The sequence below is a fragment of the Canis lupus genome, chromosome 29 (assembly GCF_048164855.1).
Source record: "Canis lupus baileyi chromosome 29, mCanLup2.hap1, whole genome shotgun sequence".
Taxonomy (NCBI): domain Eukaryota; kingdom Metazoa; phylum Chordata; class Mammalia; order Carnivora; family Canidae; genus Canis; species Canis lupus.
The window spans coordinates 39368351-39919937 of NC_132866.1; the positions used below are offsets into that span (position 1 = coordinate 39368351).

Sequence of the window (551587 nt, forward strand, 5' to 3'; positions counted from 1 at the left end):
TCTAGGCCCCATGTGGAGCCTGGTTAAGATTCTTTCTCCTTCCCCTCAACAAAAAATAAAATAAAATAAATTCCAGAAACTGAATTTTATCACATAAAATTAGTTTAGCATATGAAACGACATAAACACCTTCATTTTTCATCACAGTTAAGATGTACAGTATAATTAATTAACTAATGTGTATCCAGTGCCTACATCAAAGCACTCTGATAATTACTGGGGATGAAGAGATATATCTGAGATCTTTAAAATTAGGATCCATCCCTATAAGAATTTAAAGCATAAAGAAATGCTTTCCAGTAATAATATTTCTTGAATTCAACTGGTTTCTCTCTCAGTAACTTAGGAACTAGTAAAACAATAACAATAAAAAACTCAACTTTGACCAAAATCTTTGGTAAACTTAAAACAAGAGTTATTTCTACATGGTCTTGGTTTAAAAAGCATGTGCTAAGCACATATCAATACCCTAACCACTCATATTTATTATAGAATAAATATGTTTTGGTCCATTTTCCAGCAGCCTATCCAGGTAATAGAGTTCTTGGATTTTTAAATGTCTAAAGCACATGTTGTCTTGATAAAGGAGGGGGGTACTGAACTATATATTTACAAGTGGGAAAGATATTAGTGGAAGAGTGATACATTTAATGGTATACTTTCTAAGGGGAGCTATACAGACTAAGGAAAATATTTACATTTGTGTCAAGTAGTTCAGTTTTTAGTTTACCAAACTGGGTGATGGGCATTAAGGAGGACATTTGGAAGTGATGAGCTTTGGGTATTATATACAATTCATAAATCACTGAATTCTACCTCTGAAACTAATAATACAGTATATATTAATTGAATTGAATAAAAAATTTTAAATTATTTATAAAATTATTGTAAATAATCAAACTTATAATGAAATTGAATATTTATTTGAATTTCTCCTGGTAATAATAGCATTCAACTTATAAGAAAAACAAACCAAGCTGTGAGATTTTGTTTTAAATGTAGCCATTTTTCAAAAAGTGAAAAGTTAGAATTCTGTATTTAATGGCAACTGAGACCCTTTCTATTGCAAACTACCATTCAAAAAGTAGTATTTTAAGAAATATATATAGTATGATTAACATGATGTGTTTTATAGAATGGGACGTATCTGAATGCCAATCTGAATATGGAAGAAATATATATGTGTTAAAACCACAGGGGGACATGAAATGTTCTTTTTTATAAAAAGTAGCTTGAGATAAAAAGGAACTTTCTAGTAAATTCAATAAATTTTCACACATGGGATTTAAAAAAAATACAAAACCAATCTCCACCTCCCAACCCTCACCCCTCAAAGAAGTGGTGGATTTGAGTAGAGCCGTTTCAGGACAACACATTTCTGTACAATGTGGAAGCTGGTTACATAGTCAGTGATAACTTCCTAAAGTGCATCTTTTGAAGACTTGTCTATTAAATTGCAGTATCAAATAGAAAATAGTTAACACAAGACATGCAATAACAAAGCTAAATCATTATAAAGTTTTTAAAACTACTTTTAAAACTTTTGATTCCCCAAAGGATAAAGATGTCAAATACAGTAGCATTCTTTCTCCAACAGTATGCATTGTATGTTTTTGTCATTTGGCAAATCTTTTGGGAGTCGAACAAAAATAATGCAGTCTAAACAATATTTCTTCTGTCATTGTAATACGATTCCTAGGCGCAGAGCAGGAGCTAGATTTTTGGAAGTTTGGGTGCGTTAACCACAGGATTTGCCTCCTGTAAATATCTCCTCCCTGCACTCTTGTAATCATAGGTGCAGCCGTGAGTTTCTGCATAGCGATGAGATGCACAGAAGTTGTTTCCACATCTAAAGCACAAAAAAAGTTCATGTGAATAGTCACATTTCTACAAAGGCTCATCTCTTTGGGAGATCAGAGCTTGACTTCGGGTATCCAACAGGAGCCCTCTGGTTCTCTTAGCAATTTTCAGCGCTACATTTTCCTGGCGCTCATAAACCAGTACACGCATTCCCAAAAAGAAAAAGTTAACTGTCCATGAATATGAGAGTTTATAATAGAGACTCTATTTCAAATGAAAAAAGATACAGATCTTTATAAAGTAGTAAAATTGCAAAAACTGAAAAATGTGTTTATTGCTTCTCTCATATTTAGTAAACCTGGGTGAACTCAATTTGTGAGAAATTCAGTCTGGAAAGAAAAGCACATAAACCTAACTATGCCATGAAAGGATTTCAAAAATATCTCTATCAGGGCAGCAGCGGTTTAGCGCCACCTGCAGCCCGGAGTGTGATCCTGGAGACCAGGGATTGAGTCCCACGTCGGGCTTCCTGCATGGAGCCTGCTTCTCCCTCTGCCTGTGTCTCTGCCTCTCTAAATAAATAAATAAATAAATAATAAATAAATAAATAAATAAATAAATAAATAATCTTTAAAATATATATATATATATATATATATCTCAAACAAGATGAGCTGTTCCTATTTGAATAGAAAGTACTCTAAAAAGCAGCAGTTGCTTTTAATGCCTGGACTCAAAGGGTAGACACTGTCCTCAGGACATATTAATCAATGCTAACAAAAGAAATAATTATGAGAAAGTTCATTATTTTTTGTGAATGTATTATTCATCTGTTTATTTTATTTTATTTTATTTATTTATTCATGAGAATACGCAGAGAGGAGAGAGAGAGGCAGAGACATAGGCAGAGGGAGAAGCAGGCTCCATGCAGGGAGCTCGACGTGGGACTCGATCCCATGTCTCCAGGATCAGGCCCTGGGCTGAAGGTGGTGCCAAACTGCTGAGCCACCAGGGCTGCCCTATTCATCTGTTTTGAATAGTTAAAATTGGTTCAATTTAAAACAATCTTGGAGGAAGAGTTCTTCCAAGTTGTGTTCAAACAAAAACCAATAAGCACATCTATCATAAGACAAAGAAAGAAAAAAAAAAGACAAAGAAAATACATTCTCCCAAGTAGTCTCCTAACTTGAATGGCAAGATCTCATGATTTATAAATTCAGGAGCTGTCTACTTTCTCTTTACTTTAACCAATTAGGAGCTCAAGTGAGGGCTGCTATTTGAAGATCATCCTAATTATGTGATGAATAGCCAATTTAAAGAATGTTTTATATTGTATCCCTATGCTGGGTCACCACAAAGAGAGCATCTCAGCTTTTCCAGCCAGCCAACCTGCCTGCATTCGTAGCTAGTAGCCAGTCCAGTTTTCTTCCCACAAAGGAAACAATGCTTTGCTGCTTTCTTCTTTGTTTGAATAGGGGCTTTCACAGGTGGCAGGTGATGAGTACATTCTCCTGTTTAAAGAAAGTATATGTTGATTAATAACTGGCACAATATTTTAAATGTGAAATAGTATTAAGCAAAACATAAAACAAATGCCTGTCCCAGGAAACTTCCTTGCTATAAAAAATCAATTTGTGCTATTTTTATATCCGAAATTATTTACATAAACTACAGATGCAAAACTGTTCTATTTTTAAAGATTCTGTAGCCTTCTAATGACTAAGACTTTTATATTTTTAGGACTTTTGTACACACTGGCATTTTTCTGGTTGTGTCCAAGAGCAATCAGTAATTGTAAAGTACACAAATCTTTGACAGAGAATCAAGAAAAATGTCTGGATCAAAATCATTTTTTTTTAATTTTTTTTTTTTTATTTATTTATGATAGTTACAGAGAGAGAGAGGGAGGCAGAGACACAGGCAGAGGGAGAAGCAGGCTCCATGCACCGGGAGCCCGACGTGGGATTCGATCCCGGGTCTCCGGGATCACGCCCTGGGCCAAAGGCAGGCGCCAAACCGCTGCGCCACCCAGGGATCCCCAAAATCATTTTTATGAAGGAATGAGAAGAAAAGTGTTAGAGTCTGAACAGTACTGGTACCCCACTACTGAAAAAGGTTTGGGAGGCCTGGGCTTAATGTTTACCTGGCAGCTAAAAGTCTCTGAAAATCCTTCAAGAGTTCAAAAAATTGGAATTACAGTGAAACGGTGCTATACCTTTTGCCACCCAGATTGGGTGCTGGATATACAAACTCAGTAACATTAAGTCTGCTTCATTACCAGTCTGAAATACTCTCCTAGATCTTGCCCAAAACTGTAAACCAAATTGGAAACTAACTGAATGACTCATAATGGTAGAAACAAAACTGAAAACAACTAAGTGAATGACTTCCAATGTTGCCTGGGCACCAACTGTGTTAATAAACACTTTCTTCTTCAAGTGCACCTAGAGTTATCAAGAACAAGATAATAAGGTACTTTCCACTTCTTAAAAAATGAAAATTAGATAAGCATTTGCAAAGGACACATACGAAAGGCATACAGTACCAGATATCCCCTGGAAACTCATCTAATTGTTATTATCTTTGAAATTCAGATTTAGGATATTCTTCCCCAATGGAATAATCTGTTAATAATAACCTAGTTCAGTAGTTATATTTTCATTTTTTTTTCCTTGGAATTGCTTAATGTTTCCCAAACTTTTTTCATTCAAGAACTCTTGTGAATGTGCAGAAACATGCAACACAGTAGTGACAAGAATGATTTGGCACAGAAATACAAATGCAGTCTTCGCCTATGAGAATGGCTCCCACATACACTTCTATCCATCAGAAAAAAAACATTTATTAGTTACTCACTCCAGGATAGGACCCATCATTAGCATATAGGTTTCCTACTCTTCTTTAGACTGGCATTCAGGGTCTTATACATCTAATATGATACCTTTCTAACTTCTAATTTTTTTTTTTTTTTTTTTTTATTTATGATAGGCACACAGAGAGAGAGAGAGGCAGAGACACAGGCAGAGGGAGAAGCAGGCTCCATGCACCGGGAGCCCGACGTGGGATTCGATCCTGGGTCTCCAGGATCGCGCCCTGGGCCAAAGGCAGGCGCTAAACCGCTGCGCCACCCAGGGATCCCCCTTTCTAACTTCTAAAGTCATTTTCTGTCATTTACCACATCATACCCACTCTCAATAAAGCACCAGACCCATTACAGGTGAAATTTCTTTTAAAATGCTCTATTCCAGCTTGTCAACCTAGTAAAATTCTACTCATCTTGTAAGAACATATCATCAATCATCAGTTCCTCCTTGAAGCCTTCTCTCAAATGTGCATTGGACATATGAACAAAGAAAAGGTCAACAAAATAATTCCAATGTGAAAAGTTGCTTTTCCAAACAAGATTAAAGATATGTGGATTAACTCATTTGTTTGGCATTTCCTAGTCCAATAATTGATCGAAGACAATGATCTATAATTACCCAACAGAAGACAGCCAACAAAGCAAAGAGTAGTATGCTAGATGCAAGTTTGGTAATCATTTGCCTAAAAATGATGACTAAACTATGAAGATGGATAAGATTTCCAAGGGAGACCCTGTAAGTTAAAAGCAAAGAAGACCAATGGAAGAACTTAGCAAATTCAGTATGATATAGTTATTACTGAAAGGAAATGGCAGCAAGTTACACAACTCTAGTTTAGGTGATGATCACTGCAGGTAGCAGTTGATGCCTTGACTTAAATGAAATCAACCAAAAAAGTGTATACACCTGGGGACAAGTAAAGGGTAAAACAAGTGAAAAGAAGAAAACTCAGGTTTAAAAAAAAAGCAAAAATCTAAAACAACATATTAGCAAAACCACAATGAGATACCACCTCACACCAGTGAGAATGGGGAAATTAACAAGACAGGAAACAACAAATGTTGGAGAGGATGTGGAGAAAGGGGAACCCTCTTGCAATGTTGGTGGGAATGTGACCTGGTACAGCCACTCTGGAAAACTGTGTGGAGGTTCCTCAGAGTTAAAAATAGATCTGCCCTATGACCCAGCAATTGCACTGCTGGGGATTTACCCCAAAGATACAGATGCAGTGAAACGCCAGGACACCTGTACCCCGATGTTTATAGCAGCAATGTCCACAGCACCCCGATGTTTCTAGCAGCAATGTCCACAATAGCCAAACTGTGGAAGGAGCCTCGGTGTCCATCGAAAGATGAATGGATAAAGAAGCTGTGGTCTATGTATACAATGGAATATTACTCAGCCATTAGAAACGACAAATACCCACCATTTGCTTTGACGTGAATGGACCTGGAGGGTATTATGCTGAGTGTAATAAGTCAATCGGAAAAGGAGAAACATTATATGATTTCATTCATTTGGGGAATATAAAAATTAATGAAAAGGAATAAAGGAATAAAGGAATAAAGGAAAGGAGAGAAAATGAGTGAAAATATCAGTGAGGGTGACAAAACATGAGAGATACCTAACTCTGGGAAATGAACAAGGGGTAGTGGAAGGAGAAGTGGGCGGGGGGTTGGGGTGACTGGGTGATGAGCACCAAGGGGGGCACTTGGCGGGATAAGCACTGGGTGTTACGCTATATGTTGGCAAATTGAACTCCAATAAAAAAATTTTAAAAATGAATAGCTAAATAAAATCTAAAAAAATAAAAAATAAAAAAATAAAACAATGTAATAGTCCAGAATAAAAAAAAGAAGAAGAAATGAAAAGATGAGAAACAAAGGAAAAGAAACTATTTCAAGAAGGAGGGCAACAACAACCAAACAAGATAAGAATACAGAAGCATCCACTGGATTTGAAACTGTGGACATCTTTGGTGACCTCAGCAACAGCAATTTCAGATAAAGAATGAGAAGAGAAGTGAAAAAGCACCAAAGCCCAAGTTAGGGTTAAATATATTACAGAAAAAGTGAGGTACTGGCATAAAGACAGGCAACAAAGAACCCAGAAATAAACCTCCACATATAGGGCCAAAAGGTTTTTTTGTTTGTTTGTTTTTTTAATAAATTTATTTTTTATTCAATTTGTTTATTCAATTTGTTCAATTTGCCAACATATAGAATAACACCCAGTGCTCGTCCCATCAAGTGCTCCCCGCAGTGCCCGTCACCCAGTCACCCTCACCCCCCGTCCACCTCCCCTTCCACCACCCCTAGTTCGTTTCCCAGAGTTAGGAGTCTCTCATGTTCTGTCTCTCTCCCTGATATTTCCCACTCATTTTTTCTCCTTTCCCCTTTATTCCCTTTCACTATTTTTTATATTCCCCAAATGAATGAGATCATATAATGTTTGTCCTTCTCCGATTGACTTATTTCACTCAGGAAATACCCTCCAGTTCCATCCACGTCGAAGCAAATGGTGGGTATCTGTCATTTCTAATGGCTGAGTAATATTCCAAAAGGTTTTTGATAAGGGTGCCCATGGCACTGGGAAAACCGGATAAACACATGAGAAAGAGTAAAGTTGGACCCTTACATTACACCACATACAAAAGTATATACATTAAAAAAATTAACTCAAAATGCATCAAAGACCAACCTGTAAGACCTAAAACTATAAAATTCCTAGAATATAGTGGGAAAGCTTCATGACATTGGATTTGGCAATAACTTATTAGACACAACATCAAATGCACAAAGGAAAAAATAGACAAAGTGCACTTCATGAAAATTAAAAACTACTGTCCATAAGGACTGTCAGTAGAGTGAAATGGCAACCTACAGAATGGAAGAAAATATTTGCCAATCATATATCTGATAAAGGATCAGTATCCATAATATATGTAAAATATCTAAAACTCAACAACAAAAACTCAAAACAACTCAATTTAAAAATGGGTAAAATATTTGAATAGATATTTCTCCAAGGATGTATAAACATCAAAACAATATCACTAATCACCAAGGAAATACAAACCAAAACCACGATATACTACCTCATACATGTTAGGATATCCATTACCAAAAACAAAAAAAGCCCAGAAGATAAAAGTGTTGGTAAGAATGTGGAGAAACTGGAAATTTTGCACATTGCTAGTAGTAATGTAAAAACAGTGCAGCCACTATGCAAAACTGCACGGCAGTTCCTCAAAAAATTAAAAATAGAATTACCAATATGAGCCAGCAATTTCACTTTTGAGTACATACTCAAAAGAATTAAAAGGAAGGTCTCAAAGACATATTTGGGCCCCATGTTCATAACAGCATTATTCACAAGAGCTAAAATGTGGAAGAAACACAGATCTCCATTCAGAGATACATGAATGAGCAAACTGCTTATATACACACAATGGAGTATTATTTAGCCTTAAAAAAGTATGGAAAATTCTAACACATGCTACAACATAGATGAGCCTTGAGGACACTATGGTAAGTGAAGTAAGCCAGACACAAAAAGACAATGCTGTATGATTCCACTTATATAAGATACTTAGAGTAATTAAAATCACTGAGACAGAGAGTAGAATGGTGGCTGCTAGAGGCTGGGGTGAGGGGGGTTGAGGAGTTAGTGTTAATGGGTATAGAGTTTCAAGTTTTTCAAGATAAAAAGAGTTCTAAAGATGAATGGTGGTGATGGTTGCCCAATAATGTGAATGTACTTAATGCCACGGAGTTATATGTTTAAAAATGGTTAAGACAGTAAATTTTCTGTTATGGCTATTTACCACAATAAAAAATTGAAAAAAAAAGTAGATATAGTAAGACTTTAAAACTTTGGGCCGGGATCCCTGGGTGGTGCAGCGGTTTGGCGCCTGCCTTTGGCCCAGGGCGCGATCCTGGAGCCCCGGATCGAATCCCACATCGGGCTCCCGGTGCATGGAGCCTGCTTCTCCCTCTGCCTGTGTCTCTGCCTCTCTCTCTCTCTCTGTAAATAAAAATTAAAAAAAAAAAACTTTGGGCCTTATATAGATAGCAGCAGTGTAAAATAAACCCTAAATAACTCTTCAAAGGATAAAAATCATGGGATAACCATAATATATACTATATTGGTTGTCACATCCATTTTATAACTTCTATAAAGTATTCTTGAGAACCCCGGGGCTACAAACACAGTACATCTTTGGTAACGAGTTCTCATCCCTAGTCTGGGTATTAAACCATAAAAGATAACAACTACTTCCCTTGAAATAGGGATTAGTCAGTGCACTTTTAAGGCGTTACTGGTAGAAAGGAGTGCTAATGTCATAGCCACTTCTGCTACTATGCGTTGGAAAGGGCTAATTCAAGGATTGTCCTTTTTTGATCCAGAAATAATCAGTTCATCAAAAGGAGTTCATCCTTGATAATGGATCATGATATTGAGAAATACCTCTTTAGATACTTTCGCCAAACCCATCCAGCAGCCCAGCAAGGCTCCAGAGTGGCCAGTGACTGAGAGGGTTGGGAACTACATGTTAATTCTTCATTCTTCTCGTCTTTTCACATAGACCATATCTTTTCCCAGGCAACAGAGACCTCAATTTCAATTTTTGTTTTATTCTTCAAATATGTCCTACAGTCAGTTCTCATAAAAATTTTCTTAAGCGGAACAAAGTTTAGGGAGAGTTTACTCCATACATACCACAAAGAGTGTTCTTATTTCTCTCTGAAAATATAACAATATGCATAATGAAATGATTGTTAGGCTTATATTTTCAAAATTACTGCCAGCTTACCTACTCTCTTCCCTGCTGCTGTGTTATTTCCATTCATTCCAATACCACGGGCAGACTATAATAAAAACACAAAACATCTAGAGAGGTAAGCTAATGAAGATCAGAGGAAAAGATCACTAAACATGATACTTGTATTTTTTTTAGATTTTACTTAAATTCAAGTTAGTTAACATACAGTGTATTATTAGTTTCAGGGGTAGAATTTAGTTGCATATAACACCCAGTGCTTATTTACATTAAGTGCTCTCCTTAATGCCCATCACCAGTTACCCCATCCCCCCACCCATCCCCTTTCCAGCAACCCTTAGTTTGCTTCCTATAGTTAAGAATCTCTTATGGTTGTATTTTATTATGGAAATGCTGTAGGGCTTTCATTTAATCAAATTTTTAACCAAACTAACTTAGAATCTGATTCTCACATTCAGCAGTATTGTACTTAATATTTTTCATTAAGAGAATAAAATTTGATAGTACAAATAAAAGTTCTTATTTAGGAAAAAATAATAAAAATAGCATATATCATAAATTGTTTACACAAAATTACTTTCAAATTACAGTTCTCAACTTAGGACTAAAACATTATTTAAAATTCAACTGTCAGGATCCCTGGGTGGCGCAGCAGTTTAGCGCCTGCCTTTGGCCTGGGGCGCGATCCTGGAGACCCGGGATCGAATCCCACATCAGGCTCCCGGTGCATGGAGCCTGCTTCTCCCTCTGCCTGTGTCTCTGCCTCTCTCTCTCTCTCACTGTGTGCCTATCATAAATAAATAAAAATTTAAAAAATAAAAAATAAAAAATAAAAAATAAAATTCAACTGTCAAAGTAAAAAAATAAAAAAAATAAATAAAATTCAACTGTCAAAAATATTTTCTACAAACTAGATAAACATTTTAAGAGAATCTTATGAAAAGAATTCAACCTTAGGCCTCCTTACTTATATAAACAAAAAACAAACTTTAAATATGTTGAATGACTCTAAGGATAACTATTAGAACATATTGAAAGGTAAATACTTACTAGAAAAAAATCTGTAGGTTCTAACTGGGGAGAATTTTTCCTAAGATTTTCCTCCTTAAAATGCTGGCTTGTAGACAGCCCGATTCCAGAGGTCCGAAGCCTGCCTGCTCCACGTGTGCTCTGTAAGCTATCTCTGCTTGCACTCCGGGCCAGCGAAGTAAGAAAACCTATATTATTTACACAACCAACAGGCTCTTTGGAAGCCTTGTTAGCCATTTCTGTGATATCTCGAGCCTCAACTTTAGAAATAATATCAGATCTTTTCCCGGGTGAATCGACTTTAACAGCTCGAAAGCGAGTAGTCCTAGAGAAAGAAGAATCCATTATATTTCGAACATCCAATGACTGAAGCACATTCTGTGATGCAGAAGATTGAAGATTCCCAGATTCAAAACATTTGGGCTGTCTTTGTGATTTCACCAGAGAATTATGGAGTGACACTGGTGTAGAACAGTGAAGAGGTGACAAGAGTCTGTTCTTGTGAGGACTTAATTCACGGTGGTTGAGAACTGTAGTTTCTACTGATTCACCACTCAACATTCTTGCAACATGTTTAAGATGCTGCTCTGCAGCTTTCAACCCTTTATCATCATTAGTGAGTAAGAACTCTGGATTTACCTTCTGTGTGATTTCTAAGCCACTGCTCTGTTCATCAGTGTTTCCTTCTGTAAATGTAGCAAATGAGCCCACTTCAGGTAGAAGTGATTCCTCAGTTATGCATTCTTTTGAAGTTGAAAATAAAACAGTGTCATCTTCATTATTAGATGACAAGTTTCCTGAAAGATTTTTTTTCTGCCTAGGCAAGGATGATCCAAGATGGAGAACAGAATCAGCAAGCTCTTTGTCATTTTCTAATTCCATATGGGGTATCTGAGGTGGTAGTTTGATGCTACTATTGGAATGAGACAGTGTGTTACTCTCCCAGTTATCATCTTCCTTAAGAAAATTGCTAGTGATAGATGATATTGGTGTATCAGCAGAGGGCAGAGTTGCCAAACTTGAAACCGCATTGCTGGAAGTTTCAGGTAGACAGGCATTCCCAGGAGAAGGTAAACAAGACTGCCCAATGTGGGGGAGAGCCTTTAACAATCTGTGGCGAGCAGCTGCCGTGGAACTACTAGAAGGTCGAGGAGCTATAGGTGGACGAGGTTTTACCTTGACAGCTTTCTTAGGCTAAAAAAAAAAAAAAAAAGTGAATATATAATTTCTCACAGTCATTTTGTCTACCCATTAACACAAATTAATGAAGGAAGAAAATGTTATTTAACATAACACTGGCATTTTGATAACTTCAATTAAAAATGTCTTAGAAGATTAAAATCTTAAGCTTACAACTGAGAAGAATTTTGCTTTCTCCATTGAGGATGATTTCCTGAGAATGTTAAAGAAAATGAATTTTATTTTATTTTCCTCCCTACTGATTATTTGTCAGTTTTGCTGAAAAGAAAACATTATAGTATATATGATACTGCTGACCTATTCTAGGTCCCCAACAATTTTCCCTAGTAAGATAGATGAGTAAGTGTTGGCTATATATGTACTACAGAAAATAGTGCCATAAAGGCCTGCTTGTGAGGTTGGCCCTTGGCTAGCTTCTGGGAACTTGTATTTCAAGAGAGTTCCTATCACCCTAACTGAAAAGTACCTACCCTGTTTGTGCAAACAATATGGTTTATGCTAAATACCAGCTTTCCTTCTGGGAGTTTGGAATTTTGGTACATGCTATCTACAGGAACAGCCTCTCATAGAATTCCCGAGCAAAGAGTCTCTAATACACTTCCTCGGTAGACAATATCTCACAGTTGTATTGACACAGTTCATTGATAGAGGAATAAAGCATGTCCTATGAGACTCTATTGGGGAAGAATGCTGAGAAGTTTGTCCTTAGTTTCCCCTGGATTTGAACCATGAGACTTTTCCTTTGATAATTTACTTCATACTCTTTTGCTGCAATAAATCTTAGACATGGTTGCAACTATGGGCTAGTACTGAGTCTTCCTAGCAAACTGGGGAGTGATATAGGGGTCCTCAATATTGTAAGTTTTGGTTTCATGATCTTTGATTTCATGAAATCATGAAAGATCATGATTTTTTTATTTCATACTATTTTGGATAAACTTAAAAATTAAGAATATGAAGCCTCAGCTCCTTCAAGGTATCAGCTGAAACATGCAACAGGATGGAAGAGAACATGTGATGATCTAAACAACACTTCCAACCTAGATATAGAAGAAGAGCCAGATAACTTAGTGGACACTAGTAGAGGCAAGAAGTAGAGGAGCTTAAAGCTGTGAAGAAAGAAGAACCTTGGAAAGATATGCTGGCTAGTGTAGCTGCTTTTATCCTGGGGCCACTGTCTTGCCAAACTTCAATTCTCTAATCAACAAAACTATTCTTTGAAAATGAAGGTTTAACTTCTGGGCTGTAGAGATTCACAGTGGTTGCCTAAATCTAAGTTTCTCCATGCATCCTCCAAAACACCATACACATTAACAACATAAACAAAATAACCCGTAACTCATACCTTCAAAACTAGGGGATGGATAAAATTAACTTCAAATTACCTCTCAAGGAGAAAAATACCCAAATCTAGGAGATTCATTTGCAAAGCCTGTGGTGAGAGACAAGCAAAAGTGTTAAGCTAGAGAGGAAGGAAGGATGGAAGGAAGGCAGGCAGGCAGAGAGGGAGGAAGGCGGGGAAGGAGGAGGGAGAGAGAGGGCAAGAGGGAGGGAAAGAAGAAAGGAAGAAAAAGAGGTGTGGATAATCTAGGGCTGATGGAACAAAGATAAAATAAACCCTTAAAAGAGAAAATCCCACTTGATTATGAAAATGCTGAAAAGAGATTTAAGATCTAGGATACTGACAAGCCAACAGGAAACCAAAAGCAAGTGACTTGAAACTGTTCAAGATGTAAGCTTCAAGAAGACATGGCTTCTGGGGGAAGGAGGAGTAAATTGAAAGTTATCTACTGAGAACCTGATAGTGAAGGTAAAGAAGGCAGTGATGGGTGTTATATGAACCGATGAATTATTAAAAACTACATCTGATATTAATGATGTACTATATGTTGGCTAACTGAATTTAAGTAAAATAAAAAGTAAAAAAATAAAGAAGGCAGCAAGAAAGTTAAAGTAAGGACCCATAGACACAAAAGGGAGTCACAAAAATCAGAAGACACAACAATTCAACCCTCCACTGAAAGGGTACTATGGATTTTAAAAACTGCGTTTCACTATACCAAGAAGATGTTCTTAAAATAAGAAACTTACTTTGCCAAACGAAATCCTCACTTTTGTCCACATGTAACTCTTAATATTCCTTTGGGTAAATAAAAATTACAGGTATACCTCATTTTATTATACTTTGCTCTAAGGCACTTCACAGATAATTACATTCTTTACAAATTGGAGGTTTTGTGGCAACCCCGCATCAAGGAAGTCTACCAAAGCCATTTTTCCAACAGCATTTGCTTATTTTGTGTCTCTGTGTCACATTTTGATAATTCTCAGAATATTTTAAACTTTTTCATTTTTATATTTTTTTTGTTTTTTTCATTATTATATTTATTATGGTGATCTGTGATCAATGATCTTTTACCATAATTGTTTTAGGGTGCATGAATTCCACCCATATAAGATGCTGAACTTCACTGATAAATGTTCTGTGTTCTGACTGCTCCTAAAACAGACCATTCCCCCGACTCTCTCCCTCTCCTTGGGCCTCCCTAATTCCCTGGTACACAAAATATATTTTTAAGATTTTTTATTTATTTATTTATTTATTTATTTATTTATTTATTTATTTATTTATTTATTTATTTGTGAGAGACACACAGAGAGAGGCAGAGACACAGGCAGAGGGAGAAGCAGGCTCCATGCAGGGGGCCCGATGCGAGACTCGATTCCAGGACTCCAAATTGACAACCTGGGCTGAAGGCGGCCCTAAACTGCTGAGCCACCCAGGCCACCAGATTCTTCCCGGACGGAAAGGCACTTAGCAGGGTGTGGGACCCAAGGAATTTAACAAAATTCCCCTACCCCTGGACAAGCAGAGCAGGGCTAACTCCATTTTGTGCTACACCCACCATCTCATGTATAACCCCCACATGACCTGCTTATTGCTTAAGGCACTCCCCCACCCTCGTCAAGCCCCTGAGCACACCCTTACCGAAACCGGCTCATATAGGAATGCAGAATCCTTAACCACCAAGGAATGTAAAGCTCGCCTTGTGCCCACCAAACCTGCACACCATTTCTGACCAGAGTGATAGGCTAGTTCAAACGGTCACTATAGGGTAAATTGTAATTCAATTGGCCACCTGTGTGTGGACCGACATGACTATGCAAATTTCTGTGTGTGTTACAATCTCATAAAGTGGCCTCTATAAAACTGCTACGCCTCTTAACCTCAGGGTCCAAGTCCCTGCTCTGCTGTGTCGGGTATACTTGGACCCAAGCTCGAGCTTGTTAATAAACCCTCATGTACTTGCATTGGTGTTGGCACCTTGGTGGTTTCTCGGATATGCAATCTTGGGCACAACACAAGAAAACTGGTCAGAACCACAGGAGGGGCAGTGGAGCCTCCAGGTTCCCGGAGTCACTAACAGAGGAAGTGCACCCAAGGGAGAGCACAACACAAACCGTGGCCAAGCTTGGTAAAGGGCTGGAGCATGCACCGAGCAGGGCCTTGGGAGAAGCTCAGGCAGCGGCTCCAAACGGAGGGCCTGTGCCCTGCTGCCTTTGGGAGCCACAGACCTGGGAGTGCGATTCCAGCAGTGCAGGGCCCGAATCCCAGGGCACCGAGCAGACACACCCCAGTGTCCTACACTCCGACCAGAACAGGCAGAGGCAAGGAGGACAGAGGACAAAGACTCTCCTGCCGCCAGCACCCTCAAGCTGTGCAGATCAGCACCCCCACCCCCGGAGCATCAGGACTGTGTGGACTGGGAGACTGCAGCAGTTACTGCAGCAGCTGACTCCAGAGCTGGAGAGCTGGCCGATGCCAGAGTTGCTGTTCCTCCTGGTGTCACCCTGTGCCTGGGACTCAGTGGGGCCACCAGGGAATAGGGGCCTCACAGGATAAACAGCTACCACTGAGCCATGAACCTGACAGGGAGCTGGAAGCTCCCCTAGGTGCACACACCGGAGAATCAGCACAGCAGGCCCCTCCCCCCGAAGACCAGCTGGAAGGACACCAGAAGAGCAAGTTCTTCACCGAGCAGCAGTGGAAAGATCCAGGGGAAGCCAAGGTATTTACAGTATATAGAACCAGAGGATATCCATATTTTCTCTTTCTTTTATTCCTTTTTTCCAGTACAACTCATTTTTAACCACGCTGCACGGAGCAAAATGACTAAAAAAAGAACTCACCACAAAAGAATCAGAAACAGTACTCTCTCCCAGAGTTACAGAATTTAGATTACAATACAATGTCATAAAGCCAATTCAGAAGCACAATTACAAAGCTACCGGTGGCTCTAGAAAAAAGCATAAAGGATTCAAGAGACTTCATGACTGCAAAATTTAGATCCAATCAAGTCGAAATTAAAAATCAATTAAATGAGATGCAATACGAACTGGAGGCCCTAACGATGAGGGTTAATGAGGCAGAAGAACGAGTGAGTGATATAGAAGACAAGTTGATGGCAAGGAAGGAAGCTGAGGAAAAAAGAGAAAACAATTAAAAGATCATGAGAAAAGGCTAAGGGAAATAAATAACAGCCTAAGAAGGAAATTCTACTTTTAATTGGGGCTCCAGAGGGCGCCAAAAGGGACAGAGGACCAGAAAGTGTATTTGAACAAATCATAGCTGAGAACTTCCCTTATTTGGAGAGGGAAACAGGCATTCAGATCCAGGAGATAGAAAGCCTCCCCCCCAAAATCAATAAAAACCTCTCAACACCTCGACATTTAATAGTGAAACTTGCAAATTCCAAAGATAAAGAGAAAATCCTTAAAGCAGCAAGAGACAAAAGATCCCTAAACTACATGGGGAGAACTATTAGATTAACAGCAGACCTCTCCACAGAGACCTGGCAGGCCAGTAAGGGCTGGCAGGATATATTCAGGGCCCTAAATAAGAAGAACATGCAGCCAAGAATACTTTACCCAGCAAGACTCTCATTCAGAATAGGAGGAGAGATAAAGAGCTTCAAAGATAGGCAGAAAATGAAAGAATATCTGACCACCAAACCAGCTCTGCAAAAAATATTAAGGGGAACTCTGTTAAAGAAAAAAGAAGCCCAAGAAAATAAGCCACAAAAACAGGGACTGAATAGGTATTATGATGACACTAAATTCATGTCTTTCAATTGTAACTCTGAACATGAGTGGGCTTAATGATCCCATCAAAAGACACAGGGTTTCAAAATTGGATGAAAAGCAAGACCCATCTATTTGCTGTCTACGAGAGACTCATTTTAGACCTAAGGACACCTACAGCCTGAAAATGAAAGGTTGGAGAACCATTTATCCTTAAAATGCTCCTCAAAAGAAAGCAGGGGTAGCAATCTTCATATCAGATAAATTAAAGTTTATCCCAAAGACTGTAGTAAGAGATGAAGAGGGACACTATATCATACTTAAAGGATCTATCCAACAAGAGGACCTAACAGTCATATATATTTATGCCCCGAATGCGGGAGCTGCAAAGTCTATCAATCAATTAATAACCAAAGTTAAGACATACTTAGATAATAATACACTAATACTGGGAGACTTCAACATGATGCTTTCTGTAAATGACAGATCTTCTAAGCACAACATCTCCAAAGAAACAAGAGCTTTAAATGATACACTGGACCAGATGGATTTCAGAGATATTAACAGAACTTTACATCCAAATGCAACTGAATACACATTTTTCTCAAATGCACAAGGAACTTTCTCCAGAACAGGGCACATACTGATTCACAAATCAGGTCTCAACCGATACCAAAAGATTGGGATTGTATATTTTCATATTTTCAGACCATAATGCTTTGAAACTTGAACTTAAATCACAAGAAGAAATTTGGAAGAAACTCAAACTCAAACTCAAACTCAATTAAGAGATTAAAGAGCATCCTGCTAAAAGATGAAAGGGTCAACCAGGAAATTAGAGAAGATTTAAAAAGATTCATGGAAACTAATGAGAATGAAGATACAACCATTCAAAATCTTTGGGATACAGCAAAAACAGTTCTATTAGGTAAATACATTACAATACAAGCATCCCTCAAAAAATTGCAATAAACTCAAATACACACGCTAACCTCGCACCTAAAGCAAATGGAGAAAGAATAGCATATACAACCTACACCCAGCAGAAGAAGAGAGTTAATAAAGATTTGAGCAGAACTCAATGAAATAGAGACCAGAAGAACTGTAGAACAGATCAACAAAACCAGGAATTGGTTCTTTGAAATAATTAATAAAATAGATAAACCATTAGCCAACCTTATTAAAAACTAAAAAGACTCAAATAATAAAATCACAAATGAATAAGGAGAGATCACAACCAATACCAAGGAAATAAAAACAATTTTAAAAACTTATTATGAGCAGCTATATGCCAATAAGTTAGATAATATAGAAGAAATGGACACATTATTGAAAAACACAAACTGCCAGAACTGGAACAGGAAGAAATAGAAAACCTGAACAGGCCACTAACCAGGGAGGAAATGGAAGCAGTCATCAAAAACCTCCCAAGACACAAAACTCCAGGGTCATATGGCTTCCTACGGGAATTCTATCAAACGCTTAAGGAAGAAACAATACCTATTCTACTAAAGCTGTTCCAAAAGATGGAAAGAGATGGAATACTTCCAAACTTGTTTTATGAGGCCAGCATCACCTCACCAAAAAGGAGAATTATAGACCAATATCCCTGATGAACATGGATGCAAAATTTCTCAACAAGGTACTATCCAATAGGATTCGACAGTATATTAAAAAGATTATTCACCATGACCAAGTGGGATCCCTGGGATGCAAGGCTGGATCAACACTCATTGATTGCAATCAATGTGATAGATCATATCAACGAGAAAAAACAAGAACCACACGATCCTCTCAATAGATGAAGAGAAAGCATTTGACAAAATATAGCATCCATTCCTGATCAAAACTCTTTAGAGTGTAGGGATAGAGGGAAGATTCCTCAGCATCTTCCAAGCCATCCACAAAAAGCCCACAGCAAATAGCATTCTCAATGGGGAAACACTGGGAGTCTTTCCCTTAAGATCAGGAACACGACAGGGATGTCCACTCTCACCACTGCTATTCAACATAGTACTAGAAGTCCCAGCCTCAGCAATCAGGCAACAAAAGAAATAAAAGGCATTCAAATTGGCAAAGAGGAAGTCAAACTCTCCCTCTTCGCAGATGACATGATACTGTACATAGAAAACCCAAAAGCCTCCACCCCAAGATTGCTAGAAATCATACAACTATTCGGCAGTGTGGCAGGATAGAAAATCAATGCCCAGAAATCAGTGGCATTTCCATACACTAACAATGAGACTGAAGAAAGAGAAATTAAGGAGTCAATCCCATTTACAATTGCACCCAAAAGCATGAAAATACCTAGGAATAAACCTAATCAAACAGGTAAAGGATCCATATCCTAAAAACTACAGAACACTTCTGAAAGAAATTGAGGAAGACACAAAGAGATGGAAAAATATTCCATGCTCATGGATTGGAAGAATTAATATTGTGAAAATGTCTAAGCTACCCAGGGAAATTTACACATTTAATGCAATCCCTATCAAATACCATGGACTTTCTTCAGAGTTGGAACAAATCATCTTAAGATTTTTTTGGAATCAGAAAAGTCCCCAAATATCCAGGGGAATACTGAATAAGAAAACCATAGCTGGGGGCATCACAATGCTGGATTTCAAGTTGTATTACACAGCTGTGATCATCAAGACAGTGTGGTACTGGCAAAAAAACAGACACACAGATCAATGGAACAGAATAGAGAACTCAGAAATGGACCCTCAACCTTATTGTCAACTAATATTCGACAAAGCAGGAAAGACTATCCACTGGCCAAAGGACAGTCTCTTCAATAAATGGTGCTGGGAAAATTGGACAGCCACGTGCAGAAGAATGAAACTAGGGCATTCTCTTACACCAGACACAAAGATAAACTCAAAATGGATGAAAGATCTAAATGTGAGTCAAGATTCCATAGGAATCCTAGAGGAGAACACAGGTAACACTGTTTTTGAACTTGGCCACAGCAACTTCTTGCAAGATACACCTATGAAGGCAAGGGAAACAAAAGCAAAAATGAACTATTGGGACTTCATCAAGATAAAAAGCTTATGCACAGCCAAAGAAACAGTCAACAAAACTAAAACACAACCTACAGAATGGGAGAAGATATTTACAAATGACCTATCAGATAAAGGGCTAGTACCTAAGATCTATAAAGAACTTATTAAACTCGGGATCCCTGGGTGGCGCAGTGGTTTGGCGCCTGCCTTTGGCCCAGGGCGCGATCCTGGAGACCCGGGATCAAATCCCACGTCGGGCTCTCGGTGCATGGAGCCTGCTTCTCCCTCTGCCTGTGTCTCTGCCTCTCTCTCTCTCTCTGTGACTATCATAAATAAATAAAAATTTAAAAATAAAAAAAAAAAGAACTTATTAAACTCAACAGCAAAGAAACAGACAATCCAATTATGAAATGGGCAAAAGTCATGAACAGAAATCTCACAGAGGAAGACCTACACATGGCCATCAAGCACATGAGAAAATGCTCTGCACATCACTGTCCATCAGGGAAATACAAATCAAAACCACAATGAGATACCACCTCACACCAGTGAGAATGGGGAAAATTAACAAGGCAGGAAACAACAAATGTTGGAGAGGATGTGGAGAAAGGGGAACCCTCTTGCACTGTTGGTGGGAATGTGAACTGGTGCAGCCACTCTGGAAAACTGTGTGGAGGTTCCTCAAAGAGTTAAAAATAGATCTGCCCTATGACCCAGCAATTGCACTGCTGGGGATTGACCCCAAGATACAGATGCAATGAAACGGCAGGACACCTGCACCCCAATGTTTCTAGCAGCGATGTCCACAATAGCTAAACTGTGGAAGGAGCCTCGGTGTCCATGGAAAGATGAATGGATAAAGAAGCTGTGGTCTATGTATACAATGGGATATTACTCAGCCATTAGAAATGACAAATACCCACCATTTGCTTCACTGTGGATGGAACTGGAGGGTATTTTGCGGAGTTGAATAAGTCAATCGGAGAAGGACAAACATTATATGGTCTCATTCAATTGGGGAATATAAAACATAGTGAAAGGGAATAAAGGGGAAAGGAGAAAATGTGAGTGGGAAATATCAGGGAGGGAGACAGAACATGAGAGACTCCTAACTCTGGGGGTGACTGGGTGACGGGCACTGAGGGGGGCACTTGATGGGATGAGCACTGGGTGTTATTCTATATGTTGGCAAGTTGAACACCAATAAAAAATAAATTAAAAAAAAATCCAGCAATTGCACTTCTGGGTATTGACCTGAAGAAAATTTAAAGACCAATTAAAAGAGATATGTACGTCCCTATTTTCAGTGTCACATTATTTACAATAGTTAAGAATGGAAGCTACCTAAGTGGCCGTTGATGGATGGATAGAGATGTGGTATATATAAACAATGGAATATTAGCCAAAAATAAATAAATAAATAAAATCTTGCCGTTTGTGACAACATTTTTAGACTCTGAGGGTATTACGCTAAGTGGAATAAGTCAGAGAAAGACAAATACCATATGATTTCACACATACATATGCTCTAAAAAACAAAACAATCAAACAAAACAAAGTAGAAACAAACTCCTTGATACTGGAAACAAACTGCTGGTTACCAGAATGGGGAGGGACTGGGGCAGGACAAAGCAGGTGAAGAGGATTAAGAGGTACAAACTTCCATTTATAAAAGAAGTAATGGTGATGTAATCTACAGCACAGGAAATACAGTTAGTAATATTGTAATAACTGTGTGGTGACATGGTAACTAGACTTACTGTGAGCATCAATTAATAATACATAAAAATATTGAGTCACTATGATGTATACCTAAAATTAATAGGATATTATATGTCAATCATATTTTAAGAAGAAAATAAAGACATGGTACTGGCATAAAGACAGACATATCAACCAATGGAACAGAGTAAACAGCCCAGAAATACACCAACACATGTAGGGGTCAAATGACTTTCAACAAAGTGTCAAGACCACCCAGTGGGGAAAAGACAGTTTCTTCAACAAACGAACAGGGAAAATTGGATATCCACATATGAAAGAATGAAGTTGGAGTCTTATAGCCTATACAAAATTTAACCTAAAATGCACCAAAGATCTAATGTAAGACCTAAAATTATAAAACTCTCAGAAGAAACAGGAGGAAAAGCTTCGTGACATTGGATTCGGCAATGATTTTTTGGATTTGACGCCAAAAGTATGGGCAACAAAAGTAAAAATAGATAAACTGGACTACATCAAAATTTGAAACTTTGGTGTATCAAACATCACCATCAGACAACACCATCAGAGTAAAAAGGCAACGTATAGGAGAAAATATTTGAAAATTATATATCTCATAAGAAGTTAATATTCAGAATATATTTCTAAAGAACTCTTAAGCCTAAACAACAACAGAAATAACCCAATTAGGGGATCCCTGGGTGGCGCAGTGGTTTGGCGCCTGCCTTTGGCCCAGGGCGCGATCCTGGAGACCCGGGGTCGAATCCCACGTCAGGCTCCCGGTGCATGGAGCCTGCTTCTCCCTCTGCCTATGTCTCTGCCTCTCTCTCTCTCTGTGTGTGACTATCATAAAAAAATAATAATAATAACCCAATTAAAAAATGGGCCAAAGACTTAACTAGACATTTCTCCAAAGAAAATACATAAATGACCAACTAGCACATGAAAAGATGCTCAATATCTTTAGAAAAATGCAAATCAAACCTACATTGAAATATTACCTCACACCAATCAGGTGACTACTCTTTAAAAAATAACAAAACAGCAAGTATTGGTGAGGATGTGGAAAAACTGGAAATTCTGTGTACCAACCAGTAGATCGTAAAATGGTACAACTGCTGTAGAAAACAATATGGCAACTCCTCAAAAAAAATTAACAATAGAATTACCATATGATCTTGAAATCTTAGGTATATATATCCAAAAGGCTGTTCTCAAAAGAGATATTTGTATGCCCATGTTCATAGCAGCATTCTTCACAGCAGCCAAAAGATGGAAGCAACACAAGTCTCCATCAACAGATGCATAGATAAATAAAATGTTGTATATACATATAATGGAATATTACTCAACCTTAAAAAGTATGGAAATTGTGACATGCTATACAACATGGATGAACTTTGAGGACATTACTAAATAAGTCATTCACAAAATAAAACAAAAACAAAAAATTGTTATGACTCCACTTATACAAGGTATCTAGAGAGTCAAACTCATAGAAACAGAGTAGAATTGTGTTTGCCAAGGACTGTAGGGGGAGCAGGGAAATAGGGAATTGTTTAACAAATATAGAGTTTCAGTTTGCATGATGAAGTTCTAAAGATAGATTGTGCAATAGTATGAATATACTTTAACACTACTGAACAGTATGTAACTTAAAAATGATTAAGATAGGACACCTGGGTGGCTCAGTGGTTGAGCGTCTGCCTTTAGCTCAGGGTGTGATAGAGTACTATCAGGGCCCAGAATAGAGTATTGCACATCGGGCTCCCTACAAGGAACCTGCTTCTCCCTCTGCCTATGTCTCTGCCTCTCTGTCTCTCATGAATAAATGAATAAAATCTTTAAAAAAATGATTAAGATAGTAAATTTTATATATATTTTATCACAATTAAAAACAATTTTTAAAATGTTAACTGTAAAATCTAGGTGGTAGATAAATGGGTATTAACTGTAAAATTCAATTTTGATGTTAAAAAAATTACAGACCAATTTCTCTGATAAACAAGTGCTAAATACAATATTAGCAAATGAAATATAAAGGTATAAAAAGGAAAATTCATCACAACTAATAATGGCTCATCCTAAGAATTTAAGAATGATTTTATATTAAAAATAGTAACTTACCACATTATCAGAATATTTATATTCAGTGCAAAATGGTTTTTAATTTCTCTTTGGATTTCTTTGACTCATCGATTAGAAGTGTGTTATTTCCAAAATATTAGACTTTCCAGATATCTGTTATTAATTACTAACTTTATCACATTATAATAAGAGAGCCTTTTTGTAGGATTTGAATCTTTTAAAATTTATTGGGACTTGTTTGATAGCAAACAACACAGTTTATCTTACTAAATGTTCTGAGTGCACTTAACAACAATGTATATTCTGCTGTTTTCACATGGAACATTCTGTAAATGTCACCTGGAACAAGTAGTTTGATAGTGTTATTCAAGTCTTCTTACATCTTTTCTGATTCGTTAGCTTTTATATCATTTTTTTGAGAGGCTGAGTGTAGAATTCTTCTAAAATAACGACGGATTTGTCTCTTTCTCTTTGTAGCTTTTGCTTAGTATACTTTGAAGTTGTGTTACTAGGTGCATAAACATTTAGATTGTGGAGAAAGAAATTTTTTCCAGGAGAGCAAGGTCAACTGTTCTCCACCTGGAAGAAATTATCTTTACCCTACTTCACATTACACCTTTTTTTCTTTTTTTCAGGTTTTTTTTTTTCAGATGGATTGTACATCTAGATGAGAAAGGAACAATTACAGAGCTTTTGCAGAATTGTTTGGCATAGTGACTAAAGCTACACATACACCTACCCTATGACAAGTCCATTCCTAGGCTTATTATGCCCCAAAGAAAAGAGTGCATATGTCCACCAAAAACGTGTATAAGGATGTTGAAAGCATCTTTACTGATGAAAGTCCAACACTACAAACAACCCAACCTATCAAAAGGAGAGAAACAAAACTGAAGTATAGTGATACAATAGAAAAGTACCATAGCAGTAAAAAAGAATGAACTGATACCTGCAACATGGACAATTTACAAAAGTATATGTTGGGCAAAAGAAACCAGATCCCCCCCAAAAAAGTATATTCATTTATACAAAGTTCAACAACTGGCAAAACTAATTTATGGTGGCAAGTGTAAGAACAGTAGTTATTTCTGGGAGTAGGGAAAGGTTATAATTAAACCTGGAGAGAAAGATGGATCCTATTTTAATCTGGGTTGAACCTATATGAGTGTATAGAAATGTAAAAAGTCATCAAGCCATACATTAAAGATCTGTGAACCTTATTTTATGTATATATTATATTTCAAGAAAGCAAAAGGGATTAACTATTAATACAGTGAGAAGTAAAGTAACAGAGTAGTGATATGTGTGTGTGCATGTCTGTGTGTGTGTATATGATAAAGGACTTATACCCAGAATATATAAAGATAAAAAATATCAAGAAGAAAAAACGTATCACTCAACAGAAAAATGCCCAAGATGAATAAGCATTTTACAAAAAGGGATATCCAAATACCCAATAAACATGTGAAAGATGCTCAACTTCATTAGTCAGAGGAATTTAAATTAAAACCACACTGTGAGGCCACTACGCATCAACCAGAATGACAAAAATACCAAATGCTGGTAAGAATACATGGAAACTGCAACTCTCATTCACTACTGGACAGAATGTAAACTGGTTCAATTACTTTGGAATCACTTTGGAAAACTGACAGTATCTAGTAAGGCTAAATGTAGGTATATTCCTTATCAAAGCCCAAATAGAGGAGACATCCATATAAGCAAATATTAACAGACCACTTAAAAAATTATTATTGCAAGATTAAGATTAGGCTATTTTTTATTATCCTTCTTAGCAGTAGTGCTACAAAATTTTTAAAAATAATGAATTATTTTAAGTACACTATATCATAGTAGATGTACTGGTGGCCTAAAAAAACAATTAATCACTTTCAATATCTCAATAAGTAACTGAGGCCAGAAACTTGAAATGAATATTTTATAAATAATTTGTTTTCACAATTGTCAGCAGATCTCAATGCTGTGAGTCTTGCAGGGATAAACTAGAGAAAAGCCTGGCCAAATGCCGACAGCTTCACCTTTTTGCTGAGATTCATGTTCTCCAACTTAGCCTTCAGCAGCTTCATCTTATTCATAGTTATTGAATTTTCAATTATCTGTTGCCCAGAAGGAGAAGGCTCAATTTCTTCATCCTCATCCGTATACAAATTATACACAGAACCACCACTGTAAAGAAAGCAATAATTACCACTGAGATGTTTCTGATGCCTGCTCAATGACTAAAAATACTTTATATGCAATCGAAACTATACATATGCTGCTAATGATAAGAGAATAAGTCTAATCAACGTAAATTCAAGGCAAATGTATTTCAAAAAATATATTTCTTAGAAGAAATTTAAAAAATAAGGAGAAATACCATGATCCAGCATTACCGACAATCTAGCCCAGCTAAGCTTTTCTGAAGTCAGTATACAACAGGTGAAGGTCTTTTGGCACCTACTACCTCATTCCCACAAAAGCAAAATCCATCTTCACAAAAATACACTGATTTCATTTTATCAGCCAAGGCTGGTAATTGTGAAACCTAGACCACAGGCTGATCAGAATTCCATTTAACCATAATGAAAAAAGAAACTGACACAGAACTGGTCAGAATGTAACTGGTTAACTAGCTAAGCAAGAAAAGCTGTTTGCCAACAGTGAATTAATTAAACTATGCTTGATCACAGCAATTGAAGAAATGTGTCCAGAGACAATAAACTTGTTTAAATAAAGACTATCGCTTTGGCAAGAACAAGTTCTTAAAGAATTGACAACTATGGAAGCAACAGTCAACAATAAGGCAATGATTTGGAGTTCTGTTCCTTTGCTTTTGATGACTTGACATAAGGTATAAGTACTGTTCAGTTGTTTTTGCTTATAAGGCATCAATATCAACTTTAAAGTTACTGAAGAATGAAGTCCCTATGAATAGTATGCATGAAACAACTGCAGGTAAGAAGATTTTCAAAGAATCTGCTATAACAGTAATTCAGTACAACTTGAAGTCAAATCTGCTACAATTGATGGAGTAAAAATATGTATGGAACAGAAAAAAAATAAGTTGTACAAATTTACAAAGCTAATGAAAACCTAAGGTGTTTGAAGGCTATGTTACTCACTGTATTATTCACCAGCAGGTATTCAGAAGTAAGTATTTCAATCTATTATGTATTCTTGAACTAGTAGTATCAACAGTAAACTTTTTTGGTTCATAGACTTAGCCATCAGTTCAATGTCTTAACTGTAGTAATTTTATTAGGATTCTTTTTTTTTTTAAATTTTTATTTATTTATGATAGTCACAGAGAGAGAGAGAGAGGCAGAGACATAGGCAGAGGGAGAAGCAGGCTCCATGCAGCGGGAGCCCGACGTGGGATTCGATCCCGGGTCTCCAGGATCGCGCCCTGAGCCAAAGGCAGGCGCTAAACCGCTGCGCCACCCAGGGATCCCTTTATTAGGATTCTTTTAAGCTCAGGGCTAACACTGAATTTTTCTGACAAGAAGAATCACCTTCACCTGCTAAGATAAAACACTGAATGCCTTTGAAAATTAGTTTTTGCTGTGGACTTAATAATGTTTCTTATTGAATTCCACCAAAAATTACAAGCCAAAACAACGTTCTATACAAAACTTATACTGCAGTAATGTCATTCTGACAATACCAATATTACTCTGAATCACACATAACAGCATGCTTTCAGAAGTAAGAACCTTCCCACACAAATTTACAGGGGACATGCTTTCTAAATTCCCAGCAGTGTTTTCATACCTTGTTGCAAGTTAAAGGAAATTTCCATACTTCAAAATCTATTTAAATGTGCAATTGAGGAGCTCCACCTATCTTGATATGATTAATATGCAGTGTAATGCTATGCTAAATGCAAACAGCACGAGAACATTATAAGAGAATTCTATAAATGCCTTCCAAGCAATGAATATGCTCAATATCAAAATCATGCTTATGGACTGATAACAGTACTTGGCAATATCTGTATAAAAATTTTTTTTCAAAGATAAAATACATAAAATCTCATTACAGATCCATATTAACAGAGTAACTTTTGCAACTCATTTTGCAAATTTGATAGGCAACATTAGCTTGCAACCTCAATTAAGTAAAATATAACCCACCCTTCTGAAAAACATTCAAGTTGTTCTTTCATGGACCCAAAATATACACACACCCAACTACTCAATTATTTTTTAATTTTTTTAAGAGAGAGAGAGAGCACACATGCACACAAGATGGTGGGAAGGGCAAAGGGAAAGGAAGAGAGTGAATCTCAAGCAGCCTCCACACCAGCCTGGACCTAACACTGGACTTGATCTCACAATCCTGAGATCATGACCTGAGCCCAAATCAAGAGTTGGACACTTAACCAACTGAGCCACCCAGGCGCTCCTCAATTATTATTATTGTAATTTGAACTTTGTCAGTAAAAATTTTGTGGAAATTCTTCTCTTTTGTTATGTAAGTACCTATAAAGTACCTTTGATTTGATCTCTTGGCCTGAAAATCCTAAAATAATAACTATTTGGCCTTTCACAAAAAAATTTTGCTCTCCCCTATTATAGAGTAAGAAAGCTTCTCCTTCTACAGTCAAGATAAATGTCTTGCAACGTATGACCAGAAAGTTTTCTACCCTTCTTTTTCACCCACCTCTATCGCTTGTCCAATTCTGGCAGGTGAATAGAAAGGAAAAGAAATTTTAAAAATATCCTCAAAGGAAAAATAATACAATTTTAATTAAAATCCTCAGCAACATTTGGGCTATATCTTAAACACAAAGAAGCTGGCTAAGAAGAAACTGAGGTAATAGGAGAAAATGACATTTCAAGCAAAGGGTAAAAATGTACAAAAACATGGCATAATGAAGGAGAGCTGAAAAATAAATGACAGTTGTAAAGAGCCTTATATGCTAAGCTAAGGAACTTAGATTTTTCTCCTTTAGGAAAAGAGAACCAAAAGAGGATGTTTGAAAGAAGTCAAAACAACAGTGAGCTAGCACATGGAAAGACTGGTATGAAAAAATTCTATTCCTGGCCCAAATAAGAGGCACTGGATTAAGGCTGTAGTGCTCAATACTCCCTCTTCTCTACTTCTGCTCTAGATGGTTGTGGTTACTACATGGTTACTACTATATTTTGTAGTAACCAGATCCTAACAAGTTAGAGTCAACAGTCAACACCCGTTTGTCGGTCAGCTCTCAAAATCAGAGTCTATCAACAAAACTAAAAGACAACCTACAATGGGAAAAGATATTTGCAAATGACATATCAGATAAAGGGCTAGTGTCCAAGATCTATAAAGAACTTATTAAACTTAACACCCAAGAAACAAAAAATCCATTCATGAAATGGGCAGAAGACATGAACAGACATTTCACCAAAGAAGACATACACATGGCCAACAAGCATATGAGAAAATGCTCCGCAACACTTGCCATCAGGGAAATACAAATCAAAACCACAATGAAATACCACCTCACACCAGTGAGAATGGGGAAAATTAACAAGACAAGAAACAACAAATGTTAGAGAGGATGTGGAGAAAGGGGAACCCTCTTGCACTGTTGGTGAGAATGTGAACCGGTACAGCCCCTCTGGAAAACTGTGTGGAGGTTCCTCAAAGAGTTACCTCAATAGAGCTACCCTATGAACCAGCAATTGCACTGCTGGGAATTTACCCCAAAAATACAGATGCAGTGAAAAACCGAGACACCTGCACCCCAATGTTCATAGCAGCAATGTCCACAATAGCCATACTGTGGAAAGAGCTACGCTGTCCTGCAACAGATGAATGGATAAAGAAGATGTGGTCTATATGTACAATGGAATATTATTCAGACATCAGAAGAGATGAATACCCAACATTTGCTTCAATGTGGATGGAACTGGAGGGTATTATGCTGAGTGAACTAAGTCAGTCAGAGAAGGACAATCATCATTTGGTTTCACTCATACAGGGAATTTAAGAAATAGTGAAAGGGATTAAAGGGGAAAGGAGAGAAAATGAATGGGAAAAATCAGAGCGGGTGACAAAGCAAGAGAGACTCTGGGAAACGAACAAGGGGTAGTGGAAGGGAAGGTGGGTGAGGGAATGGGGTGACTTGGTGATGGACACTGTCAGGGGCACTTGATGGGATGAGCACTGGGTATTATACTGTATGTTGGCAAATCGAACTCCAATAAAAAATAAATAACAAAAACAAAATCAGAGTCTAATCCTTCTTCCACATAACTTGTAGTGAGAAGAATCTAAAGGAATCCCCATGATTCCCAATCCCTGGTTCTCATACTCTGTATACTGCCCTAAACTTGAGTGTGAAAATGACCTAGGACTTGTTTCTAGTCAACACAATATGGCAAAAGCGATTTTCCACGTATAATTTAGACTCCAAATCAGTTAATTTTGAGTTAATCCAAAGGGATCTGAGGGCAGCCGCTACCCAAAACCAGAAAAAAACAAACAAACAAAAAACCCCAGGGCCCTAAGTCAGACAACTTGCCAGAAAATAAATTATGCCAACAACGTGAATGAACTTGGAAGTAGATTCTATCAAGCCTCTAGGTAAGAGTGCATCTTTGCCAACATTTCGACTGCAGCTTTGGGAGACCCAGAGCAGAATACCCAGCTAAACTGTGCCTAGGCTCCTGAGTCATAGAACCTGTGTTTCCAGACTACAAGTTATTTTTTCTACAATTTTGTCTTCTAGTTTTTTTATTTTGGGATTCAATTTAGGTACTTGTCCCACCAAAAAAAACCCAAAGAGCCAAAGCAATCTTGAGAAAGAACAACAAAGCAGGAGGTAACACAATCTCAGATTTCAAGGTATACTACAAAACTCTAATAATCAAAACAGAATAGTCCTGACACAAAGACATACAGATCAATGAAATAGAATAGAGAGCCCAGAAATAAACCCATGCTTTTATGGTCCGTTAATCTACAACAAATGAGAGAAAAATATACAATGGAGGAAAACATAGTCTCTTCAATAGGTGGTACTAGGAAAACTGGACAGCTATATGCCCAAAAAAAAAAAAAAAAAAAAAAGAAACTAGACCACTTTCTTATGCCACACACAAAAACTCAAAATGGGTTAAAGACCTAAATGTGAGACCTGAAATCATAAAACTCCTAGAAGAACACACAGGCAGTAATTTCTTTGACACCACCCTTAGCAAAATTTTTCTAAATATCTCTCCTCTAATAAGGGAAACAAAAGCAAAAATAAACTATTGGGACTATACTAAAATAAAAAGCTTTTGCACAGCAAAATGAAAAGGCAACCTACTTAATGAGAGAAGGTATTTGCAAAAGATATAACCAATAAGGAATTAGTATCCAAAATATATAAAGAACTTATAACATTCAACACCAAAAGAAACAACCCACAACTAATCTGATTAAATTTAGTTAATTAAATTTAATTATCTGTAATACCTTTCCTTCCTTGGTTTGCTTGGGAAACTCCTACTCCTTTTTTAAGATCCCTTCTTCTCAGAGTTTGTCCCTAACTCCCCACCTTTCAGGCAAAATGAAGGCCCTCTTATCTGGTTTTCCAGAGATTTTGGCATCTTTTTGTAACAACTGGCAAGAATATACTATAGACACTAGTTAGAGCAGACTGCAAGCTCCATGAAGGGAGGGACAATCATCTTTGTAAGTCAGTACTAGTGTACAGACTGGCTTTTAAAAAGTTCATTAAATGTTTACTGACTTAAAGTAAAAGGCAGTAAGAATCAAAGTAAGACAGAGTTCACAGAAACTTACAGCTTACCTTGTCTGATTTCCTACTTGTTCTACTGCCTAGCTAAATACCTTTAAGTTGTTTCCTTCTGAGTTTAGAATCAATATAATAATTCCTCCCCCTTTTACAGAGTAGAAAAACAAGACCAGAGAAGTAAAGAGATTTATTTACCTTTATGCAGTAGAGTTAATTTTTGAAAAAACCCAGCAACTCTAGGTTTAACCCTATAATGCTAAGGCTGTAAAATAATATAATAGACTATTATAAAAAGACTATAGTCAGTATCTTAGAGTTTCACAAAGGACAGAAATAAAGTTTTTTTGAAATAAATCTTTTATAAGAAAACCTTTCTCAATAAATAAATTTCAGTTTTATAAATTACTAAGTATCAAACACATAAAGGACAATTTTAGAATTATATACCTAGGGCAGTGGGGTGGAGAGAATGCATGAAATTTAGTCTTGTGAATATGAGATTGTTTTGACAACACATAGTAAACATTAAGGTTTATGGAGTATATCACACAGGGTCCTCCTCTTCTAAGTGAGACATGCAAATGAAAACATATTTACCTTAAAGATTCAGATAATGGTGTTAAAGTGCCATCTCCCCTATCTACTACACGAAAGAAATTCAGTTGATCTCCTTCTCGGTATACCAAAAATGTAACTTGTTTGTTGCAGGAGGTCTTCTCCCAGACCTCATCTCGAATGGAATCCATGTACTCAGCCATCTCCCTAAGTGGATCTTCCATAGGAACTACAAATGGAAAAATTGATAAACAAGCTTTCAATTTATATCAAGTTTTATGCATGTTGGTACAGTGACAGGATATAATGTGTTAAATTGAAATAACACTGTGCATACAACATATACGTGATAGTCTTTAAATAAGTTTCTGGTCTTTTTATAGTTTAATTTAGCATTCCATATGTTGTACTAACATGAAAGAAATGAAATGCATTATTATGTTGTTACATACAAAGACAGGGCTTAACCAAATACATCAGTATTTTTCTGTGCCACTAGAGTCTGCTGATTCCATGACATAATTACCTATGACTATTTTCACTTCACACATCTATTTCCTATATTTTCCAAATTTGTCAGATCAATAATCAAAAACACACTGGTTTAAAGACAATACTATACACAGATAACCAACTTTCAAAATTTTCTAACAGTGGAATTCACATGTCATTAAACACTATATAATTCTATCTTACAATGGCTCCATAAACACGTTAGAGTTCTTACACTATTCTCAGACTTGGTACTATAAACATCTTATGTCACAAAGGACAATTTTATAAGCCCAGTTTATAGAATTCCTAATACTAGGAGTGCTAGTAGCCAACTCTAACATTACTACCTTTACATTTTTCTAACCTATCCAAAACAGTTCAACATATCTTACAAAATCCTCCTGAAGTAGCTAGGAAAAAGATGATAAATACCCCCATTTTCTAACTAAAATTATGAAACAGAGAGACAAGATTTGACTTGTGGAAGAAATAAACTAGCACTGGAATCAATACTTAACCTTAGTCTTCTGGTCAGTAAAGGATCAAACAAGTATGAAGGTCTTCCCTTTCAAATAAGGCCCACAAAACAGAACTGCTCTGAGCAGTCTAAGGATCCCTCTTCTTGGTGGGGAATCATGTGACACACCTGAATCAGGAACCAATGAGAACATTTCCAAATTTCCCCATGCTTAGAACTCTCTTCTTAATCAAATAGAAATTGCTCACATCAACTTTTCCAAGGGCCCTTCCACAATCATCCTCCTAGAATCCTATTTCCACACTGTCACACTCCCCAAATTCCTCCACTGCACTTGCAACTGCCTGACATCAAATCTTTACACCTTTATTATGGGCAATGTCAGTAAGCAGAAACTTTTTTCTTCCATGGAACAGTGTATTGAACATCTAGTAGATGCATAAAATATACTCGTTAAACGAATGACTTCCAGAGATTGCCCACATTCTGAAAAAGGATTCAACAGTGCCAAAATAATACCCATGAAACCCAAATGCATCACGAACCAGGCTAACGGGCAACTTTAGAATTCTCTGTAAAAATCATTATACCCAGAGTTGAAGATTCTGGGTAAAAGAAAGCAACAAACTGGTATGAACCTAAACACAGTGATAACCATATATTTATACAATGCTATCATTTCCTTTCCCTCTACTGGTGAGGTTTACTTTTAAATATCCTAGTATTAAATCAAGAATCAGGAGATTTTCCTGAAACATGAGTTCCTTCTGTGTATTTGGGCTTTAAAGAACAATGCTTAGAAAAACAATCATCATTTTTCTAAGGAAGAAAATCTGACTAAAACTTGAGACTATAAAAATACCAACTGGCTTGAAAATTATTTAATTGTTTTAATATACAGAATTTTCACAAATGCCTACCTCTTCTAGTATTTATAGGTCCCCCACGCATAGCCAATACCAGCTTCAAGGTACAACCTTCTGATATACTGTGAACACAAAAATAAACCACCATAATTAAAGTGTTCTTGGTGTTAGACATATACACAATTAAGTGCTAGTTTATCAGGCATAGTACTTACCCTCTATAATAAAAAAAGATACAGCAATATACGTTAATATAAAATGTTAACTTAATTACTTGTATAAAAAGGGAAAAGTAAGTTCTCATAGGCTTTAAATATGAGACGTCATCTCAATTTAGTCTCTTCGTTTCACACAAAGAGGCTCTAAGAAGAAAAGAAGTTTGTCCAAGGTTCAAAAGGTTAGAAAAAAGATCCAGTTAGTAAAATAGAAAATAGAAAAATAGCAAATCTATAAAATCTACAAGATCTCTTGAATCCCTGTGCTCTTCCAGATATTTCACATCACCTCTGTCTCTTTTTTTTTATTACGAAAAGAGTGAAGAAGTGTATGAATGAGAGAAAGGAGAAAAAAAGACGAAAGCCAAATAGTGTATCTGCAATCACTGGTGCACTTAGTAACAGAAGAAAAGCTTGATGAAAAAAATGAAAGACTTGGTGAAGAGCAAAACTCTCTTACCCAATACTCTTTTTTTGTCTCTATCAAGTGTATTTGTTTTACTTTTTTTATTTTTTTAAAGATCTTATTTATTTATTTGAGAGAGACAGAGTGCAAGTGGGAGAACACAAGTAGGGGGAGCAGCAGACTCCCCACTGAGAAAGGAGTTTGATGTGGAGCTCAATCTCGGGACCTCAAAATCATGATCTGAACCGAAGGCAGCTGCCTGATTGTGCCACCCAGACACCCCTATTTTTTATTTTTTTATTAAGTTTTTTATTTTAATTCTAGTATAGTTAACAGTGTTATTATATTAGTTCCAGGTGTACAATACAGTGATTCAACAATTGTATGCATTACTCAGTGTTTATCATGATTAGTGTCCTCTTAATCTCCTTCACCTAGTTCACCCATCCTCCATCCATCTCCCTGCCTCTGGTAACCATCACTTTGTTCTCTATAGTTAAGAGTGTTTCTTGGTTTGTCTATGTTTTTCCTTTGCTTATATGTTTTGTTTTTAAATTCCACATATGAGTGAAACTCGATGGTATTTACCTTGTTCTGACTTACTCCACTTAGCATTATACTCTCTAGCTCCTTCCATGTCATTGCAAATGCAAGATTTCATTTTTTCATGGCTGAAAAATATTTCATTCATTCATCTACCAGTGGACATTGGGCTGCTTCCATAATTTGGCTATTGTAAATAATGCCTCTATAAACAGAGGGTTGCATGTATCCCTTTGAATTAGTGTTGGGTAAATACCCAATAGTGCAATTATTAGATTGTAGGGTACTTCTATTTTAAATTTTTTGATGAACCTCCACACTATCTTCCACAGTGGCTGCACCAATTTGCATTCCCACCACCACTACAAGAAGATTCCTTCCCCCCCCACCCCGCCCCCAGCAATCTCATCAACGCCTGTTCTATCTTGTGTTGTTACTTTTAGCCATTCCAACAGGTGTGAGGTAACATATCACTGTAGTTTTGATTTGCATTTCCCTGATGATTAGTGATACTGAGCATCTTTTCATATGTTTGTTGGCCATCTAGATGTCTTCTTTGCAGAAATGCCTGTTTTTTAATTGGATCATTTGGTTTTGGGGTGTTGAGTTGTATTGTTTTTATTTTTTTGGATACTAACCCTAACCCTTTCTTGGATATGTCATTTGCAAACATCTCCCATTCAGTAGATTGCTTTTAGTTCTGTCCTTTGCTGTGCAGAAGCTTTTCATTTTGATGTAGTCCCAATAGTTTATTTTTGCCTTTATTTCCCTTGCCTCAGGAGATATACATTAGAAAAATGTTGCTATAGCTGGTGTCAGAGAAATTACTACATGTGCTCTCTTCTAGGATTTTTATTCTTACCCAATACTCTTGTAAAAATGAAAAGAAAAATAAAGTAGCCAAGTGGGAACGGGTCAATATTAAAAAGAGCACAAGGCAAGGTCAAAAGAGAAAGATTAAAAAATAAAAAGGCAGGGGATACGTAATTGGTGTGAAAAATGAAAATATAAAGAATCAAAGGATAAGGATCAGGCAGTATGGAGTACTGAACCAACATATCTTACGGTTCAGGATTTACCCTTAAATCTAGGGGTCACAACTATTCAGAAGACATGATCCAAGGATTCAGAAGGAAAATACTGATACATCGAGTCGTAATGCTGAGCATCTATAAAACAGCCAATATGTAATTAAACTCACTTGTAATCATTCAAGCAAAATTCATCTTCAAGTTCCATGTTATTCCAAATTAAGTGCTGCTGACAGATGGAAATACCTTAGGGAAATGTTATAAAAATATGGTTACAAATTCAATAGAATATTCAAAAGAGTAGGATAGAAAGCTATTAAAGAATTACTATTAATAATAAATTAAACACGTTTCTAAATTGAATGCTAGGTGCTTAGCTAAAATTGCCAGAATCATACGTAAAAGGTATGGTTAAAAGTAGATGGAGTCCAATCTACACACTTTAGAACAGTAATTTTAGTAACTCTCTATCCGAGAAGTGAAGTAAGACATTAGGAGCCCTTTAAAGACAAATATCATGAAATCAGCCCTGAAGAATTTAAGATTTAAGGCCTAAAAGGCAGTTCTCAGTGCTATGAAGTACAGTCTTCATTCAGTTATTTGCAGATTGTTAAAAGTATATTGTTGGGGGTAGGGGAGGTGTGAAATGGGTGAAGGGGGTTAGAATGTACAAATCTCAGCTATAAAATAATTATGTAATAAAATATATAAAATAAAGTAGAACATGGGGACTATATAGTTAATAATATTGTATCCCAATGGAACATTACTCAGCCATTAGAAATGACAAATACCCACCATTTGCTTCAACGTGGATGGAACTGGAGGGTATTATACTGAGTGAAATAAGTCAATCGGAGAAGGACAAACATTATATGGTCTCACTCATTTGAGGAATATAAATAGTGAAAGGGAATAGAGGGGAATAGAGAAGAAATGGGTAGGAAATATCAGAAAGGGGAGACAGAACATGGAAGACTCCTAACTCTGGGAAATGAACTAGGGGTGGTGGAAGGGGAGGAGGGCGGGGGGTGGGGGTGACTGGGAAGCGGGCACTGAGGGGGGCACTTGACGGGATGCACAGTGGGTGTTATTCTGTATGTTGGCAAATTGAACACCAATAAAAAATAAATTTATTATTAAAATAATAATAATCATAATATTGTATACCTGAAAGTTGCTAAGAGAGTAGAAGAAAATTTCTTCATCACAAGAAAACAAGTTTATAACTCTGTATGGTGATGGATGTTAAAAAGACCCATTACAGTAACCACTTCGCAATAAATACAAATACTGAATCATTATATTGTACACTCAAAACAAGTATGTCCAATTATATCTAAGTTCAAATATATAGAACATTTAACTTAGTTTACTGTTTTTGTGGGGAGGCGGTTATTCCTAAAATGTGTTCCTAGAGTAGTATTATCTACTGATTAACATGGCATCTTTCATAACTCTTCTGAATGAAAAAGTCAGAAATCTTGAAAAACGGTAGAAAATATCATTTTGAATATAAACATTAATGTACTAGAAAATTCTTTCCAACTTAGTATTTATATGTGATCGTATATTAACACGTTCTTCTGTAGACCCTAAACACTAATCACAGAATAATTCAATATTTGGCGCAAAAAAAAATTATGTTGTGCGTAATTTTCAATGCTGAAAATTATACTCTAGAACACAGTTATTTGCATTCCTGTGATATTAAAGAAATATTAAGGAAGATTCTACAGACTAATATAATCTTTTTTGTGCATTTCTTTGTTTTTTTTCCAAAGTGTACATTAGAATGCCCAAAGAAGCAGTCCAGGTGGCTCAGTGGTTTAGCGCCACCTTCAGCCCAGGGCCTGATCCTGGAGACCCCAGATCAAGTGAGTCCCTGCATGGAGCCTGCTTCTCCCTCTGCCTATGTCTCTGCCTCTCTCTTTCTGTGTGTGTGTGTGTGTGTGTGTGTGTGTGTGTGTATCTCATGAATAAATAAAATCTTAAAAAAAAAAAAAAAAGAATACCCAAAGAATATTTGGACTATACTCGCCAGAGAGTATTATCTACACTATAGAACATTTAATGAATACCGATATTGATGAAAATCTTTCTTGAATATCTCATATACTTAGCCCTCTCAAATTACTTTTCTTAGGATACTAAAGCTGCCTAGAATAATAATAGTGGTGGGGTGCCTGGGTGGCTCTGTTGGTTAAGTGTTCAACTTTTGATTTTGGATCAGGTCATGATCTCAGCATCATGAGATCAAGTCCTGCATCCAGCTCTAAGCTCAGGATGGAATCTACTCGTCCCTCTCCTCCTGCTCATCCCTCTGTTTGTCTCTCTTTCAAATAAATAAATAAAATCTTAAAAAAATAATAACAGTGGTATGTATGCTACTGTTTATTATTATAAGCGAGTAACTAGAGGGTGGGGCAAGATGGCATAGGAGTAGGGTCCCCAAGTCACCTGTCCCCACCAACTTACCTAGATAACTTTCAAATCATCCTGAAAACCTACAAATTTGGCCTGAGATTTAAAGAGAGAACAGCTGGAATGCTACAATGAGAAGAGTTCACACTTCTATCAAGGTAGGAAGACAGAAAAATAAATAAATAAAAAAGCATCCAAGGGGGACGGGACCCCACAAGGAGCCAGGCTAAGGCCCTGAGGCTAGTGCCTCCAGTACAGGAAGGCCCAGTCCCAGAGAAGAAGGACCTTTACCAATCTTACTGGACTGAAAGGAGCTCACAGGGAGCTCAGGCAGGATCCCAGGAGGGGCAGTGGAGATCCCAGGTTCCCAGAGTCACTAACAGAGGAAGTGTGCGGGGGGGGGGGGGGGGGGGGGGCGGGGGGGGGAGTGTGCCACAAACCCCGGGCTGAGCTCCCTAAAGGGCTAGAGCACCTGCCTGGTGGGGCCTCCGGAGCAGCTCAGGTGGTGGCTCCGCGTGGAGGGGGCTGCGCCACCTGAGGAGTGCGATTCCAGCAGCGCAGGCCCCCGAGCCTAGGGTGTCAGGGGACACACACAGCCCAGGATCCTGTGCTCCCCTTGGTACAGGCAAAGGCCAGGATGGCACAGGACAGCAAGAATGCTCCTGCCACTGGGCGGCCTGAGCTGTGCAGATCAGCGGCCCCCGCCCCCAGAGCATCCAGGCCAGTGCAGACTGAGAGACTGTGGTGGTTACTGTGGGAGCTGACTCCAGGGTTGGAGAGCTGGCCCCTGCCACTGTTGTCGTTCCTCATGCTGTCACCTTATGCCTGGGACTGAGCGAAGCAGCAAGGGAGCAAGGGCCTCACAAGATAAATAGCTCCAACTGAGCTGTGCACCTGGCAGGGGGCTGAGCAGCTCCCCCAGGTGCACACACCTGAGAATCAGCACAGCAGGCTGCTCCCCCAGAAGACCAACTGGAAGGACAGGGGAAGAGTAAGTTCTTGACCAAGCAGTGCTGGAAAGCGTCAGGGTAAGTCAAGGGACTCACAGTTTATAGAATCAGAGTATACTCCTCCTTGGTTTTTTATTGTTGTTTTGTTGTTGTTATTCTTTGTGGTTTTTTCCTTTTCTTTTTTTTCTCTTTTTTTTCCTTCCTTTTCATTACAACTTGTTTTTAGCCATTCTGCACTGAGCAAAATGACTAGGAAAAAAAAAACTCACCACAAAAGAAAGAATCAGAAATAGAACTCTCTCCCACAGAGTTACAGAATTTGGATTACAATTAAATGTCAGAAAGTCAATTCAGAAGCAGAATTATAAAGCTACTGGTAGCTCTGGAAAAAGCATAAAGGATTCAAGAGACTTCATGACTGCAGAATTTAGATCCAATCAGGCCAAAATTAAAAATCAATTAAATGAGATGCAATCCAAACTGGAGGTCCTAACAATGAGAGTTAATGCACTAGAAGAATGAGTGAGTGACACAGAAGACAAGTTGATAAAAAGGAAGGAAGCTAAGGAAAAAGAGAAAAACAAAAGATCATGAGGAAAGGTTAAGGGAAATAAATGGCAGCCTAAGAAGGAAAATTCTACTTGTAATTGGGGTTCCAGAGGGCGCCAAAAGGGACAGAGGACCAGAAAGTGTATTTGAACAAATAATAGCTGAGAACTTACCTAACTTGGGAAAGGAAACAGGCATTCAGATCCAGGAGAGAGGTCCCTCCCTAAAATCAATAAAAACCATTCAACACCCCGACATTTAATAGTGAAACTTGCAAATTGCAAAGATAAAGAGAAGATACTTAAAGCACCAAGAGACAAGAGATCCCTAACCTTTATGGGGAGAAGTATTAGGTTAACAGCAGACCTCTCCACAGAGACCTGGCAAACCAGAAAGGGCTGGCAAGATATATTCAAGGTCCTAAATGAGAAGAACAAGCAGCCAAGAATACTCTATCCAGAATGACTCTCATTCAGAATAGGAGAGATAAAGAGCTTCCAAAATAGGCAGAAACTGAAAGAATATATGACCACCAAACCAACTCTGCAGGAAATATTAAGGGGGACTCCGTAAAAGAAAGAGGAGGTCCAATGAAACAATCCACAAAAACAGGGACTGAATAGGTATCAATGATGACACTAAATTCTTATCTTTCAATAAGATAAGAATTCTGAACATGAATGGGCTTAATGATCCCATTAAAAGGCGCAGGGTTCACACTGGAGAAAAAAGGAAGAGCCATCTATTTGCTGTCTACAAGAGACTCATTTTAGACCTAAGGAAACCTACAGCCTGAAAATGAAAGAATGGAGAACCATTTACCATTCAAATGGTCCTCAAAAGAAAGCAGGAGTAGCAGTGTTCATATCAGATAAACTAAAGTTTATCCCAAAGACTGTAGTAAGAGATGAAGAGGGACACTATATCATACTTAAAGGATCTATCCAACAAGAGGACCTAACAGTCATGTATATTTATGCCCCGAATGCGGGAGCTGCCAAGTCTATCAATCAATTAATAACCAAAGTTAAGACATACTTAGATAATAATACACTAATACTGGGAGACTTCAACACGGCCCTTTCTATAAATGACAGATCTTCTAAGCACAACATCTCCAAAGAAACAAGAGCTTTAAATGATACACTGGACCAGATGGATTTCACAGATATTTACAGAACTTTACATCCAAATGCATCCTGGGGATAAATCCCACTTGGTCATGGTGAAAAATCTTCTTAATGTACTGTTGGATCCTATTGGCTAGTATCTTGTTGAGAATTTTTGCATCTGTGTTCATCAGGAATATTGGTCTATAATTCTCCTTTTTGGTGGGGTCTTTGTCTGGTTTTGGAATTAAGGTGATGATGACCTCACAGAACGAGTTTGGTGTAGGTATTCCATCCCTTGCTATCTTTTGGAACAATAATTGTAGTAGAATAGATATTGTTTCTTCTTTAAATATTTGATAGAATTCCCCTGGGAAGCCATCTGGCCCTGGACTTTTGTGTCTTGGGAGGTTTTTGATGACTGCTTCCATTTCCTTCCTGGTTATTGGCCTGTTCAGGTTTTCTATTTCTTCCTGTTCCAGTTTTGGTAGTTTGTGGTTTTCCAGAAATGTGTCTATTTCTTCTAGATTGCCTAAATTATTGGTATAACAGCTGCTTATAATAAGTTTTTAAAATCGTTTGTATTTCCTTGGTGTTGGTCATGATCTCTCCTTTCTCATTCATGATTTTATTGAGTCTTTTCTCTCTTCCTTTTAATAAGGATGGCTAATGGTTTATCTATCTTATGAATTCTTTCAAAGAACCAACTCCTGGTTTTGTTCCACAGTTCTTCTGGTCTCGATTTCATGGAGTTCTGCTCGAATCTTTATTAACTCTCTTCTTCTGCTGGGTGAAGGTTTCATTTGCTGTTGCTTCTCTAGCTCCTTTAGGTGCAAGGTTAGCTTTTGTATAGGAGTTCTTTCCAGTTTTTTGAGGGATGCTATTATTGTGATGTATTTCCCCCTCAGGACTGCTTTTGTTGTATCCCAAAGATTTTGAATGGTTGTATATTCATTCTCATTAGTTTCCATGAATCTTTTTTTTTTCCATGAATCTTTTTAATTCTTCTCTAATTTCTTGCTTGACACTTTCATCTTTTAGAAGGATGGTCTTTAACCTCCACGTTCTTGAAATCCTTCCAAACTTCTTCTTGTGATTTAGTTCTAGTTTCAAAGCATTATGGTCTGAAAATATGCAGGGGACGATCCCAATCTTTTGATATCAGTGAAAACCTGATTTGTGACCCAGTATGTGGTCTATTCTGGAGAAAGTTCCATGTGCACTTGAGAAGAATGTGTATTCAGTTGCATTTGGATGTAAATTTCTGTAAATATTTGTGAAATCGATCTGGTCCAGTGTATCATTTAAAGCTCTTGTTTCTTTGGAGATGTTGTGCTTAGAAGCTCTGTCATTTATAGAAAAGGCCTTGTTGAAGTCTCCCAGTATTAGTGTATTATTATCTAAGTATGTCTTAACTTTGGTTATTAATTGATTGATAGACTTGGCAGCTCCCACAGCATTCAGGGCAAAATATTCATGACTGTTAGGTTCTCTTGTTGGATAGATCCTTTAAGTATGATATAGTGTCCCTCTTCATCTCTTACTACAGTCTTTGGGATAAACTTTAATTTATCTGATATAAGGATGGCTACCCCTGCTTTCTTTTGAGAACCATTTGAATGATACATGGTTCTCCAACCTTTCATTTTCAGGCTGTAGGTGTCCTTAGGTCTAAAATGAGTCCCTGTAGACAGGAAAAGATGGGTCTTGCTTTCTATCCAGTTTGAAACCCTGTGTCTTTTGATGGGATCATTAAGCCCACTCATGTTCAGAGTTACTACTGAAAGATATGAATTTAGTGTCATCATTGATACCTATTCAGTCCCTGTTTTTGTGGATTGTTTCCTTGGACTTCCTCTTTCTTTTTTTTTTTTTAAAGATTTATTTATTTATTTATTTATTTATTTATTTATTTATTTATTTATTTATTTATTTATGATACACATAGGGAGAGAGAGAGAGAGGCAGAGACACAGGAGGAGGGAGAAGCAGGCTCCATGCTGGGAGCCCGATGTGGGAGCTGATCCCGGGACTCCAGGATCGTGCCCTGGGCCAAAGGCAGGCGCTAAACCGCTGAGCCACCCAGGGATCCCCGGACTTCCTCTTTCTTTTACGGAGTCCCCCTTAATATTTCTTGCAGAGCTGGTTTGGTGGTCCCATATTCTTTCAGTTTCTGCCTATCTTGGAAGCTCTTTATCTCTCCTTCTATTCTGAATGAGAGCCTTGCTGGATAGAGTATTCATGGCTGCATGTTCTTCTCATTTAGGACCTTGAATATATCCTGCCAACCCTTTCTGGCCTGCCAGGTCTCTGTGGAGAGGTCTGCTGTTAACCTAATACTTCTCCCCATAAAGGTTAGGGATTTCTTGTCTCTTGCTGCTTTAAGGATCTTCTCTTTATCTTTGGAATTTGCAAGTTTCACTATTAAATGTCGAGGGTGTTGAGGGTGTTGAACGGTTTTTACTGATTTTAGGGAGGGACCTATCTCCTGGATCTGAATGCCTGTTTCCCTTCCTAAGTTAGGGAAGTTCTCAGCTATGATTTGTTCAAATACACCTTCTGGTCCTCTGTCCCTTTCGGCGCCCTCTGGAACCCCAATTAAAAGTAGAATTTTCCTTCTTAGGCTGTCATTTATTTCCCTTAACCTAACCTCATGATCTTTTGTTTTTCTCTTTTTCCCTCAGCTTCCCTCCTTGCCATCAACTTGTCTTCTCTGTCACTCACTCGTTTTTCTACCTCATTAACCCTTGTCGTTAGGACCTCCAGTTTGGATTGCATCTCACTGAATTGATTTTTAATTTCGGCCTGATTGGATCTAAATTCTGCAGTCATGAAGTCTCTTGAATCCTTTATGCTTTTTCCAGAGCCACCAGTAACTTTATAATCGTGCTTCTAAATTGGCTTTCTGACATCTAATTGTAATCCAAATTCTATAATTATGTGGGAGAGAGAGTACTGTTTCTGATTCTTTTGTGATGAGTTCTTCCTTCTAGTCATTTTGCTCCGTATAGAGTGGCTAAAAACAAGTTGTACTGAAAAACGGAGAAAAAGAGAAAAAAAGGGGGAGTGGGACAAACAAGAAACAATAAACAAGGAGGGTCATCCTCTGATTCTATATACTGTAAGTCCCTCGACTTCCCCTGGAACTTTCCAGCATTGCTTGGTCAAGAACTTGCCCTTCCCCTGTCCTTCCAGCTGGTGTTCTGGGGGAGGGGCCTGCTCTGCTGATTCTCAGTTGTATGCATCTGGGGGAGTTGTCCTGCCCCTGCCAGGTGCATGGCTCAGTAGGAGCTGTTTATCCTGTGAGGACCTTGCTCCCTGGCAGCCCTGCTCAACCCCATGTACCAGGTGACACCAGGAGGAACAACAACAGTGGCGGAGGCCAGCTCTCCAGCCCTAGAGTCAGCTCCCTCAGTAACTACCACATCTCCCAGTCCGCAGGGGCCTGGATGCTCTGGGGGTGGGGGGGGCGCTGATCTGCACAGCTCAGGGCCACCCAGCTGCAGGAGTGTCCCCGCTGTCCCGTGCCTTCTCGGCCCCCGCCTGTCCTGGGGGGAGTGCCAGATCTTGGTTGTGTCCCCCGGCTCCTTGGCCTCTGGGACCTGTGCTGCTGGAATCATACTCCCCAGCCGCGCAGCCCCCTCCCCGCAGAGCCACCGCGGAGCTGCTCCCGAGGCCCCGCTGGGCGTGCCCTCCAGCCCTTTAGGTAGCTCGGCCTGTGGTGTGGTGTGCTCTCCCCAGGGTGCACCTCTTCTGTTAGTGACCCCGGGAACCTGGGGGGCATCACTGCCCCTCCTGGGATCCTGCCCGAGCTCCCTGCGAGTGCCTTTCCGTCCGGGAAGATTGGTAAAGCTCCTGCTTCTCCGGGCTTGGGCTTTCCTGTCCTGGAGGCTCTCACCGCCTGGCCTTAGCCCAGCCTCTCACGGGGGCCCCTCCCCCTTGAATGCTTTTTTATTTATTTTTCATTCTTCCTACCTTGATAGCTCAAACTCTTCTCACTGTAGCATTCCAGCTTTTCTCTCTTTAAATCAAGCCGAATTTGTAGGTTTTCAGGATGATTTGAAAGTTATCTATGTAAGTTGGTGGGGACAGGTGACTTGGGGACCCTACTCTTCTGCCATCTTGCCCCACCTCATGTGTCAAAATAAATATTCTTTTAAAAAAAAGAAAGAAAAGAAGGGCGCCTGGGTGGTTCAGTCGCTTAAGCATCTGCTTTACTTTGGCTCAAGTCATGAGATCCATCCTTGCATTAGGCTCCCTGCTCAGTGGGGAATTTGCTTCTCCTTCTCCCTCTGTTGCTCCCCCTGCTTGTTATATCTCTCTCTCTCTCTCTCTCTCTCTCTGTCAAATAAATAAATAAATAAATACAATCTTTGGAGGAGAGGAAAAATTGAAAAACAGAGAAACAATTCTTAACTGGCTAACTACGGTACAGCGCAGAAGAGGCAAATAGAAACAATCATCTAGCAGCCTTTCCCTAAAAGAGATATATTTGCATACTTTAAAGATGGTAGCCTAGGGGACAGATTCCAAACAGCCTGTATCTACGTGCTGAGATCCTTCCCACTGCGACAACTACTGCAAGCCACAAAAATGCACTGTTTGGATAATCACAAAGATCTGAGAGATAAGCAGGGTTGAATGAGAAGGTTCATATCAAATATAAGACCACTACATCAAGATTGGAAGAAATGGCTGTTTTAACTAAAGCACAGAAACCATCACGGAGAGTCAAGAAAAGTAAAGAGACAAGTATGTTCCAAACAAAAGAACAAGATAAAACCTCTTGATGAAATGGAGATAAGTGATCTACCTGATAAAGAGTTCAAAATAATGATCATGAAGATATTTGCCAATGTCAGAAGGATAATGCACGAACAAAGTAAGAATTTCAACAAAGAGAAAATGTATGAAAGTATCAAATAAATCACGAAGCTGAAGAATAAAATAACTGAATTGAAAAATTAAATACAGGGGTAAAACAGCCAACCATACAAAGCAGAAGAAAAGGTCAGCAAACTGAAAGGACAGTGGAATTCATCCAGTCAAAGGAGCAAAAAGATAAAAGAGAAAAGTCCGATTAATGGATTTATGGAACAATATTAAATAGACCAATATTTGCATTATAGAGGTCCCAAAAGGTAAAGACAGAGAAAAACAGACATAAAACTTAGATGAATCCACAGAGGCCCAAGCTAAGACACATTATAATTTAACTGTCATAAGTTAAAGATAAGGAGAGCATCCTTCTAAAGCAGCAAGAGAAAAACAGCTTCTTAAGAACAAGAAATCTCACATAAGACTACAAAAAGATATTTCAGCAGAAACTTTCCAGGCCCAAAAAGAGTGGTACAACATATTCAAAGTGCTAAAAAGAAAACACTGCTAAGAATACTTTACCTAGCAAAGTGATCTTTCAGAATTACAGATAAGACAAAGTTTTCCAAAAAAGCGAAAGCTGAAGGAGTTCAGCAACAATAGACCAGAATTACAAGAAATGTGAAAAGAACATCTTTAAACTGCAATAAAATACTATAACTAGTAACAGGAAAACATCTGAAAGTATAAATCTCACTGTTAAAAATACATGGTTAAATTCAGAGTAATCTAAAGTAATGACAGTGCGTTAATCACTTATAAATCAAGTATGAAGACTAAAGGACAAAAGTAGTAAAAATAAATATAACTACAATAATTTGTTAATGAATACAAGATAAATTGCGGCATTAAAAATGTAAGATGTAGGAAGAAGAGTAATAATACAGAGCTTTAGAGTGCATTTGAAATTAAGTTGTTACGTGCTTAAAATAAACTGTATAAACAAGATGTTTTATATAAGTTTCCTGGTTTTAACCACAAAGCAAAAACCTACAGTAGATCTGTAAAAGATAAACAGAAAAAAAAAATCTAAGCATACCACTACCAAAAATCATCAAATCACAAAGGAAGAGGGCAAGAGAAACGGAAAACAAATGAATTATAGAGCAGCAAGAAAACAATTAACAAAACGGAAATAATGCCTATACCTTATCTGTAATTACCTTAATGTAAATGGACCAAATTCTCCAATCAAGAGAGTGGCTGAACGGCAAATGATAATAATAATCATAAGACCTAACTATATTCTGCTTAGAAAAGACTCACTTCTGCTTTAAGGACACACTCAGACAGAAAGGGATGGAAAAAAGCATTCCATGCCAAAAGAAACCAAAAAAAGTAGGTAGCAACTATACTTATATCAGACAAAAGGAACTTCAAGACAAAGACTATAACAGGAGACAAAAAAACGTCATTATAGAATGATAAAAGTGTTAATCCCACAAGAGGATATTACATTTATAAATATCTATGCACCTAAATACATAAAACAAATATTAATAGACCTAAGGGTAGAAAGAATCTGCAATACAATAATAGTAGAGTACTTCAATATCCCACCTTTACCAACAAATCATCCGGATAGAAAATCTATGAAGAAACGTTAGATTTAAATGACACATTAGACCAACTGGCTTTAACATTTACGGAACATTCCATCCAAACGCAGGATATACACTCTTCTCAAGTAAAAATAGAATGTATTCTAGGATAGATCATATGTCAGGTCACAAAATAAGACTTAATAAATTTAAGAAGACTGAAATCTTCAGTCTTCTATCAAGTCTCTTTTCCAAACATAATGTTATAAAACTAGAAATTATCTACAAAAAGAAAACTGCAAAATTCACAAATATGTAAAGATTAAACAACATGCTATTGATAAATAATGAGATAAAGAACAAATAAAAAAGAAAATTAATAATACCTGGAGACAAATGAAAATGGAAATACAACATACCAAAACTCAGGAGGTACAGCAAAATTAGTTCTAAGAGAGACATTCATAGCAATAAACAATTACATTAAGACACAATAGTATTTCACACAACCTAACTTTACAACTCAAGGAATATGGAAAAAAATAAGGATAAACTAAACCTAAAGTTAGCAGAATCAATGAAATAACAAAGATCCAGAGCAGAAATAAATGAAATAGAGGCTAAAAGGGCAATAGAAAAGATCAAAGAAACTAAGAGCCAATTACTTTTAAGAGATGAGAAAACCTTTAGTCAGACTCATCAAGAAGAGAAGACTCCAAATAAATTAAATCAAATCAAAAATGGGAAGCTGCAATTGATACCACATAAATATAAAAGATTAGAGACTACTATGAACAATTACAAGCCAACAAATTGGAAAACCTAGAAGAAATAGATAAATTCATAAACACACAACCTACCAAGACTGAATCATAAAAAAAGAAAAATTCAAAACAGACCAATTAGTAAGGAAATAAATCAGCAGTCAAAAATCTACCAAGAAACAACAGTGCAGGACCAGCTGGCTTCACTTGTGAATTCTATGAAACATGTAAAGAACAATGAATACCAATCCTTCTCGAATTCTTTCAAAAAGAGAAGAGGGAACATTTCCATAACTCATGTTACAAGTCCACCATTACCCTAACACCAAAACTAGACAAAGATACTACAAGAAAAGAAAATTACAAGACAATATTCCTGATAAACAAAGATGCAAATATCCTCATAAAATATTAGCAAACTACATTCAACAACAAAACACATAAAACTAGAATAGAATACAATAGAATAGAATAGAATAGAACAGAACATTAAAAGGATCATATACCATGAACTATTCCAGAAATCCAAAGATGGTTCAACATCCACAGATCAATATGACATACCACATTAAAAAATTAAGGATAGGGTGCCTGGGTGGCTCAGGCAGTTAAGCATCTGCCTTCAGTTCAGGTCATGATCCCAGAGTCCTGTAATCAAGCCCCAAGTTGGGTTCCCTGCTCAGCTGGAAGTCTGCCTGTCGCCTGTCCCTCTCCATCTGCACTGCCCATGCTTGCTCTCCCTCTTTTTAATAAATAAAATATTTTTTAAAAATGAAGGATAAAAATAGGATCATTTCAACAGATGCAGAGAAAGCATTTAACAAAATTCAATATCCATTCATGGTACAAACTGTCAAAAAACTGGGTATAGAGAAAACATACCTCAACATAATAAAGGCCATATACGACAAGTTCACGATAACCATCATACTGAATGGGGAAAAATGGAAGGTTTTTCCTCTAAGGTGAGTAACAAAATAAAGATGCCCATTCTTGCCACATTTATTCAACATAGTACTGAAAGTCCTAGAAAGAGCAATTAGGCAAGAAAATGAAAAGGTATCCAATGCAGAATGAAACAAGTATAACTATTTCTATTTGCAGATGACATATATTAAAAAACTCTAGGGATCCCTGGGTGGCGCAGTGGTTTGGCGCCTGCCTTTGGCCCAGGGCGCGATCCTGGAGACCCGGGATCGAATCCCACGTCAGGCTCCTGGTGCATGGAGCCTGCTTCTCCCTCTGCCTATGTCTCTGCCTCTCTCTCTCTCTCTCTCTCTCTCTCTCTGTGACTATCATAAGTTTAAAAAAAAAACAAAAAAACAAAAAACAAACAAACAAAAAACTCTAAAAATTCCACCAAAAAAAAAAAAAAAAAACAACCCCTGTTAGAACTAATAAAACAAAGTCAGTAAAGTTGCAAGATACAAGATCAATACAAAATACTAATGTATGTTTCCATACACTAATAATGAACTACCAAAAAGAGAAATTTTAAAAGCCCAATTTACAATTGCATCAAAAGGAATGAAATACCTACAAATAAGTTTAATCATGTGAGACAAGATTCATTCCATCAAAATCCTAGAGGAGAACACAGGCAACACCCTTTTTGAACTCGGCCACAGTAACTTCTTGCAAGATACATCCATGAAGGCAAAAGAAACAAAAGCAAAAATGAACTATTGGGACTTCATCAAGATAAGAAGCTTTTGCACAGCAAAGGATACAGTCAACAAAACTAAAAGACAACCCTACAGAATGGGAGAAGATATTTGCAAATGACCTATCAGATAAAGGGCTGGTATCCAAGATCTATAAAGAACTTATTCAACTTAACAGCAAAGAAACAAACAATTCAATCATGAAATGGGAAAAAGACATGAACAGAAATCTCCCAGAGGAAGACATAGACATGGCCAACAAGCACGTGAGAAAATGCTCCGCATCACTTGCCATCAGGGAAATACACATCAAAACCACAATGAGATACCACCTCACACCAGTGAGAATGGGGAAAATTAACAAGGCAGGTAACAACAAATGTGGGAGAGGATGTGGAGAAAGGGGAACCCTCCTTCACTGTTGGTGGGAATGTGAACTGGTGCAGCCACTCTGGAAAACTGTGTGGAGGTTCCTCAAAGAGTTAAAAATAGATCTGCCCTACAACCCAGCAATTGCACTGCTGGGTACTTACCCCAAAGATACAGATGCAGTGAAACGCCAGGACACCTACACCCCGGTGTTTCCAGCAGCAATGTCCACAATAGCCAAACTGTGGAAGGAGTCTCGGTGTCCATCTAGGATATTATGCTGAGTGAAATATAAGTCAATCAATATGAATATATGGTCTCATTCATTTGGGGAATATAAAAATTAGTGAAAGGGAATAAAGGGAAAGGAGAGAAAATGAGTGAAAATATCAGTGAGGGTGACAAAACATGAGAGACACCTAACTCTGGGAAATGAACAAGGCGTAGTGGAAGGAGAGGTGGGCGGGGGGTTTGGGTGACTGTGTGATGGGCACTGAGGGAGGCACTTGTTGGGATGAGCACTGGTGTTATGCTATATGTTGGCAAATTGAAGTCCAATAAAAAAATTTAAAAAAAAAAGAAAAAGAAAAGACAGACAGAATGAAAGTATACAAAAGAATTAAAAGTAAATGTTGGAAGTAAAAAACAATAACAGAAATTTAAAAAGACTTTGATCGGCCTGCTTATTAGTAGACTGGAAATTGCAAGGAAAGAATCAGTGAGCTTAAAGCTTAAAGAAATGTTGACAGAAACTTCCCAAATTGAAACATTAAGAGAAAAAAAACAATGAAAAAAAAAAAACAAACCAGTACTTCAAGAACCGTGGAAAATTTTCAAAAGGTGTAACTGGAATACTAGAAGAAACAGAACAAATAGTACAGATGAAATATTTTAAGTAATAATGGCCCAGAATTTTCCAAAATTAACAAGATATACCAAAGCATACAACAGGAAGCTCAGAGACCACCAAAGAGGATTAAAATTTTAAAATTTATACCTAGGCATATCTTATCAAACTGCAGAAGAGCAAAAACAAAGAGAAAATCTTTAAAGAAGGCAGAGGAAAAAACTAGACAATAATTATAGGGAACTTTTTATTACAAATCCTGTAAGCAAGAAGAGAGTTTTTAATTAAAACCACAAAATGCAGAAAAGAAACAAAGGAACAAAGAACAAGGAGGATGAATAGAAAAAAGTAACAAATACAATAGTTATTAATTCAACAATATAGATAATTTTAAACATCGACTGCCTAAATTATCAATTAAAAAAGACAGAGATCAATTTATTATTTAAAAAAATAAAAATAAAAAATAAAAGACAGAGATCATCAGACTTGATCAAAAACCAAGACCCAACTACATGTAGTCTCTAAAAACTCCACTTTAAACATAAAGTTAGAGATTAAAAGTATAGGGATATATACAATTTTATTTGTTAATTAAGAAAGCTGGAGGGAAAAGTAAAGGGATGGAGAAAGATACATCATGCCAATAATAATCAAAAGGAAGCTGGAGTAGCTATATTAATTGCAGACAGCACAGAACTCAGGATAAGGAAAGTTATTGGGGGTAAAGAGAAGGCATTACATAATGATAAATTGGTTAATTCTCTAAGAAAACATAACAATCCTTAATGTGAATGCACATCATCAACTATCAAAACTTGTTAAGTTAGGAATTCCTGGGCGGCTCAGTGGTTAAGCGTCTGCCTTCAGCTCAGGGCATGATCCTGAAGTCCCAGGATCAAGTCCCACATCAGGCTCCCTCCAGGAGCCTGCTTCTCCCTCTGCATGTGTCTCTTGCCTCTCTCTCTCTCTCTCTCTCTCTCTCTCTCTCATGAATACACAAATAAAATCTTTAAAAAAAATTGTTAAGTCATATCACGATAAATAAGAATGTATAATAAATATTGGCTTATGAAGACACAGACATAGATGAGGTGATCAAGAGTTGTATATCATACATGAATATCATAAATACCATACATGACAGGTATGAAATTTGGTGAGAAAAGTTAGAGTATTTCAATAAATGGTATTTAAAAGACCAGTTATCTATGTAATGGGAAAAAAAGGATCCCCATTTCATACTGTATTAGTTAGAATTAAGTAGGTTATGCTGAATCTTCAAATGACCCCAAAGACGTTAATGGCTTAAGACAAAAACTGATTTATTGCTCATGTTACATGTTCACTGCATGTCAGTGGAGATGGGGGAGGTTGGGGGCATAGGCTAATAGAAACTTCTATTCATAGTTCATTGACCAGAACTAATAACATGGTTCCATCTACCCATAAAAAGGGCAAGAAAAAAAGTCCTATACCATGCATAGAAGAGAAATCTTTACAGGCAGCAGTAATCCCAAGGACTGGATGTCTTAGGAAATCCACTGCCCGTGGCAATCATGAACCAAATGATAATAATCCCTTACATTTCTTGGCATATTTTCTCTTTCCAATTTCCACTGGATTACTTTTCATAACCTCTGCATAGTATGTACTCTCCTTTACAGGCCAATGTTCTAGGTAATGATAAACTCCAAAAAAATTGCCTTCTCTGGAAAACTCAGAGAGCTAAATTACATCTCTTCCCAAGGTCATCATTCTTATATCCATGGGTACATGCTGTACTCTTTCCACAGAGTAACAATTTTCCCCTGATAAAGAACACAGATGCTCTGCTAAATGTTCTACATTTATTAACTAAGAATCCTAAGAATCACTTTTTGAGATTGGAACTATTATTATTCCTATTTTAAATGAGCACACCTGAGGTAAATAGAGATTAAGTAATCTGCTTGGCTAGAAATATGCAATCAGACTGTCTGGCTCTAGTGCTACTGTGCCTTCAACACCCATTTAAAGTTCCCTTGTAGGTTCTGCTCCTTTCTTGCTACAGCCTTATCATTACTAACCAACACATTTCTTCAACTCTTTGTTCACAGTTCCCTCCATCTACCCCCCTATCTCTTACTAGGCTCCAGTTCTGAATTTACTGGAAAAGGAAACGCAGTCTGGCAGAGCAAGCACTTCCCTGAAGGATTAACTGAGCAGTGTCACCTCTGCCTTCCTATCCTCCCCGCTACATTATCTATCTTGGGAGATTTAGCCCCAAATGTCTTCCTAGGTAGAAATACAAAGATCAAGAGTGCCTGAGTGGCTCAATCAAGTAAGGATCCGATTCTTGATTTCAGCTTGAGTCATGATCTCAGGGTTGTGAGATCAAGTACTGCTCCCGGTTCCAACCTAGGTGTGGAGCCTGCTTGGGATTCTTTCCCTCTGCCTCTATGCCTCCCTGCTTGCATGCTCTCTCTCTCAAAAGAAAAGATAAGACAAAAAAGAAAAGGCAGAAAGGAAAAGAAAAGAAATAAAAAGATCACCCCAGAAAAAAGTCAAAATTCATTTTTCAGGAAAGATGCCTTCTTGAAGCCTCCTGAAAAACAGAATGTCAGTGCCCATGGCTGGAAGAAATTATAAGAAAGTATGGAACAGGATAAAAGAAAAGATGAGGGATATGAGGATCAGCAATGGGAAAAGGAATGCTATGCACTGAACTGTATCCCTACCCTCAATTTGTATCTTGAAGCCCAAACTCCAATGTGATGGAGTGTCCCTCACAGTGGCATATAAGAAGAGATGCCAGAGGGCCCACTCTCTTCCTGTCTGCCAGATGAGGATACGGAAAGAAAAGGCAGTCTTTAAGTCAAGAAGAAAGCCCTTAGGGGATCCCTGGGTGGCTCAGCGGTTTAGCGCCTGCCTTTGGCCCAGGGTGCGATCCTGGAGTCCCGGGATCGAGTCCCACGTCGGGCTCCCGGTGTGGAGCCTGCTTCTCCCTCCTCCTGTGTCTCTGCCTCTCTCTCTCTCTGTGTCTATCATAAATAAATAAATAAATAAATAAATAAATAAATAAATAAATAAATAAATAAATAAATAAATCTTTAAAAAAAAAAAAAAGAAAAAGAAAAAGAAAAAGAAAAAAGCCCTTAGTAGAATCTGACCATGCTAGTACACTGATCTCGGACTTTCAAGAAGTCTACATCTTGGCTGTGAAACCAATTCTGTCAGTAATGACATTTTCCTTTAAAGGGGAAAGGAGAAAAATGAGTGGGAAATATCAGAAAGGGAGACAGAACATGAGAGACTCCTAACTCTGGGAAACAAACAAGGGGTGGTGGAAAGGGAGGTGGGCGGGGGTGGGGGGGTGACTGGGTGACGGGCACTGAGTGGGGCACTTGATGGGATGAGCACTGGGTGTTATGCTATATGTTGGCAAATTGAACTCCAATTAAAAAAAAAAAAAAAGGAATGACATTTTCCTAGGATGAGTCCCTAACCTTCTGTAAGCCAATTTTAATCTTCTGACATTAAGATACCTAAGCAAGATACTCTCTAAAATGTTTTTGCTGCATGAAGATTATTCAAAATGCATGAAAGGGGGAAAAATACAGAGATTATTTAGAACACAAGATGGTTTTATCTTCCTGCTCCTAAAAAGATATAATTATACCATCATATTAATAAAAAAGCAGAACAATGTCAAAATACCCTCTTCTGCCTCTGTGTCTCAGCAAATCACTTGAGGGAAAGATGTTTCATGTGCCATTACTGGATGTACTAATATGGCCTCTGGACTCAGCTGGCCACTAACTTAACAGAATAGTTAGTAGAGAAACAGCAACTATTTAGTTCAGACACCAGGATTCTCGACTTTAATAGACAAAAGATTCCAACACTAATCATCCTTCTACAACTCTGAACTTAAACTAGAGGGCAATGCTCGTTATTACCGCTAAATTACAGCAACATCCATTTAGTGTTATATAGAACAATTTAATTTTTAAGTACATACTGGGTTCTAACAACTATAATGGCAAATACGACTTATTTCAGAAATTTGTAAAGTACAAAGAAAAAGATTCTAATTTTAACACAAAATAATTTATGACCCCTTCACACACATGTAAGCCACAAAGACACTGAACTTATTCAATATTGTTCAATATTCAGCATTCCTGCTGTACCGAGGAAACTTCAAATATATGTAAATGTAAGCCAGAACTCTTAGAAAATCTCCACATTAAAAAAGAAAAGTATGCTCGCTTCAGCAGCATGTATACTAAAACTGGAATGAGTGGGATGAGCACTGGGTGTTATACTCTATGTTGGCAAATCGAACTCCAATAAAAAAACATACAAAAATTTAAAATTTTTTAAAAATTTAAAAATTAAAACTGGAATGATATAGAGAAGATTCACCTGGCCCTGCATGCAGGGATGACAAGCAAATTCATGAAGCATTCTAGATTTTAAATAAATACATACATACGTAATAAAAAAAATAAAAATATCTGCAAAGTAGTATAAATAGGTAAAGAAGGTCACTAAAACGGAACTCAATCATGATTTCCCATTGAAAATAACTGTAAGGTACTTATGGAAGATTTTGCATGTCATCATAACCTGTTGAAAAATTATTTTAAAATATTATTTCATATACTATTACCACAATGTCAGAGATTTCCTTCAAAAGAACCTAGCAGAAGTGGAAAGGGGTGGGAGGAATGCAGAAATAGAAACATGACAGTTCATGAGTTAATAACTGTTGAAGCTGAGGAAGGGGTCTAAAGAGTGCATTACTCTATTCTTCCTACTTCTATATAGGTTTGACATTTTATCCATAAGAAAAGTTAGAATTATTACACACTCCAGATGAACAAATGTAAACTAGTACCTTCCAATCTTTGAATTTTTGCTTTCACAGAAATAACAGCTTCAAAGGGTGAAACTCTCAGCTCAAAACATGTTCCAGTCAATGTTTCAATGAAGAGCTCCATGGTATCATAGAAAGGAAGTTTGTAGTAAAACGGTCCCACGTTATCTTCATTGAAGAATGGAGGATCTTTTCTGTTATCCATTACTTTGACTTTTCTAATTCCTCTGGAATATGTTGTAGGCAACTGTATTCCAGTTCTAGCCAAATCACTTTTGAACATTGGTAATATATATCGTTGTTCATGTTTTGAGTTTTATACCTAAAAAACAAGAATAATTTTTTTTTTTTAACAAGCCTATCTGAATGTCTCATTCTGTTATAAAGACTTTCTCAATCACTCTGGCCTACATCAATCTTCCAGACAGCCCTAGAATTCTTTCCAGTACTTAATTGGTCTAATCATTAATCCTTCACATTTGTTTCCGGAACCACTCTCCCAATTAGACCATAAGATTATTATTAAGAACAGGATGGCTCAGTTGGTTAAACATCTACCTTTGGCTCAGGTCATGATCCCAGGGTCCTGGGATCAAGCCCCACATCAGGCTCCCTGCTCAGCGGAGAGTCTATTTCTCCTTCTCCCTCTACCCCTTTCCCTGCTCATGTTCACGCATGCTGTCTCTCTCAAGTAAATATTTTTTTTAAAAAAAGATTAAGAACAGCTGTATTTACAATACTTTTCTATATCTTACTAGAGCTCAACACATTTATTTATTTACTTACAGTACATACTCAAATATATTTTTGTTAACGTCATTTAACCCAATAAACTCAACAGAGATTTGCAAGATTCTGAAAACTTTATGCATATCCTTTACTAAACCACGTAAATTATGTTTTCTAACCCACACAAAATGTTATAGCCATTGTACATTTAAATCACACTGAATAAAAAAATAGGGTTTTTTGATAGGTTAATAGGTTCCTTAAAAATAAGACTCACTAAAAATATAAATGACTCACTAAATAATAATTAGCATTCCAGAAGTTATCATTACTGCACTAAGATAACACTTATATTGGTAACAGACATTAGACATAATCTCTACACACAAACACGCAATGACTTATGACAGGCAAACACAACAGACAAAAGTCCTAAGATAAATTACAAGCATATGATTACAATAGGAACAACTGATAAATTGCTAATCAGTGAAAACTTTGTTTTTAAATATTTGTTTATTTATTTATGATAGACATAGACAGAGAGAGGAGAGAGGCAGAGACACAGGAGGAGGGAGAAGCAGTCTTCATGCCGGGAGCCCGACGCGGGACTCCAGGATCGCACCCAGCACCAAAGGTAGGCGCCAAACCGCTGAGCCACCCAGGGATCCCCTAAAGGGAATGTCTTGAACTTAAAGTAGGACAGGTGATACACATCTTCCTGGAGGCATAGGTAAATCTTTATTATGGCTTTAGTGAAATGTTATTTACATACCATAAAATTCACCTATTTAAAATCTAAAATTGACTGGTTTTTATTATGTTTACAGAATTGTACAACCATCACAATCATCTTTAGAACATTTTCATCACCCCCAAAAAAGGAACCCCATACTCTTTAAATATCACTCCCAAATTCTCCCTTCCCCTCTCAGCCCTAGGCACCCCAATCTACTTTGCCATTTTGCTTAGTCTTGTCATTTCCCATAATCATACAATATGTAATCTTTTATAAATGGCTTCTTTCACTTAGCATAACATTCTCAAAGTTCATTCATGATTCTTAGGTGTATCAGTATTTCATTCTTTTTTATTGCTGAATAATAGTCCATTGTATTAATACACATTGTTTATGCAGTCATCAGTTGATGGGCATGTTGAGTTGTTTCCAATTTGGGGTTATTATGAATAATGCTACAAGAACATTTGATTACAAGTGTTTGTGTGGACATGTTTTCCTTTCTCTCGTACATATACCTAGGATTGGAATTATTGGGTTAGGTGGTAACACATTCAGCAACTTGTGTTATTACCAACTGTTTTCAGAAGTGGTCAGAACCATCTTACCTTCCCACCAACAATGAAAGAGAGTGCTGATTGCTCCACACCCTTGCCAATACTTTTTATTATTTTGGTGATTAAAGCCATCCTAGTGGGTGTGAAGTAGTATTTTACTGTGGTTGCAATTTTCTTTCTCTACAGATTAATGACATTGAGCATATCTTTAGGTGTTTATTGGCTATTTGTATATCTTCTTTACAGAAATGTGGATTCAGAAGATATATTCATACCCTTTGTCAATTTTTACTAGTTGTCTCATTACTAGTTGTAAAAGGGATTCTTTTTTTAATTTATTTTTTATTGGTGTTCAATTTACTAACATACAGAATAACCCCCAGTGCCCGTCACCCATTCACTCCCACCCCCCGCCCTCCTCCCCTTCTACCACCCCTAGTTCGTTTCCCAGAGTTAGCAGTCTTTACGTTCTGTCTCCCTTTCTGATATTTCCCACACATTTCTTCTCCCTTCCCTTATATTCAAAAGGGATTTTTTTAAAATGTTTTTTAGATACAAGCCTCTTAAAGATCTAGGATTCTCAAATATTTCCCCCATGGGTTGTCATTTAGCTTTCTTGACAGTGTCCTTCAAACATAAGAGTGTATTTTAATGACCTCCAATTTGGCTATTTTTCTTTTGTTGCTTGTGCTTTTGTCAATGTTCCAAAAACTTGACCTCATCCAAAGTAATATTTACATATATTTTTCTAAGAATTGTATGGTTTTTTTTAATTTTATTTATTCATGAGAGACAGAGAGAGAGAGAGAGGCAGAGACACAGGCAGAGGGAGAAGCAGGCTCCATGCAGGGAGCCCAACGAGGGACTCGATCCTAAGTCTCCAGGATCACACCCCGGACTGAAGGCAGGCGGTAAACCGCTGAGCCACCCAGGCTGCCCAGAATTGTAGTTTTAGCCTTACATGTAGGCCTGTTCTGAATTCACGTTTGTGGTATGAAAGAAGGGTCCAGCTTTATACTTTGCCAAGTAAAAACCCAATTGTCCCAGCAGCATTTGTCATAAAAACTATTCTATTCCCATTGAATTGTCTTGGCACCCTTGTCAAAAACCAATTGACCACAAAATGAGGGTTTAATACCAGTCCTTCAATTCTATTCATCTACATGCCTGTCCTTATAATAGTACAATACCTTTTTACCTTTGTAGTAAGTTTTGAAATCAGTGTGAGTTCTCTAATTTCTTCTTCTAGGACTCCTGGTTACTCTGGGTCCTTTGAATTTCCATATTAATTTTAGAATCAGATGGTCTATTTTGCAAAAACACTAGTTGGGCTTTTGAATAAGGACTTGTTGAGTATGCAGATTAATTTGGAAATCACCACCTTGACAATATTAAGTTTTATGATTTATGAACATGTAATGCCCTTCGGTTTATTTAAAACTTCTTAAATTGCTTTCAACAATGTTTTATAGTGTTTAGAGTACAAATTTTGCTTTAAAAAGAAGTATTCCTAAGAATTATATTCTGATACTATAAATGAAATTGTGTCATATTCAATTTGTTCATTGTTAGTGAAGAGAAATACAACTGATCTTAATATAATGATATTGTACACTTGTAACACTGCAGAATTCTTAGTTCTAGTAGTTTTTCAGTGGATTCCTTAGGATTTTCTCCATCAAAGTTCATGTCATTGGCAAACAGAGATTTTTACTTCTTTATTTCCAATCTTCAACATTCTAATAAGATGCTCTTTATTTCCTTTTCTTACCTAAATACAAGGTTGAGTATTGGTGGTAAGAGCAGACATTATTGTCTTACTCCTGACTCTAAGGGGTAAGCATTCAATCTTTCACTACATGGTACTGATTTGGACTGTGGGGTTTTCCTACATAATCTGAATCACACTGAGGGGATTCCCTTCTACTTTAAGTATCTTTTTTTTTTTTTTTAAACCATAAAGGGTGTTGTATTTTGTCAGATGCTTTTCTGTACAGTGTCTAGTGGGATAATCATATGGTTTTTGTCTCTTATTCTATCAATATGGTGTTTAGGGACACCTGGATGGCTCAGTGTTGAGCGTCTGCCTTTGGCTCAGGGCGTAATCCTGGGGTCCTGGGACTGAATCCCACACCTGGATGGCTCAGTGTTGAGCGTCTGCCTTTGGCTCAGGGCGTAATCCTGGGGTCCTGGGACTGAATCCCATATCCAGCTCCCTGCAGGGAGCCTGCTTCTCCCTCTGCCTGTGTCTCTGCCTCTCTCTGTGTGTCTCTCATGAATAAATATTTTTTTTAAAAATAATATGGTGTTTAAAAGAACACTGATGGGGGGTACCTGGGTGGCTCAGTCAGTTAAGCAACCAACTATTTCAGCTCAGGTCACAATCTCAGGGTCGTGAGACCAAGCCTTATGTTGGGCTCTGGGCTCAGTAGGGAGTCTGAGATTCTCTCTCTTCTCCCTCTGTCCCTCTCTGCCCCCATGTGCTTTCTCTCTCAATAAATAAATCTAAAAAAAAAAAAAAAAAAAGTGATTCTGATAGGTTGAACCAACCTTGCATTCCTAAAATAAATCTTATTTGTATATGGTGTATAATCCTTACATATGTTGCTAGATTTGGTTTGTTAGTATTTTTTGAGGATTTATACACTGGGAAATACACTGGGAAAAAATTTACATAGTTCTCATATACTCCCTGCTCCCACACATGTATGACCTCCCCCACTGTCAACATCCTACACCAGAGAGGTGTTATTTATTACAACTGTAGAAACTGCAATGATACCTCATTATCACCCAACATCCATAATTTAGTTTAATCTTCATGTATACTACCTTTCATAAACATATAATGACATGTACCCACTATTACACTATCACACAGAATAGTTGTCCTTTGCAGTTCACCTATTCATCCCACCTTCCCTCCCAAATCCCTGGCAAACACTGATATTTTTACCATCCCCATAGTTTTGCCTTTTCCAGAATATCATATAGTTGCAATCATACAGTATGTAGCCTTTTCAGATTGGCTGAATAATATTCAATTATCTAAATTATCCATATGTTCCACAATCTATCCATTCACCTACTGGAACATTTCTGGAACACTGACAACATCTCTCTCTCTCTCATGAATAAAATCTTTTTTAAAAAATGCTATTTTATATTTATCAAAAACAATAAGTAACAAATATAATAACAATACAGTAATGTCTTGCTCAGGTTTTGTATTTTATAGGTTTAATATATTGAAATGCCTGTAGGAAAAATGACTTTTTAATGCAGCTAATCCCTAACCCTCTTGTTTTTTAAGATTTTATTTATTTATTCATGAGACACACAGAGAAAGAAAGAGGAGAGAGAGAAAGAGAGGCAGAGACACAGGCAGAGGGAGAAGCAGGCTCTATGAGGGAAGCCCGACGTTGGACTCGATCCCGGGTCTCCAGGATCATGCCCTGGGTCAAAGGTGGTGTTAAACCACTGAGCCACCTGGGCTGCCCTCCCTAACCCCTGTTATCCCCATCACTGAAGTAACTGCTTTTAGAACATGATTCTGGCTAACATGTGGATTCTTATAAAATACTTATCATGCCACATCAAGTAAGAATATACTAAAGAATTATGTCTGTTTCCCCAAAGTCAACAGCACTCCTACCAATATAGTAGCAGCTCTAGCAACAGAGGCCAGGAATGCTGAAAGTAAAGGCATAAATGACCACTAACAGAAGATATAAGGAGCATTTCCTTCACCACAGTACTCTCTACAACAATACCTGAAATATCAATAAACCAGCGGGGGTGGGAGAAGGTAGCAGATTTGGAAGTCCTTCATCCGTATCAAGAAAGGATAAAACCACTATGGGCTAAAAGAAAAATAGCAACCCAGTTCAGAACTAAATTGCACTGGAACACCCAACAAAGGCTTAGCACCTAATAAATGGTGTAATCTCCCAAAGTCATAAAGTTGAGGTTTGTAACCAAATTCAAAACTGAAATGTAAGCCTCTAAAAAAAAAATCGTTACACTGCTCCTCAGTAAAATACACAGTAAGAGAGGATGAAATGAGGCTGTGAAATCTGGTTAAACCAGACTGGTAGACTAGATGATGGCAGAGGAGCAAATCAAAGTTCCAGCAGGCCAAGGACCTCCGTTCTCCAGTAAGCATATTATGGAACCCTCTGATGCTGATGCAATGAAGACTCAAAGACGGGATGGGAAATGTTGCAACATCAACAGCTAAATTATACAAGACCAAGTGCAAAGGAAGAGGCAGGTAGAGAGAAAAAAAAAAAAAAAACGCTTCCAGAATTTTTACCAATAATTTTAAAAAACATACTTAAGATTACGAATAGTGGCATCAAAACACGTTCCTAAATCAATACCCAGAAACATTACTTTCTTCTGATAAAGTTCTAAATACACAATCAAAGATGGAAGAGAAGTCAAGGATAGGAAAGGCAGTAATACCACTCAGTAAGTCACTTCACTAGGAATCAGCTTTAGCCTGTTGCAAAGAATATCAGCCATGTAAGGGTAGCTTTCTTTTTCTTTAACGTTTTCCCCCAATATGAAAAGATCCAGAATGCTGCGCGACCATTAACAACACTCCACACTAGCTCCTAATGACCCGCTTTTACTGACTATGTGAACACATTCCTGTTTCCAACGTGAGCTACAGAACACTGCCCACCCCTCGCGCCTGGCCCCGACTTTCCAGCAGCGCTGGGAACCCCTCGAAGCCAACGTCTACGCGGGCCTCCCGTGCACACGCGAAGCCCAGAGTCACCTGCGCAGCCCGTGCTCCTCCGGGATAAGCTCCGGCGCCCACACGCCCGGGCCGACCGGGACGGCGGCAGCGCTCAGCCTCCGCGTCAGAACCGGCGACGGGCAGCTCAACGCCCTCCGGCCGCGGCGGGGCACCCGCGGCGGGGCGGGGCGGGGCGGGGCGGGGCGGGGCCGGGCGCCGGCGGAGGGACGGCCGAGCGACGGCCGAGCGACGGCCGAGGGACGGCCGGAGGCGCTGCGTCCTCGACAAAGGCGTCGCGCCGCGCCGTCTCCGGACCGCCGCGGCGGAGGGGCGGGGCCCGGCGCTCCTCTCCCGCCCGCCGAGGACCGCGGCGGCCGCGCGGCCCGGCTCAGCGGCCCGCAGCCCCGGGCGCCCGCGCCGCGCCCTCCCTGCAGTCTCGTCCACTCGCTGGCGGGCCCGCAGGCCTACCGAGGGGGACGGCCCCGCGGGCAACGCCGAGGCCGGCACCGACGAGCAAGGCTCCGGCCGCCGCGGCCCCGCCCCTTTGTGACGCCGCGTACCAATCGCTCGCCGGCGCTCACGTCGCCGTCCAATCAGCGGGGGGGCGGGCGGGGCCTGGCCGCCGGAGCTGCCCGTGCGTTCGGGGCGGGTGGCAGTTAGCAGGGCCCGGATGTCGGCCCTTTCTGACTGACTAGGCCCCTGCCTGGCGCCCTGTTGGGCAGGCGGGAGACTTGCCGCGCGCCCCGGTCGGAGCGGCCGCATCGGCCTCTGGCCCGAGGGTGTGGACTGCACCTTAGAGCCCCCGCCCCCTGCGTGCCGGAGCGAGGAGGGTACCGTGCAGCCGCCCTCCAGCGGGTCCATCCGGACCTCCTGCACTCCTAGCGCCTTCAGGGCCGTCCTGTCTGTCTCTAACAGATCCCCATTCCCGTGCTTCGCTGTTCCCTAACGTTCCGGCCTCAACGGTCTCATCCGAAGTATGGGGCTATTGCCGTACTTGGTTGAAAACAAGGGCAAAAGTCAATTGTCTCTGTTGGTCTCCTCCGTTTATTCCTTATCCAATTTACCGATAGGTGTATGCCAGGTGTTAGCGGGAGCACCCTGAGTTGTTAAATCTTAGGCTTGGGTAAACACAGCCACACTTTTTTTCTACTCTAATTCTCAAAGTGAACTCAAGTGTACACGATGACAACATGAACCCTCCAACCTGAAATGGGCCCCCCCACTCCTTTTTCCCTCCATTCCCCACGCATGTTCTACATCCAACCCTTATAAGATTTTCCAACTGAACTGGCCTATTACACTAGGTGGATTACCAAAATGATAATGAACAGTAATCCCACTCCAAATGCAGCAGCAGCATCCTCCTCTTGAATCCGAGAAATAAATCTAAGATGAACCCCAACATCTAATCTCTATCCTTTCTCGTAGGTCTCCCCTGAGACCCCAGCTACCATTTTCCACAATCCAACATTCTGCATACACTGGGGTTTATGATGAGTTTAAAGATCTCCATCTTCAGGCTCTCAACCCTGGTTCCTTCTTAAACTTCAATACTGAATAGACTGGAGCCCCTTAGGGACAGAGATATTATTATCTTTGTAAACCAATTCTAAAATAGTGACTGGGATGGACTGAATCGTACTGAATCAAAAATTTATTTTCAACCTGCCTCCTCACTTCAGTCAGGAAGAACTAAGATCACAGGCTTTGTGGAATCAGGTAGATGAGCTTGTAGCCTTGGATTCCAACACAGAAGCTCTCTTTTATTGGCCAAAATCAGTCTTTCTTATCATCTACCACCATTTTTCAAGTGCTATGTAGTCAACAAGGGTCTTTGTATATTCTCTCTCATCACAATCCTACACAGTTGGTACTGAACACTTGACAAAGTTGACAAGGAAGGAGACAGAAGCTAAGAGAGGTAAAACAATTTGCCTACACTCAAGCCATTCTAGAACCAGATTTAAGTCTAGGTCTCACTACAAAAAGCCAAACTTTGGCTTTTTTTCCAACTATTATACTCTGCTTCCAGATTTTAGCCTCATCTATAAAATAAGGACATTACTATCTAGTAGACTTATGGAGACTGAAAAAAAGAACATGGAAAGTGCCTACCATAGGACCAAGAAGTATAAATTCCTTCCCCTTTTCAAGCCTCTCAAAACAGCAATTTGCATATTTTCTAAATCTAATTTCTCATGAAATTCCTTGGATCAATCCTAATGATGGATCAGTTGTAATCATTCCCAAAGGAAAACAACATGTTTAACAAATGCTTACTGAGTCAGGCACAGGAGCAGGTAATTATAAACACATACAACCTAAGGAACAGAAGGTATAAGCACCCTCTTTTGCCATCAAGTCACTCTCAGAGCAGAGGAGCACACACAGCTGATCTGTGAGAACTGTACAAAATCTCTGATTTGGTATCAGCAATTCCAAGTTCAATCTTAAAAGTGCCCAAGGAAGAAGTTAGTGGTTTCAGGATTGAGGAAACAAACTGAACCTGCCTATAAGACTGTGCCATAGTTACAGTTTGAATAGTTAGCACCAACAGGGCACAGCACAAGAACACATGGACTGGAGGAGGGGTCAGCTATCCATGTGGCTAGTGGCTACCACATTGGACAACATAGTTATAGAATATTCCCATCAGTGCAGAGTTCTATGCAACAGTGCTGCTCTACAGAAGGACATTTCCAACCTCAGCACTTTTCCTTCCATTTATCTGGATTCATTCTGCCTCATTCACAAAATGCAAAGCTCCATATGAATGGAAACAGATGCCTTAGAACAAGGATCAAAAAACTGTTTTCAGACAGAAGGAAGTATTTTAGGCTTTGTAGACCATCCAGTTTCTGTCACAGCTACTGAAATCTGGCATTGTAGGTAGGGTGAAATCAGCCATAGACAATATGTAAATGAATGGGTATGGTTGTGTTCCAATAAAACTTTATTTACAAAAACAGACCAGAGGGCCACAGTTTGCCAAACCTTACATTAATTGACCTATAGAAGCATTTAGAATTCAGTGGAATCCAAGGAAACCTCCTTACCTACTGTAAAGAGTCATGAGAAGTATATAATCTCTCATCCTCTTCCTTTATCACCTCCCTAGGCTCTAAGCTAGGGATGATATCCATGAAAGGAATACTCCTGGTCATCTGTCTAGCATTGCTTCCTCTGGAATTCCTTGCCCATCCATTAAAGGCACACAGAGGTTTCTCCTCCAACATGCCCTAAATCATACTGTGGCTCCATCAGGGCTAATTAAATAAAAATATAGTTTAAAAAAAAAAACATTGTGAAATATTTATTTTTGTTTTGCAGTACTAAGCATGATTAAAACCAAGGCAGAAAAAAATTAAGCATGTTGGGTGAGAAAGAGGTGAGGTTGTTTCAGTATTTGCTTTTTCTAACCCAATTAAGACAATGAGTACGTAAGACAGCATCATTAACTCAAGGATGTAAACTGAAGGGTGAGATGTTGATACCCTGTATGCTCTACTGGCCCCCAAAGGCGTTCAGGGGATCATCAAATATGTCGGACACCTTCTGTTCAGATCTTGGTTCAGGCATTGCCTGTGCAGATCGACTTTTTGCTTTGGTTGTCTTAGCCTGGATACCAGAGGAGAAAATATCATCTTTAAAAAGAAAAAAAAAGAAAAAGATTCACTGATTAGGCAAGAAAATAGGTGCTTTTGAGAGACATCTACATTAAATCACCAAACAGTCAAGTCTGGTAACAGTATGGGACAAGAAAAACACTAAGAGCCAAGCCTCTTAAGATTGTGGTTCTGGCTTTGCTACTAATTAAGTTTTATGATCACATACAAGTCATAGGTTCTCTCTGACCAGTTTTCTTAGCTACACAGGTACGTGTGTACACAAGGACAAGAGAAAAAAGGGAAGGATAACAACACTAATTCTGCCCCTGACTTTACTATCTGTGACATTATACCTACTTCTATGTTCTCTTCCCACTGGATTTTATGATTTTTTTTTATAAATTTATTTTTTATTGGTGTTCAATTTGCCAACATATAGAATAACACCCAGTGCTCATCCCATCAAGTGCCCCCCTCAGTGCCCGTCACCAGTCACCCCCACCCCCTGCCCACCTCCCCTTCCACCCTCCCTAGTTTGTTTCCCAGAGTTACGAGTCTCTCATGTTCTGTCTCCCTTTCTGATATTTCCCACTCATTTTTTCTCCTTTCCCCTTTATTCCCTTTCACTATTATTTATATTCCCCAAATGAATGAGACCATATAATGTTTGTCCTTCTCCGATTGACTTATTTCACTCAGCATAATACCCTCCAGTTCCACTGGATTTTAAAAGGAAAGGGAAATACAAAAAGTAAGGGGAAATCCAACATAGGAGTCACCCCCTTTCAGAATAAATGTACCTATCTGAGGCATGTCAATGCTAAAGATAAAAGTCTTTATGACCATATTCATGTTTGACTCAACGGACTCTAATGTTTCATGACTCATCCTACTCACCTGTAATGTTACTGCTAGGATTCTATCCTACATTTTAGCATGTGTACATAAAGATATGTATACACAAATGTTAAAGACCATGGTGTTAATTTTAATAAAGAAAACTTGGTCACAATCTAAATAACCTTCAATATGCCACTGGCTGAATACAAAGGAATACTATTCAACCACCAAAAACAAGGAAGTACCTAGATCTCTATGTACTGACATAAGAAGACATTAAGTGACTAAAAGGAACAGCAGAACAGGGAAAATATATTCCTTTTTTGGAAAAAATAAGTATATATTTCTATGTATATGAAGCTCTACGAACACCACCATGGCTGAAAGAATACACATCAAACTCTCAATAACGTTTACTTCTAGGGATTGTTTTTCACAGTTTATACTTCCCAAATAGTAATAACCTATTACAACAGCTATGCGTTATTTTTGTTGAATTAAAAACAAAACAAAATGAGGTCTCTTCTGCATCCCCTGTGGTGGGAAGCAGGTGGAGATAAAGCACATAGCTTACTCCTGGAATAGCCCCCATGTGGCACTGCAGCAGCTGCTTTCTCCCAGTTAACCCCAAAGCCTAGGCCTGGGAGGGGGGAGTAGAGGGGGAAGGGAGGGAGGAGAAAGTGTTTTTGGCCTCAGCTCAAGTCCCATCCACTGACATCCACAAGACATAACATTTAACATTTAAGATCAGGCATTCGGCTGGCCCATTAATAAAGCAGATGTTATACCCAGGGGAAAAATGACCATGTTTATAAATACACAGGATCTCTGATGAGACAGTAAGTCTGAGTTATAATCTGCTTTCATATATAATCCTGCTCTCCTCCTGCACTCCCTCTGCGTTCTCTGAACTACTGACACTCATTCTTCAGTCAGAATGGACTCAAATGACTGCACCCCACCTGAGGCAGCCACCTCAGCCTACTGGAGCCTGTAGGCCAGTTTCTGATCTTCCCTTCAGAAGAGGAGAATGTTCGGAGTTATCACAGATGATTGGTAGGGGGTGTCAATACAAAAATACAAGTTAAATTATACTTAAAGGTCAAATTCTAAAATACAAGTTAGATTATATTCATTTTTTTATTTTTATAAATTTATTTTTTATTGGTGTTCAATTTGCCAACCTATAGAATAACACCCAGTGCTCACCCCATCAAGTGCCCCCCATCAGTGCCCGTCACCCAGTTACCCCCACCCCCCGCCCACCTCCCCTTCCACCACCCCTAGTTCGTTTCCCAGAGTTAGGAGTCTTTCATGTTCTGTCTCCCTTTCTGATATTTCCCACTCATTTTTTCTCCTTTCCCCTTTATTCCCTTTCACTATTATTTATATTCCCCACATGAATGAGACCATATAATGTTTGTCTTTCTCTGATTGACTTATTTCACTCAGCATAATACCCTCCAGTTCCATCCACGTCACTAAATTATATTTAAAGGTCAAATTCTGGGCTCTTTCAAATTCCTTGATGACCATCAGAGCAAAAAAACTTGTCTCACCAAAATAACCAGTCCATTTACTCATCCATCCTCAGCCTAACTCAGAATTACATAGAAAGCCAAAGGCAACCCACCAGGAAGCATTTTTCAGGAAAGGGCCAAAACAAAGCTGGCCAGAGAAATCATAGTCACTGAATGGTAATCACTCTCTGTGCCATACATAGAAAGTCAAACTTACCCATATCATCATCAAATATAGACTTAGCTTCCACTTTCTTTTTGGACTTTCCTTTTGGTTTTACAGTTAGGTCAGCAAAGATATCAATTTTATCATCAAATAGGTTGGATTCAAATGTTCTTTCCTTGTCTCTTATTTTCTGTGAAGGTTTAATTGCTTCTGTAGCAAATATATCATCCTTGTTGAGCAAAAAAAAAGTAAAACAATTTTAAACCAAGTTGTAGAAATGCAAACTGCCACCATACCCTGGGACAGCCACGTGACCTGCTCTCCGCCTGCAATGCCCTGCTCTGGATCTCTTCCTGGCCCAGTCCTTGTCTTTCTTCTGGTCCCAGCTCAAGTACCAGCTCTGCAGAGAGGTTTTCTCTACCAGTCCTAGATGCAGTGTCTCCCACCCCCTCCATCACTCTGTCCCACTGCCCTGAGGCGTTTTCTTTACGGTACTTAAACATTATCTGAAAACAAGTGATTTATCTGTTGCCCCATCTGTATCCAATTCCCCTAACATACTGGTCCTAGTTCACTTTGGGCCTCCAGTACCAGATGCTCAAGAAACATATGCTCAAAGAATGGCAATGAAGGCCTTCCTGCCTGCACTAAGTTGTCAGTTCCAGCCAGGGACTCTTTCCCCAAGAACCAGAGGCTGAACACTTAAGCTGTACTGGTGGGGCTTTGTGTATGTCACAGAGTGACATGCCAAGGAAACAGACTACAACCACATGCTGATAAAAATTATAAAAATCAAGATTTTTATCAGTAATTATGGCCAGCCAAGAAACACCCCACCATGAAACAAAACAAAAAACTACTTCTGAGTAAATTTCAAAATAACTAATAAAAGAACCTAATTATAAGTACTACACAAGTAGATAACAAGCAGCAATGAAACAAACTTACTATAGTGTATGGCTCAAATATACCAATTCGGTATTTGTCTTAACAAAGAACCAGGCCCAAAAAAGTACCACTATGTCCTATTACCTCAAAAATATCTTGTGCTTTTGAGAGGACATCCTGTTGACTGTTGGATTTTGACTCATTCTTCTTGCCTTTCTGATTTGTAAAGAGATCATCTTCCTCTTCCAGGAGGGGAAAAGGATTCGTTTTCTTTGCTGGTTTTGGTTTAATAGACTGGAACAGGTCATCATCACTGCCTGCCTCATCTAAGGCAGGAAACATGAGGCTTTTTTCTTTACTTCCCCCTGGTGTGTTGGCCAGGCTCTCTGCTGCCTTTGCCTTGGCTTTTCTTCTCCCCGTAGACTGAGATCCAGTATCCTTGGAGAAGATATCTCCAGAATCAAAAAGGTCATCCTCAAGAGGCTGACCCAGAGATTTTGCAAAGGGGCTTCTGTCCACTACAGACAAAGGACCACCTGCCCAAGTTGGAGTGGCAATTGCCTCAGAGATGTCTTGTCTGCCAGCTGCCCTGGGCTGTGGCTGAAGATCACCTGGTGAAACGTCGCCATCTGCCAAGTATGCAATGGATCTTCTGGACACACTCACATCTTCAGCCTCACTGGACTCCTGGGCAGCCAATCTCCGAGCCGCACGTGTCTGCGGTCTGCGCTTCCCTCTCACTTTGACGCGGCTCTGTAATAGCAAAAAAACACGTATTGATCTAATGATTAGAAAGAAAAAAAAAGTGTTCAAAGCTAACATAGCAAATAATCAGTGACTCAAAATATTTTAAGGCTGTCTGGTCTATCTCAATCAAGATATTATATAAGACAGAGAAGAGATTATTTCCTAAAGATTTCCAAAGACATATGGTAGCTGCTCCAAGACTGCATTACTCTTAATCTTTTAATATTCCCCATTTTTGATTCTTTGGAGGGCAATATCTGTTCAATTTCATACAAAAGGCTTCATCTGCTGCTGGAACCCTGCAAAGTAGGCATGTTGGTACTCTTGTGTTCCACAACCTCCTTAGCCTTTACTCTGTCCTCAGTTTATGTATGGGTACCTTTCAAAACAAAAAATCAGGGAATTCTAGTGCTAATCTTTGCCAGAGACTAGCCTAAAATCAGGCTCCAAGACCAGGAAGATGAAAGACAATAAAGAAAGAGAAGTAATCTAAAGGGCTCTTTTCTTCAAGCCAACAAACTCTAAATTCAAATGCTAAATATTTCACATAAAAAATATGGCTTAGAAAGCAGACTTTTAATATAATCACAAAATATGAGTTACTTATTAGTAATAAAGCAGTATTTGTGATATTTTCCAAAACACACAATCAAGAGTTTTAAGAAGGTACAAGCTACCTTGGCCAAAGTACTTGGCTGTGTGTGCTTATTTCAAAGAAATTTCACAAATAATTTTAATAAGTAGCCAAGGTATTTACCCTCCCCACCTCACCAAAGGCTAACAAAAAAAAAAAAAAAAAAAAAACAGAACAAAAAGAAGGATATTTTATTTTTCATTAAGAAGATAGGTTTGGAAGTAGTTAAAATGAATGTATTTGCCAGCGTTATCCTAGGTAGGTTGCTTACTCAGAGATCAGCTAAGATTTTCTAGAGAAGGGAGACTGCACAGAAAAGAGAACCAACTAAAATGAAAGCAAAACCTCAGAGTTCAGTCCATCCAGCAGTCCTGTGGAATGGTGTGACAGATTCATACCAGCCAGGAAGTAACTGCCATTGGGTCTCAGCGGAGGGAGCAGGACAAGGGGGCAGGACAGGAAATATCACAAAAGCAGTAAAGTCTAAGTAAACTGTCAGTGATGAGGAACATTACTGACAGAGGAATCAGCACAAGCTGTTGGCGGCAGAGGGTCGGAGTGTGTATATTCAAGGAATGGTGCATGATATGACGAGTTTAGGCTGATAGTGTGGTTGGTGGGCAAGCTGGAAGCTTTGGTTAGCATGGTTTATAAAAGGCTTTAAAACACCAAACCAAGGAGCTTTAATGTCCTCCGATGGGCAGTAAGGAGGCCAGCAGAGGAGGGAAGCGATCTGCTCTGTGTTAGAAGACCTTTGGATGGCAATGTAGGAGAGCCTAGAGGAACTGGGACTTCACTGTGGCTACTGAGCAGAATACAAATGTAACAAACAGAGGCAGTGGAAGGCAGAATTAGGAAGGTGTAAAGAGGGGTGGAGAGGCTGAAGGAAGGAGGAGCTGCCTCCTTCAAATGGGGAATGGCAGGCAGCCTATGATGTGTAACTGATGGAAGAGGAAGAAATGCACAAGTTATTCTGGACAAAAAAAAAAAAAAAAAAGAGAGAGAAGTAAGCAAAGGTGGTTTCATCACCTTGTTTGCACTGTGTAACGTGTCTGCCTGAGCTGGAAGATCAAAACTCACACCGGCCTCCCCACTACTGGGAAGAGTGGGCATACTTTCCAGACTGTGGATCCTCTCAGGTTCAGAAGAAGGAAAAGCCAATTCTGGCAAAACAGGCTTTATTCCAGAGATCTGGGGAGCCACTGCAGGCAGCAAGGCTGCTGGATTAATCGCTAAATTTGCCTAAAAAAGAAAAATGAAACTTAACTCTGCATGTTTTCTTAAACACAGCAATCTATTATCACTACTTGACACATGACAAGAGACATGGTATATATAATGTATAATACGACAAGAGAAAGAAAAATGCAGGGAGGTCTCCTGATCTAGTCTTAGAATTAAAACAGAGGATGATATACCTGTGCCCACCATTGGGACCAAAGAAAAGATGTTACAGATGCAGCACACAAGAAGCAACAACTAGAGGGTGGGGAAGAGGTAAGAAAATGCCTGGCAGCAGCTGACAAAAGTAAATATCCAAAAAAGTTTATAGATGCCACAAGGCAGGCAATGAAGATTCCAGACATGTTATAATTACTTGTATTTTCCAGATCCGAGGGGATGGCTCTTTGGTTTTAAATGGAGCGGGACCTGGTGAGTCCTGTGTGAAATTACATTCAGTTAAAAATCCATTGGGGAAATAGAAAAGTGTCTCTTGGATTACACTTATGCCCATTAAATTGATGGAGCAAAGCTGTCACTTTCTGTAATTCTATAATGGGAAAGGCATTCAAATCTCTTCTGGGGCCTTGAAACCTTGCACTAACATTACTTCACTTATGCCTCCTCATCCAACGTGTAGGTGGAATGCTGTCAGATCATATATGGAATAAAGGCACACAAAGATCATGAGTTAGATTCATAAGAATCACACTCTATCAGAGCACCAAAACCTAACCAGTTGGAAAAATTACCATGCTGGTTATCCCACACAGCAAATTATCACAAAGCACACAGAAATTCACCCACAACCTAATGCACTGAGGTTCTAGAAGCAAGGGAAGCTGAAACATGGGGCAAGTCATTGGAGATGTGCTATCCCTAATGGTTTGTTTTCATAGCTCAGGTCACTGAACCTCAGGGAGACATCCAGAGACAGCTGTAAGCCAGAACTATATCTCACTCTCCAGTTCTAGCCTGTTTCCAGAACGAGCTCCAGGGAAAAGACTGCTGAGGACAAAGACCTATCAGCAGTAACCTCAGGAGAGGTAGCCAAGAAAATGGGGGAATCAGGGAATGGGACAGAATCTATATTTAATTCTAATGTAATTCTACTCCAATGTAGCCCAAAGGGAGAAATGGGGGAGGGGGCTCTAATGGGAAAAAGATTCTTCACCCTATATTAACTCTATCTTGGAATTGAATTTGAAGGTCGTCCAAAAACAGTAATCATAAGTATAGCTTCATGGAACTGGACTGTAGAGTGAGAAGAAATGAGGCAGCAGGGAGATGTGTTTAAAAAAAAAAAAAAAAAAACACGAGAAGGGCACCTAGCTGGCTCAGTCAAAAGAGCACATGATTCTTGATCTGCAGGTTGTGAGTTCAATCCCCACAATGGGCATAGAGCTTTACTTTAAAAACTATTTTTAATTGTGAAATTTTAAATTTTTTAAAAACTAAAAACACACACACATACCACACAGTAAAGAGAGGTTGTCCTAGTTGCTGTTTCCTCCCTAATCAAGAGAACTCTGAATACTCTTGGGTCTGTGTGATGGAGTCCCTCTGTCTGGGATGCAAACAAGAGCTGAAAGTCCTTAAGCAGTTCTAACCTGAGGTGTTTCCGGTTTCAATGTGCTTTTTTCTTTGATACCCTGAGTGGATTCAGGATGTTTCTGGTTCTTGAAAGAGGATACAGAGTGGTCTTTTTTCACTAACCTCTTCTTTTCTGATATCTTCAAAAGAAAAAGAATACCAAACACCTGTTATGTAGCTTAGAAATTTTAAAGAAAAGTCATAACTCATAAAAATAATCTGGCTTGAGTTTTGAGTCATTTCTCAAATGAGCGTTGAACTAATATGAAGGCAGCATTTTCAAAAATGGCATTCTAAAGACTGACCTTCTCAGGAGTCTTCACTATGCTAAACAGAAAACAGAGAGTACCTAACAAATCTACTGGAGTGGGGGAAAAAATAACACAAACAGGCTAATACTCAGATTTAAGGCTGTGCACCTGAAAGGCACAAATACCTAGTCACCATGTTGCATGCATGGGTCTTTCAATAAACAACTTAAAAATCAAACAAATCTGGGGGCTTCTGGAGGCTGTCGGCTATGTCTGACTCTTAATGTTGGCTCACTCTATGTTAGGCTCCTTGTTAAGCATGGAGCCTGCTTAAGATTCTCCCTCTCCTTTTACCTCTGCCCCTCCCCTCTGTGCACTCGCTCTCTCTCAAAAAAAAAAAAAAAAAAAAAAAAAAGTCTTAAACAAACAGGACACCTGGCTGGCTCAGTGGTTGAGCGTCTGCCTTCTGCTCATGTCATGATTGGGCTCCCTGCACAGACCCTGCCTCTCCCTCTGCCTGTGTCTCTGCCTTTCTCTCTGTGTGAAGAAATAAATTTTTTTAAAAAACCTGTAACACAGTAAGAGCCTAGGCTGGTTAATGCTCTCATGTTAGTTAGGGAATACAAGATGGGGACACAATACACACTTCATCAGCACACCATTTGCCATTCCTTTACTAGTAAGCACCACAATTCTCTGTGTATTTTCCTTACTCTTTTTTTTTTTAAGATTTTATTTATTTATTTGAGAGAGAGAGAGAGAATGTGTGTAGGGCAGGAAGCAGGGAGAGGGGTACGGGGAAAGGGCAGAGGGAGAGAGAGAAACAGATTCCCCTCTGAGCAGGGAGCCCAAGCAGGGGATCATAACCAGAGCTAAAGGCAGATGCTTAACTGACTAAGCCAACCAAGCAGTCCTGTATTTTCCTTACTCTTTTAACTAGATGTTAATTTCCTTCCCAGATGCCTTCCCCCATACCCCAATATTGAAAACAAAAGGCTGGTACCAAAGGCTGTGACTTGGCAGGGCTGAAAAGATCATCATCTTCATCATCCCCAAACAGGCTCCCAACACTTGGCTCTAATAACTGGAATAGACAAAACTTAAATTCAATATCCAAAACAAAAGCCAATTAAAAAGAGAACTAGGTGAGCTGCTGACATAACATCTAATACGATAACAAAGTCATGATGTGAAAAACGTTTTGAAACTGACCCTGGTTTTCTTGGTGCCGGAAAAAAGGTCAACATCTGGGTCATTGTCCTTCTGGAGCTTGTGACTGAAAAGGAGCTCTTCATCCTGAAAGACGCCTGTGCTCTTTGGGCGAGCACCAGGATCAGGACTCTGGAAAAAAAGGAGGGAAGTTCTAAAGATTTACCCAAGGAAATCACTGGCTTCTTTCTTTCAGAATGCTTTCAAGGTTCATCCATGTTGTAGCATATATGAGTAACTCATTCTTTTTATTGTCAAATAATATTCCAGTACATTGTTTACCCATTCATCAGTTAATGGACTCAGCTCCTTCCATCCTTCCATCTTTTGAGTATAATAAATAATGCGGTTGAGAAGATTACATTCTAGTTTGTGTGAATAAATATATGTTTTCATTACTCTTGGATATAAACCTAGGGGTGGAACTGCTAGGGCTTGGTGATGACTCATGTTTAACAATTTCAGGAACTATTCAATTGTTTTCTGAAGCAGCTACCCAAATTTACATTCCCAACAGTCACGCAAGGAGGGTTCCAGTTTCCCTACACCACCACCACTAGGCTATTACAGAAAAAGTCAACAAGTGTTGGTGAAGATGTAGAGAAACTAAAGCTCTCAATTCTTCATTTAACTCACATGACAGAACTGACACAGTAAGATTCTTTTATCCTTTCAAAAACCTGAAGCTAACTTCATTGCTTTTTGCTTACCTTTCCTACTTCTTTCTTTGGAGCTTGGATGCTGTTTTGATCCTCTGTTTTATTCTCTTCCTCATCAAATAAACTAAGAACAGTTTTGGTTCTACTTTTGGTTCCTTTGTCCAAAGGAGATGATGAAGAAAATAAATCAGAATGCCTGACTACTTCTTGAGTAGATACAATCAAAGGTCCTCCCTGAAAATGGAAACAACAAAAAAATAAGTGACATCCAGAAATACAAATTACACTGTGGGGCTTCCCAAACTCCTCGTTAATTTAGTAACTGTGAAAAGGACGACATAGAAACTCAAAGTAGAGAATGGCACACAATGTTTCAAGTAAAAACAAAATATTTCTATTGCTATAGCTCCAAGGAGCCAGGAAAAATATATGTGATAGTCTTCACATAGGCCCTGAAAAAGAGATTAAATGTAAATAGTGGAACACACAGAGATCAAGAAAAGTCAGAAAAAAAGAAAAAGTATACAGATACTGAAGGCCATAACTGACCCCAGGAGCAGCCAGCAGCCACAGGCTCCTGCAGATGACAGACCACCCTGGAGAGGACAGCAAACATTTTAGAACAGAGAGAAATTTCCCTTTAATCTCTAATTAAGAGCCAACAACATCAACGAAATGTAAAAGAATAGGAAATTAAGATCTTCTTAAAACAGTCCTTTTAATTCAAGGACAGGTGGAAGGAGATGAGAACCAGGGGTAGCAGAAACGCTACAAAGAGAGCAAGTCAGAAAGAGTAGACATTGAGAGAGAAGGGATCATAGGGGAAAGGAGAGAAAATGAGTGAAAATATCAGTGAGGGTGACAGAACATGAGAGACACCTAACTCTGGGAAATGAACAAGGGGTAGTGGAAGAGTGACTGGGTGACGGGCACTGGGGGGGCGGGCACTTGGCAGGATGAGCACTGGGGGTTATACTGTATGTTGGCAAATTGAACTCCAATTAAAAAAATATACGAAAAGAGAAAGAGAGAGAGAGAGAAACCTAAATGAAAAACAAGATGTGGAAGAACACCCTGGTGAGACATGGACAAGAGATGACTAAAAGTGTAAAATGGGAGAGATGCACATCGCTGGGGGCACATATGCCTAGAAAGGAGACTGAACAGCATGAACAAGGTTGAAGACTTCCCTCAATAGTGACATCAGATCTTCTTCTTCACGTTTTTCAGTGTCTTCAAATTTTTCAATTAAGCACTTATTTTCTATGGAAGAAAAAGGTGTGTGTATTTGTGTGTGTGTGTGTGTGTGTGTGTGTGTGTGTGTGTGTGTTTCACAAGACACAAGAAACAAACATATCAGAATATACAGGCCAAAAAAATGTCTACCTTTTCTGACTCCTCAACCACAGGAGTGCTCCCCAATTCTGACGATTCTACGGCACCCTCAACCTTCTTATCCACAGGTTTCACTCCAAATGGTGCCCCCTTCTCTTCTTCATTGCTGAACAGCAAAGAAGGCACCTCAGGGCCAGTCTCCTTTTTCTACCAAAAGAAGAGCAGATGACATTCTTAAAAACACAAGTGTGCCTGACTAGCATGGCAATGTATGGAACAAGGCGGAACCACAGTCCTCTTGAGTTAGTGAAATATGGGAGGCGAGCAAGTGGGGGACACGGAAGGGGGGGCCCAAAGAGGGAGCAGGAATAAACGCCACCACCTCAGACTTACAGACACAGCACTTTACGACTTCTGCCACTACAACACCTGCACCTGTCTCTGTACATGTTCACTTCACAGATACTGCCATTACTTAGACCCTTACCTCCGTCATCCAGACAACTACTAGTCTCTCCCCTCTGCCTCCCTCCTCTCACTTTTCAGCTCAGTGATGTCAGCCAGAGCTGCCTTGCTAAAATAAAATACCCACCAGATGACTTCCGCTCTCACCCCACACCTGCACTGTTTGCATTAAGCAAATGCTATGCATTAAAATCAACTGACAATTCATTTTCTCCCTTTACTCATCTGCATCTTATCCATCCTCATTATTTCTCAAACCTACTGTAAACTTTCACACTTCCTTGTTTGTTCCTGTCTGTAGAAGCAAATCCTCCTCATCTTTCGAGCATGGTCCAGCTCAAGGTCACCCAAAAAGGTTCCCCTGTCCTCTTCAGCAAGTACCAGTTGCTACATTGATAAAATTCTTTTTTCCCCTACCTAGCCTTTCTTCACTTGCTCCCTAATTTACATTACTAGCTATCTGTTTGTCCATTCTCTTGAAAGGATCATATATTCCCACAGCCAACCACAGTGCTTTATACCAAACAGGTAGCCAAAGCAAGTTTGCAAGCACTTTGCCCCATCTCTCATCTGCTCCTTACATGGGAGGCAGGGATTTCAGAGATTAGAAAAACTGAGGTTATGTGTCTTGTCTAGAGTTATCAGCATCCTTGGAGCAAATGATTAATCAAAACATCTTGAGAAAAAACTGTAACTCTTATCATACCAACTAGACTAGATGTTATGAGGAAGTAAGCTCTGGAGCAATATCTGAATCAAGTTAGGAAGACAAATTTGTGAAATCAAGATTCCTACTAAGTACGAGGGAAAAAATTACAAATGAAGTAAAAAGTAGGGTAAGATGTCTAGTTATTGTTAGGACAAGGTCCCTTAAAATGCATAATCATTTGAAGCTTAAATAAAAGACTGGAAATCCAAAAAACAGTTTCAGAAGTGATAAGGCAATCACTGAAGTGATTAAAAGAAAAAATTTTTGTGGAATGTGCTGGTCTCACTGCAAACTACATGTAACATCAATGCAAGCTGGTTAGGGTGAAAAAGGAAACTTAAACATGGTCCCTTAAACCAAAGAAAATGCCACCCAAACTATTGGTTGTAAATGTTTCTAATAATAAGCTGACTTTATCATGAAATTAATTTCACTGGTAGGTTTATAACTTAGTCACATCACACTTTAAAATAGTCTAGGATATCAAAAACAAAAAATATCTTGTATACTGTTGTCTAAAGGTATTTACACAAATGGTAAAATTCTGTGTGCAGTTTGTTCAGCTACTTAAGATGTAGATCTTTGATCTTTTGTCTCATTTAACATCCATAATTACTATAGGCAGAAGCTGTTTTCCATTTCAGGAACCTTTAAAATTTATTAAATTATTGTTCAGTTATCCAGGGTAGAAGTTATTATTTATTTATGATCTAAAAAGAAAAACCACTCAGATCTCCTGACTGTTTTAACCATGGAGCCACTTGATTTTTTTTTTTTTTCCACTTGACGTCTTTTTTAGAGAGATCTAAATATGAGTGATTCGGGAAAAGATTATGAGCACCTCAGAAGCAGCAGTAGGGAAGGCAGCATACTCCTCCCAATGCTGAAAGCTTCTGGTATAAGCCATGCAAACCCACTTACTGGGAATGTGGTGGGGAAAAAAAAAGTCTGACATGTGCCTGGTCTGGGAAGCTTTCACAGGACAAGTTAACATTTGTACTATGTCTGAAAACATGAAGACTATTTCCAGATCAGAAAGACAACAACGTCCTCTGGAGTACTGTGGGACAGGATGAGTCACCTAGATCCCATGGTGAGTGAGGCTGGAAAAGAGGAGTCCAGTTTGAACGAGATTACCGTACCAGTGGCACAGTAGGCTCAACTAAGGCATTTGTGACAAGGACAAGATAGGACCAGGTTCCCTTTAGAAACAGAACCAGGACAACAGCAAGGAGAGCAGATCAAAGGAAGGAGCATTCGCAGAGAGGCCAGATAAAAAATTATCTCAATAATCAAGGCTAAAAATGACAAGGCAGTAGGGATGGGAAGAAACATCTCTAATAATCTAGCAGGAAATACTGACGATTACTCCATCTAAGGTGAAGTCAGTCCTGGTACAGTTACAGGGAATACCAAGAATGGCGAAAAAGAACAAACTGAAACTCATGGAAATGAAACACATGCTACAGAACAAGAAAAAAGATGCATAAAAACATATAACATGATCTCATTTAAATGATAGTATACAGACACAGGGCGCATGGAAGCAGGCCTAAACAGCTGACAACATAGTGTTACTGGTGATTCCTCTGGGAAGAACATAAGGACTTCATATTCTCTATGCACTTTCTAATCTTTTTAAAGAAGGCACCCATATATTACTGCATAATTTAAAGTAAACTCTAAACAAAAAATATATAGGAAGTATGGAAGAACCATGGATCAGCTTCTAGAAAACAGGAAATCCCAGGCTCCTCTAGAGCCATCCCTCTCTTTCACTATACCTGTACAGGTATCAGGGACTTGGTCACCCCTCACCATGATGGAAGGAGGATCTCCCACATCAAGCATCAGTGGAGGAGCTGCCATATGGCTGCTCCCATATGGGAGGAATCCCAGGGGCTCATCCCTTCTTCTCTGTCTCGTATGTCTTTTTGCCTCTATTAGATGCCAAATTCAAATGGCCTGAAGCTAAGCTGAAGGCCTGACAACAGGCTGTGAGTTGGCCTTTTAGGCTAACTCAGGTCAGATAACGGATGTCTCTGTGGGGTCTAGCCTAAAAAGTTCTACATTTCCCTTCGGGGCTATCAGCAACTACCAGCTGGCAATAAAGTATCAAGCTACCAGCTTGGCCTTACTTTGTTCTATGTGCACACACACATATGCCCACTAAGGGGAGGATTTGGCAAGGGATGAATGACAGGCCAGAGCAGGATTCTAGTATGCTTGGGTTCCCTGGACAAATATCATAATCCCATCTGCCTTTCATTCTTTAATACTCCTTTTTGATATAACTAACATCAAAATTGGCTAAATATTTTGGCTTAGGTGATTGTGGTAGTGATGTCATTTAGATGTAATCACTGGAATCATTTACACCAGAAAGCCATTGATTGGTCTTTTTTTTAAATCACATCCTTTAATTTTTAGAAAATTTAACTATGGTAAAAAACATAAAATTTACCATCTTAACTATGGACAGAGTTACATAGTGTTAAGAATATTCATATTGTTATAAAACCAATCTCCAGAATTTTTCCATCTTGTAAAACTGAAACTCTGTATTCATTAAAAGACTCCCCATTTCTCTCTCCCCCTGACCCCTGGCAACCATGATTCTACTCTCAGTTTGTATCAAGTTGATTCCTCCAGGCACCTCATGTTAAGTAGAATCCTATACTATCTGCCCTCTTCTGACTGGCTTATTTCACTCAATGTGAAGTCTTCCAGGTCCATCCATGTTGTAGCATGTGTTGTAACATGTGTAGAATTTCCTTCCCTTTTACTGACTGGCTACTCACATAAACCAGGACCAAAGTATTAGTACTTAAAACGTGCTCCTAAAAGGAATAACATGTGCCTTACAGACCTGATCTAATGTTAGTACAATTCCATGCTGCCATCGCTGAGCCTGGCAACCTCCACTGGAACTGTAGCAGCAGTCTCCCCTAAGACTCTAGAGACCTACTCCTGATGCTAATAGGATACATGACATGGAGGAATCCTTTCCTCCACACTTTGTACTTGTGCTTCATCTGTAAAATACCACTAACCAGAAGATCTCTAAAACTAGACAAATGGGTTTTTCCATTGACTCAGCCTCCAAGGTCAGGTTTTAAGAGCTGATTCAGGGAAGTATCACTATGCATGTAACATCACCTCAAGGATATTTCCTGGGCTTAGAAGCTTAAGAATACCGTTGTAGGAGGAACAGATGCAGGAGAGCCAAAGAGAGAGCTTCCGCTATCAGCGTCGTCTTCAAAGAGAAGTGACACTCTCTGGGTCTTCTTTTGGCTATACAATCAAACAAAAGATCAAATTAAAGGCAAACGTGACTTAAAAATATATACAATATTCCCTCTAGGCTATACTTCAAAGAACCCACCTACCACCAAACAGCCAAGCCATCTGCTGACCTTATATAGTTAAAAGCAAACCAGAAAAACCTTTGAAATAGGTGCAATTTGTGCCAAGCAAATCATCAGCCTTTGTCCCTCCATCCTCATATAGGAGAGTTTGGGGGCCTTCTCATCTTGTTCCTTTGACTCACTGTAGGTGCACTATGTTAGCTTTGCGAAGGATTTAAAAGCATGTTTTGGGATGCTTGGAGGAGAGGTGGGTTTGGAGTAAAAATCCTATAAAGATCTGAGTTGGGCAGCCCCGGTGGCGCAGCGGTTTAGCGCCGCCTGCAGCCCAGGGTGTGATCCTGGAGACCCGGGATCGAGTCCCACGTCAGGCTCTCTGTCTGGTGCCTGCTTCTCCCTCTGCCTGTGTCTCTGCCTCTCTCTCTCTCTCTGTCTCTATGAATAAATAAAATAAAATCTTTAAAAAAAAAAAAAAAAAGATCTGAGTTACTACATTTTTATAGCAACTGTTAGTATCTAGAATTCTCCAAAAAGTACAGAAACTAAGGATCTCTAACATTTGTTTTCAATAAAGAATATACTGGGGGGTGCCTGGCTGGCTAAGTTGATAGAGAATGCAACTCTTGATCCCAGGGTCATGAGTTCAAGCCCCATGTTGCATGTAGAGCCAACTCGGGGGGGAAAAAAAAACACAAAAAACAGTGTGAAGTTAAAATATAAAGAGAGAGAGAATATACTAGGTGCTTTCCCACAGGTCTCCTCATCACTTTCCTCTAGCCTATCTTCACCTGCCTCCTCACCTAGGATTCTGCCCTGGCCCCTGCAGAGAAGGTGGCCAATAAACATCTGCTAGAGCAAATACTGATCAGGACTTTTAAGGGACAGGAATATGAAAGTGGAGAGCCACGTGGAGGTTTAGCACCACACATGGGGAAGCCAGAACAGAAAGCGTTCTAACTACTGAAAGGTCAAGTTCCAGTTTTTACTATATGATAAGGAGTCATCCAAGTAGCACACTACAGAATTACCAAAGTAACAAAAACTTTAAATTCAATCTTAGCTAGGTAAAAATCAGAGTAACACGTCATTTCAATAAATTGTTCACCATATATAACTACTTACATTAGAACATAATACATACACAAGTATATGTATCATAATCTTTTCGTAAAATTAATTACTAGCAAGACACAATATATGTAGCTTATTCATTAGTTTAAAACTGACTCCTGCTTATCTCTTAAAAAAAAAAAGAAAAGAAAACCAAACCTAAGGATCACAGACTAGAGAACTGACCAAATGGTTGAGTGTACTTAATTAGACATATACAATTAAGAATGGTTATACATTAAGACTATACCTTAAAAAATAAATAAAAAATAAAAAATAAATTTTTTAAAGACTATACCTTAAAGAAGTTATAAAAGCAAAAAGGCAATTTGTAATGACATAGTAAGGTGGTATCTAATACGCCTTTATGCATATATACCTAATTAAAATTTACACAAATTATAGAGTCCCAAGGTGGCTCAGTTGGTTAAGCATCTGTCTTCAGCTCAGGTCATGATTTCAGGGTCCTGGAATCAAGTCCTATGTCAGACTCCCCACTCAGTGGGGAGTCTATGTCTCCCTCTCTCTCTGCCCCTCCTCCTTGCCAGTGTGCTCTCTCTCAAATAAATAAAATTTTAAAAAAATTTTAATAAAATTTCTACAAATTATAACCAAAATACTTGACTACCAAGTGATGAGTAACCATAAGGAACTAACAACTCTCTGATTCTAACTCTCTGTAAGTCCCTCGACTTCCCCTGGAGCTTTCCAGCGCTGCCCGGTCAGGGAAATACAAATCAAAACCACAATGAGATACCACCTCACACCAGTGAGAATGGGGAAAATTAACAAGACAGCAAACCACAAATGTTGAAGAGGATGTGGAGAAAGGAGAACCCTCTTGCACTGTTGGTGGGAATGTGAACTGGTGCAGCCACTCTGGAAAACTGTGTGGAGGTTCCTCAAAGAGTTAAAAACAGAACTGCCCTACAACCCAGCAATTGCACTGCTGGGGATTTACCCCAAAGATACAGATGTAGTGAAACACCGGAACACCTGCACCCCAGTGTTTATAGCAGCAATGTCCACAATAGCCAAACCATGTACGGAGCCTCGGGTCCATCGAAAGATGAATGGATAAAGAAGACGTGGTCTATGTATACAATGGAATATTCCTCAGCCATTAGAAATGACAAATACCCACCGTTTGCTTCAACATGGATGGAACTGGAGAGTATTATGCTGAGTGAAATAACTCAATCAGAGAAGGACAAACATTCTATGTCTCATTCATTTGGGGAACATAAAAATTAGTGAAAGAGAATAAAGGGGAAAGGAGAGAAAATGAGTGAAAATATCAGTGAGGGTGACAGAACACAAGAGATACCTAACTCTGGGAAATGAACGAGGGGTAGTGAGTGGAAAGGGAGGTGGGCGGGGGGTTGGGGTGACTGGGTGATGGCACTGAGGGGGGCACTTGGCGGGAAGAGCACTGGGTGTTATGCTATATGTTGACAAAATGAACTCCAATTAAAAAAAAAAAAAAAAAACTCTATCAGATGCCAAAAGAATACCAGAAACCTCATTAAATAGCTACAGCAGAACATCTTATGCATGATTTTCTGAACAAGTTATTTCTAAAAACAAAACAAAACACCAAACCAACCCACAAAAAATATGTGATGACAGATTCTGAACAGGACTACAACAAAAAACAAAAGGGTCCTAACCTTGGCCCTCATTCCACACACTGAGCAACTGCTGGTTAAATTTAGGCCTCCTAGGGCATCTGGAAAGCCTGCTTCTTTCTCCCTCTGCCTGTGTCTCTGTCTCTCTGTGTTTCTCATGAATAAACAAAATCTTAAAATTAACTGATTAACTAATTAATTTGGGTTTCCTTGTGGAGCTCTGTCCTCAGAAGAAAAATGCTGCTCAGTCAACTAAGGTATTTCTCACCATAAATAACAAGTTACATTTTTTGACTTGAAAGGTACAGACATCAGCAAGCATAAAGATAAACACAGAGCCTATGGCCTAAACCAGGACACTTCATTTTTTTTTTAAAGATTTTATTTATTTATTCATGAGAGACACATAGAGGCAGAGACATAGGCAAAAGGATAAGCAGGCTCCATGCAGGGAGCCTCATGCAGGACTTGATCCCGGGACCCCAGAATCATGCCCTGAGCTGAAGGCAGACGCCCACCCACTGAGCCACCCAGGCGTCCCAAAACCAGGACACTTCTGAGAGTGACAGAGAAATTAATAGTCATGCTAGAATGATAGGTACAAAGCAAGACTGTGCAGGTATGTCAGGACACTTGAGTGCCCTGCTCACAAGGCAGCATTTCACAACTTTGTTAGAGTCATAGAGCTTCTTTCTTTAGAATGGTTTTGAGATACAATTTACACACCATAAAATTTACTCTTTACAATATAATACACAAATCACTGGTTTTTAGTATAGCTGGAATTGTGCAACTATCACTATGATCTAATTTCCCAGTATTGGGCAACCCCAGTGGTTTAGCAGTTTAGCGCCACCTTCAGCCCGGGGCCTGATCCTGGAGACCCCGGATCCAGTCCCATGTCTGGCTCCCTGCATGGAGCCTGCTTCTCCCTCTGCCTGTGTCTCTGCCTCTCATGAATAAATAAAGAAAATCTTTAAAAATAATAATAATAATTTCTCACTATTTCCATCAACTCAGAACGAACCCCCATGCCTGTTAAAAGTCTCTCCCAATTTTCCTGGCTCCTCAGCCCCAGGCAAACACTAATTTACTTTCTGTCTCTACAGATATATCTGTTCTGGACATTATATGGAACCATACATGTGGTCCTCTGTGACTGGCTGCTTTTTTTTTTTTTTTTTTTTTTTTTTATTTATGATAGTCAGAGAGAGAGAGAGAGGCAGAGACACAGGCAGAGGGAGAAGCAGGCTCCATGCACCGGGAGCCCGATGTGGGATTCGATCCCGAGTCTCCAGGATCGCGCCCTGGGCCAAAGGCAGGCGCCAAACCGCTGAGCCACCCAGGGATCCCGACTGGCTGCTTTCGATTAACAAAAATACTTAAGGTTCATCCATGTTGTAGCACGTATCAATATTTTATTCCTTCTTATTGTTAAGAGTCCATCGTATGGAGATAACACATTTTTTTAATCCTGTCATCAGTTGATGGGATGTTTGGCTTGTTTCCATTTTTGGCTACTATGAATAATGCTGCAAAGAACATCATACACAAGTTTTGGGGTAGACCTATTTTTCATTCCTCTTGAGCATCTACCTAAGAGTGAAATTAAATCATATAGTAACTCCACATTTAACTTTTTAAGGAACTGCTGATTTCCAAAGTGGCACTATTTTACATTGTCACCACTGTGTAAGGGCTCCAATTCTTCCACATGCTCTCCTACACTTGCTATTGTCTGTAAAAGCAGCATGTTTACACCACTAACACCGCTCATGTTCAGTCTACAAAATGTCCTCAACTTTAGTCCAAGTATTCATGTGGAGGACCACCCAGATCAGCAAGTGTGACACAGCACTACCCTGCAGAGAACCATCCTTCTAATAGGATATTTTCAATGCTGAGTATATTTCCATTCACATGCAAAATTTAACTCAGACCAAACTTTATATTCTATAGGGTATCCCAGAAGAAAAACAAAAACAAAAGACAACAAACTGCACTTAAATCCCTAGCAAACAAAAATAATATTTAGGGGTTAAAAAAATAATAAGTAGAAGAAATTAGGTAAATCCACTAAGAAAAACATTAACCAGTATGGTGGGGGGGAAATATCTTACAAGTGAAAATCAAAGATGTTCTCCCTTGTATGACTATAATGAATGATTATCATGTCACCCCAAGTAACTGACATCCTGCAAATCAAATACATTTACTTGTTAACACAGACACTGGTTAAAGGATTTCTTACAATGACTATCTCACCTATCCTTTGCAACAGCAAACAGATCATCTTCATCATCCTCCTCAAAGAGGCTGGTCTTTTTGAGAGCCTTGGCATCCTGTTCCTGAGTGGTGCCAGAGTCCTTATGTTTAGACCTGTTATCAGACGCGGAGTTCCTCTGTGAATCAGTAATATTCCACTGGTCCTTAAAATATAAAACACACATTAAAATCCAGTGGCAATTCAGACCAAGGAACCTGGAAGTAAAATGAAATTTATACTCATTAAACTATATTTAAACTAAGTATTTTTTTAATAATAAATTTATTTTCTATTGGTGTTCAATTTGCCAACATACAGAATAACACCCAGTGCTCATCCCATCAAGTGCCCCCCTCATTGCCCGTCACTCATTCACCCCCACCCCCCCGCCCTCCTCCCCTTCCACCACCCCTAGTTCGTTTCCCAGAGTTAGGAGTCTTCATGTTCTGTCTCCCTTTCTGATATTTCCTACCCATTTCTTCTCCCTTCCCTTCTATTCTCTTTCACTATTATTTATATTATTAAACTAAGTGCATCATTCTTGAAAATGTTCATTTCTGGGACTTTTCTTTGAACTCAAATTTAGACAGCTAAGTTCTTTGACCTCACAGACCTTCTGCCCTCCTCCATCACATTATGTTTCTCTCCCCTCTATGGTTCTGTTTTGGGTTAGGACAAGGGAAATTGTCTAGCTTAGCAGATTCAAACTTATTTATGGAGGAGAATGAGAAGAAAAAGGAATGTCAAAAAAGAAAATCAGTAACACTCAACTTTGGAGGAAAATGATATTTTAACGATCCTAAAACAGGCTGGAAAAATGTATAAAAAGCTCAAGCAATGTACATATAAACAAAACACAATGAAAGCTGCTAGTGACCCTTTTACCACAAAAGTCTGAATCTGACCTTTGGAAAGCATTTAAGGGAACCCCACCTGGCTATACTCTCACTTCTTCAAATATAGGAATTCCTCATACACTTATACACTAGAAGTGTAATTTATAGTTACACTTCCTTAAGTGGTCCTTTGGTCTCTAGAGACTAGTTTCACAAATCACAGTGAGGTCCATAAGCAGTACATATTATGATACAGAATTCTGGTTCTACCCCAGACTTTCTAAATCAGAGCCTACATTCATAACAGGATGCCCAGGTGATTTCTTCACATGTCGTGGTTTGGGAAGTGCTCCTCTAGTGTAGTGAGACAATCCCAGGAAACCTTTAGGAAATTCCAGGGACAAGCCATACACCAAACCACTTAATGGAAAATCTACAGCAGAATTAAGTAAAAGTACTCTTTAAAGTTTTCCAGGTGATTCCAATGGGTAGCCAAGGTTGAGAGTCACTGGTCTAGAATCCTAGTTATCTTTATTCAGCCTGTGCTGTTGTTCCCAACTTTAGCTAATATGATTGACCCTTGAACAACACGACTTTGAACTGCATATGGATTTTTTCAATAAATATATGTACAGTACTATAAAGGTATTATCCCTTCCTTATGATCTTAACATTTTCTTTTCTTTAACTTGCTTTATTGTAAGAATACAGTGCATAATACAGGTAACGTATAAGAATACAGTGCATAATACATGTAACCTATAAAATATGTGTTAAAAACTGTTTATGTTATTGGTAAGGCTTCCAGTCAACAGTAGGCTATTGATAGTTTTTGGAGAGTCTGAAGTTATACGTCAATTTTCAACTACAGGGACTCCTGGGTGGCTCAGTAACTGAGCACCTGCCTTAGGCTCCGGTCATGATCCCAGAGTCCTGGGATCAAGTCCCGTATCAGGTTCTCACAGGGAGCCTGCTTCTCCCTCTGCCTATGTCTCTGTCTCTCTCTCTCTCTGCGTCTCTTATGAATAAATAAATTAAAGTAAAATCTTTAAAATTTTCAACTACACAGGAGGTCAGTGCCTCTAATTCCCACACTGTCAAAAAAGTCAACTGTATTTTTATTTTCCCTGAACCACTATAATACTGTGCAGGAAATATTCCACAGATCGTTGGCCATTATTACAGCAAGAACAACCACTAACAATGCTAGAATAAAAAAAAAAAAAAAAGGACAATCCATCAACTCGGATGTTTGAGTAGGAAAAAGCAAATTGTATTGTATCATAAGTTGCTTCCAACAAAAAAATTAATATGTCTATAATTTCTCTATCCATATCATACCTTCATAACTTGCCTACAATGTTAAAATAAAGAAAAGCAATTACTACAATGCAGGAAGGTTTTTAATGCTCAGGGTTTGTAATGTTATATTTAAGGTCTTTTTCTGTACAGCTAAATCAGCAGCTAAGCCATATTCACTACTGGCTTTGCTAATTTGTATCTAGATAGTAAATAGAAATATTATTAAAACTCATTAAAAAACAAACAAACAGGGGGCACCTGGGTGGCTTAGTCAGTTAAGTATCTGCCTTTGGCTCAGGTCATAATCTCATCAAGCCCTGCATTGGGCTCCCTGCTCAGTAGTGAGTCGTTATCTCTCCCCCTACACCTCTCCCTGCTCATGATTGTGCATGTGCACATGCGTGCTCTCTTTCTCTTTTATTTTTTTTAGTATTTTATTTATTTATTCATGAAAGACACTGAGAGAGAGAGAGAGAGAAAGAGAGAGAGAGAGAGAGGCAGAGACACAGGCAGAGGGAGAAGCAGGCTCTATGCAGGGAGCCTGATGCGGAACTCAATCCCAGGACTCCAGGATCATGCCCTGGGCCGAAGGCAGGTGCTAAACTCTGAGCCACCTGGGCTGCCCTCTCTTTCTCTTTTAAAAAAGAAAAAAGACTCATTAGAAAGGGAGTTAAGGGGCAGCCCCGGTGGCCCAGTGGTTTAGCACCGCCTTCGGTCCAGGGCGTGATCCTGGAGACCTGGAATCGAGTCCCATGTCAGGCTCCCTGAATGGAACCTGCTTCTCCCTCTACCTATGTCTCTGACTCTCTCTCTGTATCTGTCATGAATAAATAAATAAAATTTTTTAAAAAAGGGGGGGAGAGTTAAACTTGCATAGGCTATTCCTACCATGTATAGCTATACTTCTTTATTAATTAAATGTAATGATCATTTAACAATATAAAACCTAACTCATTTGTATTAGCATATAATTTGAGGGGCATACTTAGTTTGTTCTCAACTGTTCTGAAAACATTAATCTTTAAGTTAATATACTATACTAAATATCTTTCTTCCAGAGAAAAAAGAGACAATTTCATGAAAACAGTCTTTTGTGACTAAACAGTGGACAGAAAACAGGTAGGAAAAGAAAATGTTTGGGATAGCCATAACTCCTCAATCCCATCAAACCACCTCCTGCTCTTCTCTAGGGGAGGCTTTCAACCCACCTCCTCATCACTGCTGAACAGCAAGGCAGATGCTTTCTTCCTGGAAGGCTCAGATGGTTTAGCTTTCTCTTGGCTCTGAGTTAGAAGAAATGATGACTGCTTCTTAGCAGTTGTTGCCCCAAAAAGATTATCCTGGGAAAACAAATGGCAGAAGAGTATGACAACTTCATACACATAAAACAAAAAACAAGACAATTTTCCATGTCAAACTGTTAAAGAGTAAGTCTCTGGTCAAGGACAGAATATATACAAGAGGGAAAAAAAAAAAATCACAAAATGCCAGTAATCCCACTTCTCTCTTATGTATAATCCTAAAGCAACAGTATGTAATCTTCTCTAACTGTATTCTCCACTCACAGAAGGTAAACAGACCACATGGAACTCAAAGGCAAAGTCCTGGGAGTGAGCAGGAGGAGGGTAACTTAAGGACCAAGTCACAGAAAAGGAGGAAACCTGGCCCCACTCAGGCCTGCTGTGGGTGGACCCTTGTCTTCATCACAGAGAGCAGTCCAGCTTGTGTGGCAGCCAACAATTCACACACCTTTCTATAAATTAGAAACCAGAGGACTGGTTTAACAGAAATTGGGAGTTTTCTCCACTCTTTCACACTTAAAAAGACACACACTGGGATAGAGCAAAGGCATGTTTCTGGTTAATTTTAGAAAGATAATATGAACATAAAAAACAGTTTACAAAATAAAATCAATGGCCTCCTAAAAAGCCGATTCTCATAGGTTCAAAGACATTTGTTGATTTTTATATAGTCAAACATTCCAAAAGTTACTATTAAAGTATTTTCTTTAAGGTAATAGAAACAAATTTATCAGAAAGCCTGAACCCGAGTTAGACAGAAAAACACTCTTAACAAAATACTACAGCAGATGAATAGTCCTGAAATGTAAAAATTCGATAAAGGGAGCCCTCAAGCAGAGTGTGGGAAGGTAGGAAAGGCCATGAGAAAAATGAACTGGCATTTATAAAGACTCTAATGACAAGAATAAATATTTCCTATGCACTTACTATGTGCCAGACACAGTGCCAAGAGCTGTACATGAGTTGTTTCAGCTGCCAAAATGACTCTATATACTATTAAGCCATATAAGATTTGAAATTTTTTAACTCTTTTTAACTCCACACAGTTTTCCAGAATGGCTGTACCAGTTCACATTCCCACCAACAGTGCAAGAGGGTTCCCCTTTCTCCACATCCTCTCCAACATTTGTTGTTTCCTGCCTTGTTAATTGTCACCATTCTCACTGGTGTGAGGTGGTATCTCATTGTGGTTTTGATGTGTATTTCCCTGATGGCCAGTGATGCGGAGCATTTTCTCATGTGCGTGTTGGCCATGTCTATGTCTTCCTCTGTGAGATTTCTGTTCATGTCTTCTGCCCATTTCATGATTGGATTGTTTGTTTCTTTGCTGTTGAGTTTAAGAAGTTCTTTATAGATCTTGGATACTTTATAGATCTTAGCCCTTTATCTAAAAATAGAACTGTCCTACAACCCAGCAATTGCACTGCTGGGGATTTACCCCAAACATACAGATGCAGTGAAATGCCGGAACACCTGCACCCCAATGTGTCTAGCAGCAATGTCCACAATAGCCAAACTGTGGAAGGAGCCTCGGTGTCCACCGAAAGATGAATGGATAAAGAAGCTGTGGTATATGTATACAATGGAATATTACTCAGCCATTAGAAACGACAAATACCCACCATTTGCTTCGATGTGGATGGAACTGGAGGGTATTATGCTGAGTGAAATAAGTCAATTGGAGAAGGACAAACATTATATGGTCTCATTCATTTGGGGAATATAAAAAATATTGAAAGGGTATAAAAGGGAAAGGAGAGAAAAAGAGAAAATGAGTGGGAAATATCAGAGAGGATGACAGAACATGAGAGACACCTAACTCTGGGAAATTAACAAGGGGTAGTGGAAGGGGAGGTGGGCGGGGAGTTGGGGTGACTGGGTGACACGCACTGAGGGGGGCACTTGATGGGATGAGCACTGGGTATTATGCTATATGTTGGCAAATTGAACTCTAATAAAAAAAAAATTAAAAAAAAAATATTTGAAAGTTTAAGTTATTTGCCCAAGGTCCTGATCTGCAAGTGAATGCAGGGTCTGGTGCCAAAGCCCATGAGGTTGGCCACTGCAGAGTAGTGCACAAGAAGGAAGGTTTAGTTTGTCTTCCCTCTTATTGCCTTCCCCCACCTTGCTCTCTAATCCTTGGTAGAAAAGAAAAACAAGGTAAGGACATGGCTGTTGTTGTCTCTTTATTTACACTTTATCCAAGACATTCTCGTCAGTCATTGGGTATAACAAAGATCCATCCCCTGAAAAGTGTTTCTTAAAGGCAGATTTTTAAAATGAAATCTGCAAAGCCTTCCATAACAGCTGGGTCAAGAATTTAATGTCCCTGGGGTGCCTGGGTGACTCAGTCGGTTAAGCATCTGCCTTTGGCTCAGGTCATGATCCTGGGGTCCTGGGATCGACCCCACATCGGGCTCCCTGCTCAGGAGGGAGTCTGTTTCTCCCTCTCCTTCTGCACAACCCCCAGCTCGTGTACACTCACTCTGTCTCTCCCTCTCTCTCATCTTCTCTCAAATAAAGAAAATATTTAAAATAATAATAATCTAATGTCCTGCCTATTGTACAGCTAGGAGTCAAAGGAGTCACTGAGAGAGAAAAACTAAAATATTTTTGTTATGTAAACCTCAGATGGTTGGACTGCCTCCCTATGACCTTGTATCACTGTATGAGCCTCCACCTATAAAGCTACACCAGCAATGGTTTTCAACTCTTCAAAAACTTATTTATCTTACATTGCAATAAGTGTTTACCTCTTCATCATCATCATCAAAAAGCGAGACCGACGTGGGGAGTTTGCTAGGCAGCAGAGATGCATCTTTTGACTTACTCACATTTTGAGAAGAAAACAAATCCTGTTGGATCAAGATTAAAGTTCCTGGTTAACAAGACAGATCAGCTTTTAAAGTGCCAGTTAAATATAAAACATTGAAGACTATGACATGATGGTTGCATGAGTCTGGGTCTCTTTGTGAGAGGGAAGCTGGCTGAGACCATGTGTCAGTTTGTCCTAGTGGGTGCAGTACGGATGCCCACATGTAAGAAGAGGCCCACGTGGAACTCCAAGAGGCTTCACTGGAACTCTGAGGTTTCTAAACTCCCAAGTGGAAAACAATTTCCAATCAATCTCTTATTGTGCTAGAAAAGTAAAATGACTTCTTTGTCCAAAGAATCAGAGAGATTAAAAAGATCCAATAGTGGCCAGCCCCGGTGGCTCAGCGGTTTAGCGCCACCTCCTTCAGCCCAGGGCCTGATCCTGGAGACCCAGGATCGAGTCCCACGTTGGGCTCCCTGCATGGATCCTGCTTCTCCCTCTGCCTGTGTCTCTGCCTCCTTCTCTCTCTCTGTATCTCTCATTAATAAATAAAATTTAAAAAAAAAGATCCAATAATGGAAGAGGACACTAGATTCCCAATTACTGCACTATGTTTTATTTACTACTTTAATTATATTTATCTACTTGAATTATAGCTAAGAGTATTCTACTTGAACTATAGCTAAGAGTTGTTAGCAAAAAATCTGGTAGACTCTGAAGAAACTCAAAATGTGACAGTGTCAGCCTATGATGCAAATTGAGCTACATGAACCAGAAACATAAAATTGGGACACCTATCCCCTTAGGACAGAAACATCAATAGCCAAGGGCCAGACAATTGAATAGGACAAGAACATAGTTTCTGAGACCTCTCTAGAGAATTTCTTTTTATTATGGCATCAATGCCTACTCTCAAACATAGACCTAATGAATTCCTTAACTGCGAAGAGGTTTCCTCCGCCCAGTGGATTCGCCTGGGCTCCATGGAGTCCCACAGGTCTTCTGAGGTAAAGAGGCCACAAAGGGGGAACCACAGGCTCCCATGCCTCTCCTGAATTTTACACATTGCCAAGATTTCACTCTTATACTTTTCCTTGTCTAAGCACCCCAACAATTATCTGATAAAAACACTCTATGACAATGCACACAGGACAAAGTCTTTTGTAGTAGCTGTGAAACCTGTCTGCAAATTGTTATACACTCCTATCATCAAGAACTAGAGTCTGCATCCCCACCCTGGAATGCAGGCCTTTGTGATTGCCTCAACAACACTGACTTCCAAGGCTAGATTACAAAGGGCAAGATAGCCTCTGCACAGCTCTCTGGGGAATCTCACTTCGAAGCCCTGCGCCACCATATTAAGAACCCTCCTTCCCTGCAGGTGCTGGGAGACCACATAAAGATGGAGGGGTGCCCCTAGAGCCCCAGTTGTTTCAGTCTTTCCCACCCAGCCACCTTCAGACTGGAACGATACAAGAGACCCTAAATGACAAGTCCCTGGCTGAACCCAGTCCATTTATAGAACCATAAAAGAAATAAGAAATCCTACTGGTGTTTGAAGTTACTGAGTTTGAGAGGAATTTATTTCATAGTAATAAGGAACTGAAACACCTTTTAAGTCATTAAAATTGTTCACATTTGGTTTTTGCGTGTAGTCGACAACTATTATTGGCTTATCAAGTGCCACGCACTAGCCTAAGTGTGCAAGATATGAGGAGGAAATAAAACATCCTGTCCTGGGCAGCCTGGGTGGCTCAGTGGTTTAACGCCACCTTCGGCCCAGGTTGTGATCCTGGAGACCCGGGATCGAGTCCCACATTGGGCTCCCTGCATGGAGCCTGCTTCTCCCTCTGCCTGTGTCTCTGCCTCTCTCTCACTCTGTATCTATCATGAATAAATAAAATCTTTAAAAAAATTTTAAAAAAATAAAAAAATAAAAAAAAAAATAAAACATCCTGTCCTCATGGAACTTACACTAGTTGGGATTGAGATAATGAACAAGTACACATGATATGTCACATGGCAACATACATGGTAGAGAAAAGAGCAGAAGAGAAGGCAAGGAATGCAGCGTGGTGTGTGCTAGCAGGTTCGCAATCATGCAAAGGATCATCAGGGGAGGCGTCAAAAAAACTGTAAAAAGTAAGGAAGCAAGGTATCCAGATTCTGGGAAGAGCACTCCTAGAAGGCTGGAGTCCGTGCAGGTGTGCTTGATGATAAGGAAGCTGGGAGCATGGGATGAGACCAGAGTGCGAGGCCCCACCATGCTGTGCTCATATTGTCAGGAGTTTGGCTTAACTGGAGTTTGGCTAATTCCTATCTTCTGTACACTAGCTGTCAATGAAATATAAGCCTCACAGGTTTTATTTACATCAGGAGCAATCACTCCACTTCCAAAGAGTTATATGTCCATCCTGGCTGTTAGTGTAAAGTAACCACAAAAGCTTAATCCAGAGTTCATAATTTCTTGAAGTTACAAGTAAATTTCTGCCATGTTCATATAATTTTCTGTGAAGGGGATTTATAATTGCCCATTATTCTCAGACAGGTCTCTGATCCCCTAAAGGCTCAGACTGAAATAAGTTCTAAAAGGACCTAGGCCTGTGAGAGATAAAGCAATGACAGTTCTGAGACAGGTGCTGTGGAAAGCACAATGGAAAGAGGTTTCCAGACAGGAGCCTTCAAGGACTGAGGCTGTCTGCAAGCACTGCCAGCCCATAAACTGTTACTGGTCACAAGATAAATGGCTATGCCAGAATACATATCACTCTGGCACTAAGCCTACTATCCAATGAGACTACTGAAAAAGGAAACTGTGTTGATTTCTGTTCTGGTACAAGTACCTCACTGCATTGTGGATCAACAAAGAGCCTTAAATTTGAGCATCCTGAAGAGGGTATTTTCTTCCCAAGAGATGCGCCAGATTAAAAACCAACAGTGAGAAATATTACTACACATACTGCTTTCTAAACACCAGGTGTTCCCAACACATTAATTTCAAAGAAAGAAATATTTAATAAAAGGTCTTCTACCTCTACTAATAAAACCTTGATTTAGAAATACTTTCTGTTGGGATACTGGGTGGCTCAGTGGTTGAGTGTCTGCCTTTGGCTTGGGTTGTGAACCCAGGGTCCGGGGATCAGCTTCCAGCAGGGAGCCTGCTTCTCCCTCTGCCTACGTCTCTGCCTCTCTCATGAATAAAATCTTAAAAAAAAAAAAAAAAAAAAAAAAGAAAGGAATACTTTCTGTTATATCCAAAGACTAACTCCCAGAACTAATAAAGAGAATTCCTTACCTCAGAGTCATCTTCGTCTGAAAATAAACCTTTTTGAGTCTTTGTTTCTGGCAAGAGCTTGGAATTTTTGCTGGAAGGAAGGGTAACCTTCATTGGAAAAAAATAAAAACAAAAAACTGAGAATTTAACAAATAAGATAACTATAAATGAGGGGGTTTATAAAATTTTTTAATTTTACTTGAATTCAATTAACATATAATGTATTGTTGGTTTCAGAGCTGGAGGTCAGTGATTTATCAGTATTACATAACACCCAGTGCTCAAACATTCATTTAGAAAATACACGGAGTCTCTGCTAGGATAAGCCACTAAGCCATGTGCCACGGAAATAAAGATGCTGTGGACCTTAAACATGTAAAGAGAATTAATGCAAAAGAAGAATCATGAGAGGGGCGCCTAGGCAGCTCAGTCAGTTAAGCATCTGCCTTCTGCTCAGGTCATGATCTCAGAGTCCTGGGATTGAGCCCTGCATCGGGCTCCCTGCTCAGTGGGGAATCTGTTTCTCCCTCTCCTTCTGCCTGCTGCTTCCCTTACTTGTGTGCTCTCTCCCTCTGTCAATAAATAAAATCTTAAAAAAGAATCATGAGAAAGAATTTTAAAACTGGCATAAGTTAGGAAAAAAGAAGCAATTCTTTGATAAAGTAAATTTCTCAGGACAAAGCCTGGACACAGGAAATGGTAGAATAGAAGCAAGGACTCTCCAGGCAGAGGGAACCTCATGAGAAGAGAAAAACAAGTTCAGCCAGAGGGCACATCTGGTGGATCAGAGTATTCAGTACACAAATGAGATATGCACAGTTGGAGCCAACACAGGAAGACCAGCTACCTGTAGGGTCGGCAGTGGGATGGTCAGGGTTTCACAGAAAGTATGTGCTTTAGAAAAGAGGATGGAGATCAGGGCACCTAGCTGGCTCAGTTGGAAGAGCATGCAACTCTTGATCTCAGGGTCATTTCAAGCCCCACAGTAGGTGTAGAAATTACTTAAATAAATAGGGGCTCCTGGGTGGCTCAATCAGTTAAGCATCCAACTTAATTTTGGCTCGGGTCATGAGCTCAGGGTCCTGGGATCAAGCCCGACATCGGTCTCCATGCCTAGTGGGACTCTGCTTGAGATCCTCTCTCTCCCTCTACCCCATCCCCACATGCAATCATGTGTATATACACACGTTTTATAAAATAAATTAATCTTTAAATAAATAAACTTTTAAAAAGAGAGAAAGAAAGAAGATGGATCAAGCTATGTAGGATACCAAGGAAAGGGACAACAGCCAGAAAAGCTTAAAGGCTGATGGGGATGCATCCTGCTGGCCAAATACAGGTTCATTTCAAACAAAAACAATAATACTAATGGTTTTAAATAGGTAGAACAGAGAATCCTATAGTGATAACTTAAAAAGCAGAAAAGAAAGAGAAGAGAAAGCTCTTGTGTTCCGATTAGAAGAATGTGAGCTAACAGAATAAACGAGAGAATTGGGAAAACATTCTTTGTACCCCTTAACACAATAACTGGTTCAGGAACAGGTCATCAATGGAGGTAAATACCACTAAGCAAGGCAAAATTCAACAATTGCTCAATCTAGGTGGTAGGTATTTGGGTGTTTACTGTATTCTTCTTTCACTTTGCTGTATGCTTGAAAGGAATCATCACTTTCCTCTGGGTTCCAGATGAATTAACAAGATGCCCCAAATCAATACATAACAAGGCTTAACTATGTTGTTTCCTTCCTGCTCACCTTTTTCTCTGCCTTTGCTTTATTTTCATCTGTTTGATTCACTGTGGCTTCTGGCAAAGCAGCTGCTTTTTCTTTGAACAGATCTCCTTCCTCATCATCAAAGATACTGGCAGTGGATTTGACTTTGTCATTAGAAAAGATACCACAGGACAAAATTATACTAAAGTCAAAACTCCCACCACTAAATTCATAAATTAAAAATTCTTCCCCCCTGAGGAATAGAAAAACAATACTATTTTTTGATTAGTTATGAAGCAGTATTAAGTGGACTACATTGGTATTTGTCAAAGAACACAAGAGTAGCTCAAATGAAACACAGGACCAGTGGATTAACTACCTGGCTTACACACTCATCCAAGCAGCAGAGTCCTGTGCTTTAGACTAGCTTGGACTGGCATCAAAGGTAAATAGAGACCTAAAGAAAAAAGATTATTTAAGAAGCAACCACCCTAGGAAATCTGAGAAGTGAGGGTTGGCTCTTCCTTTTAAAAAGTCAAACTACTGGGGTGCCTGGCTGGCTCAGTTAGTAGAACATGTGACTCTTGATCTCAGGGTCTTGAGTTCAAGCTCCACGTTAAGTGTAGAGATTACTTAAAAATAAAATATTTTTCAAAAAGTAATAAAGAGGGGCATCTGGGTGGCTCAGCGATTGAGTGTCTGCCTTTGGCACAGGCTGTGATCCTAGGGTCCTGGGATCGAATCCCAGATCAGGTTCCCTACAGGGAGCCTGCTTCTCCCTCTATCTATGTTTCTGCCTCTGTATCTCTCGTAAATAAATAAATAAAAATCTTAAAAAAAAAAAAAGTAATAAGTAAAAATTAGAAGTCAATCAACAGAGGCATATAAGAGGAAATACTGGGATTCCTGGGTGGCGCAGCAGTTTAGCGCCTGCCTTTGGCCCGGGGCGTGATCCTGGAGGCCCGGGATCGAGTCCCACGTTGGGATCCCGGTGCATGGAGCCTGCCTCTCCCTCTGCCTGTGTCTCTGCCTCTCTCTCTCTCTGTGACTATCATAAATAAATAAATAAATAAATAAATAAATAAATAAATATAAATAAATAAATAAATAAATAAATGGAAATACTGAAATCTCTCCCATAACTCCACCTGCCCACCCAAACAAGACAGCCATATGGAATAGGTTTTTTTTGGTTTTTTTTTTTTTGGAATAGTTTAATACACATGTATCTAATTACCTCAAAGGATATACTCCCATACTCACTTTGGTGATTCACAAATAAGGCTATGAATGATAATATAATTCTAATAATATTTCTTATGATTTATGTTTTTCACCCAATGTACCTAGAGAATCTTTCTCATGTCAACATAGACCTCATTCTTTGTAACACTTCATCAAATTCCACTGAACAAGAGAGCAATAATTGACCCTACTGATGAGTACCAAGGTGGTTTCCAGCCTTTCACTACTACATGCACTGCTGTGCAGAATGAGGTGTGTGTCACGAAATAAGAACACTGACTTGTGAATGACCCAGAAGAGCAGCAGCTGTCAACTCATTTGTGATTCTATACCAGTTCTCAACAATACCCACTAGGTAAGAGGCCTACCAGGCCAAGAGAGGCACCACCACCTTTATTTACTGTCATTTTAGTCAGCCCAGATCTGAGTGTTTTATGCATCCATTTGCACACTTTCTTGTTTTTGTTTTTTTAAAGATTTTATTTACTCATTCATGAGAGACAGAGAGAGAGAGAGAGACAGGCAGAGACACAGGCAGAGGGAGAAGCAGGCTCCATAGAAGGAGCCCGACATGGGACTCGATCCCGGGACACCAGGATCACGACCTGGGCCAAAGGCAGTGCGAAACCGCTCAGCCACCCACATTTGCACACTTTCTACACACTTTCTAAAGTACCCAGGTGATAACTTCCCTCAGGTTTCTGCCTCTATCCTTACTTCCACATCTATCACTGGAAGAGGCGCTAAGTTCACAGAATGTGCTTCTCACTGGATCCTGGTCCATCTACTATTTAGGAGGATGAGTCCTTGTCTCATGTTGCTGGAAACTGTTCACCTAGTAGTCTACCCTTCTTTTGTGGAAAAACACCAAGTTTTCCACAGACCAGCAATCTCTGCCCACCACGGAGCCTGTTAGAAATGCAGAATCACAAGCCTCACCTGACAAGAGTCCCAGTAGAGTCATCTGCATATAAACAAACAACTAATTTAAGAAGAGTAACTTCATGAACATATGCGCTTAAATTTGAGAGAAGAAGAAAGGGGAGTACCCACGTAGCCAAGGGGCCAAAAATCCCCACCATATAAAAAAAAGGTCAAGGTTATGTGGGGCTTGGGCAGCCCCAGTGGCTTAGTGTCGCCATAGGCCCAGGGGGTGATACCGGAGACCTGGGATCAAGTCCCACGTCGGGCTCCTTGCATGGAGCCTGCTTCTCCCTCTGCCTTCTGTCTCTGCCTCTCTGTGTGTGTGTGTCTCTCATGAATAAATAAATAAAATCTTTATAAAAAAAAAAAAGGGTTATGTGGGCTTTCTGGCAGAGAGAAGAGAAGCTGGGAATTGAATAGCTAACATGGCATTCTGGTCATATAATTTACTAAGCTCTGCCAGAAGAAAGTAATTAAAACTTCCTCTGTAACTCCAAAGGTCACAACCAGAAATCTTCAGCAGGTATTAGAGGGGAAGATTTCAGATCTCCATAGGACAAATAATCCTAGTAGTTTCCAAAGCAGGAAAGGTTGGTTCAGAAAACAGACCTCTAAGGCACCGCAGACCTCTAAGGCACCACAACTACTGAAGCGGAGATAACACTCGACAGTAATGCTTGAGGAGGGATCTGTTACTGGAAGACAGAACCTGACAAAATTTATGTCCTTCACAGGTCAACATTCTCTCCCTGCCTCAATTCCCAGGAAAAGCTGAAATAGGTACCTGTTTTGGAAGGTTTGCTGCAAGATGCCGCAAAAAAGTCATCATCATCATCATCATCATCATCATCAAAGAGGCCAGAGGGTGCTGGAGGGTAAGAGCTTTTCCCTAGAGTGGGCTGCTCAGGCTTCTGGGGCTCCTTGGGCTTCTGGGGCTCCTTCAATGATGGAACAGAGGTGGTGCCAAACACATCAGTGTCCCCTGTGGGTGGACAGACAGGACAATCACAGCTGTGCGCCAGTGTGGGTAGGTTTCCTGACTCTACAGAACAAAAAAAAAAAAAAAAAAGGACCACCCACCAAGAACATTTAGTTTCAGTTCATCCACAGAACACATTAACAGGACCCAATAATCTCCATCCTTCACTGCTATAGAACATCCCATAAGGAAGGAAGGAAGGAAGACAAAGAAGTCCACAGCCATTGATTTCTAAGAGAATATGAGTTAACAGCAGTAAATGAGCTATTCTTGCCCTTTGAAGCTCCTCCTACTCTCCAGCCAGCACTTAGATGACAACTGAAAAAAATGACAAAACAGTACTTATTTGGTCTTTAAAAAACAAACCCTAAGTCATGATACCTAAAAACAAAGAAACAGCTCCTGCTGGGATTTTCTTTCCAGGTTTGGAGGATGAAGACACTAAAAATGAGAAAGAATAACCATATCAGAAAAAAATGACCTTACTGAAATATGTATAACACAATACAGAGCTACTTGGAAACCTTTTAAAACTAATTTTTCCAGGGCGCCTGGGTGGCTCAGTCAGTCAAGCATCCATCTTCAGCTCAGGTTATGATCCCCAGGTCCTGGGATCCAGTCCCACACTAGGCTTCCTGCTCAGCAGGAATCCTGCTCCTCCCTCTCCTTCTTCCTCCTCCCACTGCTTGTGCTTTCTCTCTCTCAAATCAACAAATAAGGTTTTTTTTTAAAAAGCAACATATTTTTCCTAAAAGAGCCATTTTAAAACGCCTTAGCTTTAACTCAGTCTTCTCTACCCATAGCAGTTTTTTCTTGGTACTAATATAATCTAAGCTGCAGTTCCGATGGCCGATGACTCTGGGTCTGGTCAAACAACAGTGGGGTTGACTGAAGAGGCCAAGGAAGGGGTAAAGCACAAAAGTAAAACCAGAGGCAGAGCAAGCAGGGCTCCGTAACAGTTCTGGCTCTATGTATTCCAATTGGAGAACAAACAAGTAGTAAAGAAGAGCAAAAAAAAAAGTGAGATTATCGATGACAACAAAAATGAAGAGTCATAGTTAAGGAGGGAAACCAGCATCCGCTACTACCAAAAAGCAAGAGAGTGGAGACAGCAGGGCAGCAAGCCAGCCAATATCACTGCAAGCCGAGTTCTGATAACTGATGGCTCATGGACACCACTCACTTCAAATAACTAATCCCCAATTCTCAAGAGCTACCAGACACCTCATGGAATATAATTTGTTAAGATTTTTTTTTTCTTTTTTGTGTGTACTCCACATATGATTCTGATGCACACACACCAGACTATGGAATTACTGACCTCCAATTTAAATGCAGAATTCTACAAGTGTTTCTTTGAATTAAACATGATTAAATTAAAATATTCTCAACACAGCTACAGAGTACTATTCCTGTTCCTATAACCTAAGAAAGCGACAAAGCTGAGATGTAGGTTTACAATGGTACTTTTGCCTTTTCCAAGCCGTGAATGAGTGAAAAATGAGTGAAAAATGAGCTGCTCTTAACTAGATCAAGGTGAGCTAAACAGCTTCCTGCCTAACAAAAAAGCAAGGTGTGTGGAGACAACGTTAGGGCTTCCATCTCCTACTGAGAAGTAAACAGTTTCGGAAATGTGTTCAGGAACAAGAGGAGTCAGTCTCAAACTTACCTGCAGTAACTGAGGTTTGGGCTTCCCGATCTTGAGGGGCTTCTGTGAAGAGGTCACTCTGCTTGTAATAAAGTACAGGACATGACATTTCAAAAAAGCAGAGGAAAATGTAGCTGCATTTGATAATTTCTAAAAAAAGTACCTTATAAGTTTAAAAATACAGATTTATTTTTCTGCCAAAAAGTTAGTTCCAAAGTGAAAACTATGGCAAAACCAGACCCTTAAATAGTTTAGGTCTATTAAATACCAACATGGAAGAAGACAACAGGTAAGGTAAGAAATGACTGCCTGACCAAATTATTCACTGTAAATTACTCACATCCTCTCTCCACCTAACAAAGGGCATCAGGATACAGTATTTTCTCATTTTGTGATTCTTACTTCAAAATCTCCCAAAATATGAGAAAGTAGAAGCAACTTGCAAGTAAGAAGCCATTTTTCCCTACTAACTGTGGGCCCATGACACAACTATAGAGAGTTTCACTAACTACCACAGAACTCACCTCCTCATCCTCATCATCAAAAAGTCCTTTTCCTCCACTGAACAAGCCACCTCGAGAGCCAAATGGGGAGAAATCTTCATCTGTCAGCTTGGGGGGTGCAAATAAGTTGTCCTCTTCATCTAACAAACAGAAAGGGAATGTTTTGTAGGGAGAGTTAAAGAGGAGCTTAAAAATCAAATTTCTAGAGTTAGCCTTTACAACATATCCAAGACCGGCATGGAGAGTATCTAACTATATATAAGGAATACTTGAGTGCCGACAGTCTGAGGAATTTCAAATAAAATTCATTAAACTGTCCACTGAATCCCTTAAAAGGCTCTCTGGGATCCCACCATTAACTCTGTGTATGTCTGAAGCAAGGTGGATTTTCTAGGCGATCCCTCTCATCTAGATTTGTTTCTTCTCAATTACCTTTAAGACCTATCCCATCAAGAATTTGGGGGAAGGAAGAACAGACTGAAAAAGATCTGGAAATTGACACAGTCACAAGTAGGAATATAATGGATGATACTGTTAAATATGAAAGGGTCTGATATATTCTTTATTGAAAATAAATGCTAGAGTCCCTAGTTTGTATACCTCTAGAGAATTCTACAAATGATCACTTATAAAACTTAATAATTCAAATCTTTACAGCATTGTGATTGCACACCCAACTCTTCTCCCAGCATCTCAGCATTCCATTTTTAAATGCTTTGGAAATAAGAATAGAGACAGACCCCATTTGTCAGCGTTTAAAGTGGAGTTCTGTGAATTACGAAAATGCTACTCCTGAACCAAGAGCATCTTAAAATAACAGAATTGAGGGGAAAGGCCTACCATCTGAGGGAGTTCTCCTTTCCTTCTTCTCCTTCAATGTCTTCCAAGGTTTTGCTTCTCCTGGGGACAAGGCTTGAAGAGTATTTTACAATTTTTCACCATACACAGTCTATGTTACACAGTATTTATATACTGACTTTTCATTTTTACCCTTATGACTGTCATCCTTGAGGCTTCTAAGCTAAGAGCAAGACATTCAACTTTGGGTCTCAGCCCTACCTTAGTACTTCACTCAGTACCTCACTCAAACTGAAAGAATTATTCCATCCTGTTAAATCACTAGAATATACTATACAATACATTTGTGTTTAGTCACAATATAGGAGTAAATATTAATCAAGAGATTTCTAATCTGAGGCCTGTGATTCTCTGGGGAATCCTCTGAAACTGCGTATAAACTATTATACAGATGTGAATTTTTCTTGGGGGTTCCACAATGTTCAATTAATAAAGAGTCTATAAACCAAAAAAAAAAAAAAAAAGCCTCTCAATGCCTTAGTGAAATTAACAGGGAAATATGCTCTCAGTGAAGCCCAGCAGAGGGTCCTGCACTTCCCCCCAACCCTGTTAATTCATCTCAATGCTTACTTGTTCGCTCCTCTTCCACCTGGCTTGTAGCTTCCCCTTTGATTCGAGCTGCCAGCTCATCAGCAAATGATGTAGGTCTACTTTTTTTCTATGAGCAGAAAAGATCAAAAGTATCACTTTTTTTATGACAAACTGGCACAGTTTACTTTTGATACCCGACAAAATTACGTAACCAAAGGTAAAGAACTGAACTGATTAAAAATTTAACTAAATGAACTTAAACATATGCACCCTATATACAGACCACTTGAGAAACAGGACTCCCTTCATAGGGAGAAGGGAATAAGTTCCTTATTTGCTTATTTTGTTTAAATACTTCACTTAAAAAAAAAAAAAAAAAAATACTTCACTTTAATCCTGAAAAATCCAAATAAGAAAACCACCATGAGGCACTGAGTGTGGGAAAAGGAGAGGAATATTAAAGTCTTAAAACTTTGGAAATGAATAGATTTTGAATGCTCTGACTGGAACAAGAGAAAGTGGTATTTGTAAGGCAACTAGTGATGCTCAACCATTACTTTCAAAAGTGTAAATGTACAAATATGATGCAAAATGAGATGGTTACAAATATAAATGACAATCAAAGTAATGAGTTCTTGGTGCCATTTCTAAAACTTTGTCAAGAGAGTCACTGTAGTCTTTCTTACAGGTCTAGTATTTTCTTCAGTGTCCTCAATATCTTCCTCCTCCTTCTCAGAATCAGCAAAAATGTCACAACCATCATCATCCTCTTCTTCATCACTCATTTGTGCAGTAGGCTAAGAATATAAACCTTGAGATTAGAACTAGGAAGTAAGGTCAACAAGCTGAAAAAGTGATACTGCCACTTAGACTTTAGGCAAAATGGAGATAGCTTGTCAAACAGGGAGGATGACGATGGTGATGCAGGGAAAGTCCTAAAGCAATAAATGTGCTAGAACAAATAACATACAAGATTTCCTTCCAGTGCAAGTACTATGCACAGAATAGCAGACACTGATTTATGTAAGACGTCCATCACTGGAAAAATGATAAATAAGTACAGCCTTATCTTGATAATACTAATAATTAAAAGGAATAAGCTATAACAATTGCAGAGGCTGTCCAAGGTATCAAGTGAAAAAAATGCTGAATGAGAAACCCAGTATGATACCTTGCCTACCCCCACCCAAACACCTACTTCATTTCTAGGGACACAAAGATATTTGAAAAAGCAAAAAAAAGGGATCCCTGGGTGGCGCAGCGGTTTGGCGCCTGCCTTTGGCCCAGGGCGCGATCCTGGAGACCCCGGATCGAATCCCACATCGGGCTCCCGGTGCATGGAGCCTGCTTCTCCCTCTGCCTGTGTCTCTGCCTCTCTCTCTCTCTCTCTCTGTGACTATCATAAATAAATAAAAAAAAAAAAAAAAAAAAAAGGCAAAAAAAAGTACTTACACTCCCAGATCACAACACCAATTACCTCTGAAAGAGTGTGGGATAATGAGGGGTGGAGGACTCAAACTAAGCTTTATCTATGAAATTCTAATTTTTATAAAAGGGGCTACTGGTAGATATCATTTATATAAACCATGCGAGGCACTATGCTAAAAGCACTTTATTAGCTACTTTAATCTTTAGAACCCTGAGGCTCTTTAACAATACAAATAAATGGTTAGGCCAATGCTTTTAATCACTGTATTGTATGATTTAAAAGTCTGAATTTATTAATCTTACTAGTAAGTTCCATAGAAATATATATCCTCTAAAGACTGATTATTAAATTGCCTCTGTGAATACAACTGGGAAAATACAAGGACCAACCACAAAGTACTTAAATCCTTCATTTGGCAGTTGAAAATTTTTGTGAAAAAAAGATTTCCCAATTAGGAAACTGAAATGCAAAATGGGACTATCTCAATATACCACTGTATATATTATGGTAGCAAAAATCATAATTCTAATGCCAATAAGATTATAAGAATATCATCAGGCATGATCTGTAATGAGACCATAATATCAAGAGCCTTTGCTCTAACTCTACACCATCTCATTCCTAAAGAAATAGCTCACATAAGCAAAGGAGTTTTGTGCATGGAAATATTAAATGCAGCATTATCTCAAAAACAAAATTCTGGAAATAAACTATTTCCCATATAAATTTAGAGACTATGAAAGTATCATTGTATCACTATGCTTAAAATACAGAGTGCCCAAAGTGTATTACTAACACGATTCAAAATAATTTTTAAAATAATCTGTTAACATAAAAGAGCAGAAAATATACTATGTATATTAGGAAAAGAATACATCCTTAGAAAGGTATACAAAAATTAAGACTGCTATACTAAGACAGTAGAATTAGATTTGTACCTTTTGAGCGAACCTCTCTGTCAGTTAACCCTACTGCTATATTGTCTCAAATTTTAAAATAGGGGAGGGGGATTTATGTGAAATAGTTCAGCTTGAGTAACAAGGCCTTCATTTAGATGCTCTGTTTCCCAATTTTGTTTTTCACTTCTTTGTTTTCTAAGAAAAATTAAGATAAAATATAAAGCAAAACTGGAAAAACAAACATACAAAAAACCAAGTCAGTTAACTTAAAAACATGTAATGATTGAAGGAAAATTAGCTATAAAAATGAGTAAATCCTTATTTTCTCATAAGTCATTCTAAAATAATTTTTATATAACTTTTATTTTCTTAATTCCAATATAACTAACATACAGTGTTATACTAGTTTCAGGTATACAATATACTAATTCAACAATTCTATGTTACTTAGTGCAATCCACTTTATCTATTTCACTCATCCCCCAGGCCAGCACCTCTCAAAAGTAATTTTTGCATATATTTAGTATATATGCTATACTTCAATTAAAATTTAAAAGCAAAGTCACTTTAGTACATAAGACTCACCCGGTTTTGATCATTGTCACTATGATTAGCAAAATCTTCATCCGACTCCTTTAGGGGAAAAAAAGGCTTTGTTGTTAAAACAGGATTTACTCACAAGCACAAAAATGATTTCAGGTCTAAGTCTCTTGGGGCACATCTATACTCAGACTCTTTGTATTGACTACTGGTTACCTGGAGTGTCAAGATGCAGATAAGGTGGACAGTTGGCAGTATCACCAAAAGTTGTTCATGCTAACATGTAATTTTTGTGGTTAATTTAGACAACTCTAATAATTTGCTCATACCTATCTGCACTATCATTGCTAACTTCTGAATTTAAAGTTAAGAGTTGCACATTTAATTATCAAAAGTTGGTTTGTGTGATTTTACATCTTGAACTCCACTCTCTTAGTATGGACTTTTTCCCCCAAATTATTCTAAGACAGAACTTACTCAAAGACTGAATTGCAGGCAGACTCTACCAAAACATCTAAGCTGCTCCCCTCAGAATATATTGGTAAGAGGAAGTCTTGGTGGGAAGGTAGGAGATCGGGGAAGCGTAAAAGGGATTAAAGCAGTTTTCCTTGTTTTTGTACATAAGACAAAAAGAAAACTCAATCCCACAGGAAAAAAACCTCAGGCTGGAACACCCGGGTGGCTCAGTGGTTGAGTGTGTCTGTCTTTGGCTCAGGGCATGATCCGTGGGTCCTGGGATCGAGTCCCAAATCGGGCTCCTCTTGGGGAGCCCGTTTCTCTCCCTCTGCTTATGTCTTTGCCTCTTTCTCTGTGTCTCTCCTGAATAAATAAATAATACCTTAAAAAAAAAAAAGGAAAAAAAAAACTAAGACTATGACTAGTAACACTGTTAAAAAATTTGTGAAAAGGGCAGCCCAGGTGGCTCAGAGGTTTAGTGCCGCCTTCAGCCCAGGGTCTGATCCTGGAGACCCAGGATCGGGTCCCACATCAGGCTCCCTGCATAGAGTCTGCTTCTCCCTCTGCCTATATCTCTGCGTCTCTCTTTCTCTCTGTGTGTGTCTCTCATGAATGGATAAATAAAATCTTTAAAAAAAAAATGTGTAAAAAGATAGTGCTAATTCACAAATATTTACTTAGTCTGTTAAATACACCCTCAGGTTCCTGCCCACCACGACCTGGAGATACAAACAGCTCTTACCCCTTCTTCATTCTCTTCACTGTCTGCAATACTGCCACGGTCACTGCCTACTGACCCCTCTGGTTAGAAGAAAAATAAAGCATTATTGCCAACATTCATAATAAAACATCCTTAGTTCCTTCTCAAAATCACAAACCACCATATACCAGCATCACAGAGATTTTGATAAAATTATCTATATACATTAATTAGAACTAAAAGTATCTTCACTATAGTGAGGAATACAAGATTTACATAGCCTTATAGGATCTCCCCACAAGATACTTACTAACTACAAAAAAAGTTAATTACCAAGGGAAAAAACTGGCCTATACTCTTCAAAAATGTTAAAGCTGTGAAACGCAAAGAAAGCCTGAGAAATTATATCAGACTAAAAGAAGACCAGAGATTTGACAACTAAATGTAGTGAGTAATCCCGAACTGGAGCCTAGACCAGAGGGAAAAAGAACCTATAAAGGACATAACTGGGACAACTGGCAAAATCTGAAATATGACAGAGGATTAGCTAATAGAATTACGTCCAGTATAATTTCCTTACTTTGATAACATATTGTAGCTACATATGAGACTGTCCTTGATCTTAGAAAACACAAACAAATATTTTGGAGTAATAAGGCATGTCTGCTTCTCTCAAACAGATTCAGAAAAAAAATATGTGTATACAGGGAGAAAAAAAATCAAACAAATGTGATAGAATATTAACAACCAGTAAACCAGAGCAAAGGGTATAGAGGAGTTCTTTCTTTGTACCACTCTGATAACATTAAGGTAAAGTTTGAATTTATTTAAAAATAAAAAGATATAAACATTAAAAGTAACAAAAATATTTGGCACAAAAGAATACCTTCACTAGACAGCTCTCCGAGACCTACATCTTCCTGCTCCATGAATAGCTTTGACCCAATTAAATAAGGTAAAGGACGATCAATGTATAGATCCTGTAAATAATGAAAGATAACAGCCATTATTAAATATTCAAGCTGAAAAATAAGTTTTCCATTTGACATCTTGTTCCATCTGACTACCCCAAACAAGTTACATAATGAGAGTGGACAATAACAAACACAGCAGGATTCAAAGTACAAAAAAATAATAATAATAAAATCACTGACTTTTTAAAAAGTCAAATCCTATGTAAAAAATAGCAAAGAAAAACTAAATCACACAATCTTCCTTCCCAATCTTCCTTCCCATGTATATGCCTACATATACTAAAAATGGCAAAGGCATGCACAAAGTTTACCAGAAGTAACCAAATAAGGATCACAACTTCACAGTAACATGTTCAAAAGGAGGGCCAAGGTAAGAAACTGAAGTTCTGGCTAGCTTTGATGAGTCCTAGCCCTGCCTTCCTCCCCAAAAAGCAGCACTGGTAAGCAAAAATCAGCTGCTCAAGCTGAGAATCTACTTTGAGAATCATCAATAATAGTTCTAAAATTTTGAAAGAAACACACTGAGGAAATAACTCAAATGGTTTTGTAGGACTCTGGGAGGCAGGTGGGTGTGTCCAGGTTCGGGTGTGAGAACAGGAGGGAACCAACAGGGGATTCCCTCACACTGCATTGGAGCAATGAGAAGGCTGGGCAGGGCACCCAAAGCAAGGGCTAGATGAGAAGAAACAGAGGGCAATGATGGAAGTATCTATAGTCAACATAATGAACCAAAGATACACATCCAAAAGACTGATGAGAACTTGTCTGGGAGAAAAAAATGACCCATAGAAGAAAATAATAATATCCCCCAGCAGCACCCACTGGATAATTTAGAAAAATGAAGTTGGTAAAATAAGACTAAGATTATAAAATAACAAAATGGAAAAAAGGACACCATATATAAGAGAATACCTACTGGACATCCTTCCATCCCAGTCCTCTACTTCTGAGTCCCACTCAACACACATGTATTAAAAATTTAAGTTCAAGAAAGCACTCCACCCCAGGACAACTTCCTATATCCACAGTAAAAGCAGATTTGTCCTTTGCAAGGTAGGATGTTTGGCCATAATCTCTTTTCTGTATTGGAAAGACCCTAGAGGTGCAGGAGAAAATAATTCTGATGCTTAACACAAGAGAGAATTTGAGAAGGTTAATGTAAAGGTTAAAGACACCACAAGGGTGCCTGGGTGGTTCAGCCGGTTAAGCATCTATCTATCTGCTGTCAGCTCAGGTCATGATCCCATCGTCCCAGGCTTGAGCCAGGGCACTGGGCTCCCTGCTCAGCAGGGAGTCTGATTCCTCATCTCTCTCTGCCCCTCCCTTCCCTACTCATGTTCTTGTTTACTCTGCTTGCTCTCTCTCTCAAATAAAAGAACAAAATCTTAAAAAAAAAAAAAAAGAAGAAAGAAAGAAAGAAAGAAAGAAAGAAAGAAAGAAAGGAAGGAAGGAAGGAAGGAAGGAAGAAAATAAAAAGTTAAAGACCACAGCAACCCAGATGCCTGGCAGGTTTAGTCAGTAGAATGTGCAACTCTTGATCTCAAGGTTGTGAATTTGAGTTCGATGTTGAGTGTAGAGATTACATAAACTTACTTGTTTAACTTAAAAAAAAAAAAAAAAAAGATACAAAGCAACCAATTCAGTGCAAACAAAAGAAAGAGTGAATGGGGCTAATCAGGATTTAGAAAGTATTCCCACATCCTCCAGTAGAAGAGAAAGCAGTGTAGGACCTCCAACTAACAAGTGTGGGCCAGGCAATATACTTGCCTGGGATCCACTGCCGACTGCAAATCCCTACGGGGGAAGGCAGGCTAACAAGTGTACCAGTGCAAAAGGAGGAGCCCCAACATGGTACAACACTGGAAGGTCAAACTGGAAGAAGTGTGCAGCAAAACGAATGACCAGAAGAGCTCAGCTCTGTGGCATGTTTCAATTCATAAAAAGCACTTGCGTGTCACAAGGACTCTTTCTCAAAATCAATACAGCAACCTTTTGTTGCTTACTTCTGCGTGGCTGTGCTGCCCCAAACGTCTCCTCTGCAGATCTGAGAGAAAGTAATAGTAAAGCAATAACTACTTCTGAGGCTTATAGTCTAATTCATGAACACTCCTAACAGCCTTACTCATCCCAGCCAAAACCTGAAATCAACCCAAATGTCTTTCAACACTTTTTTTTTTTTTAAATTCTTTCAACACTTCTGCAGTCTCCCTTAACATAAACTACAGAACTTCAGGTTCCCAACAATCTCTCTCACACAAGCCTCCTCATACTTCGGAACCCAATTCAAGTCACATCTGTACCCTCATTGCCCTGGGTAAAAGTCAGTTCTCTCTCAGAGCACTTATGATGGGGACTCATATGAACTTCTCCTCTCTCCCACCAGCTAGTAATGCTGTAATAAGCGCTGTGAGAGTAGGAACCATGCCCTGTACCTTTGTGCTCCCCTACCTACCTTGGTGTGCTGCCTTCTACCAATGTTCAGGTAAAGCAAGTCTTTCCAACAGAGTCAATATGAGATTGTTAAGTGCCATGCTCACTTTCTAAAAGTAAAGCCCATGTCTTACTAATTTTGTGCCCAAGTAAAGTACCCCAAACACAACAAGTCTAACAATAAATATATGAACTGTCTTTACCTTTGGTTCAAGGATCAGTTCCACTCGTTCATTGGCATCTTCTTCTTCGGAGTCTGAGTTTCCTGCTTTTATATCTAGTTGCTCAAATGCACTGTCTAGTACTTGTAAACCATAGTTCACAGCCTCCTGAACTTTAGGAATCAGATCTACTTCTTTCTGTTCCCGGGTCTTCTCCTACAGAGAAAATGACATTCAGTATGGATGTCCAAAATATTGATACCACCCTAATAAAACAAAAAGAAATCAATTAAAAATGTTAACAAAAGTCAGATTCTGCTGACTGCTCAACAGACTTTGGAGTAAGTTTTGAACTTCAGGTTGGTCACATTCCAGATGTGGATCAAACTACCTAAGGTCCCAGAGTTCCCAGTTCACCATTTATAGAAAACAAAAGTACAATTATGGTATAATGGTTCAGCCAGATAACCTATGTAAAAATCCCCTGTCCACAATCACAAGCCCTCAAGCAGCACTTCACTTCCCTGCCACTGGAAGAATGAAGGGCTTAGACTTTCAAGTTCATCATGACTGGATACCACTAAACCTTGGTTAATGGGTCCTTGGACAATTTCAGAAGTTAAGACTTAGAAGAAATACTCCAGCCAGAGATGTCATTTTTCAATTAGTTAAAATACAAAAACAAAAGCCTAGTAATTATGGGTATTTTATACATTTGTTTCAAACCAAGAGAGGGTCAGTTCCATTATGACTTATCCTGTACATCATCTTAGAACAATGCCCCCCAAGTCTGTACTTATCACCAACCTGCTGAAAATACTCCACAGGCCTCCATTTCCTACAACAGCAGCTCTCAATGACAGTCCCCTCACTCATTCAACTGTGTCATCAGTTGTGAGAAATATTGAAAAAAAAACGTAGTGTCATTTCCCCTCTTCAGAAATATTCTAGAAGCCAATACATAATTATATAAAGAACTAAATCACACAGTGCTATTGTGAGGGTCAAAGGAAAAGCCCTATGAGTGTCTTATACTTTTACCTTAAGTATGGATGTCTTTCTAATGTGGATTTTTTGTTCTGGCTGCATCTTTTTTCCAAGCTGGAATGCTTGGTTCTAGTCAAATAGTTAATATGCACTAGGTGTATGAAAATATGTTTGCGAAATAAATAATAAATACATAGTAGCTTTTGAAAAAAATAGTTCACCTCACACTCATCACTTAAAATTGAACCCTGATGTGGTGTAACCATATACTGCTGGCAAATCTTTTGAGGATCATTAAAAATAACTTTTTTTTTTTTTTTTTTTTTTAGCTGGGAATAGGTAGAACTGGAGCTGGTTTCTAATATCCTAACAGTTTCATCTAAGCAACAGCTACTGATAAAGTACCAAATTTGCAAGTGATTTATATTTTCTCAGTAAGTTAGAGCTGAGCCAAGGCTCTTCCCATTATAAACTTATATTCCAGTGCTTCCCTGAGTGGGAGAAAAAGGGTACAACTTCTGCCAGAAGGTAAGTCCAAAATGTCTTATCTATGCTTCGCCCCATGATGTGACAACATGGAAGAATGTTTATGCATCTAGAACACGTGAAGCCACAGAAGGGTAAAAAGATAGAAACTACTACCCCTAGACTCCTTAGCCTTGCTTATGAAGCCCTCCAGCACCCACTTCTCATTCTCTTTCCGTTCTTCCTGCCTAGCCACAAGTATCTTCCACTAACATAGTCTATAAGATACCAGGCACATCCCCCAACATTAAACCTCAGGGGCTGGCATTCTCTCCCACTGAAATGGCCTTAAAATCTGGCCCTTCTTTCTTCACTTAACATCTTACCCTTGGAGGTGTTCCCTGCTTACATCACTCAGCTCTTCTCATCTGAACTTCCAGAACAATTAGCAGTTCTGACATGTTATGCTCTACTGGCAAACCAAGACCATAAGCTCCTGAGGGTAAAGTCTTTAAGTCACCAGCTCCCTGCAATCTTAGTAGAGTCAGTAAGTGCTGACTGCACATTTCATGTCCTCTGTACTAACATCCTGTGACCTGCAGGAGGCACTCAAATGTGTGCGGACTGTAATTTCCAACTGGCGGGAATCAAAGCTGTCATGAAAGAATAGGGAAAGTTCAAAGAACTCACACTTACAGCCCAGTCTGTGACCAGCTTTTGCATAACCCTCAAGGTAAGAATGGTTTTTACATTTTTTAAGGGGATAAAGGGAAGGAGGAGAAAGAGCAAAAAGAAGGAAAAAGAGACAGAGATCAATGTAGCCAGCAACCAAACCTAAAACATTGACTATCTGGCCTTTTACAGAAATTCTCCAGTACTCTACTCTGAAGCCAGAATTCAAAAACTTTATATATTTCTTACTATACTACATTTCAGAAACAAACCAAAGAGTTCGATTCTTGGACTATCAGAAGCAGTCTTTCCTATTTCCCCCAGTAACCATCTTCCTGCTCACAAGCCCCCACCAGCCACATTACAAACTTCCACCACCTTCCTTCTCTAAGTCAACACTCAACAGAAGAGTAATTTAATGCAAGTACCTGTTCTGCTTTTTCTGTCTCAGCTTTGAGCACCGGCTCCTCCACCTCTTCATCATATACACGCTACATATGGAAGCAAATTCATTTTTAAATGGTCAAAATATCATTCGGAATACACTGTAATATACAAATTCAACACATAATTTTTAAAAAGAGAAGAAATGATTATTCAAAAAATGGTTGAGGTCATTGGTTGAGAACTAAAAGCAAAAAGCAGTAGTTAAGTTTAAATTTAAACTTAAATTTAAAAAGATAGAAATGACTAGGAAATGTGAAAAAAAGTTCAATCTCACTGTTGACCAAAGAATTACAAAAACAATTAAAATACCATTTTCAGACCTTTGGTTTAACCTAATACTTGATGCTGGCAGGGCAATGCTACAAGTACTGAATATGTCAACTGGAAGAACTTACCTACTAGGTAACAAGAGCTTTAACATTGTAAGCAATGGAAATGGTAGAAGTCCTTTTCATTACCAAACAGTTGATAAACTTTTATTATCTCATTTATGTGAAAGCAGGTAAGCCAAGCCCACCAAAGATTTGCCAGAAGGCCAGGCATCTGACTGACCTGTACAGCATAGGCAGGCAGGCATCTCTGTTCCAAAACAGAGCTTTGGCTCCAATAACTCGTCGTGATGCCTTTTACTTTTTAACTATTTAATTATTAAAAAGAAGACATGAAAACATAGTCTGGTAAGACTTATTAGAAATTTGCAGTATTTAAGATTGGGATACTGGCATACAGGTAATCAAAATAAAATACAAATGCAAGAAAATGATCCATAATTCCTGTAAACCTAATTTTATTTTCACAAAATCACAAATGTATATATACATGCTTTCATACAGAAGTGAGGAAAAGAACTTACAATAAAGCTTACCATGTGAGGAAAAAAAAGTAACATTCCTATCTCACACCACACATATAAACACTCATACACATTCATGCAAGTATATACTCTCCAGATAAGAATAAAAATGTAGATATACAAAGAGGCCTTTACCCAAAACATTTAGAGTTAAAGTAAATGGGAAGTTGATGGCTTTGAAGCAAATATGGAAAAATACTAGTCTGTTAATGCAGAGTGGTACATATTAGCACTTGTGGTTATTATCCGTTCTTTTCTAGACAGTTAAAAGACTTCATTAAAAAGTTTTATATTGAAATATTGTTAAAGGACTTATAAAATAATAAACTACTACTAAGAAAAATACAGCATGCAAATATATACATGCAGAAAAAGTTAAAGTTAAAAAAAGACTAGAAAGAAATGTGGCAAAGTGTTCAATGCCTAGTTAATTTGGGGAGGTAGAGTTATAGTTAATTTTTTGTGGCTTTAATATTTTTACACCTCAATATCGTTTATCTATGTTGATCTCTTCAACAAGTGTTCATTATCTTTACAACAAGAAAGAAAAAGCTTAAAGGCCAAGGTCTGCATGAGAAATGGACTTAGAATACATATACCAGAATGCTGAAAGGCACTCTCTACTATCTGAAATTTCAGATACTTCCTCTTCTTCCGTAATTTTAAAAAATAATTGTTCTGGGGCACCTGCATGGCTCAGTTAAGCATCTGCGTTCAGCTCAGGTTGTGATCTCAGAGTACTAGGATCCAGCCCTGTATCAGGCTCCTTGCTCAGTGGGGTGTCTGCTTCTCCCTCTCTCTCTGATCCTCCCCCCTGCTCATGTTCTTGCTCTCTCAAATAAATAATATCTTAAAGAAAAATTCTATAAAGATCAGAAACTTGGAGGGTAATTTTCAAAGACAGGAACAGAAAAGTAAATAAATCTTAAAATTAAGGCTTTCAGGCATGGCAGCTACCAAGGTCACTTCAGATTTTAAATACTAAGATCATTTAACCTAAAAGGTTGAGCTTCACACTCAAGTCTGAAAAGCACCAACATCCTACTTTTTCTCCTGCTTGACATTAAAAATTACCTCACTCAAATAAAATCTTAACAAAAACAAAAAAACCCACATCATAAGGTATCAGCAGACTATGCCTGAGAAGCCAAACATGACCTCTATGAAACCATTCAGCAAATACATAAAACCCATATATCTTTTGAGTGATGAGAATTCTGTATCTCAAGTACTCAGCACACACCAGATAACCAATGCTAACTACCTTCACTCTTACCAGGCTAACCTCACAGCTTCATGTGTTTTTTGATAATTTTAAAATCAGGTAGCCATTCCTAGAATTGTCAAATATCTTTAGTATTTTCCCTCAAAGGATATTTTCTTCACGTGAGGAAACAAGGAAAGAAATGAGGTAGAGAAAAGGGACCAGAGGCTGAGGACCTCTTAACAGATTATACACAGCTCTGATCCCTTTCATTTATGTGTTCTCTTGTTTATTCATGCAAATATTCACTAGGATCCTACAAACCAGGAGTGTGCTGGGCCCAAGGAATACGATATTTAGAAAAAAATGTAGGACTTGATTTAGTAGTTTGGCACATCAAATCATGTTAGTAAATGTGAAATTACAATCACGAGAAATGCTATGAAAGTCATTTCTGGGGTGCCTGGCTGGCTCAGTCAGAAGTGCATGCAACTCAACCTTGGGGTCATGAGTTCAAGCTCCACTCTGGGGGTAGAGATACTAAAAAAATAAACTTTAGAAAAAAAAATAAATCATTTCTAGGTCACTTAATGTTTCAGGACAAAACTTCCTAAATTAATAGATTCATGAAACTTTAAGAATTCTGTTCCCTTCTGAGGACACACTGAGGCACAGGCCACTGTTAATTAGTATTTCTCCTCCTTCAGAGTCCCCTCTTGAGCCTTTACTAAAGGTACTGATTTCTCTTGCCCCAGAAAGTCCTGATTGCTCTTTAGTTTCACTAAGTCTATAATACATTTTTCAACTTGGGGATTGTTTCTGAAGTTAATTACTAAAACCAAGAAACCCATATGACTTTGGATACCTTTCCAATAATCTATCATGAAACTAAATGGCACCATCATTCAAGCCAGCATTGTAATATATGAGTACCAAGACTAGGATTTGAAGGAAAAAAAAACTAAAAAGCCAAATCACTTGCAAATGTATTAACAGCATGTAGATCTTTTCCACAGTTTTATTAAGCATCAGCTGTACTCTTAACATCATCATGTTCTGCCACAAATGAGAAGCCTATGTAACATGTGCCGTTACAGGGAGGTGTGAGCAGCAGTAAAACTTGAAAGTGGCCAACAGTCCCTTTCAAGAGAGGGGATTCTGGCTGCAGAATGGGAGGTGAAGAGGCATAAGGAGTAAGGGAATGGAAAGATGGATGGAAAACAGGGAATTCAAGAAGAGAACAGAAATAAAGAAATAAAAAAAAAAATCAAAAAGAACAAAACCCCACTAGATCAAGGAAAACTCAAATGCAAAAAACCTTGGCTGAATAAAAGATAAATAAGACAAGAAGACTGTGATTCAGAAAAAATAGTTTATGATGCCCCCCACCCCTGAAAATTCAATCAGGTACCAATCCAGCCAGTACCATGTGGTAAAAGTACACTTAGAAAGTCAATACAGGGGATCCCTGGGTGGCTCAGTGGTTTAGCGCCTGCCTTTGGCTCAGGGTGCAATCCTGGAGACCCGGGATCGAGTCCCGCGTCAGGCTCCTGGCATAGAGCTGCTTCTCCCTCCTCCTGTGTCTCTGCCTCTCTCTCTCTCTCTATGTCTATCATAAATAATAAATAAATAAATACTAAAAAAAAGAAAGTCAATACATACACAGGTAAAAATCACACATGGGTCAAAGCTCAGTACTGTTTAGAGTTGATTCTATATCACAGGTTCAGCCATCGTAACAAAATATTAATCAAGAATATTGAAAAAAAAAAGATCATTCCAAGTAGGCACACATGCCTTTAAAATAATTTATCAGAACATGGTGGGCACAGTCAATACTGCAGCCACATTCTCGAGCCTAGAGGATCAAGACGAAGTGTACAGCTTTCCTTACAGAACATGTCCACAATAAAGTTCGTTGGAATGCCATCCAAGTCAGCACAACTAAAACTAAAAATGGATGGAAAAACTAGAAAGTAAGAAAATTGTGTCATTATATTTTTTAAAGGCTTGAAAAAATAAACTTTACTAATTAAAAAAAGCCATTAATCCTAAAGAAAGAAGCTTCAATTACCAAGAACCTCTACATTCATCAAAATTGAGGAGGGTACCTAATAATGAAGCACTTAATATCACAACAAATTATCTCTCTAAAAAGCATTATTTATAAGTCAGATACAACGAAATAACTCACATTCTCAATGAACTGGGTATTAGACAGCATAAGGAAATCATTGAAGACATTATGCAGGCGACAATCTGTTGCTTTAGTTTCCCGGATTAGACCATCCACTTGTTTCTTGATCTCATGGGTTCTAGAGATAGTCTGCTGTGAGAATTCCTGTAGAAACTGTAGTAGCTATATTAAAAATAAACATAAAGCGGTATCAATATCACATGAGACTATCCTATGTATCAAAAGATAGGGATCCCTGGGTGGTGCAGGGGTTTGGCGCCTGCCTTTGGCCCAGGGTGTGATCCTGGAGACCCGGGATCGAGTCCCACGTCGGGCTCCCGGTGCATGGAGCCTGCTTCTCCCTCTGCCTATGTCTCTGCCTCTCTCTCTCTGTGTGTGACTATCATAAAAAAAAAATAAAAGAAGAACCCATTTCTTTTCACCTTTGTGTAAGTGTATGTGTGCTGGAATGTAAGGGATGCTGCTTTTGACAATACCCAGGACCAAGTAGCCCTGAAAAACATTAAAGAAGTTCATCAAAACAGTGCCAAGGAGTCGGTGGACACTTGCTATCTCATTTCTGGTGAAATTTGAAAGTCCTGTTTGGTTATCACTCTTCAGAAATCCCAGAAGAAGGGCAAACTAACAAACCACTACTCTTATTTAAAAAAAAAATGGCATTCATATGGGACTTTGGAATCACAGCTCTGGGCTTCTAGCCCCCGCTTTCAAAGTCCCACTCCGGGATATCCATTTACAGGCTTGTCTACCTCCCCATACGGTCTGGGTCTCAACGTGGAAGGGCCTCACTAGGGACCTAGCAATCCAGCAGCGCAGAGAAAACCTATCTGCCTCCCTCAGGATGGATATGGGTGCGCTGCTACAAAACTCAAACCAGGAAGAGAACCCCGCGTGTGGGCTGTAGGCCCAGTGGGGGCACTCAGCCGGCTAAGGACGACCCGCCCTCCCCTGCCCGGGGGCCTAGAACTGCAGCCGCGGTGTCTTTGAAGGCGAGAGGGTTATGTTATTAAGAACAGCAGAGGCAGGGGATCCCTGGGTGGCTCAGCTGTTTAGCGCCTGCCTTCGGCCCAGGACGTGATCCTGGAGTCCCGGGATCGAGTCCATATCGGGCTCCCTGCATGGTCCCTGCCTGTGTCTCTGCCTGTGTGTGTGTGTGTGTGTGTCTCACGAATAAATAAATAAAATCTTTAAAAAAAAATGGCAGCGGGATAGATCGGGTGGAGAAGGAATTGGGGCTCCTGTTCTGCCCGCAGGCCGCGCGCCACCCCAGGCGGCCCCGCCTTCCCCTCCCGGTCCCGGGGCCCGCCTCTCACGCCCGCATCAGCCGCCAGCGACCAGCTCTGGCTGCTCCTACGGATCTCCTCCACCGACCAGGGTCGCTCCCACACGGGCTCGGACGCCGGCGCCCGCTCCTGGTCCGGGGTCGTCCGGTTCATCTGCAGCGGCAAGACCAGAGAGGCTGAGCTTCGGAGAGGCGAAGGCCCGGCCCGGCCCGGCCAGCTCCTGCCCTCCCCGGCCCCGGCCCCGCCCCGGCCCGGCCCGCCGCCCTCACCATCCCGGTCGTGCAGTCCGGCAGGCTCCGAGGCAGGCAGCCACGACCCCACCCGCCGAGGCCCGCAGGTCTGCGGAAGCCGAGCGCCGAGTCCGGAGCCCTGCGGGGCGCGGCACGTGACCGGCTCTCACGTGACTGGGCTCACACGTGACCGGATGTGCATGGCGCCGGAAAAAAGAGGCGGCCACCAGCTAGGGAGTCGTCAGGCGGCTTGCGGCTGGGCTAAGGTGGGAGCTGGCGGGAAGGGTGACGACGCTAGGGGGCGCTGGCGGGGCGCACTCCGCACGGTTGCACTAGAGGGAGCGTGGGGCCCGACGCGGTGGCTGCCGAGTGGCCTCGGGGGAGCGGCGAGGTAGCCGGTGGGACCACCCGGCTAGGGCCTTCGCCGTCGAGTCACGCGGGCGGACGGAAAGCTGGCCCCGCCGGGGCGCTCTGCTGCCTCCCGCTGGGCCTTCACGCCGGTGCTCAGTAAGTGGCGAAGGGCGGAGCAGCCTGACCATCAGTTTGCTCGCTTTCGACTCCGTGTGTAGGCAGGGCCTGCTTAAGATCCTTCACTCGGATTCGCTCGACAGTGAGTCCACAGATGCAAGCTCAGACTTCTCATAAGACAAGCAAAAATCCTTTGTGATCTGGTCCCCGCTGCGAATATATCTTCGACTCTCCCCGCTCCCTACTAGCACTCCGTGATCCAGATTTTAATCCCTCTTGTGCCAGACCAATTTACTTCTCTAATTAAATATCCCAGTTTCTTTTCGTTCCTTTGTGCCCAAGGGCAAGTTATTTAACCTCTGCTAGCTTCCTCCTCAGAAAAAGGAAGAAACATATCTTGCAGGGACATGGTATCAAATATGTAATATTCTTGTTTGGAGGTGCCTGGCGGACTCGCTCAGTGCAGTATGCGACTCATGGTCTCAGGGTCATTAGTTATACCCCACATCGGATGCGGAGCCTACTTTAGAAAAAAACAAAAAACTTACTTCATGTGCATTTTGGTAAGTTCACAATCTTTTAAATAGTTATGATAGGAATTGGGGTGTTTTATGATTTACAGGATTTTAATTTTCACATCGTGGAAACAATGGCATATTCTCTTTATTTTCACTTATGACTATAATGTGGCTATTGCTCAAAGTCAGGGACAGGTCTAACAATTTTGTTGAAGATATAAACTTCTCAGCATTACACAATCCGATGTAATATGTAGTATTTCCTAATAGTTTAATGGATGTTTCATTGTTCATTAATATTAGAGGATTTAATAAGAGAAAAGCCACTGCCAAAATCTGCCTTACAACTGAAAATCCAGGGGCGCCTGGGTAGCTCAGTCAGTTAAGCAATCAACTCTTGATGTCAGCTCAGGTCATGAAAGAATCAAGAGATCCAGCCCTGCCTCAGCTCCATGCTGGCTTGGAGTCTGCTTAAGATTTTTTCTCGGGACCCCTGGGTGGCGCAGCGGTTTAGCGCCTGCCTTTGGCCCAGGGCGTGATCCTGGAGACTCGGGATTGAATCCCACGTCGGGCTCCCGGTGCATGGAGCCTGCTTCTCCCTCCGCCTGTGTCTCTGCCTCCCTCTCTCTCTCTCTCTCTCTCTCTCTCTCTCTCTCTCTCTCTCTGTGTGACTATCATAAATAAATAAAAAATTTAAAAAAAAAAAGATTTTTCCTCTCTCTCTCTCTCTCTGCCCCTTCCTGCACTAGCCTGCGTGTGCTTTCTCTCTCTCTCTCTCTCTCTCTCAAAAACAAATGAAAATCCAGAATGTTAAAAGCTACAAAATTGGTCATTGTTAAGACAGGGTTTTACAAAGTCATTGCTGAAGCTACAGGTACTAATGGAAAAGTAACAATAATAATAATTTTAAAAGCTTTAATTTATCCAAATTTGCTATCATTTATATAATTTATACAAGCAGTGTTAAATATACACATTTTACATTACAGTGTGAAGCACAGTATTTATAAAATGACCAATGCTATAGCCTTAGTATTAACATATGCAAATGAATTTGGACCTGTGACTAAGAGTGCTCAAATCCAGCTGATTTTCTAAGTAATTATGTGGTCCAAATGGTGTGATTATAGCATTAGAGTTTAGAATTGTAACCAACCATCTCTAACCAAGCCCCCAATTTGGTTAGAGGTAGTTGATTTGCATGTATTGCTAGCTAGTTCCTTTGTATGTATTGCTAGCCCTCTGTGGTTCTGATAATAGGACTTGTGCATTTTGTTTTATGAGAACCCACAAACCTAAAAATCCAATAATATAGTTCTGACCCATTTTAATAAGTCTACTAACTGTAAGTTATGTGCTTTTTTAAAAAATGGCAGTTGTAGGATCCCTGGGTGGTGCAGTGGTTTGGCGCCTGCCTTTGGCCCAGGGCGCGATCCTGGAGACCCAGGATCAAATCCCACGTCGGGCTCCTGGTGCATGGAGCCTGCTTCTCCCTCTGCCGATGTCTCTGCCTCTCTCTCTCTGTGACTATCATAAATAAATAAAAATTGAAAAAAAAAAATTTTTTAAATGGCGGTTGTTTTTAAAATATTATTATAGTACTTTATTAATTATGTATCTGGTAGTTTGGCCAAATGGACGGCCTCAAAATTACTACCAGTTATCATTTTGCACTAGTATATGAAACATGAGCAGCAAATGTGTGCAACTATATCCCAAAACTGTCAAGCTCTACAGTCTTCAAGTTAGATTTCTTAACTACAAGATACAGTTTGCCAATCACCCTGCTCACCAAAATTTTTTTTAAGATTTGGTGGTTTACTTGAGAGAGAGAGCATAAGCAGGAGGGGCAGAGGGAGAGGGAGAATCTCAGACTGCGCTGAGCACAGAGACTGATCCAAGGCCCAATTCCAGGACCCCGAGATCACAACATGAGCTGAAACCAAGAGTTAGATGCTTAACTGACTTCACCACCCAGGCCACCAAATTCTTTTTAATAAGACTCACAAATTTATTTATGACATTGTTCCTCCTTTCTGGTAAAACCCTTATTTCAACAAACTACTACCCGCAAGGTGGGTTTACAACTCTTAAAATGTCATTATTCTAGGTGACCTTTATCTGAAGTGTTTTTGAAATACTGATGATCACAAAAATCTCCTTCCATTTTATAACAGTTTCTAACTTAAGGTACACACAATAGGGCAGCCCAGGTGGCTCAGCGGTTTAGCGCCGCCTTCAGCCCGGGGCTTGAGACCCGGGATCGAGTCCCACATCAGGCTCCCTGCATGGAGCCTGCTTCTCCCTCTGCCTGTGTCTCTGCCTCTCTCTAGAAGTCTCTCATGAATAAATAAATAAAAATCTTTAAAAAAGAAAAGGTACACACAATAATGTAGACCACTAGCTGCTTGCCTTTTCAATAAAGGTAGAATTCAAGTCAAAGGTATTAAATAACTTGTAATGCTTTTTCTGTTCCATAGGATTAATTTTACATCTTTACAGCATCACAGGCTGAGAAAACTGGGGAATAATACATTTTATGCTTTCATAATGCATAGCTCTCAGATGTTGCACTGAAATACCTACAGATCTAAAATATCAATGTTTGAGGTTGACCATCAAATGTATTATATGTAACGTAAGGACTGATTTTTCTAACTCTACTTTCTTGAAAATAAGTCTAGCCACCCTGCTTTATTTTACAGAAACTCCAACGTGGGTAAGCCATAGTTCTTCTAAGAGTCATTTAAAGTGCCTAAGAAAAGATTTTCTACAAGAATGGGCAATTCAGAGGCTCCACATGAGGTGACTCAGAAATGCTTCCCTATAAAACAACCCAGAAACCAGGCACCCCACAGTAAGTACAACATGCTCCTCTAACAGATCTCTGCTCTCTGACCTTGGTAGAAAAGCTGATCCATATACAGAGTAATAGAGTCTGATGAGTTATGGGAATCAAGCAGCTTTACTTACTGATTCTAAACTCTGACTTTATATGTCAACAAGCAGCACTTTTTGGGCTGTCAGGGATGCATTTCTCCCACAGCCCTTTCCCTGCCTCTGTTAATCATTGAGCTCTCTTTTTCTGAATTTGAGAGTGAGTCAAGGCTTTAACTCTAGGGTGGCCTGATAAAGATTCAAGAGTTGGAATTTTAAATCAGCTGCAAGTCTTTAGAGCTTTGATACTATATGACATTAAATAACCCTTCCCCGTGTTTATCCAACCTCCCCTTGACTCTGCTAATTGCCCACATACATCAGAAGGCAGGCCTCAAGTAATGCCCAAATACATCAGAAGGCAGCCTCAAGTAATGCCATCATCATTCCCAGAAGTGGTTGGCAAGTCTTACCAGGAGACTTTGTAACCCTCCTAGGAGTCCAGTTCCTACACTGACTGTTTAATGAAAGCTAAACCACTAAGAAATGCTCCTGCATCATGATAATTTTGCTCACCCATTTGCTTCATTCCTTTTTTAAAAAAAGATTTTATCTGTTTATTCATGAGAGACACAGAGAGAGAGGCAAAGACATAGGCAGAGAGAGAAGCAGCTCCCCATGGGACTGCTCAATGCAATTGAGACTCAATGTGGGACTCAATGCCAGGACTCCAGGATCACTCTCTGAACCAAAGGCTACCCAGGCACCCCAAAAAATGGACTTAAAAAAAAATACTGCTGAAACAACTGAGTAGCTATTTGGGATAAGATAAAAGTAGAACCGTAACTATCATTTCACGTAAAAATAAATTCCAACTGGATTAAAGATCTAAATGCAAAAACCGAAATCATGCAAGTGACATGACAAATGACTTCCTCTTTAGCCTCAGTATAAGTAGAGTCTAACTATGACTTGAAATCTGTAATAATAAAAAAAAATGATAAATTTGAATGCATAAAAATAAAACATTTCTCATGGTCAAAGCCATCATAAAGTCAAACAACAATTGGCAAACCAAAAGAAAATATTTGCGATGTATATAACAGACAAATAGCTAATATCTCTAATATACTAGGAAGATATTAAAGAACTCTTAAAAATTATGGGATCCCTGGGTGGCGCAGCGGTTTGGCGCCTGCCTTTGGCCCAGGGCGCGATCCTGGAGACCCGGGATCGAATCCCACGTCGGGCTCCTGGTGCATGGAGCCTGCTTCTCCCTCTGCCTGTGTCTCTGCCTCTCTCTCTCTCTCTCTCTCACTGCGTGCCTATCATAAATAAAAAAATAAAATAAAATAAAAAAATAAATAAATAAAGAACTCTTAAAAATTAAATCGCAAGACACTACAAAAAAAAGGAGAATCAACTGCCAGTTTCCTCAACAGAATATTTAACAAACCAAATCCAACAATACAATAAAAAAATCATTCATCACAGTCAAGTGGGATGTGTTCCCAGAATATAAGGGTGTTTTAATATTCACAAATCAATCAACATGTTACATCATATCAATAAGAGAAACGATAAAACCCACATGATCATCTCAATAAATGCAGAAAAAATGTTGACAGAGTACAAGATCCATTCATGATAAAAAGCCCTCAACAAGGTAGTTCTAGAGGGAACATACCTCAGCATAAAAAGGCCATATGTGAAAAACCCACAGCAAACATCATACTCAGTGGGGAAAAACTAAGAGCTTTTCCCTGAAGATCAGGAACAAGACAGGCATGCCCACTTTCACCACTTTACTTCAGCATAGTCTGGAAGTCCTAGCCACAGCAATCAGACAACAAAAAGAAAGAAAAGGCATCCAAATTAGTAATGAAAAAGTAAAACTTTCACTATTTGCAAATGAAATGCTACTATATATAGAAAATCTGAGAGACTACTACTAGAACTGATAAATGAATTCAGTAAAGTTACAGGATACAAAATCAATGTACAAAAAGCTCTTTCATTTTTATTCACTAATAATGAAGCAGGAGAAAAAAATTAAGAAAACAGTCCCATTTACAATTACACTAAAAATAATAAAATACCTAGGAATAAACTTAAAGTTGTAAAAGCCCTGTATTCTGAAAACTATAAGATACTGATGAAAGAAATTGAAGACAACACAAAAAAATGGAAAGACAGAGGCTCCTGGGGGACTCAGTTGGTTAAGCCTTTGGCTCGTGTCATGATCCCAGGGTCCTAGGATCAAGCCTTGCATCAGGCTCCCTGATGAGCAGGGAGCCTGCTTCTCCCTCTCCCTCTGTTGCTACCCTTGCTTGTGTGCTCTCTCATTCTCTCTCTCCAATAAATAAATAAATTAATTAATTAATTAATTCTTAAAAAAAAAAAAGAAATGGAAAGACAGTCCATGGTTATGGGTTGGAAGAAAAAATATTGTTAAAACATCTGTACTACCCAAAGCAACCTACAGACTTAAGGCAACGCCTATCAAAATACCAACAGCAATTTTCACAGAACTAGAAAAATACTAAAATTTGTTTGGAGCCTCAAAAGACCCCAAATAGCTAAAGCAATGAGAAAGAAAAACAATACTAGAGGTATCACAATTCCAGCCTTCAAATTATGTTATAAAGCTGTATTATTCAAGCCAGTATACCACTGGCATAAAAATAGACACATAGATCAATGGAACAGAATAGAAAACCTAGAAATAAACCCACAATTATATAGCCAACTAATCTTTGACAAAAGAGGGAAGAATATGCCATCAGAAACAGTCTCTTCAACAAATGGTATTGGGGAAATTGGACAGCTATATGCAAAAGAATGAAGCTGGACCACTTTCTTACACCATACACACACACACACACACACACACACACACACAAAACCTCAAAATGTGAGGCCTGAAACCATGAAAATCCTAGAATAGCACAGGCAGTAATTTCTCTGACATTGTGGTAGCAGCATCCTTCTAGATCCGCCTCCTGAGGCAAGGGAAACAAAAGCCAAAATAAACTATTAAAACTACATCAAAAATGAAAAGCTTCTGCATAGCAAAGACAACAACACACAAAACTAAAAGATAATCTACTGGATAGGTGAAGATATTTGCAAATGTTGTAGCTGATAAGGGGTTGGTATCCAAAGTAAAGAACTGATACAACTCAACACACAGAAAACCAAATAATCTGATTTTAAAATGGGCAGAAGACACATACAGACATTTCCCCAAAGAATACGTTCAGAATGCCAGCAGACACATGAGAAGATGCTCAACATCACTCATCATCAGGAAGATGCAAATCAAAAACACAGCAAGATATCACCTCACACCTGTCAGAATGGCTAAAATTAAAAAACACAAGGTGAGTATGTGAGAAGAAAGCAGCCTCCTACACTGTTGGTGGGAATGTAAATTGGTGCAACTATCATTAAAAACAATATGGAGATTCCTCAAAAAATTAAAAATAGTATTACCATATAATCCAGTAATTCCAGTGCTAGATACCTGAAGAATTGAAAACACTAATTCAAAGGGACATGCGCACCCTATGTTTATTGCAGCATAATTTATAATAGTTAAGATATGGAAGCAACTCAAGTGTCCATTGATAGATGAATGGATAAAAAATATGTGGCATGTATATATAATGGAAGGTTACTCAGCCATAAAAAAAAGAATGTAATTTTCCCATCTGCAATAACATGGATGGATCTAGAGAATATAATGCTAAGTGAAATAAGTCAGAGAAAGACAAATACTGTATGATTTCACTTATATGTGGAATTTAAGAAACAAAGGAAAATAGAAAGATGAACCAAAAAAACACTCTTTTTTTTTAAAAAAGATTTTATTTATTTTTTTAAAGATTTTATTTATTTATTCATGAGACACAGAGAGAGAGAGAGAGAAAGGCAGAGGCACAGGCAGAGTGAGAAGCAGGCTCCGTGCAGGGACCCTGACGTGGGACTCGATCCCGGGTCTCCAGGATCAGGTTCTGAGCTGAAGGCAGCGCTAAACCTCTGAGCCACCCGGGCTGCCCAAGATTTTATTTATTTATTCATGAGAGACACACACAGGCTCCCCATGGGGAGCCTGATGCAGGACTTTGATCCCAGGACCCTGGGATCACACCTTGAGCCAAAAGCAGACGCTCAACCACTGAGCCACCCAGGTACCCCCAAATCAAACTCTTAATAATAGAGAATAGACAGATGGTTACCAAAAGGATGTGGGTGAGGGGATGGGTAAAATAAGTGAAGGGGATTAAGAGAACACTTATGATGAACACTGAGTAATGTATGGAATTGTTGAATTGCTATATTGTATATCTGAAACTAATATAACACTGTATATCAATTATACTGAAATTTTTTTTTAAAGAGGTTTCTTAAATAAAAACAAAAGCCAATTAGAAAATATAGTGGAAGAAAATGTTATAGGGAAGTCTGGGTGGCTCAGTGGTTGAGCATCTGCCTTTGGCTCAGGTTGTGATCCTGGGGTCCTGGGATTAAATTCTACATCAGGTCCATTAAGGGAGCCTGCCTCTCCCTCTGCCTATGTCTCTGCCTCTCTCTCTCTATCTCTCATGAATAAATAAATAAATCTTTTTAAAAAAGAAAATGTTATATTTAAAATAGCAACAAAAATACCCTAGGAATAAACTTCAGAAATGTAAGAAAGGAAACATCAAAATTCCACTAGAGAATGGAATGGCAGACTAAGAATCCAAAAATCCATTCCTCCATAAAAGCAATGAAAACTCTGGCAAAAAAATTCAAAATCAACTTTCTTAGAACTATGAAGATGAACCAAAGACAACAATCCAAGGAACATTTATTCAAGAAAAATAGCTGAATCACGGTAAGAACAGGGAGCTTTTCAGAATTATGCTTGCCCTATTCTGGTTTCCTTCTTTGGAAACCAACAGCTGCACAACATGGTAGCTGCACAACATGGTAGCTGCACAGCTGCACAATTCTGGTTTCCTTCTTTGAAAGCCAACGGCTGCACAACATGGTAGCTGTAGAACCCAATCAGCAACAACCACTGGAGAGACCAGACAAGTTTGGGGCTCCTGAAAGAGCCCTATTCCCAGATAATTATATAGGCTGACCTGTTTAGAGTCTCCTGGAAATTCCCACTCACAAAGCTTATCTTTATTTGACCTCATTCAGAGCTTACTCACTGTGAATAACCTTCTCTTGGAACATTTGTTTAAAAAAAGAAAATCAGGGGCACCTGGGTGGCTCAGTCAGTTAAGTGTCTGCCTTCAGCTCAGGTCATGATCCCAGGGTCCTGGGATTGAGCCCCCCCAATCAGGCTCCCTCTCTCCCTCTGCCTGCTGCTCTCCCTGTTTGTGTGCTTGCTTGCTCTCTCTCTGCTCTTTCTCTCTCTCTCTCTGTCAAATAAGTAAATAAAAATCCTTAGAAAGAAAGGGAAAAAAGAAAAAGAAAGAAAAAATCTGTAGTGACTGTTTAACATAGCGGGTACATGAAAAAGGGTAACAGTTGTAGAACTGAAAAAGAAACTGCCCAAAAACTGAAAAGGAAGTTTGGAGAATGAGATGTCCATAGAAGACTTTGAAAAGTTCCAACATATTCCTGGGGAGCTAGAGGCCAGTTGACGTATAAGCCAGTGCATGTGCCCAGTTAAGACTTGAGAAGGCCCTAATCTCTCCCCTCCTGTTAGTGTTGAGGCTCTGTATAAGCAAGAAGTGAAGGCTAAGCCTGAGCTGTAAATTGCCAAATTTAAGTATGCCCTAACACATAGACACAGACCTCTTGGCAAAGGCTGGGAGACTTACTGATGCCAGACATTTAAGGAATCTCTTTCCAGTCATTGGCTGGACCACTAAGTTAAGTGAGCAGAGACTTCAGTGGCCATACATGACAAAGAAAACAGACTACAAAATTAGTACAGGAAAGTCACTAAACAAGTCCAAAACAACAACAACTGCAACAAACTATTAACTAATAACTAATTAACCAATGTTAAACCTCTTCTTATTTAAATGCCTCCAAAGCCATTTTAAGTAGTAAGAAATAGCATTCTTGTATTATTCCTGACTTAAGTGGATATTCTTTCTTTCTTTTTTTTTTTTTACCATGAAGCTTGCTGCTGCCTTTTTTCATTGATCTTCATAGTTTTTAAATACATGCAATGACCTATGCTCTCTGCCTGGCTGCTCTTCCATCATGACTTCATTTCAAGGCAAATCTATGCCAGCCCTTCCTTGTCTAGACTGGATTCCTTCTAGTCACATTCTTCCATATCTCCCCCTGGAGGAGAACAACCAGGATTTCATCCTCTGGAGGAATATCCCCCAGAGGAATGCAGCACAGAGATGACAATAGCAGCAACAAATTATCAGAGGGCAGCCTTTGAGAATATTAAAGCAAATATCTTAAATTACTATTAGCCAGCAGAATCCAGAAACTCATTGCAGTAACAATAGGCCGTAACAGGTTTTTTTTCCCAAGTATGCAACAGTCTTCCAATAAAAGGGAATTTGATAAATAAGTTGCCATCTTAAAAGGCCAAAGAAAGTGATCCACTGTCTTATACCATACACAAAAATTAACTCAAAATAGATTAAAGACACGAAAACAAAGGCACCAAAAGCAAAAGTAAACAAGTGGGACTATATCAAACTAAAAAGGATTTGCACAGGAAGGAAAATATCGATGAAATGAAAAGGCAACCTACAGGATGGGAAAAATTTGCAAAACTGACATATCTGATAAGAGGTGAATATTCAAAATATATAAAGAACTCACACAACTCAATAGTAAAAAAACAACAACAAAAACAACCCAAACAATCCAATTAAAAAATGGGCAGATCTAAATTGACATTTTTCCAGGGACATACTTATGGGCAATGGGGTACATGACAAGGTGCTCAACATCACTAATCATCAGAAAAATTCAAATCAAAACTACGAGATATCACCTCACCTATTAAAAAAAAAAAAAAAAAGAGGGCAGCCCTGGTGGCTCAGCGGTTTAGCGCCACCTTCAGCCCAGAGCCTCCCTGCATAGAGCCTGCTTCTCCCTCTGCCTGTGTCTCTGCCTCTCTCTCTCTGTCTCTCATGAATAAATAAATAAAATCCTTTAAAAAAAAAAAAAAAAAAAACAAGAAAAAAGTGTTGGTGAGTATGTAGAGAAATGGGAACTCTTGTTCACTATTGGTTGGACTATAAACTGGTGCAGCCACTATGGAAAAAAGTATGGAGTTTCCTCAAAAACTAAAAATAGAGCCACCATATCCAGCAATTCCACATTTCAGTATTTATCTGAAGAAAATGTGAACCCTAATTCATAAAGATGTATCCACCCTGACATTCATTGTGTCACCAGATAGATCCTAAGACCTGACCTTTACTGCCCACCTGCTTATTATACTCACTGACCTTTGTCCACATTTTTCCTTAAGCTCTTCTTTCCACTTATCTTTTAATTCAGACAAATGAAAACCAAAGCACCCCTTCAAGCAATAGTGACTACCCAGACAAGACTTCCTGCTGGCCCAGACTGCCCAAATCACCCAAACCAGTTTGAGCATAACCCCTGACTCATACCTGCAGAGGCAGACCAGGGAATGACCTCAAGTACAGAATGACCCACAACTACCTTTACCTCATTCTAATATTAAAATTTCCACCCAAGGAGGAACACAAGCCTCATTTACCTAACATACAGTGTGTACAGAGACATGTTTCCTAAAGGCGCATGCACAACTTTATGCCTCCCTCTCTCTCTACCATGACAAGGCTTCCCTATCTAAATATTCATCCTAACCTTAAATAAAAGCCCATTTACCCTTGTCCAGGAGACAGGACTTTGGAAGATATTCCTTATTTGCTGGAAATAGTTTCCTTTGTCCAACAGCTTACCTGGTATAGTTTCTGTCAAGGGGCAAAGTCATGTTGATTTGGTTATAATTACAGCATTATTTATAATAGCCAAGATATGGAAACAACCTAAGTGTCCATTGATGGATGAATGAATAAAGAAATGGGATTTTATTATGCAACAATGTGGATGAATCCTAAGGGCATTACGCTAAATGAAATAAGGCAAACAGGAAAAGACAAATACCATATGACCTCACTTGTATGTGCAATCAAAAAAACAATGAGCTCATAGGTACAGAAAACAGATTAGATTGCCAGTAGCCAGAGATGGAGAGTGGTGTGGGTGGGCAAAATGTGTAAAAGAGGATAAAAAAAAGAAGAAAGTCAAAAAAGAAAAACCATATGATCATCTCAATAGCTGCCGGAAAGGATGTATAAAAATTACAAAATCGGGATCTCTGGGTGCCTGTCTCTGCCTCTCTCTCTCTCTCTCTCTCTGTGTGTGTGTGACTATCATAAATAAATAATTTTTAAAAAATTTACAAAATCTATTTTTTATTTTAAAAAAGCATAGTAAAACTAGGAAGATATAGGTAACTAGGAAGAACAGATACTTCCTTAATAGATTTTTTTCCAGGGCTAACAGAGCCCTTGATCTTTTAATTTCCCTTCTGGTCACCAAATGTGTGCATGTTTGGGTAGGAGTTTCCACTCACCAAGCAATTTCCTGATTCCAGACACCAGCTAGGTGTCCTACAGTTTAACTCAACTCTGATAGTTTCCACTTGGAGATAGCATCTGATCCTAAGGTTAGGGGGTTACGCCCACAAGACTCCCCCCCCACCCAATTCAAATGTCAATCTCAAATCTAGATTGTTATCTGTGCTTTTGACTACTGGGTATAAATTGGAGGTTCCCACCACCCTCTCTTCAGGTTTGATTGATTTGCTAGAGCACTGCCAGAACACAGGCAAATATTTAACCTACTGGATTACTGATTTTTTTTTTTTTTAACTTTTTTTTTTTTTTTTTTTTTTTTATGATAGGTACACAGTGAGAGAGAGAGAGAGGCAGAGACACAGGCAGAGGGAGAAGCAGGCTCCATGCACCGGGAGCCTGACGTGGGATTCGATCCTGGGTCTCCAGGATCGCGCCCTGGGCCAAAGGCAGGCGCCAAACCACTGCGCCACCCAGGGATCCCTGGATTACTGATTTATTATAAAAGGATATAATTCAGAATCTGCCAGATAGAAGAGATGCATATGGCAGGTATGTGAGGAAGGGCGTGGAGTTTTCATACCCTCCTCTCTGGGTGCCACTCTCCTAGCACCTCCCATTGTTCACCAACCCAGAAGCTTCAGAACCCCACCCTCCTGGGCTTTTATGGAAGCTTCATTATTACATAGGCATAGTTGATTAAGTCATGGCCATTAGTGATTGATCAACCTCCACCCCTTCCCTTCTGCTGAGATGAAGCCTCCAATAACCTCTAATAACAGGGATGGTTCCCCTAGCAATTAATCCCCACACTTAGAGGCTTTCAAATTCCCGTCATTAACATAAATATAGATGTAGTGGAAAGGGGCTTGTTATGAATAACAAAAGACACCTTCATTGCTCCTATCATTTAGGAAATCCCAAGGGTTTTAGGAACTCTGCTAGGAATGAGGATAAAGACCATATATATATTTCTTATAAATCACAGTATTACAGTGCCCCAAATGAGCAAAAGAAACTGCATCTTGTTACTTTGCACACATCAACTTAATTTTGATTTCAAGCCCCCATCCCACTGGGATGGCAGACAATTTCATCTCAGCTTTTTTGGGGAATTTTCTCCTGCTCGCCAGGGCATGCCTAGGTTTTAAGGATTACACAGAATCAAGATTTTGGAGGGGGTGCCCATGTGGTCTTCAGTCTCCTGTCTCCTCATGTTTCTGGGGAGACATTCATTGTCTCTGGTCATGTGGTCTCTTTGGATCTATAGCTGGTGCATGGGGTACAAAAGCCCCTGGTTCCAGGGGTCCCAAACAGACCAAGTTCGGCCAACTGCCACTGATAAAATCCACAGGCAGAGATGAACAATGGTGAAACAAGAAACAAGTTTATTTCAGCGAGGCCAACACCAGGAAGACAGCAGACTAGTGTCTCTAAGACTATCTCCAAAGTGCCGAGTATACTTCAGGTTTATATAAGGGAAATATGGGACAAAGGTTGGTGGGTACATGCAGCTGGCCCATCTGAGTTCAAGTTGATCAGGTTGCCTTGGAGTCAATCAAGCAGGATCTTGCTGGCTCGGGGCAGTCCTTATTGCTTGTGTGAGTAGTTTCAGTTAGCATCGGGGATGCTTTGCCCACAAGGTTTTTTGTCTGAGCTAAGAGATAAGCTGAAGAGAACTCAATGAATTAGAAAGTACTTGACTGAGGTCAAAATGAAGTTAGCTGGAGTCCTCTTTTAATACTTCATTATTTTTACAGCTGAATAATATTCCATTGTATGGATAGATCATATTTTGTTTATCCATTCATTTTTATGTACATTTGGCTTGTTTTTACCTATCTTTTTTTTCCTATTGGCTGTTGTGAATAATGCTACTATAAACATTAATGTATAAGTACATATTTGAGTACCTGTTTTCAGTGCTCTTGGGTATATACCTACGAGTGGAATTGCTAAGTTAAATAGTAACTCTGTCTTTGTTTTTTTTTTTAAAGATTTTTCTTGGGATCCCTGGGTGGCGCAGCGGTTGGTGCCTGCCTTTGTCCCAGGGTGCGATCCTGGAGACCCGGGATCCGGTCCCACATCGGGCTCCCGGTGCATGGAGCCTGCTTCTCCCTCTGCCTGTGTCTCTGCCTCTCTCTCTCTCTGTGACTATCATAAGAATTTTTTTTTAATTTTTATCTATTTATGATAGTCACACACACACAGAGAGGCAGAGGAAGAAGCAAGCTCCATGCACAGGGAGCCCGACATGGGATTCGATCCCGGTTTTCCAGGATCGCGCCCTGGGTGAAAGGCAGGCACTAAACCGCTGCGCCACCCAGGGATCCCTCTCTGTGACTATCATAAAAAAAATTTTTTTTAATTTTTTTCTTATTTATTTATTAACAGAGACACAGAGAGAGAGGCAGAGACACAGGCAGAGGGAGAAGCGGGATCCATGCACCAGGAGCCCGATGTGGGACCCGATCCCGGGTCTCCAGGATCACACCCCGGGCCGCAGGCGGCCCTAAACCGCTGTGCCACTGGGGCTGCCCTGTCTTTCACTTTTTAAGGAACTTCATTCAGTTTCTATATCTCTTTATTCTTGGCAGCACTTGCTTTGATCTGTCTTTTTGTTAGCCCAGGGCGTGATCCTGGAGACCCGGGATCGAATCCCACGTCGGGCTCCCAGTGCATGGAGCCTGCTTCTCCCTCTGCCTGTGTCTCTGCCTCTCTCTCTCTCTCTCTCTGTGACTATCATAAATTTAAAAAAAAAAAATTGATCTGTCTTTTTGATTAGAGCCATCCTAATGAGTATAAAGTGGTATCTCACTGTGGTTTGATTTACATTTCCTTAATGACTAAAGATGTTGAGCATCTTGTCAGGTACTTATTGACCATCACAGAGGACTCTTTTTAAAATTTTTAATTTTGATTTAGTTTCACATTCACAGAAAAGTTCCAGAATAGTTGAAAAAAGTCCTGTAGACCCTTCACCCAGAATCACCAACGGTTAACATTATGTCACATACAAGTTACCATTTCCTGTCTCTATCTGAACGATCTGAAAGTAACGTGTATTCATCGTGTCCCTATATCCATGGATAGTTGTGGGAACTTCCTGAGAACAATGGCTTTTTTCTTAAATTTAACCTCAATACATTTATCAAAACCCTGAAACTTTTTAAAACTTTTTTTTATTTTTTAGGTTTTTATTTATTCATGAGAGACACAGAAAGAGAGAGAGAGAGAGAGGCAGAGACACAGGCAGAAGGAGAAGCAGGCTCCACGCAGGGAGCCTGACGCGGGACTTGTCCCGGGTCTCCAGGATCATGCCCTGGGCCAAAGGCAGCACTAAACCGCTGAGCTACTTGGGCTGCCCCTGAAACTTTTTTTTAAAGATTTTATTTTAAAGTAATCTCTACACCCTACATGGGGCCCAAATTTACTACGCTGAGATCAAGAGTAGTAAATTTGTAGCTCAGGCTACACCAACTGAGCTAGCTAGGTACCCCAAAATCCTGAAAATTTAACATAAATAAAATAATTATCTGGTCCACTCTATATTTGAACTTCACCAATTGTCCAGATATTCTAGATTTGAGTCCAGGATCCAATCTAGGGTAATATTTATTTAGTTACCTTTAATCTGGAACAGCTCCTCCACCTTTCTTCATCTTTCATGGCCTTGATATTTTGAAGAGTATGGGCCAGCTATTGTGTAGAACATGTTCACATGAGGTTTCCTTGTAATGAGATAAAGATATGCAGTTTTGGCAGGAATTCCACAAAAGAATGTCCTCAAGGCATCATAGGAGGAGGCTCATTTTAACCCTGATGTTGGCAATTAGATTTGATTCTATGGTTAGGTAGTATCACTTAGTCTCAATAGAAATTGCTCTTTTTTCTTCTGTGATTAATAAGCAATCTGGAAGACTTAATTACTTTGAGTTAATGTAATATTCTGTTGCTCATCAAATTTCCATTCACTAGTTTCAACATCCTGTGTCTGTATAAAAAAAAATCAGTTCTGAGGGGCACCTCAGTGGCTCAGTTAGTTAAGCATCTGACTCTTGATTTAGGCTCAGGTCATGATCTCAGAGTCATTAGATGAAGGACAGAGTAGGGCTTTGTGTTCAGCGGGGAGTTTGCTTCTCTCTCTCTCCCACTGCCTTCCCTCTTTCCTCTTGTATACTCTCTCTCTCTCTCCAAAATAAATAAATAAATATTTTAAAAAAATAAGTTCAGAGATATAATTTATATACAGTAAAATTCACCTATTTTGAGTGGTCAGTTGGATGACAAATGAGTAGTCATATAGCCACTACAATAAAAATTTAGAACATGAATGTCAAAGGGACTCTTCTTAATACTGTGAGACAATAGATATAAACCCAGATGTGGGGATCCCTGGGTGGCGCAGCGGTTTGGCGCCTGCCTTTGGCCCAGGGCGCGATCCTGGAGACCTGGGATCGAATCCCACGTCGGGCTCCCGGTGCATGGAGCCTGCTTCTCCCTCTGCCTGTGCCTCTGCCTCTCTCTCTCTCTCTCTCTGTGAGACTATCATAAATAAATAAAAATTTATATAAAAAAAAAACCCAGATGTGTTCTGTCCTGATCTTAAAGAACCTTGAATTTCTTTTCTGAACCAGGCCTGACCCTCAAGATCATCGTCTTGGTAGGAACTCAAAACACTTTGTCCTTAACATTATAGGTGGGAAGCTACAAGGCAGCAGGTCATACAGAGCATGAAAACATATTGGAAATGTTTCCAAAAATATCCCTCCATTCAGTAGGAGTTTTGTTTGTCTTCATTGCAAGGCTCTTGCAGGCCCAATGTCCTCTCAGAGGACACAAAGGCACTTTTAGATGTGTTCCCTCACTGCCCTGAGAGCCCAGGAGACAGAGCTGTTGTTGCTCCAAAATGCCACTGTCACCATGTACAGTGGTGTGGGGACGCTTGAAGACCTGGCTTGCTCTCCTTGGGCCCCACAAGAATTGAGTACAACTTTCCTTTCCTGCTCAAAGACCTGTCCCACTTACCTTGAGGCTCTATGGCCCACACCCTTTCCTAAGGCTGCCTATTCTGGGTGGGATAATGGGTAGAACAAGAGCTCCCTTTCAGGGATGCCCATCAGTGACTCAATCAATTGCTCCCTTCTCCAACTCTCTCTTTTCCTAGGCCTAAGAGATCTTCATCTAGTCTGCCTGGTTTTAGGTATTTTTCTATGCCTAGTGTTCAGGCTAAGAATTGGATTTGTTAATGCCACCAAAGCCTTTTTCTCCTAAAGCTATCATCTCTGCCATAGGCTGTGAAAGTCCATTTTGAAATTAACAGTTGAACGTTGAGTCACTTCCTTCTGAATTACTGTAGGAAGTACCCTACACTCAGCCTTGGTGTACCAGGGAGTAGAGTAGGGTGGGAGGAAGGGACAAGCCTTATTGGCTAGGATTTGTCCATACCATCCCATTATTGTGCAGTTGATTTGAGGGAAATAGACACAGGACTTCCTGTTTATTTTAAATATTTTCATTTTTATCTACATTAATCCCTCCTCCTTTTAACTTCAGGACAAACCGAATAAGGAAATTTTTTAAGACTTTTTTTTTTTAAGGCTTTATTTATTTATTTATTCATGAGAGACACCGAAAGAGAGGCAGAAACATAGGCAGAGGGAGAAGCAGGCTCCATGCAGAAAGCCCAATGTAGGACTCGATCTTGGAACCCTGGGATCACGCCCTGAGCCAAAGGCAGATGCTCAACCACTGAGCCACCCAGGTGCCCCAGGAAATCTCACTATTTACTATTTATTTTTCTTTTCTGGTAGTATAGCAGGTGGGAAGGGAGATAAAGGTAAGTGAAGATGACTGGGGAAAGCAATAGGGATTATTGTTTTTTAAAGATTTTATTTATTTATTTATTTATTTGTTTATTTATTCATTAAGAGAGAGCGAGAGAGAGGCAGAGACACAGGCAGAGGGAGAAGCAGGCTCCATGCAGGAAGCCCGATGTGGGACTCGATCCCGGGTCTCCAGGACCACACCCCGGGCTGTAGGTGGCGCTAAACCGCTGGGCCACCAGGGCTACCCTAAAGATTTTATTTATTTACTCAGGAGAGATACAGGCTCCATGCAGGGAGCCCGACGTGGGACTCGATCCCGGGTCTCCAGGATCAGGCCCTGGGCTGAAGGCAACGCTAAACCACTGAGCCACCCGGGCTGCCCAGCAATAGGTATTAGATTCTGTAATGGGATGTGAGCATGGACTTTGTGGAACAGAGAACATGAGCCTGAAGGGAGAGGTGCCTTGCCAAGCAGTTGGGAAGATAGCACATGTGCTGACCAACCAGTGTGCACAGTTAACTGAGGAGGAAAGGGGACCATGTCCTCAAATATCATCTCAACCTAAGTGTGTTTACTGTGCAATAAATATGTTTATAAATACATAACAGATCTAATACCATTTTCACTTCCCCTAGAATTTTATGGATAGTGTACTTATTGCTAATTACTTCAACCATGAGTGGAACTTAACAATGAACTTACTGTTTTCTTTTCTGTTATATTAGTCTGCTTGGGCGGCCATTAAAAAAAATACCATAGGGATCCCTGGGTGGCGCAGCGGTTTGGCGCCTGCCTTTGGCCCAGGGCGCGATCCTGGTAGACCCGGGATCGAATCCCACATCGGGCTCCCGGTGCATGGAGCCTGCTTCTCCCTCTGCCTGTGTCTCTGCGCCTCTCTCTCTCTCTGTGACTATCATAAATAAATAAAAATTAAAAATAAATAAATAAATAAATAAATAAATAAATAAAATACCATAAACTGGTGGCTTAAACAATGAAACTTTATTTCTCACAGTTCTGGAGGCTAAGAAGTTCAAGATCAAGGTGCTGGCAGGGTGGATTCTATTTCTGTAAGGGAGCAAGAATTCCTGTCCTCTTCAAAGGTCATTCTAGCTGGACTAAGAATCAAATTGATGCAAAGCAGATTAACAAGAGAAAACAAAATTTAACAGCATATTTGTAGCAAATCTACATAGACATGGAAATTCCAAAGATAGGCAAAATGAGGTATATATATATCATTCTGAACTAAGGAGAATGGGGTAGGGGTCTAGGACTTAAGAGAAAAAGAACACAATTTACAGGACAGTAAGAAGAAGAGCAGATGTTTGATAATTAGTTGTTTGGTCTGCTATACAGAAGGATCACTTGATAAAATTTATCTTTGCTAATAACCCCTATTCTAATAGGAAGGAAAGATCCAATTTAGATTCTTCTACATGATTAAGGGAGGAGCAAAATTTTCTCGTGAGCCCACAGGGTCTCAAATGCCTTCAGCTCAAAATAATCCAAGTGCCAAAATGTCCCATCTTGGGGAAGCCTGCCCTTGGCCCCCACAATTCCAAAGCCTCTTCCTTCAGCTTGCAGACAGCAGCCTTTTTGATGTGTGCTCACACGACCTCTTTGTGAGCTTTTTCAAAGAGAGGGGAACTCTCTGGTGTTTCTGTAAAGACATCAATCCCATCTTGGAATTCCCATCCTCATGACTTAATTTAATTTTAATTACTTCCATAAAGGCCCTATCTCCAAATATAATTACATTTAGGGATAGGAGTTTAGTATATATTGGAGGGGAAGAGGAGGCACATTCAATTCATAGCACTTGTCTAAAACGAGTCCTTTTTGTTTTCCAATAGGATACCCTCCCCCAGCTATGATTTCCCAGTATTTGCAAAAAGGTGTGGCCATGTGTAGCCCTCCTACTATTGGAGTTTACAAAAAGCTTTAAGAAATCTGGGATCCCTGGGTGGCTCAGCGGTTTGGCACCTGCCTTTGGCCCAGGGCGCGATCCTGGAGTCCCGGGATCGAGTCCCGCGTCAGGCTCTGGGCATGGAGCCTGCTTCTCTCTCCTGTGTCTCTGCCTTTCTCTCTCTTTCTCTATCATAAATAAATAAAATCTTTAAAAAAAAAAATCTAAACTGCTTTTGGGCATCTCAATAGCAAAAGACAGTGGGAAGAAGCTTTAGTTATATCTTGACACAGTTTTCTCCCTCTCATTTCTAGTGCCCTAGACCCTTCCATAGATACCAGTATTCTCCAAAAAAAGTTCTGCATAAGGAACTTTGTTGGAAAGACAGAAGACAGCATTTATTTATTTTCTTTTAAAGTAGGCTCCATGTCCAGTGTGGGGCTCAAACTCATGATCCTAAGGTCAAGAGTCATATGCTCTACTTGACTGAGCTGTGCCCCCCAGAAGGCAGCATTTAAACTACAAGTCCTATTATCCCATTTTTAAAAATACTGTTTATTAACAGTCTTAAAAGCATAGAAATACACAAAAGTATTTAGTCCCAAATCCCACTTTCCAATAGTCTATCTATATATTTATTTAAAGATTTTATTTTTATTTATTCATGAGAGATGCACAGAGAGGGAGAGAGAGAGGCGGATACATAGGCAGAGGGGGAGAAGCAGGCTCCACGCAGGGAGCCAGATGTGGGACTCGATCCCGGGACTCCAAGATCATGCCCTGGGCCCGAAGGCAGGCACTAAACCGCTGAGCCACCCAGGCGTCCCTATATATATATATTTTAAATAATCTCTACACCCACCATGGGGCTCAAACTGATGACCCTGAGATCAAAAGTCACATGCTCTACTGACTGAGCCAGCCAGGTGTCCCCAATTTTGGTATTTTTAAAAAGTAATATATATAAGATATTCAAAAATTTTAGATAGTACAGAAAGTATAAAATGAAAAGTAAACCCTCCATCCCTCACTGTTCCAACCCTTCACCCCAACAGTAACTTATTAATATTCACTGATTGATTGATTTAAAATACTTGTTGAGGGGCACCTGGATGGCTTCTTGGTTGATTGGCTGCCTTTGGCTCAGGTTGTGATCCCCAGGGTCCTGGAATCAAATGCTGCATCAGAATCCCCACAGGAAGCCTGTTTCTCCCTCTGCCTATGTTTCTCTGTGTGTGTGCCTCTCATGAATAAATAAATAAATAAATAAAATATTTTTAAAAAAGATTTTAAATGAATGAATGAATAAATAAATAAATAAATAAATAAATAAATAAATAAAATGCTTGTTGAGGGGCACCTGGGTGGCTCAGTCAGTTAAGTGTCAGATTCTTGATTTCAGCTGGGGTCGTGATCTCAGAGTCGTGGGATGGAGCCCCAAGTCAGGCTCCACACTCAGCTTAAGATTCTCTCACTTGGGCAGCCCTGGTGGCTCAGTGGTTTCGTGCTGCCTTTGGCCCAGGCAGTGATCCTGGAGACCCTGGATCAAGTCCCATGTTGGGCTCCCTGCATGGAGCCTGCTTCTCTCTCTGCCTATCTCTCTCTCTCTCTCTCTCATGAATAAGTAAGTAAAATCTTTTTTTAAAAAAAGGATTCTCTCTCTGCACCCCCCCACCCCCCACTCTCTCTCAAATAAATAAATCTTTTTTAGAAAGATTTTATGGGCAGCCCGGTGGCTCAGCGGTTTAGCGCCTCCTTCAGTCCAGGGCCTGATCCTGGAGACGGGATGGAGTCCCACGTCGGGCTCCCTGCATGGAGCCTGCTTCTCCCTCTGCCTATGTCTCTACCTCTCTCTCTCTCTCTCTCTCTCTCTCTCTCTCTCTTTCTCTGTGTGTGTCTCTCATGAATAAATGAATAAAATCTTTAAAAAATATATTTTATTTATTCATGAGCAAGAGAAAGCATAAGCAAGGGGAGGGGCAGAGGGAGAAGCAGGCTCCCCACCGAGTGGGGATCCCTACTTGGGGCTCAGTATTTTTTAAAAAATAATTGTTGAGGACCTGCTTTGTGCTGAGTACTGTTCTGGGTGCTGGGATTACAGTGGTGAGCAAGATATGTCAAGTTTTTACTTCATGGCACTTGCACTTCAGTGAACAAAGTAGGCAATAGACAAATACATAAAATAGTATCAGGTAATGGTAAATATTGTGACTAAAAAGCAGTGTGGAAGAAAGGAGAGCGTTCCAAGCAGAGGACCATTCTGAACTATGATCTGCAGTGATGGTGCGAGGCTTTGAATATCTGGGGGAAGAGCATTCTAGAAAGAGAGAGCATAAGAACACAATCTAGGGGTGGGAGTTCTCTTCCTGGACTAGCACAGTGTCCACCATCCCTATTATCTTTGGAAACTGTGCTGAGTGACAGCAGGCATTTATCATCACATTCACCCAGTTCCTTCGTATGGTAAAAACTGAAAATTAGTAAAGGAAAACCTCACTATAATGGAGCCAGGAGACCAGAAGGGGGAGCTCTCCAGCCCTACCACTCTGCATCAATTACTGGAAAATATTGCCAATCCAGACCCCCGCAAAATTGTCAACAAGAAAGAATTATCAGTTACAAGCACCAGTGGAAAAAACATACCTCACATCTTCTACTTCAGCAAGAAAGCCAAGGAGAAACCATCATCACCCTGTACTCTTGCTTTTCTTCTTCTTCTTCTTCTTCTTCTTCTTCTTCTTCTTCTTCTTCTTTTTTAAGATTTTATTTATTTATTCACGAGAAACACACAGAGAGAGAGACAGAGACACAGGCAGGAGAAGCAGGCTCCATGCAGGAAGCCCAATGTGGGACTTGATCCCAGGACTCCAGGACCATGCCCTGAGCCAAAGGCAGATGCTTAACTGCTGAGCCACCCGGGTGTCCCTTTTGCTTTTCTTCAATGGACTTTCCTTTAAAACAACCCCTCCCAACTCCTCTTCCTTCTCCATAAAATAACATTCCTTTCCTTTGTTGGACTAGCGTATGGTTTTTGCCAAAGCTTGCTTATCCCAAGTTGCAATTTTAATAAACCTGTCTTTGCTGGTAAAATAACTTTATTTTTAAGGTCATCAAAAATGTATTTGTTATACATATGACTCTGTCAAAATTGAGATAAAGTGAAATAGACTAGAGATGATATGCATTTCAAGAAAAATGAGAGAAAGATACAAATTTGCCTGGGGAAGTGGTCTCTTCTTCACTTGTTATGTTGCCTGTCTGGCTCCTGTAAGCATTTGAGCTTGCTGCCTCAATAGAGAGCTGATTCCCTCATTTGCCAAAGAGAAATCTGAAAGTAAAATAGCGCTCCAGGGCAGCCCGGATGGCTCAGCAGTTTAGCACCGCCTTCAGCCCCGGGGCCTGATCTTGGAAACCTGGGACTGAGTCCCACGTTGGGCTCCCCACATGGAGCCTGCTTCTCCCTCTGCCTGTGTCTCTACCCCTCTCTCTCTGTGTATCTCATGAATAAATAAATAAAATCTTAAAAAAAAAAAAAGTAAAATAGCACTCCAACCCGGAGTTCAAGCTTCTGCATGCCCCGCTTACTGACCTAAGTCTCTTGGTCTATAGCAAAACTAACCTACTTTCCTTGAGATTTGCAGGCCACTGTCCTTGAGGAGTGAAGGCCCTTCCCAGAAGGTAAAGCCTGACCACCTTGGAAAACAGCTGCCACTGATGCTGGCGGGTCTGATCAGGGTCATGTCCACATAGGACGAACTGCCGGGGCACTGTTTGTCCTGCATGGAGGCCCTCACCCCTCTTCCCCATTTCCTGTACCTTCCCCTTTAAGAACCTCAGCTTCTCCTAGATGGGGAAGATGGTCTTGGAGATGTCAGTCCACTATCTTCCCAGGTTGCCAGCTTCCTGAATAAAGCAGCCTTTCCTTTCCCAATATCATATATCTCTTGAGTATTGATTTTCAAATGACAAACAGCAGAGCCTGAGTTCAGAACCCATTCTCTGCCTGGTAACAAGACGTGGGGAGGGCAGGCAACTTGGCTAGGTCTCACATGGATATAGCAATACTCTCCTTTTTTTTTACCTTGTCCACCATGGCAAAGATCAGTAACTGTGTAACAGGCATTTATTTCCCCAGTGAACACCTATTAAAGGAGGGTGGTTTGAAAAACAGGTGAGCTGTGTCCTAAGTCATCCTAAGTCATTAGGCTGGTTAGCGTCTGTTGGAATTCCCTAATGCCAAAGGTCATGGGAGGTTCACACACATTGTCAAGGAAGGACGATGGGAGAGAAGGAGGGTGGTGGATGGACAGCCTGGCCTGAAGGCCCCATCCGCGTGGCAGTGCCATCCTGGAGCTCCAGCTCGAGCACCAGGTGCTTTCGTTCTTTTCACTTGATTCCAGCTGTTGCAAGCCCTCCAAGTAGGTGTGTGCAGGATGCAGTGCCAGGCTATAGAAGGAGCAGAGGCTTTGAGTCAACAGGCCTGGATGTTCTAAACACTTGAAAAATGCTGCCTCTTTTTTACCACCTGAAAAACCTAGAGAGATTTCTTCATCCTTCTAAACCTCAATCATCCCAACAACAAAATGGAAGTGAAAATGCCTGTTTTACTGTGTTGCAATGAAAACTCAGAGAGGTGATGCGTGCGGGTGGTTGTCAGAGGCCTGATGTGTTGGTTCTGCTCTGCACCTACCTCTTAGCCCTCTATGGACAGCACTACTCACAGGGAAACTGGGAAAGCTACTGGTGACTTTCTTCTCTCTGTGTGCTAGTGGCCACATATGCTTTGCAGGTAGGTGTTCTTTGACAAAAGAGGATCAGGGCTGGTGATCCTGGCATGCGTCCCTTCAGATGTACTGGTGGATAAAAGGCCACTTCCCTAAGACCCTGGAGGGGCTCCACTCACCAGGCACAGTATCTTGGTCCCTCCACACCTCACCAGACACAGAAAAGGAAGAGGTAACACCTGGCACAGCAGGGTCCCCCACACAGACTACTGGCAACTGCACTGATAGGTTACTGGTTGAGTAATGCTGGTTGTTCAACATTTTGAATAGCACCCCAGAAAGAAGGAACAAACTTCCCTGTCACCAAAGCCTTATTGTCCCCACCTTATCTTCAGAAGAAGGCAAGCACCAACTTCACAAAGGGTGCTGTGTTTGGGACAACACCACTCAGAAGTCAGGGAGGCAGTGGCTCCTAGGGTCTTTGTGTAGTTGCTCTAAACTGTAAACACATGATCCTTGACTAAATAGCCTTTAATGCACTTGACAAACAAGACTTCTGAGGCTCCCAGCGAATGCCTGGGGCACCCTCTTGTCTGGAACAAAGCCTGGTTTCTCAGACTTTTTTGCTTTAGCTCCACCTCTTTGCTTCAGAGTTTTATCTGTTGTTTTCACACTCCTCTGGTAAGCTTTCTAATTGCCTTGGCGGGAGGAGGGATCATTTACCACCAGTCTTTTTGGTTTCAGGCTTGTTAGCTTCACACAGTTCTTCTGACAGTTACCCACAGTAGACATGGCTCAGGGCATTTAGTGTCCCCCAGAAACCCACACTAGTGACAGTTTTCACTGTTCTTCCAGTGGATTCACACTCATACTGTGAAGTTTCCCGTGGAACTGCAGAATCTCCGTCCCACTGCTACCCTTGCCCAGTGTAGAGAGGGGTTCACCCTACAGTATTCCTGATACTATAAAACGCCCTCTGTTGCATCTTTGGGCACAAAGAAGTGAATTTGCCTTATTATCTTATAGAAGTAAATGGAAGTATTCATTTTGCATAAATTACTCCATGGAATAGGGTTGGCCTCCATCTTTCTGGTTTCTGGAGAGTGAAAGCTATAAGGCCTGAACACAATCTCAGTGTTCTAAATCCAGAAGCCTCTTCACCTCTGGACTGAACACTTGAAACCACAACATTTCCTTTTGCTGGTACTCATATGAGTTAATTTTTCTAACACAGCTGACAAGATCTTAACTAATGCAGAAATTGGTCTTGCCATGGGATATCGCCACAGACTCCAAAATGAAAAACTGACAGGGTCAGGTGGACCTTCAGAGAAGATTATTATTTCCTGGCTGGGAGCTCCACAATTCTCACATACTGGATATTTTTCCATCTGCCCCTTCAAGCCCACTTGTCACAAGGGAGGCTAGAGAAAATCCCTTGGAAGATGTGTAGGAGTAGGATGCCTGGGTGGCTCAGTGGTTGAGCATCTGCCTTTGGCTCTGGGTGTGATCCCGTGGTCCCGGGATCAAGTTCCACCATCGAGCTCCCTGCATGGAGCCTGTTTCTCCCTCTGCCTCTGTCTCTGCCTCTCTCTGTGTGTCTCTCATGAATAAATAAATAAAATCTTAAAAAAAAAAAAAAAGGAAGATATGTAGGAGTGAATGGGATCCAAATAGCACATCTGGTAGAGCAAGGGACCTGGAGAGAAAGCTGAAGGAATAGATGGGTGGGGCGGTTCTCATGTCTGGTCTCTGTGAGATAAGTGAGGTTATCTGCTAGTGTAAAGGAAGCACGAGTGGATGGGAAGTTTAAGAGAAGTGATATCAGTCTGGGAAGGCTCTAGAACAGGGTGAGAGAGTGACGGACAGGAAACAAGTACTCGATTTGAAGACTGGTTGGGGTGGAACCTTGTTCTACTAATCCTAGGAACTCAACTCTAATCCAGGGAGGGCCGGCTGGCTGTATGGCTGTCTAGATGCTGAGCAACTCTGTGGGGCAGAGCTAGGGCAGGGGGCTTGGAGGCTGATGGACAGGTAGGGATAGTGTGGGCACAGTGGGAAATGGTGCTCGCACTCTAGCTGACATCCTATTGTAGTCCACCCTCCTTTGTATGGGAAACTGCAGTCACATAAGATAGCACTTCTTCCCGCAATCGCCTGAATTCCCAGAAACAACAACTGAAAAGATATGAGTATACCTGAGACAAAGGGGGGAAATATGTCTTGACCATTCTTGTCTGGCTTTATAAGCTCCATAAGAAATTGTCCAGGAAAAAAAAATTGTCCAGGAACAATGTCCATTATGAAGATTACATTTCAGGACAGCCCGGGTGGCTCAGCGATTTGGTGCCTCCTTCTGCCAGGGCGAGATCCTGGAGAGCCGGGATCGAGTGCCATGTCGGGCTCCTGCAGGGAGCCTGCTTCTCCCTCTGCCTATGTCTCCACCTCTCTCTCTCTCTCTCTCTTTCTCTCTCTCTCTCATGAATGATAAAATCTTAAAAAAAAAAAAAGATTACATTTCAAAACCTGGCTTGTAAACAGCTTTTAGGTTTTAGGTGGTAATAGAGAACAGCATGTTCTCTCCCATTGCCACCTGATCAATAAGATGTCAACAGGATTGAGCCTCTGCTGGCAAAACAGTATTTCCTTTTTTTTTTTTTTAATTTATTTATGATAGTCATACAGAGAGAGAGGGAGAGAGAGGCAGAGACATAGGCAGAGGGAGAAGCAGGCTCCATGCACCAGGAGCCTGACGTGGGATTCGATCCCGGGTCTCCAGGATCGTGCCCTGGGCCAAGGGCAGGCGCCAAACCGCTGCGCCACCCAGGGATCCCCAAAACAGTATTTCCTATTCCAAAGACAGCTTATCCCAGGAGATTAAAAATTAGACCAGTGCTCGCTTCGGCAGCACATATACTAAAATTGGAACGATACAGAGAAGATTAGCATGGCCCCTGCACAAGGATGACACGCAAATTCGTGAAGCGTTCCATATTTTTGTGTTTGAAAGACTTCGACCTCTCAAAGAAGACTGTGGAATCGAAGTTTATCTGTGGCTCTTATATCCTTAAGTTTGGACGTATAACTGACCTTCTATTTTAACATGGGTCTAATTTATTTGCTGTTTCATTTTCCATAAGATTCAGATGATTTAAAAGTTTGTTTCTCATACTGTGCATCAAAATAAAAATTTGAACGATTAAAAAAAAAATTAGACCAATAGTTGTCCACTAGAAAACTCCTGAACATTCATTGTTATAATTATAGCAAGAAAAGGAAAGCCTAGTTTATAGGGTGTTTTATGTTCACTCTTTACCATCTGTTACTTCCCTGAGTCTTCAAAATAGCCCTAGGGGGTAAGCAGGCCGGTCCCACTATTTCTATACTTCAGATGATGTGAGGTACATCCACCCTCAGTCTTCCTTCTTTGCCCTGCTCCCTGAGACTGTAGTCATTTCCCTCTGACAGTCTACAATTTACTAAACTAGTCACTGGATTTCCCACCCCCCGCCCCCACCAGCCTCACTCCTTGTCTGTAGAGCCAGAGCATACAATCCTAGAGCTGCTCCAGCTGAGGTGCTACTTTACAATCATTGCTGCTTAAAAGCTGTAATACAGTTTGTTCCAATAAACAATTTAAAGGCTCACTTGTAAAATGGAGTTGGCAAAAAGAACAGATACATGTAAAGGGCCAAGCAATGTTTTTTTGTTTTTTGTTTGTTTGTTTGTTTGTTTGTTTTCGTATAGTCTGTCTCCCATGGGAGGGAGAAATCTATGTTAACTAAATTAAAAGACCAGGAACCTATCAATTTAGCAAACATGAGTCCCCCTGGGTTACAGTAACGAAAGTTGTATTTCTGAAAATAAAATAATCCTGGATTGGTCCTTGAAAGGAAGAATTTGCTTGTGTGATTAAGAAGGCACTGAATGGGCACTCGAATATTTATCAAACCAATGCATCAAAACTCTTGCATTTGCCAATACTTTGCCCACCTTTATCTCAAAGGCGTATCTGTGAACTTAACAGAAAAGGACCAAACTACAGGGAAGCAATGTTTGGGGATCATCAGGAAAGTAATTTACTCAGTAGATATGAAAGATATCACAAGGTATCTTACAAAATGTGGATTTGAGGCTACTTCTGAGAGGAAATTAGCAAGTAAAAACCTACATGTACCAAGATCATCCACTTACCGAAGGTAGCTTTCCCCACCTTCCCTCTTCCCCAGAAGCACCAGTGCAGACAGACCTCGTGACGGAAAGGGTGTGCTCCCAGTGAAGTGTGGCCTCATTCTTGTGGCTTGTGGCACTGTCCTCAGTGTGAAAGCAGATGTCATATCACAGAGACAAGATCCAGCAGAGCATTGCCAACATTTCCCAGAATAGAGGAGGCTTGGGCCACCAGACTCCGGGAGGTAGGGGTGTGGGGAGGATCTGGTGGCCCTACTTTATTCTTTTTAACTACAGCGATATTAAATATATTGTCACACCACCAACAGCAGCCTTGAAAATCCATTGCAAAAGAGAGTAACAGAATGTTTTCTCTCCTGACAGCTGGAGCCTTGGGTGGCATGGCAAATGCCCCAGGGCCAGCAGTGACTAAGGAAGACGCTGGCTTAGAGAGAACATCCTGTGGCAAGTGCAGAGAGTGTGTGCTCCTTCATGAGCATTTGAAGCAGTGAGATAGACCAGAACATGGAGCACAAGCTTTGCATCCTGTCAGGGGCAAGCTTATAGTTACTCTGTGATAGGCCACAAGCTCGGTTGAGTCCCCAGGACTGGTCCAAAAAATGAGCCAAGTCTGTAGTGAATACAAAGGTTATCAATAAACAGCCTTGCAGTAATAATTCTCAGCCCCTATTTGCATGGCCCATTACAGTTTCAACAGCCCCTTCCACATATGTGGCTTAATTTAAATCTCACTGCAGGCCTGGGGGTTGTTATTCTGCTCAGTTTATGCAATAGCAGCCGTGCAGCTGTGGCTCCCATTTACAGTGCACTTGTTGGGTGTCAGGAACTGTGCTAAGCACTTTTTTGGTCATTCGTTCATTCATTCATTCAACAAATATATGTTAAGCCCCTACTATGTACCTGGCACTTTTCGAGTTGTTAGGAATAAAACCATGTATGTACAGACCATCTCTAGTAAGGCTGAATCAGTAATAGCTTGACATAGAGGAACTGAGAGACTGGGAGACAGGTGGAAAAGAGGCTTTTTTAAAAATGTTTTTATCATGTGCATGAATTACTTATTTAGAATTAAAATGTTTCAAAATGTGATGAACCCCCAAAAGAGGCCTTAAGACCTTCTATTAACTATATGTAAATAAAGGCAGGAACCATACTAGATATTCTACAAACCTTTTTTTTTAAGATTTTACTTATTTATTCATAAGAGACACATGGAGAGGCAGAGACATAGGCAGAGGGAGAAGCAGACTCCTTGCAGGGAGCCTGATGCAGGACTCAATTCCAGGACCCCAGGATCATGACCTGAGCTAAAGGCAGACACTCAACCACTGAGCCACGCAGGCACCCTGATATTTTACAAATCTAAATAAAGATTTAAAATTTCCATATGTCAAAACATATCTTTTTTTTCTTAGAAGATTTTATTTACTTATTTGAGAGAAAGACATAGCGAGAGAGAGAGCAAGAGCTGGGGAGAGAAAGAGAAGTAGGCTCCCCATTGAGCAGAGAGCCCAACATGGGGCTTGATCCCAAAACTCAGGATCATGACCTGAGCCAAAGGCAGATGCTTAAGCAATTGAGCCACCCAGACTCCCAAAATATATCATTTTAAAGGTAAAAATAAAAGCAAGGAAAATTTCTCATTCCTTAGGTTTAACTCGGGAGTCAGTGTTCTGACTATGAATAACTGAGGACATTATTGATAACATTTGTAACAGTTGAAAATTAAATATCTTTAAAACATTAAGAGCCTGTTTAGTTAAAATCCAGAAAAAGAAAATAAGCACCTTAGAACAGAAAAGTAGGTAAAATACCCACGTGAATAGGCTATACACAAAAGAAGAAATACAGTTGGCCAATAAGTATACCAAAAAATGTCTAGTCTTGTCAATCATCAAAGAAAAATAAAACTAAATAACATTTCTACCTATTTGTTTAGCAAATAATGAAATAATAATACCTTTAACCCAGAAATTCTACCTCTATGAATTTGTCCTAAGGAAATTAGCTTAAGTGTGGGGGAAATTTTCATTTAAAGGATAAAATCTAAGGGAGAAAATTCCTAATTTAATGTTCCAAAACTTTTTCAAATGTCAGAAACAACATGAGTGTTCAACAATACATTGACCTAATAAATGTGGGCTCAGCCATTCCATGGAAATAAAATGTATCCACTGAAATGGTGATCAGACCTCTATTTATTGATATGCAAAGACAGCCATAGCATAGCTCAATGAGAAAAGCAGGTTCTATAACAATATGCTCTAGTCTATGTATAACATTATATATGATGTCTCAGCCTGGGGAAACATGCATATGATTTTTGCCTCTCCTATATGAAAATATACCTAGGAAGCTCTTCATGGAAATCCTTCAAGATGCTCACATTAGCTGTCTTTGCACAGTACAACCACAGAACTTTGTTTTTTTAAGATTTTATTTTATTTATTCATGAGAGACACAGAGAGAGAGAGAGAGGCAGAGACATAGGCAGAGGAAGAAGCAGGCTCCCCGCAAGGAGCCGGATGCGGATCTCCATCCCGGATCCTGGGATCAGGACCTGAGCCGAAGACACTTAACTGCTGAGCCACCCAGGCATCCCACAGAACTTTTTCTTTTGCTTATCTCTACCTTTCCTTTTTTCTATTACGTGTGTGGAGTGTATGTGTGTGTGCATGCGTGCATGTGTGCATCTAAAGTAAATTTTAAAATAAGGGGAGGGCAGCCCTGGTGGCACAGCGGTTTAGTGCTGCCTGCAGCCCGGGATATGATCCTGGGGACCTGGGATCAGGTCCCTGCATGGAGCCTGCTTCTCCCTCTGCCTGTGTCTCTGCCTCTCTCTGTTTCTCTCATTCTGTCTCTCATGAATAAATAAATAAAATCTTTAAAAAAATAAAATAAGGGGAAAAATAAGGCTCATTCAGTCCATAAAGATGAAAATTGAAGCGGGAGCAAACACTGAAAATCAATCTGGCAGGTTTCAGTAGAGCTGGCTGTGAGACATCTGGGGAGGGCTGCTCATTTTGGTTTCCTTTCTGCCCCCTCCCTGTAGGCAGCCCTCACTGCTGCTCACGAGGTCCTTTCCCCATCACTCAGTCTCCTGAGGGTGAGGGGCAGGGGTATGAGGGGGTGGGAAGGCAGAATCACCTTCCTGCTAGCACCCAACAAGTGTCAAATGAGCTCTTTCTAACTGTGGCACTGAATGACAATATCAGGATCTTTCTCCTGCTCTGGAATACCTGCATTAATCCAGCTGATTCTATCCTGCATGGCTGCTCTGTGCCAGACACTGTGCCAGTCATTGGAAAAGACATCAACAGAGAGAAGTTATGGTCACAGTCTTGGTCAGAGAGTTCTCAGCTGTAAACAACAGAACCGCCTCCAGTCTGTGTGAGCAGGAAAGGTATTTATTAAAACTAACGGTCAACTTGCAGGCTTTGTGGGAGGCCAGAGATGTAGGCTTGGTTTATCAGATAGAAACTCCAAACCCCACTGCGTATGGCTGCTGAAATACCTCACTGTCACTGGTCAGAGTCACAGCTGCTCATGCCACTGGCACTGCATGCTGAACTCCATAAACCCTTGTGCTAGGAGCTGCTTCCTCCACCACCATTGCTCCTAGTAAGCGGTTCCCATGCATCCTCTTTAAGGGAGTCCTCAGTGTGTTTGATGGTGGCACTGAGGTCACATGCCTGTGACAAGTATGCTAGGACAGCAAGTCCTACCTGCTACCTATGTATAATGGGACTCGTACCCTAGGAAATTCTTCAAACTTGGTGTTTCAGAAGAAACTGAGGGGCTACACACCATGAGAAATATGCTCTTAATTTCCAGGAACTTAGAGTTGATGTGGTTTAAACATATGCAGGTGAAAGCAGAAGTGTGCAGGAGTCTGTGGTTTCCCTGGTGAGTGGGGAGGCAGGACTTCAAGGGGGTAGGAGAGTCCCCCTAGCAGTGTTGGGGGATAGCAAGACTGACTTTAGGGCTGGTAGAGGATGGCACTAAGAAGGATCACTGTGGTCAACTCTGAAGCCCCTGGAGAGCCAATTGGTTAAGAGGCTTGAGCAATCCCCTACGAGTAGAGGAAAACCCAGGGTGGAGTTCTAGGCACTGTAGCAAGCTGTGGGGGGAGCAATTAGGGACAAAATGGTGTTGTGGGGTTGAATTGTGTTCCCCGAAAATTCATACATTGAAGTTCTAAGCCCTAGTACCTCAGAATGTGACTCTATTGAAGATAGGGCCATTATTTATTTATTTTCAAAGATTTATTTATTTGAGAGAGCACATGTGTATACAGTGGGGGGAGGGGCAGAGAGAGGAGGGGAGAGAGAGAACCTCAAGCAGACCCCCTGCTGAGTGCGGAGCCCAAAGACCCAAGACACAGGTCCTAAGCCTGAAGCCTAATCTCACAACCCTGAGTTCATGACCTGAGCTGAAATCAAGAAGCAGAAGCTTAACCGCTTGAGCCTCCCAGTTGCCCCTGGAGATGGGGCCTTTAAAGAGGTGGTTGAGGTAAAATGAGGATGAGCCAGAATCCAGGAGGACTGGATTCCTCCTGGATTCGTAAGGACTTGTGTCCTTATGAGGAGGAGATTAGGAAACAGATGTGCATAGAGAAAAGACCATGTGAAGACTCAGGGAGCCCAAGGCCATCTGTAAACCAAGGAGAGAGCCTCAGAAGGAACTAATCCAGCCGACACCTGGATCTCAGACTTGTAGCATCCAGAACTGTGAGAAAATAAATTTCTGTTGTTTAAGCCCTCAGGTCTGAGATATTTTGTTATGGCAGCCTAAGCAAACTCATAGAAATAGTCCCTCAAATATACCAGGAGGCTCTGCTTGTTGCTACCCCCTAAAAGCCATTCGTGGCATCATGAGAGGAAGCAGGGGTTTTTGGAAGATCACTGTTGAACAAAGAGAAGGAAGTCTTGCTTGATGCAGCAGAGAGTAAAGACTTAAGATTCAAGAAGAATTCTAGGAAGTTTGAGCTGTTCCAGCCCAAGTGACTTGTCAAGGGAAAACCTGGGCTGCATAGTGCTGCTCCCTTATGCCTGGACACTGGGCTTGGGGCATTCTTCCTCTCTCACCATAGACTCTAAGAGCAGTGCCCTCATGGCTCTGCTGAGCTGACCCACTGAGCTATCCTTTTTTTTGAGGGGGGGATTTTATTTATTTATTCATGAGAGACACAGAGAGAGAGAGAGGCAGAGACACAGGCAGAGGGAGAAGCAGGCTCCATGCAGGGAGCCCAATGAGGGACTCAATCCCAGAACCACAGGAGCACCCCTGAGCCAAAGGCAGATGCTCAACCCCGGAGCCACCCAGGCATCCCCAGCTGAGCTATTCTGATGCCTTCTTGACGTTGGGCTTAGCCATCTGGCTGTGTGATTGGCATCTGTGAATCATGTGCGTAGCCATCTACACAGCATAGGATGAAGGCTCAGGAAAGCAGAATTCTCTCCTCTGCTCTTTAGCATCTAGGGCAAATGTAGGGGGGCAAATGGCAAAAGTAAATGTATAATTAGGGTAGAGACCTGATTTATGAACAATTTGTAAGTCATCTAAAAACATAGTTTCTTGTTGGTAGTCAACCTTCTGTAAACACTGAATGTGTTCCTGGTGAGTTGTCTTTGTGAGTAGTGCCAAATGGATGGTTACTTTCTCTTGCATAAGTTTGGTGTGACTTTCGGGTGCACAGGCCTGTAAAGATTCCTGTTTATCACAACGGTAGGTAATTGTGATGTAACCCACAATGTTTCACTTAATGATATGTAGTGATCATTTGCTCATGGCATTTCATATTCTCTTACCTCCTTGGTTTACCAGGTTTTTTGTTTGTTTGTTTTGTTTTATTTTTGGTTTTGTTTTTCTTTTTCCCCTGAATAACCATGTTCTCAACCAGCGCTGTTATTGGGCATTTGGGTTGTTGTTATGCCCCCCACCCCATTTTCTTACTGCAGTGAGCATTGTTGAGAAGTGTCTGTCTCCTCCTCTGTGCCACCCTTCTTAGAATCAAGTCCTCAAGGTGAGAAGATGAAGTCAAACATTGTAAACAATTTAAGAATATGGAGATGTTTTACCACATCCCTTTCCTTAAAAATTGCTCTAACATAAACCATCCTGTGCATTTCACTTCCCACATATGCCTCCATTTTCTCCTGGGTATTAGAAATTAAATAATTATTCTTGCTATTCTGTTATGGTTATATGTTATCAATGTATTTGCATTTCTTTTTTTTTAAGATTTTATTTATTTATTCATGAGAGACAGAGAGAGAGAGAGAGAGAGGCAGAGGAAGAAGAAGGCTCCATGCAGGGAGCCAGACGTGGGACTCAATCCCTGGTCTCCAGGATCACGCCTGGACTGAAGGTGGCGCTAAACCGCTGAGCCACCCGGGCTGCCCTGTATTTACATTTCTTGTGTTATCAGTAGGTTGAAACTTTTCATACGTTTGCTTATCATTTCTATTTGGGTCCATGCATGTGTGTGAAATGCCCCTTTATTTCCTTTGCTATTTTTCCGCTAGGATGTTTTTCTTTATCCCACTGATATTTAGAAAGTAAGTCTGCATATAACGAAAATGTTTTCCAAATTTGGTCATTGTTATTTAGTTTAGTTTGATTTATTTATTATTTATTTATTTATTTATCTATCAATTTTAGTTTTTAAAGATTTTATTTATTTATTCATAGAGACAGAGAGAGAGAGGCAGTGACACAGGCAGAGGGAGAAGCAAGCATCATACAGAGAGCCTGACGTGGGACTCGATCCAGGGTCTCCAGGGTCTCCAGGTTCTCCAGGATCACGCCCTGGGCTGCAGGCAGCGCCAAACCGCTGCGCCACCGGGGGCTGCCCTGTTTTTTAGTTTTGTTGATGGACTCACAGCTTTTGCACATTCAAACCTCTTTCTTTTATTTTTCCTTTCTGCTTAGAATAAGATAAATATTTATCTATATTTCCCATGATGAATTTGTGATATTATTGTAAAAATTTAGCCTTTGAATCCTTTTAGAATTTATTTTGTTGTGGGAACTAAAGAAAATAATTTTGTTTTTTCCCAAATAGTCTACCACTTGTTCTAATACCATTTATTGAATGATCATTCTTTACAGATTTCAAAGGCTAAGCTTATTTTATATAAATTTTTATACATATTTTCTGGGTTTTCTATTTTTGTCACCTATGTCTTTTTATTCTTATATCAATAACACACTACTCCAAGATGCATCCATTTGTGATTAATTTTAGACATCTTACAGAACAAGAACACTCAGCCCATCTTCCTTTTTAAAAGGTTCCTATAAATTTTGTTTGTTTTGTTTTTTAATTTTTATTTATTAATGATAGTCACAGAGAGAGAGAGAGAGAGAGAGGCAGAGACATAGGCAGAGGGAGAAGCAGGCTCCATGCACCGGGAGCCCGATGTGGGATTCGATCCCAGCTCTCCAGGATTGCGCCCTAGGCCAAAGGCAGGCGCCAAACCGCTGCGCCACCCAGGGATCCCTAAATTTTTATGTTAAAGTTTATTTATCTAGCTTGCTTATCTCAAAACGTTGACAAAACAACTTGATAATGGGGCACCTGGGTGGCTCATTTGGTTGAGCGTCTGCCTTCAGCTCAGGTCATGATCCGGGAGTCCCAGGATGGAGCCCTGCTGAGCAGGGAGTCCACATCTCCCTCTGCCGCTCGCCCCAGTCTCATGCTCTCTTTCTCTCTTTCTCAAAATAGATAAATAAAATCCTTTAAAAAAAACCAACTTGATACTTTTCTTTGTCCTACAGATCTAGTATTAGCCTAGATGAACTGATATATTCATGTAGCACTCAAGATGCCATAGTCATCTGGAAACAAGGTTCTTAGCCTTGTGGTCTGAGAATTTGGACTAACCCAGTTGCCTCATCAAGTCTCCTATTGTGTTTTTTTGTGTGTCTGTATCTTTATCAGTGTTTTATTATCTTCCTGAAAGTCCCTTTACTGCCTCATTTCTGTCCTTTGAATTATACATGCTCTGAAAAAGCAGCTAAAAATCACCTATCCACAAGGGTTTCTTTCTTTCTTTCTTTCTTTCTTTCTTTCTTTCTTTCTTTCTTATAGTCACAGAGAGAGAGAGAGAGAGAGGCAGAGACATAGGCAGAGGGAGAAGCAGGCTCCATGCACCGGGAGCCTGATGTGGGATTCGATCCTGGGTCTCCAGGATCGCGCCCTGGGCCAAAGGCAGGCGCCAAACTGCTGCGCCACCCAGGGATCCCTCCACAAGGGTTTCTTGAACTTCCTTTGTAATAAAATAGCACACTCATTGCTCTATGACTTGGGACTCACATTTAGCTCTCTCTGCAACTTTTTTTTTTTTTAAGATTTTATTTATTCATTCATGAGAGACACAGAGAGAGAGAGGGGCAGAGACACAGGCAGAGGGAGAAGCAGACTCCCTGCGGGGAGCCCAACGCAAGTCTTGATCCCGGGTCTGGATCCCAGGTCTGGATCCCCGGTCTCCAGGATCACACCCTGGGCGGAAGGCGGCACTAAACCACTGGGCAACCAGGGCTGCCCACTCTTTGCAATTTACTAAGCGTTATGGTGTATGTCTTGCTACTTTGCTAGATTACCTGATGGTAGAAGCCCCATCTTTATTTTATTTTTTTTAAAAGATTGTATTTATTTATTTGAGAGAGAGAGAGACAGAGATAGTGAGAGGGAACAGGAGTGGGGAAGAGAGGGAGAACTAGGCTCCCTACTGAGCAGGGAGCCCAACATGGGGCTCAATCCCAGGACCCTGGGATCATGACCCCAGCTGAAGGCAGATGCTTAACTGACTGAGCCACCCACACGCCCCAAAGCTCCATCTTTAAACTATCTACCAGAAGCCAGCAGAGATCCTGCTATAGGACTTTACTCAGTAATTACATCTGAATTCATTGGTTCTCCTTTCGGATCCTGCTTTACATTACATAATGTTCTGGCAGCCTCAGGGTTTTGACCACCTTTGTGTCTTTATGCAATGCTCAATGCTATACCTAATAAGAACACTCCATGTGATTTATCTAATGGTAGGTCCTGGCTCCTCAATGTATTATATTATTGCAGCCTATTGGTGGATGAAGGCCTTTGAATCTAGATGAGAAGGAGGGCTAGGGCAAATATATAAATGGAATAAAGTGAGGAACTTTAATATGCCATTTATATAAGGCAGTAGTTCTCAACCCTAGCTATTTGAGAATTTCGTGGAGGGTTTTTGAAACTTAGCAATGCTTAGGTCCCATCCTAGACCAGGTAAATCAGAATCTCCAGGGTAGGAACTACACAGCTTAAAAGTTTCTTGAACAACTCCTACATACAGCCAAGGTTGAAAACCATCAATTGTTCCAAAGCAGTACTTCACAAACTTTAATGTGCATGCAGACCCTCTGGGAATCTTATTAAAATACAGATTCTGGGATGCCTGGGTGGCTCAGCGGTTAAGCGTCTGCCTTCAGCTCAGGGCGTGATCCCAGAGTTCTGGGATCGAGTCCCACAGCAGGCTCCCTGCAGTGGGACTGTCTCTGTCTCTGCCTCTCTCTGTCTCTCTCATGAATAAATAAATAAATCTTAAAAAGTAAAATAAAATACAGGTCTGATTCTGTGGGCCTGGAATGGGAGTAAGAGTCTCCCTGCCTAATACGGCCTCAGGTAGTACTGATGCTGCTAGTTCTTCAAGCACACTTGGATCACCAAGGATCTAAAGCAGTGGCTCTCAACCTTAGTTGAACATTTAAATCACTTGCAGAGTTTTCTAAAACTATGGCAAGCTCGACCCTGTGTTCAGAGATTCTGATTGCATTGTTCTGAGGTGGGACCTAGGTGTAAATTTAAAAATACTTGAGATGTTTTACACGTACATTTGGGGTTCAGAACCAAAAAAGAGAAATGGAGCATTTACCTGAAGATAATCCAACAGAAAACAAACAAACAAACAAACAAACAAAACCCTTGGCCCCAGGTACCCTTAGGCTCACAACAGCTATCTGATTAAAGAGGAAGGCCTTATTTTTTCTTGAAACATCTGTTCTTAAATAAAATTTGGAAGGATTTAAGCTTGCTGTAAGAAAATATGATCAGTTGGGAGTACTGGAATTTAGCTGTGCATGGACTCAGAAGCACTTTTCTTAGACGCCCTTAATATTGATGAGATTGTCCCTCTCTGAGAGAGGTGCAGATGGCAATGGCTGGCCCATGTTGCACGCCTTGGGGACTCCAATGACGTTGTCACAATGCTACATGTATTATTTTATTTTATTTATTTATTTTATTTTTATTTTTTTAAATTTATTTATTTATGATAGTCACAGAGAGAGAGAGAGAGGCAGAGACACAGGCAGAGGGAGAAGCAGGCTCCATGCACCGGGAGCCCGACGTGGGATTCGATCCCGGGTCTCCAGGATCGCGCCCTGGGCCAAAGGCAGGCGCCAAACCGCTGCACCACCCAGGGATCCCTACATGTATTATTTTAGAAGGCAAGGATCTTGATGGAGTCACACACTTGCTAAACTCAAAGTGGAAAACCAAGATTGGTGAGGAGCGTTTTTGTGACCAAGATGGAATTAAGTGTTGCAACAAGGAAGTCTCGAGCCAGTAGGGCAAACAGGGGATTCAGTTCTGTTGGGCTGCTCTCTGAGGAATAGCTACTCCCTTCTTTGAAATTTCCATCCCAAAGGGGATTTAGTTTTTCAAAGGTTGCTTGCTTGCTTGCTTGCTTTTACTGTAAAATATATAAAACATAAAATTTATTATTTTAACCATTTTTAGGTGTGAAATTTAGTGGCATTAAAGTACATTCATATTTCTGTGTAACCATCTCCAGAACTTTTTCATCTTCCCAAACTGAAACTCCACACTCATTAAACAACTATCTGTTCTTTTCTCCACCCCATCCCTGGCAACCCCCATTCTACTCTGTGTCTATGAATTTGATAACCTTAGGTACATCCTATAAGTGCTATTGTACAGTATTTGTCTTTTTGTGACTGACTTATTTCAATATAATGTCCTCAGGGATCATCCGTGTTGTAGCATGTCTCAGAATTTCCTTCCTTTTTAAGGCTGAATTATGTTCCATACATTTAGGTTACTTCCACCCCAGGCTTATTTCCTTTAAGTAGGTTTTGGAACTTGATAAATATTTTATTACTAAATACCTACATCCACATGAGTTGCTCAGTGTAGGAAATAATAACCAATCATCTGAAGGTATTGTATAAGTTAGCCAGTGTCACTTCAGCCTTGGCTTGTAGCCATTTGCGAGAACAGGAGTGGCTGTGAGCATAGCAAAGGGATTGGATGTGAAGGTGCAGATCTGTAGTGTGCTTTACACTCTAAACTCCATGTTGCTTCACTGCTCAGTTTAACTCAAGTTAGCACAAAGGTTGTGTAGGTGTATTCTGCTGGATTACTGTGGACGCCAAAAGTCTAGTGGTTGGGGTGATAAAACAGAGAGTACCCAAACTGTGGCCCTAATTGTCCTGTTTCCTTAGCAACTATGTCCATAAGAGCCACTCTGTGCACCCCTCCCCCACAGTCCATCTGATGTCTTCAAGCCAGCCTTGGCCCATATAGTGTTTGCAAGAACAGGAGCTGCTCTAATGACAGAAGCATTGGCATACATAGTGTTTCCCAAATTTGCCTGATCACAGACTCAGCTGGGAATTTTGATGAAATACAAATTTCTGGGGCCTATCCCAGAACCTACTAAATCAGAATCTACAGGGGCAAAGGAATCTGAGTTTTAACAAGTGCCTCAGAGAGACTTAAGACACTATCAGTGACTAGAGGAATGAGCACTTGACTTAAACACCCAAGTGCTACAGATTTTAAGTGTCTGGAAAATTCCAAATATATTTATTGAGTGTTCCCCATGCTAAGTGCTTAATGGAACAAGAGGGATATTGGATTGGGAGACTGGCTGGCTGGCTGGCTGAAGCAGGTTTCCAGGCATTGCCTTGGTTGGGCCACCACATGTTAGAGTTGAACCTTGATTTTGGGGTTCTAGAAATTTGACACTGTCTTTGTATAAAATGTCAGTGTGGCTCTGGAGTGGACCAGATTAAGGGCTAGTAAAGTGTTTCTCTTCTGACATAAGAGTGCATTTCCAAAGAATGAAGACATCCATGTCCCCCAGAGTTGGCACTCTCCCACCCTGGTCAGTGCCACATCACTGTAGCTATGCCATACAACCCTCTTCCAGGGTTCCCTCTGGTGTCATCTCAATGGGGAAGATGGTCTTTGGGACATCAGTCCACCATCTTCCCAGGTTGCCAGTTTCCTGAATAAAGCAACCTTTCCCACCATCACTTGTTTCTTAAGTGTTGATTTTAGAGCAGCAAGCAGTCGAACCTGAGTTCGGAACTGGTTCTCTCTCTGGTATCACAGAGATTCTTTCTGAGCTCCATAATCCCCACCTGGAGTGAGTCTTTTTATCTGTTGGCCAAGCCATCTCCTATCTAACTAGCCTCCACGCCAGGGATGGAACAACAGTTCCTTTCCTATCTTCAAGCAGCACTACTGATGGCACATCCCAAGTAGGGAGAGCAAGAAGAATCAGGCTGGGATCCCTGGGTGGCGCAGCGGTTTAGCGCCTGCCTTTGGCCCAGGGCACGATTCTGGAGACCCAGGATCGAATCCCACGTTGGGTTTCCGGTGCATGGAGCCTGTCTCTCTCTCTCTCTCTCTCTCTCTCTCTATCATAAATAAATAAAAATTAAAAAAAAAAAAAAGAAGAATCAGGCTGGAACAAGTTTCCTGGCCCGACAGGAGCCCAGATCTGCTTCTGGGCCTGTCAGAACCTACTGTTATCTTTCTGTGCATGCAGGGCAGGATGGAATTTAGGAATGATGCCAGGGATGGCCTACATGCTGATAGTTCAGGTTCCATGTGTTCAGGTCTATGTTCCTGAAGGTGGCACTTTGGTGTTGCCAAAGAATGGCCTTAAGTTGGTGAGGGGCATCCTAGAGAGTTGGAGGATGGGCTGCTTCCATCATAGAGCTTCATAGAGCTAGTCCTGGAGAGGATGGGCATCCTATCCCTTTGAATAGGCCTTGTTCTTGTCTCAGTGACAGCCCTGCTACACCCCTATATTATGACAAAAACCAAGTGCCAGACAATCCTCAACAAGGAGACCTGCAGCTATAAAGTGGTGGCAGAGTGACCCAGAAAGGACCTGTATTGTCAGTTGAATGGATAATGTAATGTGCTGGTGGTGGGCCTAGGGCTCCCAGCCTGAGAGGGCCCAAGTTGCCCCAGGCCAGGTCTTGTTTTTCTTTGGCCTCTGACAATCTATGATTGTGTAACCCTACCTAACAGTAAAAAAGTTTTTGAGCAAACACTTGAATCTCTGTATGCTTTTAGTTTATCAATTATTATACATTAGTTTATAAATTATGTGTGTATTACAAAGCATGCAAACACTGAAAGGAGACAAAAAAAATGAATAAAAGTTATAATGTTTTTATAGTATATACTACAAGAGATCATTATATGTCTCCTACTTAGGGACCACTGCTGCTTATGTCACTTTTGATATGTCTGCAGTCTGGTGCCCTGCTGTCCAGCTATCTGGTGAACAATCCAAAAAATACATGTGTCTTCAAGATAAAATCAGATCCCTCTTTTTCTTTGAGGTTTTCTTTTTCTTTCTTTCTTTCTTTCTTTCTTTCTTTCTTTCTTTCTTTCTTTCTTTCTTTCTTTCTTTTTCTTTTTTTTTTTTTTTTTAAGGATTTTGTTTATTTATGATAGAATGAGAGAGAGGCGGAGACACAGGCAGAGGGAGAAGCAGGCTCCATGCAGGGAGCCCAATGTGGGACTTGATCCTGGGACTCCGGGATCATGTCCTGGGCTGAAGGCAGTTGCTCAACTGCTGAGCCACCCAGGGATCCCAATTCTTTGAGGTTTCCATGTTTACTCTTCCTTCGTCTTCTTTAGAGAGCACTGTGTCCCACACACACCTTTGTGTTTTCTTGAGGTTAGGGCAGGGTTTTTTTTTTTTTTTTTTTTTTGTTGTTGTTGTTATTTGTTTTTAAAGTAAGCTCTAGGCCCAATGTGAGGCTTGAAATCATGACCCCAAGATCAAGAGTCCCATGTTCTATCAACTGAGCCTGCTAGGCACCCTAAGGTTAGAGCAGTTTAGAGCAGGACAGCCTGGGAAAAGCGCCTCCAAGATCACACACAACCTGATGGGGGTATTAAAAGGCCGCGGACTCTGTCTGGTAAATGGAAATGGCTTGGGTGCAGGATTCTAATATCTTTTGCAGCATACAGATCACCTCAAAACTTAGGAACTTAAAACGGTAACAATGTTGATTACCTGTTGCTGTTTCTGTGTTAGAGAACATTTGTTCACTCCAGGTCTCTACTGAGTGCCTGGACCAGGTAATGTTCTGGGCCTGGGGCTAAGCCATGAACCAGAGAAGTAAGGTCTGGCAGTCCTGACCAGTTTAGAGTTGCGTGTGTACGTGACAGATCACAAGCAAATAGTCCTTTGTTGAACAATTTGTGGGCAATCAGTGAAGAGCTTTATTTTTCCTCTGCCCTTGAACTCTACCTGTTTAAACATACTATGTGGACTAGTTGAGCAATCTAGGCAAGTCTTTTGGTGTTTTTGGTCCGAAGATAATTAAAAAGTGTTTTGGTCATCTTTAGTTACAAAAAAAAGTGTCAATCTAGAGTCTACAACTGAATTGCAGTGGAGGACAAGATAATTAAGGGTCAGGTACAGGCTTGGTTGGCTTCCTTGGCTAGTGGCAGTGTTTAGAGTGATTTTCTTCCCCTTCGGGCTTTTGTGGGCTTCTCCAACATGCCCTGCTGCTCCTCCTTCTCCACAGCTCACCTTCCAATACAGGCTATGACTGCCTTTTAGCTTCTGCATTTGAACTCACATTTCCCATTGCTTTTTCCTGAGATTGCCTTGCTCCTTGTCACTCTTTGGTGGGACCTACTTAGATGGTCTTTCACCTTGCGGGAAATATGGAGAGCAGATAGCTGAGTACTGGGGACCTCTGTCAAAACTGAGACATTAAGATTCCTATATTAATATCTGATCACAAATAAACAACAATGTTCTAATGTGGGTAATGCCACACGGGGCAAATTTTGAGAAGTACAGAGCTGTGGGGTGTGGCAAGTGGTATGATGTGGTGCAAATGAACACATGCTTTGGAATCATGATGGGGCTTGGAATCTGGACTCTGACCTCTAAATTCGCTAAAATTTAAAAAACTGTAGCAAAATATCCAGGTTGTAAAAGCTACCACTTTAACCACTTTTTTAAGTTTACAGTTGAGTGGAATTACAAATATTCACACTGTTGTACAGTCATCACTACATGCATCTCCATAACTTTCCATCATCTTAACCTCAAAGTCCGTAATCATACAATTACTCCTCCCCCCAGCCTGTGGAAAGCACCTTGTGTTCTCTTTTTATTCCTTTTTTAAAAAAACAATATTTTATTTATATATTTGAGAGAGAGAGAGAGAGAGAGAGAGCAAGAGCTGGATGAAGGGCAAAGGGAGGAGCCGACTGCCCCAGAGCAAGTGCCCGCCTGGGGGCTCCACCCTCGACTCCAGGACCTTGGCCGCAGCCCAAGGCGGAGGCCGGACCAGCCGAGCCACCCGGGCGCCCTACTGTTGTGTCTTCTGCTTCTATGAATCTGACTTATTCCAGCGACCTTATGTAATTGGATTCACACAGGATTTGCCCTTTTGCGTCTTCTGACGTCTATTTTTGCATGTGTACATTAAAGCTAAAATCTGTTTACGAGGACATTTGTGAGACCATCACGGAGCACAGAGAGAATCCTCGGCGGAGTCTGCCTTCAACAAACTTGCTTTACTTAACGTGAGCGACTCGGGGGAGGCGGACAGGGCGCGGGCGCGGGCGCGGGCGGGGGCTGCGGGCTGACCCGAGCCGAGGTCTCGCGAGACTGTCAGATGTGTGGCGTGAGGCGTGGGAGGAAGGCGGCGCTCTCGCGAGAACTCTTCCTTTCGGCCCTCTGCTTGACCCTGCGGGCCTCTCCCCGAGGAAGCTCCCGCTCGCTTCGCCCGGCGCGGCCCTCGGAGCTGGTAAGCACCGCGGTGGCTCGCTGGGTCCTCCTGCCTGCGGGTCGCGGGTGGCCCGGGGCGCCGTGGCCGCTGGCCCGCCCAGCCTAGGTCTGCCCTTCCCGCCGGCGTCTCCCTCGACCTGTCCGGCCCGGGTCACCCTTTCCTGGCTGTTGGCCGCCTGGGCCGGTCCCCTCCGCGGCCCTCGGCCCGCCGCCCGCCCCCCGCCGCCCGCCGCCGTCTCCGTCTCCGTCTCCCGACCCCGGGAGTGACGGCCGCAGGGCTCTGCTTGCTCGTCGCCAGGGCCTCAGGCGCCCGCCGTGTGACACACGGGATGACGCGGTCAGGAATGACAGCGGGCAGGCCGCAGAGTCTGTCAGATGGAAAAAGCAGCGCCCCCCCCCCCCTACCATTTTCCAGTGTTTTCTAGTCAGGTCAGGGTAAGGTTCACCACAGCGCGACTCTCTTGGGTAGATTTAGTTTTCCACCGCCCATTTGTTGATTTGGAAATGTGGCTGCGAGGACTCTTGAATTATCTCCTGGGGTGAGGACGAGACCGGTCATCCTGATGGGCTCGTCCCTGTACTGGGGTCCTACGTGCCGCGTCTGAGCTGTAAAGACTATCGGACCCTTGAGGAACTTACCCAGGTGCTGCCGTGGAGGTGGGTGTGGTGGATGGACCGTGTGGCTTAGGGAAGTTACTTGGCTTGCTCTTTGGAATGTTTGCTAGCTTGCCTGTTTGTTCAGATAAGTGAGATAATACATGTAAGCTCTAGCCCAGTAATATTCCTTGCATTTTATTTCTCCTTCCCCCTTTTCTATGGGACTTTTAGCCTTGGGTCCTTAGGGAAAATCCTATAGGGTCTAAAGTTTCATGATATTTTGTGTCTGAATAAACCTCTACAATTACATTCTTACTGTTGGGCAAACAGGCATTTCAGAAGTGGCAAAGCACGGTGAGCTATGTAAGGGAAGGAAAATGTGATTCTCAGAGGGGAAGAAAATGTCTTATTTTAGAATTACATAGGACCTGCCCCCTCACCCCATTTTTTAAAATCAGCTGAGCTGTGCCAGAATTTCAGGAACCTGTGGGGGGGGGGGAGCTTTAGAAAACTGCAGGATATTCTTATACATCCCTACGCCCATCTGAAAGCCTCTTGGCTACTGTTTCATAATAATTTCCCTACTAGAGTAAGGGTTAGCATACTGGAAAACACTGAGAGCCAGTCATTGCTGCTGATGGATTTTTGACTCTCAATGTCGTATTTCAAAGAATTACTATTTTCTGCTGAATTTTTGGTGAATCAATGGCACAGATTCTCCAGGTAGCAATTCATTGTTGTGCCCTCAGGGACTATCATAAGTATGTGTCAGCATAGGAACTCTATAAATATTTGTTGAATGAATACGTAAAATCTTAGTACCCAAGTGATCCCTTTAACTTATGTGGCTAAGGACTTTAGACTCAGACCTGGGATTAAATCTTGACCCCGCTACTTGGAAGCCTGTGATTATAGGTAATATATATTTAACTTCATCAGGCGTTAGGTTCTTTATTTTTTAAATTGTGGTGATAATATGTACTTTAAATGTTTGAGGTGGGGGGGGGGCGGGGGGAACGCCTGGGTGGCTCAGTTGGTTAAGCATCTGCCTTCAGCTCAGGTCATCTTTCGACTCCTCATCTCAGGGTCCTGGGATCTAGCCCTGCATTGGGCTCCCTGCTTAGCAAGGAGTCTGCTTCTTCCTCTCCCTCTGTGTGCACGCACTCTCATAAATAAATAAAATCTTTTTTTAAAGATTTATTTATTTATTTATTCAGAGAGACAGAGGCAGAGACACAGGCAGAGGAAGAAGCAGGCTCCATGCAGGGACCCCGATGTGGGACTCGATCCCAGGTCTCCAGGATCACACCCCGGGCTGCAGGCGGTGCTAAACTGCTGTGCCACCAGGGCTGCCCAATAAATAAAATCTTTAAAAAAAAATCAATGTTTGGGGGCACTTGGGTGGCTCAGTGGTTGAGCATCTGCCTTTGGCTCAGGTGGTGATCCTGGGGTCCTGGGATGGAGTATCACATCAGGCTCCCCATGGGGAGCCTGCTTCTCCCTCTGCCTATGTCTCTACCTCTCTCTGTGTGTGTCTCATGAATGAATAAATAAAATCTTTAAATGTTTGGGAGACTAAAATGAAATAATGTGTAAAAAAAAAAAAAGCCCTTGGCACATAGATACATTAAATATTTGTTGAATTCATTCAACAAATATTTATGGAACATCTACTATATAACAGTGAACAAAATGACAAAGTTCCTTCCTCTGGGGAACTTACTTTCTAGTGTGTTTTCTGAAGTGGGTTCAGAAAATAAATGGTTTCTACATGTCAGATGGTGATAAGTACTATGGAGAAAAATAAAATATATTAAGGGGGAGTTTGTGGAAGGAAGATTTATTTTGTATAGGATTGTGAGGAATGGCTTCACTGAAAAGACACTCTAAGCAAGTGAACAAGTGGGCATAAGCATATCTGGAGGAGAGTGCAAGGGCCCTGAGGTAGAAGCATCCTTGGAATGCTGTAGGAGCCACAAGGAGACAATTGTGACTGAACTGAGCAAGCAAAGAGAAGAAAGAGTAGGTGAGGAGGGAGGAGTGGGCAGCAGTCAGGAAACTGGGAGAGATAATGGTGACTTATTAAATTGATGAGCTACGTAATAAAATGTCTTCCTTTATTATGGTACCCATTATCTGACCAAAAGTAGTAAAAATAGCTACATGTATCCACTGCTTTTTCTAAAAGGTTTTTATTAAAAATAGCTACACGTATCCACTGCTTTTTTTTTTTTTTTTTTTTTAAAGATTTAATTTATTTCTTTGAGAGAGAGAGAGAGAGAGAGCACCAGCAGGGGGAGCAGCAGAGGGAGAGGAAGAAGGAGGCTCCCCACTGAGGAGGGAGCCTGACATGAGGCTCCATCCCAGGACCCTGGGATCATGACCTGAGCCAAAGGCAGATGTTTAACCAACTGAGCCACCCAAACGCCCCCCTCCTGCTTTTTTAAAGCTTTTGTTACGTCACTTTACTTTTATGAAAGACCTGCATTTGTATCTGTTTCCAAAGAGGATTTTTACTTTTACAAAAAAGGGCAAAAAGCAAAAGTGGTGTTCAGCATTTGTTTTGCAGTGAGTCATTATTAGAGGCATTATGCACCCCAGCAGCTAGAGTGGCTCCACCAAGGTCCTTCCCTGGAAGCTACACTTAGCATCTCAACATCAAGCCACCATAGCTTTGAACTGTGTTTCTGAGGATTAGTGCTTTATCTCAATGTATTTTGTGCATCTGTTAGAAAGATAGATCGTCAGGTAATCAGAAATCCTCATAGAAATGCTCTACTTTTGGATAATGGGGGATATACCTCTTACTATGTGTCAGGAATTATTCTCAGTGCTTTACATATATTAATTTTTGGGAGACTAAGAGTATACTTATCATAATGAACACTAGGTAATATATGGAATTGTTAAATCATATTGTACACTGGAAACTAACATAACACCATATGTTAACTATACTAGAATTAACATAATAAATTAAAAAACTATCAATCTTGGACTTTTTCAAAGGAAGTATATTGAGCCTCAGAGAATAAAGACTTGTCCACAACTTTCCTTTTGGCTTTGTTTTCATTATGGATATGTCTTGATACTTTGTTTCAACATATAGCACACAGACAAGTTGAGTGGCCTAGGCTCATATGGGGGCAAAGTTGAGTACTTTTCTTCTGGTGAGTAGCTTTAAATAGTGTTTTTAAATAGTATGCTTGTTGGAGGAGCTGCCATATAGTTCTCAGCTTGTCTTTGCTTATTAAATTATAACATTCAATCATAACTTATAAATATCCCACCTAACCTACAATACCTCAGAGCCTGACATGGTATTCACCCTCTTTGAATTAGGTAGATTCACAGGCAAGTGAATAAAATAGTTATTTTTTTTGAACAATGTTTCACCTTTTTTAAAAAAAGATTTTATTTATTTATTTGACAGAATAGGAGCACAAGCGGCGGGGGAGGGGCAGAGGGAAGAGGAAGAAGCCGGCTTCCCGCTGAGCCCAAAGACATGGGGCTCCATCCCAGGACCCTGGGATCATGACCTGACCTGAAGGCAGATGCTTAACTGACTGAGCCACCCAGGCACCCATAAAATAGTCATTTTGAGGGTGCTCTTTTTGCTCCTGATGTGAATGATTCAGTCTAATTCTGTTAACCATACTTATCCCAAGTCATCCTCCCTGATTTTACCTGGCTTAATTATTCAGTGGAATCAAGATGTTCCTCTCTGGTGCTGGAAAAATGTTTGGGAACCCTTTTGAGCCTCACTATTCCTCTTATCCAGCCTTTCCTACAGTGCTCTACAAATGTGACAATTTGGTTCAGTGTAGGAATGAATAATAGGTTAAAAAGTTTTTGATTGTCAGTTTGATCATAGATAAGAAGTTAAGTCTTTTAATACTAGGACAATTACTGATTTCATAAGAACATAATCTAAGGTATATTTTGAATTTAATTTTAGCATTATTGCTAGTACCCCAGGCTTTAGAGAAGGGATAATATTATATTACTTGTTCACTTCCTATGGGAAAAACCGTAAGATACTTACTATAAAATCAGAGATAAAATAGTATTTTTTAAAAAAGATTTTATTTATTTATTTATTCATGAGAGGCACACACAGAGAGAGAGGCAGAGACACAGGCAGAGGGAGAAGCAGATTCCATGCAGGGAGCCCAATGTGGGACTCGATCCTGGGACTCCAGGATCACGCCCTGGGCCGAAGGCAGGCGCTAAACCACTAAGCCACCCAGGGATCCTCTAAAATAGTATTATCACTGGGATGGTAGATAAGCAGTATGTTTTCCTATCATTTACTGTATTATGACCAGAAGTTTCAAGTTGAAAATAGGACAGAGTCCCAGTTCTGAAAGCCTACCAATCTTTTGTGATGTCAGCTAGAATTTCTGTGGTACTGCAAATCTGAAGGAAAAAAAATCCTGAGTTGGCTGTAGATAAGTTAATATTTCCTCTTTAACTTACAGACTTCCTGATGTTTGTGAATCTGCATAGCTAAACTTTGACGGGTTTGCCTGAGGAAAGATGCTTTGTCTCAGTGCCTGTCCTGGGATCATGGTTTCAGTGGCAGTACCCTTGCCAGTTTTGTCTTGTTTGAAAGAAAACTAAAAATAGTAACACTAGAAACATTTCCACCTCTGAAAAACCATCCTGAATGCAGGCCTTACTGTGACATCAAGTTGATTATCTATGTTTAAAGAAGAACTATACTATTCTTATCGTGGCTAGTCTGAACTTGAACGTCTGTTTATCATTTATTCATTTCTCAAACATACACATTAAGTCTCTGTTGAATTTAGGGTTACAGCATTGCACAACTTTAGGGACACCATTCTTTGTCAATTCAATAGAGCACGTAGAGTGTGAAGGGGTTTGGTAAGCCAAAATACCCTTACCAGACTCTGTTCAGCATTAGAGTGTACAAAGCCAAATAAGTCATTGTACCTTCTCTTGAGAATCTCAAGCTAAGGAGGCAGACATGTACTGTGTAATTAGAGTAACATGTTACAGGTCTCACGCTGGAAACCTGTATAGATTAGAGTGGGTCCAGAGGAAGGAGCAGCAAACTCTGTTGGCCAAAACTATTGAGGAGAGGGGTGCTTGGCCAGAAAGTCTTCATAGTGGTGGTGACTTGAGCATAGTTAGAAAAGTGGACAGGTAAGGAGAAGGGAACTGGTATTGCTGGCAGCGAGAACTGGGAGAGCCAAGCTGGACAGGTAAACCAGCCTAGGCTGTGAATGGAAGAGCTGTGTAGCAGGTTACAGTGTGGGGGCTGCTCTGAGGAGATGGCAGGAAAATCATGTTGGAGTGAGAAAATAGAGAACTTTATTCCTTTTATAAGAAATTTGGACTTTATCCTACAGGCAAGTGGGGAGTTTACATCCTCTTTAAATGAGATGACCTACTAGGAGTGGATGGTTCTCGTTCTGAGACAGCATAGAAATCTTGAAGCAGAAGAGAGGTAAAATCCCCCTTAGAATGTAAACATAAAGATATAAGGGCAAATAATGAAGCCTAAGGGAGAAAAGAGGAGCATGCAAAGTGGTTTGAATGTAGAATTCTTCTAGATTTTTATTATTTTTTCCTCCACTCTTTACGTAATTTGGAATAAATCACATCATTGTAGTGACAACTACAGCTGGAATAAGCTGATAGAACAAACACTGACTCTCAGTAACTCAGGAATTCAAGTGAGGGAGAGCTGGATTATTTAGTGTGTGGAGGTGTGGGTCAGGATCTTTTAGAGAGGGCGTAGAGACAATTGGTTATGTAGGTGATGGTCAACACAGTTTCTATTGTATTTATTTACATTGTGAGTATTTTGTAGGGGCACCTAAAGATGAAAGTTCTTCTTGACATCAGTTATGTTTTAATAGACTGAAAATTCCTCTTTTCTAGCCGTTTAAAGTACAAAAGTCCACAAAATTTAAACTTCCATCATTTAGAAGTATGTCTTTTTTTTTTTTTTTTTTTTAGATTTTATTTATTTGAGAGAGACAGAGATAGCAACAGAGGTAGCAAGAGAGAGCATGGTCAGGGTGGAGAGGGAGAAGCAGGCTTTCTGCCTAGCAGGGAGCCCAATGAGGGACTCCATCCCAGGACCCTGAGATCATGGCATAAGCAGAAGGCAGGCTTAACTGACTAAGCCACCCAGGAGCCCCTGTTTGTTTGTTTGTTTGTTTTTTAATATTTTTTTTTTTATTCATGAGAGACAGAGAGAGAGGCAGAGGCACAGGTAGAGGGAGAAGCAGACTCCATGCAGGGACTCGATCCCAGGACTCCACGATGACGCCCTGGGCCAAAGGTGGCGCTAAACCACTGAGCCACCCGGGATGTCCTGTGTTGTTTTTTTTTTTTTTTTTAAATCTTTACAAAATGTGTTATCCAATAGAGAAGAAATTGTTTTCTCATAACTTTTGGTAGTGACTGTCTGAAATGTTTGGTAATGACTATCTGAAATGGGATCCCAGAAACCTTGTGCAGCATAGATAAGACAGGCGCCTCCACAGACTATTCATCTGAAATCTGAGGGATGCTTAATTGGAGGTGATGGCCTGGAGTGTCTTTTGCTTTTTGTTGTGTGGTTTTGCTTTACTCTTACTATTTACAAAAATAGTTTGTGAATAGACAAGAGCAAGTATTTTACATTAATAAAATTGATTGAAAGGCAATGACTAGCGCTGTCTAGATTTTGTCTGCTGGCCTGATTGGATATGCAGGCAATAAGGGTGATTTTGCAGAAAAGGGCACCAAACTAAATGTACTGTACCATGATCACGATAATCAGATAGGAATACTGTATATGGCAGGTACTGCCCTAAACATTTTACATATAATTGTTGGAGACAACAATTGAGTTGGAGACAGTAATAATGGACACTTGGAACAAGAGGCAAGGGCTGAACCCCAGCGGGGCTGACAGTGGTGATCTCAGGAGGCATAAACTACCCGGCAGGGACATTCCAGGAATAACGCGGTAAGCCTTCAGAAGCCCCACGGTTGTTACTTCTCTGTAGTGATAAGCAGCAAAACCCTGAAGTCGTAGCCGTCTTGACGACTTGGGGCGCGGAACAGGGTGGATAGAGGCCAAGAGCTGGGGCAGAAGGGCCGAGGGGAGGTGGAGGGGAGCCCTGGCTTCTGGGGGCTCCGGGAGCTGGCTTCGGCAAGCGGCAGGGCGGGGCGGGAGCTCCTGGGGGGCGGGGGGCGGGGAGGGGGGAGGGGGGAGGTGCCCGAGTGGGCGGAACCTCCCGAGCGTCCCGGGCGCCGACGTGCGCGCTCCCGGCCGCCGGGGCCGCCAGACGCGGGCGCGGGGGCGCGCGGCGCGTGGGCTCGGGGACCTTCGCCAGCCAGGTTGGGGATAAAGCGGTCTTCGGCGCGCCCAGGAGGTCGTGCGGCGCAGGCCCAGCCTGCAGGTACGTGGGCAGCCCCGGACCGCGGCAGGGGCGCTCGGAGTCGGCTCGCCACGCTGGGCTGGGGAAGGGGCGCTGCGGCCCGGGCTGGCGCCTGCGTGCGGAGCGGTCGCCCTGCGGACTGCGGCTTCGTGGAGCAGCTGTGCTCTTACAAAGTGTTGGGGACCTGGAAAGTTGCATGAATCATCGTTGCTTTTGAGCTAGAAAAGTCTTATTTGGCATTAGGTGGGGAATTTTGTGGTCAGTTTGCAGTTACTGCTTCGGAAAGTTGATGTGCTGTAAAGGTAGACAAATAGCGCAGTAAACTCTGAAGTGTTCATCTTAGAATATGATACCGTGATTTCATTGTTATCGTATTTTAAGTCTCTTCAGGTATTAGCCTTTATTGCGAGGTGTGAAAAAAATTATGGAGAATCATCCTGAATTTCAAAAATACTTGTGTTGATAAGGAATTAAAAGTGTTTTGGGGCTAGGGTAAGATATGTATAGCCTTTGAGTTAATGAATTGTGAAATAAGCTTTTTTTTTTTTTTTTTGACAATAAAGAACGTGTGAAGGAATGTCTCAAGGTGATGTGGAATATTAATTACTTTATCATTTTTTTTCCTGAAAATTTGTACAGTCTAATAGATGTCTCATCAAAGATAACCACATTGGCAATATTTCAAATTTAGTAATCCAGAGAACATAGATGTATGCTTTGGGTTGCTTTTTAGAACATCGGCTTCTAGCAATGACTTGGAAGCCAGGAAAATAACTGAGAAGTGGAAAACCTTTTTTTTTTTTTTTTTTTTTTTGGAAAGGGGCAGGTGGGAAAGGTGGCAAAACAGTGAAACCTGAAAGGCCTTGACATGGTTTAAGCTTTCATTCAGACAGACAAATGGAACTTTGCGTGATTATGATACAGATGTGGGGTCAGAATCCAGGACTCTTGCTCTTGTCCTTCGTACTTGGCACTGGCATTTGGCAGTGTTTAGATTATTCTGAAACTGTCTTGACATGCACGGGTACTATTTATTTTGTTAGCATTATCCAAGGAAGAAAATTCTAAGAAATTGTCTTACTTTATCGAGGACTATGAAAATGCACAGAATCTTAATGGAAATTATTCCAATAGTACTCCATTGGAATTTTTTTTTTTGAATGTTAATTTCAAACTATAGTATTGGCAAATACAAGTAATTTGTGGGTGATAATACACTAAAAAAAGGAAGAACAAGCTGGTCAGAGAGCATCCAGGACTAGACCTTAGAAACCTTAGTTCTAAACTCAAACCTGTTATGGCTGTGGCCCTTTAAATGAGTGGTTTAAACTGTCTGGGCCTTAGTGGCTTTATCTATAAAATGAGAATAGTCTACTAAAGAGATGGCTAAATTTTTGTACTTTAAGTTGTGGTTTTATGTGGGTCACAAGAGGGTTATAGCTTTTTCGAAATTTTATGGTTAAAGCACACGATAACGATAGAGCTTCATTTGTGGTTAGTTACTTAATTCTGGTTTCATGATCTTTGGATTTCATAACTAGATTTGTGTAAAACACTATGCAAAGATTGCATATATAGTTTATAGAACTCCTCTTTGGGGAAAGCTCTAGGTTTTCCTGGAGCTTTATTTGAGGAGTGCATGTGTCTCTCCCTCTTTCTTCCTCCTGCCCTAAATTTAGGACAGGAATCCTAGAGGTAGGGAAGTTTCAGAAGCATTTAAACTTTTTACTTTGTCTCAAAAGATACACATTTAAGCAGTCTTCTTTTGAAGGTGGGGGCAGTGGTTTGGATTACAAAGATGAAGAGGAAAAGACATTTTTAAATAGTCTTTCATTGATTTGAATTTTGGAATTAGAGCTGATTTGGTCCAGTCCTTTTACAGGTAAGAAACCAGACAATAGTGTGCATACTTGGTAAGTACAGGGTTTAGACTATTGAGTTTTTGCCATAAAAACTGTTTGCCTTTTGCTATATTGTATAGTGAAAGATTCGATAGGGAACTACTATCTGTTAAACAAGTACCACATCCTTACCCCTAAATCTGCAAGGTGGGTATTATCTTGATTTAGGAATTAGGGTTTAGGTTCTAAAAGGGCAAATGGCCCAAGGTCATAGCATTGATCAATGGCCTAATGATTCTGAGTCAAGGCCTCTTCACTTCAAAGCCTTTTCTAGCTTCAGTGCTGCTGTCTCTAATCCAGGGGTGATGGTTCCTAAAGTCCCAATAACTCAACTAAACCTAACAATAGTGTTAAAAAGTGCAGAGTGCAGGGGTTGGATTAAGTGCCGCAGGCTGATAATGTCTCACTTCAGCTTCTCTGTAGCCATTTGTAGCTACTGTCGCTGTCTCCGTGTTTCCAGAGGAAGTGGAGGTTTAGAGAAGTAAGCAACCAGCCCATGGGTTTTATGTTGGCAGATGAAGAACTCCATTTGTTAAACGCCTCGCCACTGCTCACCCCACCCCCACCCCCGCTTCCAGGGTAACCTCTTAACTGTCATGCTTGCTGCACTGGCTCTGGAACCTGAAATAAATGGTAAATTGTTGAAAATGGCTGTGTGAACTATTTACCTCCCACAAGTCTCTTTGGACGTGGTATTTCATAAAGGTAGGTCAGGCTTCACCTCATTGTGATTTGAGTTCACTCCTATAGTGGATTCTTAATTCTAGTTCTGAGGGCTTCCTCCTCACTGCAGTACAAAAAGGCAAGTGTTTGCATAACTGCTTTCTTGGGATCTAGGCTAGAGAAGCTGACTGCCCCTCCACTGCCCCACAGGGAGGCAAAGGGGCACAGCCAAAGGCAGCAGAGACAAGCATCCGGGGATTGATCATAAAGAAATGAAACAGGATTTCTGGGACGCCTCGGTAGCTCAGCAGTTGAGGGTAGCTTAGTGGTTAAGCGTCTGCCTTTGGCTCAGGGCATGGTCCTGGAGACCCGGGATCGAGTCCCACGTCGGCCTCCCTGCATGGAGCCTGCTTCTCCCTCTGCCTGTGTCTCTGCCTCTCTCTGTGTGTCTCTCATGAATAAATAAACAAAGTCTTTAAAAAAAAAAAAAAAAAAGGATTTCTTAGTGGCTGAACGGATGGGCTCTAAAGATCCTTATTCTTAACAAGATTACTGTTTTGAAGGATAACACTTATTTTAATTTGAAAATGTGATAAATATGGGGGGAAATGAGTTTTGTAACTTAAATCTCATCCTGCTTCTGTCCATAGCTGATAAGGAGCAAACCCAGTTTGTATAGTTTTGCCATATTTTGTTCTTGTTAGACAGTTTTTTTTTTTTTAAAGACTTTATTTATTTATTCATGAGAGACACACAGAGAGAGATAGAGGCAGAGATACAGGCACAGGGAGGAACAGGCTCCATGCAGGAAGCCCCACACGGAACTCATCCTGGGTCTCCAGGATCACGCCCTGGGCTGAAGGCGGCACTAAACCGCTGAGCCACCCTGGCTGCCCATTGTTCTTGTTAGACAGTTTGTATAGTACTTGTGATTGAGTTTAGAAGACCTACTTTAGGGATTTAATAATAACAGTCAGCACTTATATGCATTTGAATTTGCCACCTGTGTGATCTAGAGCTCTGGGGTTTGACATTGTGAAGTGCATTTTAATTTAATTTTATTGATTACATTTACACTGTGCCAGATATTGTGGAATGCCACACAAATGGTGAGGACTTAAGAATGGGAAACTTGGCATAGGTGAAAGTTGGTTAATAATTAGAAAGACAGCTAAACATGCTTTACGTATAACTTTTAAGTGCAAAGTGAAGCAACTTGTAATGAGGTGACACTCCAGCTCTCAAGTATAAGGCAACACTTCACTTGTGTTGTACAGGTATTTTTCAAAGTTCCTACAGAGTGCACCAAGTGTTAACATATGTGTTAGGAAAAATTTCCACAGGGATTCCTATCAAATTTAGTTAAGGAGGCCTTTCCTTTCTAGAGGTCATTATGGGGAAACAGACTGACGTAACAAAATAACAGAAATTACAGTTTCCCAAATCTTTAAGATTCCTAGAGGATCTCTAGTTCCTCACTGTGGAGCCTGTTAGGCTTCTTCCTCCCATCATTTTATTTTTGAGGGTGAGGATGATACCGCCTTTATTCCTTTCCAGCTTCTAGCTAGCTGTCTGGTCCTAAACCTAGGCTTGAATATGCAGTCTAGGCCAGAGTTCGCGTCCTCTCAGAGGAGGAGTCAGCCATCTGGGGGACTCTCCACACTACACTGGCTAGGCTGCTGTTTAGCCAAAAGCTGGCTTCTCAGAGGAGGTCGGTGCCTCCAGAACTGATAGGAAGTTCTTTCACATACTGCCTCAGATGTCTCCTGTTAATCCTCCTCTACCCTCTTTGGGTGATCCTGAACAAATCTTTTGATAGGTTACTTGTTGTAATCATGTCCTCCCAGAGACTTCTCTTATCTAGGCTAAACAGCTTCCCTTCTGGAGTAATTTTTCATGGTTTTAAAGTCCCTTTTCCTTTTCTAAATGTCTATTCTAAAGTGTGTTATTCAGAAAGAAATTTCAAATTTAGTTTAATAGACATGGAACAGGTTAGTCCTATGACAAATGCTATACTATATGTATATACTATACATATATGCTATATGTTGTAAATGCAAATGGTGTTATTTTTCTCTCAGACCCAGCACAGTGCTAACTCATATAGAGGTTACTTTCAACTAAGTCTTCATCCTTTTAAAATACACTTTATTCTCTTCCACCTTGTCATCCCCCATTCAAGTTTTAAACATTTACATTTTCATTTTACAGGTATGTAGAATGTTTTTATCAAAGTCCTTTGTTAACTGTGACTGTCGTATCTGCTTTCTGTTTTTATCCATGTAATTAGGGAAAACAGGTGAGTAATTAGGGAAAACATACCTCAAAACTTTACAGATGGGCTTCAGTCTGTGACTTTTTTTTAAAATTTTTAAAAAATTATTTATTTATTTATTTATTTATTTATTTATTTATTTATTTATTTATTTATGATAGTCACACACACAGAGAGAGAGAGAGGCAGAGACATAGGCAGAGGGAGAAGCAGGCTCCATGCACCGGGAGCCCGACGTGGGATTTGATCCTGGGTCTCCAGGATCGCGCCCTGGGCCAAAGGCAGGCGCCAAACCGCTGTGCCACCCAGGGATCCCCAGTCTGTGACTTTTTGAGTTGTTTGTAAAAAATAATCTTCGGATTCCATTTAGTTGTACTTCTTTTTAGCTCATATTCACTTTATCCCCAAAGATAGGATATATCCTTGTCACAGATCATGTGTTGAGCATCCAGATAGACTGTGGCCACAGGATTGCATTGAATGGCCAGTTTAGTAAAACTGTCCAAGAAGGAAATAACTCTGGTGTCATAGGGCTATGTGAACACATGCTGAGCTACATTGATTACTGTTTTTTTCTAAATGTTGAGAAACCATCTCTGATTCTAGATCTATCCAAGATAGACACCAGACTTCTTCTAGTGTTTTAAAAAATATTTTATTTATTTTTGAGAGACACAGAGACAGAGACACAGGCCAAGGGAGAAGCAGGCTCTCTGCAGGGAGCCCCGTATGGAACTTGATCCCACGACTCCGACTCTGGGATCATGACCTGAGCCAAAAGCAGATGCTCAACCACTGAGCCACCCAGATGTCCCTCTTCCAACAGTTATTATCAAGCTTGGTTTCATGGTTTTTCTTACATTCTTCTCAGTCTCAGTATATCATTGGTTGTGTGCTGTTCTTTCCAATTCTATTTCTTATCTCTTGTAAGCCCAAGATTATTAGAAAACTTTGTAGTTTCCCACACCAATGTCTGTGAGCATCTCCCTTATATTAGAATACTATGAAATTATTTTGTTAGATTTACACTCTTGAGAGCTTCCTAGCTCTGAAACCATTCCTAAATTCTTCCTAAGTTTAAAAAAACAAAGTTCTACCTAAAAGAAAATAATTTAAAATTTCCATTTCCCAGTCCAGGTAAATGCTAGATCTAAACAGTGTTCTAAACTGTTTACCAAGTTATTGGTTTGTAGCTGCTTTTCAGAGTGATTATGGATCCTTCTAGACCTTTTAAGTCTTCACCTCTAAATCTGTAAAACAAGAACATATGCCCCCTATGACTTCATGTGTTTCATAAACAGAAACTTACACTGTAGTGTTCTTTTAACTTTCTGGAGGCTATATGCCCTATCAGTTCTGGAAAATTAGTGGGTTGTTTGTTTTTTAGGAATAATCTGTTTACATGTAAAGTATCACTAAAGTAGATGCATAGAATTGTATGGAGGAATGCAGTAGTGGTGGGCAGGGAAGAAGAAGCAGTATTTATTAAGAGTACACTATGTGCCGGGTCCTGTTTTGGAAGTGATCTAAGTAAGTTAGTAATTGAGAGCTCATTGGAATGATCATTTGGGGCATGTTTGAAAGGTGGTTTTTGGTTGAAATTACAGTGCAATTTAGATTTTTCTTTTTTTCCTCTCACAGGAACAGTGAGCAGAATGAGTACCTCACAGGACCAGAGTGGCCGCTCCAGTAATAGAGAACCCCTTTTGAGGTGTTGTGATGCACGGAGGGACTTGGAGCTTGCTATTGGTGGAGTTCTCCGGGCTGAACAGCAAATTAAAGATAACTTACAAGAGGTGTGATGTGCGCTTTTTTCTTCTCTTGTCTGGGTTTTTAGCACAGGGCTGGTTAGAGCATGGCTAAGGACTTTGCTTCTCTGTGCTAACCAGGTTACACCCCATGTCTTGTTTGGTATGCCTGAAATGTTGGTGCCTTTGATTCCCAAAGGAAATTAAACAGATGGTAGAAGAGTCTGGAAAACCTTGTGCCACCTCAAAGATTTCAGTTCAGCATGCATTTTTTAATTGCTCCTCTTTGTGGTCCCTGTGCCAAGCACTGCCATCAATAAAAAAATAACAAAATGAATGAGTATTCTGCTCAGCTGTGTCCTTGATGCATAAAGGATGGTGCTGCATCATGGCCTCTACCAGCTTTTAACTTCGTGGTGGCATGGCTTTGTTGGTGGCATGTAATGTAAATCACTTTATCTGTTGAATCAAGTCAAAATGAAATCTCTTTGTTCCCTTGGCCTAATATTCTGTTGGTGAGTGGGAAGACCAAGTATTACATGATTTTGAAATACAACTTTATTATAGAAAAATTTTGTTTTAAAATAGTTTCTCATGCGGATTCTCATGGATAATTATAGGTGTTTTGACTTCTCTCCTTTGGATTTTTAGTATATATGTTGCTGAAATGAGCACTCTCCTTTGGATTTTTTATTTTTGTTCTTTTTTGAATCACTACTTCTGCTTTCAGAAACATTTAGTTTACAGGTTTACTTAAACTCTGCCCCACCGGTCTTCTGGCTGTTGACATGTAGTGGCACATCTCTTTATTTAATTGGCCTAATATAACTGGCTTGCTCATTCATAGAGTGAGAAAAGAGACAAGGGCTAGCTAGCCATTAAGTTAATACTTCTATCTTACTCCACTGACAAATTTGTAAGACTATATATGTTTTCAAATTCTATGAAAAACTTAGGGGATCAGTATTACATATCCTTTTTATTTTTTTCTTGATTATTTCAGGCCACCCAAATAAACCCGCTCCTCTTTGGATGGATGGGGTATGGAAGGAGGATTTAGAGCTTTTGTGGCTGAAATTCTTAAACTGGGTCTGTGGGCCTTTGGTGGTTCCATGGGTGTGCTACCGGGACCTGCAACCCCGAAATTACAGGCAAAATTTTGAGTATATGATACGTATTTTTCTGGAGAGAGGTTCCATATATATGATTGGATAATCAAAAGGATTTGTGACCCTCAGAAGTTTAAGAAACTCACCATTCTTGGGCAGCCCGGGTGGCTCAGCGGTTTGGCGCCGCCTGCAGCCCAGGGTGTGTGATTCTGGAGACCCCGGATCGAGTCCCACGTCGGGCTCCCTGCATGGAGCCTGCTTCTCCCTCTGCCTATGTCTCTGCCTCTTTCTTTCTCTCTCTCCTTGTCTCTCATGAATAAATAAATAAAATCTTAAAAAAAAAAAAAAAAAGAAAGAAAGAAACTCACCATTCTTTAGGCTTATAACAGTAGTGAAGCTAATAGGTATGTGTTTACTAGGTCAAAGCCCAGATTCACAGCTGCATAAGCCGTCATCTGGAATGCCTCCGAAGCCGTGAGGTGTGGCTGTATGAACAGGTAGATCTCATCTATCAGCTTAAAGAGGAGACACTTCAGCAGCAGGCCCAACAGCTCTACTGGGTAAGGTGGCTGTAAGGCTATAATTGGTTTGAGTATGGTTTTCCAGAGAATGTCTTTCCTATAATGTACCATTAATATAGATCAGGTAAAAGCTTAGTACCAAGTATTGTTTGTTTACTTGGATATATTTGGTGCTTTTAGTAACCTTGTGGCTAGATAGTTTCATTTTTTTCTTACAGTTACTGGGCCAGTTCAATTGTCTTATTCATCAACTGGAGTGCACCCAAAACAAAGATCTAGCTAATCAAGTGTCTGTGTGCCTGGAGAGGTAAAGATACTTTTTACTTGTTTTGACTTTTGATGTATTTTTAAAAACAAGTCAATTTTGGGATCGAGTCCCATATCAGGCTCCCTGCGTGGAGCTTACTTCTCCCTCTGCCTGTGTCTCTGCCTCTCTCTCTCTGTCTCTCTGAATAAATAAATAAAAATTCTTTAAAAAAAAACAAAACAAAAACAAGTCAATTTTGTAACTCCTTTTATGTCTTGGATTTAACTTGAGTTTTCCAGTAATAAGATCATCCTAAGTCTATGTATATGCTTAATATTATACCTGGTGGTTCATAATGAAGTCCTCTACCTTTGATGAGTTCCTTAGAAAAGTACAGTCATTTCAGATTATTCACAATTTGGCTTTTGTTTTATTTATTTATTTATTTATTTATTTATTTATTTATTTATTTATTTATTAATTTTTATTTATTTATGATAGTCACAGAGAGAGAGAGAGAGAGGCAGAGACACAGGCAGAGGGAGAAGCAGGCTCCATGCACCGGGAGCCCGATGTGGGATTCGATCCTGGGTCTCCAGGATCGTGCCCTGGGCCAAAGGCAGGCGCTAAACCGCTGTGCCACCCAGGGATCCCTGGCTTTTGTTTTAGATTAAAACAGTTATTCCTTAAAAGTAGTCAGATATTGTTTATTTTTTCTCCAGACTGGGCAATTTGACCCTCAAACCTGAAGATTCGACTATCCTACTGTTTGAAGCAGACACAACTGCTCTGCGCCAGGCCATCACCACATTTGGATCCCTTAAGACCATCGTGAGTAGTGTTGATCTCAGATAATTCATAGTGCACTTCTCAGACCTGTGGACTCACAAATGGTCTTAAAATATTTTACTATGAATAGTGGCTTTCTTGAAAATTTGGTAAACTACAGAATTTCATGTTCTGATTAAGCTGATAGAGCATTAGGCTGGTAGTTCTTGGAATATGGTATTGATTCACTAATAATTTCTGAATTCATCTTGTATCTCTTGATACCTTGACATAGTTCTTATAAAGTCTATGGGTTGAATGGTATTTAAGATAAAAAATTAAACATGATCTGATTTGGGCCTTGTTAAAAACAGTAATACTACCAGTTATGGTAAAAAATTCTCTTTTATGATATTTATATAGTAGAGAATTCTCAGATTTCATAACTACTTGTGTAGGCATCGAATTTAGTGTAAAGAATATTCTAGTAAAATAGTAATGCATTGCTATTTTTGAAATTTAGGAATTACAATTTTACTTTTTTGGAATGAAAGCATAACATTAATAAACATGATTAATTTGCTTTCATTTTATAGCAAATTCCTGAGCATCTTATTGCTCATGCTAATTCATCAAATATTGGGTCTTTCCTGGAGAAAAGAGGTTATATCCCATTGCCAGAACAGGTAAATGTCATTTCGTTTTTGGTAACTAAATTATTACTTGGTTTATATGTTTATTGTTTTTTAAATATTTTATTTATTTATTCATGAGCGACAGAGACGGGCAGAGACACAGGCAGAGGGAGAAGCAGGCTCCATGCAGGGAGCCTGATGTGGGATTCAATCCCGGGACTCCAGGATCATGCCCTTGGCCGAAGGCAAGCGCTAAACCGCTGAGCCACCCAGGCTTCCCTCTTTTGGGTTTTGACTAAATCACTTTGGGTTGTTTTTTTTTTTTTGGCTACTATTTTTTTTGCAAAATGGCAGCAGTGGAATGAGTTAATTTATGCAATTAAACACTCCCTTTGAGACTGAATGTCAGAAATTTAGAGATTTTATGGGTATTAAGAGAGAAAGTGATTGTTACCAATTAGTTCATAGGACATTATCATTAGCTCCCTGGGGGTAGCTCTCTTTGGCAACCTTCTCATAATTCTTAAGGCAATGTGAATATAGAATGCTAGATGTTTTGAGTTGAAAGCAACCCTGGAGGTGAACTATACTTCTTATTTTATAATTGTGAAGATGGAGGCTTAGGGAAGTCATGTGAATTGTGCAGAGTCAGTGAAATTAGAAAGCTTGGGTCCCTTGCTTTACGGGTGAACTTTCTATGGCATTTGGCATTGCCTTGTTAAGCAGCAGAGTATTATGTAATTAGCAGAAGTCAGCATCCAGCACTACTGCTGTCTCTCTCAGCGAATGGCTCCTTGGAAGCAAACCTGCCAGTGTTCGACAGGCTCCTTACATACCCAGCACCAACCTCCAGGACTGGCTCACCCAAAAGCAGACCTTGGAGAATAGTCAGGTATGTTGCTGCCTTATTATTTCTGAGGTAGATGGAGTAGTAGATGGTTTTAGTTTATGTCATTAGTTTTTGCTATTAGGCTGAAAATATTTTTGCAACTTTTATTACACCAGTGATGCGTCTTTATTCTAGATAGTTTAGAAAACAGAGAACTATAAAGAAATATAAACCTAGAACCCCAACATGCAGAGCTAACTACTGTAACGTTCTTACTTACATACTTCCATTTTTGTATGCATACATACACTTCAGAAACATGATTCTGTAAATCCTGTTTTGACTAGCAATTTTTTTTCTAAGTAGAGCATAAATATATTTCTCTTTCATTTAATTTCTTCCATAAAATCTATAATACTATATTTCATTGATTGGCTATAATTGAAATTCCAGTTTTTCTGGGTATGAACACAGTTCCCCTAAACAGCCAGGAGTTAGTGTGTGCACGTTAATTCCTTAGCAGTAAAATCCTAGAAATTGATTTCTAGATTATAATTCTGCATACCCCTTAAGACTTTTGATACATATCGCCAGTTTGGCTTTCTAGGAAGTTGATACCAATTTATATTCAGAATATTTGGCAGAATATTGAGGTGTATCTTTCCCTGAAACTTCTCAAATAGTGGCAATCATTTATAAGTTCCTTTTTTCCTCTGAATTTGATACAAAGAACAATTTTACTTTTGTTTTGAAGTTTGATTATGGAGGTTGAATATTTTTTAGGTTAATTAGCCTTCTTGGATGACTTGCCTAATCATATCCTTTGTTCATTTTTGTCTTTATTTGTGAAGGCTGATTATGTAGAACTACCAGCCTCTTTTCTATCAGATAGGCTACAAAAGCTTTCTCTTAGTTTGTCTTTAGTATTTTTAAGTTTTTTTAAAACTGCAGAAATTTGTTTGTTATTCAATACATATTTTAATATCCCAACAGAGAAATCCTTTCCTTGGCTTTATATACTTAAATTTAGAAATTCTAGGGAGTGTAAATAAATGAACTCTTATCATTGAACCCCAAAGCAGCCATAATGTTCTATGGACTAATACTGCATACTTCTTGTGTAGACTTCTGCCAGAGCCTGCAATTTCTTTGGTAAAGTCTGGGGCAACCTAAAGGGCTTAGAAAACTGGCTCCACCAGAGTCAGCAACAAGAGGTTCCCGAAAAACCAACTTACCAGAAGTGTAACAGCCATTCTACTACCAGTTCGTACTCTGTTGAAATTGAAAAGATTGGAGATCTGGACCTTCTTGAGCAGGACGAGATGGACCTTTCTGATTGGCTGGTGACTCCTCAGGAATCCCATAAGCTGGAGAAGCCTGGGAATGGCAGCTGTGAAACCAGTGGGAAGTTTAAGCTCCTGTTGCAGGTGTTCCAGGAGCCATACAGTGTGAATGATTGGCTTGTCAAGCCCGATTCCTGTACCAATTGTCGGGGCAACCAGCCCAAGGGTGTGGAGATTGAAAACCTGGGCAATCTGAAGTGCCTGAACGACCACTTAGAGGCCAAGAAACCCTTGTCCATTCCCAGCATGATTAATGAGGATTGGCTTGTCCAGAATCATCAGGACCCATATAAAGTGGAGGAGGTGTGCAAAGCCAATGAGCCCTGTACGAGCTTTGCAGAGTGTGTGTGTGATGAGAACTGTGAGAAGGAAGCTCTGTGTAAATGGCTTCTGAAGAAAGAAGGAAAAGACAAAAATGGTATGCCTGTGGAACCAAATCCTGAGTCTGAGAAGTGTATAGATTCCCTGAGTGTGTGGCTCTGTCCTTCCAGAAAAGAGGCAGCACAACAAGCTAAGATGTCAAAGGCAGTGGCTCCTTCTAGAATTGCGGATTCCTTCCAAGTCATAAGGAACAGCCCTTTGTCAGAGTGGCTCATCACACCCTCATGCAAAGAAGGTTGTCCCAAGGAAATGCTTGGTACTGAAGACAGAGCTAGCAAGCAAAAGCCTATGAACCCAGTGGCCACTTTCTGCCATCCTTTTAATACAGCTGACTGGGTCTTGCCAGGAAAGCAGATAGGAAACCTCAGCCAATTATCCTCAGGAGAAGACAAGTGGCTACTTCGAAAGAAGGCCAAGGTGAGCACAGAATCTGAACTATACTTAGTAGATAGATACTTTCTTAATCCCAAATCTTGCAGATGGGCCAGATCCTGAAATATGTTAAATGTTATTTGGCATATTAATCTTGCTGGAACATCTGATTCAGACTGAAATTTTTGTACATTTTCCAGGCTTTCAGGCCCCATCCTGCAGGAAAGAAAAACAACACCTCAGTTTTAGTGGTTGTTTTGGGGAAAGATTAATAAACAATTTTACCTTTTCTCTTGCTTATTTGAGAGAATGGCCAACATGTACACATTCTTTAGAGACACTACACTGTTGGGCAGATGAGTTAAGTTGGTGTCTTGCCTCCCAGTTGTCATGTAGCAACCCACCGCTTTTGTCTTCTTGCAGGAAGTATTACTTAATTCACCACTACAGGAGGAATGTAACTTTCCCCAAGACCGTTATGGCCTCCCAGCAGTTTGTGACCTCTTTGCCTGTATGCAGCTTAAAGTAGACAAAGAAAAGTGGTTGTATCGAACTCCTCTACAGGTGCGTACATGTCTCTAGTGTAAAAAAAAAAAAAAAAAAAAGATTTTAGCTGCTTGTCAATTTTTTTTTTTTTTTTTTAATGTTTTGTCTTCTATATGAATTCACACTTGGCTTACTGAACTATAGTCCTGTTAATGGTGTGTGTGCTAGGCAAGTGATGATGGCTGGGGGATCGTAACAGTTTCAGGTATTTTCACTTGAACTTGCTTTATAAAATAACTAGGACATACTTGAAAGTGACCTTTTAAGATGATATAACTATCGGGAATTTTCAGAGCCTGTTGTGGATTCTATTAGCTTGAGAAACAAGTCTGAGCTTTAAGGCGGGGAAGATTTGCTTTTATCCTATAGTGAAGGGACTCTAATCTGTGGACGTTTCTTTACAGATGTGAAGCAATGGAACCCAAGTCAAGCAACTTTTCTGCAAATTATCCCATATCCATGGGCCGAGTGACTGTGCAGCTTGCCAAATCATTGTGTTTCTGGGTCTGACCAGTCAGCTTAGTTCCTTTCCTGCCTAGTTGAGCTAGTGAAGAGAAATAAGTCATCGAATTATAAGTTACTGCATAAAAGAAAAAGACTGTTGATGCTGAGGTGATTTCAGTTCCTTTCTACAAAAGTATTAACTCAGCCCTACACTAGAAACAAACAGCATCTTGGTGGATAGGTCTTTTTCATAAGCCTCTACAGCTCCTTAGATTGAATTGTTACTAGAAGTACATTAAAACACTGTAGTTTTAAAAATGAAATAGTTCTGTAATCAAAGTGTGTTGATATATTTGAAAGCTAGTAAGCTTCTCTAATCTTTTGATTGTCCTCTTTAGATGCTCCCCGTGCTGTGGGTTTTCTTCCATTGGTGGTGGAAATAATGATTCTTCTGTTTAGTGTATTTCACACAAATAGTTAACCTTGCCAACATAGTGATTTTTTTTTCTTACCACAACATGTATTAACAATCTTGGCAATTTTTGACATTGATTATACAAAACATTTTAACTTACATGTTAGATTCTACATTATTTTTCTTCTTTTGAAAGAGATTCAGCTACTGCAAATTTGGTCTGTTATCTAAATGTTATTGAAGTAGCTAATGAGCTTTTAGAAGAGCTCCGTATTGTTTCAGGATTATATCCAGGGTAGTCCTAGCCACTTTCATAATATTCTGAACACAGGTAAAAGAGCCCTCCTGCTGAGTAATCAATCAAAGAGCGAAAGGCAAGACATGTTGGAAACGTAGTATTTGAACTGTTAGCTATCCTAAGGGTTATTGGTGCATCCTGTGTAAAGGGAAGCTGAGTCTGACACCTGGTGCTTTTAATTAGGAATAAATGAAATGTTCTCACTGCAAGCATAATGTACCTATACCTTTGGAAGTTTCAGAATGCAGTGACATTTTAGTGAATAGGCTGTTTTGAACACTTGTGCCTTGGGGTGTTTACTGAAGCTTTATGAAAACTTTGATGTTTTACCAGTATCCTTAAAAGTCCCGTCCATGCTTTAAAAAGTATCTCTGTAGGAAATGCGATTTATAATGTTTTTAACTTCTCAAAGGTGAGATATCTTAGCTGCTTTCTGGGCTTTCAGACAAGTTTTAAATTCAGCTTTCCTGTTACTTTTGAAGTTTGTGATGTGGTCATCTAAAAGCCCTTTTGGAGAAACTTCAGAGTCCTACAGTCCTTGCCATACAGCTTCATTTGACTTCTTGAACACAGCTGAAAAGAACCTATTTTTTGGTCGTCGCTCCTCCCCCAATACCACTTAGAACTTTAATAATAAAGGTGGCAGGTAAAAATTTAAGGAGCCTTTTCCATTATCTTATGTTGCAGGAAACTTTGTAGTTTTGAAGTTTAATGATGTGTTCCTAATTTTATATTCATCATCATGCTAATAAGTATGTAAAACATTCTTTTGTGTTGAAGCATTTTGTACCTCCCTTCATTAAAAGCACAAACAGGCATAGTTGTGTGTATCTGTAAAACTGCCTTATCACAGACTGTTCTACCACAGTGACCTTTGGGTAGGAGTACAGCTAAGAACTTTTATATTAACTTAAATATCAAGTGTATCTTATGAATCTTAATATAGCAAAAGCTAGGTATATTACCAGTTTCATTTTGAGTCTTTTCCTGCAGACTTCAGATCTGCTCTTTTAATTTTTATGAAATATATTAAACTCTCTTTTTAAAAAAACTAGAGGCCTTCAGCTAAGGTTCAGTGCTTTCCTCTCTCTCTGAGTCCTTACTGGGTGCATGCAGGAAGGCCCTACTTTACCCTTTCCCTTCATAATAAACACCAGTTGTTTTAGTATGTATTATGTATATGTGTGACCTGCAGTGCAGTTTTATTTAACTTCATTTCATAGGTGAGAAAACAAATAACTTGCCCTCACCTTTAGCTTTCCCAAGGCTTCCTTAAACCCTGTAGCTTGTTTCTATCCTGTAATTATCCTCCATAGGGAGGTGAGTTAGTGAGAATTTAGCATGATGGTTTATATCAAGTATCCTGAGGTTTAGTGTCAATTCTGTTGAAGAAAATTTGTAACCTAGATGTTAATGATGTCAAGTAACCCTTTATTTCAACACAACCAAGAAAATGAGTTGGCCAGTTGGGGCAGACAAAAATGCTAAGAATAACTTTCACTTTATATCCAGAAAAATGCTTTTAAATAGAAACACTGTGTTTACACTTCGGTTCTATTTTCACCCTTTATTGGAAATACAAGGCAACATTACAGTTTCAGATCATTAAATAAATGTGGGGATACGGTATAGACAACAATCATGACCTGAATCCTCTAAGTAGTTTTTCAGTTCAGAGGGGGTAGGGAAGAACCACATTACTCAGCCACCAGAGGAGTTTGGGCTTCCACTCTGGCTAGCAGGATGCCAGTCCTGGTCAACCACACGTGATCTTTACCACAGCAAACTGGAATCTCCGATTTTTCAAACTAATTGTAGGAAGAGAGAGCAACTCCAGACTGACATATAAATTGATCTGGATGACTACTAAAGTGTCCTCCACTCATAAGTTGGCGAAATCTTCAGAGTGACTGTTGGAGTAAGGAGCCTTTCATGTGCTCCCAGTTGTTATATAGTGCATAGAGGCTGGTAAGCGTTAGTCCTGCTAGCCCACCTCGTGCTACCCCTCGTAGACCACCTGGAAAAGAGTAGGAGGGGGAGAAACAGCCTTGTATTGCATAGTGTCCTAGCATCAAAGGATTAAGTAACATTATCACGAAATTAAGACATAATTCATGTTTATCAATATTCCACCTCAAATAGATTAAGTCCTAAAAATAATACAAGAAACCAAGAGAGGTTCAAGAGATTCCCTTAAATCACTTGTTTAATACATATATTGTATTCTCATTCACAATCTTTTCGCTTTTAATTTAATAATTTATAGCTAAGATCATAAGCATTAATAATTTCTTGATTTTTCTCCATCTCACTTGTTCCTACAATAATTCAGACAAGATCTTATGCATATTATTATTGAAGTCCCAAACAGATGAATAATTTCCTGCCAGTCCTACTGTTTAGGACCTCATAGGCACTGCAAATTGATTCAGGGCTATAATATAAACAAGGTGACACCCTCTTTGGAAACAATATTAACCTTTGGACTCTGGACAGGTCCTCTATTAACTTTGAAGACTAAAGAAGTAGTGGTGATAAGATAGCTATAATCAAATTTTTGTGTTAAGTGCTGATAAAGGACCACCTGTCCCCACCCTCCTCCCTGTCCATTCCTACACTGACACATCTGCCAATCTAGTATAACTAATGAGAAACAAGGCACACAGCTTCATCATCCTCACTGAAAAACATTGAAAGATTAAACTTTGAACAAGTTTTTCATGTGACAAACAAGTAGCAATATATATTTCACCTGAAACGTAAAAACAAAAATGTTTTAATCAGTTACCTGAAAATCCCCGGAGTCTACCAAGAGGACTAAGGGGTACCCAAATAAGCTTTTAGGAAATAACTCAATGTTCTTATGGTTTCACAAACGAGTAGATACCATAAACCTCAGGGAGTCTATACCTATGGAATAGTCATTCCAAGTTACATATTAGGAAGGCAAAGTTGGAATGGAGCTGTGGTCCAGTGATTACCTTACCAGAGGCCCTTTGGCTACAAACCAGGAAACTCTGTGAAATTCAGTAACACTGCCAAGTTAGAACACTTCAGACTACCATTTCTGCAATGAATGTCCTGTCCTGCCAGATGGCTTCAGCTGATTAAAAAGCCACCCCCTCCAGGAGCCTCTCTGGTCTGAAGAGGTCTGATAGCTGACCTGCGTAGGTTTTCACCATGAAGTGCCCTAATTATCTCTCTCAAACAGACTGAAACAGAAACTGCAGGCATCACTTATAAACATCATCAAATATGTGGGAAGCAGGAATCAGAAAAAAATTCAATGAAGATTTCTCCTTGAAGCCCATATCATCTCTATATCATCTTGCTACATTTAGACCAAGTATAGCAGTTGACTTTGCAACTGTATCCAATGAGGTTGAAAAATTCAACCTTAGTTAAAACAGTCTGCCCAATAATGACTTCCCTCTCATGTCTTTAGTAAATCAACAAAAAGTTCTAGGGACTAAAGGTGAATTATAATTAGACCAAATTACTAAGATGAAAAAAACAAACTATGAAGTACAGGAGAATAACTACTACTTGCAACAGCATCAACATGCTGCTTTAGATCTAAACTGAGTATAATGAGGGCTCTTTCAAGCAGGTTACAAACATACAGTACTCCATTCTGACTCAACAAAAAACGAAAGGTGGCCTCACTGCTGTTTATTAGCAGAAAAATGATGGAGGGCAGGTACCTGGAAGCGCACTACATTTGCAGATGTTTTCCTGGGACCAAAATTCAACTTCAGATGAACTCCCCTGGATCTACAGAGCTCTGAACTCTGCACACTGGTCTGGAAATACCGGCAAACTGTTCCTTACACTTGGCCCTTTGCTTTGAGTGTGCCTAAGAACATGGTTTCTCTTTAGCCACTTTTTTGAAAGACTCCTATTAGTTCTCAGCTATCAAATAACAAGCCTCCTTGGGCAGGTGCACTAGGGGTAACAATGAAACAGAATTGCAAGACTCAGATTTTTGGGACACCAGTGGCATTTTAAGTGTCCCTTAACAACAATTTGTCTCCTAGAAAGCTTTCTACTTTCTGACCAAAATGAAACCAACTTAATTCAAACAAGTCACTTCTTTGAAGGTTGGACAACAGTTATTTGCAGCAAGCAGACACTAAACATTGGCAGTGCTTGATTTACTAAGCACAGCTAATCCTGATTTAAGCGTAGCCTCTTATCACATACCAAGCCAGGTTTTAGTTGTAACTTTCCATTAATTCCAGCATTTTCTAACTTATTCTATTAAACGTTTGAAGGCCTTGGCTTTAGACTTTCTGTAAAGAACTTCTGCCCAACTAAGCACAGGAAGTTGACAGCAAATATTCTTGCTTTGAACAAAGTAACCAAATAAGGTCAATGGTCAATCTCTATAAAGGAAAACAAACACCAGACATGTGTTTCAGTTTTACCTTCTATCTTTTGGTCCTTACACAACTCTTGCCAGAAAGGGCAAATCTTCTGATCATAGGAAGATGAGGCCCAGAATACTAAAGTACCTTGTTTGTGGGGGTATAGAGCTGGACAGTGGCAGAGCTAATACACTGAACTGACAATTACTTTAGAGCTGGGGAACCAGCAAATTTTTCTTAGAATGGCCAGAAAGTAAATATTTTAGACTTTCAGGTCCCAAAAGCTATTATGTAGGTATTTACATAACCACTTGAAATGTAATTACAGTTGACCCTTGAACAATGAGTGGGGTTACAGGATGCCACCCCACCCCCTGCACAGTCAAAAATCCATGTACAACTTCTGACTCTCCAAAAACTTCACTAATAGCCTACTGTTGACTGGAAGCCTTACTGAAAACATATATAGTTGATAAACACATATTTCATACCTTGTATGTACTGTATTATATATTGTATTCTTAGAATGAAGCAGAAAGGATCACTAAGAAAATCATAAGAGAAAATACAAAATCAGTACTGTACTGATTGAAGAAAAATTATATATAAGTTGACCCATGCAGTTCAACTTCACGTTGTTCAAGGGTCAACCATTTTTAAAAATATAAAACATTCTCAGCCTCCGGATAGTGGATAGGCATCTGGCCAGCAGATGATGCTGGCCCCTCCAGCCTTACCTACAACACTGACATGGCTACTACTAAATACTATAAAAAATTTTTTTTATCATTTTTGACAACACAGTACAGTAGCATCAAGTATAATGGCATCATGCTACTATCACCTCCATCCATCTCCAGAGAACATTTTTCATCTTGCAAACTGAAACTATGTACCCATTAAATAGTAACTCCTCACTCCTCTCTTCTAATGCCTAATTGATACATAGGTTTTTGCTCACTTTAAATTTTATTTTATTATAGTCCATATGAAAAATTTCAAGTCAAAATAGTACCAAGATTTTAGTGATGAACAATGTAGTACACACACCATCTTCACCTTAATTCCTAGTTCCCAAAGGCAACCATTTCATTCTTTGCTTTTTACCTTCATGTTTCTAAATAACACAACTACTTTGCTAGTTCTCGATTTTTCAATCTTTTTATCTACTGACTTCCTACCAGGAAAACTGTTAAGCCTTGTAAAAATTACATAAAATGTGCTTATGGTGGGATGTAAGTAACTTACTTTATGTAAGTTATCTCATTTACAAGTCTGTGAAGGGAATATACCCTTGTGTAACAAATTCAGACAAGTTCTTCTCTGCACATGTAGCTGTTTAGGGATCTAATGCTAGTCAAGTCAAACCCAGTCTGACTCCAAAGCCCTTTGTTTTTTACACCACATTTAACTGCCTCCAGGATAGATAGATAAATCTATTGAAAGGGGTAATAACAGTTGATCTAGGCCTTATAGAAGGACTGGATTTCAAATTTATGTGTTTGGTCATATGATATATGCAAGGAAGGTATGGGAAAAGTCTGAAAATGTAGGCTAGGATTAGAGCATGGAAGGCTAGGATGAGAAATTTAAGTTGAAAAGCAGTATGTCATCATCAAAAGTTTTTGGACAGGGAGTATTAGAATTAGTACCATACTTGAGGAAGATTAAGCCAGAAATAGTGATTAGACAAGACATACTGAAGGTAGAAGTCTAAAGTCAAAATGGTCAATGAAAAATAAAAATACTTTATAGTATAGAAGTAGGTACAGAAGTTCATGGATGATGAAATGAGGGGATGGTGAGAGAAAGTGGGTTATCAATGGCAACTGGAACACTACAAGATGCTGTTTCCTGCTTCCCTTCCACCACCCCCCCCTTCACTTTCTCTGTTACAGAGTGGAAGCAGTATGTGTGACTCTTAGCAGCAGAGCAGCTGCCTTTCGGGCTTCCCATGGTGAGGGAGTCCCTCCCACCACCACCAGTCCCTCCCCAGCAATCCCAGTTCTCTTGTACAAGACTACACTTATTAAATTTTCTCAATAGTTTTTGACTCCCCACATTACTATCGTTTTAGGACTTTTTTTCTTCTTCTCATCAGATTCTTAGTCATTTTGGAGGTTGCTTTCCTGTGGTGGTATGGTAGCCCAGTCCCCTTTGAGAATCTTAGGCAAGTTTAAGAGGGTTTATCAACACTGACTTAACATCTCCCATGAAAACTCTGGACCCAGAACAGTGAAAGTTTACCTGATAATTATGATCAACAATTTAAGGCTTGTAAGTAAATGGAAATGCTAATATTTAGAATATAAGAATCAAAGTCCAGTGAAGTCAGATTCTTTCAGTGGCCTATGAAGCTGCTCTATTTTCTATATGATTTAGTCCCTTGCCACTTTTACGATAACTCCAGAGTCTACTGCTCTCCACCCCGCAGTCCCCCCCACCCCCACCCCGGCCGCCTTTTAATCCCCATGGGACTTTGTTGTTAGCCTTTACCTAAATCACTCTTTCCAGACAGCCATCTCACATGCTCCCTCATCTTTGTTCAAATATGCCCTCTCCTTGAAGCCAGTCTTAAACTTTGGTGCATACAGTTTTGTGTGTATGCCTTAGTTTGCTGGAGGATAAATTGCTGAAAGATTACTTCAGCAAAGGATCTACATATTCAAAATACTAATACTAATGCCAGTTGTTTGCTTCCCTTTGCCAATATTAAGTATCACCTACCATCACTTTAAGTTTTTATTTTAGCCACCTGATGCTCATCACAAGTGCACTCCTTACTCCTATTTCAACGCATCCGCCCACCCAACTCCCCTATGGTGACCATCAGTTAGTTACTTGTCATCACTTTTTTTAAAGGCAGTTGGTGAAAAATATTAACTTAATGTTTTATTTTGCTTTGCCCTGGTTGCTTGGGACACCGAATAGCTTCTATTGGTTAGTAGTTTGTATTTTTCCCTGAAGCGCTCTGTCAATCCTTACTCTTTTTTATTGGACTGTTGGTTTAAGTGATCTGTCAAAATGTTCTGTATATTACAGCAGCTAACCCTCTGCCTATTATATGTGTATTTTAATTTACTGGAAGAATATTGCTGCCACTAATAGAAAGTCATCAAGAAAGTCTTTGTTTAATTTTGTTAGGCCTGGCACTCATTGATAAAAGTACCTCTTTTAACAATAACCCTGATAATATTTGCTTAATATGAAGAAATGTATTTGAATATCCTTTAATTTTATTTAGTCTGCTTCTCTAATACAATCTTCAAAGTTTAATTTTGAAGGCCTGGCACTCATTGATAAAAGTACCCCTTTTAACAATAACCCTGATAATATTTGCTTAATATGAAGAAATGTATTTGAATATCCTTAATTTTATTTAGTCTGCTTCTCTAATACAATCTTATGGAAGGCACAGAATGAACAGGTCAGGGATTTTTTGTGAGGGGAGAAAAGGGTGCCCATATCTTTTAGTCTCTGATGCCTTGTTCCTGATTTCAGATAAGTGACCAAGCCAAGCCTTTTAAACATTAGTCCTAAGCTTATGAACAATAGCAAAACTACAGCTGTTCCTCTTCTGGTAGAATACTGGTCAATATTTTTTTTCCAAGGTTTTATTTACTTATTTGAGAGAGAGAGAGCACGAGCAAGGGGGAAGGGCAGAGGGAGAAGCAGATCCTTGCTGAGCAAGGAGTCTAAGAGGAAGCTCAATCCCAAGACCCTGAGATCACGACTGAGCCTAAGGCAGGCATCTAATGGACGGAGCCATCCAGGCGCCCCAATATGGATCATTATTAAACAGATTTTCATATGCCATAGAAAATCTAATAATGACATTTCATACCCTTTGAAAAATATTTACATAAATTCATTAAATAAACAGATATGAACTAAAATCACTCAAGAGAATTATTCATTTAAATTAGTCTCTAAGCTTTTAGTTTGATAACTACCCATTTTCTCATGTGTTTTTCCTCATGAGTTTTCTTTCCACTAAAGGAGCTCCATACCTAAGTTGAGTTATACTACTTTAACCTTTTTAATTTTCATTTCTGTTGTCGAAGAATACATTGGGGGTTGGAAATGTTTTATGTCAGCAAGAATCAGCTATTCCCTAAATGTAAACTTCTGTCCTTAAGAGTCTATGCTGGCTCTAGACCAAGAGTGCCTCAACTCTTTTCCAAATCCCTGAATCTAGAAGTTGAAGTTGTATTTGTATTCCTATCACACAAAATTTGTAATTCTGTACTTATTAAATTCATTCTAAACCAGAAATCAACAAGACTCCTCTGTAGACTGATTTCAATGTGTTGAGCTAAATTTAAATTGTTCAGCCAGAAACTATGAGCCGACGTTGGAATTCTTGGTCAGCAGATTATTAACTTCCTCTATGTTTCACACTGTAATGGAAAATGAAATCTGCAGTCACCTGACATAGAATTATGGATATTCTTTTTTTGCTTCTTCTCTTCTGAACCAAGACCTTTCTCTTTTATAATTTATGCAGGAGGTGTCTCAGCCTGTGTCATAAATGCTATTACTGCAAGGAAGTCCTTGACACAGAAAGCTAGGCTCCCATTTCCTCCAAAATCAAGAATTCAGCCTTTTCCTTTCCCTTTTAAATATGTATAATATGTTCTAAGATGAATAATTCAGTACATTCTTATATTCAAGCCTGCCTAGAGCTTGGGAAATCCCACAGTGGCTTACCCTGAATAAGACCGGGACTTTCCAACCCCTAATGTATTCTTTGAACTGGAGCTTTAGTGCCCATGTACTGGTACAGAAACAGCTCCCACTCAGCCCTAGCCATATGTCAACTTGAATAATGTAAGCTTTTTGTCTTCCATTTATTCAAAAGAAGCTGGAATTCCAGATTTCTATGTGAAATCTCTTGTTTTTTAAATATTAATTTGATCTTTTTAAACACAGGTTGGGCCAAGTAAACTCTTGCTAAATGCACCCTTGTGCTGCCAATTAAAGTTTTAAATTCTTTTGTCTGATCCTAAAGATCTTCAACTTGAAGTATTTTTAGATTTTTTAAGAAAGTTTTTCTAGCTAAGGTAACATCTTCATAGACATAAAAGGCATTTATCGTCTCAATCTACCTGGAGCTCTGTTTATTTGAGTACATACATGTGCATGTGGTGCAAGAAATACTGTGAACTCTTAGGAATAAAATTCCAAATATGATCCATTTTCTTCTTTTTTAAAAAGATTTACAAATTTATTTATTTTGAAGGAAGAGAGAGGGGTGGTGGACTTGATCACATGACACTGAAATCACGACTTGAGCCAAAACCAAGAGTAGGATGCTCAACCAACTGAATACCCAGGAACCCTCAATCCATTTTCAATATAGGAAAAAAAACCCCTCACTCTCAGATGTATCAGGAAATCTTGGATTTCATGATCCCACTGAAGCTTTTCTTTCTTCTATTAAAAATGAAGCAAAAGTGCTACCTGATATTTGTGGTGGAGGAATTTCCAAAAAACAAAATTACTCCATTAATCATTTCTAATGCATAGTAAAACAATGAAACAAATGTAATTTTCAGAGGTATAAGTAGAGTACATATGTAGCTTAAGCTATTTCAAGCAGAAATGTGATGAAAAACTTGGGCCTATCACCAGTTATGTGACCTTTTGAAAAGTCCTCTTAATACTGCATTCATCTATAAAATTGGGGTGTGATGATGATGACTTCACAGTTTTAAGTAAGTTACATTAAGTGCTTATAGCTGAGGGCATAATCATAATGCAGTGAATGTTAATTTCTTTTCCATCTTAGAGGAGAATTTGGTATTTGATCTCCAGTCAGGTCATTTTGGTTCAACTCTTACGGTTCTGTTTATTTTTTCAAAGTTGAAAGGTATTTAGTTCACCCATGTTCACAGGAGCATTATTCAAAGTAGTCAAAGGTGGAAGCAATCCAAATATCCACTGACAGATGAATGGATAAATAAAATGTAGATATGTACAAGGGAGTTTTTATTCAGCCTTGAAAAGGAAATTCTGAAACATGCTACAACATGAACTTGAGGATAGTATGCTAAACGAAACAAGCCAGTCATAAGAAGACCAAATATTGTACGATTCTGCTTATATGAGGTACCCTAAAGTACCTAAGAGTTTAAATTCATAGTTAGAAAATAAAAAGGAAGGGGAAAATTGTTTAATGGATACACAGTTTTAGTTTTCAAGATGAAGAGATGTTCTGGAGTTAGATGGTGGTGATATTCCACAATAATGTAAATACACTTAATATTACTGAATGTACACTTAATAAAAAAACAAATAAAAACCCAAACCCAGGGGATCTCTAGGTGGTTCAGCAGTTTAGCACTTGCCTTTGGCCCAGGGTGTGATCCTAGAGTCCCAGGATCTAGCCCCACATCGGGCTCCCTGCATGGAGCCTGCTTCTTCCTCTGCCTGTGTCTCTGCCTCTCATGAATAAATAAAATCTTAAAAAAAAAAGAAAAATACAAAACAACCAGGAGTTTTGTTCAGCTCTCCATTATACTGCAAAAAATGTGTCAAGTATCCTTTGAAAACTGTGGCTACTTAGTTTTAAAACTACTGAGAGCTCCTCTTCACTCAGTAGTACCTACCTGTACATTTATACAACATGCCTGTCATGGTTCCAGCTGCTACTGTGTTAAGGTCATCTTCTGCACCTCGTGTTTTCTCAATGATGACACCAAATGCACTATAGAGCAAAGCTAAAGGGGAAATGGAACTGATCAGTAATAAAAAAGTGATTAAAAGTCAGTATAGCAATTATGTTTAGATAAATATATCTTACAGACATTCTACAAGCATTCAAAGATATATAAAGAATGACTACTGGAACACTATTTGTAATTGCAAAAGCCTGGCACCAAATCAAATGCCCATCAAAGGGTATAGACCAAGAAGTGGACTTTCCATATACTGGAACACTACACACTCCAAAGAAAAAGCAGGAAAAACCGTATCACTAGCATGTAAAAGCAGGCACATGTGTGTACAACTGGGGATATGCAAAGAAATTCTGTGGAAAGCTTCAGAAGCAACAAGAATAGTAGCTACTAATAAAAAGTCCCGCTGGGGAGTCCCAGGAAAAATATTTTTAATGTTCACTTATATCTTATTCATAACAGCTATATACTTTGGATTTAGAAACTAAGACACACGCATTTCTATTTTAACAAAGATGTTAACTTAAAAAAATTTGAGGTTTGGTTCCCTCACATGTAAAAAACTATTAACACTAGCATGATATAGTTGTAACAAAATCATCCCCCAAACTACCTTTCTCCTATTCCTATAAAGATTCCGATTAATCCTTTTATCATTTCTCAAAATTATGCCATTATTTGACCCTTCAATATTACACCAAACTGCCTTACAACACCTCTGTTGTGATATTCTTATACTTCTGTAAAGGCTCTTCTTGCCATTTCAACTTCTTTAACTGAAACTGAACTTGAGCAAAACATTGTGATTGATCATATGATACTAGGAACACACAAGGTAATTGGTCAGCATCTCAGTTCACTCAGGAAGAGAGTTTCCTGGAACATGAGATTTGCAATGCTAAAACAAAGACAGTCCCCTGGGCAGACCAGGATGGCAGATTACTCTAGTTACATAAGCAACCAAACAGAAACAAAGAAGGGTGACTGTATATGAGCAGCACATTGAAGCAGTCATTTCCTAGAATCTCAAATGTCAATTTGACTTCATGGTGTGAAAATGTACTGCTTCCAAATCCCATGACAAAGCTAGGGTATTATTCTTTCACAACAGACGCCTTTTCTATGTTTTTTCAATGAGATGATTACATTTTCCTTTAGTTAATCTGCCACAATTAAAAGATTTTCAGACTTTCAACTAAGTTACAAAGACATTCTTGGCTGTTACAGTATAAATACCACTGGTACATTTATTAATAAGCTATGAGTAACCAAAAGAGTCAATCATTTATAAACAACATAATATGAAAGAATTTGGTCCTAAGTCCTACTAACTTACCCTTTGCTTAGAACAACAAATGTTTTCATTATCTACAAAGGTCCTATTATAACTCTGGAAATAGGGTCTGAGAAATCTACTGAAGTAAATAGAATGCTGAATGGGCTATTAGGAAACTAGAGCAAGAGGGATGAATTAATCTACCGTATCTTACTACAGGACCCTGAACCTTTCTTAACATAAAGAGGCACTGGACTTAGATCTAAGTTACCTGGATTTCATATCTACTTAAAACATGATTTGGTATCTTGCTTGGACAGGGGAGTATATAATATTTAAAAAGACTTAAAACATTGAGAAAAGGCTTTAACATCTGGAATTACTTTATGTTGTTCATGGTCTTTTCCTAAGTATTGTCTACACTACTCATCAGAGTAGATTTAAATAAAATGTTTAATATCCTAGGGCCAGAACTTTGGTTGACCAAATTGTTCATGATACATACACATTCTTTTGTTGCATTAATGATTTATTAAGTGAGATCTCTACTTACCTAGAGAACCTAGAGTATTAGCCCAAAGTGCCCCTTGCCTAGTCACCATGTTCAAAATCCTACCAGGGCAGAGAGAGAAAGAATTTGTACTTAGAATTACCATTTCTCTAGTAATTTGAAAAACCATTACTGTAGCTATTTATAATGTATAAAGCCAATACCCGAAGTTTTCTTAATTTATTTTTATTTTTTTAATTTATTTATTTTTAAAAAGATTTATTGATTTATTTTAGAAAGAAAGAGAACACGAGCAGAGACCCGATGGAGAGAAGCAGACACCCCGCTGAGTGCACAGCCTGAGGCAGGACTTGGTATCAGGACCCCCAGATCATGACCTGAACTAAAATCAAGAGTCAGATGTCCAATCGAATGAGCAACCCAGGCACCCCCTGAAGTTTTCTTAATTTTAAGACTTACCTTAGTATCTCCTCAGAATTTAGTAAGGATGACTTTTACTGTATATAAATATAAATGAAGGTTAAACCTCTAACATTTTTGGGCAGTAAGGAAAGTTCTTATTATTAAATATAAATCAAATACACAAAGGATTTGACAGCCTAGAATGTGTTTTACTAAAAAAAAAGTTTATAGTAATTGATTTACATAAAAGAAGTAACATAGAGGTGCATGGGTGGCTTAGTCAGTTAAAGTATCAAGTCATGGTCCCAGTGTCCTGAGATTGAGCCCCACATTGGGTTCCCTGCTCAGTGGGGAGCCTGCTTCTCCCTCTCCCACTGCTGTTCCCCCTGCTTGTGCTGTCAAATAAATAAAATCTTAAAAAAAAAAAAAAAAAAGCAGAAATAAGGGGAAATACTCAAAGAGAAGGAAAAAGCTGTCTCAGTAGAATACACACAGAAAACATACTATGTCTGCTCCCTGACTAGAACCAAGCGGCCAGAGTGAACGCTCAGCATACTCTCAAGGAAGCATAGTTCTGCCTTGTACCAGTGCCAGGCGCCACCAAAACAGTGACAGAGGCAACTGGAGGAAGAAGACATTCCTCTCCCAGCAGTGTAACACCATCACAGGAATGGGTCTATCCGGACAGCTGACTACTGCTGGAAATTATGTAATTCCAGTAACAAAGTGAAAAAACTCATTTAATGCAATTAAAAAACTCATGTAATGTCCAAATAACAAAAATTTCTATTTATCTCTAAAAAGCTGTTTAAAAATTAGTAATGAAGTATATTGTTTCTAACTAATTGTTACATATTTACTAACTTATTTTAAGTTCAGTATACTGTCATTTGTAACAAGTTTTTAAAACTATTACTTTTATTATACCGCTGGAAGCACTGCAAGTTAGTGAAATTGTCTGGGATATGATTGGGAAATATATCTCCACTTACTGAGCCCCTATTTAGCTACCTTAATCACCTCTCAACAACCCTTCAGTGTAGAAAAAAAACTTACCTAAAATCACAAAACAGTAAGTAAGAAACTAGGCTTTGAAGCTACTAGATCTGACTGGCCCCAAACCTTACTTTCTTTCCATTTTTTTAGAGGCTGCCTCCTACTTTATTCATTTTATTTTTCAAAGATTTTATTTATTTATTTGAGAGAGCATAAGAGGGGCAGGGTGGGGGGCAGGCAAAGAGAGAGGGAGAAGCAGACTCCTCATTGAACAGGGAGTTTGACACAGGGCTCAATCCCAGGAAGCTGGGATTATAAACTGAGCCAAAGGCGGACCTTAACCAATTGAGCCACCTATTACCCCGGTTGTCTCCTGTTTTAAATGCTTCCTATCCAATAAGATTAGAATGGTCATATAAAAAATTATATATATTTTAAGAATATATATTTTAGAAATCTTACCTAAAAAAATATAAATCAATTTTACTCTCTCTAAAACACTAATAATTATCACTTTTAAGCAACAAAGGTTGTCTTTTCTAGCATATCCTCCACTTTCAAATTGGTATTAAATGATGTGATGTTAGGGATTTGCTTTAAAGTAACATGCGAGCGGAGAATAAGATGGGGCACATTTGGTCCCAATCTTGGCCGACTGCTGAGGATGGGTTATGGTTCATGGGTCTTCACTGTACTATTCTGTCTACTTTTGTACATCTTCAAAATTCTGCATAACACAAAAAAGTAAAAAAAAGTACTGGAGTAAGGGACAAATTTTTTAAAAAGATTTTATTTATTTGAGAGAGAGAGAGAGACAACATGGGTGCACTTGAGAGCACAAGCAGGGGGAACGGCAAGCAGAGGGAGAGGGAAGAGCAGGGAGCCTGACAGGGGGATGGAAGGAAGGTGTTTCAATCCCAGGACGCTGGGATCATGACCTGAGCAGAAGGCAGATACTTCGGCTAAGTATCCCCATGCAGATGCTCTGGAGTAAGGGACAAGCATTAATAAAAATGTAAAAATATGCAAGGATCTGGCCTAGTAAAGCAAGATCCACATAGTAACAAGAATATGAAAAACTTGACAGGATTCCCAAGGTCTAATTTAGCAAACCTGCTGCCACCTGCTGGCTAAACTACATATAAAGATGATGACAGGGATGCCTGGGTGGCTCAGCGGTTGGGCTCCTGCGTTCCGCCCAGGGCGTGATCCTGGAGTCCCGGGATGGAGTCCCACACTGGGATCCCTACATGGAGCCTGTTTCTCTTTCTGCCTATATCTGCCCCCGTCTCTCTCTGTGTGTGTCTCTAATGAATAAATAAAATCTTTAAAAAAAATGATGATGAGCCATTGTATAAATATATACTGTGTGACTTCACCCATATAAAGTGTAAAAACAGGGATCCCTGGGTGGCGCAGCGGTTTGGCGCCTGCCTTTGGCCCAGGGCGCGATCCTGGAGACCCGGGATCGAGTCCCACGTCGGGCTCCCGATGCATGGAGCCTGCTTCTCCCTCTGCCTGTGTCTCTGCCTCTCTCTCTCTCTGTGACTATCATGAATAAATAAATAAAATCTTTAAAAAAAAAAAAAAGTGTAAAAACATCCAAAACTAAACATCATATTATTTAGAGAATATCTACATGGACCAATCATGTTTATTTCTTGGGCAGGGTGAAGATGTCTACTTTCCTTCTCCACAAACTTCAATTTCCTAAGAGAAGACTCAGGGAACTATCCCTAAGTTCTAGGGACTCCGTGATAAATTTTTTTTAGCCTTCTCCTTTCAGAAACAGTGAGTGAAGTCAGTTAAGTAGTTCAATTCAAATGACAGCAGATCCAGTAATCACTCTTACATGCTTCTTTCTTTACTATCATGTCCTATGGTTTTGCACACCCTTGAACAATCTAACTAATGTATTAGCAATTCAACCACTAGAAAAGCAAGTCACAGAGACCTATAGAATGAAAAAGTAGAGAAGTTAGGTCGGGGAAGCAACAGCTAATTGAGGGACACTGACAAAAATCACTCCTTTTAAAATCTAAGCCTCAGTAACCTGACTCCTTAATTACTTTTATTTTAAGAAAAAAAAATCAATCAAAATGTATGTCAATACCCTAAACATTTGTAATCTCAAGGTTGTGCTCATCAAGCCAACAAAGTAGAGGTTAATATTGAAACATCACTACATCAGATGATTATAAGACTTACTGTACATTTCTTGGTTTGGACCAGGACATGTTCTGGGTTTCCTTCAATCCTAGCCGTAGACCGTTCATTGCTCCAAATGCAGCCCCTAGTGATTCACAGTAATGATTCAACCAAATAATACAGCTTTCCATTAAAAACCTGCACTTCGAATTCTTTTTAATTTTAGTAGGAGAAAATGAAAGATGTATATAATAATTATTTATAATTTTTTAAAAGATTTTATTTTTAAGTAATCTCTACACCCAACGTGGGGCTCAAACCTACAACCCCAAGATCAACTGTCACATGCTCAACGGACTGAGTCAGCCAGGTACCCCTAAATGATTTTTTAAAACTCTGGAACCAATATCTGAATTACTTTTGATTTTACACACTTTTGATTACTTGGATTGAGGACAGTGAAAAAAGTGATCATACCCACCTGTCATACAACATCCTCCAATGGTAAAGAAGGCCAGTTCAAATCTGCCCCGGGTTTTATTAGCTCCAGTGGGTAAAATAAACTCATCAGTATCCTAAAGGGGTAATAACAAAATCCAAGCTGAGCTCCCCTCAAGACCCAGGAGTTGCAAAGTGTTTTTTAATTTGTCAAACTAGTTTTTCACAAAAAGTAAAACCTTAAGTCAACTAAAACTCAATTACACTTGGTCAAATAAAATTTTCTACAACAATACTAACACCTAAATCAAAGTGAAATAAAATGTGCTACATATGTAGTTATACTCACTAGTTCTTAGGAGGCATTCTCATCAGAACTTTGCTTCTCAATATTAAGTTTGATAGATTCTACGGGTATGTAATTTGCCTTACTTAATGTTAAATATGAAACAACAGTGCAAGAATGTTTAGGAAGGACAGCTAAAGAAAAAGGTAAATGGAAAAGCATAAGAAGTAATAGTTTACTCAACTGAAACATAACTGTGGAAAAAGAAAACTTTCATTCTATAGCTATTTATTTATCAATCTGCTCAATTAAAAAAAAAGCAGAAACTACAGAAGTACAACAGTTTGGATTAATTATGCAAAAGCAAAATTACCTTCTTAATTCTCAACTGTTTGGGGGCGCATATATTCTTTTGATAATCTTAGAAAGCTATATAGTCTCTCTTTCCAGTAAATTTGATATTTACTGGAAACAGTAAATATGGTATGTGAACTATATATATCAGTAAATATGGCCATGAAGGCCACCCAAAAATCCTTAGTTGAAAATGCTACTGTAAGAGCACAATGATTGTTCTATAATACAATACACTCTTATAAAGAACACATTCAGTACACATTTGCCAAGCTTTCCATAAAAACTGGTTAAAATAAGCTAGAAGCACACATGGCTGGCAATTTGCTAACTAATAAACATCCCTTCACCAAATATAGAACTTTGGTAAACGCATTCCTGATTAGGAAAACTGTAGCTCTGCATTGGTTCTTGATTTCTAGCGTTTGCATACTTTCTCACCAAAAAGTCATAAATTTACTCAAAGCAAGCACATTTACTTTCATCACTCAGAAATGGTCTATTGGGCAATAATAAGCAAATTCTGAAGAGATCCCATATTATATTATATATAGTTTTGCAAATTTTGGATGCTTCCTAACTTTTTTTTAAAGATTTTATTTATTAAAAAAAAAAAAAAAAGATTTTATTTATTTTAGAGAGAAAGGAGAAAGTGGGGGGAGGGGCAGAGGGAGGAGAGAGAGAGAAAATCTTCAGGAGACTCCCAGCTGAGCACGGAGTCGGTTGATCCCATGAAATCATGACCTGAGCCAAAACCAAGAATCAAAGGCTCAATGAACTGAGCCACGCAGGCACCCTGCTTCCTGACTTTTAAATTAATGACTTAGTTTTAAATTATGCTTCTGGCTTGAGGATTTTAGAAATGTTGTATTTGAATTAATGAGGTGTATAGTTTTTCAAACTAGAAATGGATCACTGACTTCAAAAGGAAATTGATTTCTTTTTAAAAAAGATTTTATTTATTTGACACAAAGAGAGAGAGAGAGAGAACAAGCAAGGGGAGTGAGTGAGTGGGAGAGGGAGAGGGAGAAGCAAGCTCCCCAGAGCAGGGATACCAATGTGGGACTCAATCCCAGAACCTCAGGATCATGACCTAAGCTGAAGGCAGATGCTTAATCAACTGAGCCACCCAGGGCTCACAAATAGGAAATTTTTAAAAATGATCAAGATGAATATTAATAAACACAAGTGCATGTACTTACTCTTTGCTAGGTTCAACCATAATAAAAGCACTACGAGGACTGAAGGCAAATGTACATCAACTGAAAACAATTTCATTAAAAAAAAAAAAAGAAAACAATTTCATCGTTAGCTGTCATTAGGGCTTAATCCTTTATTTTTTGGCGTGGGCTTAATCTTAAATGCAATTAAAATGTACCCTCATTTTAAATTTTTTCTTAAGATTTTACTTATGTATTTGAGACAGAGACAGAGGGAGTGACAGCATGAACGGAGAGAGGGAGAAGCAGACCCCCATTGAGCAGGGAGCCTGACAGGGGGCTCAATTCCAGGATCCTGGGACCATGACCTGAGCTGAAGGCAGATGCTTTAACAACTGAGCCACCCAGGTGCCCCTAAAATGTACTGTTTCATATAACAAAAATTTGCAAAGATTTTTGAGGGAGCAGACACTGGCTAAATTAATCCTGGGGAGAAAACCTTCATAACACTATAGCTTTTGGTTTCTAACAAAAATATGATTAACAGCTTATTAACCAAATTTGAATTCCAAGAAATAAACACTTAGCAAGGTTGATCTTGAAGTATCCTTACACATCTAGGGAAGATACACTGTAAAGCTCACGTTAACAAACACTGTACAATGAAAAATTCTTATGTGCTGACACTGTAGGACACTAGTGTCACTAGAAGATCACCAATACCATTGTTTGCTACTATAGAAGAGAAATGCATCCAAGGATGGGCACCATTGTACTTGATAAAATAGTATGAAGGCTGAAATTATGTTAAATATTTATATTTCAACTGGATGACACTGGATGTTAGAAATATTCAAATTCATACTGTTGTTTATATTGGATGTTCATCTGGCCTAAAAAGTGGAAGATTTACTTAATATAATTTTTAATGTACCAGTGAGGATGCAAATATGGTGACAACACAAAACAACAGTAAGAGAAACCAAAGGGGTGTCTGGGCAGTGCAGTTAAACGTCTAACTCTTGGTTTTGCTCAGGTCACTATCTCAAGAGTCCTGAGAATGAGCCCTGTGTCTGGTTCTGCACTCAGTATGGAGTCTGCTTGAGATTCTCTTTCTCCCTCAGCCCCTCCTGCTTATGCCCTCTCTCTCTCTTTAAAATAAACAAATCAAGAGAGAGAGAAACCACAAATAGTACCTTGGATAAAAGTTGTTGCCAAAAATTAGTATACAGTGAGCTCACAGGTAGTATTTAAGATGTCTTTGCCCTTCAAAAGTACGGAAAATTATTCCTCAAAGTACAACTCTGATTAAGGTAGTCTTTAAATTTAGACTTCCCATGGTTTTTTTTAACAATGAGATGAGAGAAACTTTTTAATTCTGAAGTCCCTTTTGCATTTGAATGGAAAAGGTTACCACAAATGTTTGTGCTTAAGCAGGAATCCTAATTTTTCTTTTCTTTTCTTTTTTTTAGGAATCCTAATTTTTTTAAAAACGCAGAGTTTTCTTTGATATCTAACCTTACCAGGCCTCACCTACCAATGTAGGGTCAAAATGTATCTTTATTTATTTTTTTAATTTTTAGTTTTTTAAAAATTTTATTTATTTATTCATGAGAGACCCAGAGAGAGACCTAGGCAGAGGGAGAAGCAGGCTTCATGCAGGGAGCCTGATGCGGGACTCCATCCAGGGACTCCAGGATCACGCCCTGGGCCAAAGGCAGGGACCAAAACCAGGGATCCCTCAAAATGTATTTTTAATGGAGCTACAGTACACCCTTTAAGCTTAAGATCAACATTTAAGCAAACATAGTTTCAAAATTTTGAGTAAAATACTAACGAGGTACTTTTGAAATAAATCAATAAACATACAGTGTAGATAACACTGACATTTGACAAACATTTGGCAAACATTTCCTGCAAAAACAAGTTTTATACAAGTCCTAAACAACTTGCCTTTATTGAAACACACTCAAGAAATGCAGGTAGTCAAATATTGTTAGTGATTCAACTTGAAACAAAAAGTCCTAACCATCACTCTTAAAAACAAAAAAACAAAAACAAAAAAACAACCAAAACCCCACTCAATTTACTGATATATAATTCACACATCATATAATTCACCTATTTAAAGTGCACAATTCAATAGTTTTTAGTATATTCAGAATTCTACAACAAAGACTATACTTTATCCCACAAAAAGAACCTGGTACCTGGGAGCAATAGTCAGTTCTCCATTTATCCCCTACCCTTGGCAGCTACTCATCAATCTGTTTTCTGTCTCATTCATTTGTCAATTCTGGACATTTCATATAAGTAGAATAATATAATATAGAGTCTTTTATGATTTGGTTTCTTTTATGTAGTAAGTTTACAAGGTTCACCCATGATGCAGCATGTATCATTACTTCATCCTTTTTTTACTGCTAAATATCTCACTGCACGAGAAGCCACATTTTGTTTATTCTTAAGTTGATAAGACATTTGGGTTGTGTCTACTTTTTGGCTCGTTAGAATAAACCTGATATGAACATTCATGTACAATTTGTTTTGTGGACATATGTTTCTAATTCTCTTGGGTATATCTCTGAGTAGAATTACTGGGTCATATGGTAACTCTATTTTTAATATTTTGAGAAACTGTCAGACTATTTCCAAAGCAGCTGTTTCAATTTACATTTCCACCAGCAGTGCATGAAGGTCCAATTTCCGCACGTCCTCACCAAAACCAGTTAGTGCGTGTTTCTGATTATTGCTGTACCAAGGGTGAAGTGGTATCTCACTTTGGTTTTGTAATTTGCATCTCCCTAGTAAGTGATGTTGAATGTCTTTTATGTGATTATCGAACATTACTGTATCTTTTTGGAGAGATGTCTATTCAAATCTTTTATCCGTTTTTAAATTGAGTTTTAAGAGTTTCCTAAAATATTATATATTCTTTTTTTTAAAGATAAGTTTTATTTATTCATGAGACAGAGAAAAAGAGGCAGAGACATAGACAGAGGGAGAAGCAGGTTCCCCATGGGGAAACTGATGTGGCACTCAATCTCAGAATCCTGGGGTCATGTCCTGACTCAAAGGCAGATGATCAACCACTGAGTCACCCAGGTATCCCCAAAATTAAATATTCTTTTTAAAAAGACTTTATTTATTTATTCATGAGAGACACAGAGAGAGAGAGAGGCAGAGACACAGGCAGAGGGAGAAGCAGGCTCCATGCAGGGAGCCTGACGTGGGGACTCAATACCGAGTCTCCAGGATCAGGCCCTGGGCCAAAGGCGGTGCTAAACCGCTGAGCCACCGGGCTGCCCAAATTAAATATTCTTGATGTAAGTCCTTATCAAATATGATTTATAATTATGTTCTCCCAATTTGTGGACTGTCTTTTCCTTTTCTTGACTTTGTAGTCTGCAGCAGAAAAGTTCTAAGTTTTTATTAAATCCAATTACTAATTATTTTTAATCACTTGTGCTTTTGGTGTCATATCTAAGAAATCAGCACCTAAATTAAAGTCACAAATATTTATACCTATAATTTTTTCTAAGAGTTCACAGTTTTGTAACTCTCATATTTATGTCTTTGACCCATTCTGAGTTAATATTTGAATATGATATGAGGCAGGGGTCTGAGTTCATTCTTTTGTGTACAGATTCAGTTGTCCCAACACAGTTTGTTGAAAAGACCATTTTCCCCCTACTTAACAGTCTTAGTACTTTCCTTGAAAACGGACTATAAATGTGAGAGCTTATTTCTGGGCCCCTAATTTTATATTGTTGATCAGTGGAGCTATCCTCATACTAGTACAATAATGTCTTAATTTTTGTAGATTATAAGGGAGAAGTGTGGAATTATTTTCAAGATTAGTGGTTATTCTGCATTCCTTGAATTTCCATATGAATTTTAGGGTCAGCCAGTCAATTTCTGGAAAGGAAATTGACTGACTTTTCTAGAAAGTCAGCTGAGATTTCTAAAGGAACTGTGCTGAACCTGCATAGAAATTTGTAGATTATTGTAATTTTAATAATATTCTCTACCCAAAAAATGCAACCTTCTGATTTTTCTTTTTTTTTTTCCTTCTGATTTTTCTATTTAAGTCTTCTTTCAGGTTTTTTCAATGTTTCATATTTTTCAGAGTATAACTTTTGTATTTCCTTGAATTTATTCCTAAATTTTTTATTCTTTTTGATGATGTTGTAAATCAAATTGTTTTTGTACTTTCATTTTTGTAGCGTCTATTATTACTGGTTAAAAAATAACTTGAGTATGTACATTGATCTTCTAACTTGAAGCTTTGTTGAAGTTATTATTTCTAATAGTATTTTGTGGTTTCTGTAAAAATTTTCTTTCTTCCTTTTTTTCCTAAAGATTTTATTTATTTATTTGAGAGAGTGCACACATGAGCACATGTAGGAGGAGCAGAGGGAGAGAGATAAGCAGACTCCACACTGATTATGGAGCCTGACACAGGGCTCAACTCAGGACCCTGAAGATCATGACCTGAGCCAAAGTCAAGAGTCGGAGGCTTAACTGACTGAGCACACTGAAAATTTTCTATAGATAAGACCATGCCATCTGCAAATATCTATCTAGTTTTACTTCTACTTTTATCAATCTGAATGCCGCTTCATTTTCTTGCCTAACTGCCCTGGGTAAAAAATACTGAACAGGGCAGCCCAGGTGGCTCAGCGGGTTTAGCGCTGCCTCCAGCCCAGGGCGTGATCCCGGAGACCCGGGATCGAGTCCCACATCGGGCTCCCTGCATGGAGCCTGCTTCTCCCTCTGCCTGTGTCTCTGCCTCTCTCTCTCTCTGTGTGTCTCTATGAATAAATAAATAAAATGTTTAAAAAAAAATACTGAACAGAAATGAAGATAGTAGATAAGAGTCTTGTTCCTAATTACTGGTATTCAGTCTTTCATCATTACATTTGATGTTAGCTTTGGTTACTTTACAAATGCCATTTGTCAGTTTGAAGAAGTTTCCCTCTATTCCTAGCTTTTTTTTTTAAGATTTTATTTATTTATTCATGAGACATATATAGAGAGAGGCAGAGACATAGGCAGAGGGAGAAGCAGGCTCCATGTAGGAAGCCTGATGCAGGACTAGATCCTGGGACTCTGGGACCATGCCCTGGGCTGAAGCCAGGCACTAAACTGCTGAGCCACCCAGATGTCCCTATTCTTAGCTTAATGAATGTTTTTATCACAAAGGAACACTGAATTTAGTCAGATGTTTTTCTATGTCTATTGAGTTTCTTCTTTTATTCTTTCCTGATATAACTTAGCATGTTGATTTTCAGATGTTAAATTAATCTTGCATTCCTGAGATATCCAATACTCTTTGTAGTGTCTTGATCAGTTTAGTCTAATATCCTGTTGTTATAATTGAGCTTTAAAAAAACACTGCAATTTGCAACTTAACCTGCGCTGAATTACCATCTTCTCCAAATAACAAAAAAGAGAGGCTGAAGCAAATGTAAACCTTAAAATATAGGGAGCATCTGGGTGGTATAGTCAGTTAAGTTTCTGACTCTTGGTTTTGTTTTAAGATTTTATTTATTTATTCATGAGACAGAGAGAGAGAGAGAGAGAGAGAGGCAGAGACACAGGCAAAGGAAGAAGCAGGCTCCATGCCGGAGCCAGATGCGGGACTCGATCCCGGGACTCCAGGACCGTGCCCTGGGCCAAAGGCAGGCGCTAAACCGCTAAGCCACCCAGGGATCTCCAACTCTTGGTTTTGGCATAAGACATGATCTCAGGATCCTGGGATGGAGCCCCTTGTCAGGCTCTGCACTCAGTGAGGAGTCTGAGGTTCGCTCTCCTTCTGCCCCTCTCCCTTATATCTCAAATAAATAAATTCATAATCTAATAGAAAGATTAATAGTTTAATATATTATTATATGTAATATATTATATATCATAACATATTATTAGTTAATATTAATATATTAGATTAATAATCTAATATAAAGCAAAATGAATTCAAATAGAAATATACATTTTTTAAAGGTTATTTATTTATTTATTTATTTATTTATTTATTCATAAGAGACACACAGAGAGAGGCAGAGAAACAGGAAGAGGGAGAAACAGGCTCCATGCAGGGTGCCCGATGAGGGACTCGATCCCAGGGCTCCAGGATCACACCCCGGGCTGAAGGCGGCACTAAACCGAAGAACCACCCAGGCTGCCCCAATACATGTTTTTTTAACGTAAATATCTGGTTCAAGATTTCGTTAAGATTGCCAGATTTTACATTCTCATTTATAGAATTTAATTACTATTTATGTCACTATTTCCCACTTAAATAACTTACCATTAACAATTTTTTAGAACTTTGCAACTATACACTCCAATATTTTTATTGGGGTGCTTTTTTTTAAAAAAAAGATTTTATTTATTAGAGACAGAGAGAGAGAGAAAGAGAGAGAGAGAGAGAGGCAGAGACACAGGCAGAGGGAGAAGCAGGCTCCATGCAGGGAGCCCGATGTGGAACTCGATCCCGGGACTCCAGGATCATGCCCTGGGCCGAAGGGCGCTAAACCATTAAGCCACCAGGGCTGCCCTATTGGTGTGCTTTAAAAATTAGTTCCTGTTGTTTTAAAAAATAAACCTTTAATTTGTGCTCTGATCACAGAGATACAAAGCTATTGTTGCATGTCCTCCAACCCCCACAGACTTCCAGGGAATTTGAATAAGAGCTACTCCCCTTTTTGTTTCCCTTTCAAGCTCTCTTTTCCCCATTGTTGGGAGCCAGATATTAAAGACTGGACATTCAAAAGCAACTGTGCATAAAGGTAAAATAAGAAAGTAATAACACAGGACCTGGAAAAGTGCAAGCTCAGAAAAGAACTAAGAAATACGCTGGTCCTTGGCACAAAGACATACCACATTAATAAAAAAAAACCTCAAAAGAGTAAACAAAAGTAATAATTAAAGAGCAAATCCTGGGGAATGTAGAACATCTTATTTCCAGAAGCACATTATTAGATTCAAATGTCAATTTTCAACAACAAAAACCACTAGGCATACAGAAAAATAGAAAAGTGTGACATCCAAAGGAAAAACAAAAAAATCAACAAAAACGTACCACCTGCATGTCCGGATGGTGGATCTACTAGGCAAAGACTTTAAAACAACTGTCTTAAAGATGGTTGAAGAACTAAAGAAGATATAGAGAATGTCAAAACAATGTATGAATAGAATGGAAAGGAAATATTAATAAAGAAAAAGAAAATCTAAAAAAACAAAAACCAAGCAAACAAACAAAAAAAAAAAAAACAAAAAAATTCTGGAGGTGAGAAGTATAGTAACTGAAAGATTCACTAGAGGGATTCATAGGCAGATTTAGGTAGGCGGAAAGAATTACCAAACTTCAAGACAGGACAATATAAACTACTGAGTCTTAGCAACAGGAAGAAAATGATTGAAAAATGGCAAACAGAACCTAAGGTACTGGTGAAATACCACAAACTTGAGTAACACAGACTGTGAGAGTCCCAGAAGAAGGAGAGAATGTTTGAAGAAATAATGGCTGAAAACTTGCGGAATTTGATGAAAGAGATGAATATGAACATCCAAGAAGCTCAATGAATATTCAAGATAAAATCAGATACTCACATTGAGACACATTAAAAGTAAAAATTTAAAAGCCTAAGAAAAAGAAAGAATCTTGAAAGCAGCAAGAAAGAAGCAATTTGTCACATATAAGAGATCCTCAATAAGACTATTAGATTTCTTGAGAGAGACAGTTTGGAGGCCACAAGGCAAGGTGCCAATACATTTAAAATGTTAAAAGAAAAAAACCTGTCAACCAAGAATGCTACATCCACCAAAACTGCCCTTCAAAAGTGAAGGAAATATTCAGACATTAGCAGATGCTGAGGAAGTTTGACTACTAGACCTGTCCTGCAAGATATGATCACAATTCAAACCCTTATGGAGAGAGAAAGATTTCAATAAAGGCAAATACATGGGCAATTATAAAAAGAGCACTACTGTAACTTTGGTTTCAAACTCTACATTTTCTTTTCCACAAAATTTTGGATATTAAAATATATAAAAGAATCATTAGGGAAAACCTGGGTGGCTCAGTGGCTGAGCATCTGCCTTTGGCTCAGGCATGATATTTGGGTCCTAGGACTGAGTTCCACATTGGGATCCCTGCAGGGAGCCTGCTTCTCTCTCTGCCTATCTCTCTGTCTCTCTCATGAAGGGACAAATAAAATCTTAAGAAAAAAAAAAAAAAAAGAATAGTTTATGTCTTGGGGCACACAATGTATAAAGATGTAAATCTATGAAATTAACAACTGAGAGAAGGGGTACACACTTGTTATAGAAGTAGTGTTTTTGTATGTTATTAAAGCTAAACTAGTAAAAATTCAAATTTAAGATTAGATCAAATTAGATTTAATTAGATTTTAAATTAGTTTTAAAATTTCAGGATATCCCTTTGGTAACTACAAAGAATATAGCTATAGAATATATACAAAAGGAAATTAAGAAATTTAAACATTGCACTGGAAAAAAAATCAAGCAAACAGAAAAGATAGTAATGCAAGAAATGAGGGACAAAAAAGCTAGAAAACAAACAGCAAAATGATAGAAATCCTTCCTTATAGACAATCACTTGAAATATAAATTGATCAAACTCTCTAACTGAAGATATAAGATGGACACAATAGATAAAATACCAGGATCCAACTACACTGAGGTTTACTTTAATTCCAAAGATACAAAAAGATTCAAAGTGAAATGACAGCAAAAGATATTCCATGCAAATAATAACCAAAGACAGTAGTGTGGCCATACTAATATCAGAAAATATAGATTTTAAATCCAATAAGTCACAAAAGACAGAGAATATTAATAAAAGGTTTAATACAACAGAAAGATTCAATCATAAACATTTACATTCCTAGTAATAGATCATTAATATATATTAAGTATAAAATAGTAGAATTAAAGGTAGAAATCAAAATTTCTACAGTAAGAATTAGAAACTTCAATACTCTCTTCTCAATAATGAATAACTATCATAACCAGACCGAAGATAATAAAAATGAGGACTTAACACAATAAAAAAAAGAACAAACGGATCTAAGAGACATATACAAGACACTCTACCTAACAATAATAGCATAAACCTTATTCTCAAATTCATGTGGGACGTTTTCCAGGACAGATTATATGTTAAGACACAAATTAAGTCTCAATACATTTTAAAAGATACCATACAAAGTATCTTCTCCAACCACAACAGTATGAGTTAGAAATCAGTAACAGAAATAAAATGAAAAATTCACAAATTCATGGAAATTAAATACAACTGTACACCACTAAAAGATCAAAGAAATCATAAGAGATATTAGAAAATAATTATGAATAAAAAAGAAAATACATCAAAACTTATAAGATCCAGTCAAAGCAGTGCTAAGGGGAAAATTCAGAGCTATAAATGCTTATTAAAAAAAAAATCAAAGAGGGACGCTTGGGTTGCTCAGTGGTTTAGCGTTTGCCTTCAACTTAGGTCATGATCCCAGGTCCTGGGATCGAGTCCTGCATCGGGCCCCCCGCAGGGAGCCTGCTTCTCCCTCTACCTGTGTCTCTGCCTCTCTCCTGTGTCTTTTATGAATAAATAAATAAAATCTTAAAAAAAAATCAGAGATCTCAAATAAACCACCTAACTTAAAAAAAAAAAAAAAAAACACCTAACTTTGCAACATAAGGAACTAGAAAAAGAGGAAACTAAACCTAAAGCTAGCAGGACATAATAAAGATTAGAGAAGATAAAAATAAAAAAGTAAACAGTAGAGAAAAAAAAAAATCAATGAACCTAAAAGTTGGTTCTTTGAAGAGAAACAAAATTGAAAAACCTTTAGCTAAATGAACAAGAAAAAAAAAACTCAAAATATTAACATCAGACATGAAAGTCACTATTGATTCTATAGAATTAAAAATACCATGAAAGACTGCATGCCAACAAATTAGATAATCTTGATGAAATACATAAATTCCTAGAGATACAAAACTCACCAAGACACAGAATATCCAAATACACCAAAACTAACTAATAAGAAGACTGAAATCAGGAATAAAAACTGTCACAACAGAGGCACTTGGGTGGCTTAGTTGGTTAAGGGTCCAACTTTTGATTTTGGCTCATCATGACTTTAGGGTTGAGATTAAATCCCACATAGACTCTGTGCGGGGTTTGGAGCCTGCTTTAGATTTTCTCTCCTTTCCCTCTGCCCCACCTCCACCCTGTGTTCTCTCTCTCTCTCAAAAAAGAAACAAAGAAAAGCCCTGGACCTAATGACTTCACTAGTGAAGTCTACCAGACATTGAAAAAACACTAATTCTTTTTAAACTTTTCCAAAAATTAAAGTGGAGGCAATACTTTGTTTAAGGCCAGCATTACTCTTATACCAAAGCCAGACAAGGACACTACAAGAAAACTACAGACCTATCAACACTATATCCTATCAACACTGATACAAAATTCTCAATAAAATACTAGGAAACCAAATTCAGTAGCATACTAAAAGGATTACAAACTATGACCATGCGGGATTTATTAATGTTATGCAGGATGGTCCAATACATGAAAACTGATCAACATAATACAACGCTCTGAAAGAAGGAAAAAAAAAAAAAAAAGCACATGATCACCTCAACTACTGCACAAAAAAAAAAAAAAAAAAAAAAAAAAAAGCATCTAACAAAATCCTACACACTTTTATGACTAAAAAAATTCAACAAACTAGGACTAGGAAGAAAACTAATGCAACATAATAAAAGCCATATAAGGAAAGCCCAGAATGAACATCTTATTCCAAGGTAAAAGATAAAAACTTTCCCTCCAAGATCAGGAAAAGGCAAGGACGACCATTTCTGTCTCTTGTGTTCGAGATACTACAAGCCTCCCCTGATATCTATGAGTAGAGCATTCCCATGAAACCTTCTGTGAGTCAAAATGGCATAAAGTGAAGAAGCAATTCTCATCAACTTACATGGAAAAATGGATTATTCCCAGACCCAAAAGATAACCTCTCAGGCTTTTCTCATACTTTAGGACACAGCTTGCTATCAGACGCACAAAGATAAAGCACAGACGCTCACATAGTTCAAAGCTGCGATCTCTTAATGCTGAAATGCTGAGTGTAGACCCCCCAGGAAGGAGCCTGAAAGGTGCCATTAGAAGAGTTCACTGCAGAGCAAATGCTGAATGCTATTTTTGCTTTTCACTTTTTTGGTAAAAGCAAAAATCCTCTTCTGATTTCTTTTGGCCAGTGTAAACAGGTACTAGATTCAGATCTACATAATGTAGGTCTCTCATAAAAGTGGAACGATGTGAATTTCAAAAAAGTGAAGGATACTTGTACTAAATGTTCTAGCCACAGCAATTGGGCAAGAAGAAATAAACAGTATCCAAATCAGAAAGGAAGAAGCAAAATTTCTTATTTTTGTAGATAAAATGATCTTATACATAGAAAATCCTACACATGGCACTAAGAAAATATATTAGATCTAATATATTTAGCAAAGTAGCAGGATACAAAAAAATCAACACAAAAAATTAAAAGGATTTCCATGTGTTAATGACGAACAATTTGAAAAAGAAATTACAAAAGCAATTCCTTTTATAATAGCACCAAAAGGAATAATACTTGGGAATGAACTTAACCAAGGAGGTGAAAGTCTTACACAATGAAAACCATAAAACCTCTTAAAAGAAATTAAAGACTTGAATATATGGAAACATATCCCATGTCTGTGGGTTGGAAGACTTTATTCTGTTAAGATGTCAATACTATTCAAAAGAATCTATAGATTCAATGCAATCCCTATCAAAATACCAATGATATTTCTGCAAATAGAAAAACCCATCCCAGAATCTCAATGAATCCCTAATAGCCAAAACAATCTTGAAAAAGAACAAAAAAAAAAAAAAAAAAAGAAAGAAAGAAAGAAGAAAAGAAAAAGAACAATCATCATGTTCCTGATTTCAAAACTTACCGTAAGGTTACTGTAATCAAAAGTGTGATGCTGACACAAAGACAGATATATAGACCAATGAAACAAATTACAGAACCTGGAAATAAATCCTCACATATATGGTCCAATGATTTTGTTTTGTTTTTAAAGATTTTATTTATTTATTCATGAGACACAGAAAGAGATGCAGAGACATAGGCAGAGGGAGAAGCAGGCTCCATGCAGGAAGCCTGATGTGGGACTCCAGGATGATGCCCTAAGCCAAAGGCAGATGCTCAACTGCTGAGTCACCAGGCGTCCCTGATCCAATGATTTTGAACAAGAGGGCTAAGACCATTCCAAGAGAAAAAGACACTCTTTTTAACAAATAGTGCTTTAAAAATTGGATATCTATGTAATCAAATGAATTTAGATCATTACCTAAAACCTAATACAAAAATTAAATGGATCTGAACTAAATGTAACATCTAAGACCATAAAACTCTTAGAAGATAACATAGGGGAAAAGTTTTGTGACACTGGATTTGGCAATGACTTCTTGGATCTGACCATAAAGGCACAGGCAACAAAAGAAAAAAATAGAAAAACTGACCTCTGTAAAATTTAAAGAATTTTGTGCCTCAAAAGACAGTATCAGAATAGTAAAAAGGTAACCCACAGGATGGGAGAAAATATTTGCAAATCATGGATCTGATAAGGAGTTAACATTCAGAACATATGGAAAACTTAGATTCAACAACAATAAAGACTCAATTAAAAAATGGATAATGGATTTATATAAACATTTCTCCAAAGTATAAAACGGGCAATAAGCTTATAAAAAAATGCTCAACATCACAATGACCACCACCCTCATTACCCATTAGCATAGCTATGATTAAAAAACAAAAACAGAAAATAACAAGTGTTGGTGAGGATTGCAACCTTTGTGCAGTTCTTGGGAATGTAAAATGGTACAGTGCTATGGAATACAGAATGGTAGTTCCTCAGACAATTAATAATATAAAATTTCCCTACGATCCAGTAATTTCACTTCTGGATATATAATTAAAAGAATCAAAAGGAGGATCAGGAAGAGACATTTGTATACTAATGTTCATAATAGTATTCATAAAGCTAAAATATGGAAGCAATCTAGGGACTGAGGAATGGATAAGCAAAATGGAATATTATTCGATTAATTTTCTCCAGCCTTAAAAAGAAGGAAATTCTGACACATGCTATAACATAGATGAAACTTGAGAACAGTATGCTAAATGAAATAAGCCAATCACAAAGGAAAAATACAGTATGATTCCACCTATTTGAGGTATTTAGTTATCAAAATTAGAGGAAACAGAAGGGTGGTTGCCATGGGATAGGTGAATGGAATGGTAGAATGAAGTTATTTTTTAATAGGTACAGTTTGTTTTACATCATGAAATGAGTTTTGGATATGGGAGGTGGTAATTCTTCCATAATATTATAAATGTAGTTAATAAAGCTGAACAGTACACTGAAAAATAGGTAAGATGGTAAATTTTGTTAGTATATTTTAATTTTTAATGGGAAAATATTTAATACCTTTAAATGGGAAAGAAAAAAACCCACCTGAGACCCCAAAAAACCTTTAAAGGGAATTAATTAATTAGTATCAGGGAGATGCAAGTCAAATCTCCAGAGTTTCCAAGGAAATGAAAAAGGGTGAATGGAGACCAGAGTTAATGCCTCCAGAAATCTGTATCATAGATCTGGTCAGTCTAAGAACCTGTTTTTTTTTTTTTTTTTTTAGCGGTAAGATACATGACCAAACTAATAAATTCATAAAGGGACTAGCCTTAATCTTACCTGCACCAGGTATCGTGGATCCACATTTAAATAAGGAGACAGAGGGTTCATACCAGTCACTAGAAAGAAAACATCACATTGCAATGAAATTTTAAAAAGTTATTTCATTCAGTGTTAATTATGCTGTTTCTTGTGTTTTGCAATTTTGATTTTCAGGGTCACTGAATATGAAATTCTCTGCTTTTCTATGCTTCTCCTGTCTTGCGTGGCAGTTTTAGGGTTGTCTCCTCCTGAGGTCCTCAAACCAGGTCTTGCATGAGTGGCTCAGGCTCTCATACCAAAAAGATACTGGCAATAATGTGGATCAAATAAAGCAGCAGGAAGCATAGCTCAAGTTAATTATAAAGCTAATTTCCTCTACTCTGTCACAAGGATGCTTGACATCTATACAAACTGCAAAATAAGACTGATAAGAGACCAATCAATTCCATGGGAAAAACAGTGCTCAGGTTATGTATTATACAGAAATATTTTAAGGTACTTCCTTCAAATCTTAGTATGGACGGCTGCTGACAAAGGTCATTTGCTGTGTCAGTGCAGAGCATTCTTGGGTTATCACCAAAGGAATGTGGGTAAGGACAAAAGAAAATGGAAACTCTCAGAGAGCCAGATTTGAATCCCACTAACTTTGAAAATGGAAAAATCTACCCGGGAAAATAACTTTCTCACATTCTAAATTTAACTCTTGAATTCCTGCACATCTGTTGATTGTTCACAAATCTGTGAAATACCCATGACTATAGTCTTTTCATCAATTGAAAGCCCTACTAATTCTATATTCAATATTCATCCTGAACTGTTCCTTACCACCACCCTTACTGCTATCGTTTTAGTCCAATCACTAAATCTCACCTAGGCTACAGTAAGAATCTACTTAAACAGACTCCTTAACTTGCTCTAGTCCCTTTGATTCATTTCCTATGTAACAACTAAAGTGAATTTTTTTTTTTTTTTTTAAAGAAAAGAAAACAGCGCGAATGACTTCCATTCACACTTGCGATCAAATCCAAAATCCTTACCATGGCTTATAAAACACTGCATTAATGGCCATAACTTGTCCTCCTGATCTCATGACCTCCTACAGCTCCAATTTCCTTGCAACTTTGTAGATACACAGGCCTATCAGTTGTCCTTTAAACGTGTCAAGTGTTTTTTTTTCCTCAGGGCATTTGGACTAACCTCTTTCCCTTGTACACCTGCCCCCCATTCCTAGCATTTGTACTGTATTCAGGTCATAGTTCAAACGTCAACATCCTCTAGCTGCTTTCCCTGACCCATTCTAAAATGGTGTGCTGCTTTCATCATTTCTCGATCTTGTTTTGATGCCTTTACATAAACTTATCACTAACTGAAGTGTTTGTGTTACTTGGCTCACTTCAATACGATGTAAACTCCACGAATGCAGCAATCATCTCCTTTAACCATCGGTAGTCCCGCACCCAGAAAAGTCATTGGCCCATTCCAGGTGCTCAATGAATGGTGTTCACCCTCGACCTCTTAATTTACCTTAAAATCGTAATCAAATTAATGTAACAATGCTTATCACATTAAGGAAGTGAGTGCCCTTTGCGCTCCAAAACCCAGACCTCAGGGGACTTGTTAGATGAAAAATGTGTTCCAGATTCAGTTTTGACAGAAATGACACTAGGGCTCTTTTGTTCTTGAGCATAAAAGACCTGGAGAAGTTCTATTCATCCAGGTGAATACCTATAAAATCTGAAACTCGTGGAAGATGTATTCACAGGATCGAGGGTACAGGCAGGGTATTCATGCTTCTGCACTTTTGATCTTGTATTTTTCCTTTCTTACCTGGCTTCTTTTTTCAAGTCCATAAACGACCTTTAAAGTGCAGCTCACTTCTCAGCTCCTCCAGGTGGCACGATTCAAATTTCTTTCTTGCCTATATTCAATATTAAATGCTTTGACCTGACGGCTACCTTTCAGCTTCGAAACACGAGACTTTGTGCTTAAAAGTTATTTCCAAGCTATTTGGACTGTATTTACTTGCAGAGCGAGGCTCACCTCTTAATCTAGAGTCGAGCACACAGCCCAAAGCACAAGCAATGTGTGAGAGAAAAGAGAGGAATTTGTGGACCAGGCTTGGATATGAAAGGAAGAAAAGAGGCAACGTCTCCCGAGTCCAGGTCGGCCAGACCTGCTCGGGGATCCACGGCTGCAAAAACTCGTTCGACGTTGAACGAGCGGCAGCGCAAACACACGAACTCCATCAGTGGTACCGAAAGGAGTGAACGCCAGCCAAAAAAAGGACAGAGGACGCTATTCGTCCGGAAGAGTCGCAAGGACCAGTAAGAAATGTTCGTTCACAAGCTAGGCCTGATACTTACGCGGGACTCCGGCCAAATCCGCGTGCGAGTAACTTGCCCCGCCGGCGCCGAAAAAGCCGGCCAAGCCCCCGGTGGTTTTGTTCCCGCTTCCCCCGCCGCTCTCCATGGTGTCGCAGGAAACTGCCCGTCTGCTTATCACCACCGCCTTAGGCCGGGTTCGTCTGCTCGGCCGTTGCTCCCCTGAAACAGCAGGGCGACCCGGGTTACCCCTTCCTCCTCCACACGGTGACCTTCCGGGAGCCGGCACCCGCTAATCCTTGCAGTTCCGCTTTGCGACACTGTACGTCCCGGAAGCCGGAAGCGCCTGATGGCAGCCTTCCGGTGGTGGGAAAGTGAGCCGAGCCGGAATCAAAGCGGCGCATCCTGAGGCAGGTGGGGGTGCCTGTGGAAGAGGGAAGGCAGGCGACTGGCTAGGGCTTGGCTCGGGAGGCCGGCGGAGTAGCAACTGCAGAAGCAGGCAGCGGCAGAGAGGGAATGGTGCCTGGAGGCGCCGGCGAGGAGGCGCAGTCCGTCCCTCTCAGGGTTAGTGAATGAGGCTCTCCCCGCGGCCGGCCCGGGGACTGTGCGCTGCGGGTCCCAAGCATGAGTGCGGGCCCCGGCTGTGAGCCCTGCACCAAGCGACCCCGCTGGGGCGCCGCTGCAACTTCTCCGCCGGCCGCCTCGGACGCCCGGAGCTTCCCCAGCAGGCAGAGACGCGTCCTCGATCCCAAGGACGCTCCCGTGCAGTTCAGGGTCCCACCGTCCTCCTCAGGCTGCGTCCCGGGGCGGGCGGGACCGCACAGAGGCAGCTCCACCTCGCTTGGTACGTGGGGAAATAAAGAACTTTGTCCTTCGCTTCGGCCCAAACCTCATCTTGGTCTTTGTAGGGGACACAGGGACAACATCCCTTTCTGGTCTTGTGTCTGCCAGTCTGAGGTCCTCTTGCTAAGCCACTAAGGCCACTAGTAGGGGAATGCGGCCGCGTTTTCCCCGTTGGGATTGGTGGTGTGAGAAACCCTAATGAGTAGTCACTCACAAGAAGGAAAATGGCAGTAGACTCCACCTGTTTGGTTTCCTCGGGTTTGCTGAGAAGTTGCCTTAGTTGTTAAGGAAGTCTAATTGTGTATGTGAAACTCAGCCTCTAGATGGAAGGAAAGCTACAAAGGTCACAACTTCTCTTGATTCAGATTCTTTGTCCTGGGGGTGCAGAGCTGTTAGTACTAGCTGGCATTGTACTTTTTTTTTTTTTTTTTTGGCATACAGTGTTGAATAAGAGTAATTTGGGCTCTGTTTTCAGATCCTAGAATCTATCAAGAGAGATTAAACAATTACAAGTCCACATAATAAAGGGTAATGGATATGCTGACAGGTGAGGGACATACATCATTATGGTAGGAGTCCGGAGTTTTAATACAATCTGTGGGATCAAAGATAATCTCCCAGAAGATGAGAGAGTTTATTTTGAGGACTGAGAAAGGATGAGAGAGTTTATTTTGAGGACTAGAAAAGAGGAAGTAAGGAAGTGTTCCTAAAATGCAGCTGGTGCATACTGTCAGCAGGAGAGTGTAATGAGAGGTGGGGCTGAAGGGAGGTAGGCAAAGATCAGATCATACTGGAAAATAACGGGCAATGCTGAGGATTTTGAACTTTAAGGACAATGAGAAGCTTTTAATGTCTTTTCGTTAGGGAAGTGACTTCATGTACATGCACACACACACAGACACGTGCCCCCCCCCCCCCAAGGCCTCTGGCTAGTGTGTAGAAAATGAAGAATGGATTGAAAGGGAGCAGAAGTGTAGGCCCAAGGCTAAAGGAGTTAGTGTAGGTGGGAGATAATGATGGTTTATACCTGGTTGTGGGCAGTAGGAAAGAAGTGGATGGTTTCAGAGAGAATGGGTTTGTACCTCATAAATATTGTTTGTGCTGGATGTAGATTTGAGGATCCTTGGCATAAATGTGATAATTGATGCTATAGAAGTAAATTAGATTATTTAAAGCACGTAGAGAAAATAAAGGAGACCTAGGACAGAAACTTTAGGAACATCATCATCTAAGAGTAGACTGAAGAGAAGCAGCCAGAAGAGTAGGATGAAAGCCTGGCTTTTATTGTGTCACACAGGGAAGAGAGCATTTCCAAAAGGATGCTTTGGTCAACAGTGTAAGAGGCTGCACAGAGGTCAGTCTTTGGGTGAATGGTGTGAACTTAGTTCTGTCAGGACTTAGAGGCAGTGGGAGTAGATCTCAACTAAATATTGAAGGATGAGCAGGATTTCTGTATAGATCAAGGAGAGGAAAAAATATGCAGAGGGATGGCATGTGCAAAGGTGGTAGGACTGGAGCATAAAATGACAGGACTGACAGGAGCGCCAGGACATGAGGCCAGGAAGAAGGGCGGAACTTCTTATGGACAAACTAGTTCCATTTCAAAGAGTTTAGACTTTATTCTGTGTTAATGAGGAGCCACTGAAAGCCTCTAAAAATGGAAATAGCATTCAGTTAATATTTTAGAAAAGATGGCTTAGTGGCCTTTGGACTTCTCTGACTGCAGTCCACCGTATAAATTTCACTTGGTACACAGAATAAGAAATCTATAAACTGGGTAAATATGCCATTTTTATTACAAACATGTTTCATGAAATACCTATAATGTAGGAGACTTTCTTATGTTGTCTGTATCTCACTTAAGAAAGTCCTTTGTTTAACATTAGGTTAGAGAAAGTCAAGACTGGACAAGGAGACCAGTTGCAGGAAACGAATGCCGTTGTTTAAAAAGTGATGTTCCTGTTCTTTTGATGTTGGTGCTCTTTTGAAGATGGAAAAGAAGGAATGGATTTAAGATTTAGGCCGTAGATCTCAGAGAACTTGGCGAAGGAGAGTGGAGGAGAGGGGCAACTGAGAGTGACCTCCAAGTCCTGTATCTGACTTATGCGAGAGGCTAATCTGTGGGCCCATTAACTTTATTTGCATATAAAGGTGGAAGAATTAGTTTCTATTGGAGGAGAGCAATCAATCCTCATGGTTGGATCTTTTTATTTTCTGCAGATTTTTGCAGAAGAGGAACAAAATGAGTACTTGGGCTGTACTTTACATGTGTAAATGTTTTTGTATACTGGGCACAGGACAGCAATTAGAATGTTCAAGTCTAAACAAAAACTATTGTTTCAAATTTGGAATTCTTGGGATCCCTGGGTGGCGCAGCGGTTTGGTGCCTGCCTTTGGCCCAGGGCGCGATCCTGGAGACCCGGGATCAAATCCCACATCGGGCTTCTGGTGCATGGAGCCTGCTTCTCCCTCTGCCTGTGTCTCTGCCTCTCTCTCTCTCTCTCTCTGACTATCATAAATAAATAAATTTTTAAAAATTTTTTAAAAAATTGGAATTCTTGTAATTAGTACTACTCAGGTAAAAATTAGGAACTTTCTACTTAAATTTTTCATGTATAGTTAGAGTAGGGAGAAAAGGAAATGGGCATTCATTCATTCATTCAAGATCTTCAAATTTTGTGTTATTTGCCTTCCTGGGTATATTTCTTATATTGGTTGAAATCTGCAAATCTGCATACAGGCAAAATTCAAGGTGCTATTCACATTCTGATGGGAGCTCCTCTTCTGCTTTTTATGACTACCTAGAGTTTCTCTCCCTGCTCCAGGCATGGTCCAAGTGTAGGATGGGTGGTGGTGATTACAGTGGTGGTGGGGGATCCAGTTTGTCCTCCTTCCTCCATATCTTTCCTTCAGCCTCAAAGCTGTCAAAAGCATTTTCAGACCTCTTTCTTCATCTCAAAACTCCCACTGTCCGTCACTCTTTGATCTCACCATACCCTTCCCATACCTTATCTTGCTGGGGGGGGGAGGGGCGGGACTTTTTGTGAAATTTAGGTTTTCCTTTGTAATGCAGGTGAATTTCAAAGCTTTTTGTGTCATTTGCGTGTATCAATAGCCCTAATTGATTTGCTCATTGAACATTGAGATGCACTGGTTACTGAGTGATATTACTAATGAGATTACGTGTAAATGATGTGAAATTAAAATAAAATTGGAGAACTAATCTCAGTGAAAAAGAGATTGGATGGAAGTGTTGGAGAGGATACATTTGTTGAGTTTCTGCTTTGTGAAACTGAACACTGCTATTTTTTCTCATTGATCTACATAAGTCTTGCAGGAGATATTTATTGTTAAGCCTATTTTATATGTGAGGAAATAGAAGCTCAAAGAATAAAAATACTAGTAAGCGACCGAGTGAAGATTTTGGTCCAAGATCTGGTTTGACTCCAGATCTTGTATCATTTTTATCACCTCTTATTGCTCTTCTTTTTGTTTGCTGTGATTATTTCTAGTAAAAAAGAAAGAAGTTACCAGGTAACATGGGAAGCATAGTTTTATGTTCATTTCGGGAATAAGGGGGTAAAGTTCTTTTTTTTTTTTTTTTTTTTTTTTTTAAATTTATTTATTTACGATAGTCACACTCAGAGAGAGAGAGAGAGAGGCAGAGACACAGGCAGAGGGAGAAGCAGGCTCCATGCACCGGGAGCCCGACGTGGGATTCGATCCCGGGTCTCCAGGATCGCGCCCTGGGCCAAAGGCAGGCGCCAAACCGCTGCGCCACCCAGGGATCCCAGGGGGTAAAGTTCTAAGCAGTCTTGTGGCGTGTTGCAAAAGAAACCTTTGAAAGCCAGAAATAGTGGTATTGAAAAGAAAAATAGGACTCTCAGAAGAATGTCTTGTTATCAGGAAATACCAGTTCCTTATTTCTGGTTCCTCCTTCTTTATCCTTTTCAGAGGCTTCGGGAATTATAGTAGGGAACTTGAAGCTGGCGAGAGAACACATTCTCAGTGTCAGAACTGCAGGAGAATGCTACATAATTTCTTATGAAATAATGTTGTATGCAGTCTTTCGATTCTGTACACTTGCCTTTGTAGTGCTATGCTTCATGTGCATTATTGGATTGGATACCACTAATCCTTATATTTATGGAGAAAGGTGTTTTGAACTCCACACTGACTCAAAAAGTGAATTTTTGGTTCCTTGCTGGTTTGTAATTTGAGGATTTTCTCTTGTGTTTGAGGTAATGAAATTAGAGAAAGAACTACTGAAAAGCCTTGAAATTAAGTGGTTCACCCTCTTCTGATTGAAGCTAATTTTTTCTCAAGCCTGATTTTCTATTAACTTAATTAAGTCACTGAAATAGTGGTATTTAACAAGAAATATCAAATATAATTACTTTTTTGTGATAGAAACTATTTTGAAAATACTGATCAAAAATTTTTACTAGTTGGAATGTTTTTTAAAATGCAATTCTTTGCATTTTATGTAAGGAATGTAAGGAATTATATGGTGCTCAAATAGAGTGATAAAGCTGTTGATTTTCGTGTATTTGGAACAGCATCTGTTTTGCTCATGTTATGGTGTTTGAGGAGACATAAATAAGAGTAGAGTAAGTCTGTGACTTAAGGTGCATAGGTTTTTACATTGCAGCTTGGAGAATAGTAGAGAATCTTTAAAATTTTATATTTTTATACTAAGATATTATATACATTTAATCCATAGGCAGTACAGTTAAAAGCATGCTTGTTTTTAATGATTTTGTAAATTGTGGATTGCATTTATTTATATTGCATCTTTACTGAGCCATCAATTCTACTTTTGCTATTGTCTGCTGGTCATTTTAGATACAAATTATCTACCTAATTAGATAGATAGATAGAATTATCTCTTTGGCTTCTCAAATTTGGTATGTTCACAATTGATCTAATCATATTTTCCCCTAAATCCAGTTGTCTTATATATAGTCTACATTTTTAGTTAATGCTGTGACCATCTTTCAAGTCTCAGACTTAAAGCCTAGTGTCACCCTTAACTTCTATCATTGTAAAGTCTGTAATGACTCATTTCTCAACTTTTATTTTCTGTTCTTACAATGACTAGTTTTGGTCCTTGGCCATTAGTTCTCCAACCTGGTTGATGATCATCAAAATAACTTTTTGAAAAAATACAGATTCCAGCTTCCCTAGTGACTCCCATCATCACACATACATTGATTCAGTGGGTCTGGGGCCTGGCCCTAGGATCCATTAATTACCAGGCCCCTAATGATTCAGCTGGTTTGGAAACCACTGACCTAGACCAGTAACTTCCTTTCTAGTTTCTACCATTAGAATCTTCCTTCTTGCCCCTTCAGATTTGCCCTCCAGGGTATGTATCATGTATGACTGGGACCCTCCTAGATTTGAGTTCTGGGATACAGCTCTGAGTGTGACCTGAAACTTTTTTTGTACCTCTTTTTGTGGGTTATTCAAGAACCTCTGTGATATGGTCCTAGCTGACTTTTCAATCATATTTTCGGTTGCTTTTTTTTTTTTTTTAAGATTTTATTTATTTATTCATGAGAGGCACAGACAGAGAGGCAGAGACATAGACAGAGGGAGAAGCAGGCTCCCTGTGGGGAGTCCAGTGTGGGACTCAATCCTAGGACTCTGGGATCACAACCTGAGCCGAAGGCAGTTGCTCAACCACTGAGCCACCTAGGCGTCCCCTATTGCTTTCTTTTTAAGTTCTTTATATTTCCCTGCCATTGGTGCCTTACAATTTTCCCTTTATGTGACTACATGTTTATTTTCAAGGAACAGTTCAGTCTGTTTATAAGATTGTCCCACTTACTCCAATTCCCTAAAATAGTATTTTCTTGGAAATACCTAATTCCTTATCAGGATCCTTTTTAATACTAAACATAGTTATGAATCAACATTTACTTAGTATATACCAAATTGGGCCTTAAACACCTCATAATAACCCCAGGATAGATACTGTTAACTTGCAGGTTTACAAATAAGGAATCTGAGAAACAGAAAAATGAGCCCTCACAAAGACACATAGGAATCCATTGGGAGAACTAGGATTAGAAACTAGGTGATTTGATTTCAGAGCCTGTATCCATTGGTCGTACCAGCTCTTTCAGGGGCCTGTCACTTTCCATTGTGTGCCAAATGCATTTATATTTGTATTTCTGTTTAATCTCTTAATGCTTGAGTGTGGAAGGAATGATTGATTAATCTCTTTAATTCACAGAACCTAGCACAATGCCTTACATGTATAAATGCTGCTATAGGTATTTTTTTTCTTTGAAGGCAGGTATGCATAAACATAATTGTTTTGGTATGTGTCTTTTTTTTTTTTTTTTTTTTTTTACAGTTTTCAAACAAAAGACTATTACCAGTTGGATGGACATTAAAGGAATCAAGACAACTGAATCAGAAAGGTATAGAGGTATACATGCCTATATAGAAAAATGAGTAACATGATATATGAATGTTTTATCTTGCTTCATGCTACTTTTTCTCCTTGCTTTCTCATTTTTATTTATTTATTCTTTCAGTTTATAAATAATAATTTTTTAGTCTCTCAAATGCTAGAGTCTGTTCTATATACTTGACCTACAGATATGAAAGAGACTTACAGAGTCTCTAAGATGCTTATAGTATACTGATGGCAGATGCAAAAACACATGATTATTACATAGTGTGATAAATAGGACAATAAAGGTATAAACAGAGAACAGTGGTGGTTAGCATATAGAACAAAGAATTAGCTTTACCATTGCAGGAAGGCCTGCCAGGAGGTGAGTGAAGTTTAACATTTAAAGGAAGGGCAGGTGTTTCCCAGGCATAGAGTTGGGGAACGGGGATAATAGGCATATGTGCAAAGTCATGGAGTCATGAAAGACTGTGTTTAGGTAATTGCAAGTAGTTTAATTATTGCTCTAACACTGTGGGAAAGGGGTTGAATAAGTGATATTTTTTATACCATAAGTTCTTTCTATTGTATCATAAATTCTATTGTCTCATTAGTTCTTTCTATTCTGTTGTAGTTTACATAGTAAAGAAAACAACAATACAAGAGTAGAATCCATGATGAGTTCTGTACAAAAAGATAACTTTTATCAACATAGTGTGGAAAAATTAGAAAATGTTTCTCAGCTAAGTCTTGATAAATCACCTGTTGAAAAAAGTACACAATATTTGAGCCAGCATCAGACTGCAGCTATGTGTAAGTGGCAAAATGAAGGGAAACATACAGAGCTGCTTTTAGAAAGTGAACCTTCGACAGTAACTCTGGTACCAGAGCGGTTCAGTAATGCTAACGTTGCTCAGTCACCCCAAAATGATGATCACAGTGATACAGATAGTGAGGAAAGTAGAGATAACCAAAAATTTTTGACACCTGTAAATTTTAAAAATGCAAAGCAGACCACAGAAGGTGAACAGGCCAGAGAAACCAGAAGCCACCAGAAGTGCAGCAAGTCTTGCCATCCAGTAGAGGACTGTGCAGGTTGTCAGCAGGAAGAGATAGATGTGGTGCCAGAGAGTCCCTTGTCAGACATCGGCTCTGAGGATGTTGCTACTGAACTGAAAAATGCCAACAAATTGAGTAGACAAGAAAGTACTTTAGGGAATTCTTCTCCATTTGAGAAAGAAAGTGAACCTGAATCACCAATGGATGTAGATAATTCCAAAAATAGTTGTCAGGACTCAGAAGCAGATGAAGAGACAAGCCCAGGTTTTGATGAGCAAGAAGATAGCAATTCCTCTCAAACAGCAAGTAAACCTTCAAGGTTCCAAGCAAGAGAAGCCGACACTGAGTTGAGGAGACGGTCTTCTAAAGGAGGTGAAATTCGATTACATTTTCAATTTGAAGGAGGAGAGACTCACAGTGGAATGAATGATTTAAATGCCAAACCATCTGGAAGTACTTCTAGCCTGAATGTAGAATGCAGGAATTCCAAGCAACATGGGAAAAAGGATTCTAAAATCACAGATCATTTCATGAGAATGCCCAAAGCAGAGGACAAAAGGTAATGTTTTTCAACAAGAATATCTCCAATAGTGTGATGTATCTTTCATAATTTTGTAAGAGAGTTTAACAAAGTTACGGTTTATACTGAAGCAAAGAAATAGTTGTATTGCCTGTTAACTGTTTATGGTGAATTTAAACCTAGGTTCAAAAAGACCAGAAACAGAAAACAAGGATTGAATAAATATTGTTAATTGGCTTTTTTTTTTAGTTTTATGATCTTCCTTCTGAAGTTTGCGGGGATTATCAGAATATAAAAATACTAGGTTGACAGTGGCTTCTGTTTATCCATTTTTCTAGGCCTTTGTATACTGCATTTTCTCTAATGCTCTGATGCACAGGCAGGCGTTACTGTACTCACTTTAAAAATGAGAAAACTGAAGTTTAAGTAAGAATTCACTGAAAATATAACTTGTGGGTGGTAATGCTGGGATTTAAACCCCAGTCTGTCTGATTATAAAGCTTACATTTTTGCAGTTATCCCATGTGGAATCTTAAAGCTTACTCTCCATAATTTCTATCATGTGTGCCATAACAAGTTCACTTTGTCAAAAATTATTGTCTAGAAACCTGGGAAGTAGCTGATACTATGAATCATGACTTAACTTGGCACTGCTCATATTTTTACATGGCCTGTTTTTTGGAAGGTGATATCTGTGTTTAGAAATTCCTTCCACAGACTTGAAAGTAAGCTTTTTAGCTTTACCATAAGTTTTATAAATTTTTCTTTTGATTATAAACACCAAGGAGAAAGAGAAGCCTGGTACATTTTTTTTTTTTTTTTAAAGATTTTATTTGTTTACTTGAGAGTGAGAGAGAGCGTGCACACACACTAGAGTGGGGTGAGGGGCAGAGGGAGAGGAGAAGCAGACTCCCCACTGAGTAGGGAGCCCAAAACGGGGCTTGATCCCAGGATCATGACCTGAGCCGAAACCAGATGCTTAACAGACTGAGCCACCCAGGTAAAATGTCCCTTAGCATATTTTAAACAATAATATTCTGGGTAAGTTTTGTACTTGTATATCTAATGAAACTTAAGTAGTAAGTGATTTGTGACTTAAACATTTGTTTTAATCTTAGAAAAGAACAATGTGAATTCAAGCATCAAAGGACAGAAAGGAAGATACTTAAATACATTCCACCTCACCTTTCTCCAGATAAGAAATGGCTTGGAACTCCTATTGAGGAGATGAGAAGAATGCCTAGGTGTGGGATTCGGCTCCCTCTCCTGAGACCATCTGCCAATCACACAGTAACTATTCGGGTAGTTATTACTTCTTACCTATAAAGAGAGAGGACTCTTATGTCTTGATTTATTATGATACTTATTAACATGAAAAACACACCAAGATATAGAAACTCCTTCTCTTTTCTGATATATAAAGTACTAAGAAGTCTATAGGTTGGAGAAAAATAATGATAGCTTACTTAATATAGCACTTAATATATCCATAAGATGAATCGTTGTCAGCTGATAAGGAAATTGACTTTTTTAGCATTTTTCTAAAAACTTACTAGTTTTTTTTTTTGTTTTGTTTTATAGTCAAGTAATAGTGTTTGTTGAGTATGCACTACGTATTAGGTAGTGATTAGTCCCTAAAGTTCAAAGTTGTGTATAGTTCGATATCCTGAAATTGTTCTCCAATTTTGCCCTCTTTTCTGAGCTTTTCAGATTCTTTAGACATCACCATTACTGTCCCAAAGGTGTCTCAAGCTTAACATCTCTAAACCTCATTTTTAAAAATTGTGGTTAAATATACAAAATATAAAGTTTGCTATTGTATGATCATTTTTCAGCATACATTTCAATTGCAGTAAGTACGGTCACAATATTGTACAATTATTACCACTGTTCATTTCCAGAAAATTTTCATCATCTCACACAGAAACTATAACTCTCCATTTCTTAATAGCCCCTGGTAATCATTTTATACTTTCTGTAGCTTCTTTTTTGCAGAAACAACTTTATTGAAGTGTATAAAGTTTACCCATTTTAAGTGCTCACTTAATTCAGTGATATTTAATTAATTTACTGAGTTAGGCAACTATCACCATATCCAATTTTTTTAAAATTCTTTTTTATTTTTTTATTTAAGATTTTATTTATTTTTTCATGAGAGACACAGAGAGACAGGCAGAGACATAGGCAGAGAGAGAAGGAGAAACCAGCTCCCCATTGAGCAGGCAGTCTGATGCGGAGTTCGATCCCAGGACTGTGGAATCATGACTTGAGCCAAAGGCAGATGCTTAACTGACTGAGCCACCCAGTACCCCACCATAATCCAGTTTTAAAGATTTTTTTAAAGATAATCTCTATACCCAACATGGAGCTTGAACTCATGACCCTGAGATCAAGAGTCCCATGTTCCACCAACTGACCCAGCCAGGCACCCCTCATAATCCAATTTTAGATTTCTTTCCTTCATTGGGTAGTAGTTTTAAATAGTCATCTCATTTTTTAGTCTCTGTATTAGATTTCACAGGAATTACTTAAAATCTTTTATTGTACAACTTAGTCTAGATGTGATTATTTTTTTAACTATAGAATTCTGTTTATTTTTTAAAGATTTTATTTATTTATTCATGAGAGACACAGAGACAGAGAGAGAGAGAGAGAGAGGGGCAGAGACACAGGTAGAGGGAGAAGCTGGCTCCACGCTGAGGAGCCCGACGTGGGACTCGATCCCAGGTCTCCAGGATCATGCCTGGGCTGAAGACAGCGCTAAACCACTGAGCCACCCGGGCTACCCTAATTATAGAATTCTTTATCATAGTTAGAGGTAGAAGCAACATGGAACAGGGTGGGGTTTGAGCTGAGCTCTAAAAGATGAGCACAGGGGTGCCTGGATGGCTCAGTCACTTAACTGTCCAACTCTTGATTTTGGCTCAGATCATGATCTCAGAGTTGTGAGATTGAGCCCTCAATTGGGCTCTGTGCTCAGGAGGGAATATGTTTGAGATTCTCTCTCTTCCTCTCTCTCCCTCTGCTCTCCCACCCCCATGCTTACTTGCTCTTTATCTCTCAAATAAATAAATAAATCTTAAAAAGAAAAAAAGATGAGCTAACTCTAAGGGGGAGTTACTATGGAAAATAGTTTGCTTAGAATTTGGATGGGGAATGGTGGAAGACAAGACTTGACAAGTAAATTGGATCTATATCATAGAGGACTTCAGGTGTTTGGAATTGGACTTAAGTCTATAGGTATTGGAAATTGTTAAAATGTCTGTCTACACAATGGTTATGCTGTAGCAGGATTAATCAGACAGCCTTGTGGAAGTGAGGATCCACTGACAACAGAGAAAAGTAATGTAAGAGCTCAGATAAGAGATGAAAAAAAGGACACAGTAATGATCAATTTGTGCTATGTGGAAGTAGTTCAGGGGTTCTTAGGAAATTTGACTCCTCTTGCTTTTCTAAAGTATATTTTTAACTGTGAAAAGCCTGTAATAAAAGAACTAACACAAATATGAAAATGCTTAATATATTTTAACCAGCAGATTTTACCAAGAGAACTCATTTTAGTGCAGACCATAGCACTAAGGTTCTCTCACCACTGCTGTTTAAAAACACTGAAGAATATACTTAAACTTCAAAATAACAGTTTAAAAACATTATTGTCCATCAACAGTTAATGGATAAAGAAGATGTGCTACACACACACACACACACACGAAAACACACAGAAGAATATTACTCAATCACCAAAAAGAGCAAAATCTTGCCATTTACAACCACATGGGTGGAACTAGAGGGTATTATGATAAGCAAAATAAGTCAGAGAAGGACAAATACCATACGATTTCACTCATGTGAAATTTAAGAAACAAAACAGAGGAACAAAAGGGAAGGGAAGGAAAAATAAGATGAAAATCGCGAGAGGCTCAAATCATAAGAGACACTAGACTCTAGGAAATAAACTGAAGATTACTGGAGGGGAGGTGGGTTGGGGGAAGGGATAATTGGGGATGGCCATTAAGGAAGGCACTTGATGTAATGAGCACTGGGTGTTATATGCAATTGATGAATCACTAACTTCTACCTCTGAAACTAATAAAAACAAAAAACATCATCATTTGCAAGTATTTAGGTGTCGGAGTAGGATTTTCTTAATACTGTGTAAGAGCTATAAATGTAGATTAAGTAGGAGGTTGTATAAGCTTTAGCTGTCATTCTTAATTCCCAGTTTCAGATTTTGTATTTATAATCTCATTGTCATTTATTGATGTTAGAATAAGTAAAATTATACCGCTGAGCCACCCGGGCTGCCCAATTAATTTGTTTAAAAAATTTTTTTCACTCATGAGCATAGAGAGAAAACTTTTTTTTTCTTTTTTTGAAACTTTAAATTGTGCAGATACCTATGTCCACATTTTCTCTTCTTACGTGCACACCAGTCATACTGGATTAGAACCCACCTAAAGACCTCATTTTATTTATTTATTTATTTATTTATTTATTTATTATTTTTTTTTTTTAATTTTTTTTTTCTTATTTATTTATGATAGTCACACAGAGAGATAGAGAGAGACAGAGAAACAGGCAGAGAGAGAAGCAGGCTCCATGCACTGGGAGCCCGACGTGGGATCCGATCCCGGGTCTCCAGGATCGCGCCCTGGGCCAAATGCAGGCGCTAAACCGCTGCGCCACCCAGGGATCCCTATTTATTTATTTATATTCAGTTTGCCAACATACAGTATAACACCCTATGCTCATCACATCTCATGCTCTCCTTAATGCCCGTCACCCATCCCCCTTCCCAACTCCTCGTCTGCAACCCTTTGTTTTCCAGAGTCAGGAGTCTCTTATGGTTTGTCTTCTCTAATTTTTCCCCACCCAGCTCCTCTCCCCCTTCCCTATAGTCCCTTTCACTATTTCTTATATTTCACACATGAGTAAAACCAAAGGATAATTGTCTTTCTCCAATTGACTTATTTCACTCAGCATAATACCCCTTAGTTCCATCCACGTCGTTGTAAATGGTAGGTATTCATCCTTTCTGATGGCTGAGTAATATTCCATTGTATATGTTAGACCACATCTTCTTAATCCATTCATCTGTTGAAGGACATCTTGGCTCCTTCCACAGTTTGGCTATTGTGGACATTGTGCTATGAACATTGGGGTACAGGTGTCCTGCCATTTCACTACTTCTGTATCTTTGGGGTAAATACCCAACAGTTCAATTGCTGGGTCATAGGGTAGCTCTATTTTTAACTTCTTGAGGAACCTCCACACTGTTTTCCAGAGAGGCTGCACCAGCTTGCATTCCCACCAACAGTACAAGGGGGTTCCCCTTTCTCTACATCCTTGCCAGCATTTTTTGTTTCCTGTCTTGTTAATTGTAGCCATTCTTACTGGTGTAGAGGGATATTTCATTGTTGTTTTGATTTGTATTTCCCTGATGAGAAGTGATATGGAGCATTTTTTCATGTGCTTATTGGCTCTGTGTAGGTCTTCTTTGGAGAAATGTCTGATCAGGTCTTCTGTCCATTTCTGTACTGGATTGTTTTTTGGGTGTTGAGTTTGATATGTTGTATGATTCCATTTCTAGAAAATGTCCAGAATAGGCAAAAGGTAAAACTTCCATGTTTTAAATATCCTCTTCCTCATTTATTTAATGTCTATTGTAAGCAGTATATGTATATATTTTTATTTATGTATAAGTACATATAAACATTCAAAAATATAAGCCAGGCTCTGTCATAAATATTGAAAATCCACAATTAATATGGGTTTTATTCTCAAGAAATTTAGAGTCTAGTGGGAGAAGGAAAAGCAGGTGAGCTCTGATGTGATAATGATTTAATAAAACGAGGGAATAAACTACCCTAAAGTTTTTGAAGACTTCTTAGAGGAAATGAAAATTAAGCCAAGTGTTGAAGGTCAGAATAGATGTTTAACCAGATAGTGTTTGGGTAAGAGAGGATGTTAAAAACTGGGAACATCATTTGGGATGACTATAGGCAGAGGGGAGCCATTATTGGATTAGGAGCCTGGGAATACATTAGAAAGATTAAGATTGTTCCCAAGTAGGGATAAGGGCTTTATGGAGGATGATTGTGTCTGGGGACCGCGGGAGTTATGGGAGGAATAGAAGGCAAGCAGTAAGGTGGACCTAGATGTGATGATGATGAAGGTGGAATGAGCAAACATGATTACTGGGAAACTGATCAACTGGAGATAAGGAGCAGGAACAGCTGGAGAAAACTTCTGAGATTTCTTATGGAAGAGCTGGTCTGCATTTTAATACCATTTGTTTTGGCTGCTTTCTTTGTATTATTTTGTAGAAGGTATGCTTAGGGTTTATGCACTTACAGTTTCCTTGTTTCCCTCTCTTTCAGGTAGACCTTTTGCGAGCAGGAGAAGTTCCTAAACCTTTTCCAACACATTTCAAAGATTTGTGGGACAACAAGCATGTTAAGATGCCTTGTTCAGAACAAAACTTGTACCCTGTGGAAGATGAGGTAAGCATAAAATAGATGTTCTTTTAGTCTCTGAAAATTTAGTATGTGCTTGTTTGACTTCTGATTCTGTGATCCAAAAAAGCTTAGCATAATTTCATTTGTTTTTCCTTTCCCTTAAAGAATGGTGAGCGAACTGCAGGGAGCCGGTGGGAGCTCATTCAGACTGCACTTCTCAACAAATTTACACGACCTCAAAACCTGAAGGTAGTTGATTTTGCTATTGTTGCTTCTGGTTTGTAGTTCTTAGATGGGGGCCTTGTGTCTCCCTAAAGACATTTTTTGATCTTTAACACAGGTTAACAGCATTATTTGCATGCAAAGTGCTTGCTTCCTGAGGAACTTTCTTAAGAGACATTCCTGGTTTCCACTCCATCACTAGCAAAAGAGTAGAAGAATTGAGAGTTGTAAATGACTTGCCTGGAGCCACACAGAATAATTTGGAGAACCTGGAATAAAACCTTTGTTTCTTTATTTCCCCATCCAATTTCCTTCAGAGCAAGCTTCTCCTTTATTTTTTAGAATTATCATGTTTCTGAAATGTCTTTAAAAGTAAATGAGGAAAGAATTATGACTAGCAATATTTGCCCAAAGGGAACAGAGTTTCCTAATGATTAAAATATACATTAAACATGCTGTTTTGTATTGCTGTTAATATAGCTTCTAGCAGTCTAATTATTTATTAATCTTACATTTTGGCAATTTATTTTTTGATTTTTTTAAAGAATATTTCACTTAAGAATATAAGAACAATCATTAGATTGTTTTTCTAATATCTAAAATATGGGTGAGTATATGTTTATTTTTGGCATTATAGCCGTGTGAACTTTTATAACAATAACAGATTTTTCTATATTTGGGTGAAAATGAGTTTCATTTGCTTTGAGAGACTTAAGTTGTTGTGTTAGTGTCTCAGGTTTTATACTCTTTTTCTATTTATACTTAAGTTATTCTTAAGCTCTATATATTTCTATAGCTCCCATTTGTCTTTTTTTCCTCTATATGAAAAACATTAGTATGTTGTGCCATAATGTATTTTGAAATTTCATTCTTTAAAGACAGTATTTCTCAATCTTGTAATGTACTCCTCTTAAATGGAAGAAATTCTCAGGGTCTGCTAGAATTTGCTTATTTTTAGTATAGTAGTATATGTACAAACAAAACTAAACTCTTTATATTTATAGCTATATCAATTTGATTTTTTTCCATTTTAAGCATTATGAACCATCATTTGAATTGTGTTCATTTTTACAGTGGAAACAATTTACATTCAGTATCCCTTTTTTGCATAAAAGTTTTTTAATCACTGATCTGACCCTCAAGGTAGTATGCTGAAAAACTTTAAAGAATATAAAGAAAAAAAATTCTTCATTTTATTTTTACTACTTATTAATCACATATGGTGGATGTTGGTGGATGCAAAGATGGAATCTGTATGGAGAACATCAGCTTGCAAATAAATATGATAATGAGCACTTTGATTCAGGTTCTGCAGAATTTGACAGCCTTGTACTGCAGTATATCTTATGGTGGCTCAAAATTTTCACCATTTTTATCTGTTTAAAGCACCAGGCTTCATTCCTACACTGTGTTGTCTTTTGTCCTTTGTATCCAAAACCACAATTAAAACTTAAAAAAACGGAAGCAGGACACCCAAGAATACTATCTATACTCCTTTTGAGAAACACTGTCTAAGGTTCTATGGCCTTATAAGCAGGATTATTGAAATTTTTCATATTTTTTCTTAAACATAAACACAGAATAATCAGTGTTCTAAATTACCCTGTCTACTCACCCTTTTAGCAATTCCTTAGTGAGCCAGTGACTAAGAAGGGGTAATTGTTTTACTCTGAATTTCCTTTTCTTGTTTAATTTATGGTAGGTTCAACAGAACAGGATAATCCATCAGAGATTTTCTTCTTTCTGCTTTTGGTAATTGTTTCTTTGGCTGAAAGAACACTATGGGGGGGAACGTTAAGTCCCTCTTACTAAATATAATAATCCTTTTGGTGCTTTTATTTGATATTGAGTTAAGCGGGATTAGAGATGTTAAAAGTTTAAAAAAGGAATAGTGTCCCCTAAAGTCCATTTATACAGTAATATTTCTATAATTGATGTGTCTGGTAATTTGCAAAGAATGTACTTCTTTGTGCTTTAACTAATTGTGCTTACTATGAATAATGAATTAAAGTTGATAGCTGAGAATACAGAATAGCATCCAGTTTTTCTAATGATAGGAGACCTTGTGGTAGGCTACTTTTCAGACTTGAAGATAAAGTAAAAGTGAATGAATGTTAGTTAGGAATTAATGCTCATTATAAAATCCACTTAAAGAATTAGAGTGTAAAGGTTAGACTGTAAAATGTTCTTCCTTACCAACTTTGAGGAATGATTTACATGTAAAAAAAGAAAACGCAGGCTTTTAAAGTATATAATTTAATGAAGTTCAACATTTGCATATACCCATGAAGCCTCCCTACAATCAAGGTACAGAACATTTCTGTCACCTTCAGAGCTTCCTCTTAACTCCTTTACAATTGACTGATTCCTCTTTTCTGCACTGTCCCCAGGCAACTAACTATTGACTTGCTTTTTTCTTTTTCTTTCTTGTTTTTCTTTAACTGTAGATTAGTTTACATTTTACATGAATGGAATCACCTAGTATGTATGTTAGTGTATCTGGGTTCTTTTGCTCAGAATGAACATTTTTGAGATTCATCAATGTTGTTGAGTGTATCAGCAGTATGTTGCAGTGTATGCATTGTTTGTCCTTTTACCTATTGATGTTGCTATTTAATACTTCATATGAGGTTCTGAAATCACATACCAGTAATTAGAAAAAAAAATCCTTAAAATAATTTCTCTCTTAATGGAAAATTTTATATTGTGGCTGTGAGAAAAATAACAGGGTTTTTTTTGCCATATTATTTTATGATTGATGCTTTTCATTTTTGAAGGAACTTGGATATCCAAGTAAATAGCATACATTGTTGGTTTACTTTTTAATCTAGGTGCTTGGTGATTGTTATGTGGCACAAAGGATTTTTCAGACAAGAGTTAATTTTTAAAAACTTATTCAATTAAAAAAAACTTATTCAATTATGAGGAAATTTGGAAGGTTTATAGTAATCTAACAGTGTTTTTTCAACTTACACCTTGAGTAAAATAAATTGAAGATGTATATTATAAATATAGATAGTTGCTTGTGAATTCTATATTTATTGCTTTAGTAATATAACATATACATCATAAAATATAACCAAAATAGAAATTTAAAAGGATGAGATAAAATTTAAATACAATTGACCCTTGAACAACACCAGTTTGAACTGCGCCAGTCTCCTATGCAGACTTTTTTAGATAATACAGTACTATAAATGTATTTTCTTTATAACTTATTAATATTTTCTTTTACCTAGCTTACTTGATTGTAAGAATACAGTATATAATACATTTAACATACAAAATATGTGTTAATCGACTATGTTATCAGGCTCTGGTCAGTAGGAGGCTATTAGTAGGTAAGTTTTTTGGGAATCAAAAGTTACACGCAGATTTTCAATCCTTGTGTTGTTCCTGGGTCAACTGTAATAGTTCTTTCTGCATATCTAATAGATTGTCTTATGCATACCCCCACTCAGGTATTAAATAAAATTCATCTGAGTAAATTTTAAAGATCTTACTGGCTCTATTCAACAATTTATGAATTAGGCAGGGTCTTATCTAGCAGAAGGAAAGGCATTCTAAGCTGCTATACAAAACAAAAGACTTTAATAGGCAGAAGGGAGTGGAAGCAACACTAAGGATGTTTCCTATTTTTTACACTAGGAAAAAATAGATTGGTTGTGGCAGTCATTTTCCTTTAGGGGATGGGAGAGTTCTATCAGGCTGATGAACTAACTAGTGCTGACCAAGTGATACCTCATTGACTGGTTTAAGATTCCATTTTTGAGATAGGCTGAAATTGTAATTAAAATAAGTCTCTGGTGAAGTACGGCTTAGCATAAGTGACTCCATTTGGGGCCTGTTTTGTTTTTATCACTGTTAACCAAGAATACGGTACTGCCTAGTCAGTTAAATATTATACCAGTAGATGGCGTGCTATTTTGACTTTTCTTGCCTTCATAAATGTGTAATTTATGTGAACCGCTGGGGGAAGACAACTTTTTATATGTAGCTTATAACAATAGCTGAAAATAAGGGGAAAAAGACCATTTTATGCCTTAGCGCAGTGTTTATCAATCTCTTTTTCATTATTTCCATCTCTCCTGGGAAGCCTTTTAGACATTTTTTCCTAATTTACTCTTCCCATGAAATTTTAATACTGCAAAAACACTATATATTTGCATGTATAGTATGAACCTATTGATAGCCAATAATCATTATGATATTTAAATTTTTTTATCTCCAAGATCCAGTTTTGAGAGTGTATCGCCTCTGTTTATAATGCAACTGTTAAGAGTTAGGATTTTTTTTCCTATTGCTTGACCTTCCTAATCTCATTTTTCTTAAGTGAATAATAAATTAGTGTGTATTCTGTTTGTTCATCGCTACTGATGTGGAGTAGCCAATGGCAGGAGGAAGCTTAATGCTGATTAAGAAGTTTATTGGAAGTAGTTCATAAAGGAGAAAGGCTATTCACAGATAATTTACTTGATTATATCATGAGGTTTTGTTTATGCTTTTTCCATAGGATGCTATTCTGAAATACAATGTGGCATATTCTAAGAAATGGGACTTTACAGCTTTGGTTGATTTCTGGGATAAGGTAAAAGTATGCTTATTTCTTTAACTATGAAAATAATATGTGTATAAAAATTGAAAGAAAAATACCCATGAATCTGTCACACTAACATGATTATTACCTTCTACTTTGCAAAAAATATTTCCTCTTATATTTATGTTTTAGGAACTAATTTTGATTTGGCTTTAATCTCTCATAATACCTTGTTAAATTTTTGTACCATCGTCAACATTATTAATAGCTATATGATATTTTATGACTAGAAACATCTAGGTCGGGCAGCCCTGGTGGCGCAGCGGTTTAGTGCTGCCTGCAGCCTGGGGTGTGATCCTGGAGACCTGGGATCGGGTCCCATGTCGGGCTCCCTGTGTGGAGCCTGCTTTCCCTCTGCCTGTGTCTCTGCCTCTCTCTCTCTCTCTGTATCTCTCATGAATAAATAAATAAAATCTTTAAAAAATATATTAAAAAAAAATCTAGGTCACATCCAGTTTTACTCTGTTCTCATTTACACTGTAGTAACATCTTTATGTATGTATATGTATGTATACATATACACACACATATATATACACATATACGTGTGTGTGTGTGTGTGTTTTCCCAAATTTGATACTGTTTCTTTAAGTGATTCCCAGAAATCAGATGGTTAGGTCAGTGGGCACAAAATTATAGCCCTGGGTTTATGCTGTAAAATCATTTTCCTCGGGATTGTAGTCATTTAGTATACCATTTTCTATGGGCAAGAATTCCACATTCATAGTAGTTTTAGAAGAATAAAGCAAGGCAAAGAGGGAGTGCCACAAGATAAATTAAAAAATTTGCATGGAGAGGCGCCTGGGTGGCTCAGTTGTTTAAGTCTCAGGTTCTTGGTTTCAGCTCAGATCATGGTCTCAGGATCCAGAGATAAAACCTGCTTTGGGCTCCATCCTCAGCATGGAGTCTGCTTGTCCCTCTCCCTCTGTTCTATCTCCATGCTCTCCCTCTTTCTCTAGAATAAATAAATAAAACCTTAAAATAAATAAATAAATTAAGTAATCAATCAATTAATTAATTGAAAATTTGCATGGAAATTCAAAGATAGAGGACATCTCATTTGGAAACTGTAATTAACACGTAAAGCATTATCTTCTGTACGGTATCTTCTGCAGAGAATAAGGACTTACTATGTTTGCTAAATTTGTTGCCTAAGAAATTGTTCCTGTAAGATATTTAAGCTTCTTGGAAAAACAGATTTGGTTAGGATAAAGTAATTTTCTAGCAACTGTAGTGTGAGAATGAGAGCCCTGCAATTTAAGTAACATTACTTTTCAGACTCTAGGTAATTTTACTAATAAAACATGAGGTTTATAATATGTTATGAATTTGAAATTAACTTGCTTTAAAGTTTGAGATCATTTTTTTTCCTGGATATATCCTCTACTACATTTTTTCATAGACCAAAAGCAATGTGTTCAGCTATTTTTTTGAGGAAAGGAGTAAAAAAGGAAATTGCATTTATTGAAGATATGTATGAAAAGGAATATAATATTAAATTTAGTCCTCAAACACTTGTGTAGATAGCACATTCAATTTAGAAAGGGAAGTAGATTTAGAGCTTAAGTAACTTGGTCAACATTATACAGATATTGAATGAATTTACCAGTGAGGTGTTGGGAGATCTATATTTGAGCTTAGTTGAGTTCCAGCACAAAATAGGTGACCAGTAACCATTCATTGAATACATGAAGGACTCTTAGACTTTAAATTTTGTGTGTGTGTGTGTTTTTTGTTTTTTTTTTAAGTAGGCTCCATGCCCAGTGTGGGGCTTAAACCCACAACCCCGAGATCAAGACCTGAGCTGAGATCAAGAGTCGGATGGATGTAAAGTCTGTGTTCTTTTTATTGTAATGATGTTTATTCCTTAAAGAACACTGAACACCCTTATATATTAAGCCATCTTTTTATTAAAGATGCAGAATTGATCAACAGTCTTATCATCAGAAAGCAGGGAACCCTGAACATGTCCATAGATGATTGTAATAATTAGGCAGAGTGGAAGAAATGGTCTGATAGAGTCTAGTATGTCATGGAAGGGGAAAAGATTTTTATTTTCAGTCATGGGGCAGATATTACAGAGGACATAGTATTTGGGTGGTTGAGTGTAAAATGTATAGAGGAGAAATAGATAAAGGAAATATGCACATACATATTAAATGCACTACTTTCACTTAGCACAATGTTGTAAGGTTCATCTGTGTTGCAGCATGTGTCAATACTTTATACCTTTTTATTGCTGAATAATAATCCATTGTATGACTATGCCACATATTGTTTATCTGTTCATCAGTTGATGGATATTTGTGTTGTTTCCACCTTTTGGCTATTACCATTAATGTTGATGTGAACATTTATTTATAGGTTTTTATACAGGCATATTTTTTCACTTCCCTTGAATGTATACCTAGGAATTGCTTGGTTATGTGGTAACTTCATATCTTAAGGAACCGTCAAACTGTTTATTAAAGTGCCTGGCTAAAAAAAAAAAAAAAAAAAAAGTGCCTGGCTTATTTTACCATCTTACCAGAATTACACAAGGATTCCACTTTTTTCCACAGCCCACCCTTCTTGTTAATGTGTCTCCTTTTTTTAAATTTTATTTTATTATTATTTTTTTTAATGTGTCTCCTTTTGATTTTAGCCATTCTAGTTGGTGTGAAGAAGTATCTCATTGTGATTTGATTTGCATTTCTCTAATGACTAATGATGTTGAACATCTTTTCATATGGTCATTGGCCATCTGTGTATCTTCTTTTGAGAAATAGTCATTCAAATCTTTTTAAAAATTGGGTTTTTTTTAATTGAGTTGTGTGTCCTTTAAGTCATAAGTTCCTTGTCAGATATATGTTTTTGCAGATATTTTCTCCTAATTTATATATAGTTGTCTCTTCATTTTCTTGAAGGTCCTTTGAAGCAAATAAATTTTTAATTTTGATAAATTCTAATTTTTTTGTTTCTATTTTTGTCATATCTAAGATGCTAATCTGAGGTCACAAGGATGCACTCTGTTGCTTACTTCTAAGAATTTTATGGTTTTAGCTCTTATATGTAGGTCCATGACCCATTTCAAATTAATTTATGTATATGGTATGAATTAGGGTCCACTTGTATTGTTTTGCAAATGAGTACCCATTTTGTGTTAATTTTCATATATTGTACAAGGTAGAGATCTGATTTCATTATTTTGTATGTGGATATCTGGTTGTCCTGGAACAATTTGTTGAAAAGACTCTTCTATCCCTATTGACTTTTCTTGGCATTCTTTGAAAAACCTGTTGTCTATAAACATTTATCTATCCTCTCAATTCTGTTTCATTCATCTATATGTTTATCTTTATGCCACTATCACACAGTCTTGATTACTAAACTTTGAAGTAACTTTTAACCTGGGAAGTGTGAGTCCTCCAAGTTTGTTCTTTTTCTGGTTTGTTTTGGCCATTTTGGATCTTATGCATTTCCTTGTGAATTTTAGGGTCAGCTTATTAATTTCTGCAAGGAGTTAAATGTGAAGGGCAATTTTTATAATCATATAACAGAATCCAAACCAGTTTTGGATTTTGAGGTAGGACCAGTAATTTCAGAGTTCTCTTATCAAGCTTTTGACCCATATATTGCTCAATGGCAGGCATAAAGTAAGTAATAGAAGGCTTATGCCTGTATCAGAATATCCTTGAATCTATATCTCTTCCTCTTACAGAGATAAAATTTTTTATTCAAAGTTGACCAAACTGGTATCATCTTTGTCACTTAAATTGTAATTTATACATGGTCTATTTGCATTTTATGATTTTTCTGGGTTTAAATCGGACACAATTGTTGATTTTGGTAAAAAGTAATGTTAAATTTGACACTTGACAATGGCAGTAAAACATGCTATTGGTTAAAATACCTCTGACACCTTGCTGTGAGGTAAAATAGTCATTTTTTTCTGTCTTAAACTACTCAGACAGGACCTTGTTTCCCCTTTATCAGGTGACCTTGCCCAGAAAGGTAATATATAGCAAATTTTGGTGTGTTTAGGATAGACCATAAATATGAAGTGATTACCAAGGTGCTGATGATAGTTTTATAGTTCTTTAGAGAGAGGAGGCATTCTATTTTTGACCTTCTGATTTTTATTTACTTTGTAAATGTACAGATGGTTGGAGGAGTCCATAATATTGTACCAAATATTCATTTCTTATTTTCTTCAAGTCTTTGCACTTATATTTAGTATTTTATAGTCATATCTAGGTGTAAATGTGTACTTAAGATGTTTTAGGATATAAGACTGTTCCATAGCTTTATCATCTTTAATATTAATGGTTATATAATATTCCATCAAACTGATAAATCATTTGTTAGAGATTTAAGGACATCTGTTCGTGGAAAGCATATCTAGAGACTCAAGGATATTCTTCCCTGTGACTGTTATTCCATTGTCATCAGTGTATTTAATGGAAGTCCTTGGATGTTTAATACAGTTGTGTGTTTTTCTGTCCATCAAATCTCCAAGGATATTAATACAAATCTTTACCACTTCACAGCCCACAAGGATAACACTGGCCAGGTTCACAGTGGTTAAAGATGTGTGTGTTAGTGGGATTGGAGGAGGAAATGGAGATCTTTACTGCAAGGGAAACAATTGTTTGGCTAGGTTTGAAATGATAAATTATTTGCTTTGCATTATCTGTGTTCACATTTTAGAGTAGGAGGGATCCCTGGGTGGCGCAGCGGTTTAGCGCCTGCCTTTGGCCCGGGGCGCGATCCTGGAGACCCCGGATCGAGTCCCATATCGGGCTACCGGTGCATGGAGCCTGCTTCTCCCTCTGCCTGTGTCTCTGCCTCTCTCTCTCTCTCTCTGTGTGACTATCATAAATAAATAAAAATTAAAAAAAAAAAACATTTTAGAGTAGGAGTGGTTCTTTAAAAGGGATTCTTAAATATTGCTTATTTGCAGTATTTGGAAATTGTTTACTAAAATGTCACATTGAACTCTGCATGCCTTGCTTTGCTAAGGTAAAAAATGAAGTTCAAATTTAACATCATATCAATTTTATTTTTAACTGCAAAAGTTAAGTTTATTTTGGGGCTGTTTAAATTTATCTCCTTAAAACCTTGCTTTGGCTAGTTCTATGCGTATTAGTATTGTAACTGAACTTTTAGAACAGGAGGTATTAATATCCACAGTTGTTTAATGTCGTGCCATGATATAGTACTTATATACTAGTATCTAGTACAAGAGGTAAGAGATCCAGAATCCTGCTAATCCTGCTATGTGAACAGACTTACTTTGGATGAAAGTAAATTTTTACTTTTGTCAGAGCCTAGTGAAGATCACAGAGGTCAATCTGTTATTTTGTAATTTGTACTTAAATATTTGGATGCTAGTGAGTTGAAATGGCCTTTACTTAGTATATTTTGCATCTTGAGTGCTAATATTGATCTTCCTTGTTGCCAGATGTTGGAAGTGCTAGGAACAAATAATCTGTGTTTTATGGCCCTTCTGTGTAGTGTTCCACAAAATTAAATTCAAGCACTTCAATAATTTATATTCTAAATGGATTGTTATTACTAGTGATTTTTTCCATAGGAAAGTTTAACAAAAACATCTTATATATTTAAAAAAGGTCCTCTATTAATGCATTTTAGAGCTGGTTTAAATATTTCTATATTGCAACACCTATGGCACTATTTCTTTTCATCATCAGTGAGTTAACTTGTGTAATTCACAGGACATATTAAAGCTCCTGTGGGGATGGGATGGTGTGTTCAGAGAGATTACTTCTGTTTCTGTGATCCTGACTTCTGGGTCTGGACTTGGGTGGTAGTTAAAAAAAATGGATGTTTGCTTTATAAATATTCATTAAACCGTAGTATTTGTTGAATATGTACTTCACAATAAATGTGAATGTTAATTTATTCAGTATAAAAATTTTAAATTCTATAACTGATTTGTGTAGCAAGCTTTTTCAGCAAATGGATTAGCTGGTTGAAAGGAAACCTAAAGTTTTTAGTGACCATTTTATTTTCATTTCCATGTTTAGTTTTATGTCTGGAATAGAAAAGATAGGAATGACTAGGCCTTTTAATTTCTCACTTCTGTTGGTTTATAAAGGCTGCCATAAATAACAAAATGAGAGTTTTTTTATTATTATTACATCTGTGACTTCTAAAAGAGAATGAGAGGATACAAGAAAGAAGACATTTACAAATAAAACATGGAAAAACATTTTATTTATTTATTTTTAAAGATTTTATTTATTTATTCATAGAGATGCAGAGAGAAAGAGAGGCAGACACACAGGCAGAGGGTTAAGCGGGCTCCATGCAGAGAGCCTGACGTGGGACTCGATCCAGGGTCTCCAGGATCACGCCCTGGGCTGCAGGTGGCGCTAAACCGCTGTGCCACCGGGGCTGCCCTGGAGAAACATTTTAAAGTAGAAAGGTTTTGTTGCTGTGATTAGGCTAGTAATCCTCTTTGGATACCGCAGTTTTTTGTATTTGTTTTGGTTTTAAGTAAATACAGCATGAAGTATATACCTCAAGTCATGCATATGAAATAAATTATTTATTATATCTCAGAGATTGTGCATCTTTTACTTTTGCTGTAGTTATTGAAATATATGTGTTTTTTCCTATCAGCTGGTATCCTATGACTTGTCAGAGAAAGGCTGGATGCCTTTTTCCCCATAAATGTGGATGTGTAAAATTACATCCATCGGTAATGAACTTGCATTTTTGCTTATGTGCTACTTAATTTTAAAAGATAAATGGGGGTCTTACTGAGTTTTGAAGGATGTAAACTAAATGGAGCAAATTATGCCTAATTGTCTTTTCCTTCACAGTTCTTCATAAGTAATTAAAAAATGTAAAGATAAGTACACCAGAATTTATTGCCTCAAAAATTGAAGGATATACTGTTATACTTGAGTTTAATGAAAATAATATTTTGAACTCGTGTGAGCACTACCTTAAAATTTAATTATTAGGAACTTTAAAAATTATAATGATTGATATAACAGTAGAAAAACAAATATAAGCTTGTATTTGAATAGATTATAGCATAGAAAAAGTTCATCTTACATATATCATGTATACATAAGAAAAATTGTTAGCGGGAAAAAATTGTTAAGTTTTGATTCATATGTTTATTATGTGACAAAAAGTTAAAGTATGTTAAAATTATTAGGCAAAAATCATAGCATAAATCAGTTCTCATTAAATAGCCTAAAATATAACAGCATGTTTGTGTATCACTTGAACATCAATACATTTGTGTATAAGGGGTATCTTGTGGACTCCTGGCTTTCTGGAGCAGGACATACTCTTAAGGGCAACTTATCTAATAGTAACTATGTCACATGTGTTTAGTATGTTTTTCTCTGTTAAAAATTTTAGAACAAAAATATTACAGGATTTTTTTCTTCTTTATCTCTACACATTCCCTCCTCCCCCCCCCCCCCCCCCCATTGCCCACCTCCCATCTCTATAAACATTTCATGGAACATTAGTGTTTTCTAGAAGAGTTTGGGAAATGGTGATATAAGGCAACAAGTTGTTGTAATCAGCATTTCAAATCAGAGCAAATGTCCTTAACTAATAACCAGTAAGATTGCGACCACAGTGCAGCCCCAGTGGCGCAGTGGTTTGGCGCGCCGCCTGCAGCCTGGGGTGTGATCCTGGAGACCCGGCATCGAGTCCCACCTCGGGTTCCCTGCATGGAGCCTGCTTCTCCCTCTGCCTATGTCTCTGCCTCTCTCTCTGTGTGTCTATGAATAAATAAATAAAATCTTTAAAAAAAAAAAAAAAGATTGCGACCACAATAGCCTTTTTTTTTTTTTTAATAATGCAGAAATAAGTTTCTGAATGTATACAAACACATTACTCATTAGGTTCTGATTCTAAATGCGATTCTTCATAGCTAATCTGTTTTCTGGATCTTTCTTCAAAGCTTAAAAGATTTAAAGTGTCCTTGTTATATTTGTCACAAAGAGCCTGTAGCAAATTCCTAATCAAATGAAAGCAGCCTTGAATGCTTCATAAGACTACAGCCAATGTCTTTATCTCTCTAGCTTTCAAACCTCTGATTTTGGAGTTCGGTGGAAATTTAGCCTTTTTGGACTTAGAGACTCAAAGTCTCTAGAAACAATAAAGTCTGCATTACTTTACAGCTTTTGACTAAATTTAATTCATGAGAACTGTAGGAGCCAAAAGAGAGCTAGCTAATCATAGTCACTAAAATATTAAATTTTAGACTCATATGAAATATGTGGGCTTTCCCTCCTAGTTTGGTTAAGATACACTTTTGGATTAGAGCATATCTTGAGAGTATCAGATTCATGATTTATTTTAAATAGCTCATATTCCATAGGGCTAATTGCTCCAGTTGGAACTAGGCATCTTGCTTTATAAACTTACTAATCCGTCTTAATTGAGCCTTCCATGGAGTGGGTCATTGATGAAGTTAGTGATGTTATTTTGTGTTTGTGAAACACTGTATGTGTTGTATTTATGTATGTAGAGGACAAGGAGGATGGAAAATATAGATAGCCAAAAGCGAAAATCCATTCAGTAGAATTCTTTATTCCAATAATGAAATAAAGCTAATACATTAGTGTCCTGTAATTCCAACCTTAATCATTTGGTTCAAATAGCTATGGAAACCGTTACTTTTAAATGTTGCTGTGGCATTGATTTTCTTATACAGAAATTTACTCTGTTAGAGGGGTGATAATAATTTCGTGTTTTAATCTTTTGTGATTAAATTTCTATCAACTAGTTTGAAGTGTTTTTTATTTTGCTTTGTTTTTATTCAATTGGTTGAAATTGAATTTGTAATTTATTTGTAATTCCTGCTAAATTAATTTACATTTACTCTTCTTATGCTCCTACTATATTTCTTTTAGGTAACCTGCTCACGCTTTTATTTACATGTAAGATCTCATATTTAACAACCAGAAGGATTTTTGTGGTATATAGTATCTGAGATAAAAATAAGAGGAAATAAAATAGAATGTAAATCTGTTTTTCAAATTTATGTACTGTTTTCAATGTGTAGTCTTTATCATCAATGCAATAAACTAGGTAATGAGGGCTAAATAGGTCCCATTGTCGGGGCACCTGGGTGACTCAGTGGTTGAGTATCTGCCGTTGGCTCAGGTCATGATCAGGATCCTAGGATTGAGTTCCGCATCAGGCTCCTTGCAGGGAGCCGGTTTCTCCCTCTGCCTATGTCTCTGCCTCTCTCTGTGTCTCTCATGAATAAATAAATAAAAATCTTTAAAATTGCTAGATAGATAGATAGATCCATTGTCCTCTTGATGCAGGGAGTATTTCATTAGTGCCAGTGTTGCATCGTAGCTGCATCTAATGAGAACTGAGCTAATAATAATCTTCTCCATATTTTACTGTTGGTACGAGTTGTGAAAAGTACATACCCATAACTTATTGCTATGGCAATGACAGGTAATGATTAACTGCATGAAGCAGTCAGGGTCTAAGCTGTCTGAGCAATTATTCTTTATAATGTTAAAGAAGCTTTTAGTAAGCTTAGTGGCATAGTACCTTGTTGCCTCAGATGCTCTTTGATTACTTTAAAAGCACTATAAAAAGTCATGTTCTGCAACAAGAACTATTTCTAGTATAGTGAAATATGGAATATTTTCAAATGAAGTCCCAAGTAATGATATTGGTCTAATCCACCTCAGCCCTGGGAAGCCCAGCTAAGAGATAAACAAGGTGGTTCAGTCCATTCAGGCTGCTAGGAACAGAATACAATAGATTGGGTGGCTTATAAGCAACAGAAATGTATTTCTCATAGTTCTGCAGGCTATCAAGTCCAAGATCAAGGGGTGGCAGGTTTGGTGTTTGGTGAGACTGTGTTTGCTGATTCATAGATGGCTGACTTTTTGCTATGTCCTCACAAAGCAGAAAGAACTTTTTTAAGGCACTAATCCCATTCATGGCATCTTCACCTTCATGACCTGAATAACCTTCCTAAGTTTCCACATCCAAATACCATCACATAAGAAAAAGTTTTAACACATACAAATTTAGGGAGGACATAGGCATTCAGTCTGTAGCACAAAGGCATCTTCCTTTGGGAATGGGTTGTTAAAAGTACTTACCTCACAGCTCACTGTTGACATAGTTGACATATAGTTGACATCTGTCTTCTTCCTTTATAATCCTTTCCTTCTGGCCGATAGCTTAGACAGCTTAAGTTGCAGATGTTTCAGTTTCAGTTCACTTGCAAACTCTTACCCATTCCAGGCTTAGCCCTGTCTCCTCTTAAACTTAACCTCTTCTCCAAGGTCCCCCAGGTACTTGATCTCCTCAGTGTTTGCTGTAACACCCTATTTGGTTATCTGTGGTAGTGACAGTGGTGGTCCTTGTAATTGGGACTATGTACTAAGTAAGGTGTAAGTGGTATGTTCTATCTTATTTAATTATCACCCTATTAGGTAAACACCATTAACATTTCCATTTTACAAATAATTGAAAACCAAGAATTAGGAGTTTAAGTAACTTGCTCAAGTGATAAAGACAGGATTTCAACCCAGATGCCTCTCACTCCAGTTTTAGCTCTTAACTACTATAGTGGGTTGCAATAGTTATCATTTAAGAGTGATTCTGCTTCCCAGGGGACATTTGGCAATTTTTCGTTCTCACAACTGAGAGGGAGGTACTAGTGGTCTCTGGTAGGTAGAGGCTCTAGACATCCTACAGTGAATAGGATGACCCTCCTCATAACAGAATTATCTACCCCAAAAGGTCGGTATTGCCAAGATCAAGAAACCCTACTCTACTGCAGTGGTTCAAGGTATAGTCCCTGATTCAGCCAGCAGACAGCATCACCTGGAAGTTGTTAAAAATGTAAATTCTCCTGCCCCATCCTAGACCTACTGAATTAGAAACTGCTGGGGTGAGGCCCAGTGGTCTGTGTTTTTACAAGCCCTCAGTTAATTCTGATGTATCTGAAAGTTTGAGAATGACTGCTCTACTCTAACATTTATTTAAACATCTTGAATAGTAGCTGGCCCTCAACTTTTTATCTTAGCTGAAGGAGCTTTTCTGAGTGGTAGTTTTTCCTCCTCTGAAGTTAAGGAATGGGTTTTCTCCCCAGCACCCAGTGCTCATCCTTACTACATTGTTGAATTGTTTAACCCTGTCCTAGATCTGTGAAAACCCAGGATGATACTTGTAGACCTGGGCTGAAGTGGGTCTCATTTTTAACCTGTGCATTGTGGTGCATGCCATTGTAGTCAGCCTTGACTTAAAGTACGTAGAGAGGAACCAAGTCAAACATACCACCCAGACATAAGGTTAGCTAGAAATGATTAGGGAAAGGGGCAGAATCATCATACAAACCAGTTGAATAAAGCTAGGGAGGCTCAGTAAGTTCAAAGATTTGAAGTTAGGTAAAAAGAAGAGAAACTAAGAAAAATTCTCCAGAAAAAAGATGCCTATAGTGGCCTCTGGCCTTAGATCTGGCATCAGTTAAATACACTGACTTCATGGGGGCACATACAATGTTTTAACAACCTTTGTTCCTTTGAATCCTTTGCCATCTGGTTATGTCCACTCTTCCTTTGTTATCTGTCCATCTTTGACACCTCTTTTTCTCTCAGCACTGTTACTGACATCAACTTGAGCAACTTTGGTGTTGATAGTCACATTGATGATACTAGTTATCAACTAGTACTAGTCTGATTCAAGTCTGTATGTGAGACCCGCTCTTGTGTCAACCTGTATGACCATGTATGATCACGGTTTGGATCTGGTTATCCCCAGGGCCAGTGCCTTCTCTGAGTAGAACTTCTCTCTTACCATAGCCTCCTGGATTTCTATTCATGAATTCCTACTGTACTCCGTTTAAGTCTGCTGCTCTTGTCTCTTTTCTTCTAGGCCACTGTTTTCCCAGATTGTGTTGCTCACATTCTTTATGAATAAAAGGTTGACTGGTCAACTTGTTATGCTGCATAGTATATCCTCCTACTGGGAATAGTTCTGAGGAGTCTTACAGGAAAGAAACTGCTTAGTTTTTGGTTAATTAAACATTTTCCCCAAACTTACTTATAAACAAGATCTTTTTCTGTTTCCCTTAGGATTTCCCTTATAGCTGGTATTCCATAGAACACACCTTGCAAAACAGTTGCAGTCAGTTGGCTCTCTCCTGCCTTTCTCTTCCTGCCCAGCCTGGTACCTGTAGTCTATTTTTTCATCTGATTCTCCTTCATCTTTAGTATCTGCTAGTTTCCAACTCTGATAGCATCTGGCTACCTGTTTGCTTTGCTCTTAACTGAAAAAAGAAAAAAAAAAAAAAGGAAGGGAGGGAAAGAGGAAGGAAAGCAGGAGATAAATCATAAATTTTTTTGATAGGCCTTACTGAGAGTGCCTGTTATTGGATCTTACCTTGGCCTTTGGTTCTTTTTGCCATCTTGTATATATTTCCGCATTACTCTTTGGTTCTGTACCTTCACAGTGTTTTCTAATCTTCACGTGTACTCTGTTTGTCTATTCCTACTTCACACCTCAGAGGGATTTAAGATCATCTAAAAGGTAAATTTTTTTCAGTTCCTTTATTTTAGGTTTTCAATATTCTTTATTCATCTCTTTCTTGTTATCTCAAAGCTAGTTTTATTCTGTTCCTTAAATTCCAAAATAGAATTGTACTTTAGGATACAGATGTTACTCTATCTTTTCTGGTCTCACCCTTCTCCCAAAGGCCTGATTAATACTTGTTCATCCTTTAGTGTCCAGCCTAGCTGTCACTTCTGTTACGGACTTTTTCCTTGTTCATCTCCCTCAGCCATGATTTGATTTGTTCTTTGTTATGTCCCTATCACTTAGCCTAGTGCCAAGAGCTTTCAGTACCACTTAATGCGGAGTACACTTGAATCTTCAGCTCTTTTTCTCTGTCAGTGTCTTATATTGAGATACCATAATTTACTTCCTAAACACTTCTTGAGCCTCGCCTCTATTTCTACTAGACTTGTCTAATACGTACCGTCTTAATGGCCCAGACAGTATATTATTGCCAGTCGTCCAGCTGACACTCGTGTTCAGTGTTGCTCCCTTCGAATCCATCCGTCACGGTGCTCACACACATTGAGCTCTCTGAAGCATATATCTTCAAACCTTATGTGGCACCTCATCTATTCTCAGCTCTCTTGAGTGATATTTATAGTATTCCATGGCCTTGCCTCTGCCACTTCTCCAGCATCATTTCTGGCCACTTTCCTGCTCCAAACCTGATACTCTGATGACTGTTGGTTATGATTCTCTGACACGCTGTTAACTTACTCTTAATCCACCTGTCCAGACTCAGCAATCTTTATCTCCTTCAGGAACTCTTTCCTGTCTTCACAGTATCTACTAAAAACTCCTCTCTGTGCTCACAGTGGTACCTCCATGTACTTGTCATATAATACATGATCTGTCTATAAAATGTCTACATTGTTCAGATGCCAAACTTCTTCAGGGCATCTTAGTGTTTTCTAGCTTATGACTGGCACTCAAAAAATGTTTCTTGAACTAACTTCAAAGATACTCAAGGAAAGTAGATCAACACACAAATGTAAGGTCTTAAGCCACAATTTCTTAACAGAATAGGAATTATTGTGTAAAATGATACTTGACCATTTGAGATTGGCAGTTGGTGTTAGAAAAGGTGAGGCCAGCACACACAACCCTTATAGTTATTTATATGACGTTTTTACCCCAAAAGGTAGTGAATTTCTAGAGGATAGAGACTTTGCATTGTCTGTCTTCTTATTCCTTGCAGTGCTCAATATGATGTCCCAGACAAACTGAGTGCTCATTAGGTGTTTGAACTAAATAGCAAGATACTACTAAAGTTAAGCATAAAGTAGAGATGGGGCCTCCTGGGCTGTTCTCTTTCTTGGATTCCTGAGCTCAGCTAATCTGCAGTTCAGGGACCCATTTACCTTTTTATTTTCTACATGTAAGAGAAGAATGAATGCCCCCTCAGGTGATAACTGTGCCTGAACTCCTAATCCATTTTATTTGGTGTGGCTAAATGCTATAGCAGTTGTTACTATCTTCTGCTTTTCCTTTGAGATAACAAGAAAGGGATGAATAAAGAATATTAACAACCTAAAATAATACGCTATAAAGTAAAAATTATTTCAAAAGGAATATCTGACCATTTCCAAATTCATCTGTATTGTAAAATGAATTGCAGTTACCAAAAGTAGTTCAGTGCAGTTGAATTAAATTAGCTGCACTAAAAATTCCCAAAAAGATACAGATTTAGTCATATATATTTATACCATCCAGTTCTACATGTCTGGAAACTTTTGAATCTCCCTTAGATTGCTCTGGTGACTTTCTCTGCAGTGGAGTAGCAATAGCAAGTAGGACTTGATCTGTGTTGTCCAAACCATAGCCAAAGCCATATATGGCTATTTAAAGTAAAATAAAATATGAAATTCAGTTGCTCAATCACACTGGCCACATTTCAAATGCTTAGTCAATATGTGTGCCTGGTGGTTAGAAGGTTTTCTTCTCTACTGAACAAGGTCATCTCTCAGGTTCCTTCTGCGATGGACATGTTGGCTGGTCTTGCTACCTGGAAGCTGCTGCTGGTCAGATCTTTTCACAGGGAACTTCAGAGATATCTCAACATTCTTTGATCACATTTTGAATTTTTTCTACATTGGATATTGCCTGAAATAACTGAGTTTTTGAGTAAGTAGAACTTGGTCAATTTTTTAAAAAGATATTTTCCTTGTAATAGTACTTGTTTTCTACTAATGCATTTTTTTTTCTCCAAAGAATCTGCCACCAGGGGGTGCCCTCAAACCTTTGGGAAAATTATGTGTATTTCAGTCTTGTTAATTTGAGTGAAGTTTGATCTAAGAATATTGATTTTTAATTCATGCTGTATAATTTAAGAAATAAGAATTAAGCCCTATAATATGTATGTATGCACATTACTTGGTTTATATGGCAAATTATTTTTCTAATGGTGTGTGAGAAGCTATCAAACTAACTTAAAAGTTACTTTAAAAGTAAAAATAAGTAATTTAAAAGTATTTCTTATAGTTTAAAAATATTCTCATTGAATTTGAACATATAAACTATAGTAAAAGATTGAAGTTACCAACATTTCTTGAATGAATTAAGTTCATCTTGCCTCTAGCACTAGAAAACTTACATTATCATTAGCTCCCTCTCTGAAATCTTGTCATGTTCAGTTTGATTGCCTGGCTATAAAAGATGGATAATAGTGTGACTATAAAGTACTGAGAATATCTGTTGGCTGTATGTAATAGCGTTGTGGTTTGGTGGTGTTTGCTAACATGATTGATGGATATGGCCATGTAGTCATACGGTAATAGCAGTGAGAGATGAGAAAGACCTATCAGAGCATCTTGTGCTAGTGGGATTGTTCCCTAAAGGATAATTATTTACCATAACAATATTGAGAAGTAAATTCTTCTTTGGAGACAGAAGATAATGAGGATGCGTTATTATGCTTTGTCCTAAGGTAAGAATACTCTGTGTGTTTTATTATTAGCATGAAAAAAGATTGTCATTATCAGTAAATACTGTTTAGAGAAGAGCTTCCTTCACATTTCCTAAACCTACACAATTCTATTCATGTTTAATATAATGAAATTCATGTAGGAGATAGTATGACTGTTGTTGATTAGAGGCACAGTTTGTTTTAAGAACTGGATGAAGATACTCTTCTTAAATTGGTTGTGTTCCCAGATTAGTTGTTAATTATTTCAATTTAGGAGTACATGATAGTGAAATATCCATACCCATCTACAAAAACCTGTGAATTTTAAGGTAATTGTGATTGGTTTTCTGAATGAAGAGAGAAACTAGTACAGGGTTGTGTCATGAGCAACAAAACAGTGATTGGGACTGGCTAGAAATGGAATTGTGAGGAGCCCCCAGGAGAGCCCTTTTTCACCTCCCTCCTGCTTTCTCTGGCTTATGTGAGCTTGACTAGGGGTTAGAGATTCAGAATAAAAAGAGATTTCCTTGCTTAGCACTCTCCTTTTTTTTTCTTCTGTTTGTGACAATCAATGATGGGGAAGAAGAGAAAGTGTCTATAGTAGTCTGATTTACCCTATATTAGACAACTATCAATATAATGACAGGTACAGATTATTTCCAGTGTAAGTTGAAAGATAAATATTTTGAAGCCTCTTGTATTTTCCTTAAATCATTTCAAATGCTTATAATGAGCTGTGATTTTTATCAGTCCTTCTCAGATTTAGTCATAGCATTTTGAAAATTCATAAGGAACTCTTAATAGCTGTTTGAAGAGGAAAACCAAACCAAAGAAAAGATGATAGAGAGGCAGGATGCTCAGCACAGCCATTTTCCCTGTGCCACCAACACTAACCACTGTTAGCACCCAGCCTTTCATTTCACGTTGTCATCCTCTACAACATTCATTTTGTACCTCTTTTGATGCCTTAAGATAAGTATTTAGACAGTCTTAATTAGATGCACAAAATAGTTCACTAATTTCTGAAATATGCTTTCTTAAATATGAAAATGTTAAGCTAGCTATTTCCTGAAAACCAATTGGCTTTATTAAAATTTGGGAACATTTTTATTGAGGCTGTAATTGTCATGGATGATACACATGAGAGATCACCCTGTGGTTGGCCTGTCAGACTTGCATGAGCCTTCAGAAATTAAGGGGGAGTGAGTGAGTTTGTTTTCTTGTAAGCTGTCACATTCTTCTCTCCAAAGTGTCAGCCTGAGTCACGCACAAATAAGTGTTAGAAACATTTACCTTCTCCAGTTGATTTTTTTACTCTTACATAATTTAGTGCTATAATTGGTTTTTTTTCCCTCTCTAACGTTTAATTTTGTAGTTTGAAAACATGCTTGAGAATAGGTGGATCTGAAAGATCTTGGTAATTCTGACTTATGTCTTTTTAATTTTTTAAAGATTTATTTATTTATTTTGAGAGAGAGAGAAAGAGAGAAAATACGTGCATAGGGAACAGGGGAGGGATAGGGAGAGAGTCCTAAGCAGATTCCACACTAAGCGCAGAGCCTGACATGGGCTCGATATCAGAATCCAGAGATCACAGCCTAAGCTGAAACCGAGAGTTGGCTGGTTGCTTAACTGACTGTGCCATTTATGTGTCCCTCTTTTTAATTTTTAAAATATGAACCTCTCAGACTTGGGATTTCTAGAGGTAATTCCATTAAGTTTTAGGTATAGAAAGCTCACTCCACAGGCAGCCTGGGTGGCTCAGCGGTTTAGCGCCCCCTTTGGCCCAGGATGTGATCCTGGAGATCTGGGGTCGAGTCCCACGTCGGGCTCACTGCATGGAGCCTGCTTCTCCCTCTGCCTGTGTCTCTGCCTCTCTCTCTCTCTCTCTCTCTCTCTCTCATGAGTGAATAAATAAATAAAATATTTAAAAATAAAAAAGAAAGCTCACTCCATTTGCATTTAATTTACTTTTCCTTAAAAAGGAAAAAAAAGAACGAAGGAAAGAAACCCTAGTATTTGGCCTAAGCAATGGAGATTCTCATAGGCAGTAGAGAGGAGAGGAGGTGGAGGATGTCCTTGTAAAATTACCTGTGATAGGGATCCCTGGGTGGCGCAGCGGTTTGGCGCCTGCCTTTGGCCCAGGGCGCGATCTTGGAGATCCGGGATCGAATCCCACGTCGGGCTCTCAGTGCATGGAGCCTGCTTCTCCCTCTGCCTATGTCTCTGCCTCTCTCTCTCTCTCTCTCTCTCTCTCTGTGACTATCATAAATAAATAAAAATTAAAAAAAAATTACCTGTGATAGAAAATGTCAGTTAATTGAACAGATATTTTTATTGAGAATGTTACGTATGAATATCACTGTTCTAGGCATAAATCCTGTCTTAAAGGAACTTCTAGTAAGCACTAGTCGGCATATCCATAAATAATTACAATATAAAGCAGGAAATCTTTAATTTTTTTTAAATTATTTATTTATTTATTTACTTTATTTATTTATGATAGTCACAGAGAGAGAAAGAGAGAGAGGCAGAGACATAGGCAGAGGGAGAAGCAGGCTCCATGCACCGGGAGCCCGATGTGGGATTCGATCCTGGGTCTCCAGGATCGCGCCCTGGGCCAAAGGCAGGCGCCAAACCGCTGCACCACCCAGGGATCCCTAAAGCAGGAAATCTTAAGTGTCTTGTGAAAAAAATGTAGAGATAAATTGCAAAAGGGACAGTTACCTTCTAGCTGACAAATCAATTTGGGTAGACTTTGAAGCAACACGTTGTTTGAGCAAGACCTCAAAAAGTTACATGAGTTTTAAAGTTGAGTAGGAAAGATAGGTGTAGCACAAATTCTATCTGTGGCAGCACAGGTAGGTGCTAAAGAAGAGTGGATTGCTGAGTTGCCTAGTATATAAAATGAACAGAAGGTGGTGTGTATGTGTGCTAAAGAAGACTAGACAAGCATCTAAGGCCAGATAGTTATTTGTTCAAACAGTTGTACTCTATCATAAAGGCAATGAAAAGCCATTGAAAGCTTTCAAGTGGAGCAGGGAAATACTGGGATGTACTTGTGCGGAAACTGAAGGTGGGCTAGCAGTAGGGCAGCAGTTGGATTACTGTAGCACTCTTGGGGAAATTGGATAAGGGGCTGAGTCAGGGTAGCTTTGTAGCAGTGATTAAGAGGAGGTAATGAATATGTAAGTTCCTGCTGGATCAATCAGTAGGACTTGGCAGTTAATTGATGTGGGGGTGAAGAAAGGGGGAGGTTCCAGAAAGGTGGTGAATTATTGGCCCATTAGATTATTTTTATTATTGTTATTACTTTGCATTTGTATATGGGGCTTTAGAATTCATAAAACACAGTTACATCTGAGCCTTCATAACTCTGTAAGTTAAACAGAGTTAGAATTATCCTTATTATGGATAAGGAAATAAAGAATTCAGGAATTTTTTGTTAATACGGAAAGTAAATGCAGATCTATGCCTCTGACTGTAGTCTTCCAGTTTCTTGGCCAGTGCGTTCTCTAAAACCTGACAAGAAAAACGCTGGCATCAAGTCCTAATTTATTACACTAAGTGTGAATGTGGGAAATTGCTTTATCCTTTGAGCTGTGGTTTCTTTGGATGTCTTTATGCTTTTTATTTTTTAGGGATACTCTCAAGATAAATTGTAATGTTTTCATTTTCTCTAACTCTTTATTCAGCAAATAATACTGAGTACAAAATACTATGCTTGATACTAGAATACAAGATACAAGAGATGTAATCCCTGCTGTTGAAATGTTTCACAGATTAGAGGAGAGGAAGCAAACATGTAAATAAGTACTTATAATAAGCTGTAATAAGTGCTGTACTACAGGTGTGTGCGTATGCTATAGAGTCACAGAGGGAGGGAGCAATTAAGAATGTCAGGGAAATGTGAACCAAGTCTTGTCCCATAGTCATTTAACTGTAGTAAAATGTTAAACAAGGCAGAGGGTAAAATATGTACCATTATAATAGTAACTACTATTTGTTGAAAGCTTCTAAAAGCCAACAAACTCCAAGGATTGCTAGTAGATACCAAAACTAGGAAGAGACATGGAGGGATTCTTCCCTAGAACCTTCAGAGGGAGGATAACCCTGCCCAGGACCTTGGTTTCAGACTTTTAGCCTTCACAACTGTGTGAGAATAAATTTTTGTTGTTTTAAGCCACATGGTTTGTGATACTTCATTATAGCAGCCTAAGGAAAATAATATGGTGTAGTAGTGGCATAAGAATCAAATTGTGATGAGCACTGAGTAATAAACAGAATTGTTGAATCATTATATTATACATCTGAAACTAATATAACATTGTATGTTAATATACTTCAATAAAAACAAAATGAAACAAAGGTTCAAGTTGATTATTGGTAAATCAAGAAAACCCAGAAATAGATCCATGATTATACAATCGTTTGATTTTCAGCAAAAGCAGTCTAATGCAGAAAAGAAACATCCTTTTAACAAATAGTGCTTGAAGAACTGGATGTACATACGGGGGGGAAATGAACTTCAGCTCTTTCTACACAGCATACATAGAAAATAAATTCTAAATACAAAAGCTAAAACATAAAGCTTCTAGAAGAAAGCATCTTTGTCACTTAGGCAAAAATTTCGTAGGACACAGAAAGCATTAGCCATAAAAGAAAAAAAAATTAATGAATACTCGTCATCTAAGGACATTAAGAAAATGAGTAGACAAACTAAACATAGGGAGAAAATGTTTGCAAAAAGTTTCTCCAACAAAGGACTTGTATTTAAAATATATAAATAACTACAATTCAAAATTAAATAGTCTTCTTAAAAATTGAGCAAAAGATTTATAAGACATCACAAAGAAAGGCATACAAATGACCGATTAGCACATTAAAAAGTGCTCAATATCATTTGTCATTGGGGAAATGCCAATTAAAATTGGAATGAGGAAAAAAAAATTGGAATGAGGGAAGCTGGGGTGGCTCACTGGTTAAGCATCTGCCTTTGGCTCAGGGTCCTGGGATCGAGTTCCACATAGGGCTCTCTGCAGGGAACCTGCTTCTCCCTCTGCCTATGTCTCTGCCTCTCTCTGTGTGCCTCTCATTAATGAATAAATAAAATCTTTCAAAAAAAATAAAATAAAATTGGAATGAGATATTAGTACACAAACACTGGAAAGGCTGAGGCTAATATGACCAAGTGTAGGTAGAGATATGGAGCAAGTGAAACTTGCATACTTTGTTTTTGGGAGTGTACAATGGTACTACTATATTGGGGAGGGGTCTGGGAGTTCTTTAGAAAACTAAACGTTAAAAAAAAAGAAAACTAAACATTTCTGTACCCTATTATCCATTAATTCATTAATTCTGTTTTTATTTTTTTAGAGAAGGGAGGGACTGGGAAAGGCCATAGGGAGAGAGAAAATCTTCAGTAGGCTTATTGCCCAGCAAAGTGGACTCAATCCCACACAACCCTGAGACAATAATTCTGTTCCTTTCTACACCCACAAAAAATGAAAGTGTACAAAAAACTCCTGTATTTATAGAAGAATGTTATAGTATCTTTAATCTAATAGCCAAAACCTATAACAACCTAGTTGTCTATCAACAGGAGAATGAATAAACAAATGGTGATGTATTCATACAATGGAATAAAATAATAAAAAGAAACAAAGTCACTAATTAAACATAGATATGTCTCAAAAACATTGTGTTGAGATAAAAAGCACCTTACCTTAAAAAAAAAAAAAAAAGCACCTTACATAAAGCAGTGCAGGTCCTTTGTTTCCAATGCATAAAATTTTACAAGAAGCAGAACTAATCTGTAATAGAACAAATTTAGAACAATGGTAGTCCCTCAGGTGTGGGGGCAGGAGTTTCCTGGGAAAGGGGCATGAGAGACTTAAGGTTTTCATAATGTCTTATATCTTGAGAAGGATCTAGGTTATACAGGTATATACATTTGTTACAAATTTGTTAAGTGATAATATGCCACTTAAGTATACCACTTAAGATTAATTTATTTCATTGAATTTAAACTTGACCTTAAATGAAAAAATATATAAATATTAAATATTAAACTATATTAATTGATATACAGGCTGAAGTCATGAGTGTATATTCATGTCCTCAATTATTCCAAAATGCATTGGAAAATGGATTGATGGACAGGTAGATATGTGACAAAAGTAAATATAGAAATGCAATTTAATTACAAAAATTATTGAGTATATGGGTATAAGTCGCAGAAAAATACAGTATACCATTTAGTTAAAAAATTAACATAACAAAGTTGAGTTATTTTAATTTCAGAATCATAGGATTATGAGTTTTTTCATCTTCGGTTTTTGGGGTGTGATATACTTTTTTTGGAAAAATTATTTAATAAAATTTAATAGTCTAGACCTTGTATATAAAGTTTATTTTGAAAATTTTCATGAAAAGAGATTATTAGTAACTTCAAAGTTTTTTACAGGGATCTAATGAGGCACAGACTAATAGATATAAAATGGAATGATTAGATGTTTATCATATTCATTGATTTGTGATTGGTCACTTTTTTTTCTAAAGATCTTATTTATTTATTCATGAGAGATACAGAGAGAGAGGCGGAGACACACACAGAGAGAGAGAAGCAGGCTCCATGCAGGAAACCTGACTTGGGACTCGATCCTGGGTCTCCAGGATTATGCCCTGGGCCGAAGGCAGGTGCCAAACCGCTGAACCACCCAGGCGTCCCATGACTGGTCACTTTTTAAAAGTTGTTTGCTATGAACTGTTTGAAGAAGTAGATCTATGGAAACTTACTCTTTTAATAAAATAATGGTAGTTTTCTGATTTTATCAGCTACAGATTTCATTTATTCTCTCAAAGTTCAGTAATTATTTAATACTTTCTGTGTGACAGACACTGTACTTAGTCATGTATGAATATGTCTATAGTATTAGAGCACAGTTCACAGATTTAGTTTTAATTGGTCAAGTATTCTAAGAAAGAAGAAATAAGTAAACATCTCTTCATTTGCATGCTTCTAGAGATTTAAATCATTCATAATGTTTTGACATTGACTGTTTTGGCAAATCAGTTACTCTTTTTTCGCAGTTTGTCCATGTTTCTATCTGCTAAAGGAAGAAAGAAAGCCTTTCTTCAGTCACAGTGGTGAGGTTGTAGTATGACCCATGATTATCCATCAGGGTTAGGGCTGACCTATTGAGGGAGGTCACAAAAAGAGCATACGGCTTTCAGCTGTGAGACTCATGAGGTCAGCGATCATCTCTGTTATTGTTTACAGTTCTGTCTTCATCCTGGCAAGAGACTGGTACATAATAAATACTCAAAATATTAAAAAAATACTCAAAATATTTGTTTATTGACCAGTTAAATTAACAGATTTATAGTTTAAAGAGAAGAGCAAAACAGTATTATAATTTTGAAACTCAAATAATAATAATAATAATAATTTTGAAACTCACCGTGTCAATTCTAAATGAGACATACACATGATGGATTTGTGGGACTAGAATAAAAATACAATAAACACAGAAGCACCTGCTACATATAATTATCTATGCAGACTGTCCAACAGAAAGCAGGGCTTTGCTTGTGGAAAATTTAATGAAGCTCTCCTTTTTACCATCGTATGTTTATTTTCCTTATAATCATCATTGCCATTATTATAAATAAACAGAATATATGATATATTATAAATAAACCTCTACTATTGTTTGAGGCTCTTGCTCTGTAGTAAAGAAATGGTTTATATTTTGCAAACCTTTCATTACTTATATCTTGGCTTATGTTGTATAGGTTAATAATAATTTATAAAAGGTAACACTCGCATAAAAATACTAATAATATGTGAGCAGGCTTAAGATCATGGTAGCTTTTTAAATTATGCATTCTATCTCAAACTGTAGTTGGGTTGGTTATGTTCTCAAATGGCTTTTTTTTATGTTCTCATTTGTGTTTCCAAAGCAGCATTTAGACATAGCTCTGAAGTGTTGACAGTTTGAAGAAGTCCAGTGCAGTAATGTTTTATCAGATAAATAAATGATATTTTAAAGCTTGTGACAGTCAACAAAGCATGGCAGCAACTACTTGTATGTCAATTTTAAAAGACAAGGACAGGTACCCAAAGGAGAAGAAGCTGTCAGCCCATTTAGACACATAAGGTTAAATGTCTTTAGGTTAAAAATGTTTGGGTAGACATTTTTCCCGTCCCTCCTGTTAAATGCAGCCAAAAACCTTGGACACTATATAAACATAAGAAAAATCTGAAAGGTGGAGAAAAGACTGTCCAGCTAGGGTTTGTGGGGCCCTAGAAAAGATACAATAAAGTCCTAGAAGGAAGCTCAAAGTCTCATGGTCCCCACGCCACTCCCCCGAGGGGCACAAGGTGCCTCCCCCACTCTTCACAGATAGAGGACTTGAGTTTCTACTCTAAATTGGCAGTAATGATGCGGCTCTTGCCTTCCCCTGTTACAGAAGTCCTGCTAAAACAAGATTTGGGGCACCTGTGTGGCTCAGTCGTTTGGGTGTCTGCCTTCAGCTCAGGTCATAATCTCGGGGCCCTGGAATCGAATCCTGCATTGGGCTCCCTGCTCATTGGGAAGCCTGCTTCTCCCTCTCTCTCTGCCCATCCCCCCTGCTCGCTCTCTCTAGCTCTCAAATAAATAAATAAAATCTTTAAAACAAGATTTTAAAAAAAGATTTTATTTATTTATTCATGAGAGACACAGGCTGAGTGAGAAGCAGCTCCCTGCAAGGAGCCCGATGCGGGACTCAATCCTAGATCCTGGGATCACGCCCTGGGCCAAAAGGCAGACGCTCAACTGCTGAGCCACCCAGGTGTCCCTAAAACAAGATTTAAATAAGATCCAGAATCTCATAACATAATACCCAAGATATCCCCAATAAAAAAATGACTTCTCAACAAGAATCAGGAAATTCTGAGTTGAAATGAGAAGACAACCAGTGCATCCCAACCCTAAAACAGATGTTAGAATTATGTGGCAAGAAATATAAAGCAGCCATCACAAAAGGCTTCAATGAGCAATTACAAACCGGCTTAAAACAATGAAAAAAATAGTTCCAGCAAAGAAATAGTAGCCATAAAGAAAAACCAAATAGAAAGTTTAGAACTGAAAAATACAAAAACTGAAATTTTTAAAGATATGCAATGGATGAGCTCAGTGAAGAAATGGGATGACAGAAAAAAGAAATGGTAAACTTCAAAAAAAGAACAAAAGAATTACTCATTTTGAACAACACAAAGGAAACAGACTGGCAAAAAAAAAAAAAAAACAGAAGGACCTTTGGCGCTATAACAAAAGATCTAACATCATTTTAATACTAGAGGGAAATGGGAAAGAAGTCAGGGCTGAAAAATATAGAAGAAATAGTAGCTGAAATATAGAAATAATAGCTGAAATTTTCCCAAATTTTACAAAAGACATAAACCTGTAGCTTGAAGAAGCCAAGTGAACCCCAAACAGAATATACCCCAAAAATCCATGCCAAGGCATAGAGTCAAACTTTTTAGAAGGCAAAGAAAACATTTTGAAAGTATTAGGAGAGAAGTGATGCATTGCCTATAGGAGAAAAACAATTCGAATGATAGTGAATTTCTCATCAGGAAGCATAGAGACCAAAGGAAATGATACAGTATTTTCAAAAGACTAAAGGGAAAGAACTATCAACCCAGAATTCTATATTCAATGAAAATATTCCTCAGAAATAAAGGGGAAACCATGATTCCCAGGTGAAGGAAAAGGAAGAGACTGTCATTATTACACCTATCCTAAAAAATGTCTAAAAGAATTTCTTGAAACAGAAAGGAAATGATAAGAGATGGAACATCATGAAGAAAGAACAACAGAAAGAGGAAATGTAAATAAAATAGATTGTGTTCTAAATTGTGTTTGACATTTTCTCTTTAACTGCTTTTCAATAATTATAACACTGTGGTTCTCAATATATGTAGGGAAATATTGAAGACAATTAGATTATAAATGAGATAGGGTAAAGGGTCTTGAACAAAGGTAAAATTTCTCTCGCTGTTGACACCAGTAAACTGGTAACTTACCTATAATGTAATGCCTAGAGCAGGCAATAAAATCTATTCAGAGATGTACTCAAAAACATTTTAGATTAATAAAATTAGAATTCTAAAATATGTTTAAATAACCCACAAGGAAGGAAAAAGATAACTGATTAAAGAAATGGAAAATAAAAAATGAAATGAGTATTCACTAACATATTCATGATTAAGTGTAAATGGTCTAAATCTGCTAGTTGAAAGAGACTTACAAAGTGAATAAAAAAGTGATGCTTGTTTATAAGAAATCATTTCAGATATAATGATATAAGCAGGTTGAAAGTAAAAGGCAGATTTATTTGTGGTGGCCAAAAACTGGAATCAAACAAAATGTCCCTCAGTAAGGTAATGGTTAAACAAACTAGGGCAGCCCTGGTGGCTCAGTAGTTTAGTGCCGCCTTCGGCCCACGGCATGATCCTGGAGACTGGGTCGGGCTCCCTGCCTGGAGCCTGCTTCTCCCTCTGCCTGTGTCTCTGTCTTTGTCTCTGTCTCATGAATAAATAAATAAAATCTTTAAAAAAAAAAAAAACCCAAACTATAGTATATTCATACCATGGACGACTACTCAGCAATAACAAGGGATAACTATTGGTACTTGTATCAACTTGAGTTGATCTTAAACGTATTAAAACTGGATGAAAAAGTCAATTGTAAAATATACTATTTGATTCCATTTATGTAACATGACAAAATTACAGAGATGGAAAACATACATGGTTGCTAGAGCTTAGGAACGCTTGGAGGAAGGAGAGTGTAACTAAATCGATAGCAGGAGAGAGATTATAGTGAAATAGTTTTGTATCTTAATTTTGGTGTTAGTTACACAAATGTATATGTAATAAAAATAGCATAGAACGATACACAGTATACCAGTTTTAACTTCCTATACTTTTTTTTTTTTTTAATGTGTTAACTTCCCATTATAGAGGATTAGAATTTAGCTATTGTTCACTTACCCCTTCACCACTAACATAAACCTTATTTCTTGGGATCCCTGGGTGGCACAGCGGTTTGGCGCCTGCCTTTGGCCCAGGGCGTGATCCTGGAGACCCGGGATCGAATCCCATGTCGGGCTCCCGGTGCATGGAGCCTGCTTCTCCCTCTGCCTGTGTCTCTGCCTCTCTCTCTCTCTCTCTCTATCATAAATAAATTTTTTTAAAAAATTAAAAAAAAATTTAAAAAACCTTATTTCTACTTCCCATTTTCCCACCATAGTTATCAAATTTGTTTCAGTTAAGATCAATATTCTGTTTTTTAAAGAAGAATAGTAAAAACACTATACATATCTAAGATATTGCTTTTCCACTCTTGCCAACTTTTTTGTTTTCCCCAGAATTAATAATTGTCTTGTGTTGTTCACTTACATAGTTTTCTATATATCTGTGATTGAATCCCAAACTCCCTGAGTTGCAAATACCTTTCTGTTCATTCTCAATGTTAGTTTTCCCACTGTTCCAGTTTAAAGAGAGAGGTAAACGTAGGTTGGATTTTAGAGCATTGGTATAAAGACAGTTCTTAGTGTTAGAAATTCCCTGTAAATCGTTACTTTTTCTATTTACACACATACTTTGTGCAGTTGCAGAGAGACAAGTGAATATTCCTTTATTCTAGTTTATAACGAAGAAAGTCTGTTGGTTTGTGAAGCATCTGCATCCCCATTAATCCCATGAGAAGTGGGGAGAGCAATGTAGTAGAGTTGGGAACACTTGGGTTCTAGTTTTAATTTAGTTGCTAATTGACTTTCTCAAGCTAGGATAATCAGGTAACCTCCTTGGCCTCAGTTTTCTTTTCTTTGTAATAATGACAGAATCAGACTGGATTATAAGTGAGAGCTCCTTTAGTTCAAGTGTAATTTTAAGTTGATAAATGTCTTTATTTAACCCTGACTTAACAAATTAATTTCCAAATGGTTAATTGGTTAATTCCAAATGAGTTAATTTCCAAATCAATAGTGTTTTCATTTTCAGAACTTTTAAAAACATACCCTTATTTTTTAGAGAGAAATTAGATCAAAAGACCTAAAGTAAATTTTAAAGCCTGCAGAGATAGGAAATTATAAAAGACAAAAATGGGCTATGAATGTTGCCTTTGTTGTGCTTCAAATTATGATGTGGGAATTGTAGTTTTAACTTCCCTAGGGTGCCTAGAAAAGAAAAATTCTAAGGTCATCAGAAACCTTGTTGTTTACTACCCATAGGTTAGATTTGAAAAATACACTGTGCTGTGAAATAATTAGTATGGCTTTTATGGCAATTTCTTTACGTTTTAGACTGTTGAAGCTGGATGGATTCTTGAAGGTTTCTGAGAGAGTCCCTAGTCGTCTAGCAGTAACCAAGGGCAGAATGTGCTGTTTTTTATTTGCAGATGTTTTGTTTAATTATGAAGTGTGATATGAGAGATATTTGGTATTTTGAATACTTAATTAGTTTTCACAGAGTATTCAGGTAAGTCAGGTAAGTTTGAAAATGAATTTTTAAGTTCACTTGAGTTCACCTTAAGTACATGTATTGGTGTACTTTTATATGTATTTGATGAGACTGATAATGTCTCACATATGGGATTTTATGAAGAGCAGGTATATAATTTCATTACAAACATTTATTCATTAGTTATTATTCACTAATATATTTTACTGGTTTTCAGGTACTTGAAGAAGCAGAAGCTCAACATTTGTATCAGTCCATTTTGCCTGATATGGTGAAAATTGCACTGTGTCTGCCAAATATTTGCACCCAGGTTAGTCGAAATAACTTCTTCCTCAGTAGCTTTCTTGAGATTCACAAATTGAATTTCTTTTAAACTCTAATGGCCAGGGTCAAAGAGAAAGAAGAGAGAAATGAGAAACAGTTTTGTTTTTTTTTTATAAGGATTTTGCTATACTGAAGAAAAGGTTAGAGGCTAGAGGGAATACTGCAAAAGAACATTAAAAATGCAGCATTCAATTTCTGAGCTTCAGTTTACACTGTTGAAGTTTGCTTACTGAGACTTCCTATTCTGTTTTTGTTTAAACAATCTCTAACTTAAAAAAGTTATTATTCCAAAACACACTAATGGAGTTAGAATATTTTATCTTCAAAATGGCCTACTACCTCACTCTCCTTTCCCCACACAGTGATGTTGTTATATAACAAATGAGCTCATAGTGCTTTTTTAGCTTTTAAAAATGAAGGAAAGAATCCAATATTATTTCTTTTTGGAGGGAGTATATTAATTAATTGCTACATAAGAAATTACCTCAAAATTTCATGGCTTAAAGCAGCAAACATTTATTATCTCACAGTCTCTGTCAGGAATTTAGGAGCAGCTTTGCTGAGTGGTTCTGGCCCAGGATCTCTCTTCTGGTTGTAGTCAGGGTGTTGGTCAGGGCTGTAGTCATCTCAAGGTTTCACTGAGACTGGAGGAGCTGCCTCTAAGTTGATTTACTCACATGGCTTTTGGCAGAAGCCCTCAATTTCTTGTGATAGCCCTCTCCATAGGTTGATTGAGTTGTCCTCACAATGTGGTCGCTAACTTCCTGGGAACAAGCCACCTAAGGGAGACAACAAGAAATTGGCAGTGCTTTTTTTGACCTTGTTTTTTAAGACATCTACCATCATTTCTGCTATCTTTCTGTTGATTACAAATTAGTCACTAAATCTAACCTGCACTCAAGGAGATGGTAATTAGACTCTCTTAAAAGGAGGAGATACCTGGGCGCCTGGGTGGCACAGTTGGTTGAGCACCTGACTCTTGGTTTCAGCTCAGGTTGTGATCTCAGGGTTGTGAGATCAAGCCCTGCATCTGCTCCTCACTCAGTGCAGAGTCTGCTTGAGATTCTCCCTCACTCTTCCTCTGCCCTTCCTGCTTGTGTGCATGCTTACTCTCTTTCTCTCTCTCTCTCTCTCTAAAATAAAATCAATAAAAATAAATCTCTAAAAAGGAGGAAATATCAGAATTCGTGGACATATTTTCAAATTACCATAAAACGCTATTGGTTTGTTCTTTTTAGTTTTCTTCCTATGTTTCTGAAAACAGTGGCTTGAATTTGCCTGTCTTTTGTTTCTAGAGCCAACCCCCTTGCTGCATGGATGCTAGCCAAGATTCTGTTGATGCTTTTGCCTCACAGAGGCCCTAGGGACATTTTAGGTGAAACAGTGTACAAACGTGTGAGATGTTTTCACACACTGTAGTGTGTGACACTGCAGTTTGTCTTTGGGGTATCCCCCAAACCACAAGCATAATCATTGAGACAATCTAAAAACATGACCAAATACCTGAGGGCCATTCTATCTTCAGTTGAGAACCACTCTATGTTTTTGATGTGCCATAGTTGTTAGCTTTTTACTGTGGTATTTCTAATTTTATGTAACTTTAATTTCACATCACTAATGCATTGTGTGCAAAATAAGCTTTTCTGTTGGGCACAGAAAATATATATTAATATTCTTCTTGTTGTCTTTTTTGAAGTTTTTTTGCTTGCTTCTGTGTCATGTTCACTCTTTTTTTCTTTCCTTGCTTTTTTCCTTACCTAGTAAAATATCTCACTACATCTTAGGTTCTGCTTAACTTTTACATCCCCCTGCGAAACCTTCCCTACCTCTCCTGGCCAAAGTTAATCCCTCCTGTAGCACTCAAGTCACACTTAGAACATTATTTTGTAATTTATCTTTATATATCTACCCCTACTATAGTATATTCTTTTTGAAGGGAAATCATCTTTGTGTCCCCAAGTTTCATGTGCTTAGTTAAATGTTTTTTTTTTTTTTTTAATTTTTTTTTTATTTATGTATGGTAGTCACAGAGAGAGAGAGAGAGAGGCAGAGACATAGGCAGAGGGAGAAGCAGGCTCCATGCACCGGGAGCCCGACGTGGGATTCGATCCCGGGTCTCCAGGATCGCGCCCTGGGCCAAGGCAGGCGCTAAACCGCTGCGCCACCCAGGGTTCCCCGTTAAATGGTTTTTTAATTCAATGTGTAGTTCATAATTGAACTTATACTTGATAAGTATATAGCCTTTAGACATGAATCACTTAATCATCTTCTCTTCCCCTTGCACTTAGGCAAGAGCATTTCTGTATTTTATGTAATGAGATATATATTCAAAAACATCTAAATTTATAAGCTATAACAAAGCACTTGGTAGAACAAAATCAGACTTGTGGCTCCTCTATATTTTGGCCTGGCTAAAAACAAAAAAATTCTGTTCTTCCATTAATGGGGAGAACATTTTAAGTCTGTTTTTTATACTCTACTGAAAAGTAAATCTCTGCTGTGAAAGTTAATATTTCACTTTGATATCAAGATATTTTTGGCAAATTAAATTGTATATGTGGTTACTTCACAATTTATTACATTAACATTCTCTTTTTTTTTTTTTTTTTTTTTTTTTAACATTAACATTCTCTAGTCCAAATCCAAAAGGTAAATTTAGATTTATAAAAAGGAACTTCAAGGAAGGAAACGAATTTTGGACATGAGCTTCTTGAAAGATCTTGGTTCATGTTAAACCAGTCCCTTATTTTATCTAGCTGAACACTTGATAAGATTTACATCTTCTCGTTTTCCCCAAGTATGAGCTTTCAGACATTTCTCCTCCAAGAAAACAAATCAATTATTCTATTTAAATCGTACTATTAAAATAAAAATAAAATCCTACTATTTGGTTATTTGGGTGTTAAGAAATGTTTGTGTTTATCTTTCATTAAGCCTAAAATGCCACCATTAATTTTTAAAGTTATTTTTATGAATAACTTAATAAATGGTAGTTAAAAGCTCATTTTTAACTAAAACTAAGTACCAGTTTGCCATTGTCACCTTTTCTAAACTTCTTGCTGGGTTGTAAATAAATGTATAGGATGGGAAAATGGAAATCGATATGAGCTCCCTGTTCCGTCTTTCTTAGGAATGGTAATTGCTAAGGCCTAAAAGGACAGCATTTGGATACTGTAGTGATTCTTTCCATTTTCTCTGTTTGTCTTTGTATTTTCCCAAGAGAAACAGTTAAACTGCAAATTTAACCTTTTTTTTCCTAGCACACTCTTATTCTAGCACTGATGTACATTTTCTGATACTTAGAAAAAAGTTAATTGTTACATCATTGCAGTTTTGATTTGCCTTGCCTACCTCTCCTAGGTTTCATTTTTGATGTTGATTCCTGAGATATGATCAGGACAGTTGGTTTGAAATGAATGCAGATATCCAGGATTCCTAGTTCTGGGTCTTATTGAAAGGCAGAAGGAAAAGCATCTTAAATATTATGTTGGAACATTTTAAAACTTTACAACTGATATTATAAACTGGCAGTTGGTCTTTGGCTTTACCACCATGTCTTTAAAAACATGTAGTTTTAACATTTAAAATAGAATAAAACCCACTGAACATAAGGTCCCGTGGATTATCCTGAAAAGAAAAGCACAGTGGATTTGGATTTGGTACAACTAGAAGACATTTCCATCATAAAAAATCTGAAGAAAAAATGTCCTATATCTTCTTGGCTTAAAGTGATGATGTAGGGAAATGCCTGTCTTCTTACAGTTTATACATATGTCTGTCTATACATGTCCTATTAATTGCTGTAATAAAATTAGATTTAGGTCTCAAAGAAATTGTCAAAGTGAAGGTTGGTTCAGAATTAGAAGGAAAAGATTTATTTATTGAATTTCCTTAGGTCATTTTATTTAGGACTAATAGAAAAATTGCTCTATCCAGCAATCTTAAATATAAGTGAGAATAAAATTTAGCATATGTAGTAATGGCTAAACTCAGTGATGCATTTTTCTCTTTTATTGTTTAGTTTTTCATTACACGGATAATGTGTTTTTATTTCTTACTTGCTAAAGCAATCTTGTTTTCCCCTAATAAGTAATGTTTATGTTCTCTTTACTATCATTATTATTGATTAGAAATCTGCAGTTTGTCAAACAAGTACACTTTTCCAATCATCCTTGATGAACTGCCCTTGACTTCAGTACTGCTGATTTAAGGATTCAAGAGTGGCCTGAAATTATTCCTGCCTTAATTTAGCAAATGCAATTTGGTGCCTCTGCTTTTGAAATTGCTAAACTAATTATTGCCCTTCTTGTCTGTATATTTTGTTTCCTCTCTCAGCCAATACCACTCCTGAAACAGAAGATGAATCATTCCATCACAATGTCACAGGAACAGATTGCCAGTCTTTTAGCTAATGCTTTCTTCTGCACATTTCCACGGCGAAATGCTAAGATGAAATCTGAGTATTCTAGCTACCCAGATATTAACTTCAATCGGTATGTTTTCAGAGAACACCTCTTTAAAAGTGAAATAGAGAAGGGTGGAAGGAACTAATATTTGTCCAGTGATTTGCCATAGGCCAAACATTTTATGTCCAGTTATCTAATTTAACCTTTACAATGCAGTAAGTTAAGTGGTTTTTTTGCTATTTTGCAGGCAAGATAAAGTTCAATGAAAATTTTTGTATGGTACAGTTTCTCTCCATTATCAACACTAAGAAGGAGTGGGGAAACAATGAAAAATAATGTCATCTGTATAAAATAATTTATTTAAAATCCCAACAAGAGATACCATATTCTCTTTGTATAAATACTAGTTGTGAGGAACATGTTGTTAACCTAATTTTGAGTCAGTATGTTAAGCTAAGTTTAAGAGAATAGTATTAGTCATTTAGTTCAAATATACAGGGAGCAATTCCAGTATTCTCTACAGTTTAAGTTCCTTCAGGTCACAAGAGAAGGGGTAGACCAGTTTCTGTCTTCTGTGCCTTCTCTCATCCACAAGGCTTTTATTTCTTCTTTGAGCATCAGTTTATGTATCAGTGCACTTCTGATAGCTCTGATCCTGCCAGGATAGGTTTGCTATTCCTCTGGGTTCTTAGGAAGGTCTGTACGAACCTCTGTTATGTGGAAGAGGAGGTATACAGAATTATGATGCTTAATTAGAAAGGGTATAGTTTAATAAAGGAAACCTTTCCTGAGGAAATAACGTTTGAACTAAGTATGAAAGGGTAAGTAGGAGTTTTTACCCAGGAGAAAAGGAGAAATGATTATATTCTGGGCAGGGAGTATGGTACATAAAAAGGCATTGTGGTAAAAGTGGCATGACATCCTCAGGGATTGAAAGAAGACCAGTACAGTTGCAGCAGAGAGGACAAGTTGCAGAAGGAGATGACAACCAGTAGGCGATCCTACTATGCCTACTAGGCCTTCCTAAGGCAATAGAAAGTCATTTGGTATGGGAAGAGGGGGAAGCTGATGCACTTGATCAAATTTACATTTTCAAAAGTTTGTTCTGACTACAGTGTGGGTGCTGAGTGGAAAGGGGCCATAGTACAATGAGTTTACCCAGTTAGGCGATTGCAATGCACCAAGAAGGAGAGGATGATAGCTGGGATTGTGAGTAGTGGGGGTGGAGGTATGGTGACATTTAAAGGGCAAGTCAGACAGATTGGATCAATGAGTGGGTAAAGAGAGGCATCCAGGGCACTACCTAGGTTTTTACAACCAGGCACGTGCCTTTAGTGTTCTCTACTTTTCCTGCTGTACCGCCTACCCTACTTTGTTAAAATTGTGGGTTTCATCCTTTCAGTGGGGACCGGGATTTTTTTTTTTTTTTTAATATTTATTTGTTAGAGAGAGAGCTGGGGAGGGGCAGAGGGAGAGAGAGAGAATCTCAAGCAAACTCCCCCACTGAGGACAAACCCTGATGTAGTGCTTGATCTTACAACACTGAGATCATGACCTGAGCCGAAATCAAGAGTCAGTCACTCAAGAGTCAGTCACATAACGGACTGAGCGACTCATGTGCCCCATTAGTGGGGAGTGTGGATAGGGATCTTACCTTTCATTAAATTTCATGCATTGTAGGCATTCAATAAATCCACATTGAGTGAATGAAAATAAATTTTGCAGGTGGAACATTTAAAGAGTTGATTAGTGGCAGAGTGCTAAGACTAAAACGTAGACCCTTTGTTCTTATTCTGCTGTTTTTTATTTTTCAAACTGCATCTTATCCTTAGCATTTAGGAGATGTTTTATTTTTAAGCTATGTATAATTAAAGTTTTTGCCTTTAACTTATTTAGTATTTGGGGTAAGACTGAGAGAAAACAGAGCATTGGTATCTGCAGTTGTAATTGTAAGAACCTGTTTATTAACTATAATTTTTGGCTTAGTTAAGAAATTAATAAGAATTTATTTCTATTCGTAGTTAAGGACAATGCATCTCTTGCAGGTTTTCTTTTTAATATAGTAAAGGAAATGGTCAAATTTTGTATGTAAGTAAACAGTGGAAATTTGATTTTGTAGAAATGTAATTATCTGTTTCCATGAAGAGTATTAGTTATATTAATAATAAGGATCTCCATAGAGTAGTAGTCTTTCTGGTTTTTGGAATAAATGTTTGATTAGCTCCAGGATCACCAGGGATACTATAAATTATAAAATTTCTATCCAGAATTCTCAAGATAGTCCCAGTGGTTTTATGTTTTCCTGGTTTTGGATTTTGGTAAGCAGTAGCTCTAATTAATAATGCTTTAAAATTAGTGTTTCCATAGCCACTTACAGTTTGTTTCCATGGGATGAGTAGTCAGCTAATGAATGTATCTTGATAGTCCCTCAGATGTCTTAGTTACAAGCTTTCTTAAATTGATTCTTTGACTTGATTATAGACATTTTAAATTTATTTTTTAGATAAAAACTTTGCATTCTCTTACTAAGTTAAGGTTGTAGCAGAGAGCCTCTTCTCCAAAAAAGTTATTTTCAAAATTGTTAGGGATATTTTCAAACATACTAAAAAATAAAGGAAACAATATTATGAACCCATGTTTATTTAGCCAGCTTCAGTACTTACCAGAATCTTTTATTTTGTTCTTTTTTCACTTATCCAACCCCACCTTTTCTTTAAAAAACAAACAAACAAAAACTATTTTGAAACAAATTTCAGGGATCCCTGGGTGGCCCAGCGGTTTAGCGCCTGTCTTTGGCCCAGGGCGCGATCCTGGAGACCCAGGATCGAATCCCACATCGGGCTCCCGGTGCATGGAGCCTGCTCCTCCCTCTGCCTGTGTCTCTGCCTCTCTCTCTCTCTCTGTGTGACTATCATAAATAAATAAAAAATTTAAAAAAAAAACAAAAAACAAATTTCAGATGGTAAATTTCACCCAAGAAAAATTCGGTATTTCAGGACTCCTGGCTGGCTCAATTTATAGAGCATGCCATTTTTGCTCTCTGGATTGTGAGTTTCAGCCCCGTGTTGGGCATAGAGTTTACTTAAAGAGAAAAAAAAAAAAAAGAATTCAGTATTTAAACTCTTCACAAATAACAGTCTGATATCTTAGTTAAATGTTAATAGCCCTTTGCTCAGAAAAGATTAAAGCTCTCTGTGGATAATTACACATATACATTCCTCATCACATAAAACAAGAAAAAGCACATAAAGGGAGCCGATTAAGCATGATTAGAATTAGCAATTATAGGGGCGCCTGGGTGGCTCAGTCGGTTGAGGACTCTTGATTTCAGCTCAGGTTGTGGTCCTGGGATCAAACCCTGCACCCAGCTTCAAGCTCAGCATGTAGTCTCCTTATACCTTTCCCTCTGCTCCTCCCCCTGCTTACACACAGGAGCGTGCTCTTTCTCTCTCTCAAATAAATGAAATCTTTAAAAATAGAATTAGCAAAAAAAAAAAAAAAATAGAATTAGCAATTGTTGGCTTTAATAAGGAATAAAAAGTTATATGTAGAACATGATCTCATTTATGTTAAAATATCTGTATCTGTTAATACACGTCTATGTTCACATCGGAACATGTATGAACATGGAAAATGGACTGACAAAAAAAATGAATAAAAGTATGATTACCATTGGGTAGTGAGATAAATACATTTAATGCTTTTATTTCATCCTTTTCTGTGTTTTTGAAATTGTTTATAATAAGTACATATTACTTTTATAATCAGAAGAAAAGTAGTTACAAGTCAATGATCAGAAATGGAGCAGAAGACAAAGTTAATAAAAAGAGTAGATGATTTTTGTAATTTGATTTTGAGGTTGGAATCCCACAGATTTTTTTCAGTCTTTTTCAAACAACTAGTGTGGGTAGTAGCTTCTTCCTTCCTAATTATAGCCCCATAGACACAGTATCATAACCTCCCCTTCACTGTCCATTCAGCCTGTAAGAGAAACAAATCCACAGGGTCCTCTAAGGACTGGGCACCTGTTACACCAACAGCCTTCTTTTCTCAATAGTAAAATGGACCTCAGGTTTGGAGTGGCTGACAGGTAATAGTCAAGAAGTCTTGAGAAGGCTTAGCTTTTGTGATATCCCATTTCCTGCCACAATTACCAGAACCTGCATTAATTTTAATACATGTGTTAATTTTAAAGCATCATTTTTTTCAGCTAAACATCTGACGGGAATGCTGGCACATCTTAAGAAAGAGCATTTGTCTTTTTCATTGTGCTTGGTCATTTATCCTGAAGTCTGAGCTGGTTGGCTCTGAGTGACAGCATGTTAGGTTTGACAGGAAAAGAGGCTGAGCTATTTTTCTTAATATGGATTTGAACAATATAAGCATTTTATGTAAATAAATGTTGATTTCTTTGCTGGGCATGAGAAATTTTTTGCATAAGAATAATCCTTAATAATAATAATAATAATAATACCTAATATTTATTAAATACTTAACTATGTATGAATCACCATACTGTTATTTTTTACCTAATATTTCAAATTTATAAATTGGGTATTGTTTTTTTCATTTTTCAGTTGAGAAGATGAAGGCTTAGAGAGGATTGATTACTTCACCAAGTTAGCGGTATAATTCGGATTCAAACTCAGAATAAAGTTGGCTTCTAGAATCTGTGTCCCTTAACCATTCTGCTATCTGCCCTCCCTTTGAGTAAACCAGATTAGTACTTCTTACATCATAGCTAATCAGAAACTAGAACTATCCTTGGAAACAATTCTTGATCTGTAAAATGAACCAAAGTCATTCATCAGCCCGGAGTGATCATAAGGGATGACCATAAGGGATTTAAACTCATACTATCTCAATAGCATTTCACCAAATGAGAGTTTAATCTGTTGAAGATTTGAAATTAGGTATATTCTTATATTCTGGCTGATGGATGTTCTTTTGATCACCAGAATGTTGAAAATTAATTAAGGGCAGGTAAAGCCTATGGTAGTCTCCACAATTGATTTAGGGAATCCTAGCAGCCAGGATGTCAGCATTTGGCTGCACTGAGATGGTATGTGTTTAATAAGCCTAAACTAGCAAAAAAGAAAAACAGAAATTATGACTGTACATGATCATTGATGCTGTCTGTTGACAGCTTACTTTGATTCTGTCTACAGAGGTTTCTAGGTAGGGAAGCTTCTGTACTAAGGTTCAGTGAGAGTAAGTGACTTGTCAGCAAAACTGAGACTTGGATACTGTTCTTCTGTTCAAACTTGGTGCTCTTTCATTATATCTTACTTCCACTCGAGCAAAATGCTCTGACCATGCTCCAGAAATGGAAAACGACCCAAAGTTCCCCTTTTTCATGTGACTTATGAAAGATCAAGTACCTAATTTGATGAGCCATTTGGTAAGCTGATTATGGAGGATTTTGTTGTGGTGGTGTTTTCTTTTTTGCCTAGTTGCTATTTATGGTTATAGTTTCTGGCAGTTGGGAGTTATGTGTGTGTGAGTGTATTTAGCCTCAAAGGGGCTATGGCTAGCTAGTTGATTGAATAATAAAAATGGTTAAGAGTACGTGGTGGGAGGCTGACGTCAACAAATTGAATAAGTCTTCCTGTTTTTATTTATTGTTGTGTTCTTCCAGCCCTGCTTAGTTATGTTAAATATCCTTGACCTTTTCCCCTGCTTGCCTTTCAGGGCCTAAACATCCATATAAAGGCTTCCAATGTGATTAGCATTGATGCTTTTGAGATTGCTTAGAAACTGATGGTCAGAGATTAATTGTGGGTTGCAGCAGTGGTCAGCCCAGGAGGCTTTTACATCTGCCTCTTCCCTGGATTGAAAGTGCTGTTGGGGCCATATGGCAGATTGCTTCACAGAAAAGCCAAAAATGACTTTGTGGCTAGGTTCCAGATTATCATTTGCATCCATTTTAAAGTGGAGGTTATACTGCGTTGAGTTTGATTTACTGTGTACTAATGGGATTAGTCCTTAACTTGAAATCACATGAGGGGACGTGTGTGTGTGACTAGAATTCAATTCCAGTAATATTACCAATATTCTATTCAGGGAAAGATTTTATTAAACTGTGATTTTATTTATACATATGGAAAGGAAAACACGAGTTAATAAGTATCTGACCTTTGATTGCCTTATTTCCTTAAAAATAAAAAGTTTTGTTTAGAATGAAAGTAAAGTTGCCTGAATGGCTTTTTCTGTTTGCTTTTCTCAGTACTCTCTAATATTCAGTTAAATGCCAAAAAGTCCATCCTACATGCAGAGGGGTTTTTGTGGTCTATTTTTTTTTTCAAGATTTTATTTATTTATCCATGAGAGACAGAGAGAGAGAGAGAGAGGCAGAGACACAGGCAGAGGGAGAAGCAGGCTCCATGCCGGGAGCCTGATGTGGGACAGAGAGAGAGAGAGAGAGAGAGAGAGAGAGGCAGAGACACAGGCAGAGGGAGAAGCAGGCTCCATGCCGGGAGCCTGATGTGGGACTCAACCCGGGGTCTCCAGGATCACACCCTGGGCTGAAGGTGTTGCTAAACCGCTGAGCCACCTGGGCTGCCCTGTGGTCTAGTTTAAGTGCAGGCACATATACATGCCTGCTGACTCAAAAAGGCCTTCAAATACAAACCACAGGCAGTAGTTGAAAACCTAAATTTAAAAAAAATAGATGTTGAGAAGTTAAAAAATCAGATGGTGCTTGATTATTATAAAAAGGTCTCATTCTCTCTGAGTCTCTGTCTCTCTGGGTGCATTTCTGTCTCTTCCTTCCCTCTGTCCAGCCCCATCTCTCTTAGTCCCTTTGTCTCTGCCCTCTGAGACTCATCTTTTTGTGTTCCTCTTTTCTTGAACTCCTTTCGCAGTCTCTTTGTCTCCCTCCTCCCCCTAGATACTGTCTTCTTAGATATTATGTCTCTCTTGTGACTTTCACTCATGTGATTTGCCAGTGTTTTTATGTTATTTTCACTTGTTTTAATATCAGGATAATTTATTTTATTTGGGTGGCTATGCATAGTACTTTCAGACTTCACTGTTGTGGAATTTTAGATTTCATGCAAGGGTTTCAAACCTGCTTCATCTTCCTTGACTTTCTACCTCCTTGTCTCTCCTTCCTTCCACCTCACTTGGCACTTCCTGCTCCATCAGGAAAATGGGAAAGCATATTTGGTTACATAGTGATTTGAAATTAGCACAACAAATTAACAATACATTGCGATTTTGCTTGACTTTGTACCTATACAGTTAGGACCTACAAGATTAACAATGGGTGCTCATTTGTAGTGTGTGATAGTTACTGCCATATAATCTTCCAAGAAAGTCAATATTGGTAGGGTAATAAAATCTGTAGTCCCAAAAGGCTCTTAGGTTTACTAATTTGTCATCGTGGTTATGAAATATGTGAACTTAAGTGCAATTTTACAAACAACTGACCACAAATGGAAGCTAGGGACACTTTTATGTTTGGGAGAATTATTTCTTAAGGACAACAGCCATTTTTTTCCCTTACTACACAACAGTTCTGTGGAAGAGGAACTTTAATTGTGTTATGTAGTACATCAGTTCATCTCTAAGAAAAGATGGTGGCTGCCTTTATATTTATACTGTTTCTCTCTACCAAGTAGTAAACCTGGAAAGGGATTTTGCAATGGTTCCCAAGACATTAATTTAGTAAATTATATTTATTTGATACTGGATGTTTAATTAAACTGCCAAGTGCCTTCTTCATTTTGACTATCATTTTGATTTAAATAAACTCCATCCTGGTTGACAGGATAGATAGAAGAAACCAAGCTAAAACCTGTACTCTCAAAGATCCTTTCTTTTAGCAGGCAGCTGGATTTTAGGAGTATTTGTGATAAACATTTTAGATAAGTATGTTCTTTTAGATGACTAAAAATTATCACACAGTCTTCTTTTTTTTTCTTTTTTCTTCTTTTCTTTTCTTTCTTTCTTTCTTTCTTTCTTTCTTTCTTTCTTTCTTTCTTTTTCTTTCTTTTTTTTTTTTAGAGAGAGAGGAGGTCGAAGAGGCAGGGTGGGCAAAGGGAGAGAAAATCTTAAGCAGACTCTATGCCCAGTGTGGAGCCAACTCAGAGCTTGGTCTCACAACCCTGAGATCATGACCTGAGCCAAAATCAAGAGTCAGATGCTTAACCAACTGAGCCACCCAGGCACCCCCATACAGACACTCAAACTATTTTTAAAAATCAGTTCAATTTTACCTTTTTTTTAAAAATCAGTTCGATTTTAAATTTGTTTAAAATACTTTTCTGACATTAGTATTCTTCTCAGGAAATAAATATTCACACAAATCGTTTTCTCAGAAAATGACCCTGAATATAGAATTTCAGATCATCAAAAACAGGATCATTTGATATCTACATTTACTTCCCTTTTCTTAATTCATTTCAATTTGCCAATAGGATTTTCTTATGGAATTAACTCTTCCCTCTCTGCATAGTTACATAAGCTTGCTTTTCTAATCATGAAAACTTTTACCCATTTTGGCACTTATTAAAAAGAACTTTTACTTGAAGGGTTTCTGGTTGTAATGCCAGAGCATATGACTAGAGGCAGATAAATAATACCTCATCATTTATAGCTGCAGAATTTCTTTATAATTTTCAAATGCCTTTGGAGAGCTAGATCTCATGCCCAAAGCATGTTTTTATGTTTGAAATCTTTTAGCAAACTCCTTATTTAGGTCATATGCTTCCAAAGCCCTGCTTTTCTTTCCTCAGGATAAATTGCATTATGTGTTACCGTTAACAATGCTATGTCATTTTGAAGAAGACTAAGTAGTGCAAGTCCAGGTTTCTGGAAACTAAATGAAGGCACTGTTTTGGTTACTGTGCAAAGTGTGTATCTGTTTAACTACCAAAGATTGGTCCGTGCCCAAATACTTTGTCATACCTGCTTGTTATTGTCATAACTGCCCACTACCCTCCGTCCCCCAGTATAATCGTGTGGATTTTTTTCAGGGACTATTTTTGTTCAGCCATTTAACTACCCAGTAATATTATGAATTATTAGTATTTTCCATTGGGAAAATGATTGAGCATTAACTCGCCAGCCTAATTGACTTTGGAGGACCAGATGGTGCATTTTCCCTGGAGGAAGATAGAGGGGAGAAATGTGGTTGTTAGAGAGTGCCATCTGACTCAAACAACTTCTAAGAAGCCTGGTTCTAGTTGGTTTTAGTCCTCTCCAGATGCCGTTCGAACCCAGTTTTCCAGGTCTCTGTTATTATAGAATTGCCTTCCCTTGATAGCAATATATTTCGTTGCTAAATATATTTTATTGCCTTAATGTCAGTCATTAAGGCATTTTAAACCCCTTTTTTATTTTCTTTATTTTGTTTTTCTTCAGGTTGTTCGAAGGACGTTCATCAAGAAAACCAGAGAAGCTTAAAACACTCTTCTGCTACTTTAGAAGAGTCACGGAGAAAAGTAAATTCCTTTCATTCTTAATATAATTTTTATCACTAATTGGGATGGTTCAGATCAAGTGTCAGGTCAGAAACATTTTGTGTTCAAAGTACATCTTCCTGCCCAAACCAAATAATTCAGTATTATAATCTAGATTTTATGCATGTTATATACATTAAATGTGTGCTATAAATACATATGAGTTGTATATACTCTGAAATTAGATCAGCAGAACATACTTTAATAGGTTTTCATGAGTGAAAAACAGTAAATTAATACTCTGAAAAGAAGGTATATTGTCCAGGAAATATGTTTTGGGTGTTCTTTATTTTAAGAAGCATTGACTACTAACAGTTTATTTGCGGAGGACAGCCAGTTTGTTGCCTTCCTACCATCCTTCTCTTTTGTAGCCCCTTTACACACTTTGTAGAGTTCTTATGAAATAGTGTTATACTTAGTGTTTACAAGTTTGTCTTTTTTCTTTTGGACCTTGACCATACTGTTTTCCCAGAGACTAATTGTAACACCTGAGGCAGTGGTAGTAGAGGTCTAACCAGGGCTAGAAATTACCAGCTAATAATAATAGATTGGTACTGCTACTCCTACCCTAAGAGCTGGGTGCCCACAGACAAGCTTCTTAACACTTTCAAGCCTCAGTATCCTCATCAGTAAAATAAGAGAATAATGACCAACTACCTCATAGGATAGTTGTAAATGTTAAGGGAGAAGTTACACGAGTGGCCTTTCCTCCAAGTCAATTTATAAGGGAAACCAGAACTTCTTAAAGTTTGCTTTTGCTAAATAGAGCAGATCAACTCTGGTCAAGTGAAATGAATTCCTTTCAATTCTGATCATTCAGGTTGTCAGATTGTCTTAAGTACATCATTGGTTCATTCTAAGGTCAGTTTTCTCATAGTCTTCCTTTAGTGTGTAATCTCACATTACACTTGGCATTTTTTTCCTTTTGAAGTTATTGGCATTGAACATTGTTCAGAGTTTTGGAAAGAAGTCTGTTATCAGAATTTTGATATTTAACAGAAAAACCATGCTTCTTTGATAGAGGGCTACTTACTTGTTAGCTTATTTATTTTTACTTTTGTTTTCTATACTGAATGAAATAATAAAGGAAATGAAGTCTCATTTGAGTTTATGAGACATAAAGCCAAATTAGGATTTGTAATAATTTGTTGGAAAAATTAGAATTTTTTTTTTTTTTGCTACCTTAAATTTGCTTTGCTAAATAGGATGAATTCTGTTATTATACCTAAGTAATTCAGAGCTTACTTTTCTGTCCTTGGAGTCTTAGTTCTCTAAGAGCTAACTTGCTTAAGTTTTAGGATTTTGTTTACTTTGAGGGAAAATGTTAATGTTTTGTTTATTCTTTTTTTTTTCTTTTTTTTTGTTTTGTTTTGTTTTGTTTTTTCAACTAAAAATTTATAAACCATCATAAATACTAGGAATTAGGCTGAAAAAAAATATAACTAGACATTTTATTTTCTGGCTTTTTCATTGTACATGGTAATTTAGTTCATTATGAAATATAATGACACATGTTATAAGTTTTTAGGATGTAAAGTTACAGGCTTAAAGAGGAAATAGTGGAATAAAAGACATTAACAAGCTAATGATGAATTTATATAGAAAGTCTAAAGTCTACTTAATAGAAACTACAGAAACCTATTTAAACCATATTACATCAAATCCAGGACATTGTAGAGTGTAAAAAGTGTCATTATGTTATATACTGCAAAGAAGGAAAAAACACTCAGGTTGAAGGATTTTAGGAGACCTCTTTTACATAGCTGATATACCAGAGGTCTGTACCTTCAGTCTAAGGACAGATGAGAAATTAACCTGGCTCTGCAAAAAAGGGACAAAAAAGAAACTGCAAGTGTCAATCTTGGCACTGGCTAGAGAAGATACAAAAAATCTCCTCTGAGAATTTGAACCACTAGCCTCAAGTTTGGAGTCTAAAGTCCTATTACCAGTGTGATCCACAAAAGCCTGCAACAGTGGATTTAATTCACAATGATCTCAGGTTGGTGGTGCTCCCAGATGACTGCAGAAGCAGATGCACATCTCTGGAAAAATTCAACGTTAATTTAGACTAGTGGCAATAGCTAGATACCTTCCATTATGAAAGATGTATTCCAGTTTCAGAGGCTTATTACCACATGAAAAAAAAATGTGCCTTTTAGAATTGATAAAATGATAAAATGTAATTCCATCAAGACCAACTTTTCGATGTTGTCAAATGTCTTTATTTTGTATTTTTAATGAGGATCTTGAGGTTGATTTTTAAGGGCTTTTTGAATTATTTTTAGTATAGTTTTAGATAAAATACTTATAGATGGAGTATTTAAAAATTGATAATTCATATGCAGCACATATTGTGATTTTATTAAGGGAAATATTTGATTAACCAAAATAAAATAATCTATTCTAGTATAAAAGTTACCTTTTTATGGAAGAAAGGCAATAAGAATGCCCTCAAGTTCTTTTTGTTTTAATTATATCTAAAGAGCCATGTTCTGTCTTTTTTCTAGCTTTGCTAGTGATATTCATTTATGAATTTCTTTTGGGATCTCCTAGTATATATGAAAGACATTTAATATTCCTACTAATCTGTTAATTTGCTGAATGATGATACTGACATTAGTTTCTTATTAATAGAATTGCTTCTCTGGTGTTTGAATTGTTTAATCTCTTGTGAGTTTTATATATGTTATCCTTTTGCCTTAGAGAAATTTCTTAAGGAAATCTTAAGAATATTTTATAACCCATATTAACAAAATCCATCCATTAATGTTCTACTGTAATTCTTCCATACTATTTTTTGAGTTGTTACTACTTGTGACTGAGAGCGGAGAAATGTGGAATCATCCAGAAAAATGAAATGATTGTCAGGCTTTCAATGGGACTCTACCAGCATTATCACTAATAGTTTCTGACATATCTCTTTGCTTAAGAGCTTTTTGCTTTCTTTCTTTCTTTTTTTTTTTTTTTTTTTAAACAGAAGTGGCCTGGCCTTTTTAGTTTGTTCTTTGATTTGAATCAAATTACTTTTGGCCTGCTGATTTATTTGTTGCTTTTGCCCCTAATTAGAAAAAAAAAAAAAAAAAAAAAGTAAATCTAACAAAAAAGGATCACATTCCTCTAAAACATACTGCATTTTGATCCCCTTATATCTACTCCTCCTTAAAAACTATGTCATCTTTCTTTTCTAACCTCTTAGAGCACAGTGATTCTTCCTTCCAGCTAAGATGACTTGTAAGTAGAACAATTGCATATCATCTAAGCCCTGGATTTAGCTTTGTCGACTCCAAAGGGCCTGTCAACAATTTTCTTTTTTAATGACAGACATTTTATTTTATTATAAAACATATAAATGTGTATATATTCACCAGTCTTTAGATGTAAGTTTAAGGCCTTTCTCAGAGAAGGAGTAAACATTAAAATTCAAATTCAAATTTGTCTTTATTGTATAAGCTACACTCATTAATGCACCCCTTTTTTTGGTTGAGTTTTTACAAATGTATTCAGTTTAGAAAACTTAACCAATAAGTACCATTGTGCTGTTGTTTGTATAGTTTTGTTTTAGTGAGGGCTTACTATTTTATAAAAAAAGAGTTCCTACTGTAAGGATAATACTGTTTTAAATCGGTTTTCTGTTGTATTCCAATACTAAACTTGATATTTTCCAATTAGTTTTATAACCATTGTTAGATCTATTATTTTACCGAATGTATATAATCTTTCCAAAATCAAAACTTCCTTTGGGTTTCTTTTTCTTTTATTGCTTTTGTAGAACCTACTGGCTTGGTGACATTTACAAGACAGAGTCTTGAAGATTTTCCAGAGTGGGAAAGGTAATAGTAATAAAAATAATCGGGAATCTTAGAAGGGCTCTTTTACTGTACTAGGATTCTATTTTGCAACTCCTGGAAAGATGGTTTCCCAGACTCTTAATTGCTAGGGAATTTCCTATAAATGATCCATTGATAGCTCTCATTTTGAGCTCTCATTGTTGGAAAGGTCATGCTGTATGATTCAAAGTCTGCAAGCCTTTGACTTCTACTCTTTGCCTTAGTTTTTTTCTTCTGAAACAAAGTCCTGTTTAGAATTAAGGAGTTTTGTGTGAAGACACTACTATTAACTGGAACACCAATATTTAATATTCATCCTTATACTCCTCTTGGTTAGCATGTTTGTATTTTATGGCTTTTCATTCTGGAGGACAAGATGGAGGAAAATTTTTTTTGTTAATCTAAAGTGTTAATAGTAATTTTCTAGAATTTGTCTGAGTGACCAGAATTTTGAAGTTTGACTGTTCATGTGTACTATTGGCAGATTTCGTGGAAGTTGCTAATTTACTGAGGTTTTTTCCTTATTATTTATCTGCAAATAACTGAGAAGAATAGTAACCAATCTGAGTTCATGCAGATTTGTAAATTCCTTCATGCCCTGAACTAGTTAATACATTTCCTAATCCAGAGCAGATCCCCAGAGCACTTAAGAATAGATCAACTTTTTCATCGCATATGAGAACATGATCAAATGTACTGTGCATATTTGTGTATGCATTCATGTTAAGTCTTATTTTTACTTTCTCTTAATTTTTATTTACGGGAGTTAACTTGAGGAAGCACATCTACTTAGGTGGCTTTCCTGTGGTGTTTTTTTATCCATCAAAGATGTTCGCGAGGAGAAAGAAAAACTTACTTTAGGAGGCTAACTGCATGGCTGAGATGATTATCAGTAGAAGGAAGTAGGTAAAAGATTAAACAACTGGAATATAAAAACAAAAACAAAATTGAGTAGAAAGGAAGGGAACATGTATAGCAGTTTGGACTCTTGGCATATTAGAGATGAAAGGGACCCCAGGAAATCATCTGCTCTAACTGTATCCTAAAAATATCAATCAACTCTATAATACCTGTGATAGGTGACAGACAGCTTCAGTAATGGGAAATGCACCATTTCACCTCAATGTAGAAGATCAAGATATTCCCCTTAACTTTGATAGGCACAATTTAACTTGGTAACTTTTCTAACTTGTTTTATTTTATTGACTTCTGTTCTGTTCTGTTTTAGTGCTTCATAAGTTGGAGAATGTAATTAATCAATTTCTCAGACCCACAGAACCAGAACATGCATTCACTTAAAGAGGGAGGATAAAGAAGAGATGAAAATTGTTGGTGTTCCCAAGAGTATGGGGCTAAATGGGTGCCAGGAAGTTAGAGGTTTTTCTGATTTCCAAGTTTCTGCCATGTTACAGTTAACCCAGTGATTATCAGCAAATATCTTAGCTAGGCTTAGTTAATCACAGAGATTCATTATCGTCTGTGTCTTTGATTATGACTGGTATGAAAGATTTGCTGGAGCCAAAAGGGGAGACCTATCAAGAAGGTGGAGGATACTTTAAGAAAGCTGTCTAGCAATTTCATAATTTTATTGAGTATTATACTGTATGTTGACAGCTTTAGTTAGGAAGAATAGTTGAAGAACAGATGAGATTTCTGTTTTGAAGTCCTGAATGACAAACTAGAGATTTCTGGATCATGCTTCTTTATCTTTTCAGTAGTGTCCTCATGGGTGGTCTCCCTTAGCATAAAATGGCTAGGAAAGTAGGATCAAAAAACAAACAAACAAAAAGAAGTTAAAAAAAATCCAACTTGTGTCATAACTTTCTATAAGAGATTTTGAAAGTAATTTTTCTAAAGGTAAAGCATGTTAAGTCTTTAACTTCAAATTCTTGATGCTTTATTGCTTGGGCAGGTTACTTAAATGTTTTCTGTGCATTGTTTTCCCATCTGTTAAAAAGAGATAGTAGTAATAGGGTTGTTGTGAGGGTTACATGAGTTAATGCAAATGAAGCTCTTAGAACATATACTGAATTGCCTTCTGTTTAAGGCTGTCAGTCTATTGGACAGGAGTTTCTCCAGAAAGGTATTTGGACTTACTGAAATTAGGAAGAAAGTAAATCCCTATAAGGTAAATAGCGCTTCCCCAGTTAAATTGTTTTAAAAAATATATAATTGGGTCACCTGGGTGGCTCAGTCAGCTAAGTATCTGCCTTAGCCTCAGGTCATGATCTCAAAAGTGCTGGGATCTAGCCCTGTATCAGGCTCTGCTCAGCAGGGGATCTGCTTCTCCCTCTCTCACTCTGTGTGCACACTCTCTCTTTCAAATGAATAAATAAAATCTTTAAAAATGTGTATATATATATATATATATATATGTATATATAATTGTTTTAAAAAATATATAATTCCCTCCCCAAAAATGAATGCAACCCTTATATAAGTTAGGTATTTGGATCTCATCTGTTATATTTTATTATAATTTATATTTTTTATTAAATAAGTAATCGGGAAAAATCTATTACTGAAAAATGCCCTCACCAAATACTGTTAATAAAATGGAATTGGTTTTTAAATATAATGAAAGCCAGGTAAACACTGTAAGGGAGGAAAAACTTTTTTCTCAAACCAGTCAGGATCTGAAAATTAAAAGGACAAAGACTGATTAACAGGAGACAAACACAAACTTATTATTTTTTTAAGATTTTATTTATTTATTCATGAGAGACACAGAAAGAGAGAGGCATAGACATAGGCAGAGGGAGAAGCTGGCTCCATGCAGGAAGGCCGATGTGAGATTCAATCCTGGGACTCCAGGATTACACCCTGAGCCGAAGGCAGATGCCCTTAACCGCTGAGCCGCCCAGGCGTCCCAGCACACAGATTTATTTGATGTAAATTTTACATGTCACAGGAGCCTTCTTAAGGAAATGAAGGCCCAAAGAAATAGACCCACATACTTTTATGTCAGATTCAGTGAAGAGTGGACATCTTTGTGGAATATGACAGATTAAGAAGTATGAGGTAATTGTAGTTATCGGGGAAAAACTTAGCAAGGCCTGTTTGTTAGAATTCTTGGCATCCTTTCTTCTTCAGAGATAGGAATATTCCTTTCCTCCAAATACAGAGTGGACACCTTGCACATGAGGGTCTTATTACATGTAGGGAAGAACTGTGCGGAGGGGAGGAGGTCATAGTGACCCTGCTGCTTCTGCCGTTTTCTCAAACTTAATTAATCTTAAGGTATTTGATATCCCATGGTGCCACATTTTGCGGTAGCACGTTAGTGACCATGGTATATGAAAGCGAAAGAAAATAATTGTGACTTAACAGGTACTAGATTAATTCATCAGTTTTATTAACATAAAAGTACCATAGATCAGATTTCTGTGGCCTGTATTTTCATCAAGATATTACCACCACATACACTCATACACTCATTTTTATCAAACTACTGAAAATAGACCCCATCTCAATATCATATATGATTTATTGCCAAAGTTTTTTTTTATTTTTCTTCAGGTTGCCAACTGTAGGATAACAATAAAATTGCATAGATCTTAATTTTGTTTTTATATTTTGAGACTTTTTCAACTTTTTTTAAAAAGATTTTATTTATTCATAGAGATGCAGAGAGAGAGAGAGAGAGAAAGAAAGAGAGAGGCAGAGACACAGGCAGAGGGAGAAGCAGGCTCCATGCAGAGAGCCTGACGTGGGACTCGATCCAGGGTCTCTAGATCACACCCTGGGCTGCAGGCGGCGCTAAACCGCTGCGCCACCGGGGCTGCCCGACTTTTTCAACTCTTGAAGAGAAATATTTTGTAGAAAAAAATATGGATTTCAAAACAGCATGTTATCTCATTTTAATTTAAATATGTATGTTTAGTATTTGAATAAGAAAAAGTTTGGGAGAATCTATATCAAAAACGTTAACCAGGCATATGTTTCTGGCTTTTAAGATTCGTAATGGTTTTAATATTTCTTCTGTAGTTATGTATATTTTCCACATTTTTCCTTAGTGAAGTTCATTAAAAGTAAAGGATTATCTTTTAAATTGTAGATGTGAAAAACCCCTGACTCGATTGCATGTCACTTATGAAGGTACCATAGAAGGAAATGGTCAAGGCATGCTACAGGTAGGTGAATCACAACAGAGTGCTGTTTGGGACTTACTCTTGTCAAGCTTCTGACAGCAAAGGAAGTTTGAAAACCTGTTTATTTCTCTCCTAAACTGATTTAATGCAAAGAAGCATGATAGCAGAATGGAGAAAAACGCCAAACAGATCATTTTGACAGTCTTGGTAATACTGTTATTTGCCAGTGTATGCTGTTTCTTAACGTGCGCCTCTTTAAAAAGCCTTTGACGGAAAATTTTAAGATCTGGGCAACATCAGGTTTCTTAGTTCAGACATTGATTGTAGATTGACAGTGGAGGAAGTTCCCTGGGTATGGTCTTGACAGCTATCACCAAGCAGTTTTGTTCTTTTTCTTTAAAGGCTCTTTCTCTGCTCCAAATGATGACCAGCTTGAAATGTTTTTCTGCCACCAACCTTGTATAGGTCTTAGGAGGCAGATGTCTAAAAGATTGATAAGAAAGTCCTCTCTCCCATATATAACAGCTTTAGGCACATGAGCCAACTCTGCTTGGTGTCCTTTACCTGTTTCAGAGCAGGTAATTTTGTCCATGTCTTGATCTTTGTTATTAATCTGTGTTACTACCTTTATTTTAAATATATATATTTTTGGAAAAAGGAGTTAACAAATAAAACACCCTATGTATCTAGCTAAATTGTTGTGGCACTTAACCTGAATACATGCTTTTCTTTTTCTTTATACTGATTTCTTTGAAAAATCACTAATCAGAGACAAAATGTAGTGATTTGTGTTCTTATCCAGTTTATAAGAGCATTGTAATCTCAGTTTTCTTTGAAAGATGTTGTACATCATTTCACTTATACTGGAAATTGCTGATTTTTCTTCTTAGATCCTTATTTGATGCTTATAGTGGGTCAGAAGCTAAATCAGTTTCCTGAGATTGGACTAACTGTTTGAATAACTATGTATACTGTAAAATAACTAGACTGACTTGCGTTTGGCTAGTTATTATATATTTATGCTCTCAGTGCTTAATGAAACAGATTCTTTTTAGAATGGCCTCTTAAAAGACATATTTAAAATCTTCAAAGGGGCAAACCATGTTTTGTTTTAAATCATTCTCTCTCACTAATTTTTTGAGATTATAAACATTTAGATACTGGATTAACATGTGGTACTTAAATTTTTTTTTTCTTAAATTTTTTTAAATTTGTATTTAATCATTACTTTTTCTTAAATAAACAGTAGTTTTGAAATATGCTTAAAATCTGTTCTAAATGAATGTTACTTTTTTCCCCACATTTCTATCTTGATGACGTTCTTTTCTACATTAAAGTCTTAGATTAACTGAGGGAGTCTTAATACACGTGAAATAAACAAAGCTACTGCTAGTTAGCACCACAGGAATGCTGACCTTTCATCACAATACAATCAGCAAGTAATTATTTAGCAACATTCAAGATTGAGATTCTTCCCACTTTTCTGGAATATATTATAGACGAAATGTGAAACCTCAATAGATTAAAAGAATACCATAAAGGCTTCTATTAATTATTCTCCCTATCCATGCCACGTATCCCCAGGAGATCGGGGAATATTATATTGCAGTATTACAAAGCTCCTTGTGTAGCATATAAATTACATTATGCTGAATGGCAACAACAAAACCTCTCTAAGGATTGTTACCATTTCTCCTTTTCGTAAAGTTATAATTCAGAAACTGAGCAATCTGAACAAGTAGCTTTAAAGTAAAGTAAGTTGAAAATGGCTAAAAATATAGAAGCCCTCATATGCTTGTTTTCATATGCTAGAACAGGTTTCTTACCTGTAATAGAGAGCCTTTTATTAAGAACTTTTTAAAGTAGTAGACAGTTTTTTCTAAAAGACCCCTGCCTCCAGAGGCGTATTGAGTTTAGTATAATGTATTTATTTCTATGCATACCTTTCAAATAATAAATTTTGGCCTTTTATTCAAAGAATGAATAATAGTATGCACATTGAATATATTTCATTTATCATTACCAAGTTGTACATAAGTTGGATAGAACTTACCTTTTTATTTTAGTTGTGTACCATGTTCCAGTAAAAATTAAGTTTCATTGATCTTAAACCTTGTTTGTTTCTCATTTGTGTTCACAATACTGTTATGCTTAGCTAATCTTTTGATTTTCAAGTGCTGTCCATTTTGATTTTTTGCTAGGTCTCTCATTCCTTCACTTTTTCCCCCACTGACCTGTTTGAGGCCCTAGTAGTTCTTCTCTGAACTATACAATAGTCACCTAACCAGACTCTGTGCTTTCAGTTTTACTCCTCTCCAACTCATTCTTTCAACTCTAGCCTAAATTATCGTTCTAAAACACAGGTCTAGTTGTAACTTTTCTTTTTAGAATTCCAAGAACCTTCAAAATTAAGTAAAACTTTCCTTGACCCCAGAATACCTCATCAGCAACTATAATCCTTTACATACTCTACATTGCAGACAGGCATGAGGTATCTACCTACCACTGTCTTTCATATAGCTCTGCACAGTTGTTGTTTTTTTTTGCCATGTCCTTGTGCAGTTATTTCCTCTGCCTGAATGTCAGCAAAATCTTAAATGAATGCCATGTCCCGTTGCTCCAGTTTTAGTTAATTGTATTATTTGGGAATGATCTAATACATTCTAGTGGGTTATTTAATAATCATCTTATTCTGCTTATGTGCTGGGATCTCAAGATTACAGATGCTGTGAAGTCAAGGCTCACTTCATATTCATCTTTGTATCACATGGTTCTCAGCACAATATTCAGTTGATCTTTGTTGAACATTTTAAGCCATGAATCACCCAGTGCATAATGAACTTATATATTGTAAGCAACTAATTCTAATCAATGGACTAGGTTAGCCAAAATTCTTTTTCTTTTTTTCTTTTTTTTTAAGATTTTACTTATTTATTCATGAGAGACACAGAAAGAGAGGCAGAGACACAGACAGAGAAACAGGCTCCTCACAGGGAGCCCGATATGGGACTCAATCCCCAGACCGGGATCATGCCCCTGAGCCAAAGACAGATGCTCAACTGCTGAACTACCCCCAGGCATCCCTAAAATTATTTTTCTATATCTACTAAAGAGTTACTCTTTTTTAAATTTTTTTATTTATTTATTTTTTTTTTTTTTAAAGATTTTATTTATCTATTCATGAGAGACACAGAGAGAGAGAAAGAGGCAGAGACACAGGCAGAGGGAGAAGCAGGCTCCATGCAGGAAGCCTGATGTGGAACTTGATCCCGGGTCTCTAGGATCAGGCCCTGGGCTGAAGGCGGCGCTAAACCGCTAAGCCACTTGGGCTGCCCGAGTTACTCTTTTTTTAAATGTGATTTAGTATGCCAGAGTATAAAATATATATGATTCTCTGTGATAACTCATTTCAAGAACTTGTCCAGTCATATATTCAGTGTTTTTGAAGTTCTTCTCTAATGAAAGAAGACTATATCAAAAGATTCGTATTCTTGTTTTACTCTTCTGTAAAATACGCCTCAAATTACCATTTAGTATCATAATTGCTTTAGAGAACACAAGTTTTAAGGAATCTTGTATTTGACAATAGTCTGAAAGTATATGTAAAATAATAGAAAAAAATATATATTAGTCTCTGCCCCTGGTTCTTTGCACAGAGGTCCTAAAACCCTTGTAATATCCTAACTGATAGGTGTACTGGGAGCATCTTTTGTTTTAATATTTGGTCTTTGACCCTGATTCCTGAAACAGAGCTCCTAAATTCCTTGGAATTTCCTAGGTTACAGGAATGTTTTATTCTGATGAGATGACTCTTGGTGGAGTTCCTGCATAGCTTCAGGATGGGGACTGATCACCAAAAGGATTGAGCCATGATTAGAGGTTTGGAACTTTCTACCATAATCCCCAACTTCTGAGAAAGGGAGAGGGACTGAAAACTGTGTTAATGATTGATCATCCTTAAGTGATGAAGCTTCTACAAAACCTCAAAAGTGCAGGATTCAGAGAGCTTCCAGGTTGGTGAGCATGTGGAAGTGTTAAGAAAGTGCCTTGTCCAGAAAGGTGTGGAAGCTCTATACCTCTTCCTACTTACCATGCCCTATATATCACTTCATTTGTTTGTTCATCTATATCCTTTATTATATCCTTTTTAAGAAATCAGTAAACTTAAGTGTTACCCTGAGTTTTGTGAGCTGTTCTATCAAGCCACAGGAGCAGGTCATAGGAATTTCAACTTATAGCTGGTCAACTAGAAGTATAGTTGACAATTTGGGACTTGCAGTTGCTGACTGAAGTGGGACAGTCTTGTGGGACTGAATCCTTAGCCTGTGGGATCTGATGCGAATTCCCGGTAGATAGTGTCAGAGCTGAATTGAATTATATATAGGACACCCACCTGGTGTTTCAGAATTGCTTGATATGTGGAAACCCACATGTCTGGTGTAGAAGTATTATGAGTGTGGTAGTGTAAGAGTAAAGGAGAGACACAAGAGTATTTCTTTATATACAGTATATAAGCCTCTCTTACATTACTTGCTAAATTCTTTTTATGTATATATGGCTATGTATGTATACAAGGTGTTGTGCATGCGTGTAATCTAACTCCTTGAATACAAAAATCTATGGCAAAGCTGGAATCTATTTCTTACATATTGTTCCATAGAGCTTAGCATAGTGTTGAACACATTGGAGTGGTTAGTAGGTTTAAGACAAATGATGCTGAGTTTGCTTTTTCTTGAGGATTGTGTGATTCATCTTCATTAATAGGAATTTGAGGATCCCATTATAATATAGTACTCCTCAGAAAGCTTATGCATAATTTTAACTAAATTTGAAATATTAGTTGAATCTTTAAGTTTTTATTAAAATTCCAGTTAACATACAGTGGAATGTTACTTTTAAGTGTATAATTTAGTGTTTCAACCCTTAAGTACAACACCCGATGCTCATCACAAGTGCACTCCTTTTTTTTTCTTTTTTTTTTTTAACAAGTGCACTCCTTAATCCGCATCACCTATGTAACCTATTCCCACCCCACCACCACCACCACTACCTCCCCTCTGGTAGTCATCAGTTTGTTCTCTATAGTTAAGAGTCTGTTTCTTGGTTTACTGCTTTCTTTTTACCCCCTATGATTGTTTTGTTTCTTAAATTCCACATGAGTGAAATCATACGGTATGGGTCTTTTTCTGACTTATTTTGCTTAGCATAATACTGTCTAGTTCCATCTACATTGTTGCAAATGGCAAGATTTCATTCTTTTTTTATGGCTGGGTAGTATTCCAGTTTGTTTATATACACACACATACACACCCCACTCTTCTTTATCCATTTATCAGTTGATGGACATTTGAGCTCTTTCCATAAACATGTCCTCTGATGTTTATATAGCAGCATTATCAGCAATAGCCAAATTATGAATCTTTGTTGTTCAAAAAGGTTTTCTGTTTTCATTTTTTTCTTTAGATATATTTAAAAAATAGTCTATAATGTTTACACAGTTTGGGATTTGCAACTGAATTTAGGGTGAAATTTCCATCTCTGTAGTCTTTCACAGAAGAAAAAGATTACCCAAAAAAGAGCAGTTACTAAGTTTTTCAGTTCTTTTAGGATAAGTGTTTGGTTGCTATATTCTATACGAAAGATAAGATTATATTAAAATCATAAGAAATCCATAAATGGAAATTGAATAGTGAATGGTGTAGAAATGATCTTGAAACCTTTCCAAATAAAGTTTCCTTTGATTTGTGGTCCTTGCAGTACATACAAGGTTTGTAAACTACAAGTTTGTTAATTACAGTGAGATGGAAAGAGTGCAGTCAACCACAATCTTTTCTTCCTGGGAAGATTACTAATTTGGGGATTGATTTATATGGAAAATGAAAGGAAGAGGGAGAGCACTTCTTTATCACATATGTGGGTATTAGATCATCATTTGACATGCCATATTTTAACCCAAACAGGTGGATTTTGCAAACCGTTTTGTTGGAGGTGGTGTAACCGGTGCAGGACTTGTGCAAGAAGAAATCCGCTTTTTAATCAACCCTGAGTTAATTGTTTCACGGCTCTTCACTGAGGTGCTGGATCACAATGAATGTCTTATCATTACAGGTTAGTTTTGGAAGTCTGTATGATAGAGTAGTTTTCCTATCTATGAGTATCTATCATGAAGACTACAGGCTACCCAGATATAGCTATTTTCCACCATGGGCATTAGTCCTGGTTTTTTTTTTTTTTTTTTTTTTTTTTAAAGATTTCATTTATTCATGAGAGACACAGAGACAGAGAAAGGCAGAGTCACAGGCAGAGGGAGAAGCAGGCTCCATGCACGGAGCCGGATGTGGGACTTGATCTCCGGTCTCCAGGGTCACGCCCTGGGCTGAAGGTGGCGCTAAACCACTGAGCCACCTGGGCTGCCCATAGTCCTGGTATTTTTAGTGATTAATTTATTCTTGTTTTTTTCAAATTGTTACAGTTCTATTTTCTAATCTTGAGTAAGACATTTTATTCCCACCTTTTCTTTCTTGGCTTCTTTATCTGAGGAACAAGGGTTAAAACTATTTATTTACCTCCCAGTTTGAAATTTTATGACATAATGCCTATAAGAAGAGGATAGTGATATGTCTTTGAGCATGTATTCTATTATCATTCTTCTATCATGTTTCCATAGTGCTTCATTATACTTCAATATGAAGACCTATATAAGTAAAAAAGCACAGTTACAGTAGTCCATCAGTATAACAGAGAGCTTTTATAGAAGAGAAGTAAATCAGTAACTTTATGTTTACCCTAATTTCTAATCCTAAGAGAAATAGTATGATGATCTGAGTGGCTTTTCTTGATTTAAATTAATATGGGATGAAGAGAGAGGGAAATATAGTCAAATTTATATTTTAGGTCTATTTTTGAGGTTTAATTTTTTATTTAAGTTTTTTTGTCGCTTGAGATAATACTCTGTCACTGTATTTTTTGTGAATGAGCTACCAAAAACTAGTAATTAACTCATAGCTCTTAAGAAATTCTTAATCAGCCACCATAGGAAAGTTAAGCCTTTTATTCAGGTAACATTCCCACATAAAAGCCATAATCAGTCATCTGCTGCTGATACTTTTTTCTTTCTCCAAAGGACGATTTATTTCCTTTTTGAATCTGTTGATACTTTGAGATTAGTGTAGAAGACAAACACTCACCTCGGTTGGAGAAATTGGTTGATTGTTATTCTAAAAGATTACAATGAGAGAAAAACCATCCCTTATAAGTTATATCAAATTTATACTAATTTAACCTCCAAAGAGGTACATGCCAGGACTAAGACTCTGAGATCTAATCTTGAAGCCACTGTCTTTGCTTCAGTTATATTTGTAGGCAACCTTCAGGAGAGTATCTAAATTTTGTTGCTTATGTTTTACTTTTAAGATTTTCTCTTTGTCTTTGAATAGTTTGATTATGATGTGTTTAGGATCTCTTTGATTTTATCCTATTTGGAGTTCATTGAGCTGCTTGAATGTTTAGATAAATTTGGTAAATTTTTGACCAGTATTTCTTTAAATATTCTTAGTCCCTTTTTTTTTCTGCTTCTTCTGGGAATTCCATTATACATATGTTGATACATTTGATGATGTCCTATTGGTCTCTGAAGCTCTGTTCATTTTTCTTCATTCTCTATTCTTTCTGTTCTTTGGACAGGATAATCTCAATTGACCTATCTTCAAGTGCACTGATTCTTTCTTCTGCTTGCTCTAATCTGCTTTTGAATCCCTCTACTGAAATTTTTATTTCAGTTACTATACTTTTCAACTCCAGAATTTGTTTGGTTCTTTTTTTTTTTTTTTAAGATTTTTTTGTATTCATTTGAGAGAGAGAGAGAGAAAGCACACACATGAGCAGAGTTGGGGGAGAGGCATAGAGAGAAGCAGACTTCCTGCTGAGCAGGGAGCCCATAACTTGGGGCTCAGTTCCAGGACCCTGAGATCACAGTGTGAGCCAAAGGCAGCCGCTTAGCTGACTGAGCCACCTAGGCACCTCTGGTTCTTCTTTTTTTTTTTTTAGATAATTTCTTTTTTTTTTTTTTAATTTTATTTATTTATGATAGTCACACAGAGAGAGAGAGAGAGAGAGAGGCAGAGACATAGGCTGAGGGAGAAGCAGGCTCCATGCACTGGGAGCCCAATGTGGGATTCGATCCTGGGTCTCCAGGATCGTGCCCTGGGCCAAAGGCAGGCGCTAAACCGCTGCGCCACCCAGGGATCCCCAGATAATTTCTCTTTTTTGAGATTTTCTATTTGTGAGGCATTGTTTGCATACTTTAATTTAGTTCTTTAGATATAATTTTCTTTAGTTCTTTGAACATCTTTAAAATACCTAATATAATGTCTTTATTTAGTAAGTCTAACATCTGGACTCCTCAGGTACAGTTATAGCTGACTACTTTTTTTTCCCCTGAGTATGGCCCTACATTCTCTTTTCTTTGCATATCTCAATTTTTTTGTTGAAAACTGGGTATTTTAATAAATGTAGCAACTCTCAGAATCAGATTTTCCCCTTCCCCCAGAGTTTGTTTTTGTTGCTGTTTGCTATTGTTATTTAATGACTTTCCTAAACTAATTCTGTAAAGTCTGTATTCTTTTTCGTATATAGCCATTAAAGTCTCTGCTTAGTTAGGTTGGTGGTTAGCTAATGATTGAACTGTGATTACTTTAAATGCTTGGAACCAACAAGTCAGTCTTTTCTGAAGAGCTCTATATACACATTGGGGCTCACCTTCAGCACTCTACCAGGCCATTGACACTTGCTTTCTGCTTGCACTTGACACTTTATTTCTTGCTTGCACAGAGCCTCAAGGTCAGGAGTGAGCTTAAGACATTCTAAAGGTCTTTGGTGAGTATGTATACAGCCATGGTCACACATGTAGTCTTTTGGATTCTTGGAGACACTAAGAATTTTTTTTTTTTTTTCCACTAAGAACTTTTTAAAGCCCCTTATAGATACCTCATTCCTCACCTTTTCCTTTGAAACCTTTTGGTTTGGAATGCTTGGGTTGCTCAGCAGTTGGAGGTCTGCCTTCAACTCAGGGTGTGATCCCAGAGTTCCAGGATCAAGTTCCACATCGGGCTCCCTGTGGGGAGCTTGCTTCTCCCTCTGCCTATGTCTCTGCCTTCTCTCTGTGTCTCTCATGAATAAAAAAATAATAATAAAAATCTTTAAAAAAAAAAAAAAAGAAAAGAAACTTTTTGGTTGGCCTATCATTTGCTCTAATTGATGTCAACTGCCTTAGGTAGCTATACTAAGCAATTGCCTGCAATTGTTTTCAACAAACACCCTTGAGGATTAAGCTTTTTGCTTGGGTTAAGCTCCAAGTCAGGTCAAATAAAGACAGCCTTACAAGGGAGGTCTTTTAGGGAGCCACCAGGCAGGTCAAATGATGACAGTTCTCAGAGAATTGGGGCTTTGAAGGAGCTTCATTTCTCTTTTGACCCCTTTTGTGGTTTTTACTGTGATTGCAAACTTGGTTTTTAAGGCTACTCTAGAGTTCAGGAGAGTGGAATAAGATTAGGGAGAGTTAAAATGTTACAAAACTATTTTTACCAAGATTCAGCCAATTTTTCCTTAATGAACTCTCTTCAGACTGCTCAAGCCTTTGGTTAATTCCCACAGTTCAGAAGAAGTTGATTCTCACAATTTTTGCCAGTGTTCTCATTGCTTTTATGGAACAGAAAATTTTCAGAGGTTTTTACTTAATCATTTTTACTAATGCACCCTTATCTTTTGTAAGTGCTTGTTGGTTTATTTTTTTTTATTTTATTTTTTTAAGATTTTATTTATTTATTCCTGAGATACAGAGAGAGAGAAAGAGAGGCAGAGACACAGGCAGAGGAAGAAGCAGGCTCCATGCAGGGAGCCCAATGTGGGACTCGATCCCGGGTCTCCAGGATCACACCCTGGGCTGAAGGCAGCGCTAAACCGCTGAGCCACTGGGGCTGCCCTGCTTGTTGGTTTAAAAAAAAAAAAAAAGATTTTCAACAAGTCATTCCACATTATTTGGATATCTTATTATTTCTTATAATATCCCTGTGATTCTGCTCTTCTGGTGATGTAAGACAAATTGTTAATTTTCTAAGTTTATGTAGGAAATTAAGAATGGAACCCCAGCAAAGAAATTTCCTCTTGGATAGAGCCTCACCTATTTGAAGTTAATAACTGAAATATTTCATCCAGAATTCTGAGGTTGTGATCCAGATTATAACAAAATATAAAGATAAAACCCTTCTATTTTCACTGTTGTCTCAACTCACTTATTGGTCATCTGTTTGCAGTTATTATTTGTTATGTGTGCAGATAGGAAGGATGCCATTAGAAGATATTAGGGGAAAAGAAAGTGCCAGGGATTGCAGAATAAAATAAATTAAATGGTCATATCCGTTGTTGGGCCAATAGATACTTTGAATAGGAGTTTTATAATGTTTTAGAGAGCTCTAAAGGTCTGGAATGTGACTGTTTCCAGCATTTGGGTGTTATCAAACAATACTTCAGAAGATTTTTAATTTTTAGTAGCTAAAGCTAGATTTGAACTAAAAACTCAGAACAGAATATCTCATGAGTTTTAAAGATGAGTTTATATCCTTAAAATAAAAAACTTGGTAGAATGCTGAGCATTTAAACTCAAAACTAATTTGTTTCATCTGTTTCATTTCATTTTTACTAGGAAAGTAGCAGGTCTCTTATTGTGTGCCATTAGTTTTTCTGTAAATAAAAGATGTAATTTTCCTGGGAATAGTGAAAGGAAAACATGAGGATTTTTTTCTTTTTTTAAAGATAGCTTATCCCCAGTCTAAAAAAAAAAAGATCACTATGGAGTTATGTCTGTTCTCTACCTTACCTATGTTATTGTAAAATGAATGAAAAATTGTAAATCCATGACTCACCTTCACTTCTATAATTACTTCAGGCTAGGGACATCCGGGGTGACTTTTAACTCTACATTTTTCCCCACATGCACTTAACTCTGTAATAGTGCCTTCTAATTAATATCTGTGATGTGATGTTCCCTTAATGGAAATGGCCATTTCATCATCTGTTTGCTGTTGGATTTCTGCCATCTCCCTTCTTAGGAGACTCTTAACCATGCAGTGCAATCTATCTGCCTGATCAATTCCATTCCTTCAATGATTCATCCAGGCTCAATGAGCTAATGGCTGTGACTATGCTGCCTGAATCTGTAGAAGAGTTTGAGAAATTAGAAATAAATTAAATTTATCATCATTGTGGGACATCTGGTTGGCATCAAACTTTGAAATTAATATGAAACAGGTCATGGAAAAGGCAAATACTTTTATCCAGATAGTGTCATCCCTCTATTTGTTGTGATCCTCCCTAGAGGCAGAGCCATGTGGTAAAACCTCTTGGTATATATATATAGATAGAAAGAAACTCCAGTCTTCCTCATCCTCCCCCCCCTTCTCATGTTTTTCTACATCATCTAGGAAAAAACTTTAATACCAAGGGGTGTTACCATGGTTCTAGGAGTTTTATTGTTTCTGTGTGGTGATCACTTAAAGCGATGCCTAGACATGAAACTTACTGAGCAAAATGTTAGTACATTTAATATAAAACCTGCCCTCTGGGATCCCTGGGTGGCGCAGTGGTTTGGTGCCTGCCTTTGGCCCAGGGCGTGATCCTGGAGACCCGGGATAGAATCCCACATCGGGCTCCCAGTGCATGGAGCCTGCTTCTCCCTCTGCCTGTGTCTCTGCCTCTCTCTGTCTCTCTGTGTGACTATCATAAGTAAAAAATAAAAAATTAAAAAAAATTAAAACCTGCCCTCCAGTGAATCAGATCATCCCAGACATCATAGATCCTTATATCTTTTGTGAATGTCAGCAGATCAGATAAAAATTAAAAAGTGGACAGACACCACTGCTTATGGTATTGATAATTTTTATAGTGCAAAAACACTAAAGGTTCATCACTCCAAAAAAACAACCCATTGCCAACTAAATGATACCAGCTCACTGGGGAATACCCAAATTCAATTGGAGTTTAGCTTTTCTCCATTTACTTAATCATGGGAATGAAAGTCAAGAGTGTTCTATCTTATGAATAATCATCAGTAGTATGAATGCTACTAATAAAAGGAGAGTAGATGGCTTTGCTTTTATACAAACCTTATTTCCAAGGGTACAACCCATTGGTACATAGAAATTTTTTTTTTGTACATAGAATTTTTTTAATCCCCAAATATTTTTTCCTAAATTCATCATAAACTTTCATTACTAGTAAGAGAAAATAGGAACATTTCTTATCACTAAATCTAAAAACTCATTAATGTGTCACAAACTTTTGCAAAGATTTTAATTGGTTCCTTCTAGTTTTTCCCTTAAGGGAAGATTTGTCTTTGAGTATGAAATCTTATAGGCTGTACTTACAGAGAGGTATCACAAAGGTCATTCAGTCTTCTGTCTCTTGTTTGCTATTACCACTATTAACCTTTGTATTTTCATCATAGTTTATCAATATATTTGAATTTATTTATTTATTTATTTGTAAAGATTTTATTGATTTATTCATGAGAGACACAGAAAGAGAGAGAGAGGTAGAGACACAGGGAGAGGGAAAAGCAGGCTTCCCGCAAGGAGCCCTATGTGGAACTGGATCCTGGATCCCAGAATCACGCCCTGAGCTGAAGGCAGACACTTAACCGCTGAGCCACCCAGGCATCCCAATATATTTTAATTTAAAACAAGAATATCTTTTTCAGAAGAGCCAGTTTGACGTACTTTTGAAAGATATCTACTCTGAAAACCCAGGATTTAATTTGTTTAGAGCAAAAGCATCTGTGTGTGCATTTTAGATTTCCCATACTTGAGGAAATTAATCTCATTTCTCTTAGGAAAGACTAAAACCATCCTAAGCTAAAATAGAAACATGATCATTGCTATTTTTTATTTTTCAACCACTTTTCTCTGAAAAGATATTTGTTTTCATAGTTAAGAGATCAGAGTAGGCAGTTTTGTTTTGTTTTGCTTTTTTATAAATAATTAAAATGAAGCTTGTCCACTGCTGGCAGAAAATAGAAAGGAACAGGACTATTCCTGACTATCTTTATTTCTAGTCAGGTCACTAGACCAGGTTGCTTTTAAACCTCACATAAATGAAATCATGTATCTTTGGTTTCTCCACCTCCCTTTAAGGTAAGTCTGATGACACCAATACTAACCACTTTATGGTTTTGAAGACTTTTAAATTCTTTTTCTGTGGCTTTCCGAGTAATTCTATGAAGTTAACAAGATAAGAATTATTAACAAGCCTGATTTTCAGATGATGAAATAAAGTCCACTGAGAGATTTGGTTATTTAAGGATTCACTTTGGGTCCCTCATGTCTCCTAATCTCAGTATGGTGCTCCTTTTTACCATGCCAGGCTGTCTTTATAAATGTGAATTTTTTTTATGTGTCAGCCACATAGTACTTTCAGATTAAGTCTTTCTGGAATTATAATTTTAACCTCAGTTAATACAATGTTCTCCCTGTTTCGCTTGTTAATTATTATGTTTATGCAGCAAGTACTTAATTGCTTCTACAGTCTTTTGTTTTCAGTAGGCTCCACATCCAATGTGGGGCTTGAGCTTATGACCCAGAGATCAACAGTTGCATGCCCTACCAACTGAGCCACCAGGCACCCCCTGCATCTGTATTCTTGTGTTAGAAAATGCTGATGTAGGCACATATGTTAATGACTTATAATCCCTTTCTTGAGAAGCTGGCAGTCTAGTGAGATAGTTACGTTTTTAAAACAGCTTTATTGAGATTTAATTGACATCATAAACTGTATATTTAAAGTGTATAGTTAGGTAAGTTTTGACATGTGACTACATACATGAAACCATCTTTTGCCAATGTTTTAATTGGGTTATTTTTTTATTATTATTGAGTTTTGAAAATGTTTTATGTACTTTGGATACAGGTCTTTTATCAGATGTGGTGTATCTTTTTATCATATGTGGTACATCTTTTCATGATCTTAACAGTGACTTGTTTTTATTCTTTGTTTTGTTAATTGTAGCTTTATAATGATTCTTGAAATCAGGTAGTGTGAGCCCTCCAACTTTGTTCTTCAGAGCTGTTTTGGTGAATTTTAGAATCAGTTTGTCAATACCTCCAAAAAGCTTGCTGGAATTTTAATTAAGACTGCTTTGAATCTATAGATCAATTTGGGGAGAATTAACATCTTAACAGTATTTAGTCTTTGACACATGAATGAGAGATCTCTGTTTATGGAAGTCATCTTTAATTTCTCACAGTAATATGTTATACTTTTTACTGTATATTTCTTTTATATTTGCTTAGGTCTATCCCTAAATATTTTTTTTAAAGATTTTATTTATTTATTCATGAGAGACACACAGAGAGAAGCAGAAGCATAGGTAGAGGGAGAAGCAGCCTCTATGCAGGGAGCCTGATGGGACCCTCACCTGGGATCATGCCCTGAACCAAAGGCAGAGGCTCAACCGCTGAGCCACGCAGGGGTCCCTATCCCTAAGTATTTGATATTTTTTGTTGTAATTGTAAATGTATTCTTTAAATTCCAGTTTCTGATCATTCATTGCTACAATGTAGAAATATAACTGACTTTTTTTCTGAATGTTTCTTTGTAACTAGATACAGTTTATTCATTTTGGCAGGAATCCCACCGAATCTATGTGTCCTGCTCTAGTTTATCTTTTGAGGAGAATAGTAATACCACTTTGTCCCAGTGTTTGTGATATTAAGTATCATGACCTGGTTAAGGTAGGATCTGCCAAGTTTATACTCTTTATGCCTCTTTTCTTCTTTTCCTGTCTTTCCCTTTTCTTTCCTTTTCTTTCCTTTCCTTTCCTTTCCTTTCCTTTCCTTTCCTTTCCTTTCCTTTCCTTTCCTTTCCTTTCCTTTCCTTTTCTCTTTTCTTTTCTTTTCTTTTCTTTTCTTTTCTTTTCTTTTCTTTTCTTTTCTTTCTTTCTCATTATTGCAGTGGCAAGAACTTCACTACAGTGTTGAATTAGGTGGAATGTTTTCATCACTGAGTATGAAGTTAGTTGTAAGTTTTTATGTGTGGTCCTTTTTTTTTTTTAATTTTTTTTTTTAATTTTTATTTATTTATGATAGGCACACAGTGAGAGAGAGAGAGGCAGAGACACAGGCAGAGGGAGAAGCAGGCTCCATGCACCGGGAGCCTGACGTGGGATTTGATCCTGGGTCTCCAGGATCACGCCCTGGGCCAAAGGCAGGCGCTAAACCATTGCGCCACCCAGGGATCCCATTTATGTGTGGTCCTTAATCAGATTGTGAAAGTTCCTTTTTTTATTCTCAGCTTTGCTGAGAGTATTAATCATGGTGGGTTGAATTTTATCTTTTCTGCAACTTTTATTATGATTACATGGGGTTCTTTAATCTGTTAGTGTGATGGATTTCACTACTTAATTTTTCAAATGTGAAATCAAAATAAAAGCATAATTACTATGTCTTTCTGATGAATTGACCCTTTTATCATTTTGATTTTTTTAAAGATTTTATTTATTTATTCATGAGAGACACAGAGAGAGAGAGAGAGAGAGAGAGAGAGAGAGAGAGGCAGAGACACAGACAGAGGGAGAAGCAGGCCCCATGCAGGGAGCCCAGTGCAGAACTCGATCTCAGGTCTCCAGAATCACACCCCAGGCCGAAGGCAGCGCTAAACCGCTGGGCCACCGGGGCTGCACCCCTTTGATCATTTTTTTTGTTTTGTTTTGTTTTGTTTTTGTTTTTCCCCCTTTTATCATTTTGAAGTGTTCCTCTTTATCTTTCATAATACTCCTTGACTTAAAGTCTATTTTATCCAGTATTAATATAACTATTTTTACTTTCTTATTAGTGTTTTCATGTTTGTTTCTTTTAATTTATAGGTTCCTCTCTCTTTTTCATTCCTTATAAGTTTTTTTGTAAGCAGCCCAGACTGTTGGTCTTGCAGAGTTTCCCATAGTGTGAATGTTGCTGATTATAACTTTATGTAGTATTTGACATGTTTCTTTGTTGTCCATCTGTGAATTAATAGTTAAAATGTAGAGGCCATTTGCAGTCTTGTTCATTACATTTAGTATCTTTGTGTATAATAGTTTCAAGTTGTTTAAGTAACATGTAAGAAGTTATTCTGACCCTAAAACCGAAATTAGTTTGCTTTTGGATGAAGAATTGACTGTTCATATTCAGCATGTCATGATTTGATTTTGTGTTCTTTTTATTTTTATTAAACTTTTTTTTTTTACTTTTTTTTTTTTTTTAAAGTTTAAGTGATCTTTACACCCAAGGTGGGGCTTGAACTTACAACCCTGAGATCAAGAATCATATGCTTCTCAGACTGAGCCCAGCCAGGTGCTCCTGTTTTCTGTTTCTCTAAATTTACATTTTTTCTAAATACTGTATATATTCTAGTATCATTTTCCCCCAAAATATTAAGTCTTTGTCACAAATATCTTCAGTATTGGACCTTTACTGCATGAGTGGTCATTTTAATAGTGTTCCAGCTGTCTGAAAAAAGTGAGTCTGCTTGTATTTTATTTACTGGCAAAATTAGAGCAATTGCAGTGAAAAAAAGTCACTAATCTTTATTGTCAATGTTATCATGTTTATTCTTTTTTTTAAATTTCTTTTTATATGTGAAAAGTATTATCTTGCTCAGGGTTTTCAGGTTTTCATTTTACTGTTTTGTTGATTCTTGAAAAGTTAAGTGATTATTGAGTTGACCATAGGAATTGGAATGATTTTATTTAGTTAAGTAGTGGAACACATCTGGTACCATCCCTCCTGGTATGGCCAGGTCTGATGAAGTAGAAATCTCTGGAGGCACCTGACAGGCTCAGTCTGAGGAGCATGTGATTCTTGATCCCCGGTTGGGAGTTCAAGCCCCACACTGGGTGTAGAAATCACTTAGATAAATAAAAACTTTTAAAAAGGTAGAAATCTTTGTTATATGGTAAGCTTGGTACATGTTCTTATCAGATGTATTTTAATTATGCTTTTTCCCCCTCCCCCTTTTCATGTCACAATATTCTGGTTTTACAAAGCCCCTTGAAGTAACTTGCATGTTAATAGGCAAGTCCTAGATTTAATTTTAATGATACCTTTCTTAGCAGTGAATGTTTTTATGTTAAATTGCTTTCTCAACAATACAAACTAAATATTACCATCAGATTACTGATACTGAAGCCATTGGACCTTTATAAAACAATCTGTGCACTATTCATGAAAGACATTAATATGACAGAGCATATTTCATTCTCTCTATTGAGACATTTATTCCCTTATTATGATAAATATTGCAGTGGCTTTTATAGGTGTCATCTTTTTCTTTATGGAAAATAAGTCATTAAGACCAGTGAGGTTTTTTTTCAACTGACATTTGCCGATAGGTATTTCCAGATAGATGTTTATTAACATAGCCCCTTTAGGGAGCGCCTGGTGGATCAGTTGGTTAAGCATCTCCCTCCCACTCAGGTCATGATCTGGGGTCCTGGGATGGGCCACGTAAGGCTCCCTGCTCAATGAGGAGTCTGCTTCTGCCCTTCCCACCTGTTGTGTGCACTCTGTTGTGCTCTCTCTCTCTCTCTCTCCCCCCCCCCGCTCTCGTTCTTCCACCTCCTCCCCCATCTCTCTCTCTCCCTCTTCAAATAGTAATATCTTTTTCTTTTTTCTTTTTTTTTTTTAGAAGACCCTTTAGGGGTGCCTGGATGGCTCAGTTGGTCATAGGAATTGTTGACCAAACGTCGGCCTTTGGCTCAGGTCATGATCCCAGAGTCCTGGGGAGCCTGCTTCTCCCTTTCCTCCCCATTTGTGCTCTCTCTTGCTACCTGTCTCTCTCTCTGTCTCTCTCTCTCTCTCTCTCAATTAAATAAAATCTTTTAAAAATACCCTTTAGAACATGCAGCTTTTAAGATAAATCCCTCTGAAGAATAATGGCAGATTTGTTTGTTTCAGGTACTGAACAGTACAGTGAATACACAGGCTATGCTGAAACGTATCGTTGGGCCCGAAGTCATGAAGATGGGAGTGAAAGGTGAGTTCGTTTCTGACTTGAGTATTGCATGACCAAAAGCTAAGGAATGTGGGCTTGACCTAGTACATTCTGTCTCCCATCTATTATTTCAGATCCTGCTGTTAATTATTCAGTATAACAGGTTCATTAGTATACTAGTATAGTATATATATTAGTATACTATAGGTAATACTAGTAATACCATCTCCATACACAAAAGGGAAAAACAGAAAAATAAAAGCCATAAGTCTAAGACAAGAAGAAGGGCAGAACTCTTGCTCTTTACCTGCCAGCAAATATAAACAGTCAGTGGAGGTTAACTTCCAAGGCCCAGCTTATTTAAATAGGTTCTTATTAGAGCTGAAAGCCTTTAGCCAGCTTATTTATCCTTAATTTTTCTGTGAGATTAAGTAGGTGGGGAAATATATTAGGACAGTTTGCCTAGTGCCATAGAATGATTAACAGCAGGATCGACAATAAACTTTGCTGTTCCTGTCTCCCTATTTCTTACTGAAAAATATTTTGATACTTTGACCTATTTGCTTCCTCATGAAATTGGTTTGCCAGGGATAAACTTTTATAGAAATGATGCCTGAGTAACATTCCATTGTTTATCCATTCTTCTTCTTTATCCATTCATCAGTCATTGGACACATGGGCTTTTTCCATAATTTGGCTATTGTTGATAATGCTGCTATAAACATCAGGGTGCACTTATCCCTTTGAATCCGTATTTTTGTATCCTTTGGGTAAATACCTAGTAGTGCAATTGCTGAATCATAGGATGAAGAAGATGTGACATATAAAAAGAATGAAATCTTGACATTTGCAATGACATAGATAAAGCTAGAGAATATGATACTAAGTGAAATAAGTCAGCCAGAGAAAGACAAATACCATATGATTTCACTCATAGGTGCAATTGAAGAAACAAAACAAATGAACATGAGGAGATGAGAAAGGCAAACCAGAAAACAGACTCTTTGGGGCACCTGGGTGGCTCAGTGGTTGAGTGTCTGCCTTTGGCTCAGGTTGTGATCCTGGGATCCTAGGATCAAGTCCCACATTGGGCTCCTCACAGGGAGCCTGCTTCTCCCTCTGCATCTCTGCCTCCCTCTCTATCATGAAAAAAATAAATAAAAATCTTGGGAAAAAAAGAAAACACTCTTTTTTTAAAAAAATTTATTTTTTTATTTATTAGAGAGAGAGAAAACTCAAGTGCACAAGCAGTAGGAGGGGCAGGAGAGGGAGATACAGACTCCCTGCTGAGCAGGGAGCCCAAATAGGGCTCAGTTGCAGGACCCTGAGATCATGACCTGAGCAAAAGCAGATGCTTAACCAACTAAGCCACCCAGGCACCCTAGGAAACAGACTCTTAATTATGGAGAATAAACGGAGGGTTACTGGAGGGGAGAGAAGGGAGGATAGGTTAAACAAGTGTTGGGGATTAAGGAGTGCACTTGTGGTGATGAGCACAGGGTGTTGTATGTGAGTAATGAAGCACTAAATTCTACATCTTAAACCTAATATTATACTATATTTAAGTAACTGGAATTTAAATTAAAATTTGGAGAAAAAATACAAAAAGAAATGATCCCTGAAAGTACTTGCATGTGTGTGTGCATGCATTAATGAAAAAGAGCCATTGTGTTAGAATCAGCTATTGCCTATTTACCCATGCAAACTTATTTTTTGTCATATCTCAAGTCCAGCCCTGGTCTCTTTCCCTTTGTTTTGGTTAAAATATTTGGTTGCAACAATTACCTATGTGAATATTTAATTCTTGATAATTATTTACAGACTAGCATGAGGTTTCTGTTGCTATTCTTCAGTGTGCAAAGTTGTTTGGCATGTCAATTTATCGAATTTATCGAAGTCTATAAAGGGAATATTGGAATATTTGGAATTTCACATTTCCAAAACCATCTTACCCAGTCTTTCCCATTTCCACAGGCAATGTGTTACTGTCTGCTTTACTGTCTTAGTCTTTTTAAAAATAGTTTCACACTGTCAGCAATTGAGCATAGTAGGTAGAATGTTTTCTGAATCATGACACATTTTTTTTTTTTTATGACACATTTTTTGTAACAGTTCTTGGGATTATGTTTTGGATGATAGATGGCAATATTATAAGCCCAGGACCCAAAGAGCAGGTCTTCGAAAGCAAGGGAGGAGTGAGGTCTTTTTGGTTTTTGTCAGGATACAAATACCATGTCTTTAGTATGAGAGAAGCAAGAAAGAACTAAGTTCCTTTTGTTTGCCCCCAAATCCTTTAATTTCTGAGACTCAATGTATATGATGTACCTGTTTACAATATGTCATTTTTGTCATCACTTGATAATTATTCATTTTACTGTTTAATGTCTAGTAGTCCATAATATGTATGCCTTGAAATCTAAAAATAAAATGGTGTTTTCTGCTCTCTTATTTTGCCAAGACCTATAGCTACTGGTTTGTTGGTTTGTTTTTAATATTTTAACCCTGCCAAAGTCTCAGAAACCCCACCTCACAAGGATTCTATTTTGTGAGTGTCTTTCCCTAGTCATCATCCTACCCTTTCTGTCCTGCCCTAGGGATGCCTGGCAGCGGCGAGGCACTGAAATTGTCGCCATCGATGCCCTTCACTTCAGACGCTACCTCGATCAGTTTGTGCCTGAGAAAATCAGACGCGAGCTTAACAAGGCCAGTAACCTCATTTCTTACTTCATCTGGCAGCTGTCATCTATTTACTGCCATTTTATTAATGCTGAAATTAATGCTTTCTGGTAATTCTTGCAGTGTCAGTATGTCTGCCCACAGCTCTCCTGATTTAATGGGTCTGTCAGCTTGTACAAGATGTACTTTCCATTTCGTAATTGCTTGGTTACTGATGCCAGATAGACTGTTGCTTGATATTAAGCTCCACATATGCATTTAGCTCATCAAGTACTTTTACTTACTTTGGAACATTATTATAAAACCATATAGTAATGAATGAGCACTTAAATTTTTTTTCATACCTTTCAGTGTTGACTCTACAAGGTATGCTATCAGAGTTAATACAGATAAACAGTAAAAGTTAAGTTCTATTATAGGTAAGAATCATATGTAAATTATTTATCGATTAGGTAATTTGGCATATTTATGATGTATTCTATGATTTTCTGTGATGCTTAGTGCTGACTACTATAATCATTTTTCTGATTGTATCAGAAATATGAAAATGAACCTACCTATTCAGATTTTCACTGTTAATCATAATAAACCCTTATAATATAGTAGAGTGCTGATTCTATTCTCTATACTTAGAGCTTTACCAAAACAGTTGATAATTTATTTAGATCTTACTTTTATATCCATGAAAACTGACCCAATCCTGAAAACCATTGTTTAACTCACATGAGTCACATTTGATTGTGAGATTGTTTATTAAGATAATTACATGGCTACTCATGTACCAGTGCCTATGTAGACTTTTAATAATGACAGCAGACTAGGTGTACCGTTGCAAGGGTGTTGGGAGTGTCCTTGGATTGGCACATCTGGTATTAAGTATATCATCCTCATAGCTTCCCCCTGGTCTCACCATAGAAATGGTCTCTCTTATGGTGCTCTGCAGATCTTAGCACAAACACCTTGCCTTTCACATAGTTAGTAAAATAAACAACCAAAGAATTCAGAAAGCTTTTACTACTCTTACAACTTCATATGTATTTTGAGTGTAATTGCATATATTATCTTATATTCTGATCTACTTTAGAATCTAATTGTTGAATGTGTTTTCTTATACGGATCTATTAGATTATTTTACTGATTTTAATATTTAGAGTTCTCAAAGAGATCTCTTAAAATTTTTGAAGAGTAAATGCACTATTTTCCAAAGTTGAACTTACGTAACAGGTATCACTTATAAATTTTTTTTAAGCAATTCCTCAGAAAAGCTATGCAGAAAGACTGTTCTTTGGTAAATCAACAGGTATACCTGACGCTGAAAACCAGGGATTCTATAACAAAGAATATACTTTATTATACTAGGTACATTTTAAATTTAAGCCTTCCACTGTTCCAAACTCTTACCTTGAAGCAACTATTTCCAAGTACATGATGTTTTTATTATATAGCATATCAAATAGGATGAAATTTATCTTTAGATTTTCATTAGATGTTCCTTCTTTATTAAACACATACTACATGAATTTGTCACATGCTCATGGTCATTGATACTAGAAGACATTTATGTAAGCAGTAGGTATTTGAAGAGAAATATATGAAACAGAAGTGTGTTTAATCATAATCATACATTAACACAAATTTAAAGGTTCTTTTTCTTATGGATAAAATTTATATTCCCATAAATACTTTTCTGTAGGAGCTAGATCATTCAGTTTTGGAAATTATCAGCAAATGTGATATTTTTGAATGTTAACCCTGGGCATAAATAAATCTTTTCTTTTTTAAACTGTCCATGGCCTATTGATGTTCTCTATATTTACTGATAGAGCACTAACAGTTTACCTATCCTCAAAGACACCAGAAATTTTAAAGTTGTGAAACCTTGGTGTATGTGAATAGGTTAAGTTGTAAGTATTAGAAACATTTATTTGTAGAATGTAATCCTTAGGAAACACACTTACGCAAAAAAGAGTGAGTCTTTAAATAACCTGGCAACAGACAAAGTTTTGTTTTATTCAAGTCAGTCAGTGCCAAGCACTCTATCTTGGTTATGAAAACTTCTCAAAATATTTGTTAAGTGCATTGGTAATTAATTAAACTTCTTAGATATTACTAACACAGTTTTTTTGAGATAAACTTTTTAGATATAAATACATTATCTTAAATCACTTAAAATGTTACAAATTTATAGGTATTTCCCAAATACTCTTTATGTGCTAAAGTCACATAAGTCCAGTGTTGATTCAAATATGGAATAGATGAAACCATATGAAGCAGATAGGTTGATAGTTCTGTACTTCTGTTTCAATCTGCCATTATTTGTGTTAATATGCAATTAAATCCAATTTATAGTTCATAAAAGATTCTTTTCTGTCAAATGCAGGTAGAAGTTTTCTTAAGTTATATAGGTAACAATAGTAAAAATAATAGTGAACGTTAAATGATTGCTTATGATACTCTAGGGACTCAGCACTTTAAATGTAATGTCTGATTTAATCAGAACCACCCAGGGAGACGTAAATAGTCTTGTCTCCAATTTAGAGATCATAAACCAAGCCTCAAGAAGTTGGATAACTTGCCCCACATCACACAGATGGGCAGTGATGAAGTCAGGACTTGAATCCAGGTTTCCATGACTTCAAATCACTTTTTAAAAATGTAATTCTGAGCAGCCCAAGTGGCTCAGCAGTTTAGCGCCGCCTTCAGCCCAGGGCGTGATCCTGGAGACCCGGGATCGAGTCCGGCTCCCTGCATGGAGCCTGCTTCTCTCTCTGCCTGTGTCTCTGCCTCTCTCTCTCTCTCTCTCTCTCTCTCTGTGTGTGTGTGTGTGTGTGTGTCTCATGAATAAATAAATAAAATCTAATAAATGAATAAAATCTAAAAATAAATAAATAAAATAAAAATGTAACTCCTCCCACATAGAGATTACTATTACTAGATCTGTCTTTCCAGACTTCTTACCTAGTTCAGTCTTATATCATGAAGAACAATCCCTGTGTTTTGTTAACCATCGCCTATGAGCATATATGTTTTGGTTACCTCTTCTTTTTTAATCATAATCCTATACTGTGAGCAAGTTTCCATTTGATTGCCCTTCTCAATACCCTTTTTTGTTTGATATACTTTTTTAAGAAATTTGAGGGTTTTCCTCCCCAGCACACTTATTAAATTCCTGTAAGACAAGGAAATACCACAGATGTAGAGTAGCCCATCAAACGCATGGGCCAACAGTGAGGAAGCACCTATTTCAGGGTTTGGCACCATGCAAAGGCACTTGATGAATGTATGTTCTTTCATTCACTGCTGTATTCCAAAATATTTGCTTTTTTAGCTGAGGATTAGTTTTCTAATTCTTTCCTTGAAAAAGAAGAAAGCAATAAATGATTTTGTTAAATGTTGACAATTTAGAGAACTAATCCAGATAACTTTGTCCTTCTAAATAAAAGCATTGCATCATTTATTGGTTATATTTACCTATTAAAATAGTCATGAACTTTAGTACAGCAATGGAGGGTTTTACATAAACTGACAGCACAAGTTGAAGAGAATTTAAATTAAATATTTTATATCTCACTGTGTTTTGTAAACTTAGGTTTAAAGCAGAAGTCTATATTAAAACACTTTAAAGATGTCTTATGCAATTCTACTTCTCTCTGTACCAGAGAGAAAGTGGACAGGAATAGAAAAACTCCTCTATTGCTAGGGAATAATAGAGCATAAGACATGTTTTCACCATCAGAATTCAATGTGGATCTCTGAACTCTAGGGGCTTGTTTGCTACTTTTAGGTATTAGTCATCAGATTATAATTGAAAGCGCAATCCCACAAAGTGCTTTATTCCCTCTGGAAACAGTTTACTCCATCCAGGCTCCACTTGTCCTATTGGACCCACATTGTGACCTGCAGAGTTGGTTTTTAAAAGGAAGACTGTCTCCTTTTATCTAACTGGTACTGTGAAGCAATGTTAAATCCTGTGAGAGATAAGCTGGATGACATTCTAGAGAAGAATTATCTTTGTAGTTGCAAAGATTTATGACTCTGGCTTGCAAAAGTGGCAAATAGCTCAGCAAGGGAAAAAAGAAATCATCTATGAAAAGTTGTATTTAACCATGTTAGATGCATTCAAGTAAGATTAGGTAATGAAAATATTTCATAGAGGCTTCTGGATAAGAAATTGAATAAAGCAAACTGACCACCCCAATAGGAAATCACAACCTTTTTAAATTGATTTGTTTATTGATTTTTTTAATATTACTCATCAACAAATTTGGAAAGAGATTGTTATTAAGCCAGAGCATGAATAACAAAACCATTCAAAACTAGCTGCTGGTATTTCTAAGGAGTTCAACATCTAAGGTAGCTGAGATAGCTCAGTTAGTTGAAAAAGTGTCAGAATGAAGGAGAAGTTCAACATCTGATCATTTATAATACTTCCTTTTTTTTTTTTTTAAGATTTTATTTATTTATTCATGAGAGACACACACAAAGAGAGGCAGAGACACAGGCAGAGGGAGAAGCAGGCTCCCTGCAAGGAGCCTGATGGGGGACTCAACCCCAGGTCCCCAGGATCACATCCTGAGCTGCAAGCGGCACTAAACCACTGCGCCACCGGGGCTGCCCTATAATACTTTCTTAAAGTACAGTTGACTCTCGAACAACTTGGAGATTAGAGATACCAACCCTCTACATGGTCAAAAATCTACATAAATCGTTTGAACTCCCCCCAAACTTAATTATTAGTAACCTACTATTGAATGGAAGCCTTACTAACAACATAAACAGTTGATTAACATGTGGTTTGTATATGTACTATATACTGTATTCTTAAAGTAAATTAAAGAAAATGTTACTAAAAAAAATCATTGGGAAGAGAAAAATACATTTATAGTACTATACTATAATCCAAAAAAATCTGCATGTAAGTGGACTACGCACTTCAAACTCATCTCTTTCACGGGTCACTTTATTTTTCAGGAATATTAGACTAAAATGTGTCATTTTTAGTGAATTTTTACTTCAGTCTCTTTATTTTTGTTTTAATTTATTTTTCTTTTATTTAAATTCAATTTGCCAACAATAGTGTAACACCCAGTGCTCATCTCATCAAGCGTCAAGTCTCTTAATAACAATAGATACCTAACCAAATCTTTGTTTCACACACAAGGAAACTAAGGTCTTCATAATTCTTTCATTTTACATAACATTTTAAACAAAAGCAAAATAAGTTTACTAATGTTACAGTTATTTTAAACAGAAAAAAGTCATTCATGATCTTACCTTTCAAATAATTGTTTTCATTTTTATAGGTCTTTCCACATGAATAGTTTCATAAAAATGTGTTCAGAAGTTACCTATAACTTTGTATTTTACCTATTTAACAATATATTATAAATATTTTTCACACATTCTAATATTTTCATAACAGTATGTTTAATGTCCATAAAACTGGTTGAAATGACATACTATGAGTAAAGTACTATTTTTGAACAATTAGGTGATCCTAAGTTTCTCATTATACATAATGAGTAATAAACTTCTTTGTTATTTAACCAAATAATAAAAGAGATTTATAAAATTGTTATTACTTTATCTAAGGATAATATATATTTTTTAATATAGGCTCCATGCCCAATACAGGACTTGAACTCACAACCCTGAGATCAAGAGTCTTATCTCTACCAACTGAACCTCCTGGCACCCTCCCTAAGGATATTTTAAGACTCTTGATTAATATTATTTTATTGTCTTCCAAAAGATATTTTTAAATTAATTTATTTTAGAGAGAGCACAGGGGGAAGGGACAGAGGGAGAGGGAGAAAAATCCTCAAGCCGACTCCCTGCTGAGTATGAGCCTGACTTGGGGCTCAATCCCAGGACCCTGAGCTCATGACCTGAACTGAAATCAAGAGCCAGCCACTCAACTGACTGAGCCACCCAGGTGCCCCTCTTCCAAAAGATTCTTAAGGATCTTTTTATATTATGTTTGTTTTTAAGAGATCGCAGTATTTTAAGATCTCAGAAAATCAGTATTGGTACCAGCTATGTATTAATTTAAGTTAAACAAGTGCAGATTTGAAAAGATTGTCTTCAAATAAGCAACCCTTTTGGAACAATAATTGTTAATTTATTAATCTAGCAAACAATATAATGTGTTTACATTATAATGAAAGACAGTTTAGCTAAATCTACTTGGGCCTGCTAAACTTGAAGCCTGAGTTCTATTCAGTGTGTGTGTTCATGCATGCCTGTGCCTGGGTGTTTGTGACCAACTATTCCTGTGAGTACCATCTATTTCCTGGGTCTAGTTCTGAGCCTATAGGTTTTTACAACTGTTTTCCTGTTTTATTTTTCACTTTCTTTGCTTCTAGCCTACATTTCTGTCTTTATCTCATCACTTCCCAGTTGGGCTCTAGTTTTTAACTGTAGATACCAGTATTTTCTCCCTGTCTCTTGCTTTTCAAAGCTCCCCTTTGTGTGACTTTCAGGACTCCAAAATTGCTTTTATCTTCCTCTCTTCTCTTCCCATCAGAATTCATTCTGAGATAATGAGTATTCATTGGTATCCTCTACTTACTGTCCTGAGGTATGAATGTGTCCTCTTTTTCTCTTTTAAGTTGTTTATTAGTAAAAATAAATAGCTCTGTCACTGTTGAATGTTAGGTCAGGATGTGACTATAGAGTTCAAACTGACTTTCTTTTTATTCTTACTGCTCTGATTAATCTCCTCAAGTGCCCTAGCTGTGGGTATGAAATATATTTGTTGCCAGCAGGAAGCTCTTGAGAACTCCTAGTACCTTTCCCTATGAAGTAAGAACTCGGCAACTCCTTTGAGGTCTCTATCCTTATCTGATCTTTATTTGTTATTAAAGGGTCTCATTACATTGTAAAAGAAAGTGATTCCCTGATTAGTGACCCTGCTCTGGTCTAGCATTTAAGGGATCTCCCTCTCCTTACTGCAGAAGGGAAAAGCATAAGTTGTCCCTCTAAAGGGAACTCAGAGCACCTTGCTGCCTCTCTCTTATTTCTGACCTTAGATATGCTTTGTTTACACAGAATAAAAGAATTTTGTATTTAAACATTATAAAGTTATTCTTTATACCTAATTACTTTGTAATTGTTTTATATACTTTAATTTCTGATTAACTTTTTAAAGTTTGATTTGTTTTGATCAAAACATTAAATGCAGATTAATGTCAGTTTTATAGTTTGTTTTTGTTATGGCCATTTTTCAGGGTAGTTGTGGAGTTTTTTTGTTTTGTTTTTTCGTACAATTGATTAGCACTTTACCTTAGATTTTGTCCTAATAATAGGACAAATAATAGGTTCAAATTCTCTATTGTTAGGCTCTAGTTTCACCAAGCTATGTTTGCTCATTAAAGATGAGTCTCCCCAAAGACTGGTGTAGGAAGAGGCTAAAGACATTCTGACAGGATAAAAGAGAGGCGGCACCAATAGGAACCTAAGAAATCATCTTCTTCATCTAGACTTGTTAAGGAGAATTTGACAGGAAACCAAGTGGCAAAGTTATGTCTATTCTGACACTTTGTTGGCCCCTTGTTGCCATAAAACAGAGACTCTTTTTTTTTTTTTTAAGATTTTATTTATTTATTCATAAGAGACACAGAGAAAGGCAGAGAGAGAAGCAAGCTCCATGCAAGAGAGCCCAATATGGGACTTGATACCGGGACTCCAGGATCACACCCTGGGCCAAAGGCAGGTGTTAAACTGCTGAGCCACCCAGGGATCCCCAGACTCTATATCTTTTAAGAACCTACTAAAAAAAAAAAATTGAACTCTGATATTTTTGATCTGAAAAAGATTTTCAGAAGCTCCATGTATCTGATTATACAGGTAATTTGTGAGTTCTAGTGTAAGCTCTATACCACAGCATTGAATAATGCTCTGGTACCAACTTATAATTAATATCTGTCAGGATTTACAGTTTAGGAGGGGGTGGAAGAAATAGCCTTGTTAATCTATCCAGACAGTGTGTAAGATAAATTTTTATACCTTTGTGGAAACTTCAGAGAACAATTTACTATATTTCTATGTGTGGGTTTCATAGAAACATCTTTCTTTATCTTTGGTTTTTCTCTGGGAACATTTGTCACACATCATTCTTTTTATTTTATTTACTATTATACATAAGCTATATTTTAGGCTTTGTTTGGTACTTGAGAGAACCCAGGGGAGATTTGATTTGCTATTATAATTAAACCTCTTAATATAGTCTGATAGTTCCAGAAAACTAAGAACCCTTAGGAGGCAGAAAGACCAACTGGGCTGACAGCAAAGAATAGGAAACAAAAACTCTGGGACTTTAAATGGCAGTCTTCTCATATACCAAATTAGCCATTCCTCTAATTAATACTTAGCCAGCATCCTTAAGATATATTGTACTTTTCTCGGGTGACCAGCAAATTTTAAAATATTCTGGTGTAAACAGAGCTGTGAAACCAGAGAATTTTAGAGCTGGAGGGGATCTTAAAGGTTACTTGATAACCAGGTGTAGGAATCCCTTTTAAATAAATGATTGTTTTTTCATTATTAAGCATTTCAGTGGCAGGAAGCACATTTAAAAGCAAAATCACAGTTATTAATCTAGTCCCAATAATTCAGAGAATGAGTATTGAGGAAGCGAAATGAAAAAAATGGTGATTAGAAGCCTTCAAATAAAACCATGTGTTGAGTGCCTTTCCTCCCTTTAAATCCTGGTAGTTTGTAATTGGGATCCCATCAGTTCTTGAAATATCTCTGATCTTTCAATTTATATTTGAATCAGATGAAGAAACTGAGACCTGTATTGGTTTAACGGCTTTGATTTGTCCAGCATCAAATCAAATATTAGAACTGATCGTTTCTTATTCCCCTCTTGTATAATCCGAGGATTTTCTGCTTTTCCCTCTACTTTGGCCCCTAAGAAAAAAAAAAAGAATGGAAAAAAAAAAAAGACATAAGCTTGATAATAGTTCCTGATCCTAATCCTAATACATCAGTCTGAAATGCTGGTAGTGTCTAGTCCCTCACATATTGTGATGTTTCTTTCATCCTGCAGGCTTACTGTGGATTTCTCCGTCCTGGAGTTTCTTCAGAGAATCTTTCTGCAGTGGCTACAGGAAACTGGGGCTGTGGTGCTTTTGGTGGTGATGCTAGATTAAAAGGTGAGTAAATAAATTGTTGTAAGAAGGATAATAGCATTCTGACTAGGAAAAAAAGTCCTTCAAACTTGGATTTCTAATGTTCTGTTGTAATAAGAGACCACAAAAGTCAAAGAGAAGAGAAAAACAATATTTAACATCATCCCCTTTTTTTTTCTTGCTGTATTTAAAGGAATTCTTGGGCAGCCCCGGTGGCGCAGCGGTTTAGCGCCGCCTGCAGCCCAGGGTGTGATCCCGGAGACCCAAGATCGAGTCCACGTCGGGCTCCCTCTGCCTGTGTCTCTGTCTGTCTGTCTGTCTGTCTCTCTCTCTCTGAATGAATAAATAAACGAATCTTTAAAATAAATAAATAAATAAAGGAATTCTTATTTTTACTTACTATTTTCCTGCAGAGGTTACTTACCTCTTTGATCTACCATACACGGTATTTAGTTTTCAAACGAAAGCACCCACTAAGCACCTTCCTTGGCAAAAGTGATTTTGATAGACAGAACCTTTGTTTTTTTTTTTTTTTTTTTTTTAGACAGAGCTATTTTGTTGACTCATGTATTCACCAAACTTGTGAGGCATCTGCCATATTTTAGGCACTGGGGTAGATTCTGAGAATGCAGAGGTGAATAAGATGTGTTCCTTGCTTTGGAATTCACAGTCCAGCATATGAGAGGCATAGACAAATGCAGTATAGTAGTGAATAGAGGTACACATATGTGGGAGTATAGCTTGGGAGAGCTGCCTAAATAACTTATTTGAGGAGCCGTTTGGGTATCCACGAAGGATAAACATTTCTTGCATTTTATGGTTTATGGTAGAAAAATCACAAAATCTGATCAACAAAACTATTGCCATTTACCAAATTACGACATTTTCTTTACTTTCAAAAGTATCCATTATAGAAAATAATATATCATTACTTAGGAAGGTTATTGTTCTGTGTCAGCCTGACTGATCTGGCACCAGCTAGGTGTGCTGCTATATAATCCTGCCATTAACTACCTGGAGTTAGTACAAATCCCACAGGTTAAGGGCAGAGTCCTCCATAAGACCACCCCTACTTCAGACTCTAGCTGAAAGTCTTGGGTGGGATATCCCCAGGCTCCCCACACCTCTGACCAACTGGCTGCCAATCTAGGAGGTTCTTAACAACCCCCTTCAGTTTTGATAATTCACTAGAATGACTCAGAGAACTCAGGAAGGTGCTACTACAGTTTTATCATAAAGGATACACATAAGGTGAGTGAGATCTGGGAGGGAATACAGAGCTTCCATGCCTTCTCCCTGTGGTGTCAGGGCATATCACTCTCCTCACACATCACTGTGTTTGCCAACCTGGAGGCTCCACTCACCTTTGTCTAAGGTTTTTATGGGGGCCTCACTGTGTAGGCACACACTGAACTCAGTTTCAGCCCTCCTTCCACTTCCTGGAGGTCAATGGCTGAAAATCCCAATTTTGTAGCTATCTCTGGGCCCACCCAGAGTCCCCTCCTTAGCATAACAATGACAGTATGGCTCAGGAAATTCCAAGGATTTTTGAAACTTTGTTATTAAAGTAACGAGAAAACAAAGCAAACATAAACAACCAGCTGGCCTTGATAGCCAAACTAGATATACTAGAGTCTGTCTTGCTGGGAATGAAACAGTTGAGTCTGTCATAATTTATGAGTGTTATTTTTGTAAAAGTGACACATTTATTATTTTTTTAATCCAGGAAAGTATTATGAAGTATGTAAAAATCATCAGAAGTCATAGTGTTTTGGTGACCATCCTTTCAGACATTCCCACGTAACAATCTGTGTAACAACTTGACAATAACATGACACCATATTGTCTATGCTCTAACCTCTTTTTGAAAACCCTCTCATGGATGGCTTTCAACACCAACAAATGTAAATGTACTGTCAACATTTTTAATAGCTACACATAACATTCTGTTGTACATACCTCTGTGTACCATACTTTATTTCACTGGTTCTCCCATTTTTAGACCGTTGGTTTATTTTTATATCTTATAAACAATACTGCTGTTGTGCCCAAGATTGCGAATCCGAGAAACCACCAAGGAGCCGACACCGATGCAAACACACACAAGGGTTTATTTACAAGCTCGAGCTTGGGTCCAAGTATACCCGACACAGCGGAGCAGGGACTTGGACCCTGAGGTGGGTTTTAGCTTAGTTTTAAGGGCTGGTCTAGGGGACCTCCAGAAAGGGTGGAAGAATTCCTCAAGTTCTGTTTACATTTTGATATGGGGCCTTCAAGGGCATTGAGCTCTGTTCTCATTCTAATAGGGGCTTCCTGCCCTTGGCTTGGGCTCTGTTTTTATTCTAATATGGGGCTTTCTAGGACGTTAAGCTGTAAGCTATTTTCTTCCTGTAACTGAAGTAATGTAAATTTCAGCTCTTATTCCCAGGGGCCTGGGATGGCTGTACTTGTGCTAAGGCTGAACTTAAAAGTGGAATGGCCTTAATTTTCTCGGCCTCCACAACTGCAGTATATAAATGTATGTTCTATATAATTATTTTCATAGTGTTAATTCCTAGAAGTGAGATTAATGACTCAAAGGCCATATATACTTTATATTTTGATACTTGTTGCAGACCGTCCTTCTGAAAGGCTAATTTATATTGTCTTCTTACATAAGAAACCTTACCAACATGGGTTTTAGTCAATTTTTAACATTTCTCTGAGGTTCAACATTTCTCATGTTTATTGCCCATTTTTATTTGCTTTGTGAATTGCTTTTTCACTCTTCTGCCCATTTAGCTCTTTGGGAATAGTTTTGACTTTTCATTGACTATTAATAACTCTTTGTATATTAAATGTTAATTATTTGTCATATGTTACAGGTATTTTTCTCAGTTTTTTCATTTATTTCAACCTATTGTCATGTGGAGTTAATTTTTGTGTTCACATATTTGCAGCATGCTTAGAAAAATCTTTTCATTCTAAAGACTTTCACCCATATTTTTTTTTCATATTCAGAAACAAAAACTGCATGTTATTATTTTCAGGGTTTTGAAAATCTGTAGAAGAAATTTCTGGATTTTATGAAATTCTTTATCATCCTCACTTTATTTGAGGAAGCCTATTTTTGACTCGGCTCATTGATCTTATGACAGATTTTTTTTTCCTGTTTTTCTCTTATGTAAGATGAATGAGTAGATTTATACAACATCAATCCAGAAGACCACATCTGCCTTAAGCCTTGGTCATCTGTGATAGACAATTTGAAAAGCTTTATATATGTGTTCATTTCCTTTCTTTTCCTTATTGCATAAAAATCTTTTTCTCAGATTATAGTTTTGTTTCCCCTGGTGAGTATCAAGCATAGTACTCAAAGATTTTCATTATGTAGTTCATCTTCTCAATTATTGAAATTTAAATTTTATTTTATTTTTTTAAGATTTATTTATTTATTTATGATAGACATAGAGTGAGAGAGAGGCAGAGACACAGGAGGAGGGAGAAGCAGGCTCCGAGCCAGGAGCCCGACGCGGGACCCTGGGCCAAAGGCAGGCGCTAAACCGCTGAGCCACCCAGGGATCCTCTGAGATTTAAATTTTAGAGTGACTTTTTGACAACTCCCTCCTCTTCATTCACTTGAATATGTTTCATTCATTTGGGGAATATAAATAATAGTGAAAAGGAATATAAGGGAAGGGAGAAGAAATGTGTGGGAAATATCAGAAAGGGAGACAGAACGCAAAGACTGCTAACTCTGGGAAATGAACTAGGGGTGGTAGAAGGGGAGGAGGGCGGGGGGGTGGGAGTGAATGGGTGACGGGCACTTGGGGTTATTCTGTATGTTAGTAAATTGAACACCAATAAAAAATAAATTAAAAAAAAAAGAATTAAAAAAAAATTGAAGTAGTTGTTTATCCTTTAGTGGGGAATTACTTACTAATACTCATTTTGAAAAGAAAGATATTATGGTACATCTATGTAATGAAATATTATGTAGACATTATAATTATTGCAGAAATACAACTCCTGACATGGAAGGATGTTTTTGGAATACTGCCAAATTAAGGGAAATGCATACTATATGCATAATCAACCATTTTAAAAATTTAATTATGAATATAAAGTATCTCACAAATTTGAGATTCTCTATGTTTATCTGTTTATATGCAAAGATTAACTGTGGTTGTTTCTGAGTGATATAGATGATTTTTTTTTAATTTGTGTTTTTCTGTTGTAAGTATATAATGTTTTTGTGAGAAAGTATCATAAAATTTTCTGATAACATGGATAGACCTTAAGGGCATTTTTATGCTAACTGAATGAGTGAGACAGAGAAAGGCAAATACTGTATGTCTCACCTATGTGTGGAATGTTAAACAAACAAACAAACAAACACCAACCCAAGCTCAGATATAGAAAATAGATTTCCAGAAATGGAGTGTGGAGGTAGGTGAAATTGGTGAAAGGGATCAGAATGAACAAACTTCGAATTATAAAATTAATAAGTCATAGGGATGTTATGTACAACATGGTGACTATAGTTAATAATAACTGTATAGTGTATTGGAAAGTTGCTAAAAGAGTAGATCTTAAAAGTTCTCATCACAAGAAAAAAATGTTGTAACCATGTATGATGATGAGTGTTAACTGTACTTACTGTGGTGATTATTTCTCAATATATACAAATATCAAATCATTATATTGCATATGTGAAAACCAGTATAGCTTTATATGTCAGTTATACCTCAATTTTTTAAAAAGTCAGTTATCAGGAGAGAATAAGCCTCTCTTTTACAAACTTGCCTTCTCATTAGTCACATGGTAGACATGAGGAAGGGGGCATTTAAATCCTTGGTGAATCCCTAAGAGGAGAGAGTACCAAGAAAGAGATGTTTGCTAATGATCCAATATTAGGGAGATAGAGCAGGTGCATGGAAAAGAATCAAGAGACTATGGTACAATTCAGAGTATCAATAGATGGAAATACAAGGTTGGAAAACTAAAACTTTTTGAGAACAGATAAAAACAGGGCCAGTATTAACTTTTTCTCAGTTGGCCATCTTTATCTGTCCCTAGGTCTTACTAAACCTACTAGCAAGATTCTTTGAACTATCAGATACTATCCCTATCTTACAAGAGAAAGAAGGAAGGAAGGAATATAAAAAAAAAAATCATGGAGAGAGAACATGGGCATTTAAACTTAAAATTGTGTTTCGTTTATTAGCAATAAGGTTAAATGTTTGTTAGTATGCTTGCTAACTGTACATGAGTTGCAATTTATAATTTTTGAGCTGTTTTTATTGTGCATTCTGCTGACAACTGTTAAGATAGTATTTTTCATAAAGTCATTAATTCAACAGACATTTACTAACAACTTTCTGCCAATGGCCTTAGGAGCCAGAGGGTAGAAAAGAAGGGACGTGGAGAAGAGGGAGGGACTTGCTGCCTGTCCCCCACCAGCAGCCAGTCATTTCCTGCCTGCCTGTGCTATCACATGGACTCTCTCTGTCCTTCTGCCTAGCCCCTTATCTTTCTGAAGACCTTGTGAGGGCCTATGAAAAAAAGCTTTTGAGTGAGTGTGAACTCTATTTCTGGGGCTCCTGGTTATTCCAGAGTAAACCCCCAGTCTATGCTTGGCTTTTAAAATTATATTTATGTTTTAGCTGATTTATTCTTATCCATTTGTATGATGGTCACCTCTGTCTCTTACACTCTTTCAAAGATAATAGAGTATGTGTTTCATATCTTTTTAGGGTTGTCATACTTTGGTTGCCTTGCAACACCACAACTCTCTGGTCGACTCAGGAAGAATTTATGATTCTGTAGATTACTTAGCCTTTTTTCATTGTTAGGATGGAAGCAACTTCTTTTTGCAGCTTTATTCATCCTGTCTCAGAGACTGTGAAGTAGGCTACTGCCCTAAGAATACCACCAGACACCCATGAGATTTTTAGGATATAATTTTAAACTTTTTAAAATGTTTTAAAAAGAAAATGGTTTCTTTTATCTTTTATTTCTTTTTTTTTTAATTTATTTATTCATGAGAGACACAGGCAGAGAGAGAGGGAGAGACAGGCAGAGACACAGGCAGAGGGAGAAGCAGGCTCCATGCAGGGAGCCCGATGTGGGACTCGATCCCAGGTCCCCAGGATCAGGCCCTGGGCTGAAGGTGGCACTAAACCACTGAGCCACCTGGGCCGCCCTTATCTTTTATTTCTAAATTTTATTACATCATAATCAAAGAGTGTAGATAGTATTATTTCTACTTTTCGGAGTTTTTTAAGCTTCTTGATGGCCTAACAGTCCATTGTTGTAGATACTATATTGGCATGTCTCAGATGTCTCAGAAGGGTGTGTGTAGAACTTATTCTGTCTGTTAGATTCTATACTTATTAGATCACCCTATATCACTCTTATTTTGTCTACTTGCTTTGCGAAGGGATTGAGTGGTACTCTAAAGTTCTATTATATTTTTGCCAATTCCTCTTTCCATGTCCTTCAGTGTTTATTTTTTATACCTCTCCATACTGTGTTACCTGACTTGGGAATATTATGCCATTTCTAGTTTACTGTAATTAAAAGCTATCTTGATGTTGTAGTCTTATGTATTTTCTATCCATTCCCTACTTTCATTACCTAAAAGTCGATTTGCAAATAAAATATGCTCAATGAACTTCTCTTTAACAAATTTATTCAACAACCCTGTGTGCCTTTCACTATTCTAGGGTTTTGCACATTTTTCTGAAATTGCCTATTAGTATCTGGCTAATTCCCTGTGTTCCCTTAAGACTCCACTCTAGTGTTAACTGTTGCACAAAGATCCCTATTCCTCTCCCACCACCCATCTCCAACTCGCCAACACTGTAACAAAGTTTTGTAGTAGGATTTTTATTTTTAAGTGACACTAATCTGCCTAATCACTTAAGTCTGAAGGAGGATTATTGGCTGATGTGGATGAGAAAGGCAGAGTAAGTTTGGCCTCAGGGATGACTGGATCCTAGGATCAGATGCTCCCTTTTGTGAATTGGTTCCCTCTCTATCTGCTTGTCTCACGATGATGGCTTTGTTCTCTTCTCCTTCCATTGGTTATCTCTCCATGGCAGGAGCTGGGGACCAAATAGTTCCAGGCTTATAGTACTGTAATTGGGTAATCCTAGAGGAAAGGAGAAATCCTTAATTTAGAAATTTTATGGAAGAATGAGTGGGTGGTTTAGTTGGTTAAATGCTGCCTTTGGCTCAGGTCATGATCCTGGGGTCCTGGGATTCAGCCCAGCTTGGGACACTCTGCTCAGCAGGGAGTCTGCTTCTGTCTCTCCCTCTCGCCCTGCTCATGCCCTCTCTCTCTCACTCTCTCAAATAAATAAATCTAAAAAATCTTTTTAAAAAATTTTTAAAATAAAAATTTTATGGAAATACTCCTTGGACCAACTTAGATCACTTTCCCATCTCTTGGGCCAAATCATTATAGCCAGGAAGTCATTAAACTGGCTACATCTCCAGTGAGATTAGGAAGCTTTTCAGGGGGATCTCTGGGTGGCTCAGCAGTTTGGTGCCAGCCTTTGGCCCGGGGTGACCCTGGAGTCCCAGGATTGAGTCCCACAGCGGGCTCCCTGCAGGGAGCCTGCTTCTCCCTCTGCCTGTGTCTCTGCCTCTCTCTCTCTCTCTCCCTCTCATGAATAAATACATGAAATCTTAAAGAAAAAAAAAAAAAAAGCTTTTCAGTTTACTTTTATTGCATATTTATATTAAGTGAAAAATTCTTTGAGATTATAGCAACATTTTATAAATTTATTTTCCTTCATACCATATATCCCATTGACATCAAACTTAAATAATGTCTGTACTGGTTGTTTTGCTATTTTGGAATCAAGATAGCTAAACTCCAAAAAAATCATTGATGTAGAAAAAATGGAAACCTGAACAGTTCTGATAAATCATTTTCTACCATGCTATCATTGGCCTCACCTATCCCTTTGGCTGGGGTTTGTGGGAGGTCCATTTGTGGAAGTGGGGAAGGGGTGAATCAATTAAAAATGGAAGGGTAGAATAGAAATATGGGCCAGTTGAGTTCAGTTTGTCTTACCACAGGCTCCTTATCACTTTGTTTATTTCTGTCAGAACACACCAGGCTCCATTTCTCTCCCAGTCTTGCTGTTACACACTTAAGTAAGAATATTCCTTCCTTAACACTTCCACATTGTTTTCTTCTGTGGGTCCACTGCCTACAGTGGGGTCTTATACATGATAATTCAAGGTGTCTAGAGTGAGTGTAATGGTTGTTATCAGAACCTCAGAGATGCCACTTAGTGAATCTGGGAAATGGCTTTGGGAAATTTTAACTCTCTGGGGGTTACTAATGATCAGCCAGTTTTAAGAAAGATTTCATTTTCTCCTTTAGTTTGAATAGTTATCCTTCAATTTGTAGCCACATTTTTAAGATGAAGAACCCAAGTTTCTCTCGAAGAGAGGCTAATAAACTTGCCCAAAGAGAGAGAGCTAGTAAGTGTCAGAACCAAAATTCACATTTGGCCTTTCTCAAAAACCAGTGTTTTTATTATTGTTGTTAGTTGAGAGCATGTTGAGTGCATTCTGTATTCCAAATATTGTACTAGGTGCTTTCCTTACATGTATTAGTTTAGAACAATGTATTAGGTAAGTTTTATTTTTATCTTTATAGATGAAATAACCAAGGCATAGAGAGGTAAGTAACTAGCCCAAAGTCAGAAGAATAGCATGCAGCCATGTTAGGATACAAACTAGAATTGATGCCCAAGAGCCCAGTGTCTGTACTCCTGCTGTTTAATCTTTATTGGCCACAGATTTTGGATCTGGATCTGGATTTGGGATTTGCCATTCTAGAGATGACTGAGTTCTTAAAGAGAGAGTACATCTAAAGCCAGTGAAAGGATCAGGGCACCTGGATGGCTCAGTCACTTAAACATCCAACTCTTGGTTTTGACTCAGGCTGTGATCTCAGGGTTGAAAGCTCAAGTCCCAGGTAGCTGGGCTCTGTGCTTATCAGGGAGTCTGCTTGAAGATTTTCTCCTTCTGTCCTTATCCCCGACTCTCTTTCTTTCTCTTTTTCAAATCAATAAACAAATCTTAAAAAACAGAAAACGGGGATCCCTGGGTGGCGCAGCGGTTTAGCGCCTGCCTTTGGCCCAGGGCGCGATCCTGGAGACCCGGGATCGAGTCCCACGTCGGGCTCCCGGTGCATGGAGCCTGCTTCTCCCTCTGCCTGTGTCTCTGCCTCTCTCTCTCTCTCTCTCTCTGTGACTATCATAAATAAATGAAAATTAAAAAACAAAACAAAACAAAAAACAAGGCAGGTGAGGGCGCCTAGGTGGCTCAGTTGGTTAAGCATCTGCCTTTGGCTCATGTCATAATCTGAGGGTCCTGGGATCAAGCCCCACGTTGGGCTCCCTGCTCGGTGGGGAGCCTGCTTCTCCTTCTCCCTCTGCCTGCCACTCTCTCTGCTTGTGTTCTGTGTGTGTGTGTGTGTGTGTGTGTGTGAGAGAGAGAGAGAGAGAGAAATCCAGGTGGTATTGATTAAAAACAGTAGCCAGGGCAGCCCTGGTGGCGCAGCGGTTTGGCGCCGCCTGCAGCCTGGGGTGTGATCCTGCAGACCTGGGATCAAGTCCCATGTTGGGCTCCCTGCGTGGAGCCTGCTTCTCCCTCTGCCTGTGTCTCTGCCTCTCTCTCTCTGTCTATGAATAAATAAATAAAGTCTTAAAAAAAAAAAAAAACAGTAGCCAGAGGACAAGACCAGTTATAGAATAAGAATTGGCTGAGAAGAGTGAGCAAAAAAGGCTGGAGCTTTTAGGGTAACCAGGGTGTAGGAGCTCACAAAACAACTTGGTTTTCATTAGAAGGACATCAGTAGTACTTCAAATCTATACTATTTGGTCTTCTTGCCAGCATGCATTAAAATAATGTAAACAAACTACTTGAAGAAATTCTTCTGGCTGACATAAGGTATGTTTGCTTTGAATAGAGCAGAATGACTTGGCATGACACCTTTGCAGAATAGTGAGGGAGGGAGCATGTCCTTGAGTCAGACTGCCAGAGTTCAAACCTCAGCTCCACTGCTTTCTGGCCTGTGACCCTAGACAAATTACTTAAACTTTGGCTCCCATAGTGCCTTGGTTTCAAAATGGAGATAATACTTATATTATTCAGTTTTTGTAAGGATTAACTGAGTTAATTCATGTAAATCTTGAGTTTGTGCTTTTAAAGCTGCTAGAACCATTCAGCATGCTGTGAGAACTTGGTGTTAGCAGTTGTTACTAATATTACATGCTGATGGCCTCAAACCATACTGTGGTATGAATAGCCATCATCTTACTCATATTTGGTGTGGTATATTTGTTGCAAGAAGACACTATGAATTGTTTTTTGATATTATTTATACTTATTTGAATTTGCTTTATAGCTTAACATTGATGCCAAAAAGAAAATTAAAACCAAGCTCCCTGCCGGTTAATTTAAGTGATTATTTTGGCACCTAGTTGTGCTTGAAGTTAGAATTTGATGCTTTTATGTCATACTTGGACTCAGTCCACATACCCTATTAGATTTGTGATTTATTCTCATGCAAGAGAATTCACCTAAATCCTGAGACTTAATTCCTTAGATTTGCAAAGGTCTTGAGGATGTTGTTGATAGTGAGGTCTGAAGACAGTTCTGTTTAAAGTGAATTTTTGTTGTGATTACTAACATGTAGAGAGTCAAGATTAATTTGTATTTCTGAAAATTTCACTTGTATATTTATAGTCTAATATCCAATGCAAGGAGAAAAATTATATCAAGGATTATGGAATTCTACACTCTGAAAGAATCTTTAGGGATCATCTGATCTAACTCCCTTCATAGCATCCCTGGGAAAAATGTAGCAAAGAGAGTTAAGTAACTTGGCCAAAGTTACAGATCTAAAGAGCCAGCAGATGGGTGAGGACTGAACTCTGGTCTGCTGTTTCTAGTCCCAACCTGTCTGATACATGCTTATTATCATCCAGCCTCTTTTTGGTAGCTTTGTCAAGCTTAGTTCCAAGAGCTTATCCATAGGAATGTGATGGCCTTGAAACATTTTTAAAATAAATTCTATGAGGAGATAAATTCTGAATGTTTATTCATATTTCATTTTCATAAGTGGCAAATGACCAGTGATCTAGTATTTCTGTATATAAGGAGATAGGACTGAAAGGACTTTTCTTTGAGTTTCTCTTTTTTATTTATTTATTTTTTAAAATTTTTTTTAAAAGATTTTATTTATTCATGAGAGACAGAGAGAGAGAGAGAGAGAGGCAGAGACACAGGCAGAGGGAGAAGCAGGCTCCATGCAAGGAGCCCGACGTGGGACTCTATTCGGGGTCCCCAGGATCACACCCTGGGCTGCAGGTGGCGCGGTGATTTAGCGCTAAATCCCTGCGCCACCGGGGCTGCCCGAGTTTCTCTTTTTTAAATAGAAAAACTTAAAGCCAAATTTTTATTCAGACTAAAAGGTAAGAAATCATACTTATTAGTAAAGGAAAATGACAATTCGTTTTTTCATTTTTATTTGTAGTTTAGGTTAATTAGGAACCTTTTAAAATTGAGTGTACTGAAGCTTTCATGTATGTATAAGTTGGTTGAATAGTTTTAATTAAAACCTACCTCTATTTTGAGATTAATTACTTTCAACACTCTAAGATTAATGAGGCCTAGTCATGGTACCTCACATGTTGTGGGTACTCAATAAATACCAGTTTGGAAATTAAGAAATACTTTGGTATTTTAGAATCTCACATGTATTATAATTTATAGTCTTAGATTCTTTCTGAAATTTGAGGACTCTCAACTATATCAAATGTTCAACCTAAAAATATTTTTCCTTCTTACATAATTTTTTAAAACTTTTTATTTGGATGTCTGGGTGGCTCAGTGATTGTCTGCCTTCCACTCAAGTCCTGCATTGGGCTCACTGTGGGGAGCCTGCTTCTCCCTTTGCCTATGTCTCTGCCTCTCTCTGTGTCTCTGGTGAATAAATAAATAAAATCTTTAAAAAATAAAACTTTTTATTGGACATAGTTTCAAATTTACAAAAAGTTACGAAAGAAAAAGTAAACACCTGTGTGTGTATACAATTTGAGCTTAAGTTATATACGTTCTACTCCTTTTCCTAATACTTCAGTGTGTGTTTCCCAAGAATAAAATATTCTACAGAAACACATTACGATTACTAATAAACTCATAAATGTACATTGATGGAATATTTTTGTCTATTCTATCATCTATGTTCCAATTTTGTGAAGTACTCTAATAAAACTGTTTATAGCCATTTTGCCCTCCAATATAGGGTTCAGGGTCAGGTATTGCCCCTAGTTGTCCTGTCTTTTAGCCTCCTTTTGAATTTGGAGTATTTCCATAGCCTTTTTTTTTTTTTTTTTTAATGACATTGGCATGTTTAAAGGATACAGTATTCCTTGAGTTTGTAAGCTGTTTCCTCATAATTAGGTTGAGGTGATGCATTCTTAGTAGCTAGAGGTGATAGTATCTAGAGGCACTTGATGGCCATCTGCCCCATTGATGATGTTAATTTTGATCACTCAGTCAAGGTGTTGTCTGATTTCTCCACCATACAGATCCTGAGTTTTTTTCCTCCCTTGTAGCTAATAAGCCATTTGTGAAAAGACACTTTAAGACGAAATTTCCTTTAGATTTGGTAAAAGTTAGATAACAAATTAGGTTAATTTGTTTTTGTTTGCTTTCTATTATAGCTTCCTTTCCATCCCCATTCTTATTGTTTTAATTTTTTATAGTATGTAGAGTTTTAACATGCTTGAAAAATCAAAACTATATTGAAGTTATTTATTTCCCATAATGTTTTAGATTCCCACCTCCTTTTTAATAAAGGAAAAGATATGTAACTAGAAAAGAATTATACCTATGTTGTTTTGTTCAGTTTATACCTGTGGTGTTTTGTTGTTGTTATTTAAAATAAATTGTATTTATTGACCTTTCTCCAAAGAAGACATACAAATGACCAACAGACATATAAAAGTTGCTCAACATAAACTAATCATTGGGGAAATCAAAACCATAATGAAAAAAAAAAAAAAACCATAATGAGACATCACCTTACACCTATCAGAATGGCTAAAATAAAAGACTCAAGAAACAAGTGTTGGCAAGGATGTGGAGTAAAAGAAACACTCCTGTATTGTTGGTGGGAATGAAAACTGGTGCAGCCACTGTAGAAGACAGTATGGAGGTTCCTCAAAAAATTAAAAATAGAATTACCCATGATCCACTAATCACACTATGAAAACACTAATTCAAAAGGATATATGCACCCTTGTGTTTACTGTAGCATTATTTACAGTAGCCAAACTATGGAAGCAGCCCAAGTGTCCATCCAAAGATGAATGGCTAAAGAAGATGTGGTATATATATTCCACGTATGTGTGTGTATGTGTGTGTGTGTATAGTATTAGTCATATAAAAGAATACACAGTTTTGCCATTTGCCACCACATGGTTAGAGCTATAGTGTATAAATGCTAGGCAAAATAAGTCAGTCAAGAAAGATAGATACTGTAAAATTTCATTCATGTGTGGAATTTAAGAAGCAAAACAAAGGGATAAAAAGGAGAAGCAAACCAACAGACTCTTAACTATAGAGAATAAATAGATGGTTACCAGAGGGCAGGTGAATGAGGGGATGGTTGAAATAGGTGAAGGGGATTGAGTACACTTGATGAGCATTGAGTAATATATGGAACTGATGAATCACTACATTGTGTACTATATATTAAATACAATGAAATTAAAATTTTAAAATCCTCAAAAAATTTTAAAAATGAAATAAATATTGTCTTGAGATTAAAGTTATAAAGGACCTTCATTTTTGGAAACATATTTCAGGCTCAGTGATTTGTAACTTTGATTCTTGGGGAAATTGATTCTCAGTGATTTTCCCACTCCATACTACAGCAATTGGGTGGAAGTGGGAGTACAGGAGGGATGAAGGTATAGTCTCTAACCCATTTTGAAAATGCTTGCTATAGGGTTAATGAGAGCATTAGAGTCTCCCAAGTGCATTGTTCAGGAAACATCACAAAGACTCCTGTGATAACAGAAGATCAGTGACTATATAATAAGACAAAGTAATTAATACAGCAAGCAAACAAAAAGTTTAGTTCCAAATTAATATAAGTAAAAGAAAATACCACCTTAGTGCCTTGACTGCACTACCTCAGATGTAGCTTCCTTTATTTTCCCACAAAGGAAAAAAATTCCCTTGTGTGGGAATTCTGTGTCTTAATGATCTTCTCAGAGCATGCGTGTAAAGTCACACGAGTAGATGATTTATACCCATCTGTATTTGCCATTTCTAATAACACATATGTTAGGTTTATAAATCTTTAATCCAGGATAAAGCTATGGCACACCAGCTATAATTTAGCTGGTTGCAAGAACTAAAAGTGTCTTGATGGAAGTGTCATCATATAGCTATGTTGTGTTTTGTTTTTTTTCTTTGCCTACAGCCTTAATACAGATACTGGCAGCTGCTGTAGCTGACCGTGATGTAGTTTATTTCACCTTTGGGGACTCAGAATTGATGAGAGACATTTACAGTGTGCACACTTTCCTTACTGAAAGGAAACTAACTGTTGGTAAGTAGGAAATAGTCTTGACATTTGGTATCTAGATAGATTGTCCACCATCCAGGACAAACACTTGCTAAATCTGGATGGATCAAGTGGATAAGAAAAAATGAAAGTGTGACTTTAAGAATAGTGGACAAAAAAAAAAAAAAAAGAATAGTGGACAAAATCTTAGTTGAAGAACATCTGCAGAATCTTTTTTCTGACTAAGTTTCATCTATCTTGAATGAGTATGTCAGCTTATTAAAGTAAGGCTAAGAAGCTGGAGTTTAATATCCATTTTTACATGTATGCATACAGAAAACTATAAGAGGGATGGTATAGGAGGGTAAGTTCAAGTCTAAGAGGCCTCATTCTGAGTCATATTTATCAGATATAACAGCCTGCTCATTTGCTATATTTCAGCTTGACCTGAAAGGCTTTGCCACCCTGGGAGCTGAATGTAGAAATAAAGTTGCCACAAACTCCCAAAATGATACTTGGCTGATGTACGGTGTATAGCCTGTTGTCATCATGAACTTATAAGTAGTTTCTTTAAGGTACTTAAAAAAATTTTTTTAACTTCATATCAGGAAAGCCTTCCAGGGTTATGGCATTCATGCTCTATTTTCAAAAGTCAAAAGTGAGTACATGTTAGTTAGATTAAGATAAAACTGCAGTGTTCTTTAGTAGTTCTATCCATGTACATGCCTTAATGTGGGTATTGGTCTGGCCTTTTACTTCCAGGAGAAATATATAAGCTGTTGCTCCGGTATTACAATGAAGAATGCAGAAACTGTTCCACCCCTGGACCAGACATCAAGCTTTATCCATTCATATATCATGCTGTTGAATCCTGTGCAGAGACCAGCAACCAGCCAGGTCAAAGGACTGGGGCCTGAGGAGCTGAGTAACCAGAACCTCCTTCCACCTCTCACCAGAAACATCCTGTTTGAATTGTCAGGTGTAATATACGAACTGACTTAATATAAATGTGTATATAATCCAGTTTGTGGGCAAGGATGCAATCCCTTCCACACACATGCATTTGTCAGTTTGTACATGTAAGCCCTCTCCATCCCAACTTACATGGGCTTAAATAGATATATTTTGTTTGCATTTTTTTTTTCTATTTCAGTCTTCATTCTTTGGTTTTTCTTTCCTTTGCTCATCAGATTTCCGGTGAAAACCCATGAGAGGTTGTGCTCAGCCTGTCAGGTCTCTTTTGATATCTGTATATTATGCACATTGCCTCTGCAGTTAGCAGTTGCCAAGGATGCCAGGGAAGAAATTGAAAACCAAGAACTTTTTCACTGAATTTGCTAAAGATTTCCCTGTAAGCCTTCACCCCCAACTCTTGTTATGATTGTGTTGTTGGGGTTTTTGAATTTTGAAAATTAAGAGTTGGGGATTTTTTTCGTACATGTTACATAATGCAAATCTCCTAGGTTAAAACAATTTTGTATTTCAGACAGAATTATTTCCGGGTATAGTTCTTTTGAGACATCACTTTGATCTGTAATGGTTTGTCAGTCCTTTCTTCCCTGATCAATTTTTATTAATACTATTTTTGGAAACTGACCAAGATGGAAGGAAATGTACAATAAAAGAGTTTCCCCAAATGTGTTTTTTAAAAAAGATGCAAGAGAGTTGCAGGATTTATCGTTTCTGGGGATTTTTTTCTTTCCAAATTAGAATTATTGTCTGTTCTCTGGTGCTTGAGGTGCATATTTCATATAACCAAAGTTTAGGAACTGGGAACTCATGTTGATTTGTACATATTGCAGTTTCTCTGGTATTCAAAGGTTATATAGTTAATAAAGTTTCTTTTTTTTTTTTTTAGTTAATAAATTTTCATTAACAAATCATCTGTCAGAAACTCCTATATCATCTATCTATATATATATATATATACACATATATATATATATACATTTTAAGTGTGTCTGTGTGCAAGCAGAAATATATAAACCAAATAAAACTGGAGTTATGGAAAATGATTAGGTTTAGGCTTAATTGGAGGCTCTGTTTAAAATCATTTATTTAAAATTGTGTCCATTTAAAACTGGTGTCAAATATAAATAATAATGTCTTTTGGAGGTTAAAATGAAAGCCAGTTCTGCATTAATTGAGAGTAGAGTTTAATCGCAAAGCATTTATTCATATTTCTAAAATAATCCTCAAGTACACTATTGAAGCTCTAGTTTATGGTCAGCAGTCAGAAAATGCTATTGGAGGTCAAATCCTAGTAATAAGAAATTTTGGTAGATGGTCCAAACTCCTGCTGTCGGTAGTGGCAAGAAAAACTGAGACTATGGCCAATGTCTGCAACTCTTTTTATTTGTATAAAGATTGAGATTTTTATTTGCATAGAGATTGAGAGAATAATGGCAGCTACTTGCCATTAACAAAGTTAACGAAGTCTTTTACCATAGTAACTAAGATTTTTAATCATCTCCCTAAATCCAAGGTGCCTGGCTTTATTTCTGTGATACTAAAGCCTTCTCTTTCCATCTCAACCCTTTCTGAGCTTTGGTTACACATTCATAGTTAGATTTCATTTCTTTTTCTGTCTTTATAGCTTTTCCTTTTACCCAGCCCCAAAACTAAGTGAGTAGTTCTGTAAAACATTACATGAACATAGGATGGTTTATGTGATAGAAAAATCATTAAATCCAGGTAAGAAAAGCACCTAGCCTAATATTCCAGAACATAGGATCTAAGACTGAACTCTAAGTACACTCTTTTTTTTTTAATTTTTATTTACTTATGATAGTCACAGAGAGAGAGAGAGAGAGGCAGAGACATAGGCAGAGGGAGAAGCAGGCTCCATGCACCGGGAGCCTGACGTGGGATTCGATCCCGGGTCTCCAGGATCGCGCCCTGGGCCAAAGGCAGGCGCCAAACCGCTGCGCCACCCAGGGATCCAAGACTGAACTCTTAGTGCTGAACAGGCTTAGTGACCGGCCATCTACCTGAGTGCCTCTCTCTTTTGAGGCTTTTCCAAGGATAAAACCTGCCTGCTTTGTCCCAGTACATTCCAGGATTGGGACAATTTTAATCAGATGGAACATAAAGAGAACCGATCTCCATTTTTTGAGGCAGGAGGAATGCCCTCTGTAAAAAGAGGGGGAAAAAAATCAGACATCTATTTAACATTTGTCTATTCTAAAACAATTAATAGCATCTTTTTATTCTTTTCCATTAGGGGTTTATTGTTTCATTTCATGTTGTTTACCTTTCCCTTTCATCTGTTGAGGCATGAAATGATATTTTTAGTTTAGAATTCTTATGTGGTTAATATAGCTCACTTGCTTTATACTTTCTGTCTAGCTCACTCAAATGCCATAACAAACAGTTTAGGAAGCAATGTGGAGTAATGGACAGGATATGAGATTTTAAATCAGACAAACTGGGCTCAAATGCTGGCCACATCCCTTGCTAATCCTTTAAATAAACTGAATTTCTAAGCCTTATTTAACTCATCTAGAAAACGGACTATTAACAGTTATTAGGAAATACTATATATAAAGAAGTGCTCATGGGGTCTGGCACATAGTTGGTGCTCAATAAATGTCAACTATTATAGTTGGCCAGGAAACATTTATAGAACACCTACTGTTTATTAGGTACTTTGCATATTTTAGCCCATTTTTTCTATGGCCTAACAGATGCCCAGAGGTTAGGGAATACCATCTGAACCTCCAAAAGCTCATTGTGAAAGGAGACTTATACTCTAACATCTCTGGAGGAGATCTGATAGAGCAAAGGCTGTGACACTGTTGTTCTCTACCAAGTACCTACTATAAGTTATTCTTCATAATGAATGACTAGTTATCAGTGAGGTTCATTAAAATGTCTCTGAAAGAATTATTTCTTTCTTGCTGGTTGAAGTGACATTAAGAGCAAGCAGACCCCCCCCCCCCCAAAAAAAAAAGAGCAAGCCGACCCGACCCAAACTGATACTTAATGGGGAGATTGAAAAGGATCTAACGAGTCTTCATGATTGCTATGCCAGGTAGCTAACCAATGTTTATTGCTTTAGAAACCAAATATTGATTAAGCTGTCCCAATGCAAGAATATGATAGAACAAAGAAGTAGCTGGGTTGTATTCTTTAAAACTTAAACAGGAAGAGAAGCAATTGTGTATGGATTCTCACCTGATTTTTTTCTGTCTTTTCCTATCTGTGTGGCTAATGTTCATGGCTTTTTTCTGATGTAAGGAAAACCTGAATCCTAGTATGTCTGCTTTAAAAATAAGTAAAATTTTTAAGGTCTGTCCTTTTTTAATTTTGTGGATCAGCCTCAATCCTTCGTTTTTGGAGGTAAGGGAAAGACCAGCTGTTGGCTGGCCCTTGAGCCCAAATATTTAATCCTGTTCTTGTTTGGGGGCTGGAAGGAGGCCCCAGTGTGATACTTATTGGAACAAACTGCTAAAATCCACTAACACACTGCTGTTCTCTGTACCTGTGACAGAGTGCCCTTTGTCTCTCCTCATCAGATTTTCACACAGATCTACTGAGCTTCCAGAGCAGGTTTCCCCTACAGGACTGGTTTTATTTTTCCTGACTATTTATTTTAAATGTAGGGTCACTATCTCCTGACGATTTTGAACTTAGGGTTAAGGAAAAGTCTATGCTAATGTTTACATGATTTTTGTAGGATGAGAATAAAGAAATTCTGATTCCATGTCACCCCCTCTTTTTTCTCAAATAATTATGCCACTTTTGAGATGTTCATGTGCATAAACTATAGAGTATGTCCTAGGCATTTGCTGAAAGTCTATACATGTAGATTTGTTATTCCATGTTAGGAGTTAGGCATATAGAGATGCTGGTCACTGGCATGAGGAACTTTCCAAAGGTAAAGAGAATTTCTGGCTCTATTAGTTATTCATTTCAGCTGGGTTCCTAAGGTCATGTTTCCTGGTGTTCATTCCTTTTTCCTAATTTCCATTGGCAAGACATCTCAAATCAGGGACAGGAAAGATGTCTTGAAGTTCTGAGGACCACTCTCCTTCCATCCATTCACATTTTCATAGACACAGGTGTCTTCTGTGGGTATGCACTGAAACTTTCTGCTCAGGGATTCAAAGATGAATGATCTATCCTCTGTACTCAGATCTAAACTGACACACAGGGTAAGTGACCTAAAACTCCACAAATAGTATTTTCTTTCCACTACTCTGTTCCAGTTAAACCTACCAAAAAAAAAAAAAAAAAAATTTGAATTTATGTGCTGTCAATTTAGAAACTTGAATAGACACCTTCACCATGTCAGTTCACCATAATGTCGAACTCCCTTACACAATTTCCTCTGTTGGAGATTTGTGTAAACAAATGGGCTAACTTACAATGTAACATTAAGATAGGCTACCTTCATGCCCTTTCTTGACTTAATTTGGAGCTGGCATCCAGGGCCTGCCATCTTGATTCCTGCCATCTCGATTCCACTGGTTCCTAGATTCTGAGAAAGTAGCACTGGAAGCTAGAAGGTAGATTTCCTAATGGAAATGTACTTTTACTTTTAGTGAGTCCAGGTAAAGTAGGTAAAAAGTCAAGTTTTATTTTAGCTGGCATTATATTGTCAGTTATATATTCAAATACTATATATTTAATCTATATATTTAATCTATGAAATTAGATACTGTGTATTTAATACTGCCTTTTAATCTATGAAAAATGAAAAAAAATTAGTGTAAAAATGAATTTTACTTAATAACGAAATATTTCCAAATACAGTGACCTTGGTAGTAAAGGTGGATACCATCATGTCAGACATAATCTTGCATTTTCTGTTAAGGTTTGTAACAGTAACCTATAAACAAGGACATAAATTTTCTATATTTGGAAAGAAATACATTCACTGTAAAATTGGTTAAACCCTGATCTTGAACGTGTGTGAAGCATTTTCATCATGATCTTGACCTCATAGAGTATTCATTTATTCTACAAATACCATATTTCTTTTTTTTTATTGGAGTTCAATTTGCCAACATATAGCATATCACCCAGTGCTCATCCTGTCAAGTGCCCCCCTCAGTGCCCGTCACCCAGTCACCCTAACCCCCTGCCTACCTCCCCCTTCCACTACCCCTTTATTCATTTCCCAGAGTTAGGAGTCTCATTTTCTGTCACCCTCACTGATATTTTCACTCATTTTCTCTCTTTTCCCCTTTATTCCCTTTCACTATTTTTTATATTCCCCAAATGAATGAGACCATAGAATGTTTGTCCTTCTCCGATTGACTTATTTCACTCAGCATAATACCCTCCAGTTCCATCCACATCGAAGAAAATGGTGGGTATTTGTCATTTCTAATGGCTGAGTAATATTCCATTGTATACATAGACCACATCTTCTTTATCCATTCATCTTTCTTTTTTTTTAATTTATTTTTTATTGGTGTTCAATTTACCAACATACAGAATAACCTCCAGTGCCCGTCACCCATTCACTCCCACCCCCTGCCCTCCTCCCCTTCTACCACCCTTAGTTCGTTTCCCAGAGTTAGGAGTCTTTATGTTCTGTCTCCCTTTCTGATATTTCCCACACATTTCTTCTCCCTTCCCTTATATTCCCTTTCACTATTATTTATATTCCTCTAATGAATGAGAACATATAATGTTTGTCCTTCTCCGATTGACTTACTTCACTCAGCTCCATTCATCTTTCGATGGACACCGAGGCTCCTTCCACAGTTTGGCTATTGTGGACATTGCTGCTATAAACATTGGGATGCAGGTGTCCCGGCGTTTCATTGCATCTGTATCTTTGGGGTAAATCCCCAGCAGTATAACTGCTGGGTCATAGGGTAGCTCTAATTTTAAGTCTTTGAGGAACCTCCACACAGTTTTCCAGAGTGGCTGTACCAGTTCCCATTCCCACCAGCAGTGCAAGAGGGTTCCCCTTTCTCCACATCCTCTCTAACATTTGTTGTTTCCTGTCTTGTTCATTTTCACCATCCTCACTGGTGTGAGGTGGTATCTCATTGTGGTTTTGATGTGTATTTCCCTGATGGCTAGTGAGGCGGAGCATTTTCTCATGTGCTTGTTGGCCATGTCTATGTCTTCCTTTGTGAAATTTCTGTTCATGTCTTTGGCCCATTTCATGATTGGATTGTTTGTTTCTTTGCTGCTGAGTTTAATAAGTTCTTTATAGATCTTGGATACTAGCCCTTTTTCTGATATTTCATTTGCAAATGTCTTCTCCCATTCTGTAGGTTGTCTTTTAGTTTTGTTGACTGTTTCTTTTGCTGTGCAGAAGCTTTTAATCTTGATGAAGTCCCAATAATTCATTTTTGCTTTTGTTTCCCTTGCCTTCATAGATGTATATGTATCTTGCAAGAAGTTGCTGTGGCCAAGTTCAAAAAGGGTGTTGCCTGTGTTCTCCTCTAGGATTTTGATAGATTCTTACCTCACATTTAGATCTTTCATCCATTTTGAGTTTATCTTTGTGTCTGGTGTAAGAGTATGGTCTAGTTTCATTCTTCTGCATGTGGCTGTCCAATTTTCCCAGCACCATTTATTGAAGAGACTGTCTTTTTTCCAGTGGATAGTCTTTCCTGCTTTGTTGAATATTAGTTGACCATAGAATTGAGGGTCCACTTCTGGATTCTCTATTCTGTTCCACTGATCTATGTGTCTGTTTTTGTGCCAGTACCACACTGTCTTGATGACCACAGCTTTGTAGTACAACCTGAAATCTAGCATTGTGATGCCCCCAGCTCTGGTTTTCTTTTTTAATATTCCCCTGGCTATTCGGGGTCTTTTCTGATTCCATACAAATCTTAGGATGATTTGTTCCAATTCTGTGAAGAAAGTCCATGGTATTTTGATAGGGATTGCATTAAATGTGTAAATTTCCCTGGGTAGCATTGACATTTTCACAATATTAATTCTTCAATCCATGAGCATGGAATATTTTCCATCTCTTTGTGTCTTCCTCAATTTCTTTCAGAAGTGTTCTGTAGTTTTCAGGGTATAGATCCTTTACCTCTTTGGTTAGGTTTATTCCTAGGTATCTTATGCTTTTGGGTGCAATTGTAAATGGGATTGACACCTTAATTTCTCTTTCTTCAGTCTCATTGTTAGTGTATAGAAATGCCACTGATTTCTGGGCATTGATTTTGTATCCTGCCACACTGCCGAATAGCTGCAGGAGTTCTAGCAATCTTGGGGTGCAGTCCTTTGGGTTTTCTACGTGCAGTATCCTGTCATCTGCGAAGAGGGAGAGTTTGACTTCTTCGTTGCCAATTTGAATGCCTTTTATTTCTTTTAGCTGCCTGATTGCTGAGGCTAAGGCTTCTAGTACTATGTTGAATAGCAGTGAGAGTGGACATCCCTGTTGTGTTCCTGATCTTAGGGGAAAGACTCCCAGTGTTTCCCCATTGAGAATGATATTTGCTGTGGGCTTTTCGTAGATGGCTTTTAAGATGCTAAGGAATATTCCCTCTATCCCTACACTCTGAAGAGTTTTGATCAGGAATGGATGATGTATTTTGTCAAATGCTTTTTCTGCATCTATTGAGAGGATCACATGGTTCTTGTTTTTTCTCTTGTGGATATGATCTATCACGTTGATTCCTTTACGAGTGTTGAACCAGCCTTGCGTCCTGGGGATAAATCCCACTTGGTCATGGTGAATAATCTTCTTTTTTTTAATTTTTTTTTTAATTTTTATTTATTTATGATAGTCACAGAGAGAGAGAGAGGCAGAGACATAGGCAGAGGGAGAAGCAGGCTCCATGCACCGGGAGCCCGATGTGGGATTCGATCCCGGGTCTCCAGGATCGCGCCCTGGGCCAAAGGCAGGCGCCAAACCGCTGTGCCACCCAGGGATCCCTGAATAATCTTCTTAATGTATTGTTGGATCCTATTGGCTAGTATCTTGTTGACAATTTTTGCATCTGTGTTTCTCAGGGATATTGGTCTATAATTCTCCTTTTTGGTGGGGTCTTTGTCTGGTTTTGGAATTAAGGTGATGCTGGCCTCATAGAACAAGTTTGGAAGTATTCCATCCCTTTCTATCTTTTGGAACAGCTTTAGTAGACTAGGTATTGTTTCTTCTATAAATGTTTGATAGAATTTCCCTGGGAAGCCATCTGACCCTGGACTTTTTTATTAGGAGGTTTTTGATGACTGCTTCAATTTCCTCCCTGGTTATTGGCCTGTTCAGGTTTCTGTTTCTTCCCGTTCCGATTTTGTAGTTTGTGGTTTTCCAGAAATGCATCCATTTCTTCTAGATTGCCTAATTTATTGACATATAGCTGCTCATAATAAGTTTTTAAAACCGTTTGCAAATACCATATTTCATTAATTATAAAATGAACATTTTTCCCCACATTGTAGCATCTGAAATTCAAGTACTTCTAAAAGTCGATGTTATTCCATAATGTAATTTGTTTTTTAAAAGATTTTATTTATTTTTAAAATAGAGAGCATGAGAGGGTGGTGAGGAGCGCTGGGAGAAGAGAGAGAATCTCAAGCAGACTCTGCACTGAGCGTGGATCCCTATGTGGGGCTCGATTTCATGACCCTAAGCTGAAATCAAGAGTTTGATGCTCAACTGACTGAGCCACCCCCGTGCCCCTATGGCATTTTTTTAAAAAATAATACATAAAATAAAGGTACTTTATAATCTGTGGCATCTTATATTTGAGGAAACATGGTAGTTTCAGTGCCAACTCCATGCCAGTCACTTTTAAGCTTTGGAGCTATAATTATGACCAAGATAGACTGAGTCCTTGTTACCAAATTTATACTGTATTGGAGAATACAGACAGCCTGTTATATGACTTAGACTGGGTAATCAGGAAATGATGTTCTTTTTAAGAAGTTCAGACGTACACAAAAATAAAATAGAGTAATGAATTACCATACACACATCATCCATCTTCAACAATTACCAATTCATAGCTAATCTCACTTGCTTTTTCTTTCTATGCATTACCCACCCCAAATTATTTTGAAGTTCATCCCAGACATTGTTCCATCTATAAATCATTGTTTTTAAAAGTCATTACCACAGTTTCACCGCACACACAAATAATAGAGAAAGGATTTCTTATTCCAAAAGATGGAATCACAGACTTTGCCCTATTCTTCCTACTAAGTACAGCTAAAAACCCTGAATGTGATACATAAAACTGACATAAGAAGAATCTGAAACATGAAAGAGAAGTCGGACTGGCTAGGGGAGTCCTGGAACCAAGAAACAATACAGTGGTGAATTCCCTGGAATGTCTTATTCTCTCATACATCCCATACTGATTACTGGAGAAAACAGCAATCTGGAAATTCTTAGTGCAGGTAAAGAAAGGGCTGGGACACCTGGGTGGCTCATCGGTTGAGCATCTGCCTTTGGCACAGGGCAAGATCCCAGAGTCCTGGCATCAAGTCCCACATCAGGATTCCTACATGGAGCCTGCTTCTCCCTCCCCTTATGTCTCTGCCTCTCTGTGTGTCTCTCATGAATAAATAAATAAAGTCTTAAAAAAGGGGGGGGGGGATGCTGAGAAAAGCCTGCTCTCTCTAGCCAAAGGATCAGGAAAGAGGCAGCCTAACAAGACTGAAAATTTTGATGTAATAACTGCTTTACTCTAACCAAACACCACAGAAAAAAACAGCCAACACCAGCAGTGATAATGTGTAGAGCCTAGACTTCCACCCTTTCTAGGTTATAACAAAGTGTCTCAGTGATGTGGGTTGCACAGAGGTTTTTTCCTCTTTGCTGTAGCTGGCCTCCCCCTTCACATTAAGTGGATCAAATGAGCATAACGGAGTCAGGACTTTTCATTCCTGCTCAGCAGAACTGAGGCCACTCTCAAACTTCCATCTACCATCCTGCATTGTCAATGGAGGATATATGGGGAAGAGGAGCAAGGTGGAGCCTCAACTTCAACTTCTACCCAGCAGTGTGAAGGAGCCTCCCTGCTCTTGTATGTCATTCAAAACAAAGAGGAGACCCTGAAATTCCATCTTCACTTTGCTCTAATGAGGCACCCTTCCTCAATTGGAGTGGTAATGGAGGCTAGCTACAAAAGGTATCTGAGGAGGAGTGCTGAAATAAAAGATTTTTAATCAGATCCAGAATCTCATAATATCCAAAATGTTCAGCTTTAAATGAAATATCACTTAACCATTCCAAAGACTAGGAAGATCTCAACTTGAATAGCAAAAGACAACTGCAGCACTAAGATCATACAGATGTTAGAATTTTCTGGTAAAGGGGTACCTGGGTGGCTCAGTTGGTTAAGCATCTGATTCTTGACTTTTGCTCAGGTTATAATCTCAGGGTCATGAAATTGAGCCCTACATCAGGCTCATGCTTAGTGGAGAGTCTGCTTAAGATCCTCTCCCTTTGCCCCTCCCCCTGCTCATGCTCTTTCTTTCTAAAATAAATAAATCTTTAGAATATTCTGGTAAGGATTTGAAGCAGTTCTCATAAAAATGCTCTAACAAATAATTATAAACCCTTTTGATATAAATGAAAAAGAATCAGCAAGGAAATAGTCACAACAAAGAAATAGAAGATACAAGAAAAATTAAATGGAAATTTTAGAACACCCCCCTCCCCCCCAAAAAAAAAACAAAATTAAAGAAAACACTCCACGGGTGAGCTCAACAGCAGACTAGAAGGAAGAATCAATGAATTTGATGATATAGCTATAGAAATTAGCCAATCTGAATAACAGAAAGTATACTGAAAAATAATAAATAGAGCCCCAGGGACAACTGAGACTATAAAAAAATGATCTAACATTCATGACATTGGAGTTCCAGAAGGAGAAGATGGGGGCTGAAAAAAATTAAAAAATAAAAATAAAAAAAGAGAAGATGAGGGCTGGAAAAAAAATATTTGGAGAAATAATCTCTAAATATATCCCAGATTTTGCAATAGATCCAAGAAGCTCAGTGAATTCCAAATAGGATAAAACCTCCAAACCCACACCAAAACGTCATAGTGAAACGTCTGAAAACCAAAGAAAAACAGTCTTGAAAGCAGCAACAAATGACACATAACATACACAATTCAAATGACCATGAATTTCTCATGAGGTGCAACAAAAGCCAGAAGGAAGTGCACACTTTTCAAGTACTGAAAGAAAACTATCAATGCTGAATTCTATATCTAACAAAATACGCTACAGTAATGAAGGAGAAACCAAGATATTCTCGGATGAAGGCAAACTAAGAGAACTGGTCTCCAGCAGAACTGCCCTCAAAGAATGACTAAAGGAAGTTCTTGAGACAAAAAGGAAATGATAAAAGAATGATCTTGGAACATCAGGAAGGAAGAAAAGAAGTAAAAATATGGATAAATAGAACACAGTTTTCTTGAGATTTCTCTGGTTTGTTAAAGCAAAACAAAAAACCCTACCTGTTGTGATGTTCACTGTAGGTAGAAATGGAAGGGTAAAAGAGTATAAAGTTTTTATAGTTAATTCAAACTGGTAAAATGTTGACATGAAAAACTTGGATAAGTTACATATTTATAATGTAATAGCAGAGCAACTACTCTAAAGACTAAAGAAGTACACTCAAAAACACTATAGATAAATCAAACTGGAATTTTTTTAAAATGTTCAATTAACCTACAGATAGGAAAGGGGGAGAAAATGTTAAACATAGAGAACTACCAGAAATTTTTTTTAAAAATGGTAGACTTAAACACTAATACATTATGATTACATTAACTGTAAAGACATTAAATATAAACCAGATTGGCAGAGTGGATTTTAAAATGTATGACCAACAGTATGAATGATGTGCTGTCTATAAGAAACTCACTTCACATATTATGATATAGGTAGGTTGAAAGATAAAAGGATGGAATACAAGACACCGTGCAAACAAAAGAAAGCAGATGTGGCTATATTAATAGCAAATAAAGTTGACGTTAGAGGAAAGAATATTAGGGACATAGAGGGATATTACATAATGATAAAAATGCCAATCCAAGAAGACTGCAATCCTAAACATTTATGCACAAAATATGTAAAAAAAAAAAAAAATCCTGATATAAATGAAGGGAAATAGAGACATATGGATAGCTCAGTCAGTTAAGCATCTGATTTTTTTTTTTTTTTAAAGCATCTGATTCTTGATTTCAGTTCAGGTCATGATCTCAGGGTTGTGGGATCAAGACTCATGTCAGGCTCTGCACTTAGTGGGGAGTCTGCTTGGGATTCTCTCTCCCTTTCCCTCAGCCCCTCCCTGCAGCTCACTTGCTCGCTCTCTTTCTCAAATAAATCTTTTTAAAAAAGGAAATGAAGGGAAATAGACAAATCTACAATTTAGTGACTTCCACAATTCTTAGAACAATTTGAAAGAAAATCCCCAAAGATATAGAACTCAACTACATTATCCCATCAATCAACATCTAAATGCCACAGATACAAAATCTTTTCAAGTACCTATGGAACATAAACTAAGAACATTCCTAGATCATAAATCAAACCTCAAGGAATTTAAAAGAATTGAAATCACATAAAATGTGTCCTCTTAATGCAATGGGATCGACTAGAAATCAATAACAAAGATAAAAGGAAAATTTCCCAATACTTAGAAACTAAACACACTTCTAAATGATACATGGGTTCAGGTCTCAAGGGAAATTTAAAAAGAAAAATATGTTGAACTGGAAAAAACAAAAACATCGAAATTTGTGGGACACAACTAAAGCAGTACTGATAGGAAAATTCAAGTCACTAATTGTATACATTAGAAAAAGGGAAAGATCTCAAACTAAGCTTGAAGGAATTAAGGGAAAACCCAGTAAACTCAAACAATGCAAAAATTAATAAAGAGCAGAATTGAATGAAATAAGAGAAAAATCAATAGAGGAACTCAAACAAAAAGCTGATTCTTTGAAATGATCAATAAAATTGACAATCCTCTCACAAAACTGAAAGGAAAAAATAGAGAATACTCAAATTACTAATACGAAAAAAGAAATGGGACACCTTGTGGCTCAATTGATTGAGCATCTACCTTCATTCATTCAGCTCAGGTCATGATCCCAGGGTCCTGGAATCCAGCCCTACATCAGGCTTCCTGCTCAGCAAGGAATCTGCTTCTATCTGTCAGCCCTCTCTACTGCTTGTTCTTTCTCTCTCAAACAAATAAATAAAATCTTTAAAAAAAATGAATTAAGGGATATCACTATAGACCCCGCAAACATTAAAAGGATAATAATAGAATACTGCAAACAATCTACACATATATTTGACAACTTAGCTTAAATGAAACAGTTCCTCAAAAAATGCAAATTACAGAACTCACTCAATATGAAATACATTATTTGAATAACCATATAACTATTAAGGGAGTTGAATTGTTTAATTTTACATCTCCAACAAAGCAATCTTAAAGTCTAGATGGTGTAACTAGAGAATTCTACCAACTGTTTGAGGATGAATTAACACCATGCCTATAGGGCAGCCCTAGTGGCTCAGCAATTGAGCACCTGCCTTCGGCCCAGGGCCTGATCCTGGAGTCCCAGGATCGAGTCCCACGTCAGGCTCCCTGTATGGAGCCTGCTTCTCCCTCTGCCTGCCTCTCTCTCTCTCTCTCTCTCTCTCTGTTTCTCATGAATAATTAAATAAAATCTTTTAAAAAATCTACAATTAATAACGTAATGTTGAGGAACTTTCTTGCTAAGATCAGAACAAGGCAAGGATCTCTCTCACCACTTGTATACCACATCATACTGTAAGTCCTAGCTAATTCAATGTGACAGTAAAAGGTACATATATATGTCGGGAAGGAAAATATAAAACATTTTATTCCCAATAACATGATTATCTACGTAGAAAATCCCAAAGAAATGACAGACCAACCAACCAACAAAACACACACACAAACACAGAAAACCTCCTGGATCTAATAAACTATTATAAGGTTGCAGGATAGAAAGTAAATATACAAACATCAATTACTTTGCTATATACCAGTAATAAACATTTGGAATGTGAAATTAAAGCAATACCATTTTTTAAAAGATTTTACTTATTCATGAGAGACACACAGAGAGGAGCAAAGACATAGGCAAAGAGGGAATATAAATGTAAATATAGTTCTAAAAGTTGTTGGTATAATAAGAACAACAGGGGATCCCTGGGTGGCTCAGCGGTTTGGCGCCTGCCTTTGGCCCAGGGCGCAATCGTGGAGTCCCGGGATCAAGTCCCACGTCGGGCTCCCTGCATGGAGCCTGCTTCTCCTGTCTGTGTCTCTGCCTCTCTCTCTCTCTCTTTCTCTCTCTCTCTGTCTATCATGAATAAATAATAAATAAAATCTTTAAAAAAAATAAGAACATTAGTGCCCAATTTGTGAAATTAAAAATAAGATAGAAAAATAAAAATATTGAATAGCAATAGCATGGAATTTTGGAGAAAAATAGTCAAGAATAATGTTCTGATATTCTTATATTTTTCAAGTGATAGTATGAGACACTGTTGCACACGAATGTTTAATATGCATGTTAAGAATTTCAGGAGTAATCAAAGTATGGAAATAGCAATGAAAACATAAGTATATATATTCTAAATGATTTAGTGGTCCTAAATAACAGAGGTCAAAGAAGAAATCAAATGGAAAATCATAAAATACTTGGTACTAAATAAAAATCAAGACACAATGTACCAAAACACATGAGATGAGCTAAAGCAGTGATCAGAGACAAATCTGTATCTGTAAATGCCTATACTACAGGGCAGGGGATGAGGGGTAAGATCTCAAATCAATAATCTAACCCTCAACCTTAAGACATGGGAGAAAGCAAAACAAACTAAAGCTATAAGCAGAAGGAAGGAAATACTAAAGATTAGAGCAGAAAAAAACGAAATAAAGAGTAGAAAAACAATAAAAATCTGAAACAAAAATCTGGCTTTTTGTAAAGATCAGCATACCTGGATGCCTGGGTAGCTCAGTGGTTGAGCATCTGCCTTTGGCTCAGGTCATGATCCCGGGGTCCTGGGATCGAGTCCCACATCAAGCTCTCCACAGGGAGCCTGCTTCTCCCTCTGCCTATGTCTCTGCCTCTCTCTATGTTCTCTCATGAACAAATAAATAAATAACCTTTTTTTAAAAATAAAATCAATGTAACTGATGAATCTTTAGTGAACAAAGGAAAAAGAGAAGCCTCAAATTACTAGAATCAGAAATGAAAGTGGGACATTACTACCAATCTTACAGATATAAAAAGGATTATAAAGGAATGCTATGAGCAATCTTTTGCCAACAAACAGTGTAAAGGGGAATGTGTTTCGGAATGTGGTGGCACACAAACTACAGAAAGACACAACCTACTAAAACTGACTCAAGCTAGAAACCAACTGTCTGAATAGACCTATAACAAAAAGATTAAATAATTTTATAAAACTAACCACTGGGGCACCTGGATGGCTCAGTCAGTTTTGTCCGACTCTTGATTTTGGCTCAGGTCATGATCTCAAGATCATGAGATTGGGCTCTGAGCTCAGCTCAGAGTCTGCTTGTCCCTCTCCCTCTGTTCCTCTCCTCACTTGCATTATACTCTCTTTCTTGCTTGTTGTCTCACTCATAAATAACTTAATTAACTCTTAAGATAAAAACCAAAAAGATAAGCACTTGTTCGTGGATCAAAAGACTTAATATTGTTAAGATAACAACAGTACTTACCAAACTGATCTACAGATTCAGTGTAATCACTATCAGAATCCCAGCTGACTTCTTCATACAAATTGATGAGCTGATTCTTTTTTTTTTTTTTTTTGATGAGCTGATTCTAATTCACATGGAATTTCAAGGGAATCAGAATAGCCAATCCTGAAAAATCTTGAATAAAGTAGAGGAATTCACACTTCCCAGTTTTAAAACTTACTAGCACCAAGACAGATACATAGATCAGTGTAATGGATAGGGAGTCCAGAAATAATTTCATACATCTATGGTCAGCTGATTATCTTCAAGGGTTCTAACACCACTCAGTGGGGAAAGATAGCCTTTTCAACAATGGTGATGGGACAACTGGATAGTCACATGCGAAAGAATGAAGTTGAAACCTTACCTCAGTGGATCAAAGACCTAAACATAAAAGCAAAAGCTGTAAAAACTCTGAAAGGGAAATATAGGAGTAAACCATAATGATCTTACAGTTCCTCAAAAAAGTAAACATTGATTTGCCATTTGATCCAGAAATTCTACTTGTGTTCAGACACAAGAGTTGAAAAAAGGCACTTGAACAGATATTTTTACAATAATGTTCATAGTAACAGTATTCAAAATTCCCAAAAGGTGGGAATAACCCAAATGTTCAATAGATGAATTAATCAACAAAATGTATATGCCTATAGTGGAATATTGTCTAGCTTTCAGAAATAAGGAAATTGTAATATATGCTACAGCATGGATAATGCTGTGTGAAATAAGCCAGATAAAAAGGACAAATATTGTCTGGTTCTACTTATATGAGGTACCTAGAGTAGTCGAATGCATAGAGACAGAAAGTACAAGTGTTTACCAGGCACTAGGAGAGGAAGGACTAGAGAGTTATTGTTTAATGCAGACAGTTTCAATTTGGAATGGTGAAAAGTTTTGTAGGTGGATAGTGGTGATGGTTGCACAATAACGTGAATGTACTTAATGCCACTGAAATGTACACTTTAAAAGGTTGAGATGCTAAACTTATATATATTTTACCTCAATAAAAAAGGTAAAATTAAAAAATTCTTCTCATGACCTGGGATTTGATGAAGCATTTTTAAATGACACCGAAAGTACAAACAGAAGAGAAGAATATAGGCTCGACCTCATCAAAATTTTAAAATTTGGGGGTTTCAAGAAAGTGAAAAGACAACTCACAGAATGGAAGAACATTTTTGCAAATCATACCTGATAAGGGAATTGTATCTAGAATATACAAGTAATTCTTAGAACACAATAATAACAAGAAAAATGACCCAGTTAAAAATTGGCAAAGGATCTGAGTGACATTTCTCAAAGAAGATACAAAAATGGCAAACATGAAACAATTCTCAACATCATTAGTCATCAAGAAAATGCAAATCAAAACCACAATGAAACCATTTCACACCCTGTAGGAGGGCTAGAATTGAAAAGTCACATAGCAATGGTTGATGAGCTTGTGGAGAGATTGGAACCCTGACACTCTGCTGCTGGCAATGTAAGAATAGTCCAGCCACTTTGGAAAACAGTTCCTCAAACAATTAAACAGAAGGTCACTATATGACACAGGATTCTACTTCTAAGGAATAAATCAAGAAAAATAAAAACACATGTTCACACAGAAACTTGTACTTGAATATTTATAGCAGCATTATTCACAGTAGTTCCATCATCCATCAATGAATGATTGGATTAACAAAATGTAGTATATTCCATACAATTGAATATTATTGGCCATAAAAAGAAATGAAGTGGTCATATATGTTGCATACTGATATATAGAAACATTATGTCAAAAAAAAGAAACATTATGTCAAGTGAAAGAAATCACAAATGCCCACATTCTGTTCCATTTATGAGAAAATCCAGAATAGGAATATCTATAAAGATAGAAGGTCAATTAGTTGTTGTTTAGGGCTGAGGACAAGGAATGGAAAAGTAACAGGATAATAGTTAAGGAATACTGGATTTCTTCTTGAAGTGCTGAAAATGTTCTAAAATTGAGGTGATAGTTGCATTTATCTGTGAATACCCTAATGACCATTGAATTGTACAATTTAAATGGATGAATTGTATGATATGTAAATTACATGTCATTGAGGCCATTTAAATTTTTTAAATTCTGAAAAACCGTCTCATCAGGTCAGAGAGCACTATAAAGGGAAGGGACGTTGTAGTTTATGGGACTCTAGGTGGCAGCTTTGAAGGGCATTGCTTCTAGGAGAGGAGGGTTATATTTTAGAAAGGAGGAGCACTTGGGTGGTTCAGTGGTTGAGTGTCTCAGGGCATGATCCCAGGATTGCTGGATCAAGTCCTGCATTAGGCTCCCCACAGGTAGCCAGCTTCTCCCTCTGCCTGTGTCTCTGCCTCGCCCCCACCCCTCTCTGTGTCTCTCATGAATAAATAAATTAAATATATTTTTAAGAAGAAATACAATATCCTTCTCTGACAAAAACTCTTAGCAAGATAGAAATAGAGGGCACTTACTCCAAGTGATCAAAGACATGTCTGAATAACTGGCAACTAATATTAATGATGAAATATTTAATATTTCCCCTAAGACCAGGAACAAGGCAAAGATGCTTACTTCTACTTCTATTCAACATTGTACTGGAAATCCTAGCTATTCTACTAAGGCAAGAAAATGAAATGAAAGATACGAAGATCAGAAAGGAGGAGTGCCTCATTTGATTGAGTGTGAAACTCTTGGTTTTGGCTGGGGTCATGAACTCAAGGATGTGAGATGGAGGCCTACACCTGGGGGGCTTGAGATTCTCTCCTTTTCACTCTGCCCTTCAACACCTTGTGTGTACTTTCTCTCTCTAAATAAAATAAATAAATAAAATCTTTCAAAAATAAAGATAAGAAAGGAAAAAGTAAAACTGTCAATTTTCAAATGGCATGATTATTTACAGAGAAAATCCTAAGGAATCAACAAAAAAAAACCCTAACAAAACCAGTAAGTGAATTTTGCAGTCATAGTATATAAGGTTAATATTTTCTAAAAATCAATTGTATTTTTATATACTGCAGCAAATAATTCCACTCCTATTTACCTAGTTGAAAGAACCACATGTATGCAAAAATATCTTCACAAAAATATTCATAGCAACTTTTCCCTAATGCCCTCAAATTGGAAACAACCCTAAAGTTCATGAGCAGAAGAATATATAATCTCTGTCGTATTCATACAACAGAATACTACTCAGAAACAAAAAGGAATGAATTACTGGTAAAAACAACATGGATGAATCTCAAAAACATGCTGAGTGAAATAAACCTACACAAAAGAGGACATACCATGTGTTTCCATTATAGAAAATTCTAGAACAGGCAAAACCAGTCCATGGTGAAAAATCAGGACAATGTTGTCTGTGAGTAAAGGGGTAGAGGATTTACTGGAAAGGGGCATAAGAAAACTGTCAAAGGATGATGGTGATGTTCTATATTTAGGTAGCAGTTTGGGTTGCACAGATGTATGCAATTTTTTAAAAATAATTTATTTATTCATGAGAGACACACAGAGAGAGGCAGAGATAGAGGGAGAAGCAGGCTCCATGCAGGGAGCCTGATGTGGGACTCGATCCCAGGACCACGGGATCATGCCCTGAGCTGAATGCAGATGCTCAACCGCTGAGCCACCCAGGCATCCGCCAATTATTAAAATTTAGCAAATGTATACCAAATAGTTGTACATGATACATGATAAAATATTTAAGGAGTAATGTGGACAATTTACTTTGAAATTTATCAAAAATAAAATGGATTAATGGATGGATAATTTCATCAATATGTAGTAGGCAAGAATTATAAAATGTTAATTGTAGAATCTAAGTGATAAATATATGATTGTTGGCAGGAAAATTATTTAAACTTTTCTGTGTATTTTAACATCCTCACAAAAATGCTAGAAAAAAGAGGAAGAATGACTTTTGAAGTCTGAATAGTAAAAAGAAAATAAATAAACAGAAGGGGAAATTAGGATCTTGGAAGACAAAAGAGCCAAAAAGTCAAAAGTTTATTAAATTCCCCCTCACATGTATCCTTCCCCCAAGCCATCTATTAAGAAAAATACTCTTAGCAACATTGACAATAGAGGGAGAGGATTCTTGAGTTAAGAATCCACCCACACCTACCAGTCCTATTTGTGGAATGCATATATATATACGTAGTTTTCATCTATACAAAGCTACAATGAGAAGAAAACAGAAAAGGAGAATCAGAATATTTCAATTGATGAAAACCTCTCTAAAACCATGAAACGGACACCTGGTGGCTCAGTTGGTTAAGCATCTGCCATCAGCTCAGGTCATGGTCCCAGAGTCCTGGGACTGAGCCTTGAATCAGGCTCCCTGCTTGGTGGGGAGTCTGCTTCTCCTTTTCCTTCTGCCCCTCCCCACTGCTCATGCTGTCTCTTGCTCACTCTCTCACTGTTTCTCTCTCTCTGAAATAAATAAGTAAAATACTTTTTTTAAAAAGAATTTTTAAAAATCTTAATTCCAGTATAGCTAACATACAATGTTATGTTAGTTTCTGGGATACAATATAGTGATTCAACAATTCTATACATTATTCAGTGCTCAACATGATAAGTGTACCATTAATCCCCTTCACCTATTTCTTCCATCCCCCCACCCATCTCCCCTCTGGTAAACATCTGTTTGTTCTCTACAGTTAAGTCTGTTTTTTGGCTCTTCTCTTTTTTTTTCTTTGTTTCTTAAATTCCAAATATGAGTGAAATCATAGAGTATTTGTCTTTCATTGACTTATTTCACTTAGCATTATATCCTCTAGATCCAACCATCTTGTTGCCAATGTTGAAACATTATTCTTTTTATGGTTGAGAGATATTCCATTGCATATATACCACATGTTTTTTATCCATTCATCTATCGATGGCCCCTTGAGTTGCTTCCATATTTTTGCTGTTGGAAGTAATCCTGCAATAAACATACGGGTGCATGTAAGTATATATTACTCTGAATTAGTGTTTTCATATTCTTTGGGTAAATAACCAGTAGTGGAATGACCGGATCATAGGGTTAATTCTATTTTTAACTTTTTAAGGCACCTCCATACTGTTTTCCAGAGTGGCTGCACCAGTTTCCATTCCCACCAACAATGTACAAAGGTTCCTTTTTCTCCACATTTTTACCAACACTTGTTGTTTGTTGTTTTTAATTTTAGCTTTTCAGACAATTGTGAGGTGACGTCTCATTACGGTTTTAATTTTCATTTTCTTTGTGGTGAGTGATGTTCGATATCTTTCCATGTGTCTGTTGGCCATCTGTATGTCTTATTTGGAGAAATGTCTGTTCATGTCTTCTGCCTACTTTTAATTGGATTATTATTATTAATTTTTTGGTGTTGAGTTGTAAAAGTTCTTTATATATTTTGGATACTAACCCTTTATTCGATATGTCACTTGCAAATATCTTCTCCCAATAAGTATGTTGTCTTTTAGTTTTGTTAATTGTTTCCTTTGCTGTGCAGAACCTTTTTTCACTTTAATGTAGTCCCAATAGTTTATTTTTGGTATTTCTCTTGCCTCAGGAGACATTTCTAGAAAGATATTGCTATGATCAATGTCAGAGAAATATGGTTTTATGTCTCACATTAGGTCTTTAATTTATTTTGAGTTTATTCTTGTGTATGTTGTGAGAAAGTGACCCAGTTTTATTCTTTTGCACACAGCTGTCCCATATTCCCAATGCCATTTGTTGAAGAAACTGTTTACCCCATTGCATATTCTTGCTTCCTTTGCTGTACATTATTGACCATATATATTCATGGATTTATCTCTGGGCTCTCTGTTCTGTTGACCTAAGTGTCTGTTTTTAATCCAGTACCTATATCTTGATATCTGGGATTGTGACACCTCCAGTTTTGTTCTTCTTTTTCAAGATTGCTTTGGATATTCAAGGTCTTTTGTGGTCCCATACAAATTTTAGGATTATTTGTTATGGTTCTGTAAAAAATGCTGTTGGTATTTTGATAAGGGTTGCATTAAATCTGTAGATTGCTTTGGGTGGTATGGATATTTTAATGATAATTGTTCTTCTAATTCATAAGCATGGAATATCTTTCCATTTGTTTGTGTTGTCTGCAATTTCTTTCACCAATGTTTTACAGTTTTCAGAGTACAAGGATATCCACCCACACCATGGTTAAATTTGTAACTTGGCATTTTATTATTTTTCATGCAATTATAAGTGGGATTGTTTTCTTAATTTCTCTTTCTGCTACTTCACTATTAGTGTATAGAAATGGAACCAATTTCTGTACATTGATTTTGTATCCTGTAACTTTACTGAATTCATTTATTAGTTCTAGTAGTTTTTTGGTGGAGTCTTTCGGGTTTTCTATACATAGTATCATGTCATCTGCAAATAGTGAAAGTTTTACTTCTTCCTTACTAATTTGGATGCCTTTTATTTTTTTCAGTGTTGTCCAATTGCTGTGATAGGACTTCCAGTACTATGTTGAATTAAAGTGGCGAGAATGAACATCTTTGTCTTGTTCCTGACCTGAGGGGAAAAGCTCTCAGTTTTTCCCCATTGAGTATGATGTTCACTGTGGGTTTTTCACATATAGCCTTTATTATGTTAAGGTATGTTCCCTCTAAGCCTACTTTGTTGCGAGCTTTTGTCATGAATGGATGTTGTACTTTGTCAAATGCTTTATATGCATCTATTGAAATGATCATATGGTTTTTATTCTTTCTCTTTTTGATAGGATTCATCATATTGATTGATTTGTGAATACTGAACCACATTTGCTTGTATCCAGAAATAAATTCACTTGATTGTGGTGAATGATTTTTTTAAATGTATTGTTGGATTCAGTTTGTTAATATTTTGTTGAAGATTTTTGCATCTAAGTTCATTAGAGATATTGGCCTGTATTTCTCTTTTTTTGTAGTGTCTTTATCTATTTTTGGTATCAGGGTAATGCTGGCCTCCTAGAACAAAATTAGAAACTTTCCTTCCTTTTCTAGTTTTTGGAATAGTTTGAGAAGATAGATATTAATTCATCTCTAAATGTTTGATAGAATTTGCCTATGAAGTCATCTGGTTCTGAACCTTTGATTGTTGGAAGTTTTTTTATTACTGAGTCAATTTCTTTGCTGGCAATTGGTCTGTTCAAATGTTCTACTTATTTCTGATTCTGGTTTTGGAGGTCCTATGTTTCTAGGAATTTGTCTATTCTAGGTTGTTCAATTTGTTGGTATATAAATTTTCATAATATTCTCTTATAATCCTTTGTATTTCTGTGTTGTCAGTTACTTTTCCTCTTTCATTTCTGATTTTGTTTATTTGAGTCCTGTCTCTGACTCTCTCTTTTCTTTTATGAATCTGGCTAACGGTTTATCAATTTTGTTGATCTTTTCAAAGAACCAGCTCCTGGTTTCATTGATCTGTCCTATTGTTTGTTGTTGTTTTTAGTTTCTATTTCACTGTTTTTCTTCTCTAACCTTTATTATTTCTTTTCTTCTACTGGTTTTGGGCTTTATTTGTTTGTTTGTTTGTTTGTTTGTTTGTTTGTTTTTTTAGCTCCTTCAGATGTAAGTCTAGATTGTTTATTTGAGATTTTTCTTGCTTCTTCTTGTAGGCCTGTATTGCTATGAACTTCCCCCTTAGAACAGCTTCTGTTGCCTCCCAAAGATTTGGGGCCATTTTATTTTCATTTTCATTTGTCTCCATGAATTTCTTTTTATTTCCTATTTGATTTCTTGGTTAACCCACTCATTGTTTAATGCCATGTTATTTAACCTCCATGTATTTGTGTTCTTTCCAGAATTTTTTCTTGTGGTTGATTTCTAGTTTCATAATGTTGTAGTTGGAAAAGATGCATGGTATGACTTCAATCTTCTTGAATTTGCTGAGATTTATTTTGTAGCCTAACATATGATCTATTCTGTTCCATGAATGTTCCATGTACATTTGAAAAGAATGTGTATTCTGCTGCTTTAGGATGGGATGTTCTGAATATATCTTATAGATCCATCTGGTCCAATGTGTCATTAAAAATCATGTTTCCCTTCTGATTTTGTTTGGGTGATCTATTTGTTGATGTAAGTTCTGTGGTAATGTCACCTACTATTATTGTATTACTACCAAATAATTCCTTCATGTTTATTATTAGTTGCTTTATGTATTTGGGTGCTCCTATGTTGGGTGCATAAATATTTACCATTGTTATATCTTTTTGTTGGCTTGCTCCCTTTATAATTATGTAGTGTCCTTCTTTGTCTCTTGTTACAGTCTTTGTTTTAAAGTCTACTTTGTCCAATATAAGTATTGCTACCCTGGCTTTCTTTTCACTTCCATATACATGATAAATACCTTTCTGTCCTTCACTTTCAATCTACATGTGTCTTTAGGTCTAAAATGAGTTTCTTGTAGGCAGCATATAGATATCTTGCTTTTTACACCATTCCATCACCCTGTGTCTTTTGATTGGAACATTTAGTACATTTATATTCAAAGTAATTATTATAGATATGTACTTATTGCCATTTTCTTATTTGTTTTATGGTTGTTTTTATAGATCTGCTCTGTTCTTTCTTCCCTTGCTTTCTTTCCCATGTTTGTTGGCTTTCTTTAGTGACATACTATAACCAAGAACATTTAAAATGAGGTTAAGAGAATAAAAAAAAAAAAAAAGAACAGAGAGAAAATGGTTTAAATTGAAGACAGGCCAAAAAATGCCAAAATACCTATATTAGGAATCCATGAAGAAGAAAACAACCACAACAAAAAAAAAAAAAAAAAAAAAGAGAGAGAGAGAACAGAACTAACATTTGAACTATAATCCAAGAAAACTTTCTAGAGATAAATTAAAGCTTGAATTAACATGTTGAAAAGGCCCACTGGGCACCATGTAATATTGATTTACAATGGTCCTCTCTAAGATAAATTTTAGTGAAAGTATTAGACTTTAAAATGAAATATTGTTTAGAGCCTCCAGGTCTGGAAAGAACAAACAACTTATAAGAGCAAGGGAATTAGACTGACATTAGACTTTCCAAAAGAAACATACAAAGCAAGTTGTGAGTGGAGCAGTAATTAAAAATAAGCTCAGAGCTCACCTAAGTCACAAAAAGGTAGACTACCCTAAATGTAAATAAACAAGCAGAACCATCTTTATATCTAGCCAATCTATCTTTCAAGAATTAATGCTATAGATAAGCAGTTTTAAATACGCAATAACCTAGGCTTATATGCACATGGGCACTTGGTTTATAAATAAAGGGGAAAATGTTGTTTTTTGAGTAAGTGGTGCTTGGAATAGACATATAGATAAAAACTAATCTTAACCCATACCTTACATTATACAGAAAAAAAATCAATTTAAGGTGGATTTTAAACACAAATGTTAAAGTGAAAATTATGAAGCATTTAGAATTCAGGAAAGGAGAGTAACTTTTTGACTTTAGATTAGAAGAAAACTTCTTTAAAAAGCAGCTAAATAAATAAATAAATAAATAGCAGCAAACATGGGCGCCTGGATGGCACAGTTGGTTAAGATCATGATCCTGGTCCTGGGATTGAGCCCTGCGTGGGGCTCTTTGCTCTGCCAGAAGTCTGCCTCTTCCTCTCCCTCGTGCCGCCCCCCACCCCCACCCGCCACTCCTCTCACACACTCTCTCTCAAATAAATCAATAAAATCTTTTTTTAAAGTTTTTTAAGGGCAGCCCCAGTGGCTCAGCGATTTAGCGCCGCCTTAAGCCCAGGGCCTGATCCTGGAGACCCATGATCGAGTCCCACCTCTGGCTCCCTGCATGGAGCCTGCTTCTCCCTCTGCCTATGTTTCTGCCTCTCTCTCTTTCTCTCTCTGTGTCTCTCACGAATAAATAAATAAATTAAAAAAAAAAAGTTTTTTAAGTCCTGAGAAAGCAGCAAACATAATGAAAGAGAATGATAAATTGAATTACATTAAAATTATGGACTTAGCTTTATCAAAGGACACCTATTACATGTGAAAGAGCAAACCCCTGAGATGTTTGTAGCACATATAGTCAACAAAGAGACAGACTATAAAGGACTACTACAAATCAGTAAGGAAAAGACTGACAAACCCCAGGAGAAAAATGAGCAAGAAACCCCCTACAGGCAATTTACAAAAGGTGAAACAAAAATGGCCAATAAACTCAAGAAAAGGTGCTAAATAACATTCGTTATCAGGGAAATGCAAAATAAAACCTCCATGAACTATCATTACACATCCATTACATTGGCTCTTCAGGAGAAAAAAGACTAACAATACCAACTGCTGGCAATGTACAACAAGGAATACTCTCATTCACTGCTGATGAGAGTGTAAATTTTTACAATCACTTCATAAAGTGAGTTTGGCATTATCTAATAAAGTTGAAGCCAGCACACTTCATGACCCAGCACTCTACTCCTAAGTATTTACTCAACAGAATTGCATGCACGTGTACCTGGGAAATGGATATACCTAAAGGAATGTCCACTGCATGATTATTTGTAATACCCCAAAATGACAAATGCTTCAGTGCCCATCATAATAAATTGTATACTCATATAAAGGCAATAATAATAATAATAATCATAATCATCCAGAGCAATAATTTAAGAGTGATAGCTACACAAAACAACATGAATGAATATTTTTTAAAAGTTAAGTTTCTGGAGGTATATAAAATTCACCCTTAAAAAGGTGTATAGTTGAATGTTTGACAAATGTAAACAATTGCCACCATAATCAAGAGAATATTAGAATATATAGAATATTTTAGTGACCTCCCCCAAAATTCTCCCTCGCCCCTTAAAAGTCAATCCCCTAACTTCACTCCAGACCCTGGCAAACCGTAGCCTGACTTCTACTCCTATAGTTTTACTTTTTCCAGAATGAGATGTAATCCTTTGGTGTATAGCCTTTTTTATCTGACATCTTCCACTTAGTATGTTTTTCAGATTCAACCATATTGTAGCATGTGTACCAATAGCTCATTCCTTCTTATTGATGAGTAGTAGTCCCTTGTATGGAGGTACCATATTTGTGTATTCATTCACTAGTTGATGAACACTGGGTTGTTTCTAGTTTTGGGTGATTATGAATAAGGTTCCTATAAACATTTGGATTTTGCGTGGGTATGTGTTTTCAATTTTCTTGGGCATATGTGAATGTGATCACTGGGTTCCATGGTAAATGTATGTTCAACTCTATAAAAAACTGCCATACTATTTTCCAAAATATCTGTGTTGGTTTGTCCTCCTACCAGCAATATATGAGAGTGACATTTGCTCTGCATACTCCCCAACACTTGGTATTGTCAGGATTCTTAATTTTAGCCATGCTACTTGGTATTATTGAATTTTGAGAATTCTTTATGTATTCTGGATTTATGTTCTTTAAATCAGATATGTATTTTGAAAATATTTCCTTCCAGTCTGTGGCTTGTTTTTTCATTTTCTTTTTTTTTTTTTTAAGATTTTATTTATTTATTCATGAAAATACACAGGAGAGATAGAGGTAGAGGTAGAGACACAGGCAGAGGGAGAAGCAGGCTGCATGCAGGGAGCCCAACATGGGACTCAATCCCGCGTCTCCAGGATCATGTCCCTGGCTGTAGGCAGCATTAAACCGCTGAGCCACCGGGGCTGCTCTGTTTTTTCATTTTCTTAGTAGTGCTTTTAGAGAGCAGTTTTAAGGTGTAACAGAATCCAATATATCAAAAAAAAATTTTTTTTAATGGTTTGTGCTATTTGTATCCTATCTAGGAAAATTTTGCCTGACCAACATTCACAAAGATTTTTCTCTTATGTTTCTTTCTAAAAGTTTTGGAATTTTAAGTTTTACACAAAAGTCTATAATCCATTTCAAGCTAATTTTTATAAATGGGGTGAAATAAGGGTTAAGGTTCTATTTCTCTGTCAATTTCAAAAACAAGCAAAACTAACATCACATATTTTAGAGGTCCATACTTACTGTTAAAAACTATAAAGAAAAATGAGAAAGCAGTTTTCATAAAAGCTAGAATATGGTATTTAGAGGTGAAGGAGGGAGTGGTGATTGAGCTAGAAATGTTCAGTTAATTTACCAGAATAGTGGTAGTATGGATGCTTGCTGAACATTTATGTTTTAAATGCTTATCTGTGTTTAAGAGTTTGAACAAAGAGTAAGGAATAACAAAAAAGAAAGGAGGAGAAAGGAAGAAAAGAAAGGCAGGATGGGGGAAGGGAGAAAAGAAGGAATGAAGGATAGGTTTTTTTAAAAAATAAAACAGCTTTATTGAGGTATAATTGACATACCATAAAGTTCAGTTTTAAGAGTTTATTTCAATTATTTTTAGTATATTTACAGAGGTGTGCACCATAACTGCAATCTAATTTTTAGAATATTTTCATAACTTCAAAAGAAATGTTATGATTTCATGAATCCTCACACCCACCTCTAGTCCTCTGTCTCTAGATATGTGCCTTTTCTGGACATTTCATATAAATGGAATCATACAATATATGGTCTTTTATGTCGGCTTCTTTTATTGTGCATTATATTTTTGAGGTTCATTTATGCTGTAGCATGCATAGTACTAATTTCCCTTTTGTGGCTGAATAATATTCCATTGTATGTATATACAACATTTTGTTTATCTTTTCACCAGTTGGTGGCCATTTGGGTTATTTTCGCTATTTTGGCTATTGTGAATAACGCTGCTACGAACAATCACATTCAAGTCATTGCAGGACCATTTTCTTTTTCTGTTGGAAGATTTTTTTTAAAAAGGAATTTCGGGGTCAATGGTAAATCTATGGTTAACATTTTGGGGAACAGCCAAACTGTTTTCCATCGTGGCCACACCATTTTACATTCCCAGCATATGGAGATTCGTTTTTCTACGTGCTCACCCACACTTGTTATTGGCTTTTTAAATTTTTTCTTTTTTTTTTTTTTAAAGATTGTATTTATTTATGAGAGAGAGAGAATGAGTGCATGTGAGCAGGAGGCGATGCAGAGACAGGGAAAGAGCATCTCAAGCAGACTCTGCACTGAGAGAAGAGCCACACGTGTGGCTCTCTCTCACAATCATGAGATCATGACCTGATCCAAAATCAAGAGTCTGATGCTTAACTGACTGAACCACTCAGGTGCCCCAATTTTCTTTTTATTATAGACATCTCAGTGTGTGTGATGTGATGGCATCTCGCTGTGATTTTGATTTGCTGCTCTCTAATGACCAGTGATGTCGAACATCTATTTAGGTGCTTACTGTCCATTCGTATTCCTTCTCTGAAAAAATACTCAACTTTAATCTTTTGGGTGTTTAAATTTTTTTTTATTTTTGAGTTGTAAAAATTGAGTTTTTAAAAATATTTTAGGTATAAGTCTGTCATTAGATATATGACATACATATAAATATTTTCTCCTAGCCTTTAGGTCATCTTTTCCATTTCTTAACAGTGTTCTTTGAAGTTTAAAATTAAAATTGTTTTTATTAAATTCAGCTTTTTCTTTTATCATTTGTTTTTTTTTAATTTATTTTTTTATTGGTGTTCAATTTACTAACATACAGAATAACACCCAGTGCCCATCACCCATTCACTCCCACCCCCCGCCCTCCTCCCCTTCTACCACCCCTAGTTCGTTTCCCAGAGTTAGCAGTCTTTACGTTCTGTCTCCCTTTCTGATATTTCCCACACATTTCTTCCCCCTTCCCTTATTTTCCCTTTCACTATTATTTATATTCCCCAAATGAATGAGAACATATAATGTTTGTCCTTCTCCGACTGGCTTACTTCACTCAGCATAATATACCCTCCAGTTCCATCCACCTTGAAGCAAATGGTGGGTATTTGTCATTTCTAATGGCTGAGGAATATTCCATTGTATACATAAACCACATCTTCTTTATCCATTCATCTTTCGTTGGACACCGAGGCTCCTTCCACAGTTTGGCTATCGTGGCCATTGCTGCTATAAACATTGGGGTGCAGGTGTCCCAGCGTTTCATTGCATTTGTATCTTTGGGGTAAATCCCCAACAGTGCAATTGCTGGGTCGTAGGGCAGGTATATTTTTAACTGTTTGAGGAACCTCCACACAGTTTTCCAGAGTGGCTGCACCAGTTCACATTCCCACCAACAGTGTAAGAGGGTTCCCTTTTCTCCGCATCCTCTCCAACATTTGTTGTTTCCTGCCTTGTTAATTTTCCCCATTCTCACTGGTGTGAGGTGGTATCTCATTGTAGTTTTGATTTGTATTTCCCTGATGGCAAGTGATGCAGAGCATTTTCTCATATGCATGTTGGCCATGTCTATGTCTTCCTCTGTGAGATTTCTGTTCATGTCTTTTGCCCATTTCATGATTGGATTGTTTGTTTCTTTGGTGTTGAGTTTAATAAGTTCTTTATAGATCTTGGAAACTAGCCCTTTATCTGATATGTCATTTGCAAATATCTTCTCCCATTCTGTAGGTTGTCTTTTAGTTTTGTTGACTGTATCCTTTGCTGTGCAAAAGCTTCTTATCTTGATGAAGTCCCAATAGTTCATTTTTGCTTTTGTTTCTTTTGCCTTCGTGGATGTATCTTGCAAGAAGTTACTATGGCCGAGTTCAAAAAGGGTGTTGCCTGTGTTCTTCTCTAGGATTTTGATGGAATCTTGTCTCACATTTAGATCTTTCATCCATTTTGAGTTTATCTTTGTGTATGGTGAAAGAGAGTGGTCTAGTTTCATTCTTCTGCATGTGGATGTCCAATTTTCCCAGCACCATTTATTGAAGAGACTGTCTTTCTTCCAATGGATAGTCTTTCCTCCTTTATCGAATATTAGTTGCCCATAAAGTTCAGGGTCCACTTCTGGATTCTCTATTCTGTTCCACTGATCTATGTGTCTGTTTTTGTGCCAGTACCACACTGTCTTGATGACCACAGCTTTGTATTCTTTTATCATTTGTACTTTTGGTGTAGCACCTAAGAAATAATTGCTTAGGGCTTCCTGGGTGGTTAAGTCCATTAAGCATCTGCCTTCAGCTCAGGTCATGATCTCAGGGTCCAGGGATTGAGCCCTACATCAGGCTTTCTGCTCAGTGGGAAGTCTGCTTCTCCCTCTGTGCTCTCTCTCTCTCTCTCTCCCAAATAAATAAATAAAACCTTTAAAAAAAAGAAAGAAAGAATTGCTTAACCCTGATCACAAAGATTTACTCCTATGTATTCTTCTAAGAGTTTTATCCTTTACATTTAGGTCTGTGATCCATCTTGAGTTAATTTTTGCATATGGTGTGTAGGTCGGAGAGTCAACTTCATTTTTTTGCATGTTGATATTCAGTTGTCCAGCACCAATTACTGAAAAAGAAGGAAGAATTTTAATTGGACTGAAAATCTTTGGTGGCTGCCATACCTAAAAAGAGCCATCCAAATGACTGCATGTGTCTTTCAAGGCTTTCTTCATAATTTGGTTCCAGCTTGCCTTTTCTGATTTAATAGTCCAGAGTCCATTTGCACATGTTTCTTCAAATTCAAATCAGTCCACTTATTCTTCCCTAACTAACATCTTCCTCTAAATGTTTGTTTGGGCCTGACAAGTACATTTGCTTTTCGCCTTTCCATATTTATCTCCTTTCTAAACCCAGTAACAAGAATTGGCTCTGCAAAGCTTTCCCTAGCCCTCCTGAACCTGATTGTATTACTTCGTTCTGAGTCTCTATAAGGAGTATCATCTGAATACTTTTCAGTCTGGTAAAACCTTTCTCTCTTTATAATTTTTCCCCTATTGTCACTAACACTGAAAAAAAAAAAACTTCTTAGACTTAATTCTGCATTTGTTTGATTCATCTCTCCTGCTGGTGAGAGACTTAAAGAAGTCTCTAAAGAGAGCAGGACTGTGTGCCTGATTGTTTCTCTTCTAGGATTTAGTACAGCATCTTTGGCAAGGAATAAATGATAAATAAATGCTTATTGATTTACTATTACTAGTATCTCAAGGAACCAAATGGATGGGTAAATTTGCACTTATGTGAAATATTCATTCATCTGTACATGATCACTGTGTTCTGGAGAAACTACAAACTCAATATCTATAAACAGATTATCTTAAGTGTATTTAGAAGCTGGATATGTAAAATCTATGCTGAAGCCTTTTGTAAAGGGAAGTTTTTAAAGCAAAACAATCATTATTATATATGATTACATATGCTTTATATATTTTATATAATTTAATGGTCACTGCTCAATAACTTCTTTTATCCCTGTGGTTCTTGTCTGTTCTGCTGTTTTGGTGAATTTTCTGAAGACTAGACAAACGGGCAGCAAACTTGCAGGCTTTCAGAGACAGAATTCTGAGTGGCAGTGCAGTGCACTCCATGAAGACAAGGGTAGTTAACGATTGTCACAATAAGTCTGACCCAGATTTGAATCCCAGCTCTGCACAGCCTGGCTATGGGGACCTAACAATCATCCTCACTGAGCTGCAGGTTCATCATTTGAAATTGGAGCTAATGACAGCTATCTTGTATGAAATTAATTAAAGGTGAACACTGTGAAGCATTCATTTAGTGACAGCATTTAGTGGGTGCCTCACCTTTTCTGCCAGTTGTACACATTGCAGCATGATTTTGTCCTACCTACTAATGCTCTGCTTTTTACTTCTCACACACTTTACCCTCCAATTAACAGCCCCAATAGCCCAAGGACTTTTGCTACAATAAGTCACTTTCAGGTACCAGGACAAATTTATCCCTAAAAGTGGGAGCTGTCTGAATTATCCCTGCTAGATTTGACACAGTATCTTATTCCACACATATAGGACAGTTAAGAAATCAATAATCATTATAATAGTGAGTAGGACAAATGACTTCTGCCACTTTTAAAAGCCCTATGGCTTTCTCCAGCTCATCATTGAGAGGATCCAGCCAGTTGGAAGATGAAGAAAAGCCTGGTCCTACATAGGGATGATAATCACACCCAGAGCCAGAATCCTGGGCAACTATTCAACATCCAATTGATCTGGCTCATACTTATCAGAACACCAGACTTTTGAGTCCTGAGCTAGAACTAAATTTCAGCTGAAGTGAGGTTAAGTATTCTCTATATACTTTAGCTTTTCATGAAGTTTTTTTTTGTAAAGATTTTATTTATTTATTCATGAGACACACACACAGAGAGAGAGGCACAGACACAGGCTGAGGGATAAGCAGGCTCCATGCAAGGAGCCTGATGTGAGACTCAATCCCAGGTCTATAGGACCACACCCTGGTCTGAAGGCTGCACTAAACCACTGAGCCACCCGGGCTGCCTTCATGAGGTTGTTTAAAAGATTAAACAGCTGCTACTTTCCCTCTAAGAATAATTAATTTCCAAGTCTCTTGGCACCGTGTTTCAGTTTAATACCATTTAGAGGAATTCATAATTTCCTTGCCTTTATTGCCTTCAGAAAAAAAAGTCTTTAGATGGAAATTTTCTTTTCGATTTTCCTTCAAATTCACGGACACTCATTCTCTCTGAGCAAACCTGGAGGACACTAATCTGTTCTGATTTTTTTCCTTCTGAAAATATATTCTCACTGTGAACAAGGTCATCAGTGCCTCTAATGTGCATTGAACACCTTGGCACTGATTAAACATCAGTATGGTGCCTGGAGAATGTTCTCCTTTCTTACTTGATTTCCATCCTTTGGAAACAAACAAACAAAAAAACCCATAAATTCCTTCATATGGTGGATAAGTTATCTTCAAAATCAGATTCCAGCCTATGTTTCCAATTTGGCTTCATCTGTCTTAGTAGGCTACCTGTTCATCCTAACCCCTTCTTTTTGCTGGAATTTCCTTCCTCTCTTTCCAAACCAGTAAGTTCCTATTCATCTTTGCAGATCCAGCCCCAAAGTGACTTTCTTGGGGAAGCCATCTCTAAACTTTCTCAGGCAGAGTCAGCCCTTCTCTTTCCAACTGCATGGTACCCATGGGCCCTCACTATACAGAACAGTGCTACTAAAACTTGGGTATTCCTGTTGACATGCAGATTCTGACTCTGGAGCCAAAGACTTAAGTGTTTCTAGCAATCTCTCAGGTGACACTGATGCTGTTGATTGATCCAGGGCAACATTTTTGAGTGGTAAGAATGTAGAATTCTTAGCACAGGGTTTTGTTCTTATTTGTGTGTATCTATCTGTCTCCTCTTTCTGCTTGAGCAGAACAGCGACTGGCTGTTTCATCTTTGAGTGCCCAGCACTGACTGAACACAGAGCCACGAGGAAAACCCTGAATATTTGTTGAATGATGATGACCCCTCCCCTGCCACACTTGCTAACATTACTTCCCCTCCCCATCTTTTTAACCATTATATAGACTTTTATCCTCCTATTTTTTTTCTTCTTTATTGCAGGGGTCTTAATTTTGGTATTTTATTTTATTTTATTTTATTTTATTTTATTTTATTTATTTATTCAGAGAGAGCGAGAGAGAGGCAGAGACACAGGCAGAGGGAGAAGCAGGCTCCATGCAGGAAGCCCCATGTGGGACTCGATCCCGGGTCTCCAGGATCACACCCCGGGCTGCAGGCGGCGCTAAACCGCTGTGCCACCGGGGCTGCCCAATTTTGGTGTTTTTACTTTTAAGGCATACATGGGCTATTAATTGCTTTTTAACTCAGGAAACAGTTTCTTAAAAGAAAGATACAAACCATGTGGTCCTGCTAGCTTCATTAAGATAAAGGGTCTGGCATCTTGCTGAGTTTCTTGAGGATTCCAGTGCTCAATCTCACTCTATGTGCTTCATATCTTTTGTGAGTGTGGCTCAGATCCAATGAAGGTGGGCTTGGATTTCATCCTCCTTAGGTTCCAGTTATCTAATGAATATCCTAGTTTTACATGTAGTATGAGGATGGTGGAAGAAGAACAAAGTTTGTGAAGGATGAGTGGCTCCATGCATCTCATCCTGGGACAGTCTGGGGTTCTCTTTGCAGGCTGAGCACTCAGGAGTGAAAAGGGTCTCATTTTTTCAACAAGGTCACCTCTCTAAGCCATTCTCTTTTTCCTTCTCTCACTGGATTGTCTTTTTTGTTTTGTTTTGTTTTGTTTTTTACATCTACACTTCTCTAGTTTTCTTAATGGGTTGTAAAAAATGGAACAAAATTAAATAATAAAGCAATACAATGTACACATGGAGATGACTTACAGTGAGCATTTGAGATGGTACAACTTTAAAATATTAATCAGCTATAAGATATTCTACCTGGAAAGAAACTTGCAGAGATAATCTGGTCTAACTCTATTTTCACACAGGGAAATTGAGCCCAGAAATACCAGGCAGAGAAAGAATTCAAGCCAGGACCAAAAATGAGGACCCCCCAATAACTCCTCTTTTGCATGTGGAAACCTGACAAACCTAACTCCTCTTTTGCTCCTGAACCTGACATGAAGGGCCAGCTCCCTGAATACACTTTCTGTGTATGGGGGACTCTGGAGCCCCTTTTGGCCTCTGCAAAGTAATTTTTCTTTTTTTTTTCTTTTATAGGTTCCAGGTGCATCACTACTCAAGATTTCTGTTGTTCTTCCTCTTGACTCATGTTTGTGTGTGTGTGTGTGTGTGTGTGTGTTTCATATTATGTGTTTTAACTCCAGCTTTAACTTTTCTCATCTCTGGCTCCCAGCCATGCACTTGCCATCAGACATGACTTATGCTGGCTCACAATTTCCTGTTTACTTATCTGTTTCTTTAGCACAGACTGTAAGCCTCTTGAGGGCAGGGATAATATCATGTTCACTGTCCCCAGCACAGTATCTGGCACACAGTGAAGTCTCAGGAAAGTGAGAATTTACTTGTCAAGAAAAGGAGAGCCTTAATACATTCAGTTGGCACTCACATTTTCCGTGCAGACCTCTTTGATACTCACTGACTAATGTCTGGCTACAGGCTTAGGTCAGCTCTTTGGAGAAGGATGTTATTGTGCTCTGACCCAGAGACTAGTTTATTAAGCCCTGTTTTCCCTTTTCGGGTCTCTTTCATCATGACTCATGTTATTTTGTAAATTGGTGTTAGTGTTCAGAAGCAGCTAAGCTACAATATTCTCAGAAACAGCAAAGAAAACTATAATTCATCAAAGCAAAAGCCATTGTACATCTGCCATCTATTCACAATAGAAGTGTTTGGGTCTTTTTTTTTTTAAAGATTTATTTATTTACTTTAGAGAGAGAGAGAGAGTGGGTGTGTACAAGTGCCCAAGGGAGCATGGGAAGGGGAGGAGCAGAGGGAGAGAGAGAGAGAGAGAGAGTCCCAAGCCAACTCCCCATTGAGCATGGAGCCCAACACAGGACTCCATCTCACAACCCTGAGATTGCAACCTGAGCTGAAGCCAAGAGTCGTACACTTAACCAACTGTGACACCCAGGGACCCTCAGAAATGTTCAGCTCTTAGTAACTAAAAGTAGTATGTTATCAGACTGTTTATTCCATTCCCTAGGCCCACCCAATATGTCACATTGGGTTATTTCATCACATAACTTACACGCTGGAGATTGTGATTGGACAAAATGACTTGGTGGCAGATCTACAGTTTACATTTAAGTCCCCAATCACCCCCTGTATCATGGGTTTTCCTCTACGATAAAGCAATAACAACTGATTAATTGTGGCAAAGGAGTGGGGCTTCTAACAGGTTGGAAGTGATGAGTTCAGCATCTCCTAAATTACCAAGGAATAAAGAGCACAGTTCATCAGTCTCCCAGAGACTTGCTTCTTTAGCTATGCTCTCAACAAGGAGATTGTGTACCTTTAGCAGCAATCTGACCCTTCCTTTGAGTTGGGACCTGGTCCATGATGTGACCATGGAAAGATGATAAACCAAAGAGAAGAAACAGAGCCAGCCATAATTACTAAAGGGGTGCCTGGGTGGCTCAGTCTATTGGGGATCTGCCTTGGGCTCAGGTCATGATCTCAGGGTCCTGGGATCAAGCCCCACATTGGGCTCCCTGCTTAGCGAGGAGTCTACTTTTCCCTCTCCCTCTGTCTCTCCCATCTGCTCATGATTCTCTCTCAAATAAATAAATAAAATCTTTTTATAAAATGTGTATACTAAAAGTACAATGCAAACCTTTTTGGGAAGACATGCTCTATCTGTGAATCATACACTGGCAAGGTCCTTATATTTCATATTCCTGTGGAATCTTGCATAACTGTCATAGTAGAAAACACTACCCAGTGGCACTTGGAAGAAAAATAATTGCTTCCTGGAAAGAGGAAAAAGAAAAATATTCCCAAAGATTGGAATTCCTGAACATGTAGTCTTACCTTTTCTGAAGGAAAAGGGCTAAAGAATTCATGATGTGGGCAGCCCCAGTGGCGCAGCAGTTTAGCGCTGCCTGCAGCCCAGGGTGTGATCCTGGAGACCCGGGATCAAGTCCCATGTCGGGCTTCCTGCAGGGAGCCTGCTTCTCCCTCTGCCTGTGTCTCTGCCTCTCTCTCTCTCTGAATAAATAAATAAATCTTAAAAAAAAAAAAAAGAATTCATGATGTTACAAAGAGGAGTGCTTCCCAAATGTAATGTGCATATAACTTGGGGATGCTCTTTAAGATTTGTTTATTTATTATCTTAGAGAGAGAGCATGAAGTTGAGGGGAGGGGCTATGGGAGATGGAGAATTTCAATTAGATTCCCCACTGAGTATGGAGCCCACCTCAGGGCTTGATATCATGAACCTGAGATCATGATCTGAGTTTATTTTATTTTATTTTTTTAAAAGATTTTATTTATTTATTCATAGAAACACAGAGAGAGAATGAGAGGCAGAGACACAGGCAGAGGGAGAAGCAGGCTCCATGCAGAGAGCCTGACGTGGGACTCGATCCAGGGTCTCCAGGATCACGCCCTGGGCTGCAGGCAGCGCTAAACCACTGCGCCACCGGGGCTGCCCCATGATCTGAGTTTAAATCAAGAGTCCACAGCTTAACTGACTGAGCCACCCTGGTGCCCTAGGGATGCCATTCATTTATTTGTTTTTGAGGGACAGAGAGAGAGAGAGAGAGAACATGCAAGCCGAGGGAAGGAAGAGGGAGAGGGAGAGAATCCCAAGCAGACTCCACAGCCAGCTTAGAACCCAAAGTGGGGCCCAATCTCATGATCCTGAGATCACAACCCAAGCTGAATCAGGAGTCTGACACTCAACTGACTGAGTCACCCACGTGCCCCCCCCCGCCCCTGCCCCCACCCGGAGGGATGCTATTAAATATAGATCCTTATTCAGGAGATCTGAGGTTAATGTCTCTTGTTTGTAGACCCCAACCTGAAGAGCAAGGGCATGTCAATGATGGAGCCCAATTCCTATAAGATGCTGAGTACTCATGTTCCTTGTCTCTGACCTCAAAACATAAGGCCTATTCCCTAAGGTTTCCTTTAAGGTCAGCAGAGATCCTCTTTCTGGCTGTAATTCACAGTGTGAAGAATGACAAATATCTCCTTCCTGCTCCCAGGTCAACCACTGAGAAGATGCTGCAAACTCTTTTTTTGGGTGGTGGACTTTAAATAATGAGGCAATGTTTCTATGTGACTATGTTTCAGTAGCTCAGTTCTTCCTTATGAAATCAATCTGAACCCAACAAAAATGGCATTGATTATTTCCTAAGGCTATTACTCTAGCTCACATGCTTCATATAATACAGGAGACTATCCCAATCTTATTAACCAACCTCAGCTCACACTTCCTCCTTGCTTCTACTGGAAGTTAACTATACCACTATAATTTATTTCTAAGTCACTGTGCTTAGAGTTGCCTAAATATTTTTCAGGAAAACAAAAAAAGGGGGTTAATAAGAATCAGGAGATGAGGGTTGCCTGGAACCGCTGGTGAAGCATGCAACTCTTGATCTTGGACTTATGGGTTCGAGCCCCATGTTGGGTGTTTTTAAGATTAGTTAAAAAAAATAAAATCTAAAAAAATAAAAGAATCAGGAAGCTAGGATTCTTAACTTCTGTTATAATGTAAAAGGCAAGTAAACCAATAGTACTTGCATTCCTAATTTGTAAATTAATTGGAATTTGGGGATCAGGGATTAGCTTGAACCTGGCATACCAGTATTAAGGTGATTTGTTCAATGCTGCAAATTTTAAGATGACCCAGGAAAATGTATTACATAACGAGAGTACTTTTGATATCCTTAAGTGAAGAGGGACTCTGCAAATTGAGAAGGCAATATAACAATTGTGTTAAAAGTTTGAAAACTAAGGAAAACATTAAATGATAAACTCAACTAGTAGGAGAGTTTGAGTGGGAGGATATGAATATTTTTCCTCTTAACATTTTTTGATGCTTTTAAATGTTTCTATAATGAGCAGGTATTAGCATTGCAATTAAAAAAATCTCAACTCCAAAAAGCAACTCAGTTCAGAGTGTCTGCTTTCTTTCTGATTTGTTAATCACCTCAGTGTTTTTCCCTTTCATTTTATTCTTTAGGTCTCTGTCCTGCCTTCTCTGAATATTCAGGGCTGTGGGCTCTTACTGAACCTCCTGAGAATGATCTATATCCTGGAACCACCCTGAAAGCCGGGATTGCTTGGGTCTCTCTCCTCTTGAGTTCAGAGTAGTTTTCCAAGGGTAGTGAGGAAACAAGTAATAAGGCCCAGCCTTGCAGGGCTCTCCCTAACTATGAGAATCCTCTTCCTGAGAGGCATGAGAGGTCTTGGGTAAACCACCAGGGGCCTGGACCCTTGGCTCTCTCTCCCTCAGGACCCAGAGCCAAACCGTCCGACCTGCGTGTTACTGTGCTAGGTTGACCTCTGAGGAGGTCTCGGCTGGGACACTCAGTTCACACAGGCCTCCACTGAGGGCCCCCAAACCCCGTGCCTCTGCCTTGTTTCCTGCCAGCCCTTCACCATCCCTCGGAATGATCTTTTTAAAATAAAATCTGACAGTGTCCCGTACTTAAACCCTAAAGCGGCTCCACAGACCTTTGTGTTTTGCTTTCCTTTTATTGAAGTAGGATTAGCATACAATGTTATATTAGTTTCGGGTGTATAAGGTAGTGAATGGACAATTCTATACATTACTCCGTGCTCTCCATAGTGAGTGTAGTCACCGTCTGTCACCACACAAGGTCATTACAATATGATTGACTGTATTCCCTATGCTATACTTTTGATCCGAATGTCAGATGGAACCAGTGAGGCCCTTTGTTGGGCCGGGTTGATGTCTCCATTCCAACCGCCAGCCCTGCTCCAGAGCACTGGATGCTGGGCCACAGAGAGCCACCTTGCCCCTTCCTCTCACTCCTGCCCAGACTCGTCTGGCCTTCGCTTGCTCTCCAGGCCTTTGTCCACAACACTCCCCCTTGTCTTCATGCCAACATTCTTTCCTTCTTGTCTTGGAAGCTGCCTCTGATACATCTGTTCTCTTCCCCAGGCCCCAAGAGGGCAAGCTTAGGGGTCAGGCTGCCTGGCCCTGCCTGGGAGCGTCCTCATACCCAGAGCTCATATGGTGTGTGGGATTTCGAGCTGCCTGTCTCCATTTCACAGGGAACTCGGGCCCCTCTTCAGAGAGATGTGGCTTTCCCAAGGCGCAGGCAGAGTCTCGCACATCACATCGGGAGCCTGCGCTGGACCTTTCCAGGTACTCCCTGGGGAAGTCATCAGAGGGGGCGCGGGCCCGCCTCCCGGGCGCCCATTTCCACAAACGGTCCGCGGCCTCTTGCCCCCACTCTCAACAGGGTAGCCCGCTCCGGCGCAGGGCAGGGCCGTCGGGCAGTAGGCGCAGGCGGGCGAGCTGCGAGGCTGAAGGGCTGTCGAGCGCCCGGGAGTGAAGCGCGGCCGCCGGAGAAAGTGGGAAGGTCTTTACGGGGCGCGAGGCTCGGCGGCCCGAGTGCAATGGGAGGCGTCAGCGCCAGGGGCCGCTCGAAGCCGACCCCGGAGCGCGACCCCGCGGCCGCGCGGAGCTCCCACCCAGGCTGGCTCAGCTCGCCTCGCGTGCCGTGTCCCCGGATCGCCTGCCCGTGCTCACACGCGGGGAGGACGTCTGGCCGCAGCCGGCGTTTGCAGCCTCCCCTCCTTTCTCTACCTCTTCCCGAACCGACGCTCTAGGAAACGACCCCGCATCCCTTAAACAGCTAGGCAAGGTGGCCTCCTTAGGGCTTTCCTTCCCGCTGCTTCTGCCCGCGGTCGCCAGGACACAGCCTGTAAAAGTCTAACTCATGACTCAGGGCTCCAGCCCCAAGGCCCTCCTACTTCCCCATCCCTGCCCACTCTACCCCAGGAGGGCTTCCCGGAGCTCCTAGTTCCGCCGACTGATGTCACCTAGCCCACCCGAGGTCAGCGCTCCGGCGGCGTCCAAGAGCTCCTCTGCGACCACGCTGGTTCACCGGCGGGATGCCTGCCACGCGGAGTCCACACCCGGAATAGCAAACAAGGAAGACGCTGCTGGTGGTGGTGGTGATGAGCTATTTGGCTGGGAGCCCAGATGCTGGCCACCTGCTCTCTACCTGCCTCTGGACTCCCAAGGAGGGGACTGCCACAGGCCTCCTCAGAGAAATCCTTCACTTGGTGAAGACGACACAGAGGAGCAGAAGCCCACCAGACCAAGAGGTGCAGCTGCCTGCGAGGGCACTGTGGCAGGTGCCAGAGCCTGGAGGCAGAGAAAGGCCTGGATTGCTGTTTCCTTCATTCCAGTGCCTGGCTGTGACCTCCTCTGGGGTCTTTTTTTTTTTTTTTTATTAATTAATTTTTTATTGGTGTTCAATTTACCAACATACAGAATAACACCCAGTGCTCATCCAGTCAAGTGCCCCCCTCAGTGCCCGTCACCCATTCACCCCCACCCCCCACCCTCCTCCCCTTCCACCCCCCTTAGTTCATTTCCCCGAGTTAGGAGTCTTTTTCTTCTCCCTTCCCTTATATTCCCTTTCACTGTTATTTATATTCCCCAGATGAATGAGAACATACACTGTTTGTCCTTCTCCGATTGACTTCTTTCACTCAGCATAATACCCTCCAGTTCCATCCACGTCAAAGCAAATGGTGGGTATTTGTGTTTCTAATGGCTGAGGAATATTCCATTGTATACATAGACCACATCTTCTTTATCCATTCATCTTTCCATGGACACCGAGGCTCCTTCCACAGTTTGGCTATTGTGGACATTGTTGCTAGAAACATCGGGGTGCAGGTGTCCCGGCGTTTCATTGCATCTATATCTTTGGGGTAAATCCCCAGCAGTGCAATTGCTGGGTCATAGGGCAGATCTATTTTTAACTCTTTGAGGAACCTCCACACAGTTTTCCAGAGTGGCTGCACCAGTTCACATTCCCACCAACAGTGCAAGAGGGTTCCCCTTTCTCCACATCCTCTCCCATATTTGTTGTTTCCTGCCTTGTTAATTTTCCCCATGCTCACTGGTGTGAGGTGGTATCTCATTGTGGTTTTGATTTGTATTTCCCTGATAGCAAGTGATGCGGAGCATTTTCTCATGTGCATGTTGGCCATGTCTATGTCTTCCTCTGTGAGATTTCTGTTCATGTCTTTTGCCCATTTCATGATTGGATTGTTTGTTTCTTTGGCCCTGGGGTCTTGCTCTGAGAGGTGGGAGGCCTTAGCTGCTGCAGGGGAGGAGGCTGCAGAGGGTTGGAGGCTAACCTTGCATCTGTACTCTGCTGCTCAAAACAGTACCCACAGTCACTGCAGGCTTTGTGTCAGCTCCCTCTGCCCTGACACAGAGTATAAAGCACTTTATGATAGAGGGAGAGCTAGCACTTGAGATAGAGACTTGATGCAGATTCTTGGCAGCAGGGGTTCCATCTTCCAGGGATGAAGATTCTGGGAGGTTGGAGGCCAAGGCCCTATGTTGGAGGCAGTTGAAACCTGTGGGAGGCAGCTGTCTGTGGGGAAATAGTCAAAGTGTTTCTGGGGCCTTCCTGTGGAGCTGACCACTTCCAGGCTTGTGCCCAGATTGATGTTACATTGCAGGTTTATCAAAGAGAGCCTATTCTCCACTTTGGGGCACATGCAGATAATTTTTAATATGCTTCATGTTTTTTTAATATTTTATTTATTTATACATGAGAGACACAGAGAGAGAGGCAGAGACACAGGCAGAAGGAGAAGCAGGCTCCCCGTGGGGAATGCCATGCGGGACTTGATCCCAGGACTCCAGGATCATGCCCTGAGCCAAAGGCAAATGCTCAACCACTGAGCGACCCAGGCATCCCTGCTTTATGTTTTGGAACAACTTGTTTTTCTTAAGATGGTAAAAGTTCCCTTTTTAGTTCCCTTTTTGGGGTGATGAAACATTCTAAAACTGATTGTGATGATGCTTTGTGCAACTGTAGGAATATACTAAAAACCATTTTAAACTGGTGAATTGTATGGTATATAGCAATCAAACTCAGCCCAGAAATAAAGCCACACAAATATGCCCAGTTGAGTTTTGACAAGGGTTAGAAGTAATTCAATGGAGGAAGTGAGATAGGGAAACTAAAGGGACCCCATGAAGGACTGCTTTTGCTCCTTTTCCTGCCTTTACTCTTGCTAGGACCTGCTTCCTCACCTTATACCAGCCTTATAGCACAGATAGTCTATGTCCTCCTTATAAAAGTCAAGCAATTAGTGATATTTCATTAATATACCATAAGAGTGCCTAGGTTGTCTTGTCCAGATCACCAACTCTACACACCTTGATGCCAAGACCCTGGCTCCAGGCATAAATGACTTATGGAGGACACCTGAACACTCATCCTTGTTCTGACCAGTTCTTGGATGCTTGAGAGTACACATACAGCAAGCCACCATCCTCAATAAAAACCCCAGGACCCAAGCAAAGATGAGACTCTCTCTCCTTTCCTTTCTGAATCTCCCAGACACTCGATCTGTTATACTGTATCACTATTAAATAACCTTGGCTCTCACTTTCTCTCAGCTTTTGTCTGATTCCTACTCTATGCAAAGCCACAAACCCTCTTGACTCGTCCTTTGGGAGCCCCTCTGGGTCCTCAGACCTGGTCAGCCTACATCAGAAGGATTGTCTTTTCAACCAATTGTGCTGGAGCAATTGCCTGTCCATCGGCAAAACAAACAAAAAGAATCTCAACCTAAGTCTCACACCTTATACAAAAATTCAAAATGGATGAGGAGTTTAAATATAAATGTAAAAATAGAAAACTTTGGGGGGGGGAATGAGAAAATCTTCAGGATCTAGGGGTAGGCAAAAAAAATTCTTATACTGGAAACCAAAAATATGAACCATAAAGTTAAAAATAAAAAAAATGGGACTCCACCAGAATTGAAAACTTTTGTTCAGTGTAAGACCCTGTTAAGAGAATGAAAAGACAAGCTGTAGACTGGGGAAATATTTGCAAATCACAGAGCTGACCAGTGACTAGTATCTAGACTGTATAAAGAACTCTCAAAACTCAACAGTAAAAAAAAAAAAAAAAAGCATCCAATTAGAAAAGGGGATAAAAGACACAATTCACTGAAGAAGATAAACAGATGACAAGCTCCAAAAAGATGTTCATTAGCCATTAGGGAAATGCAAAGTAAAGTCATAAAATTACTGTATAGTCATTGGAAAGGCTAAAATTAAAAAAAAATAGTGACCTCATCAAATGTAGTTTCAGGCAACACGAGGGGTTCTCCTGTTACAGAAATGTGTTGTGTCTTGACTGTATCCATGTCAGTATCCTGTTTGTGATATTGTACCATAGGTTTGCAAGACACTATCACTGGGAGAAACTGGGTAAAGAGTACACAGGATTTCTCTGTATTATTTCTTACAACTACAAGTGAATCTGCAAGTCAAAATAAGAAGTTTAGTTTCCCCATCCATATCTCTGAATTTAATAAATATGCTTTAAGACAACCATGTGCATAGATTAAGCTTAATTTGAACATATCTTGAAATTAAAGGATGATAGATTGGTTCTGAGCTACTGGGATCTGAATTAATGAAGCTTCCTTTCATGCATAGGTCACCATCCACCAAGCACTAAAAGGAGAGAGTTTGGAGAAGTAGGAAATTGGACTCCTTTGGGGCAGAGGCTTGTCCAGAGAAGTCCTGAACAGCCTGGTACCTCTTGGGTTGTGCCCTCTCTAGGTGAGGGTGTGAAGCATGTGACAGTCATGCTGTCTCATGGAAACAGCCAGGATGAGGAGGCAGGAGGCCAGGCATCTGCCCCCGGCCATGTTCTGTGATCCTATGCAAATACAGAACCTCAGTGGGTTCTCAGCTGCCAGCTCCAGTAAATGAATGTTGAGACTAGAACTGGAAGTCTCAGAGTTCTAACCTGATATTTCTTCATTAATACATAGAACATCACTCTGCCTCCACCTACGTGGTTGTTTGTAAATGACCTCTGCAAATGGCAGTTTCTTCATCTCTTAAATGTAAAGATTCATTGTGACATCTAACCCAGCTGTCTGGTGGGGAGCAGTAAATCACAGTGGTAACAAAGCAAAGAGTGTGAAGTCTGGCCAGAGGCCACAGAGAATGACTCATGTTGAAATTTAAAAAAAAAAATTGTATTGTAGGAAGCACCAAAAATGATACATTATTATATGCTTGCAGTAATTAAAATCAGGTTTATAAATGTTTAATCACATAGGAAATGCTTGTTATCCTAAATAAGTGAAGTATGATCTCAACTGTATGTATAAAAGATACATTTTTAAAATGAGTGTAAAATCTGCCCAGAAGCTAACAGTATTTGCCTCTTGCTGATGACCTGTTCCCTTTGTCTCTCTCTTCAAAATAATAATATAATGAGATGGGAGAGGAAAAGAACAAAAGAAATTTACTCATAAACTATAAGCAGACTTTAGTGGGGAGCTAACAGAGAGGGTAAAATGGGACTATCCCTATCCTGCCTGAGGATAGAAGGGACTCTACCCCAGGAGAAGATGGAATTAAGGGTAAACCCTGGAGTTCTGAGTGGTTCTCAAATTAAGGAATGGGGCCACCAACATTAGCACTGTATTCATTTTCTCAGGCCACCATAACAAAGTGTCACAGACTAGAGGGCTTAAACAACAGAAATTTATTTATTTTCTCAGTTCTGGAGGCCAGAAAACCAATATCAAGTTGGTTTCTTCTGAGGCTTCTTTCCTTGGCTTGCAGATGGCTGCCTCCTCTCTCTGTTCTCACATAGTCTTCCCCATATGTTTGCAGACATCTGTGTCCACATTTTCTCTTCTTACATGGACACCAGTCATATTTAATTAGAACCCACGTAAAGACCTCATTTTATTTTATTTTATTCTATTTTTATTTTTAGAAAAGATTTTATTTATTTATTTATTCATGAGATACACACAGAGAGAGGCCGAGACACAGGCAGAGGGAGAAGCAGGCTCCCTTCAGGGAGCCCAATGGGAGATTCGATCCCGGATCCCAGGATCATGCCCTGAGCCAAAGGCAGACAGACGCTCAACCACTGAGCCACCTAGTTACCCCAAGACCTCATTTTAATTACTTAATTAATTAAACTTCGATTTGCCAACATATAGTATAGCACTCAGTGCTCGTCATATCATGTGCCCTTCTTAATTCCCATCACCCAGTTACCCTATCCCCTCACCCACCTCTCCTTCTGCAATCCTTTGTTTTCCAGAGTCAGAAGTCTCTCATGGTTTGTCTTCCTCTCTAATTTTTCCCCCACTCAGTTTCCCCCCTTCCCTTATGGTCTCTTTCACTATTTCTTATATTCTACATACGAGTCAAACTAATGATGATTGTCTTTCTCCAATTGACTTATTCCATTCAGCATAATACATTCCAGTTCCACCCATGCAGTTATAAATTGTAGGTATTCAAACTTACTGATGATATTGCATTCTACATATAGACCACATCTTCTTTATCCATTCATCTGTCGCAGGATATCGTGGCTCTTTCCACAGTTTGGCTATTGTGGACATTGCTGTTATGAACATTGCGGTACAGGTGTCCTGATATTTCACTACATCTGCTGTGTAAATATCGAACAGTGCAATTGCTGGGTCATAGGGTAGCTCTATTTTTAACTTCTTGGGGAACCTTCACACTGTTTTCCATAGTGGCTGCACTAGCTTGCATTCCCACCAACAGTGCAAGAGGGTTCCTCTTTCTCTGCATCTTTGCCAACATTTGTTGTTCCGTCTTGTTAATTTTAGCCATTCTTACTGGTGTACAGGAGTATCTCATTGTGGTTTTGATTTGTATTTCCCTGATAGCAAGTGATGCGGAGCATTTTTTCATGTGCTTGTTGGCCATGTGTAGGTTTTCTTTGGAGAAATGTCTGTTCATGTAAAGACCTCATTTTAACTTGATTACCTTTGATGACCTTATCTTCAAATAAGATTACATTGTGAAGTACTGAGGGTTAGGATACCAAAGTATGAATTTGGGGGGTGGGATGCAATTCAACCCATGGCAAGCACAAATTACCATATGGCTAAAGCATCTGTAAACAAAGTTAAAAGACAAGTGGCAGAGGAGAGATAAATATTTGCAACATCTATAACCTACAAAAAGTTCTTATTCAGAAAATATAGAGTATATGTGAATCAATAAAAAATGTAAACAATCCAATAGAATAATGGACAAAGAACACAAATAGGAAATTCATGGGAAGGGAATAAAAGATTATCAACATATAAGATATCAGTTTTATGCAAACTAAACAAACTGATGTTTTTTTCATCTATTAGATTGGCACACATTGAAAATGCTGATAATAGCAAGTCTTGGCAAGGATGTAAGGAAGTAGGAACTCTCCAATGTTGATGGGAAACATAAATAGGTGTGGTGTTACTGAACACGGTATGTATCAAAATGGAAAACATGCATATATTTTAGCCCAAATGTTAAACTTCTAGGAATCAATGTTATCAAAAAAAATTGCACATATGCTGAAGGATACATGTAGGAGGACTTTTATTCCTGTAAATGTCAAAAACAATGTAAATGTCGGGGCACCTGGGTGGCTCAGTCGGTTAAGCACCTGACTCTTGATTTTGGCTCAGGTCATGATCTCAGGGTCATGGAATTGGGCCCCACATAGGGCTCCCTGCTCAGTGGGGAGTCTGCTTCTCCCTCTGCCCCTTCACCTCCACCCCCAGCTTGTGCTCACTTGCCCTGTCTCACTCTCTCAAATAAATAAATGAATACAATATTTATAAAAAACAATATAAATGTCCTTTCAATGGAAGAGAAATTAAATACAATCTTTATACACCCCTACAATGAATACAACATATCCATTAAAATGAATGAAGTAGCCCTACGCATACTGAGATTAAAAAGATCTTTAGGACAAGGGAGGAAAAAGAAGTAAATTGCAGAGCTATATTTTCATGGATCTGTTTAATGTTTTCATAAATGTGTATTTGTATAGTAGTCGTAATACACAGACAGTTTTGTAAAAATGTTTACCACACTGTGGCCATGCCTCAAAGCTTCTCAGTCTTCTGAGAATGGCAGTTATCCTCATGGGAGTCCTGATTGCCCCAAATGTTTGCTTTAATCAGTGTAATTAGCAGAACATCAATTAGGCTGGAAGACCTGGCAGCCCTGCAGTCTTCCACAGCAGTGTCTTCTGTTCTTGGCTGCCCTGCCCAGCCTCTTTGGTGACTCTGCTTCCCTCCCTAGTGTGGTTCTCTCTCCATCCATGGCTTTTTATTTTTCTCTCATGAACTCTAAAGACCACTGTGGGCAAATGGGAGACTCTGGAGACCTTTGATTTGCTAGGGCTTTGTTCCTGCCTGTTGATCCACATCACACTCTATCTTTCTTAAGAGACTCATTGATGGATCCAACTTGTAAACTTTTCTGTTATTCTCCCCAACCTGCATCTCCTTCAGATTCCCAGTTTACTGAGAGGTTCCATTCCCACCCACCCTCATACCTCACCAAAGCCAGAAATCTATGAGTTATCATTGCCCCCACCACTCAAGCTTCATCAACTACTAAGTCCTGCAGAGCTGATTCTTTTTTTTTTTAAGATTTTATTTATTTATTCATGAGAGACACACAGAGAGAGATGGAGACACAGGCAGAGGGAAAAGCAGGCTTCATGCAGGAAGCTTGATATGGGACTTGATCCTGGGACTCCAGGATCATTCCCTGAGCCAAAGGCAGACGCTCAACCGCTAAGCCATCCAGGCATCCCTGCAGAGCTGATTCCTAAATGTCTCTCACACTGATATCGCTTTCTCTATTTCTGCTGCCAGTGCATTGTTGTCTCTCACCTGGATATATTTTCACTCTCACCTTTTACCACTCTATCCTCTCTCCAGTTGCCAGAAAAGCCTTGTAAAAATAAAATCTGACCATGTCCTTTATAGCTTAAAATGTTGCTGATGTCCCATGGCCTACTGGATAGAGTTCAAATGCTTGACATGATATACAAAGACCCATCCCACTGGCTTAGGCCATCAGTCCTTGCATGCATGTAGGCAATTCCCATTCCCCTAGCTCTTCATACAGTTCTGCCTTTGCATAGATGCTTGCCTGCTAAAGGTCATTAGTGCACATGTATTGATTTTTCCTCCCCAGTATCCATTCCTATTTCTTGTTGTACTAGCATCCCAAGAACTATCTGCTTTGTTTCTTAACCCACATGTGTTTCAGATGAGTGACTTCATTTCAGGCCACACCAGATCTTTTAGATTCTCTGTTCCTGGATTTTGAGTTTTGAAAATCATAACAGCCTTGAAAAGACCATCCATTCCTGGTTCAGCCCTGCTTCTTGAGACAAATTATTCAGTTTACCTTTGGTTATATGAATTGGCAATCTTCCTATCAACTCTTTTTCTTTTTTGGCATAAGCTAGCCAGGTAATTTTCTAAGGCTTTAATCAAAGAAATCCCAATGAACTCTGACCTTCTGGAGCAAACTCTTCCTTATCCTTCAGGATCCAAATTAAGTGTCCATTTGGGGATATAATAGTAAATTGGACAGGTATGGTCTTTGGCCACATAGACCTTAAAATATCTCCAAATAAACAACTTTTGTGGGACTTCACATATAGAGGGTAGAGTTAATCATATTCCTCCTTTCATGGTATCTTTTCAGTATTGGTATGGGCAATCCATTAATTACCTCATATACATATCCCACAACGGGCAAGTATATTCACGTGTTTAATATATACATAAATGCATTCTTGTGAAAAGTATAGTGTAGTTTTATGAGCATGTGCTTTTAATAAACACAAAGAATATTATGTCATATATTTTTGTAGTTTTCCAATTTTCTTCATTAAGTATGGTAGCATGCCTGTAGTGTTTGAGATGACATAATGGACCTTACAAGTAAATCTATTTTGACTTTTATTTCTAGTAAAATGGGAAGTCATTTGAGGGTTTGGAGCAGAGGTGTTTCCTTCAAACACTATTTGAATTGGTGTTTTATAAGGAAAACTCTACTGTGTTGAGAATGAAATTCAGGGTTGCATGTGTAAAAGCAAGGATGCCAGTTAGAGGGCATTGGCAATTATCCATGGAAGAGTTGATGGTGGTTAAACCACCTACACAGGAGGTGGTTTAAACTTCCTCTGTATAAACAAGAACAAAAACCAAGAAAAGTATAGCAGGAAACCCTCAAAACTAACAGAAAACATGAGAGGCAAATCATTGATATTCAGAGACATGCAGATGAAAACAACTATATGACATCTGTTTACAACTGTGTGCTGCCTGGTGTTGGCTGGGATATAAGGACTTAAAAGTTCTCTTACACTGTTAATGAGAATATAGAATTGAACACCAATGTGACTCTGCTGAGTTGTTACACATACCCATGACGGAGCCATTCAACTTCTGGTTATATTCCAGAGAAATGTTCACATAGGTTCGTAAAACAATATATAGGAAGATGTTCACTGAAGCATTGTTTGTGGCAATAGGGAGAAGGGTAAAATGTGTATCAGGCTTTGTGATAAGCACTTTCTATGGATTATCTCGACTTTTCAAAACAACTCTAAGACAATGATCGTTTTAGTAGCGTGCAGTTTTACAGGAAGTAAAACGGAAACTATCCTCCCACGCACACAAATGGCTCGTCATTTTCTGGTACGTTTTCCTTAGTGTTCGTTTTTGGACACTGGGATTCAGGGGCTCAGCAGTATAGCAGGTGTCCCGGCCATACGCAGTTGTGTGGTCCGGCGGTCTTTGGGATCTTCACTCTTTGCAGGCCCCAGAGGCTTGGGCGGCCTGGGCGGTCAGCACCGCGGTCAGCACGGCGGTCAGCACCGCGGACAGCGCCGGCGGGTCGCGGGGCGGGGCGGGGCGCGGCGGGGCGGGGCGGGGCGGGGCGTACACGGACACGTCACGACGCGCGGGGTCTCCGGGGCGCGCGCTCCGGAGCGGCCGGCGCCGCCGCGTCACGTGACCCGGGTACCGGGCTGGGCGAGCCGCGCACCCCCTGCGCGCGGCCCCTGACCTGCGGCCTCCCGGACTGCGCTGCTGCGCGGACCCGCCGGCCCGGTGAGCGCGGCGGCCTCGCCACTCGGGTCCGCGCACCTCCTGCCCTGCCGTCACGGCGGCGGCCCTCTGCTCTCGGGTCCCGGGAGCCGCTACCCGGGGTCCTCAGCCGGCCGGGTCGGGGGGGCCGGGAGGGCAAGTGAGCGTGACCTTGGCCCCGCCCTTGTTCGGCTGCGGCCCTGGGGGACCCCCAGCCCTTCGCGCGTGTTGGGTGAATGCAGTGTTGTGCGTGAAGGCGCGTCTCGTGGACGGTGGGATTTCAGGCGTCAGCGAAGACTACAGACTGCCCAGGAGGCCTCTAGTGGCCGTGGGGCGGGGGCGGGGGCGGGCGCGGGGCGGGGGTGTGTGCGGGCTCTGCCCCTCGCCCTCTCAAGGAGGCGACCCGTGGACCGCCCGACTGGGACTGGACTGCCGTGGAGCTGGGGATGGGGGCGTCCAGCGTTACGTGCCTGGCGGGACACCCAATACGTTTCCAAGTCTCAGAACCTCTTGGGGGCAATGCCCTTATAGACTGCTTTAACCAAGATGAGGAAACTGAGGCCGTGGGAGAGGCAGGATGGACCCGAGGTTGCAGTCAGCCTGGGAGGTGCTTCTCCCAGCCCCAGGGAGATGTTAGAGGAGAGGAGAAGGTGCAGTGGGGTGCAGCGGGCATAAGCTGGACTCCAAGGGCCTCACTCCGATAGCCCCTTCCCCAAGGGGCCCAAGCCTGCCCTTGCAGCCCCTGCTCTGCAAGTCCTCCCCACACACGCACTACACTAGCCGCTTGGAACAGGACCCGACTACCTTTTTACTTTTATTAACCTCTGGGCTTGAGCTCAGGCCCTAGGCCTCTCTGCCAGTGCAATAAGCACGCCCCTCCCTGCTCTGCTCTTTTCCTTGGAGTCTGCTGTCTCTTGGGTTCAGCAAACTAGAGTTGGGTTTATTCCCGAGAAAAGTCAACTCAGTTCTCAGAATGTGGGACCAGAGTAGGCCTGTAGCAGTGTAAGTCCAGCCTTCATTGCTGCCTGGCCTCAAGGTCTTGAGGAGGGCCCTGCCTCTTTTTGGACCTCGGTTAACTGACCTCTACAATGGACATGCTGTAGAGCAATCCTCACTGGGGCAGCCCAGACAGGGCCTTGTATATGGGAGGCTTCCTGGACAGCATGTCTGCAGTTGATCTGGTTGTGGGAGTGGTGGTGGGGATGGTACTCTCATTGTCCCTAGAGGGGAGACTTCTAAGAGCTGCCCAGAGCAACCTACCTGTTAGTCCACTAGGGACTGGGCTGGGCAGGTGGTTCATAGGATGCCTGACTAACTCTTTACTGCTGTCTTTCCTTGTGTGGCCAGGACTTGGCAGGGCTGGCTGGGGCCTGGCTGAGGTTGGTTCTGTTTCCACCCATCCAGGGCTCCTGGATTCTCAAGCCCTGCTGGAATGGGAGCAGGGGTGGCTAACCGGCTGCCCTCCTACCAGGGGCAGGGTGAAGCCCACAGCAGTGTCCAGCAGCCGCTCCAGATCATTCAGTGTTTGTAAAACACAGTGTTCCTGTACTAGACTGCTCTGGACAGAGCCAGGTTTTCTCACTGCCACCCTGAGCTATCCCATTCCCCTGTGAGGGTGGTTGCGTCTATTGGAAAGTGCATGTTGTTAAGGAAAGACTAGGTTTACATCTTGACTCTACAGTGAGGAGGGCACAGGTTCTGGAGCCACCCAGAGCCCTGTCACCAGCTTCGTCTCTCTTCCTTTTTATACTGGGCTACTCTAAGTGCCTACCACATAAGATTGTGGAGAGGGTTAAATGAACATAATGTCTACTGCAGAATCATTGCTCACAGACTGTGTGCTCCTATTTTTATTCTCTCAATGGACGGTCTTGATGTCTGATTTCCTTTGCTTTAGAATGGGGATGATAGAGCTCCCTGGCTTGTTCAGAGTCTTCTGATGTTCTAGGCCAGTATATCCTTTGTCTCTCTTATGGCCATATGGTCGAGGTCAGCCGTATACTTATATTTGCCTAGAACAGTCAGAGGTAGAGCAGGGGTTGGGACCCTGTACTCTGACCTCAGAGCTGGGGCACCCTTCTAGGGAGATCCAGCCCCTAGAGGCCCTTGCTGTGGAGCCTGGAATCATCGGCTGGTGGGGCTCGGCTTGCAGCCGGAAGCTTCAGGGGTTGAGCATGTGGGAAACTTGGGGCATTGTGAGCTTAGGTTCCAACAGAACCCACGCTCTTCCTCCCTTCACTGCACTATATTTTTGCTTTTTAATTTTACTCTCTTTAGACTTCCTGCTGATTGCGCTGAGGAGCCTACTTTCCTCCTTTGAGAAGACTACCTCCTTCTCTTTGCCTCATGTGAGTTTGGAGGGAGAGGAGAGGAGGCAGGCTGGAAGGGCTTGTAGGAGGCCAGACAGATAGTTCCGGTGACTTGGTTGAGCTAAAGGGCATGGGTAGGGTCGGGGACCCTGTCTAGGGGCGTTGGCTCAGGGCCAGGTGGGACCTGGAAACCCTTTATACCCCAGAGGACATGTTTTCTAGGGCTGAGTTGTACCAGGGGACATATGCTCCTGCTTGCATGGCCTCTGGTGGGTTGGCTCTGGTGCGCACCCCACTTATACTGGGATTCTCTGGGCAGAAGGGCGTTAATGAGGATTCAGTGGAAGCTATTCTGTGTCCAGGCAGAGCTGGGCTGGAGCAGAGGAGGGGGCTCTGCTCCTAGTTGTGTGACTGGGGGTAGGGGCACAGAGGTCCTACTTTACAAATCCTGTGTAGGAGGAGGTGGCCTTAGTGGGCCCTGTCAACCCCCATCTTGCCTGGATAGGGAGCCCCAGGGCTTGCCAGGATTCGAGGAGGTTCTCAGAACCTGTCCTCTGGTGGGGCGGGGGTGGGAGGGGAATGGGGAGGAGGAAGCAGTATTTAAAACTGGTCATTCAGAAATTTTCCCTGGCCAAGGGCAGGTGACATGATGGGGGTGAGATGAGCTACAGGTTTTTGTTCCCCTCCAGCCTGGGTGGGCTTCCAGTCTGGATGTACCCCCCTGAGCTGTTGGTTGTCCTGAGTATTGTTGGTTCTGAGTGTAAACTCTGGGGAGGGTCGTGGAGCAAGAGAGGGTAGCTCCAGCTGGGAGCTGAGGGGGCTGGGCTGGGCATGGGGCTAGGCTTCTGGTCTGCCTCTCACTGTTCCCCAGTGCCCTTCCCTTCTCTGGGCCTCTGTCTTCCCTACGGTGAAGTGGGCTCATTGAGGCCTGTGTCATTGGCTTTCTGGCCTGGGAGAGTGCTTTGTGCTGGTTTTGCAGTCAGAGGAAGTCAGTGGTCATTTCTGGTCACAGTGACCAGAAACCCAGCAGTGCCGTAGGACTCCTGAGATAGTGCAGCTCAGTCAGACCCTTTCTTCAGGCTTTTTCTTGACCAGGCACAGCACATCCCAGCCCCTGGAGGACTGTGGCCTGAGTCTTGTGGTGGCCAGCTGTGTGGCCCACTCTTTCTTGGGTATACTGCCTCCACGTGCCCTGTGACCTTCCGGGTGGGCTCCAGCACCTAGGCTGAATGCTGCCCGAGGCAGGGCCTGGGTGGTACTTGTCTCTAGATCAGGCTTAGGGAGACAGCAGAGAAGGAGTGTGGGCTGGGGTGGTGGGGCACAGCAGGAAGGGAGCTCAGGGATGCTAAATAGCTGTTGCTGAAGTTTCCTGAGCTGGGATCTCCCACTTAGGCAGTGACCCTGGGAGGGCTAGCCGACTGTCCCATTCTCCTCTGTCTCATCAGTGTCTAGCTCCGGGCCACCTGCCCAGTAGAACCAGCAAATGCCAAATGAGGGAATAGTGGCTTCCAGAGCCTTTGTTCTGGTCCCATGATTTACATTTCTTCTCTCTGCCTGTGTCCAGAATGAGTCAGCTGAGGCTGTTGCCATCCTGGCTTGGAGCACGGGCCTCGAGGCTCCTGGCCCCACACGATGTCCAGATGTTCAACCGGCCCAGCAGGTCATCTGGGCCACCGGCCACCTTCCCAAGTGGCAAACGTGGAGGCAGCTCCAGTTACATGGAGGAGATGTACTTCGCCTGGTTGGAAAATCCCCAGAGTGTCCACAAGGTTGGCGCCTCCTCCCTACCTCTTGGAGCCAGGCTGTGGAGGGCGAGTAGAGAGAAGTAGCTTGCCTGCTATGTGATCTTGGACAGGTTTCTTTTCTCAGGTCCTCCATCGTCCCTATTTATAAAAGCCTTGTCCTCATTGTGGGTGAAGAGAGCCTCTTGCTTTCTTGTTGCTGAACCAGCCAGTGGGTGGTGGCCTGGCCCGAGAAGCCCTAATCATGTCCTGCTCCTGCACTTGGTCTCAGACTTGCCCCTGCCCGCTTTTTCATGCTGTGCTGCTTCCAGGTGGCTCTTTGTTATGTAGTTCGGGGCATAAGTGTTTATATACATACTGAGCTGATAAAATAAATGCCTGCTGATGGTAAAAAAAATAAAAAATAAAAAAAAATAAATAAATCAGATGACGGGGCAAAAAGTGAGAAATGAAGCTGCCCTCACCTTCTTCACTCACTCTCAGAGGAAAGTGATAACATGATTCAAAAACAGAATGTGGAGTTACACAGTAAAACATCTCCCTCCCAATCCATCTCCTATCTGCTCAGCTCCCACCTGCCTGTCCTCCAGTTTTTTCTTAGTTTCTTCTGTATCTGTTCAGAGTTTCTTTAGGTAAATTTGTTGCAAACATAACTCAGTTCCCCCATTTACACAAAAGCAACGTCTCCCTCATGTGTTTGAGGGCATGTTTCCCCTAGGGTAGAAGCCCGGTTCACAGCTGAAGCCCCTGGGTCACAAGTTAGAGCCTTCCCCCAAAACCCTTCAAAGCTGGGAACTGAAGAGATCTAGGCTTGGGGTTGGGTGTCCTGGGCTGGTTGTAAGAGATCTCGGCAGGGGCCTGGGCAGGTCCTAAGAGCTGTAGTGGTGAAGGAACACCCAGTACCCACTGGGACCCCCTGGGCAGGACCACCTCCTCCTCCCCTCAGGCCCTGACTTGCTGACTGTTTTCTTGCTTCTGCCTCTGCCCAGTCCTGGGACAGCTTCTTCCGAAAAGCCAATGAGGAAGCCACCTGTGACCCGGCTCAGCCACCGTTCCCCGAGACCAGGCCAGCAGTGTCGAGCCGGACTGAGACCAGCAAGCTGGTAGAGGACCACCTGGCTGTGCAGTCCCTGATCCGGGCCTACCAGGTGAGTGGCTGGCAGGGCCTGGGCTTGTAGGCTGAAATGTCTTCTGGCATGCAGCCAGGTGCTGATGGGAAGGGATCTGGCTCAGCCCTTCTCTAAGTCCTCCATGGGTGGCTCTTGCTTCTCCTCTTACTTGTCACATAACTGTTCATATCACTAACTGCCCCCTGGTATTTTTGTGTACATGTTGGTATTTTGTTTGTCTGTGGTCTTTCTCACCGAGTGCTGTCTGTCTCACACACCACTATGCTCCAAGCATCTAGAGGAGTACTAAATAATCGATTTCAGTAAATGTTGGATGAAAATTGAGTAGATTGACCTTTGTTAATGTCTGTTATCTCTTCTTGACTAAGCGTTCCAAGAGGACTGGGACTGATACATAGCAGGTGCTTAATTAGGGTTTACGGAATGAATTAGTGGATAGTTCAGTAAACAGCTCTTTCTCTACCAGCTGCTCTGTTCTGGAGACTTAGGCTCTTCCCCTGCTGGGTCTCCAGGCTGGGCCCCTGCTCTGACAGAGCATCTTGATGAAGTTGCCTTCTTGGTCTTGACTGAACAGGACTAATTGGAAGGCTTTTCTGGGTGTTCCCTTCATAACAAGTGTAATCGTTTGGGATCTCTCTGGGAATCAGTGGCAGAAAGTATTTTGTAAGAGAAACTTGTCAGACAGAATGCAGGGCATTCCAGGGCTCTTGGCAGAGACTCCATAGGACCAAGCAGCAAGCCACAGCAGGAGCCTGTGGGAGTATGGGGTCTGGGGGAGGCCTTAGCAAATGGAAACAATGCCTTGCCTCTGAATGAGGCACTCTTTGGGTGGCAGCTGTACTTTCTGGGGACCAATTATGCTGGGGTGGATGAGAGAAGGTGAGCAGACTGGGCTTCCTTACTGGCCTGAGGACCAGTGATTTGTGGGCCACCTGCAAGCAAACAGTAGTAATTTTTCTTGGTGGCTGAGTCAGAAAAATGATCCAACAATTTACTTTGAAAACCAAGAACAAAGAACATAAAACTCCATGTTAAATAAAGGTAACATTCATGGTGCTGCCTGAGGGCCTTGTCCCACGGTTCTCAGCTCTTCGGCTGCTATTTAGTTCTTTAGCCAACATGAAGCACCAGAGAGTCCTTAGAGTGGGCTAGTGTCTGGATTCAGGCATGTTCCTGTGGATCTGTAGGGTAAAAATCTGCCAAAGGTTGTGCCTGATGTGAATAAGCTCTCACCAGGCAGGCTGCGGCTCCTTGCAGCCCTGTAGGAGCAAGAGTTCTTGTTTAACTCATCTACACACAGTACTGAAAAATCCTCACACTTATTGTTATAGACACATAAGAGGTAGAAGAGTTGTGCAGCAAATCCCAACACCCGTGGGGCCAGTCTTGATTCATTTATTACCACCTCCATCCCTTACCTGTTGGCCACTGATTATTTTGAAGCAAATCCCAGACATAGTATTTCATTCATCGAACTTTTTAGCATGTATTTCTGTAGATAAAGGCTCTTTAAAAATGTGCCGTAAGAGCACTGTCACATGTGGGAATGTTAGCAGTAATCCTTAAGGTCATCAGACAACCAGTTGGTGTTCATGTTTACCTGTTTGCCTTATAATTTTACTGCCTGTTTGAATCAGGATCCAAATAAAGCCACAGGTTGTGATAAGTTGATCCAGGTCTTAAGTCTCTTGTATGTTACAGATTTCTCTGTGTGTGTGTGTCTGTATGTGTGTATGTTTGTGGAAAAAAACAGGTTGTTTTGTGGTGTAGAGTTTTCCTGAGTCTGGATTTTGCTGATTGCATCCCCGTGGTGTCTTCATCTGTTCCTTTGTCCCATTTAATTTCTGTAAATTGGTAATTTACATCTAGAAGCTTTATCCACCATAGATTTGATTTTTTTTGTTTCATAATCAGCTTCCTAGGGGTGATGGTTAGCAGCTAGCAGCTCTGGATGATTATTTCCTGGACACATTAATTCATTAAGAGTGGTAAAAATGGTGACAGTATTCTATTTCTACCTCTCTTTCTTTATTATCTGAAATACTTCTATCAGGAAAAGCTCACTTTTTTTTTGTTTTTGTTTTTTGTTTTTTTGAAAAGCTCACTTTGTTAACTCCATTTATCCTGGTGTAAATTGTGTAGGAAAGGCAGGATCAGTGCTTGATTTTCCTTTTTATTGACTGATTTTCAGAAGTGTGGTGTGGTTCCCTAGTCCCCTCCAAAGATGGTCAATGAAGACTTTTCTTCCTATTTAGTATGATATGAATGGATGAATTTAAACCTATTTGATGATTTTTCATCTGTTACAGATACCGTCCTTCTCATTGTCCAAATGTGTCCTTATTCCTTGCCCCCGCAGTGTTTGAGCACCCCTTTGCTATCTGGTATGACAAGATGCTCTGAGCTCATCTTGTACATATCTGGACCAACCAGTTCCTCAAGGAGTGCTGGAAGAGTCACTGCTATGGTCTGATCAGGACTTCTGGGCTCTTTCAGTGGTTAGAGCTGGGAAATATGTTTTTTTTTTTTAAAGATAACACATTTATGGGTTTATACTGATGCTTCCACGTACTTCAGATGCAAGACTTAGGGTTTGTTCTTGATCTTATTTATTTATTTATTTATTTGATTTCATTTATTTATTCATGAGAGACACCGAGAGGGAGGCAGAGACACAGGCAGAAGGAGAAGCAGGCTCCATGCAGGGAGCCTGACATGGGACTCGATCCTGGTACTCCCTGGGCCGAAGGCAAGTGCTAAACCACTGAGCCACCCAGGGATCCCTTGACCTCATTAATCTCAATGTCATTGTCATCTTTTAAAGATGCCAAAAGTAGAGATTCCCGAAGACATCAGTACAATGACTTACTTGATTTTCCCACAGTCTACATACTATAGCTTTACAGTATAATTCTAATACTACCACTACTGATTGGTAATAGAAATGAATTTATAATATTTTTTTCCTGGAGTTCTATTTGTCTTTTGGGGATATTCTGTTATTTTATTTTATTTTTTGATATTCTGTTATTCATTTGGGTAGTACTGTGATCAAATGAATGTATGAATTCATTTGTTTTATTTTAATTTTTGAAACTTAATTTTGCTTGATAGTGATATAAAATATTTACAAGATTCCAAAATCAAATCTTCAAAGCAAAATGTATTCTTAAAAGTCTAGCTTCTATCTCTGGCATTATACCCTGTTTTGTTCTTTTTCCACAGATAATACTTTTTCTTGTTTATGATGTATTTTTCTAATGCATATATTTATTTGTGTGTATATGAATATATGCAAATGCATGTATTTATTTGAATCTCCTCTTTCTTAGATAATGGATAGTTTGTCACACATACTCTTCTACAGTTTGCTATTTTGCTTAACACTGTTTTGGGGGGGACTGTTTTGTGGGGACTACTGCACAGCAGCGGATAGGGATTTTTTTTATTCTTAACAGTTCTTTGTACTCCCCTGTGTGGATTTCCCATATCCATATTCCGGTCTTCTATTGATGGACATTTGGGAAGTTTCTAGAATTTTATGACTGCCAATTATACTGTAGTTAATACTTTGGTGTGTGCATCCTTATTTCTGAAAGCTGCATGTTGTACTTTTTTTTTTTTTAATTTTTTTTTAATTTTTATTTATTTATGATAGTCACAGAGAGAGAGAGAGAGAGGCAGAGACACAGGCAGAGGGAGAAGCAGGCTCCATGCACTGGGAGCCTGACGTGGGATTCGATCCCAGGTCTCCAGGATCGCGCCCTGGGCCAAAGGCAGGCGCTAAGCCACTGCGCCACCCAGGGATCCCTGCATGTTGTACTTTTAAAGAGAATTGAGCTCCTGCCAACTTAGTGGTTATGGTATAGGCAACTGTGCAGTGGCTGGTACTGTAGACATGTGGAAAGTTGGAATTCTGAAGTGGGAAATGAGAGGCCAGGGCCCAGAACTTGGCTTTCGGGGAGTATTTGTCTATCTGTGTTTCAGCCTGGCCCTGACCTCTTTCCCTTTCTCCCAGATTCGGGGCCACCATGTGGCCCAGCTGGACCCGCTGGGCATTCTGGATGCAGACCTGGACTCCTTTGTGCCCTCAGACTTAATCACAACCATTGATAAATTGGGTGAGAGCTCTTGTTTTGGCAGCACCAGAGCCAGCTGGTGCCTGTGGCTGGGTGAGGGGCTCTGGGACTGACATGTGTCTGAGGCCTGGGGCCCATCAGTCAGCCCTAGAGGCTTTCCTCTGACCTTTGCCCATCTGCCTCACTGTGATGTCTCCCCTTCTTCCCTAGCTGGTGCACTAGGCTCCGTAAGCTCGAGAGACTTGTCCAAGCCCCACCTTGTGGTACAGGCTGGGCTCTGACTTTTACTTTCCCTGTCTCCCTGTTCCAGCTGTAGGCTGGTGGGAGGGTGCTGGGGGCATTGTTAGGAGGTCCGGGGTACTGCTGGGCACCCCCTGGGGCCTGAGCCCTTTCTCTCCCCTCTGCTGCTGCGGTCGTGTGTGCCGCCTCAGCCTTCTATGACCTGCGGGAGGCTGACCTAGATAAGGAGTTCCAGCTGCCCACCACCACCTTCATTGGGGGATCTGAACACACCCTCTCTCTGCGGGAGATCATTCGGCGCCTGGAGGTAAGCACAGGCAGGCATGTAAGGCACACCTGCTGGCACTCTGGAGTGTGCTAGAGGGAAGGAGGGTTCTGCTTTTGTGTTCCAGATGCCAGGACAGTTTTCCCTCTTCCTGGCTCCTGGTGGAGTCCCTACCTGTTCCCTCAGAGCACCTACTGCCAGCATATCGGCCTGGAGTTCATGTTCATCAATGACGTGGAGCAGTGCCAGTGGATCCGGAAGAAATTCGAGACCCCTGGTGTGATGCAGTTCTCCAGTGAGGAGAAGCGGACGCTGCTGGCCCGGCTGGTGCGCTCCATGAGGTCAGGCCCTCAGCACCACCCCACCCCGGATGGCTGGAGTGGTAGCAGGGTCTGCTCCAGGGCTGTCTAGAATATCCCAGGACATCTAGTTCCTGAAACTAGGATCACTGGCAGGGGAAATTGGGACTGGAGGGGGTCTCATCCCCTGGCCTAGGGGAAGCCCGGAGGGGGTCTCATCCCCTGGCCTAGGGGAAGCCCGTAGGAGCAGCATGGGGGGTAGGTGGGCAGGGCTGGGTTCCAGGAGAACATGACCACAGGGACAGAAGTGGCAGAAAGTGGCTGTGGGACTGTGTGGACAGAAAGACGTCTCTAGGAGTGAGTGTACCAGCGCCTGCCTACGGGTGGGGTGCCACCTGGCTCTGCCACTGGGATCTGAAGCTGGGTATACAGGGGCTGCAGAGGCCTAGCAGAGCATGGGGCTCAGCTGCTGGGTGCAGAATGGATCCCTGGTGGTGAGGTGTAGGCTGGAATTTGAGTTGAATGGTGAAGGGGTCTCTGGGACATGGAGAGGGAGCCCTGTGCAGTGTGTGTGTGCAGGATGGTGAGCTGGAAGCTGCGGGAGGTGGCTTGTTGGAGCAGTTTGATTAGAAGGGGGAGAGAGGGTGATAACTGGGTTTGGGTGCAGGCAGAGGTCTTTGGTTAGGTTGGGAGGGTGCCCAGCCTCTCTGGCCTTTCTATGCTCCTTGTTGCTGTATGTTAATAGCAGGGCCTGTCTGTGCAAAGGGAGGTGACTTCGCAGCTTGCTCTCTCTCAGGCATCTAGCTGTGGTCCTCATGGATAGTCCCTGTGAGCCCCAGCCTCTCTGTCTTTTCCCTTCTCCTCACACCAAGCAGATTTGAAGACTTCCTGGCCCGGAAGTGGTCCTCCGAGAAGCGATTTGGCCTGGAGGGCTGTGAGGTCATGATTCCCGCCCTCAAGACCATCATCGACAAATCCAGTGAAATGGGGATCGAGAATGTCATCCTGGGGATGCCACACAGGTGGGCCCCCTTCTTGCTCCTCCATAGCCTATCTGTTCTCCAGGCCCAGCAGAATGAGATAGAAGGGAGGGGATGAAAATCAGAGCAGGGGTTTTGGTGGAATCTGGGGGTAAAGGTAGGATGACCTAGAAAGTTCTCAGTCCCTGGGCCCTAGGCCCAAAGCCACATGGAGGCAGGGACTAACCATCTTTCCTCAGACTCAGTTTCTCTTTTCCATGTTGCCGCTGTCCCCAGGAAGGTCAATATTTCAGAAAAGGGATGTACTATGCCTCTTGAGGTTCCTGTGGAGGGGTACATTCCAGGGAAGTGAGGACAGGGCCTGGGCAGGTGGCTTTGTGATGCCATCTCCTGGAGGAGGGTGGTCTCTGGAGGTGAGCTGAGAGTTTTTCCCCCTGGCTACAAGCTGACTACACGTTTTCTTGAGACCTTGATAGACTTAGAAGGCTGGCCTGGCAGCTGGGCATTGACCTCTGAACTGGAGCCCATGGACTGGTGAAGAGTACAGCCTGGGGACAGAGACAAGGTGGCCAGGGGTCCTGCGGAACGGGAGTGGTCTTGGAGGCAAAGCCCCAGCATTTTCTGTGACAGTTTCCATCTGCTCACGGGTGGGCCAGTGTTGGATGCACTAGCAGGAGGGGTGTCAAGGCATCCAGATGCAGTGTGGGAGGGCCCCCATCCTGCGGGCTGGCCTGCCAGGAGCCTGGGATTTGTCTCTTACAGCTCCTTGCTCTGAGGGCCCAGAAATGCCCAGTGTCTCGTTAGAGGGTCAAGCAGAGCTGGCCCAGTTGTCAGAGATCCCACATTCGTGGCTTCAGTGGATCTCTTGGGAAGGATGGCCTTGGGCAGCCAGGGGTAGTTCTGGGACTGTGTGGTGGTACTGGGCCGGCTCCCAGCCTGAGGAGGGCTCTGGGAGCTGAAGGGCTGTTCTAGGCCAGGTCTCCATAGTTGGGGGTGGGAGTGGTATAAGACTGGAGGGCTTTGCCCAGAGGAACTGAGGGTTGTTCATGTGGTTCCTTTGGCCTCTAGCTCTGCCTCTGCAGAACGTAGGAGAGGCCCACCTGGAAGAGGGCTGCCCTCTGTCACAGGGCCACGTGGGGCTAGAGATTGGATCAGAGGGTGTGCAGGCCTGGGGCTAGTATCTGCTGGTGGGCTGGGTGGGCTGAGTCCTCCCCTGTGCCCAGATCAGCCTGGTACCCACCCCTGAATAAACTGCATCCTGATGGGAAGTCTGGCCTCGACTAGAGTCCCTGGTCTCTGGCTGCTTTCCTACCCCTAACCTGAGACCTCAGCTTCCCTGGACAGGTCCCCTGGTAACTCCTGACCTTAGGATTAGTTCAGTCCCGTCTTCTGCTGCAAGACACTGCTGGCTGAGCTGGGATCACATATGAGTGACTGTGATGCATTAGCAGATTGGGGTTGAGGTACTGGGTTAGGCTCAACTTTTGCTGGTGAGGTGGGGGGGAGGGGATGGGGTCTGACAGGGAGGCAGGGGTGGGTGGGGGGGAATGGGTGTGTGTGCATCCTGCCATGAGTGAGGCTGGGTGGCTCCTGCTTATGAGGGCCATGAGTGAGGCTGGGTGGCTCCTGCTTATGAGGGCCTCCAGAGTCCTAGTGAGATGTACAGAGTTTCTGGGGGAGCTGGCCAGCTAGAACTACTCACATGCCTTGTAGATTGAGACAGGATGAGAGGGTTGGGCCTCCTGTGGTTTGTATGGGGAGGGTTTCCCTGACCCCCATGCTAATTCTGATAGACCCAGGTGGGCAGGAGTGTGGGGATGTTGGGGCCTAATGGGGGAGGTGGCCTCTGTGCCAGGTGAGAGTCCCACCACCTGTGGCTCCAGGGGCAGGCTGAATGTGCTGGCCAATGTGATCCGTAAGGACCTGGAGCAGATCTTCTGCCAATTTGACCCCAAGCTGGAGGCAGCAGACGAGGTAAGTGCCAAGCCCTGTCCCAGATATTTGGGGTGTGAACTAGGAAGGAGCTGGGCCAGAAGCATCTAGGCTCAAACAGACCTGGATGTGGATGGCTATGCAGAAGAGTGGGGGAGAGAATGGGTGTGTTTGTGTGAGGCCACTAAGGTGTTTTAGAGTGAGTGCTGTGATCTCTGAGAGCTGAGAGAGCCGTCAGGTAATCTGGACCAACCTTCTTGCTTTCAGCTAGGTAAAGTGAGGCCTGGAGAGAAGTGACCTAAAAGGCATTTACTTCAGCTGTGTGGCCTGACTCTGCACAGGGTCCTGTCTACCAGCCCAGAAGGGTTTCTTCACTCATTTTTTGCCCAGAACAGCCCGGGGAGGCCAGGATAGCTTCTTGTGCTCATTGGTGAGCAGAGGAAACAGTTCTCTGCTCACACCCCTGTTGCTGGTATGCATGTATGTTAAGCATGCCTTGTCCCCTGATGCCTTCACCCACGCTGGGCCTGAATGTAGACAGGCTTCCTCTCTCCACTGCTCTCTGCCTCTTGCACAGCCCTGCTTGTCTCCCCTTGGGTGGCTCTCCTGGTCCTCTAGGCAGCCATTGCATCACTCCCTCCTCTGTCCCCCTGTTCCCTCGGTACTCTTCTGGCTTTTTCCAGCCTTTGCACGTGTGTGTATATCTGTTTTCCTCTCTAGGCTGGTAGCAGGATAGAGAAGGGACCTCATCCCCGAAGCTCCAGCCCCCAGCAAAAGTGCTTGGTTTGTTAAAATGAATCCCATTAAATGGCTGCTCCAAGGTCATCCAGTACAAAAGGCAGAGCAGGGACTAGAATCTGCATCTGTTGGCTTATAGCCCAGAATCTTCCCAAGATGCTGTTCATTTGCTTATCAAAGATCATAGCACTTGCTCTAAAGGCACTTTCATCTCTCCAAGGCTCAGTTTGTTCTTCTGTAAAATGGGGATGAAACTCCCTGCCCCCAAAATGCTTGTGAAGAATCAAAGAGATGATGCGTGTAAACTGTGTAAAGCCTGGCCAAAGGATATTTTTTTAAAAAGTATTTACTAGTTCTTTTTATTTAAAAAAAAGTATGAGCATTGTTTAAAAAAAAAAGCATATGCAATGAGAATAAGTTTCCCTCATGAGACCCCTAGCCTGCTCTTCAGAGGCTCCACTGTGGCCAGTTTTTGTTTGTGTTAAGGTGTGTACTTCCAGAAATGTTCCATGCAGGTACAAACACACCTATCTACTCGGTACAGTCTTCTTTGTAAAAGGCCAGGGGAGTAGCTCATGATGCCACTTGGCACCTTGCTATTTTCACTTAAGGAGTTGTCACTGCTTCATGCGGCACACGGGAGCTCCCTGAGCTTTGAATGTGCTCTGGTTTTTGCCTCTCCAGGTGATGGGTGTTACGTTGCTGACTAAGTTTCTTTGCACACGTGTGTGAGTACTCTGTTAGATGGTGTCTGAGAGATGCAGTGGCCAGACTCACTTCCCTCCAGAGAGCTTGAGGATATAGTGAGCCCACCCCCAGCATGTGTGAGGATCCCAGGCTCTTGTCCTCCCTTACTCTGTCGAATCTCTCTGTCTTTGTCAATATGATTGATGCAAAAATTTAATTGAGTATCTTTTCACATGTTTTTAGGCCATGTCTATTTCTTTTTCTATAAATTCTTCTCATGGCTTTTGCTCATTTTTTTCTATGGGATTTGGGACTTTGTCTTACTAATTTGTTAAAGAGTCTTATATATTGAGGATGTTAGCCCTTTGCCTATATTCGTCTTATAAATATTTTTCTCTGCTTGATTTTTCCTCCCTAACACTGCCATGGATTTGCTTCCCTCTGGCAAGTTTGTTAAATTTTAGCTGCCTTGTCTTTTATAGCTTCAGAGCTCTGTACATTGTTTGGAAGGGCCTTCCCTGCTCTAAGATCATAAAATACATGATATTTTTCTCTGCTGTATTGTGGCTTCATCTGCCGTCTATACATTATTGGTTAGTTTGGTGTTAGGAATTAGGTAGGGGTTCAGCTCCAAAATTTGCCCAGAGGCCATGCCGTGGTCTTATTAACACCACCTTCTGTTTCCCTGCTTGCACTGTCATTAATGCTGAAGACAATAGGTGATAATGCGGAGGGGCTCTGATGAGGAGGCTTATCTGTCCTCTGAGCCAAGGCGCAGGGGAACCTACCTGCCTTCCTCAAGGAGGGGTTGTGTGTGGTGATGGGAGGGCAGGAAGAGGATGTGGGTCAGGGATAGCACAGCCTTCTCAGGGAGCGGAATCCAGGGAAATGTCCCAGCCCTACTGTGAGCTTGCATATCTACTTGTCTGCCTGTCTGTGGTGAGAGGGGTGGGTTCACCATGGCCCACCTTAATCTTCAGGGCTCTGGAGATGTCAAATATCACCTTGGCATGTACCATGAGAGAATCAACCGGGTCACCAACAGAAATATCACTTTGTCCCTTGTGGCCAATCCCTCCCACCTGGAAGCTGTGGACCCCGTGGTGCAGGGAAAGACAAAGGCAGAACAGTTCTACCGAGGGGATGCCCAGGGCAAGAAGGTAAACTCATCTGGTTCCTAAAGGGTGCTCCCAGAGGGGCTGGATCTGAAGGCTGGGCTCTGAGGAATGGTAAAAGAGGGACTGGCTTTGAGGGCTGGTTTCTGAGTGATGGGCTCTTGAGGGCTGAACTCTGAGACAGTAATGGTTTCTGAGGGGTGGGCTGGGAGGACAGGGTTCTGAGGGACTGGGTTCTGAGGCATAGGGCCTGGATCTTTGCACTATAGGGCACAGAGCTGGGCTGCACAGGCTCAGGCTCCTCCTGCCTCACATCCTGCCCTGCAGGTCATGTCCATCCTGGTTCATGGGGATGCTGCCTTTGCTGGCCAAGGTGTGGTGTATGAGACCTTCCACCTGAGTGACCTGCCCTCTTACACCACCAATGGTACTGTGCATGTGGTCGTCAACAACCAGGTGAGGACCTGGGCTGCCTGGTGGGCTTTGTCAATGTCTCCCATTTCTGAATTCCAGGAACTTTTGGGGGAAGTATGAGATGATCCTGGTTTTGGGGTGTTTTTTTGTTTTTTTTTTTTAGATTTTTTTTTTAAAGATTTTATTTATGAGAAAGCGAGAGAACATGCGAGAGAAGGTGCGGGGAGGAACAGAAGGCCCAGCAGACTCCCTGTTGAGTGTGGAGCCAGATGTGGGGCTCCATCCCAGAATCCTGAGATCATGACATGAGCCGAAACCAAGAATAGGACATTTAACCCACTGAGCCACCCAGGTGCCCTGAGATGATTCTGTTTTTGATCCCACTGCTTTGCCACTCCCCAGTGTATGACTTCAGGCAGGATCCCTGCTCTCTCCCCAGCCTGGTCTGTGAAATTGGTGTGTGCCTGTATGTATACATATACATGTAAATACACACACATGCACACACAGGTCCCATGGAGAACATTGTAAGGACAGAGGAAGACAGGTGTAACTACCACAGAGGCTGGACATAAACTAGATGCTACTTTTAGTTCTGTAGGAACCAGTCTTAGAACACAGCTGTCACAGGCCTTTGCTCTTTAGGCAGCTGTGCTTACTAATAGCTCTTCTGAGCCTAAAAAGCCCTAAGTTAATTGCCTTATTTGTATTAAGTCATTTAATCTTCACAGAATAACCCTGTGAGGTAGTATTTAATGAGTCCTTTTCATAGATGAGGAAACCAAGGCTTTGGGAATTTAAGTACTTGGCTCAGCATCACACACAGAGCCGCTGTTGGGGCTGGCAGTGAGCCAGGCCTGCGCTCTTCCTACCACAGTATGACATGCAGAACAAGAGCAGGCATGATTTCCTTGGTGATGCTGCCATCACTATAGGACCCGCCACTGTGCCTGTAGGGGCCGTTTACCCTCATCCCTTTCTGTGCCACATACCTCCTGGTCACACCTAATGAAGCTTGAGGCAAAGATCTCCCTCATTCCCTTGATCCACTAGTCTCCAGGGCAGGTACCACCTGTCTGGCTCTACAGAGGCTCTGTCCATTCTTCCTGCTTCTGCAGATTGGCTTCACCACAGACCCTCGCATGGCCCGGTCATCACCTTATCCCACCGATGTGGCCCGTGTGGTCAATGCACCTATCTTCCACGTGAATGCAGATGACCCAGAGGCCGTGATATATGTGTGCAGTGTGGCAGCTGAGTGGAGGAACACCTTCAATAAAGATGTGGTGGTGGACTTGGTGGGTTTGGGGCTGTGGTAGGGTGTGTGTGTGACCTGTTCCTGCTGTGCCAAGTGGGCCAGGTCTGTAGTATCTTTGGCAGGGAGGGCTGGGAGTGCTTTCCAGATGGAGGGTTTAGGGCCACCAAGAACATTCTGTGCACAGGCTTGGATGCGGGGCATTTAGTGGTAGGTGGTAGTGGGGGGCTTTCAGGGGCCTATCATGCCTGCTGTGCCCCCGCTGTGCAGTGACTATGCCTGCACTGCCTGAGGGCAGGGGCTGAGCCCCTCCCCACGCTGTCCTTGCAGGTCTGTTACCGCCGGCGTGGCCACAATGAGATGGACGAGCCCATGTTCACACAGCCGCTCATGTACAAGCAGATCCACAGACAAGTGCCTGTGCTGAAGAAGTATGCAGACAAGCTCATTACTGAGGGCACAGTCACCCTGCAGGAGTTTGAGGTGGGCAGGCAGGCCACGTGGCTGCCTAGGACAAGCTTCCAATACAGCTTGGGACCCTGGGGTAGTTGTTGATGTTGCAGTGATTTCAAGAAGTAGCCATTATGGTCTTTGTCCCCAACAGATCCTAGTTGTCAAGGTGGACAGAGAACCAAAGACATTTACAGCTTGGTGGGATAGTGAATGCTGCCATGTGAGGAAAGCTCAGCCTCAGGCAGGAGTCCAGGAAGGCTTCCTGCAGGAGGCAGCCCTGAGCCTGGTTTGTTCCCACAGTTCTTTATGGATGCCTTGGGCTTCCTGCCTTGAGGGAGCTCTGAGAGCAAGCACTCTGAGTCTTTTCTCAGCTTCCTCTAAGTCCTTTGCTGAGCGGGGGGATCCCCCTTAACTCTGAGACTTTGGCCTCTGGCCACAGGGTCCCTGCAGGCCAGCCGACAGTTCTATAATGTAGCAAAGGGCACCAGGGCTTACAAATCCAGGTTGATACAGCCTTTGGCTCTCCAGGGCTTACTGTGTCAGTCCTTGCATTCACCCTGATTTCAGGAAGAAATAGCCAAATATGACCGGATCTGTGAGGAGGCATATGGCAGGTCCAAGGATAAAAAGATCTTGCATATAAAACACTGGCTGGATTCCCCATGGCCCGGTAAGTGAGAGGTCTGTGACTGAGAGTGATTCGCCTGGGCCTGGGACCGGACTGCAGTGGTCCTGGGTGAGGGCGGTCGTTGCCCAGTCCAGAGGCTGAGTGTTCTATCCCTGAGACTCCTGAGGCTGGGGGCACTGATTTCTACATGTGGGGATGGGTCGGGGTTCAGGAGAGATGGTATCACCCTGTGAGCTTGTGTGACCAGCTGTTTTCTGGAAGGGGAGGGCTGAGCTAAAGCAGGTGCACATCAAAGTGGAGAGAGCCTGGGGGAGGGGTGCTCAGAGGGCCTCCGTGGGATGGAGCTAGATGGCTGTGACCTGGGGCACAGGGAGTAGCCCCCACAGGGGCCCAGCTGTGGCTATTGGGTGTCACAGATCCCAAGTGTGAGTCAGGGTTTGAGTGCAGGTGGGGTTAAGAAAGAGAGGGGCCCCTGAGTCTTGGGAAGGCAGCCGACCAGGGGATCTGAGGCCTGACCACACAGAAGTACACAGAATCTCTGCCCTCTCAGGCTTCTTTAATGTGGACGGGGAGCCCAAGAGCATGACATGCCCAGCCACAGGCATTCCTGAGGACGTACTGACCCACATCGGTGAAGTGGCTAGCTCCGTGCCCCTGGAGGACTTTAAGATCCACACCGGTGAGGTTGCTGTGCAGGCTCTAGCATGTGCCCTGCGGGAGATGGTGTTCAGGGGTCAGGGAAGCCTGGTTTGTGTCCTGGCTTGCTGGCAGGTCAGCTGAGCTCTTGGAGCCTCTTTTGCACTCTTGTGCAGAGCCCATAATAACAGGTTCCTTTCAGGGTGGGCAGATGTGGAAGCCATGTTCTCTACTGGGTGCCAGTCACAAGGCTTATGCCAGGCATCTTGGATTTTCCCAGTGCCTTTGCTGGGGTTGTCCATGGCTCACACAGAAGGAGGGCAGGGGAGCAAGGGTTCTGTGGAGGGGGCGGTTGAGTCTGAAATGTTGGGAAAGGGCAGGAGTGCGGTGCCTATGGTAGCCTGGATGGATAAGAGAGGGCAAGCCTGCCACTCCTGGGTGAGCCTAGGCCAGTTGGTGGTCGCTGGCTATACCTCTTGGCTGTGGCCATCCTGGTTGGGCAGTCTGGAGGGCTCCACAGGATGCCTATGGACCCTTCGAATCCAAAGGGATTCCTCCACAATGTGCATAGTGGCCCGGGTGTGTTGGGGTGCCCACTCTGTGTGCACATCACATGGGACTGGTACAGGTGTAGGGTCAATAGGAGCCCCACCTGGGCTGGGTGCCAAGGCTCAGATCCAGACATCTTTATGGGGGTGTGGTCATTTGTAAATTAGTTCCCTCTCCTGAGCCTCAGTCTCCTCTTCTGGAGAATGGGGACAGTCAGCAGCACTCTCTGGCAGGAGACCTGTGAGGAATGGTTCTGACTCAAGGGTATACAGTGTCTGCATATGGCAGAGGCTCACCTAGTGATGCCTGCTCCTTCTTCCCCAAGGGAGGGAAGTTAGGGGGGCTCAGACCTGCTCTTGGAGTGGGGGTGCTGGTGGAGGGCTGCCTGGCCCTGGGGCTCCTGTAGCCTGCCAGGCCCTGTGCTGCGTGTGTGTGTGTGTGTGGGTGGGGTGGGGGGTGGGTATACAATGAACACATGCACAGCTGGGCTAGAGCCCTGGTGCTATGGCCGTCCTGGCTGGGGCCGTCCTGCAGGCCTCTGCGTCCCTCAGGGTGGCTCTTCATCCCTGCAGGCCTCTCTCGAATCCTACGGGGCCGTGCGGACATGACCAAGAAACAGACAGTGGACTGGGCCCTGGCGGAGTACATGGCCTTTGGCTCCTTGCTTAAGGAGGGCATCCACGTGCGGCTCAGTGGGCAGGATGTGGAGAGGGGCACATTTAGGTGAGGATGTGAGAGTGGTCTCTCGGCCCTGGGTGAGCATTAGCCTGGTCATCCCTGACCCCACAGGATTGCTGAGAGCTCATCTGTGCTTGGGGTCTATCAGAATCAGCCCAAGAGCTCTGGAGTGTAACTGGCTCTTCTTCCTTTCCCTGGCCCATGTTTGGGGAGCCCTTATATGGCTGAGGTAGTCACAGGTAACCCGTCAGCATCTCCAGCCCCTGCTCTTGGGTCAGGACATCAGAGGGCTGCTGGGCCACCTCTCTGACCCTGTGGGATTGCCACTGGGAAGGGAGGCTCCCTGGATTGCTCTGGTTTCCCAGGGCCTTCTTGGTGTCGCCATCCTATGGAATTCTCGCACCGTGACAGGCTTGCCTGCCTCCTGCTACCTGGTGCACCTGCTCTGGGTGAACAGGTGGTAATCCGCCGCCCTCCATCCCTTCCTTATCTGTCTCTCTCCAGTCACCGGCACCACGTTCTCCATGACCAGGAAGTTGACCGGAGGACGTGTGTCCCCATGAACCACCTTTGGCCTGACCAGGCCCCCTACACTGTGTGCAACAGCTCACTCTCAGAGTATGGAGTCCTGGGTGGGTCAGAACTCTGCCTGCAAGTCAGGCAGGCCCTGAGATGCCTGGGGACCAGAGAGGGTCTTGCACCCCAAGCTGTCCTATTGTTTTATTGTTTTGACTATGACCACTCCTGCACAGTACTCAGCAGCTCTATCTCCAGAGCCCCTCTCCAGTCTCTGGGCTCCCAGGACTGTGTCCCCTGTTATTCTTTCTTCCTTGGTTTGACCTTTAGCTGGCCTGTTTCCTCCCTGACTGCCTCCTCCCAGAAGCAGGACCCTGCAGAGAGCAGCCCCCACCCCGCCCCTTCCCCTCAGCAGTACTGCACATATTTTGAGGGGTTATTCTTGGCAGACGGCTCCTGCTGCCTCCCCAGGGCATCTTGGGACTTGGCTCCTGGTCTAGAAGGTGGCCATACGTGAAGTTAGGGCTGAGGGTGGCATCTCTGAGCATATTGTCAGCTCCCTGGCAGGGAGGTTCTGGCCTTTGGGCCCCAGGGAGTCCCCTGGCTCTTGCTGGCCTGCTGGGAAGGGGGTGAGGACAGGGAGAGTGAATGAACAAGGACTGGGTTTGAGTGGAGCCATTGCCCCTTGGTGACAGTATGCGGTGTGCTCTTTGTGTCTTCTGTTTAGGCTTTGAGTTGGGCTATGCCATGGCCAGCCCCAATGCCCTGGTCCTCTGGGAGGCTCAGTTTGGTGACTTCCACAACACGGCCCAGTGCATCATCGACCAGTTCATCAGCACTGGCCAGGCCAAGTGGGTGCGGCACAATGGCATCGTACTGCTGCTGCCCCACGGCATGGAGGGCATGGTGAGGGCTGCATGGTGGCTGGGGCCCGGAAAGGCTCTGGTGTGCTTGGGAGAGGGTGCGTAGACCTTTGGCTGCTTGCAGGGGTGGGGGGTGTTTTCCTTCAGGCCCCTGGAACACATGGATCTGCTCAGAGCGGGGCCTGCATACATCTGTGTTGCTGCTGCTGTGATGGCACTGCTATCACTAGCAATAGAAGTAGCCAATATGTCTGAGGGTTTGCTCTGTGCCAGGTCCTGTTTAAAACTCTCTGTTAACTCTTCCAGTCCTTACAACAAATTAATGGAGTAGGTCCTGTATACCCACTTTCCAGATACAGGAAACTGAGGCAGAGAAGTAGAGTGGCTTGTCCAAAGTCACACAGCTAGCAGCTGAGATCTGAATGTAATGCTGTGTAGTACTGCCTGTCCTCTGGTCTTCTGAGAGTGGCCACACAGAGGGAGGATGGAGGGTGTGCAGGCCAGTGAGGGAGGGAAGGGCTGGGGAGAGCCCATGAGACACCTTGGTGGGTCTGTAGCCTGACCAGGTGGGGCATGAGTGGGACTGTGCCAGCTGCAGGGGCAGCTAGGAGCAGGGTGTGCTCAGCCTCTGCCTGGCTCTGTGACCTGGGGCAAAGGCCTTCCCCACCCTGGATGATTGGGCTACGAATCAATGAATGTCCCTGAGGGCCTACTCAGCCTGGACTGGTCATCCAGTCAGGGACTAATCACTACTGTTGTCACTAGTTGGCTGTTCAGAGCCAGGATTGGCCTTCCTGGGCATCTTACACAGTGTGTGTGATCCTGTGGAATTCTTGCAGCTGGACTGGGCGGTCAGTCCTGTTTCCCAGTTCACACGGGAAGAAAGGAATGGAGTGATCTGCCCAAGATCATGTAGCTGGAAAGGCACAGGGTGGAGTGGGAAGGTTGGTGTGGTCTGATGGGTGCTTATAGCTCTGGGTCCTTAGGGCTATGGGACAGATCACCCTCATCTCACGGGGAGCCACCCTGGAGGTCGGTGTGGTGTTGTCTTGCTGCCCACATGGGTGAGGGCAGGAGTAGGAGTCAGTCATGGGTTCCAGGCTGCCCCCTGTGGCTTAGTGACCGTGGGGTTGTTTCTTAATCTCGCTGCTACTCACCTTCATCTATGAAGTGAGGTAACAAATGTCTACACCATGGAGCTGCTTTCAAGATTAGTAAACAATGTCAATGGGGTCTATAGAGCTCTGCTGGGCACACAGCAGGTACTCAGTGAATGACAACTGCCAAGTCCAGAACACTCTGGAAAAACCATCTCACCTTGGCCTTTTTACCGGTTCACATGTGCTGGCTTTGACCAGACCCTCCTCTGAGGATATCCTCTCTATTCTTCTCCCACATTCCTGGGTCTTTACTGTGGTTCTGGCTCCTCTAAGGAGCCACCCAGACTTCCCCCTGGGCCCTGGGCCCCTGCAGAGCCAGGTGTCTGTCCTGTGGGACACTTAGGCCAGTCTGTGCTGTCTGGCACTTGGTTTCAGGGACCAGAGCATTCCTCAGCAAGGCCTGAGAGGTTCCTGCAGATGAGCAATGATGATTCCGACGCCTACCCTGTAAGTGTGGCCCTCCCCCACCAGGGTAAGGTCAGGGCACGGGTGACACAGGCAGGCCACCTCCCAGCCCTACCCTGGTCTCCCAGGTGTTCACTGAGGACTTTGAAGTGAGCCAGCTCTACGACTGCAACTGGATTGTGGTCAACTGCTCCACACCAGCCAACTACTTCCATGTGCTGCGTCGCCAGGTCCTGCTGCCCTTCCGGAAACCGGTGAGCTGCCCGCTCTGGTCAGCATAGCACTGCTGGGCCCAGGTGCAGAGCCCTGGCCAGGTGGGGCAGCTGGCAGCCGGCCACATGTTTCCCTTCCAGCTGATCATCTTCACACCCAAATCTCTACTGAGGCACCCTGAGGCCAAGTCCAGCTTTGACCAGATGGTATCTGGTAAGTGCTCAAGTGTGCTGGGGAGGTGGCTGTTGGGGGGCCTGGTGGCTCCTGGCCCTCTGTTTCTAGGACCCTTGTCCTCTCCTGTGTCTGTGCCCCTGTAGTAGCTCCTGGCTCAGTCCCCACCTGTGGCCAGGTTGAGAAGCTAGCCTGGGATCCCTCAGATATGGTCCGGCTTGGGTCATGTGAGCCAAGCAGCAGGGCTCCCTGGCTGTTCTCGGGGAGCCGAGAGGTGGGAGACCTGGCAGGAGTCTGCCTAGGATAACAGGAGCACTGAGAGTCGTCATTTACTCATCCAGGTTTTTTTTTTACTCCTGAACCAAATAGACATTGCTGGCCTTAGGGACCCGGTGCCCCTCCAGGAGCTTTCAGGCATTGAGGGTCAGATAAAATATCTGAAGGACCAGTGTTAGAATTGAGTTGTGATCCGGGGGAGGATTGCGGAGGGGCTGATAATGTGGGGCCCTGAGGCTTAGAGCAGAGCCACCTGGGAAAACAGTCCTGGGTACTACGAGGAAAGCCAGCAGTTGCTGGCAGGGAAGGGGCCCACAGCGTGGACAGGGGTTTTTACCCGTGTATGTTTGGGCACCCCCTCTGGGTACGCAGGTGACTGAGCTCTGACATCGGCTTGTGGACCTCTTGGCCTTGACACCTGGTGCGAGCTTCTCTCTGGTGGGGACTGGCAGCCAGTTTCTCTCTGCTTCAGTGTCTGCACCTGAGATTTGGGGACATTGGGGTGGCTTCCTTAGAAGTTCTCTGCAGTATGCTTAGTCTGGTGCCTGGCATGTGGTGTGAGCCTGTGAGGGCTGTCTGAGATGGGGGCTTGGCTTCAGGGGTGAGAGAGGAGGGAGGAATGTGCAGCAGCCTCCCAGACATCTGCTCACCTTCTCGCTTGGTGATCCGGTGGTTGGCGCACATGCAGGATGGGGAGCAGGTTTGGGACACACATTGATGCCATCAGATGGGGATTTAATGCCACCTTCTCTGTCTCCTCCAGAAGCTGTCCCCATCACAGTGCCCCCCAACCCCAGCCTGTCATCTTAAATGTTCATGTTCCCAGGGCTCTGTCCTTGACTCTAGCCCATGTCTACCTCTCTCCTTGTGACATTTCAGGGAGTCATCTGTCCCCTGCCAAGGTTTGGCTCAAGAGGTATCCAGTGCAGCCACAGATCCAATCTTGGGGTTAGTCTCAGTGGCCAGGGAGAGCCTGGGGCAGGCGGGGATGTGGATCTGGTTCTCTAGCTGATCTGGCCAAGTTGATGCACCTCTGGGAGCTGATGCCCTTGCCATACTCTGTCGGACCTTTAGGGACCAGCTTCCAGCGGGTGATTTCTGAGGATGGGCCTGCAGCACAGGCTCCTGAGCAGGTACGGAGGCTCATCTTCTGCACTGGAAAGGTGTACTATGACCTGGTGAAGGAGCGGAGCAGCCAGGGCCTGGAGGAACAAGTGGCCATCACCCGCCTGGAACAGGTGCACCCTAACCTCTTGCCTAGTCAGAGTCATGGACAGGGTCAAATCGCCAGCCCCCTGGCTCTGGGCAACATGCCAGGCAGGGCCAGGATGGGCATCACAGGTTGCTCTCCTGGGGCGCTGGCCATTGGCATGGCACCCACCCCCCCGTCCCCTGGCTATACTCCGTTTTCTCTTTGCCTGCCCCAGATCTCTCCATTCCCCTTCGACTTGATCAAGACAGAGGCAGAGAAGTACCCAGGCGCAGAACTGGTGTGGTGCCAGGAAGAGCACAAGAACATGGGCTACTATGACTACATCAGCCCGCGCTTCATGACCATCCTGAGCCGGGCACGGCCCATATGGTATGAGGCTGAGTGTGGGGGTACCTGCCATCTGTGCCTGGCCTCCTCTGGACCCAGGGGACTCTGGGGGCCTGAGGCATCATTCTGGCTCTGCCTGCCCCATTTGCTGTGTGAGCCAGAACTTCTGCCCTTCTGTGGACCACACTGGAAATTGAGGGAATGGGTCCCCTAGTTCTTAATGGCTTTGTGACTGTTGGTGACAGATCATAGACCCCATCAGTTCTGCCGTATGGAGAGTAAACCTTTGTTTGGCAGCCAGAACTGAATGAGAGAATGTCCTTTGATCTTAGGCCAGTCACTTAGCGTCTTGGAGGAGCCTTAGGCTCTTCATCTCTATAGTGGGATGATGATCAGGATTAGACCCGATGCATTCCTAGTGGCTAGGCCAGGCCCAGACCTACCCTTAACTTGTCTCTTCTCCTCTAGGTACGTTGGCCGTGACCCAGCAGCTGCACCAGCCACAGGAAACAGGAACACTCACCTGGTTTCTCTGAAGAAGTTTCTGGATACCGCCTTTAATCTCCAGGTCTTTGAGGGCAAGACATTTTAGAGCTGGCAAGGCCTAGCTGGGTCTTGTGGGACTGGCTGGGGACATGGGGGCTCATAAGGAGAGGGATGGCTGGTGTTCCTGCCCAGGGGAGGGGCTGTCTAGAGCTCCAGGATAAAACAATACTCACGTAAGTGTTTAAGGCCAAAGAGTAGGCACTGCTGGCTTCGGGATTATGCCACCTTGGGCTTTTGTGTTTATGTCAGAATCTCTTAGGACTGAGCGAGCCAGAGAGGTCTGATATATGGGCTGTCATTCAGAAGTGTTGTTTGGAACTGTCCTGGTCTTTCTGAAATTTTTGTCTGTCTTCTCCATCTGTACTGTTCATGTCTCTGCAGACAGCCATGTGGGAGTCCATGTCTTTAGTCCCTCTCTCTCATCCTGGCAAATCTGGCTGCTGCTTACCCTGTCCTTGTTCATCTGTAGATTCAAGGAATGTTCCCTTTTGTGCTCTTAGAAATAAAGATTTCAGCAATAACAACCAGGTGAAGCAAAACCGTGCCAGGTGATTTATATGTGCTCTGTTTTATGGGGTGTGTCATAATGAGATATGTCAGCTTCTGTGTGAAATATAACCGCAGCTCATATGTACCAAAGTAGAAAACTAAATAACAGAGAAATAAAAAAATGCTTAAGAGAGGTTTTCTGTTTTCGTTTTGTTGTAAAATTGGGGAAGAGGCTTATGGTCTAGAGAGGGTAGAGAATGGGGAAGAAGAAAAAAACTAAACATGTAGAGGGTAAAATATCTGCCTCCATTGGACAGATTTTCTTTTGAGCCCTAGGCAGTATTTTCAAAATCTATTGGCATGTCCACTCTTTAGCCTTTGGTTGGTTTTGCTTCCCCGCAAAGATGCTGGGGAAGCTGCAGCACAGGAGGGATGTTTTGCTTTCTGCAAAGCATTTGTTCATTTATCTTTCTTAGAGTACTTTCTCTATGCTAGATGCTGGGGCCTGGGTAAGAGAATTATGTTGGAGATAAGTGCAGAGGGTTGTGGGAGTCAAGGAGGGCTTCCTGGAGGAGATGGGATTCAAAGGAAGAAGAGTCCTACCTGAGAACTGGGAGAGATGGATCTCCCATAGAGCAGACCTAGAAATACAGACCACAGGGTTGGGGTGGGGGAACCTCAAGGAACCATCATCCTGAAATTGGATAACAGTGTATTAAGTTCCATCAGGTTCAAAAACAGCTTATTGGGATATGCTTTGAACCACAACACAGGAATAGTCTATGTGACATAAAGTATAAATAATTACACCTGCCTTTATCACGTGTCTGTTGTGTCCTGGGCCCTTTGCTGGGCATTTTGCATACGTTACTTAATACTGCTAAACCTTCACCTTGACTTTGCATGCTGGAAATATGCCCATTTTATAGGTGAAGAAATTGAGGTTCACGTGAAGTTGATTTGCCGAGGGTCACATACCAAGTGGACTTGGCCTCTTCCATAAGATCACACTGCTTCCTTTGGGAAATAAGCTCTTCCCATATCATGTGTTTCTGGCTCCATGGAGATCCAGTGGTTTTGGCTCTCCTTGCAGTTGGGCTGTGACCAGCCCAGTTGGGCTGAGCAGGAGTCGTCATGCTCAGGACATGGATGGTTGGGGTGTCTTGCCTGTAGCACACATTGCCCCTTCCTCACTCTCAGTGTGGAAAGGCCACACACAGGCTGATGAGATCAACTGCCAAGATCACTGAACTGAGGAAAATCAGCCTCATGAGATGAGGGGTCCAAACTCTATAAATAAAAGTAAGAACTAATAATGCTGGGGAGTAAAATGGAGCTCATAGAACAAACAAAAGCTTTATATGAACTGTAATAATTTCAGAGGGCAAGGGGGCTATTGCTACTATGAAATAATAACAGACTATTTAAAAAATAACTATTTTGAAATGCAAAACAATGCATTTGGAGATAAGGTCAAGAAGTTCTCCAAAAAAAGTAGAACTATGAACAAAGATTTAAATGACGCTTTAAGGAGATATGGAATACGATTCCACAGTTCTGACATGCATGTAATAGGAATCTCAGGAGAAAGCATGAGGGAGTCTTGTGATGGAAATGTTCTTTGACAGTACAATGTCAGTTGTGTTATGACATTATACTATAGTTTTGCAAAATGTTATCATGGAAACGGGATAAAGACTACATGGGATATAGTTCTTACAACTACATGCAATTGTACAATTATAACAAATATAAAAATTTCACTAAAAAATGAATTATTTGCTCCCAGTTTTCAAGTTGTGAGAACTCCTTATATGATTTGGATATGAGTCCTTTATCAGATAGATGTTTTACAAATATCATCAGTCTATGGCTGGTATTTAAATTTTCTCTAATAGTGAAAGATTTTTATTTCATGTTGTCCAATTTATCATTTTTAATGGTTTCCATTTTTTATATACTAAGTAAAAAATTGTTCCTTAACCGGATGTCCAAAAGATTTTCTCCTAGACAGTTCGTAGTTTTAAATTTAAGTCTATAAATATAATTTTTACTTACTTTGCAGGTTGTATGAGGTGTAAGGGTCAAGCTTTAGTATTTTCTATATGATACCAAATTGATCCTGTATCATCTGTTTAAAAGACTATCCTTTATTCATTGATTTAACTTTGCACTTTTGGCATGTATATAGTCAATTACATAGCATCAAGAATATGGAAAGGTAAGACTTACTGAATGTATAACATATTACTGATAAAGAAGATATAATAAATTGAGTTATACCATGTTCATAGATTAGATATTTTAATGTTGTTAAGAATCAGTCCTCCCCAAATTGATCTATAGTCTGTAAAATCCCCATCTAAATTATATTAAGCTGTTTTATAATTCAACTGTAGAAATTGACAAGTTGATTCTAAAATTTATATGTAAACACTTAGTCAAGGAAACATTGAAAAGGAAGGACACTAAAGGAAAAACACTAAAATTAGAACACTACCTAATTTTAAGACTTGTTATAAAATATACTAGAAGTCTACTGGGACTCTGAATGGGATTTTGTTGAATGTATGTATCAATTTCAGGAAAAAAAACCTTCCAATCCATGAATGTGTTCTATATTTATGAATGTGTTCTATATCTATATCCCATTTATTTATATCTTTAGTTTTTACTCAGCAATGTTTTGTAGTTTTCAGTACAGGTATATCACATATGAATTAATTTTTTAGCCATTATAAATGCTATTTTTTAGCCATCATAAATGGTATTAAAATTTTTTAATTTGTACTTTTTCATTGTTTATATTGGAATGCAATTTATTTTTATAGGATGTGATCATGCTTATTAGTTCTAATGGCTTTTTAAAAATAGATCTCCTTGGATTTCTACAAAGACAATCATATCATCTGCAAATAGAGTCTTATATTTTCCTTTGCAATCTTGGCACATTTTACTTATTTTTCTTGCCTTCTTGCACTGGCTAGGGCCTCCTATAATATGTTGAATGAAAGTTGTAAGAAGTTGCCTTATTCCTTTTTTTAGAAAGCATTTAGTCTTTCATCATTAAGCATGATATCAACCAAAGTATTTTCTTGGATGCTTTTTATCAGGTTAGCAAAATTGCTTCTATTTTGGTTTGCTGACAGTTTTTATAAGGGATGAATATAGGATATTAGCAATTCTTCCCTCATTTATTGAGATCATATATATTTAACCAACTGAGCCACCCAGGTACCCCATGAATTCAATTTCTTTAATACATTTAGGGCTACTCACATTATCTGTTTTCTCATGAGTGAGTTTTGGGTAGTTTGTTATGGGCTGAATTGTGTTCTCCCCAAATTAAAATGTTGAAGTTCTAACCCTCAGAACTTGAGAATATGACTGTATTTAGAGATCTGGCCTTTGATGAGGTAATTAAGTTAAAATGAGACATTAGAGTGGGTCCTAATCAAATATGACTGGTGTCCTTATAAGAAGAGAATAGGGGGTGCCTAGGTGGCACAGTTGATTGAGCATCTGACTCTTGATTTCAGCTCAGACTGTGATCTTGGGGTTCTGAGATCAAGCCCCACATCAGGCTCAAGCTCAGTGAGGAGTTTGGGATTCTTTCTCCCTCTCCCTCTGTCCCTCCTGCTTGTTTTCTCTCTCTCTCTCTCTCTCTCTCAAATAAACAAATAAGCCTTAAAAAATAGAGATTAGGACAGAGACTGGTACAGAGGAAGACCAATTGAAAACACAGGGAGAAGTTGACCATCTACAGGCCAAGGAGAGAGGCCTCAGAAAAAACCAACCCTGTTGACACCTTGATCTTGGACTTCTAGCCTCCAGAATTATGAGAAAATAAACATATTGTTTAAGACCTCCAGTCTTAGTACTTTGTTATGGCAGTACTAGCAAAGCAATGCTAGGTGTTTCAAGGAATTTGTCCATTTCACCAAGTTGTTGAATTTATTAGCATAAAATTGTTGATCAAAATGCAAAGCAAAACTACAAGAGATACTACCTCACACTCATCAGAATGGCTATTATTAAGAACAGAAAGGGGCACCTAGGTGGCACAGTCAGTTAAGCATTCAATTCTTGGCTTCAGCTCAGGTTGTGATCTGAGGATCATGAAGTCAAGCCCCATGTTGGGCTTTGTGCTAAGTGTGGAATCTGCTCAAGACTCTCCCTCTCCCTCTGCCCATCCCTTTAAATAAATAAATATTTAAAAAGAAAAAAGAAAATAACAAGTGTTGGCAGGGGTGTGCAGAAATTAGAACACGTGTGCATTTTTGGTAGGAATGTAAAATGGTATAGCCAATGTGAAAATAGTGTGACAGTGTAGCCCGGGTGGCTCAGTGGTTTAGTGCTGCCTTCAGCTCAGGGCCTGATCCTGGAGACCCAGGATCGAGTCCCACGGTGGGCTCCCTGCATGGAGCCTGCTTCTCCCTCTGCCTGTGTCTCTGCCTCTCTCTCTCTCTCTCTCTCTCTCTCTCTCTCTCCTCTGTCTCTCATGAATAGATAAATAAAATCTTAAAAAAAAATAGTATGACAGTTCCTCAAAAGATTTAAAGATTGGATAAAGAAGATGTGATATATATACACAATATAATATTAGCCATCAGAAAGAATGAATGAATACCTACTACTTACATTGACCTGGATGGAACTATAGGGCATTATGCTGAGTGAAATAAGTCAATTGGAGAAAGTCAGTTATCATATGGCTTCCTCATATGTGGAATATAAGAAATAGTGAAAGGGACTATAAGGGAAGGGAGAAACTGAGTGGGGAAAAATTAGAGGAAGACTATAAGAGACTCCTAACTCTGGGAAACAGAGGGTTGCTAAAAGGGAGGAGGGTGGGGGATGCAGTGACTGGGTGATGGGAATTGAGGATACATGATGAGATGAGCATTGGGTGTTATACTATATATAGCAAATTGAATTTAAATAAAATTTAAAGAATACATTGTTAAATTACAGTTATTAAAAAATTACAGATTTATTTATTTGAGAGAGAGCAGGGGGAGGGAGAGGAAGAGGAAGACTGATGTGGGGCTCCATCCCAGGACCTTGGGATCATGACCTGAATTGAAAGCAGATGCTTAACTGAGCCACCCAGGTTCCTGTCCCAAAAAATTTAAAATAGAATTGCCATATTATTCAGTAATTCAGTTTCTGGTTATATACTCAATGAAATCAGGGTCTCAGAGATATTTGTACACCCATGTTCATAAGAGCATTGTTCACAAAATCTAAAAATGTGACAGGAGCCCAGATGTCAATTGGTGGGTGGATAAATAAAAAGTGCACTTTTTTTTTTAAAGATTTATTTATTTATTCGTGAAAGACAGTGAGGGAGAGAAGCAGAGACACAGGCTGAGGGAGAAGTAGGCTCCCTGCAATAAGCCCGATGTGAGACTCAATCCTGGATCCTGAATCACGCCCTGGGCCAAAGGCAGACACCCAACCACTAAGCCACCCAGTCGTCCCAGGGAGTGCACTTGCGATGAGCATCAGGTGATGTACGGAATTGTCAAATCACTGCATTATACACCTGAAACTAATGTAACACTTTATGTTAACTGGAATTAAAAAAATAAAAGAATGTGTGTGTGTGTGTGTGTATGCGCAATGGAATATTTGACCTTAAAAAGGGAGGAAATTCTGACATACACTAAACATGGATGAACCATGAAGACATTATGCTAAATGAAATAAGCAAGTCACAAAAGGCAAATGCTGTATGATTTCACTTAAATGAGGTTCTTAGAGTAGCCCAAATCATAGAGACAGAAGTAAAATCGTGTTTGCTAGAGGCTGCAGGAATGGGAAATGGGGAGTTATAATTTAATGCATATAGAGTTTCAGTTTTATGATGAAAAAGAGAGACTCTGGGCTGGCTCAGTTGGAGAGTGTAACTCGATCTCAGGGTTGTGAGTTTGAGCCCCATGCTGGGTGTGGAGATCACTTAAAAAAAAAAAAAAATCTTAAAAAAAAAAGAGTTCTGTAGATGGATGATTTTGATGGTTGTACAATATTATAAATGTATTCAAATATGACTGAAGTGTAGACTTACAAATGATTAAGATAGTGAATTTTTATGTATTTTGCTACAATTTAACAAGTGGGAAGAAATTGTTCACAGTATTCTTTTAATATTCTTTCTTTTTTGTCTGCAGGCTCTTTCATTCCTGATTTTGGCAATTTTTTTTTTCTTCTGGCAAATCTGTGTAGAGTTGTTCAATAAAAAAAACACTTTTCGAAAAATGTACTTTGGTTTTATTGATTTTATTTTTAAAAATATTTATTTATTTGAGAGTGTGAGAGAAAGTGAATGAGCATGAGTGGGGGGAGGGTCAGAGGAAGAGGAAGAGAGAGAGAATGCCAAGCAGAATCCCTGCCAAGCCCGGAGCCTACATAAGGCTCAGTCCCACAACCCCAAGATCATGACCTGAGCCAAAACGAAGAGTCTGTTTTTGCTCAACTGACTGAGCCACCCAGGTGCTTCTTACTGATTTTATTTTTTTCCATTTTCTATGTCATTGATGTTTCTGCTTTCAGATTTATTTTCTATAGTGAAAGGGAATATAAGGGAAGGGAGAAGAAATGTGTGGGAAATATCAGAAAGGGAGACAGAACATAAAGACTCCTAACTCTGGGAAACGAACTAGGGGTGGTGGAAGGGGAGGAGAGTGAGGGGTGGGGGTGGGGGTGAATGGGTGACAGGCACTGAGGGGGACACTTGACGGGATGAGCACTGGGTGTTATTCTGTATGTTGGCAAATTGAACACCAATAAAAAATAAATTTATTATAAAAAAAAATGGAAAACTGCAAAAAAAAGATTGATTTGCTCCTTTTTTTTTTTTTTTAGTTCCTTCAGGTACATGTTTAGATCACTGATTTTAGACCTTTATTGTTTTTCTAATATAAATAGCTAATGGTATACATTTCTCTCTAAGCAATACTTTATTTGTATCCCACAATTTTTTTAATTAAAAAATATTTTATTTATTTATTCATGAGAGACAGAGAGAGGCAGAGACACAAGCAGAGGGAGAAGCAGGTTCCCTGCAAGGAGCCCGTCACGCAGGGAGCCTGACGTGGGAATTGATCCCGGGAGGGTGCTAAACCACTGAGCCACCCAGGGATCCCCCCATAAATTTTTAATTACTGTATTTTTATTTTGATTTAGTGCAAAATATTTTCTAATTTCCTTGTGATTTTTAATTTGACCCATTGGTTAATTAGGAATATATGATTTAATTTTCAAATGTTTGGATTCTTTTCATAATTTTTTGTTCCCGATTTTTAGGTTACTTCTGTTCTTCTGTTTTGGTCAGAGAACATATCTGTATTATTTCAATCCTTTTCAGATTTGTTGAGACTTGTTTTATGTCCAGAATGCAGTATATTTTGGTGATGTTCCACATAAACTCAAAAAGAATGTTTATTCTATTGTTGAGTAGACTCTTTCAGAAATACCAATTAGGACAGGTTGGTTGCTAGTGTTGAGTTTTTTTTTTTTTTTTTTTAAGAGTTTTATATCCTTACTGATTTTTTTTTTTTTTTTTGGTCTATCAGTTAATGCATGGGTGTCAAAATGTCCAAATACAATTGTGGTTTAGTTCATTTTTCCTTTTAGCTCTGTTTTTCCTCTATGTTTTAGAACTCTGTTACTAGATGCATACATATTTGGATCTCTTTTCTTTTCCCTTCCCTCCCCTCCCCTCTTTTCTTCTTTTCTCTCTTTTCTTTTTTTTTCTTTTCTCTTATGTAGGCTCCATGCCCAGCATATAGCCCAAAATGGTACTTGGACTCATGACCCTGAGATCAAGACCTGAGCTGAGATCAAGAGTCATATGCTTAACTAACTGAGCCACCCAGGCACTCCTGGATTTCTTTCTTAATGAACTGAGTCTTGAATCATCATATCTTTCTTTATTCTTGCTCTATTCCTTCTTCTGAATTCTACCTCGTGTAAAATTAATAAAATTACTCTAGTTTTTTTTCTTTGTGTTTGAACGATATCAGTTTTCTACAGATTCTATTCTTTAGTAATGCTAGATGAATCCTAGACCCAGACAAAAGCCAGCAGCAACCTTGATTAATTCTATGTTCTTTGTCCAGCTTCTCTTGAGACCCAGAACCTCAAATAAATCTGTGCTCCATGAAGTAGGTCAGAGTTTTTTTCAGCCTTATTTCCCCACCAGGGGATCTACATCCCAACACCTGACTTTAAGCAGAGGAATTAGAGCCAGTTCTCCATTTCACATGAAAAATTTTTAGTTCCCTTACTGGTTAAAAAAAAAAAAAAAAAAAAAAGCCACGCTCCCAGGTACCTTGCCTACTTTGGGATCCAGTGCTCAGCAGGCTCTACCTTCTGTATCATCTACAGTGTTGCATTCCTGCCTTGTTTCTGGTCCCAAAAGTTTATCCTAGAGTGCTTCTCTTTTTAAAGTTTTATCTGTCATTGTTATGTATTGGAGCAGAGGGCTGTGCTAATATAGAATCTTGAAGGATGTTTTAGAGTGCTTTCATTGCAAGCCACAGAAATTACATCTGGAATTTGCACATAGGAGACCTGAGAGATAGCACATGGGGTAGCAGGATATGACCAGAATAGATATGTTGATTTGGGCAGGAGAAACGAATAGAGCCCCTAGTCCATGTTGTTACTAAGATGAATTCCTAGATTTCTAATCATGTTCATTTTGTTACTATCCTTGAGTCAAATTCTGGAAAAGAATGTCTGACTGGCATTTCTTGGGCCATCCATATCTTTCTTGGATTAATTTGATTGACGGCCTATCCAAGGCTATGTGCAATGAATGGAGGAGGAAACTCAAAATAAAATTGGGTGTGGTTTCTAGAAGACAGGAATATAGATGTTGTTCAGATGCCCATTCTACTTACTCTGCCACTAAGTAGGGGAAGAGCAATAATGGCTAATATTTATCAAGTACTTTCAAGTACTTATGTGCAGGTCATTGTTGTTTGTCTTTTCCATCTAATAACATCTCTAAATCCTCCCTACACCCCATGAGACATGTACTACTTTCATGCTACTGATGAAGATGTTGAGGCTCAGAGAAGCTGACCAAGTTTCCTAAGGTCACATAGCTGGGATTTGCATCCAACTGGAAGGGTCTAATATTCTGAGACACTGAGTCATACTGCCTCTGGACTTAAGCACGTCTTCATACACTTGATTGAAAATTAAGACGGTACAGGGAGAGCACCTAACAATACTTGGTCTATGGTGCTTGTTCAGTGTCTGACCAAGTTGGCCAATGTAGGTCAATGGGACTCACTAGGTTTCCTCCATATGTGGAGAGTGAGAGATGATAACGTGAGCTATTTTTATTTTGAATACCCCAGGAAAGTTTTGTTATAAGAGGGAATTCTTAAACACTGGAGGCCAGAGTTGAACTGTGTTACAAATTGTCTGTTTCCCATGCTGTTCGCAGCCTTTATTTCTAGCTGAAGTGCAAAATGAAAATACCCTGTAGTCACATCCTTTTCAGAATCACTGGGCCCAAAAAGAAGGCCAAAGAGAATAAATGCTGCTGCTTTGTTGCAGAGGATCTTAAAAACCAAGCTTCATCCTTTTCCCGACGAGAAAAAGAATATATATCCTTGGAACAAAAATGGACACTCAGGATAATAATAAGGAATAATAATCTCTTATGTTTATTGATGGCTTAGCAGTGTGTCGGGATCCGGGCTCTGCTCCTTATAGTCTTACATTTTTATCCTTAAAATAGTCCCATCAGGAAGGTGCCATTACCATGCCTGTGTTATTGATGAAAAAACTGAGGATTGTGAGGGGGAGTAATTTTTTTTATCCATACAGATTCTAAGAGAGGGCTAGCATTCACACCCAGGCTCTGAATTTCCACCCTGAACTATGCCTATGGTGTTGCTGACAAAGAAAAAGCCATCTTTTCTTTTTCCTAAGTGCCCCCAGTCTGTGACATGATATACATACCATCAAAACATTTTCTCAAACATGTGTGCCCAGGATTTTCTTGTTCAGGGAAAGGAATGAGGGGGCTTTTTATTTTTGCAGGGGAGATTGAATTTACATAGCAGCCACTTAGAGCCCAATTAGAGCTGGGACAGTGGGGGATCTATAACCAGGGGGTAACCCCCAACTGCTTTCCTTGAAGACCAGTTCTGACACTCTTAGATGGGGCTCCCTGGGTTGTGCAGAGGATGTTCCAGTCGAAAGGAGATTTGGCAATAAGTCCGTCTCTGAAGTTGGGGGAAGTCCATGGTCTGGAGATGGCTGCCTACATGGGGATTGGGGGACACTTTTTGCTGAGACCTTACAGCCTGTTGAAATGTGTGGTTTACACAATAAGGGTACCATCCATGCCGTAAGCCTGCGTGCTAGGGCGGGCATAACTCATGCTTTGAGCAAATCAAGCTGTCTGGAAAATAGCAGCAATCACTGTGACAAACTGAACAACAAATTGGGAAATGTGCAATTTTCCCAAACAAATCAACGTTACAATAAATTTTCACAGGAAAAGCTCCACAACATATACTTCTGTACCTTTGCCCAAAACTAACATATCTGGGCACCTTCACACCTAGTGAAGAGAATCCAAGTGCTCTTGGCCACCTCTGCTGCCTCTCTCCCTTTTCCATCATCAGCACATGGCTTGTCCACACCAGTTACTTAGCTTAATCTGGATTGCAAAGGCAGAGTAAATTTGAATCCTGACTCTGCCCCCTGCCAGCCTTGTGCCAGGAGCAAGTTGCTTCACTCTGTGAAACAGTGTTTAAAAAAAAATCTGGAGAGCAAGGCTCATTAGCTCACAGGTTTCTGAGAGCTCATTAACATATGTGATGAGCATGATATGGTTTCCTCACTCAAAACAGGTACCACAGTGAAGCTTCATGACCTAAGGTCCATTTTTGCCTGGAATTAGGAAAAAGGAGGAGTTTGGTGCCTGAGAAAATAGGAAAGTGTTTGCTTCTGCAAGGGGGAGGTTGCAGAGCCCCTGGGAGAATGGGAAGGAGGAGGAGGAGGATGTGCCTGGCCAGGGGAGACAGAGAAGAGCCTTGGGGAGTACAGACATGTGATGAAGACCTCTAAAGTCATTGCTGTGGGGTATGAGATAGAAGCTGTCCCCTCTTTCCCAGGAAAGCTTCTTTAAATTCTACTCTGTGCATGGTTACCTCTGGGTGAGTGGGGTTATTTGAGGATGCCCTAAGAGAAAGATAAAGTGAAAGGCAAAGGCAGGAAGGTTAAGTCCCACACTGGAGTGCTGTGTGCTAGAAGCTGCTGGGAGGTGTAGGGAGCTGCTCCAGTTCCTGTGTGAGAGGTGGCCCAGGCCCCTCAGTTGCTCTTAACTGCTAAAGCAGTGGCTATTTAATTTTTCTGAACACCCTATTGTGTTTGGTGGCTGATCTAGTGCAAACCATTTTGGTTCCAAGTGATAGGAAACCAAACTCACACTGGCCTGTGAAAAGCCAATCACTGTCGCCTGGGGTGGGGGGTGGGGTGTGCTCTGATTAGCTGGGCATGAGTTTCAGCTGCCACAGGGCAAAGAGTGGCATCTCAGTGGGACCACATAGACTAAGAGTGGGGGAGAGGTGGGTTCCTAAAACAACAGGGCTTTTAGCTGGAGGAAGGTGGAAGGGAGGCAACGAAAGTAAAAAACCACTCTTCACTACAAAGGAGAGAGCCAATTTTTCTCTGCTCCACAGTTTTAGAGATTTTTCCAGCTACCAAGAACCTGGGAAGACAGTTTTCTCCAGTAGGTCAACTGATGTACGAAAGGAGATGCCAAGAAATTCAGCAACCATTCATACTAAACACTTTTCACCAAGGCAAGTGGTTTTTGTTTTATTTTGTTTTTTTAATTTCTACAGAAAAACAGAGACACTTTGGAGACATTTTTTTTCAAACTGAGGTAAAATAGAGGTCTCTCCAAGGACACTTTCCAAGAAAGTACACTCTACTTCAATGCCAGTGGGCTGCCTGGCTTTAGTGCCACTCCACTGCTTGTTTCAGAAAGGACATCAATCAACAAGTAGTTTGGATATTTTTCCACTATGACTTAGGTATTTAGCTCATTTACTCCATTTCCCCAGCGATGCTGAATTCCTAATGAATATTTAAATGACTGGAACATTTTAAAGACAAGAATTAGTCAAGCTTTGAAGCCTGATCACCAGCTGCTCTGAGCATCCTTTGGTGTTATTTAGGCTGTTACTTAATTTTGGTGAACTTTGAAATTTGTTGCTCCAACCTGGTTGATTTCATGTGTGCACTTTTTTTTTTAAGTTCTTTTTTTATGTCTTTTTTAAAAAAATTTTATTTATTTATGATAGTCACACACACGGGGGGGGGGGTGCAGAGACACAGGCAGAGGGAGAAGCAGGCTCCATGCACCGGGAGCCCGACGTGGGATTCGATCCCGAGTCTCCAGGATCGCGCCCTGGGCCAAAGGCAGGCGCCAAACCGCTGCGCCACCCAGGGATCCCTCATGTGTGCACTTTAACTGGGTTATTGTTGTCATGCACTGTTGTTGAAGTAGACTCCCAGGAGGTCTGTTTTGGGGAAATTATAAAAATAGCCTGAATTCCATTCCAGTAAAGAGGGTGGAGGTGGAATGCTCAGCCTTGGGGTCCTGTGGGTGAGCTCTCTGCTCCCCACACGACCACCTCTTGCCTGTGTAAGGGAGCCTGGCAGAGTCCCTCACTCTGCTGGGACTCAGTCTTCCCACCCATTAAGAGTGGGTGCTTACCGTTTAGGGCTTTGTAAGGGTCCTTTGAGGATCAGCAGACCAGGAGATCAGAGCAGTGAATGGCACATAGCAAGGACTGAGTAATTGATAGATGTCTGTAAAGGAGCTCACTTGTTGCCTTTTCTTATTTTTATTGTTTACTAACAAAATAGCCAGTGCTCGTTGTAAAAAATTCAAGCAACATAGAAGTATATAAAGTAAAAAGGAAACTTTCCCTCCTACTTATTTGCCTTTCTTAGGTAAACCTGGTCAAGGGTCCTGACTTATTTTTACTTGTGCAAGTGTGTGTGTACACACTATACACACAGGGCACAATTGTTCACATGAGGCCATATGATATGCACATCTTTGCAACACCAGCCCCTATAGGTAGATATACACAGTGTCTTGTTCTTTTTAAAATTCTACAAATAGTTTGGAGGTAAGAGGCAATTGACTTTTTTTTTGTTGTTAACAGTTTCATAGCTATATAATTCACATGTCATACAATTCACCCATTTCAGGTGTACCATTCAATGGTTTTCAGTATTTTCACAGACTTGTATAGCCACTACCACAATTACAGAAATTTGCATTATGTCAAAAAGAAACCCCATACTCTATCACACCCTTAATCCTCCAACCTGCAGCCCTATGAACCGCTAAACTACTTTCTATTTCTTTATTTGCCTACATGGACATTTCATATGAGAGGAATAATATAATTAAGTAATTTTGTAATAATATATATAATATTAATAATTTTATAATCAACTTAGCATAATGTTTTCAAAGTTCATCCATTTTGTATCATTTATCAGCACCTTATTCCTTTTCATGGCCAAACAATACTCTATTGTATGGATAAGCCACATTTTGTTTATCTGTTTATCAGTTGGACGTTTGGGTTATTTCTAACTTTTTGGCTGTTATGCATAAATATGCTATGATCATTCAGGTACAACTTTTTGTGTTTTCATTTCTCTTGGACATTGACTAGGAGTAGAATTGCTGGGTAAGTCTGTTTTATTTTTTTAGGAACTGTCAGATTTTTTTCCAAAGTGGCTACACCACTTTATATTCCCACCACATGTATGAGAATTCTGATTTCTCTGTATCCTCACAAATACTTGTTTCCTTTTAAATTTTTTTTTATTTTTAAAGATTTTTAATTATTTATTTGAGAGAGAAAGCGAGCGAGCAGGAGAGAGTATGAGCAGGGGAGGGGCAGAGGGAGAAGCAGACTCTCCGCTGAGCAGGAAGCCCATTCAATGGGCTCCATCCCAGGACTCTGGGACCATGACCTGAGCGGAAGGCAGAATTGAGCCACTCAGGCACCCCTTGACTTTTTGATAATAGCCATCCTAATGGGTGTGAATGATATCACATGGTGGTTTTGATTTGCATTTCCTTGATTACTAATGATTTGAGCAAGTGTGTGTATGTGCTGTCAGCCATTTGTATATCTTCTTTGAAGAACTGTTAACTCAGATTCTCTCCCCATTTAAAAATTGGGTTGTCTTATTATTACTGAATTGTAAGAATTCTTTTATGTATTCAATATACAAATCCTTTAACAGATTTATGATTTTAAAAAAGGTTTTCCCATTCTGTAGGTTGTTTTTTCACTTTCTTGATGGTATCCTTCAACAGACAAGTTTTTTATTTTGATGAAGTCCATGTTTTTTTCCTTAGTTGCTTGTGCTTTTGGTGTTGTATCTAAGACACCATTGCCATATCCAGGGTCATGAAGATTTACTCCTATGTTTTCTTCTAAGAGGTTTATAGTTTTGGCTTTAACATACAGTCTTTCATCCATTTTGAGTTAATTTTTGTACATGGTATGAGGTTAGGATCAAATCTCATTCTTGGGCAGCCCGGGTGGCTCAGCGGTCTAGCGCCGCCTTCAGCCCAGGGCCTGATCCTGGAGACCCAGGATCAAGTCCCATGTCGGACTCCCTGTGTGGAGCCTGCTTCTCCCTCTGCCTGTGTCTCTGCCTCTCTCTCTCTCTGTGTCTCTCATGAATAAATAAATAAAATCTTTAAAAAAAAGAAAAACAAATCTCATTCTTTTGCATGTGGCTATCTAGTAGTCCCAGCATCATTTCTTAAGGGAATGGACTTTTGGATCTTTCTCCACATACCGAATTCTCTCTTTAGTCCAATCTTTCAGTTGATCTTTTTTCCCAGTTAATTCTTGTTTTTTATGTCTCTATGTCTCTATTAACCCTCTGCTTTCCTAGGATCTGGTACCTCTGTTGATCTAATCCCAAGTGCTTTATTTTTTTAAATGTAATTTTTGAAAAAAATGCTATTTTTGAATAGGTAATATAACATATAAAAATTTAAATTTAAATACAAATTTAATAGATAAGAAGGCTGTATAGTGAAAAGATCTCCCTTTCACTGCTGTCCCTGTGCTACCCCAGGCCTCCTGATCCACAGGTAGCTACTTCTTGCTTCTGGGTGTTTTATGTACATATTTATATGCATATGTACATATATGTTTATACATGTGTTCTTTCTCTGTTTTTCACATATTGTTGCATAGTACATACACTCTTATGAGTCATTGTTTTCATGATTTTTTGACTTACACAATATATGTTGGAGATCCTTCCATAACAGTAGTCCAAAGATCTGTCTTCTCCTAGGACATACAGGACTCTACTGTATGAATGAACTATGGTTAATTGACTCAGTTCCCTTGTTAGTGGACATGGGGCAGCTTAATATTATAAGCCATCCTGTAACTGATTTTTGTACATATAGTAACTCACATGTGTGAATATGTATCTTTAGGATCTGAAGAATCTATTAAGTAGGTTAAACATCTTTTCCTATGTTTAAGGACCCTTCATATTTCCTTTTCTGTGAATTGCCTCTTCATGTTCTTTGCCTTTTTTCTGTTGGGTTTCTGGTCTTTTCTCATTGATTTGTGGGAGCTCTGTTTAGATTGAAGATACAATTGAAAATGCTTTTCACTATCTGTATTTTAACTTCAATGTTATTTGCATTTTTTAAAAACCACAAAATCATTTTTATTCTTATGAAGTTGAATTTATTTTATGTGTTTTTCTCCGTCTTTGGGTCTTGAGCCATACTTAAAAAGGTCTTCTGGATTCCAAGTTTAAAAAATATTTCAAGTTTGTGATTTTATTTCCTACCTTTAAATATTTGATCCATCTGGAACTTATTCTAAATAGCGCTCAATAGGAATCCAGCTTTCCTCCAGATGGCCACCCAGGTGTCTATGATAACAATTCTAGAAGAAACACTCTTTTCCACTGACTGGAAAAGCCCTTTATCATACCCTACATTCCTCTGTCAGTTTCAGATTTCTATTGTATTTTTCACTACTGCTTTTTTATATTTCAATATAAACTTTATAATCAGTTTTTCTTGTTTTTAAAAAGGCCTGTTGGCATTTTTATTTAACATGACATATATAGATTAATTTAGGGAAAGTTGATGTTTTATGATGAGCCTACCTATAATGTCTAGGAGGAGATGGGGAGTATGAGGAGAGAGGCTTTTGAACTGCCTAGAAATATTCTCAGACCTACGACACTCAGCTTGTCAGAGACCAGACATGATAAGCCTTCAGTGATTACCCCTTTAATGCTTATAGCAGACATCCTGTGAGCCTCTACTTTGTGCCCATGTGTGCCTGAGACCTCACATTAGCTGTTCTTTCCATCTTCTTAATAAGTTGTTTTAGCACATGCTACTGCTTGGCTGAACATCCCTATTTCCCTGTTCCTTTTGCAGCAAGGTTTGGCCATGTGAACGGAGGATCATGTGGGGCTTCTGAGAATTCTGCTTAAAAGGAAGGGGAGTGGGGCTAGGTGGCTCAGTCCATTAAGTGTCTGACTTGGGCTTAGGTCATGATTTCAAAGTCCTGGGATGGAGCCCCAGATTGGGCTTGCTGTTCAGTGGGGAGTCTGCTTCTCCCTCTCCCTCTGACCCTTCCCTCTGCTCCTGCTCAAGAAGGGGAAAACCCTTCTTCTTGTCCCTTCCTCTTTCTGGCTGCCTGCAACATAAACCTGATGGCTGCAATTCAGTAGCCATAATGGACAGGAGACTTAATGCTAAGATGGTGAAGTGGTGAGCAAGATGGAGTCGGGGTTTCTGGTGATGGAGGAGTAACCACAGCCTGGACTACTGTATTAGTCAGGGTTCTCCAGAGACACAGGACCAAAAGGAGATATGTATGCATTTGTGTGTGTGTGTGTGTGTGTGTGTGTGTATATATATATTACACATACATATATACAAAAAATATATATAGAGAGAGAAACTTATTATAATTGGCTCATATGATTATGGAGGCTGAGAAGTTCCACAGTCTGCTATTGGCAAGCTAGAAACCCAGGAGAGCCAGTGGTGTAGTTTCAGTTCTAGGGTGAAGGCCTGAGAACCAGAAGAACCAGTGGTTTAAGTTCTAACTGAGGTGCAGCAGAAGACTGATGTCCCAGGTCAAAGGGAATCAGGCAGAGAGAGTGAATGCTCCTTCATCCTGCTTTTTGTTCTATTCAGGACTTCAACAGATAGATGAGGCCCACCTACCTTGGGGAGAGCAGTCTGGTTTACTCAGTCGACAGATTCAAATGTTAATCTCCCAGATTCATTAACTCAGAGCATAGGAGAACATCAGTGCAGTCCTTTAAGGAGTCAGAAGGTTTGGATCCTAAATATTGATATTGGGGTACATGAGTAATACAGCCTGGACTGAGCTTCCCCCAACCTGATACTCTCATGCGAAATAAAGGTTGGGACTCACCATTCCTCTTAGGCTTCTGGATCTCCACTCTTGACCTCTTCTGTACAGGAGCCCATACTTTGAAAAAGGTCTGTAGTGATGCAGGCAAACAGTCCAATACCTACCTCACTTAGAGAAGGAGCATTTCCCCTCAGAAAATGTGATCTGTGGGAGGCAGCTCTACCTACAACTGGGCTCCCTAGTACCTGATCACAGAGAACAAGAAGGCTTTTTAGGGGCTTGGCTTCTCAAATGTCTTCCTTTTAGAGATCCAAAAACAGAGTTTTTGCTTTTCATTTGCATAATCAAATAGCAGAGTCAAGTGGTTTCACCAGGACGGGAGGGCCCGTGGGCCTCAGGGGAAGGGTGCCCTGGTTGTTTATGGGATAATTACAGCCCGTTGGAAGGTGTAAACTGGAGCAGTTGCAGGCAACCAGGAACAGATGATTATCCTGCTAGTGGGCCAGATGTCATAGTTTTCATTTTGCCTTTTGGTTGGCCCTGTGGTTTTCAAAAAATTGAACCCACACTTTAAAAACAAAATTTCAAATAAAAATCTAGATTTCTGGGGCACCTGGGTGGCTTAGCAGTTGAGCATCTGCCTTTGGCTCAAGTTGTGATCCTGGGGTCTAGGATGGAGTCCCTCTGCAGGGAGCCTGCTTCTCCCTCTGCCTGTGTCTCTGCCTCTCTCTCTCTCTCTGTGTCTCTCATGAATAAATAAATAAAAAAAATATTTTTTAAAAATCTAGATTTCCACTCTACCGAGGAAGCTCAGACCATTAATGCCTTAATGCCATGGGGCCTGCCTCCTCCTGTACAGCAACACAGTGGTCCCTACTTCCCTCAGCATCCCTCTTGTGGCCAGTGTCCAAGGTTGTCATCATGCCCACGGTCCTCTGGTTTCTTTTCACCTGCGTTAGTGCCACTCAGCCTGTGCTGTCCTGACTCTGTGGCTCCTGGGCTGCGGGGTGACCCCTTGGAGGACACTTCAGGGCTCCCTTCCTTTCCAAACATCAGCTTACCACCAGGACTGGAGCACCTGGTCACAGTGCTGTCCAAATACCCACAAATCGACTATTTCCCTTGAAATGGTCAAAGAATTTGGATGAGAATTTCTTTAGGCTTTATGTCAGCCACCTGGGCTAGCATTTTCTTGTCTTTCACCGGTATTTGGTCAACGATGTATTCCTCCTGGAAGCATGGCACCCCCAGGGTGTCCTATGTCCCCCGAGAATTTCCTCCTGTGGGGAAATTCTAGGGGAAATTTTGTGGATCAAGTCCCAGGATTACTTTGGGATATGCATGCATGGGAGCAGCCTTTGCTAGCGAGGGTATGCAAAGTCCTTTGGGGCATCCCTGTACACCGACTGCTCAAATGTCCAGGCAGCTTACCTTGGGAACTGATTTTTATTTTTTTTATTTTTTTATTTTTTTAATTTTTATTTATTTATGATAGTCACACAGAGAGAGAGAGAGGCAGAGACACAGGCAGAGGGAGAAGCAGGCTCCATGCACCGGGAGCCTGACGTGGGATTCGATCCCGGGTCTCCAGGATCGCGCCCTGGGCCAAAGGCAGGCGCCAAACCGCTGCGCCACCCAGGGATCCCGGGAACTGATTTTTAACACAGTTCTCTTACATATGGACTTGTCGCATATTATTTGTTAAGGTTTTAAGGGTGAAACCACCAAGAAAGTAGGTTTAGCCAGTGAGGCCCCAGGCAGCAAGCCCAGGGAGGCTCCTAAAAACTTCATTCTTTTTAAATTTTAAAATTAGAAGAAATAGGCTTAGAGATTCTGAATTTCACTTAAAATAGTAAGTTAGAGCTGTCTTTCTAATTTTATTAAAAATAAAGATGTCTTTTCCTAAAGAGACACTTTCTTTACACATTTTCATGTTACACAATGAAATTGATTTGGCATCTTAATGAGCTTAAAATATGAGTTAATTAAGTGGCATTTTAAAAGCATTAAAAGGCACCTGAATGTCTAGCTTATTGAAGTGCAGAGGGCTCTTGCCTTCAATCAGGAGCAAGCCATGTTTCCTGTTTCTTTGCAGGGAGACAGATGTTCAAGAAGACATAAGACAGAAGAAGATGAAGGAGGATTTGGGCAAATTTCTTTAGACTGAAAAATGATTACATTTCCAAAGAGAAAGCTCTTCTTAATTAATGACGGAGAAGGGCTAGGTTATAGGGACAGATGAGCTCTATATCAAATTCTTGATTTTATTTCTTTTAAGACTTTAAAAATTCATTTATATGAGAGAGGGAGAGTGAGAGAGAGCAAGCACAAGCAGGAGTGGCAGAGGGAGAGGGAGAAGCAGGCTCCCCGCTGAGCAGGGAGCCTGGCATGGCCTCCATCCCAGGACCCTGAGATCATGACTTGAACTGAAGACAGATGCTTAACCAACCAACCCATTCAGGGGCCTAATTTTATTTTAAATGTTTATTTGAAAAGCACTCACAAGCTCAACACACACACACTCACACTGTACAAAGTAAAAATCCCACCACTGAAAACATTTACAATATGGAAGAAATGAAAGTCCTGCAGCCCTCCGCCCCCCAAGCCTACCATCCAGAGGTAACCCCGTGACATTTTCTGGTAATGCTGATTCATACCTCACTTAGCTCTGATTGAAACGGGAACACAGCCCCCTGGGCACAGGCATCTCCCAGGAGCACCGTGCACTGCAGTTTGTCTTAGCATCAAGTGCAATCTTGCCTTCCCTACCCTTCTGCTCCGGTCAGGGAGGGAAGGAGAGCAGAGAGCAGTGAGCATGGGTGGAAGGGTGGCTGGGGTGGCTCTGAGGGCACAAATACAGGCTGGGATGGGGCGCATCAGGGGAGGGCAAGGCAGCTAGCTGCCTGGTGGAGCGCTTTCTCAACATAGGGGGGAGGTGGGGGAGTGGGGGAGTAGGGGGATGGAGGGTTGGGAGGCGCTGTAGAGCCTGAGGAGGGGCCACAGTTTTTGGAGCTGAAGTTGCTGTAGTGAATGCAGATAGGAGAGCTTGCAATTTTATTTCTTAGCAGAAAAAGTTACGGCAATGAAAATACTGTTCGAGGAGGAAGAAGCGTCCTGATTTACAATAGAATGCTTAGACAAACGTTTTCGTCACATGGGAAGAGGGTCAACATACAATGTTAAGTTAAAAAAAATAGACACATAATTGGGTACATACAATGTGATCCTGAGTTAGTGAAATCAATTTTTCTATATATCTATTTCTTTTTTAAAAAAAGATTATTTATTTATTAGAGAGAGAGTGAGAGGCAGAGACACAGGCAGAGGGAGAAGCAGGCTCCATGCAGGGAGCCCAACGTGGGACTCGATCCTGGGTCTCCAGGATCACACCCTGGATCGAAGGCGGTGCTAAACCACTAAGCCACCAGGGCTGCCCTATATATCTATCTCTTAATGAATAATCAGACATAAATAAAAGACACTCAAATTGAAAAATTCCAAAATGTTATCAAATTTATACTTTATCCTTACCTATATTTTTCCATTATACTGTAATGAAAATGTATTTCTCTTAAAGTGTTTCTATGAAAGCAGAATGCTACACCTATAATAAACTGGTCTTTGAGGAAGACAGACTAAATCTAGGTTACAAAAGACGTGTGAAACTGGCACCAGACACCAGGAGGAAAGTTTTTCAGCCGTGGGTTCACAGTGAAGAGGATTAAATATTTCCAGAGTCCCAAATGATTGTAATCTCTGAATAAAATCTGCTAAGTGAACCTGGGGCTGAAAATGAAAATTATATCCCCCATCTCCTCACATGCAAGAAAGAACTTGTACAAGTAGTTTCATTGCCTCACAGATGCCTTTGAAGTTCTGGGGGCAGAGTGTTTGAGGCCACCTGGAGTGATGGAAAGGATGGCTCCTCAGGTGCAGTGACGCCACAGGGAGCCGTGTGGCTGCCTGTGGGACGTGAGCTCCGAGCCATCCGGTGGTCCTGTGGAAGCCCTGAAAGCTCTTCTCTTGCACCAGGGCTCCCAGAGTCTTTTGTGAAGGAACCCATCTTTCTCCTATTTTTCCTACAAGGTGTGATGCCTTTTACCATGACCTCACATTTAACGTCATTAGATCAATACCTGCCTTTCTCTATAGCTAAGAATGTAGGCTATCATTGGGTGCGTAGGAGCTGAAAGTACAAAGAATATAATTTTGACACGGCTGATTTCTACACTGACCATAACTAAAATACTTCCTCAACTCCGCAGGGCTGTTTTCTTCCAGAGGGATAAGGAGCCTTCTGCCCTGGGCTCTTTCAGACCCTTTTCAGAACGGCTTGTTGGACTGGCTAATGCAGAAGAAGGCAGATGATTTTCTTGTTTTAAAGAATAACTGATGATTTGACTTTAGATACTTGCATCTGAACATTTAAAGTGATATTGCATTGGGAGCAAGAAATTAACCTGTAGAAATAGCCAGGGAGCAGGAAATCAATTTGTGGAAATAGCCACATTTCCAAATACCAACATTAACTTTTGGTTCAGATTTCCAAGGGCCACTATTCTCCCTCCCTGCTCCCCTTTCCCCCTAATCTTTAATTTTACCTGTTTCTAGCTCTTTTCTTACTATAGAATGGAATCTCAGATGCTTCTGGCAAACTCTGTATTATTAGTATGGGATGGCGCTTTGTTATTAGATTGCATTTTATTATTTCCTTCTCCTCAACATGTACCTGATATTAGAGGGCTTTCCCTATGGGTTGAGATTGAAAGATGCTGCAGATGATGTACTTTTATTATTTTTGTGGGCCCTGTTTCCTTGCAGCCAGGTGAGAGACACTATGCTGAGCAGGCTGAAGGACGGGCTGGCATTACCTTTGATTGCTAGAGCCCAGCATCCATGGCCTGGAGTGGCTGCTTTTGTTTGCTGCACAGAAGGGCCAGAGGCAGCTGCTGTTCTGTTGACTTCAGATGCCTGTTTGGATGAGATCAGTAGGCATTTAGGACAGCTATCCTGGCCTCTTCACACAGCGGGTCTAGTTTGCCATCACCTCCTAGGGAAAGAGATATAATTTTCTTTTGGCCAGTTTTTTTTTTTAAAGATTTTATTATTTATTCATGAGAGACACAGAGAGAGAGGCAGAGACAGGCAGAGGGAGAAGAAGGCTCCATGCAGGAGTCCTGATCCCAGGACCCCAGGATCATGACCTGAGCCAAAGGCAGATGCTCAACCGCTGGGCCTCTCAAGTGCCCTTCTTTTGGCCAGTTTTTGATACAATGTCATGTCTTAGAAGACATGTATGGGCTTCTACTAGAAGACAAGTCTCAAAGTACACAGGCATGTAAATTGTTAACTAGCCTTTAACGGAGTATTAGTGGATTGCAAAAGCTTTTATTTCTGAGTGGAGTGTGGTATGCATGATGCCAGCCTGCCAGGTGGGAAGGTCTCCAGGTCAAAGAGATCTCTAGAACATCACTAATAACGTCATGCACCGCTGGTTTAGAACTCTCATTGTCTTAGCGAGTCTAGGTAGAATAATCAAATGGAACAAAAGCTGTTTTGAAGGCAAATCATAATAAAACACACATTGTTAAAATGTGAAAAGAAAAAGAAAAACCCCAAAACTGTTACCCCGTAATTCCCATGATATCATTTGAAATCTAAGGCTAAAACTTCATTTTTCTTTCTGTCCTTCTTTCGTTCCCCGTGTCCTGGGGAGAAGTCCAGAGCAACAAGCACTTTATTCGGTGTGATTTAGGATATGTTCTTTCATGTAACACAGAGCACAGGGTTTTGAGTAAGAATTTAAGACTCAGAAAAAAATTCAACTTGAATCTGGGCATAACCCACTGGCCACTTCAACTCGAAATTGAGCATACCTCCAAGAGGAAAAATGCTGTTTGGGAGCAGCGCTGAGGGACTTACCAAACTCCAAATCTTTGATGTTACAGTGGAAAATGATTTCTTCATTTACCATGAGTTCAACCACATTCCAGTCTTCTATCTTCTCTAGGATGACTTTGTGTCCATCTCTGGCCAACACAGCTGGAAAAGATGGAGAGGGATGTGGGTAATGTGAGAACAGGCTCTAGATTAACCTAATATGTAGATGTCCTCATGGATGGAGCAGCTGGCTTATTCTCCAGTTGCTTCTGGCCGTGACTCAACTGCTATGGTGGGTACCTACCTGGTGCTGGCCCAGATATGCCATCACTTTGGCTGGAAAGTGCAGCCAGGGACCTGAGTAATTCAGATTTTGGTTACAATCTGCCCCAGACCCATAGGATATATAAAAATAGGAGATGCCTCTAAGAAGAGTTTTTGAACTTTTCTTACAGAGAGGATACTCAATGTTGGAGGGCATGTGGGAAATCAAGTAACTTCTTATGCTGCAGGTAGAAATATAAATTGGTTATCAAATTTAGGTAATTTGGCAGTACATACCAAAAGCCTCAAAAGCCTCAAGAAAATTTAGAATTATAAAATGAACTCTGGCCTGGGAAATTGCACTTATAAAAAGCTTCTCCAGGAAAAAAATCAGAAATTCAGGCAGAGTTTGGTAACAAGATGTTCCTATCTGTAGCATTATAATAGAAAATACTTTGAATAACGTACTGTCCTAATCAGAAGAGGATGGTCAAGCAATTGATGATAGGTCCGTATGATGAGGTTTTATTCAAACATTTCAAAAAATGTTTATGAGTTTTTTAAATAGCAAGAAAAATATTTGTAACGTTAGCAAACAATTGAGGTACATATACAGTATCTATGAAAATACATTTTCAAACGAATTAAATTATGTATATGTCATAGGAAAAGAAAAAGAAATACTCAGTGGGTATCTCTCTGTGGCAATTCTATGTGAAACCTGTTTCTCTTTTTCTTTCAGCATTTTCCAGATTTTTTATAATAAAAAACAAAATGCTTTTTTTTTTAAAAATAAAAAGCTAATGAACTAAACTGTGGAAGCTGCATTTGATCTCTAGTGGAAGTGGTATCAAAAGTTGTTAGATGTATCCTCCATTGTGGAAATTCAGAAATATATGCATGTAAGAGAAATGATTTGCATTGAACATCATGGAGTTCTGTTTTCTCTAAAATGTCTCTCTCTCTCCAGTTTTTTTAATATGTTTACCCTGCAATATTAGTGATGGAGTTGGTGTGCCAAATCACCATCTTTGGCGGTCTTCATACATTGGTGAGAATTATGGTTAGGATGCGAAGAGGAATCAGAGGAAGGTTATGTTTGTTTGTTTTTTTAAGTCTTAGCATTTCAATCAGTCTTACGTGCAGAAAAGCAGACAGTTATGTCAGTTAATTGCATTTAATTAGAGACAATTGCTGTTTCAAAATGTTGACGTGTCCACTTCTTCATCTTTCAATCAGTTCAAGAACATCCAGCCCCAACTGTGAACATTTTAATTGCGTGATTTTAATTTCACTTCTAAAAGGAACTTCAGAGAGTAACTCAGTGAGGATCTCCATTAACAAGATAGCACTCCTCAGGCACCAGTGGTGGCCCTAATTGACCCTGCACCAGCTAATGCCTCTCTCAATGGGACACCCGCATCTTTTCTTTTGACATATTTATGTTATTGTATCCTATTTAAGTGTCTTGTCTTAAAACATCTTTGGAGGAAGGCACTCAGCTTGGACCAATGACTTGTTTAAATGAAGCAGTCCATGCAGTTTGGGATGGCCAGTGGATAGTCTAAGAAACATAAAGGCAGCCTATAGGAGGAGATTTCTGGGGATCATACACCCTCTCAGTGGAACCCCCTCTGGAGTGGGGACATGTAGCTCCAGAGGGAAAAGCTACAAGTGAGTGGGTAGGAGGCAATTTGGCCTCCAGGACCTTTTTGCATTGTTAGAAGATGTTCCTGGGAAATGTACTTCAATGTGATAGGAAAAAATCAGGAACAAAACAGCTTCTCCATTCCCACCCTATCTCTGGAGACACGGTATTACCTCTATCCTTCTAACACACAACACCCACTCTCTAAGGCCTGGGAGTTCTGGAGAGAAGGAGGTATAGGCTCTGTGTGGAGCTGCTCACTGTGACTGCAGTGTAAGTGAGGAGGGGTTCTGCAGAAGGAGCCCCTAAGAAGGTGTGCACCCCACAGCCCACCATGGTGTTTTCTTTCCCTACAAGGCAGGGCTCTGTCTGATGGAGTCTCATGGAGCACCTGGGTTTGGGGTTTGTTTTATGAGAACAGCAGCACTCTTTTATGGCAAAGAATATCTAAGAAACAGGATTTGATTCACCAAATAGCCTACCCTATGGAAATCAGTGATGCCAAATGATGAGAATCTGTCTTATCCTGAAGCCAATGAAGCCTGACAAGAAGCAACCCTCTTAAGAGAACATATCACTCCTCACTTCACCTTCTATATAAAACATGGGGTCTCAGGGCCTTTAAGGGTACATGTCTCCCTCAGTGACCACAATCCCCCCACCCCTGCCCAGTGTGCCCAGTGTTAATATAGCTTGTTAAATAAACAAGCTCAATTTAATGGTGCTGGGCACCTCCAATGACTCTTTTGGACACTGAGTGACCTAAGTCTGATTCTTATTAAAGTGATGAGCCACTTCAGAGTCCGTGTCATATATTCACCCTTAGGAAGCCTGTCCCCTTCTCATCAGCCCAGGATGTATTGAGCCCAGCTATAGGGTGGTCAGGGCAGGCTTAAGGGATCAAACTTAAGCACCAGAATTCCTCTTGCAGCTCATCCAAATGCCACCTCTCTACATGGAGGACCCATTTTTTTCCCTAGGAGCTGCTATGGGGTTGTCTATTCAAAGAAAGGTCAGATAAATATACTCCATGCAACAAAGTCTTTCCAACGGCAGTGGCTAAACTCCAGCATAAATCAACCAGAAGCTGTAAGGCCACCTGCAGAATGCCTGCCTCTTTGAAGTGGCACCTCATTCTTCAAGGGGGATCAGGGTAAACTGAAGGAACACGGAAAAGCCTCCCTGTTCTCAGTGCTGGCGGAATTGTGCACCATCTGGGAGAGATTTAAATGCTGCTAGTCAGGAAGTGAAGGCAAACGGACAGACGGGCAACTCCCCCTCCTCCGCGCTAGGCACAGTTGCAATGCTGATGACCATAACGTGTGCGGCTAATGCATAGCTAGGATGAGAGTGGTACAGGGAGCATCTTAGCTAAATAAGGGTGGATCCTATTTTTATGGGGTCAGATTCAATCCCTTTTAGTTCCTTTTAGCAGCAGGTTATTTGGCAGACTTCATTAGGGACAGCAGAGCAGGAGCAACCATGGCCAGGGAATTACTTAAGACTTGTTGTTTAGCATTAGTTTAATTTCAACAATATTGAGGCCATAGTAGACACATTTTTGCTGAACCATTATAATTTGTCATTAATAAAGAAAGAATAATTTTCAGATTTTTTTCTTTCAATTTTCAGGTTTCTTAAGGCACAGTAAGTTCAGGAAATATCAGACAAATTTCCAAAGCCAGCAGGGCTTCAGGAAGTGATAAAGGGCTATGATTTTCAAAGAATTCAGATGCAGATTTTACAGAGGAGGATCTGCAAATGCACCACTCTGTGCTTGGTGTGATGTTAGTATGGACTCTAAAGTGGCAGGGAGGAGGGGAGTAGGAGACTGAGAAGGGGGTGCAGATACTTCCCGCTTAGCTTTTGTTAATACCTTAGCATTTGTCACCAGTGCTCAGTAAGTGTTGGCTGCTGGTATTATATGAACTATCATTCAGGGATACACTAACTTTAAAAATCAACCACCTGCTGATACCTTGCAATGCTCTTCTCCTTCCCCCATAAAAATTCTCCCCTTGATCTTCTCAAGATACTCTTTCCCCTCCCCTACTGTGGGAAGAGCAGCATGTGCCCCTGCCTTCCTCATCTCTCCCTGCTTCTTTACCTCTTGCGGATTGAAGCTCCAGCCCACCTTCTCTTGACCCTGTGCTCTCTGAGGTGGAGCGCCATCAGCACGGTCAGTGGCTCACTCAGTTCTCCCCACCCCTCTTAGTAGATCGACACTCTGACTTATCTCCTTTCTTACTTCTTTAAAATACTTTTGCTGGTTAAACAACAACGACAACAATCCCAAACTATTTTAAACTCTAAAATTTTATCAGATTATAAAGGTAATGCAGACCCACGAGTGTTTAAAAACCTTGAAATTATAGGACAAAGATTTTAAATCACCAGGAATTCATCCCCCTCCTTTCTTTGCTGTTTTCAGTGGAAGTGTAGGCACTGTAGGCAGAATTCAGAAACACACCCCCTTCCCTTACCTCTAGCTGTGGTGATCCAGCCCTTTCAATACACATGGACCTGCTGCCCTACATTTATATGGGATGGATATACTGATGTGGGAACCAAAGGCAGAAGAGAAATTATTAAATTTCCTTGCTACCCACAGCCCATTCACAAATCTTTGAAGCAGGCAGAGTGACCTTCCTCTAGGGACTCAACTGCCTCCGTGTTAATACCTTGCCTAGAGCAAAAGGCAATCTTAGCCCGACCCCCCAGAATCCTGTAAGTCTACTTTAACATACAAAAATTCCTTTAGAGGGACACCTGGGTGACCCAGTTGTTGAGTGAGCATCTGCCTTTGGCTCAGGGCGTGATCCAGGAGTCCTGGGATGGAGTCCCAAATAGGGCTCCTTGGATGCTCCTTGCAGGGAGCCTGCTTCTCCTGTCTGCCTCTCTCTCTCTCTCTCTCTGCCTCTCTCTGTGTCTCTCATGAATAAATAAATTAAATATTTTTAAAAATTCCTTTAGAAATTTCCTTTATCTCTACTCCCCAAGATATATTTTGACAATCCTCCTCCAATATATGACCCACCAATATACATCTAAAGGGTCTCATGACTAAGGTTTTATTAGAAGGTAATAAATGACCTTTTCCCAACAATAGCTAGCCCCCTGAAGGTCCTGGAAACCTTGCTTCCAAAATTCCTTAGATACTTAGGCTATCCCCAATCCCCTTCCAACTTGAAGGTGTATAATGGGCCATTCCTCATGACCTCAGGGCAACTCTTTCTGCCCTTGGGTCCTGTCCCCATTCTTTAATAAAATCACCTTTTTGCACCAAAGACATCTCAAGAATTCTTTCTTGGCTGTCAGCTTTGAATTCTAAAGTCTTTTCCTACATCACATACTACAATTTATTCAGAGAAAGGACTGGTTGTTTTCAATTCTTCATTATCAGCAAGAACATTGCAGAAAACATTCCTGGGATGCCTCCATGTACACGTGTGAGTCTATCTATTTATCTATCATCTATCATATATATATATATGATAAAGATTCAGCAATGGAATAGCTGGATTCTATAGTATATGGTTAAATTTTAAGACACAGCCGAGTTGCTCTCTAAAGTTTCTGTGCCATTTTACCTTCTCATCGCCAGTCTTTTTTTCTTATTATTATTACAGTATTTGTTTGTCTTATTATTTTTCTTATTTTATTTTATTATTATTAATACAGTATTTATTTGTCTTTCCTCTGTCAAACCCTGAGCCAACCACTTTCCCCAGGCTGCCTGGGGAGGTATAGGAAAAGGAACATACAGGGCATACAGGGCAGACAAGACATGGGAGAAAGACCTATGGGAAGTGGAGACGACTCCTTCACATGGCGAAGAGGATGAGAAAGGCCACCATCAGGCAAAAGAGCCCCATGGCCTCCGAGAGGGCAAAGCCCAGAATGGCATAGGAGAAGAGCTGTTGCTTCAGAGAGGGATTCCTGGCATAACCAATGATGAGGCTCCCAAACACAGTCCCAATTCCAGCCCCAGAGCCAGCCACCCCTACAGTGGCAGCCCCAGCCCCAATGAACTTGGCTGCCGTGTCAATGTCCCTTGAAATGGCGCTGGTTTGGAAGCTGCGGCTAGGAATAAGTGAGGTCAGGGGATGTGGGGCTGTCAGGCTGCTGAGGCTCTTATCTGTCAGTGTCTCTGGTGGTTTTAGCACCACTGCAGACAGTGATCGGCTCAACAGCTGAGAGGTGCTCCGGACAAAGAAGGGGGTGGAGACGAACTTTGCACAGGCCTACATTTTCAGGGGATGAGGGGCTGTAGCAGGAGAGCTGCTCCCAGAGCGGAGACGACCGAGAGGCTCATCGCCAGTCTTTGAAGACAATTTTTTTCTATGTCCTTCATCAACCATGAATTCATCTTTTTCTAGAAATGACTCCTACTTAACAGTTTGGTGCCCATTAGCCATTTTCTTTTTGAAATCTTCATTTCACTGGGTGAAATGCCTCTGGGTTCTCTCCTACCTCTGTGTCTCCCAGAGGGGCCACTACCAAGGTCCTGCTGTCTTCCAATTCTGTCTTTCCTTGCTTTCTCCTAAAGTCTCACCTCCTGTGGATCCAGTGTTCAGCTCTATTCAGGTTTAACTAATGTTTATCAACCCTTAAGATAGACCTGGCACAGGGGAGCCTGGGTGGCTGAGTCAGTTAAGTATCCAACTCTTGGTTTCAGACCAGGTCATGATCTCAGGGTCCTGAGACTAATACCCAGGACTTAGGCTCTGAACTCAGCAGGAAGTCTGCCTGCCCCTCTCCCTCCCCTCTGTACCTCCCCCTGCTTATGCACACCTGCATAAGTGCTCTCTCTCTCCAAAATAAATAAAATCTAACAAACAAACAAATTGGCACAGTCCTGGACCCGGGGACACAGCAGAGAATAGACCAGACAAGAATGCCTGCTTCCCTGAAGTATACATCCAGGAGAAGAGAAGGATAACGAGGTAAATCTGTGAAGTGTATGTTTCACCTAGAAAAAGATAAATTCATGATGGATGAGAGTATAGAAAAAGAGTGTGCTCAAATGTATGAGTACTAAGAAGAATTAGACAGAATTCTATGAGTACTAAGAAGAATTAGACAGAATTAGTACTAAGAAGAAATAGACAAGGAAGGAAGGGAGACAGGGAAAAGGGAGGCAGAGGGAGGTGTTGACATTTTCAATGGGTTTCCTCAAGGAGCGCCTGTGGACGAAGGTCACTTTTGAGAAACACCTCCGTGCCATGTTGTTAGAGAGTGAAGAGTGAGGGCCAGGCAGGAATCTGGAGAAAGAGCATTCCATGTGGAGAACTGCCAAGCCCTGAGGTCAAAGTACACCAGGGGTGTTCAAAGGCCAGGGAGAAGGCCATTGTGGCCTCAGTGGAGTGAGTGAGGGGCAGGAGTGGGTTGTGGTGGAGGAAATGAGGTTAGGGAGGACACCAGGAGCCTGAGGGGCCAGTGTAAGGCCTTGGCTTCTCCTTTGAAGGAGCTAGGAGTTGCCAGGATGTTCTTGGAGGCACAAGCCATGCTCTGACTCAGTTTAAAGGTATCACCTGGCGTTGGTGCTGAGGACAGACTGAAGGGGACAAAGGTGATCACAAGGAGCTCAGTGAGGAGGTCCAGGCAGGATATGATGGTGGCTGTGATGATGTGAGGCAGAAGAAGCACAAAAAGACACCTGCGACACGAACAGACATTTCTCCAAAGAAGACTTACACATGGCCAACAGACACATTAAAACATACTCAGCCTCGCTCAGCATCAGGGAAATACAAATCAAAACCACAATGAGATACCATCTCACACTGGTCAGAATGCCTAAAATGAACAACTCAGGAAACAACAGATATTGGTGAAGATGTGGAGAAAGGGGAACCTTTTATACTGTGGGGGGAATTCAAGTTGGTACAGCCAGTCTGGAAAATAATATGGAGTTTCCTCAAAAAGTTAAAAGTAGAGCTACCCTACAATCCAGCAATTGCACTACTGGGTATTTACCCCGAAGATACTAATGTAGTGATGGGAAGCGGCACCTGCACCACAATGTTTATAGCAGCAATGTCCACAATAGGCAAATTATGGAAAGAGCCCGGATTTCCATCGACAGATGAATGGATAAAAGAAGATACAATATATATAGACAATATATACTCAGTCATCAAAAAGAATGAAATCTTGCCATTTGCAACAACACGAATGGAACTAGAGGGTATCATGCTGAGCAAAATAAGTCAGTTGGGAAAAACAATTACCATATGACCTCGCTTGTATGTGGAATTTAAAAAACAAAACAGATGAACATGGGGGAGGGAAGGAAAAATAAAAGAAGATGAAAACGGAGAGGGAGACTTAACTCTAGGAAGCAAACTGAGGGTTGCTGGAAGAGAGATGGGGGAATGAGGTAACTGAGTGATGGGCATTAAAGAGGGCACGTGATGTAATGAGCACTTGGGTATTGTATGCAACTGATGAATCACTAAATTCTACCCCTGAAACTAATAAACACTATGTGTTAAGTAAATAGAATTCAAATAATTTTATTTTTTTTTAAAAAAGAAAGATGCCTGTGAGCTTTTTGGCTTGCGTAATTGAAAAAAATGGAGCTGTGTGCATTGAGATGGAAAGAATGCAGGATGGGCTGGGGTGGGCTGGGTATGAGGAGGCCAGTTTAGAAATTTTGGACATACTAGTCTGAGATGCCTACTAACTAGCCCAATGACAATGAGAGGTCCTGTTTGGAGAGAGAAATTTGTATCATCCACTGGTAGGTCACAAGTACTTCTGACTCAGGTAGTCTTTGTCTTTCCCTTGAACTTCAGGACATAATTTCTTTTTTTTTTTTTTAAGATTTTATTTATTTATTCATGAGAGAGAGAGAGAGAGAGAGAGAGAGACAGACAGACAGACAGACACAGACACAGACAGAGGGAGAAGCAGGCTCCATTGAGGGAGCCTGATGTGTGATTCAGTCCTGGGACTCCAGGATCACACCCTGGGTCAAAGGCAGGCACTAAACCGCTGAGCCACCCAGGGATCCCCTAGGTGGGGATCTAATCTAGAGATTCTAATCTCTTAATATTTCTTTTTAAAAAAATATTTTATTTATTTATTTGAGAGAGAGAGAATACCCAAGTGGGAGGAGCAGCAGAAGGAGTGGGAGAAGCAGACTCCCCGCTGAGCAGGGAGCCTGGCATGGCCTCCATCCAGGACCATGAGATCATGATCTGAGCCGAAGGCAGACACTTAACTGGCTGAGCCATCAAGCACCCCAATTTCTTGATACTTCTCAATAATTCATCTTCTTTCACTTCCCCTACCCAAATCTCTTCCTTTAGAATTGGCCTCTTAGGGCACATCCTTTATCTCATCATTCTTTAGCTCAAGATATGTTGCTGGCTCCCTGTTGTCAAGGGTAAAACAGGCCTGACTCATTACATAGCATCCTTCAGCCAGACCTGACTGCTTGCTGCTCTCCAGTGTGCCCCAGGCTGCTCCCTCATCCCCTTCCTAGTAATATGCCTGTCCTGCAATAATAAGAAATAATGTTTGTTGAGCATTTACTATGTGAAGGAATAGTATTTAGGACTCTGTGTGCATTTTTCATTAGAATCTCACATCAGGGAGGTAGGGTTCTGCTCCCATTTTGCCAGTAAGTAAACTGAGGCTCAGAAAGGTAAATAACTTGATCTTGACTTCGGCCACACAGCTACTAAATGGTGGAGAAAATTCAAAACTACATTGGTTGGACTTCAGAGTCCTTGTGCTTAATCTCTGCTCTGCCAAGAGTGCCAAGAATGCAAGTAGGAGACAAGTGACCAAAGGTGACCAGTTGAGTCAATGGGATTTGTGAACAAACTAGATGGGAAGTCCCCCCAGCCTCAATATTTGTAAATTATAAATTGTACATTACAACAAAGTCCTTATGCATTCTCCTTTAATACAATTCTTGGTATGTAAATGATCTAGTTGAACTCTATACAGTCATGCTGATTATGGCAAGAAACACTTAAAAAGCATCTGCAGACATCAGCAAAATGATGGAGCAGGCACTCCAAACTCCCATTCCTTCGCAGAGACATTAACAGAACAACCTGAAACTGTGAGAAGCCACTTTGTCAGAATTCTGGAAAATAGAGTTGGCAAAAAGAGTAAAGGCAATTTTAAAGTAGTAAGAAAACTTTGTGGCACCTTAACTTGCCTCATCCCCAGCTTGCTGACAGCCTTGAAGACAGTGGCCCCTGTCCCCCATGTGGGCCCTGGTTCCTGTGTCTAAAGGGATTTGTTTGCAAATTCCTGTGTTTGTGCGGCACTGTCTGGGGGCTACCTGGGACTGGTACAAGGCCCTTGTCTCTGTTTCACCTGATGCAGAGCTCACACAGGGTGGAAAAGCCGTGTGTAGCATGAGGGCAAATGAAAAATGCATAGCTGTCTGGGCAAAAGACTGTTGAGACATACAATAAACCTCATGAAGCCTGAGAAAGAAAGCCGATGAGAAGGTTGCATTGGGAAATTAGAGCATTTAAAAGCACTGAAGACTCAAACCTGGGTTCTGTTCTCATTCCCTTTGTCGTCCCCAGATCCATGACTCAGACCTTTCTATCTCTAGCTCAGACTTTTTCTCTGAACTCTAGAACTGTGGAGCTCAGTACACCTCCATGTATGTAGCTGAAAACACATGGAGTTTGATATGGCCAAAAAGGAACATGTTCTTCCAAATTGCAGTCCATCCGTGGTGTTGTCAGTTTTAGTGTAGAGTACTTCCACACATCAGCACTTCACTCAAGCCAGACGCAGACTGGATCCGGACATCCGGAGGATGTCCTCCTGACCCTTGCTTCCCACCTCCAACATCTTAGGAAGTACCATTGCTTTTACTTGAATCCACCCCCTCGATGGCTGGTCCAGACTACTCTCATCTCTCCCCTGGAGCGCCCCAAAGCCTCTTGACTTGTCTCTTTGCTTCCATTCTTGGTCCCTTCTGATCTGTTCTCCTCACGGCAGCCAGTTTCAGCCCCCCTGCTAGAAACTTTCATATGGCCCTGCAGGATCTGTCCCTGCCATTTTGGTCTCATCCTCCCAACAGTTAAACAAATACGTCACTTGCCCATGCTTCTGGCCTTTGCAGCTCCTCTGTCTGTCATGTTCTTCCTTCTCCTTACCTGGTTATTTTCTCCTTACTCGTTAAAGTTCAACTCCAGTGAATAAACCTTTCCAGACTTCCCCCTCTCCCCTCTAATTATGACCAGTGACTGGCCCCACTATGCTTACGTTCTTCTGTTGGAGGCCTGGCACCACTGTCAACTAGTAGTCAGCAATGAGAAGGTCACTTTAAGGACATGTATCTTTGTTCACCAGTGAGTCCTTGGTACCTGGAAGAATGTCCAACACATATTAGGTGCTCAGGAAAGGTTTGTTGCACAATTGAATGCTGAAGGTAAGGACTCTCCACCATTTTCCAGCCATATGACCTTGGAAAAGTCACTTAATATTCTTGATTTTCAGTTTCCCAATGTATAAAGCTGGGTACATAAGCCATCCCACCCAAAGAACTTGTGTAAACTGCCTGTTTCCCCAGTGGGAAGACTTTCCAGAGGTTAAGGCACTCGGTCTGGGTCTGAGGAGGGAGGAGGTATGGGCCGAGAGCATAGCTTGCACTGGTGCTCAGGGGCTGGGGTGCACCCGGGCGCATGCAGGTGGGTGGCCTCTGGCTCTCGGCTGCCCACCTTGCAGGCCCTCTAGGCGGAAGCGGTGGTACTCCACAGGCAGCCCGACCGCGCTGTATGGCCCGTAGCGCACGATGACCACGGCGTCCTTCGGCATGGCCCGCCGCCAGCGTGGGCTAAGGCGCAACACACACTGCCTGGCAACCGGCGACAGGCCCTTGGGAGTGGGTGCAGCCCCGCGGGGTGGGCGGGGCCAGGGCGGGAAGGGGTGGGGCTTGAGGAGCCTTGTCCCCTGCTGAGCGCAGGGAGGTCCCTTCCCGGGTACCTGTACTGCCACCACTACCAAGTGCAAGAAACGGGTGGTGGTAGTCGGAGGCGACTTGCTTTCTCACCCTCACAGTCAGGTAAACAGGACATTTCTGCCCGGTAGGGCAAGTATCAATGATAGATAACAATAGCCAACATTTATAGCCGGTTACAGAAATTATGTATCAGATGACATGCTGAATACTTTCCATGTATTATCTCATTTCATTATTTTACCATCCTTATGAAGGAGGTTGTATTTAGTACTTTGTATTTACAAAACTGTGGATCAGAGGGGCCGCGTAACCTTCCCAGGTAAGCCACAGGTGTAGGATGGATCGGAAACTCTTGTAAGGTGCCTGTGTACAGACTTTTTTGAAAAATCTTTTTTTATTTGAGAGAGCATGACCAGCAGGAAGAGTGCCAGAGGGAGTGGGAGAAGCCAACTCCTTGCTAGCTTGGAGCCCAACGCCAGGCTCCACCCTCGGCTCCATCTCAGAACTCTGACATCAGGACCTGAGCAGACCGAGTCCCTATTGGTTTCTTTTTATTTATCTTGCCTTGGATTTGCTGAGATTCATGAAACGAATTTAAGTCCTTCTGTTTTTGGAAAAATGTGAGTCATTATCTCTTCACATGTTGCTTCTGGTTGTATTTTCTCACTTTTCAGGGACATCAGATAAATATGTGTTAGACCTTCTGACTATATTCTTTATGTCTCTTCTGTGTTTTTCCTCTTTTCATTCTTCTTTTGCATTGTATGTATATATGTGTGCATACATTCATTCGTTTTTACATGTAATCTAGTTTGATAATTTTCTCTGTAGCCATGTCTAAACTGCTATTAAAGCCATCAATATGGTTGGGTTTTTTTCGGGTATTAATTTTTTAATTCTAGAATTTTAGTTTGATCCTTTTTCAAATCTGCCATGCCATCTTCTATAGTTTTTGATTTCTTGCTGAGTTTTTAGGTTTGAGGTTATCTTCTTGATCATAGTAAAGATACTTATTTTATAGTCTGCTTGAGAATTCACTATCTGGAGACCCCATGTGTCTTTTTCTGTTGTTATTTCTGCTGGTGTCTGCTTATTTTGTCTATAGTTCTTGGTTTATTTTAATTGTGTACTGGATGGACATTGCCTTACAAAAAATTCTTTGTAGGAACAATTTGAGGCCAAGGGTGATGTTATCTTTCTCAATAGAAGACCCCCCCCCCCCCGTCCCACTGCTTGCCAGTTCCTGGTAACACCAGCAAGCCAGGATTATTTTAATAGATTATCTTAATACAGTTTCAGGGATTGAGATTATCTGAGCCATCCAGATGGCTTGAAACTGGGCTGCAGTCTATGAGGAGGTTGATTCATTTGTATTTTATCCTCATTCCTAGCCCCAAAGAGGGTGGTGGCTTGCCAGGACTCCCCCTGGGTAGTGCTGGAGTCCCATTTTTGTATGCCTAACCCCGCAAAGACTCAAAATTGCATCTTATCTTCTAGGTTGTTTATTCAAGATCACTAGATAGCCCCAGAGTAAAAGCATCGCCAGTGTTATGCTTACTTACTCTCATCCTTTCTCTGATATTGATCTAGTTGGCTCTTTTAGGATTTTTAAAAAAGATTTTATTTATTTACTCATGAGAGAGGCAGAGAGAGGGAGGCAGAGACACAGATTGAAGATTGGAGATTGAATCTAGAGATCACTTTGGGGAAAATTAACATCTTTCTGAGGCCTTCATATTCATGACCTTGAAGAACCTCTCCTTTATTTAGATCTTCTTCAGTGTCTTTCAATACAGTTTATAATTATCTGTGTATAGGTCTTCATGTCTTTTGCTAGATTTATTGCTAGGTTCTATTATAAATCATGTATTTTGTATTGTGATTTTATTGTTTGCCACTGGTGTATAGAATAAAATTGACTTTTATATATTGATTTTATATGTGACTTTGATCTTTTTAATTGATTTCTGTTATGGTATATAGTGCATGTTTTATGCAGATGTTCTATGTCAAGCTGATTTCTAATTCCTTTTATAATGAGTTTTTTAAAAAAATTCTGAATGACTGTTGAATTTTACTTAATGCATTTTCATGATCTCTTAGAGCAGTCCTATATTTTTATTCTTTAAGCTGTTCATGAGTAAATGACATTTAGCTATTTTCTTTTTTTTAAGCTATTATTTTAATTTCAGTTACTTAACATACAGTGTCATATTAGTTTCAGGTGTACAATATAGTGATTCATCATTTCCATACATCACAGTGCTCGTTACCTTCTACTATTAAACTACTATTAATACTAGCTACTGTTAAACCTGACTTAGTGGTGGGTGTATTATGTTTTTTATATACTGTTAGAATCTGTTTGCTACTGTTTCATTTAGGATTTCTGGATATTTATGCATGAGTAAAATGGATCTTTAGTTTTTCTTTTTTTTTTTTAATTTTTACTTATTTATGATAGTTACACAGAGAGAGAGAGAGAGAGAGGCAGAGACATAGGCAGAGGGAGAAGCAGGCTCCATGCACCGGGAGCCCGACGTGGGATTCGATCCTGGGTTTCCAGGATCACGCCCTGGGCCAAAGGCAGGCGCCAAACCTCTGCGTCACCCAGGATCCCATCTTTTTTTTTTTTTTTTTAAGGATTTTATTAGTTTATTTATGAGAGACACAAAGAGAGAGGCAGAGACACAGGCAGAGGGAGAAGTAGGCTCTTTGTGGGGAGCCTGATATGGGACTTGATCCCAGGACCCCAGGATCACGACCTGAGCCAAAGGCAGACACTCAATCACTGAGCCACCCAGGTGTCCCAAGTTTTTCATTTTGGATTTCCAAATCTGATTTGGATATTAAAGTTATACTAGCTTCAGAGAATAATAAATAAAGGAGTATATGCAAGAGGGAATATCCCCTTGTTGATTTTTATACACAATTGAAATCACCACTTCTTTGAATGTTTTCAAGGGTATGTCTACAAAATTTTACATTCTCTCCCTTCGTTCTTTCCTAAGTGGGAAGATTTTAAACTAGTGCTTCAGTTCATTTAAGATTTATAAGACGGTCCAGAAATTTTATTTCTTCTTTCATTAGTTTTAGTAAGTTATATTTTCCTAAGAATTTTTATCTAAGTTTTCAAATTTATTGTTATGAAGTAGTTGATATATTCTCTGGTTATCATTATAATGTCTACTGTAGTTGTATCGACTTTTTATTCATTATACTATTTATTTCAGAATTTCTCTCTTTTTTAAATTGGTTTTACCAGAGGCTTGTCTATTTTGTTATTCTTTTTCAAAGAACCAACTTTAAAAAAATATATTTATCACATTACATTTTAGTTATGAGTTTATCAATATCCCCTTAGATTGGAGGCTCCTTGAAAGCCAGGGACTGTCATATTTTGCCTGGAAATAGGTAACAAATTATTTGCTAAATGAATAATGAACAATATTTTTATTCAAATAATATGTATTTATCCATTATTTCTGAGGGTTAAATCTCTAAATATTCTATAAGCTGATTTAAAAATACTCAAATTCAAAGAAGAAACTTATACCAAAGCTTTGTTTTAGCCTGTGCTAAATCATTTTTAAAATTTGTAGCTTTGGGGCATTTTATTATAAAAACCTGACACTTGTACACATAAACTAACAAGAACTTAAAATTCATCACACATTTACTTCATTTTTTAGCTTGGCCTTTGGGTAAATCTTTAGCTTCAGTGATTTTGGCTGCTATATAAGGAGATCCTCCCTTTTCTGGGTGACTTAAAAGCATAATTCATCAATGAACATCTTCTATTTTTCCTTTATTGGCTGTAAGGCTTATGTCTAGTATCAATGCTGCTTCTTGTTTTGTCATTTTGGGTTCAAATGCATCTCTATCATAGCCATCACTGAAGGCAGATTTTGATAGATTTTGAAAAACTTGTTTTATTTGAGGCTCCATTTGTTTTATGGCTTGCAAAACATAATGCTCTGCAAATCCTGCAGTAGCAACAGTCAATCCAACTGCTACCACTGTACAGGCCATGTCTCTGGCTCGGCTCCCCAGCCTCCACCGTGTGCACTGTCAAAGAACCCATGTTTCTTTTGTTTAGCTTCTCTCTTATGTTTTATTTTCCCTTTCATTGATATTTGTCTTATTACTTTCTTCAAGTTTACTGTTCTTTCTACTTTTTTTGAGTTTACCATAGGACTCTTTCACTTGCTTCGTAAGTTATACTTACCTCATCAATTTTTAGTCTATCTTCTTTTCTGATGTATTTTAAGGTAAATTTTTTCCTCAAAGCATCAGTTTTGCTCTATCCCAGAGGTTTTGATATCAGGTAACTTTATTATCATTCTGATTGAAGTGTATCTAAATTTCCAAATTTCCAGCATTATTTCTTTTTTGACCCAAGAATTTTAGAATAATGTAGTTCTTTGATTCTGGAATATCCCTAATGATTTTCTCACCGAATAATGCTCTCCCCCTATTCTCTATTATCTCTTCTTCCTGAACTTTTACATGTATCTTCCCTGTATTTTTATTTTGTTATAATGATCAATTTTACAGCTTCTCTATGAGTCATCTATTCTCTCCAGCCTTTGTGATATTGATTCTCCTATTTGTCTTATCTGCTGCTTTACTTAATACACACCTGTGAGTCATTTCTTGTGCTACTTGTATTTTTTGACCATGGGTTCATCTTCCATAGAGTGTTTTCCCTCTCTGGGTGTTTGGTGTTTCCAGGGTTGTGGAAAGTGGTGGTTTTCTGTTTGATTCTGCTGAGGCCCTTCGAATCTTACTGATTTTTTTTTTAAACCATTGGCTTAGAATTCTTGCTTTACAAATAAGTTGTATAAACCCAGATTCCACATCTACATATGGCACAAATTTATAAATTTATTCTTCCAAACTTCCCTGGGCTGATGGGAAGAGTATTTCCAGTCTCTTTTTAGGATTGGGACACCTCTATGAGGGTCTGGTTTTGTGCAGAGAGTTGAGCTGCATCTACCACCATGCGTAGACTGAGGTCATGTTCTCTCAACTTGCAGGGGTGGTAAACCCTGAGGTCAGCCACTGAGTTTGTGTCTGGTCTGACATACCTTTAGCTCCTGTTTGCTGCTTGATTTTGGATATTCTTTTCTCTGTAATGTGAGGATTTATTTTCTTTCTTTGACCTTGGTTATATATTTAAAGAATTTTCTCTTTGTGCTTATGTGTTTTGTTTTGTTTTGTTTTAGATTTTATTCATTTATTCGTGAGAGACACAGAGAAAGAGGCAGAGACACAGGCAGAGGGAGAAGCAGGCTCCCTGTGGGAAGCCCCATGCGGGACTCAATCCCAGGAACTCGGGATTATGACCAAGCCAAAGGCAGAAGCTCAACCACTGAGCTACCCAGGTGCCCCTGTGCATATGTTTCTATAGGTGGAGGAAACCCTTCTGATCATTTCAGTCTCCCATTTTGCTGCTCCTTAATATAAGAAATAGAGGTCAAGGACAGAACCCTGGGGTCCAGTGACAGATGAGGGACAGAAATAGGAAGTGAAATCCCACAAGGAGATGGGAGAAACAGTAGAAATAGAACAAGGAAAGGGCTGGTCTTTAGGAAACAGGGAGAACAGCTTTTAGTAAGGCTCTTATGTGATGTGAGGCCAGCTTTTCCCAGGGATAGCATATCGTTCATCCTGCAGACTCAGAAGGCCTCTTTGGAAGGAAAACTCAGAGAAATATAAAAGAAATATAAAAGGAGGAGGATCAGCTGAATTTATAAAGGGAACTCAAGGCACTGGTTCTACACCCCCCCTCCCACTACCAAGGAGAACTGCTTAGGATTAATTGGGGAACTTTTGGTTGTTTTCGTGAACCTGGGAGGGACTCTTTTCTGCATTTTTAGCTAAATATGCCAAATTCCACCCTACAGGACCTCCGGAGACGACAAGGAGGGTGTTGCATTATTTTGTATGTTGGGGGCTGGTTTGCCTGTTTGGAATCCTATATTGTCTTCATCTTGTTATTTTAGGGCCACATGTATATACATGATGAATAAGAGCAAACCCACATTACTTGGATCCTGTTCCTTCCTAATCCCACCATTCCTCTTGGAATGTTCTTAGCCATTATCTTTTTGGATACTGCCTTTTCTGCATTCCAATTACAAAAATTCATACAACTTTAAGGTTCCTTTAGGCTCTGATTGGAAAGCATTTGGGCTTCTTTTTGGAGGAATCTCAGTTCTGGTTCTGTGGATCTTTGTGGCTGCAGAGGAATGTATCTTGCAGCTTGGAATATATCTCTGGGCTGTGCAGAGTGAAGGAACTTGTGTGCCATGTACCTGAGTCTTCAGTAAGAGACTTTTACATCATTTTCTAAGTTTTCAAACAAGGACAATCTATGTCATCTCATCACAACCCTGGAAGTGGATAGTGCTGATGTCAACATCACCATTTTACAGATGAAGAAATATGGCTAGAGAGGTGAAGTGACATCCCCAAAGTTAGAGATAGAACTGGATTTATAGGGTATCCCTGGGTGGCTCAGCGGTTTAGCGCCTGCCTTTGGCCCAGGGTGTGATCCTGGAGTCCCGGGATCGAGTCCCATGTCGGGCTCCCTGCATGGAGTCTGCTTCTCCCTCTGCCTGTGTCTCTTGCCTCTCTCTCTCTCTCTCATAAATAAATAAATCTTTAAAAAAAAAAAAAAGAACTGGTTTTATACTTCAGGCATCCTACCTCTGAGCCTGGTGCTATTCCCTCCATTCCATTCTGTCTGTGCATGTTTGTGCAGGTTTAAGTGGAGACACCCATCTCTACACCCAGGTCTCTGCCAACCTGATCACAAACAGCCTGTGAACCTCTCTGCCCCTCACTCTTTCCCCATGCCACACACTAGGAGAGATTACATTCCTTCCTCCCTTTCTCTCCTGGCCCCTGTATCTTTCACACATCCATCACTGCTGCTGACAGACCTCAGACAATGCCAAAGGAATCGTTGACCCAGTTCACAGAATTCACAAAATCTATAGCATTTCTGGGTAGAAACAATGGCTAACACCATCTTTCTTGGCATTACTTTTTATTGAATACAGATTTACAGTCTTGAAATATTTTGAATATAGTGCTTTCAATTTACGGTTCTTTAGTCATACATATATTTCTTTAAAGCACAAAGAACTATAACTTAAAATTGAAAGGCTATAAATACACATGTATATATTGCCATAAATCTAGAATAATTTTATAAAAATAGAACTAAAATGTCAACTTTGTATATTTTGGCAACTTAGCAGTATTGTAAGGTGGCCACAAGCATTTTTATTATGCATCACAACCCCAGTGTGACTCTCTTCAGATATCATTTTCCATCTCTTTGGGGACACTTGGAACAATATCTATTACCAGGATCCCCCAGAGGGATGCCCATGGCCATGGCTTAGCATTGCCTTTGCATAAAGACTCAGTGCATTCACCTGTTCTTGGAGGGGGAAGACCAGCTTCCAGATTCTTCCTCAGAAAGAGGAGGTGTTCCCTCCTGCCAAATGTCCACAATCCTACACTTCTTGAAGCCCTCGCAGTGTATGGTTGATATCTGAATATACAGAGTCAGTTTCCTTTCCCTATGCTCAGAGAATGATAGATGTGTTTGGTTCTTTCAAATCAGTGTAAAAAGTCTGAAACAAATTCATCCAAACAGTGCCCACTGGGGTAACATCTTCCTGACAGTGAACATGAATGCCCACTTGCTTGCGCAAGGCCCCTTACACATGTGCTCTACAATCCTCAAAGCCTTGCAAGTTTGGAACATTCTTGTCTCCATCTGATGACAGAGGGAATTGAGTCTCTGGGCATTTAAGTCTCTTGGTTAAGATCCATGGGGTTGCCTGACCCCCAAATCAGAGATCTCTCTGCCTGCCCTCAAATCCATGGAGGGAACCAGAAGAGAACTCAGATCTGTACTGTGGCCATTTGGTGAGAACAGACAAGTGGCTTTGGGTCAACTTACAGCAGGTGGACAGTAGTTCCGCAGATATTCCTAGGATTCTTGGTCTGCAACTTCCCAAGGAGAGCAGGAAGGTGGATGTCTGTGGAAGAACTATGGACCTACAGACAGTGCCAAAATCTTCCAGATCATCCAATAGGGATCCTCAATCTAAAACCAGGGCTCAAAAAATTGACTGCTTGGGGTTGTTTGTGTTTTCGAAGAGTTGAGCAAAGGTCATAATGCCAGCTGCCCCCATCTCAGCCCTGCCTTCAATACAGGTCAAAGTGCAGAAAGCTTACTCAGTGGCCCAAAGGGACATGTGCAGGGTCCCTGGGCCAGAGTGCAGTGCTTAGAGTGCTGCAGAGCACAGTGAAAATGGGGCGAGGGGGCTTTTTCAGGAACCCCCAGTAGGTTGCACAGCAGAACTCAGTGTGGTGAGAGCCAAGCTCTGTACCTCCTCTGGACAGAGACAGACTGCCTCAGCTATTTGCAGTTTTGATTTTCTGGTTGCTTTCTGACTTCCTTGACTTTTTAGATTTACCATAAAAATATTTTGCAATGGGGAGTGCCTCTCATATGTCCTGGATGATCACAGCCTCTCAGGACAAACTTAACTTTGGCTCTGTGCATGATCTGCCTCTCAAGGCTGACTCTGGACATAGTCTTTCTCTCCTACTGGCCCTGCTCCCCTCCAGCGGTCTCTTCAAACTGCTCCATAACTGCACCCTACCTACCCACCCACTGCCAGGCCAGGGAGAGCCCTGCTCTGTGTTCCTCCATGTGAGATTTGGTTAGAATCCCTAGATAACATCCTCCACATAAAGGAGCCCAGCTGTCTGCAGGTGGATGCTTGGGCCACTGAGATCGTTTTCTGAAGTTAATGTCACAGTGTTTTTTTTTTTAAAGCCTCCCTTAAGAATGAATAAGACAAAACAAATAAACAGCAACAGAAAATCCCCAAAGCAACCCTCTCTCTTCTCCTCTAGAAATCAGATCACCTGTAAGGGTATGATTCCTGTGAAGGGGAGTGGTGAAGCAACCAGGAAAAATGTGAGTGGCAGGATTCTTGGGGAAGCAGACTGCTCCTTCCTCCATCTCTGCTGCTTGGCAGGCATTGTGCTGTTTACTCATCCAGGACTTGCTGGTGGCCCCAGCGAAGCAGAGCAGCACTACTCCAGTGTAATGGCGGATGAGTCTTTCCCCCCTATCAGAATAGCAGGACAAGACTTTCCGAACTCAATGGAAGGCTGCCCCTGGGAGACGAAAGGAGAAATGCGTTCTGGGGCCTGGGTCACTATATTTTAAATTAACTCTGTGTGTGTGTGTGTGTGTGTGTGTGTGTGTGTGTGTATAGGGGATGGGGTGTTTACAGCACTATATGGCTCACTGCAGGCCACCCTGAATGCCATGATTGCACTGCTTTGAATCTGAAAACAATACTCCCTACTCCTCCACAAGAGAAAAGAGGTAATGACCTGAGTTAACCTCTTTCTTCATGATTCATGTAGGTACATTGGTACATTGAATGTAATAGGGTGACTCATTCTTTTTTTGGGCAAAACATCACCTGGACCCTCAGTTCTTGCTAGAGAAGAAAACACCACCATTAAGCTTCTGAGGCTATGGAGGGAAGGTGGTGTAGACTTCCCCATCTCACCAAGGTTGCCTCAGAGCCAGGCTGGTCTATTTCCCAGTACACAGGCCAAAGGACAGTGTGACAAATAAGGATAGTCTCAATGTCTAATGAGGGACACTTTCCTCCCAAGACTCCTGCTTTGCGTGATGCCTCAGTGTGGTCTCTGTGTTGGGCCCTGAGGACAGGGGAGCTACCAAAAGCTAGGGAGAGGGTTGGGAGCAGGGGTTTGGTAGGGTCTAGCAGCTGAAGAATATTGGGTTTGGGGAAATGAAACATCATGGCAGGAGTCAAGGTTGGTGCCCCTGGATGGGCCTCGTAGCTTTTTCTTTTGTTGCCAGTGGCTTGCCCACTGTAGACTGTGGCAGACTGCAGAGGTCCCTCATTTCAATGAGGCTTTCTTCCACTGCTTTTGCAAACTTGGTAGAAGAGGTGTCTTTGCAGCCATGAAAACTGGAGATGCAGAAAAGGATGCTCTCTGGCTGGGGGTTGTAACAGGCACCGTACCCGTTGGGTACCACAGGACCATAGCAGCAAAACATCTCCATGGTTGTGGGCACCTGGAGGAGAGGACAGGTCAGAAGCTGCTGGTTCTGAAACGTAACCTGTGAACTTGCTAGAATACAGGGCATTTTCAATGACCCTGAGGCCTCAATGGGATATTTACATCTCTATTTTCCACCTGGGCATTTGACTGAACCAAATGAACCAATTACTTCAGCATGGATGGTCATAGCCAGAGTCATAATAACAAACCCAACTAACTGCACAATATCATAAGAAGAGGGTCCATAAGCCACTCCCTGGTGGGAAAACTGCTCTACATGTGGGGTTAGAATCTCCCAGAGTGACCTGTGCTGGGTCTCAGGCTGAGTCTCTCCTTCACCTGGGGGCTGTTGGAGGCATCGAGGCAATCAAGGTAATTTACTCAATGGCACCCTGGTGGCACCCAACGGTTGGATGGCTTCCCAGAGGGAGTAATTTATGAACAGAAGGAAATCTGGCCTGTCTTCTCTGTCGATTTTCCCCACATCCTTAATTACTGTCAGTATTGCCTGGCTGGTCTGATTTTCTCCCCACAGCCTGGCCATGCACAATTACCCAGCGTTGGGCATTTCAGGGATTGCCATCAACTGGAGTTTTAGTTATGCACCTAATACATTTTGAATTCAGAGAGCTGAAATTTTGTAATCAGGATCACAAATCAGGGAAATATGTCTCGGATGGCATTCAAGCCATAAATATGTTCATTTCCAGGTGGGAGAAAGAAAACAAACAAACAAACAAACAAACACCAAACTACCATACCGGCTAATCTTATTAACGAGTCTTAGGGGGAAAAATAGAACACATTCTTGGGTGGTTGCAGGGTGGAGCTTGTTTTTACACCAGGGCACTGTGTAGTCGGGCCTTCAGAACTGACACTGGCCATTTTAATGGGGCAGAACAAACCATTAGTCTTGCTAATAGAGTCACCTCTTTGTCAGATAAATTTGCCGTGCGATAGCTGAAGGCTGTAAAACCGTTCCAAAGCACTTTTTGCCCATGGATGGTTTCCTGAAGAATTTATATTGTGTGTACTGTTCTCGTTTATTCGCTTCTGTGAGCTCGCTGCCGTGATGTCAAAATCAAATCACTGAGTGGGCTTTTATCAATCCTTCTCATTGCCCAGGTTCATCCTTTAGCAGATGAAGCTTTAGGGAGCTGATGTTCGAGGGTTCTTTCCTAAACTGCCTGCCCTTCTCTGGTGGATTTTATTCTTTGTCACAATGGTCCTCCCACAGGATGGGCCTGTAGCATTGTTTAGGAGACCGTGGGGCTGGCAGCTAATCCACCTGCCGTTGGTGGTGCAGCCCTTCACAATAATGACCATGACCTGTTTGGAGAGTCCTGTCCATGCCAGGTACTGGGCTAGGCTTTCTACTCAAATTGTCACTTTAGTTGAGCCACGACTTCACTCTAGACCTGTTGGGCTTCTGAGCCTGTGGCCATCATGGTGGAACACCACCCCTCAAGTAACAGAAAGGTAGTACAATAGTTAGGACACCCGTTCCCATCCAGTCCACCTCTATTAAGGTGGCATCCGTGATTACACCCATTTAAATGGTTGGGAAACCAGCACTCTGAGCATTTAGGTCACTTAGGTCATTTTACCAAAGGTAACGCAGCTTGTGAGAAGCAGAGCTGGGACTTGCCTGCCTCCAGCCAGTGGGCTGTAGTCACTGACTTATGCTAAACGGTCTTTTAGAAAGGCCACTGGTTGCACTAAGTGGCCCCTTGGGTGACAGCTGCAGTAGGGCTGTACCTGGCTGGTTGAGAGGATGAACCGGTTGCTCATCAGGTATGTTTCATCTGTGAACATCTCAGGCAACTCCTTGCATGTGTCCCGGGCCAGCTCCCGCAGCGCCAGCAAGTGGTTGTCGATGGCCATCCCTGTTATGGCCTGGGTAGTTGGGGACAAAGGACAGGAAATGAGACAGAGGCTCCTGTGCCCTCTTCCCTTGCCCCCACCCCTTCTCTAGTCCACAATGCTAATAGCTACTGCTAGGGCCACAGCTTGCACTTACCCAGTGCTTGCTGCAGATAATATGTGTGAGTGGCCGCCCAGGACTGACCACTCTACTACTCAGACCCTTCCTATGTGCACAAGGCAAATCCAGAGCAGGCTGGGTTCTAAAATGAGCATGCCTGAGTTAAAGGTCTATGAGTCTCAGTATCCCCTGCCTCTCAACCCCCGCACGGTCATTGCTGACCATACACTGCGTATGACCACTCACATGGAAGGGGTGGGGTGGGCACCCCTACTTACTTGTTAGGTAGAGGAGGAGTCTGGGGAGGAAGATGAGTGTGGGCCCTGGTGAAGCAAGGAGAGGGCTGCTCAGGCTGTCCCTGGGCACTCTTACCACAACCAACACTTAATCCTCCAGCAGGAGTCCAAGGAATGAGGGATAGAGAACATTAAGGTCTGTTCCTAAATCTTGGTTCCTATTTCATGGGCTCAAAATCAGTTCAACTAAACTGGATTTACAATCAAAGTAATCATTCTGAGACAGGAACTAGACATTTCAGCAGAGGCTCTGCTGATGTTTGCAAGGGGAAAGCTTATTGAATGAATAAAGATTTTTTTCTTTTTATCACAAGCTACTTGAACACTTATCAAAGGATAAGATAATAGCAGTGGAGACTCCAGAATGAATATGTGGGTGGAGCTCAGAGGTGGTGGTGTGGCTGGAAGTTGGGCAGTGGGGCCATGGTACTCATTTCATTTCTTTCCCACTTGAGGCTGCATGTGTACACACAAATTGGTTTTGCTTGGATTACATGTTTATTTGGGGCAGTTTTGGGAGCTGATGGAGATTTGACTACCTCTGGTCTACAGTCGTAATCTCTGTTCCACATCAGGGTAATTGTAAATCTTGGGAGGTTCACAGTTATGTAAGGTGGCCACTTAAGCTGTTAAAGCCCCACTTAGGAGGAAGCCTTCATCACGATGAACGTTGTTCAAGTTTACAAGGCACGTTTTGGGATTTGACAGCTGTTCTTTTTCAGTGGAGAATGAATGCATAAAGATGATTCAGAGGCCCCAGTCTCTTCAGATGCACTTAATTATAGGCTGAAAAGCCATGTTATACAACCACAGCTCACTTTTAGACGTGCCCTGTTAGGACAGGGGGGATGAACTCAGAATCTGTCTACAAAGTGAGTGGACTTCTAATTTCTCTGGTGACCTCTGCTTAATTGCTGATTTGTGTAGATCTATAGAAGCAGCTGCTCTGTGCAGCAGCCATCTCCCTGCCTTCCCCACCTGGAGCTCGCTGTAGCAACTGGGGTTGATTTAACAGATTGTTTGGATTAAGGCCATGAGTAGTAATGAGTAAAATGATTCATCGTTCAGTCCTTCATTCATTCAGGGAATCTTACTTGAGCATCACACTATGTGCCCAATGCTTCTGGGTGCTGGGGGTGGAGGGTGTCATGAAGGAAAAGCATAAGGTGCTGTGAGAATCTGTGATGGAGTCTCTGAAACACACTTGCTTCTTCACTGGGATGTCCTTCTCCCACTACCACAACCAAATATAGCTGTCAGAGAGCAAAAGCTTTCCTTGCTTCTTTCCCCTGTCCCTTACTCCACTCAGCCAACCAGGCACCAGACTCAGCCAACCAGGCACCAGACTCAGCACAAAGCATTTTTATAGCCCTGCCCTTTCCACCCCCATCTCTTTTATTTAGCTGTTCTCGTCAACTTAAAATTGTTAATACAGTCGAACCCTAGGGCTTTACAAGATATTTTTCTAAATCTTTCATAAGCATTTAAATTATTACCAAAATTATATATTTATATAGTTTAAAACCCCAAAGAAGCTAAAGAATTCTGTCAATTTGCCAGGTCTGATTCCTACTCCACAGAGGCAACCATTTTTAGCTATTTAATTTTCTTAGTTCTAAGTAACAGTCTTAGGCTGCCATCACTACATTTTCCAGCTTTATCTATATCTTCTTGTTATAGAAGATGAAACTCTGCCTCTTTTATACTCTTGCTCCCCAAATATTCTTCCATTCTCCCATTCTCTCAATAGAATTACATTTAACTCTTCATTGTTTGATCGGTATTCAGTGTTGACATGATTATAATTATGCAAGTATTCACAGGGGAGTCTCATGGTGTATTATGATTAGATTTCCTTTCTTACTCATCTTTGGTTTTCCTTGGAATTGACAATTTTTAAATGATTAAATTATGATTTCCCTCACTTGCTTAGCTTTCTATGTATCTATAACTAATTGGTTCCTAAGCTGTCAGTCAGAAGTGTAAAACTTTTCTTAATACATTCAAATAAATCAGATAGCTTATCAATTTCATCCCACCTCTCACTTCTTGCTTCTCTATGGTCCCTATGTCTGCTGAACAAATGTCAACTTGGGATCTCCCTTTACTTTCATCCTCTTTCTCTCTTTCTTGTGTTGAACCTTCTGATTTTTGGAGCCCATGATTTCTTTTATATTTTATCTCTTACTTTAGGTCTATATTCCAATAGTTTTACAAGAAAGAACGCTTAATAAGTAAAACTTTTGAGAACTTGTCTGTCTGAAACTTTCTTCTGTCTTCAAAGCTGATTATAGTTTAGCTGGGTATAGAATATGCATTAAAAATCACTTAGCCTCAGAGTTTGAAGACATTACTCCATTATCTTCCACCTTCCACTGATGCTGCTGAGAAGTCCAGTTACACTTTTATTTATTTATTTATTTATTTATTTATTTATTTAGTATATTTTTTATTGGAGTTCGATTAGCCAACATATAGCATAACACCCAGTGCTCATCCCATCAAGTCAGTTACACTGTTATTCCTGATCTTTGACCTTGATTTTTTTCTGAGAGATTTTAGGATCTTCTCTTTGACCTTTGTGTTGTGAAATTTCCTTGGTATGAATATTTTAATCTATTATGCAAGGTACATGGCAGAGTTTCTCAATGTCTTGAGACTCTCAATGAGACTCAAGCTCATGTCTTGCCAATTCTGAGAAATTTTCCTGAATTATTTTGTTGTTTCTCTCTTCGCCCATTTTTTCTTCCTGGACATTTATTACTGGGGTTTTGATCCTCCAGTACTGAGCCTTTTTTCCTGTCCTGTATTTCATTTCTTTGTTTTGTTGATATTTTGGGAAGATTATTTCATTTTTATCTCCCAATGCCCCCATTGCATTTTTTTCTACTGTATTTCTCCCCAAAGTTATTTTTATTTCCTCCAGAAAGATTTTTTTATTTTCATGTCCTTATTAATGAATGCAACAAGTTCATTATCCTTCAGAGGATCTCAATTATAGTTTTTAAAAATGTTCTCCTGCTTCCTGCCTTGTTTTAATTTCCTTGAAGCTTCTCTTAAATTATTTTTAGTTTTAGTTTTAGTTTTTTTCTTAAATTATTTTTAAAAATTAAACAAAATTTTAAAAATTACACAGAAATGTTTGTACTGGTTTCCATGTTTTATATTAGCAGATCTCCTCAATGTCTGATGATTTTTGGCTATTTGTTTATATCTCAGAATAAAGCACAAGAAGGATGATTAGAAGATACATGTGTAAGCCTGTGTTTGCCATCTGGTAGACTTTACTGGGAGGTGAGCCAGCCAGGCTGTTTCATTGGGCACCCTAACTATCAGTGTCTGTGACTTTGTTCTCTTGGCCTGGTTAGTCTCACCACTGAGAAATCCTCTAACCTCATGTTTGGGGAGAGGTGGTAATAAAAGTGCTTCCTGGTATACCTGGAGCTGAATATGTAGACTTTGATTAATCACCCTGTTTAGTTTGATTAACTTTCCCTGAGCTCAAGCTGGTGTTCCCAAATCTAGAGTCCTCTGTCTTCAACTTTTCCAGAGCTTCTAGCCTACCATTGAGAAAGAGGAAGGTAGTGGGCCTGGCTGCATGGGGTAGTAGAAAGGAGCTGAGGTTCTAACTGCTTCTTAAATAGATCATCAACCAATCCTCTTCAGCCCTATATGCACTTGTATTTTTGGTGGGTACCTCCAATGACTGAGCCATTCTGAGGTTCTGCAGTACGATTCATTGGGCTCCTGGGTCTCCCTTACTATTTTCTTGGGTTTCAGCTTCCTCTGGTTTGCTAAGTTACTTGTCATCTCTTCTACTTTCCAACTCTAAAATTTTGCTGTTCCCTCTTTTCCCATTCTCTTTGCCTAGTGTATTCATGGCTTAAGAAAACTCCTTCGCTGATATTTTTGAGCATTTCAGAGGGAGTGACAGTAAACCCTTGTGTCCACTGTGTTTATTTATTTTTTAATTTTTTAATTTTTATTTATTTATGATAGCCAGAGAGAGAGAGAGAGGCAGAGACATAGGCAGAGGGAGAAGCAGGCTCCATGCACCGGGAGCCTGACGTGGGATTCGATCCCGGGTCTCCAGGATCGTGCCCTGGGCCAAAGGCAGGCGCCAAACCGCTGCGCCACCCAGGGATCCCTCTTTTTTTTTTTTTTTTTTTAATGTCCACTGTGTTTAAACAGAAGTTGGTGTCTTCCTCTTCAATCTCTTGCCCCTGGTCTATGTCAGTCCTTAGCTCTACCAAAATATTACATAGGTTCCTAATTAGTGTCACTGAGTGTTGACAGACCGTCCCTGCTCCAACTTTTCTTTCTTCTACCTGGTCACCAGAGTAAACCTTGTGACAGAAATATCCCATATCATAAACTCCTCTGCTCCTCTGTCCTTTGCAAGCTGCACACACTGAACTACTTGCTTTTCCTCCAATGTGTCTTATGCTTTCAAGATTCTTTGCCTTTGCACATAATGTTCCCTTCTGGGGCCATTCTTCTCTTCTATGTCCACCTGACAAGCACCTCTTCAACCTTCAAGTCTCATATCAAGTACCACTTCTTCTGGGAAGTCTTCCTAGATTTCCCAAGCAGAGGAACTAGCTTGCCCCTCTATGCTCTCTTCTACTTCCTGAGAATTCTTTTCACATGGGATGAAATTTATCATTTAAGGGCTTTTCCTCCCAGTTATTCCCTAAGGACAGGATTTATGGACTTCACCTTTAATTCCTACAACCCAGTGTTTGTCTGGCATAAAGCAGGAAAGCCAAAAATACATGAGAGTGAGCTTGATTTTTTCCCCAAACAGAATGAACACTTAACTCTTCAGATGAATTAGGAACCTGGTAACTGAATTGGAAAGAAGTCTACATTGGCTAGTTCTACAACCCAGATAATGCATTGTACTTATTTTCAAGTATATAGAGTGAAAATCAGTCAACCCCTTTTCTTTTCTTTTCTTTTCTTTTCTTTTCTTTTCTTTTCTTTTCTTTTCTTTTCTTTTTTTCTTTTCTTTCTTTTCTTTTCTTTTCTTCTTTTCTTTTCTTTTCTTTTCTTTCTTTCTTTGTTTTTTAAAAGATTTTATTTATTTATTCATGAGACACAGAGAGAGGCAGAGACATAGGCAGAAGGAGAAGCAGGCTCCCCATACAGAGCCCGATTCGGGACTCAATCCCAGGACCCCAGGATCATTCTGCTGAGCCACCCAGGCATCCCAGTCAACCCCTTTTCATAGGTTATGTGATCCTTCAATGGCTATATCAGAATGATTTTCAATTAATATACTGATCACCAGTCCAAGTAGTAGCTTATTCTCTGTTGTTTGTATGGAAATTATGGCTCTGCCATGCTAGAAAACAAACTATTTCCCTAAACAAAACATTTCCTTTAAAATTTTGATTTTGGGTTGCCTCAGTGGCTCAGTGGGTTAGGCTTCTAACTGTTGATTTCAGCTTAGGTCATGATCTCAGGGTTGTGAGACTGAGCCCTGTGCCGGGCTCTATGCTGGGCATGGAGCCTGCATAAGATTCCCTCTCTTTCCCTCTTCTTCTACCCCTCCTCCTCTGCTCTCTCTCTCTCTAAAAAGAAACAAAAGTAAAAATAAATAAAATTTTGATTTCACTATTAATCTTGAGCAAAGAATTTTTATTCATAAGCAATATAAATTAAAAAAATAAGAAAGCGAAACAAGCCCTAGGTGGCAATAAATACTGCCTCACCTGCAAAGATGAAAGGTGTACAAACCACTACAGTTTGCCAGGCTTGGCCACCATCCCTCACATTTGACTTCTCCTGTTGTATAAACTGTAAGGTGCTATACATATATGGTGCTATTATTATCATTATTGTCTTTTCAAAGACCATTCATTGTATTCTTTTTTTTAAAAGATTTTATTTATTTATTCATAGAGACAGAGAGAGAGAGAGAGAGGCAGAGACAGGCAGAGGGAGAAGCAGGCACCATACAGAGAGCCTGACGTGCGACTCGATCCCGGGTCTCCAGGATCACACCCTCGGCCGCAGGCGGCGCTAAACCGCTGCACCACCGGGGCTGCCCCCATTCATTGTATTCTTATAAAATCCATGTAAAAATGAGTGCTGTGTTACCCAGTTTCTAAAAATAAGAAAAAGACTCTGAAACACATGGCTTTGGCTAAGTTGCTGTTTAGTTGGTGGCCCAGCTCCCACCCGGGTCCTGTGCCATGGCCCTATGCCTGCAGATCCAGCTTTGGGCTCAGCCTACAGTCATGAGCTCCCCCAAGAAGAGGCACTGCATCACTCACCATGACTGTGTACTCAGTCTGGGCTCGGATGGCATCCTTTAGGAGCTGCAGCTTCTCTGAATCCTGTCAACAGACCAGAAATAAGGCTTTAAGGAGCTACTCAGTGACAAACAAGCTACAGGAACTGGCTGTCACGGAGTCCAGCTGACAGGCAGCCCACAGCTGCCTTGCTGGCCTCCTAGAGACTCCTCAGGCGGAGCAGGACTCACGGGCACAGCAGCTTTGTGGTCAGTAATGGCTTTCACAAAACTCAGTGCCTCTGGAGTCGCGGATCGAATGTTGTCCACACGGCCCTCCTGGAATCGGCGGATGGATGCACTCTCATAGGTGGGCACGAGTCTCCTGTGGAGCCTGCATAAGATGAAAGATGAATGGCAAATGGTGTTGCAGTCTCAGGAAACCATAAACGCTGAAAGAAAAATAGCCTCTGCAGGCTTTATTTTTACAGTTCTGACTCTACTTGGCATAGTATTTCATTTTAATGTTAATAGAATTCTAGAGGAGATTTCCTAAAGATGAGTGTCAGGGAGTCAGTAATATGAAGAGCTATGTATGCTTTCATATACTCCTGACACTGTGTGGATATAAAATAAATAAGTGACTGGCAACTTTTCAAAAAATCCCAGTCTGGTGGGAAACCTAGAATTTTCTTTGAGACCTGATGAGTGTTTGATTGAAAGCACAGAATGGAATACTTGTGTAATTAATCATTCATACCCTTGAGGGAATCTTGTTTTATTTAGAATAATTCAAGCATGACCTGTGGATTGAGGCAGGGAGGGGGCTTTAGTGATCATGAGTGGAGAATGCTGCATAGACCAGCCTGACCCGGGGCAGCTGAGCTTCCAACAGACCCATGGGTGCCATGGCTGTGCCTCTCCTCCGCGTTGTCTGTGACAGGCTCCCCACACCAGCTAGGGAGAGTCCGTTGCTTAGGCATGTGAACCAAGTGAGCACTCCAAGGCTTGCACACCTGCCTGGCACACATCTTTCTTATCAGTCAGTAAAGTCTTTGGTGTTAGTGGTGGGCAGGAGAAAGACACAGAATCACAGAGGGGTAGTGACAGCGTAACATCACACACAAGTCATGGTCCTGCATGCTGGCCTCATTGGGGCATGTATCTCCCATGTTGGGTCAGCTCTAGGAGGAGGAGGGCCAAGTGTGGTTCAGCACAGTGCTTGACATTGTATCTTGGTGAGAACGTGAATAACTTTCTGTACACCTCTGTCTCCTTCCTCCTCCAGGAAGGACTCTGGCAAGGAGCTCACTTCTTGTATCTCTATGGCCCCTGGAGGCAAATGCCATGCTGAGCACAAAAGTAGAGGAAATCATTGGCCAGTCACTGATCAACCTCAATTTAGGCAGCTTTCAGGTTTCTGCTGAATCTAGGGGCAGATTAAAAAAAATTTTTTTTGTTGTTGTTATGGCTTGGACTCTGAAGAATGTTCTCTAATGAAAGCAGATCCTATTTTGGCTGTTGGCTGAGCCCAGGAGCCTCTGGCCATGTCCACTGTTGGCCAAGTCGAGTGCCACAGAGATCACTTGAGGGTGGAGGAGGCGGTGCTCTGAGTCAGGTCCACTAGCCCCTCCTATCTCTGGAACTGAAATGCTCTCTGAAGGAACAGGTTCCAGCAGGACCTGGACGTCATGGCCCATCTCAGCCACATGCCAGTATGAGAATGGAGACCATGGTTCTAGACACCAGGTGCTGCCACAGCTCAATGTCAGTGGGATCACTGTGTCTCCACCACAAGAACAGATCAGGTGGAGTGACATCAATCTTCTCCAAGGAGTCCCAGTGCTCAGAGTGGCTGTGCCCACATGGGTGCTATCTGCTCACTAGTGAGACCTCCTTGCCCTGGCCTTATTGCAAGGTCACTCTATGCTCCCTCTGCCCCCATATATGCAAAATAAAAACAGGTCCTGGTGGGGTCCTGTGCCAGTGTATGAGCTGTTGCTTTGGGAACAGTGGAACCAACAGGATCAGCCTTGTCTTGAGGATGATCTACTGTGCATTTTAGTTTAAGTCTCCTATAAAAGACCATTTGGCCTTCCTGCCTTGTCTTCAATCTCTACTTTTTTCTCTCCCCCAACACAGAGCTACCACTAGAGAGATTTTTCTAAAGCACAGACCGGACTGTGTCACCCCCAGATAATACTCCTGTAGTGTCTTCTCAGGTCTGTGACTCAGTCCCTGATACCTACTCTATGCCTGGTGTGTGAGATACCCAGAGGGTCAGGTTTGGGAGAAATGGTCTAGAAAACAAAATTGACAAATCAATGAACAAGGTAGCTCACATGAACAACAACTGCCATGAAAGAAAAAGAGAGAACAATGTGATAGGCCAGAAAGCTGGGTGGTGAGGGGGTCTGAGGTGGCTGCTTTAGGTAAATGGGTCATGGAAGGCCTCTGAGGGCTGACACCCTCTGGGCAAAGACCTGAGGGATGGGAGGAGCTGGCATGTGAAGAGTGGTGGTGGCAGCAGGTGGGTGGGTGCACCGAGGCATAGCCAGAGTAAAGGGCTGGAGGCAGGAGAGAGCTTGGGAGCAGGGCCCAGCAGAGACTAGTTCACAGGGAGCCTTTCTAAACCTGGACTTTGTTCTGCACAGGGTGGGAAGCCACTGGGAAGGTTCAAAGTGGTAAGTGATAGAATCTGATTTGCATATTTCAAAGGCTATGATTCATGAAGCTGAGCATGGGAAGCAGAGCTCCCTGGGGGAACATGCTGCAGCTAAGCAAGCATGAGTTGATTAGGAAGAGGGCCAGTAGCCATGGAGCTGGAAGATAGAGGGTGGGTCTGAGAGACATCTGGAGGAAGAACATGGGGGTGGCATGGGTGAGAGAGGAGAGACAGGGATGAATCAAGGATGAGTTCACATTCTCTGACTTGACCCACAGGGGGATGGTGGTTCCATGTCCTTATCAAGAAACAGGGCACAGCTACAGGGGCCAACGTGGGCTGGGTGAGGACAGGAGCAGGAGCAGTCTCCATTGCCCACCTTGTTAGCTCAGTTTTCCGGCTTTTTGAGCTCTGTGCACATGGGCCTTTGCTTGGGCAATTTCCTGACTGTGAGTCCTTCCTTCTCTTTTCTGGGATTGAATTCACACTTTGAATCCCAGTTCAGGTGGCACCTCTTTCCATGCAGCCTGCCCTGGTTGTCCCATCTTCTAAGCTCACAGAAAGTCGTTCCTCCCTCCAGGATGCTTCTAGTCTCTAGAGTCTAGAGCAGTTTGTCAGGCAGCCCACCTGAGCAGAGTCATTCTGCTGTCAGGCTTTGCTCACCTGTAGAAGGCCAGCTGGAGGGCCACCTGGATGAAGGCATCAGGACTGCATTTCTGCTTCTTAATGAATGTTTTCCCGAAGATGTCAAACTTGTAAACAGTGAAGTCGAGATTCTTTACTATTCTGTGGAAGAAACAGAAGAGATGCTACTACATGCAAAATAGAATGCACACACTGCAAAGTCTAACCAAGTTGCTCAAGCTTGATCTATGACTCTCGAGGACACGGTCCTTGCCCACCAGGAACATAGCAGGTGTCAGAGACAGGCCTTGACATACGGAAGTGGCAGATGGCATGCCAGATCAGGGTTCCTCTGAGCTGAAGAGGAGGCTTCGTTGGGCAGGGCAGTGGCCCTGCTTCTGGGGGTAGGGGGTGGGGGTGGCTGGGGGCAGGGAGGGGCCTGGGGGCACTGGGGCCTGGGAAACATTTGCATGGGCAGGGAGAACACTGCCCACAAACAAAATCCTAGAAGCCCATTGCTCACAGAAGTGGGCCTGAAAGAGGCAATGCATCTGTTTAGGAAGGTGTTTGTCTCACATCCTGATTCTTTTGGCATCCTGGCCATTCTGCAGACTTGACACACCACTTTTGCCCAAGGAAAAGCCCATTTCTCAGATAAGCCTTATCTCTTCAGAAGAGTCCTCCCTGTTGTTCTATGAGAAGAAATGCCTGGAGCCTCCCTGGTGGTCAAGGTCACCACTGCAAGGGCTGCTCATTTGGGCTTTGCTGGTAACTGTGAACCCATTTTACCTGGAAACTACTGTTGAGCTTCCCAGGTCTTTACTGCCCATGAGTCACTGTCAGAATAATAGGTCGATTCCCTGAGTCTCCACTGAGACCCCTGAGCACTGATCTCCCCCTACCAATATTGACCGGTCTCTCCCCCATGATGAGGCTGGGCTCTGGGCTGACTGTCCACTGGGGCAACATTTGGCAGGGTCCACACTATCTGTCCACTGGCTGTATGTGAATGCAGAGCCCTGGGTAGGCAACCCCAACCCTCCACTCACATACTTCCTCAGGACTCAGATGCTCTCCTTGAATTATTCCCCCTGCCTCATGGGAGCTGAGCTCTCAGGCGGCCGTGCCAGGTTCAGGGGACCTAGGGAGACTCATCCCTCAGTCCCCAGCCTTCTAGCTGACTGTCCCTGGACAGGCTGAGCTCATGGTCACACAAACACCTGGAAACCTCTTGCTCAGACTGTGCACTCAGCCCCTTCAGGCAGCTCCTCCTGCTTTCCCACTTTCAGGCTTCTCTTGGCTCTCCAGCTCTGGAAAGAGAACCTTAGGGGCCCCACTCAGATCTCTGAAAGTAGAGTGGGCACCTTTCTCCATCCCGGGCTGGCCCGCCCACCAACCCACTCTCCTAGAGGGCTGCTCATCCCAAGAATAGCCCTGTAAGGTTGGATATTAGCACGATTTGTAGATGAACAGCCAAGGTCTCTCCGACTTTCCTGCCACAGCCAGCCAGCCCCCACAGCAGCTTGCAGCAGACTTGTCCTCCCTGCCCTCCGAGCCTGACCATGATCGCTCCCGCTCACCCGTGCTCTTCCCACAGTCTCCTCACTGGCTCCCTGAAGCTCCCGCAGGGGCTCCTCCCCATAACACAAGACCAGCACAGCTCTTCACAACGTGGCCTCAACTTCCCTTTAGTGCCTCTGTTCCGGCCATTCTCTCACATGCTGGTTTCAAAAACAGCCTGGATCCTCTATGAACCTGGACAAGCTTGAACAAGCTGCCTTTCTGCCTCTTCTCCAGCTGCCCGCACCGTGAACTATCATCCCTCAAAGCCCATTACTGCCAAGCCTTCCCACAGTGTCCTGGTGGAATTCCACTCCTGTGTCCTCTGTGGGCTCGGGCCTGTATGCCTTTCTCTCTGGTTTGGGCGCTTACTGTGTCACACATGTTTTAGTTTGGGGGACTGCAGTGTGGAGGGCAGGCTCCGTGGCATATTCGTTTCTGTGTCCTCAGCCTTTCTATTATAGTCCTGGCACACTCACATGTTTGATGAGTGAATGAATGAATGAATGAATGCTGTTCGCTGACTGAATGAGGGAATGAACAACCAAGGGCCAGATCTAATCTAGTTGCCAGCCTGCAGCTGCCACTGTGCTCCTGCAGGTCCCCTTCTCCTGCGCGGGGGTCTGAACTGCCTCTCAGCCCTTGGGGAGAAAGGCCCCCTTGTCTAGTTGCGGTATAAGTTCAAGCAAATTGAAATAGCTTGGATTCAAATGACCTATTCAAACCAGTTGTTTATTACTCCCCCCGAAAGCAAGGGAATGATTTCCTCACCTTGACTCTGCTCAGGCAGGTGAAACCCATGAAAAAATAGCTCCATGTTTGCATTTTATGGAAATGATGGAGACCTCTGCAATGTTATTTCCCCAAGAGTTAAACTCCCCTTTAGTTTGACTAACATTTCCATGAGGGGGCAGGCGAGGGGAGGCAGAAGAGCTGGGGTCTTGGGAAGCTTCCAGGGTGCCTCATCATCCCCACTGGAGGGGCCTGGGGTGGGGGTGGACATGGGGTGACCCCAGAGCATCACCCTCAAAGAGACTTGCACTTTCTACCGTTGAAGTTTTTCCGCCGAGGAGGCTAAGAGGCCTTGAATTTCTGGGGAGCATTTCCAACGCAGCCTCCTAGGGGCCGGGAGCTCACTGACAGAGTCGGCTCGGACCAGCTTCTTGCCACTCTTCACCCTGCTGGCACAAAGAGGCGACCACCTGAAGCCGGAGCTGGGGGCTGCAGGCAGCAGTTCCTGCCCTCTGCAGTCCTCCTAGCTGGTGGAGCTTCAGTGAGCTGCCCCCTGGATCGACTGCACAGATAAATAGACTGACGCTTGGTCGGAGATGCCACCCAAATAAGCACATGGCACAGCCAGGATTCCGGCCAGTTCCACCTGACTCCAGAGCCTGGTGTTTACTTTCACGTTTCCTGCTCCACCACATTCTACAACTGACACTTAGGAAACAGTTGGAGAAAAATTGAAGAAGCAAACTGTGTTGTTTTGTCTATGAGGGCTGGTATGGGCTTTTAGGGATTCTAAAGAGTTCCTAAAGCATGGAAGAGATTTAGAACTTAGATTCAGGGAGAAGATTCTGGACAGGAGGGAATGAGCAAAACACAAATTGTTGGAAGGAACCCAGTGTGTTTAAGGGATAAGAAGCACTCAGTCCAGCCAGCTTGGAAGCTAGGGAGGAAGGTCCAGCCCAAGGAGATGGAGGAGGTGCAGCTCAGAGACCTCCCCTCCTTTGTGCTGGATCAACAATCGGCCCAGCTCTGACTCAGAACAAGTGCTAGGTATGGATCTGGGCTTCCCTGGGCCAAAGCAGACGTTCCTTTTTGGCTGAGAATTCTTGGCCATGCTTCCCCTCACTGCCTTCACTGTGGTCCTGTCTGCCCCTTCTGTCTGTGGCAGATAAAAGTATATGATGTCAAATTGGTTTTCAAATCCATCTTTTGCTAAGACACTTTCCAGACTAATGCAGCCCCCCGGTGGCCACCCACATTTTTCTTGGTCAGCTTGGAGGCCCCTTGGCAGTCTGGTTTTGCCTCCCATGGCTGCTGCTGAGGGGCCCTGCCCCCAGACTCACATGTGCTTCAGCAGATGCTCTGTGCACTGAACCAGGACGATGCCGTCAAATGGGGAGTGTTCACACACTACGCCACAAGTGCCATCTCGTCCCACCACAAACTGCAACAAGGAAGAAAAAGGTGAGTGGATCTTAGGTAGAGTCTGCATTTCAGACTAGCCCCTTGGTTCCAGGCCAGGTCTTCCAGGCCTCTAAGGGGGATCTCTCCTCCAAGGATACCAAAGCATGTTATCTCTGGAAAAGAATGCTATATGAAATTGCCATGACCTGAGAATATGGCCTCAAGATAGCTCTATGATGTCACCGCCTTCCCAGACATGATCTGGGCAGTGAGGCCGGAGGCCAAAGTTCTGTGACTAAAGGAGCCCAGTGACTCCTAAGAGCTCACACTGAAGCTGTGCACACTTTCCTTAGCTCATGGGCAAGTTCCTTTGGCTTAAGTACTGTTTCCCCCTCATGGTGTGTAACAGGGCCACAATCCTACACAGCCTTGTGTGATCATGTGTCTAAATGGAACCTGTGCATTTAGCCACCATTGATTTTATTCCCAGGATCTAGACCAGGGTCTACCTGGTAGTAGGTGCTCAGTAACTTGGTTGAATGAGTGAATGAGAGGTAATGATCCAAGTTGGATGGTGTGCAGATTCCTAGGGAGAAATGAACTGTCATTTGAAGGGAGTGAAGGAAAGGTGTTCTGAGGATGCTCCACTAACTGCTGCCTGGGCTTCCCTTCAGGGACCTGGACTCCAGGTCTGCCACACACCCCGGCAGCTGGGAAATCTTCAACAAGACATCTCAGCTCTCTGGCTTCAGTGTGATCCCACTGAAAATGGATCCAATAAAACCCAGTTCACAGGATTGATAGGAGGATTGGAGAGAAGGTATAGGAAAGGTCCACAGCCTTTGTACTTAGCTAACTTCAAAAAGGGACATACTCAGCACATACAGAAATGCTGGGAAAAAATAATGAGAATGTGAGATTTGATTGTTAATGTATGACCTGGATAAGGTGAGGCTGCCCATAGTTCAGCTCAGCACAGCGTCACATGCAAGAGAGTCTAGTCCACCATCCGCAAACAAACCAGCAAACAAACAAGCTATTGGCATTCTTACTGATGCTCTTCTAGGGCACTGGCACAGTCAAACACATGTGAGCTGACTCCCCTGATGTCTTCTCCGGTCCCTCACGTGCCAGTGTATATAGTGTGCCCGAATCTTTACTCCTACTCTTTTTTTTTTTTTTTTTAATTTATGATAGTCACACAGAGAGAGAGAGAGAGAGGCAGAGACATAGGCAGAGGGAGAAGCAGGCTCCATGCACCGGGAGCCCGATGTAGGATTCGATCCCGGGTCTCCAGGATCGCGCCCCGGGCCAAAGGCAGGCGCCAAACCGCTGCGCCACCCAGGGATCCCTACTCCTACTCTTTAAACGACCTCCCCACATGGTCTTTCTCAAGGCTGATCCTTGCAGGTTCTTTTCTCTTTTTCCCCAATGTCCTCTGCTTTTCCATCCTGAGACTAGCTCCTGATCTTTTCAGTTCAGGTCCATGGAGCCTGTTTGGCTTTCCCAGCTCATCTGATCATCTGTCCTGCCTCTGAAAAGAGTCCAGGGGTGGGCACAGTCACCCATGTGAGGCAGGAGGGGAAGACTGTGCCCACTCATGCATTAGTGCTTTTCTGTTCTTGCCACTGCAACAAAAGGGAGGAAAAGAAAACCACTACCCTGGCTTGCTATGTTTCTGGTTCTGTACTTCCATTATATCATTTCATTCCCATAGCTGCTCCATGAAAGATAACAAGCCATTAGCACCACTGTGGAGGCTAAAATAGCCAGCACAGCAGCAAGAGAACTCATCAGAAATAGTAGAATCAATATGCAAACCAATAAAAAGCATATAGGGGCCAGAGAAAGAGAAAAATGAAATGTTGTTTATTGGTGGGAGAGATACTAGCCCAAAGCATAGCGATCGTTGGCTATTTAATGTGGTCATTATGAAAGTGGGGTGGCTTTAAAAATAAACAAGGTTCAATTCAGGATTGACACAGGGGAGAAAAAAGGTTGGAGGAACAGAAAAGAATGGACCCAACCTCAACCTCACCTGCACCTGCTGGAGTATTTTTCTCCAGGTCAAACTGAGTGTCATGTTTCTGAATTGATGTCATGAGAATGAAAAATATATGAATTGCTTTATTTCATTTTATGACTTTCCTTGTATGGAGATGCTGGACTGTCCTACTTCTCAGGGATGGAATGTAGTGTGTTGAAATGGCCAGCAGGTAGGAGCGATGGAGATTCAGAAAAGCTGGCCTCTCTGGGCATCAGACATGATTCTTGCTGAATGTGTTGAGGAAGTGTTGAGCGGGCCCCCAGGATACCCCCACCTTACAGTGTGTGCTGGGAGATGGGGAATGAGCCCCAGCTCTGACCCAGAGGTCCACACTCCTGGCCCAGGCTACAGGAAGGTTGGGAGTTTGAGTTGGGTTTGGTCACTTGCTCCTGAGAAGAGTTCCGGCCAGTCCAGAGGCTGATACCAGTGGCACATTTCCAGTGCCTTCAGCTCCCTTGGCCCCAGATGCAGCATAGGCCAGGGAGTGAGCATCTGCTGACTCAGACCCCTGGCCAAGCCACTGGGGAAGCTTACCTGTAGGGATTTGTCATACCAGCGGTTTGCCCCATTCTTGCTGCAGCCTCCACCATGAAGGAGCTGGAGCGCCCTGTTGGTGTCGTTGAGATCCACACCTCCTGGGGCGTCCAGGCACACGAGGCAGATGCAGCGTTCAATCATATCCAGGGCGTCCCGGTTGGTGGAGTCTGCAGGCCAGGCAAACAAGGCCTTAGCACCTACCCTCCAAACCAGGTCTGAGGTCCCCTCCACAGAACCTCACACAGCACAGGCAGGCACACACATGGACACCCAGCCCTTGAGTCAGTCCTGACCTGACTTCTCTCCCAAATCCAGTGGGTGGGCCATGAAATCAGACAGACTGTCCTGAACTTCTGTGTTAATCCCAGCAGCCAGCTTACTGTCATGGTCTCTGCAAGAATCCCACTCACTCTTTAGCTGTGGCCAGATCTTCCCCAGATGGATGGTCGCTGGACCTGCCTTCCAGGATGAAGGGACTCATGGGGGGCCTTCTGCATGGACATTAGACCCTCAGGCCAGCCTTTGCCAGGGGAGGAGCTCCAATTCCTCCATCCAACAGTACTGCTCCCTGATACCCCCCCACCCCTACCACTGCACCAGTTGAGAGCTGCATCTGGGTCCTGAACTAAAATTTTTAAATATTAGGTGCTGAAATTTAAAAATCAGTCCTCTTCATATGAAAAGCTGAAGTAAAGGAGTCAAAGTCTTGCTCTCCCAGCCTCCTGCCACCTCAGCAACTATTTCAATGCAGAGTGCAGATGGAAGGGCCAGGCTGCCCCAAAGCCATATCCACGTGAGCCCATTTGGGTCATTTCAGGCATGTGGAACTCCTCAGGACAAATAGGCTAGGAGCCACTGAGTTGTGCCAGAGATGTGCCACCAAGGCTGCTTGATTTCTCCATGGGGGACAATTGGGTACAGGGTTCCTCCCTGAAGAGAGCTGGGCCAGCCAGATGGGCAGCCTCCTCCACCTCCATCACCTCCTCTACCAGACTTTAGGGCTGGATGCTGTTACAGGATGAGGTGCAGGGTTACCAAGTCCCTGCCAAGTCTCAGAGCATCCTATGCATGGAAGATGGGGTGCAAAGTATTTGGAAGCAAGGGTGCACTGTGGGGAAGAGACTGCTAGCTGCATATGGCAATACCCATTCTCCCTTGAGTTATGGAGTGCTCAGTTTTAGCTTGGCACAGGGGAACCAGAACTAAAGCTGCATTGCCCAGCTTCCCTTAGGGGGAAGCCACACATAGAAATTCTGCTAACAAAATTTAGAAACACTATATGACAGCTTCCAAGAGACTTACTTAAAAATAACTAGCATGTCTTCTTTGCCCTTCCCACTTTCCTCTATTCATTGCTGGGACACAGGTGTGATGGCTGGACCTCTAGCCTCCATTTTGGATCATATGGATGTGGGCCACACCCTTGCAGGGAGATAGAAGAACCCTAGCCACCATGTATCAGCTCTGGGTGACTTACTTCTGGTACACATGAGAGAGAGAGAGAAAAACCTCTGTTTTCCTTAAGCCACTATTATTTTGTGTCCTCTGTCATATGTGGCCAAATGTAATCCTAACTGACCCATCTGGTGATGTTGGGTGCACGTTCTCCTACCGCAAGACTTAGCTGGAGCTGAGAAGCTGCATCCTTGGTTTACCATAGTCTTCTCTCATTCATTCAACCCCCTTGGTCCCTGTAGGTATTGAAATTCAAGGTCCCTGTCCAGGAGGCCATTTGTCAGAGAGAAACATTCTTCAGGCTGAGGAGTCCCCCAAGATGACAGTCAGGACCCTCCCTGCTCCCTCTTGTCCCATCAAGGCAGGCACTTGGGCAGGCCCTGGTCCTGAGTGCTGACCCTTCTATTTACTGTAGTCAGCCCAAGCCCAGGCACCCCCCACCCCCCACCGCCCTGCTCCTGCCCTTCCCCTCCTGACTGGGATCCCACTTCCTGCTGAGTCAGAACTGCCTCTGTCAGAGTCCCTGGCTCTGGAGGCTTCTCTTCTTCCAGAGCCTCAAGCCAAAGGGAAAAAAGAAAAAAAGCCCATAATCTCTCACAGCCATCTGAAATCTGCTTTCCTGAAGTCCAGGGAACATGTGGGAGCAGGTGTGGCTTCCACACCCCCAGCATCAGTGTTGGTCTTGCCTGTGGGCTAGAGCCAGGCACAACACTACCTTCCTCAGGCAGTGAGAGGCCAAGTCCATACACAGTCTGACACTGCCAATGGGAGCCTGTCCTTCCTTATGTCTAGCTAGGGACCCAGGGTGGCCTTCGATGAGGTCCTGTCTGTTCCTCTCTGCTCTTGGCCTCACATTGACCCTCCCTGGGGTATGTGGTGACTTCCCCCTCCCAGTGCAGTCAGCCTTGAGTGGGGCAGTCCCTAAGACCCTTCCCTGGGCCTCCTCAACATGTGCTAGGCACACAATGCTAAGCCCACCTCTGCTGGTCCCTGCTCTGCCCATGTGGTTTCTCCAGTTCATGAGAGGTATCCATGCGTAATCTCATGTGAACAAAATCTCTAGTCCCCACCCATATCCTTCCTCCCACTTCTTGCAAATCCCTCTCACAGAAAGCCTTCTGCTCTGAGGAGAATGAAGAGCAAGCCAGCCCAGCATTGGGTCATCTGTTCCCCATTTCCTGTGTAGAATGAGGGCTTGGAGAGCACTATATTTTCAAGACACACCCTCCTTGATCCTGATGGGGCCAGGATGACTCATTATCTTCTGCATGGCCTCTTGTGCTTTCCTGGAGTCTGATCAACTCCAAGGCTTTAGGCCATGACTTCAGGATCTAAAGGTAAAGGTAACCTGGTTGATGCTCTAGGGAAATTCCCCTTCCCTCTGCTCAAGTGTGGTGTAATCACTGTGTCACCATCTTCAATCTGAAATAACTTCTACTCCCCATGAGGTTGTGTCTAAATAGGGCCCTTTGGGCTCCATGGCTCACCATGCTGCCCCTTCAGGGTCATCTCCCCTGAATCTCTGCAGGGATCTCATGCTTCCTACCATTCTCTGGACACCTGGGCTCATTCACCTCTTCATCGTAGCATAGGATGTCTCCTGGATAGGGGCTCTTCTCTTTCTCTGCCTATCAAAGTTCCACTCATAAACCCCTCCCAAGCTCCTCGATCCTCTAACAGGGCTGACCCTATGTTTGATGTAGGTAGGAACAGCCCAGACAGAGCTCTTGCCCTCCAGAACTCCTCACATCCAGAGCATGCCAGTTGCTTATTCAATGCAGACAAGGAACCTCTGCTCTGTTCATCAGGCTGGCCTCGTACAGCACCTGGGGCCAGGGCTGGACCAGTCCCCTCTGTACCCATTGTCTCCTACTACATTGTGCATGCTCCTACAGCACATGACCCTGTTGCTGACTTCAGACATCCCCATGTTTCAAACACTGCCAGTCCAGCCCCAGAAGCCCTGATCTAGTCTCCTCCCCCATGTCTGTGAACTTGCAGAGGGTGGCGCCTCAGTTGCCCACGTGGGTACAGGAAAGTGTCCATGGACAGGTGAGGCTGAGACTTGTGTCCACGCTCAGAGAAGGAATCTTGGAGTCCAGTGGGCTTGAGGCTTTGGGGCATGGAGTCTCATAGGATGGGGGGATGGCGAGAGGTTGGGAGAGGATGGAGATAGAGAAGGGATTCCTTATCCTTTGTGAGGCTCCCAGCCCTGGTCCTCTTTGCTCCAATAGGAGTCCCTGCCAATGGTTCTGGTGCCTGATCCTGCCCTGTGTGCTATTCTGGGGGTTCCTCTGGGCTCCCAGGCTGGCTGGTGACTTCAGAGCATGAGAAGTCCTTGGCCAGGCTGGGATCAAATTCAAATGGGAAGAGAGGAAGGGAGAAGCATGTCAGGAGATAACAATGCTGGAAAAGGTTCTGAGGGCTAAGGTGTAGACACCCGGGCTTGTGGATAGAGCTTGTGGGTGAGAAGACCACCCCTGGCTGCAGTTCATTATAGGTGAAGGCATAAAGGATTTAGGTGAGGTTGAAGAATGCAGTGAAGTGATGCTATTAGTTAACCTTTGTCGACCATCTACTACATGCCTGGCATCAATCTAAGTCCTCATATTGATGAACACGATATAATAATTTTATCATCCCCATTCACAGAGAAGCTAAACACCTTGCATCCAACAAATTGAGGGAGTTAGACTTGATCCCAGATATGCAACCTCAATGCCCAGGCTGGGGACAGATCATCAAGGGCTGTGAATAGCAGGATCAGGAAGTGGACTTCATGAGCAATGACAAGAAGCCACCAAAGTATCTTGGGCAGGGGCTGATGTGGTCAGAGCAGTCTAGGATGCCTAGCAGTTTGGGGAGGATGTGGGCCTTGTGGGCAGTTAAGGGATCATTGGCAGCCCCAGTGCTGCACATCTAGGCCCTGTTGATCAGGTCTCAGTGAGCTCTGAGACCCCTGGCTGAGTATCTGCCTAACTAAAATTTCCTTAGTAACAGCTTCAAGGCCAATGTGGAGTGGGCAGGCTATAGCTCCTCCAGGAAACCCATAGCAGGCCTGTCTAGTCAGGATGCTGGGGAATAGACCTAACACATCCTTTGGGCAGGAGAGTGAAGGCTTGGCACACTCCCTCCCAGCTGGACAAACAAAGCTGACAGCAAACAAGGACAGCTTCCTAGGCATCCGTGCCCCAGCCACCTCCAGGCAGGAGAGAAGGCCCTCCAAGGAGGGACTGAGCCATCATCATCACGTGCAGGTTGTGCAGGGCCCCAGAGCTCAGCACCAACCAATAGTAACCAGGTCCTGGCTCATTAGGCAGGATGAAATGGGAGCAGGACTGCCGAGCTGGGATGCCAGGTGGCCTTGCAAATGAACTCCCTGCATACAAGTAGCTGATCGGTCAAAGGCTGACAAGTTTATCATGTAAGGCAGAAAATGAACTACACCAAACTCATCCACCATGACTCTGGCCCAAATGTAATGGAAACAGGGGGCGGTGGGCTGGAGGCATGCAGCAGGAGCCGTTTGTCTTGTGACATTCTCATCGAGCACACAGAGGCTCGTTTAATGTAGTAAATCAATCTTCCTCAAGGAGCCCCTGCTTAATAGTGAGAATTTGGAGTTGAGTAATAGGAGGAGCTTGCTCTGCCACCCATGCCTGGAGAGTTGATAGCTTTGGTGATGCGGAAATTCCAGAGGCCACAAGGCCTTGGAGGACCCTGGAGCTTCCGTTAAAGACTGAAAGCTTACAGACTATGACCATGAGCACACACACACAGCTCTGTCTTGGACACTTGCCTTCTCCAGTTGATCACCTGGGAGTTTGGCTCAAGTCAGATTCTTACTGTCCTGCCTCACATGGTCTAGGGAAATGGAAACACTAGGCTCCTCTTCTGAGGTTTAGATCTTTTAAACCTTTGTCAATTCCATCTGAGGATTTTTCTTCCCCAGATGAAGGGATTGTATCTCCTTTTGGGATGGGAAACTGCCATCACACATCCCATGTTCCGCTCTACTACTCTATGGTTTATGGAATAATCTTTATGCTCCCAGTCGTCAGAGGCTATGGGGAAATACTTTCAGCAAAAGTATTTCTTGCCCAGTGAAATCTGGTTCTTGCAAATCAGAACTGCTTTTATCTGAGTCACAAAAACCTCTTTAAAGAGCTCAAAAAGGAGGAACTTCTGCTTCCAAGAACATCAAGTAGACTTTTCTCTATCACTTCCACTAAAACCCCTGGACATTATATTTAAAACAAACATAAGAAGACTCTGAAAGATGGAGAGAGAAGGGCTAGGGACTTCAGGACCCAAGGAACAAAATGATGGTGAGTTCCTTGGTTGTTCTAGACTGAATTGTGTCTCCTCCACCTTGAAATTCATTTGTTGAAGCTTTAATCCTCAATATTTACCTGTTGAAGCTTTAACTGTATTTAAAGGTGAGCCCTTTAAAGAGGTAGTTAAGGTTAAATGAGGTCATAAAGGTGAGGCTCTAAACCAATATGACCATTGTTCTTATAAGAAGAGGAAGAGACGCATGTGTGCACAGAGAAAAGACCATTGGTCATCTGCAAGCAACAGAGAAAGGCCTTAGGAGAAACTAATATGCCAACACCTTGACTTTGGATTTCCAGCTGCCAGAACAGTGAGAAATAAATATCTGTTGTTTAAGTCACTCAGTCTGTGGTATTTTGTTGTAGTAGTCCTAACAAACAAATACACCGGGTTTTCTGTTTTATGTAAAATATCCCAGAGCTCAAATAGCCAGTAAAATAAAACACAAACAAATGTAGACAAAAAAAAAAAAAAAAAAAAAAAAAATCCAACAAAAGCCTGCTTTCTTCAGTCAAAGGGCCCGGGAAAAGAATAACTAGCAAGAAAGGAAATTTTAGGTAATATCCTTCCTCCATGCCAGCAAAGGCAGAGTGGGGCCTAGACTTGTAACAAGTCTGTAATGAAGCATGTCAGTCTCTGATGGTATCAGAGAAGGCATGGTCTCAGATAGAAGCTGGGATATCCATCTGCATTGGGTAGTAATCACCACCTCAGTTGCTCCACAGATAGCATCAGTAGAATAAAGCAAGAAAGTACTCAGAGAAATAATGGCAAAAATTTCCTAAATTTGGCAAAAGACATAAACTTAAAGATTCACGATTCATTAATTCCACACAGGGTAAATTCAAAGAAATCCACATCAAGACATTATCATAGTCAAACTACTGAAAACTAAAGACAAAGAAAAAAATCTTGAAAGCACAGAGAGAGAGAAAAATGCTTTATCTATAGGAGAAAAAACAATTCAAATTATGGTATATTTCTCATCAGAAACCATGAAGACTGGTAGAAAGTGGCACAACTTTTTTAAGTGCTGAAAGAAAAGTACTGTCCACCCAGAATTCTATATTTAGCAAAGATATCCTTCAGGAAGGAAGGGAAATCAAGACATTCTTAGATGAGGAAAAACTAAGAGAGTTTGTCTCCAGTATCTGCCCTAAAAGAAAAGCTAAAGGAATTCCGCTCCCCTCCCCACACACACAAAAGTAAGTTTTATAAAGAAAGGAACATTGAAACATCAAGAAGGAAGAAGGAACAACAGAAAGAGTAAATATTTTAGTGAATTAATTTTCATTCTATTTTTGAGTTTTTAAAAATTATATTTCAGCATTGAAGCAAAATTATAACACTGCCTGATGTGGCTCTAAATTTATATTAGAGGAAATAGTTAAAAGAATTATATTATAAATATGGGAGAGTTAAGGGATGTAAGGGATGGTAAACTTTCTACATTTCATTAAAGCTGGCAAAACTTCAACACCAGTAGACAGTGATAAATCATACATATATATATATATATATATACTGTATACTATATATATCATATATATACACATATACTATATATACTATATGTGCTCGCTTCGGCAGCACATATACTATATATACTATATATAAATCATATATATACACACATATACTATATATATAATATATATATAGTAACACCTTTAGAAGCCACTAGAGAACATATACAGATATACTAAAAACCTTATGATAAATCAAAATGGAATTCTAAAAAATGTTCAGGTAACTCATAGGAAGGCAGGAAAAAGAAAGCACGACTTGAAAAACAGAGATAACAAAAAACAAAATGGCAGCATTAAATCCCAGCATATCAATAATTTCAGTGATAGAAATTGACAAGGTAGATTAAAAAAACACATCCTAGTTATATTCCATGTACAAGAAACTCACATCAAATAAAATGATGCAGATTGCTTGAAAGTAAAAGATAGGAAAAAGATGCATCAAGCAAACATTAATCAAAAGAAAGTAGGAGTCACTTTATTAATATCAGATTAAGTAAGCTTCAGAGCAAAGAAAATTACCAGAGACATTGAGGGGCATTACATAAAACAAAATGATCAGCCTACCAGGAAGACATAGCAATCCTAAGTGTGTATGTAACAAACATACCACAAAATATGTGAAGAAGAAACCGACAGAACTGAAGGGAGAATAGACAAATTCACAATTATACTTGGGGACTTAAACACCCCTTTTTCAATAATTGATAGACCAACTAGACAGAAAGCAAGAATATAGAAAAAATCAACAACACTATCAATTAACAGGATCTAATTGACATTTATAGAACACTCCACCCAACAATAGCAGAATGCACATTATTTTCAAGTGCCCATGGAATATATACGCCAAGGTAGACCATGTTCTAGGCTATAAAACACCTTCAAATTGAATTGAAATCATATAAAATGTATTCTCTAACGTATGAAAGCAAAGTAAAAATAAATAACAGAAAAATAACAAGAAAAGTTCCAAACATTTGGAAACCAAACAATACTCTTCCAAGTAATCCACAGGAGAAAGGGAAAGTCTTAAGGGAAATTAAGAAAACCACATTGCAATGAGTGAAAATAAAAATACATTTTATCCAGATTTGTGGGCACAATTAAAGCACTAAGAAACGTATAGCACAATTGCTTACATAGACAAGAAGAAAATTTTTAAATGAATTCTATAAGCTGTTACCTGAAAACCTAGAAAAGGAAGAGCAAAATAAAGCTATCAGGAGGTAGGAAATAACAAGAATTGGAAACCAATAGAATTGAAAACAAGACAAAAACAATAAAAAGAAAGCTAGTTTCTTCAGAAGATCAATCAAATCTCTAGCAAGTCTTGCAAAAGAAAGAGAGAGAGAGACAGAGAGGAAGGGAACACTATTAAGGATGAAATAGGGGTAGCACCACAGACCCTGCAGACATCAAAAGGATTATAAAGAAATACTATGAACAACTCTACAGACACAAGTTTGACAACTTAGATGAAATAGAGCAATCTCTTGAGAAATATGAACTACCACAATGTACCATATCTAAATAAATACTTTGGATAGCCCTATAACTATTAAGAAAATTGAATTTATAAGTTTAAAACTCCAGAAAAAGAAATCTCTAGGCCCAGAAGTTTTCACTGGAGAATTGTACCAAATACTTAAAGAAGAATTAAAAGCCATCCATACCATTTCTTCCATATAACATAAGAGGAAAGAACACTTCCTAATTCATTTTATGAATCCAGCGTTACTCTTATACCAAAACAAGATGAAAACAGTATAAGGGGAAAAAAAGCCACAACACCTAACCAACTATAAACCAACAATCCTCATGAATATAGATACAAAAATATTGAACAACATATAAGCAAATAGAATTAAGCAACACATAAAAAGAATTATATAGGAAGTAGAGCTTATTAAAGGAATGCAAGCCTGGTTCAATATCTGAAAATCAATCTATATAATCCACGATATTAACATATTATAGAAAAATCATGATTATGTCAATTGATGCAGTCAATAGATTTGACAATACTTTTAAAATTCAACATCTATTCACGATAATATCTCAGAAAAATAAAAATTGGGGGGAACTTCCTCAACTTCATAAAAAACATCTCAAAAAATGCTATTGCTAATATCATTTTAAGGGTGAAAAACTGCATGCCTTTCCCCTAAAATCAGGAAAAAGAAAGGATACCCACTCTTATCACTGTTATTCAACATAGTACCGGAAGTTCTGCTCAGAGCAGTAAGGCAATAAAAGGGAATAAAAGGGATACAGATCAGAAGGGGCAAAAATCCTTATTTTCACATGACATGATTGTTTATGTAGAAATTCTAAGGAATATACCCCCCAAAAAAACCCCAAACCTCCTAGAACTAATAAATTAGTTCAGCAAGTTTGAAAGATATAAGATAAACATACAAAAATCTATTGTATTTCTGTATATTAGTGACAAGCACATGAACACTAAAATTAAAAATGTAATACCACTTACAATGATGCAAAACAATGAAACACTTGAGTGTATCTAACAAAAATGTATAAGACTTGTATGCTGAAAAAGAAAAGACTTGTATGCTGAAACTACAAAACACTAATAAAAGGAATCAAAGAAGATCTAAGGAAATGGAAGGATGTATTATGTTCATGCATAGGAAGACTCAACATATTGTAGATGTCAATTCTTCCCAATTTGATATACAGGTTTAGCACAGCTTCCATCCAAATCTCAGCAAATTTTTTGTAGATGCAGACAAGATAATTTTAAAATTTATAGGAAAAGGCAAAGGAACTAGAATAGCTAAAACAATTTTGAAAAAGAATAAAGTTGAAGGAATCAGTATATCCAACTTTAAGACTTATTATATAGCCTATAACCAAGATTATGTGCTATTGGCAGAGAGATGAGCATAGAGATTAATGGAAGAGAATAGAAAACCCCAAAATAGACTCATATAAATAGGCCTAATTGATTTTGACAAAGGCATGAAAGTAATACAGTGGAGGAAGGATGACCTTTTCAACACATGTTGCTGGAACAGTTGGAAACCTATGGACAAAATAAACAAATAAAATTTTAAAAAAGAAAAAAAGAAAACCTGGCTTTAAATCCTCACACGTTATAAAAAATTTAATTCAGAATGGATCATAAACTTAAATGTACTGATGTAATATCAACTTTTAGAAAAAATACACGAGAAAATCTTTGGAATCTAGGGCTAGGCAAAGAATTCTTAGACTTGACACCAAATGCATGATTCATTAACAGAAAAATTGACAAACGACTTCATCAAAACTGAAAACATTTACTTAATTTGTAACATCATGTTAAGAAGATGAAACCATAAGTTACAGATTGGGAGAAAATCTAGAACCACAGCCAAAAAAGGGCTAGTAAAGAATATATATGGGACGCCTGGGTGGCTCAGTGGTTGAGCATCTACCTTCAGCTCAGGTCATGATCCCAGGGTACTGGGATCAAGTCCCATATTTGGCTCTACAGGGAGCCTGCTTCTCCCTCTGCCTGTGTCTCTGCCTCTCTCTCTGGGTCTCTCATGAATAAATATATAAAATCTTAAAAAAGTATATGTATATAAACAACTCTCAGACTCACAGTAAAAAAACAACAAAAACCCAAACCCAAACAATCTAATTAGAAAATGAGCAAAAGACAGGAAATGACATTTCACCAAAAAGGATATATAGGTGGCAAATCAGCTATGAAAAGATACTCCACATCATTAGTCACTAGCAAAATGTAAATTAAAACTACAATAAGATTTTACTACACACCGATCAGAATAGCTAAAACAAAACAAAACAAAACAAAAGGAACAACAGCAAATGCTGACGAGGATGCAGAGAAACTGGATCACTCATACATTGCTCATGGGAATGTGAAGTGGCACAGCTGCCAATCTGGAAAACATTTTAATGGTTTATTTAAAAACTAAACATGCCACTATCAATATTATTCATGGAATTTTTCCTAAAATAAAAAGTTATGATCACACAAGTCATCTATATGTGTGTGTGTGTGTAATGTTCATAGTAGTTTTATTTATAATAGCCAAAAAGTAGGAACCACTCAGGTGTCCCTCAACAGATAAATGGTATCAACCATTGTGATTCATACCAAGGAATAAATAAAAAGGAAAGAACTATTGACACATGGGACAAGGTGGATGAGCCTCCAGAGAATTATGCCAAGTGAAAAAAGCCAGTCTCGGAAGAGTACATACTGTACGATTCCATTTATACAATGTTCTTAGAACAGTAACGGTATAGAAAGTGAAGACAGATTCCTGGTTGCCAGGGGTTAAGGAGGGATGGGGTTGGAACGGAAGTGGGTGTGGCCATAAATGGCAACATAAGGGATCCTTGCAGGGATGGGAATGTTCTCTATCTTGACTGTATTAATGTCAATGTCAATATTGTTGTGATACTGTATTTGTGTATTTTACAAGATGTTAGCATGGTAGGAAAGGGGTACAGGTGAGATTATTTCCTGTAAGTGCATGTGCATCTACAATTATACCCAAATAAGTTTAATTTAATGAAAAAAAAATTCAAGAACTAAGTATTACTCTTTCTTCTGGGTTTGAAACACCCTTCCCACAGGGGCAGATTTCAAGTGATATCTTACTTCCAGAATTAGGAGAAGGGTGGTGAGTAGAAAGGGGCATGAGATTAAAAACCAAAAAACTTTCCACCCACTTTTTACCCCAAATATCATAAAATGGAAAGTGAGGGCCAGAGAGACGGCTACTGGGGAGAAATGAAAGAAAACAGTGTGCACACTTGGAGCATGTGGCATGTGGGGAGCCCAGGGGAAGCAAAAGAGCACCCCAGAGTTAATGAGGGTTAGGGCTCTGGGACAAGGAGTGCAGGCCATTCAGTCTGAGTCCACGAGTCACTGTCACTGATGGAATGGATATTCAACAGGTGCCCGTTTGCAGCTCACCAGATTTTTCCAGAGAGGTTGTGAGACTTGGACAAACCATCCCCACAATGTTTCCTCAAATTTAATAAGAGTTATTATTTAGCAAACAGCCTCTGTGAGCCAGGCACCAGACCACCTGCTTTGCAGCTCCTCCACACCCTCCCTGTCCTGGCCACAGGCCAGGGCCATCACCTCCGTGTCCTAGCCTAGGAAGCCAGCTCCAGGGCATACAAGGACAGCCAGCTCAAGCCCAGGCCTCTGAGGCAGGCAACCGGCCTCTCCGGCCTGGATGCCCGCATACAGGAGAGCCTTCCTGCTGCCACTGTGAGAGGGAGACAATGCCCGCCCCCCAAGCCTCCAGCCCCCCCTCCCACCCCCCCCAACCCCCTACCCCCACCCCCCACCCCGAGGAAAGAAAACAGCAGTCAGCCTTGGCAGCCCAGGAGGTATTTCTGAGCCAATTAAATGAGGAGAGGCTGTTATTGCTAATGTGTAATTGGTTTTAAAATCAGCAGACTTATCTATCTCTGGATGGCAATATTTAAGCAGCAAAATGCGCATCCTGAGTGGTTCTTGTAAACCATGACCGAGGCCTTCTCCAGACTCAGGGGCCTTCTGTCAGTTCCCACCTTGAAGCAGTGGCTCAGCTCTAATTGGCTGCTGGAGATAAATATTGCCGGCGCTGTGTAAACAGAAGCATCTGCCTGAAGTCTGCCCGCAGGATCTCGGTGCAGCACCCAGGAAAGCCAGCGGGCTCCAGGGTGGGGGTGGGGGCTCTCTGAGCTGGCTATCCTTTTCCTACAAATTGACAAGCGCTGTAGTCTTCCAGACTCGGGGCTGAATGTCTAATCAAATTTCCAGGCCAGGATGACAGTGTCGGTCCTCCTGGGTTCAGGAAGGCCGCAGCTCCAAGGCTCTGTGGGGAGGGAAGGTCCTGAGGGGTTACTTGTGCCCTTCCTAAGGCCGGAAGCCCCACCCCACCTGCCGGGCCCTGAGGATCTCGGGCTTGGGAGACAGATGCCCTGATTCCACCACTCAGCACCTCTAGTTCAAAAATCCCCAGCTCATGGGCTATACTGAAGACTCAGAGCAACAGGGCCCAGGATAAGGCCAGCATCATGGGGTACCTCCATACACCAGAGCTGCTAATATCTGCTTCGGTTGGTCCCAATCTGTGCTGCACGTGGGCTGCACATATGAAGGTACTTTAAAAATACAGATTCTTTGGCCTCATTCCTATCCCACTGGAAAATCCCTGGAAACCCAGAATCTTTATTTTAAGGGGCTCTCTAGATGATCCTGATGTTGTCAGCCAGCCCCAGTCACATCCACCTCAACCCACCTGGGCTTAGCCTCATGTTGCACCTGGCACAGGAAGCCCTCCTAAGCTATGACAGGTTGGGCTATGAGGTCCCCAAATTCCCTCAGGACTCCTGGAGTGGAGACGCTCCTTTGGTTTTATCCTGTCTGCTCTTGTCCTAACAATTCTGCTTGTTCTGGTGTCCCCAACAAGACCACGGTCTTCTGGGGAGCAGTGATGGTCCTGCCGGGTCTCTGAGCCCTTGGATCCCCCGGAGGCTATTCTGTGTTGGCTGTGGGTGTTTAGGCTGCAGGTAGAGATGACAATACACTCACTTATCCTGCACCATAGTCTCAGAGAGCTCTGTGTTAAAAGTGCTGTGTCAGGAGCTCTAGGGGGCATGGGGACCCTGGGTACAGACGGGGAGCACAGGCTTTATGGCAGACAGCTGGCTCCAGTTCTGTGAGCTCCACCCTCTCACTGTCACAGCAGAAGGTTAGGCTGAGGAGCCTGTGGGTGACGAGGGAGCTGTTTTGGTTGAGGAGCAGAGTGAAGGATCAGAGACAGTCCCTCTAAAAAGAAAGGGTTGATAAAATCAATTGCCCCACTGGTTGTCAGTTGACCCTGTGAGAATTCAGATTTTGTGTGAGCTCAGGTGCCTTGGTCCAGACCTCTACCAGGACAATAGGAGCTCAGCTTGGTCGAAGCCTCCTGCTGGACAGTACTTGCCTGGGCCCAGTGCCCAGGAAGGAAGGTGGAGACCTTGGGACTTCAGCTTTCCATGGTGTTAACTGTGATACTGTTGTGGGCTAGTCAGAACCCTACCCCAGCCCCTACAACCACACCCAGAACCAGGAGAGTACCTCCCTAGAGGCTGAGGATTTGGAAGCATTGTTTGCAATGATGACCACCATCCCTGGGTCTCTGGCTAGCACTCCCATGCTTGCTGCTCCAGTGTCCCCTGCATGGGCTCATCCCTCACTCCTCACCTTTTCCCCTTCTCGAACCTTTCATGACATCTGAGTAGTGATGGAGGGTCCCCTTGTAGTGTTAATCTCTTCAGCGAGTATTCTGTTCACCCTCTGCCTCAACAGGAGGGAGGCCCTCCCTGAGGGACACACTTCCCTGTGCCCTCTCCAGGAGAATATTTTCCTTCACACTCATGCCCCCAAGGGCCAGGTGGGGTAGATGGTATTTTTCCCTGTCCCTGATCCTACATGGCTCCTCCCTGTTTTCCCTTTGGAGCTCCAGGTATTAGACTTCTACCTTCCCACCCCCATCATCATTGTCCCCCTTGTCTCTACATTCCCCTGATTTCCTCACAGCTCCCCATCATGCCAATCTGGATTCCTGGTTCACCTCCTTCTTCTCCATCACCAATCCAGCCATCATTCCTGCAGCTGGAATGTCTGTGTGGGGGACCCAGCCCACACTCGCCCTCTTCTCTCAGCCCCTTGATCTCCCACCTTTGACTGTCTAACCTTAGCCTCCACTCCCACAGTCACACCTGGGATCTCATCACTACCAAGAACTGACCTCCTCTGAAGTGTCAGATTCAAGCATCCCATACTCTGACCACACTTCCAACCTTCTGATTCACACACTGTTGTCCCTCCTCTGTAACATGTCTCATCTCATTGACTCCTCAAAACCATTGACATCACTACCTCTTCCCCCTATCTATCATCCACCTCCATCTTTCATTTCCCTCCAGTCATGGGCTGAGTTGTGTCCTCTCAAAGTCCCCAAGTTGAAGTCCTAACTCCCCAGTATCTCAGAATAGGACTGTATTTGGAGGTGAGATCTTTATTGAGGTAATTAAGGTAAAATGAGGGAGGCCCTAATCCAACATAACTGGTGACCTTGTGAGAAGAAATTGGGACAGAGATATGCACAGATGGGAGACCACGGGAAACACGGGGAGAAGACAGTCATCTACAAGCCAGGGAGAGAGGCCTCAGAAGAAACCAACCATGTCCACACCTTGATCTCAGACTTTTAGCCTTCAGAATGGTGAGAAAATAAATTTCTGCTGTTTAAGCCACTCAGTCTGTGGTACTTTGATATGGTGGACCAAGCAGGCTACTACACTTCCTTACTCATTTCAGACTCTAACTTTATAACCATTCCCTTGCCATACTTACACCTCTTTCCCTCGGTTATTTTCTCTAACCAAGGCTGAACCTAGTGACCCATTTTTCTTTGCCTGAACCTGAGAAGATGTACATTGTGAGGCAAAAAATTGCAAAACAAAGCAAATTGATTTCTAAAATGTATGACCCCTAAGCCCTTAAATAAGAGCTCAGCAGAATCCTTAAATCTCATCAAGTTTTCCAAGAGACCATTTCATTGTTCTCTTTTGTCTTGAGAATCCTACCCCCACCTCTCTCCACCCAGGGCCATGGCTCTGCTGATCTGAGACCCAGAAGCCATCAGTCAGGAACCTCCTCACATTCCCACTACCACAGCCATAGGCCCATGGACTGCAGGCCCAGGTTTCAGTTTCCCCTGTACCAAGCAAAGGCTTCTTATTCTCTGGGTTCCATTTCTTTTTGCCTTTGCAAGAATCTCATGCCTCCATTCCTCTCCTTTGTCCTCATTAATGATTTCTCTTACTGGAGTACTTCCAATATAGTTGTCTACATACAACTATGCACTTGTCTCTCCTACTAAAGATGCTTTTCTTGACCCTCATCTTCTCACAGCAACTGCCCCATTTTTCTACTATTTTAATACCAAAATATCTGAAAACAGTCATCCATGCTTAACTGATTCTACTCATTGACAGTTTCATCAATTTCTTCCTGCTGTTGGATCATACTTACTAGCATACAACCATTCATTCTTCCTACTCCCCAGTATGATCTCAGTGAAGGTCAGCAATTACTTGGGGTTGCCAAGCTCTGTGTCTCATCTCTGTCCAGCTCTTCCCTAAGCTCCCAGTAACATTCCAAGTGGTTGGCTGCTTCCTCTTTCCCTTTGGATCTTCATGACTCATCTGGTTTGCTCTTGACTTCATGGGCTGCTCTTTCTCAATCCCCTTTGCATCTTTCTCTACCTGACCTCCAAGGACCCATTCTGCTATTTCTAGATGATCTCACGCAGGTCCATGACTAAATATCACTTATGTGCTGATAGCTCTCAAATTTATGTCTCCGCACTGACCTCTCTCTTGAGCTCCAGACACATAGATCTAATTTGACATCTCCACTTAGATGACTCAAGGCATCTCAAACCTGACATACTTAGAAAGGGCTTCATTCTGTAGCCACTTTGCCAACCTGGTTCCCATCACAGTGAATGGTACCACCATCTACTAGGTTGCTTAAATTAAAAATCTAGGAATCTTCCTCACTTCTCTTTTCCTCCTTGTACTTCTACTTAGCGGTATATCTGGACCCCACCCATGTCTTTTCATCTTTACTATCAAATTTAGTCCAAGCTGCCATCTATACTGAAATCCTTTCCTAAATGGTTTCCCCTCCATGAGTAGGGGAGGCTCTGGGGAGGAGGGCTCTGTGAAGGACTGGTTTCCTGCTGTGCAGATGACACAGATTAATCAGATCTCTGAAGGAGAGGCGTGTGGGCCCTTCCTCTCTGTCACGCTTCCTTCAGAAACAGCACTTCCATTCAGAAAGCCAGATCAAGTGCCATTAACAAATTAATTCCGATTAGCACAACCCAAGCACTTAAACCTCAAGGCAATCCCTGTCAGTCCTACAGGGAGATAGCTTGGCTGGCTAATAAAGTGGAAACTGTATTGGAAGCAGAGGCGATTGTTTGATGCCTGTCTCTGTCCCTGGAGGGGAGAACAGTGGGATTTGATTACACCATGATCTCCTGAGGGAATTAACTCACTTTCTAATGGTAAGTTATTAATTTTCCAACTTGGTAGTTGGGTCTGTGAGAACAGGGTCAGCTCTCATTCCCCCTTGTGGCCCCTGCAGCCCTTGATTTAGGACTGAGCATTCTGTAAGTGCCCCATGATTGAATAAAGAAATAATTAACTGGTAGGTAGGCAAGAAGCCTGGGACCTACTATCATTAGTAACCATTCGTTCTTCTATTTAACAAATATAACTGGGGCCCCACTGTGTTTGGCAAAGTAGATTAAAAAGTTAATCCAAACAAATAAGGCCCCTGTTCTCCTAGAATTTAGAGACTAGGGAAGGGAGGCAGATAATCAGCACGCATAATAAACAAATGAGAAGCTAAATTCAGAGTGACAAATTCAATCATTGTAAGAAAGCAGGACAAGGTGACAGTGTGTTGAGTGGGGGATGCTCTAGGGGACCTGAGGCAGTGACACCTGAGCTGAGCACTGGATGGTGCAAGGAGCTAGTTACCTTTGATGAAATAATTTTCTAAGGAGAGGGATCAGAAAATGCAAGTGCCTATTGCCAGAGAACCAGACTCTACCACCTTTTTATTCTTTCCATACATCCAACATGGCCATCTTTGTCTGCTGGTTGCTCTCCTTGCAGAACCAGGCAGGGCAGGCACGTCCTTGGGGCCAATTAGCTTTGCTCATAGACCGTCTGCCTACCTGGATGCTACCCCTCCTTCCTGCCCCTCTCACTCATGTCTCAGAGCTTTGCATAATTCCCACTTTTTCAAATGAAACCTTTCAAAAGCCTCCCAAGTAGGAGGGCTCCCTCCTCTTGATGAAGTCCTGGAACACTTATTGGTACTTGCTATCTTATTGCTTTACATGGGTAGATGCTGCATTACTGTGTACTTGAATCTGATTCCCATGCCTTTCCTTTCACTGTCCAGGGAGCTGCTCAGGGGCAGTGGCTTCATCCTCTCTGCCTCTTATATTTTCCAGGCCTAGCCCAGGTCCTCAGGAAGTCTGAATGGACACTTGGTCAAATGAGAGCCCAAGGTGCAGATGGAGGTCCACCTCTGGAGGAACATGGAAGCCTCACCTTTATCCTGGAATCTCTAATGTAGACAAGAAAGGAAAGCATTCCATCCAATTCCTGGGAATAGAACTGGCTTTGGAATTGAAAATTAGTTTCCAGAAGGATGATTTAAAAGATTTAAGACTATTATCAGCTTTCTTATGAGAATGCTTAGAAACTTTCATAAGAGCAGCAGCCATCCAGAAGGATAGGTCAGTTTGAAGATGAAAAGTTTGAGGACTGAGAAATCACGTGAAGAAGGCAGTGAGCCACCCTCCCAGATCTGGGCTCTATCCCATATCTCCATGTGACAGCTCTCCCAGTGACTCGGACCCCTAAAACGAGTACCATCCCTGCCCACCAGTAAAGCACAACTGCTTAATTGTAGCCAGCCTTCCTCCAGCTCAAAATCTTTCCTCCCTCAATATTCCCAGACATCCCAAGATTCCAGTGCTAGTCAGTCTCACCCGGAAGCTCTCACCAGTCTCACCCAGGAAGCTAGAATATTTCCCAATGAAATATGAGGGTACAAAATGTGCCGTCAGCTTCCAGGATCCTCAGCTGACTTGTTGTCAGGTCCTGAGTTGGAGGGAGGCCTGAGCGCCCCATGCTATGGCAAATGGGGATGAGGCATGGTGCCCGACTGTAGAGGAAGGAAAGCCAATGGGCATGATGATGAGATGAGCGTGGAGACGTGCTGGGCACTGCTGCTAACCTTTCACGAGGACCGTCCTGGCCTCAGCCCACTCGCTCCTCCCTTCTGACGTCAGCAGGCCGATTGGAGGCAAGCGTTCATCCTCGTTGGAAGCCATTTTGACTATCTTTCTCAACTGAGTGAACAGATCCCCCTCACTGAGACGGCGGAAATTAATGACAACATCCAAGACAAAGAACTGTGGGGGAAACAGGTCAAACACGTCACTCATAGCAGCTGGCCCAAGGTGAAGGGCCTTCACTGAGCCTTCACCTGTGAGCACAGGTGGGGGATACTCAGGCCCCGGATCTTAAGGTATGTGATGGTTCTGAACAGTCACAAGTTGGGGACCTACCCAATGCTGTTGACTGTGCTGGACTCCAGGCTTCCCCAAATCAAAGAAGGCCAGATTAAACTTAGCTAAAATAAAACTTTCTTCTGTGGTTCTCACTTCATGTAAAACTATTATGTTTGTGGGGAATTAAGTATAAATTGCTACAACTACTATTGGAGGGCAATGTCTGTCCAGCTAAATTGTGCATACCTTATGATTCAGCAGCAACTACTCTTATAAATACATACTTTAACCTAAGGCTTGAAGAAACATATACTCTCATGCCCAGAAGACATGTGAAGGAGTGTGCATTTAGGCTGTATTTGCAATAGCAAAACAGTAGAGAGAGACCAAATATTTTTCAGCAGAGGAACAGCTAAGTTAGATGTAGTGTATTCATCTAGTGCACATCCACTCAGCAATAAATAGGAATAAACTAGTTCTAGATACAGCTACAGGGATAGACATCAAACACAATGGTGAGTGGAGAAAAAAAGCAAGTTAGCAAATAATATGCAGAGGAAGATTAAAATGGAAAACATGCAAAATGCTCTATCCTTATGTGTGCGCATATACATGTGTGCATGTGTGTGTTCCAAATGAGGCCTGTGAGCTGTCTGTCATTCAGGAGCTTTGAAGCTAAGGTCTTGGGCTTCGTGAAAAGTCTTATCCCTAGCCCCAAGTCAAGATCCCTTTTCTGCCAGTTGATATGAGTGCCTGGTCTCATGCCCTGAGCAGCAGATACATGGCCTGGTCCAGAGCAGGAGCCCTGAGAGTATTTCTGGAATGGATGAATAGTACAGCATGCAGGAGCTGGGAAATTCTGAGTTTGACTTTTTAATGAAGATGGAGAAAAGTTCTTATTTGTGGCCAAACTGCATCAGGGAGGCTTCTGGTGGGAATAGCCAACCTAGGATGGCAGACTTTCACTGAGCTTCTATCTTAGACTGAAAGTGCCAGGTGAACCCAAGAAGAAAACATGGTAGCACAAATAGCAGGGGAATCTCTAGAGTAGGTGTCAAACTTGGGTTTTAGAAGAAAAAAAAAAAGAAACAAAAACAACATCAAACAAAAAAACCCCACTAAAACCCAAAGCCAAACCAAACCAAAACAAAAACAAAAACCAAAACAAAACAAAACAAAGAACCCCCAAAACAGCTTCTTGTCAGATGAAATAATTAGGTGGAAGCTCAATATAGAGAATCTATAGTCTGATGAGTGCTGCTAAGGGGTCAGGAACCTACATGCTTAGCCTGTCTCCTGGGTCCTCACGGGCCCTTGTGGGCTCCTGGAAGCCAGTGTGAAGACCTGAGCTGCAGGAGGCAGGGTATGAGCAGGCGGTACTGGCCAGGCCTATAAGGCCTTCTCAGCCTTGGACAGGCCACTCAACTTGTTTGAGGCCTCATTTCCTCTTCTGTCAGATGGGGATTCCAAGCACCTCTGCAGGTCACTACTGAATCAGGAGGGATGAGTAAGTGCTGAGCCTAGCACCTGGACATGGAGGTCTGGACAGTCAGTCCGTAAAGGTGTCCATCTTCTGTGTGTGGTCTCCAGGAAGGCCGCCACCTGGGTTATTCATGAGGAGTTGCTGAGGCCACGCTGGGTCTCATTAAAAGCCCACCATCCATTCAGACCAGCTGACCTGGCTGGTCAGGGCCAAAATGGGAGCCCACTGAAGTCATTCTCAATCGATGACTCTCCTTGTACTCATGGGAGATAAATGGGACTGACCAGGAGTTGAGAGAACCTACTCTATCCTAACTCACTGAGTGCCTCCAAGGGGAGGCTGAGCATCCCTGGTGAAACAGGAACTGATATGTATTCATGCATCCTCCCCAGGGCGGAGAGGCTGCAGCAGAGAGGGCCAGGCCACTTACCTGGTTACAGCAGGCCACGATGATGTGCTCTGGCTCGGGCATGACACTGCTCTTCTGGGCCACCAGTGTGTCCTGGGTGTGGCCGGGGAGCCGGTAGGAGGAAAAAAGCCCGTAGTATTGCTTCATACAAAGTGGCTGCCCTGACAGCTGGCCCTTAGCACAGTCAGGAGGGATGGAGTGGCTGGAGAGCAGCGAGGGAAGCAGGGGATCAGAATTGGGTCTACTTGACTTGATTAGGCAAAGCAGGGCACAAACACCAGAACTGCATTAGGATGGCAGTCAAAGAGCCACTTTCTGAAGTGGTGGAGTCCTGTGTTTCCACAGCCCATGGAGGGGTCCTCAGGGTTTTCTCAAGCCTCTGGGAGTCTCCTCATCACTGCCTCGGGCACTACATGTACAGAACTTTCATATTTGCCCTCATGACTTCACTCGTGCTGATCTTTGCTTGGCATGCCTTCACCCCACCCCTGTGCTCAACGAACGTGTTCAGAAAACTACTTTTTCAGGAGCCTACTCTTCCATCATCTCTTCTAGAAGCCTTCTCTGAGTTCAAGGTAGAAAGTTCTTTCTTCTGAGGTCTCAGCATCTCTTGTGTTCTTTACTCGCTCCCTTCCCTTCTGATCTGCCACTTCCTCCTCTCTCTTCTCCTTCTTTCTCCCTCTAGCTCTCTCCCCTTCCTCCCTCCCTGCTCCTTCTCCTTCTCCCTCTGTCTCTCCACTCTCTCTCCTTCCCTCCCTCTCAGGCAACACATTTTATTGAGCACTCCTCTGTGCCAGGCACATTTATTTCTATGATCTGGGGTTATAGTGGCAAACAAAACATGAGTGATGGGACACAGATCCTGGGATGTGTAAGTGGGGCGTAGACAACAAGCAGCAAGCTGATAAATGAGAGGGTTTCAGGTAGTGAGACAGGGTGACAAGGACCAGGTGGGAACTGAGCCCTGAGGATAAGAGGCAGCCCTGAGATTAGCTGGGGCAGAGTGAGGGTATGGTGTCCCTGGCCCTGCTGCTCAAAGTGCAGATGCCGCTCAGAACTCTAAGAAGCAGAAGCAGTTCTCAGAAACTTTTATAGCAAGTTAACTGAGGAATTCTATGTGTGTTAAATCTAAAATAAAAACAAAATATGTGGTTGTGTATTCTATGCCTTTGTACCATTTTACTGTGAATTCATTTTTGTAGTGTTTTACATTTCATAAAGTTAAAAAATACATTGGTCCTTCACCACAGATCATCTGAGGAACACCTGTCCAAGCTGGAGAGGAATCCAGAGAGGTTGAAGCCTGGTACATAGGCTCAGCGTGGGGAGATCATTCCCCTCAATTGGCAACTAGCAAGGATGAATCCACCATCACCTCACTCCCATGACTCCTTCTCTGCCTTCTCATGCATCCCCTAAATTCCTGAGGCACATAGCATTTTAAAGAGATCAAGGAAGGACAGTGATCACCCTAGGAAAAGGAACCATTAATGTTCAGTCATGTTAGCTGGGGTTAACATTATCCTGATGCTGGAGGAGTTGGGATGGGGAAGGGGTGAGGAGTCTACCTGCCCTGTGACAGGACCCGGGAATCCAGGGCTGGAAAAAGACAAGGTCTTTGCCTTCTGGGAGCTCTGTGGCTAGTGTGGCAGGGAGACAGATGACTCAACAGGCTGTGCCAAATTCGGGCACTACCCTTCCCAGGCTGGCCCCAACCTACCTGTCCAGCATCGTCTTGTAGTGGAGCACACCAGAGATCAGGCTGGCTGCAAACCTGCAGAGAGAGATCAGGGCTCAGGCTCCTTCCCTCTCTCCCACTCTCCTCTCCTTCTACTCCACATCCCTCTCTCAAGCTCAACCATCCCTCCCCGACCCTGCTGCAGGCATGCTGCCAGTCTTTCACAAGCCTTGGATTAAAATGGTCTTGTGGAGATAACTAGGAGGAGGGGGCCCTGGAGGGTAAATGGGGAGGAGGAGAAGAGTTAGGAGAGGAAGCTGGGAGAGGCCACAGAGCAGGCAGGAGAAGGCTGGATGGTCAGGGGTGGGGGTTGTCCCTAGGAAAGGCCTGTGCTGGGGCTGAGCTAGACCGGGAACCCAGGTTTGGGGAAATCCAGCCTCCTAGGAAAAGTCAATAATTTGGTCCCCTTAGTGCTAATGAAAATGAAAGTGGGTGCTAGGGGAAAGAAAAGTCACCACAGGACTGTGCCATAGGACTGTGTCATCTTAACTGTCCATGGATGATGACCCTGACCCCTTGGATGCAGCTTGACAATTGTTTTCAGAAGCTGTTCATCCATCTATCTGCACACTTCCTTTTGCCCACGGGAGGTCCAGGCTGCAGGTTGTCTGACCAGCAGCTGGGTTGGGCTAGTCCCCATGAGGAAGGAGGGGATGAGGGTTTTCCTGGCACAGCTGAGTCCTGCTCATAGGCCAATGTAGGCCCCTCCTCTTTTGTTTGTTTTTGTTTTTCTTTTCTTCTCTGAGCTGTCCCTGTGCTGTGCCATTGGGTTTGGATCTGCGAGACCACTGTAGGAAGACCCTTCCTCCCTGCCACATCCCTGTGTATATGTTCATCGCCCCTCCTGCTCCCCCGCAGCCCCCCAGTCAACATCAGTGGGCCCAGAGGCCATTCCAGTGGCTCAGTGAGCCCTGAAATTGCAGCAGATGGCAGAGGCTCTGGTGGCGGCAGCTGGCAGGAAAGAACCATTTCCACCCCCTTGGAGCCTCTGTTGAGAGCTGTGGGCTGGTGGGGGCACAGCAGAGGTCGTCTCAGACAGCCTGGGGCAGTGCATCCAAGGGACAAGTCCGAGCCTCAAGTATTGGTGGGGTCAGAGGATACACACCTCCTTCCAGAGCCTCAGCCAGGTGGAGAATGCCATGGGAACACCTGGGAGCCCATGACCTCCTCTAGTGCCCACCCCACCCCAAATAAATGTGTTCTGAGGAAGACTGGGTGTTTGTCACTCACATAGCAACCTCATCTAACCTATTTCCTGGACCACAGCCTGGACAGCCTCTGTCTCAGGGGCATTTGGCCTTAGAAGCTCAGCCAAGGCACAAGCCTCGATCTTTTCTTCCTGGTGCTGGGGCTAGGCCCCAGGCAGACTCTCAAGCTGTGAACCTAGGAGCATGGTGGCCTCACCTTAGCTGGTCACTTGTATCTTGGAAGTGCTGCCGGGCAAAGATCACTGCTGGGCTGGAGTTTACAGGCAGGGCCAGGCGGTTATTGAGATACATGTCATTCAGCCAGTATTCAGACACCTGTTGGGGAGAATGAGAGGGGCGCCATTACTCCCAGCGGTCATACACACCCCTCTGAACAAGATCACCTTGCCTGTGAAGAGTGCCAGTCCCATCCTGGCAGCCCCACGAGACAATTGGGACACTTTGTTGGATCATACACCTCATTCATTCGCTCTACAAACACACACTGTGCCCCAGGTATGTGCTAGGGGAAATGTGTGCTCTCTGGTCCACCATGACTGACCTTCATCTTTGCCCCATGCCATTTCTCTCTTCCATCCTAGTTTCCTATTCTGGGTGTTTGGTACTTCATCCCTGTCCCCTGCCCATCCTACGTGTGCTCTATTCCTGCTTTGCCCTCTTCTTTGCTTCCCTGAGCTAATCCCCATCTTCTGCTGTCCCATCTCTGTCCCCCGTCTGTCTCCATCTCTGTCCCTTGTCTTACCTTGTTGCCCCATTTCTATCTCTTACGCTCTCCTATCCATTCCCCCATCCCTGACCCCCATTGTCTTCCACCTCTATACCCTGTCTCTCTCCATCACTTCAACTCTATTCCCATCTGTCCCTTCTTGGTCCCCATCCTGTCTGTCCCTCATTTTTGCCCCTTGCAATACCCTTGTTTCTCTTCTCTTCCCTCTCCCCCAATCTGTCCCATCTTTGTTGCTTACCTGCCCTTCATCCAAATCCCTGTCTTTAAGTCTACTCCCTGTCCCCCACCCTGTGGGTCCCTTGTCTGCACTGCACCCTTGCCAGCTCCCTGCAGTCTGCCCCTCTCAATAACTCTTACCCAATTGGCAGTCTTCTCCTGTCGTTCCAGGAGCTTCTGCTGTAGGGTCTCACCAAGGCCACCAGGGGCCCCAAACTGCTGCACGATGGCCTGGCTCCTCCTGAACTGCTCCTCAGGTACTAGGTGCTGCATGCATCGCAGATAAGTGGCCAGGGTCTGCTGCAGTGGGGGCACTGGAAGTTTTGGCAACTTCTGGAAGAGAAAGTTCATAGGCACTTTCTATGCCTGTTCTTATGTGGGGCCCATCAGTAGGCATTAGACCATGCCTGTCCCCAAGTTGGTCTCCAGTTGGTGTCTCCATCAGTCCCCATCCTTGTTCCCTATCTTGAGTCTTGCCTATTTCCAGGGCTCAGCTCAGCAGAATTCTGACTTTAAGAAGCTCCTGTCATTTTTTCTGGTACCTTAGCCCTGCCCCCAAGAGGGGATAAAGTGTAGAGGAGAAGACCTTGATGTTTGTACTGAGTTCATGCACTGACCCTGATGCTGACAAGCTGCGTGATCTTAAGCAAACCACCTCCCTTCTGTGCCTCAGTTTCCTCCCTTGTAAAATGGGTGTTAATAGCCTCTACTTCTCATAGGATCAAAGAGATCCTATATGAAAATGCTTTTAAACCACAAAGAATAGGTCTTGATATTGGCTGTTGGTCACTGTTAATTTAGGAATTGTTCCCAGCTGGGGCTTCAGAAGCTAGTTTATCTCTGGACACAAAGGGTGTTATACTCAAGGAGAGACTGGCTCTTTTACATCTCCTCCTTTTCCTTCTTCCTCACTGAGCTAGTCACAGTCAGAAACCACAACTTTTCATATTACAGATTCAAGTTTACAAAATTGGTGGTAGGGGCCACCTTCTTTCAGGGGTTTTTCTCCTTGGGGTGGTGGGGCCAGGCTGTGGAGTAAAGGGACCCATTGAATGCTTGCCTCTGCTTGGCTCCTGCTGCAGCAGCCCTGAGCAGACAGGGACCAGTATGGGAGCCTGTGCTGATGAAAGAATGGGAGTCCTTGCCTCCCCGATCTTGTCTTTAGGGCTCACTGCCCTAGGGGGAGGAAGGGAGAGGTCATTGCCAGTTATGGGCTGCTCCTGCCCCAGCGAATGCTCAAGGATGAGGGTGGTCTGGGCAGCATTCTAGGTTGTTTAGTCCACTTCAAGAAAGCCAGGTTCAGGCCCCCCAACCAGCCATTCTGTTTCCCTTTTCCTTCTCTTGGGGTCTGGGGGTCTGTGTGGTGGGGGAGTGGGCAAGCACAGCCCAGATGGTGGCCTTGCCAAGAGTGTCAGCAGGCCTGTCTGGAGTCTGTGCTAGAGACAGGGTACCTTTCCTCAGGGCTCTGATAGTGTTCTGGGGCTCAGTCATAGGGAATCAGTGATGGGTAAAATGGAATGAGGCAGGAAATCTTGGCTCATACATCTCAGTCCCATGGGGCTTCTCTCTAGATTCTCCTGGGCTTCTAGCCGAGGCCTGGGGCTGGAGACAGGGACATGTACTGAGAATCTTTGGACCCTAGGGTCTCAGGTCAGTACACATTTCACAGGCACTTCATGTGAACCAAGCCCTGGACTGTACTTAGGGACAATGGAGAGAGAACGCCTGCTCTCAAGGAAAGGGCATGCCATGGACCAGACTCAACAACAGACACGTTCGTGAGCTGTAAAAGTCAGGGCAACATGGTGAGCAATTTCATGGGGAGAATCCAAAAAATTCTGATTAGGGTTTCAAATGAAGCCCCGGGTAAAGAGGTGGCAAGAAGACAAATGTAGCAGAGGGGCCGATGCTTCAACAATCTGGAGATCAGATGTGCTGCTCCATCGCTTAAGAAGGTGGGGAAGGAGGATGCCTACCTAAGGAGAGTGGCAGTGTCTTAGGCCAGTGGGGAAGATGGTGCCTAAGGCTCCAGGACTGAGCCAGCAGCTGAGGCTGGGATGTGACAAGGCTTAGAGAGTTCAGTCTTACCCTAACAACTCCACCAGAATCAAAGCCTTTGGAAGTGAAACCTGGGGAAAGGAAAAGCCTAGGGAGAAGAGTATCTAGCCCAGGTCAGGGGCTCTTCCTGGCCTTAGGAATAAGGATGTGGCTATTAGCATTTCTTCAACATTGCCTGAAGCCACTCCTAGGCCCTCCAGGCTCTCCCAGGATCCTCAGCAGGCTCAGGGCAAGACTGCAGCCTGGGCTTCATGCCCAAGAGAGGACAGGGCTAGTGGCCAGGCAAGTGCTGAGGCCAGTCCCATACAGGACTATTCTGGAAGCAGGGGTATGTAAGTGGGGAGGGCAGGGATGAGAGACAGGAATCTAAAAGTCACTCACAGGCTCCTCCTCACTGCTGGGAGTTTTTGTTGCTGTCTTATGGGGAGCTTTTTCCAGTATAGGCATCTTGGTGACTCCTGGCTGGGGAAGCAGAGGTGCAGACCTGAGGACCAAGAAGCAGGGAGACATCAGTACAATAGCCACATAGAGTTGTCATGGACCCTTTTACCTTCCATAGTCTAACCCTCCACCCCTACCCTGTAAGGAAGCCAGAGCTAGACATGGGCCCCAATCACACAGGACCTCACTGCAGGTCCCAATCTCCCAACCTCCAGACCAGCCTCCCTAACCACGTGTCCTTTCCGAGTCCCCAAAGAAGTTAGAGTGGGGTCTAAAGCAAGTCTTTAGCTGATACCTATTCCATAAGACTGTCACCCAGACTCAACTGACCACCCTAGGCCAGAATGGGAAGGAGCCTGTTGGGCTTGCTCACTCCAAATCATAAAGGGGTCATTGGCAGAGCACTTGCTTTGTTCCTGCCTAGGACTCAACAGATACATGTTTTGCTGATTAAGATCTCTCCTACTAGACTGCGAGCTTCTCCTGTTGTGTTCAGGGCTTCACCTCTGGGACCTAGCCAGTGACTAGCATGGAGTAGGATCAGTGTTGGGCAGCTGAATTGAAGGACCGCATGCTTGCATGAATGCACGGGTAAATGAATACATGTCCTCTGAGGCTGTGGGCTCCAGGAGGCTCTCTGGGCTGACCGGGAGCCTGGCCTGTGGCCAAGACAGGGGTTGTGGTGGAGGTCCCTGGGGCCTGCTGGATGGACTGTGACTTAGGCAATCTCTGGTTTGCAGGCCCCTAGTGAAGGTGGCATGGGAACACTGAGGAGATGCTACAGGGCAGCTGGGCAGTCCAGGACTCTAGGGGTCACCTGACTCAGCCTGGAGAGAAATGGATTAATTTTTTTATTTGCAGTAGAAGTGACCCAAGACAAGAGGGGCAAAGGCCTATTTAAGACTACCCTCTACCCTCAGCATATTCCCAAAGCAGAGCCTCAGAGTGACACACTCATGATTTCTACTCATCCATCCCCTATTCTCTCCCAAGAGCCTAAAGCTGATGTTTAGTCCATTTTATCCCCCACCCCCACCCCAGGCAAGCATAGCCCAGGTGGGGGCTAGGCTCTAGGCGCAGCTGACCCAAGGACAGAGCTTCCAGAAAGATGATGAATCAGGCTCAGGAATGGAGAAGCCTGGGGCTGCCTGGCAGTACTAGCAGAGAATACAGAACCTACATGAACTCCATGCCAGGATGCTGTGCACTAGGTGGTCCCCAGACCTGCTGAACAGCATTGTCATTGCCCCTACACCCAGCAAAATGGAAACAGTGGTATACAAGTTAGGGTCCACAGCAGGGCTGTAGAATTTGGAAAGGTCAGTGAGGGCAAGGTCAAGTTGGTAAAGGTCCTAGTGTGACTGGACACCCCATATCTTGGAGAGGTGTGAGGTTGGAGCACTATGGCTTCCTGGGGACCAAATGGGAGGGCCTGGTCCCTGCTGGGCAGGGGGCTGCTTCCCCCCCCCCCCCCCCAGGGCCAGGAATTAGGCGGTGAATGCGGATATGTATGCGTATCTTTTTGCCTCTGATGCCCTCCAATCCATGCTGCCACCAGCCTGGCTTCCCAAGGGTGCCGGGAAGGGGGTGGGGGGGTCTCTCCTCTGAACTTGAGGCCCAATCGGAGCTCGGCCTCCTCAACACAGGCACCATGTAGGGACTCCCTGGGACCTAGCTCACACTTGCCACCTGAGGCTGCTCCCCACCTCCCACCTCCGCGCCAGTCGGGTGCGTACCCGCAAATCAGAGGGGTCCCGGTGAGGCCTGCAGACGCCCTGACTGGGCACACAAAATGCAGACCTTGGCATTTAGCAGATGGGGATCCAGAATAGAGAAGTGAGGACACGCACGTGGAGGCGCGGAGCATGATGACCAAGCCTCTCCAAGCCCTTTCCCCCGAACTTCTCGCCGTCCTGCTCCCGGTCCTGCTCCCGGTCCTTCTGCCTCCACAATCCGTGGGGAAGCGCCAGAGCCGCGGAATCCCACAATCTCCCGGCGCTTCCCCGACGGCCACTTGGGTTCAGCCCTCGGCAAATGCCGCGGATCCTGGGGCCTCCGGGCCCCGGCGCCTTCCCTGGACGGAGCCCTCCTCCACCGCCCTCGGCTCCCCGCGCTCCGCTCCCGGCGCGGCGCTCTCCCGCCCAGCCCCTCTCACCTGTGCTCCCGGTTCCGCCGCGTTGGCCACCGTACCCGGGCACCAGGCAAGACTGGGCGCGGGAGTGTCGGCCGAAAGGGATCCAGGGGCGCGTCAGCAGTCCGGGGGTGGGGGCCTCGGTCCGCGGTCGAGCCTCCGACGTCGCCGTCCCCGCGGCCTCCCCACTGGATGCCAGCGGACCGGCCGCGCCTGCCTTCTCCTGCGTCCTGTTCCTCCTCCCTCCCGTCTCTTTTTCTTCCCTCCCTCAGCCCCACCCCGTTTCTCCCGCTCCTCCGTCCTCGCCCCCACCCCCGCCGCCTGCGGCGATCCCACCTCCAGGCCCCCTGCCCCGGCTCGGACGGCTCCCCGAACGAGTTTGTGTCAAGGCAGCGGAATCCAGGCAGGAAAACGGGGTGCAGAACATTGCCCGGCCCGTGCTCATTGCCCCCTGCCCAGCCTTCCCCAGTCCCTGTGCTCTCCCAACTCCATTATCCTAGCCCCGGCTGCGGCCGCACCATCCTGGGGGAAGGGTTGGGTCTGGGGAAATCTGTCCCCTCCCCGCCGTCTAGGCCAGGCTCAAATCATACTACAAATCCTTTCAAAATGATAATCATCATCATCATCATCATCATCATCATCATTCTGTTTGTTGATCACTGGAGGTCCTCCTTCCTTGCTGGCACTATGGGGAGGAGGGGGTGGGGAGGAGTGGAGATACAGACCTGGGGATGCTTACAGACACGCAGCCAGAGGCATACAGTCCTCCCAGACAAAGCACTCCTCCCCCACCCCCACCCCAGATAAAGATCCTTACACAGCAACACACACAGACAGACCCACAAAGACAGACCCTGCCCAAACACACACCCAGCCCAACACGCGATCAGAGGACAGATGTGCACACACCAGTAGTGAGGACTCTCAGAGGCATTGATTAATACATAGGTGTACCCCAACTCTGCTGCCTCTCCATGCCAGAATTGTAGGGCTCCTCGGCCTTCAATCAGGCCGCAGACTCCAGGACTGGGAGTGGCCTGCAAACCGGGGCCTGCAGCTCCAGAGACCAGCACTCAAGGTGGGGAGACTTCTGACAGCCTTGGCCAGATGCTTCCACCAAGGCAGGGGTAAGGGTGGGGGTAAAGGGGGTGGCGCCAGCTCCCACATTGGCACCCTCTTCCCTTACGACTCAGACCCGCACAGCCAGGTCATAGCAGACACACCAACCTCTCCCCCACTCCTCGCAGGATAGAGCCTAGCTCTCTGACAAACACACATGACAGAGATCGACCTCTGCCAGGAACAGGTCGGCCCCTACTCCTCACCGAGCCTGGACCCGGCAGGATGCCACGCTAAAGGGAGGCCCACCCCTGACGCTTCAAAGCCCAGTGACTGACACAGGGAGTGTCCTCAAGGGGCGGTGCCTAGCGCACCCGGAGATAGCGGGTCCTCAGGCTCCCCCGGGCGGCACCCTGGGGCGCTGCGTTGGGGCTGGGAGGGAGGGGCTGTCGCGGGCTAAAAGGAAGTGGTGTCCGAAGGTGGGAGCCTTTGCTGGATTTGCTTTATTTCTACCTCCTCTACTAGGTAGCAAAAGAGCCACAGGCGTCCCTAGTGCTTGCCAGGCCCAGACCTGTGTTAGGGCTAGACCCAGCTCACCCTCCCCTCTGCCCTGGCCCTGTGCCCGGCCGCCCACCCTCATCAGTAAAGAGACTCGGTCTCGAACAGATATAGTTTATTGATTCGGGCCGGAAGCACCGCGGTGCAGGGCGCCAACTTGGCACTGAGAGAAATGGGAGGAAAGACAGACAGACGCACGGTTCTACACAGAGGAGCCCCGAGGTGGCGCCTCGCGCACCTCTTTATCTCCGCAGGACCAGTATCGCATCTCATGCCTCTGTGCTCTATGCCCCACTGGACGGGAGGGAGGGTGACACAGAAAGGGTCATAGACGGGGGACCCCGACGAGGAAGTCAAGACGGGCGAGGCTGTGGAGGCTGTGGAATACTCGTTGGAAGGGGCCGGCCCTGAGCCTGAAGCCACCTTGACCCAAGAGGTGGGCGGGTGGGCGGGTGGGGGGGTGGCCTGGAGGAGTAGCGGGGCTGCTAGCTGCGGGTGTAGTAATTGTTGTAGACGTCCTCGCATTCCTCAAAGGGGCCCGAAGGGCTTCGGGGTGCGCCGTCCGGGTCCGACACCGGGCGCTCACGCAGGCGCACAGCATCATACAGACCCTGCGGTGGCTCCTCCAGCAGCACGTCGCGCTCCGAGCGGGAGCGCCTCAGGAGGCCCACGTTGCGCAGCAGCAGCAGGACGGGCGCGTAGAGCAGGTTGGCCAGGCCCATGCCAAGGCTCAGTTGCGCAAAACCGAGCGAATGCACTATGTGGCCCGCCACGATAGGCCCGAGCGCATAGGCCACGGAATAGGAGATGTCAGCGATGGCATAGACGCTGCCGTAGACCGAGACGTGGCGCACGTCCACGAGAAAGGCGAGGGTGGGCAGCAGTGCCGTGTCAACGAGCGCAATGCCAAAGCAGAGGCCACAGAGCGAGACCACTAGCGGAGCGAAGGAGCGGCAGGCAGGCACCACGCAGGAGCTGGCTCCGATCACTGCCAGCCCGAGTGCTCCATACAGCCACTGCAGGTGCGGGTAGCGCGCCGCCAGGCGCACGGTGAGGTAGACGCCTAGCACGTGCGGCACAAAGGCTGGCAGCCAGGCCATGCCGGTCTCCCATTCAGATGCCGCCATCGTGTGCTCCATCCACGTGGCGATGGTAGGTTCGAGGAAGGCAAGAGGGATGTTGCAGGTGGTGAGTGCCCCGGCCACCACCGCGATGTAAGGGTCCAGCATGAGGCGGTGGATGGGTGTGCCCACCGGCAGGTTGGCCCGCGCCCTCGTCGCGGCGGAGAAGGGCTTGGCCACCACCAGCAGCAAAAGCGCGTCGAGCAGCGAGACAGCGGCCAGCACCAGAAAGGGCGTGTGCTTGCCCGCGAACTGGTAGAGGAAGCCCCCGAAGGGTGGCGCCACTAGACTGCCGAAGCTGATGAAGGCCAGAGCCACGCCCAACGCGCGACTGCGCTCGGGCTCCTCGGGATACTTGTCGGCGATCATGGCAATGCCGGACGTATCCGCAAAGGCCGAGCCCAGGCCCTGCAAGCTGCGCGCAGCGAAGAGCGTAGCGTAGTCCTCGGCGAACGCGAACAGCAAGGTGGAAGCGAACAGGACCCCCAGGCCGATGAGCAGCGGCACATCGTAGCTCATCCGGTCGATGAAGGGTCCGCTCAGGGGGTTCACCAGCAGCTGCAGGATGGCCTTGGAGGCAAACAGCACCCCGATCTTCACGTCCTCATTCTCCGTCGCCGCCGTCGGGGACTCTGAGGTGTTGCCCCTGTTGGCGCTGACGCTGGCCGGAGTGGACAGCTGCAGAGTGGACACTTCGGTGCCCGGGGTGGGCCTGCGGGCCTTTTGCATGCCGGCAATGTAGTCGGGCACGATGGGCACGATGACCATGTACAGCATGTTGTCCAGGAACAGCGCCACGCACACGATGACCAGCACCAGGCGCCGATGCCGCCGGGGATCCTGCAGCGCCGCGCCCGCCGCCTCGGACAGCTTGACGGCGGCCGCCCGGGCAGCTCGAAGGGGACCCCGGCCCCGGCCCCGGCCCCGGCCCGCGGACGCTGCGGGTTCCATCGCCTCTGCTCCGCCGCTCTTCCCGGGACGCCTTCGCCGGGCCGAGCGCGGGCGCCCTGCAGCGCAGAGACCCGGGCACGCAAGTTCGCGGGCGCGGTCCGCGCGGCGCGGCGCCCCCGGAGTCTCAGGTGGCTGCGGGGCTCATGGCCCTGTGTCCCGGGAAAGGCGAAGACCCTGCCCCTCGAGACGCCGCGGCTGTTGCGAGCCGAGCCCGGACCGGCCGCCGCTGGCCTCAGGGCGCTCAGGGAAGGCGGGCGAGCCGAGGGGCCGGGGCCAGCGACCGAGCACGCCGCGCCTCTGGCTCGCGGGGAGCCGTCCCCGAGGCGTTGCAGGGCCGCCCGCGCGGGCCGAGGGGCATGATGCCGCCGCCCGCCGCCCGCCGCCGCTCTCCCTCCCCTCGCGTGCGCTCTTGCCTCCTCCGCCGCCGCCTCCTTTCTTTCCTTTCCACTCGGGGCTGTGACGCGGCGAGTCTCGGCCCCCAAGTGGTGCCCGGGCCACTTGCGTCGCTCATGCTAATGCGACGTCGGCGGGGCGGGGGCCGGGGGCCGGGGGGCGGGGGCCGGGGGCGGGGCGCGGCCGGGCCGGGGTCCCCTTCCCGGAGGCGCCGGGACTGGGAACCCTAGAGAAGGGTCTTGGTAAGAAGACCCCTTGGTCTTCGCCAAGCCCCAGAGGATGGATGCGCCGCGCTAGGAGCGGGCTGTCTGTTCCCCGGCCCCTGCCCAGTTCTAGGACCCGGGGGGCGGGGGGGCCCTCTCTGCCCCCCTCCCCAGGGGTCGCGCAGCGGCCGCTCTCCCCCGCCCGGCTGGAGGAGGGCGCCGAGGGCTGCAGATCTCCGCCTCAGCCTGGATCTCCGCGCACAGCGGGCAAAGAGCCCCCGAGGTGAGCGGTGGCTGCGTCCATCTGTTCTCGCAGCTGCATGGCGGGGCGGCGCTTGGTGGGGGGCCGGTACGGATCCCCCAGCCCTTTCTCTGGCCCCACCCCCTGGCCCCTTCACCCCCAGGAAGGGAGGGGGAGACGCAGAGACTGCTGGGCCGGGTTCCGACAGACCGGCCCTTCGGGAGAATGTCACGGCAGAGAATCCCTGACTACGAGCTTCTGGGGACCGAGGGGAGAAGTCGCCTCGCTCCCCCCAGGGCCCTAAATGTCAGCCCGGCCCCGCCCCCGCTCCGGTACTGCTCCGCCACCTTCTCTCGGCAGGTCCTCCCCCTTTCAGCTTCAGCCGTCCGGGTCCCCCAGCTCCGCCTCTCCTCCTCGCCCTCCTCCTGACCCCCACCCCGCCGTTACTCCTTCCAGGTGCTCTGGGCACTGGAACTAGCCCTCCACCCGCTTCAGCGAGCCCCCGCCCCCATTCACACCCCCTCCTCCCCAGACCCCTGCCCCTAAATCTACAAAGCTGCCTCCAAGTCTCCGGTGGGCTCCGGGCGTGACGTGGCCGGGGTCCTCTCTCGCAGTTGTAAGAGAGCCCGAGTGGGCGCCGCGCCCACTCCCACGGCAGGATCCGGCAGCTTTCCTCTGATCCGAGGCTCAAGGGAAGCTCACCTTCCGAGAGGGCCCCCACCGCCCAGACACCCCGTTCTCTGCACACTGCCTGAGCTGCCCTGGCGGTGAGCTGGGCCTAATGTGTCCCCCGAAGAACAATGACCCTGGATGGCACAACCAGCCTGTGTTCCCAGTCGGCCGGCTGGCAGGAGAAAGGCAGTGGAGATTGAGAGACTTGTGTCTTTAAGATTACAGTTTCCCTTTTCCAGAGTCAGAAAGAATTTTCCCATTCTTTTGGTCTCAAAAGTAAATTAGCATAAATCCAGCTTCTTTCTATACGTGTGCTCCCACCCAGAACGAGGCAGGGGTGACGCAGTATACAGACTTGGGCTTTAGAGACAGACGACCGAGGCGGCTCCCAGCTCTGACACTTTCTAGTTAGGGTGCCAGGGAATTACTTCACCTCTTTGTCCTCCAGTGTCCTTATTTGTAAAATGATGTAATAAGAGTAACTGGTGCTTAGGGTACTTGGCACATAACAAAGTAAGAGTGATAGAAGTGCTTGTTGTTGTCTGTAAAATGTGTTCTTTAGCTTCCTTTCACAGTAATGGGTCTTGTGAAGAGCAGGTAAAAGGTACAGGGGCATCTTGGCTTCCGGGCTAGTCCCTGTGGTTAGGTGGGCATTGAGATTCCAGCCTCTGTCCTAGCTGGTGGGAGGCATTGGCAAGTTGCTGCCCCTGAAATGGCTGTGGGATGAGGTGATAGGACCAGGGTGTCAGGGTGAGAGACAGAGGCTTTGGTACCTGTTACTTAATCTCTTCACCCACCCAGGCATCCCAAGAAGGAGGAGAAACTCTTCCACTAAAGAGTTCCCAGCACCTGCTCTGTGGTGGCCAAACTGCCCTCTGAGAGAGGGAAAGAGCCCCAGTATGGGGACAGATCTGCCTCTGACTGACCTTTGGCAAGTCACAGCCTCTCTCAGTCTCCAGCCTTTGTTTCTGTTAAGTAAAGGGTGAGGGAAAAGCCCACTCACTACATTCCGCCTGAGGAAGTGAGTACTGGAAAGAGGCTCTTCAGGGTGACAGAACTATTTTAAATGTTATTTGAAATAACATTTGACTCATTTGACTCATTTGACTCATTTGACTCATTTGGCTTGAGTCAGCACACACTCACTCTTCAGCTTACCACAGTGTCCCTCCAACTGAGGGACATTTGCACATTTATGTCACCTGCCTAGCTTTCCAGTCATTTGAGTTTGAAACCTTGTGATGAGGAAAACAACTTTCAAGAAAAAACAACTTTTGTTTTTCTAAGTTGCTGCCTAGGCATTTTACAGTTTGATAGCCCTACACACACCCAGAGTATGAACATTTAGATAAGGGCTTGAGTTTAGGATTTTTTAAAAAGATTTTTATTTATTTATTTGAGAGAGAGAGAGAGAGAGAGCTCTCACACATGCACAAGGGGCAGAGGGAGAAGGAGAGGGAGAAGCAGACTCCCTGTTGAACAGGGAGCCTGATGCGGTGCTTGATTCCAGGACCCCGAGGTGATGACCTGAGCTGAAGGCAGATGCTTAATCGACTGAGCCACCCAGGCACTCCGAGTTTAGGATTTCTTTCTTTCTTTTTTTTTTTTAAGATTTTATTTATTTATTCATGACACACAGAGAGAGAGAGAGAGAGAGAGAGAGAGAGAGAGAGAGAGAGAAGCAGGCTCCATGCAAGGAGCCTGACATGAGACTCAATCCCGGGTTTCCAGGATCATGCCCTGGGCTGAAGGCAGACGCCAAACTGCTGAGCCACCCAGGGATCCCGAGTTTAGGATTTCTAACTTAAGTTCTCATTTGGCTTTTCCTGGGGTACCTTTAAAAATAACTACTTAGGAGTTAAGCCCACAAAATGTTGATGACCTCCATCCCAACCATCTTATGAGTAATAAGTGCTTGCTACCCTGCTGTCTATTCTTCACTGGTGATCTGGGACAGAGGACTGCCCTTCCGCCTGCTCATTGTAGCCACCCCCCAAGCACCCCCTCCCACTTCTGGGATCTATAACAAGTAAATCTGTGAGTCTACTTCCTTTGTATGGTTGTATTGAAACTACACTTTCAATTGAAGTGACCCCATGGATTTCACTTTCCCAGAGTGGGAGCTCAGATGCTGGGGTGTGGGTGGCTTATGCTTCCTCTTTCAGCTCATCATAATCTGCATATTCTTTTTTTTAATGGTTTTAAAAAATATTTTATTTATTCATGAGACACACAGAGAGGAGAGGGAGAGACAGAGAGAGACAGAGAGAGAGAGAGAGAGAGAGAGAAAGGGGCAGAGGGAGAAGCAGGCTCCATGCAGGGAGCCTGACATGGGACTGGATTCCGGGTCTCCAAGATCACGCCCTCAGCTGAAGGCAGCACTAAACCACTAAGCCACCTGGGCTGCCCATAATCTGCATATTCTTGATTCAGTACACTAGCTCCAGCTTCCCAGCGCAGACCTCCAGCCTCTTCTGATGCTCCCTTTGTGAGACCTTTAAAGAGGCAGTCTTCCAGCCTGCAGAGCATTTGTTATTTATGCATATATTGTTTGCCCTGCCTGATTTTAAAAGGGAGGTGAGATTTAAAGCAGATGTTTTTCTGCCTAGTGGCTGAAGAATTTAGAACTTAGTGGAATTTTAGAGAAAAGAAATTTTCCCAGGAACTTCAAGGTGCAGACTTCTCTCCCAGCTGGCTAGCCCTCATAATTCATGACTGCACTTGAGCATGGAGTCAAGTTATTTCTGAGATCATGCTCAACTCTTCAGTCCTCCACTCACCAATGGCAGGAAACAGACTCATATATTAAGCACTGTATGTCAAGGGTGTTATGTGTGCTGTTTCATCTAATCTTACTCAATCCTGGCGGAGGTTAGGTGTCCTTTCCCCTGGAATACTGATGAGGAAGTTGGGCATAGAGAAACTGGGTCACTTGCCTGAGATCCCAACAGTAGAGCCTGGATTTAAACCAAGGCGGTGGGACCTTCCTTGTGGTCCCTGTGATACTTCCCTATTCCCTGTGCTTCACTGTACCTCCGCTACTCCATCTGCAAGGTGGTCACTTCTTGGCAGTGTAAGGGAGAGTGACAGATGAAGATCGATGGGAGGAGGAAGGTTCTTGGAAAGAAGCCTCCCTAAAGAAGCTTCTGGGACACAGCCTCCAGCATCCAGCTCAGAGGCAGTCCTCTACCCCGTCAATCATCAGCCCCAAGGACTCGGGTGCAGGAGTCTCAGGGAGTTGAGGACCGACCCCCTGTCTCAGAAAAAGGCTAGGGCCTGATCCTTGGCAGAACATGGGAACCATCCCAGTTCCTGCGCAGGCCTGTCGGGAGCTGTCCAGGGTGCTGGTCCAGCTTGGCAGCTGGTTCTTGGATTGCCAAACAGCCTTGCAAAACGGCCCTGCGCCTCCTGTCTTCCTGTGTCTTTGGCTTCCTCTTCAACTCTGGCAAATTCCTTTCCAGAGATTTCTCTTTCTGATCATAAGTTACAGGAAGAATAGAACTTCCCATCCAATCGTGCTGGAGAAAATGGCAGCATTTTCTTCTCTGCTTTCTCAAGTAGGTATAGGAACTGTTGCTACAGAGTACATATCTGTTACTCAAGGTAAGTCAAATGAATAAAGGAAGGAAGGAATGTATTTTTTAAGCACATAGAAGTGCCTACAATTTCTAGGCACTGTTCTCTCTCTAGGCAACTTACAAACATTAACTCATGTAATCCTCTTACCAACCTTCATATTACCTTTTTACAGGCAAGGACAGTGAAGGACAGTAATTTATCCACAGTCAGAGTTCATAGGTGGTGGAGACAAAATTCAAATGCAGACTGTTTAGCCCCAGCAACCCGGCTCTCAACAACCATACTGTCCTGCTCCAGGATGGCTGAAGATTATGAGTCGACTTATTTGAAAGTATCTAGCTCAATGCCTGATACTTAGTAGGAGCTTAATTATTATTGTTTTGTATGGACAGAGACAGCTGGTCATTTCATGCTGACAACTTTTCTTCTCATTTATCCATTGAATACAATTGTGGCCTTCATCTGCTAGAACAAAGTCTTTTCCTCAAGCTTGGATTACTTGCTGTGGCCTTGAGGAGTCCTGGTATATGGGAGCTTGAGGAAGGTGTGGAAGGATAGCCTTCCTGTGGCTATGCCTAGATGAGGTATGGTGTGTATACCCCAGGGTGCATCTTGAAGGAGTTGTATGTATGGGTGCTGCTTTGAAAGAAGGTATCAGCCCACCCTGGACTCTTTTCTAGAAGGTTGTGGGCCAAGTTAATTCTGAGGTTGTGTCATTTGTTGCTTCACTGAGACATATGGTCTCAGAGACTCAAAATGACCATGTTTCTGTAGAGAAGCAGGTTGATAGCGGTAGTGGCAGTGTGTGGGCGGGGCACCTGCTCCTGATTTATTGTTTCTTTGTCTCCCTGGAAGCACTTAAGTGCAGGCTTAGTTCCAATGAAGCTCAAAAGCCTCTTTGGATTCCAATACTAGGGGAGGGGGTACCATTTACGCTGGTCTCACTACTCACCCTGTGTGCTTCCTCAGGAAGGCCTCGGGGCCTCAGAATCACTTAATTAATTTAGGTCTTCAGTCACATATTCTCAGATTCAAAGGAACAGAGCATCCCCTGTCAGCTTTTCCTGGAAGCCTGTGAGTCTGGTGGCTGAAAGCCAGAAGGACTACGTGCCTGCCTGCCTGCCCTTGGCTAGTACATCCTCAGGATGCAGACCTGTCTTGTGCGCTGCATAGCTGGGCTCCAGTGGGGGAATAAGGGGACTGAAATTCCTGTACTGTGGGCAGGACTTGGAACAACTCTCTGCAGATCTCAGAGAAGAAGCTGCTCTTACCTGCTTTTCTTCTGATTCCTGACATTTCTCACGAAGTGGAAGCAGGGCCTCATAATCACTTGATTTATGCTTCCTCCACTCTTCTCAACCAATCCAATGAGTTTCTCAGGTTCATCTCTCTCCTCCATTGAGATCATCCCTGCCCAGACCCCTTATCTTCCCTTAAAGCTAATCTTACCTCACACTGGGACAGTCAATAGCCTCCCAAACTTGTCCCTTGCTTCCTGATCTGGCCAATCCATCCCTGCATGGATGCCAAACTTCTTTTCCGTAAACTTTCAGGCAAGTTCCCATGTGATTACAGACCTCACAGGGCACTCTGCTGCTGCTGTCCGGCTTCTTATTCAAGCTTTGTGACTTTTCACAATGAGTCCCCAACTTTTCCTGTCTTCCTTGTCTTCCCTAACAGACTCCTGGAGCTCCCGCCTCTGCACCTTTGAACCTGAAGTTCTCTCAGCTTTGCCTTTCCTTGATTGCCATAAATACTTCCCTGGTTCCTAAAATATTGTGGACACCCCTTACCCCCACCATGACTCCGACTGCATTTTTCTACCCCTCTTCAGGAATTCATCTCACACCATGTTGGACCTGTTCCCCCCTGCCAGCCTGAGAGCTCCTTGAAGGCAATATCAGCCTAGTGTGTCTAATAACAAGATTTGCTTGTCATGCATTCAGAGCACCAGCCACAGCACTTTGCATGGGAATGGATATGACGTTGGTTTTTAAATCTATCTCTACATTTATTAAAATGAAAATCATGAAAGTATACGTGAATAGAATTGGTTATTGAGATGCTCATAGAAATTAGAACATTATGAATATTTGTTTGTGGTCCCCAGCCCTGATCCTCTCTGCCCCCTCTCAGAAGCTACCACTGTTACTGTTTTTACATATACTTTCCAAGATCTTTCTAAGCCCTTTTCCAGACATATCTATGAACCCATATAAAATATAACATAAGCAACCTTTATGTTTAAATATATATTTTTTTTAACATAAAGGTTGTTATATATGTATCATTCTGCAGTTGTCTCCTTTTTCATTCAAGAATATATCCGCTTTAGTCTGTAAAAAAATAGCTCAATTTTCTTAGCTGCTGCATAGTATTTTTTGTTATGAACATACCCCAGTATTTACAGCTATTTCCCTATGATAGGCATTTGGATTATTTCTAATGTTTAGACACAATGATGTTGTAATGGATCTCCTTGTGCTTGGGTGGAAGCATTTTCTCAGGAGATATATGAACACCTTAGTTGATCTCAGCAATCTGTGTGTGCTTTAAATTTTAAAAGAAATTTCCAAATTGCCCTTCAAAGTGGCTGCATAACATGGATGGAACTAGAGGCTATTATGCTAAGTGAAATAAGTCAATCAGAGAAACGCAATTATCATATGATCTCACTCATATGTGGAATTTAAGAAACAAAACAGAGGATCATAGGGGAAGGGAGGAAAAAATAAAAACAAGAGGAAATCAGAGAGGGAGACAAATCATAAGACATTCTTAATCATAGGAACAAACTGAGGGTCGCTTGAGGGGACGGGGGTGAGGGGATGGGGTAACTGGGTGATGGGCATTAAGGAGGGCACGTGATGTAGTGAGCACTGGGTGTTACATAAGACTGATGAATCACTGACCTCTACCTCTGAATCCAATAATACATTATAAGTTAATTGAATTTAAATAAAAAATTTTAAAAACCAAAATGGCTGCATAAATGAATATCCCTGCAAGTAGTATATAAGAGTACACAACTTCCAACACCCTAGCAACATTTGTTCTTTTCTGCCCTTTTCCCTTTTGTCAATCTGACAGGAGAAAAATGGCATTCAATATTATTTTAATTAGGTAATTATTTTAATTGGCTGAGTATCTTTTCTTATGTTTATTGGCCATTTGTGTTTCCTTTTTTATAAATTGCCTGTTACCTTCTTTCCCCGTTTTTCTATTAGGCTGTTTGTTCTTTTCTTCTTGAGTTGTAGGAATGTTCATTATATAGAATAACTTCATTAAATAAAATATATTTTCCTTGGACATGTCCACTGTGGCTGAAAAACATTGTTACTTCTTCACTACTAGAATTTATGGTTTATGCATATGGGATAGGATAGATTGGAGTGGATGTGAAATTGCAACATCAATTAAAACCCTTCAGAGCCAGGATCCCTGGGTGGCGCAGCAGTTTAGCGCCTGCCTTTGGCCCAGGGTGCGATCCTGGAGACCTGGGATTGAATCCCACGTCGGGCTCCCGGTGCATGGAGCCTGCTTCTCCCTCTGCCTGTGTCTCTGCCTCTCTCTCTCTCTCTCTCTGTGTGACTATCATAAATAAAAAATAAAAAAAAACCTTCAAAGCCTCTTCATCGTCAATTGGGGAGACTCCAAATTCTTTAGCTTGACATAATAGGGTCTCTATAATCCATCTACCTCTATGGTCTCAATATGATACCCAGATTTGATTGCCGATTCCATCACTTTCTACCTGTCTAACTTTGAGCACATTTACTTAAATGCTCTGGATCTAGCTTTTGTCATTTAAAAAAGCATACAGATGACCCTTCTTTGCAATTTTCTAACTCCATGACCTTGTGCAGTTACTTAACCTCCTCAGACCTTACTAATATGTCTATAAATGGGTACATTGACAATGCCTCACAGGGCTTGGAATGAGATTCCTTGTGAAGTTGGTTGATGCTGTTAACTCTTCTCCCTCCTGTCTGCCTAGATTATTCCACACGTCTTTTGTGGTCAAATCAAGTCTCTTTGTCCTATTCCCCAAATAAAACTGATTTCTCTTTCCATATGCCAAGACCATGTATCTATCACTGTGTTTGTCACACTGTGTTATGAAGGTGTGTTCACTTCACCTGTCTCTTTCTTCTACCAGAGGGTAGGGTCTGAGGTGGGTGGGTTGCAGTCAGTACCTGGTATACAGTACCCCAGTAGATGACTGTGCAATGGCAGAATTAAGCTGTGTGTCTCTTTTGAAAAAGAATAGAACTTCCTTGTTTTGTTAAAATTTTGTTGAACCTGAAATGGACAGAGGGACACTTAGAGAAAACCTAAAGTTTACCTGAAAAAAAGTCCAAGATGTATCTTGGAGAGATCCAGGAAACAGATTTGCCTTAAGGCACATTGACACTGCAGCCTAGCTGAAAAGCTCCCCTATAATTGACTAGTTGGGTAGGTGCAAAGATATTTAAGGGAAACTACATTTTACAGTCAGAGTTGGCTAGGTTGGGAAAATCAGGAAGATAGATGAAGGCTGCCAGCCATCCCTTTTCATTTTTAGAGGCTTGTCTTGATCGGAAATGCAAGCACTGATTAGTCAGAGTCATTCCCATTTTCAGACTGGAAAAGTGTAAGTTTGGGGTAGGAAAATCTCAGAGCCCTGCACAAAGGGAGGACAAAGGGCTACTCCAGAGGATGTCTCTTGCAGATGCTTGCTGCACCAGGCTTGAGTGCATCAGTATATGCCCAGCATCTAGCACAGTCTCTATACTTAGAAGGGCTCTGAAAATCTAGGGGAGATACATGTTTGGGAGTAAATTGTTCTGAATGGGTATGTAGTGACCATCTTCACTGAGAACTGTGGAAATCCTCTGTACTCAGTGTGACCATGGGTTCAAGATCATCTGTCTTGAAGTCTCTGAAAATAAATTCCTTCTCAGGGGGGACCCAGGTGTACACAGTGGAGATGCAAGGAGTTGGCCCTTCTGGTTAGAAGGCTGTCACTGCAGGGACTGCCTACTATTTACCATCCTGAGCCTCCAAGTCTTTGTGGATGGATGGGTCTGAGTTTCAAACATGAGCCTGGAGGGGGCAGGGACACTATGAAGTCAGCTCTGTTCCTTTGACTTGTGTCTGAGTAGCCAGAAGTTGGTGCTTTCTCAGGCTGTCTGCCAGGGCCTTCTCCAGGCATGTCTATGATGTAAGAGAGAGGTCAGCAAGCAGCCCTAGTGCAAGCCCTGGTCCTATGCCAGATGCTGTGAAAGGCTTTTACCATTATTGGCTTTCAATCTCATAAAATTCCTATGAGTTAAATCTTCTGGCCCTGTTTTATAAATTGGCAGTGTAGGGGGTTGAGTAATATGCCAAGGTCACCTGGCCGTCTGATTCATGTCCATGGGTTTATCCATTTGGCCACATGGCTTCCATTCTCCGGAGGCCTGTGGAATTTTTCTGTGGCCTTCAAAGCACTGCTCTTCCCCACAACCCATGTGTAGACCCATGGCTGCCATAATCCTCTGGGTATTGGGGACCATTCAACTCCAGGCATAGAGGCTATATCTGTTCCTTCTTTAGGCATTCTGACCTCTGTACTTGTTATCTCTTACTAGGACTATTGCCGTAGCTTCTTGATAGATCACTCTGCTCTGGTATTACCACCAGCTCCTGATCCTCCACAGTCAACTTTTTAAAACATAAACTCTCCCCACAGTAGGCACTTAATAGATATTTGTTAAATCAGTCATCCTCCTGCTTTAAATCCTCGTTGCCTAGGGTCAAGTTCATAAGCTCAGCTTTATTTTATTTTTTCTATTTAAAAAAGATTTTATTTATTTATTTTAGAGAGAGATAGAGAAAGAGCACAAGGGACGCCTGGGTAGCTCAGCGGTTGGGCGCTTGCCTTTGGTTCAGGTCTGATCCCAGGATGCGGGATCGAGTCCCACAACAGGCTCCCTGAGAGGAGCCTGCTTCTCCCTCTGCCTATGTCTCTGCCTCTCTCTCTCTCAGTCTGCGCCTATCATGAATAAATAAATAAATCTTCAAAAAAAAAAAAAAAGAGAGAGAGCACAAGCAGGGGAAGGGGCAGAAGGAGAGAGAGAACCTCAAACAGAGTCTGCATTGAGTGTGGAACCTGATATAGGGCTTGATCTTACAACCCTGATATCATGACCTGAGCCAAAATGCTTAACCAACTGAGCCATCCCAGCACCTCTACATGCTCAGCTTTAAATTCCCACTGCCAGGGCTAAGTTCACAAGCTAATAATTGGCTTTCAGGGCCTTTGGTATATGTCTCCAGCTCCTCCCCATGCTGCTTATACTAGTACTCCCTGCCATGCGCACATGGCTGCCTGCCTGATCCCACATGCCTGCATCTGGGTCCTGCCATGCCTGGTTCCACTGTTGTCCATGTTCTCTTTCCCATTAGAATGGGTTATTAACCATGAGAAGCATCCTGGCCCATGTGCACATACCTTTACCTTGGCACTGCCAGGAGGGATTCTAGGATTTGATTGCATGTCTTCTCCCCACTTTGGCCTGTATTTAATCCATCTAACATCTCTCAAGCCCACAATGGGGCCTCACAGGAAGAAAAGCATCTAGAAATGGTTTCTGCCACACACTTATGTAGATATGTATACTGACCTATCCCAATTGTGGCATACTCTTGTTTCTACTATACTTATGTTAAAGGCTGGTCATAACCCACTAACTTGGGTTTATAACCAGCAAATGGTTGGTGACCTATGGGTTGAAAAGCTTGCACTGCCTCACTTATTCCTCACAACAACTCTATCATGTTGATGCCATTATTGTCTTCCATTTTATATTTGATGAAACAGAGATAGAAAAAGGCATATCATACAGCTGGAAAGCAAGAGCCAGGATTTTAACTCAGGCAAACCCATGTTTGCAAGTTGCACAAATGTGGCTTTGTAGATAGGAGGCTGTACTGAGCCTCCTGCAGGGGTGGCTTCCAGCTCCCTGCACACCCCTGGGAAGTGGCCAACAGGAAAGGAAGAGCTGGAGCATCGCTTCCGCTCTAGGGTTGAGCTACAGCTGCAGGGTGACTCTGCCCAAAGTGCTACTCTCATACCTCTGGAAGTGAGAAGATAGTTAGCTTGTGCCAAAATTAGGGATAATGGGATCCTCTTCTCGCCTGTGGTCCATGCTTAGGGAATGAGGCTGGGACCAGGTAGAGCAGGGATGGGATCTTGGAGAAGATTGATCATAGCCCATGCTTCATATACAAGAGCTATAACCCCTTCAGATCTGTCACCACTGTATCCCCAAGAGCTGGCACCATGTCTGGCACATTTGGAAAAATTAATAAAAAGTGGCTTTTTCTGGAGATGTTTGCAGGGAGGAAAGTGACCAGAGTTCTGAGCCCCGTCTTGTTGAGGTAAGAAGACATTAAAACACATTTGAAGAAACTCAGAGGCCTGTCTGTGGCCATGTGGCAAGATGAGGCGCTGAGAGGATTCTTCCTAAGAGAGCAAGTCTGAGCTGGAGAGTTGGGTATTCCAACCTTCAAACTTCTGGTGATGTCATGGGAGTTTCTTCAGGAAAAAAACGATATCTTGATGTAAAGAAATGGTCCCATGGGGTGTGGGCAGTGGCCAAGGACACCCCTGATTGACCCTACCTCTGACCGTATTGGCTACATGAGTCTAATTCTACAGTGAAGCTTGACTTAGGGTTGTCTGAGTGGAGAGGGGATCCCTTGACTAGTCCTGGAGCTCCAGTTGGTGACATGGGCAGGGACACAAAGATTTTATAGCTGCGGATATGAATGCAGGTGTGGCTTCCCTCTCTCCACATGTGTGTGGGGACTGGGACACTGGGGTGGCAACTGTGAGGGGCACTCTGAGTTGAAAACACGATCAACTTTGCTCAGGACGACTAACCAGAACATTGTTTCCTCAGGTAATTAAAATGCTAATTTCAAGCTAATTTTTTAAAAAGATTTATGTATTTGAGAGAGAGAGAGACCAAGAGTGGGAGGGGCAGAGGAAGAGGGTGAGAGAATCCCAAACACACTCCACACCAAGTGGGGAGCCTGATGTGGGGCTCCATCCCACAACTGTGAGATCATGATCCTGAGATCATGACCTCAGCTGATACCAAGAGTAGGATTCCCAACTGACTGTGCCACACCCATTTCACACTAATTTTCTTTAAGATTGTATTGATTTATTCACAAGAGACACACAGAGAAAGGCAGAGACATAGGCAGAGGGAGAAGCAGGCTCCCTGTGGGGAGCCCGCTGGGGACTCCATCCCAGGACTCTGGGATCATGCCCTGAGCCGAAGGCAGACACTCAACCACTGAATCACCCACTAATTCTTGATAACACATGCACAGATCTCTCATAAGTACTGCGCCTGTCTCCCATGCAGGCTCCAGGCTGGGCCAAACTAACAAAGAGTGGACAGTCTGTGGTTTCTAAATGAACAAGTGACAGGAGGACAGGTGCCATTTCCTCACTTGAACTTCCCAGATGCCATCTGATAGCAGATTACATGACCTGGAATGTAATTCTTCTCTGACCCCAGATAGTGAGCAAATTTCAGCTTACCTTGTGAGTTAGTGTGAAGGGTTGATGGGCTGTTCTTCCTCTAGTGGCCAGAAAGAGAGAGAACAGCAGGGCCAAGCATTCACCTGAGTAGCCCTCCTCAGCCATCCCTAGTGAGACGTGGGACCCAATGAATACTCCTAAGAGGCTCAGGAAGGGTCCAGGCTGTACCCCACATGGAGGACCACTAGATAAGACCTCTGCTCATGGTGGGAGTGAGAGATGCTCAAGTTGTCCCCCTTCCCCCCAAGAGGCTCAGCTTCAGACTCTTGTAGGAGGGGTGGAGAGAGGCATCTGTTGCAGGATCAGTCCCCAGGCATTTTGGAAAGAGAGAGGAAGAGAACTCTTTCCTAAGTAAGAGGAGATGGAGTGTCAGTGGGCTGTCCCAGGCCAGAGGTTAGAGGAGAGAGGCACACCCTGACAAATGCTGTTCAGGGAGAAGATGGAGGCTACTCTGAAAGGAGATGCTATAGGTGGGGACTGGTGTGTGAGGGCTGGCTGTGGGAGTGAAACGCTGAAATGCAAAGCCCTGGGGCTGGAGGTGCTTGCTGTGTGCCAAGGCCCTGGGAGCCAACTAGTTTTCTGTAGCAAACTGAAAGGAACAAAATAAGAATCTATATTTTTTTTAAGGATACAGTTCCACTGGAGGGTATTATGCTGAGTGAAATAAGTCAATCGGAGAAGGACAAACATTATATGGTCTCATTCATTTGGGGAATATAAATAATAGTGAAAGGGAATAGAAGGGAAGGGAGAAGAAATGGGTAGGAAATATCAGAAAAGGAGACAGAACATGAAGACTCCTAACTCTGGGAAATGAACTAGGGGTGGTGGAAGGGGAGGAGGGCGGGGGGTGGGTGTGAATGGGTGACGGGCACTGAGGGGGGCACTTGACGGGATGAGCACTGGGTGTTATTCTGTATGTTGGCAAATTGAACACCAATAAAAATAAAATTATTATTAAAAAGAGGATACAGTTCCAGATGTGGAATGACTGGTCCAAATGGTAGAACCATTTCTACATCTCTTAATACATAAAGCCAATGGGTTTCTAAAAGCATGATGCCTGATTCCATTCCCATGATGAGGTGCCTCTTTCCAACTGACAGCAACCAGAGTCATTACCTTTAAAAACCAACAATCTAATAGAGGAACCACATCTGTTTAATTATTACCCTCTGGAGATTAGACATCAGCACCATGTCCTCCCAGTGGCCTCTGGGCCCTGAGGTCTAGCTCTCACCCTCACTACCAGTTGGCAGGTCCTCTGCATGGCTGTTCCACTCTGCATGAGTTCACTCCCTACTTGGAAAGTAACCCACTTGCACATCCTATTTCCTCATCTCCCTCTGATCTGCACTTGTTAAGGAAGTCTTCCCAGACCATTTTGCTTAAAATTGCCCACGGCACTTAACCCTCTTGGCTGCTTTTATTCTTTTCCATTGTGAATCCCCATATGCATAGTTTACAGATTATGTTTACTGTCTTCCCTCCCTTGAAAGGATGTGCCAGGAGGGCACATGGAAAGGGGAATACTGACTCATGTTTGGCTACAGTTTTCCTGAGTGGGCATCAGTTACCTGGAGTGCTTGTTAACATGCAGAGTACTGGGCCCCACCAGTTTCTGATTCAGTGGGTGTGGGAATCTGCATTTTTAACAAATTCCCAGCATGACTTTGTTTGCCCTTGCCTGAAATTATCTTATCCCTTTCCCAAATGGGAAACTGGTTCTGAAACCATACCTGAAGAGCCACTGGCCGGTTTGATTCCATTACTGGTCTTTGCTGCCACTGTCTGGCTACTCTTGAGAATGACATGCTCTGTCTCTGATGTGTCAATTATGCATCCATTCATCTGGCTCTTGGTTTTAATGTTTATTTCACTGAAAGTATTTCAGAGATGAAGCCTTTTCCTTGTAAATTCTTCAGTGAAGATTTTACTTATCCATGGGGCTTTACCAATCCATATAAAATTTCATCAATATAACTTCTACCTCCATGAATTTTCTTTGGGAGAGGGTTAATCAATTACTTAATCAGTTAAATTTTTTGTCTATGCTTTTTTACCTGTTGTATTTTGTGTTGACTATTTATAATAATCTCTCCCACAAGGAAATTTGACCAAAATGTAGCTGAAGGTAAATGGATGGGGTCAAAATATTCTGCTTTGTGTAGGTAATTTCTGAATTATGAAATGACCTCTTTCTTTTTCTTTTTTTTTTTTAAGGATTTTATTTATTTATTCATGAGGACATACACACACACACACACACACACACACACACACACACACAGATGCAGAGACATAGGCAGAGGGAGAAGCAGGCTCCCTGCAAGGAGCCTGGTGTGGGACTCCATCCCAGATCCCAAGATCATGCCCTTGAGCTGAAGGCAGACCCTCAACTGCTGAGCCACCCAGGCATCCCAAATGGCCTCTTTCTAAAATGAGCCAAGAAATCTGAAATCATCAGAGTTGGAAAACCTAGATTTGAATTCAGAATTCTCCACTTGTGGTGTGATCTTGGGCAAGTTACTGATATTCCATTTCCTGATGATTTAGTGAGATAAGGTCTGTAAAGCCCCTGGCACATATTAGGTGTTTTAGGATCTGCAAAGACCTTGGCTGTATCTGTTTCTTTCCAGGCTAGACTATACTTTGATGCTTCATTCTCCTTGAAATGGAAATAGCAGACCGGGATCCCTGGGTGGCGCAGCGGTTTAGCACCTGCCTTTGGCCCAGGGCGCGATCCTGGAGACCCGGGATCGAATCCCACGTCAGGCTCCCTGCATGGAGCCTGCTTCTCCCTCTGCCTATGTCTCTGCCTCTCTCTCTCTCTCTCTCTCTCTGTGTGTGTGACTATCATGAATAAATAAATAAAATCTTTAAAAAAAAAAAAAAGGAAATAGCAGACCATCTGGAGACCAAGTGTCATCTGAGGTTTTCACTCCTGTGTGCCCAGATCTACACAGCACCATATAACATTCAGGCATTATCTGTGGGGACGGCTGGGATTCAGAGACAATCTACACACTTGGCACTGGTCTGTGAAGCTGGTAGGGTTTGTTTTTCAATGAGATGGGGTCGAGGGACCTATTGGGTTTTCCTGCTGCCTTAGTCAAACCACTCTAAGGAAAATTAGGCAGCTGTTTTAGCAAAAGGTGGGGATTGTTCTGACCAGCAACACTGTCTCTGAGGCAAAATTGTAGGTTCATGGGGACAGCTGTAAGATTGATATCTATCTCCTTAGTTCTATTTGGGCATAAAGAAGTAAGTTCTTTCCCTCAATTTATTTAAGAAATGTATCAAAAGAGTAAACAAGCAGGTTTTCAAAAATGAATCATGTCTTTGTGATACATAACTCATTCAAGCTGTTCTTTAAACAAAACAAGTAGGGATTTTAAGGAAAGGGGCTTTCAAATATCTGAAACAGAAGATACATGTCCTCTCTCAGAGCAGATTCATAGACTACTTTTCTTTCAGAAGACACATAGAGGTCTTGGCCTGCCTTGCTTAAGAAAAAGGTATAGTCTATGGTCCATCTTTATCCGGGAAAGGAAGAATCATTTCCCAGCTGTGCTTAGTCCACCCAAGGCATTTCCTATGGCCTATCATAGCAAGAAGTATCATTGTTTTATTTGGGCTTGGGGAAATGCTGATGCTAAATGCCCAACTATTTTTTATAATAAATTTATTTTTTATTGGTGTTCAATTTGCCAACATACAGAATAACACCCAGTGCTCATCCGTCAAGTGCCCCCCTCAGTGCCTGTCACCCATTCACCCCCACCCAATGCCTAACTATTTAGTTATTGAAATTTGACTTTGGTTTCCTTAATTTCTAATTCCTTAAGTGCTTCAATTTGTGGCAGTGGGTACATCATTTTTTGAAGATATTTCAGATTGAGGATGAGGAACAGGGTCCTGCGCTACATTAAACAAAGCTAAACAAGTTTGGATTTGGATGGTAGAACTTCTTGGAAACCTTAATGAGTGAATTTAGTGTCTTCTATACTTATTTGATGACTAAGCCCTTTTATTTTTATTGAGGATTATTTTAAGGGATTAAGTGTTGTGTAAAGTGTCAGTATGATAAAAAAAAAAATGACTTGGGGATTGTTGCTCTGGGACCCTTCTGTGTTCGGAGGTTTCCACTTTGATCCACGATCATTCATAGGTCATCCCCAGCCTACACCATGAGGTGTTGGGAGGGTCTAATGCTACTAGAAAAGGTCAGAGGTTGGGCTTCAGAGCACAGATGTACCTGAAGGCCCATGAGGAAGTGAGTCTCCCAAATAAAGAAGCAGGATTTCATTTGTCTTTGTCTGAAAGTATCTTTTACCTTCACTAACACACCATGAGCAGACCACTGAGTTAAGTGCCGGGGGTGAGAGTGAAGGTCAATAAAAGTATGTGATATACAGTCTGTTCACATAGTCCCAAAATTTAGTGGGGTTGACAAGACTAACTCTTAGTTGAATTCTGTATTACATGGTGCTATTTATGCGCCTGTCTTGTCATGGCTCACTGTAGGAGGGTACTTCTCTGCCCCTCCTGGGTGAGGTTTGGCCAACGGAACTGTGGTCAGAAGCTTTCATATGCTTGCATCATGTAGTTTAGAATCTTCTGCTTCTGCTTTTTCCTTGATAAGATTGTGCCCCCTTGGCATTGGTCCTAGTCTGGAGTCAACCCTAGCCAATCCCAGTTGCTCACCACCTGAAAGGAGAAACAAATGCTTTTTGCTGTAAGCGGCTGAGCTGGTTGATTTTAAGCAGAATGGTGTGGAGGGAGGTGCTAAACCCTACTCCCTGTGGGTCCTTGGAGGTATGACAGGAAGCACTGTTACTGACCAAGAGCCCTTGGTATCATGTTGGATCTCCTATGGTCCAGATCCTGGCTATGGCGCTCAGAAGCTGTGGGATAGGTGCTCAGATGTGGAGAGTATGAATTGTTCTGAGTACCCAGGAAAGGACAGCTATTGCAATATGACCGAATCATGGACAGTTTCCCTGAGTTCAGACTTGGGCCCCACTCTCAGGGTTTCCAGTTCTGTCTGCTATGCACTCCAAAACTTAGTTGCTAACAAATTTCCAGGTGATACTGAAGCTGCTGGTCTGGGACCACACTTTGAGAATGAATGCCCTAGTTTCATAATTGAAGTTTGGTCCCCATCTCATCTGGGTTCTCAGTCTGTAGGAAGGTAAAAAGGAGATGCCATCCCTGATTCCAAGGCTCTGGTCTTTTTTCTTTTTCTTTTTGCCATAATTCTTCATACCCTTGTTGGGCTCTTAAAAGGATGATCCTCCCCAAAAAGGTACCATCAATGAACCTACACAAACCCCAGTGAGAGAACACATTGGCAATTATATAGCTGGTATCCAGGGGCCTCTTTTACTAGATGACCAGGCATTTTGTGCCTTACGTTAATTATCTATCCCTCTTGGTTCAACATAGTCTAGCTGTTGGTGGTAGTGAGTAAAGAACTAGAAGATATTGAAGGTATGTTCTTTATACCTACCTCATCTTCCAGGCTTCCTGGAAGTTTGTAGTCTGGAACAGGTAGGGACTAAGGTAGAAGGTAGTTTTAAATTGTATGACTTTATAAATATGATTATTCCAGGGATCTCTGGGTGGCTCAGCGGTTTGGCACCTGCCTTTGGCCTGGGGCGCGATCCTGGAGTCCCAGGATCGGTTCCCGGTCTGGCTCCTGGCATGGAGCCTGCTTCTCCCTCTGCCTGTGTCTCTGCCTCTCTCTCTCTCTCTCTCTCTCTCATGAATAAATAAATAAATAATCTTTAAAAAAATAAAAATAAAAAAGAAATATGATTATTCCACTAAGACTTATTTTATAGACCTGAATGTCTTGGTAAGTGTTCCATGAGCACTCAAGAAGAATGAATACTTTGCTGTGGAGCATTCTATAAATGCCAACTAGATCAAATTGGTTGAGAATGTTTAAGTCTACTGTATCTTCACTGGTTTTCTGTCTGCTTGTTCTATAAGTCTTTAAAAAATATTTTATTTATTTATCTATCTATTTATTTATTTATTTATGAGAGAGAGAGAGAGAGAGAGAGAGAATGAGGGAGGGAGTGGGCAGAGGGAGAGGGACAAGCAGACTCCCCGCTGAGTGGGGATCCTGATGTGGGGATCGATCCCAGGATCTTGAGATCATGATCTGAGCCAAAGGCAGACACTTAATTTACTGACCCACTCAGGGGCCCCAGTTCTATAATTTTGAAGGAGGGATATTAAAATTTCTCAGTATTAAAGTTTCTGAGTATAATGTGGATTTATCTATTTTTCAATAAAGTTCTGTTAGTTTTATTCCATATATTTTAAAGCTGTCTTATTAGGGTCATGAATTTTGTGGTCATTTTGGTCTTTTCATAAATTGTCCCCTTTATCTTTATTAAATGACCTTCTCCACCCCTGATTTTTTTTTTCCACCCCTGATATTACATGCCCTGGAGTCTTGTCTAATGTTGACACAGCCACTCAAGTTTTCTTTTGACTTGTGTTATTTTGGGATATGTTTTTTTTTTTTCCTACTCTGATGTTTAATCTTTTTCCGTCTTTATATTTAAGGTGTATTTCTTTTAGTATGTATTTTTTTCTATTGCTTTTTCACCTATTCTGACAATTTCTGTCTTCTAACTGTTTAAACTACCTACATTTCATATGATTCTTTTATATGGTTAAGTTAAAATCTATCATCTTATAATTTGTTTTCTGTGAATTCTATCTTTGTTCCATTTTAACTCTTTTCATGTTTTCTTTGGATTGAGTGCTTTCTAATATGCAATTTTATATTCTCTGTTGGCCTATTAACTTATTGTTTTGTGATTTTAGTAGTTGCTCTAGGGTTTATAGTATATATCTTTAAATCATCATAGTCTACCTTCAAGTGATATTAAGCCATTTCACACAGAGCACTGGTTTTGAACTTGGAGCTATTTTGTGCTCGAGAGGACAGTTGGCAATGAATGTCTAGACACTAGAGGCCTTTAGTGGGTAGAAGACAGAGATGTTGCTAAAAACCCTTCAATACACAGGACAGCACCTCACAATGAAAAATTATCTGGTCCAAAATGTCAACATTGGAGGGATTGAGAAACCTTGACATGTAAGATAAAGAACCTTATAAGTGTACCTACTCTCACCTAGCTTTGTGCTATTATCATACACTTTAATTTACATGTGTTATAATACATTATCATTATTTTTGTTTAAACTATGCTATCTTTTAAATCAATTTAAATAATAAAAAGTCTTACACACTTACCCATAAAATTACCTTTTATGATATTCTTTGTTTCTTTGTATAGATCCAGATTTCATTTTTACATTTTTAATCAATTAATTATTATTTTCTTAAGATTGATAAAGAGAGTGTGTACATGGAAGTGAGCGATTGGAGGGTCAGAGGAAGAAGGAGAGAGAGAATCCTAAGCAGGCTCCATGCTCAGCCCAGAGCCCAAGGCGGGGCTTGATCTCATGACTCTGAGATCATGACCTGAGCTGAAATCCAGAGTCAGATGCTTAATTGAATGAGCCACTCAAGTGCCCTTATAAATCCATATTTCTATCTGGTATTATTTTATTTCTGTTTGAAGGATTTCCTTTAACATTTCTTACACTGCAGCTCTATTCATGATTCTATTCTTTAAGTTTCCTTATGTCAGAAAAAGGATTTCACTTTTGTCTTTGAAAGATGTTTGTGTTGGGTATAAAAATCTAGATTGATGTTTTTTCCTATCAATACTTTATTTTATTTTATTTTATTTTTTTTATGATAGTCACAGAGAGAGAGAGAGAGAGAGAGAGAGAAAGAGGCAGAGAGGGAAGCAGGCTCCATGCACCGGGAGCCCGATGTGGGATTTGATCCTGGATCTCCAGGATTGCACCCTGGGCCAAAGGCAAGCGCCAAACTGCTGTGCCACCCAGGGATCCCCTCTATCAGTACTTTAAAGATATTCCTCCACTGTGCTCCTGCTTTCGTTGTTTCCAAAGAGAAATCTTCAGTCATCTTTGTTCCTCTGTACATAACAAGTTTTTCCCTTTTAAGAGTCTCCCTTTTGCACTGGTTTTAAGCAATCTGATTATGATATACCTTGGTGTTGTTTTCTTCATATTTCTTATGCTTGGGGTTTGATAGGATTCATGGATCTGTGGGCTCACTGTTTTCATTAAGTTTGGAAACTTTTCAGCCATTATTTTTCTTTATTTGTTTTCTTTGTACATTTTTTTAATTGGAGTTTGATTTGCCAACATATAGCATAACACCCAGTGCTCATCCTGTCAAGTGCCCCCCTAGGCGCCCATCACCCAGTCAGGAAAGGGAGATGGGACCCCTGCCCACCTCCCTTTCCACTACCCCTTGTTCATTTCCCAGAGTTAGGAATCTGTCATGCTTTGTCACCCTCTCTGATTTTTCCCACTCATTTTCTCTCCTTTCCCTTATAATCCCTTTCACTATCTTTTATATTCCCCAAATGAATGAGACCATATAATGTTTGTCCTTCTCCGATTGGCTTGCTTCACTCAGCATAATACCCTCCAGTTCTATCCACATTGAAGCAAATGGTGGGTATTTGTCATTTCTAATGGCTGAGTAATATTCCATTGTATACATAAACCACATCTTCTTTATCCATTCATCTTTCAATAGACACCAAGGCTCTTTCCACAGTTTGGCTATTGTGCACATTGCTGCTATAAACATTGGGGTGCAGGTATCCTGCCCTTTCACGGCATCTTATCTTTAAGTAGTGCAATTGCTGGGTTGTAGGGCAGTTCTATTTTTAACTCTTTGAGGAACCTCCACACAGTTTTCCAGAATGGCAGCACCAGTTCACATTCCCACCAACAGTGCAAGAGGGTTCCCCTTTCTCTGCATCCTCTGCAACATTTGTTGTTTCCTGTCTTGTTAATTTTCCCCGTTCTCACTGGTGTGAGGTGACATCTCATTGTGGCTTTTTTTTTTTTTCATTGTGGCTTTGATGTGTATTACCCTGATGGCCTGTGATGCGGAGCATTTTCTCATGTGCTTGTTGGCTATGTGTCTGGTGTAAGAGAATGGTCTAGTTTCATTCTTCTGCACGTTAGCCATTATTTTTCTTCTTCCTTTTTTTTAGCCATTATTTTTCAAATGTTTTCTACTACAAATGTTCAAATGTTTTCTACTCCTGTTCTTTCAGGTACTCAATTCACACACATTAGGTTGCTTAAAGTTGTGCTATAACTCACTGCTGCTCTGTTCATTTTTAAAATGTATTTTTCTCTGTTTCATTTTGGATAGCTTTTATTAAAATGTTTACAACTTCATCAATCTTTTGCCCCCTACAATTTATATCCTACCGTTAATCTTATCCATTGTATTTTTCATTTTATACGTTGCAATTTTCATCTCCGGAATTTAACTTGGGTATTTTTATAAGTTCCTTATCCTCATTATGGATCATGTCTTCCTGCTTCTTGGATGTCTGGTAATCTTTGAATGTCAGACATTATGAGTTTGCCTTGTTGAATGTGAATATATTTTATTATTATAAATCTTCCTGAGCTTTGTCCTGGGATGCAGTATAATTTACTTAGAGACAGTTTGATTCTTTAAATTTTGATTTATTTTGTTTGGTGGGTCTGGAGCAGTATCCAGTCTTGGGTAAATTATTTGACATTATGAGACAAGACTTTCTGAGTACTTCTATTGTGAATTACGAGGTTTTCCAGTCTGCCTGGTAGGAACAAGCATATTCAAGCCACTGTGTAAGCATAGGCATTGTTACCTCTAATCTTTTTAGATGGCTCGTTTCCCAGACCTGAGTAATTTCCTTACATAAACATGCTGATCAATACTCTGCTAAATATTCAAGGGAGACTCTCTAAGTCTGTAAGTCTCTGTGGTCCTGACTCTTTTCTGGTATTCTGCCCTCTAAACTTTAGTTACCTTGGTTGTCCAAGACTCTCAGCTCCATGTTCTCAAATGTCTTCTGGTTCTGTTTTGGTTCCTCCTGTTTGTATCACAGCCTGGAAATGCTCTCAAGTGGAAAGCTGAGGCAATATTAGGGCTCATCTTGATTTTTTTCCCACCTCTATATTTCATGGCCTGGTGTCCAGTGTGCTGAAATCCATTGTTTCATATATTTTGACTGGATTTTTGGTTGTTCCATATGGGAAGATAAATAAGGTCTTTATTACTTCCTCTCAAAATCTGGTTTTGTTTTATTATTATTTCCTCATTATTTCTGACTTCTCAGCATCAAGTATAGGATCTGGAACAGAAGGTCATCAATAAATGTTCACCAAATGGGCAGGGGTGGTGGATGGATGGTGTGCTGTGTGTAGGTTAGTGAATAATTGGTTGACTAAAAGCAGAACATGGTACAACTGAGTTGAGGACCAATACAGGGTGACAAAGCTGAAAACCAAAGACTAGGAAAAGGCTAGAGGACACTGGACAGTCACTAGAGTCCAGTGTAATGGCAGAGAAAGAGAAAGAGCTAATCTAGACCCAGTCAGAGAGTTGACACGGGCATAGGAACTAACCAGGCAGCTCTATGGTATTTAATAAAGAAGCAAAACAAAGGAGCAAGGCCATGAGAGTGTAAGGTCTGTGTGAAGTCCTGATATGGTGGGGCTGCTCCACAGGCACTTCTGTGCTTCCTCCCAGGGTGGTAGTTAGGTTAGCATCAGCAAGAGGTAGAAACCAGCTACTAATTTTTGTCTTTGGCCTTGGCTCTTTTATTTATTTATTTTATTTTTATTTTTATTTATTTATTCATTTATTTTTAAGAGTTTTTTTTTTATTGTTTTAGTAATTTCTGCAACCAATGTGGGGCTCAAACTCACGGCCCTGAGATAAGAATCATGCTCTTCTGACTGAGCCAGCCAATCATCCCTGGCCTTGGCACTTTTAAACAGATCAGATACTTGGGGTAAGCTTGGGATCTACGAGAATCCAAAATAATCTGCACAATTTATTTGGCTTTTCTTTTTACTTAGTTTAAGGGATAGAATGTAGGACTTTGCTTGGTCAAAGTGGAGCTGTATTTGTAATGTCAAATTTCAAGGCCAATAGTACTTTAAGGAAGAGAAGGAGAGAGAGGGAGAGAGAGAGACATAAGAGAAAGAGAGCGGGAGATAGAAAGAGGGATTGAGAGAAGGAAGAAAGATTTGAACAGAAACATCTTATACAGTATTTCACATAGAAATATGATCTTCAAAAGGTTAATTTATCCCCCAATTTGACTCCTTTTTTGCATTTCCCTATCTCTCTCTTTTTCACACACACACAAACACACACACGCACAAGTCAAGCATTTAAAGCTTATGGTTATTGTGAGCCTTTTCTTGTGGTTTGTTCAAGACATGGAGAAGCAATAGAGACGTTTGGAAACTACTGGGCTATTTTACTTTTTGAAATAGTAGTTTCAGGTTGTATGCTCTGTTACAAAAGGTCTGAAAGTTACATCTCTTGTCAACCCAATTGCTTTATAGATAACTTGTTTTATCAACCAATGTGCAACCAGGACTAATGTTTAGTCTCAGTGTCTTAATGAGGTTTAGAATAATCCTTTACTTTTTCTTTGGCAAAACTTGTTTTCTGCATCCTTGGTGAAAATTCTGGTTCTCAGGCATGATGTTTACAGACTATTCATTCCTCTCTCCATTCTTCTCTCTCATTTAATCCTTCTGGGTCCATTCCATTGAAAATTTCTTGCTACCCAATGATCACTGTAATTTCTAGTGGACTTCCCAAGGGAAACAGTGCTGTGATTGCTCTTCCTTTTATAAAATCATAAAATCATTATAAAAGCAGTTTGGGTCACAGTGGCCCACAAGAGCCTCATGAGAGAAGCAGGCTCAAGAGGTAGACAACAATTTACTTTTAATAGTAAAAGGTAGACATTCAAGGCATGGCCCATAGGTGCTTTTGCATATACTCTACCATTTGGCCCTATGAAGTGTGTGCTATAAACACAAAGGACTACTCCCTGATTCTTGAGATACTCTCTTTCCTGGCTTTTGTGACATTCTCTCTTTCCCATTTTTTCTCCCCAGTTTCTCAGTCGTCTTTGCTGATTTCTCTTGCTTGACCTGTAAATGTTGGATGTTCTAGAGCTGGATTCATCTTCTTCTATTTATACATTACTTCCAGGCGCTCTCATCTGATCTCATGGCTTCATATTCCATCCACATCCTGAAGACTTTCTTTTTTAAAAAACATATTTTATTTATTTATTTGAGAACAAAAGAGAGAGCACAAGCAGAGGGGGAGTGGGAGAGGCAGACTCCCTGCAAAGCAGGGAGCCTGATGTGGAGCTCCATCCCAGGACCCTGAGATCATGACTTGAGCCAAAGGCAGACATTTGGCTGACTGAGCCACCTAGGCATCCTGTCCTGAAGACTTCCAAACTTATTTTTCTACCTTAGACCTCTCTGCTCAGCTCCAGAGGGGCAGATATTGCAACTTTGTTACTTGCTGCTGTCTCCTCAGTGCCTAGAATGGAGCAAGTACACAATAGGAATGGTAAATAATCATTGAATGAGTAAAAGGTGAGGAAACCAAAGTTCTGATATATTAACTCATTTCCCAGGATACATATAAGTGGCTGAGCCAGGATACCAGGCCAAGCTGGTTGTCATGGCCTCAAAGTCTATGTCTTTTCATATATTCAATGGCTGTCATGAGGAAGGATCCCAGAAACCTCTCCTCTAGGTGCATGCATGGGCAGGGACTATGCACATACCTAGGAAAGTGGGCCATATTTGATGCCCTTGCCAAGGATTTCCGGGATCCACCACTCGAGGTGTGTGTGTGTGGGGGTGCTGTGTGCCCAGAACATTGAGTCCTGCAGCTAAGACTTATGGAATAAGCCAGACATCTAGCTGCACCTTGCAGGACTGGCAGTGTGTGCAGAGGACTGGAGAGGTCTAGATGCTGGTCAGATGCCAGTGCTGACGTGATGTGGTGTGATCCCTGAAGGAAGGACACTGCTCCCAAAGAACCTGGCTGTACACTGTGGAGGGGATTGGCTGTTCTTTCAAGAGGTTCTCACCATGAGGGACTCTCAAGGACTGATGGAGGGGTGTTGTCCATCGTTGACATGGAATGGGTCAACAGAGGGAGGGAGGATCTCAGTTTTCTGGGCGTTTAGAGAAAGCTTTCAAACCCAGGAAGTACCTGGGGGAGTGTATGGTCAAGAAGCCATGGTTTGGCTTGCCATGCAACCATGATTCCCTGAAGAGGAGGTTTGGTATTTTGAGGGCTAAAGGTGGCAGAGGTGGGATACCTGAGGCCCCCAGAAGGGCCTGTAATTTATAAGGACATGGCCCTCAGCCTCTCCCTGATTGAGTCTGGGCATAATCAGAGCTGCAAAGGGAGAGACATGAAGAGATTTTCAGGCCCGGGGGAAGTAACAGCTGTGGCTGCGGCTGTGCGTGAGCAGGTATGGGTGCATCGCAGAGAGACAGGGCTAATCTAAGTGGGGGCAGCCAGCAGGATCTGATGCCAAATGGAAGCGGGTTCTCCAATTCTTGGCAGCTCAGGCAGACATAAGACCACACCAAACACTGTTCTTCGGGGTCTGAAGACTTCTGAAGGTCCTGCCCCATGGAGGTCCTGTCCTGGCCATGCTCTGTGACCCTTCTTTCCTTAGTCTCTCAGAAAGAGCCGCTGCATTCCAGGAAATCCTGGTGGATGGTGTGTTTGGATGGAAACACAGTCTCCCCAGGAACTCCATTTGAATAGAAGAAAAGTGGTTCCTGACTATAGAAGGTACATGAGCCCCCACACTTTCAATTTTCTCCACCCCAGCACCCCACCCCAAGTCCCTGCAGTAGCTCAATAATCCCCCAATGGAGCCATGTTTCTGTTTCTTCTGCTCTGCTAGGCCCAATGTGCTCAAGAGCTGCCCACAGCTGTGTACTTGGGCAACCCTCATTTTGCTTCTTCTGAGCATGCAAAGATCTGACAGGCTACAACCTTATATTTTTCAAGTTTTATGATGTCAAAGATGACTCATTAGGTCTGATGAATCTTACTTATGCACATGTCTTATTTTTCCCTGAAAGTTTGCTGGGAGCATTTATTTCTGCTACACTAGGAACAAAATCACGAGCAGGTCTCTGGAGCATTACATATTGCAGACTCCATCTCTTTGGCCCTCCATATTAATTTCCTTCAAATGACACCAAGGGGCCAATATGTTGCATGCACACCTTTGCTTTGATGAAATTTTTGCTTTCATTTCTAATCATTTGTGTAAAAAGCTCTGGTTTGGGTTTGTTTAGCCCATTTGGGCAGGGAACTGATTTCCAAACCATTTCCAAATTGCTTCCACTTTGGAATCTTGCTGAGCTGGCATTTTCTCCCCTGGACCAAAGGCCTCACACCTCTATCAGTCAGAAAACAACACATATCACACTGGCCGTGATTCCCAACTCCTATCGTCAATAAGAACTTGAAAAATTTAGATTAAAGTTGCAATCCCAAGGCATTAATTGTTTGAGAGGGTTTCACATTCTTTTCTTGAATATTATTTTGTGAAGTTAGGATTTATCCTGGGACCTTTGCCAACTTCTATACCTTTGTGCTGTGATCCTTACCTATATCAGTTCTGTCCCACCTCAGGCTAGAACAGCCAGCTACCAATAAAATACCACATTTCCTGAGTGGGAAATGTGAGACAGTGTAACTATGAAAAATATTACCACTGGACTTCACAATAGTCATTCTGCTGTGAAAAAAGGAAGATAAGTGTGAGGAAAGAAAATAACCAAATGTGGAAGAGGTCACAGTGAGAATGAGAATGAAGGTGGGGAGGAGTTTCCCTGAGGGTGGAGGACTCAGAAATGCCTCCTCTGGTCTGGAGCTCCGGATGCTGCCACTCAGTATGTGGCAGGTGCCGAGGAGCTGGGAGACAGGCCTGTTCCCAGCCCACTCCTGGGGATCCCAGTTCCGGTGGTCAGAAGCGAGTCCGGGAATCTGCTTTTAATGACCACATCCATGATACTGATGTGTATTTGAGAACTGAACTGCTGCTCCAATCTAAGAAGAGTGTGCTAAAAAAAAAAAAAAAAAAAAAAAAAAAGAGAGAGAGAGCGAGAAGAGTGTGCTAGAGCCAGGAGGTAGAAGGAAACCCTGGCAGATCCCGTAGGGACCCTATGTGCCAGCCTCCCATCCATCTCACAAACACCAAACAGAATCATGTCTGAGGCATTTTGTTTGGCAGGGAGGATATGAGGGTATAATGGACTCTTTCTATCCCTGTCTTCAGGCCGGGTAAGAATGGAACACATATGCAGGCCTTATAACATGGTGTGATCCATGCTCACACTGATAAAAGCTGTATTTTTAAAGTATTATTTATGGAGCATGGGAGAAGCTATGAATCAAATTTTTTAAAAAAGTGCCATGCTTATCTACTCTGTTTCCTAAAATCCAGTCTTTAAAATAACTGAAATGTCAGTGGCAGATAGGAATGTGGTTTGGAGACTTTGGCAGGTCCCTATAGGTGAATTTAAATGTAGACCCTTGGGATTTGGGGTCAAAGCCCTGCCAATCCTCCAGAGATAACTACTCTCCTTTTAAGAAACAGCCCTTGGCCTATTATGGGGTCTTAGTAGAGACTGTACACTTAGCCATAGGCCAGCAAGTGAGCATGTGATCTGAGTGCCTAGTAAGAGCCAACCAATTTCATTGTCTTTATGACCATTACTTCTCTTGACCTTCCCAGAAGCCTGAGACATTGCACCTGTAATATCCTTTTCCCATTGCCCTATTCCAGTGCATGACTGGTGTAAGTTTTAACAATTGCACTGCTTTGGCCTGCTAGGAGCTGTCTATTCCTAACTCAGTTATGGGTCCCTCCTCATCAGCCTGTGGGTGATATAATCCTAAAATACCATTTTAGAGTCTGCTTCCTTGAACCACTGCTGAATACGAGTGTTTTAGGTTGTGATTCCATGACTCTCAGTCAGAGGGAGTTTATTGGGAAGTGCTCTGGGTAACTGCACAGTGTGGAACTGAGGAAAGTGGAACGGGGCAGAGGGAAGCAGATCAAATGAAAATGCAGTTGCAGGAAAGGCAGAAATAATCCCCAAGAGTTCTGGGGATAGACCGGACCTTTGTAGATGTTTAAGCTGTGGCATGGAGGCTCCTCTCTGTGCCTGTATATGAATTGGTCATTAGACATTAGACAAAGTAGCTTCTGTCAGCTGAACTAACAACTTTTGTGGAAGCCTCACAGACCCACCCCATGGTTACTTCTCCAACCCCCAAATGGGCAATTGGGAGACACATACTTGGTGGTTGATGAAATGCCCACAGTGGTCTCTTGGCCTGTGGAGTAAGAGCTATTCCAACAGGAGGGGGCCAAGTAGGAGTTTCTGAAACTGCTGCCTCCCATCTCCAGTCAAGATAGTGAATCACAAATAGTGTTGCATCCTTGGGAAAAGGCAAAATGTAGTGCCCCTGTGCCTCAATCTGTAAGGCTATCCCAATTCCAAGGCTCCACATAGAATAAACCAAGGCCTGTGTTGACAGTGCACTGTGGTCCAGTTTCCCCCTCTGCTCAGTCTCACTTCCTCCATCCCCTGTAAGTCTCCTGCACACAAATCTGCCTTAGCATCTGTTTCCAGTGGGACCCAACTTAGGATACTGCCCATGACTTGTTACCAAGAAAAGCAGTTTGTAAAATCACATCCATCATAAAATCCTGTTCACACGAGGCAGTAGAGAGGTAACAGTCAAGAGTACAGCTTCTGGAGTCCAATGGCCTGAGTTCCAATCCGGGCTTATGGCGGGGTAAGCACAGGAAAATGAGTCAGTTTCTCTGGGCCTCAGTGAATGTGCTGTAAAATAGGGATAAGAACTATATTTACCTCATCAGTACATATGAATACATAAGTACTCCTGTGTTGTGGAAATTAAATGTTACCATGTGTAACTAATTGCAGAGTATTGACCTATGGTAAGCCATTGATTAAAATTAGTTATAATTATTATGTCAAATTATTTACCTCCATATGGCATAGATACCCGAATGATGTAAACCAAAGTTCACAATGGTTGTCTGTCAATGTTGGGATTCCTGAGGTTTTCTTTTTTTTTTAAGATTTTATTTATTTAGTCATGAGAGAGAGAGAGAGAGAGGCAGAGACACAGGCAGAGAGAGGGAGAAGCAGGCTCCATGCAGGGAGCCTGGTGTAGGACTCAATCCCGCGATTCCAGGACCATGCCTTGTGCGGAAGGCGGGTGCTAAACCGCTGAGCCACCCAGGGATCCCCTGGGTTTCTCTTACTACAGTTTTGGTGGTGAGTTTTCTATAACAAAGCTGATATATGTATCATAATATAGTTAAGAATAAAAATGTTTATTTATTATATATAATATGTAACATATGTATGTGTGTGTATATACATACATTTTAAAGAGAACTGACACTGCTACTCGTACCCTGTCAATGCAGTACACACTAAGCTGGCTCCCCCTGCCACCACCACTTAGACCTTCAATCTTGCTGGCCTTTGGTCTCTGACTGTGTCCCTGCCCTGTCCTTTCTATCTCTGCCAGGCATTGGCTTGAACTCCTTACAGGTACTACTTCTCAGATTCCTTTCCAAATATCTCGCTCTCTTGCCCTCAGGAAAATAGTGCCTGTCTGCATTAATTTCCTATCACTGCAAAACCAATTTCTGAATTTCTAGAAGCTTAAACAGCACCCACCATCAGCCCCCAGCTCTGTAGGTCAGAAGTCTGGCCCAGCATGACCAAGAGAGTATGACTCTGTGCATAGTATTATAGGCTGAAATCAAGGTGTCAGCAGGACTGAGTTCTTGTCTGGAAGCGCTGGGGCAAACATCTACTTCCATGCATGTTATTATTGTTGGCAGAGTTCAGTTCCTTGTGGTTCTAGGACTAGAGTCCCTGTTTCCTTGCTAAAAGTCAGCTGGGGGCAGCTCCCAGCTCCTGGAGATCACCTGCATTCCTTGCCATATGGCCCCGTCCATCTTCAATACAGCAGTGGCACATTGCAAATCTTTGACTTTTCCTTCTGCCACCAGCCAAAGAAAATACTCTACCTTTAAAGGGTTCAGCTGATCTTATCAGGCCCATATAAAACATCTCCCTGCTTTAATGTTAGTGGTGCCATATAACATAACCTGCTCACACGGGTATAAACCAGCATACTTCAGAAATGTGTTGGGAAAACCATCACATTGTCCTGGTGTCCAGGCCAGGTCTGGGATCCCTACCTTCATAGCCTCAAACCCCTGGACATAATAGTGAGTGGGAAGAATAAGGAAAACCAAATAAGGAACACTTACGGGCTTCTGCAAGACTCATGGGAGCTGGAGGGGTGTACGGTGTGTGGGGAGAGAGCTGGGGAAAGAAGTGAGCATGGCAGCTAGCCAGACGGATTGTTTAGACCTGGCACAACTTGCTCAGGCTGAGGAGCTGCTTCAGGGGCTTGGAAATGGCTTCTGGGAGTCCCCTTAAACGTGAATCAGAGCTGATGAAGCAGTGGGGACAGAGAAGAGAAGTGAGAGAGTACGTTCTCCAAAGTTCTCTCAATGATTGTCATACTCACATGTTGGCACAAACAGTGGCTTTCCAACTCATCTGATACAATGCACCCATTTCTATAACAAATATTTCTTCATATCTCCTATACATAGTTTTTAAAAAATTGGTATAATGCCCTACTGAGTAAAATAAAAGGGAAATTATTATTATTCATAATAAAATCGTATTCATTTCAACATGCAAGTACCTGGGCAGACCCACACTCAGATGCAAACAAATAGTACCATGCTTGTACCTGTATGTGGAATCACCTTAAAATTGACAAGCTACAGTGAGGATTGATGCAGGTGTTATACTCGAGATGTGGATACCAAGAGGGCTGTTGCCACTGGGTCAGGAGTTTAAAATGCTGTCAAGGAAACTCCTGGCTTATCTTGCCCACATGGTAGTTACATGTCCTTAGTAAAATTGTGCAAAAGGGACTTTATGATTACATGGAGTTCAGGTATGATCCCAGATAATTATAGTTTTTTTAAAAAATCTATATACATCTCTACAGAGCATTTGAAAGTCAAGTGGGATGTAGAACAAATCTTTTTATATCCTACACATTGAGAATGTCAGATTTCCAGATTCTGGCCCAAGAAATGTCTGTGGTGTCCCCTGCTCCCCTCTGCGAGGACCAGGACATTAAGTAGTGCCCTGTGAAAGCATGCCAAGGATATGCAAAGAATGGGCATCCTGCATGCTACTCTGATCTTGCCTTTTTTTTTTTTCTGGAATGTCCAGAAAACTGGGCAGTTCCTGCAGAATTCGTTAACACTAAAATGGGGATTCTACCGACTTGGAAATTGCACCTGGGGGGGAGGAGCTCTCTGTGGCCTCATTTCTGTTGGCCCTACACTTCTGCTAAAACCCATCACTTGCTGTGTGACACTTTCATTATTTACTGCTTCAAGGCTCAGAGCAAAGCGGCCAGGCTGGTCTCCACTCACTCATTCACTAGTTTTAATTAAAACCTCTAGTTTTATTTATGCTGCCACAAACTGATTAACAATTTGCTAGCAAAAAGCAGGAAGTCTTAAAAAGCATCTTGAGGAATCTGTGGGTCTCTAAACACAGACCTCACAGAAATGAGGTGGGTGGTGGGTAGGGGCGCTGTCAGACTGGAGGAGGCACGTTTTTGAAGCTTCCCCACTTGGTTTGACCTGAGAACAGCTACGGGCTCTGAGATCTGAGGTCCCTAAGGGGCTGATGCTTTGTGAGGGAGTGGTGGTCATGTCTCTTTATCTGTAGCACCTGACGGTTCTTGTGGCTCTGGGACAGAGGACAAGCCTGGGAGTGGCATCCCGTGTCCCTGGAAGGAAAAGTTCAAGGTTGTAGGAGCAGCTGAGATCTGGGGAAATGGACATTGACCCAGCCAATTACAAAGCTGTCTGGGGAGTTCTGTGCTGGAATTGAGGACAAAGAACAAGAATTTCCTGCAGCCTGAAGTCAGGTTTCAGGAAAGCTTTATGAAAGGGCTGAATTGAGCTAAATCATGGAGGATTGTAGAATATCCATCACCACAAAGGAGAAGGACATGAGCAAACACTCAGATGTTTATTCCTCTGCTTTCTGAGAGCTAGGCACATGGCTAGCACCAAATATTAGGGAGAGAAAAAGGAAAGACGGTAACAGTCTGAATTGTGCAGTTTTAACCTAGCAATGTACAAATGTGATTTTTCCCCCCTCTGGTAACCATTACTATCGAGTTTGCTTTTTTGGGTTCTTTTTCCCATTCCTGAAAGTGGGGAGAAAGAAAAGTTGGTCTCTTGCCAGACAATATTACCTAGGTCACATCTGCCAGTATTCTAATGTGGGGTTAAAACCTTTGCATCCTTTCAGGTAAATATTCACGTTATTTGAGTGTTATGATTCTCTTCCCAGGTCTTTAGAAGCAGTGGGCTACTAGCAGAGGAAAGCATGTGACCTCCCTCTCTCCCAACCTCCCCTCTGTGCCCCAGGTGTCTGTGCTCATAGGGTAGTACACAGAAGGGTCTCACTTAAGGACCACCTGCTCTCTTTTTGCTTGCTCATTCCTGCATCTCCTTTGAATGTCAGCCATCTGGGCAGTCTTTGGAGTCCTTATGGATGTGTTTGCTCTCTAGGAGACAATGCAGTGACCTGTGAGCTGCCTGTGCCTTTGTGTAAATGGCACGTCCCCTCTGGTGTGATGGCTCCTAAGAAAGGAAGAGCATTTGTCTCATTGTCTTCCACATTTCTGGCACTGAGCATTTTGACAGTCTTCTGGGTCACCTTCCGTCTCAGTTAACTTTTGCTACATAACAAACTATTTCCAAACACAGAGCTTAACATAGTCAATATATTTTTTTAAAGATTTTATTTATTTACTTATTCATGAGAGACACAGAGAGAGTCAGAGACACAGGCAGAGGGAGAAGCAGGCTCCTTGCCTGATATGGGACTTGATCCCAGGACCCCAGGATCATGACCTGAGACAAAAGCAGACACTCAACCTCTGATCCACCGAGGCGCCCCAACACAGTCAATATTTATTGGTTCTCAAATTCTATGGATCAGTGAGGAATTTCTCTAGTCAGGGTCAGCTCTGCTGATCCCGGAGGTCAGTTAAAAGTCAAGGTCTCACTTGGGACTGAATGGCCTAGGATGACCTCACTCACGTGTCTTGAGTTAATCTAATGTTCGTTTGACTTTTTTTAATGGCAGCTGTTACAAGATTTCCAAAACAAGAATTCAAGCCCTAATGTACTAGAGCTTATTTTAAAAAAATTTTTTTTAAGATTTTATTTATTCATAAGAGACACAGAGAGAGGCAGAGACACAGGCAGAGGGAGAAGCTGGATTCCTGTAAGGAATCTAATGCAGGACTCGATCCCAGGACCCCAGGATCACGCCCTGAGTTGAAGGCAGACACTCAACGGCTGAGCAACCCAGGTGCCCCTAAAAATTGTTTTATTATCATTCACATACCATAAAAATCACTTTTAAAGTGTAAAAGTCAGTGTTTTTTAGGCCATTCACAAAATTGTGCAACCATTACCACTAATTCCAGAACACTGTCATCACTCCAAAAAGAAAAAGAAAATCTGTACTCTAGCAATTACTGTCCAACTCTCCATTCCCACAGGCCTTGGCAACTACTAATTAATATGATTATTTGCATTTCTGAAAGGACTAATGATGTTGAACATCTTTTCATGTGCTTGTTGGCCATTTATATATAAATTTTTGAGAAATGTTTATTCAGATGGCTTTCCCATTTTTAATTGATTGTTCTTCATGTTGTTGAGTTGGAAGAGTTGTTTGTATACTCTGGATTCTAGTCCTTCATCAGAAATGATTTGCAGGGATCCCTGGGTGGCGCAGCAGTTTGGCGCCTGCCTTTGGCCCAGGGCGCGATCCTGGAGACCCGGGATCGAATCCCACATCAGGCTCCCGGTGCATGGAGCCTGCTTCTCCCTCTGCCTATGTCTCTGCCTCTCTCTCTCTCTCTCTCTCTCTGTGACTATCATAAAAAAAAAAAGAAATGATTTGCAGGGATCCCTGGGTGGCGCAGCAGTTTAGCGCCTGCCTTTGGCCCAGGGTGCGATCCTGGAGACCCGGGATCGAATCCCACGTCGGGCCCCGGTGCATGGAGCCTGCTTCTCCCTCTGCCTGTGTCTCTGCCCCCCCATCATAAATAAATAAAAAGAAATGATTTGCAAATACTTTCTCCCATTCTGTGGGTTGCCTTTTCACTTTCTAGATGGTGTCCTTTGATGCACAAAAGTTTTAAATTTTGATGAAGAGCAATTGATCTATTTTTTCCATTGTTGCCATGTTTTGGCTGTCATATGTAAGAATCCATTGCCAAATCCAAGGTCATGAAGATTTACTCCTTAGTTTTCTTCTGAGAGTTTTATAGTTTTAGCTCTTTAGGTCTTTGCTCCACTTAAGTCAATTTTTGCATATGGTGTGAGGTTGATTCCAATGTCATTCTTTTGCTTGTGAATATCTAGTTTCCCATCACCATTGGTTGAAGAGTCTATTCTTTCCCTATTAAATGGTCTTGGCACATGTGTTGAAAATCAACTGGGGGGTCCCTGGGTGGCTCAGTGGTTGACCGTCTGCCTTCGGTCCAGGGTGTGATTCTGGAGACCCGTGATCGAGTCCCACGTCGGGCTCCCTGCATGGGGCCTGCTTCTCCCTCTGCCTGTGTCTCTGCCTCTCTCTCTCTGTCTCTCATGAATAAATAAATAAATAAAATAAAATAAAAAAAAGAAAATCAATTGACTATAGATATATGAGTTTATTTTTGGACTCTCGATTCTGTTCCATCGATCTAAATGATGGTCATTAGGCCAACAAATATTTTTAAATGCAAATTTACAATGTCACTTTCCTACTTAAAATCCTACAACAGATTTGATTTGCACTTGGAATAAAATCTAAATTGAATGCCTAGCTTACAGAACTCTAGATATCTAGCCCCTAACTGCCTTGGCTTCAGTCACAGTGGCCAAATTTCTAGTCTTTAATTTGCCAAGTTTGTGCCTACATTACCCTCTTTGCACTACTGCTTTCTGCCAAGAATCCTCTTCTACTTGATACTCAGATAGTAACCTTTTGTCATTCAGATTGCAGTTAAAATGTCCCCTATTCAGACGCTACTTTTTTAATTACTTCATCTTTTTTTTTTTGCTTAATAAATTTATTTATTTTTCCTCTGCAAGAATGTAAGTCTTATGAGTGCATGGACCTTGTCTGCCTTGTTTACCTCTGTGTCCTCCATATCCAACAGAACACCTGGCTCATAGTAGCCACTGGACAAAATGCATCTGCTAAAATGAAATTACCCAAACCGATTTGTGGGTGCTCTGCTTTCTCTAGTGGCCATTTGTTGAATAGCCTTCTCCGTGAGGTGACTGCTCAAAGGGAGCTGCACGGATAATGAATGAAGAGGTGGAACTGTCACATAGTGTACAGGATACTAAGATCACATAATTCCACTTTCTTTGTACAAATTTTATTTGGAAGTAGATATCCTGTAAACACGTCCACATCCTCAGGTTATTCTTACTATTGCTAAATTCTTCTTTATGTTCATACTCTCAGTACGTTTCCACTCATGAAGACTAGGTCTGCAATAATTTTCCTTCTCATGTGTTCAGAATCACCATAGTTCCCTTCAAAATCTCCTTAAGGTACAACTGCAAATGTCAGTTACCATGCTGGTTACTACTAATAAAATTAGATTGAAATAGTGGAGCCTTACTAAGATTCACCTGTACCTTTTTCTGAAGTTTGAGCAGACCTTTGCTCGTACATATCTATTTTTAATTCTTTCCTATTTATTTTGTTTTAAATTTTTAATTGAAGTATTGTTGACATATAATATTAGTTTCAGCTGTGCCGCATAGTGATTCGACAATTCTGTACCTTATGAAATGCTCTCCACTTTAAGTGAAGTTCCTGATGTGGGAACCAAAGGCAGAAGAGAAATTAAATTTCCTTGCTACCCACAGCCCATTCACAAATCCTTGAAACAGGCAGAGTGACATTCCTTTAGGGACTGTCTCCATCTTAATACTTTGCTCTGAGCAAAAGCCAATCTTAGCCTGACCCCCAGGATGTTGCACATCTACTTTAACATATAAAAATTCCTGTAGAAATCTCCTTTATTTTTAAACCCTCCAAGATATGTGTTGGCAATCATCCCCCAAGCATATGGCCCACCAATATAAATGGGAGGGTCTCATGACTAACGTTTTATTAGACGGTAATAAATGACCTTTTCCCAACAATAGCTAGTCCCTTGAAGGTCCTGGAGACATTGCTTCCAAAATTCCTTAGAGACTTACACTACCCCTCCCAACTTGGGAGTATATAATGGGCCACTCCTCATGACCCCAGGGCAGCTCTTTCTGCTCACAAGTCCTGTCCCTGTGCTTTAATAAAATCACCTTTTTGCAGCAAAGACATCTCAAGAATTCTTTCTTGGCCATGGCTTCAAACCCCAATGTTCTTTCTTACATCATTTACCATCTGTCTGTCACTATACAAAGTTATTACAATATTGTTGACTGTATTCTGTGTTGTACTTTGTATCCTCATGACTTCTTTTATTACTGGAAGTTACTGGAAGTAGTACTTCTTAATTCCTTCACGTATTTGATCCACCCCTTTCTTCTAGCAATCACCAGTTTGTTCTCTGTCTTTATCAATCTGTTTTTGTTTTGCTTTCTCATTGTTTTTTAAGTGTTCACATATAAGTGAAATCATATGGTATCTATCTTTTTTTGTCTG

The 551587-nt window shown here is 40.7% G+C and overlaps 9 protein-coding genes, 1 long non-coding RNA gene, 3 other non-coding genes and 2 pseudogenes across 55 annotated transcripts; 6 read left to right on the forward strand and 9 right to left on the reverse strand.

The window, feature by feature from the left end:
- Positions 1 to 907: 907 nt before the first annotated feature.
- ZFAND4 (zinc finger AN1-type containing 4) lies at positions 908 to 62816 on the reverse strand. Of its 2 annotated transcripts, XM_072806285.1 has the most exons (10): positions 62671 to 62816; positions 55881 to 56181; positions 36071 to 36146; positions 33760 to 33827; positions 31909 to 32095; positions 25616 to 25763; positions 10498 to 11670; positions 9481 to 9535; positions 3194 to 3311; positions 908 to 1849 (listed from the first exon to the last, which is right to left on the reverse strand). In XM_072806285.1, exons 2-10 carry the CDS (start codon positions 56140 to 56142, stop codon positions 1714 to 1716), a joined length of 2223 nt encoding a protein of 740 aa, XP_072662386.1. In that variant the 5' UTR covers positions 56143 to 56181; positions 62671 to 62816; the 3' UTR covers positions 908 to 1713. The 2 variants fall into 2 exon arrangements, with proteins under 2 accessions (XP_072662386.1, XP_072662387.1); XM_072806286.1 differs by lacking the exon at positions 55881 to 56181 and having other exon boundaries at positions 62671 to 62756.
- Positions 55353 to 55458, forward strand: LOC140621270 (U6 spliceosomal RNA). Its single transcript, XR_012020995.1, has one exon. It is a non-coding gene; the product is annotated as a U6 spliceosomal RNA (small nuclear RNA).
- Positions 62817 to 65566: 2750 nt separating the features above from the next.
- On the reverse strand, positions 65567 to 120873 carry WASHC2A (WASH complex subunit 2A). Of its 19 annotated transcripts, none has more exons than XM_072806290.1 (32): positions 120740 to 120873; positions 120501 to 120623; positions 119185 to 119349; positions 114915 to 114977; positions 112405 to 112578; positions 109684 to 109777; positions 108840 to 108898; positions 107687 to 107734; positions 105460 to 105570; positions 104813 to 104900; positions 104225 to 104284; positions 103406 to 103524; positions 102903 to 102960; positions 101615 to 101674; positions 101039 to 101236; positions 99020 to 99127; positions 98128 to 98249; positions 96395 to 96481; positions 93038 to 93139; positions 90192 to 90323; positions 86845 to 87008; positions 81674 to 81770; positions 77354 to 77509; positions 76019 to 76201; positions 75312 to 75440; positions 75103 to 75183; positions 73866 to 73988; positions 72632 to 72694; positions 72064 to 72276; positions 69798 to 70406; positions 68817 to 68994; positions 65567 to 66275 (listed from the first exon to the last, which is right to left on the reverse strand). In XM_072806290.1, the coding sequence occupies exons 1-32, from the start codon at positions 120740 to 120742 to the stop codon at positions 66136 to 66138; spliced, it is 4110 nt and encodes a 1369-aa protein (XP_072662391.1). In that variant the 5' UTR covers positions 120743 to 120873; the 3' UTR covers positions 65567 to 66135. The 19 variants fall into 19 exon arrangements, with proteins under 19 accessions (XP_072662391.1, XP_072662390.1, XP_072662389.1 ...); XM_072806289.1 differs by having other exon boundaries at positions 102903 to 102963; XM_072806288.1 differs by having other exon boundaries at positions 104225 to 104296.
- NCOA4 (nuclear receptor coactivator 4) lies at positions 120850 to 189196 on the forward strand. Of its 13 annotated transcripts, none has more exons than XM_072806313.1 (12): positions 121092 to 121207; positions 121609 to 121731; positions 124392 to 124543; positions 180364 to 180518; positions 181999 to 182139; positions 182319 to 182407; positions 183070 to 183178; positions 183712 to 183801; positions 184496 to 184642; positions 185704 to 186720; positions 187099 to 187239; positions 187626 to 189196. In XM_072806313.1, exons 3-12 carry the CDS (start codon positions 124465 to 124467, stop codon positions 187629 to 187631), a joined length of 1974 nt encoding a protein of 657 aa, XP_072662414.1. In that variant the 5' UTR covers positions 121092 to 121207; positions 121609 to 121731; positions 124392 to 124464; the 3' UTR covers positions 187632 to 189196. The 13 variants fall into 13 exon arrangements, with proteins under 13 accessions (XP_072662415.1, XP_072662418.1, XP_072662414.1 ...); XM_072806316.1 differs by having other exon boundaries at positions 184499 to 184642; XM_072806314.1 differs by lacking the exons at positions 121092 to 121207; positions 121609 to 121731 and adding an exon at positions 120850 to 120966.
- Positions 132060 to 144760, forward strand: LOC140621224 (uncharacterized). The gene is made up of 2 exons (XR_012020960.1): positions 132060 to 132194; positions 144537 to 144760. It is a non-coding gene; the product is annotated as an uncharacterized lncRNA (long non-coding RNA).
- Positions 148512 to 148618, forward strand: LOC140621256 (U6 spliceosomal RNA). Its single transcript, XR_012020983.1, has one exon. It is a non-coding gene; the product is annotated as a U6 spliceosomal RNA (small nuclear RNA).
- Positions 189197 to 189930: 734 nt separating the features above from the next.
- On the reverse strand, positions 189931 to 223443 carry LOC140621223 (mitochondrial import inner membrane translocase subunit Tim23). 2 transcript variants are annotated; one of them, XM_072806328.1, is made up of 7 exons: positions 223160 to 223443; positions 220815 to 220873; positions 205240 to 205333; positions 204819 to 204903; positions 201255 to 201313; positions 199357 to 199467; positions 189931 to 190395 (listed from the first exon to the last, which is right to left on the reverse strand). In XM_072806328.1, exons 1-7 carry the CDS (start codon positions 223263 to 223265, stop codon positions 190280 to 190282), a joined length of 630 nt encoding a protein of 209 aa, XP_072662429.1. In that variant the 5' UTR covers positions 223266 to 223443; the 3' UTR covers positions 189931 to 190279. The 2 variants fall into 2 exon arrangements, with proteins under 2 accessions (XP_072662429.1, XP_072662430.1); XM_072806329.1 differs by lacking the exon at positions 189931 to 190395 and adding an exon at positions 198720 to 199209 and having other exon boundaries at positions 223160 to 223408.
- Positions 202119 to 202317, reverse strand: LOC140621271 (small nucleolar RNA SNORA74). Its single transcript, XR_012020996.1, has one exon. It is a non-coding gene; the product is annotated as a small nucleolar RNA SNORA74 (small nucleolar RNA).
- Positions 223437 to 339772, forward strand: PARG (poly(ADP-ribose) glycohydrolase). 6 transcript variants are annotated; one of them, XM_072806309.1, is made up of 18 exons: positions 223437 to 223527; positions 230325 to 230391; positions 231001 to 231984; positions 233064 to 233247; positions 238326 to 238448; positions 238569 to 238652; positions 243139 to 243213; positions 271432 to 271524; positions 275874 to 276031; positions 285311 to 285390; positions 289178 to 289238; positions 293293 to 293368; positions 299287 to 299434; positions 311305 to 311383; positions 313936 to 314044; positions 323070 to 323175; positions 337658 to 337786; positions 338504 to 339772. In XM_072806309.1, exons 2-18 carry the CDS (start codon positions 230354 to 230356, stop codon positions 338656 to 338658), a joined length of 2682 nt encoding a protein of 893 aa, XP_072662410.1. In that variant the 5' UTR covers positions 223437 to 223527; positions 230325 to 230353; the 3' UTR covers positions 338659 to 339772. The 6 variants fall into 6 exon arrangements, with proteins under 6 accessions (XP_072662410.1, XP_072662409.1, XP_072662411.1 ...); XM_072806308.1 differs by having other exon boundaries at positions 223446 to 223531; XM_072806310.1 differs by having other exon boundaries at positions 223456 to 223527; positions 230325 to 230399.
- A 49914-nt stretch (positions 339773 to 389686) lies between these two features.
- Positions 389687 to 416294, forward strand: OGDHL (oxoglutarate dehydrogenase L). Of its 5 annotated transcripts, none has more exons than XM_072806330.1 (25): positions 389687 to 389817; positions 392071 to 392141; positions 393667 to 393871; positions 394834 to 394992; positions 398993 to 399095; positions 399485 to 399600; positions 399745 to 399899; positions 400733 to 400879; positions 402721 to 402811; positions 405175 to 405354; positions 405637 to 405765; positions 406812 to 407021; positions 407309 to 407461; positions 407999 to 408101; positions 408610 to 408738; positions 409817 to 409967; positions 410427 to 410554; positions 411166 to 411344; positions 412837 to 412908; positions 412995 to 413120; positions 413220 to 413292; positions 414406 to 414474; positions 414601 to 414764; positions 414954 to 415108; positions 415535 to 416294. In XM_072806330.1, exons 3-25 carry the CDS (start codon positions 393668 to 393670, stop codon positions 415656 to 415658), a joined length of 3120 nt encoding a protein of 1039 aa, XP_072662431.1. In that variant the 5' UTR covers positions 389687 to 389817; positions 392071 to 392141; position 393667; the 3' UTR covers positions 415659 to 416294. The 5 variants fall into 5 exon arrangements, with proteins under 5 accessions (XP_072662431.1, XP_072662433.1, XP_072662434.1 ...); XM_072806332.1 differs by having other exon boundaries at positions 406842 to 407021; XM_072806333.1 differs by lacking the exon at positions 414406 to 414474.
- A 22037-nt stretch (positions 416295 to 438331) lies between these two features.
- C29H10orf53 (chromosome 29 C10orf53 homolog) lies at positions 438332 to 451195 on the reverse strand. 2 transcript variants are annotated; one of them, XM_072806336.1, is made up of 3 exons: positions 451060 to 451195; positions 439486 to 439605; positions 438332 to 438534 (listed from the first exon to the last, which is right to left on the reverse strand). In XM_072806336.1, the coding sequence occupies exons 1-3, from the start codon at positions 451154 to 451156 to the stop codon at positions 438527 to 438529; spliced, it is 225 nt and encodes a 74-aa protein (XP_072662437.1). In that variant the 5' UTR covers positions 451157 to 451195; the 3' UTR covers positions 438332 to 438526. The 2 variants fall into 2 exon arrangements, with proteins under 2 accessions (XP_072662437.1, XP_072662436.1); XM_072806335.1 differs by having other exon boundaries at positions 438332 to 438613; positions 451060 to 451186.
- LOC140620615 (ATP synthase F(0) complex subunit C2, mitochondrial pseudogene) lies at positions 445003 to 445605 on the reverse strand (annotated as a pseudogene).
- A 3787-nt stretch (positions 451196 to 454982) lies between the features above and the next one.
- LOC140620616 (mitochondrial import inner membrane translocase subunit TIM14 pseudogene) lies at positions 454983 to 455360 on the reverse strand (annotated as a pseudogene).
- Positions 455361 to 458406: 3046 nt separating this feature from the next.
- CHAT (choline O-acetyltransferase) lies at positions 458407 to 511285 on the reverse strand. Its single transcript, XM_072804754.1, is given in 20 exon segments — positions 458407 to 461457; positions 463203 to 463340; positions 470006 to 470068; positions 470215 to 470356; positions 473291 to 473413; positions 475861 to 475989; positions 476884 to 476984; positions 479526 to 479695; positions 498708 to 498885; positions 500898 to 501078; positions 502597 to 502650; positions 504019 to 504137; positions 504907 to 505095; positions 507205 to 507285; positions 508301 to 508327; positions 509420 to 509512; positions 509515 to 509598; positions 509600 to 509760; positions 509986 to 510080; positions 511251 to 511285. Coding segments are annotated over 20 exon segments (2433 nt in total). The 3' UTR covers positions 458407 to 461187.
- SLC18A3 (solute carrier family 18 member A3) lies at positions 511132 to 513128 on the reverse strand. Its single transcript, XM_072804746.1, has one exon. It carries the CDS (start codon positions 513082 to 513084, stop codon positions 511498 to 511500), a length of 1587 nt encoding a protein of 528 aa, XP_072660847.1. The 5' UTR covers positions 513085 to 513128; the 3' UTR covers positions 511132 to 511497.
- Positions 513129 to 551587: the final 38459 nt, after the last annotated feature.

Excerpts from the sequence above, each read along its gene's own strand:
- ZFAND4 (XM_072806285.1), bottom strand. The coding sequence starts at position 56,142 with ATGTTCAAAAGTGATTTGGCTAGAACTGGAATACAGTTGCCTACAACA. Across the intron at positions 25,764-31,908 it reads CCATTATCTGAATCTTTAAG|TGGTGGTTCTGTGTATAATT; the intron begins GTAAATATGTTT and ends CTTTCTTTACAG. Across the intron at positions 9,536-10,497 it reads AACCTACAGATTTTTTTCTA|TCTGCCCGTGGTATTGGAAT; the intron begins GTAAGTATTTAC and ends TTTTTATTATAG.
- WASHC2A (XM_072806287.1), bottom strand. Across the intron at positions 105,571-107,686 it reads GTGACAATGATCAAAACCGG|CCTACTGCACAAATGAGTGA; the intron begins GTGAGTCTTATG and ends TTATATTCTTAG. Across the intron at positions 99,128-101,038 it reads CAGCAAACCTTCCAAAACAG|AGAGAGAGAGAGGCAGAGAC; the intron begins GTACCTATTTCA and ends TGATAGTCACAG.
- NCOA4 (XM_072806314.1), top strand. The coding sequence starts at position 124,465 with ATGGGCAATTCAGAGGCTCCACATGAGGTGACTCAGAAATGCTTCCCT. Across the intron at positions 182,140-182,318 it reads AGGCCCAACAGCTCTACTGG|TTACTGGGCCAGTTCAATTG; the intron begins GTAAGGTGGCTG and ends TTTTTCTTACAG. Across the intron at positions 186,721-187,098 it reads TACTTCGAAAGAAGGCCAAG|GAAGTATTACTTAATTCACC; the intron begins GTGAGCACAGAA and ends GTCTTCTTGCAG.
- LOC140621223 (XM_072806328.1), bottom strand. The coding sequence starts at position 223,265 with ATGGAGAGCGGCGGGGGAAGCGGGAACAAAACCACCGGGGGCTTGGCC. Across the intron at positions 201,314-204,818 it reads TCCAAACCAAGAAATGTACA|GATTTTGAACATGGTGACTA; the intron begins GTAAGTCTTATA and ends CTGCCCTGGTAG. Across the intron at positions 199,468-201,254 it reads TAATACTCTAGGTTCTCTAG|CTTTGCTCTATAGTGCATTT; the intron begins GTAAGTAGAGAT and ends TTTCCCCTTTAG.
- PARG (XM_072806307.1), top strand. The coding sequence starts at position 223,742 with ATGAGTGCGGGCCCCGGCTGTGAGCCCTGCACCAAGCGACCCCGCTGG. Across the intron at positions 233,248-238,325 it reads ATCACACAGTAACTATTCGG|GTAGACCTTTTGCGAGCAGG; the intron begins GTAGTTATTACT and ends CCTCTCTTTCAG. Across the intron at positions 311,384-313,935 it reads CATGAAGATGGGAGTGAAAG|GGATGCCTGGCAGCGGCGAG; the intron begins GTGAGTTCGTTT and ends GTCCTGCCCTAG.
- OGDHL (XM_072806330.1), top strand. The coding sequence starts at position 393,668 with ATGAGTCAGCTGAGGCTGTTGCCATCCTGGCTTGGAGCACGGGCCTCG. Across the intron at positions 402,812-405,174 it reads AGCTGGAGGCAGCAGACGAG|GGCTCTGGAGATGTCAAATA; the intron begins GTAAGTGCCAAG and ends CTTAATCTTCAG. Across the intron at positions 405,766-406,811 it reads ATGTGGTCGTCAACAACCAG|AGGCTCTGTCCATTCTTCCT; the intron begins GTGAGGACCTGG and ends CTGGCTCTACAG.
- C29H10orf53 (XM_072806335.1), bottom strand. The coding sequence starts at position 451,156 with ATGCCGAAGGACGCCGTGGTCATCGTGCGCTACGGGCCATACAGCGCG. Across the intron at positions 439,606-451,059 it reads CCGCCTAGAGGGCCTGCAAG|CTGTGTTGGCCAGAGATGGA; the intron begins GTGGGCAGCCGA and ends CATCTTTTCCAG. Across the intron at positions 438,614-439,485 it reads CATCAAAGATTTGGAGTTTG|GAGGTGATGGCAAACTAGAC; the intron begins GTAAGTCCCTCA and ends CTCTTTCCCTAG.
- SLC18A3 (XM_072804746.1), bottom strand. The coding sequence starts at position 513,084 with ATGGAACCCGCAGCGTCCGCGGGCCGGGGCCGGGGCCGGGGCCGGGGT.